The sequence below is a fragment of the Leucoraja erinacea genome, chromosome 9 (genome assembly GCF_028641065.1).
Source record: "Leucoraja erinacea ecotype New England chromosome 9, Leri_hhj_1, whole genome shotgun sequence".
In the NCBI taxonomy this organism is placed as follows: Eukaryota; Metazoa; Chordata; class Chondrichthyes; order Rajiformes; family Rajidae; genus Leucoraja; species Leucoraja erinaceus.
In genome coordinates, this window is record NC_073385.1 from 44,292,539 (window position 1) to 44,869,254 (window position 576,716).

At 41.7% G+C, this 576,716-nt stretch overlaps 1 protein-coding gene across 4 annotated transcripts; it reads right to left on the bottom strand.

The window, feature by feature from the left end:
- Positions 1 to 8,614: 8,614 nt before the first annotated feature.
- dph6 (diphthamine biosynthesis 6) lies at positions 8,615 to 273,579 on the bottom strand. Of its 4 annotated transcripts, none has more exons than XM_055640695.1 (16): positions 273,560 to 273,579; positions 255,840 to 255,934; positions 248,221 to 248,405; positions 170,628 to 170,701; positions 165,208 to 165,326; positions 151,563 to 151,624; positions 146,728 to 146,822; positions 140,568 to 140,661; positions 131,378 to 131,525; positions 127,012 to 127,134; positions 126,266 to 126,395; positions 118,946 to 119,120; positions 78,003 to 78,248; positions 44,455 to 44,845; positions 10,570 to 10,729; positions 8,615 to 8,994 (listed from the first exon to the last, which is right to left on the bottom strand). In XM_055640695.1, exons 2-15 carry the CDS (start codon positions 255,907 to 255,909, stop codon positions 10,611 to 10,613), a joined length of 2,031 nt encoding a protein of 676 aa, XP_055496670.1. In that variant the 5' UTR covers positions 255,910 to 255,934; positions 273,560 to 273,579; the 3' UTR covers positions 8,615 to 8,994; positions 10,570 to 10,610. The 4 variants fall into 4 exon arrangements, with proteins under 4 accessions (XP_055496670.1, XP_055496669.1, XP_055496671.1 ...); XM_055640694.1 differs by lacking the exon at positions 273,560 to 273,579 and adding an exon at positions 257,405 to 258,040; XM_055640696.1 differs by lacking the exons at positions 248,221 to 248,405; positions 255,840 to 255,934; positions 273,560 to 273,579 and adding an exon at positions 176,569 to 176,631.
- Between the last annotated feature and the right edge of the window lie 303,137 nt (positions 273,580 to 576,716).

The following is a 576,716-nucleotide window of genomic DNA, read 5'->3' on the forward strand; positions in this document are numbered from 1 at the left end:
GAATGTGGGAAGAAACCAGAGCACCCGGAGAAAACCCACATGGTCACGGGGTAAACATACGAACTCCATTCAGGCAGCACCCATAGTCAGGATCAAACCCGAGTCTCTGGGGCTTTAAGGCAACTCTACCGCTGTGCCATATGCCACCTCTGTAATGATAGGTGTTGCACTTCCTATGATTGCAGAGAAAATTGCCCGGAGAGGGGGAAGCACGGGTGGGGAGGGATGAGTAAACCATGGAGTCAGAAGGAGCGAGAGGTTCGTGACTCCCTAGTTCACTCACCCCTCCCTTTCGCCACGTACTTTCTCCTGAAATTGTAGGAGTCATTTAGGTCATTTAGTTTAGAGATGTTATCAGGCAAACAGTACCATCCTATCAACAACTAGAGAGCCGTCCTACATTAACACCTACCTCATTGGAGACCTTTGGACTATCATCTTGCACTAAATGTTATTCCCTTTATCCTGCATCTGTACACTGTGCATGGCTTGATTGCAATTTTGTATAGTTTTTCCGCTGACTAGATAGCACGCAACAAAATAACGTTTCACAGTACCTCAGTACACGTGACAATAAACTAAACTAAACATTCTGTCCACGGCTTCCCCCATTGAGAGGGTGAAGTCAAACGCAAACTAGAGGAACAGCTTCTCATATTCTGCTTATGCCATCTTCTACCTAACGCCATGAACATTGAATTATCTAATTTCAGGGAACCTCCACCCTCTTCAAACCTTCCTCTCTTTTCCTATTGACCATGTCCTCTCACATACACTCCCTTTCTCTCCTTACTCGCCCCCCAGGCCTCCGTTTCTATTACTACCTCCTCCACTCACTACGCCTAATAGATTATAATGCTGAGGCTCTATAAGGCGCTGGTCAGACCACATTTGGAATATTGTGAATGGTTTTGGGCCCCGTATCTGAGGAAGGATGGGCTGATGTGGGAGAGGGTTCCAGAGGATGGAGCCAGTGATGAGTGAGGAGCAGGGCCAGTCGGCGAGGGAACCGGGGTCTGGCCTTGAGATCTGCTGCGGGAGGCGCTCCCAGGGCATAAAGGTGGACGGGCAAGGAGAGGGATGACATGTCCAAGGAAGGTGATGGCTGGAGGCCTGATTTAGCCTGGGGCTTGCCAAGATTGGGCACTGCTCATAAGAACTAGAATGCGGAAAGCACCATGAAAACAGTATCAAAATATGGAGCCACATGCATGTGGGCTGAGTAGACTATTTTTGTACACTTATGCCCCTGTCCCACTTAGGAAATCTGAATGGAAACCTCAGGAGACTTTGCGCCCGACCCAAGGTTTCCGTGCGGTTCCCGGAGGTTGCAGGTGGTTGCCGGAGGTTGCAGGTAGTGGAAGCAGGTAGGGAGACTGACAAAAACCTCCGGGAACCGCACGGAAACCTTTGGTGGGGCGCAAAGTCTCCCGAGGTTTCCGTTCAGGTTTCCTAAGTGGGGCAGGGGCATTACTGATCAGGGATATGCTTGGGTACAGGAATATTGTACTAGACTGTATGTAAGAAAATAACTTCACTGTGCATTTGTACATGTGACAATAAAGCCCACCATTGGCCCATTGAGTAGGTTTACAAGAATGATCCCTGGGATCTTTGAGTTAAGCTATAAGAAGCATTTGACGACTCTGGGCCTCCACTCGCAAGAGTTTAGAAAGACGAGGAGGGACATTGAAACTTACAAATAGGGAAATGCCAGGATGAGCGGCCACAGCCTCAGAAGAAAAGGACGTACCTTTGGGAAGGAGATATAGAGGTACTTATTTAGTCAAAGGGTGGTGATTCTGTGGAATTCATTGCCACAGACAGCTGTGGAGGTCAAGATATTGTTTTTTTTTTAAATGAAGATTGATCATATTCTTGATTGGTCAAGATATTGGTTTTTTTTAAATGAAGATTGATCATATTCTTGATTGGTGGGGGTGACAAAGGTTATGGGGAGAAGGCAGGAGAATGGGGTTGAGATGGAAAAATATATCAGCCATGATTGAATGGCGGAGCAGACTTGATGGGCCGAATGGCCTAATTCTGCCCCTGTCTTATGAACTTTTTCCTACCCCTCCTACTGCTCATCCATGTTCTCTCTGTTTCCCCCGCCTGCTCCAACCTCTCATTCAGGTCCATTCTTCACCTTCCTTTCCTATCAGATTCCAGAATCTGCAGCCTTTTATTCTGCATTCATCATCTCCCAGTCTCTGTCGCTATCTCCATCCTTCCTTCCCCCACCTGACCGTTATGTGTTAATCAACCCCTCCTCACCTGTATCTACATATCACTTGGAGAAAAAAGAAATTGCAGATGCTGGAAAAAAAGACCCAAAGTGCAGGAGGAAACATCACCTATCCATGTCCTGAAACATCACCTATCCATGCTTTCTGGGAATGCTGCCTGACCCGCTGAGTTACATTTGTGTTTTTTTCAACATATAGCTTGTTAGCTCTCGGCCCTCCCCCTTCCCCATCTCTTTATACAGGCTATTTCCCCTCTAATCTTTCATTCTTGGTGAAGGGCCTTGGCCTGAAACGTCTGTCCATTTCCCTCCACAGATGCTGCCTGACCTGCTGAGTTCTTCTGGGTGCCTTTTTTTTTTTGCATGTTGTTATTCCAGTTGTCTACACTGGGTGGCAGCAACATCCATTGAATGAAAAAGCCTCTGATCACTGATCATAAACCTGTTTTGATTTTAGTGTCTTGGGAGAAAGATAACACATCATCTTTCTAAATATAGACATAGATGCTGTAGGTTGTTTCTTTCATATACAATTCTGAGGCTGAGATAAGCAACTGGATAGGAGCAACTAAAAAAAAAATCTTTCTAAATGAACACAAATAGAGATATTATTTTTTTCCCAAAGGAAAAATTGTGTTGTACAAACAGTGGAATCTTTGCCGGGGAAAATAAACCAATTTGCTCTCGGCTCTTTAGGAGAGCAATTCCTCTCCCCTCAAACAGTTGAGACTCAAAAGAAACCTGACAGAATATCAATTTTAATAATCATAATTGTTGCCAGGTGTATAAATGTCATGGTTGCCTTATTTAGCAAATAACTTTAATTATTTATAGCCAACCACAATAGCTTTTGTTCTAATTTTTGCACTTCTATATTATAAACTATTCTTGATAATGTTCAATTGTTTCCTGCAGTTAAGAAGAACTAAATTATCCAATTAAGTGAAATTAGTTACATAAGACAATAAACTAGGAATTTATTAATAATATATTTTATTGCTTGGAAATGCAAATTCGGCTACTTTGACACCATCTGCATTGGAAACCTAAATCACATTTGTTTCACTGATCGGAAAAAGACCTAAAAATATAGTGCCGTAAATCTCACCAAGGAAGTAATTGTAGTGTAATTAGTTTTTGGCACAAGATGGGTTAATTCTACACTGACATTACTGCCTTAACGTAAATACAGTCTCAATCCAGAGACAAGTCTTTACCCAAGTAAAGCAATGTGTGACTCATGCAAAGAAAATAATCCTCTGGCGACTTTGTTCCTGAGTGAAATAGTATTGAACTCTGGATTAATAAAATAAAATGCGGCCTGGCAGTGGCAATGTGGCCTGGCCCAAATTCCATGCAAAGAGAGATGAAAAATGCTGGAGTAACTCGGTGGGTCAGTTGGAGAACATGGGTAGGCAATGTTTCAGGTCAGGAACCTTCTCAATTAAGTAACTTCTCAATATGTTTCCAATTTGTGCTGATTTTTGCAAAACATAAGAATATAAAAACCTGTGAACTAGAAACTTGATCAGGGCATTAAGCACCACTTATCCGCTCCATTCGTCAGTAAAACCTGGTCAGTAAGAGTCACATTCTTGTACTAACTCCAAAACCTTTTGCACCTTAATACCCAATTATGTAATCAATTACTTAAGAATTCTACAGATTCTGACCACATGGTGTAAAACTTCTGTAGTGGTGAAAAATTGGTCTCTTTGCTAGACTGTGCAGCTCTCTTGGGTCCTCATTCATTCCAACTTTGAACAACAATTTCAGTTTTACATCCAGGAGTCAAATATTTTTTAGAAATTCAGTACAAGCATTGAATTAGTAACAGGCACACAAATCTGAATGCAAATGTAAAGCTTAAAGCTATTAAGACTTTACTAGCACTTCAATATATTTGTCATTGTCAAACTCTAACAAGAAGATTTTCCCATAATTAATTAGTCCTGTCCTCAACTCAGTCCCATCCATCAACAGTTACCCACTTCAAAGCCCTGCTTTCAACTCGAAAACCGAGCCCTCATATTTGGCACATTTGAGGAATTGTGTTGCTTGAATTGCACTGACATATTCCTCTGTTGGTTTACTTCACCATTTGCAAGGGAGCAATCCACGTTGTGTTAGGTGTGGCTTTTGGAATATTGGATTTCACTGAGTGGATGGGCGGGACACAAATGAGGCATTTGCTTTTCAGTCTCGAGCGTGTTGGTTCAGATCCCACTCTAAACATGAGCACAACATCTACGCTGGTGCTGCAGGGCAGGACTGAGGGAGCACTGCAGCTTTGGAAAGTACTGTGTTAGAGATGAGATATGAATTTGGCACCTTGTTAGGTGAATGTACAACAGCCCATGGCACTATTCAATGCTGATCAGGAGAGCTTTCCTGGCCAGTGTGTATACTTCTGCAAATATCTGCTGTTTGTGGAAACCTAATGTGTGGAAAACGACAGCCACCTTTTCTACATTAAGACATAGCATGTAATTGAATAGTAATTTATTGAGTACATTGGGATGACTCAAGTTTGTGATCAATGCGATACCAATGCATCTAAATGCCATAGAAATGTAGCTCTGCATCTAAATGCTGTGCAAATGCAGTTGTGCATGAGGCTAAAATCAAATTATTTTTTTCAAGTCCAATTAACAGGGATCAACAAAGATTTTTGCTTTGTTTCCAGTTTGGTTTGAAAGGACATAAAGTGCTGGAGTAACTCACCAGGTCAAGAAGCGTCACTGGAGAACATGGATAGGCGGTGTTTCGGGTCAGGACTTCTTCAGACCCCAAATCAGACGGTTTCTATGATATTTGTAATTTTTTTGCAAAACGTAAGTTAATATAAAAAGCTCTGGAACACAGGCATGATCAGGCCATTAGGCACCACTTTTATATTCCACTAGTCATTAAGATCAAGGTGGATCTTTTACCTCAGTGTTAAGTTCTTATCCAACATTCTTATCTAACTCCAACACCATTTGCATCTATAAACTCAATATTATTTTCATTCACATTACTGCTTCCATAACATTCGCCAAACATACTGGGGGCATTTTAATAAAACCCCAAAAATAGAGAAGTCATGACAGAGGAGGCAGTCATACCTCCACCCATATACACGGGACTGAGTGGAGCGCGTCTCCAGCTACAAATTCCTCGGGGTACACATCTCGGAGGATTTGTCCTGGTCCCTCAACACCTCCAAGCTGATCAAAAAGGCACAGCAGCGCCTTTACTTCCTGAGGAGGCTCAAGAAAGCCCACCTGTCCCCCCAGATCCTGACCAACTTTTACCGCTGTACCATAGAGAGTATCCTGACCACCTGCTTCACGGTATGGTACAGCAGTTGCACCGTAGCGGACAGGAAGGCACTACAACGGGTGGTGAAAACCGCGCAGCACATCATCGGTGCCCCGCTCCCTGCCATGGATGCCCTCCACAGAAAACGGTGTCTGAGACGGGCTGGGAAGATCATCAAAGACCCCTCACACCCCAACCATGGACTGTTTGCCCTCCTCCCATCAGGGAGGCGGTACAGGAGCCTCTGGTCACGTACTAGTAGGATGAGGAACAGCTTCTACAATAATACAATTACACTGCTGAACTCGGAGTCCCGCCAATAGATTTCTCTGGTCCCTCCGTCCCCATTGTTTAATTATTCTGTATTTTTTGATTATTCTGTATCTTCTCTCTTTCTATTTTTTTTATTTCTTTATGCACAACTACTACAGACTGATGCAAAACTGCATTTCGTTGTACTCATACTTGTATTTGTGCGATGACATTAAAGTTGAATTGAATTGAATTGAATAATGGTTACAAATTATTTTTTTTCACCACATAGATAAATATATACCTTTATGTTTTTAATCCATTGGAAATCTTTCTCCCAACCTTCGTTAACTTCAATTAACTGCAGCACAGCCAATCTCTATGCAGAGTTTATAAATGTAGACTCTGTTCCAATATGTCAGGATAGTCAAATAATGTCCACAGAGAACAGAAAGATAGAAATTGTTGTGCTCTTGTTCAGTCTGCACATTTGCATTTTCCATATCGTACATCATTAGTTTAGTTATGAGATACAGCGTGGAAACAATCCCTTCGGCCCACCGAGTCCATGCCGACCATCGATCGTCTGTTCACACTAGTTCTATGCTGACCCCGTTCCGCGTCCCCTCCCCGCACACTAGGGGCAATTTACAGAGGGCCAATTAACCTACAAACCCACACGTCTTTGAGATGTCGGAGGAAACCGGAGCACCCATAGGAAACCTCGCAGTCACAGGCAGAAGGTACAAAGTCCAACACAGACAGCACCTGAGGTCTGGATCAAACCCATGTCTCCGGTGCTGTGAGGCAGTAGCTCTACCAGTTGCGCCACTGTGCCACCTAAAACCTGCATGGTTTTCATAACTTTAGACTTGAGAGATAAACAGGGAAACAGGCCCTTCAGCCCTCCGAGTCCACGCCGACCAGCAATCACCCCGTACACTAGCACTATCCTACACACTAGGGACAATTTACAATTTTACCTAGGCCAATTAACCTACAAATTTGCACGTCTTTGGGGCGGGGAGGAAATCGGAGTACTCCATACAGACTGCACCTGAGGCCTGGATCAAACCTGTGTCTCTGCCGCTGTGAGACAGCAGCTCTACCAGCTGTGCCACTGGGCAACCAATCTCTGCATGGCTTTCGTGAGTGTATGTCAACCAAAAGAACCTTGACTAAGTAACAGAAACTAGTATATCCCTATGATAAAGTGAAAACACACTTAAATAAAATCATTCTACTCAGTTTATACATATATTCACTCATCCAGACAATATCAAGCTTTCGCTAGTCTGCTATATATGCTGGGAAATTCATAATAAGAGTATGGTGACATTGGACAAGATCCAATAGTTTAGTCAAACTCTGCTGCCAGCTGCTGTTCTTGTTGACCATTACATATTTCCAGTTAAAAGCCACTTAATACCCATTATTTATCTCCAGTCCAAATAACTGGGGATCTTTAGTTTGGATATCCACAGGGACCATTCAGCACAATTATTTAATTTTCTATCATCAAAGGAATAAAACGTTTACCTGGAATAAAATGAAGAACATTTCCAGCAGGGCCATTTCAAAGGCTAATTTTAAGGAAGAAACATAGGTTGATGCCCACAAATGGGAACGGCTGCCTCAGCTCCCTCACCCAGGAGACGTCCCACAGTCCTCTGCTATTGTCCGCCACACTTCGCAATAGTCCCATGGTGCATCATGCTTTCGCAACACGGGGAAAGACCTCCGATTTCTTGTTGATGTGTCAGGGAGGCACGGTGGCGCAGCGATAGAGTTGTTGCCTTCCAGCGCATGCAGCGCCAGAGAGGCGGGTTCGATCCTGGCTAGTTCTAGGATAGGACTAAGGGCAATTTACAGAAGCCAGTTAAACCTACAAACCTGCACGTCGTTGGAATGTGAGAGGAAACCAGAGCACCCGGTGGAAACCCCCGGGTGGAACGTACAAACGTAATTGCTTTCTCTTTCCAAAGATGTTGCTTGACTGGTTGAGTTCTTCCAGCATTTCTGTTTGTGCTTCAGATACCATTTACTGCAGTTTTATTTGATGTCAATTAATAAACTTACATTGCTAAATATCTACTGCAATCATGGCAAGCATGGGCATGATTAAAAGGGGTGAAGAGAACAGATTGCCTGTAATTGCTCGAAAATGCCATAGACAAGCAATCACCACCCAGATTGATCTGTAAGTCCCACTGTACCTAAGGAAACTTTTTTTTTAAATTGTGTGGAAAAAAAAACCCTTACAAGAATGCACACCCACTGAATAAGCAAAGTAAAAAAGATCTGGCTATGTGGCAGCACTAAAGGGCAACCTGAAGATTGTTTTAACCATTTCAAAAGCCATGAAGAATCGTCCAGAATCACTTATGGATTAATCAAGGTAGAAGCAGCAAATTCTTTTCTCCAGAACATATCAATGAACCAGACAGGCTTTTGACAAGTTAGCAGCTTTCATGTGTTGTTGGCTTACAAAATGACTCATTATTGCCTTCAATTGAACATAGCTCTGTGGTGTTGTGTCATAACTTCTGCAATTTCGAACATTTTTAATGATGACAGTGAATGTCAGCTGTTTTCTTATTGTTTTAAAGAACAATCTTATCGGTATTTCACACTCAAAAGAAGAACATCAATAATTCATCTTTATCAGAGATGTCTTCAGTTACCTCAGTATCAGGTTGCCCAACCTGTGCGGTAACTTGTGCAAATTTATTGCACCGCGTATAAAGCTTGTGGAAATGAATCTCATCCCAAACAGGCTCTAAAGCATACTTCATAACACTTTCAAGTCCCAGATCAAAATGACTCACCAGGGAGAAGGAGCTTTAATCGGTAAGTACCTTGCTATTTTATACAAATACTGAATTGAAGGAAAGAACAAAGGTCATTATTTGCAACATGTCTCTATTTATGTGGCGCTGGGCTCAGTGTTTCAGGTATTAATCTCCAATGACACCGTAAATTTATCCAGTAGCTATAAGATGGTCGCACTTCAGGGCTGACCCTGGGCGGGATGATTGCTGCCATGGCTTAACGACCACAGAAAGTGAGCCTGCGTCTGGAGAAGGATCCCGACCCAAAACGTCATCCGTCCATGTTCTCCTGAGATGTTGCCTGGTCTGTTGAGTTACTCCAGCAATTTGTGTATTTATTTCTCTATTTTCCACAGCTACCTGGCAAACACAGTAGGAAGATGTTTAACATTGACAACACTGGCTTCATAGTTGGCACATTCTGTCAAAGCTTCCCGAAGAGGAATGGCCATTGTGACATGGTGTGCAATGCAACAGAACATTCAAGATTACTATTATATTTTATTGGCAGCTGATAAAAGAGCAGAGAGCAAAGGTGTTGCATATTCCAGCATCTGCTATTGAATTTAGTCTATAAACTCAGTCAAGTGAAAATCAAATCAGTTTTTAGAATCTGTGCATAAACTATTATGGTACATGCATTATTTTATTAAAGTTATCATGGACAATATCAGAAAGTCATTTTTACAATACGATTAGTTTTGTTTAATTATTTTATCGTCACGCGTACTGAGCTACAGTGAAAAGCTTTTGTTTCGTGCTAACCAGTCAGCGGAAAGACAATCCATGATGAAGGGAATAATATGAATAGCGATTCAGTGCAAGATAAAGCCAGTAAAGTATGATCAAAATTAGTCTGAGAGACTCCAATGAGGTAGATATTAGTTCAGCACTGCTCTCTAGTAGTGGTAGGATGGTTCAGTTGCCCGATAACAGCTGGAAAGAAACTGTCCCTGCATATGGAGGTGTGTGTTTTCACACTTCTATATCTTTTACCTGATGGGAGAGGGGTGAAGAGGGAGTGGCTAGGGTGCGACTCGTCCTTGATTATGCTGCTGGCATTGCCGAGGCAGTGTAAGGTATAAATAGAGTCAAAGGAAGGGAGGCTGGTTTGCATGATGGTGTGGGCTGCGTCCACAATTCTCTGCAATTATTTGCGTTCCTGGATGTAGCTGTTCCCAAATCAAGCTGTGATGCATCCTGATAAGTTGCTTTCCACGGTGCATTTGTGGAAGTTAGTGAGATTTGTTGCGGACAAGCTGAACTTCCTAAGCCGTCTAAGAAAGTAGAGACGTTGATGTGTTTTCCTGGCCGTTGCCCCAATATGGGTGGCCCAGGAAAAGTTCTTGGTGATATTTACTCCAAGGAATTAGACATTTTCAACCAAATCTACTTCTGCACCACCAATGCAAACTGGGGTATGTGCACTGTTTTGCTTCCTGAAGTCAACCATAAGGGGAAAGTGAGCAAGGTTGAGAGTTGCAGTTGGGAATCAAGACTTAATTTCTGAACCACTCCACTGCCCTGTTTGTAATTCAGCCTCTGTTAATTGTTAGTACAATAATGTTTCAATGAACAATGGTTATAACCTTAAAATGACTTTCTGATTTTGTCCATCGTAACTTTAATACAAGAAAGCGGGTACCATAATAGTTTATGCAGATTCTAAAAACTGATTTGATTTTCACTTGACTGAGTTTATAGACTAAATTCAATAGCAGAGGCTGGAATATGCAACACCTTTTCTCTGTGTGCTTTTATCAGCTGCCAATAAATATAATACTAAACTTGGCAGCCAACAAGAAATCCTTTGCGATTATTTAGACAGCGGTGTTATTCGCAATTCTTTCTTTGGTATCTTGGAACTGCTACGATAAACACAGGTGGGGATTTGCTTTTTGTTTCCTTTTATGAAAAGGGAGGAAATGGATTTACAGTAGCTACTAAACCATCATTCTCCAGCCTGTCAGTCTTCCTCAGTTGGTCAGCCAACAAGCGACATGCAGTATTTCCAGGTCGGGCAAGTCTGCTGCAGGCACCAAAATAAGCAGCGGATTTTTAGAGCCGAGTAAGTCTTCTAGAGATCTTGCCAAATCTAAAAATAACAAAGATAAAAGCATACCTTTTAATAACTAATTACACTCCTTCATGAATTGATGCAAATAATAACCATTTTAAATATTACATAGATAGGGAACATATACAGTTAAAAAAAATCCTGCTCCCTGAAAACACTGATTTCATTAACTTTCAACAGGGTGAGAAAGAACTCAATCGAAGAAGAAAGCTCTTTGTCTCAGCTGCTGCCACGAAAGAAAATATATTCAGTCTGCGAAGCCACGTTGTACTTTGTTAGCGGCATATGGCAAGCTGGGTTTCACAAACCTCACATCAAACATCTGAAGTACCCAAGGACTATCCCTCGGAGTATAAATTCCATACATGGCTTGTGCTGTGAAGAGGGGTCCCAGTGGGATTGGATTCCTGGTATTAGGGTAAGAAGTGATGTCCCAAAAGATGTGCCCTATGGTCAGTGGAGCACTTAACCCATTGACCAGGCCCTATATGATTATTCAGAACTTATTGATGTCTCTTGTTCCCTAGCAGATTGTGGAATATTCACATCTCCTTACTGTCAAAGCATATGGCCACTAATTGGACGCATTAGAAAGACAATAGCTTTGGCTTCATTGATGCCAAACTAAAGACCTACGGTGAATGACCCAAGACTGATTGTTTTTAATGCATGGTTTGCCTTCTAGCGAGTGATCATTAATTAGTTGCTACTTTTCTTTCCTAAGAACTTCGATTAAAAGCACGTAGCCATGGTTCCTCTCCTGAAAATTTGTTTTGAATATCAACAATAAACATAGGACTATAATGCAAAATTATAGCATATAAACTGCATAATTCTGTAAACAGCTAAATCCAACAGCAGAAAAATGACAAGATTGCACTACTTGTAATACAATGATTATTATGTACACAAAGCTATGAGAATGCAGCTTTAATATTAATTGTTTTGTGCTTCTGGCACAAACGGATCATTTATAATGTATGAATCATACAAACGTATTGTCAGGGCATAATTGTTTACTATAGATATTTAAAAGCTGCATATATCCAAGATTCTTATCTTAACAGAAATGTTGACCTTAAGCAAACTTTCATTGTAATAATAAAGACATTTAACAGTGTCCTTGCTGGCTGCCTTCAGATAGGTTTGAAGCATGATTAACATTCATTAGCACAAAACTAATAGTCTCAAGTACCTTGGCTACAATACCAAACAATCCCAACATTAGCTCGCTTCTGGGGTTCCGGGAAGTGGGGGGGGGGTTGATTTTAGTGGCATAACCTGATCAGTTCGTAGTGTCCTCAATTTGCTCATGGCATAACATACTAGTGTGTATGATTCAAATGTGAACTAGTTTTTTTGGAAGGTTTTTGCAGAAGAAATGCAGTTCTCAGGAAAGATGTCCTTGCCTAGAGTAAGTGAGAATGATCCTTACTTTCAAACTGTCCTCGTGAGCAAAAAGGAACTAGAAAGGCCCAAGATAAGGAATGTGAAGTTTGGAATGTCAACTTTATCTGCGTTCCGCATACCTAGAACATTTACTGAAATTTTGATGTTAGAAAAAAAAAAGTGAAGGTGGAATTTAAATACTGAGCCTTTCACGGTCATGAAGTAAAATTTTGTCTGAATTAGACTTTAGAATGTAGAGATGCAGCATGGAAACATGCCCTTCGGCCCACCAAGTCCATACCAACCAGCGATCACCCGTACAGTAGCACTATCCGACACTCTAGGGCCAATTTACTATTTACAGAAGCCAATTGAGCTACAAACCTGTACGTCTTTGGAGAATGGGAGGAAACCAGAGCACCTGGAAAAAACCCATGAGGTCATAGGGAGAATGTACAAACTCTGTACAAACAGCACCCTTAGTCAGGAACGAAGCCAAGTCTTTGACTCTGGAAGGCAGCACCAGCTCTACTGCTGCGCCACTGTACCACCCCTAATTGTGTGGTGTATTACAATAACTTTACATACATGCCGAATGCATTTAGTCCTGGACTCCTGTCTGAGATAGTGCTCTCTCTTTACATTTTTACTGGGGAGATATGTCAAGTTGATCTGAACACCAAGAACAAAGGAAGACTTCAGCTGAATAATAACCTTAGGGTAATGGTATCTGAAATAATTGGATAAATCAGTTGGTAATGCTGCAAAAAAACAGCTCCTCTTTCACATTTGGTGACATGTTCTCTTATTTGTCATTGCACAGCTGGTAGCACTGTATGTTCAGTAAGAAGATACTGCGTGGAAGCCTTCATTTTACTCATCATGTTACTTCTGGCCAGGGGGCACATTTGGAATTTTGCCTTCTACTGTGGATTTGCAAGCTAATTAATTAACTAAAACTAGCAGATTAATACAAATCTTTTGGGGCTTGAATGCTTAAATTATTAAACTTTCAATTATGCACTTGTCTCCATGGGGTATTTAAAAATTATATTATAAATGTAATTAAGTTTTGCTTCTTGGCAGCAATGATTTATGCAGGTTATTTTAAAAAGGTCACTTTTTGTTTTTATTCCATAATGGCTTATAATATATTGTTGGTTATGCCAGTGTTCCATTGCTACAATGATGGGGCCACCCATTTCAGAGACATCGTATCCAGTGGGCGGTGGTTAGAATGTAGAAAATCTGTTAGATGAGGAAAGAGAATATAAATAGCACAAACTTAATGCAGATGAAGTCGGCCCAGTGGAGGTGGCACAGTGACGCAACGGTTGAGTTGCTGCCTTACAGCGCCAGAGACGCGGGTTTGATCCTGACCACGGGTGCTGTCTGTACAGAGTATGTGCATTCTTCCTGTGACCCCGTGGGTTTTCTCCGGGTGCTGTGGCTTCCTCTCACACTCCAAAGATGCACAAGTTTGTAGGTTAATGGGGTCCCGTAAATTGTGAATTGTCCCTAGTGTGTAGGATAGTGCATGTGTACGGGGTGAACACTGGTTGGCATGGACTCCGTGGGCCGAAGGGCCTGTTTCCACGCTGTATCTCTAGAGTCAATGCAGCACTGTGATGCCACAGGAATCAAGAATGTTTAATTGTCACATGCACCAAAACAGAACATTAAAATTCTTACTTGCGGCAGCACAATAGTTTTGTAAGCAAGAGTCAAGAATGTTTAATTGTTATATGTCCCAAAGTGGAACAATGACATTCTTACATGCAGCACAAGCACAACAGGTTTATAAACACAGTACTCAATAGATAAACCAAAAACAAAAAAAATGTTCAATAAATGAAAAGCCCAATATAGTGTAAAATGAAACAAAGCCCACAGTCCCTAGTGCAACCCAGGCAGTTCATAGTTCGGAGTTTAGTTGGAGTTTGTAGTGTTCAATAGCCTGATTAGCACAATAGCATAATAGACAACGTAATAATCAAATAAATAAAGTTCAATAAATGAAAAAGCAATATTATGCAAAACAAAACAAAGCCCACAGTCCCTAGTGCAGGGGTGGGGAATCTTTTCATGTTGGAATGCCACATTAAGTTAGCTGTAATGTAATAAGGCTGCATCCAAGAAACTTCAATTAGATATACTTCACGACATTTATCTTGAAAGTTGTTGAAGAAATCTATTCCTCGTGTTCTACCCGTAAGAGTGCCCAAAGCGAGCAACTCTTCGTGGCAATAAAATAGCCTTCATGACTTACTAATGTTTTAATTGTGGCCGTCAGTCAGGGAGGATTATTTCGGTGAATCTTCTTTTACTCTTTGGTATTTTAAATACGTTCATTTTAAGATTAAAATAAAAATAATAAAAGAGGAACAAAAACATATTAATAAAAATAAAAGGATTTGTTCTACAAAATTTGGATTCATTAAAAAATGCCGCACTTAATGGCCTAGAAGGACATGACTTAAGGCCGCAGGTTCCCCACCCGTGCCCTAGTGCAACCATGCCAGTTCATCGTTCAACATTTAGTTGGCGTTTTGTATGTTCAATAGGCTGATGGTTGTTGAGTAGAAGTTGTTCCTTAACCTGGACAGCATGGTTTTTAGACTCCTATACCTGCTTCCTGAGAAAGTGGCCAGGGTGTTGTGGGTCTTTGATGACACTGGCTGCCTATTTGAAACAGCGCCTCCTATAGCCCCATCATACAAAGCCCCATCAAAATAATGCACAGAGGTCATCTCTATATGTGAGTGATGAAGTGCATGTGCTCTATTAGGTTAGTTGCACAACTTAGCATTGCAATGACTCAAGGAACACCGGATTATCTCTGAGCATAGATGAAGATATTAATTACAGTTAGATAGTCAATTTACTCAGCGACATCCTTATATAGGATTAGAGCCACCATGGAAATTAAGACTGGTGTTCTTTCCTCACAGCCTTGATATAAAAATAATTTCATTGTGCTTAAAAAAATGTGACTGTGCTGCCCAGCATTATTGGTTGAGCTCCTGGATCAACAACTAATCCCCAAAAGGAATGCTCTTTTGAAACTCCAGACTCAGCAAATACAGATGTTGAAATACTGCAAATGACTTCATTTGGTCAAGGTGGGGAAAGAAAAATGATCAGTACATGTCTGAACTTCATAGGCAGCTATAGTTTATTGTTTTAATATGATTTAACCTGACCGAATGACTGATTTCTGGAAATAATGTGAACCAACTGAAAACTGAAATACTATTGACTTTATGTTTAGTGGCCTGACACAATAGAGTGAATCGGGACAATACAGAATGTATGGATCGCCAGCTTCCTTATAAAGAGATAGATTTCCTGTAAATATTAGGGGGGCACAGTGGCACCGTTGCAGCCTTACAGCGCCAGAGACCACGAGGTCAATCTTGACGCTGGGTGCTGTCTGTACGAAATTTGTATGTTCATCTTGGGACAATTTGCAATTTTTGCAAAGCCAATTAACGTACAAACCTGCAGGTCTTTGGAATGTGGAGAGAAATTGGAGCACCCGGAGAAATCCCATATAAACACGGGGACAACGTACAAACTCTGTACAGACGTCACCCGTAGTCAGGATCGAACCCGGGTGCCAAGCACTGTTAAAGAAGCAGCTCTACCACTGCGCCACCATGCCGCCCCGCCTGTGATTCTATCCTTTTCCATGCCATTCCATCATGCACATACACCCTCATGGGAATATCATCTGGAGAAATCGATCAGTTTTGGTGTAGATGAATTCTACTTATTATCAATCTGATACCGAAAAACCTCTTCCGACACTTTGCCATTTGAGGTCTAGGGGGACTTGATAGAGGTCTTTAAAATGATGAGAGGGATAGACAGAGTTGACGTGGATAAGCTTTTCCCACTGAGAGTAGGGAAGATTCAAACAAGAGGACATGACTTGAGAATTAAGGGACAGAAGTTTAGGGGTAACATGAGGGGGAACTTCTTTACTCAGAGAGTGGTAGCTGTGTGGAATGAGCTTCCAGTGAAGGTGGTGGAGGCAGGTTCGATTTTATAATTTAAAAATAAATTGGATAGTTATATGGACGGGAAAGGAATGGAGGGTTATGGGGGAGGGTTATGGTCTGAGTGCAGGTAGATGGGACTAGGGAAGAATACGTATTCGGCACGGACTAGAAGGGCCGAGATGGCCTGTTTCCGTGCTGTATTTGTTATATGGTTATATGGTTACTCTGGATCAGCAGCCAGCTTTCTATTCTGTTATTGTGTATCCCATGCAAAACTCTGCTGGTGTTATCTTCACCCATAACAAACAGGCAGAGAGTCACCGAGAGATATGGCACAGAATCAGGGCTTTGGCTCACTGAGTCGGCAGACTGTCAACTACCCATTTACATTAATCCTACTTTACTCTCCTCAAATTGTCATCAACTCCCCCAAATTCTACCACTGATCCACACACATTAGGACTAATTAACCTACCAACCCGTCTTTGGGAGAACGTGCAAACTCCACCCAGACAGCACCCATGGTCAGGCTTGAACCTGGGTCTCTGGTGCTCTATGTTGCTGCCCACAAAGATATACTTCATATATTCCCATCTCCTTATCAATAATATATATATATATCAATATATATATCAATATATCAGCACCACCGGTGTTGTATGTATGGTGGTCGTATTATTCCTCTGTGATATCCCACATCCCAAAGTCACGCACATTGTTTGGTTAATGGGCCACTGTAAGTTGCCTCTGGTGTACAGCTCAGTGGTAGAATCTGAAGGGGAGTGGATGGGAATGTGGTGAGAAAGTAGATTCGGATAGGTGTGGTGTAATAGAAGGGTTGATGGTCAGCATGGACTCAGTTTACTGAAGGGCTTCTTTCTGGGCTGTGCATTTCCATGGGTTTATCCTTGCTACTTAAATACCCTGCTTGTTCCTGGCCCAACAGGCACAACTTCTTTCACACCCATGACCCGACCAACCCTCATGTCTTGCACCATGGACTTTTGGCCTCTCCACCATTCTATTGGCATAGTGGATAAATGTCACTATTTATTATTTGCTGTGATCACATCAGCAGAGTTTTGCTTGGACTACACAAAAACAGAAAGGAAGACTGGTCTGGAGAGCAATGGATTGAGTTAGGATAGGTTACATGATTTACAGTTAATCCCAACACTTCACCTCTTCTACAAAATTCCTATAAACAGCCTCTTTAACAACCAACTCTTGGTCACTTTTCTAAATATTTCATTATTGGGACAGATGTCCATTTACAAATAATGGCACAAAGCACTGAAGTAACTCAGCGAGTCAGGCAGCATCTCTGAAGAACGTGGACAGGCGACGTTTTGATTCTGAGAAGCAGCAAGGAGGACTTTGCTATGTTAAAGGCACTGCTTACATGAAAGAAGGATATCAATCATGAGATTTTAACATTAGACAAACATGACATGATATTTTTGGCTTCAACTAATCCACTTGCAATGCAGAGTAAGCTCCTGGCTGCCTCAGCTATTGTAAAGGGATTGCAACAAGCAGCTTTACTGGATTTCTCCCTTCTCTTTTCCAAGTCCTTCCCTCTTTTATTATTTCTTATCATCTTAATTTCTTTGCTGTACAAGTGGGCGTGAGACTTCTGACATTTTTTCCTTCCAAAAGACTTCAAAGCCAATAGAGATTTCATTTTGGGTAATTGTCACTTTTGGAATTGCCAATTTTTATCTTAAAGACAGTCAACACCTGTGATTAACTTTACAGGTGGTTTCTTGCATGAAGAGCTGTTTTCTTTCCACAAAGGAAAAATTGAATAATCCTTTGGTCATGCTTTTTGAGGTGATTTAAACATGGATGAAAGATAAATTTAAATCACATTGCTGTTTATGATTCAGTAATATCTATAATAGTCAAACAGATTTCTACTCTCATCATTAACAAAAAATACATTAAAACTCCGGTTTGTGTTAGAAAAAGACAAACATTGTTTGGGCTACAGAGATTAACTGTAGGTAAAATTCAAAAGTCAGTTTTTATTTATTTATGGAAATAAATATTTTGGCATAGAAACAGGCCCTATGGCCCAACTTGCCCATGCAAACCAAGATGCCTCATCTACATTAGTCCTGCCTGCATTTGGCCCATTTGGCCCAAAGACAGTGGAACAGTTGGCCGGGTGGTGTAGCGGTAGAGTTGCTGACTTACAGCGCCAGAGACACGGGTCTGATCCTAACAACGGGTGCTGTCTATACAGAGTTTGTACATTTTCCCTGTGACCGTGTGGAATTTTTCCGGATTCCACAGATTCACAAACCTCTGACTAAAGAAATTTCTCCTCATCTCCTTCCAGAAATTCCTCCTCATCTCTTTCCTCAAAGAAAGTCCTTTAATTCTGAGGCCATGACCTCTAGTCCTAGACTCTCCCACTAGTGGGAACAACCTCTCCTCATCCATTCTATCCAAACCTTTCATTATTCTGTACGTTTCAATGAGGTCCCCCCTCATTCTTCTAAACTCCAGCGAGTATAAGTCCAGTGCCATCAAACATTCATCATATGTTAACATACTAATTCCTGGGATCATTCTTGTAAACCTCCTCTGGACCCTCTCCAGAGCCAGCACATCTTTCCTCAGATATGGTGCCCAAAATTGCTCACAAATTATTCCAAATGCGGCCTGTCCAGCACCATAGAGCTTCAGCATGACCTCACTTTGTTTGTATACAAGCCCTCTAAATAAATGCTGGCATTGGGTTCGCTTTCTGAACAAACAAGAGGAAAGGAAACAGGTGGGAGGTGGAGAGGAGGGCCGGATTGTGAGGAAATAGTTGCACATCCAGATGGAGCAAGGGAGAGGGGAAGGGTTAGTTAATTACCAAAAATCGAAGAATTCTAGAGCAGGACGTCACTGGCACATCTGCCACTGGAAGAGTGGGAAAGAATGCAAAGGAGGTCTATAAGGATGTTGCCAAGACTTGAGGGCCTGAGCTATAGGGAGAGGCTGGGCAGGCTAGGACCTTATTCCTTGGAGCGCAGAAGGATGAGGGGTGATCTTATAGAGGTGGCCAAGGTCAAGAAGATATATAGGGTAAATGCACATAGTCTTTTACCCAGAGTAGACGAATCAACTCAGAGCACAAAGGTTTAAGGTGAGAGGAGAAAGATTGAATAGGAACCTAAGGGGCAATGTTTTCACACAGGGTGGTAGGAATATGGAACCAGCTGTCAGAGGAGGCAGTTGAGGCAGGTACTATAACAATATTTAAAAGACCTGAACAGGTTCATAGTTAGGAAATGTTAAGAGGGAAATGGGCCAAATGCAGGCAGGTGGGATTAATGAAGATGAGGCATCTTGGTTGGCATGGGCAAGTTGGGCCAAAGGGCCTGTCTCTGTGCCGTATGACTTGATGCCCCTTAGCCGATGTTCCCTGAGGAGTCAAACACTGTATGAAAGTTAAGCCATTTGAGGCTTCAATATTTGCACATTCGTTTGCGTAATGCCCCAGTCCCACTTAGGAAACCTGAACGGAAACCTCTGGTGACCTTGCGCCCACCCCCACCCCCCCAATGTTTCCATGAGTCGCCAGAGGTTTTGGTCACTCGCCTGGAAAGCCTCGACCGAAGCGTTAGCTGCATCTACTGACCAAAGATCCTACAGGATCTTTGCTACCGACCGCACAGACACACACATCGCGAAGGTGGGGGCCAGGTACAGCGGGGGAACGTTGTCTGCGCGATGAAGAGGAAGGTAAACCGCTGCCACAGAGCACGCTAAGTCCTTTAGAGAGCGCGGGAGTGAGGGAGAGAAGGGGGGGAGAAGGGGAGAGAGAGAGAAGGAGAGAGAAGGGGAGAGAAGAGAGGACAGAGATGGGGAGAGAGAGAAGGGAGAGAGAAGGGGGGGGGGGGAAGAAAGAGTGGAGACAGTTTTAAGAAGTTTAATAAAGTTAGTGGGCATTTTACCTTCCGGCGGATCTTCTGGGTCCTGAAAACCAAATATCCTATAGGATCTTTGTTGAAAACTCCAATGAGCCAATCAAAATGGCCGGTCTGCGAAGGAGATTGCCTTCGAATGCCTGTAAGTAAATAGCGAGCCCACTCCACTGGCTTCGACAAAACGGCAACCTATTTTTAGTCGAGACTTTCGACCATTAGGGAGAGTGACCAAAACCTCCGGGAACCTCACGGAAACCTTGGGTGGGGCGCAAGGTCACCAGAGGTTTCCGTTCAGGTTTCCTAAGTGGGACCGGGGCATAACTTTTCAATTTCTGAATGGTTAATGTTGGGAGTTGCCAGGAGCTCGGTGAATAGCTGCTTGCACATCTCTGGAAGAATGTGCCTATTTACCGCAAAGATGGAGCTTCGTCAGATTAATTTTTCACCGGTATGGTAGTGTTGCTGCCTTACCGCGCCAGAGACGTGGGTTCGAACCTGATCTGTTTGGAGTTTGTTTGTTCTCCCCGTGACCTGCGTGCTCAGTGTACTCCCACATTCCAAAGGCATACAGGATTGTAGGCTAATTGGCTTGGTAAATTGTCCCTTGTTTGAAATGAAATGAAATAAAATGATTCAATTTATTGTCATTGTCAGTGTACAGTACAGAGACAACGAAATGCATTTTTAGCATCTCCCTTGAAAGGGAGACACAGGGCGTCGCGGTGTGCCCGCGCCTGCCGCCGTACATTCCATTACAGGCAAAGGTGGGTGAAGTGTCTTGCCCAAGGACACAACGACAGTATGCACTCCAAGCGGGATTTGAACCGGCTACCTTCCGGTCACCAGCCGAACTCTTAGCCCATTGTGCTATCTGTCGCCCTGTGTAGGATAGTGCTAGTCTGTGGGGATCGCTGGTCGGCGCGGTCTTGATGGGCCAAAGGGCCTCATTCCGCCCTGTATCTCGAAACTAAACTAAACATTGTGCAGTTTTACATTGCTACCAATCAATACTCTGATTCAAGAACATGGAAGTACATCTCACACATACTCCAGTTTACTGCCAAGGCACCAAGACGGCGGATTGGCCTATTCAGAGAATCAGACATATTTTAACTAACTATAGTTAACAGATATTTGGAAAATTACAATTGCAATGCTTTCAGAGCAATTATTTTTGACCAGAAACATCAAAGATAAACAAGTACAGTAAACATGAAACCACATAAATTAGGAGCACTGCAAATCTGATGTTGTTGAACACTTCAGATTTCAACAGTGTGAAGTGTGAACACCTCACACGCATTCTTTAATTGGAAGAAAGACTTACAGCCTTCCCTCCTTTCACACTTTCTTCACATGTGGTAAACAATACCTCAATATCACGGATCTAATTTCACACATGCAGTAATTAATGACTCCTCGGTTGGACATTAAACTGCACCAGGAAAATGGGAGGGAGCCCACATTTGGCCTGGTGGAAACCAAAGTGGAAATTAATGCTCAATACCTCGATTGTAGTGTAACAAGTCTGGGCTCAACGCTAACCCAAGCCACGCCACAGTACGCCACCAATACTTCTATCTACAGTTGTAAAAATGGTGGCATTCGGTGGCTGCAAGTAGGTGCTCAATGTCATTCTTGAGCTCAGAAAATACAGTGGCAGGACAACACCCAGCTATGAAGGAGGTGCCAAAGAGTGGTGGTGGACACTGCCCGGTCCTTCATAGGAACCAACTTCCCCAATGTCAAAGGGATCTACAGGAGTTATTGCCTCAAAAAGGCATCATCAAGAACCCACACCACCATTGCCACACTCTCATTTCACTCCTGCCATCGTTACAGGGGGTGAATGTTGTGGTTGTTGAAGTTAAGTCATTCCAGCCCCACTGCTGGAAAAGGCACAAAGTGCTGGAGTAACTCAGTGGGTCAGGCAGCATCTCTGGAGATGGATATGTGACATTTCATGTCTGGACCCTGAAAACTCCAGAGCCTAAAAACTGTAATGTCCGGGTTCAGGAACAGCTTCTACTCAACAACCATCAGGCTATTGAACATTACAAACTACAGATTTTGATTGGGCTCCGTATGATGTGCTACAAGATGCGCTGCCTCAAAAGGCTGCCAGCATCATCAGGGACCCAAACATCCTGGGCCATGCTCTAAGTTCACTCCTGCTATCGAGAGGAAGGTACAGAAGCCTGAGAACTGTAATGTCCAGGTTCAGGAACAGCTTCTTCCCAACAACCATCAGGCTACAAGAGTGAACATTATCCTCGGTTCACCAAGAACCCTAGGGAGTAAGATGAAAGGACTTAGTGCAGTCCAAGAACACTCCAAATAAACTCTGAACTACACCGATTTGGGTGCATTAGTTTTGTCTTTTTGCACTATTATCGTTTGTTTTACTGTGTATATGTGTATGCATGTATGTGTGTGTACGTCTATATATAATATGTATATATACACACAAAGTTATATTAAAAAATAAGATAGACATATATACACATTACTTTTTTTGTTTATTATATTGTTTATAGATAATAGACAATAGGTGCTGGAGTACGCCATTTCGCCTTTCGAGCCAGCACCACCATTCAATGTGATCATGGCTGATCATCCCCAATCAGTACCCCATTCCTGCCTTCTCCCCATATTCCCTGACTCCACTATCTTTAAGAGAGTACTGTGTTGACATATACTGTTGTGCTGCTGTAAGTAGGAATTTATTTGTTTGTTTAAAAAAAAATTACTTATTAGAACAATACAGTGGTACCTTTTTACAGGTTCCCAAAATTGTGTTAACATAATACATTCTCTGTACAACTCCTTTTTTTTTTATAAAGAGAGAAATAAGAAAGAAAGAGATAGTAAAGAATAGAGGAAAGTGTGTGTGAATAAAAGGAGGGAAAAAGAGATAGTGAGGAAAATAAATAAGCAAGAGAGGAAAGCAGGAGGGAGATTATCCAATCGCCACAAGGAGATGATTTTTTATATTCTTGATCATCTTTCACCCATACCTGAAACTTTTAATTTTTATGACACTGTTGCACCACATGAATCCAAGAAATCAATAAATGGAGACCAACTCGTTAAGAATTGGTCTTGTTTGTCTATTAGGAGGAGTCTAATTTCTTCCAAGTGTGCTGTGTCCAACATATTACTGATCCATGTTTTAAACATTGGTATAGTAGAATTTTTCCAAAATTTAAGTATGTTTTTTTGCTGTTATTAACCCATAATTAAAGAATGAATTTTGGGGTATGTTTAATTTGTTCCCGTCTCCCATTACTCCAAATATAATAATTTCAGTATTAGGTTCCTTTTTTTTTAATCTTAAATAGATTTGTGAATATATCAAATATATCACACCAAAATGTATGAAGTTTTGTGCATGAAACAAAAGAATGTGTGATATTGGCATTTTGAGAAAGACATTTATCACAGATGGGAGAGATATTTGGGTAGAATTTATTCAACCTAGTTTTTGAATAATATAATCTATGTAAAATTGAAATTTATTTGTTCTGTTTGGGACATATGACAATAAGATTTTTGAATTCTTGAGGTGCTGTGTTTTGGTTGGGAATAAAAGATGACAGAACAGTCATTTAAATCCCATGCTACTGGTGTAAATGGTTTCATCTGCCTTCTTGAACCACTGCAGTGCTCACGTGAAGATGTACCTACATGTAGTTGTGTTGGCAGTCCCAGAGTTTAGTCCTAGTTCTGAAGGACCAGTCAGAATGGTGTGTGACCTTGAGGAAACCTGCAGGGAGTGGTGCTCCCACGGACCTACTATGCTCCTCTTTCTTGGTGGTAGAGCTCTAGGATTTGGTAGGTGTTTGAGGAGCCCAGGAGAGTGCTTGCAATGCATTTTGCACATGATGCACTCGGTTGCCATGACGTACCACTGATGGAGGGAGTGAATGTTAAAGGGCCTGTCCCACGAGCATGCAACTGCATGTTAAAGGGCCTGTCCCACGAGCACGACTAAACTGGAAGCGGGGGCCGCGCGGAGGTCGAGTGATCCCCGTACAGGGCCTGTCCCACCAGCAAGCGACTGCATGCGGCGAGCTCAACCAAACCGGAAGTGGGGGCCGTGCGGAGGTCGAGAGATCCCGTACGAGTTGACGTGAAGTTCGAGCGAAGTCCGCAGGAAGTTCGCGTCAGGCGTACAGCGTCAAGACGCTGCGTACGGCGTCGAGACAGTGCGTACGCCCGTCGTGGCGGTGCGTACGGCCTCAATGCGGCTGCGTGCCGGTAGGCCGTTGCCGAGCGGAATTTTTGAAAAGTGTCAATTTTTCGGAGCCCCGCGCGATGTCGGGACCACCTCCGCACAACTCCTTACGGCTCCGGCGATCGAAGTGGGACCGGCCCCGCAAGGCCGTACGGCTCAAGCGACCACGTTAGGTCTTGTGGGACAGGCCCTTTAGGCTCATTGATGGGGTTCCAATCAATATGGCTGATTTGTCGTCGACAGTGTTGATACCCGAGAGTTATTTGGAAGACGCACAGACCCAGGTATGGAAAGATACAGAATGGAAACAGGCCCTACGGCGCATCGATACAGAATGGAAACAGGCCCTACGGCGCATCGATACAGAATGGAAACAGGCCCTACGGCGCATCGATACAGAATGGAAACAGGCCCTACGGCGCATCGATACAGAATGGAAACAGGCCCTACGGTGCATCGAGTCCATGCCCACCATCGATACTCTGTTCACACAAGTTCTATGCTATCCTACTTTCTCATCCACTTCCCGCACGCTAGGGGAGTCCAATTAATCTACAAATCTGCACGTCTTTGGGATGTGGGAGGAAACCAGAGCACCGGGAGGAAACCCATGTGGTCACAGGGAGAACATGCAAACTCCACACAGACAGCACCCGAGGTCAGGAACGAACCTGGGTTTCTGGCGCTGTGTGGCATCAGCTCTACTACGGTGCTACTGTGTCTCATGTGTAGAGTACTCTACCACCGTCATGACCTGCCTTTTAGATGGTAAAAAGACATTGGTGTTGGAAGGAAACAAGTCCCGATGGGATAAGCAGCTTCTGACGTGCTCCAGTAGGCACAATATTTAATGTGGCTGTTCCTGTTAACTGTCTGATCATTGTTGACGCATAGGGCGTATATGATAGGTTACACATGATAGTAATGCCACTGATGGAGGTTATTGTCTTCCTTTGCTACAGTGTTAACACCCCACGTGGGACACGAGACATGCGGATGGTATTTGGGCCGCACGTTCCTGAGAGATGCTTCTGGTGAAGATGAACCGGTATCAGGATTTGCTGTACTTAGAGAACTGACGATCGAGTATCATTCTTCCAGTGCCCACTTACCTTGGGGTCATACAAAAACTGCCAACACAATTGTAGAGGTTAATTCACTCAGAGGATAAAGGGCAGCATTTCATGAGCAGGTATTCCAGGTCAGAACAAAAGTGAGCTAAGGCCGACACACCGAGTGCACCACGAAGCACTGAACTTCAAGCAGACTCGGCCTTTTGCCTTACGAGGATTTCTGTACGGTCCATATGGTAAATGGAGAAACCCTCAGGCTGTATAGCAGGGTCAGGTGAGACAGGCATGAGGCACGTTTCAGTGAAACAAAGAACACAGCAGTCTCTGATCTCTCTTTGAAACTGCAGCATGGCTCTAAGGTCTTCAAGCTTGTTCTCGAGTGATTGAATGTTAACTGGAAGCATGCTGGGGAGGTAGGTCCAGAATCCCCACCGTTTCAACCATACCAGGAACTCCTCTTATAGCCACTCTTTCTCGTTTTGTTTGTACTCACAGCTGTGCAGGAGCGTCAGCTCCAATAAACATCCACAGCTCCCAGGGTTGCTTTGATTTAGTGATGATTGACAGGAACATTTCAGTGGAAACGAAAGAACTGCAGATGCTGTTTATACCAAAGATAGACACAAAGTGCTGGAGTAACTCAGCGAGTCAGGCAGCAACTCTGAAGAAAATTGAGGGCAGTTATTTTCTAGTTTCATGGGGAATGAGTGCCACACAAGAAAACATTGGGCCTCCTTCCCACCCCCATGGTGTGTTTCTGTCAGAACATTTAACGGGCTGATTGGGTGTGGGTCCCGAGTGGTCACCTATCCTTTTTCACCAGAGATGCTGCCTGACCCGCTGAGTTACTCCGGCACTTTGTGTCTATCTTACGAAAATCTCAGCACTTCCTCAATGCTGGAAAGTATAGATAATATGGAAAAAGGATCATCCAAGGCTGTCTTAAGAGCAGCTTTAAGTGAAACGTCGCCTCTCATTGTTGCCATTTTGTCTAAGAATCAAAGGAGGGCAGAAGATGGAAAGCTGAAATAAAAGCAGGAAATTCACGAACGCTCAGCAGATCAGGCTGCATCGCTGGAGAGAGAAAACAAGTTGATGTTCGAAGTCTGATGTAAGATCATTTTCCTGAAATATTTTAATCTCCAGAGTTGCTGCCTGACTTGTTGAGTTTTTACAGAATGTTTTGTTGAATTCAGTGCGTTTGAACCGCTTTGAAAATAGTTTATTGATTGATAATTAACGCAGTCCCACCACTGACCACCACTATCAGCTGGGTTCAGTGCAGTTCTTGTTGTATTCATAGCTTGATCATTCCATACACCAACCCAGGTTTTAAGTTCATCTGATTTACCCACAATACTCTTTTCTTTCAATTTAACTGGAAGGACATTCCAGTTAAACCCCACTAGTTAAAAGTCATACAGCACGGAAACAGGAACTTTGGTCCAACTGGTCCATGCTGGCCAAGATACCCCATCGAAGCTTGTCCCATTTGCCCATGTTTGGTCCATATCCCACTAAACCTTTCCTATCCATGGACCTGTCCAAATGTCATTTTATCTAAGTTCTATTCACTTTAAAATGCCTCAGGGTGTCCAGATTTCGCACATTTTCAAATTTACATCACAGGCTTTTCTTTCTATGAATAAACAAAAGGCTTCATTTTTCCTGGTAAACGAAAGTAAATAATCTGAATATTAATTTTGAAATATTCATTCAAAACACTCCATTAAATAGATAACTGCAGATAGACACTAAAAGCTGGAGTAACTCAGCTGCACAGGCAGCATCTCTGGAGAGAAGGAATGGGTGATGTTTCAGGTCGAGACCCTTAACGTCACTCATTCCTTCTCTCCAGAGATGCTGCCTGTCCCGCTGAGTTACTCCAGCTTTTTGTGTCTATCTTCGGCTTACACCAGCATTGGCACATTCTTCCTACACAAATAGATAACTGCGGTGTTATTCTTGTATACGATTCCAGAAACCTTTAAACAAATCAGTCAGATAATCAAACAGTCCTACTAAATCTCCACGCGTGACTACATTAATGTCCTAATAACTCCTCACTCTCAGCCTTCCTTGAATGAAAATGTGATTATTAGGCCAAAATTTGCTGAAATGTTGTGAAGGCTGAATTGTTGCTGTTTGGATTAATCGGGAGAGTCCTGAATCGTGAATCGTTTAAAGAAGATATTTTCTTCTTTAAACACATGCTGATAACAACATAGGTTATACAAAAATCGTAAAACCCATAATAGATGAGAATTAAGAAATGGGAAGTAAACAGGCGTAAGATCGAGGAGGAAGGTGATTTAGGGAGAGTGAAGTTAAAATTTAACATTTTGTCGGAAAATATGGTAGAAAGAATGAGAAGCAGAAAGTTACAAAAATAAATAAGGATTTTAAATAAAAGTCCACATTTAAAAAATCTCCAGCAAGTTACTACCTGAAGAATACAGATGCAGCAGTTTTAATTCTACATATCCAGGGAGGGAGGGGGGGGGTTATTGTTAGCCATTTACAATGATGTAGTAATATTAATAATAACTTTCTGTTGTAAGTATAGTTGGCAACCAGCATGCAAATGCAACAACTTTACAAAAACATCCGATATGCAGTTTAAATGAAGTCAAAGGTGGAATGGTGCAAGTGGTACAAAGACTTGCATGAATTTCTAATGTAGAGGATAGTGCTTCTTTGCTACAAAACATTAATCACTTTGCAGAATAATAATGTCTTGTTCCATATAGGTTGAATAAAAGTCAGGATGTCAGGATGCAGCATAAGAGTTTGGTTAGGTCACATTTGGAATATTTTATGCTGTTCTGGTTGCCCCATTACAGATGTGGAGGCTTTGAAAAGAGTGCAGAGGAGGTTTATTAGAATTATGCCTGGATTAGGGGCAAATAGCTACGGGGAGGTTGGATGCATTTGGATTGTTTTCTCTGGAACGCTGTAAGTTGCAGGGAGACCTGATAGAAGAATATAAAATTATGAGAGGCATAGATAGAATTGACGGTCAGAATCTTTTTCACAGAATGGAAAAATCATATTCTAGAGGGCATAGCTTTAATGTGAAAGGGGCAAAGTTTAAAAGAGATGTGCGGGGCAACTTTCTTTACACAGAGTGTGCTGAGTGCCTGGAATGTGCTGCCAGGTGGGTGGTTGAAGCAGATATGATAGAGGATTTAAGAGGCTTTTGGAATGGCATATGGATATGCAGGGAATGGAGGGATATGGAGTATGTGCAAGTGGATAAGAGATGGTCTTGGCAAAATGCTTGGCACGGGCATCGTAGGCCTAAGGGCCTGTTCTTGTGCTGTACTGTTCTATGTTCTATGTATGTTGTTAATCTTGTTGGCAGACTGGCAGAGTTGGCCCCAGTAACTTTAAAACATCAACTCTCTTACATGATTTATTACATCACATCATACTTTGGCTGAAAAAAGGGTCAGCTTCAAGCAACTTAAAAGCAACTTGTTTGTCTTTATGACCATGTCTGACAAAAGTTCAGCAACATTTTTGCTTCAATTGGAGCAACACAAATACGATGAAGAAAAATGCATCCAGAACTATTATATATTAAAACATTTTCATTAAATTTACTACACAATAGGAAGTGTAATACCTGCTTTAACACACCCATGTTACACATGTGCCTCCTATAAATGCAGTCAGAAGCTGTCCTTGATAAGTGCATTTGAGTAGAAAGGCTAGATTAACAACCATGAAGAACATTAAATCTGAACCCTGTATGTGGTGGTGAATCCGTGAAATTCTTTGCCTCGGAAGACTGTGAAGGCCAATTGAATGGATATTTTTAATGCAGAGATAGATAAATTCTTGATTAGTACAGGTGTCAGGGGTTATGGGGAAGAGAATGGGGTTAGGAGGGAGAGATAGATCAGCCATGATTGAATAGTGGAGTTGATGGGCCGAATGGCCTAATTCTGCACCTATCATTTATGACTGTATGTCCTCATGATACCCATTAACCAAGCAGTAATCAGGGCCAAATCAGAAGCGTTACTGATCCATAAACCCCTTTAGAAAATGGTAGTGTAGATTGTTGAGAATGTTTCCTAATTTAAAGGATCACATGCAAAAATCCTGGGGAAATATAAGGAAGAGTCAAATTTTTAGATACAATATACTTAATAAATTATCAGGACAATTTCCAATTTTGAGGGGCTTATTGCATTCTGAATGCTAGCAGAGAGCAAAAATAATCATCTTATTGTGTGATAGGAGCCAAATAATTCTGCAATCTCTAGTTTCCACAATCTCTACAATTTACCTGCAGGCTACGATTTCAAAATGTACTTACAAAAATCTGCAAATCCAATGAGCTGCAGAAATTTAAATTAGCTCCAATTTATAAAGCAATTTGGATGCCATTAATTTCTCAGAGCAAAGAAAAACATGCAAAGATGTTTGAAATGTTTTCTTTGTGGCATTATATTTTAGCTTCACTCAAACCACACTTCTATACAAATCTTTCAGAGTCAGCAAGTTCTGAGTTCAAATCCCACTCTAGGACTGACCACATGATCTTAGTTGTCAATTCACTGTATTGGAGTGCAAAAGGAACAATATATCAACAGAGTTGTGACCTCAAGGTTATCATGGTAATGTTAATAGATCTTCCTGTTTTGTGGTTTCAAGGGATTGCTGAACAGAAAGTTACACTTTCCAGAACAATACTCCTCTCTTTAGACATTAGAGACGCAGCATGGAAACAGGCCCTTCGGCCCACTGAGTACGATCATTTTGTTTCGCAAATTATTGGCATTTCACTTGGTCAGTGAACTGTATAAATTGGGGCTAATTTAAATTTCTGCAGCTCATTGTATTTGCAGTTGTTTGTACGATGGGACACCTTGGTCAGCATGGGCAAGCTGGTCTGAAGGGTCTGGTTTGATATTGTACGACTGACTCTCTATCTGCATAAAATACAAATAAGTTTCAACTAAGTTCATTTTTTTTACTTTAAAAAACTCAAACACAGAAAACGAAAGTATGGTTCAAAATATTTTCAATTTCACTTCCGGTGGTGCCATGGAGCAGTAAGAGGCGCTGCATTTAGCTCCGCTCCCAAAAAAAGCGCTAAAAGCACTAAAAAGCCTGTAAAAGAAAAGGGAACCGATTCAAAAACACTCACTGGGGATGCCTGACATCACGTAAGTGACGTCATCAGAAATCGCCGCAAACTAAATGCCAAAACGGTATTTATCTAAACAACCCCTGACAAGATCTTTAACCAGACTCCGGCTCGCTCAAGAGTTGGTGAAAACACCTCAGACAACTCCAGAAAGATCTGAAGGACTAAGATTTAATACTGATATGGAAGCAAAAGTAAAAGAACAAGAACAATCTCTAAGAGAAGCTGTGCCAAAGGACTTTGCTGATATGTTGCATAAAGAGATTTCCCTGCTGTCTTCTCAGATGGGAAAGTTAGAAACAAGATTGGATGTCGGGAATAAGGATATTGTCTTTAAAATTGGTACGCTACAGGACCGTATTGAAGAAGTAGATACCGATCTAAGAGAAGAAATTGAACGGGTCGAAGAAGATTGCAATAAAAAGCTGGAGTCCGTTCTCACTACTTCTACAGAACAAAACAATGCTATTAAAGATCTGGAAACTGTGACTAACGATATGTCTGAAGCGATGAAGAGAATATAAGAAGATCTAGGCCAAGTCTCTGGGCAACTGGCTAGAATGACCGACAAATGCCTCGATCTTGAAGCTCGGTCCAGAAGGCAGAACTTAAGGATAGTTGGAGTGAAAAGGGAAGGAAACTGGAATAGACCCTCGGGATTTCACTGCCAACCTACTTCAACAAGTATTCAAGTTGTCTGAAAAAACGAAAGTAGATGTTGCACACCGAGTTCAGAGAGCATACTCGAGCGCAGGAGCCCTACCAAGACAGATTATCCTGAAACTTCATGACATAGCAGTTCTTGAAGACATTATGAAGAAAATAACATTTGGAAAAAATCTGATGTTCGAAGGAGAATGTAAGATTCTTCAGAGACTATCCAGCAGAAGTGGCGAAGAAACGTGCCCTCTTTACAAAGACCCGGCTGATTCTTAAAGGAATTCCAAACCTAAGATATGGTATAATATATCCTGCTAAACTGAGGGTCACATATAATGACGGAGCGTTTCTTTACTGATCCAGAAGAAGCATTTAAATACACGCAAGACCTAAAAAAGGACATTAAAGGATAAGTAAAATGTCACTGCTTTGCTGATGTACCTTTTATATATATTTATAGGGGGTAAACTGAGAGAATATGCCTTTTTAAATAAAAATAAGTACAAATGTTGCAGATAAGATGGCCGACCAATTCGCATGCGCTTATGTCTAGACATCTTATCAGGTTTGGAATGCAACATGTCCTCCTCAAAGACAAAATCTTTTCGAATGAAAGATTTAATAAAATGGAACTACGCAGTATAGAAAACAAATTAAATGGAGTGGAATGTAATTATCCACTAACAAATAGATATAAACAATTTTATACTAACACATAAGTAATTGGACTAACTCATGTATCTTAATCTAAAATACAATAAATCACATAAACGACATCTATGTAAACCCAAAGAAACGGGCGGATTGGCGTTCCCCAATTTCTTATACTACTATTGGGCAGCGAATATTAAAAATGTAATTTGCTGGTTGGATAACGCATGATAACAGGTAGACTGGTTAGTAATGGAGAGAGAAGATTGCTTGCCTTTTAATAAAGGCGCGATCCTTCTCTCCCCAATAAAGTTGAAGAACACAATATATGAGAAAAATCCAATTATTCACAGCACTTTACGAATTTGGAGACAAGTAAAATCTACTTTTAAACTAAGAAATCTATCTCTTCTTTCACTAATAACCCGTCGTTCAAGCCATCTATTATAGATAAAACGTTTGTTTATTGGGAAAGACTAGGAATTAAAAAGGTTGGAGATTTGTACGAGATGGGAAAACTCCTATCATTCAAGAAATTACAGTCGAAATACAATCTGAAAGGTAATCAATATTTTAGATATCTTCAAATTCGAGATTATTTGAAAACATATACCCACGATTATCAAACTCTGCTGCCAGATATATTAGACGAAGGTATCAATAGAAACTCTGACAGAAACAATCTAATATCATACGTACAATATCCTTCTTAATATAGAAATCCCATCGTCAGACGTAATTAGAAGAGAATGGGAAGAGGAATTAGGCCTAAAAATCTCCAAAGACTGATGGGAAAAATATCTTTTATATATACATAATTGTTCGATTAATGTTAGACACACTTTAATCCAATTCAAAATACTCCACAGACTACTACTCAAAAACTAAACTGAATAAGATTTTTTCAAATGTATCTCCTATTTGCGACAAATGACTCTCTCAAGAAGCAACTATAACACACTCCTTTGCCTCTTGCATAAAACTCCATAACTTTTGGAAAGAAATGTTTGAAATGTTCTCAAAATTATTAAAAACAAAACTGGACCCCCATATAGAACTGATTATTTTCGGAACAGCAGGAGCCTGCCCTGAGCTATCAATATTTCAAAGACATTTCCTTAATTATGGCCTGATAATGGCGAAAAAACATATATTTAAATTTTGGAAAAATACATCTCCCCCAACTCTTAAAATGTGGATTAAAAAACATGTCTGAGACGCTACATCTTGAAGATATGAGACTTGTTTTAGCAGGAAAATCAGAGCAATTTTCAAAGATATGGTCTCCTTTCATTGATTCATTACAAGGATAGTATGGTGCAACACAACTTCGGAATTAAACCGAATTACGGACTGGGTGATGGGTGTGGTGAGAAATGAAGCAGGTATATCAACACTTTTTTTTTTTCCTTTTTTTCGTTTTTGTCTTTTTTTTTTTTTTTTTAAGTTTTAACTTACTCACTCTTTGATTACACTCATTTGGTAAGTTAGGGGTTCTATTCTTACACATTCACTTTCTTTTTCACTTTCTTTCTTTCTTGCTCTTTCTCTCTTTTTTAATTTCATCTTTGTTAAAATTAAAATGGAAGCTGTACAATAAATGTATTATGTCATATGCCGCGGTCTATACTTTTGTACACTGCTTCGAATAAAACTATAAATTAAAAAAATATATATATATTTTCAATTTGTGTTAGTTTTTAGTTTTACTGTTAGAGAGATGCAGCGTGGAAACAGGCCCTTCGGCCCACCGAATCCACTATGACCAACAATCACCCCATGGACTAGGTCTATTCTACACACAAGGGACAATTTACAGAAGTCCATTAACCTGTAAACTCTGTAAAGACAGCACTCGAAGTCAGGATCGAACCTGATTCTCTGACGTTGTGAGGCAGCAACTCTACTGCTGCGTCATTTTAAACTACTAATTTTCTCCCACATGCTTAACTCATCTGCTGGATGGAAAAAGATGAGTTTGCTTTCTGTAGCTGCACGCCAACTGTGACCACGTGCGGTTGCTCTGGTTTCCTCCCACAGCCCCCCCACTTTTTTAGCGATGTTTCCCCCAGGAGTTAGCGGCCAGCCCAGCAGATGTACTTTAGTAATCGACACGGATGGTTCAGTGGCTGCAGGAAGCACCAACTTCACCCGTAACACACCAGTGAGGGGGGGGGGGTCAGCAACTCCCCGTGGTAGGGGCAGGTTGGTGGGCCGGTGAACGTGAAGGGTGGGGTGAAGGGAGGGAGAGTGGAGGCTTCCCACACTCACACACGGAGCTGTGTGGAAGCGATCAACGGGAGGAGAGCCCGGGGTCTGAGGGCACAAGGTCAAGGGCTAGGACAGAGAGCTGCCATGCCAAAAACTGGCTAACCCTGGATAGATTGCAGGGTCAGCTCTGGTCTCACACCTGGAATTATGTCAAGTTTGCAGGGAGGTCAGAATGGGTGACAATGAAAGGTCTCAGTCATGCGTAGACTCTCGAGCTATTTACGTTGCAGGGGAGGGGAGTAGGAGACTGAGAGCATGTTCACAATCCTGTGGTGGAACAAACATGGAGAAGTTGTTCCTAGAGAGGTACAACATGGACTTCGGGTGATCACACCAGCGGCAATCGGCAGAGAGTGGAGAGACAGCGCTTCAGGAGACCCTTCACAAAGAGGGCTGGGCCTAGCAGTGAAGGGGAAACCTTGTAAAAGTCTGGGAGGAAGGGCAAGGGAATAGGGGGGGATAGACACAAAATGCTGGAGTAACTCAGTAAGGCAGCATCTCTGGAGAAAATGAATGGGTGACGTATTGTTTCGGGTCAAAAATAATAATCACCTGCTCCTATTTCTCATGTATGTAAAAAAATACTCCAAACAAAAAACATTGAAATACTTCTACAATGCACTAAAACATGATTTTACGACATCAAATTTCAAAAAGTCCCTACCGTGGGAGGGGGGGGTGCCCCCTCCACACCCTCCCACCGCTCGGTCGCTTTGCAAGCTCGCCGAGTACTCCCGAGGCCGGTGATCAGTGATTGCTCAGCCCCCCCACTTTGCAAAAACGCTCCGCGGCCCCTGATGTAGGTTTGTAGGTTAATTGGCTTCTGTAAATTGTCCCTAGTATGTCGAATAAAATTAGTGACTGCAGGTTGGCATGGACTCGGTGGGCCGAAGGGCCTGTTTCCACGCTGTATCTTGAAAACTAAAATGAAAATATGTTGAATCATACTTTATTTTTCTGTTTTTAGAAGGCAAGGGTTTGTATAAAGCAAATAATGCACTGTTGAAGCTCATTTGCATTTTATGCAGGTAGAGAGAGCGCCATAGAGACAAGACAATGGTAAATGTTCCAGATGGGCTTCATCTCCCTTGAGAAAGCACATCTTGACGTTGATCCCAGAAACACCCAACTGAGACAAAGAACAAACCGCAGAAGGAACTATTGTAATTTTCCTCTTCCCACTCTGAGGCATGGAGCATCAATATATGACCAAGCTGTGCCAGTAGGGCCACACAAATGTTCAACTTTGTTTTGATGCTGCATTTTTGACAGCTGCTTTCGATTTTCCCCTTATTACTTAGTGTGCAACTGGATTGTTTTTACTATAGTTTGAGACAATTCCCAAGGCTAAAGAATGTAGCATAATGCATGACTAATCCACAGCAGGCAATGTAAATCTTTGCAATATAAAACATATTAATTTATAGCACATATCAGTGCACTCCTAATACAGAGAAATTATAGTAATGAGATACTGCTGAATGTGTTTGTTTTTATACATGCATTACTCACTTTGTACTATGTTGCCTGGGGCTATAAAATTAGTATTCAGCATAGCGCCAAGGAAACAGTACATGAAACAAAGACTGTTAGAGAAAATATTGATCTTTTATCAAATTTGCTACTGAAAGTTCTGCACAGATTCCCTGTTATAGGAATATAAAGAAAGAGAACAACTGTAGTGAATGGAGCAGTGACTGAGTGAGTGCAAACCTCCATCTGAAGTGTATTGGACTGTGGAGTTTTTGATTTCACATACTGTGGAGAGGGGAATAATACAAGTTGTCATCAACATCAAGCATTACTTCTGTGAATCTTTAGTGGACAGTTTCTGTCAGATTCCAAGGTACCAGTCTACAAATGTTTGGTCCATCAGAAGTCAAACAAAGTTGCCAAGCAAACAATTTGAAAAGGTGCAGCAAAACCGAGTAGTGAAGCAGAAAATGCATCCCAAAGACGTGCAGGTTTGTGGGTTAATTGGCCTCTGTGCAGCGAGTGGTGGAGAACGTGGGATAATGCGGAGCCTGTTTGAATAGGTGATTCATCGGCGGCGTGGTCTTGGTGGGTCGAAGGACCTGTTTCCACACTGTATCTCAAAAAAAGAATACATTTGCCAAGAAACTAGACGCAAGGGATTGCAGATGCTGGTTTACAAAATAAATACACAATATGCTGGGGTAACTCAGCAGGTTGGACGACTCAAGTCAGCATTCAGCACGTGTCTTTTGACAAGAAAGTGCTTGCAACAGAACAGCTTTAGTTACCATAGCTCATATGAAGCAATGATGTGCACATGACAGAGGTTCCTACATTCACACAGAATAAACATCTCCATGGAAAAAGAACTGCATCTGATTCCCACAGACATGGAGACAGATGTTTTACTATTCAAATTATATCTATTGTAGTACTGACCTGCCATCTACCTCGTAGTCATAGTCATACAGCATAGAAATAGACACTCGGTCCAACTTGCCCACTCTGACCAAAATGTCCGATCTACATGAGACCCACCTGTATGTGTTTGTCCCATGTCCCTCCAAACCTATCCTATCCATGCACCTGTCCAATTTTGTCTTAAACATTGTGATAGCACCTGCCTCCTCCAGCAGGATGCTCCGTACACCCACCACCTTTTGTATAAAAAAGTTACCCCTCAGGTTCCTGTTAAATCTTTCCCACCTCACCGTAAACCTCTGTCCTCTGGTTCTCGATTCCCCTACTCTGAGCTAGAGACTGTGTGTTTACCTGATCTTTTCCTCTCATGATTTTGTACACCTGTATAAGATCACACCTCATCCACCTGCGCTCCAAGGAATAGAGTCCTGGCCTGCTCAACCTCTCCCTATAGCTCAGGCCCTCGAGTCTTGGCAACATCCTGGCCAGAGTGAGGCCCACCGTAAATTGGAGGAGGAGCACCTCATATTTTGCTTGGGTGGTTCACATCCCAGTGGTATGAACATTGACTTCTCCAATTTCAGGTAGTCCCTCTGGAAGAGAGGAGGGGGCAGGCCAAAACGTGAACACATTGTCCTGCCCCTCCCCTCCAGCTTTCTTCCCCTCCTCACACCTACAATCAGTTTGATGTGTCCCAAACCAAAATATCATCACTCCAATATTCTCCAGAGATGCTGCCTAACGCGCTGAGTTACTCTGCCATTTTGTGTCTTTATTTACAGACACCAATGCTTGCTGAAGTTGTCCAAGCCCACTGAGCTTTATTCCCGTGACATATGTCCAGGCACATGTTTATTTCTGTAAAGCAAGAGAGAGCAACTCCACCCCAGTCAAAGTTCTCCCATCCAGCTAGTCTTTAGAGTTTAAGACTTCAGGGATACAGCGCGGAAACAGGCCCTTTAGCCCACCGAGCCTGCCCCGACCAGTGATCACCCCGTACACTAACCTACGCACACTAGGGCCAATCACACGCAATCACAGGGAGAATGTACAAACTTCATACAGACAGAACTTGGTCGTGGTCTGTGGCGCCGTAAGGCAGCAACTCCACTGCTGTGCCACTGTGTCCCCCGTAGTCCTCCTAATCATGGAAAGTTCCATCAACCTCACAGTGGCCAGTTATCCCCAGAGTTTGGTTAAGAAGAGACCGCGTACAAGTTCTCAATCAATGAATGAAAAACTCAATCACAGCAGGAAACCAAACTGTCAGTTGTTTCGAGTAGTTGGCAGTCCAATGCAATAATCCTACATTACAACAGAGACAACACTTCAAAAGTACTTCACCGTTTGAAAGACTAGTTCTTTCTTTTTTCTATTATTCTATGTAGTTGATAGTGACAGATTTCACATTGGGATGCACCAAACATCAAAGTCAGCATTGAGATAATGCAGCATATGTTGAATATAATTTTGAAAATTATCTCCACAGTTAGTGTTTCTATTTTTGTAGCATTCATTGGCCAGGGTTTGCTCATGCACAAGACACGAGTGTTGCATTGATACTTTATCATGCACTTCTGGTCAGCAGGAGTATGCAAGAATTCACAGTGTTCACACTGTTAGATTACATTACAAAAATCTTTGGGCCGTACAGTGGGTGCAACAGTTGAGTTGCTGCCTTACAGCGCCAGAGACCAGGGTTCGAACCTGACTACGGGTGCTGTCTGTACGGAGTTTGTACATTCTCCCAGTGGCCGCGAGGGTTTTCCGCAGGTATTCTGGTTTCCTTCCACATTCCAAGGGTACTCGACTGCAAATGGTTAATGCCTCCAAATAACGAGAATTATATTTCCCACATGGGAATGGTAGACTTTAATGCCCTTAAGCACTCTCCTATTAAGCATTTTATAACAAACTGCATGATTGCAACATAAATGTAAGCATTTTCATTTCTCGTTATAACTGTACAAGATCTTGTTTGTCATGTATGATTGATTGAACAAGCTCTTGTAATATTCCATTAATGAAGCTATCTGGGAATTTGAAGTAAATGATAATGGGCTAAAACCATGGTTGAAACCTTAAGTGGAATTTCTCTTTATGGAACAGATCTTAAAAATGATATTCTCTTCCACCCAGAGAAGGGAATTGCTTTTGAATGTGCCAGATTTTGACCTAACGTATAATTGGACTGACTCACAAAATATTGAGTAGAAACATGGTATCAAATGGACATTTGACTCTGATCGATGACACCCCGTGCAGATGGATTATATAATTCACTAAAGCACAAGCACACGATGGCAAAGTCATAAAAGTTATTGAAGGAAGATATATAAACTATCTGCTGCTGTAGGAGGATAGAGAAGAGTGAGTCAGATTGTTTAATAAAGCTTTTCATTCTTGTGCTATTTTCAAAATTTACAATAAGCATACGGTGGCACGGCAGTGCATCGGTAGAGTTGCTGCCTTACAGCACCAGAACGCCGGGTTCCAACCTGATTATGGGTGCTGTATGTACGAAGTTTGTGTGTTCTCCCCATGATCATGTGGGTTTTCTCCGGGTGCTCTGGTTTCCTCCCTCACTCCAAAGACGTGCAGGTTTGTAGGTTAATTGGCGTTGATAAAAATTGTTAATTGTCCCTAATGTGTAGGATAGTGCGAGTGTACGGGGATCATTGGTCGACACTTATAAATAATTTTATTTTAAGCTTCATGTTTTGGTGGTGCATACAAAAAATTAGTCTTTTGTTTCAAATCTTGTGAGATTTTTTTTCAGGACATAAAACAAGGTAGCTTGATGATTAAGTCATCATAGGTTTAGGTTTATTAATGTCATGTGTACCGAGATACAGTGAAAACCTTTGTTTTGCATGCTATCCAGTCAGATCAGATAAAACTGGATATAATTGTAATCCGGTCAAACTCAAGTACAAAATATGGAGCAAAGGGGAAGACACAGAGTGCAGAATATAGTACTAAGCATTGTTGCGATTCAGTTCCACAGACTAAGTCGAATGTCCACAATGGGCTAGAAATTAATTGGACAGTACCCTAGCTTAGGGAAGGACCATTATACAGTATAATTAAATTAAAAAATATGATTGTCCTCGTGCTGCTGATGTTTTAAATTACACCAAGCAAGAAAATATCTTTAATCTTTCATCTACTGGATCTTTGCAACCTGAAGTAAAAATTATTGTGAATAAATTTGACAATCCGTATGAAAAAATGTCATTTTTAATCCCTAGTTCTTCCCTCACATTTTGTTCCACATTGTACAGAAGCAGACCTTAAATGAATTACACTGAGCGGACTGTAAATTTTCACAGCTCATTTGAAAGTGTCTGATCTTTGCATAAAGACAACATAGTCTTTCTACTATGTTCAAATTTGTCTTCAAAATGGAACAATATAATTCTCTGGCTCTGCCGCCGTCATTGATGCACGGGCTATACCCTTAAACAATTCAGATACTCGAGTCAAACCATATTTTCTTCCCTTATCTACAATATGCTTTTTCAGAGAACATTTATCATGAGAAAAAGGGTCCACATGCACTTTTTAGAGATACTAGACTAAGTGCAGATCCGTTGGGTCTGCTCCCCAATGGTGTGCGTTGGGGAGGTGATGAAGCTGTTTTTGAAATGAGGTCCTCCCCCTGTCGTCACTGGAAGGTGGTGGAATATTCTTTTTCACTCTACCATTGGGGGGGGGGGGGGGGGGGGGGGGGGGGTGGAGACACATTGGAAGCTGGTATTTTAAAAGGTGGTTTTGGTCTTTAATCATGAATAGCCGGGCGGGGGGGGGGGGGGGGGGGGGGTCGCGGGGGGAGGGGGCGGGAGGTGTGAATAACCCATGGGAGAGGGGGCTGTGAATAACTCGGAGGGGTGGGGGGGGGTGTGTGAATAACCCATGGGTGGGCATTTAAAAACTTGGTTTCCGCTAATATTAAAACTCTATAACTTTGAAACATAGCATGAAATGTGAAGTGAAGCAGTTTATTTTGTCGACAGGGTTAATGTGATTAATAATCTGTAAAAATGTCTGTGCTAGCGCGTGGCATTTTGACAAAGGTAGAAAGACACTCTGGATACTTTCAAGAGAGAGCTAGAAAGGGCTCTTAAAGATAGCGAAGTCAGGGGATATGGGAGATGGCAGGAACGGGGTATTGATTGTGGATGATTAGCCATGATCACATGGTGGTGATAACTCGAAGGGCCGAATGCCCTACTCCTGCACTTATTGTCTTTTGACCCATACACACACACGCATACACGCGCACACACACACAAGATGTGACTTTTACAGGTATACTAGACCAAGTGCAGAGGGTCTGCTCCTCTGACGCACTGGTTCCCTACCCGTAGCCCCCATTTTTAAAGCATTAATAATGTGTCAAATATAGGATGAAATCTTCACTGAGGCTGATCACTTCTAGCTGAGCCATTGTGACATCATCAGGAAGCTGGTGGTTTTAATTTCAAAGTCTTTTGAGTTTTTTAGACTTCTAATCAGTAATGAGTCGAGAATAAGTCGAGAAATAAAGCATAAATGGTTCAGATAAGGAGGTCCCGTCTTCGACGGGAAAAATGTCAATCAGAATATGTAAAATTGTAATCGTTACCACGTAATGTTTTTGTGAAGATGTAAAGACAACCACATATACATACACACAAACACATACATATATACACAAATACAAGATCAGACTTTTAATAAGTGTATGATATAGATAGATAGATGGCCAAAGTTTGAAGGAACCACTTAAATAATGGAAGAGGCACAAAAAGCGGGAGTACCTCAGCGGGACAGGCAGCATCTCTGGAGAGAAGGAATAGGTGATGTTCCGGTTCTGAAGAAGGGCCTCGACCGAAAACGTCACTGGGTGGCCCTTCGTGGGTCTGTCCTTTTTGCCTTTTTTTTGTTATTTTTAGTGTGTTTAAAAAGTATGTGTTAATGTTCTCTGGTATGTTTTATGTGGGGGGTGGGAGGGGGAACCTTTTTTTCAATCCCTTACCTTGCCGGAGATGCGATTGTTTTCCGGATCGTATCTCCAGTCGCTCTGCGGCCTAACATTGTGGAGCTGGCGGCCTTGCTCTGGACTGACTTTGAGCCCCACCGCGGGGCATGGACTTATCATTGGAGCCAATTCCTTGCCTGGGATCGACGCTCCAACCGCGGCCTGCAGACTTTAACATCAAGGAACTCGCAGTCTCGGGTGGAGACCAACGTTAGGAAGCTCCAAAAGCCGCACGACGTACGACTAGCCCCAACCCGGGATATGATTGTCCGGCGTGGGGGAGTTGAGATTCCCCCGATGCAGGAGCTTGATAACCCCGCCGGCTACGGGAGTAAGATCATCCCGTCAATGGAAGGTTGGATGCCCCCAATCGCTGGAGGACAAAGAAGGGAGAGATTGAACTTTTTTCGCCTTCCGTCACAGTGAGGAATGTGGAGGATTCACTGTGGTGGATGTTCATGTTAAAATGGATTTTGTGTGTTCTGTTGCTTTTTTATTAGTATGACTGTATGGCAAATCAAATTCCTCGTATGTTGTAAAACATACTTGGCTAATAAAGTATGATTATGATTTCTTCTTCCCAGAGATGCTGCCTATCCCGCTGAGTACAAGCTAAACACACATGAATACTATTTCTGCAGAATCTTAAATTACAGAGTAAAAAAGTATTCAAAAGCATTGTACCTTGTTGTCTGATTTGTTTACTTTAGCTTAGTTTAGCCTAAGCTGGAAAAGGCCTTGCACCCCTTGCCGACTGGTGATCGCCTGTGATTAGTTCTATCATACACGCCAGGGACAATTCACAGAAGCCAATTAACTTACAAACCTGCACGTCTTTGGAATCTTGGAGGAATCCGAAGCATCCAGAGGAAGCCCACACAGTCACAGGGAGAATGTACAAACCCTACACAGACAGCACCCGTAGTCAAGATCAAACCCAGGTCTCTGGCGCTGTAAGGCATCTGATGGGATTCTTCAGAAGTGTCTCGACCCGAAACGTCACCGATTCCTTCTCTCCAGAGATACTGCCTGTCCTGCTGAGTTATTACAGCTTTTTGTGTCTATCTTTGGTTTAAACCATCATCTGCAGTTCCTTCTTACACACTTAAATAATGGAAAGTTATCCAAGCAGAATTTGTGCAGAGGGGAATTCCAGGCACTTGTGGATGGCTAAAGGGATGGGTACATGGTCAACTGTCAAAGGTCAAGTCAAGTGTGTTTCATTGTCATATGTCCCAAAAGGGAACACTGACATTCTCACCTGCAGCAGCACAATGGACAGATTAAACTTAGTACTCAATAAACACAATAATTAACAAAAATAAATTAGTATATAGAGAAAAAAAATATGTACTATATATAGAAGCATATAATATATATATATATATAGAAATATACAGAAATGTCCAGTGCATTTAAATATAAACACACACAAGTAAATATATATACATACACATATATGTATATACACACACATATGTTGTCTTTATATAGGTATGTGTGTGTGTGTGTGTGTGTGTGTGTGTGTGTGTGTATATATATATATATATATATATATATATATATATATATATAGATAGATAGATAGATAGATAGATAGATAGATAGATAGCCTTTTATTGTCATTCAGACTTAGTCTGAACGAAATTGCAGCAGTCATACATATAATACAATACAATAAAACAACAATAAACACACATTAACATCCACCACAGTGAGTCCACCCAGCATCTCCTCACTGTGATGGAGGCAAAAGTCTTAGGTCGCAGTCTCTTCCCTCATCTTCTCCCTCTGCGCTGGGGCGATACCCCCCACCCCCCCCGGGCGATGTTAAGAACAGTCCCGCGGCTCAAACACTGCGGCCCGGGGTGGTTGAAGCTGCCGCCCACCAGTCCTTCAGAAACAGCTGCTGGCCCGCGGCCGAACCCCGGACTCAGGCCACCGCCGCCAGAACACCGTCCCAGCCACCCTCACGTGAGTACTGTGCCGTCTTCAGCCTCGGGCTGGGCCGCCCTGACTTGGGCGCCGAACCTCCCTCGGGCTGCCAGCGCCGCACCTTCCCGAGCTCGGCCGCTCCGACGGGAGCCTCGTTCCACCCTCGGGCTGGCCGTCCTCACGGGAGCGTCCCAGCCTCTTCCAGCCCTGAGCCGGACCACCCACACGGGAGCGAGCTCAAAGCAAGTCCTGGCGGGCTCTGCCTCCGGAGCCTCGAGGTCGTCAGCTCCATTAGGCCTCAGCGCAGACGGAGGCAGAGAAGGGGAATACGACAAAAAGGTCGCATTCCCCCACAGGGAGAGACTGCAAACCCCGTTTCAACCCCCCCCCCAAAACACAAACTAAAACTAAAAAACTAAACTAACCAAACAAATAAACAACATAAAAAACACAAAGACAACGGGACCGCTGGTAAGCCGCTGCAGCCAGAGCCGCGCCGCCACTCCTTGTATGTATATGTATGTATATGTATGTATATGTGGCACGCATGTGTATGTGTGTATTATGCATCTAAGTGCATGTGCGCGCATGGAGCTTAGTTGGAGGTTGTGTTTAATAGCCTGATTGTTGTCGGAAGGAGCTGCTCTTGAAAGTTAGTTGTCAGGCCTTCTTCCCGATGACAGGAGTTAAATGAGTGTGTGGCCAGGGTGGTGTGGGTCTCTGATGATGCTGGTTGCCTTGCTGAGGCAGCATAGCCTGTAGATCCCTTTGATGATAAGGGGGTCAGTAGGGGAAGAGGAGAGAGCAGACAAGAGGCCAGAAGGAAAGGAATGAATGGTTTGCGGAGAAAGGTTGTTAGTATTTATGGCACTCACTGCTGGGAAAATTGCTCATCTCAAAATGTCAGGCAAGTCTGGGATTTAAACATCTATCTCTAAGTGACTAGTTCAACCTCCTGTCGTTGGGCTTACACGTTTTCAACTAAACTATAACTTATAGCAAAGCGATGTCCTTACCTCTTTGCACTAAGCTGGGATTTATGGCATCTTCACAGTAAAACATTTTGAAGCAGACAGGAATCACATCCTCAGGAAGCTTATCCATTGCTTGCTGGAAGACCACAGCTAGTTCTTGCAGTGCAGCCTTTAAACTCAATGAATTCACGGGCGAAAGCAGAAGACTCAGCGACAGTGAGATAGCAGCACTAGACGGCGAACCTGACGTCACCACTTTACAATTGATTTCATAAACGTCCAATTTCTTGTTTAGGATGAAGGATTTTCTCTCCCGGGCCTCGTGGGTCGTGGCGATGGCGTGCCACTCCACTGCTGCACCTTTCGGCAGATGTGGGATGGCAACTACTACAAGTATTCCAGGGGTAGCTTCCATCATTCCGTAGCCTTCATCCTGTGATAAAAATAAATGAGGTCAATGAGCGCAAGTCACACAAATCCACCGATCTCAAGGAAATGGCAGAAGCGATCAGGGCGGCAGAAGCTCCAGACGAGGCAGACCGTGCTCGCCCACCGCCGAACCGGGAACACACCTGGAGTCGTCTGAGGCCCTTCTCCTGCTCACCCCTTACCCCAGAGGAGGGGGGGGGGGGGGGGGGGGGGGGGGGGGGGGGGGGAGTCAGAGATAGTGGCGGAACCTGGACAAAGGGTATTTTTCAAGATGGTGGCGGACGGAGGAGAGGATTGGTGTCGCTAGGACAACGGGGCTTTAAGGCCAAGGTAAGACTGCACTCTTATGAACTTTGCTGCTTTGTGAGCGCCAGAATTGTGGCAGCACATTGTGTACTGACTCAACGAAGTCTCATGTCTAAGGAAAGTAATGGATAGGAAAGGTTTAGAGGGAAATGGGCCAAATGCAAGTTGGTGGGATAAGTGTAGATGATGTATCTTGGTTGGCATGGGGACATTTTCATGACTCAATATTTCTGATTCCAACCTACTTCATTGTGGCCTTTGCACTTTGTTTTTTATCTGCACTTTCTCTGTAGCTGCAACACTACACTCTGCACGTTGTTTCAATAGACAATAGACAATAGGTGCAGGAGTAGGCCATTTGGCCCGTCGAGCCAGCACCGCCATTCAATGTAATCATGGCTGATCATCCCCAATCAGTACCCCGTTCCTGCCTTCTCCCCATATCCCATGACTCCGCTATGTTTAAGAGCCCTATCTAGCTCTCTCTTGAAAGCATCCAGAGAACCTGCCTCCACCGCCCTCTGAGGCAGAGAATTCACACTCACCACTCTGTGAGAAAAAGTGTTTCCTCGTCTCTGTTCCAAATGGCTTACTCCTTATTCTTAAACTGTGACCCCTGGTTCTGGACTCCCCCAGATCCAGCAAAGGTTCTGGTTCTGGTTTCCTTTCTCCTTTTGCACTACCTGTTGTGCTCATGCATGGTTTGATTTTCACATGTGGATGATTTTCCTGCTTTTTCACTGCTTTTTGGTACAGGTTACTATAGTAAACCAATCCCATTCCCAGGACCACACTTAAACAAATGTTAAGACTGGAGTGCATGAGAGTGCAATCAAATGTGTGTGCAAGAGTTTAAAGCAGCCAGCCTCACGGTGAAAAGCAGTTGTTGTTGTAATTGGTACGGCAGCCTGTTCCAGTGCATAAAGAAAAAGCCATCCTCATCCATAAGGCAGCTGAAAGCTCACATGAAGAACACCCTTTGTGTTTGCAGTAACCCACATTAAAACTAAAAACACATACAATACATCCTTTAGTTTAGTTTTAGTTTAGGGATACAGCGTGGAAACAGGCCCTTCGGCCCACCGAGTCCACGCTGACCAGCGATCACCCCATACAGTAGCACTATTATACACACTAGGGACAATTCACAATATTACCGAAGCCAATGAACCTACAAACCTGCACGTCCTTGGAGTGTGAGAGGAAACCGGAGTACCCGGAGAAAACCCATGCTGTGAGAATATACAAACATACAGACAGCACCCGTAGTCAGGATCGAACCCAGGATTCTGGCACTGTATGGCAGCAACTCTACTGCTGCCCCACTGTATCGCTCAAGACTTCCTCTTTCTTTGGACAGAAATATGTTGCGATTATGCGTGTCATTAATTTAGTTGTCAAATTGTGAAATGGAGTATTTGTAACCTATTATTATGCACTGGTCCTGGGACTCACTTTGCTGTTGAATTCCCATAACATCCAATTCCTTTATGTGTCCAAAAATCTATCAGTCCCAGACTAGAATATACTCAATGTCTACATATCCCCAAAACTCCAAGGTAGAAAACTCAACAGAATGAACCAATGTGTCAATAATATTTTTCTCCTCGTAGTATTAAATGGCCAATCTCAAAGAATGAGATGATGGTGTCTTAGAATCTTACACGTCCTTCTCAATGTTCTGATTTGTAGAGAATGTAGATGAAGCTTAAGCTATATATCCTGAAAAGAGAGAGGAATGGCTGATACTTATGCCGTTGCTGGTAACATGTAGTATTTTAATCACAATTACTGGTGCTGACCACATATATAGGATTAATGCACTTCCTGAGCTACTGCATCTTAGTCCTCAGGTTAGACAGTGGCCTCCGTGGCCATCTGTGCTCCTCGCTTTCTTATGATATGTCTGGAGGGCTCCCTAGTCTCTTACTGCACCTCTTCCAGGACAAGGGGTCACAGCTTAAGGATAAGGGGGAAATCCTTTAAAACCGAGATGAAAATAACTTTTTTTCACACAGAGAGTGGTGAATCTCTGGAACTCTCTGCCGCAGAGGGTAGTCGAGGCCAGTTCATTGGCTATATTTAAGAGGGAGTTAGATGTGGCCCTTGTGGCTAAGGGGATCAGAGGGTATGGAGAGAAGGCAGGTACGGGATACTGAGTTGGATGATCAGCCATGATCATATTGAATGGTGGTGCAGGCTTGAAGGGCCGAATGGCCTACTCCTGCACCTAATTTCTATGTTTCTATGTTTCTATAACAACTGGAACTTGTAAATGGTGCTAAATCTGGCACCTTTGTATTCTGCCTCAGTGTGCTACTGCTATACACTTGTACTCTATCCAAATGCATATCTAAGATATATCTAAGTGCTTATGTATGGTGATACTTGTACTGAACTGTATACAAAAATGAATTTTGTTGTACCTTGGTGCATGATAAATGAAGTACTATTGCACCATTGAAACTAGCCAATTTTCTAAATGCCAAGTTTTAAAAGTTAACTAGTGATGCGTGCCAAATCTTTTCATTAAGTGCTAAACAATAACACAATGAGATAAAAGATAAAATTGGCACATTCTTTTCATATCAACGACACACAATTTTATCTGGATGAGTAGTATTCAGATCATTACATTAACAGAAAAAACAAAAGTTTGTTACTTAAATATTCCTTAAATGCATTTTAGATCAATGGCAGTAAACCTAAATGTCACACATATACTGTAACTCGGCCATCTTAGGTTTTTACTTTTCACAGGTAGGAATTTCACGACTGACCACAGCAAACTTCATGAAATATTGCAAATCAAACTGCTCTTTCAATCTTTCTTTGCAAAAGCTTTAATCTAATAGTTGAGTAGTTCATAACAAGCTTTAGCCAGGGCGACATTGCAGTAAGAGAATGAAATGCAACTCTCAATAAAAAATGGACCATCCGGTGAAAATTATTTCTTACTTGCTGTTTGCTGGGGCAGAAATAAACTCCACAAATCACTAAGTGAAAAAAAAAATCTGTATATGCATCAATAAGGGCAGAACACTTATCCCTCTTTCAATTTGCAGGATCAATTTTCACCCACTTGCACTTTCTGAGTGGACTATAATAATAGGTTACACATACTCCATTCCACAACTAGGCTACAAAATTACTGCAAGGAATACCCAACAGCATTTTTCTGCAGTGAAACATATTGCTGCTTGATTGTAGTGTACAGGATAAATAAATGTTAGCAGAGACTAATTGTATATCAACAGCAAACAATCACACGTATCCTTCACTGTATGTGAAATGGCAAAAATAGAAATTATTTTACTTCAAATTGCTAGCACTTGAGACACAAAACGTTTCACAGAGAGCATTTGCTTTTGGTTTTAGGTATGGCAGGAAAGCAGTGAAATGTTACCGACAGATAAATGTTGCATTAGCATTTACACAGGCAAGCTATTCTCCTTCAGGAGACAAATTCTATCCCTGTCAATACTGATTCCACTCCAAGTGGTGGAAAACTGTTTGAAATGATAAAAAAATAGCTCTATGCTGGAAGAAGCCGAGGTCACTCAAGCTTAAAGGCCATTTCCTGGCCCAAGGTGCAGAGGTGCTGTTTGCGAACATATCTACAACTTCCAGGTCAACCCATTCTTCGGCACTAACTTTTATTTTTTCTTGTTCAGCCTGTCATAGGTTGTAATGTCAACCTTCCACTCAAAACACCTTAACAACGTGGATTAGAAGTTTTAGAGATACAGCGTTGAAACTTCAGCCCACCAAGTCCACGCCGACCAGCGATCACCTGTACACTAGTTCCAAACTTACGCACTAGGGATAATTTAAACTTTAGAGATACAGAGCAGAAACTGGCCATCAGCCCACTGAGTTCGGTCACTCGTACGCTAACACTATCCTAACACTCGGGACAATTTACAATCTTACAGAAGCCAATTAATCTACAAATCTGCATGACTTTGGGATGTGGGAAGGAACTGGAACACCTGGAGAAAACCTACGCAGTCACGGGGAGAACATACAAACTCTGCACAGGCAGCACCTGTAGTCAGGATCAAACCCAGGACAATAGGCTGAACTGCTGCACCACTATGTCATCCCTGATGCTTTGTGTCCATGAGAACTGTGGAAAAATATTGCACAGCACTTTCATGGAAATTAATTCAACTTTGTAAACATGTATGAGAACAAGTGTTACTTTAACAGAAATTAAAAATATATAGTATTTCAGAAATATCTTCGAAAGACAATTCTTATGACTGTGTCAGGTCAGAATGAGTTTCTGATGTTTTCAATCATTAGATGTGTTAAGTGATTATTTCACCCCTGTATTAGAAAAAATGCTGTGTATACCACATTTCCACAATGGCCACAACATCATAATCCTAAGCACCGATCTAGTCTCTAAGTTCATCTGCTTCTACACACTGCTTCTGGCATTGAAATAAACACACTTCAGCCCACCAGTGTCACCATATTCCTTCACCTCTGCCTGCATGTCCTTCTTTTGAGAAGATGACAAGGTGGGGAGGGAGTACCAAGAGCTCTGTAAGCAACAATAGAGGAAACGTCACATCACACGAAGAAGGAAAATATCTACAACATGCCTCATCTATACTAGTCCAATCTCCCTGGATTTGGCCCAGATCCCCCTAAACCTGACCTATGTACCATACACCTGTGAAAATGTTTCTTAAATATTACGATAGTACCTGCCTCAATTACCTCCCCCGGCAGCTCGTTCTACATACTCACCACCCTTCTTGTGAAAAAGTTACCCCTCAGGTTCCTATTAAATCTTTTTCTCCCTCATCCTAAACCTATCCCCTCTGGTTCTTGATTCCCCTACTCTGGCAAGAGACTCTGTGTGATTACCCGATCTATTCCTCTCATGATTTTGTACACCTGTATATGATCACCCCTCATTCCCTTGCACTCCAAGGAATAGAGTCCTAACCTGCTTAACCTCTCCCTCGAGTCCTGGCAACATCCTCGTAAATCTTCCCTGCACCCTTTCCAGCTTGACAACATCGAACCTATAACATGGTGCCCAGAACTGAATACAGTACTCTACATGAGGCCTTACCAACGTCTTATACACTATGACCTCACAACTTCTATACTCAATACTTGGACTGGTGAAGGCCAATGTACCAAAATACGTTTTTGACCACTCTATCTACTTGTGACGGCACTTTCAAGAAACTGAAGGAACTCACTGGTGCAAACATGAGAGAGAGTAAACAGAGAGAATGATTACTTGCTCACTGGGAAACACTACCTCCTCATGCCCTGTCTGCAATGTAGCACTGACTGGCCTCAGCCCACCCTGAACCTCTGACCAGATCATTGCCCATGTGGTGAAGTTGAATGTGAGACCGAGATTTCTAAATGTGTTTCAATTCACAAGTATAAGGTACAATTTATTTTTGATGAAAAATTGATTTTTGTCCTGGAAATTCTTCACTTTGATGTGGCGCTGGTCAATCTTTCTCTTACAAGCATATACATTTGGAGCAAAGGTACCACTCACTTCCTCCAGCTTGTTTTCCCATTCAATAAAATCACAGCCAATTGGATTGTAATCTCAATACCACATTCCTGCTACCCCAATTAAGCTTTCAGACCCTGCATTATCAAGAATGCACTTAGTACGACCATAAAACTTTAAAAAAAATCCACTTCTACCGTCACTTGAAGAAGCCAATTCACATGAAGTAGAAACACTCGTAACACCCAAAAAGAAAATGAATGCGTCTTAAAAAAGAAAACCTTCACTGTTAAACAGTGACCCCAGTTCTAAATCCACTCACAAGAGGAAACATTCTGACAAAGGGTTGCAAACCCAAGATGTTAAGCATTTCTCTTTCCACAAGTGCTGCTGACTTGCTGGGTTATTCCAGCATTTTGTGGTTTTGTTTCAGCTACTCAGAAACTGAGAGGGCACTGCAATCTCAGATTGTAAGTAACCTGTCAATGTTGCACACATTACTTCCAAATATGCCGAGATAAACCACCACATTTTAATGTTACCACACAGAACTGCAGATGTGGTTTATACCATAGACACTAAGTACTTACCCCTGCCTCCCCACTTTCAGTCTGAACGGTCCCAACCCGAAACGTCACCTACCCTTTTTCTCCAGAGACGCTGCCTGATCTGCTGAGTTACTCCAGCACTTTGAGTCCAACAACCTAATTTAAAAAATGATTGGCAACAAAACTAGACTTTACAAAGTTTCTGTGTTTCTGCCCCAAAAGAAAAGCAGTGTGCCTGAAGATATTTTTGGAAGTCTCTAGTTTCTTGCCAAAGGGAACAAATTCTAACAACAGTCTGTTTTCTTATGTTGTAAGCAGGAAGTCAAAATTTACAAGCAATATATGTATAGACCTGGTAAAAACCCACAGGATACATCTTTGAACCGCTCAACATTTACATTTTCTGACATTTGTTCCAGGATGGCATTATCAGATAGTGTCCAAGGGCCACATGGAGAAATTCGGCTGTTTAATTTGTGGACTAATGACACCATTGAGTTAGCGGCTTTAGTTCGCTACTTTGGAAACTATATGGTTTAACGGATGCTCTGGAATTCCTGAACCCCGCTTTCCATTAGTTTGGCCAAATCTAATTTTGATTACCCCATCCAGCAGGAATTTTGTAAAATTGTCGAACAGGCAGTAAACACTTTGCTTCTTTGCTATCCTATCCCACACTATTGAGAGAATTTCCATCCTTACTTGTTGATAAAAAACAGTTGCCTTTCTGCATTCCCTGACATAGGTTGATACATGTCTTGATGTGTAAAACCTTTACATGATTTTTAAAAAATGGTTGAATTAATTATTGAGAAAAATAATGTTGGCTGCAGTTGAGCATTTGTAGAGAGGATAACCAAAGCAATATATTAACGTCAATTTTAAGCTGCCCTATGTAAGTGGTGAGGAAAGAATGTAATTCTGATAGTCAGAGGCAAAATAACGGAATGGTCCCTGATTCATTATCTGAGCTCTCAAAATATAGAAATGAGGAACTGCAGATGCTGTATAATATACAAAAGGACGCAAAGTGCTGGAGTAACTCAGCAGGTCAGGCAGCATCTCTGGAGAATATGGATAGGTGATGTTTCGGGTCTCAACTCGACCTGACCTGCTGAGTTACTCCAGCACTGTGTGTCCCTCTGAGCTCTCACTTGGAGTGATACATTGGACTCCATAAAAATCTAAAGACCTACATTGTTTGCATCTCCTCATCAAAATACAGGAACAAGCATTCCTCGACTGACCAAATAAAGTTCATAAGTTTATAGGAGCAGAATTAGGCCATTCCGTCCATCAATTCTACTCCACCATTCAATCATGGCTGATCTATCTTTCCCTCTCAACCCCATTTTCCAGCCTTCTCCCCATAACCCCTGACACCCGTACTAATCACGAATCTGTCAATCTGCGCCTCAAAAATACAGAATGACTTTGCCTCCACAGCCATTTGTGACAATGAATTCCACAGATTCACCACCCTCTGACGAAAGAAATCCCTCCTCATCTCTTTTCTAAAGGTACATCCTTTTATTCTGAGGCTATGGCCTCTGGTTCCAGGCTTCCCACTAGTGGAAACATCCTCCCCACATCCACTATCCAGGCTTTTCACTATTCGGAAAGTATTATTTTCTGTGAAGACAGTTTATTCCAGTGTACACAGATGCATTTTATTGTCTATTCTCTGTTGTCCTGAAGCAATTTGATATGAGGGAGGGTTTGCTAGGCCACTCCATGCAGTGCTTGGTTGGAAATCACAGATATGCCAGCAAGGTTAAAGCCAAGGTTTTCTTCCCTAAAAAATCTTTGTGATCCAGTTGGGATTTAAATAATCTGAAATTGATGTTTGTATCATTTCCAGATATAAAAATAAACTACATTCTATTTAACATGCTGACATGTTGGATTTGAATATAGCATCACAAATCCAGGACCTTGTATTTCTCTTTCAGTAACATAATCACAATTGTTAGAATTCTGAAAAGATTTGATTCTGTGCACGACATACTTTGACCAGGTTTAAACTTTGGGTGAACAGAACTCACTGACTCTTCCCGACGAATTATTTTATCAATTGCCAAAAATCCCCAAACCTTGTTGGTGGGAGAACGCTTGGAGTACTGTGTGCAGTCCTGGTCGCCCTGGAAGGTTGTCTTAGATGTTGGGAAGGGAGCAGAAGAGATTCGCCAGGATATTAATTGGGCTTGAGAGCTTCATTTCCAGAGAGAGGTTGGATAGGCTGGGAGTTCTTTCTTTGGAGGGTAAGAGGGTGAGAGATGACCTATTGAGATGTACAAGATCATGTGAAACATGGAAAGAGTGAACGCTCACAGTCAATTTTCCAGAGTAGAGGATTCTACAACTGGAGGGCATAGGCTTAAGGTGCGAGGGATGGATTTAAGAATTACCTCAGGGGAAATCTTTTCATTCAACGGGTAGTCCGTATCTGCCGTAGGAAGCTCTAGAAGCAGATTCAATTATGACCGACAAAAGACATTTGCACAGATAAATGGATAGGCAGGGTTTAGAGAGCTATGGACCAAATGCAGACAAATGGGATTAGCCCAGTATGCCTATTTGGTTGGCATGCACAATATGGGCCAAAGGGTCTGCTTCCGTGTGTAGCTAGATGACTCGAAGACAACTCAAATGATTGTACTTTTTTTTTATGGTAGTAAGTGTCTTCAAATCATCCTGGTAAACCACAGCTCATAAATGAAGAATGGGGTTTCTTTTATCCATTTACAGGACGTGGACATTTCCCTTGAGAAGTGGTAGTGAGTGAGCCACAGCCCAGAACTATTCCAGTCCATCTGGTGAACTCCTCTGACAATGTATTGCATGTTTGCAGGCTGACAGTTCAGGAGCGATCATTTCATTCTTCCTTTAAGTGGGATATTGATTTGTTTTCACAGTATAACTTTGAAGTTATTACCTTGCTTACAACTGCAAGCCAAATTTTATTTGGAGCTTTCAGTCAAGCTCAATATATCTTCTTCAAATGCTCATGCTTTTACTATATGGCTCACAACTGTATGGCAGGTATAGCCTTATTATTATTCTCTGTAACAAATGCTGTAGTACCCAGGGCTCTCACTTAACTTTTTTTCTCTGTTTCCAGCCGGGCAACCTAGGCAGCTTTTTAGGTTGCCAAATAATAGTTTAGGTGGTCATTTAAGACGGCTTGCATGACGCGTGTGATAATGTGCTTGGACGAAGTGCGTAGTTACCAGTCGGAATTATGGTCAATGAAGCATTCACATATTATTTCTGCTTCCAATAAAGTCACAAACTAATCATATTCACCAATCAAGACATGATATATACCACAATGACATGCAGCAAAATTATAATACAGTATCTCAACTCTTTTTACACGTTACAATGAATGCAATTTCTATTATTTCTTTCCACTTCCAAACAAAAATGTGGTCGGATTATTCAGCATATGATTAACCTCGGTGAGACCAAGCGCAGGCTTGGCAATCGCTTCGCATAACACCTCCACTTGGTTCGCAATAACCAACCTGATCTCCCGGTGGCTCAGCACATCAACTCCCCCTCCCATTCCGAAACCAACCTTTCTGTCCTTGGCCTTCATTACTCAGGGTATTGAGTATAGAAGTTGTCGAGTATGTTACAGATATGCAAGACATGACGGGGACACATAGTCTGAAGAAGGGTCTCGACCCGAAAGGTCACCTATCCATGTTCTCTAGAGATGCTCTCTCACCTGTTACAAGATTACAAGATACATTTAATTGTCATTTGGACCCCTTGAGGTCCAAACGAAATGCCGTTTCTGCAGCCATACATTACAAAACAAATAGGACCCAAGACACAACAACACAACATGGTTTTACATGAAACATCCATCACATCACAGGTGATGGAAGTGCCAAAAATCATAAGGGGAATAGATCTCTCCACTGCACAGTCCCCCCCCACGATGTCAGAGTCAAAGTCAAAGCCCCCGGCTGGCGATGGCGATTGTCCCGCGGCCATTAAATCCACGCCGGGTGATGCAAGGTCGCACACCGGGTCTTGCTGTTAGAGCCCCCGGCGTGCGCTCGCAGAGTCCCGAGGCCATTCCAAGCCTCGCGGGGTGGTGCTGGAAAAGGCCCCGCTCCAGGAGCTCTTCAAACCCCGCAACAACATCTTGGGGGGAAGTCGCCGTTGCGAGAGCCCTGAAAAGCGGTCTCCCTCCAGGGAGCCGCGGGCTCCCGGTGCCACCGTCCACAGGACCTGCCGTTGGAGCCTCCGACTCTCCGGTAGCAGCAGCAGCAGCAGCAGCAGCAGCAGCAGCAGCATGACAGTGGCAGCATCAGCGCTCCTCCACCGCTCCACCCGCTCCGGACTCGGCCAGCCCCAAATTACGGCGACGGGAGTCGGAGCACCAGAGTCCCGGCTTCTTCCTGTTGGTTTTCCGCTCCTCGTGCGGCCCCAACGACAACGGAAACCCAAAATGATTAATTAAAAAAGGTCGAGTCTCCAGTGGGAAGGGGAGAGATGATTAAAAAGTAAAGATTTAATGTAATTTAGTTCCCCATCAAACCCCCCCACACACAAACAACCCAACAAAAAATAACATAAAAACTACATTACAAAACACAGTAGAAAAAAATAATAAACAGCGGACAGACTGCAGAGGCCGCTGCTGACGAGAGTCGCGCCGCCCACCGTTACTCCAGCATTTTGTGTAACTTTGGAGTATTGTGCTCAGTTTTGGTCACCCTGCTGTAGTAAGGATGTTGTTAAAATGGAAAACGTGCAGAGAAGATTTACAAGGGTGGTACCAGGACTTGAGGGCCTACGCTATAAGGAGTGGTTGGGGAGGTGAGGACTCTATTGCTTGGAGCACAGGAGACCGAGGGGTGAGGAAAAGATCATAAGGGGAATAGATATGGTGAATGCACAGTCTTTTACCCAGAGTAGGGGAATCAAGAATGAAAGGACATGGGTTTAAGGGGAAAGATTAAATAGGAACCTGAGGAGCAACCTTTTCACACGGAGGGTGGTGGGTATATGGAACGAGTTGTCAGAGGATGTAGCTGAGGCTATAACAATATTTTTTAAGATATTTGGACAGGTACATGGAAAGGAAATGGTTCAGAAGGATATGGGTCAAACATGGGCAGATGCAACATCTTGGTTGGCATCTTGGTTGGCATGGGCAAGATGGGCCAAAATAACTGTTTCCGTGCTCTATGGCTCCATGATTATTTATCCGCAGGCCCTTGAATAATCGTAGTAATGTAAAGCAAAAATAACACAAGGAAATTAGAAGCATGAATGACAGTGGTACCATACTAATCATGAGAGACTGAATGAACATTCAGACTGAGAAACCAAATTAGCTGTAATGGTGTGGAGGATGAATTCATGGAGTGTGGAAGAAATGGTTTTCCAGATCATTGTGTTGAAGAACCAATATTGTATAATGAGAAATGATTAATTAATAATCTGGTATTTAGGGGGCCTTAGGGAAGAGTTATCATAACGTGATTAAAATATTATATAAAGATTAATGTAATTTAGTTCTGCATCAAACCAGAGTCAAAATCTAAATAAGGCAAATTATTAATGCATGAGGCATAAGTAAGCTGTGGTACATTTAGATGTAGAAACAGTAACCTGGAGATAAATACTAACTACTGGAGTATCTCAGTGGTCAAGGCGGTATCTGTGGAGGGAGGAAAAAGGCCCATTCTTCAGATCAAATCCCTGCATCATGACTCATTCAGTGTCTTTCATCTTCAAAAGTTCCATTATATTTCAGACTAGTTGCTACAGATTATATGGTAACAAATGTAACCCCTGTAATTAAGAAAGAAGGGGGAGAGATACAAGAAAGTACAGACTAATTAGCTTGATATCAACAAGAGAGAAAATGTTATCTTATCTTATAACTATTAAAAGTCTGATCTTGGATGTGGGTGGGTGTACTTACGTGCATGCATGTGTGTGTGTGTGTGTGTATGTGTAATCATACTGCTTGTAAAAACGACGCTCTGATGGTAAAATTTTTACATGTTCCTGTAGAGTTTTATCTCTTGAAGTCAAAAATCGGCTTACCTGAAAATTTCAAGCTTTCCACGCGCCTCCTGCTACGCACCGTTTTCCATGCGCTACGAGTTACATCTCCTCTCCTCCCTCTCCCTCCCCAGCCTTTCTCTTCCTCCCCCGGCGTCCCTCTTCCTCCCCACTCCCTCCCTTCCCTCTTTCCCCCGCCCCTCTCCCCCGCGCATTGAATGGACGGGACCTAACGGGTCCCCCTTGGTCTAGTATAATCTATTACTATGGAAGTATTAGCAGGATATTTTAAAAATAAGAGTAGGCCATAAGACCATAAGATCAGAATTAGGCCATTCGGTCTCAGTTGTTAAATAAATTCAAGACAGAAATTATTGGATTTTTAGATATTATAAGTAAAGGGGGGTGGAATATGTATTGGAAAAACAGCCAATAAACAGGCACTAATCGAGACACACAATAAACAGGAAAGGACAGAAAATATGCAATACTTTAAATAAATAAATAAATAAATACATACATACTTTAAATAAATGAAAATTATTTCGAACTCTGCTCATTGTTTCCCATACAAACGGACGCCTCGGTTGCAACAGATTTTGTCCACTAAAACCAAAATCCATTATAAAGTCCGCAATAACGAGGGTAAACTGTATTGAAATTTGGATTTGTTCCACACAGCACTTATTATTTCTAATCTGCCGGTACATGTTTAGACTAAGCATCTGGACTTAAACCTCCAGAGTCTTTGCCACCATGTTGAAAACCAGGCTCGTGCTCATTATCTGTTTTAATCTCCCTGGATAGTAGTTTTTAATTTTTAAATCATGGTACATGAAACCCTTTCTTTCATGTTCTCTCATGAAAATAGACCTGGTCTCAGAAAGGAAATATTTGCATGGTAAATGTAATAATCAGGAAACAGGTTAAAGCCTATTATCAGCATGGAGCATACACTATATGAGATCCCTTCACATTTCCTATGCAGTTGGAGTTTCTAATCGCATTGTGAAGTAGTTCCTTAGCACAGTGAAGGGATGTTGTGCAATAAACAGCAAGACTACTTCCTCTGCTTTGATGCTCACCGCAGAAGTAAGTAAACCACTTACTTTCATAAACTCCACAATGATCTCCATGTGGTACAGGAATATACAAATGCATCTGGTAAAGAGGGAGAATGCCAATCACTTGTTGGTGATACTTCACTCCGTCAAGCAAAACGAACATCCAAACAGCTGGTATTATACAACGTAAACCACAAATCTAATAAATGTAGTAGGCCTGATATCAGTCCGTAATCTTCATTTGCCACTTTTCACTTCATGTAAATACCAATCGCAAAATAGAAAATCTATTTTTCACAGTGAAGTCCAGCTCCGTGTTACTATGCTAAGAAATAATAAAGTGGTTATGATGCTACCGATACATATTTTCTCCTGATCTATGCACAATTTACTATGATGTAGGTAATTAATATAATTAAATATATCTTTAAACTTATCTACTGTATTCAACATTTTAATATTTTCACACCTTGAAAGAAAATGGGTATATGATGCCTTATCGTGTACGGACATAGCTTAAAGTGTCAATTACAATACTTAGGAATTTGAACAAGACATTGAATATATCAACATTAATGTTAATTTACCAAATAGTGAAAAGCCTGGATAGAGTGGATGTGGAGAGGATGTTTCCACTTGTGGGAGAGTCTAGGACCAGAGGCCATAGCATAAAAATAAAAAGGATATACCTTTAGAAAGCAGATGAGAAGTAATTTCTTTCATTGGAGGATGGTGAATCTGTGGAATTCATTGCCACGGACCGATGTCGAAGATGTCATTGGGGATTTTTAAGGCATAGATTGACAGATTTTTGATTAGTTAGGGTGTCAGGTGCTATGGGGAGAAGGCAGGAGAATCGGGTTGAGGGGGGAAGATAGATCAGGCATGATTGAATGGCGGAGAAGACTTAATGGGTCGAATGGCCTAATTTTACTCCTATAACTTATGAATTTATGAACATTAACCTGATAAGGGCAATCCTTTATGTAAACCATATTTTTGGTCTTTTATTTTACTTTAGCACCTAAACCTATTTTGAAGAACTGGCTAAATATGAAAGCTCAAAAATATGATTAATTTCCAAATTTTTGATAGGGATTAACTGTTTAAATCTAGAGGCTTCATTCTATTTAACCGTTTGAAAAATGATGCAAAGTATAAATCACAGCAATACAAGATGATGTCGAACACTAAATCTGAAGAATCTTTGAAAATGTTTTAATGGATTCAATCAATCTTAGCCTCAGAAGTGCACAGCAAGAGATAGCTGGATTTTCATAGAGATGCTCTGTAATGCCAGTTTACAAAGAAATTCTCAATAGGTCTTAAAAAGACACGGGATTAAGGATTAAAACTACTAATATTTATTGCAGAAATGACATATTCAGGGACAATTTTTGTCATCAGCTGTCTTCAGGCAAGTGAACCATCTTATCACCAACGAGAGAGCGGTCCTGAGCTACCATTTACCTAATTGAAGATTCTCGGACTATCTTTAACCGGACATTGTTAGATTTTATCCTGCATTAAATGCTATACCCTTTATTCTGTGTCTGTACACTGTGGACGGCTAGATTGTAATCATGCATAATTTTTGCGCTGACTGGATAGAGCGCAACAATAAAAGCTTTTCGCTGCAACTCGGTACACGTGACAATAATGAACTAAACTAAACTATCCTTGGCAAACAAATTTCAATGGAAGCAAGTGTGAGATATTACATTTAATAAGAAAAGAAGGAGTTTGTTTTTTATGGAAAACAACATCTGAATTTGGTGGCGATGTGAAGGTTGCTGGGAACACAGAAGACTGAAACCCGTTACACATCATTAACGTAAAAAGAAAAACAAAATGGCCATCAGAGTTTATTTCTAAAGAGAAGGTGCAGAAAATCAGAAAATGCGTCCTGGATCTTAGCTGGATTGTGTTCCTTTATGAAACGTTTATGAAAAGACATACCAGAGAGGATCAGAGACGTGCAGATGTACATCTGGCAGAGGATCAGAGTCTTCACTCGTTTCTGTGGGAATCCCTAGCCTACATATTAGGAAGGTAAAGGTAAGCTCTTATTTTTTTTTTTTACAGCAATTTATTACTTATGCTTCCAATATTGCTTTTTCATCTCCCTTGCTTTCATTCATCTCCTTCTAGTTGTATCTCCTCCAAGAAGATCATTGATGATTAACAAGCCTTCACCATCCTTTCTCAGCTGGCACCAGAGGACATCAGGTTCAAGATGAGGGGGGTGGAGGGGGGGGGGAGATTTATTGATTGGTAGGGGTGTTAGGGGTTATGGGGAGAAGACGGGAGAATGGGCTTGAGAGTAAAAGATAGATCAGCCATGATCAATGGGCCAAATGGTCTAATTAGAAACATAGAAAATAGGTGCAGGAGTAGGCCATTCGGCCCTTTGAGAGCACCGCCATTCAATATATTCATGGCTGATCAATCAGAATCATTACCCTGTTCCTGCTTTCTCCCTATATCCCTTGATTCCGTTGCCCTAAGAGCTATATCTATACCTAATTCTGATCCTATAGCTTATGAACTTATTTAATAGGAACCTGAGGAGTAACTTTTTTTACAGAAAGGGTGGTGGGTGTAAGGAACAAGCAGCCAAAGATGTAGCTGAGGCCTTCTCACCAAAGCCAGCCTCTCCCCAGGCACATTCTTCTACAACTGGAGATGCAACAGCTGTCCCTATATACATCCTCCCTCGACTCTGTCCAGGGACCCTGACAGTCCTTTCAGGTTAGACAGAGGTTCACTTGCACCTCCTCCAACACCATCTACTGTATCCATTGTTCCAGGTGTGGACTCCTAGACATCGGCGAGACCAAAGCGTAGACTGGACGATCGTTTTGCTGAACACCTTCACTCAGTCCGCCAGAGCCTGCGTGATTGCTAAACACTTTAACTGCTCTTTCTATTCCCATGCTGACCTGTCTGTCCAGAGTCTCCTCCATTGTCACATGCAAATTGGAGGAACAGCACCTCATATTTCGCTTGGGCAGCTTACAACCCAGCGGTATGAATATTGATTTCTCTAACTTCATTTAACCCTTGCATCCCCTCTTTCTCTGTCTCTCCCCTTCCCTAGTCAATGTACTAGTTTCACTGGTGTTCTGATAAGTGTCATTGTCTGTATCACTGGGTTTCACCTAGCCCACAGCTAACAATGGACTGCTTCCTCAATCATCGTTACTTTTTTGCACATCTTCCATTTCTTTGTTCTATATCTCTCTGTATCACTGTCTATATCTGTCGTTTCCCTTTCCGCTGACTCTCAATCTGAAGAAGGGTATCGACCCAAAACATCACCAATTCAATCTCTCTACAGATATGCTGCCAGGCCTCCAGAGTTACTCGAGCATTTTGTGTGTATCTACTGAGTTTAGTTTGGTTTAGTTGATTGTACCGAGGGACAGTGAAAAACCTTTGCTGCATGCTAACCAGTCAGTGGAAAGGCTATCCAGTGCGCTCCATAATGTTTGGGACAAAGACCCATCATTTATATATTTGCCTCTGTACTCCACAATTTGAGATTTGTAATAGAAAAAAAAATCACCTGTGGTTAAAGTGCACATTGTCAGATTTTAATAAAGGCCATTTTTATATATTTTGGTTTCACCATGTAGAAATTATAGCTGTGTTTATACCTAGTCCCCCCCCCCTCCCCCTCTTTTTTTTTCAGGGCACCATAATGTTTAGGACACAGCAATATCATGTAAATGAAAGTGGTTCATTTGAAATGAAAATATTAGAATTTTTTTCATATCCTTTGCATGCAGTGAGTGCTTGAAGTCTGCGATTCATGAGCATCACCAGTTACTGGGTGTTTTCTCTGGTGATGCTCTGCCAGGCCTGTATTGCAGCCATCTTTAGTTTATGCTTGTTTTGCGGGCTAGTCCCCTTCAGTTTTCCCTTCAGCATATAAACGGCATGCTCATTTGGGTTCAGATCGGGTGATTGACTTGGTCACTCAAGAATTGACAATTGTTTCGCTTTGAAAAACTCCTTTTTGCTTTAGCAGTATGTTTGGGGTCATTGTCTTGCTGTAGAATGAACCACCGGCCAATGAGTTTTGAGATATTTGTTTGAACTTGAGCAGATAGCATGTGTTTATACACTTCAGAATGCGTTATGCTACTACCATCAGCAGTTGTATCATCAATGAAGATAAGTGAACCAGTACCTTCAGCAGCCATAAATGTCCAGGCCATAATGCCCCCACCACCGTGTTTCACAGATGAGGTGGTATGCTTTGGATCTTGGGCAGTTCCTTCTCTCCTCCATATTTTGCTCTTGCCATCACTCTGATATGTTAACCTTCGTCTCATCTGTCCACAAAACCTTTTTTACCAGAACTGTGGTTGCTCTTTTAGGTACTTCTTGGCAAACTGTAACCTGGCCATCCTATTTTTGTGGCTAACCAGTGGTGTGCATCTAGCAATGGAGCCTCTGTATTTCTGTTCATGAAAACTTCTGCGGACAGTGGTCATTGACAAATCCACACCTGACTCCTGAAGAGTGTTTCTGATCTGTCGGACAGGTGTTTGGGGATTTTTCTTTATTACAGAGAGAATTCTTCTGTCATCAGATGTGGAGGTCTTCCTTAACCTTTGTGATTAGTAAGCTCACCAGTGCTCTCTTTCTTCTTAATGATGTTCCAAGCAGTTGATTTTGGTAAGCCTAAGGTTTGGCTGAAGCCTTATTGACCCTCAGTCTCATAATGGCTTCTTTGACTTTCATTGGCACAACTTTTGTCCACATGTTGATAAACAGCAATAAAAGTTTCCAAAGGTGATGGAAAAACTGGAGAAAAGACTAGGTGCTGTGAACACTCTTATACCTGCATTATAACCAAATAACAATTTACAGCACGGAAACAGGCCATCTCGACCCTTCTAGTCCGTGCTGAACACGTGTTCTCCCCTAGTCCCATATACCTGCGCTCAGACTATAACCCTCCATTCCTTTCCCGTCCATATAACTATCCAATTTATTTTTAAATGATAAAAACGAACCTGCCTCCACCACCTTCACTGGAAGCTCATTCTACACAGCCACCACTCTCTGAGTAAAGAAGTTCCCCCTTATGTTACCCCTAAACTTCTGTCCCTTAATTCTCAAGTCATGTCCCCTTGTTTGAATCTTCCCTAATCTCAGTGGGAAAAGCTTATCCACGTCAACTCTGTCTCTCCCTCTCATCATTTTAAAGACCTCTATCAAGTCCCCCCTTAACCTTCTGCGCTCCAAAGAATAAAGCCCTAACTTGTTCAGCCTTTCTCTGTAACTTAGCTGCTGAAACCCAGGCAACATTCTAGTAAATCTCCTCTGTACTCTCTCTATTTTGTTGACCTCCTTCCTATAATTAGGCAACCAAAATTGTACACCATACTCCAGAATTGGCCTCACCAATGCCTTGTACAATTTTAACATTACATCCCAACTTCTATACTCAATGCTCTGATTTATAAAGGCCAGCACACCAAAAGCTTTCTTTACCACCCCATCTACATGAGATTCCACTTTCAGGGAACTGTGCACAGTTATTCCCAGATCCCTCTGTTCACCTGCATTCTTCAATTCCCTACCATTTACCATGTACGTCCTATTTTGATTTGTCCTGCCAAGATGTAGCACCTCACACTTATCAGCATTAAACTCCATCTGCCATCTTTCAGCCCACTCTTCCAACTGGCATAAATCTCTCTGTAGACTTTGAAAATCTACTTCATTATCCACAACCCCGCCTATCTTAGTATCATCTGCATACTTACTAATCCAATTTACCACACCATCATTCAGATCATTGTACATGACAAACAACAGTGGACCCAACACAGATCCCTGTGGCACCCCATTAAGGAGGCATTTAAAGACACCTGAGCAATTACAAACATTTAGTGACACCATGTGTCCCAAACATTATGGTGCCCTGAAATGGGGGGACCATGTATAAACATAGCTATAATTTTCTACATCGTAAAACCAAAATGTATAAAAATGGCCTTTATTAAAATCTGACAATTGTGCAGTTTAACCACATGTGATTTTTTTAATTACAAATCTCAAATTGTGGAGTACAGAGGCAAATAAATAAACGATGGGTCGTTGTCCAAATATTATGGAGGGCACTGTACATGATTACAACCAAGCTGTCCACAGTGTACAGATGCAGGATAAAGGGAATAAGAATTACTGCTGCTGGAGTAGAGATTTAAAAGAGTGAAGTGATTGCCCATTTTAAAATACCCAATGACCATCTGTGGCAGTGAATTGCACAGATTCATTACCCTCTGGGGTTAAATAAATTCTTCCTCATCTCCTTTCCCTCTCACCATTGGTAAATCTCCATGTGATCCAGTCACACCTGATGTTAGCCACCCACCCGATCCATAATCTTCTCACTCAATCTTTTCAAGTCTTCTTTCTCTTCAAATCCCACCTAAACATCTTTAAGGATCCTATTCCAATATCCTATCTGCCAAGGTCATTCAACACACCCTACTACCCCAGCTGGGTTGTCGAGCCAGTACACGTAACCATAACGCTGCCTCCATGTGACCCCCCCCCCGCCGCCAACCCACCCTTGGAAATGTGAGAATGCTTGCGTCCATTCTGTGGCGGATTTAAAGAATACATTTGGCCAAATAGGTGCATTGTTCCCAAATCAAAAGAAGAGGACCTTCCAGCAAAGCAGAAGACTATAGGAGCAAGAACAGACATAGTCCTTCAAGCCTGCCTACTGTTCAATATGGTCATGTCTAATCTGCTCGTGGCCTCACCTCCTCTTGTGTGTCCATTCCCCAAAGGCCTCAAAATTGATAATAACAAACTGATAATCATCGTCATAATCATGGTCTTGAACATTATTATTGTGTGTAGTAGTGATTTCTGAATGTAACATCTCATGTTACGTTGAAGACAACACATTTAATGTAGGGTCCCAACCTGAAACATCATCTATATCATCATCCCAACCCGAAACATCATCTATATCATCATCATCATCATGAAACATCATCTCCAGAGATGCTCCCGACCCGCTAAGTTACTCCAGCACTTTGTGCCTTTTTTTTCGAAAGCAGCATCTACAGTTCCTTGTTCCTTCATGACATGTTTAGGCATGCTAGCTTCATCTCATTTAATGCTGATCTTTAAACATTTCAAATACACAATGACGAGACAAACATAAGAGTTCTGTATTTGACCTCTACTAAATAATGTCATTACAACTACTTCAAAAGAATACAAAACTTTGGTTTAATCTGAACCCCAGGGAAATCAAATATGCAGTTCAGCAGATAAAAGCCAAGCAGCCTTAGCCTTTTGAATTTTTGGTTTGCACTTCACATGGATTACAAAAAGACATTTGGAAATGAAAATGACCAGGAAATCTATGCCAGGAAGGACACAAGCGTTTAAAACCCACCAATAAATCTGGTCGCTCAAGCTGCTGCAGCACAGCAGTGGCTAATTGGCAGGTTTTATAAAAATGAACTCATTTATGTGCTCGAAGAGCTGCAGATCGAGCCAAGGTCATTATCGAAAACTTCTCTAAAAATACACCATGGGCTAATGTCTGATTTATGTTCATTAGGTTGGTGCTCAAGGTGCATTTTTTTTAGATTAGATTAGAGATACAGTGTGGAAACAGGCCCTTCGGCCCACCGATTCCACGCCGACCAACAATCACGATTACACTAAATCCAACCCATACACTAGAAGCCAATTAACCTATAAATCTGCACATCTTTGCAGTGTGGGAGGAAGCTGGAGAACCCGCAGAAAACCCACACGGTCATAGAGAGCGTACACACTCTGTACAGACTGCACCCATAGCCAGGATCGAACCCAGATCTTTGGTGCTGTAAGACTGCGCCAATGCACCCATTTATCTTCTTGTATGTTCTGTTTATGTGGCCTTTCCTGGTACTTTTCATTTGAGTTTTAGTGACCGTTTGCAACTCAGGGACACCTTAACCTGTAGTAACCACAAGAGACCGAAAACAAAACTGCATCTGATGCAAACTGCACCTGGCCCATTCCTCTTAACACTTCAAATCCATGGATCTGTCTAAATGTTTCTTAAACATTGCAATAGTTAGCAATGTTACAAAATTTTGAGATTTTAAAAATCAAGTCTGCAATTTATCCCATCAGATAAAGCACAAAAATAAGTTTAATTTGACACCTAATTCACTTTCATATCTTCAGTATTAAAAACGTTATGGCCATTTTCATACTCGGAAATTAGCATTTTGTTCCCTATTGATTTTCCATTGACTTAACACAAAAGCTGTGATCGAGGACAGTGAAATAGCCATAACTTGCTTAAAAATTAAGAGAACTGAAAGAAATTTTCAGTTATTATAGATTGAAGCATTCTGAAACAAATATGAAACAATCTTACTTGGATGACCTGAAATTAAAGCATATAATTAGTTAGTTACCCAATTGTAGCTAATTCCAAACTTCAATTACTAGATCTAAACATCTATCAATTTCTTAAGAAAAGATGAACATTTTTAAATAGCCTAAGTGTCCAAATAACATTCACAAAGAATTCACAATAATACATGATTTTAAAATCTCATTTACATTAATTTATAGGCCTAATGGAAGGAATTTAGTGTTCAATTGCTGTAAATTAATGGCCATTTAAATCAGATTTCGAGTGGGATCCTGTGGAACTCTGTGGAACGCGCTGGTTTAGAACGTTCCCATTGCGGTAGATTTGTACCCCCAAATGCCCAGAAAAATACTGCGGGATTTAATGGGGCCCCAAATTAGCTACTCGCAACATAAAACTTTGTATAAAGGGATCTTAAGAAGCGCTTTTTAATGTAAAAATAAACAACCTACCTTCTGTTGCCCCCTGTATGAGATCCATCCTGTTGTCGGCGGTCGCGGGTTTAGAGGATAATTTTAAACCTACTATAACAATTAAATTAACCATTTAAATTTAAAAATAGCCGCAGCATACGTACCTGGCAGCGATTTTTTTTTCGTCAGCAACTAAGTTGGCTGAACAACCTCGATTTGAATAGCCTAGGGAAAATCGCGTTTTAAACCCGCCCCCTTCTCAACGGCGCCAAAATCACGCACACGGGCTGGGACAGATCTGCAGCCCCGCTCAAGGTAGGTTTTGCAACATACCTACAATAGTACCTGCCTCAACTACCTTCTCTGGCAGCTTGTTCCATACACCCACTACTCTCTGTGTGAAAAAGTTACCCCACAGGCAAACTATTAAATCCTTCCCTCCTCATCATAAACCAAGGTCCTCTTCTCCCCATAACCTTAATGCCCTTAATAATCAAGAACTTATCAACATCTGCTTTAAAAATATCCAATGACATGGCCTCCACCATCATCTTTGGCAATGAATTCCACTGATTCACCACCTTCTAGCATGGGTGGATGGCAGAAGACAATGTGGCAATCAAGCGGGCTTTTCTGGTTGTCTGCCAGTGACTAGTGGAGTTCCGCAAGGGTAGGTGCTGGAACCGTTATTCTTCACGTTGTATATTAATGATTTGGACGAGGAGATTGAAGGCTTTGTGGCAAAGTTTGCAGATTTTACAAAAATAGGTGGAGGGGCCTGTAGTATAGAGAAAGCAGGTACTCTGCAGAAGGACTTGGACAGGTTGGGAGAGTGGGCAGAGAAGTTGCAAATGGAATATGGTGTAGCAAAGTGTGGAGTCATGCATTTTGGTAGTAGGAATAAAGGCATAGACTATTTTTATAGATGGGGTGAGAATCCAGAAATCGGAGGTGCAAAGGGACTTTGCTAATGCTGGTGCAGGAATCCAAAAAAGTTAATCTGCAAGTCGAATCGGTAGTAAAGAAAGCAATCTCAATACTAGGATTTATTTCAAGAGGGCTTGTATACAAAAACAGATATGTAATGTTGAGGCTCTATGAGGCTGCATTTGGAATATTGTGAGCAATGTTTAAGAAACATTTAGACGGTGGTGCCGTCAGCGATGGCAGCTTCGCCAACGGTCTGTCTGTCTTTTTGTCTTTTTTGTTATTTTTAGTGTGTTTTAAAGAACATTTGTTAAAGTTCTCTGGTTGTTTTATATGGGGGGGTGGGGGGGTCGGGGAAACTTTTTTTCAATCTCTTAACTTGCCCGAGATGCTATTGTTTTCCGGATCGTATCTCCGGTCGCTCTGCGGCCTAACATCATGGAGCTGGCGGCCTTACTCAAGACTCACTTTGAGTCCCACTGCGGGGTCATGGACTTACCATCAGAGCCTGCGATCCCTTGCCTGGGATAAACACTCCAACCGAAGATCGAGGAGCTCGCAGTCTCGGGTAAAGACCGATTTTGGGAAACTCCAAGTTGTAAGAGGTTCGACCAGCCCCGAACCGGGGTCCGATCGCCCGGCGCGGGGGCGCTGAGATCCCCCCAATGCAGGAGCTTGATCGCCCAGGTGCGGAGGACCTGACCGCTGGCTACGGGAGCCAAGATAGTTCCGTCAACGGAAGGCTCAAGGCCCCCTACCACGGGAGAACAAAGAAGGGAAGAGATTGAACTTTTTTTCGCCTTCCATCACAGTGAGGAATGTGGAGGAGTCACTGTGGTGGATGATCATGTTAAAATATATTTTGTGTGTTTTGTTGCTTTTTATTGGTATGACTGTATGGCAAATCAAATTCCTCGTATGTTACAAAACATACTTGGCTAATAAAGTATGATTATGATTATCATGATTTTGAATTTTGGGCACCAGATCTGAGGAAAGATGTGCTGGCTCTGGAAAGGGTCCAGAGGAGGTTTACAAGAATGATCCCAGGATTGAGTAGGTTAACCAATGATGAGCGTTTGTCAGCACTAGGCCTGTACTCACTGGAGCTTAGAAGAATGAGGAGGGACCTCATTGAAACATACAGAATAGTGAAAGGCTTGGATAGAGTGGATGTGGAGAGGATGTTTCCACAAGTGGGAGAGTCTAGGACTAGAGGTCATAGCCTCAGAATTAAAGGATGTTCTTTTAGAAAGGAGATGAGGAGAAATTAGTCAGAGGGTGGTGAATCTGTGGAATTATTTGCTACAGAGGGATGTGGGACCGCCAGGGGCGCCGGGGAGATGGCCAGCCCTGCCGGCAGTCCGTTCATTTTTTCATCTTTTGTTATTTTTAGCTGACAACCCCCCGATGCAGGAGCTGACACAGAGGGCCCGAACGCCGCTGACTACGGGTCAAGATCCTCCCATCAACGGAGGGCTCGAGACCCCCGACCGAGGAAGAACAAAAGGAAGGCCTTGAACTTTATTTCGCCTTCCATTACAGTGAGGAATGTGTAGGAGTCACTGTGGTGGATGTTCATGTTAAAATGCGTTTTTAAGTGATTTGTTGCTTTTAACTGTATGACTGACTTGGCCAGTGAAATTCCTCGTATGTTGCAAAACATACTTGCCGAATAAAGTGTGATTCTGATTCTGGAGGCCAAGGCAGTGAATATTTTTAAGGCAGAGATAGATAGATAGATTCTTGGTTAGTTCAGGTGTCAGAGGTTATGGGGAGAAGGCAGGAGAATGGGGTTAGGAGGGAGAAATAGATCAGCCAGAGTATGGCTGAGTAGACCATCCTTATCTCCATTCTGAAGGTACATCCTTTTATTCTGAGGCTGTTCCCTGGAGTTCTAGACTTTCCCATTACTGGAAACATCCTCTCCACCTCCATTCTCTCTAGGCCTTTCATTATTCAGTAGGTTTCAACGAGAGTCCCCCTCATCCTTTTGGATGGTATGATCACCAACAATAGTGATGAATTCGACAAGTATCTTTTGCCAGAAATCTGAAAATTATCATTCATTCATCATTGATGAAAACATTATCGACGCAGTGGTGCTGGTTTCCAATGGGAATGGTGACGCACGCACCACACATCTCTGTCCTCCAGTTCCTGCGGACTTTGGAGTGTGTGCTTTATCATCATTCCTTACAATGCTATGTACGACAGTGATCGCAACTTCTACTTAAGTGTGGATGGCTAAAATGTAACAAAGCCATTAGGTTTTGAAAAATCTAATATACTCATGAACATATTCACCCAATTACGCTTTGCATTGGCATAAATACAATTCAGGTGATGAGTCTCACCATGCTTATTAACCTGTGACTACCTGGCCTTCCTTTCAGACTTACTTGCCATAGCCTTGACCTTCCTCTCTGCTTCTCACCCCTCTGCCAATCTAGTTTAAACCCTTCAGAGTAGCACTCATGAACTTCCCTTTGAAATTATTTGTTCTCCTCCAGTTCAGGTGCAACCTGTCGAGTAGTAGTTTGAAACATGCTGCACTCCTTCAACTGAGTTGGAGGATTTTGTACTTTTTCCAAAGAGTTTTTGGGAACATCCTTGAATATTTTCCTCTGTCCATCCAGTAAGCTGTTAGCAGGTCAGAACCGAGTATGTGGTGTCCATTTCAAAAATTTCCTTTGGCCAAGCAAATGATGTGTGGCCGGCCCAACATGTCTAAGTAGAATTAGGGACTCATTGCCAGAGATGCTACCTGGTGGAGTCATAGTCATATAGCGTGGAAACAGGCCCTTCGACCCAACATGCCCCATCTACATGTCCTACCTGTCCAGGGTTGACCAATAACCTTCTAAGCCTATCCTATCCAAGTACCTGTCCAAATGTTTCTTAAACATAATGATATTACTCGTGGAGAAAAGCTGTTTTTAAGTCCGGCTGTGGCAGCTTTGACAGTCCGGAGTCGTCAGAGGGAAGTGATTCAAAGAGTTTGTAGCCAGGGTGAGAGGGGTCAGAGATTATCTTACCCTTGCTTCCTGGCCCTTGCAGTGTACAGTTTGTCAATGGAGGGAAGGTCGCAGCCAATAACCTACACAGCTGATCGGACGATTTGCTGCAGCCTCCGGATGTTGTGCTTGGTGGCTGAGCCAAACCAGGCCATGATAGAGAAGGTGAGGACAGACTCTACGATGGCCGTTTAGAATTGGACCCTGATTGCCTGTGGCAGGTTATGCTTCCTCAGCTGCCGCAGGAGGTACATCCTCTTTTGTGCCTTTTTGACTGTGGAGTCGATGGTAGCCCCCTAAGGTCCTTGGAGATGATGGTTCCCAGGAACTTAAAAGACTCCACAGATGTGACTGTGGTGTTGTTGATGGTGAGTGGGGTGAGGGGAGGGGGAGCTCTCCTAAAGTCTACTATCAATTCCACTGTCTTAAGAGCATTGAGCTCTAGGTTGTTGCGATTTCACCAGGACGCCAGCTGTGACTGCGTTATTCACAGATCTATTGGCCCGATATGCAAACTGCAGAGGGTCCAGCAGGGGGTTTGTGATATTTTTCAGCTTGGCCAGCACAACCCTTTCAAGGGTCTTCATGACTACAGAGGTCAGTGCAACAGGCCTGTAATCATTAAGACCAGTAAAGACCCCATATCTGCCTTCCGCAAAGACCGCTCCCCCCATAACTCCATTGCCAATTCTTCCCTTCCCTCCCGTACCACCCCCTCCCCGGGCACTTTCCCTTGCAACCATTAGAGATGCAACACTTGTCCCTTTACCTCCCCCCTCGACTCCATTCAAAGACCCAAACAGTCGTTCCAGGTGCGACGGAGGTTTACCTGCATATCCTCCAACCTCGTCTATTGCATCCGCTGCTCTAGATGTCAGCAGATCTATATCGGTGAGACCAAGCGGAGGTTGGGCGATCGTTTCGCCGAACACCTCCGTTCGGTCCGCAATAACCAACCTGACCTCCCGGGTGGCTCAGCACTTCAACTCCCCCTCCCATTCCATATCCGACCTCTCTGTCCTGGGTCTCCTCCATGGCCAGAGCGAGCAACACCGGAAATTGGAGGAACAGCACCTCATATTCCGCTTGGGGAGTCTGCATCCTGGGGGCATGAACATCGAATTCTCCCAATTTTGTTAGTCCTTGCTGTCTCCTCCCATTCCTCAGCCCTCCTGCTGTCTCCTCCCATCCTCCAGCCTTCGGGCTCCTCCTCCTTTTTCCTCTCTTCTCCCCGCCCCCCCACCCCCGATCAGTCTGAAGAAGGGTTTCGGCCCGAAACGTTGCCTATTTCTTTCGCTCCATAGATGCTGCTGCACCCATTGAGTTTCTCCAGCATTTTTGTGTACCTTCAATTTTCCAGCATCTGCAGTTCTTTCTTAAACATTAAGACCAGTAATCCTTGCCTTTTTGGGTTAACCCGGGTCTCTGGCACTGTAAGACAGTAATCACCGCTGCACCACTGTGCCACCCTTGATTTATTTGGTTTTCCTTTGGTAATTAAAAACATATAATGCACAAGGTGGAATATTGAGTTTGAGCCACAAGGAGGGATTCTTATGACATTTTTAGCAACCACTGGTGTCACCGAGCCTGAAAAGATATCCGAGGCAGGTTCATATCTGTGATCACATCCTGTGTTTAAATATTACATGACAATTTTTCCCATTTCCACATTCCACAGCTGAAGAATTACGCTTGGTTCTTCAGAACAGCCAGCTGTGGGCTAAATTTACAAGCGCAAACATAGTGGCCCAAACTTTGTCAGAAAATCAGAGGATGCCAAAAAAAACATCAAATACGAAGCAAACATGGATGCGTTGAGTGGATTTTTATTTCTCCCAGAAGAGCAATTACAACGGATAATTAGCATAAAACCAACCCAGGAGAAGTTTCTTGGAGAATTTAAAATTCCATTCACGAGTCAGATGTCATTTGGGGAAGTACACAGATTCACGATTGCTCTTTTAATTAACAGAAAGATAGCTGCACAGAACTGCAACACTTACAACATTGTCTGGGGCAGTTTAGATCATGGTTGCAATGTTAAATCCCACTCTGTAAATTTCAAAAATAAATCACAGATATCTTTCCATAATAATATTCTCACCAGTCTAAATATCAGAATCATATCTCTTTCTAATAATTGATTTCCCTGCCCCAGTATTCAACAAACAGCTAGTGTTAAATTCAGGAAAACAAATAATTCTATTGAGCTCATTTACTAACTAAGAGCACACCTGAATACAGAAATCTCTACAAACTATTGCGTATTCCACATAGTGGGCAGCTCATAACCTACAAAATCAATAATCTTTGCGAAGTGAATCACAATCAAATAATTGTAATTTTTCAGGTTCAATTAACACCTAAGGTCACTGAGATTTTGTGCAAAGACAATAAGTGAGTTCGGTATTCCGAAAAACGCAAGGAATAATTTGTCAAAGGTCACTCGTGATTAACATTCTCAGCAGCAGTGCTGCTGCATGTATACAGACCTGTGTTTCATCCGTAGTCAGTATCGAACCCGGGTTTCCAGCCGCTGTTGAATTGCTACTGGACCGTCCCCGTCCCCTCCCGAATGTCCCATCCCTGTCCGGGGTGGCCGGAGATGTCCAGGGTGACCATAGGCTGACAAGACACCAGCCCAGAGCAGTGGTGGGCGGCCCAGGCTTACAGCCAGCACGGAGAAGAAGCTCCAACTCCAGCTCAACTCTGTCTGTCCCGCCGGGTTAACCAACAGCCCTGGACTGACGGGAAACCAGCCCGGAGCAGTGGAGTTAGCTCTTCTTCTTTAGTAAAATTATAAATTGTCTCTGGTGTGTAGGATAGTATTAGTGTATGGGGTCAGCGCGGACTCTGTGGGCCGAAGGGACTGTTTCTGCGCTGAATCTCTAAAGTCTAACAAGCTAAATGACAAAATCTAGAGATGTATTATTTTGACGTACCACAGAAATGCACAATTGACTACTTTTTCTAGTCAACTGCAGTTTTACTTGCTCAAAAGAAATAGGCGATTGGTAAAATTCTAAAGTATGGAGTGATAAAGATAGATAAACTGTAAACTATTTGGGACCCAGATGGTGATTGCAAAATTGAAAAAAAAAAAAAAATTATTATCTGATCTCAAACGTGTGTTTGGAGAAATTGCATTGGACTTCTGGTCCCACCTGTGTTTTGTTGCATTTCAGTTTCCAAGCAACTTTCTGAGAATGGTGACAGTGGCATTAATCACTAAGATGTGTATTGCAGAAGGATTAGAATTGATTACATTTGTTTGAGATTTATTGATTTTGAAAAGTATTGTTAATTGGGTAATAATGATTGAGTCTTTAAAATGCAAGTACATCCTAATTAGCTGAAAGGTCAATTATTGCAATTAGCTTTATGTTTTTGTGCAATTGGAAAATGCCTAATTCAATGATGGTTTTAAAAATGATAGAATATCATAAAGTATTCTTCTTTCCAAGGTGAAAGTACATACCAACTCTAGCAAAGGAGCAAACCAGCTTTTAACAAAGTGTTTAAGAAGGAACTGCAGATGCTGGAAAATCGAAGGTACACAAAAAAGCTGGAGAAACTCAGCGGGTGCAGCAGCATCTATGGAGCGAAGGAAAAAGGCAACCTTTTCGGGCCGAAACCTGGCCTTTTTCCTTCGCTCCATAGATGCTGCTGCACCCGCTGAGTTTCTCCAGCTTTTTTGTGTACCTTCAGCTTTTAACAAATATCTACTCCAACTTTTTGCAATGCAAAGAGGTAAGGTTCAGAAGAAGGGCTATGATCTGAAATGTCACCTACGCAAGTTCTCCAGAGATGCTCCAGCACTTGGTATTTTTTTTTTAGGTAAGTTTTGTTTAATTTAGAGATACAGCGTAGAAACAGGCTCTTTGCCCCCCGAGTCCTCACCGACTGACAATTACCCATACACTAGTTCTATGTTATCCCAGTTTCGCATCCTACACACAAGGGGCAATTTACAGAAGCCAATTAGCCTACAAACTGGTATGTCTTTGGAATGTGGGAGGAAACCAGAGCACCAGGAGAAAGCCCACATAGTCACAGAGAAAACATAAAATATTTGTACACGCAGCACCCATAGTCAGATTGGTACCCAGGCTCTGGTTTCAAACAATCAGTGCAAATTGACCTTGTTTCAAAAATCAGATTGTTCTTGATGTTTAAATGCATCCTTGAAGTTTTGCTCAGAAATGAATCCAAGCTTGCCTATCTAATTTTCCCCCTTGTTTTGGAGGTCTACAGTAGCCATGATTTACTGGTTATTTGCTTGCCTCATTCTGCCCAACAAACTCTTGTCCTAACAAATGGCAGGACCCGTTTTACAGTCATTCTGAACCTGCCAACACAATCTGAAGAGGGGCAATGCATTGTGTGGGAGCTCCTAGGCTCCAAAGAATAAAGTCCTAGCCTGCCCAATTGCTCCCCATTGTTCAGGTCCTCAACTTCGAAAGATCTCATAAAACTTCTTTGCACTCTTCCACGCTTAATGACGTCCTTCCTATAGCATGGTGACCAAAACTAAAGTCAATGTTCCAACTGCTTCCTCGCCAATGTCTCATACAACTGTAACATAACATCCCAATTTCTATACTTCTATAGACCGATGAAAGCCAATGTACCAAAGCCTTCTTGACCGTCCCATCCACCTATGATGCCACTTCCAGGGAACTGTGTACGCACCTCTGCTCTACAACCTTCCCCGGAGGCCTGCCATTCACTATGAAGGTCCTCCCTCAGTTTGACTTCCCAAAATGCAAAACTTGCACTTATCTGCCTTAAACTCCATTAAACATCCCTCAGCCCATTAAGCCCAACCGGTCAAGATCCAGCCCTAATTTTTTTAAAACAACCTTCGCTATCTACAAATCCACCCACTTTAGTGTCATCTGCAAATTTACTAATGATGTCTTGTGCATTCTCATCCAAATTGTTGATATAAACCATGACCAGCAATGGGCCGAGCACTGATCCCTGAGGCACACCATTAGTAATATGCCTCCAGTCTAAACATAGACAATGTCTACGGCTTTGCCCTCATCAAAGGAAAGGGTGCACAAAAGAATTATGAGGATGATATCAGATCTTGAGAATTTGAGTTTTAAGGAGAAGCTAGTTCTGCTGGATCTATTTTTGCTGGAGTGTAGAAGTGAGGAGCAACCAAAAGGGCATACATTAGGTGAATAGCAACTGTTTATTAACCCCAGGCTGAGGAGTAAAAAAGAGAGAATAGGCTTAAGATGAGGGGGAAAAGACTGGAGGTATGTAGCAAATTAGAAACAGGGAGGAGTTAAGTTCCATGTTTAGCTTAGAGATACAGGGCAGAAACAGGCCCACCCAGTCCAAGCCTTCCAGCAATCCCCATACACTAGCACTATCCTACATACTAGGGACAATTTTACAATTTTTACCAAAGCCAAATCATCCTACAAACCTGTACATATTTCGAATGTAGGAGGAAACCAGAGCACCCAGAGAAAACCCACGTGGTCTCAGGGAGAAAGTACAAACTCCTTACAGACAGCACCCGCAGTCAGGATCGAACCCGGGCCTCTGGCACTGGAAGGCAGCAACTCTACCATTGTGCCACCGTTCCGCTGAGAGAAAATAGATTACATGGGAGTAATTGGGGATTGATAGGATTGTTTGGAAAGCCAACATTGACTTGAAATGCACATACTTTCCTTCTACAACACGATAAATGTCAATGATAGGCCCTTAAAAAAGGCAGTGAAACTTGCAACGCATCTCAATGAGAGATAAACAAAACTGAACTATAATGAGGAATAGTTTCTCAATTTATTCCATATTATACTCTGAAGAATTCTCTTTTCTGTACAGAACCAATGCTTGCACCTAAATGAAGCTGTAAAAATGAACTAATAATTTCTTGTTTCATTTCCAGTATCAAACGCACCAAGGCTGAATGTTATACCCTAAGGAACTTGTCTCACACTGAAACCTGAGCAAATGTGGTGTTGATAATTTTCATTGGTCTGCTGGCATAGATCAATATTACAACTTAACTTCCACTTTAGCAGATGAGATGTGACTTGGAGTCACAGCTTAAAATGAAAGAAACCTTTAAAACTGCCCAAGGCGTCACATTAGTTGTAGAACATTAGGCTTTAGTGCTCAGGATTTAAGCTAGGTTCTCAGGTTTGAATGTATTTTAAACTCAGCTTGTATCAGATCGGATAAATCATAGACTCTGAACTTAACTACACATTAACATGTTGAGGAAGCAGTGGATATTATATTGAGGAGGAGGAAGAAATAAAAACACCCAGTCACATAAATCAGTCATTAAGAACATGTAATTACAAAAAAAACACCTCTTTGTGGCTTTTCATTGGTGCAAAACACACACACACACACACACACACACACACACACACACACACACACACACACACACACACACGGGGAGAGCAGGAAACTAGCAGAAAAAAATGCTACTTCCATGTGAGCATCTAAAATACAACATCTTAATAATCATTTGATTCAAGTGACTTGAAACGTAATTCACAAAATACTTATTTTCTCATTTCTCAACAATCTTCCCTATGGACACAGAACATTGCAGTCCCACTGGATGTCAAGAGGAATTGCATCAGAATTGTTGAATCACAGCAAAATCCAAGTTATTTTTCATGTATTATATGTTTTATTCTCTGGCGCATTTTTAAATTTGCTTATCCTCGCTTGTCTCCGAGTTCCCTTTTGCTTGAAACTGCAAATGAACACTATTTTGTTTTTAACTGTGATTGACTAAAGTAAATTAATTTTTGTGGGATTAGAATTTGTACATTTGACTTGTTCTAACAATATGAAATGCAAGTGAGAATTTAAATGATATTTTGAATCATTCAGTTCCAGTGATTGTTGGTGTAAGTGGAAGCATCAGAGGAACACCAATTCTTACCTCCTCTAAGTCTTCTTTTATTGCTTTTTGCCAAAAATTTTGAACAGCGGCGATGTATTTCTTGTCTGTGACGTAACAGTTTGCCAGCAAGATATTGCTCAGTTTTGTTCCACTTTTTGTTGCTTGCAGAATTTTCTGCACATGGTTTAGAGAGAGAGCAGCTTCAGGCCTGACACCTCCTTCGATAAGCTGCATGGTGCATGGGACCAAACCTATTTGTCCTGCACAAAATATCTCATCGCCAATCTAAGAGGATAAATGAAATTAATTAGTAAAATGCCAAACTCCATCAAGAAGAAAGAGACACTTTAAAAAACAAATCAATCAAAAAGAATAAAAAGTGCATGGTAAAAATTGGCCTTCTGATATGTATGATAAACACAATGTTGTAACATCTAATCATTCCATTCAGTGCATGAAATTTGGTTCCATTGACAGAATTTGAGAAAAGGTTTCATATACCTTCATTAATGCATCCCACATTTGGCACATGCATTGCACAATGAAGATCTACCACTGTGTTTATATACACACACACACACTACAGAATGACAGAAAACATTTACTATTGTGCATGTAATCAAAATCCTCAAGCAGAGATCCCACACACACACACACACAGTGCAATTATGTCCTATTGTCAAATGTTTATCATATAGCTGTTATTCCTATCTCAAGAAGTCAAGTCAAGAGAGTTTATTGTCATGTGTCCCTGACAGGACAATGAAATTCTTGCTTTGCTTCAGCACAACAGAACATAGTAGGCATTGACTACAAAACAGATCAGTGTGTCCATATACCATTAAATACGTAAATACACACATGAATAAATAAACTGATCAAGTGCAAATAACAGATAATGGGTTATTAATGTTCAGAGTTTTGTCCGAGCCGAGTTTAATACTCTGATGGCTGTGGGGAAGCAGCTATTCCTGAACCTGGTTGTTGCAGTCTTCAGGCTCCTGTACCTTCTACTTGAAGGTAGCAGGGAGATGAGTGTGTGGCCAGGATGGTGTGGGTCCTTGATGATATTGCCAGCCTTTTTGAGGCAGCGACTGCGATAGATCCCATCGATGGAAGGGAGGTCAGAGCCGATGATGGACTGGGCAGTGTTTACTACTTTTTGTAGTCATTTCCTCTCCAGGGCGCTCAAGTTGCTGAACCAAACCATGATGCAACCCATCAGCATGCTCTCTACTGCGCACCTGTAGAAGTTAGAGAGAGTCCTCCTTGACAAACCAACTCTCCATAATCTTCTCAGGAAATAGAGGTGCTGATGAGCTTTCTTAATAATTGCATTAGTGTTCTCGGACCAGGAAAGATCTTCAGAGATGTGCACGCCCAGTCCAGGTTTTTGTCGAGGTAGGAGTTAATTTGCTCCACGATCAACCTCTCAAAGCACTTCATCACCACAGGCGTTAGTGCCACTGGTCGATAGTCATTGAGGCACATCACCTCGCTCTTCTTGGGCACTGGTATAATTGATGCCCTTTTGAACCTCAGAAGTGAGAGGTTGAAAATGTCCATAAAAACTATCTATTCCTTTACCAAATACAATACATTTAACTACATATAGAAAATAAAATTAATTATGATTGACCTATCTATTCTTTTACAAAATACATTTTTTCTATTCAAACTACACATAGAAAGTAAATTAAATAAGACTATGGAAAAAGATTCTCCGCACACAATTGCTTAATTATTGTCACTGAAATATGAACCCAATTAATCATGAGGCAGATATCTGTTTTCTAATGTCTGCAGTTTAGTTTTATTGCTATATAAACTGCCAAATTTTTGAAGGGCACATTTTCAGGAATTTGAAGCTCTTGACCCTTTCAACCATCGACCCGTTGATATAAACGGGACTGTGGGTCCCCATCCTACTCCTTCCAAAGTCCACAATCAGTTCCTTGGTTTTGCTGGGGTTGAGGGCCAGGTTATTGCGCTGGCACCATATGGACAGTAGCTCGATCTCTCTTCTATATTCCGACTCATCCCCATCAGTGATACATCCCACAACAGTGGTGTCGTCATCGAACTTGATGATGGAGTTCGCACTATGACCGGCTATGCAGTCATGATATAGAGTGAGTACAGCAGGGGGCTGAGCACGTAGCCTTGAGGTGCTCCCGTGCTGATTGTTATCGAGTATGACACATTTCCACCAATACAAACAGACTGTGGTCTGTGAATGAGGAAGTTGAGGATCCAATTGCAGAGGGATGTGCAGAGAGCCAGTTCTGCGAGTTTGGTAACCAACTTGGAGAGGATGATTGTATTAAATGCCGAGCTGTAATCAATGAACAGCCTGACAATATGACACAAACTGTCAATGATAGATTCACAAAAAACTAAGCATGCTCTTAGGTACGGGGATATCATCGTTGGCAGCAATGCGCAAGAAAGAACTGCAGATGCTGGTTTAAATTGAAGGTGGACACAAAATGCTGGAGTGACTCAGCAGGTGAGGCAGCATCTCTGGAGAGAAGGAATGGGCGACGTTTCGGGTCGAGAAGTTTCAGTCTGAAGAAGGGTCTCGACCCGAAACGTCGCCCATTCCTTCTCTCCAGAGATGCTGCCTGTCCCGCTGAGTTACTCCTGCATTTTGTGTCTACTGTTGGTAGTAAGTTACATTGGCACGGTGGTACAGCGGTAGTGTTGCTGCCTTCCACAGCCAGGGACTTAGGTTCGATCCTGACTATGGCTGCTGTCTGTGCGGAAATTGTATATTCTCCCAGTGACCGCGTGGGTTTCTCCAGGTGCCCCAGTTTCCTTCAACATTCCAAAGACGTAGTTTTATATATTCATTGGCTTTGTTAAGAATTGTACATGGTCCTAAATGTGTAGGATAGGGCTAGTATATGTGGATTGCTGGTCAATGTGGACTCAGTGGGCTGAAGGGCCTGTTTCCACGTTGTATCTCTAAACTAAACTAAACTAAAACTGTAATGCATGCAGGCTGCTAATGGAACTTGGACTCAGATCCGGTCCAAAATGATACGATAAATATCTTACATGTCTGATAGATTTTGGTAATCAACATAATTTCTATTTTGTTTGATCCCACTGGATAAAAATGTCAATCTCATTTGGAAGAGTTCCAATGACAGTTAATGCAGCCAACTGAAATAGCACAACAGGCCCTAATTTTGGTGAATTAGTAGAAATTTCCTCATGGATCTAATGTTTGCAAAGCACGGGAGATAAATATGTTCATCTTGGATGACTTTTCATAGAACTTGCCATACTATATAAAAACAAAACAAAATCTTTGCAGGCCACCACATCAGACAACACCCCATGAGAAAGAAGAAATCAGCTGTTTTCCAGATTTGTGGAATTGTTTTCCAATCTTATTTTGAGTCTGAAGAAGAGTCCCGACCCAAAACGTCACCTATCCATGTTCTCCAGAGATATTACCTTCACTCGCTCAGTCATTCCAGCATTTTGTGTCCTTTCGTGGAAAAGTCTTCCATTTAAGACTTTACCTTTGGGCTGTCATGAGTCTTTCAAGGGGCCATGGAAGCAGCGACAGAGTATTTTTAAGACAGGGTTAGAGAGGTTCCTGATAAGTAGCGGAATGAAAGAAAGGATACTGGGGGTAGGTGGTAAAGCAATTCGGCCACGGAGTTACTGAATGGCAGATTTGGCACAAGCAACTGAATGGCCTGCTGCAGTTCCCTCTCCTAACTTAGTTAAACATCTTCATCTATGATCATTTTTCATATGACTTACCATTATACATAAAAAAATGAAATCTCTGCATGTCAGAGACATGAGGAAGAATAAGTCAGTTTTGCGGAAATGTTTTCCAGTTTTGTCTGAGTCTGAAGAAGGATCCCGACCTGAAACGTCACCTATCTTTGTTCTCCACAGATGCTGCCTGGACCCGCTGAGTTACTCTATATACGGACACTCCCCGACCTACGCAATAGGCGACTTATGTAGACTTGCACTTATGTAAGGAATTCTGTACTCAGTCCCTAGTGCAATCAATACAATAAAAATAAAGTGTAGATGCTGGGTTATACCGAAGATAGACACAAAATGCTGGAGTAACTCAGCTGGTCATCCTAACTCAGTGTCTATCCTAGTGCAATCAAGGCTGTTTGTAATTTCCACACCACAGTACCATCACTCGATTTTACATCTGGAACAAGTCGGCAATGGTAGTGATCCTTACCCAGGAGGCCGCGCGCCGCAGGAAGTGCCCCGGACATAGCCGTACGCTGCTGAGACGGTTAATACTCTCAGTGAATACAGACACAGTCGATAATTCTGGCGTAAAATCTGACTTGCGTTACGGTTTACGGAACATAACCCTTACATAAGTTCCTGTTCGTGATGTAGCTGCTATCAGTGAACATTCGATAGGTGGAAGTTTTGTTTTCCTCCTCTTTTATTCCATCCAATGCTAATTCTAATCTACTTTGTAAGCGTGTCACCATCTCAGCCCACCCTTTTTTTCCAACATTCATAATGTACACAATATGTGATGAAGTATAAAACCACCCTCATCATAGAAATAATACTTTTAACTTCCCATAGCGAGTTATATCCAAAACAGAACTTCCTACAAGGAAACACATTCTGCATTTGGTGTTTGTTTGCCTGTGTAGATATCTGAAATGCACTCTTGCTGCATAACAGCATATATTTTTTTGAAAAAGTGTCCTCTTCTAGAATGACATGCTTAAAACACCTGTTTTTCAAGGGTAATGGTTAATCGGTAACAAATTACGATGCATGATATTAATGCTGCAAGCTGTTTGAGTTATCCCCGCTAACCCAATAGGTCACAGGTTCAGATAAGACCCATTGACCTGTTGACCTGTCAATCAAATACTTGCTTACAAGATGCTGCCAATGTAAATAACCACAAGTGACAATTTGCTAATTGCTGGCCTCTGCAAAGCCATGTAACCTTCTGACCTTAAGGGAGACCTCAGTGGCTGGATCAATTCCAACCCCAGGCAACAAACCCATACTGATCTACGCAGATAGAAAGTCTTTTTATAACAAGATTAGGGATGCTAAATTTGTACACTCATTGGTAAATAATCTTAGCTTTTCAGGTTCAATTAGTATGTTATTGGCTGCAAGTGCGATCATTTATTTTAATTTTTCTCATTACATTAAGGCAATCTGAAACAAAATAAACAGTGATCAAGATTACACTTCATAATCACACACAATGCCTGAGAGCCATAAACGGAATGTCTTGCGAATGACTGTAGTTTGCTCCATTCAAAAGACTACATTTAGTAAATGAAATGCAAACTAAAATTATCTTAATTCAATAGCTTCAGATTCAGAAATTAATAATTAGTATAATTATATAACCAGTTTCTACAGCTCTTGGGTAATATGTTTTTAATGAGGCTGCTGTGATTGAGGCTTGTGAAAATCAAATTATGTTTTTCATTAAAAAGCCTCAATTTTGAAAAGCCTTCATCCATTTAGCATTCAGAAGATTTTTTTTAATTGAACACAATAGTTTACCTGCAATGCCAAGATATCTTCTAATTTTACAAGTCGTTGAAGGTGTACCTTCATTTATTTTGATCAAACGTATTAAAGTAAATAATCTAATTCGGTATTGCTTCATTTTCCATTTGTAAGTGAAATGGATGAAAACGTTCATTTGCACAGAGGCTCAACGGGTGAGGCAGCAGCCTTGGAGAGAAAGAATAAGCAACGTTTCGGGTCGAGACGTCGCCTATTCCTTCTCTCCATAGAATGCCTTCAATTGTTCAAATACCTTCAATTTTTCCAGCATCTGCAGTTCTTTCTTAAACATTTGCACAGAGGCCGTGAGCTACAGATGTATAGGGTCGGATTGTCGAACTGGAAATTGGCATTAAAATGGCGAAGAGAAAGGGAAGGCGGAGGAATGGTGGAAGGAGGAAAATAATTGAGGTGGAAGGAGGCAGGCAGGAAGGATGGGAGGAAGGATAGACGGGAAAATGAGCAGAAACGGAAATTTAAAAAAAGTTAATATTGATAGTCTCTAAAAACAAAATTACTATCTCAAGAAATGGGATTTTCGTTGGGTATAGAAAGTGAAACTAGCCAAGGATGATTTTGTGAGGTTATTTCTATATACAATTCTTCATCACCAAACAATGAACAGCTGTGACCAGAACTTGGGAATAAGTGAAATTTCCAACATAATCAAGAAAATGTAATGAAAAATTTTGTAGAACTCAAATGCTTAGTTAAAAGCAGAAACTCAGGAGTTAAAAGAAGCTGAGTGAACAATGCTTCCATCCAATGAAAAAACTGTGACTTCAAAAATAATTCTAAGGAGTAAAGTGTTAACGGTTTTTAATAAGTTATGACAAATTAGAAGTAATCAAGTTTAATTTAGAAAATTATATCTCTGCAATTTTCTATTTCAATTAATTTCTTCTTTTTGAAGACGTCTTTTTAGTTTGGTTTTAGAGATAAACAGGCCCCTCGGCCCATTGATTTCACGCCAGCCAGTGATCACGTATACTTGTTCTGTCCTGCACACAATGCGCAATTTACAGAGGCCGATTAACCTGAAAACCTGCACGTCTTTAGGATATGGGAGGAAACCAGAACACATGGAGAAAATATATGACTCTAAATCAGATTATGCAATACATAAATCAGATTATGCTTATACATAAATCCAATCATGCCAAACTCAAGTGCAATAGATACGAAAGAAAAAGGTGGATGGCTCAAAGCTATGTTTAGTTGCAGGCAAATATTGTAAAGTATGGAAAGTATCAATATGACAAAAATAAAGTTGTTACACTCACTAGCTACAACGTCATTCCAAACAGCTTGTAGCGAAGGGGAATTATATATAAATATTAATCGGTAAAACATACAAGAAAGGTACTATTTTGCATGCTGCAACGAGAATAGCTTAATATTCAATATTGAAATAAGAAACTGAAGATGCTGCTTCACCAAGGAAAGATACAAAATGCTGGAGTAACTCAGCCGTCAGGCAGCATTCCTGGAGAGCATGGTGACATTTTGATTCAGGAAAGGTTCCTGACTCGCTGAATCACCTCAACATTTTGTGTCTTTCCCAGCTTAATGACCATTTATGTAATGTCGAAGAATTTTACTAAGAAGATTAAGGAGAAATCAGATATTTTCATCAAAAAAAGCTGTTTTATTATGTCCTGTGAAGTCAGCTTTTGATAAAGTAGCATTTTAAACATTAATTGTTATTTTATTATTATCTAGTTTTAAAGTTCAAAAGAAATGTTGTGTCATTGATGTTAGGATTTTTCTCCAACTGTACATCTCTTGTAGAAATGGTTGCAATGCCGGTTACTGGCGGTACCTGTATGATTGGGTGTTCTGCGATGACTCAAATTCATTTGTTTTTATTTGTCTATATGCTGGAAAAAGGTGGATTTGTGGTGGTTGAAATAAAGTGCATTCTTGGCCGAAGAATTAGATTTTAGAAATACAGCGTGGAAACAGGCTCTTCGTCCCACCATGTCTGCGCCAACCAGCGATCACCCTGTGCACTATCACTATCCTTCATATGCGAGGGACAATTTAGAATTTACATAAGCCATTTAACCTATTAACCTGTACGTCTTTGAAACGTGGGAGGAAACTGTGGAGCAGCCGAGTAAAACCCACGCAGTCACAGGGAGAACGTGCAAACTGTTCACCACCCGTCGTCAGGATTGAATCTGGGTCTCTGGCGCTGTAAGGCAGCAACTCTATCAATGCGCCTCTGTGCCATCCTTGATGGAAGGATGACGAAAGAGGTCTGGAAACAAACAGATGGGCTCAAATATAAGGAGTGGATAGGCAGCTAGAAAGGAGAAAGTAAATGCGATCACGCCACTAGCATCATTGTATTGTACTGAATTTTATTTTCTTGCATTAATTTATTTCAAATTTTTGGTACTTGCAGTTGAGTAGTGAACAGCAGCAATTGATCAAATTTGAAAAGATGAAATGAGAAAGCAGCCATGATGGTTCTATCAATTACTTCTGTTGATGGTTGATTTAAGTGATCGGTGTTTCACATGGTCTAAAATTATGGCCATTAAAGTAACTATTCAATTTGTTTAACATTCACATCGCTTGTTACATACATCTGAATGTATCTAATTTTTATACCAAAATTCAAGTGTACATGAACTTGGAAGTTTATCATTCACATTCTTCAAGTGTAAATTGTAGTCAGCTGGAAACACACTTTGATACACTGAATAAGCAGAACTTTTGATGAATCTTCAGATTTATATTTGGCCACGAAGCAGTTAATAAAATAAGATGCCCTGTGGTTTTTCAACAAACTTGCTGGTACATTTCTTATGTTCAAACTCAAACAAATATTAATGATTTTGACTGTAGAATGCTTAAAATTCATGATAGATCAAAAGCAGAAGATGATTCTGAGTTTGATCCTAGGGCAGGGTAACTTGGAACAGCTGGGGCAAGGTAAAACACACAACTCGCCCTAGCAGAGCCCTAGACTTTAAAATTGGAGACATTAGACTTCAGAGTTACAACGTGGAAACAAGCCCTTTGGCCCACTGAGTTTGTGCCAACCAGTGATCAGCCCGTACACTAACACTATCTTACATACCAGGGACAATTTGCAATTTTATCGAAGCCAATTAACCTACAAACCTGTACGTCTTTAGAATGTGGGAGGAAACAGGAGAAAACTCCCGTGGTAACCTACTTTACATAGAGTCTCAGATATAACATTGTAAGAGGGAGTTAGATGTGGCCCTTGTGGCTAAGGGGATCAGAGGGTATGGAGAGAAGGCAGGTACGGGATACTGAGTTGGATGATCAGCCATGATCATATTGAATGGCGGTGCAGGCTCGAAGGGCTGAATGGCCTACGCCTGCACCTAATTTCTATGCTTCTATGTTTCACAGCTCAACTTTGCATTAAGATTGACTGTTTAGTTTTGTTTAGTGATGCAGCGTGGAAACAGGCCCTTCGGCCCACCGAGTCCGCACCAACCAGCGATCCCCATACACTAACTCTATCCAAGACACACACTAAGGTCAATTTTTACCGAAGTCAATTAACCTACAAAACTATACATCTTTGGAGTGTGGGAGGAAGCTAGAGCACCCGGAGAAAACCCACGCAGGTCAGGGACAAATTCCATACGGACAACATCCATAGTCAGGATCTGGTGCTGTAAGGCAGCAACTCTACTGCTGCGCCACAGTGCCGCTCGATTATTGAGGGTCATCTATAAAAAAATGGAGATTTATGCAAGGAAAGGAGGGCTGATTAAAAAAACATTTAAACTTTGGAATTGTCTGGAAAAGTCATCATCCATGAAAGATTGCAGTTGTTGGGACACACAGACATTGATTATAAAGGTCCACAGATAATCGTGAAAGAGCCCTTCAATTCAAAATAATACTTCAGCTACTTTAGAAATCAAAAAAGTGTCTGATTTCCAATTTACACTGTTGGAAAAAAAAGAATGAAGGAATTCAAGATTGCTTCATTTGCAAATTGAAGGAGAGAAGCTGGAAGTTAAGGTCTATCTAGTGTAGAGTTTATTGATCTTCTTTCCTTGCATTGTCAAGGACCACACTGCATACCAAACACCAATCTGAGTGATACTGGAGCTGCTCCAATTTCTGAAATGCAGCTGATCTTACAGAGGTGTAGAGAAGAATAGACCAGGTAGACGCACAGTCTCTTGCCCAGAGAAGGGGAATCGAGAAGCAGAGGGCATAGGTTTCAGCGAAGGGGGAAGGATTTAATAGGAATCTGAGGGGTACCTTTTTCACATAGAGTGGTGAATGTATGGAACGAGCTGCGGGAGGAGGTGGTTGAGGCATGGACTAGCGCAACGTTTAAGAAGCAATTAGACAGGTACATGGATAGGACATGTATAGAGGGGTATGGGTCAATCGCAGGCAAGTAGGACTAGTGTAGATGGAACATGTTGGTTGGTGTGGGTGAGATCGTAAGATTATAAGTTGAGCCGAAGGGCCTGTTTCCACTGTATGACTATAAGACTGCAGAGGATTGTGCACAAAGGTTTCTTCTGTATTTCCTATTGTGAATTTCCAAACTAATTTAAAAAAAACTAGCGTATCAGTAGTGTATTTCACAAACTCATGATGTCACTTTGTTTTTCAAAACTAGCAATCAATTTGCAACATTGCCATTTTATTCACATTCCCCTTATTAAAAAGGAAACTGGAAGAAACTGAAGCGGCTCCATTATACCTGCACCACTGAATTCTCAGCAGGAAGTCTCCCAAAGACGTGCTGGTAGGTTAATTGGATACTGTAAATAACCCTTGATGTAGCTGAGCAACGACAGAATCAAAAGTGGAATTGACGGGCATGGGAGAGGGAAAGAGTAACTTCTTCCTTTCTTCCAGCTTTCTTCCCTCCCCCCCCCCCCCCCCCTCCTTCAGTAAGAAGAAGGATCCAGAGTCAAAACGTCACCTATCCACGTTCTACACAGATGCTGCCTGACCCGCTGAGTTACTACAGCACGTTTCTGTTTGGTTTTGTAAACCAGCAAATGCAGTTCTCGTTTCTACAAGTTGAAAAGTTATCTGGATATCTGGAAAGGGGGAATGGGACTGAAGCGATTGTTCTGCCAGCAGGTGAGGGATGGGAGGAATGATCTATTTCTGTGTCACATTAACTAATTGACAACTGTAAAAAAGAAATATTAAATTTAAAGAGGCTGATGAATTTAAATGCCCATTCCCCCTCTCACCCAAGTGGCTTAAATGCACAAAGCTGAAACCCTGCCTTCATGTGCAATCAGTGTTGACTATATTTTAGAATGCTCAAGAAAGGAGGCCTTATTTTATACTGGTGGAAGTCAATTATTTGTGGGGAAAATAGCAACACTGCAAACGTTGTTTCATGCAGGGTTTTTGTTATGTCGAACCATCTTACTTCTAAAGTAACGGCTGAAGAAGGGTTTTGACCCAAGACGTCATCTACTCCTTTTCTCCAGATATGCTGCCTGACCTGCTGAGTTACTCCAGCATTTTGTGTCTGTCTTATTAAGAAAAGTTGTGTCCTAATTAAATATATAAAATTCTTATTTTAAAATAGTTTCCTTATCATTGAGACGAATTGTTACTTCAGTAAAACTGACCCTCTTGAAATAAACTTATGCTCAAAATTTATTTCAACAAATGAAAGACTATTATTTTATCATTAAGAGACAATTTCAGAATAAAAGCACATGATCTAATTGTCTTATTTTTCTAAAACAAATTTAAATATGAACTGGACATCAAGAACTTAATTTATCTTAAAATAAAGAGGAAGTCCCTGTAGATGTACAGTAGATTAGAATTGGGCAGCACAGTGGCACTGCGGTAGACTTGCTGCCTTACAGTACCAGAGACCCTAGTTCGATCCTAACTACGGGTTTGTACGTTCTCCCTGTGACCGCGTAGGTTTTCTCTGGGTACTCCAGTTTCCTCCCACACTCCAAAGACGTACCGGTTTGTGGATTAATTGGTTTTGCTAAAATTGTAAATTGTCCCTAGTGTGTAGGATAGCGTTAGTGTATGGGGATGTCAGGTTGGCGCGGACTCGGTGGGTCAAAGGACCTATTTCTACGCTGTATCTCTAAAGAAGTGTGCTTTCGGGCTGAAGCAATAGCATTAGATCACGGGTAAACTGCCATTTACAGCGTTTTCACGCAAAAATGAAGAAAACTAATGTGCAATAAGTTCACATTTTTGTTCCAGCTGTTTCTTTTATTATAGGCAACTATTCAGCACTCCCCTGCATTTCCAGTAGCAAAGTACCATGTCCTTTTCTTTAAGTGGGTGCAGAGAAAACCTGCTTCGCATAGTGGTTCCCCAGGATACTACCATGCCTGTCCGTCAAGTTTGGCTGTCAACTTTGATGCATTTTTCAGAGCAAGAGTACAAGCTTAAATTACTATGACTGTAAACCATAAATGAGAACCCAGTGCTTTGAAACCATCAGATCAATCAGAAGATCATTTACTTGAAAGGGTTATTTGGTAAAGTGAGAGCTGTACATCAACTATCCACAAGTGAAGGCTGAGGCAGCAAAACGACAACAACAAATTGTCATTGGCATTCCATTTATGAACCTTCAGACAGCATCAGAGTCCTGTTCGGCAGCAAACTAGATAAGGTCAGACTTTCACTGAATATTTCTTAACAGGCTACCATCAAAAGAAGTTATGATTTGAATAAAAAGGCAATCACTCCTTAATTTCAATATCAAAGGGATCCACTGTGAACTCCCAATGCAGAAAAAAAATCTCCCCAAGCTGCATCGGGCTTAATAATCTATTATTTAGGATTTATTTTAGGTTGATTGGAATTTTAAAAAAGCTGGGCGACTGAAATACCACAAATGAAATAGAACGAAGAAAAGAATGATATTAACATACTATTAACAGTTCAAAAGAATGATATGACACACCAATCAAAATTGTTAATTGACTGTCAATGATCTGTCCTTAAAAATACAACATGACTGCATAATGCAGCTCTGAACAGACAGGAAGACAGTTACATTTGCATTAACCTCGTAAACTAATCAACAATCAGAGTATAATGCACATTTTTAATATGTTGGATATTTGTTTAAATGTACATTTTTTATGCAGTGGCCCACTGACACTTCGTAAATAATTCTTCTAAACCATCGGTGATATTAGGTTAATCTCTGATAAAAGTTCCATATTTAATTTATTGCACTACACCAAATACTATTTTTTCATCTTTAGACAAGAATTGTTGCAAATGAAAAAGCCAATCTAGTTTTTAACTCAATCTCAAAGGCATGCACATTACAAACACATTTTGCATACAAATTTGTTGGAAGTTTTCAAGAAACTCCTTAAAAAAGAAACTCAGCAGAATAATAACTTACAAATATTAAAATTGCTGTGGGGATTGGGGGAGGGAAGAGAGAGGTGCCTCTAGAGATTTTCATCTACTTTGAAACTGCATCTGTTCTTTGACTGAAACAAATTTAACCCTATGAGGTTGGGTATCCTCTGCAGCTACCAAATCAATCTTAGCCGATCTGAGTATACATAAAATTAACCAAGGAGATAAGAGAAAGATTCAATATTTTTTAACCTACTCCAGATATTGTTTAGAATCATGCGTTTCTTTTTAATTGCAAAGAACCCTTCCTTATACAGGAAGTTATAAGATAATAATAATTTAAAATTCCATACACCATCATCTTGTACTTCAAGGTAAAAGGTGGCACAGTGGCACAGCTGGTAGAGCTGCTGCCTCACAGCACCAGGGACCTGGGTTTGATCCTGACCTTGAGTGCTGTCTGCGCAGAGTTTGCACGTTCTCCCTGTGACCATGTGGGTTTCCTCCTACATCCCAGAGACGTGCGAGTTTGTAGGTTGCCCTCGGTAAAATTGCCTTTGGTGTACAGGGGATGGGAATCGAATGTGGGTAGAGCATTAAGTACCATTGTAATAGATGTGATCGATGGTCTGCATGGTCACAGCGGGCAGAAGGGCCTGTTTTCATGTTGTTCCTCTCAACTCAATTCAATCCAATTCCAAGAACCCAATGCCTTGTACACCCCAGTACACCCCGTCCTCCCAAGCTTCCTACCTACGGTGTTCTCCCCTTATAAGGCAACAAGTTACCACAGATGCTGCTGAACATTTCCAGAATTTTCCATTCAATTAAAAAAAAACATTTGTTTGTCCAACCCCTTTGGCGGAACGCTCATGACTCTGTTAACCGAAGGATCTAATTCCACGAAGTTAGACTTGAGCAGGGTTTTTTAGTTATTCAATGCTGTTATATCGGATCAAAAAATAAACCACAGGGGACTTATTAGATAATTTGCAGCAAAGAATTACAATCATTATGAAGGCAAATTAAATGTGCAATGTACTTTTAGAAAATCGTAATTTTAGACCAGACGAGATACTGCGCCGAAACGGGCCCTTCGGCCCACTGAGTCTGCGCCAACCAGCGATCATCCCGTACACGAACACTATCCTATACACTAGGGACAATTTTGGAATTTTACCAAAGCCAATTAATCTACAAACCTGTACGTCTTTGGAGTGTGGGAGGAAACTGGAGCACCTGGAGAAAATCCATGCAGTCACAGGGAATGTACAAACTCCGTACAGACAGCACCCATAGTTAGGATCACACCCAGGTCTCTGGCACTGTAAGGCAGCAACTCTACTACTGCACCACTGTGATGCCCATACTACGTCACCTTGTATTTTTGTTTTTATACTATTTTTTATTTCTACACATTGGTAGTTTCCAGAACAGCTTCAAATATACTGTGCCCTCCATAATGTTTGGGACAAAGACCCATAATTTATTTATCTGCCTCTGTTCTCCACAATTTAAGATTTGTAATAGAGAAAAAAAAATCACATGTGGTTAAAGTGCACATTGTCAGATTTTAATAAAGGGTCTTTTTATACATTTTGGTATCATCATGCAGAAATTTGGTATCATCACAGCAGTGCTTATACATAGTCCCCCCATTTTAGGGCACCATAATGTTCGGGACACAGCAATGTCATGTAAATGAAAGTAGTCATGTTTAGTATTTTGTTGCATATCCTTTGCATGCAATTGCTTCTTGTAATCTGCGATTCATGGACATCACCAGTTGCTGGGTGTTTATTCTGTTGATGCTCTGCCAGGTCTGTATTGCAGCCATCTTTAGTTCATGCTTGTTTTGGGGGCTAGCCCCCTTCAGTTTTCTCTTCAGCATATAAAAGGCATGCTCAATTGGGTTCAGATCAGGTGATTGACTTGGCCACTCAAGAATTGAGCATTTATTAGCTTTGAAAAACTCCTTTGTTGCTTTAGCAGTATGTTTGGGTTCATTGTCTTGCTGTAGAATGAATCGCAGGCCAATGAGTTTTGAGGCATTTGTTTGAACATGAACAGATAGGATGTGTCTTTGCACTTCAGAATTCATGATGCCAGTACCATCAGCAGTTGTATTATCAATGAAGGTAAGTGAGCCAGTACCTTCACCAGCCATATATGCCCACGCCATTACACCCCCACCACCGTGTTTCACGGTATGCTTTGGATCTTGGGCAATTCCGTCTCTCCTCCATACTTTGCTATTGCTATCACTCTGATACAAGTTAATCTTCGTCTCATCTGTCCTCAAGACCTTTTTCCAGAACTGTGGTTTCTCTTTTAAGTACTTCTTGGCAAACTGTAACCTGACCATCCTATTGTTGCCGCTAACCAGTGGTTTGCATCTTGCAGTGTAGCCTCTGCATTTCTGTTCATGAAGTCTTCTGCGGACTGTGGACATTGACAAATCCACACCCGACTCCTGAAGAATGTTTCTGATCTGTCAGGCAGGTATTTGGGGATTTTTCTTTGTTATAGAGAGAATTCTGCCTTCAGCTGTGGATTTCTTTATTATAGAGATAATTCATCTGTCATCTTCCTTGGCCTACCCAGTCCCTTTGCGATTAGTTAGCTCACCAGTGCTCTCTTTCTTCTTAATGATGTTCCAAACAGTTCATTTTGGTAAGCCAAAGGTTTAGCTGGTGTCTCTGGCAGTTTTATTCTTATTTCTCAGTCTAATAATGGCTTCTTTGAGCATGCTGACCGGCTGCATCATGGCCTGGTTTGGCAACTCGAACATCCAGGAGCGGAAAACAATGCAGAAAATTGTGACCACTGCACAGTCCATCACCGGCTCTAACCTCCCCACCATCGAAGGGGTATATCGCAGTCACTGCCTCAAAAAAGGCTGCCAACATCATCAAAGGCCCACACCATCATTTCACACACTCGTTTCAGGAAGAAGGTACAGGAGCCTGAAATCTGTAACATCCAGGTTCAGGGACAGCTTCTTCCCCACAGCCATCAGGCTATTAAACACAACATCAAATAAGCTCTGAACAATAACCAGGACTATATCTGCTTATTTATTGTGTATATATCGTCTATGGTCTATAGACACACTGAAGTTTTATCTTCCGTTTTGTATTATGTTTACATATTCTGTTGTGCTACAGCAAGTAAGAATGTCATTGTCCTATCTGGGACACATGACAATAAAACTCTCGACTTTGGTCCTCATGTTGACAAACAGCAATAAAAGTTTCCAACGGTGATGGAAAGACTGGAGGAAAGACTAGGTGCTGAGAGTTCTCTTATAATGGCATTAAGGAGGAATTTAAACACACCTGAGCAATTACAAACACCTGTGAAGCCATGTGTCTCAAACATGGTGCCCTGAAATGGGAGGGACTATGTATAAACACAGCTGTAATTTCTACATGGTGAAAGCAAAATGTATAAAAATACCCTTTAATATAATCTGACAATGTGCAATTTAACCACATGTGATTTTTTTCTATTACAAATCTCAAATTGTGGAGTACAAGAGGCAAATAAATAAATGATGGGTCTTTGGCCCAAACATTACGGAAGGCACTGTATCTGAATGATTCTACATATATCAATGGCAGTCAATTCATTTCAAATAGGGATGTAAATCATTTATTTCTATACCTGTATTCTAATTCTATCACATAAAACATTTTAATTCAGTTGATCTAATGCTCATTTACCATACATTTCCCTGTAACTAAAATGATTCAACATTCTTTTTGTATTATTTAGAAGTTTAAAGTAGTGTAATTTGTAATTCTTTGGACGTAATTGCTGATACCTAGGGCCTATATTAAGCAGTTGGCATCAGTATCTTTTTTAAGTACCTTCACTACATGTCAAATGAAGGATTAAATGAAGTATTGCTTTCTTTATAACCCTGCAAAATGTTTGATTTGAAGATACCTACAATATGTCGTATCAACATTATTAAATGCAAATAACATTCTTAGATGTTAATTGATAAAATGACAATAATTCTAGAATCCTCAAGCTCCACGGATGGTGGTTTCTTGTAGGAGGCAGGCTCAAGACCTGTGCTGTATAATATGGTTTCTGAAGTGATAGAATGTTATTGTTGAGCAGCAGAGGTGAGCAGAATGTGCTGATGATGGAGGATGAGTTGGTTGAGACCGAAGCAGAATTAGTCAGGGTTTCTATTACAAATCAAGATGTAATTAGGTATTAAAAGGAAAGTGCATTTTTAAGGAGTTGGTTTAGGGCAGGATCAGACCTTGTCTTGAGGATATGCTAGCACTGCGGTTAGACAAACAAACCAGAGGTCTGGAGTAATAATCTGCAGTAAGTCATCCAAATTAGTTCAGTGCTCAAGAAGATACAACATTTTGATAAGATACACTCTTTATGAATGCAGTAGTTGCTAAATGTTTAGCAGGCATTTTTGAGTTGCAGCTCATCAGTCACAGAGTGCTATGCATTATGAAGAGATTACTGTAGTGTTATTTTTTTCGCATCTTGACAAAGCCAATTTTCCAGAACGCTTGCCTCTTCTATGTGTGTTACATTATTCCAGGATCATAGCATAACCTCATCTATCTCTTTGCGCCTAAAATATCTTGCTTTTATAAAATGAAGTCTAAATCGTGACTGCATAGATGTTTTCGCACTGGAAATAGCTCGGTGTGAAAATCTGTTCAAGGGTCACTAGTAAATGGCATTTGGAGGTACGTCAAGAATAGAAATACTTGCACTCTGTTTTCGTTTCTCTGTCAATCCTGTCAATTCTAATTGCATAATGTTATACATGTGCCTAAAATTAAATCAGTGGTCTCAAATAGTGACAGACACAAAGTGCTGGAGTAACTCAGCGGGACAGGCAGCATCTCTGGGGAGAAGGAATGGGTGACGTTTCGGGTCGAGACCCTTCTTTACTAAAAAGATAAGACAACAAAATTATCAATGAAATTCACAATAAAATTGCACCAACCAGTTATAATGCAGCTAGAACAAAACACACTTAAATGAGATTCAATGGAAAAAAAATCAAAGAATTATGCAGCAGAGAAAGCTGTTATTTGACCCGTAATATTTGTGCCATCCTTTTGAAAGAGCTTTTCAATTAATCCCAAACCCCCAGCTCTTCCCGCATAGCCCTGTAAATCTATACATTTTCTTTTCAACCACACATTCAATTCCCGAAAGGCTACATAACAAAAAGAGCCTGCTTCTTACTAATTTGATAATTTTAGCATTCATAATTATCCATGAATATCCACACATAAGACAATGAACATGAAAAAGGATAATTACAGTTAAAATTAATTTGGACATAATATTATGATATTTTACTCTAATTTCTGTTCTTTTGTATTACAACAATTATCTAAATAAACCCCTCAGTTTGTTGAAGTTATCCTGTGGGATCTTACTCCCTTTTCTGCAATTTAATTGTTATTCAGGTTTTTTTTTTAGCATTAATTGAGATCCAATAAAATTAATTTCAGCATCTATTCGTATGATGTATCCTGTTGCAACAAAATTTGTAATTGGCAATATGAAAGGGGAACTTTTGTGGGATCCATGACAATTCTGAATCAAAGTGTGAAAATCAAAACTCCCCAACGAAATTTCATTCATTCTTACCAATTGAATAATTTCAGATATACTACAAATTCCCTCATTTAAGCAGAAGAATCTATACATGGTCGGATTCTTCAACATAAGTTTTCTCTCAATTCTTTTCTGAACAAATTCAATTGTTCTACCGTGTTTGACGTTCACCATTTAAAAATTTACCTAATGCTATATTTTTACTTGCTTTCAGTAACTTTTCCTCTACCAGTAAAATTATCTTCAGCTAAAAGAAAAAGTTCAGAGATAAATTTATTTTTTGACCCACAGCAGTCATTGTGCCATTAACATTCCATTATTAAAAAGGACAGATCAAAATGATCACTGTAGTTCTCCAGCTCAGGATTGTATAACTGATTAATTAAGCTCCAAAATTCCCAGGTTGGTTTCACAGGTAACGGATAATTTCATACTTTACATTTAATTTTGTTTTATATTATCCACTTCTTTCAGCCTTAAATAGTAGGGATTAATAGTAATAACTCCTCACCCATCAATTACAGTTTCATCTACACAATGATATTTACTCCTGATGCATCATTGCAAAATGTCTAGGTATGAAATGTGCTTCCACGCAGTGTATTGCTCTCCAAGATTTTGCACAGAATGTGTGGATATTCATGGTTAACCATCTAAAACTTGACATATTGGGGGGGGGGGGGGGGGGGGGGGGGGGGATCTTAAACACAGAATGCCAATGCATTTTTCTTCTTTTTTAACAAGATTCAAAACTTGAAATAGTTTCAAATAACTGAAAGCAACATGCAATTTTGAACTTTCTGGATCACCAATTGGCCGCCTAAGAGGAAGCGAATCACTTGTTGCAAATCAGCCCCCACATCTTTCCCCTCAAGAAAAGAGCATTCTATGGTGTTTCAGAAATAGCATTATTGAAGCATGTGAACAGAAGCTCTCCTTCCACTTTTTAGAATGTCATTCTTTTCTTTCCGTTCTGACAAAGGGCGTACATGCAAAAACATTAACATGTATTTTTCCGAAGAGGATTTAACTGCCTCCTCTTTTTGATAGTAGGGAGTGAAGTTTCCATCTGTATATTGGGAGATTTATTCCTATAACAATCTCTTCATTCTTAACTTGAGTTCAATACCTTTCTCTCCATTTACCCAGCAATGTAATAAACATCTGATTTTTTTTTTGAGGTGCAATATTTCAATATTATTTTTCTAATCATGAGACTTCCTTTTTTTTTCAATTGTTCTAATACTTGGGCTTTATATGTACATTATACACTATTTTAACAAATATATATTTCAGTCAATCCACGGGAATACCACAGAACATTAAAAAATCTTGCAAGATTATAAAAATGTTTTAAAAAAGTCATTTTCCAGTTCCAGTGTATCAGAATTTGATGCACATTCCTTTTCTATTGCCATAACTTTTGCCTAGATGAAGAAAAAGGTAAATAATATTCTATTTTTGGCAGTGGAGCTTGACAATAAGAAAATATACAAAGAACTAAAGATTTGGAGTATTACCTTTCTGCAAGCTGTTTCACATAAATAAGCCAACTAGCAAAATGTGCACCTGCACTCTTTCACCCATTTGGTCTGGAAAGGTCGTTCATTTTGAGTTAGATATTAAATTCCTTTCAAAATATAGTTTTTTTTTAGTTGAAGGTAAAATCTACCTTGTAAATCTAAAACATCATATAAAATTCTGTGCCTGTGACTAAAGAATGGTAACTTTTCCCCCCTTTAAGAGTGATGCAGCATAGAACTCATCGTACTGTACGCAGTCACAAATTTTATATATTTTTCAGCACTTCTGAAATCCCCAACCCGCGAATGATCAACTGTCACATATGATCAGTGTTACTTAGCTGGCCCTATAAACCTTGTTATTTCAATAGATGTAGGAAGCGAAAAGGCAGACATCGCTGAATGTCTCGCAAAATATCACCAAATCTTGCTCAATATTTGTATGGTAAATTGCATTACCCATGCGTGCACTTAAGTTTAGTGGAGGAAAAAATGTAAAATGCCAAAAGAGTGGCAGCGTAGACAGTTCTTCCATAAATAGACTGTGGTCATTTCATGACATTGGACCTTTTCTTCTTGCTGTGCTACTGTAAATAAGCATGTTCCCTTGCCTGTCTGCTTTCCTCATGCACATTTTCAGAAATGCCGCAGCAGATAAGTAACACTGTCATGTCCGTTTTGTCAACTACATGCTGATTATCCTTTCTATTGGCAGTTTGTGAACATTATCAAGGTCAGAAGCAATCACTCAGAAGACACCTCCTGATGCTGTTACAGTTAATGATGATTTCAGTGAGAAGGCTCCTTGGAGCAAAGAGTGTTATTAAAATAATGGGAAGTGGAAATTAGGAGACTTCACCACTTTTCCAGCTGTTTACTTGAAAAAAAAGCTTTCACAGCAAAGCAAAATATGAATAAAATTCAAAATTTAGCCAAGATGATGACAAATAGGCTATATATTTAAAATATGACAAGATTACTTTGTAATGAATTTGCTATTTGGAGATATATGCCGACTTCATTTCTCCTTGTATTAGGGCAAATGCCCACAGTTTTTAACTGTCTGGACCTCAGCTTTTGACAAATTGGTTGTGAGGCATTTACGACTGATGCACATATCGGAAAATCATTTCTGCCAAGTTTCCTCCGTGACCTGCCCGTGGGACATGACATGCTCCGAGACGCATCGCTCTATCAAATCGCATCTTTCCAGAACAATACAAATTATGACAAATTCCATCATCCTGCATTATGCGCTTCATGCTAATCTCCCTAATTCGAGAGAATCAGGAGGCTCGCTGTTCTGCTGAAGGGCATGTTGTCTGATTGAATGATAGTGAAAAAACATCCGCAATCTCTTTTGCTTCCTAATCCCAGCTGTGCCCACCTCTGCCCTCAAAGCACCATTTCTTTAACTCCCATTCAACATTAACTTACTGTTTACATTGCATTTGAATGTTTAATATGATAAAAATCCATGTTTTAATTGTATCCAACATCTTTTATATATATTTGCGATAGTAAATGTTAATGAACTCGGTTCTACCTCTTCCTGCTGAGTTGCCAGGCCTGTCATGACTGTCACATTGGGAATGCAATCATACTGAGAAACTGGGGCTTCTCGCGTACAGGCTTGTGAACCAATCATTTAGGATTCAGGCTATTCAGAAACACGGCAAGTTGACTTTGTGAGGTTATTCTGGTTGCTTTCAGCAACTGGCCAACTTGCAGAAAACATTAAGAAGTCTTCAGGCTAAACAACTGCCTGTAGATGATAATACTTCCCCATCTCAGAAGGTGGCAGCATTACTACATGGAACAGAACACCAGCCAATGCAATATGGCAAATAAATTCAATATCTTCCAATAAATATGTAAATCTTGTACTCAATTAGGAATCCAAGTTATTAAACTGTAGGACTTAAAGCTACAGAAACATCAGGATGTTTTAGTGCTTTCTTCAAAAAAAAATCTACCAATTTCGCTGTCCATGAATGAGTGCATGGAAAACAAGTCATTTTCTTATTTACTAAACACTGAATATTGATACGATGTGTGGAAGAAAGTCCTTTTCCTTCCTGTGAAATGATCAAATTCTAAACTCCCCGACAATAAAATGTAAATACCAGGTTTTAAAAAAAAAGGGCTCTTTGGCATCTTGAAATTTCTATTCACGTTCTGCGATTCTGATATACTCACTTGCCATTTAGAGCACTTTCAAAATAAAACACGATTAAGTTTAATTTTTCTTTTAGTTAGAGATACAGCATGGAAAGATGCCCAAGGGCCCACCAAGTCCACACCAGCTATCTATACACTAGTTCTATGCTACCCTATCTTACACACTTCGGTCAATTTACAGAAGCCAATCAACCTACAAAACTGCACATCTTTGGAATGTTGGAGGAATGAGGAGCTCCCGGAGAAAACCCACATGGTCATGGGGAAACCATACAGACCCTGCACAGACGGCTACCGTAGTCAGGATCGAACCCAGGTCTCTGGCGCTGTGAGACAGCAGCTCTACTGCTACACCACTGTGCCAGAATAGATATAATGAAAATAATTGCCAAGCTATATAATGAATGGAATGTGTGTTTTATGACCTTCATTAATGTGAAGCATTATACTTTTATTCTGAATTGCTCACAGAAATAAAAACGGATATTAACTTGTTCAGAGATATTTTTAGTTGGATTTGAATAGACACTTCATTATAATGGCCCGAGTCTTTGTATGTAGGTGTGCAACTGTGTGAATTGTCGCATAATCTAGCCTCCGTGAATTGTTACAGATTAAAACAAACAAAAATAGAAACATTTGACTGATCAAAAAAAAGCGCCGCGCAGATATATGTTAAATGAATCTTAAATTAAGTCTGATTACCTTTCACCTACAGACCATTTACCAAGTCTTTGTTCAAGTTGTCGTCCAATAAAATGACCCCTGCAGATTGCTGAGAGTTCATCTTTGCATGCAGAAAATAAATACATGTATAGATGTTACAGTACAGTTCTGAGTCCATTGTCATCTAGAGTAAGTCAGCATATTCAATACAATCAAATCTGATGATCTGAGAAATATTCAATATTTATAAACTGACTGTCTAACCCCCTAAAAGCTGTCACAGATTTATACATTCTCTGCATTACACAGATAGGAATACATCTTGCTGCACTTTAATGGTCAGAATGCTGAGATTGCATTTTTTAAATAAGAGTTATTACAAATGAAAACCTCCTCATGGTACTTTCACGGAAGTTGTATACTAAGTCAGCATTTTTCAGTATAAAAATTGCTTAAGGTCAATGCCTGTGCTTCTGTCTTTGTTTGAGAGATGCTCCATTGAATATCTTGAACAGAGGAGGGTGCAGGGAATCTTAACTTATGCGCTGTCGTGTTGAGTCATGCCTCGTGGCTCCCAGCCTGCCTGGAACTTGGTGCAGGTGCAAAACTGCAGCTCCCATCAGAAACCAACATTGCGGCGGTCCTCGTTTAAAAATAAACTTTTATGACAAAATAAGCAAAACTTAAAAGGGCACAGTCACAGTCATACAGCCCATGCTGACCAAGGTGCCCCATCTACACTAGTTCAACCTAGTTTGGCCCATCTATCTATATTATTATTATTATTATTATTTTATTATATAACTAAAACTCTCATCTTGTTATCTGCAGGTTTGCATTGTACCTCTATTTGCGCAAAAACCTTACACAATAGCGCTACGATTTTGCCCTACCTTACTCACCATTGTCCTAAGCTATACACGAAACAAGTTTTGTTCAGATTGATGGTATATTTTAAAAGTTATTAACGTTTAAAACAAATTAACTTAAAACAGCGCCTCCACCCGCTCATGCGCAGTTGGAGGAGAGTTCCCATGCGCGTCTTTACTGGCGTTGCAAAAGGCACCCAACAAGGTCTCAGCCGTGTCTGCGCAGTTGGGGCCTTTTTTCTCAATGGCGACACAGGTAACATTTTAAAAGCAGCATTTTACTGCTACTCCGGGCCCGCGGGGCTCCGCCATGGTGCTGAGGCTGGGGCGGTGGCCGGTTCCGGGGACGGGGAGAGGCCAAGCCGACGATCAGGGACCCGGGTGTTGAGTCTGGCGGCGACGGCTCTGGCTCCGGGGGCGGGGAGAAGCTACGTCGATGATCCGAGGCCTGGGCGCTGAGGTTGGCTCTCCTCCGGGCCCGCGTGGATTGACCGTCTTGGCGCTGAGGCTGGGGCTTCGTCTGCAGGCGGTGGTAGCAGCCAGCTCTTGGGGCGGGCAGAGGCCGCGCCGATCGCGGGGATCCGCCGCTTGGCACTGAGGCTGGGGGTGCATCTACAGGCGCCAGTGGCCGACTCCTGGTGAGGGGAGAGGCCGGGCGGGGAGAAGCCGCGCAAACGCTGAGGCCTGGGTGCTGAGGCTGGCTGAGTCCGACGGTTGCTGCTGCTCCTCCAGTCACACAAGGAGGTAAAGGAGTGGCACTCTCGAGATCCTGGGGAGGTGAGGAGGGAGTATGGGGGTATTGAGGGAGAGGAAGAGGTAGGGAGGGAAGTGGAGGAGGTGAGGATGGAGAGTGGGGGTAGGGAGGGGGAGGAGTTATGGAGAAAGGGAGGGAGTGACTGAGGGTAGGGGAAAGGAGAAGGAGAGGTGAAGAGGAGGGAAAGGGAGTGCTGAGGGATGAGAGGAAATGAGCCGTGCCTGCGCAGTTGGGGGCTATGGGTGAGTGGTGGAATATTGTGTTGGGGGAAACGGGTAGCGTTGGGAGACCAGGCCTCCTGTGTGACAGGGTCCCAATGGGTCCCACTTAGTCTAGTAATCCTCTAAACCTTTCCCATCCATGTACCTGTCCAAATGTCGTTAAGAGTACTTGCCTCAACTATCTCGTCTGGCAGATCGTGCCATATACCCATCACCCTCTGTGTGAAAATGTAGCTCCTCAGGTTCCTATTAAATCTTTCCCCCCTCATCCTCAACCTATGTTCTCTACAAGGCTATATGTTTAGAAGCAAGATGCACTCCTGAGCAAAGCTATAAATTCAGCCTTACATTTAATGGGATGCTCCAGCAGTAGTTAGGTTCATGTTCATCAAAAAGTTCTCCTGATGGTGGAAATGTAACATAAAAACAGAAAATACAAGAAATACTCAGCAGATCAGGCCGCATCTGTGGGAAGAGAAATAGAGATAATGATTCAGGTCGATGTCGTTTGTTAAAGTTCTTTGTACTCTTGTCAAGCGACCTGGCCTACTGAGTATTTCTGGCAATTTTGCTTTTGTTCTAGGTTCGTGAATAATTCTAGTTTTGGGAAAATAAGAGATTAAGATTGCTTAATCGTCATTTGCACGCATCAGAACAATGACATTTATATGCAGCATATTTACAGGCACTTTATGCAACAATAATGCAATTAATTATCAGTTACGCAGGGTACGGAGACTAGAATGATGCAAGGTAAAGGGGCATGTCTCACCATTTAAAATCACAAAATTACCATCACAAATTAGTGATATCTGTCTTTTCATTATCACTCTCAAGTCATGATGAATATAAAGAATTATGAACACACCAATCTAATCCTCATCTAATAGTTATGAATATAATTATTTGGTCATAATTTGCTTTTTTATTGTTTGCATGATCATCAAAGGATCTTACAAAACAGTGCAATTAAATTGGCTGGATCCATGTAACAATGACTTCATAAAGTCTAGGCAGGGTAATAATCCGAACAGTTTGGTCAAGTTTTTATATGTAAAATCCTTTTAGGACATAAGAATGGTTTTACAGCATGCTATGAAATAACACCAGCAATTTAAGTATTGAATGGACCATCCTCCAATTTAAGGGGAAACATTTACATTATTCTGTTTAAGAAGGAACTGCAGATGCTGGAAAAACGAAGGTTGGCAAAAATGCTGGAATAACTTAGCGGGTGAGGCAGCATCTATGGAGCGAAGGAATAGGTGATGTTTCGGGTCGAGACCCTTCTTCAGATCTATTCTGTTAGATCAGAATAAATTTCCTTTACCCCTTTTCTCTCCTTCCGAGATGGGAAGGAAACTACATCCAAAATAATAGTCAACATTTGGCCAATTGTAATTAACAAATCCTGATTAATACCAAAGATAGACTGGAATCACTCAGTGGGTAAGGCAGCATCTCTAGAGAAAATGGATAGGTGACGTTTCAGGTCCTGACCCAAAACGTCACCTACCCATTTTCTCCAGAGACGGTGCCAGCCCTGCTGAGTGTCTCCAGCATTTTGTTTCTATCTTTTGTCAATATTAAGCTTCTATTTATTTTTTTTAAAAGCATGAATGGTCACAAAACAAAAACACAGTTAGAGTCACGTTCCATTTTGGATGCCCTTTTCAATTGCCTACCTATTCCCACACCCCATCTGAATTATTCTTTTGAAAAAGATAAAAAGCCAAACTTTCAAATAGCTGATTTCTTTCATCATCACAGCAACTGATTTTATTTTGAGCAGCCATATATCCCTCCACAACCCACTCCCAATTATCATATTCTGGCTCCACGCACATTAAGATGTCAAGAATTTTGGAATACCCAATGCTATGGCCATTACATAAAACTGAATAGTAAAATTAAAGTCCAGTGGAAGGTCCAGCCTATTGTCCTCCTCTTATTCGTAAATGTTAATATTAATCATTAGGCTTCTTCAGAATATAATCTTTGAAGGGAACAATGAAAAATATAACTTTCTGAAAGTAAAGGAAACCCATGTCCTCAAAGGAATAAAGCACATGAAAGATATTCATGACTAAGTACTTTAAAACACTGTTCATAATGTTCCCTCTATTCATGTTTTATAGCCTTTATGCAGGCCCATTTTTACAACATTATACAGATACACATTCAATATTTATTGCTTTGGGATGAAGGGATCTTGAGTTTCTCACTTTGCTTCCAGCAAGTTCAGCACCTTAAGAAGTAAGTGACTATTTTAGTATCATTGCAGGGAAAGGCAGTAGGCACACCCTATACTTGCTGTGGGTTGTTGACATGAACCAGGGCAGGCAGAAACCAATAATACATGAAGTGCTGTTCAGAGCCAATTAGGATCAGTTGTCAAGGCTCGACCATTAATGAAGGAATATGTCAGCAGCGCCAGAGACCTCAGCATCTGAGGGCAAGAAGGCGATTTAGTGTGACAGATCGAGTCCTTCCAATGTCCTCAGCAGTACATGCTAATACCAGTCTTAACAACACAGTGTGGCAGTGTATAATGCAACTAACATGGACTTTGATTCTGCAAAATGACTGCTGCCACTGCTAGTCCATCTCACTTCAGTTGCAGATAAGGTTACCCGGCTAATAATTACTACTTTGCCAGTTCCACAACCAGCACTGTCCTCCTGTTCATCTATCTTGCTTAAAGGTGGCACACGCACAACAATATACAAAGATATACTCAAGAATACTTTATTCCCTATATATTCTATGCTTCCAGAATTTTGAATCACAGGCAAAATTCTTCACTGCAGGCTAAAACACCTTTTCTCAAAATGAATGCGCGTTAACATAATGAGCTAATATTTGCATGCAAGCCAAGAAAATGACATTCATTCTCAAAATGTCAAATTAATGCCTTGAATTTTCAGTTTTAATGATGGAGAAACAGTCAGCCTGCACTCCCGTTTCTGGGTAAAACCAACATCAATTTCTGACATTGCATATGCTCTATTAAATGCAGAAACTGTGAGGCTGCTTTCAGAGGGAGCTGCCTCCACGACTCGCTGTACTGTTGCGGGCTTGGAAATTGCAAACAGAATGAGAGACACTACATGAACACCACTGAGCACGCACTATTCCCATTGTGGAAGCCATTAAAAAATGTTAAGCCTTGTTAACTGAGATGTAGCTGGATCATTGTTACTGTGATTTGTACTTATTGATGAAAAAACATCTGGCACCAAAAGCATTTAGCTATTGTACCACTGTACGGTAAAAAATACACAGATTAAAAAAAAATAATAAAAAAAACCTTTTACAAAGGATATAATGATTCAATTTCTTAATCTTGAGTAATATCCCACTCATTATTGTAAAATGAGTTGAAAATATATTGAAGTAAAGGGTGGCATAGTGGTAGAGTTGCTGCCTTACACCTGCAGAGATCTGGGTTCAATCCTGGCTACGGGTGCTGTCTTTGTGGAGTTTGCACCTTCTCCCTGTGTCTGCATGGGTTTTCTCTGAGTGTTCCGGTTTCCTCCCACACTCCAAACATGTGCAAGTTTGCAGGTTAATTGGCTTCGGTAAAATTGTAAATTGTCCCTAGCGTGTAGGATAGTATTAGTGTACGGGGTGATCACTGGACAGTGCGGATTCGGTTGGCCAAAGAGCCTATTTCCGAGCTGTATCTGGATTTCTAAAGTAAATTATAATCTGTGATTTTTATAACCTGATTTGGTTCGATAGTTCTTCAATTTGATTGGCTTCCCAGCCTACTGATGGCACATTAAAGTCAAGTTGGAATAAGGGAAATTGATGGCAGGAGACCTGATCAATCTAATTCTGCAGTTTTCTTTGAGGTCAGAGGAAAGCATTGACCTTTCACCATTGACAACAAAACCCGGGTCAATAACATTTGCAAATATTCTGCCATCAGTCCAAATGTCAATACAATGCAGGTACAGCACTAGATTCTCTTTTGATGAGCAGATAAACCGTTACTTTTAGTTACACTGCAGAATTCTCTCATACAAAGTTATGTCCTACCTTAAAGCGATGTCCTACATCTTCCCAGTCAGATTATTTGCATGTTATATTTATAAAGAACATCATATTTTCAATGATGTTTTGTTGTCTATATTTTGATATTTAGAAAACAAGTAATATTTTTCTTAAAAAGTGGGAATGGCCATGTCATCAATTTATTTAAATTCTTGTCATCAGTGAAAAGCTGGAGACAAATATCTACATGAGCACAAGTACAGACAAACTGCCATTTACACCAGAGAAGCTAAAAGAATGTTAAGTATATGTCCCAGGCACTCACCACCCTCAAAAACATGTCCCGCACATCTTCTTTCAACTTTGCTCCTCTCAGCTTAAAGCTATGTCCTCTAGTATTTGATTTTTCCATCCTGGGAAAAAGATTCTGACTGACTTGACCTCAGGTCTGTCTGTGTGGAGTTTGCGTGTTCTCTCTGTGACTACATGGATTTCATCTAGATGCTCCCACATTCCAAAGGCATGCAGGTTGGTAGGTGAATTGGCTGCTGCAAATTGGCCACAGTGTGCAAGTGAGTGGTATAATGGTTTTTTCTGGGGGGGGGGGGGGGGGGGGGGGGGGGGGGGAATAAAAATTGGGATTCATGTAGGATTTCTGTGACTAGATGGTTGAAGGTGTATATGGACTTAGTAGGCCGAAAAGCCTGTTTCTGTTCCGTATCCCTCACAAAAGTTGAGTATTTTATTTATCCTGAAAATATCACCTGAAATTTTTGCACATGGGAGCGAAATATAAATGGTAACCATGTTATAGTTAATGGTCGAAAATTATTTTGATAAATGGGAATCTTAAGGTAAGAATAGACATCAAATGAGATAAATATCATGTCACTTTTGGATTATGTTCAGGATGGCCTATGGTACACACTCCACGATAAGCTCTTGAACCCACATCACTTGCAGGCATCTAAATTCTTTACCAAAATGTTATTTTTCAAGTTAAGTGACACACCATAATGGAGCGAGAAAGGGTTTTGCAGAAAGCAGTCATCTTGTGGGATTAACATTGTCTATGGAAGCAGAGATATCCTTGGTGTGATTTGCCAAAGGGTTCACAAGGTCATAAGAGATAGGAGCAGAATTAGGTCATTCAGCCCATGAAGTCTACTCCGCCATTCAATCATGGCTGATTTATCTCTCCCTCCGAACCCAATTTTCTGCCTTTATCCCCGTAACCCCTGACACCCGTACTAGGTTCCTGGAGCTGAATAGATTCCCTGGAAATTCCGTACTGTAAGAGATTGTTCTGTTTGTTTCCATGGGGACACAATTGCAGACCCTGCCAACAGAGAGTGTTGCAAGCAGGAGACAATGGAATGGATGTTATCATGGGCAGTTTATGCACTTACTTCCTGGATGATGCAGATTGTTATAAAGTGAACTTCTGTGTTCCTGACATGAACAAGCAAGCCTTTTTCAATAGGACAACTAGCAACTCTCAAGTTATTAACTACTCTCCTATATCCTGGAAGGAAAATACTGTGCAAGCTGAAAATCTGAAAGAAAAGAAAATGCTAGAAACGTGCATTGGATCATGCGGATTCTGAAAAGATACAGTAAATGTTTTATAAGATCATAAGACATTGGAGCAGACTAAATTTGATCCATTGAGTCTGTTCCATGTGGCTAATCCATTTTTCCCTCTCAACCCCATTCTCCTGCCTTCTCCCCGTAACCTTTGACATCCTTATTAATCAAGAACCTATCAATCTCCGCTTGATAGGAATGAATTCCACAGATCCACCACCCTCTGGCTAAAGAAATTCCTCATCTCCTTTTAAAGGTACGTCATTTTATTCTAAGGCTGTGCCCTCTGGCCCTAGGCTCTCCCACTAGTGGAAACATCCTCTCCACTTCCACTCTATCTAGTCATTTTATTATTCGGTAAGATTCAATGGGGTTTTCGGCTAACGAAAGGTCATCAAGTTGAAATATTACCATGATTTATCTCTTCACATATGCTGCCTGGCCCAGTGAGTGTCTTATCTAGAAGGCTCTCTTCCGTATGATATTAGTTGGAGTGCGGCTATGATGAAAGAATGGGTTGACTGGGCTTGTATTCACTGGAATTTAGAAGGATGAGAGTGGATCATATAGAAACATATAAAAGTCTTAAAGGCTAGATGCAGGAAAAATGTTCCCGATGTTGGGGGAGTCCAGAACCAGGGGTCACAGTTTAAGAATAAGGGGTAGGGCATTTAAGACTGAGATGAGGAAAAACCTTTTTCACCCAGAGTTGTGAATCTGTGGAATTCTCTGCCACAGAAGACAGTGGAGGCCAATTCACTGGATGTTTTCAAGAAAGATTTAGCTCTTAGCGCTAAAGGAATCAAGGGATATGGGGAAAAAGCAGGAACAGGGTACTGATTTTAGATGATCAACCATGATCATATTGAATGGTGGTGCTGGCTCGAAGGGCCGAATGGTCTACTCATGCACCCATTTTTCTGTGTTTCTATGTTTGTGAATGCTATTCTCTTTGAGGTTATGTGGTTCCTGAAACTTGACTGGATTGAGTCCAGGAACAAAAGACAAACTCTCTCTGTCAGTTGCCAAACAGGTGTAGATGATTTCATCTCTCAGTGTCTGTAATTGCATAGATACAGGATCTAGTATTACAGTTGTCTTCAAAGGATTCCCAGTCTCTTTTTCAACCACCTAGTCTCATTGGTTTAACCTCTGCAGATTTCAATCTATATTTAAGTCAAGATGCTGAAAATTTGTAATTGACCAATTTGTAATTGTGTACGTAAAGAATCTGAACAATAAAATATCTTTATATGTGGAGATATACGTCAGCTAAGCAGTAAAAGCTACAGATTTTACACATCCATTGTCCAAATCTGCCTTCACTGTTCTTTCTGATGCTTGCTTTTCAGATGGAAAGTTAATTATTTTTGAGGCGGTGGTTCCATCACAGACAACACACATTTTTCATGACATTCACCAACTTGAAACAAAACTTGGAACAGATTGGGTCTAAAGCACACACTCCTAATGGTTCCCTGCTGAGATTTCTTGACTACGTTGCATTTGTCCCTTTAAGATGATACAGCTCACACTTGTATAGGTGCACAATCAGCTCCAAATGAGGCCGGAACGACAAGGAATAAAAATGTTATAAACTTTGAGTGACTGATAAATATAACGCTTCCATTTCTGCACCCTAGCATGGGAGATCAAAAATAATTTTCCTTTGAAACCAAATTGGTGGCAAAACAGCAGGTTCTCAGAAATATATTTTCCATCATTTTGATATCGAATAACTTTAATGATCATGGCAATTATGATTTTATAATTAGTGGTGTCCAATTTTTATTTGGACAGGAAAATGTCTGATCCTTTCTTCATTTAGTTAAAATACAAGGAGGTGATAAGTAAAACTGATTTACTGTAGGTACAGCACAAAGGCAGTTGGTTTATTGGTATAGATCTTAAGAAAATCCTTCAGTTTTAGTATTCGGATTGTTCACATACGAGGTGTATATTTTTGAAGAGAATCTTCATTATCTGTTTTCTGATCTTGATCTAACATCTTGGGATTGCATTATTCCCCTCTGTCAGAGGTCTCACTCCAACCTCGTTCATGCACAGTTATCCAGTTTCTGATTAAAACTGCCGAGGCGGGAAATGGGCACCTTGCTATCTTTTTAAAAAAAAGGTGTAAAAAAGTTCAGGGATGGAGTGAAATACTGTGTAGCATGTGGACGTGTGGCTGCCCAACTTCACATCTCCTACCATCTACCTCATTGGAGACCAACGGACTATCTTTAATCAGACTTTACTGGACTTTATCTTGCACAAAAATTATTCCCCTTTTCATGTATCTGTACACGGTTCGATTGTAATCATGTATAGTCTTTCCGCTGACTGGTTAGCACACAACAAAAAAGCCTTTCACTGTACCTTGGTGCACGTGACAATAATAAACTCAACCTAAACCCATATCTAAACCCTGGACCCTGTCGGCTTATAGCAGGTGACCCTGCATCTCCACTTATATTGCAGCTGACCAGATCAAGCTGAAAATAAACTTGCTCAAGTGCTCATCCCCATTTCTAACCATTCCACACCTTTTTTCGGCAGTTGATACCAATGAAAAATCAAATCCACCACTTTTTCCAAAATATAGTTTTGGGATCCGGACTTGCATCTTATTGTCTTTTTACTTAAGAAACCTGTTGAGTCTGTAGCTGTATATCATATGACACTTTCCTTGTGAAGTGAAGGGGAGTGGGTGGGCCGAGAAATCTGAGTACCATGCAATGTGTAGCTGATCCTAGTCTTAGTCCTCTGGCGATCTGATGATGGAAACTTCTCATATTGTTGTTCACCACAGAGAAAGCCTACTCTGTCCTGTTGGCTGTTTGATCTTTTACATCTCCTAAAACTCTTCTGCTTTAGAGCTAATGCTGCAGAGCCAATTTTATTAAATCCAAACTTAGCCCACAGCGAATATTTAGCCAACTGAATACAATACACTGCTTTACAGCATTAAACATGATCTGCTTGGTCTCGGGCTAGATGAAATCATGAATCTCTTGGCAGAAGGGGGAAAGCAAGATTGGAATATTTCCTGCTTGAAGTAGCTCTTCTACATTTAAATGTCATCTTAAAATAAGAGGTTTGAAGCACAACACAAGGGAAATCTGTGCACACATCTGAAACTAGCTGTATGGACTGTCAATACTACCTCCAAATAATTTTAATCATGGCAATCTGACTACAAAGCTGCAGTACCATTATTTCTTATCCAAAGCAATGCATTTTCATGGGCGATACTGTCTGAAGCATCAACACCACAAGTGCTGCGGTGATTCCAGAAAGAACCATCAACAGGACATTGCTCCTGTTTTTAGTGCTTTTAATGTCTTTTAATTTTTACTGTTTTATAGTCCTTTGTTTTACGGTTTTTAATGGTTTGTAATAACTTCTTGTCCATGAGTTCTCATGTACAGCACTTTGTGGCAACTGCAGTTGTTTAAAGTGCTTTATAAATAAAGTTATTATTATTATTATAACAAATATTAGCAATGCAACAGAGGTTTGCTTTAAATTTGTAATTACATGACAAGCGGGGGCATTTGCATCCCTGTATCCCTGTCGTTAGCACATCTTCTCCAGCCAACAATGTGCCATTATAGATTCCACGCTACCTAAGGTCATCTGTTGCCGGCCCTGTTTTGTTCTGACCTTCGCTATCTTTCAATCTGAAGAAGGGTTCTGGCACGAAATGTTGGCTATTCCTTTTCTCCAGAGATGCTGCCTGATCCGCTGAGTTACTCCAGCATTTTGAGCCTATCTTCAGTATAAACCAGCATTTACAGTTCCTTCCTACACATGGGGCATTTTGCAGTGAAACATAGACAATGTGTTGGTCGTACAACAACGGTGCTGATAATTGTTACAGAGAATGTAAACAGATGCTTAGAATTTCCTCAGTGCCCACGAGGCATGTACAGCCTCCAACAACCATTTTGGCCTTGGAAATTCAATTGTGTTCAAAGTCCCAGGATGGTCTGAGTTTACCCAACCCAGGAAGACCCTTTTCTTTGCATGTTGCATCAAGGAATAACACAAAGGAAATCAAGGCCAGGGTTGTGTGTCGAGGGTGGGGGTGGATGGATTGGGAGCTCTGAGTGATAGGAATATCATGGATCAGTTGGGAAGAGGTTGGGCGAGGATTGTTCTGATGCCAATACCTACAATGGTTGGTCAGAAGTCTGGGTTGACTCAGTCAGATCAGGGCTGCAATTAGTGTTGAAGGAGATAAAGGCAAAGGTCGGAGGGTGGGAGGGAGTGATGGTGGGTTTCTTTTGTTGTATTAGATGTGGGCTGGAAGGATCTTCTCAGGCAGGTTCTTTTTTTAAAGTTATTTATTTATCTTTTAGTTTTGTTTATTGTCAAGTGTACCTCGGGTACAGTGAAAAGCTTTTTGTTGCATGCTAACGAGTCAGTGGAAAGACTATACATGCTTACAGTCAAGACAACCACAGTGTAAGAACACAAGATAAAGGGAATAACATTTAGTTCAAGATAAAGTTCAGTAAAGTCCGATTAAAGATAGTTCGAGAGTCATGGCAAGCACTTTTAAAACCTTGTTGGGTTGTGAGCAAGCAATTACAGAAGAGAAACTTCTATTATCAGGTAACTGAACCATCCTATCACCAATTAGTGAGCGGTCCTGACTTACCATCTACCTCATTTAAGACCTGCAAACTATCTTTAATCAGACTTTTACTGGGCTCTATCTTGCACGAAACGTTATTCTCTTTATCCCGTATCTGTACACTGTGGACGGCTTGATTGTAATCATGTAGTCTTTTCGCTGACTGGATAGCACGCGCCAAAAGAACTTTACACTGTACCTCGGTACAAGAGACAATAATAAACTAAACTAAAGGAGCTATGACAAGTGTGATCGATTATCACCTGCGAACGCTCTTAATGAATGATGTCATTATTTGGCTGTCTGGCACCAAAAATGCATCATGCATACAAGTAAGATTTGTATGGAAAATGTTCAAACTAAAGTCCAGGGCAGCATTTCTCACCCTTTTTACCCTTGCGGAACCCATGAAATAACTTTCATGTATCAGGGAACCCCTACATTAAAACTATTATATGTACATTAAAACTATTATATATCTTTATTAAATCTCTTTCATAAAGTTAACGTTCATAAGGCAAACATAATATATTTCCCTGATAACTGGTTTAAGCAAAAAATAAAGTTTTTCTCAAGTTTATTGACAATGAAAAAAAAACTGCGGGACCCCGGTTGAGAAACGTTGGTCTAGGGTGAGGCACCAAACCATATAATTCCATTGTGTAGGAAGGAACTGCAGATGCTAGTATACACCAAAGATAGACACAAAATGCTGGAGTAGCTCAGCGGATCAGGCAGCATCTCTGGAGAAAAGGAACAGGTGACATTTCGGGCAGAGACCCTTCTTCAGACCTAATTGACCGGAAATTGCTGCCTGACCCGCTGAGTTACTCCAGTATTTTGTGTCTATCTTCCACATAATTCCAGTGTCTTCCCAGAAACAAAGATTTGTATACAACGTAATTTCAAGGCAAGCCTGGCAGTTGAAAGGGAAGTAAAACATGAGAAATGAAATGCAAGAGATTTAGAACATGGAGCAGAAGAACAATCTTTGCAATCTATGAGACTGTAATACTTGCTGCTATTAGTACTGGCTGAGTGAAAACCTGTGCTAATTTTCAAAATTAGACCACAAAAATGATTGAAGGTGAAAGGGGGAAGGAATAAAAGAACAGAGCACATAAGTGCAATTAGATTATCTGCATGCGGTGTCAATGCTGCCAAAACCAAGTGTCCGTGCTTGTGCTGTGACTACTTTGTATTTCTATAGATGTCTGCACTCGATCAACCTTACAGTTCAGCTTTATTTCTTATTTCTTAAGTCTATTGTTCCTTATGTCTTGCCTGACTTCCTCATCTGAAATAAGTGATTGAACTGAGAGAAAGGCCTAGGTAGTTCACTACTTTAGATAACTCCAATTAAATTTAAATAATTTAGCTTTTGGAAAAGAAATCTTACAACTCATTGGCAAAACAAGTATCTGCTAGTCGATATGTTGTGAGCGTTTTCCAATCATTTTACATCAACGTCAGCCATATATTACACGTTCTTTTTAAAAATGGTGTATGCACAGGACATATCAAAATCACATCATAATGGATATTAGTTAGACATCCAGTTGGCATCTTTCCAACAACTGTGTAGTAAAATCCAGCAAGCTGAGCAAAAAATCATAAAAAGCCGTGGGATCATGAGCAATTGATAATGTCAGGAACCATTACATTTTTGGGTGGACTTATTTAAATTTTTATTGCATGTGGGCAATGTAATTTAAAAAAGAAAGGAAAAACATAGATGACTCAATTGTTATTAATTAAATAGGGCAGAATTATTTTATCGTAGAACCAAGGAACTGCAATTGCTAGTTTACACAAACGGCCACAAAGTGCTGGAGTAACTCAGGCAGTATCTCTGGAGAACATGGAAGTGACATTTCTGGTCGGAATGCTTCTTCAGAATGAAGAATTATTTTACTTGTTCTTTTCACTTTTAATGATTGCAGAACAATGATTGCATTCTCTCGCATTGCCATTTACATGGAATTATAGCAAAATGCTGACTTCCAAGACTATTTTTAGATAAAGCCATGACAATTATCTGAAGTGAGGTGATTAGATTTGCAGGTTTATTTTCTACTGTTGCTTTTTTTACCATAAAATGTAATAATATTAAAAAAAAACAAAATATTTTAGAAAATACAGGAATGGATATCTTTACAATTCCCAATTAATTTGATTAATCATTTTTGGTCAACAGGCAGTGAGTTATATTCTAGAGCTGTTTTACTTCGCAAGCCATGTGAAGATGTCTAACCACTGTTATTGCCTTTAGCACCTCAAGTTATTGGTGTATTATTTCATGCAAGCACTGTCCTTTTATCAATTGCTTTTGAAGTCATGTTAATAGACTAGAAAATTGAGACATTTATGAAGTATAGGCAGTGTTTATGGAAAAAATCCATAAAATATGACAAAGGCAAGCCTTGATAAAAGCTGCTTTTTAATAGATTATGGCAAAGTGATCTTGCCAGAAGCTGACAACTGACTCCTCTGAGATCACTCATTTTTATGGGATTAATTTTGTCGTACTATAAATGAAGTTAAGCGTCCTAATTGATCTGTACACAGAGTACAGTATTTCAGCACAAAACCTTATAACCTTCTCCGCACTCTGCTCTACTGATCCTCGGCTAATTATCTTCCACTGATAACTGAGAAAGACATTTTGACTGGCAAATTAAACTGATAGTTCAGACACAGAATTTTATTCTGCGTAGAACAATTCTTGATGGAGCATGTCAAAATCAGCTTTAGTGTCAATAAGGGCTGGTAATTTATCTTGTCAATTATATTGACCATCAAAGAGGAAAAAACATAAAAATAATAATTTGACTAAAGTATTTAACAGCAAAAGTTAATGAGCTATAAATTATAATCGTTACAATAATTGCAATCTGGGCTTTAGGCAAAATATTCTCCTGAGATTACTAAAATACTACATTTATTATTCTCATTGTAAAATACAGAGATTGTTTCTCGGCACTCAGACTGGCTGATGTATATTAATTGAAAATTACAGCATAGATAAAGGCCCTTCGGCCTAACGAGTCCACGCCGACCATCGTTCCAAACTAGTTCTATGTTATCCCACTTTTGCATCCACCCCCTAAACAGCAATTTACAGAGGGTTAATTAACATACAAACCTGCACATCTTTCGAATGTGGGAGGAAATGGAAGCATCTGGGGCATACACATACCGTCATAGGGAGTACATGCAAACTCCACACAGACAGCACCCGGTTAGGATTGAACCCGGGTCTCTGGCACTGCAAGGGAGACAATAGACAATACACAATAGGTGCAGGAGTAGGCCATTTGGCCCTTCGAGCCAGCACCACCATTCAATGTGATCATGGCTGATCATCCCCAATCAGTACCCCGTTCCTGCCTTCTCCCCATATCCCCCGACTCCGCTATTTTTAAGAGCCCTATCTAGCTCTCTCTTGAAAGCATCCAGAGAACCGGCCTCCACTGACCTCCGAGGCAGAGAATTCCACAGACTCACCACTCCTCGTTTCCTTGTCTCCGTTCTAAATGGCTTACTCCTTATTCTTAAACTGTCTGAAGAAGGGTTTCAGCCCGAAACATTGCCTATTTCCTTCACTGCATAGATGTTGCTGCACCCGCTGAGTTTCTCCAGCATTTTTGTGTACCTTCTTAAACTGTGGCCCCTGGTTCATGACTCCCCCAACATCGGGAACATGTTTCCTACCTCTAGCGTGTCCAAGCCCTTAACAATCATATGTTTCAACGAGATCCTCTCTCATCCTTCTAAACTCCAGAGTGAACAAGCCCAGCTGCTCCATTCTCTCAGCATATGACAGTCCCGCCATCCCGGGAATTAACCTTGTAAACCTACGCTGTACTCCCTCAATAGCAAGAAAATCCTTCCTCAAATTAGGGGACCAAAACTGCACACAACACTCCAGGTGTGGTCTCACTAGGGCCCTGTACAACTGTAGAAGGACCTCTTTGCTCCTATCTTCGATTCCTCTTATTATAAAGGCCCACATGCCATTTGCTTTCTTCACTGCCTGCTGTACCTGCATGCTTACTTTCATCGACTGATGTACAAGTACCTCCAGATCCTGTTGTACTTCCCCTTTTCCCAACTTGACGCCATTTAGATAGTAATCTGCCTTCCTGTTTTGGCTACCAAAGTGGATAACCTCACATTTATCCGCATTAAACTTCATCTGCCATGCATATGCCCACTCCCCCAACCTGTCCAAGTCACCCTGCATTCTCATAGCATCCTCCTCACAGTTCACACTGCCACACAGCTTTGTGTTATCTGCAAATTTGCTAATGTTACTTTGAATCCCTTCATCCAAATCATTGATGTATATCGTAAATAGCTGCGGTCCCAGCACCGAGCCTTGCAGTACCCCACTAGTCACTGCCTGCCATTCTGAAAGGGGCCCGTTAATCCCTGCTGTTTATTTCCTGTCTGCCAACCACTTCTCTCTTCAAACCAAGACGCTCCACCAGCTGTGCCACTGTTGGAAGTAAAGCTGTAGAAGTTAGTATTAGCCATGAGACTCTTTCACTTCGAGCATCTTGGTTTGAAACCGAGCCCACTTGGTCAACTATGGGCGGTACAGTGGCCCAGCAGTAGAGTTGCTACCTTACAGTGCCAAAGACCAGGGTTCGATCCTGACTGCGAGTATTGGCTGTACGTAGTATGTACGTGCTCCCTGTGACCACATGGGTTTTCTCCGGGTGCTACGGTTTCCTCCCACACTCCAAAGACGTACAGGTTTGTAGGTGAATTGGCTTCGGTAAAGATTGTAAATGGTGCCTAGTGTGTAGGATAGCGCTAGTGTATGGGGTCAGCATGGAATTGGTGGGCCGAAGGACCTGTTTCAGCACTATCTCTAAACGAAATTATGTCCCTCACAGATGTACTTTCTTTAAATATAAAAATCCCAATTGGGTTTTTTACATTTTTAGTCCGGTGCAGAATGGAAATGATCCCATGATGCAGAATTCCTTGTAGTTTGCGAACAACTTAAACTTAAATAAAAATCCAATGCGCTATCACCTTTCATGTCTCATATAGGAGCCTTTGTAGTTGATACTCTACGATGACTCAAGACGCAATGATGTTCGAGAAGAGCAAGGAAAAAAAACCAGTAAATTCTCCTTGGTAGCAAATCAGCCCAATGGTGGGTCTGTCGCCTAAATAGGCTTTATTAACAGAATCTAAATGGTTCCTGCCCCCCAGGTACCTTAAACCAAGCAGAAGTAGCAGCTGTGAAGAGCTCTGTCAATAAATGTTTCCATTGTTATGGCAGTGTACAATATTACATATCAGAAACATGAGCTGGTTTTAATGACTCAAATTACTTAAACATTATTACAACTAAATAGTTATTCTGTGTCACTATCATCAGTCTTGTTTCCAGCACAATACACACATTTATAAGGTCTGATTTTCGCTTGTGGTTTTTTAAACACATTTAGCAGTAGTTCTTACCTCCCTGTTGAGCTGCAGCTACGAAGGTAATTACAGTAGTCACTGGAGTTTAGTTCAGTTTAGAGATGCAATGTAGAGAAAGGCCTTAGGCCCACCGAGTCTACGCCGATCAACTATCCCTATACACGAGTGCTATCCTACACACGAAGGAGAATTTACAATCTTTATCGAATCAATTTAACCTACAAATCTGTACGTCTATGGAGTGTGGGATGAAACTGAAGCACCCGGGGAAATCCCACTCGGTCACATGGAGAACGTGCAAACTCCATACAGACAGCACACGTAATTAGGATTGAACCTGGGACTCCGGCGCTGTAAGGCAGCAACCCCATTGCTGCACCACCGTGCCGCCCCACTCGTGAGATGTGCTTTTCCCAAAATATCGTGTGGCTTGTGGTGCCTTGAATTTGCATCATCAAATAACAAGCAGTCTGGACAGAGCGTACTTACTGTGACAAAGACTATGCTGGCCTTCAGTGTAATATAGTACAGTAGGATTTTTCCTTACTTAGTTCATCAGCCTCCTTAAGCACCATCGTTGCTTACCTTAACTGACTGGCTGTAAGGTCCAATGTTCGCAGGTGCCCAATGTGAAATACTCTGAACGTGCATAACTTCCTTTTGGCCTTGTGTTATATCCTGGAGAGTTGACTGACTTTTGTGTACAAGGCAATCAACTTGAAGTGATATTCCATCGGGTAACGGGGCTTCCACACAAACTCTAGGAAAACACAGGGGGAATTTCACACTTAGTTTTTTACCACGTGGACTGTTTTGACGTTTAATGTTTCCAGCATATTGCACATGCCACCATCAAGGTCAATTTGCTTAAGGACATTTTTCCACTCAAGGACACAGGAGGAGTTTAAGACGAGAATCAGAGGAGGTGAGCGAGAAACAAAATGAGTATTTTGCATCAATATTTACCAAGAACAAGGACATGGAGGGCAGTGAGATCAGTGTGGGGTATGCTGATATTACAGAGCATGTTGTTATCAAGAAGAAGGGGTTGACAATATTAAGGGGATGTCCCTGGAGCCTGTAGGGATCGATCCCATGTTACTGAGAGAGGTAAGAGAGAAGATTGCCAGGGCCTTGACGCATTTTTCATTCCCCTTGAGCCACAGTGAGGTCCCGGAGCACTGGAGAATAGTCAATGTTGTTCCTCTTTATTAGAAGGGCAAAGGGGATAATCCACCAAACTATAGGCTAGTGACTCTCTCAATTATATATTTTTCAAAGTGTTTGCATTTGTACATCCAAGTTACATGCCTTTCTGTTATTCTCTGGCTGTACCAGTTAGTCTGTAGCATCTTGCCTTGCTCCTTCTGCAAAAATGAATCACTTCAATCTTGTCTGTATTACATTTTATCTGCCATTCTGCTGGCCCATCTGTACATTCCATTACTATACCTGGCACTGTTCATCAAACCTTCAAGCATTGTACGATCTACAAATTTGGAAATGTTATCCTGCAGGCCCATGAATAAATTATTCACAGACATATGGCAAAAAGAAGCAGCTGTACCAGTCCTGACCCCTGGGAAAACATCACCATCGATCTCGTAAATACACATGTTTTTAAACAAAAAGTCTGGTTTCCTCTTGTTGCTTCTGTCGTGCATTTTAGCACAATTTGACAATCTAGCTATCCAATTTTATGGTTGTTGTACTGTTTGGTGAAATGAATATAAACTAATGGATTCAGATTCATAAAAAGTACTGATTTACAATGTTTTTCTACGTACTATATGTTTTTCAAGAGAGTAGATCCGGAGTGTTTAATTGTCATATGTACCAACAACAGAACAATTACATTTTAACTTGATGCAGCTTGACAGGCCCGTAAATGCAACACACATATTAGATATAATAATCAAAAATACAATAAATTAATAACTGCAATACTAGGTAACCATAATCTTGCAAAAAGAAAAGTCTATAGTGCAGCCAAAGGCAGTTGCAGAGATTAGTATTATGCAATACTCAAGAGTCTGATCGTTGCTGGGAATAAGTTGTTCTTGAACCTGGTGGTTCAAGGCACCAGTTTCAAAGCACCAGTACTTTGTTCCTGATGGTAGTAGTGAAATGAGAATGTGGCCAGGGTGGTGTGGGTATTTGATGATATTGGCTGCCTTTCTGAGGCATCATCTCCTGTAGATCCCATGGGCTGTGGCTGAGTCAGTACCTGTGATGGACGAGGCTGTGTCTACCATTGTCTGTAGATGAGGTACGAAGGTAAGCAAGCCAAGAATATAAAGCAGGATAGTAAAAGCTACTTTAGGTATGTGAAGAGGAAAAAATTAGTTAAGACCAAAGTTGGACCCTTGAAGACCGAAAAAGGTGAATTTATTATGGGGAACAAGGAAATGGCAGGTGAGTTGAACAGGTACTTTGGATCTGTCTTCACTAAGGAAGACACAAACAATCTTCCTGATATAGTAGTGGCCAGAGGATCTGGGGTGACGGAGGAACTGAAGGAAATCCACATTAGGCAGGAAATCCACATTAGGCAGGTTGGATAGACTGATGGGATTGAAGGCTGATAAATCCCCAGGGCCTAATGGTCTGCATGAGGAAGTGGCTCTAGAAATCATGGATGCATTGATGATCATTTTCCAATGTTCTATAGACTCGGGATAAGTTCCTGTGGATTGGAGGGTAGCTAATGTTATCCCACTTTTTAAGAAAGGTGGGAGAGAGAAAACTGAATTATAGACCAGTTAGCCTGACATCGGTGGTGGGGAAGATGCTGGAGTCAATTATAAAAGATGAAATAGCCGAACATTTGGATAGTAGTAACAGAATCGGTCTGAGTCAGCATGGATTTACGAAGGAGAAAGATTGCTTGACTAATCTTCTGGAATTTTTTGAAGATGTAACTCGGAAAATGGACAAGGGAGAGCCAGTGGATGTAGTGTACCTGGACTTTCAGAAAGCATTTAATAAGGTCCCACATAGGAGATTAGTGGGCAAAATTAGGGCACATGGTATTGGGGGTAGAGTGCTGATATGGATAGAGAAGTGGTTGGCAGACAGGAAAGAAAGAGTAGGGATTAACGGGTCCCTTTCAGAATGGCAGGCAGTGACAAGTGGGGTACCGTAAGGCTCGTTGCTAGGACCGCAGCTATTTACAATATACATCAATGATTTGGATGAAGGGATTCAAAGTAACATTAGCAAATTTGCAGATGACACAAAGCTGGGTGGCAGTGTGAACTGTGAGGAGGATGCTATGAGAATGCAGGGCGACTTGGACAGGTTGGGGAAGTGGGCATATGCATGGCAGAAGAAGTTTAATGCGGATAAATGTGAGGTTATCCACTTTGGTAGCAAAAACAGGAAGGCAGATTACTATCTAAATGGCATCAAGTTGGGAAAAGGGAAAGTACAACGGGATCTGGGGGTCCTTGTACATCAGTCACTGAAAGTAAGCATGTAGGTACAGCAGGCAGTGAAGAAAGCAAATGGCATGTTGGCCTTTATAACAAGATGAATCGAATATAGGAGCAAAGAGGTTTTTCTGCAGTTGTACAGAGCCCTCGTGAGACCACACCTGGAGTATTGTGCGCAGTTTTGGTCCCCTAATTTGAGAAAGGACATTGTTGCTATTGAGGGGGTGCAGCGTAGGTTTACAAGGTTAATTCCCGGGATGGCGGGACTATCATATGCCGAGAGAATGGAGCAGCTGGGCGTGTACACTCTGGAGTTTAGAAGGATGAGAGAGGAACTCATTGAAACATAGAAGATTGTTAAGGGCTTGGACACGCTAGAGGCAGGAAACATGTTCCCGATGTTGGGGGAGTCCAGAACCAGGGGCCACAGTTTAAAAATAAGGAGTAAGCCATTTAGAACGGAGACGAGGAAACATTTTTTCTCACAGAGAGTGGTGAGTCTGTGGAATTCTCTGCCTCAGAAGACGGTGGAGGCTGGTTCTCTGGATGCTTTCAAAAGAGAGCTAGATAGGGCTCTTAAAAATAGCGGAGTCAGGGGATATGGAGAGAAGGCAGGAATGGGGTACTGATTGTGGATGATCAGCCATGATCACATTGAATGGCGGTGCTGGCTCGAAGGGCTGAATGTCCTACTCCTGCACCTATTGTCTCCTTTCCCGTGCATTAAAGTTGCAACCAGCTCGCTATTGTACTGCTGTACAAGTTCAAGAGACTATTCATTGATAGACAGAATCTCCTCAATCTTCAAAGGAAGTAGAGACTTTCTTTTTGATTGTATTGATGTGCTGGGCCCAGGCAGATCATTAGAGATATGCACGCCAGGTACTTGAAGCTGTTGACATTCTCCACCACCGTCCCATCAATGGAGACAGGTTCGTGGATCCCTGGTTTTCCCCTCCAGGAGTCAACAATCAGCTCCTTGGACTTGCCAATATTGAGAGCATGATCCAAGAATCAATGGCAAAAACACAATGTTTTGGAGGAACTCAGCGGTGCAGGTAGCATCTGCAGAAGGAATGGATAGGTAACAATTCGGGTTGGGACCCTTCTTTAGACAAAATCAGTCAGGAAGTATAGGAAAAGATAATTAACAACCATATTCCATTGTCCAGAGTTCTAGATGTCTAGTTTACTGGAGTTCTAGATGTCTCTTCACCCGGACCAGATGGAAGCAGAGAGAAACCTAGTTAGACATCTGTACTACCATTATTTACAGACCGATCACAGACACTTCAGATTTATTTTGACTGGGTAAACCATGTGTCCATCTATGTGTGCTTCTGTGAATAGATAGAACAGAAGAAGCAGCATTTCAACTTGGGACATTTTATTTAAAATGTTCACGATAACAAGAGCCCTTTAGCAATTTTTTTGGCAGCTTTAGATATGAAATCAAATTTTGGAAATTAAATATATCCCAAAACATCTCCCAATAAAAACTCTTCCAGTGTTCCAAATCTTTAATAGGTGACGTTTCCTTTTGTGACAAGAAGTCATAAACAACAAACCTTTTTTTCACGTTACGATCTATGATACAGGTCTGTTTCTGACCGAAACTGATGAGTCAAAGTCGAAAAAAACATGCTTTCTTTCAGAATTAAAGTTTCCCTTTCAGAAGAAAACTTTTGTAGAAGTGTGTTATAAATGTGCACATCTGTTAGAATAGGCAGTGTCAACCCTTGTCTGGTAAATTGTACTAGCGCTGGCATGATTTGCGTTACGTTTCACTTTCCATCTGTTCTTCAAACTCCAAATATTTCAACCTCATTCTTCCTTTTCCTTATGTCTTCAATGCTATGTCTTCACAGCATTCAAAAGAAGATTCACTAACATGATACAATTTAACAAATTCTTTTGCTACAATTCAAAATTAATAAATCTTTCTTTCCTCCTGCAACTCGATAAATCATAAATTGTGTTAAACTCTAGTCATACTTGGTATTTAATCTGCTTTTAGTTTAACCGTGTCAATTCTGGTGATGCTTACTTGCTTCATCTAAGACTGTATCTTTTCAAGAAACTATAAAAGTACCAACAAAGCTAATTAATGGAAGACATTTTAATTATGAATGAGTAAAACCATTGTTATTTGTACCTCAGTTGAACATTTTTTCTTGTTTCTGAGAGCCATGAAATTTGTTTTTTAAACTGGAATTATTCCCAATCTGAAAGATTCCATTCTGGGCAATAAGAACAGCTAAGCGCACCTGGACTCACTTTCAAAGGAATGCTGATCAGGCTCGTGGCTGAGACAAACTCAAAATATTTCACCAATGTTAAAAAAATAGAATACTATTACATTTCAACGTTTAAGTGTTGTTCGCGATTCTGGTATGTTGTATTCTTGCTTCGGATGTTCTTTTTACTTGGCAAGGATTAAAATTGAAGAACAGTGCATCATTTCCATTGGGAGTGACCTGAACCTACACTGGTTTGTTGCTAACCCCAAACATGTTGTATGGCAAGAATGCCACAGTACCGATTGTACCTTCGGAAGTTGGGAATGTGTACGGAGTGAGAGAGATTATAAACGTTCTAATTAAAAGAAGAAAGTCAGTGCGGCACAGTGGCAGAATTGCTGCCTCATAGCGCCAGAGACCCGGGTTCGATCCTGACCAAGGAAGTTGTCTGAAAAGAGTTTGTATGTTCACCCTGTGACCACTTGAGTTTTCTTTGGGTGCTCTGGTTTCCTCCCACACTCTAAAGAGGTACAGATTTGTAGATTAATTGGCTACAGTAAAATTGTAAATTGTCCCTACTGTGTAGGATTATGCGAGTGTACGGGGTGGTGACTGGTTGGCATGGACTCAGTGGGCCAAAAGGTCTGTTTCTGCACTGTACATCCAAAGTAAAGTAAACTAAAAATAAAGTCAGAGGCTTGGGTAGATAACAAGATAGACATGTCAACTGTGCATAGATTTTTTCAAAAGCGATAACAAGGGGCTGTCCCACTTGGACGACCTAATTGGCAAGTTTAGAAGAGTTTAGGAGTGTTTGAAAATATGTCATGTTGAAGACCTCCTACGACTATGTTGAAGACTAGCATCGACTAGTGGGATGAAGATGACCTCCTTCGACCTCCCTTCGACTATGATGAAGACTATCTACGACTACCTTCGACAACCCTCGATTACCTACGAATAACATGCCGACCTAGAACGACTAAACCTACGAGTAAAAAAAATATTGATTTTTTCCATGGCGACCTTTTTTACTCACAGGCACTTTTATACATGTTGAAAAATACACCGCGACCTAGCTGAGGCCTTGAGTACACGGGGACTACTCTCGAGCATGAAGGAGAGTTACAAAGACCACCTACGATCTTGTGTCGACCATACTGCGAGTATGAGTTGAGGGCAAGCTTGCCAGAACTCGCGGGTTAGGTCGCCCAAGTTGGACAGCCCCTATAATAAGCAAGACATCTGCGGTTGCTCTTCCTTTGACAACAAGCTTTTACACAGAATCTCTGGAAGTCAGCACTGAATTTCATTAGAAATTTGGAAAATCAAGTTGGGGTTAAGGCCAGATTTTTGATCCTCATGCTTTTGAAAGCTGCAATGCCGGCATATAACACAGGCTGTTTAATAATTTAAACAGCGAAGTGGATGAGCATGAGAAAGAATAACTTTCAGTATTATAGGAAAATAAAATATTTAAACTGATAGGATCAGCATGCTGGGAGCAGTGTTATGGAGCTGATGGGCTGAATGGCCTCTTTATCCATATCAGATTAATTAAGTATTGTTTGTTGAAATACTGCATTCTTGTTTAGTTTAGTTTAGTGATACAGAGCAGAAACAGACCCTTCAGCCAACCGAGTCTGCGCCGACCAGTACTCTCCGCACACTAACACTATCCTACAAGCATTAGGGTCAATTTACAATTTTACCAAAGCCAATTAACCTACAGCCCTCTACGTCTTTGGAGAGTGGGACAAAACCAGAGTACCAAGAGAAAACCCACGCAGGCACGGTGAGAATGTACAAACTCCATACAGACAGCACCCGTAGTCAGGATTGAACCCGGGTCCCTGGCGCTGTAAGACAGCAACTCTACGGCTGTGCTACCATGCCACGCTTAAGGATCAAGAATGACATTCTGCAACATAATTCTGCATTTTTTCCTCTGTTGATCATAAGAGATTTAGTTACATTGAACCTGTTTTCCAATAACAAAGTAAAAAATATTGTGCATTGTTAAAAGACAGAGTAAATGAATTTATTACCTATTTTATAGGGAGTAGCCTGGTAATTTTTTTACATGAATGGGTATTTGTCAGATTTTAGAAAGATGCATTGTTTTCACTCTCCCTCTCAACTTGCTTAATATTTTTCAATCCAACAGCATTTATGTTTATGAAACAGTAAAATTCATCAGTCAAAATGGCCAAAGATAGCATTTCCATTACCTTGCAGGTGGGTTTAGGTTGAAGTAGGATTGATACACTGAGTTTATGATGCCAAAGTCACTTATGTCCTTTATGTACAGGTGAAGCAGTACAATATCTGACAACGTATAATCTTTCATTTCCAATTCCACTGCAATAAAACAAAACAAACTTTAATCAAAAGAAAAATATACATTAATATATTCTGAGAGAAGTTTTTCAATCACATTTATTTTCTCCTTTTGCTCTGATCTGCACAGATGGAACAATGTTGTTAAACATTTATGCTGGGATACAGATAATGCTATTGGAGAAAGCCACTGCAAATGTAGAATGTATGTATGCTGATGTATATCTTTATTTCACATAAGCCATTATGCTGTAAATGTCAATTTTTGTAAGTCTTGAAGTGTTAGCACCATTTTTACCCTAAATCCTAGAATGTGATTAGAATTATCTTTATTCTACAGCACATAACAAAGGAGAGGTTGGCTCTATCAGGATATATTATTCCGAATTCAAAACGTTCCACTACATCTGCCTGTGTCATGTACATCATTACTTTGGGGGAAATAGACTACAAGTCATTTCTTTTACACATAATGGGACATTTGATCTTAGCAAGATATTGTTGCTCTGAAGTTAAGGACAGTAGCATTTTCCAAATCTATGCCTAGACTTGTAATCCATTATTATAATACATTTTGCAATAAAAAGAGGTTATTTGAACTTTTCAAAGCAGAAATGTAAAAACATTAATAAAATACCTTGTAACAATGAAAATGTCTGTCTTGTTGCATCATTAATGCTTTTCCCTTCCATGGGAATAGATGGCCCACTGATCCACTGGTAGCCTTTCTTCGTTTTTACAGACCAATGATCTAACTTCACTGAAAGAAAATAAATAACAAATTCATTCTATAGAATGAGTTCATGGAGGACAGAGGTTTCATTTAAAATTATTACACACACACACACAATTTACTAGTTTTAATGTGCGCATACACACAGGATTTACTGATATTATTTAATGTTATTTGATTTTTTTTTTAGTAAAGATATACTTGAACTAAAATAGCTCATCAGAAAAAGTACCTTTATCTGCAATTTTTTGGGTTCAACACGTGGAAATGCAATCTAATAAAATCTACCCTGTGTCTCAATACAAATGAACAAGTGTAAAATTGTAAAAGTTAACAGCGGCAACTAACCCTGCACGAGTCAAATGCCTGTATGAGTCAAATGCAATGTTGCCAGGAATCATGACTGCTCTTTTCCCTTTTGCTTTTCAAAGTGACTTGAATAATTGGTCATCCATTGATATCCCTCCTGCATCAAGTAACTTGACATCTACCAGGAACCTAATGTAGGTTTTCCCAGAACCATGTTATCAATGGCACCCACAGCACTCTCTTTAAAAATCTGTTTCGGTGCAGATAGAATCTATAACTCAGTGAGATCTTCAGATCTCCAATTGCACGGTTACTTATTCCTATTTATACAATTTATCTGTTAATGGGGTTTCAGAACTTTGCGTGTTTAAGATCCTTGATATATATATCTCTGTTATGAATGCATTCCTAACTATCTGTCAGGCCTCAACTATAAACCACTGTGATTTGAAACAGGGTGTCAAAGGAAGAGCGTTTATATAATTTTGACAATTAATGCATTCCCTATCATTCGGATATGCTTCAAAGTTAAAAAGCTAAGTTTGAAATTTAAGTGGGACAAAGGCGGTCAGCAATTTCTGCTGACAACAGTATTGCAGTTATTCTTGAAAGATATTTGATAATTTCCACTTTTACTCAGTAGGCACATGGTGAACTATTTTTTCCAGCTCCGTCCTAACAGGCATAGGGCAGTACGGTGCTACATTGCTGGAGTTGCTGACTTACAGAACCAGAGACCCGGGGTTCGATCCTGGCTACAGATGCTTGTCTGTACGGAGTTTGTACGTCCTCCCTGTGACCGTGTGGGTTTTCTCCGGGTGTGCCGGTTTCCTCACACATTCCAAAGACATACAAGTTTGTAGGTTAATTGGCTTCTGTAAATTTTCCCTCGTGAGTAAGATAGAACTAGTGTAAGGGCGATCGCTGGTCAGCGCAGACTCGGTGGGCTGAAAGACCCGTTTCCACGCTATATCTCTAAACTGAAGTAAACTTACAACTTGAAAGGATGCTGTTGTATAATTTTCAGCTGCAATGTCTGACCCACAAAACAAGGTCACTGGTATATAGGAATGGGAGGTGGTTATTTATCCCCTAAAATCTGCTGCTTTATTCAATGAGATGATGGCTAATCTGATGTCCTTTATGACCCCGTTTCCTTTCATACCTTTGAACATGAAGCATCTATCAATCTCAGATTTAAAATTAACATATGATGAATAACTTCCTGATTCTCAAACAAGGTTCAACATTTATGCCATATAAAAATATTTCAAAATATTTATTCTGAATCTTTAGACAGCATTTGAAAATCGGACAAAGACTAAAATAAGCTTGAGGAACAGTACGTCATTTTCCACCAAGGCACTTAACCAATACAGCAATTTCAAGTGACTAATTTGTCTTGTTTGTGCCAAAACTAAATGAATATTCCAAGTGGATAATTACTGCATGGTTATCCATTTGGAATATTAATTTAGTTTTGGTCTCCCTGTGGATGCTGCCTGATTTATTGGACATTTTCCGAATTCTTGCTGAGATTTCAGGTCTCTGCAACTGCTGATCAGCATTTCTCAGCGGTAACATCCCCCTCTGCTGTTTAGTTTATTAAACAGAGCTCTGTAAACATTGGTATCATCTGGGTAACCGCGCCTCACACTATCAGAGAAAACTGAAGGGGATTAGCCCCCAAAACAAGTGTAAGCTAAAGATGGCTGCAATACAGGCCTGGCAGTTCATCACCCGAGAACACACCCAGCAACTGGTGATGTCCATGAATTGCAGACTTCAAGCAGTCAATGCATGCAAAGGATATGCAAAAAAATACTAAACATGACTACTTTCATTTTCATGAAATTGCTGTGTCCCAAACATTATGGTGCCCTGAAATGGGGGTCTATGTATAAACACTGCTGTAATTTCAACATAGTGAAACCAAAATGTATAAAAATGGCCTTTATTAAAATCTGTCAATGTGCACTTTAACCACATGGGATTTTTTCTGTTGCAAATATCAAATTGTGTACAGTGGCAAATAAATAAATGATGGGTCTTTGTCCCAAACATTTTGGAGGGCACTGTATATACCTGTACGTCTTTGGAGTGTGGGAGGAAACCAAAGATCTCAGTCACAGGGAGAAGATACAAACTTTGTACAGGCAGCACCCGTAGTCGGGATCGAACCCGGGTCTCCGGTGTTGTAAGTGCTGTAAAGCAGCAACTCTATAGCTGCGCCACCGTGGCTGCACATCAACTTCTTTTTAATAAGTCATTTGCTCGGGGAGGAATTTTATGGAGATACAAGAGAACCTGAACAATAGTGTTTTGAAGGGACCACAAGTGCACAGGGACCCATCTTCACAGATCTTTAACGATGGTATGGCAATTGGAGATGACGGTTTAAAAATGCATAAGGCATCTGGCTTTCTAAATCAAAGCACGAGCAGAAAACCAAGCATGTAATGTTAACATGCTGCAAGGGGCTAGTTATACCGCAGCTAGAGTATCGTATAGAAGTTTGAGAACCTGCACTTTAGGCTGGTTGGGAAAACCACTGGGAGAGATAGAGAGGAGGTTTTCAAGGACGGCGCCGGGGTTAGTTTGTAAGACAAATGGAGAAGTAATATGATTAGATGGTGGGATTTTAAAGCGAGTGTAGTAACAAACCCAGGACTGAGGGTATACAATTCTTTGAAGGATGCAAAACAATGTGAAAAGGCTATAATAAGGGTATTAAAAGTGGACTCCTGCCTTATTTAACAGAAGCGCAAAGGACAACAGCAAGACATTTATGCTGAATCATTATAAAACACTTTGACATGATAAATGAGGAGAAATTGATTGCACGGAAAGAAGGTTCAGAACTAAATGACACAGATTTAAAGATTTAGTTTTCAGAGATACAGAATGGAAGCAGACTCTTCGACCCACCAAGTCCGCACCGACCAGTGATCACCCATATTGCTAGTTCTACGTTCTCCCAGGTTCGCCTCCTACACACTAGGGACAATTTACAGAAGCCAATTAACTACAAACCTGCACCCGGAGGAAACACATGCAATCACAGGGAGAACGTACAAACTCCACACAAGCGGCACCCGTCGTCAGGATCGAACCCGGGTCTCTGCCGCTGTAAAGCAGCAACTCCACCGTTGCGCCACTGTGCCACCCTCCATCAATGACTACTGATGGAACCAAAGGTGACATAGTGACTACTGATGGAACCAAAGGTGACATAGGACACGTCCTTTCTATCATTGGGTTATTGTGATCTGAAGCACAATCTAACAAGGAACTGGAAGAAGATTCAATTGCAATTTTCCAACAGGACAAGCATTTAAAATTAAAATTATTATAGGGATAAGAACAGCACTGGGGACTAAATGCATAGGTTTTTCAAAGAGCTATCACAGCTACAGTGAATCAAATAGCCTCCTCCAGCAAATCATCATCAATGAAGTTCTTCAGATAGGAGGATGGATTAGACAAACTGAAATTGATCTCCTGTGAGTAGATTGTTTAGAAGAGACCTAATTTAATGCCTTAAATTCACATAAGTTTTGTTTTTGTATAAGGCAAGGAGAAACCATTTTTCTTTGGCAACTGCATTGGCAGCCAGAATTCATAAATCTAACATAATTGGCTAAAGAACCAGACGGGAAATTAGGATATCAGTGGGATGTTAAGATCAGGAATGTATTACCTGTAATTCTACAGGAATTTACTAAAGCGTATAGACAAATTTGAACAGAATAAATAACAGCTCTGAAGGAAAAGGTGGCGTATGAAACAGATTTGAACAGTTCCATCAAAGAGGCAGCAACTTCATGGCGGTAAGATTCTATAATTCCAAGTAAAGCACAGTTACTATTAGTTATGAATGCAGGAAGTTTTCACTTGTGATTTTTCATTGATCGCCCATTGTGAATTAGGGTGCATCAGTATATTTTGGTCATTAACTTACCAGTGTCAGAGGAATTAATTGCGGTCAGATCCCAGGTAACCTGTGGTTTGGATATCTCTTTGTAATCCCCATTTTCTGTGCTAGCCTCCTGAATAACACAGGACGAACAAGGCTGTAGAACACCGAGGGCTCTGCTCGAAGGTAGATGCTTAAAAAAAAAAGTTAGACTATTTTAGTTTAGACATTATAGATACAGCGCGGGATTATGGCCCTTCGGCCCAAGTCCGTGCTGACCAGCGATCACTCCGTACACCAACACTATCCTACACACTAGGGATAATTTACAGTTTTTACCAAAGCTAACAAGGTTACAAACCGACACGTCTTTGGAGTGTGGGAGGAAAATGGATCACCCAGAGAAAACCCAGGCAGTCACAGGGAGAACGTACAAATTCCATACAGACATCAGGATTGAACCTGGGCCTCTGGCACTGTAAGACAGCAGCTCTACTGCTGTGCCACTGTGTTGCCCCAAGTTATTTTCTCTTCATGTAAAATATGTAACTACATTTGGTTCGATGACAGCAAACTAACTTCTGTGGTCTTCCTCAAGTGGCAGCAAATTTCCATGGCTGATTAGATTGGCAGGGTATGTGGAATGGGCAGGGTATAACTCATGGGGCTTTGACCATCTTCAGAGGTCTGCAGGAAAGGACTCCTGTAATGTTAACATCAGCAGCAGGAGGTCACCACTGGGGACCCACACCAATCAGCCCATTACATGTTATGAGAGGAAAAACACCAAGGGAGAGGGACCAAGGCCCAATGTTTTCTTGTGGGGCATTCATTCCACATAAAACTAGAAAATAATTGCCCTCCTTACTCAAGAAGGGCCTTGTTCTAAAACGTCACCTACCCATTTTCTCCAGAGATGCTGCCTGACCCGCTGAGTTACTCCAGCAATTAGTGTCTATCTTTGGTATAAACCAGTATCTATAGTTCCTCTTTAGTACATAACTGCCCTCCTACTTAGATTCGGCCTGGCGGGGGAAGGGAACGGGTTTAACATTGAGAAAATGATTTCAAATCTAGTATAAATTTTAGAATTTACATCTATTTTGATCCAATATAATACTTAGAAAATTTCTACATAGTTGACCTAACAAAAGTAAAATGGTGGCGCAGCGGTAGAATTGCTGCCTGACGCCGTTTGCAGCGCCGGTTCAATCCTGACTATGGGTGCTGTCTGTACGGAGTTTGTACATTTCCTCTGTAGGTTTCCTCCGAGATCTTTGGTTTCAATACTGACTACAGATGCTGGCTGTGTGGAGTTTGTACATTCTCCCTGTGACCTGCATGGGTTTCCTCCGGGTGCTCCGGTTTCCTCCCACGCTCCGAAGACGTACAGGTTTGTAGGTTATTTGGCTTTGGGGAAATAAAAAGGTAATTGTCCCTAGTGTGCAGGATAGAGTTAAGTGTGTGCGGGGATTGCTCATCAGTGCGGACCTGGTGGGCCGCAGGGTATGTTTCCACATCCCTAAACTAAACTAAAAACCTCCATATTTAAAAAACAATTTGGACGGGTACATAGAAGGATAGGTTTTGAAGGTACACACAAATGCTGGAGAAACTCAGCGGGTGCAGCAGCATCTAGGAGCGAAGGAAATAGGCAACGTTTCTGGTCGAAAACGTTGCCCATTTCCTTCGCTCCTAGATGCTGCTGCACCCGCTGAGTTTCCCCAGCATTTTTGTGTACCTTCGATTTTCCAGCATCTGCAGTTCCTTCTTAAACACATAGGTATTGAAGGATATGGGCCAGAAGCAGGCAGGTGGGACTAGTGTAGATGGGGCATGTTGTTCGGTGTGGGCAAGTTGAGCTGAAGGGCCTGTTTCCACACTGTGACTCTATGGCTATATTGTATAGAGAATATCATGGATGAATTAAGGATTGGTTATTTCTTGTAATACGTTTCTTGTTTAATATTTTTCTATGCCAACTACACTGGAACTTAATCAAAAACATTTTCCCCGAGTACTTATTTGGTAAAAGAGGATTGAGGGAATATTTGATAGCGTTGTACAAAACTGACTATTAAATAAGGAAAATGGAAAATGGATGTTTGAAGGACTGGGCAGCAAGTCAAGTCACGTCACTTTTATTTCTATAAAACATTTAAAAATCAACTCTCGTTGACCAAAGTGCTTTACATTGGTGGAGATACTAACGTTATACAACATTTGTTCATAGATTAGGTACATACATATTTATCAGAAGACGTCAAGAAAGGCTTGAGAGTAAAGATGAGCTTTAAGTCTCGACTTAAAAGAGTCGATGGAGGGGGCAGATGGGAATGTTGGGATGGGATCTGATGGGAAGAGGGATGCTGTGCCACAGTCTAGGAGCTGCAACTGCAAAGGCACGGTGGCCCCTGAGCTTATGCCTAGACTACAGGATGTTCAGTAACCCCAAGTCGGCCGATCTTAGGGACCTGGAGGTGGTGTGGTGGGTAAGCAGACTTTTGATGTAGGTGGGGGCAAGCCTGTTAAGGGCTTTGTAAACATAAAGAAGGATCTTGAAATTTATTCGGAACCGCACAGGGAGCCAGTAGAGAGAGGCCAGAATCGGGGGTGATGTGGTCCCTTTTTCGGGTGCCCGTCAGGAGTCTCGCTGCAGCGTTTTGGACCAGTTGCAGGCGGGACAGGGAAGTTTGGCTGATGCCAGTGTAAAGGGAGATGAAGTAATCGATGCGGGAGGTGATGAATGTGTGGATGATCTTTTCGAGGTCATCAAACTGGAGGAATTGTTTTATTTTAGCTATCGTCCGAAGCTGGAAGAAGCTAGCTTTTACCACGGCATTGACTTGTTTGTCAAATTTCAACGCCGAGTCAAACATCACGCCAAGGTTTTTGACGTGAGGTTTGAGTAGTGGGGTAAGGCTTCCAAGGCTGCCTGCTAACATTTTGATTGAGTCTGAGGGTCCGAGAAGGATGACCTCAGACATAATCTCACAGCAGAAATTATTAGCAGAAATTAAAAAAGGAAAGGCAAAATTTACAAAATGTAAAAAAAAAAAAAATGTGCGCAAAGAATGGTTGTGGTCTGGAAATCTCTGGATGGGTTCGAATGCAGAGAAAATCAAGGCTTTTGTAGTTACTGCAGAGGGAAAGGAGGATTGACATTGATTGAGAGGTCTGCAGGGGACCACCATGGAACTCATGGGCCGAATGGCCGTTTGTACTATAATGCTTCTATGATACTCCATACCCCTTGTTTTCTTTTGCATTATGCAATAGAGAACCAATCCTTGAAACTTTCAGCAATTAAACTGGGATAGGTATGTTTTTAGAATATTTCCTGGATTTAGCACTAGTGTTGCAAAGGGTTTAGTTTAGTTCAGAGATACAGCGCGGAAACAGACCCTTCGGCCCACCGAATCTGTGTCGACCAGCGATCCCTGCACATTAACACTATCCTACACACACTATGGACAGTATACAATTATACCAATCCAATTAACCTACATACCTATACTTCTTGGTAGTGTGGGAGGAAACCGAAGATCTCAGAGAAAACCCACGCAGGTCACGGGGAGAACGTACAAACTCTGTACAGACAGCACCCGTAGTCGGGATCGAACCCGAGTCTCTGATGCTGTAAGTGCTGTAAGGCAGCAACTCTACCGCTGCGCCACCGTGTCACTCACATATTTTGTATAAATTGTAAAACAGCATCTTGATACATTATAGGTATTTTACATCACATGTAGTTAACTGAAGATTTACGAATTACAGTGCAAAGGTTAGACATTTATGATGAAACCTGATATTGTGGTAATTTGTTTAGTTTAGAGATACAGGGCAGAAACAGGACTATCAGCCCACCGAGTCTGTGCCGACTAGCGATCCACACAAATTAACACCATCCTATGCACACTAGGGACAATTTTACACATACACCAAGCCAATTAACCTGCAAACCTATACATCTTTGGAGTGTGGGAGGAAACTGGAGCACCCAGAGAAAATACATGCAAGTCACGGGGAGAGCATATAAACTCCGTACAGACAACACCTGTAGTCAGTATCAAAACCGGGTCTCTAGCATTGTAAGGCAGCAACTCTACCGCTGTGCCACTGTCAACTCTCACCAACAATACTGTCAACTGCAGACTTGGCCCTGTTTTAATTTACACAAAAATGAAGCTGGCCAACTTGTAGTCTGGCAAACAATGCTACAGCTGTGGAAATGTAATACAATATGAATGGTCCAAAACAAGGAAAGTGCAAACTTCAGCAAAACACACTGGACCAGTATTCGTATGTACGACCTGCAATCACAGCTGCTTTTATGATTCATGATTTTCAGGATTTGTTCCCGAGTCTTTCAGGAGTTAAAGTTATAAATTAATTACATTTCCAAATAAGGTTTTTCAATTCCAATTGCTGATCCATATATGCCTGGAAATGACGGTACTATTTACACCATGAGCCAATGAGATGCTACTTTGAATACCAGCGTTGACCTGGGAACATAGCAAATTCAAAATGATGGAGCTTTAAGAATTGTTTAGTTTGCTTATTTCTGATCAACGGTACTTGCATGTAGCTAGCTACTCAATGAACCCGTGCAGCTTTGCAAAGTTTAAAAATGTACATTGAATCAATGGTTCAATGGTAGCATCGACTCACAAGAAAAAAAAGGGCTGCCAGAAAAATATCAAGAAATTTCTCTTTGCTAAATGGTGACTTGAATATCAGTCATCAATGATGCTCAGCATCAAGAATTCAGTTCAAATAACTTCAATAGAATCCAACATGCACGTGAGTACTGTAGAATCAATGGCCACTACCCTCACATACTTTAATTAATGCCAGTGACTAAAGTTCTCCAAAAGGGTCAAGTTCACTATTTTAAGTATATTTACTAAAAGATGAGATCAGTTTACATTAGTTTCTCTTGCTATCATGTTCAACACAGACATCGTGGGCCAAAGGTGTTCCTGTGGTGTATTGGTCTAAGTTTAGTTTAGCTTAGTTTAGAGATACAGTGCAGAAACAGGCCCTTCGACCCACCAAGTCCACACCGACCATCGATCACCGTACACTAACACAATCCTACAGATTGGGAACATTTTTTACTGCAGGCAATTAACCTACAAACCTGGATGTCTTTGGAGTGTGGGAGGAAACTGGAACATGGGAAAACCCCTAGTTTTCAAAAGTTCTATTGGGGGGAAACCAGGAGGGCGAAAAGAGGACTTGAAATAGCTTCGGCAGACAAGATAAAGAAAAATCTTAAGAGATACTATAAGTATGTTAAGGACAAAAGGGTAACATGGAAGAGACTAGGATTCCTGCACTTTTTCAGTAGCTGTAACAGCATATCCTGCACTTTTTTTACGCACCTTCTGTTGTATTTGTGTTTGGCTTCATACTCGCGCTACTACACCATACTCATGGATTTAAGGCAGAGATTGATAGACTATTGATTAGGAAGGGCATCAAAAGTTACAGGGAGAAGGCAGGATAATGGCGTTGAGAGGGAAAAATAGATCAGCTATGATTGAATGGCAGAGTAGAGTCAATGAGGTGAATGGACTAATTCTGCACATATGGTTTGTGACAATAAACTAATCTGAATCCAAATCTCAGTTGGGCCGACGGGCCTGTTTCCATGTTGTTAAGCTGCACAAGTCTGTTTTCCTGTTTAAAGGGCTGAATTTTATTAGCCGCTGAAATGCATGTATATGTGCAGAAACTGTCCATGATGATTCATGTTATCTTGGAGCATAGCCAGCTTTGCAACCTTTACATATATATGAAATGTCTACAATTTAGATTAGTTTAGTTTAGATATCCAGGCACTTACTTTACTCTCAAATAACAGGCCCTTTGGCCCACCTAGTCCGCGCCGACCAGCGATCCCCGCACACTAACACCATCCGACACACTCCAGGCACGATTTACAAGGGGAGTCAATAGATGGTGTTTACCTAGATTTTTAGAAAGCCTTTGATAAGGTGCCACATGGGAGGCTGCTAAGGAAGATGAGAGCCCATGGTATCAAAAGGCAGATACTCGCCTGGATATTAGGTTGGCTGGAATAGCAGGGCAAAAAGTAGGAATAAAGGTTTTTTTTTCTGTTTGGCTGCCAGTGACTAGTGGAGTTCCACAGGGCTCGGTGCTTGGGCCACTGCTCTTCACGTTGTATATTAATGATTTGGATGAGTGGTTTAAAGGCTTTGTGGCCAAGTTTGCAGATGATACGAAAATAGATGGGGGCAGGTAGTGTAGAGAAAGCAGGGACTCTGCAAAAGGACTTGCATAGGTAGGGAGAGTGGGCAGAGAAGTGGCATATGGAATATAGGGTAGCAAAGAGTGCAGTCATGCAATTTGGTAGTTGGAATAAATATGTTGATTCTTTTCTAAATTGGGAGAGAATCCAGAAATTGGAGATGCAAAGGGATTTGCGAGTGCTGGCGCATAATTCCTAAAATGTTAATCTGCAAGTCGAATCGGTAGTAAAGAAAGTAAATGCAAAAGAGGGATTGTATACAAAACCAGGGATGTAATGCTGTGGCTCTTCAAGGCGCAGGTCAGGCTGCATTTGGAATATTGCGAGCAATTTTGGGCACCATATTTTAGGAAGGATGTGCTGGTTCTGGAGAGGGTCCAGAGGAGGTTTACAAGAATGATACCAGGAATGAGTAGGTTAACATAGGATGAGCATTTGATGGCACTGGGCCTGTACTCACTGGAGTTTCAAAGAATGAGGGGGAGACCTCATTGAAATGTACAAAATAGTGAAAGTCTTGGGTAGAGTCGATGTGGAGAGGATGTTTGTGGGAGAGTCTAGCACTAGAGGTCATAGCCTCAGAATTAAAAGACGTTCTTTGAGGAAAGAGATGAGGAGGAATTTCTTTAGTCAGAGGGTGGTAAATCTGTAGAATTCTTTGCCACAGAAGGCTGCGGAGGCAAAGTCAATAGATTTAATATATTTAAGCCAAAGATAGATAGATTCTTGATTTGTATGGGCATCAGAGCTTATGGGAAGAAGGCAGGAGAATGGAGGGAGAGATAGATCAGCCATGATTGAATGGCGGAGTAGACTTGATGGGCCAAATGGCCGAATTCTCCTCCTATAACTATCCTAACCTATCTCTTATGATCTACAAGTTTACCAAAACCAATTAACCTCCAAACCTGTACATCTTTGGAGTGTGGGAGGAAACTGGAGAAAACCTGGAAAACCTGGAAAAAACCCCACGCAGGTCACGGGGAGAACTGGCAAATTCCGTACAGACAGCACCAGTAGTGAGGATCGAGCCTAGGTCTCAGGCTCTGCGAGACGCCACCGTGCCACCCAATATAGTTAATTTGTTCAATTCTGTTTCCAATGTAACATGCTGGAACATTTGGTAAGGTAGGTTCCAAAATCCTTGGGATGTAAAAAATATTTATAAGTGAATATGGAATATAAATTACAAAGTTGATTTTTGGACACAATTTTGGAATCGTGCTGCCAGCTTGCTGCCATAAATTGTTCCTTTTGTCATTAAACCCTTTCCTTAACTTAATTTCCTGTGAGACTTGGTGACACAATCGATAGTGTGCTGAAGGGCTATACATCTTCTCCAGTACTACACAGAAACGTCAGCTTAGATTGCGTGCTCAACGTTATCAGATGGGATTTGAACCATACGACATACAGGCAAAAATACACTAACAAAATTGTGTTTAAAGCACAACCACTGCAATTAATTCATTGTCTAAAAAAGACACAAAATACCAGAGTAACTTAGTGGGCCAGGCAGCATCTCCGGAGAACATGGATAGGTGACGTTTCGGGTTGGGGGCCCCGATTTCAGGGGGAGCGGGAAGAAATATGGAAGAGAGAAAAGGCTGGATAAATCATGGCCGACATCAAAATGACCGCAGGAGAGGGGGTTCCCTGATAGGCAGATTTGTTAGGCCCTGATCAGATAGGCAGATCTGAAAGGCAGATTGAAACAGGCATGAGGCATACATAGTTGCAAACTGAAGCTTCTTGAATGACTTTTGGTGGAAGGGGGTTGGTGCAGTAACAAGATTAACCAGGGTTCAGGTGTGGAGGGGATGTTTGCACTAGTGGGAGAGTCTAAGACCAGAGGGCACAGCCTCAAAATTAAAAAAAACAAAACATATCTTTAGAAAGTAGATGATGACTTTCTTTAATCAGAGGGTGGCGAATCTGTGGAATTCATTGCCCCAGACGGCCAAGTCATTGGGTGTTTTTATAGCGGAGATTGACAGATTCTTGATTAGCAAGGGTGTCAAAGGTTATGGGGACAAAGCAGGAGAATGTGGTTGAGAGAGAAAGATAGGTCACTCATGACCGATGTGCCAAATGGCTTAATTCTGCTCCTGTGGCTTATATGGGGGTGGAGGGGGTCAGAAGTGTTTGGGGAGGAGAAGGTGGAAGGGGAAGGGAGGTGTTTGTAGAAGTTCCCTAAAATTGGATAATTCAATGTTCATATCATTAGGTTGTTAGCTACCCAAGTGAAATATGAAGTGCAGTTCCTCCAATTTGCTTGTTGCCTCTCTAGCAATGGAGGAGGCCCAGGACAGAAAAGTCAGTGTGGAAATGGGAAGGGGAGTTAAAATGATTAGCATTTTTCTAACATGGTGTTACATTGTATCCATTAAGCTGCTTTAAGTTCTGAAAGCTAGTGGAGCAAGTGTTATTTAATGGACGCCAATAGTACACAGAGATCTTAGCAAGTAAAAGATTCCGATAACAAGCAAGATAATTACCCGGGGCACTTTGAGTCTCTAAATTGAGAGATTACTACTGAGCTATACATTTCAGAAAGAAACATATTAGAATGATGATCTCAGCACAACTAGCTAGTTCCATTGGAATTTGGCATTCTACACACAGAGCAAAATGGTTACTTTTCCCAGCTCGAATATCAGCAATTGTGAATAGCTTAACAATTACATCTCAGTAACACAGTGTACTCACTCAACTAACTTATTGCAGCAATGATCCCACATTAAGATGAGAAGGCACTTCTGTGTGCTAGTGCAGGGGCTTTGCACAGACCAAAAAATAACTGCTGCTTTATCAATCAAAACTCAGCCAACTCAGGTACTTCTTAATGAAATAAAATCAAATTATTTCACACTTTGGTATCTTTTGGTTAAGTGTATAACATTTTAGCATGGGAACATGAATTCTACTTCACAGCAATGACACAGTGGTACTTACATGGGCTTTATCCTCCAGATGCAACTTCAACAAGCGAAGGTAGCCCACAGGAGCAAAAGCATCTGCAGAATGCATGACAACATCCGAGGAATCCCTGTTTACAAAGCACACCAGTAAAATTGTCAGAAAATATTACATTGATAACAAATATTGTGTATTATATTTTACTAATACTTTCTAAGAGACAAGAAAGTGCTGGAGTAACTCAGCAGGTCAAGCAGTATGTCTAGAGAAAAAAGATGGGTGACGTTTTGGGTCGGAACACTTCTTCAGTCTGAAGAAGGGTTCTGAACCAAAATGTCACCCATCCTTTGTCTCCAGAGATGCTGCCTGGCCCGCTGAGTTACTCCAACGCTCTGTGGTTATCTTTGGTATAAACCAGCATCTGCACTTCATTTCTACACACAAATACTTTCTACAGAGTATTTAACACAAACAATGTAGTATATATTCGTTGTTAAGCTGTTTGCTATGTGTTTGAAATTCTTACTCCACTAAGTTCTGAATTTGGTTCACGAATTACAGAAATCCCGCAGTGTTATTCTTTAATATTGTATTTTGTAAAATAGTTCTGAATGCATTCACTCGGTGAAGTAACATTGGTTCATTTTCTCTTTTATAAAGCACTTCTCCAGCTGAACAAAGGCAAAAGGCACTGTTTGCATCAAGATTCTCTATCACTCTAATTAAGCTGTCCATTTAGCGTAAGACACAATTAGTTCTGACAGTAATGGAAAAAGGAGCAATTTGCTGCCTTTTTCAAAAATGATTTTTTTACATTTTATTCAGATTGCTTCTGGGTTTTTTTTAATTTTTTTTATCCCTTTTCAAATTCCACATATTTTAGCCCTTATGACTTGCTTTTCATTACAATCAACATGAGGTGCACAAGAAACCTTCCACTATAAACAGCTACTGGGCCCTGCTTTTAATGCTGTGGTGTGCAAAAGCAATGCTTTTAATTCTGCTTTATCTTTACTATGCTGTACCTTCGCTCTGTTTATTTATTTTCTCTTGTTTTCACTTTATCCTGTCGGAGATTTGAGAAGATAGTATGTGTAAGAAGGAACTGCAGATGCTGGTTTACACTGAAGGCAGACGCAAAATGCTGGAGTAACTCAGTAGGTCAGGCAGCATCTCTGGAGTAAAGGAATAGGTGACGTTACGTGTCGAGACCCTTCATTAGACTCTGACGAAGGGTCTCAACCCGAAACGTCACCTATTCCTTTTGTCCAGAGATGCTGCCTGACCCGCAGAGTTACTCCAGCATTTTGTGTCTATATTTGGTAAGATAAACTTTCTGTTACAACTTCACCACCTCTGACCTAGAAACATTGGCCTCAGTTCATCTGTCTTAATGCCTGCAGAGATCATGCCAACAAACAGATTAGCTGGTGGCCTCCACAGAGGCTACTCCGCATAGACTTCTTTATTCAATTTTTCCAACACAAACCCTTAGCTGTATCTGAAATCACCAACAAATTGCAGAATTTCTAACGAAAAATAAACTTTCAAAAAATATATTAATTTATGACCTGCTTAATTCATATATTATTTTAGGACCTTCGTCAGTCATAATATTGAGTATAAAAGTCGGGAGGTCATGATACAGTTGTACAGGACACTGGTGAGACCACATTTAGAGTATTGTGTTCAGTTTCGGTCACCCTGTTATAGGAAAGTTGTTGTTAAGCTGGAAATTTACACAGTCGGAACAATTTACAATTATTTTACAGGAGCCAATTAACCTACAGACCTGTACGTTTTTGGAGTATGTGAGAAAACTGGAGCACCCGGAGAAATCCCAGAGGCACCCAAAGGGCGGCACGGTGGGGCAGTGGTAGAGTTGTGCCTTACAGCGTTTACAGTGCCAGAGACCCGGGTTCGATTCTAATTACGGATGCTGCCTGTATGGAGCTTGTATGTTCTCCCCGTGACCATGTGGTCCCCCCCCCCCCCCCCTGCCACCCCCCCCCGTTTCAGCTCAGCATTTCCATTATTCCCACACTCCAAAGACGTACGAAGTTTGGTAGGTTACAAGCACACCTCTTCAACCCTCACCCTGAACACCGGCGTTCCTCAGGGCTGTGGGCTGACCCCCCTCCTCTACTCACCTCTCAATCCCTCTTCACCTATGACTGCACACCTGTACATGTTACTAACACCATCATCAAGTATGCAGATGATACAACGGTGATTGGCCTCATCAGCAACAACGATGAGCTGGCCTACAGGGAGGAGGTCCCCTTAGTGTGCGCTGACAACAACCTGGCCCTTAACTAGCTCAGTGTTAATGTGCGGAGGGGATTGCTCAGTGCAGACTCAGTGGGCCAAAAGGCCTGTTTCCACACTGTATCTCTAAGCTAAACTAAACTAAAACCCATGTGGTCACAGGGAGAATGTATAAGCTCCGTACAGACAACACCCGTAGTCAGGATTGAACCCGGGTCTCTGGCGCTGTAAGGTAGCGACTCTACCGCTGCACCACTGTACTGCCGTCAATAAACAATCTTATTAATGGCGATAACACAATGGGAGGGTTTTGAGGATGTTCCCCACAATTGTTAGCTGTGCCTTCAGCTGCCATGCCCCAATCTCTTTAACCCTTCCCTCCACCTCTAATGCCCTACTTAAAACAAATCCTTGATTAGGTTTATAGCCACTGATGCTACTTATTTTACAATTATTTAACAGAAGCCAATTAACCTACAAACCTGTACTTTTTTGGAGTATGTGAGAAAACTGGAGTACCCGGAGAAATCCCAGAGGCACCCAAACTTAATTTCAATATTGATTTTGCGCAATGGATATCTGTTAATGGATGGAACGATTATCTCCAATAGAGCTCTGGGTAAATGCAAGTTGTTGCAATAGCTGCTTCAATGCTAATTATGCAAATGTTATTTTGAAGGAAAAATTCCTGCAAAACCTGAAGAGAAACACTGAGGAAATTGGTTCCAAGCAGATCGAAATAGGAGGACAACCAAGTTCCACAGCCCCAACAGAACTGCAGGTTACCAAGCCAAAGCATTTTTGTTAATTTTTGGATTATTGGCATTCCCACCTCTCCCCTCTACAATCAGTCAAGAGGTAAAGGAGTGTGAAAATGCACACATCCAGATTCAGGGACAGCTGTTAATAGGCAACTGCACCATCCTAACAACAACTAGAGAGCTGTCCCGAGCCATTATCCACCTTACTAGAGACCCTCAGGCCATCTTTAATCGGACTTTACTAAACTTTATTTTGCACTAAACCTTATTCCTTTTATCGTGTATCTCTACACGGTGAATGGCCCGATTGTAATCATGTACAATCTTTCCGCTAACTGGTTATCATGCAACAAAAGCTTTTCACTGTACCTTGGTACACGTGACAATAAACTAAACTAAACTAAACTAACTAAGCCTTATGTTGGCAACTGACCACGGCTGAAGAAAGACAGGAGACAGTGAATCTCTGGAATTCTCGGCCACAGAATGTAGTTGAGGCCAGTTCATTGGCTATATTTAAGAGGGAGTTAGATGGGGACCTTGTGACTAAAGGGATCAGGGAGTTAGATGGAGAGAAGGCAGGTACAGGATACTGAGTTGGATGATCAGCCATGATCATATTGAATGGTGGTGCAGGCTTGAAGGGCCGAATGGCCTACTCCTGCACTGATTTTCTATGTTTCTATGTTTCAACTTGAAGAAGAAAAAGGAAGAGGTGTCAGGACACAGTCATAAACTTAACGTAGAGATCTGCTAAAATAATTGTTTTGAGCAATGACTAGACAGAGACAATGAGTAGACATCAGGAGGAAGGAATGAACAGGGAAAGGAAAGGGCATCCCCTCAACTGTGGGTGGGGACCAAATTTAATCTACATTTATACGAGAAGCCAAATAGTCCCAGAAGCTTATAACAATCATAAATGTAAAGGAACATATAAAACATTCTTCCTAAAAGTAGATCATGATGGTGGAGGCATATCACTCTCTCACAATATCACGCAACAATGCCATTTGGAATTAACGATAAACGGTATATTAATATAACTGTAAACAACAATATTCATTGTACAAGTAAACTATTTGCCATTAAATTATACAAGTAAATTAGGGCCCTGCCATTTTAAAGGGGACTAAGAAACTTTTAACTGGGTGACGAAGTTTATCCTCATCTCAGTCCTAAATGGTCTACCCCTTATTCTTAAACTGTGACCCCTGGTTCTGGACTCCCCCAACATCGTGAACTTTTTTCTTGCATCGACCTTGTCAAATCCTTTAAGAATTTTATATGTTTCTATGATCCCCTCTCATCCTTCTAAATTCCTGTGAATACAAACCTAGTTGGCCCATTCTTTCATCATATGTCAGTCCCGCCATTCCGGGAATTAACCTGGTAAAACTTCGCTGCACTCCCTCAATAGGAATAATGTCTTTCTTCAAATTAAGAGATCAAATTTGCACACAGTACTCCAGGTGCGGTCTCACCAGAGCCTTGTATATCTACAGTTGGACCTCCTTGCTCCTAAACTCAAATCCTCTAATATTGAAGGCCAACATGCCATTAGCTTTCTTCACTGCCTGCTGAAGAAAATATACAAACAAGTGTAAGATGGTTACAGTCATGTAAATGCTCACCTCTATATCTAGTTTAATTGTGAAAATCATCACGATTTAGCAGGACTAGATTCCATTGATAAATAAATGTATACTTTATTTAACATCAGTTCAGTCAGGACATTTCCATTAAGATCCTCTCCAATGTCATTTTCTTTACAAAATGTGTTTAGTTTAGAGATATATCATGAAAACAGGCTCTTCAGCCGACCCACGCTGACCATCGATCACTCATTCACATGTCTATGTTATTCAACTTTTCAACTCGCTACACACTAGCGGCAATTTACGAAGGGCTAATTAACCTGCAAAGCCGCATGCCTTTGGGATGTGGAAGAAGCCGGAGCACCCAGAAGAAACCCACGTGATCACAGGGTGACTGTATAAACTCATGCTGCCTCGGCAAGGCCAGCAGCATAATCAAGAACGAGTCGCACCCTGGCCGCTTCCTCTTCTCCCATCTTGCAAAAGGTGTAGAAGTGTGAAAACATACACCTCCAGAATCACGGATAGGTTCTTTCCAGCTGTTATCAGGCAACTGAATCATCCTACCACAACCAGAGAGCAGTGCTGAACTATTATCTACCTCTTTGGTGACCCTCGGACTTTCCTTGATCGGACATTGCTGGCTTTACCTTGCACTAAACGTTATTCCCTTATCACGTATCTATACACTGTAAATGGCTCGATTGTAAACATGCGTTGTCTTTCTGGTGACTGGATAGCACAAAAGCTTTTCACTGTACCTCTGTAAACTTGACAGTAAACTAAACTAAATTAAACTCCGCACTTAAAGTCAAGATCGAACCTGTAACTCTGGTGCTGTGAGGCAGCAGCTCTATCAGCTGTGCCACTGTGCTGCACAAAATTGTTTCCTCCGTTTTGTAATTTAAATTATTATTTTAAAATGGTTTTGTCTTTTTTTTTAAAAAACCACTGGGATCTTTTTGTCTTCTTCAAAAATACAAATTAAATTCGATTCCCACCTGCTGTTGCTGGCTGCCCTTTCCTTTCCCTGCTCATCAGGTTATGTGCTTTGCATCAGTGTCTAACCTGACTTAACATGCATCTTTACAATTACTAACAACAACAATCAAAGAGGCTTTTATTGATATAGTGATATGTTGGGACTGCAATAAAATGCTCTGCCAAAATTGTGGTTATTTCAGGATGGAATAAAATAATTGCATTCTAAAATATTGCACAGAAAGGAATTTAATAAATGTACATTTTCTGATAAAATTATGAAATAGAAATCCGAGTAATATATCACTGATGTACACTTATGAATAAGAATTACACATGTTGATGAACATTTGTAAACTTAGTAAGAGCAAATATAAATTTTAACACTATCGTGTTTTTAAATAAATGTTATTACGTGCCATTGCAATTATCGTCCATTAACACAAAATTTAAATTCTTGAAAAAATAGTTCTCAAAACAGAGACAAATCAGTCAACAAGTATTGCTGTTCCAAGTAACGGTTTGCCAGTGTTTAAAAATGCACAAGTATATTGAGGCAGATAATCAACTGAGAAAACAGTAACTCACACGACAATTCGCTTCCTGAATAAAGGACAATCCAAAGTAAAGGTTTCATACTCTCCACCTTCTCCACACACATGAACTCCGTATTCCTGAGAAATCTGCAGTAACAGACACATTTAGTTGTGACTAAAAGCTCCATACAATAGGAAAACAGTGCACTGATATTACTGATGTTATGTTGTGCCATGATGAAAGAGTGTTTCATTTCTGTGGCCTTAAAATTAATACATGTTTAAAACTGGAGCTACCTTAATTTTGATGATCAGCATGTTTTCTTTTTACTTTTTTATTTAGAGCCCAAATAGTTTTCTTTAAATGCAAGGAGCACTGGACTTCAATGGCATCACAGCATAATAAAACATCTTTCACCACATGCAGTCTTCAAAATGCTATTAATTGTGAATGTTTTAAAGAATATGGCTTCAACATTAAACATGGCTTTGTTATCAAAATTCTCTATCATCTGGTTTAATCTTCTAGATTCCCCTCATAACATATGACAGCAGAGGATGCACAGTCACTGGGTTATCTTGAACAGAGGCGTGGAGGGATGAGATAGCTTCAGCATGTACTCTAACTGAGCTGGGTTTAAACCCAAAATCAATCAGACTACTAAATAGTAAGGAATCACAGGAAAACAGCAAACTGCAGGGGGTTGTTCTCATGCTCTTGGCATCAAAGGGCAAATATTTTCCATTTATTGTTATAAACATGCGATATGGAAGACAGCTTTGAAGATGCTTCCACCAGCAATTCCCGAGCTTTTTGATTCTGCAGCAAGCTATCAAGTTCAGTTGCAAGGTTCCTTTTTACATTTGGGAAGGAAAATCCTTTTATCGTTACGTAAAAGTTGTGGTTCACATGATCGGACTATTTCACTTCACTAACACTACACTATTTCGACACATGGACATGCAAGGAATAGAGGGAGATAGGTCATGTACAGGGAAATGAGAACAGTTTAACTTGGCATCATGTTCGGCAAAAACATTGTGAACCGAAGGGATCGTTCCTGTGCTGTACTGTTCTATGTTCCATGTTAGCTGTTGAAACAAGGAAGAAAAAAAGCTGTCCTATTTCAATGGAACCTCCCCGCAGCAGTCAGCCACCCTTGTCTCTTAAGAACACAACTGCTACTTTAACCACGGCTGGCCATTAAAATTGACAAACAATCACTTCTATTGGCAATTATACACTTTTAAACAATGGAACAAATAACCTTTAGAATTTTTAGCTTGCAGTAACAAAAAGTATTCAAACAATCTTTATTTAAAAAAAATTCTGCAGGATTATTAAATTTGTTATTGTGAACCTTGAAACTTTCTAGCCTCCAATGCCCTTTCCCCCAATAGCACTATTATCTTTATAACTATTTTTCTATAACACAAGGTTTCTTATGAACGCAAGTGTCATGTTGTGGTAAAAGCTGGCGGCAAAAAAGAGGATTTTGTCACAATATGCACTCTTCCTCTTACATAGTGGCATCACTAAACCATGGACTGGCCCAAACAAATAATTACCAGGGTTCATATTCCAACAGACAGTGCTGTTCATAAATTATGGCAGTAGAATTTGGACATACTAATTGACAGATATCAAGAATCTGTCAATCTCAGCCTTAAAAATACCCATTGACGGCCTCCACAGCCTTTGGTGGCAATGAATATCACAGATTCACCACCCTCTGATGAAAGAAATTCCTCCTTATCTCCTTTCTTAAGGTACTTTTTTGTGTCGGTACACAATTGCAGCAGCTCTAGAAAAGTTAAATGCACTATTTGGTTTTCAGCCAAATAATGCATGTTTATTAAAGGTTGTACTGATAATTTTTTTCCTGCAAAATTATCACTGTCAAGAAGGAATTTAGCAGCTGCATGTCAGACCAGCAATCTCTGTAGCTATGATCATCTTTCTGAAATGCTGTCTGCTATATATTTTCAACTCGCTCTACTCCCCTCTTCCATCCGGCAAGAGGCGCAGAAGTGTGAAAATGCACACCTCTAGATTCAGAAACAGTTTTTTCTCAGCTGTAATTGGGCAACTGAACCATCCTATCACCAACTAACGTGCGGTCCTGACCCACCATCTACCTCACTGGAGACTCTTGGACCTTCTTAGACTTTACTGGACGTTATCTTACACAGAACATTATTCTCTTTATCCTTTATCTGCACACTGCAGATGGCTTGATTGCAATCATGTATAGTCTTTTCGCCGACTGGATAGCATGCAATAAAAAGCTTTTCACTGTACTCAGTACATGCGACAATAATAAACTAAACTAAACTTAAACTGGTAATCCCAAAGTTCCACGCCATGGGTTAACATACAGAGGAAAGTGAGCTTGGGAATTTCCAATGCCAGGAAAGAGTTTTGAAACTAACACTGGAACGACCTTACTTACTAAGTCACAGAAGATTTAGATCTTCTGTAACCAGGGTAAATTAAGTTCCTAACTTCACCAGTTGCATTCTTACCCTTTGATTGTAATTTCGTAAATAGAATGTAGGGTAAAACAGAGGGTGTAAACCCTTTAAGAGTCTTCATTTACTGTAATCTGCGATAAACCACTAATTTCCAAGTAATTGTAAATCTACGGCTCCATGCCAAACCTTCAGTTCTTTATGACAGGCAGACATATAGGCTGTTCTTATGCAGAAAAAGACTAGAAAATACTTCTCCCAAACTTAACTTGCATTAGTCCACAGCAGGGAGTGAATGAAGTAAATTGTGGATTAAACCAGGAACACAACAAAAAATATATTCAAGGACTGAGGGCACTGTACCAAAGGTGGATACTCAGACTTTTTGTCACAAATGGGATTTTAATGATTTGATCTTGAGACCTAATTAAAAAAAAGCAAATATACTTTTGGATGCCTAAACAAAATCCCAGCTGAGATTCATTTGAGACATTAGATTTCAGGTTAAAACATTTCTTAGACATTATCTATTCCAGCTTTCCAGTGGCCCGACTAAGGAGGAACATTCAAGACTACAAATCAGTATTTGGCAGGCTCATGGTGGTTAGCTGTCAGCAGAATGTTCTACAGAGACATACACAACATTCAGATGAACTCAGGCAAGTTGTCTTGACTGGAAGAGATCCCTCAGAAGACTCGCATAGAATTCTTATTTCATCCAAATCCATTTACTGATGTAAGTTTTCACAGATGGAAACAGTTTGTTTGCACAAACTGAATAATAGCTCCCTATCTACAATCAATGAGGATAGGCAACACAGCATCCACCTCATGCTGTCTTGGCATTGCCACCAGCATAATCAAGGATGAGTCTCCACTCGAGTGGACTCTTCTCCACTCTCCCATCAGGCAAGAAAGGTACAGAGGAGTGAAAATGCACACCTCCAGAATCAGGAACAGTTTCTTCCCAGCTGTTGTCATGCAAACGCACCATCCTATCAACAACCACAGAGCGATTCCGAGCTCCTATCTACCTCACTGGAGACCCTCGGACTATCTTTAATCGGATTTACTGGACTTTATATTGCACTAAACGTTATGCCCTTTATCATGTATCTGTACACGTTGGATGGTTCGATTGTAATCAAGTATTGTCTTTCTGCTGACTGATTAGCATGCATTCAATGCTTTTCACTGTTCCAAGTACATGTGACCAAAAAACAAACTAAACTAAACCATAACTCTCAACACTGGTGCCGTGCAAGGATGTGTTCTCAGCCCTTTACTCACAAGTGTGCAGCCAAATTCTGCTCTATCTCCATGTACACATTAGCAGATGACACCACTTCAATAGACGGGATCTCAAACAATGATGAGACGGAGTTGCAAGACAACAACCTCTCCGTTGATGTCGGCAAGGCGAAGTAGCTAGTCATTGACTTCGGAAAACAGAGTGGTGTACATGTCAGCATCAATGGTGCTGGAGATGGTTGAGAGCTTCAAACCCCTAGTTGTAAATATCAGCAACATTTTGTCCTGCACCAATCACATTGAGGTTCTGACCAAAAAAGCTGCTTATTGAGATGCATCACAGATCTGTTTGACAAATGCTTTGTCCAAGACCGGAAGAAAATGCAGAGAGTTGAAGAAGCAGCCCAGCCTAGCCTCCTCCACCACCGTCTCCATCTACACTCTCCCTCAGGAAAGCAGCCAAAAACCTTTTTCACCCATTCATTGCCTCTTCCTAAGGGGTTGGACAGGCTAAATGCAGGAAGATTGTTCCCGATGTTGGGAAAGTCCAGAACAAGGGGTCACAGTTTAAGGATAAGGGGAACTCCTTTAGGACCGAGATGAGGAAAACATTTTTCACACAGAGGGTGGTGAATCTCTGGAATTCTCTGCCACAGAAGGTAGTTGAGGCCAGTTCATTGGCTATATTTAAGAGGGAGTTAGATGTGGCCCTTGTGGCGAAAGGGATCAGGGGGTATGGCGAGAAGGCAGGTACAGGATACTGAGTTGAATGGTCAGCCATGATCATATTGAATGGCGGTGCAGGCTCGAAGGGCCGAATGGCCTACTCCTGCACCTATTTTCTATGTTTCTATGTTTCCCCCTTCTCTCGTTGGACAGAAGCTTGAAAAACACATAGCACCAGATTCAGGAACAGCTTTTTCCCCCACTCATATCAAACTAATGATCTGTCCTCCCATAAACTAGGCTGTAGTCCCAATCTTGTAACCTACTTCATTGCGAATCTTAGACTTCGCTGCAACTGTAACGGTTTAGTGCTGTAACATTACATTCTGCACTTTGCACACAATCAGAGATTTTCACTGTGTCTCAGTTCACATGACAATAATAAACCAACACCGACTATCATCTGCCATTTCTCCCAAAGTGTGGAATCAAATTTACCTGTTTGAGATATGGTTCCATCTGATCCAATGTTTTCCCAAGATGCTTCTCAGGATCAAGACCTGCCAATTAAAAGTATGTTTTAATGCTGCATATTTTCAAAAGAACATTTTTAAATGCAGCTCAAGATCTCCCCAACACCTCCCCCCTCCCACCATAAAACAAAACAAAATTACAAAAGGGCAGCAGCAATAATTAATGAAATATAACAAAATGGCCACCACCTTGATCATCAATCTCAATGAACCGCAGCAGATAAATATCTCATAGGATGGCACTGTAGCGCAGCAGAAGAGTTGCTATCTTACAGTAATAGAGACACAGATTCGATCCTGACCATTTGATCCGGATGCTGTCTATACGGAGTTTGCATGTTTTCCCTGTGACTTTCGGGTTTTCACCGGATGCTCCGGTTTCCTCTTACATTCCAAAGACGTGCATGTTTGTAGGTTAATTAGCTTCTGTAAATTGTTCCTAGTGTGTAAGATAGAACTAGTGTATGGCGATTGCTGGTCGGCGCGGATTATGTGGGCCAAAGGGCCTGTTGCCACACTGTATAAACTAAACTAATGCAAAATCAAACAATACAAAAGATTTTTAAAAGCTAAAGGCACACGGTAAGTTTAAAATAATATTCTGATATGGGTTAATTCAAAAAACGCTTGTTAATAAGTGATGAAAACCATTGTCCAATTTAAAACTTATATAGGGCCGAATGGCCTCCTCCTGCACCCATTTTCTATGTTTCTATGTAAAAAAAGATCTCAAAAAACCCAAATGAAATAGCAGATGGAAAATAAACAAGAGGCTTTTGAATCTGCTCTGCTGCTCAATAAAATCAGGACTAATCATATAAAAGGCCTGAACTTCATTTACCTACCGGTTTCCCATTATCCCCACTTCCCTTGCAAAATCAGACAGATTTCTCAGCCTAGAATGGATAGCTCTCCGGGGCGGGAATTCCAAAATAAGAATCAGGCTTTCTTTTAATACTTTTCTTCAATAAATATTTCTTATCAAAGTTTCGCTTCATCTGTACAACCTTATCACTATAAAAATTTTTGTTTCAATCTGCAATTAAACTTCTGACACCGCTCTAGTCTGTTCAAATCAGTGAGTTGTCACTATAACCACAGCATGTGGATTTTGCAGCAAGGAACTGCTGCATTGAATTTCAATGCAGACCCTGGGCAATCCATAAACATTTAATTGACACCGCTCTAGTCTTAGCTCAGCACTTTAAAAAAAATCCCTTCTGTCAGTGAGTTGTCATCCTCAGAAACTGTGAGCTGACCACAGCATCGTAGATATTGTGCAGCAAGGAACTGCAGATGCTGGTTTTATATATAGATAGATAGACACAAATTACTGGAGTATCTCAGCAGGTCAGACATCATCTCTGGTGTAAAAGGATGGATGTCGTTTAAGGTCGAGACCCTTCTCAAATATTAGATATTGCTGTTAACTTTAATTTTGGAATGCTGGCTCTTTGGTATTGAACAAGGGGATGCATAAAACATGCCTGAATTTCACACTGAAAGAACTATGCATGTTTTCAATTTTTAGAAGGTTCCCAAAATGTGCAATATTTTTGGCGAACTTCAATGTGCTCGCAATTTTTCAAGGCACCACTAAAAATAGAACGCATATTAACTCTCATCCACACTGCTCCATTTTTCTACTGTGATTCACATTATTTTAACAAAACATTGCTGTACCTTCTGGAAGTTAGATCATGTTTCTGTTGAGAAATCCAGAAGTTATCACTGAAAAGAATAAAGCCTAACTTGTCACTACCATGAATAGAAACAATCTGCTTCCTTCATGCTCTGGTCTGCAAAAGACATCAAGCTCCATCTTACTTGAGTATATTTAAAAAATGTGCTGACTGGCTTAATTCACTCTTTGTTCAGCTACAACATTTGAACAGGGGTTTTTCCTCAGTGCTTTAGGCTTATGCATAAAAAGTCAGGTTTCTCATGGCTGGTCTGCATCCAGTAAGTAACCTGTGCAGCAAAGAATATACTTGCAGTTGGCAAGTAAGAACAGGCTGACTAATTTATCCTGGGATTGGAAAATGCATCAACCATGATCAAGCGTTTTACTTCACTGCAGAGCATCTGTCTGATGTGCCGTTTTGTAAGGTGACAGGGCAGTATTGCAGAGTTTAGTTTATTGGCATGTATACCGAGGTACAGTGAAAAGCTTTTGTTGCGAGGTACCAGTCAGTGGAAAGACAATACATTACATTACAATCGAGCCATCCACAGTGCACTGACACATGATGAAGGGAATAACGCGAATAACGCTTACTGCAAGATAAACCCAGTAAAGTCCAAACAAAGATAGTCCGAGGGTCTCCAATGAGGAAGATAATAGTTCAGGACTCCTCTCTAGTTGTTGATAGGATGGTTCAGTTGCCTGATAAAAGCTGGGAATAAACTGTCCCTGAATCAGGAGGTGTGTGTTTTCACACATTGTAAACCATACACGAGGGGTGCAATAAACAGAATGCTGCACTCACTTAAACTTTTCATTTAATTGTTCTTTTTGCAACAGAAAGAACAAAACACGCTGCTCAACCTCCATAAATCAACTTTACAGAATAGCAAAGATGGACACAGAAAGCTGGAGTAACTCAGTGGGTCAGGCAGCATCTCTGGAGAGAAGGAATGTGTGACGTTTAGGGTCGAGACCCTTCTTCAGACTGATACCTGGATGTGGCATCGAAGGACGAGAAGCCGAAGCAAAGAAGTGGAAGCCAAATAACCAAATGGAAACAAAGCCGAAACGCCAACCAACCGAAAGCATACGAAGCCGAAACGCTAACTCACCGAAAGGCTGCGTCGCTTACAAGTCAATTCATCGAATGGCCGCTCTGCCAAAAAGTCAAATAATGGACATGGCGTCGCTGGGGGGAGGGGCGGGACTTGTCAGCGATTGGTCCAGACCCCCGTGTCCATCACATCGTTGGTCGGTGGAGACGGGAGGGTGGGGGTCATTTTCCCACACGAGCCAAAGATGACTGGGCACTCTGAACCCGAGCACCAAGTTGTAAGCGGCCGAAGGATAGCATCCCTCGGGACAGCCCCCACTCTCCCACGGCCACCCTCCACCTCGTCTCCCCCTGCAGCCACACTGTGACTGGCCGTGTGTCGGTAGCGCCGGGTGGAGCAGAGGTGTGGGACAGGCCCGCCCCTTTGACAACACTAAGCACGTTTTATTTATTGTTTAAACACAGTAATACCGTCTGGTTGCCTGCGTAATGCACACAAGCTCCCACGCTCAAAACACCCGATAATCTGTAATCTGTTTTAACCGAAGATGGACACAAAAAGCTGGAGTAACTAAGCGGAACAGGCAGCATCCCTGGAGAGAAGGAATGGGTGGCGTTTCGGGTCGAGACCATTCTTCAGACCTGAAGACTGAGTCTGAAGGGTCTCGACCCGAGACGCCACCCATTCCTTCTCTCCAGGGATGCTGCCTGTCCCTCTGTCTCTCCCCCCATCTCTCTCTCTCTCTCTCTCTCCACCCTTCTCTCTCTCCCCCCTTCTCTCTCTCTCCCCCCTTCTCTCTCTCTCCCCCCCTTCCCTCCCTCCCCTCCCTCCCCTTAAGCCCCCTTACCCCCCCTCCCACCCCTCCCCTACCCCCTCCCCATCCAATGGGTCCCCCTTGGTCTAGTATAAACTAAAGATAACCCCAAAGCCAAACTGTCAAAAATCTAGTGAGTCACTCATGACTAATTCACCTCCCAATTCTCTAAGTCACAACTACAATAGGATTTGCACTGGTGTTCACATCCATTCTTTCAAGCACCAACAAGAATAACCAAGAAAAGTAAAGGCAATGTCACTCGGGTATATGTTATGTCCATTTAGATTTCTTGTCATGAAAAATGCTTGTGTACACCAGAGGAGGCCAAGACCAGTTAGTGTTTCTGCCTTACCACTGTTTAACTACAGAAAATGCAACACCACAAACTTGTTGGGATTAAATTCTACCTGCCAACGTTCCACCCAACGGTAAATGTCAGTTCTTTAAGGAAATTAATTCTGGAGCCAATTAAAGGAAATAATCCATTGGAAGGGGTGACACAGTGGTTTCAAAACTTCACTCATTTGTTACTTAGCGTCTCCACAATTAGCTTTGTCTGCAAAAAATTAAATATTGAGTAAATTTCGAAGCGTATCTGGGAAAGAGGTATTATTACACAAACTCAATCTTCTTTCCCCCTCCTCCTGGCACTATACTTCCAAAACCCTACTTCACACTGAACTGAAGTAATTTATGAGTAGCTGCCAACCTTGAAATGTTGCCGTAATGATATGCAAAATCACAGTCAATATAATTGGAGTTTCGAAACTGGACATTGGTGTCACTAAATACAGTAAAATTGTGCAATTAAAATTAATTAAAGAACTCCACCGTGATAATTAAATGGCTGACCTTGACGTTGACAATTGCCCTATTGTCAACATTTATCAGTGACTTTAAAAACTCTTTTTGAGACAGAATCGATTGTAAATCAAATTTAACTTTGAGTCAGAATCACACAGCATGGGAACAGGGCCCTCGGCTTCACTTATCCATACCAACAAAGAAGCTGGTCCCATTTGCCTACATTCAGCCGAGATGCTTCTGAACCTTTCCATGTACCTATCCAAATGTTTTTTTTAAATGTTGTTATTGTGCCGACCTCAACTATCTTCTTTGACAGCTCGTTCTATATACCCACCACTCTCTGTGTGAAATATTTGGCCCACAGGGTCCTATAAAATCTTCCCCTTCTCATATTAAACCTATGCCCTCTGGTTCTCGATTCCCTCACCCTTCGAAAAAGACTGTGCATTCACCCTCTCTATTCTATTCATTATTTTATACAACTCTTTGCAATCAGCACAGCCTCCTGTGCTCCAAGGAATAAAGTTTAGCAAACCCAACTTCCTCCTATGGTTCAGGCACGCGAGTCCTGGCAACATCCTTGTAAATCTTCTCTCTAGCTTAATGGCATCTTTGCTGCAACAGGATGAATAAAACTGAACACAATACTCCAAGTGTGGCCTCACCAAAGTCTTATACATCCATAACATAACATCTATACTCAATACCCTGACTGATGAAGGCCAATGTACAAAAATTCCTTGACCTCCCTATCCACCTGTGACGCCACTTTCACGGAACTATGAACCTTGCACACCTTCCCTTGTCTCTACAACATTCTACAGGGTCCTAACATTCAGTGTGAATATCCTGCCCTGGTTTCACTTCGCAAAACACCTTACACTTACCTGAATTACACTCCATCTCCCAATCTTGGGCCCAATTGCCCAGCTGATCAGGATCCTGCTGTTATTAATGACTCCATCTTCACTATCTACAAAATCATCTATTTTAAAGCACACTAGTCACAGGCCTCCAGTCGAAAAACAATCTTCCACCAACACCCTCTGCTTCTACCGCTCTATATTGGATAACCGTATTAATCTTTCAGTTGTCTGCAATCTCACAGTAGATTTGTTTCTCCAATTCCTGTCCACTATTTGGAGGCTTATAGTATAATCCCAACAGGTGATCCTTGTTTACTTCTGCGGTTCACCCAAAGAAACTCACTGGACAATCGTTCAGTAATGTAACCTCGGACTACTGCTGTGATGTTCTCTTTAATCAATAAAGTACCTCCACCCCCCTCCTCTTTCACCCCCACCTTTATTTTGCCTGTAGCTCGTGTACCCTGCAACAATAAGCTGCCAGTCTTCATACTCCCTTAGCCAGGTTTGTGTTCTGAAATGGTTATAATGTTCTCAGTTGCATGTATCTATCCACTTTATGAAAGAAAATAGTGGTACAGTAATCTTTTAGCATTTCAATTAGCTTTGTACATTTAGTTATATTATGTGGAAGTTTGAGATTTAGCAATATGTTCCACAGCCTTTACTTAGTCTGAAACAAGTGGAGCAAAAAGGATGGCAGCATTCTCAAATATAATCTGTAGTTGCCACACCATTCAATTAAATATGTTTCTTATAAGTAATGGCTCTCTTCACAAGATTTACAAATGACTGATCAATGAGCGATAATGACGATGGACTTAATGAAGGAAAGAAATAGCAAAATTTGAACATTTAAAAAAAGCAATCATGTTAATTTATGAGATGCATTTTACTTATGTTCATAAAAACAGACATATTAAGCGAATAGGCCATTCAGTCCTTTAAGCCTGCTCTGTCATTCCTAACATTGGTATCGTAACAAATTTTGTTTTACATATTCAATATTTTATAGATTTTCCCCAAGTTTATATCTGAGCTTGAGCTCTCCTTTTCTTTCCCTGTTTGTTCTGTGTAAAGAGGGACAGGTTGAGCCAGACAGATGAAAGATGAGGAAACACAGATAGGACAAGTTAAAACAAATTAGAACGGGACAAACTAGGTAGAGACCACCTGAGAAGCAAAATGGTCTGTTGCCATAAAATAAAAACCTGCCATCAATGAATGAAATTGCTACTTGCAGAAATAATAAACTCAATCATGCTTGACCTAGTCCACTGCCTGTGTAGAACAGGAACATTGCACTTCTGCTGAGTCTGCACTTTGTGAGAGATAGACACAAAGTGCTGAGTAACTCAGTGGGTTAGGCAGCATCTCTGGAGAAAAGGGATGGGTGATGTTTTGGGAAAACATTGACCTATATTTAGCTTCAATTGAATTACTGGGTGTTTAGATAAGGATTAAAAACAGAGATCAGTGGAACTGCCTACTTATTTGACAGGTTAGCATAATCTCAAGTCTAGTTATTCAGTTCAAGACTATTCTATTCTTCCTCAACAGTGTTTCCAATTTAGATAACACCTATAGCACAATTTCAATTTAATTTTATTAGCTTCAAATGGAGATTACAAACAAGTGGAATACTCCTGATCAACCATCTTTTGGTCTTCTTCTCTGCTTAAAGACCACCATCATTCAATTGTCATGGAGTCATTTCAAGGTCAAATATGTCTAGTTTCCCAAATGCAATATGTAGCTGCCAATATTTAATGTCACAATGAATGGAAAATATATTGTTTAGTAGGTTTGTTGTAACCACCAAATTTTTTTAATCATTTCTTCAGCTACGCAGGTTAATATTTATTTGCTCTTGTGATAAAGAAAACTAAATATATTGAAATCAAATTACCACTGCACTTGTTCTTGTGTCTTGCTCAGTTATGTAACAGTGGATACAGTATGCAAATTGTTAGTCTGAAATACAAAATAAAAATATTAACTATTATTCCAACAGTTTAGTTTTGAGTTACAGCAGGGGAACACACTCTACGGCCCACCGAGTTCGCGCCGACCAGCGATCCCTGTACACTAGCACTATCCTTCCTACATACACCAGGGACAATTTTATCATGCCAATTAACCTACAAATCTGTCCATCTTTGGAGTGTGGGAGGAAACCAGAGCTCCCAGAGAAAACCCACACGGTCACAGGGAGTAGGTATATACTTTTTAAGGAAAACACCCGTAGTCTGGATTGAAGCCAGGTGTCTGGCACTGTAAGGCTGCATCTCTACCACTGTGCCACCATACACATGGACGCTGGATGGTATACTGACTCTTCGCATTAAAGCCTGGTTCCAGTAACTCAAACACTCAAGAGGAATGGAGGCAGCTGAAAATGGCTGACATTGCCACGTATTGACCTCCCCACCATCAAAGGGATCTACAAGAAGCGCTGCCTCAAAAGGCAGCTAATATCATCAAAGACCCACACCACCCTGGCCATGCCCTCATCTCGTTGTTACCATCAGGAAAAAGGTACAGGAGTCTGAGAACCGTGACCTCCAGCTTCTTCCCATCAACATCAGGCTGTTGAACCACAGCGCACAACCCGAGTCATTGCCTTATGTCAGCAACTGTCTACTCGGGACTTTGTTTAGGTTGCACCACATGCTTCAGTTTTCACTATTATGGTCTGGTTATCTAGCGTTACTGATAAGATATTGTATTATTGATTGTTGTTCATTTACAGTTTACTTTAGTTATTTTCTGGTCGCGTGTACCAAGGTAGAGTGAACAGCTTTTGCTGCGTGCTAACCAGTCAGCAGAAAGACAATACATGATTACAATCGATCCATTTACAGTGTATAGATACATGATAACGGAATAACGTTTAGTGCGAGATAAAGCCAGCAAAGTCCAAATCAAGGATAGTCTGAGGGTGTTGTTATGATAATGTGCCTATTGAGCTCCAGCAGGTAATAATTTTATTGTTCGGCTCCCAGTGCATATGACATTTAAACATTCATGACTCGTGGAGTAGATTTAGTTTAAGGTTTACAGTTCATTTGTGAATGAGTAAGAGTATGTAATTTTCAACAGTTCAAGGGCTATGGACCCAGAAGGCCCTTGTATTCTTTTAATTTATTCTCTTGACACAGAGAGACCACTTAAGGAACTATTGCGTTCTTCACAGTTTGGTGATGATTCTCCAGAGCCGACTAAAGAATATTATTTTCAAGTTAGTTCTTCCAATTCCTCCACTAACGACTGAACTGGTGAAAATGTACATCAAGATAGCCCTTAAAACATTCAGTTTCTTATCTAACATATTTTCACAAAGATTGGTTTTATTTTTTAGTTTCCATTTAGTTTATGGTCATATCTACCAAGGTACAATGAAAATATTTTTGTTGCGTGCTAACCAGTAAACAGAAAGACTATACATGATTGATGTGTCCACAGTGTACAGATACATGATCAAGGGAATAATGCTTAGTACAAGATAAAGTCCAGTAAAGCCTGATTAAAGATAACCCGAGGGTCTTCAATGAGGTAGATAGTAGCTCAGGACTGCTCTCTAGTTGTTAGGATGGTTCAGTTGCCTGATAACAGCTGGGAAGAAACTGTCCCCGAATCTGGAGGTGTGCGTTTTCCCACTTCTGTATCTCTTGCCTGTTGGCAGAGGGGAGCAGAGGGAGTGAGACTCGTCCTTGATTATGCTGCTGCCTTTGCTGAAGCAGCCTGAAGTGTAGATGGTCAATACAAGGGAGGTTGGTTTGTGTGATGGTCTGAGCTGTGTCCACAATTATCTGCATTGATGTGCTCAGTATCCTGCCATAAGCCAATTGTTTATAATCAAACCTTCTTAAAGTTGAATCATTAAATAAAAATCTTCAGGTCTTGTACCTGTTTTGCCATTGTGCAATGGTGGTAGAAGATGGTCCAAGATTTATTTTTGCATTATTGCTGGAACCAGACAGGTGAGAATCTAAATCAGATAATATCTAACTCTGTGCCTCAAGCCAAAAAAAAGGTCGCAATTTTCTATTTAATTACAATTCAGAACTATTTGGACTATTCAACAAAGCAGTCTTTGTCACCAACAAAGTCTGGTATTTTACAATGAGCTAGTCACGGACAACAGGTTTGTCAAGCTGAAGTGATGATTCAGGTCACGACCAATGCCGTTTGTGCCTACTCTCGTTATATTAACATCTTTGACTTGAAGACTGTGACTTCAGAACAAAATTTTGCACTGAAGTAATTTGTTTTAAACCATCCAGTTCCAGCACCATCATGCCAGAAAGCTTACAATGTAAACTATAACTTGGACTTCAGTAATAGATGTATTTTATATTTGGAGAGTTTCAAAGCAATTATGAATTCAGGTAACATACAGAGCAATGGATGCACGATGCAAGTACTCAGCCAGAGATTTCTGCAATTGTTTGAATCACATTAATGGACATAATGCAAAGCTCAGATCTGTAATCCATCTTTTACCCTTATTTCCTCACGATTCTAACTTAATGTGAGAAACTCGGCTGTGAAATGGGTAGTAGCTCAGTTCTTTCCGCTGCTAAAGTAACCTTCCGAAAAACATATTTGGAAAGCAGATTAATGTGAATTAATGTAGGGAGGATTCATACTGAGGTACAAAATTCCCTTTAGTCAGATCTTTATTTCCACATTTTCAGAGGTCCCAAAATGGTGCAGCAGAAAGAGGAATCAATTTGCACACAGAGGAACACAAATATGAGATCTGAGAGAAATTAATGCACATTAAATCGGTAAATTATGCTAACACAAAGGGATACAAGAATAGCATGGGGAATATTTAACTGCAAGTCACTGAGGAACCAATCAACCATTAAAGATTTTTTACAATTTGGCAGATAGATTGGGGTAATAATTTCCAACCACAAAAATATGCTTCCTCCAGATAACAGACCTATAAAATGGAAGGAATTCATTGAAGTTTAGTTTAGTTTATATACAGCGTGGAAATAGGCCCTTGAGCCCACTGAGTCTGTGCTGACTAGCGATCCCCATACACCAACAGTACCTTACAACTACGGATCATTTATAATTTTTACCGGAGCCAAATTAACCTACAAACTGTAGGTCTTTGGAGTGTGGGAGGAAACCAGAGCACCCAGAGAAAACTCATGTCATCACAGGAAGAATGTACAACTCCATACAGACAGCACCCGTAATCAGGAACCCGGGTCTCTGCCGCAGTTAAGCAGCAGCCCTAATGCTGCACCACCTGAAAGTGAGTGGGGCACTTTCTCATGTACATCAACATGAATGCGCGAGTCCAGTTCTTGACTCAAACCTGCTTTCTCATTATAAAAATACAAGAAAATAGCAAACACAGGAAACCTGAAACAAAAACAGAACATTTTGGAGCATTCAGTAGGTCAGGCAGTGACTGTAGAAAAAGAAACAAAACAAACATTTTAGGTTGCAGATCCTTTGTTAGAGCTAGGGAAGAGAAATAAAAAGTGATTAGAAATCATAGAAAAACATGCATAGGGAACTAACTTGTTTTCTAAATTCATTAATTTCAATGCAAGCCTTTCAATCTAAAACATTGAATCCATTCATAGTGTGCCTGGCTTGCTATATCTTTCCAGCAGTTTGCTTTTATTTCTAAATTTTCATTATCTCATCTTGAAGAGATGTGGAGCTATCTTTTGCATTATCCACCCCTGGAGCCTTTTAGTTTCAGTATTTAACTTCTGTATTGAAATAATATTCATAGTCATACAGCACAAAAACAGACCATGTCATGTCCATGCCTACCATTTTTCCCCATCTACACTAGTCCTATTAAAATACCATCCATCCTCTCACTTTAAACCAAAGATCATAGATCAAGTTTACTTTAAACTTGTGCCCTCAGTTTTTGATACTCCCGACCATTTGAAAAAGATTCTGACCATCAACCTCATCTATGCCTTTTATAATTTGATATACCTCTTTTGCTGGAGGATAACAGATCAAGCCTATCTATCTCACCTCAGAACTAAACTCCAATCCACAAAATATCTTGGTTAATCTCCTCTGCACTCTCTCCAGCACAATACATCCTTCCTATAGTGTGGTGACCAGAACCGCACAAAATACTCCAAGTTTTGTATAATTGTAAGATTACATTCTAACTTTTACTTCTATGTCCTGTCTTATGAAGGGAAGCATGCTACTTACCAAAGATCCTATAGCGGAGCAAGATAGACCACTCCTGCTAAATGCAATGGGCAGAGGACTGGGTGTAGTACGCAACGGAGAGGAACGTGGTCCTTTTTTTCCATCCATTTCAGTAAACTGACCGGACTTTGGGTATCCGTCTCGCAGTGTAATCAACGTTGCGGGGGAACAGTTTGTGTTAATAAATTATAATTCAGAAAATGAGGAGAAGATTTTTACCAAAGAACTTAGATTTTTATGAGGATGTTTCTGTAACCGGCTTCCGTCTCCGCACTAGTATCTTTCCTCCGCTATGGGTTCTTTGGTGCAGAGATGGAAGCCGGTTACGGAAATGGAGCCGAAAATTACCCATGAATCTGCCCACGACCGTACTACGTCTTTTTCGTCGAGTGGTCTATCTTGCTTGCTATAGGATCCTTGCTACTTACTGTATATGCCTTCTTCACCACCTCCTAACCTGTGTTACCACTTTCAGAGAACTCCAAGATTATTCAGTTCATTTCCACTCCTTACTGCTCTGCCACTTACTGTTGATGTCCTGACCCTATTTGACTTCCTAAGATGCATCATCACCACGATAGAATTTATTTTTCTGTGTGTAATATAGCTACCAGGAGTCTATTTACAGAAAATGTCTAACCCTGTTATTGCGCATCCTTAACGGTTCTTGGAAGGATTATGGTAAGCAGCCTTCCTGCACCAATTCCGTCTTAGAAATAAAATAATAAAAGTAGATAAAAACCACTTTCTTGTGTGAAGTCATGAAACTGAACATTTTTGAGGGGAAGAAGGGCCCCGACTCGAAACATCGCCTATCCATGTTCTCCAGAGATTCCACCTGACCTGTTGAGCTATTCCAGCACTTTGTGTCTTTTTTGACAGAATGAATGGCCCAGTCTTGATTTGACAATAATTCAGCAATATGAAGAATCAAAGCATAGCGTTGGACAATTAAAGAACTATCTTTTTAAATGGATAGACTAACCTGTATTATATGATACAAATTAATGTGATAATTGAAGTTCTGCAAATCTCTTGTTATTTAGCTTTGTATTCCGTTTAAAGTTAAATATTTGTTATAAATACCATTCAAATTCCATTCAAGTGAGCATCGCAGGGCACATAATATCATTGAGACAATGACGACTTCATAAAGATAAAGATAGACATAAAATGCTGGAGTAACTCATGCGGGTCAGGCAGAATTTCTGGAGAGAAGGAAAAGGTGACGTTTCGGGTCGATTAGGTCTGAAGAAGGGTCTCGACCCGAAACAATACCGGTTGCATTTTGTGTCTATCTTCGATGTGAATCTGCACCTGCAGTTCCTCCTTATACAAAAACTTCATAAAGTTGCACATAAGCAACTGTAGAAAAACAGCAGAAGCTGAATAATTTAATCCATCCAAGTATATCCCCATAAAACTCCCAACATTGCAAACGGAATATGTCCTCACTGCTAATGTCAAGATCTGTCAACAGCTTGGTAAAATATTTCAATAACAATTTTTTGTGAAAGGTCCCAATATGTGGAAATCAGAAATCTGGAATGTACCATGGCTTAGAAGCGAACCTGGTTGTGTGAACAATGCCTTGTACACAACATCAATCTTCATCGTGTATGGACTGACATCTAACTGCAAAATGAAACGGCCTACGAGCTATTTACTATAAATGTGCAAAAAGACAGTCTTCACTATAAATACAAACTACTAACATAAAACGAGAAATGTGGTTTATTAAATACAACATCATATTTTCCTTTAAAGGCTCATTAATCTGTGCAGCAGACATATCGATTTCAAGGTACTTTCTGTTTACCATTTTTAAAGGAATGCAGACTAATAAAATTCTTCTCTTTCTACTTCTTAAACTGTCTAATAACTTGTGATATTGACAGGTTTGATTAAAGGCATTTAAAAGTAATTACCTACCTCTGGCAGTCATTTTCCAACATCCTGCCTTTTCCTTATCTCTCCAAATTGTTTTGTGCTCAAATGTGTTTGCCTCTGGCAGATCTCTTTACAGTTTTATAAAAAAAGTGATTGATGATTTGAACTTTTTCTCTGATATTTGACAGCTGCTCATTTGCAGTTTGTGGTTATACAAAGGACTGGGATTATGTAGTGTTAATAGTCTGCTCCCATGTGGTCTGGATACCTACCAAAAGCTGCGACTTTGATTATCGTGGCTTGAACATTAGACAATATCATTTCTCTCAGCAAATCTTCCTGGTTTCGACGCCAGAGGTAAGCCAAAGGCTGGAGATTAAGTCGCTTGCACCTGCAAAGGTAAAAAAAAGGGTTTCTAACAGGATATATTTCAAAAGTACTGATATTACTTAAGGCACATCTCATAACCTTGATCAATTCCATCTTGAAAAATGGGTCTATTGGTGCTGTGAACAAAAACTAAAAAGTCAAGGATAGTAGGCTAAAAAACACATTTAACCAATGCTGACTGACGCTTATGTTCATTGCAGTATGTTAAAATGCATTAATTTTTTGGAAACAGACATTTGATGTTTGATGACAACAGAAGATGGCGCATTGGAATGTGTCATAGACCTAGATACCGGCCCGCAAAGTCGGCCTCGGTAGTCGGCTACGGGAATGGCTCTGCCGCTCCGACTGGACCAGAATTCCGGAGTCCCGGCTGCAGGGAGCAGATTCAACACGCCGATCGACACGGAAGTCACGGATTTCAAGTGAGCTTTTGTGATTTTGTCTGGATTAAAGGAGGTGCCAGACCATAAGTTGCCAGAAAATAAAATCTGCAATGAAAGTCACTCTGGCTGCTTCTTAACCTGACTCCGAGAGCTAGTTACAATGACAAAATAAGAAATATCTGGAGGCAGATACATTGTCAGTATTTTGAGTCATGAAGTGTGGAATGATGAATAACATGGGGGTGGTTGCCCTCCTTTAAAGCAAATGTAATTAATTGTGATTCATGCTGCTTCCTCCTTCGCCCATAATTGACTTAAATTGCCCAACTTACAACCGCATTAAAATTGCACACCTCATGATCTCATCACTGCACCAGCATGCCTGGGCCTTTATAGCTGGGACTCGTAGGAGTCCAGCCAAGAATCAGTCGGAACACAAAGTTGTGTGAACAAAACGTATTTATTATTATTACAGTGCTGCTCCCTACTCTCAAATGGGTACGAGCGTTGCCCGACCTTAAATACCCCCAAGGGTCAACCCCATGCCCTGGGCCTCCCACACCGAGACACCCAGAGCCGAGGGTTCGCTCTGCCCGTGGCCTACCAGCAGGTGCAGCCATATTTTTACTCAATTTATGTGTACGGTTCACCATACGAATTTTACCAGCAGTGCAGATGAAAACACTCCTTCTCAATGAAAGGAACCAAATGTACGTTATCAATGAGCTGCTCGGACCAAAGAAATGTGTTTACGATGAATGAAGATGTAAAACAATAAAATCAGTGCGTAGGAAGGAACTGCAGATGTTGGTTTATATCAAAGACTAGACTAAGTGGGACCCATTGGGTCCCAGCATCACATAGGAGGGCTGATCCCCCAACATAATATTCCACCTCTCCACCAATTCCAATATTGGTGGCCAGTGGGGGGGGGGGGGGGGGGGGGGGGGGGGGGTGCTTTCTGGAGCGCAAGTATGGGTGGCGTGGGCTGAAGGGACTGGTTTCCAGAGGGCTAGTATGGACATTGTGGGCCGAATGGATTCTTGGGCTGGCGGCTCTCTCACTCACTGGGCTGGCAGTTGATACAGCTATTCCTTGAAATTCCATTTCAAGTAGGGTGCAAGGCCACCAAATTCAAGTGCAGTTTCTTACCACTTGAAGCAGGGTGCAACGCCACCAAATTCAAGTGTAGTTTCATACCATTTCAAGCAGAGTGCAAGGTCACTAAAGACAGCGAGTCGTGACCTCTCCCTCCTCCATCTTACAGAGACTGAGCCACACCCACATTTCTGGGTTTTATAGTTCCTTCCCCCCTCCCACCAAACAGAAAGTGGTCAAGATTAGACTTTTAATTATATAGAAGGCAACTTTAATTAGGCAAGGCAACTTTAATTAGGCAAGGCAACTTTAATTAGGCAAGGCAACTTTAATTAGGCAAGGCAACTTTAATTAGGCAAGGCAACTTTAATTAGGCAAGGCAAGGCAACCTTAATTAGGCAAGGCAACCTTAATTAGGCAAGGCAACTTTAATTAGGCAAGGCAACTTTAATTAGGCAAGGCAACTTTAATTAGGCAAGGCAACCTTAATTAGGCAACACAGCTGTAGCATTTCCAAACCAAAGGCAACACAGCTGTAGCATTTCCAAACCAAAGGCAACCCAGCTTTAGCATTTCCAAACCAAAGTCAACCTAGCTTTAGCATTTCCAAACCAAAGGCAACACAACTTTAGCATTTCCAAACCAAAGGCAACACAGCCTTAACATTTCCAAACCAACGGCAACACACCTTTAGCATTTCCAAACTATATTTTCAAACCACATTAAGGGCACTGACAGGTCAGTAAAACCACTCACAGTTTAGTAGACATGTGTTCAGTTTTATTCACAGCTCAGACTGAAAGATGTGACCCTCTCGCTCCCCCATCTTGTAGAGACTGACTGAGGCACACAACACTTCTGGGTTTTATAGTTCCTCTGGAAGGGGCGTGGCCTTCAGGAGAGAGAATCTCAACATTTTTTAAACACTAATAACTCTTTTATTTTTCATAGATGGGAAAAATCCTCTTGTCCTGCACAGCGGAGAGGGACTGAGTAAGATGGCCAAAATCACAGCCATAAGTGGCAGTGTTTTTTCTAAAATCAATATTCAGAACAATAGGAAGTGGTCAAGATCAGACTTTTAGTAATATAGATAGACACAAAATGCTGGAGTATCTCAGCGGGTCAGGCAGAATCTCTGGAGAAAAGAAATAGGTTACATTTCAGGTCGGATCCCTTGCATCAGCACATGAAGTTGTTGAATGACTGCCACCGCAGTTGTTCCTGGAGTGCACTGACATATTCCTTTTGGACAAGTATAATAAAGGACCAATAGTGAGAACCTGTTAAATCTGGTGTTTGCAGAAGTCTGCATGTTCCCATACCCGGAACCCAGAAAGTCAGCTTGCAAATGGAATCTTGCCATTTATTGCTCTCAACATCAGCAAAAGCAAGGAACTGATTGTTGATTTTAGAAGAGGACGACTGTGGATCCACAAACTTGTCTTCATCGATGGGTCGATGGTAGAGAGTCAACAACTTCAAGTTCCTGGGCGTGCATGACTCTCGAGATTTGTCCAGGACCCAGCAGGTTGGTGCAATCATAACAAAAGCCAAGCAATGCCTCTACTTCTTTAGATGATTGAAGGAGATTCAGTATGTTGATGGTCAACAAATATTCTCTTGAACTTTTCCAGGTGTACTGTAGAGAGCATATTGACTGGTTGCATCACGGCATAGTTCGACAACTCAAACACCCAGGAACGAAGGCGATTACAAAAAGTAGTGAACACTGCGGATAGACCATCATGGATACTGACCTCCCCACCATCAAAACGGCAGCCAGCATCAGCAAGGATGCACACCACCCTGGCCACGCTCTCATTTCACTCCTGTCATCAAGAAGAAGATGCAAGAGCAGGAAAACTGTAACATCCGGGTTCAGAAACAGCCTATCCAAGCAACCATCAGGCTATTGAACGCTACAAAGTCCAATTAAACACTCTTTTCACTCCTGGGCTTGGAGGGAATATGGCTAGAGTTTGTATCTGGAGTTTGTGAGAACAAACCAGTGTCTTTTGCTGGAGAAACAATGAACTGCAACTTCCGGTTAATACAAAAAAGGACACATAGTGCTGGAGTAACTCAGCGGGTTGGGCAGCATCTCTGGAGAACATGGACAGTCATTTTGGGTAGAGCTCTCCTTGTTTCAGGAAATGTATAGTTGTTTTGGAGGCAGTGCAACAAAAGATGAGATTGATTCAAGGGTTGAAGTGGTTATAGAAACATAGAAACGTTATCTGCCTCCTGATATGCTGCTTGACCCGCTGAGTTACTCCAGCAATGTGTCTATTTACAGACTCAGGCCGTTGTGTTCTTTTGCACACTGTGTCATAAATACAGATGATACCAGCCTTGCTTTGAGATGGAAGCAAAAATAGCAGCAGGATTGTATATAGAAACCAGGGTCTGAAGAAGTGTCTCAACCCAAAACATCATCTGTTCCTTTTCGCCGGTAATGTTGCCTGATCTGCTGAGTTACTCCATCACTTTGTGCCTATCTATAGGAACCACATCTTGTTTTGCAGTATTTAGTAAGATTATTAAACTCTCCTATTTGGCCAAAATGGTCAGCTTAATCAAAATAAAATGTTGCAAAGAAACACATCAAGACTTCACAGACAAAGACACAGTGCTTGAGTAGCTTCAGGTCACAACCCGAATTGTCACCTATCCATGTTCTCCTGAGATGCTGCTTGACCCGCTGTGCCAATCCAGCAGTCTGCGTCTTCTTTTGTAAACGAACATCTGCAGTTCCTTGTTTCTACAAGACTTCACAGATGCCTGCAGATATGTTCAATGGTACTTTATCATCACGTACAGACATGCAGTGGAATTCTGTTTAAGCAAATCAATCAGGCAGAATTCAACTGATTTCTAGCTTGAACTGTGTAGGACGGAACTGCAGATTGTTGCATTTACAAAGTAAACATAAAAACATAGAAAATAGGTGCAGGAGTAGGCCATTCGGCCCTTCGAGCCTGCACCGCCATTCAATATGATCATGGCTGATCATCCAACTCAGTATCCCGTACCTGCCTTCTCTCCATACCCCCTGATCCCTTTAGCCACAAGGGCCACATCTAACTCCCTCTTAAATATAGCCAATGAACTGGCCTCAACTACCTTCTGTGGCAGAGAGTTCCAGAGATTCACCACTCTCTGTGTGAAAAATGTTTTTTCTCATCTCAGTCCTAAAGGATTTCCCCTCTATCCTTAAGCTGTGACCCCTTGTCCTGGACTTTCCCAACATCGGGAACAATCTTTCTGCATCTAGCCTGTCCAACCCCTTAAGAATTTTGTAAGTTTCTATAAGATCCCCCCGCAATCTCCTAAATTCTAGTGAGATATGGAATTCTTGAGTAGATATGGGATGAGCAGTTCAAACTAGAAGATAGACCCAAAAAGCTGGAGTAATTCAGCAGGTCAGCCAGCATCTATGGAGAAAAAAAAAAGGTGACGTTTCAGGTCAAGACCCTTATCGACCCAAAACATCACCTATTCATTTTCTCCAGAGAGGCTGCCCAACCCGCTGAGTTACTCCAGTTTTTTGGGTCTACCTTCTAGTTTGAACTGCTCTTCCCATATCTACTTTTTAAATGCAACAACCTCACACTTTTGATATGTTCTATTCAAGTCTTAATCGTAACAATGAAAGAGTGAAACAGCTAGAGATGAGCTGAAATGAAAGTTAATGTAAATATTAAAATAAACTTCTGCAAACTGGTAATATATAAATGTAATTTCATTTCACTTGATGACCCGAACCACCTCACCAACCTCTCAAATACCATTTAACAAGTTAGCAGGGTACTTACACATTTTCTACTCTGACCCGCTGGTAGTCGGAAAGAATGGCACCAACTGAAACTCCTTCCACTCTTTCCTTTTCCTACAAAACAATAAAGAAAACAGAAAATCACCAATGGCACATTCTGGTTATAAAAAATGTTCCTGTCATGCAGCCTGAAATGACTACAGTGGAACAGATAATTCAACATCAATTTAAAACTGCCCAGTGATTTCAAGTAGATCTATTTCTGGTTTGTCTATGTCTCCAGGGCTATAGCACAGAGCATATATAAACCTTCCTATTCAGAACATATTGTTTCCATCTTTCAGGACAGCTTCTCAAAAATGTTCGAGGCAGCTTAAATGATTGTCCAGACAACAAACTTTTTCGTCAGAGCTGCCTGAGGACACCTGAATCTTGCAACCATTTGCTCATCTGCACTCTTTAGCAAAATAATTTTCTGAAGGACAAAATAACTGTCAAAAATAGAACCATTGTTTGCTGGTGCTGACAAACCTCTTCAATGGTGTTGGAAAGTTACAGATGAAAACTGGAACTTTTAAATCCTAAGCCCTTGTGGCCAAGGGGATCAGGGGGTATGGAGAGAAGGCAGGTACGGAATACTGAGTTGGATGATCAGCCATGATCATATTGAATGGCGGTGCAGGCTCGAAGGGCCGAATGGCCTACTCCTGCACCTAATTTCTATGTTTCTATGTTTCTAAGTTAACAACCGTATCATATTTTGCCTAATACTTTGGTGATTCAAATGTACATTTAAAAGGGAATTCCCAATATCCCAAGTGGAAATTATTTTGGAAAAAAATCAAATTGAGAACCAATATAAAGACTGACGATGATCTCATTCTGGATTTCTCATCTTGGTTCTTTAGCTCGAGATGACGGCAGTAAAACCTTCCCTCGGGAACGTCAATCCAAATTAAAACATCTCTTAAGCTGCACAAAGTCAGTGCAAGAATGAAAACACAGTGTGCATTGTTTCAGCATCACACCTGTTATATCATTTAACATTCACCTCATTCATTCAATCTCCAAGGTTTCTTCTTCTTGCATCTTGTGAAAAAATATTTGTTAGAAGAGAGGAAATAAAGGGTTTTTAAATAAAGGGAATTTAAAATGTATTTCAGTCATTGTCAGTGAATTAATCTCAAAAGTCATATGCCTCATAATTCCCAATACTGCTCAATGGACATTCATTCACTAGACAACACATAATCAATAAAGACTGCAGCGGCAGGATTCGTCTACCTCTGTCACCTGTGTGGAAGGATCATTCGTGCCCATATTAATCTAATTAGCCATCCATGTACGCTTGAAAAGCGACACAGTGCTGCAACTGGTAGAGCGGCTGCCTCACAGCGCCAGAGACACGGGTTTGATCCTGACCTCAGGTACTATCTGTGTGTAGTTTACACGTTCTGCCTGTAATCACGCGAGTTTCCCGCCGGGTGCTCCGGTTTCCTCCCAGATGCCAAAGACGTGCAGATTTGTAGGTTAAATGGCCTCTGTAAATTGCCCCTCGTGTGTAGGGAGTGGACGAGAATGTGGGATAACATGGAACTGATGTGAAAGGGTGATTGATGGTCTGCAACTAAAGCTTCACAGCATACTAGACTAGCATATGTCATGGTCTTGAGATTGAATGACAAACAACAAGACTGATATCTCATGTTCATTGCACAACTATACGCTTAGTACTGCTAAGAGATTCGGAAGAAACGTTGATAATTAGTTAGCAATACTGTCTCTCATGTTTCCTCCACCATTCAAAGTCGCCATATCATAGAAAATAGAACACAAGACCAGGCCCTTCGGCCCACGATGACGGCTGAACAAAATCCCCAAACCAACTCTTCTCTGCCTGCACATAATCCGTATACATCAATTCCCTGCATATCCACATGTCTATCCGAAGTTCTCTTAAATGCCACCAACTTATCTGCCTCAACCGCAACCACGTTCCAGGCACTCATCACCCTCTTGATTGTGGTCTCAGCATGCAGACCAGGAACTGATAAGGATAGCAAAAACAAAAAGCAGGGACAAGAATTCATTGGAACTATTCAGACTGGCAATCAATAGAAGTAAGAAGTGACACAGCGATTGTGCTTGGTCCATTATTGCTCACAATTTACATTTGGACTTTGGAATTAAGATCGAGATTAACCAAGGGAATAACATTTCAATAGCAACATTAAGAAAAACATGCAAAAAGACATTGGACATTGGAAATAATTATCTGATTTAGGCTTCACAATGTTAATGTTGTGATGGCTTCTAATAAATTTAACAAATGACATTTCAGGTCAAGACCCTCTTCAGACTGGAGTCTTGAGTCTGGACATCTTGAATACGCAGAAAGCAACGTGAAATGTCGTCTGTCCATTCTCTCCACAGCTGAGTACCTCCAGCACTTCGTTTTTCGGTTAAGATTCCAGCAATCTTTATTGTCATAGAGTCAGTCATACAATGTGGAACTGGCCCTTCGGCCCAAGTTTCCAAGACTAACCAACATCTTATATCTACACCAGTTCTACCTGCTTGGGTTTGGCCCATATCCCTCTAACACTATCCTATCCATGTCTCTGTCTAATTATTTCTTAAGCGTTGTGATAGTACCTGCAGCAGTCTCCACTGAGATTTATTTCCAGGCAGATAAAAACTAAAAGTGTAGATTATATTAAACCCACTTAGGCTACAGTTGGAATATAATTATTTTCTCCATGTTGTAAGAAGAATGCAAAACATTGGAGAAGGTGCACAATGGCTTCACAAAATTGACAATGTCCTTGGGATAATATCAAAATTGACATAATATAATTAACAAAAGGAATTATATTGGAGGTCTTTACTCAAGCATGAAAAGTAAATTGTGACTTCAAAGAACTCTTTAATATATAGAACAGTTAAAGATAGCAACGCTTAAGAGATATTCAGACGGACGCGATTTCAACATTTGGAGTCTTGTGTCTTTGGTGGGAATTTTGCAACTGTTCCAACTGTAACCAAAGATAGTTTAATATAATCTGTCGTATTTAGTTTTTATCCTGCCAAAAATTAAATCTCAGTGGAGACTCAAGAGTTTGCAGATGCTGGGAATGAACGGATATGGATCATGTGCAAGCAGATGTGCACCATAAAGTAGTGTTATAGTTGTCGCAGACTTCATGGTAAAAGGACCTGTACTCGTGATGTACCAGGAACAGAATTAGGCCATTCAGCCCATCGAATCTGCCTGTCATTCGATCATGGCTAATTTATTTTTCCCTCTCAACCCATTCTCTTTCCTTCTGCCCATAACCTTTGACACCCTTACTAATCAAGAACCTATGAATCTCTGCTTTAAAAATACCCAATAACCTGGGCTCAACCACTGTCTGTGGCAATTAATTCCACAGATTCATCTCCCTCGGGCTAAAGAAATTCCTCCTCCTCTCCGTTTTATTATGCAAAGGGTTGGTGGAGATGAATTTTAAAAGATCACATCCACCTTAGGAGAATTAAAATCTTGATGTCATAAATGTAATGCTATTACCAATAAATCCAGGAGAAAGTTCAAGTAAAACTTTGTTACCCTAATAATGTGGAATATTCAATTACAAGTAATTGAGGAAAATTTAAGAGACACCTAGACATGCACAGTTAGCAGAAAAGAAATACTGGTATACCGTTGCTTTTCCGCCACCCTTGGTTCCAGAGCCTTGCCAGATTATCCATTTTGCCGGAGCAACAGAGGCAATGTAATTATAATTCAATAATACATCTCTGACCACTAATTATAGCCCCCCCCATGTCTCTAAAACACCATGCACTGCTAGAAACTTAAATAAAGAATTAACAATGAAGTAAACCATTAACACTTTCAGCACGGAGGCACACGCCCCGAAGGAGCATGCACCACATGCAATGCTCTCGGAATTTTGTCCGGATTAAAGGAGGTGACGGATCATCAGTTGCCGGAAAATCGGTGGTGCACCTGCAGTAACAGAGCAAGATGAAGCAACCTGGATAGAGGCACAGACACCAGAACAGATCGGTTGCTGTTTATCATAGTGTCAGTGTAAACCAAACAGAAATGTAAATAGCATTGCAAAAAATATCATGCTTTTTAAATTGTGTTTTGTAAAGAATTTCACTTGTTGGAAAGCTTTCCCAGTCATAAAAGCAGCAAAGTGAAAACCCATAATTCGACTCTGAGATATCATCTACATTTTTTCCCTTAAATCATATCAATTGTGGCTTAAAATTGACAGAGGTATAATTTCAATTACTGCCTAATTAGTATCAAATGAAAGCTATAATTCTGGGACATAAAACTTTTTTCTTGCCTTGAAAGCTTTCTTGATGTTGATTAACTGGCAAAGCCTGCATAGTCTACGGTAATGAGAGACTAATGACTTCATTTAAAATCAAAGGAATTGAATATAACAATATTAATGAGCTCACAATCCTTTATGTTATAACTGAAATATGATTATGAAGAGTGTAACAATGTGCCATGTAATAGGGCGGGAAAGATCACACAGAAATCTGATAGCTCAGACAAATCGTACTTGATAGCATGATAAACTCTGGGAAGTTCAATAAAAATCTTATGTTTGAATTGACATTAGCTGCACTTCAGAATGTGTTTATGAGGTCTTTACATTTTATTTAATGCATTATTGAATCACATTTCCATGTGCTTATTATGATGTTAACATATTCGATGCTGCAGAAAGCACCGTTCCAGGTAGGCATTAATCAGTGCATATCTTCACAAAATACTGGTTTAATGCTGTTACCATTGTGGCATTATTTCAAAAATTTTCATCAGAATCTCATCCTAAATTTCTCTCCCCTTTTGTCAAATTCTTTCTTCCTTTTCGTGTGCCTCATTCTCTCATCATGCTGATGTCAGGCCCTTTCCGCACCGACCAGCAATCACCCCGCACACTGGCACTATCCTATACACTAGAGGTAATTTACTTTTTTTTTAATAAAGCCAATTAACCTACAAACCTGTACATCTTTGGAGTGTGGGAGGAAATCGGAGCACCCAGAGAAAACCCACATGTTCACAGGGAGAACGTACAAATTCTGTACAGACAGCACCCGAAGTTAGGATCGAACCCAGGTCTCTGGTGCTGTAAGGTAGCAGCTCTACCTCTGCACCACGGTGGCGCCCTAAAGAAAGAGAAACTATGTTTGCCAAATCTGATGGGGCATTTTCATACTTCAAAAGTGGATTGGATTAGTTGCCATTCATGAGAGTGTGAGACCAAGTCTTGACTCCTGGGGTCGGGCATTGTATTTACCTATATGAAGGATTTAATAATAGATATCAAACTGAGGGTAAGAATAAAAGTTACATTTTCAGCTATAAAGTCCACCTGAATGGTGTAAACCCAATGAAGCACCCCTTCTTTATACAGATTTATTCTATAAAATAGATTAGTTTAGATTAGAGATACAGCATGTAAACAGGCCCTTCAGCCCACCAAATCCATGCTGACCATCGATCTCCCGTTGATATTAGTTCTATGTTATCCCGCTTTCTCATGCACTCCCTACACGCTAGGGACAATTTACAGAAGCCAATTAGCCTACAAGCCTGCACAACTTTGGGATGGGGTAGGAAATCGGAGCACCCGGTGGAAACCAATGCAGTCACAGGAAGAATGTATAAACTCCGTTCAGACAGTGCATAAGGTCCAGATCAAACCCTGGATCTCAGGCACAGTGAGACAGCAGCTACACCAGCTGCAACACTGTGCCTCCCCTTATATTTTATTGATATCAGTATGCTTATATTCCCACATTAACTGCACCTCTTGTGAAGAGACATGCAAAGTATTCACTCAGTATCGGCATCATTCCTTATGTCTCAGCGTAAAGATTCCCTTATTGATTTTGAATTCACTCTGCCCTTTCTTTGACTGTTCTTTCGATATAAATATACTTACAAAAGATTTTTGGTTTCTCTTTATTGTTAAACACTGATCTCTTCCCATGTGCTTCCATTCTCACTTTGAATGTCCACACCCACTTTCTGTAAGCTGCTTGACGTTTTATTGAAAAAACAAAGAACACAAAGCACTGGAGTAACTCAGCGAGGCAGGCACAATCTCTGGAGAATGTGGATGAGCAGCATTTGCAGTTCCTTGTTGGTGCATCTGACTTTTGATTGAATTCTGTATCTGACATTTGTCGTAAACTGGCTTCCTCTGTTACATTTTAAACCTAATTCCTTTTGTCATTCAATGACTTCTGACTTTATTTGACCTATCATTCTTCCTTGGAGGAATTTGCTTGATTTACAACTGAGATATCTCCACCTTGAAGGCCTACCATTGCTCGTGATTATCTTTCGGATGTTTTTTTTTCCCTAGTCTGCCTTCTTAAACTGAAATTTCAACGGATAGAGTGGTTCTGTAATGTAGTAGTCAGAACTGTGGTCTCACAGCTTCAGAGCTAGAGTCGAACCCTGACCTCTGACACATCTGTGCAGAGCTTCCACCTCACCTCAGTGACCCCAAAGGTTTCTTCCCCATGCTCAGGTTTCCTCCCCAGCCCAAAGGCATGCTGGAGGTGAAAGACATGCTGGAGGTGAAAGACATGCTGGAGGCAAAGACATGCTGGAGGCAAAGACATGCTGGAGGCAAAGACATGCTGGAGGCAAAGACATGGCTACTGAATGTTACCTCCGAGTATAGATAAATTGCAAAACAAAATCAAGCCGGGTGGAGATCAGCTAATGTGAAAGGGCATAGGTTGTAGGAGTACAGCAGAATAAGGAGATGGAAAATTAGCCCAATGGGATTGCTCCCGAGAGCTGGCACAGACCTGGCTCACCCGGTCTTTTTCTTCATCAATACAAACATAAAGTAACTATGCTCAAATTATCCATGACTTCCAATATCCTGTATTCTCTATCTGTTGTTCTCAAGATTCACTGCTCCAGCAACAACTCATTCTTTGCCTAAACCGCAAAACTTAGTATTCCCTCCCTTACACAATCTCAATGTTTAAAAGCTAATCTCAATGTCACTGAGCAACCTCTACTTGACTTATTTTCTTCTTTTATCCTTGTTCTCTCAACCTTGATGAAAAGGTGCGCTCAAGACCTTTGCTCTCTCTTCCCCGTTACAGTTTGTCGATAGTTCAGGAAGTAATCGATATCTTTTGTGACTGCATATAAATCCACACTGTTCAAGAGGCTTGGCTTTGTGACAGTAGCGTTCTACAGTTCACCAACATTATTATCAAGTTAGCCCCCAACCCCTCCCAGAATAGTAAAACTTCCAAAAGTGCTATGTTGTAATTTGATAACATTAAAATTATTTTTCAAGAAATTGCTTGTGTTTTTGCAGAAGAGACTTTGCAATATAGTTCCCCTCTATGTTACATCTTTTAAAATGTGGTTTTCCACAGGTGTTAAGTTAATATGCTCCTCCCGCAATCTACCTTGTAAATTGATGAAAATAATTAGCTTTATAAAGTGTTATAACGGTGCCTGCTGCATTAAGCAGAGATCAAACCTGGCGTTCAGAAGCCGCGGTCATGTGACTCGGGAGGGACCGTTGTTTTCGCGCCGTTTTTACTTGCGCGTGTTAGTTCAGCGCTGACCACCGTTGTGGACAGATGTGTCTGAAGAACCTGTGTTCTGGAAATCGGATTTTCGAATAAAGATCTGTTGAAAACCCCAGTTATCGTTCATTAGACCGCCAAAGTGTTTCACTTTTAGTTTAGTTTAGAGATACAGCGTGGAAACAGGCCCTTCGGCCCATGCCGACCAGTGACCCCGTACACTAGCACTATCCTACACACTAGGGACAATTTACAATTTTTACTGAAGCCAATTAATCTACAAACCTTTATGTCTTTGGAGTATGGGAGGAAACTGGAGCTCCCAGGAAAAACCCATGTGGTCACAGGCAGAACGATACTCCATACAGACAGCATGCTGTCTGGTCAGGATTGAACCCAGGTCACTGGCACTGTAAAGGCAGCAACTCTACCGCTGCGCCACTGGGCCTCCCCAATCTAAATATGATCTAAATTGTGCAGGAAACCAGAAAAAGGATCCCGACCCAAAACATTACCCATCTATTTTCTCCACTGATTTTCGCCAGCACTTTGTGCCTATCTTTGGTATAAACCAACACTGCAGTTGTTTGTTTCTACATCTTGAATTCTACAGTCAGAATTGGCTACACAAGCTTATCACAAGCCACTCTTAAATAGCCCTTGTAATAATAGACAAGGACCGCGATCTGATCCAGAAAACAGTGCAAGTCGTTAAAATGATTAAAACTAAGAAATTAAGGAAAAAAAGATTCCACTATTCCAATAAGCTAAAAGGCTCAGCAAATATCGCTAATTTGTGCTTACTCGTGAAATGTCTGCTTTTAAGCCTTAAATTGCTAAATTGTAATTGGAAGGGCCATGTATTGGCGCTATCTTTCTCAAATTTTTCAGTTGACATTTGATATTTTCCAATAAATTCCATGTACAGGTCAAACATGATTCTTCCGCTTGAGATGTGAACAGAATAAGCAGAACCTTTTTCATGTAAGGGTTTCCACAAAATCTTACAGTACACCCATTCAATCTGATATGTCTTTTTGTAAAGCCATCCAATTAATTTCCCTGTCATGCTCTATCCTTAACCGTGTCATTTTTTTCTTTTCTAAATATACAACCAATTATGTTATAGAAGTTCTCCTACGACAGATCGCAGCAGCACAACTGCAAGTACTGGACCGGCATATAAACAGTAACCAGTATAACAAAGGATTTTCCTCAGATCACAGATTCTTTTTGTCAATTGGAATAAATCTCTGATCTATGATTACTGAGACGTAACAGCATCTCCGCCTCCTTATTAATTTAAACCAAAAAATGTACAGAAATTAAACAAAGAAAAATCTTATAGTTTAGTTTAGAGACACAGTGCGGAAACAGGCCCTTCGGCCCACCGAGTCTGCCCCCCACCCCCCCCACACATTAACAATTTTACCAAGCCAAATAGCCTTTGGAAGAAAGCCGGAGCACCTGGAGAAATCCCACGCAGGTCCCGGGGAGAACGTACAATTTCCATACAAGCAACATCCGTAGTCAGGATCAAATTATTGTCTCTGGCGCCCTTCAGGTCAGACTGTAGCGCAGGGGACTTCGCCCCCCTCTCCCTATTATCCTACTGGCCAATGAACGGTCCCTTGAAAATATATTGGTGGACTTAAGGGAAAGGCTGCTTTATCAAAGGGAGCTGAGGGAATGCTCTGTGTTCTGTTTCACAGAGACATGGCTCACCCCCAGCTCTCCAGACTCAGCGGTCCAGCCTGAAGGGTTCTCCATCCACCTTATGGACCGTACGTAGGCATCTGGGATAGGGAGAGAAGGGGGCATCTGCCTCATGGTCAACTCTGCGTGGTGTTCAGACGTGGCAGTCCTATCCAACTCCTGCTCTCCACACCTCGAACATCTGGCGGTGAAGTAACGTCCCTTCTACCTTCCAAGGGAATTCACCTCCATTATCCTGACCGCGGTCGACAACCCACACCAGGCAGACGTCCGTCTGGCACCGGAGGAGCTGCACGCCGTGGTCAACAAACACCAGACGTCTTACCCCGAGGCGTTTACCACCATAGCTGGGGACTTCAATAAAGTAAACCTTACGAAATCGCTCCCTAACTTCCACCAACATGTCTCCCGCTGCACCAGAGGACCAAACACCCTCGACTACTGCTCCACCACCATTAAGAATGCCTATTGCACTATCCCTCGCCCTAACTTCGGTAAATCCGACTATACCGCGGTGCTGCTTCTTCTTGCCTACAGGCAGCAATTAAAGAGCACACCCCCAGAGGTGAGGACTGTACAGAGCTGGGGGGGGGGCAGAGGAACAACTCCAGGACTGTTTGGAGTCTGTAGACTTGACAATGTTCAGGGACTCGGCAATAGACCAGAACGAATGCGCCACAGTCGTTACAGACATCATAAAGAAATGATGTCTTATCCCTTTTACCTACAACCCAAAATATCACACCATTATTATTTCGGATCACTGTCCTCACTTTTTCAGTAAAATTGGAAGGAATGTATAATAAACAACCATTTTGGAGAATTAATCCACAAATACTACCTGAGGCAAGTTGTTGTGACTATCTGAAGCTACAGATGAAAACATTTTTTGAGACAAACGATACCCCCGGTATTTCTCCATCTTTGCTGTGGGAAACTTTTAAAGCCCATGTTAGAGGCTGTATTATCGCATACCAAGCTTTTCAGGACAAGAAAAATAAGACTGAACAATTGGAATTAGAAAAACAGACAAAACAGTTAGACCTAGAAAATGCGGCTGACCCAACCATTGCAAAACATAATAAGATAGCTGCACTAAAATTTAAATTAAACCAGATTCTCTCTGCAAAAATTATGAGGGTATTTAAAAATACTAAACAAAAATAATTGGAATTTGGTGATAAACCACACAAGCTACTAGCACGCCAACTCCGCAAATTAGCGAATGACCGTACAATACACAAAATTAGATCAGAAAAAGATTTGCTTACATTGCCTAAAGATATCAATGAAAGATTCTTACAATTCTACCAAACAATTCATCAAAAACAGTCATTTCTGCAAAGATGAACAGCTTTCTTGAGAATTGCAATCTCCCATTTCTTAATGAAGGAGAACAGGAAGAGTAGGCTGAAAGATGGCAGATGGAGTTTAATGCTGATAAGTGTGAGGTGCTACATCTTGGCAGGACAAATCAAAATAGGACGTACATGGTAAATGGTAGGGAATTGAGGAATGCAGTTGAACAGAGGGATCTAGGAATAACTGTGCACAGTTCCCTGAAAGTGGAATCTCATGTAGATAGGGTGGTAAAGAAAGCTTTTGGTGTGCTGGCCTTTATAAATCAGAGCATTGAGTATAGAAGTTGGGATGTAATGTTAAAATTGTACAAGGCATTGGTGAGGCCAATTCTGGAGTATGGTGTACAATTTTGGTCGCCTAATTATAGGAAGGATGTCAACAAAATGGAGAGAGTACAGAGGAGATTTACTAGAATGTTGCCTGGGTTTCATCAACTAAGTTACAGAGAAAGGTTGAACGTTAGGTCTTTATTCTTTGGAGCGCAGAAGGTTAAGGGGGGGACTTGATAGAGGTCTTTAAAATGATGAGAGGGATAGATAGAGTTGATGTAGATAAGCTTTACCCATTGAGAATAGGGAAGATTCAAACAAGAGGACATGACTTCAGAATTAAGGGACAGAAGTTTAAGGGTAACATGAGGGGGAACTTCTTTACTCAGAGAGTGGTAGCCGTGTGGAATAAGCTTCCAGTGGAAGTGGTGGAGGCAGGTTCGATTTTATCATTTCAAAATAAATTGGATAAGTATATGGATGGGAAAGGAATGGAGGGTTATGGTCTGAGTGCAGGTAGATGGGACTAGGGGAGAATAAGTGTTCGGCACGGACTAGAAGGGCCGAGATGGCCTGTTTCAGTGCTGTAATTGTTATATGGTTATATGGTTATAAGGATGAATTAGGTGCAGAGATAACAACAAACGACATTGTAGACTATTAAATCATTGAAAAGTGGAAAAACTCCTGGCCCGGATGGGTTTAGTAACGAATTTTATAAAAATTTAATGACTTAATTTCTCCATGCATACAAGCCCTTTATATTCAAGCATTTAAAGAACAGACTTTATCACAAACTTGCTGAATCAACTATTACATTAATTCCAAAAAAATATAAAAATCTCAAGGAGCCTGGATCCTATAGGGCAATATCCCTTTTAAATACTAGCTAAGACATTGGCTCGTAGATTAAGCCTAGTTATCAGTAAACTAACACATCCAGATCAAACTGGGTTTATGCCTAAACGACACTCGTTTTATAATTGGAGACGTTTGTTTAACCTAATATATTCGCAGAGAATACCAAATGAAGATCTAACAATTACTTCTCTAGATGCAGTAAAAGCTTTCGACCAAGTGGAATGGTCTTATCTTTTCACAGTGTTGGAAAAATTCCAATTGGAAGAAAATTTTACTTTATGGGTGAAGCTTTTATACACTAATCCGACAGCTAGAATACTGACAAATCAAATGCTTTCACCTAAATGTTATTTATCTAGGGGTAACAGACAAGGATGTGCTCTTTCTCCAATGTTATTTGCTTTAGCCATAGAACCCCTTGCCGAGAGTATCAGGTCCCATTCAGGCATTTATGGATATAATACCAAATATACCTCCAATAAAATTTTGTTATATGCAGATGATGTACTTTTATACATTACTAATCCCCAAGTTAGTATTCCAAATGTTTTAAACATTATAGAACAATTTGGTTCTTTTTCTGGATACAGAATAAATTGAAACAAAAGTGAAATAATGCCAATAAAAGAACAAGACCCTTCTCAACTCCAACAATTTCCTTTCAGAATCGTTACTGAAAAGTTCAGATATCTTGGAATTTACGTGACGAGAAAGTATTCCTCTTTGTTTCGAATAAACTTCCCACCATTAATCACTACATTGTATGCCTACATCCAATTTTGGAAAACACTTCCTATCTCCCTTATTGGTAGATTAAATGCAATAAAGATGATCTTCCTTCTGCAACTTTTATTTTTATTCCAATCAATACCAATATACCTCCCTAAAAGCTTCCTTTTTTTAAATCGACGCTATTGTCAGTAACTTTATTTGGCACTACAAAACCCACAGAATACACAAAAGACATTTGTGCAAATCCAAAGAAAATGGAGGATTAGCTCTACCTAATTTTATTTTTTACTATTGGGCAACTAATATTAAAAATATAACTTTCTGGTTGGACGATACATGACAACATGTAAATTGGTTAAAAATGGAGAGGGAAGATTGTTGGCCTTTTTGTATAGGCTCGATCCTATCTCCAATACTTCTGAATAAGAACGTGTGAGCAAAATCCGATAATACACAGTACTATCCCATCTGGAAACAGCTGAAATTCAGTCTTAAATTGAGAAATATCTCTCTCCTTCTTCCTATTGCAAATAATCCCTCGTTTAAACCGTCTAGATGTGGTGTTTATATTCAATGTAAGAACCTGGGAATCAATACTGTGGGAGATCTCTATAAGAAGGGGACTCCTTTTCACGAACTACAGAAGAAATATGACTTGAATGACAATCATTTTTTTAGATACCTTCAAATCCAGTCGGTCGGTGGGGGCGCTCCAAGCCAGCGGCCTATCAGCAGCGTGTCCGGTTTTTTCAACTTTTTTTGTGTTTTTAGTGTGTTTTACAGTATATTTTTTGTGTTTCTCTGTGTATTTTGTGTGGGGGTTGGTGTGGGGGGGTGAGGGGGAAACCATTTCGGTCGCCTCCTCCATGGAGAGGCGACTTTTTCCAGGTCACCTCCCCCGTGGCCTAACAACGAGGATCGGGCGGCCTTTCCCGGACACGCCCCCGGGACTTCAGCGGCGGGCGCAGCGTGGACTCTCGGCGTGGAGTGGGCGAGCCCTCGCTGGGGCTCGCTGGAGGGGAGCGCTCCGTTTTGCTGGCCCGCGACAGCCGGCAGCCTGAAGCCGTGGTCTGCAAGCTCCAGCTGGCGCAGCGTCTACAGCCCGGGATCTCACGTTGGGGACTCGGGAGAAGAAGGAGCTTCCACCGCCGGCCCGCGGCCAACTTCTACCGTGGACCCGGCGTGGACTTACCATCACCCTTAGAGGGGAGCTTCGACCGCCAGCCCTGCGGTCTGCGGTGCTTCTGGCTGCGGCGGGGACTTTAAATCTTCGACCACCGGCCTGCGGCCTACGCCAACCTAAAGCCGCGGTCTCCGGTGGGGAAGAGCCGATCCTGGACTGACTCTGGACTCTGGTCCTGACTACGGGGGGAAATGGAGGAGGACTGGCCAAATTTTGTGCCTTCCACCACAGTGATGAATGCTGTGGTGGATGTTTGTGATAAATTTTTATTGTGTATTGTGTGTTCTTTATTATTGTACCGCTGCTGACAAATTCATTTCACTTGCACTTTATGTGCAATGTGACGAATAAAACTGATTGTTGATTGTTAAAAAAAAAAAATCCGAGATGACGTGAAAACATATACACTAGACTGTCCTCTTATGGGTCCAGATATATTAGACGATTGGTTGAATAGACATGCCGATACAAGTAAGTTAATATCTTGCATATACAAGGTACAAGGTAGATTTATTCGTCACATGTGCCAGATGGCACAGTGAAATGAAATTCCCATACAGCCACAATAAAAAAAGGGACACAACACACTATAGGGTTTGACCCAGAGTTTCAGAGTTTCCCACTGTGTGGGAAGGCACCAAAGTCAGTCTCTTCCTCCATTGTTCCCTGTGGTCAGACACTCTTCTAAATATTGACACCCCACCCTCTGAGATTTATAGGCGAGCATGGGAAGACGAGCTGGGTTTACCCATTTCGAAAGATATATGTGAGGAAAGCCTATAATACATACACTACTGTTCTTTAAATGCCAGGCATTGCCTGATACAATTTAAAGTATTGCATAGGTTATAATACTCAAAGACCAAATTGAACAAGATCTTCCCAACTATCTCTCCTTTCTGTGATAAATGTCACTTTCAAGAAGCCACCCTAACTCATTCTTTTGTATCCTGTATAAAAATATAAAACTTCTGGACGGAAATATTCAATATCATTTCTAAAACACTTAAAATTAAATTGGAGCCAGATTCAAAACTAATATTAGGAATGTCAGAGGGCTTCCCTAATCTAACGATATCTCAAAGACGCTTCCTTGACTATGGTTTAATAACTGCGAAAAAACTTACACTTACATTCTGGAAAAAGATAACAGTCCCCACAGTGAAGATGTGGATCACAGAAATGACTGAGACACTACATCTAGAAAAAATAAGGCTTGTGTTGAAAAATTGAAGCAGTACGAAAATTGTATAACTGTTATGTCGATTACTTTTTCTTTGTACAATTGCTTCTAATAAAATTAATATGTTTTTTAAATAAAAACAATGTGTGGAGGACTGCATCCCTACAAAAACCTTCCGAGTGTTTCCCAATCAGAAGCAATGGATGAACTTTGAGATCCATACTCTTCTGAAGACCAGACACCGGGCATTCATGTCTGATGATACAGTGGTCGACAAGAAGTCTAGATACGACCTTGGTAAGGCCATCAAAAAGGCCAAAATCTCTGGAACTCTCTGCCACAGAAGGTAGTTGAGACCAGTTCATTGGCTATATTTAAGAGGGAGTTAGATGTGGCCCTTGTGGCTAAAGGGATCAGGGGGTATAGAGAGAAGGCAGGTACGGGATACTGAGTTGGAGGATCAGCCATGATCATATTGAATGGCGGTGCAGGCTCGAAGGGCCAAATGGCCTACTCCTGCATCTATGTTCCATGTTTCTATGTTTCTAAAAGCAACCTGCTCCAAGCTGGAGGATGAGACAGATGTATGTTCGGCAGCTGTGGCGGGGCCTGAATGCAATCACCTCATACAAGGCAAAATCAGGAGGCAGCTCGAATGTCGGCGTAGCATCACTCCCTGATGAGCTCAATGTGTTTTACGCACACTTTGATAGGGAGAACACTGATGTGCCTACTCGAGCCCTCATTCGCTGTGATGGTATATCAGTCACAGTCACAGAGACTGACGTGAGAAAATCCTTCAGAGGGGTGAACCCTCGAATAGCACCTGGACCTGATGGTATACCCGGCCGTGTTCTAAAAACCTGTGTGGACAAACTGGCTGGAGTTTTTAACAGACATTTTCAACCTCTCACTTCTGAGGTCTGAGGTACCCACCTGCTTTAAAAGGCCATCAATTATACCGGTGCCCAAGAAGAGCAAGGTGACATGCCTCAACGACTATCGACCAGTGGCAGTAACATCGGTGGTGATGAAGTGCTTTGAGAGGTTGATCATGGAACAAATCAACTCCTAACTCGACAAAAACCTGGACCCACTGCTGTTCGCTTACCGCCACAACAGATCAACGGTGGATGCGATCTCGCTGGCTCTCCACTCGGACAACAAAAACTCATATATCAGGCTGTTATTCATTGATTACAGCTTGGCATTTAATACAATCATCCCCTCCAACCTGGTTACCAAACTTGCAGAACTGGGTCTCGGCGAATTCCTCTGCAATTGGATCCTTGACTTCCTCATTCACAGACCAGACTGTTCAAATTGGTGGAAAGGTGTCAGCCTCGATAACAATCAGCACCGGAGCACCTCAAGGCTGCGTGCTCAGTCCCCTGCTGTACTCACTCTATACTCATGACTGCGTAGCCGGTCATAGTGCGAACACCATCAAGTTCTCTGATGACATCACTGTTGTGGGATGTATCACTGATGGGGACGAGTCATAGAACAGAAGAGAGATCGTCCGGCTGACCAAATGGTGCCAGCACAATACCCCTGGCCCTCAACACCAGCAAAACCAAGGAATTGGACTTTGGAAGGGGTAGGATGGGGACCAACAGTCCCGTTTATATCAACGGGTCGATGGTGTAAAGGTTCAAGAGCTTCAAATTCCTAGGCGTGCACATCTCTGAAGATCTATCCTGGTCCGAGAACACTGATGCAATTATAAAGAAAGTACATCAGCGCCTCTACTTCCTGAGAAGATTATGGAGAGTCGGTATGTCAAGGAGGACTCTCTCTAACTTCTACAGGTGCACAGTAGAGAGCATGCTGACCGGTTGCATCGTGGCTTGGTTCGGCAACTTGAGTGCCCAGGAGTGAAAAAGACTACAAAAAGTAGTAAACACTGCCCAGTCCATCATCCGCTCTGACCTCCCTACCATCGAGGGGATCTATCGCAGTCGCTGCCTCAAAAAGGCTGGCAGCATCATCAAGGACCCACACCATCCTGGCCACACACTCATCTCCCCGCTACCTGCAGGTAGAAGGTACAGGAGCCTGAAGACTGCAACGTCCAGGTTCAGGAATAGCTCCTTCCCCACAGCCATCAGGCAATTAAACTCAACTCAAACAAAACTCTGAACATTAATAGCCCATTATCTGTTTATTTGCACTTTATCTGTTTATTTATTGATGTGTGTATATATTTATAGTATATATTTATATATATTATATTATATTCATGGTATGTGGACACACTGATCTGTTCTGTATTCCTGCCTACCATATTCTGTTGTGCTGAAGCAAAGCAAGAATTTAATTGTCCTATCTGGGACACATGACAATAAACTCTCTTGAATCTTGAATCACTATGTTCTACACTGTTTATGCTCTCCTTTTGCACTACCTGATATATTCATGAATGGTATGTTCTGCCTGGATAGCTTGCAAAACAAAGTTTTTCACTATACATATGACAATAATAAACCAATGCCAAAGCTGAAGAACCAAGAGGGTCGAGAGTGTTTTATTGTCTTATGTCCAAAAATGGAACAACATTCTTACTTGCTGCAGCAAACAGGTGTGTAAATATGGTAGTCAATAGAAAACAGAATAAATAACAAGAAGTTCAATAAATTAGAAAAATACTTAATTTACTTTATTTTAGTTTATCATTGTCACATGTAATGAGGTACAGTGAAAAGCTTTTGTTAGCATGCTATCCAGTTAATAAAAAACTATACATGAACACAATCAAGCTGTCCACAGTGTGCAGATAAAGGATAAAGGGCACAATATTTAGTGAAAAGATATAACATTGAAGCCTGAGAAAGTCAGTTAACAATACAGTACAGTGCAAAAGCAAGCACAAAGCCCAAAGTCCCTAGTGCAATCAAGGCAGTTCATAGTTCGCAGTTTAAGTGGAGTTCATACTTTTCAATAACCTGATGATAGTTGGAAAGAAGCTGTTCCTGGACCTGGAAGTTAGAGTTTCCAGGCTCCTAGGTCTTTTTCCCGATGGCGGGACTGAAATGAGAGCATGGCTAGGGTGGTGAGGGTCTTTCATGATGCTGGCTTTTTTTTTGTGGCAGCGCCCCCTGCAGATCCCGTTGATGATGTGGAGGTCAATACCCGTGATGGACTGAGCAGTTTTCATCACTTTTTGTAATCTCCCAAGTCTTATCCCTAATATCACGACGGTATTCCAAAAGTATGGTGCTCAGTAATGAGAGGATTCTCCAGTCAGGGCTCGACAGGTAAGAATGCAAAGAACTGGTTGCATTTTCTCCCAGTGAGGCATTGGAAGAGGATGTTTCATCAAAAGTTGCAGAACAGGTAGGATGGATGAAGCACAGTGTAAAACCTGTTGATATAACTTAGGATATTCTTAATGACTTTGGTGAGAGTTAGTTCAGGAATGAAGTAGAATTCCAGCACAGAGCTCAAAAAGGAGGGCATGAATTGGAAAGGCCACAACATCTCCAAGCACTTTGGAGAGGATGGTTGGAAATGGACCTGCAGGTTACAAAGATGGAGAGCAATGCTTGAAACAAGGAACAGCAGATGCTGGTTCATGAAAAAAACATCAAAGCGCTGCAGTAACTTAGCAGTTCATGTAGCATCTCTGGAGAACATGGATAGGTGACATTTCAAATCCGGTCCCTTCTTTAATCAGTATAAGGGTCCAAACCCAAAATGTCACCTATTCATGTTCTCCAGAGATGCTACATGTGCCCTGAGCCACTGAGTTACTCCAGCACTTGTCTTTTTTTGGAGGGGAATGCTGTTACGTGATAGTAGATGTGAAGCTCTGAGCCCTCCATCTGAGGATCTTCCAAGTGTTCTCATAAGGTCTGCCCGATGTAGGGGTAAAGCTCAACTATTCAAGCTTGCAGTCCAGGTATTTAAAGAGTTAAAGATTACCGGAATGAAAAAGGTTTTTATTGATAAAGGCATGAAAAGTGGGTGAAGTGCATAGGGATGAAGCTTGGTTGCAGCAGAAACTTGTCAGACACAGAGCCAATGTTTAGACAGCTGATATTTTGAAAGTGCAGATTAAATGCTTTGGATTAGACATGGAGAAGGACATGGTTCGGACACAGTGGGTGGATGTGAGTGGGAGGCAACACAAGGAAGCAATCAGCCATGTCCTCTGTAAGATTAGGGTACTGTGGGAAGATGCATCAATTTGATCGGGCAAAACACACTCAAAGGGCTACTTGCTCCACTTTCTTTATGCTCTTAACTAATATACTCAGGAAGAATGGAAGGGATTTAGGGATCAATTAGCTTGTTAATTAACATTCAACATTTTAAAAAAAAAATCAAAATTCTCATGTCTCCAGATTACGCCACTTCAATTATCCACGACTAAACAAGGCAACATTAAACATGAAAGCATGTTTTTATTATGGGTTTACGACACCAGGGACAATTTTGGCACAAATTATTGCCAACTGATAAACAATTTCGGGTGTGCTGAAGCTCAAGTTAAATTCGCTCAATTATTTAATTGAAACTAATATAACGTTTACTTTTCAGCTGCATTTCAGGATCTCACACAATTATTTTGAATCAGAGAAGTAAAATACATCAGAATGTTAAAAACAGTTATTTGAGGAAGAGAGCATCATACATACTTTATAAATTATGCCAACACTAGACAAATAGAAACCAAAGAATGCACTCTCCCTTTTAAATACGTTTAATCATCCTGTGGGGAATGCACATTAAGGGCCATCTATTACACAGAACATTTTTTCTGTCAGATTGAACACCATTATTTTTTTAGTCTTGATGTGCTCTCCACAGTTTTAGCCAAGTCCAAACCATCCTAAATGCAGCATGGCATTTCTGAGAAATTGACTCATGACCCTGGCACTTTTTTATTTCTTTGAGCAGTTTGGTTGGTCCTTCTCTCCATCTGATTCTATGAAATCGCTTCTACCTATAACTCTCCCCAAGATGCTTTAACCTCAATGATTCAATACAATGATACGTTATTGTCACATATGCAGTGATGTACAGGTTTGTAGGTTAACTGGCTTGGTAAATGTAAACATTTTCCCATGTGGGCGTAGGATAGTGTTAATGTGCGGGGATCGCTGGTCGGCGTGGACCCGGTGGGCCTGTTTCCGCGCTGTATCTCTAAACTAAACAAAGTACACAAAGAGTCGCTGTATTTCTGACTCCGACAAAGTTACAAAGGTACTCATTAGAGTCATGTTGGTCCCTCTCCTTCTCGGCATCTCGCCCCCCAACCCCTCTCGCCGCAGGGTCCCTCTTTGGCCTCTGCAGCACGGCTTGACTGCCTCTCTGCGGGCTATCTGCGGCCCATCCTCAGCCCCACCGCCTCTCCGTGGCCCGAACGCCAGGTTAAGCTCCGCGGCGCACCCCTCGAGCTTTCCGCCGCCACTGAGATGCATTCCGTCTTCTGCGTTAACCACAGGCCCAGTGATGGTAACCACTTTCTCAGCAGCAACTGTTCCTTGCATCCTTACAAAGTTTAATATCGCACTAATACCTCAACGTACATTTTCACGGGCCCTCTTCAACTTTGTCTCTTTGCTCACACAGTTGCCGTGATCTACGATGCATCCCTCATCCCAAACAATATATAACCATATAACCATATAACAATTACAGCACGGAAACAGGCCATCTCGACCCTTCTAGTCCGTGCCGAACACGTATTCTCCCCTAGTCCCATATACCTGCGCTCAGACCATAACCCTCCATTCCTTTCCCGTCCATATAACTATCCAAATTATTTTTAAATGATAAAAACGAACCTGCCTCCATCACCTTCACTGGAAGCTCATTCCACACATCCACCACTCTCTGAGTAAAGAAATTCCCCCTCATGTTACCCCTAATCTTCTGTCCCTTAATTCTCAAGTCATGTCCCCTTGTTTGAATCTTCTCTACTCTCAGTGGGAAAAGCTTATCCACGTCAACTCTGTCTATCCCTCTCATCATTTTAAAGGGCTCTATCAAGTCCCCCCTTAACCTTCTGCGCTCCAATGAATAAAGCCCAACTTGTTCAACCTTTCTCTGTAACTTAGTTGCTGAAACCCAGGCAACATTCTAGTAAATCTCCTCTGTACTCTCTCTATTTTGTTGACATCCTTCCTATAATTAGGCGACCAAAATTGTACACCATACTCCAGAATTGGCCTCACCAATGCCTTGTACAATTTTAACATTACATCCCAACTTCTATACTCAATGCTCTGATTTATAAAGGCCAGCATACCAAAAGCTTTCTTTACCACCCTATCTACATGAGATTCCACTTTCAGGGAACTGTGCACAGTTATTCCCAGATCCCTCTGTTCACCTGCATTCTTCAATTCCCTACCATTTACCATGTACGTCCTAGTTTGATTTGTCCTGCCAAGATGCAGCACCTCACACTTATCAGCATTAAACTCCATCTGCCATCTTTCAGCCCACTCTTCCAACTGGCATAAATCTCTCTGTAGACTTTGAAAATCTACTTCATTATCCACAACCCCACCTATCTTAGTATCATCTGCATACTTACTAATCCAATTTACCACACCATCATCCAGATCATTGATGTACATGACAAACAACAGTGGACCCAACACAGATCCCTGTGGCACCCCACTAGTCACTGGCCTCCAACCTGACAAACAACCATTCACCATTACTCTCTGGCATCTCCCACTCAGCCACTGTTGAATCCATCTTGCTACTCCACCATTAATACCCAACAATTGAACCTTCTTAACCAACCTTCCGTGAGGAACCTTGTCAAAGGCCTTACTGAAGTCCATATGTACAACATCCACTGCTTTACCCACATCAATTTCCCGAGTAACCTCTTCAAAAAATTCAAGAAGATTAGTCAAACATGACCTTCCAGGCACAAATCCATGTTGACTGTTCCTAATCAGACCCTGTTTATCCAGATGCTTATATATATTATCTCTAAGTATCCTTTCCATTAATTTGCCCACCACTGACGTCAAACTAACAGGTCTATAATTGCTAGGTTTACTCTTAGACCCCTTTGTAAACAATGGAACAACATGCGCAGTATGCCAATCCTCCGGCACTATTCCCGTTTCTAATGACATTTGAAATATTTCTGTCATAGCCCCTGCTATTTCTACACTAATTTCCCTCAATGTCCTAGGGAATATCCTGTCCGGACGTGGAGACTTATCCACTTCTATATTTCTCAAAAGTGTCAGTACTTCCTCTTCTTTGAATCTCATAGTTTCCATAGCTACTCTACTTGTTTCCCTTACCTCACATAATTCAATATCCTTCTCCTTAGTGAATACTGAAGAAAATAAATTGTTCAATATCTCCCCCATCTCTTTTGGCTCTGCAGATAGCTGTCCACTCTGACTCTCTAATGGACCAATTTTATCCCTCGTTATCCTTTTGCTATTAATATAGCTGTAGAAACCCTTTGGATTTACTTTCACCTTACTTGCCGAAGCAACCTCATATCTTCTTTTAGCTTTTCTAATTTATTTCTTAAGATTCTTTTTACATTCTTTATACTCCTCAAGCACCTCATTTACTCCATGCTGCCTATAATTATTGTAGATCTATCTCTTTTTCCGAACCAAGTGTCCAATTTCCCTTGAAAACCATGGCTCTTTCCAATTTTTACTATTTCCTTTCAACCGAACAGGGACATAAAGATTCTGTACTCTTAAAATTTCACCTTTAAATGTCCTCCATTTCTCTTCCACATCTTTCCCATAAAGCAAACTGTCCCAATTTACTCCTTTTAAATCCTTTCGCATCTCCTCAAAGTTAGCCTTTCTCCAATCAAAAATCTCAACCCTAGGTCCAGTTCTGACCCTCTCCATAATTATATTGAAACTAATGGTATTGTGATCACTGGTCCCGAACTGTTCCCCAACGCATACCTCTGCCACCTGACCCGTCTCATTTCCTAACAGGAGGTCCAGCACCGCCCCTTCTCTAGTAGGTACTTCTATGTATTGCTGCAAAATATATCAGCTCTACACTAATAGCTTTTTGCCTTCACCTCTGGAAAAACTCTGGCATGTCACTTTAAATTACATTTTCAAACTGCTCCCCATCTTTCACTGAGTTACTTGTTTCAATGGCTGTCAATTTGGTCAACCACATTCACTCCTTCACTGTCCAAACATGCCTCCAGGAAGACATTTATCCTTCATGGTTATTGCCCTTTGTATGAACCCCCCCCCCCCCCCCCCCCCACCCCCCCACCCCAAGTCAATGCTGTTCCAAAGATCTCAGGTTCAAGTTTACCTGTTGCACAATTTTTATTTTCAATAACTCAATTTCAATAACGAGCCATGGCTGCCTCGCCATTAGTCGGTCTGTCCCTTTCTTCTTTGTTGTTTCTTTAGTACGTGTTAAATGTATGTTTTTAGTGTTGTTTAGCTTGTCTGCATGTGGGGGGGTAGGGGTAATCTCTTAACTCGACGGAGATGCGATTTTTTTCTTTATCGTATCTCCGTCCGCACTGCGGTCTAACTTGGAGGAGTTGGCAGCCTTTGCTGGAGACCGAGTTGGAGAGCTCTACAGCGGAAATCTGCGGGACTTTAACATGGCGGAGTTTGCGATCCCTTTGCCAGGGATCAACCTCTGAGCTCCACCCGTGGGTGCCTGCGGACTTTAACATCGCAGAGCTCGCGGTCTCTAGTTAGGGACCGACTTCAGGAACTCCAAGCCGCAGGAGCTTCGATCGCCCCGATGTGGGAGCTTCGACCGCTGGCTGCAGGAGCTTTGATCAACCGACGAATGAGGGAAGAAGATTAGACTTTTTTGCCTTCTATCACAGTGAGGAATGTGGGAAATCCGCTGTGGTGGATGTTTATATTAACTGTTATGTAGTTGCGTGTCTTGTTGCTTTTTTAGCATGGCTGTATGGCAATTCGCATATCACTGTACCTTAATTGGTACACGTGACAATAAAAGACCTTTGAAACCTAAATCTGGACCACATTCACTACTTTTAAACCTTACTGCAAAAATAACCGCTGCTCCAAGATAAATAAAATATATTCCAGTTTATTTTCTCCACCAATATCTTTCTCTTTAAACCCTTCTTCTAGACCCTCATGTCTAACATGGAGGAAGAGAAGTTGCTGATGTACAAACTGATTAACAGCCAAGTAAGTAAAGTTGACATTGCCGCACCCCGGCCATTCCCTCTTCTCCCCTGACCCATTGGGCAAAGGTTATAGAAGTGTGACAACGCACACCTCCAGATTCAGGGACAGTTTCTTCCCAGCTGTTATCAGGCAACTGAACCATCCTATCACCAACTAGAGAGCAGTCCTGAGCTACTATCTACCTCATTGGAGACCCTCAGACTATCTTTGATCGGACTTTATCATGCACTAAACGTTATTCCCTTTATCATGCAACTGTACACTGTGGATGGCTCAATTGTAATTATGTATTGTCTTTTCTCTGACTGGTAAGCACACAACAAAAGCTTTTCACTGTACCTCGGTACACCTGACAATAAGCTAAACTAAACTTTGCAATGCAAGCAGGCCCTGTCTCACACATTGCACTGGAAATAGTTTCTTCGAACATGGATTTGTCTTTTGGAACGTGTTCTTTGCTAGTGACCAAACATGATTTTTCTATGACTTTTCTGTGCATCTTTTTTAAACTGTTAAGATTGAACTCATCTCTCTTGACCTTTAGACATGTTCCATTAGACCGTGGAGTGAGCTTCCATATCTTCTCCATCACAAAGAACAGGTACCTTCAGCTTCCTAACAGCAGTCTACCTCACTTCCCTCAGTCCACTGCTGCTGAACTCCTCAATCAGGCCTTTGTCTCCCAGACACAACCATTCCATTGCTCTTGCAGCTTCCCATCCTCCACAACACTGCCCTCTCTATCCTCCTCTCTTTCATGTTCTCGTACTAACTTACCTTAGCTTTTGATTTCCTGTCTCTCAAATCTGTAACTTTAGAGTACAGTTTCATTTATTGTCATGTGTACCGCGGTGCAGTGAAAAGTTTTTTGTGTTGGGTGCTATCCAGTCAGCAGAAATACTATACATGATTACAGTGTACAGATACAGGTTACAAGGGGATAACTTTTAGTGCAAGATAAAGTCCGATTTTAAATAGTCCGAGGTTCTCTGAGGTAGAAGGGACAGAAGTTTAGGGGTAACATGAGGGGGAACTTCTTTACTCAGAGAGTGGTAGCGGTGTGGAATGAGCTTCCAGCGGAAGTGGTGGAGGCAGGTTCGTTGGTATCATTTAAAAATAAATTGGATAGGCATATGGATGAGAAGGGAATGGAGGGTTATGGTATGAGTGCAGGCAGGTGGGACTAAGGGAAAAAAAGTTGTTCGGCACGGACTTGTAGGGCCGAGATGGCCTGTTTCCGTGCTGTAATTGTTATATGGTTATATGTTATAGATGGTATCTCAGAACTGCTCTCTAGTTGGTGATTGGATGGTTCAGTTGGCTGTTAACAGCTGGGAAGAAATTGTCCCTGAATCTGGACATGTGCGTTTTCACACTTCTGTACATCTTGCCTGATGGGGGATGGGAGAAGAGGGAGTGGCTGGGGTGAGACTCGTCCTTGATATGCTGGTGACCTTGCCGAGGCTGTGTGAAGTGTAGATGGAATCAATGGGAGGGAGGTTGGCTTGTGTCATGTTCTGGGCTACGTCCACATTTCTCTGCCATTTCTTGTGGTCCTGAATGGAGCTGTTCCCGTACCATGCTGTGATGCATTCCGATGAAATGTTTTCTACAGAACATCTGGGGCAGTTGGTAAGAGTTGTTGACAACATGACAAACTTCCTAAGCCTTCTATGGCAGTAGAGGAATTGGTGACAATGCCAGCTACAGTGTGCAGAAATGCGGGTAATTCCCAGCTTGATGACCATGCCACTGAATGAGACTGAGAGTATACACATTATTTACACATTATGAACCTTCATTCATTGTATTTTTCATGGGAAATTAACCTTCTGGGAGATGTTGATATTATATTTCTCTCTTAAGTGAACTACTTTTTCTTAAGGTTACACAAAAAAGCTGGAGAAACTCAGCGGGTGCAGCAGCATCTATGGAGCGGAGGAAATAGGCAACGTTTCTGGCCGAAACCCTTCTTCAGACTACTTTTTCTTAACATTGTGAGCTGCTTAACAGGCTTGATATAAGACATAAATCCCAACTCCAACAATGCAGTCAATAAATATTCAAAATTTTAAAAATTGCCGTTGCTTCCTTCACCAAAGTCTCCTTTACTCCAGATCTGGCCTCTTTTGAAACCGTTTCTCCAGCACTGGCTGTACTTGCAGTTGCCTTAGCCTGTACATTTCCTGCCTTATTTCATCAATATCTCTACTTTCCACTCTCCTAAATTAAAGTGAGCTTTTAAACCCACATCTTTGTCCATCCTCCAAACATCTCTTCTTTTGGCTCTGGACTGACTTCCACTTTCTACTCTGTCCACTCTCAAACACAGGCCAATATTTTTTTACCATCGGCAAACTTAATTATACCCGCTACAAATGTCAACTAATCACACGACCAATGCAGTCTTGCAGAGCCTCAATGGAAACATTATTCTTCCATGGGTTTCTGCCACTGTGATAACTTTCTAACTATGATATATTCCTTTGAATCAAAGGACTCAAAGGTTTCTTGATTGGTCTGCCATTATCGACCATGCCAGAAGCCTTGTTAAAATCCATGTATAGCGGCTCAAGATTCACCTTCATCAAAACTTCTTGTACAAGAATTATAGCACAGAAGGGAATTGTTGACTGAACCATTCAGTCCAATTCTCCCCAAGTGAAAATTATTTTTGTAGTCCCCGTCAAATTCCCTTTTGAAAACCCATGATTGACTTCGCTTTCACTATCCTCTCATGTAGTTAGCTCAAAAAAAAAATCGCTCTTAAAATGTTTATAGCCAGTGAAGCACCTTTTTTTAAAATAATTAATAAATGCCAGCTGTCCTTGATTGAACTGGGCTTTCTAAACAAAAATTACCATTTACCCACTGAATTTCTTTCGAAAATGATTTTCCCAACAAGAACACCAGGCTAGGCTGGTCTAAAATTACTTTTATTCCCCTTTAAACAATGGTACCCTGTCACAGTTCACCAGTGTCTCGGCAGACCTGTAATCAGAAAGGATGGGACAATGATGATCAACACTTTCACTATATCCTCCATTACTTCTCTGAAATAGACCAGATTGACATTTTTTTTTTAACTTTCAAAGATTTAAATCCCTTGAATATTTCCTCTCTCAAACGTGAATCACAACATTACGGTGCTGAGATGTTCAGCGTTCAACAACCATGTTACTTTATTTTAGACAAGCAAGCGTGGAAAGAGGCCCTTCGGTTCACCGAGTCCTTCACCAACCAATCATCACCCATGAACGTTCAATCCTGCACACCAGGGACAATTTACAGAAGCCAATTAACCCACAAACCTGTATGTCTGGAATGTGGGAGGAAACAGGAGCACCCGAAGAAAACCCACGTGGCCACAGGGAGAACGTACAAACTCTGCACAGACAGCAACCGTAGTCAGGATGGAACCTTGGTCTCTGCCGCTGCAAGGCAGCAACTGCCACTGTGCCACCTTGTGGCAGTGTGATAGATTTCAATATAATGGGGTTCCTCTTGTCAAGGAGAGAGTTCTCACCTCATCGCTGCCATCTAGACCTCCTGCTCCAACCAAAAGAACTGAATTCCTATGTTGTAAGCCGTCCTAGTATATCTTGCCTAGAGCATTGCGAATTCTGAGGATATCAAGTGCTCTACCTTTTGATTCTGCATCCAGATGCTGAGCTGTATCAATGAGGCATGGAATATTTACAGAGCTCCCACCTTCCATTAGCTGCTTAACAACCACCATCTTCCACAACAGGGTGAGGTAGGGCTACAGAGATCCAGGTTCGATCCCAACTATTGGTGATGCCTGTACAGAGTTTGTATGTTCTCCCTGTGACCGCGTGGGTTTTCTCCAAGAGCTCTGGTTTCATCCCACATTCCAAAGACATGCAGGTCTGTAGGTTAATTGGCTTCTGTAAATTTTAAATCGTCCCTAGTGCGTAGGATAGTGCTTGTGTAATGGACGATCGTTGGTTGGCGTGGATTCGGTGGGCCGAAGGGTCTGGTTCCATGCTGTGTCTTTAAGTCCATACAAGTTGAAGTCCACTAGTTATGCACTTACATTTGTCAATAGCACATTGTTTTTGTTGTTTGGCATGTATGTTATCTTATGTTGCAGATTTACCAGGTAAGTACATGATTTTTATGAGCCCCAGCACACTCTTTGTCCATCCTCACTGATTGGGGATGGGTTGCCTGCTTTGATGGTGATGACAGAATGAGGCTCTGCTGGGGCTACATGGCTGTTGAAAATAGCCCACAGTGCTTCATGGATGGACAGCCTTGGTAGTGCCACAAAACACGACAGAGCAAGTCTTCAATGTGACTGCGGCACTTTATCTCAACAAAAACTACGAAGGCCGTTGACAAAAAATGCCACGGGCATTAGAGAGAATGATGAAGGTGTCAATGAGTCTCTGCCCGTTTTGTTTCTCACACAACCTTTTCAAGGTTCAGACTCGCAGCTAAGTCAATCGATATTTTACCAGCTCATGCAAGCTGGTGCTACTGAACCATTCTCGGCAAGGATCATTGTTGTTTCCAACCGAGAATACAAAATAGAATCCAACCGAGATAAACACAAAATACTGGAGTAAGTCACCGGGTCAAGCGCGAAAACAAATAGGTGATGTTTCGGGTTGGGACCCTTCATCACAATAACCTATGTGGACTCCTCTCTTTCAGTTTTTCAAAATTGGTTTCCAACAAGGAGCCACCAAGGGATATCAACACCTACAAGGAACTTAAAATATTGACTTAAAATACATTGCTATCCCTTAATCATTGCTGGATCAATATCTTTGGGAAGCACAATGTAAGGATCCTAAATATAAAATGAAACAAAGGCAGCCAACATTATCATCATAAGGACAAGTAGGGATGGGCAATAAATGGTTGGCATTTATGCCCGCATCCCACAAAATAATAGAATCTCTCAACTTGTGTTTTAAATTAAGTTTTGTAATGCAGTACCTCCAAATGCACTGTATGGCTGTTTACTCAACACACAACGATTTTAGAATGGTATGAAAAAATATTTCATCAATACAGTTAAACAATCGTGTAAGATTAGGTATGAGAACATGCACAGTGGCACAGCTGGTTGGCACAGTGACACAATGGTAGAGTTGCTGCCTTACAATACGGAAGACCCAAGTTCGATCCTGACTATGGGTGCTGTGTGTATGGAGTTTGTACATTCTCCCTGTGACTGCGTGGGTTTTCTCAAGGGTGCTCCAGTTCCTTTCCACATTCCAAAGACATGCAGGTTTGTAGGTTAATTGGTTTCTGTAAATTGGCCCACTGAGTGTGTAAGGTAGAACTAGTGTACGGGTGATCGATTGTTGGCTCGGTGGGCTGAAGGGTCTGTTTCCATGCTGCGTCTGAACTAAACTAATCAACTAAATAGAATCCCTCAATTTGTTCAATCTCCCAAAATTAGGTTTACGTAGTGTAAATACTGTCTGGCCCTTAACTCTACACACAAAGATTGTAGAATGACATGGAACAATGTTTCATCAAAACAGTAAATAAACTATTGTGTAAGATTATGTACAACGGTTTCTGGATGAGCAGCATGTAAAAGAGTTTGAAGGACCAAGCAGAGCAGAAATATGCAGTGACTGCCTTCATAACCGTCACTTCAGCAAAATTAATGATCCATTTTAATTATAAATCACGTCACGAAACCAGAAAAATATCCAAATTTTTCCGAACTGATCGCAAAACATCCCTCCAACATCCAAGCACAAAGCTACGCTGCAGTTTCCTTCATTTGCTGCATGACTCAAGGATATATGTTAAGAAGTAATATATTGTCATTTACTGTCTGAAGACGGGTCTCGCCCCGAAATGTCACCCATTCCTTCTCTCCTGAGATGCTGCCTGTCCCGCTGAGTTACTCCAGCATTTTGTGTCTACCTTGGAACTATGACATTCATACTTGCAGCAGCACAGATATGTAAATATATTACTCTGTAAAACTCATAATAAATCACAACAAAAAAAGTGTATATATTAAAAAAAACCAAGACAAATAAATAGGCAAATATAGTGTAAAAATAATGCCAAGTCATTATAGATCAGAGCCTATTTGGTGCTTGTAGCGTTTAATAGCCTGATGGTTGTAGGGAAGAAGCTGCTCCTGAACCTGGACGTAGGTTTACAGGCTCCTATACCTAATTCCCGATGGCAGGAGTGAAATGAGCGTGGCCAGCATGGTTTGGGTCTCTGATGATTCTGGCTGTTGTTTTGAGGCAGCGACTCATGTAGATCCCTTGGGTGGCGAGGTGGTCAGTACCCATGATGCGCTGGGCAATGTTTGCCACTTTTTGCAATCTTCTTTGTTTCTGGGCCATCAGTCAGCAGTGACCATCAACTTCAGAAAGAGGCACCAACCAACAACTGAGGTTATGTAACAATAGTTCTCAGCAGCACATTCTGTCTAAACATCTTCAGCTGCTTTATCCAGGACACTCCTTCCATCCAGAGGCATGTAACGCTCGCAGCACATAAGTGATACGATTAACACAAGAGAAGAAAGGTCCACTTCCTATTCTTGACATTGAATTCAATCACCAGTGATCAACTTCACAAGAAGTCAGAGAAATGGCAGATGGAAGTTACTCCAAGCAAGTCAAGGGCGCCACAGAGGTGCAGTGGCAGAGTTGCTGCCTCACAGCGCTAGAGACCCAGCTTTGATTTTTGACTGTGGGTGCTGATTTTGACTGTGGGTGCTGTTTGAGTGCTCTTCCTGTGACTGCGTTCTCTTGGTGCTCTGGTTTTCTCCCACATTCCAAAGATGTACATGTTTGCAGGTTGATTGGCTTCTGTAAATTGTAAATTGTGTGTAGGATAGTGCTAGTGTATGGGGGATCGCAGGTCAGCACAGACTCGGTGATTTACCAGAATCATGCCTGGATTAGGGAGTATTAGCTTCAGGGAGAGGTTGGACAAACTAGGATTGTTTTCTCTGGAACACTGGAGGCTGCGGGTAGACCCTGATAAAAAAGGCATAGACAGAGGGTAGACAGTGAGAATTGTTTTCCCTGGTTGGAAAAATCTAATCATAGAGGGCATAGCTTTACGGTGAGAGGACAAAAGTTTAAGGGAGACTAGACCAAGTGGACACTAGACCCAAGTGGATTATTCATTGGGTCCCTTCAATGCGCGCGCGGTTAGAGGGGGAGGAGGGGGGGGGGGGGGGGGGATTGGGGGGGGAGGGTGACACAGGGGACACACACACACACACACACTCACATATATACACAGACAGACACACACACACACAGGGGTGGGGCACACACACACACACAGTATATACACACACTAACCACCCCCAGGGGGGTAGATAGGGAGGGGGGTAGATAGGGAGGGGGTAGAGGGAGGGGGAGGCCCCTTTTTTTATCTTATTTGATTGTGCATGCCAGGTTAATTGTATTTGTGGAAACACGTGAAGGTTGCAATCTCCCACCCATCCCATAGTGATGTCATATGTAAATAAGATCCATTGTGATTGGACGTCTGTGACATCATCAATGGAAAGTGCTGCAAGTCTCCCACTGAAAAGCAGTTAATTTTTTTGAAATAAACGAATAAAAGTTTTTAAAAACGGAAATATAGGTTGGAATGCGATGGGAAGATGTTTATCCCGTCGAGGGAAAACATGCGAGTAGCATGTGTGAAAATGGGAAGGCTTTGACCAAGCGTTTTGGAAGAAGACACAAATTAAGGAGATTAAAAGAAAGCCAACACAACCCTGCATACATACGGAAATTTAGAATGTTGAGAACAAAGGGAAGAGTTTTAGTATAATACTAAACTAAGCGGGACCCAGTCACACGGGAGGCCTGGTCCCCCAACGCAACCCATTCCCCAACGCAATATTCCACCACTCACCCATTCCCCCAACGCAGCCCGTTCCCCCAATGCATTATTCCATCACACACCCATAGCCCCTAACTGCGCAGGTGTGGCTGACAGGTTCCCGTTGTGACGCCCCTGACCCCCCCCCATCCACTTTTAGCGGCTCTCTGGCAACGCAGCTAATCCCGCCCATTGGGTTCTCATTGTGACGTAGAACACGCAGGTATTACTGCGCAGGCGCAGCTAACGTGTGTGGGAGAGGGGGTGTGTGGGGAAGGAGGGGGGGGGTGTGGGGCAAGGGGGTGTGGGGGGAAGCTGTGGGCGGGTGAGAGAGCTCTGAGAAAATTCGGGGGTTGTGGGTGGTATCACGGGGGAGGGGGCAGGAGCCAGCGAGAGGCACCAGAGAGGAAGGGGCTGGAGCAGACTCACAGCAGTCACTGGTCTGCTGGTCGCTGGTCTGCTGGGTCGCTGGTCGTTCTCCACCGCTGAGATCAGATTCTCCGCTTTCCGTTTGGCGCCGTTTCCAGTCCCTCCGAAAATTGTGTCCGGTTGGAAACCCTCCGCCAGCCATCCACCGCTCCAGTAAAGACGCGATGGCGCAGGAAGGGGCGGACCGTCCCCCGGAGTGACAGGAGAAAAGACTCAGCTGAAAGACTGCGTTGAACAGCAGGACAGCAGATCGATCTGCGCACATGCGTTGTTTAAGATTTTTAAACCTCGCTCAAGTTTGAATTAGACCACCGATCGGAACGAAACTTGGTGCAATCGCAGCGCAGGAGAACGGTGAGTAAGCTAGTGAAATATTGTAGCGCTATCACGTAACGTTTTTCCGCAAATAGAATGACCACGCAACCGGAAGATAACAAGATCGGAGCTTTAGTTATGTATAGATACATAGAGCGATATGCGGGACAAGTTTTTTTTAAACATAGAGGATGGTGAATGCTTGGAACGCGCTGCCAGATGTGGTGGTTGAAACAGATATGTTAGTGGCATTTACAGTGGATTTTTGGATAAGCAGGGAATGGAGGGATATGGGTTATGTAGATAAGTGATGGTCTGGTCACCATGTTCAGCACAGACTTTGTGGACCGAAGAGCCTGTTCTTGTGCTGTACTGTTCTATGTTTTGTCACCATTGGCCACAAACTTAACTGGACCAGCGACATAAATAATGTGCCTAGAAAAGCAGGTTAGAGGCTTTGTATCCTGCCGCAAGTGTCTCGCAATCTGACAATTTTAACCATCTTGTCGCTTGCTACAAGTGTGGTGTGAATGTTACTTGCCTCTGCTTGAATGAGGTGTAGGTCTTGCAGAATGCAAGCAAAGAGCCTGTAGATATAGAGATTCAACAAAACCCATGCTAAACACTGTGCAGGACAAATGAGCTGCTGAATCAGCACCCCACCCACCACCCTAAACATTAATTTATTAATTCAACTCTCGACACAATATGTACCACCTACACTGTGTACACGATAGTCCTGGTCCCATAGAGTGATGTACAATTAAAGTGAAGGTCATTTAGCTGAGAGGAAAGGTATGGAGAAAGGCATTGCAGCAGCATCTGTACATCGTAGATTACTATCAAATGTGTAGGAAGGAACTGCAGATGCTGGTTTATAACAAAGATAGACACATTCGAAGGAGGGTACCGACGCGAAATGTCACCTACTCTTTTTCTCCAGAGACGCTGCCTGACCCGCTGAGTTACTCCAGCATTTTGTGTCTAGTTTTGTAGATCACTACCACCTTGACTGACATGAAACAATGTTCCAACAAACTACAAAAAAAGCTGCTCCTTTGCTTCAACTTTTTTTTTTAAGGTGAAAGTACCAGGATTGAAGAATGATACCATGTACGTGACAAAATGGCCATTATTCATTATTACCCTCAAGTTTACAATAATATTGATGTCAAATCCAAGTCACAATGTGAATAAATAACGTACTCCGCAATAGAACTATCAATATATATACTTACTGGGATTGGAATTAATTGGAAGTCTATAAAGTATAGCTACATTTCACAAGCATGTCGATGTGATGTGGTAATTTTGTCTTGTTGGATTTGGAGACTAGTTATTTTTTGGAAATTACTAATTTAAGAAAAAAAATACCATGTGAAATTTTGAGTGATGTTTGAAACCCTGGGGTTTGAGTCCTTTTGAAAGAAATGCCAAATATTGTTACGTTAGAATCAACTAATACTGTACAGAATGTTGAATGAGGAAACGTTGAAAAGTTGAACTACGCTCACTTAGTTTACAAAATTATTCCAATTCCTAAAGATATTTTCTTTACATCCCACAATAATGCACAATGCAGGATTCTGATATATGTTCTTTTATTTTTTTTAAATCCATTTAAAAAGTATTATCATGTTCAACAGGTTGTGTGCAGAAAATGCTAAAAGCAAGTCGCAAGTAAAATTTGAGCAATTACATCTGAACTGCATTCTGGAATGTGGAGAGAAAGGTTTCGTGACTTAATCTTCACAATAATCTCACTGAACTTCATTTCTGGAATTTGTAAATCCTGAGTTCACACATGGCTAGTAACCATCTCATGTACCTTGTATACACCTTTGTACTTTGCTGCATGAAGTTCACATGTTACTAATGGGGGAAAACTGTTTTTAAAAATGACCAGCATTTGTATACAGTAGCTGATGCTGAATTTACCATTTTATTCTATTCCGATTCAACTTTTTCCTGTTCACTAACTGGTAATTTTCTATTTATGCAATTCTAATCCTGGTATACGGGACAATTCAAGTATTCAATCTTTAATTAAGTGCCTTGCTATGCCTGAAGGCCAAGACTATTTTCAACCAGAGCTGTCAGTCAAGTCAGTTGAAAAGCTATTATCAATTGTTCAATGGAACTCATGTTTATCAGCCACAGCAAAAAGAAGTCTCAGAACTCTTTTTTTTTCAGGCAAAGTTTACAAAACCTGCAACGTCTAGCTAAAGATATATTTTGATTTGACAGTGGCTACTGGAGGTTTGCAGATGTTTAGCCCTGGGAGTTTCAAGCCACATGCTGGAAGGCACCTGCAGGCTAAACATGTAGTAAAGTAGCTGTAACCATGCTGGATATCACTGGGGGGCAAAAATAATGTATTTTATACAGGTATCGTCTCACAATAAGACCTGTCTTACCCTTCAGTCAGAGTCTAAATCCTCTGCTGGCTCAATAAAACTTGACTGCAGACATTTCTTTTGCAAAGTGTTCACTTACAAAAAGTGCTTCCTCCTGATTATTGTGAACAAAAACCATGCTTAGAATTTTCCAAAACACTCACATCACAGAGAAAATGGCATAGAATTCTTAAACAAAAGTTTTAACAACAGAGGTAATTTACTTGTAACTAGTTGTAACAGCTGCCACAGCTGACAATTTCTTCTTGTTTGAATAGCAGACATTTAGATCTTCAAAACTGACATTCTTTTAAAAGGTCTCAAACCCCTGGGTTTCGAACATCACTCAGAATTTCACATGGTGTGTTTTTTTTCCCCACTTAAATTAGTAATTTCCCAAAATAACTTGTCTGCCAATCCAGCAAGCAAAATTACCATATCACATCGACATGCTGGTGAAATAACTATTGCTGGAAAAAAATAATTCCGCTGTTTTCCACAGGAAGTATCCCCTTCAATCTGCATTCTATAACATTTCCTCTTTGGATTCATATTTCAAGAAAATGAGGCAGCATGCACATACCTTTCTGATTTTGCATCCCCCTCCCCCTTGTCCTGATAAACTCCATGTAAATATTTATTGCATTCATCTTCAATATTCTTTACATTTGTCTTCAATAATCCCTACATCAAAATTACCAGCAGCAGAGTAGGCAAGATTTTATATCAACCACTTCTGGCATGACTCTCTTTCTATAACCATCTCTCTGGAAGTAAGCTCCATTATTTGGTTAGAACTCCTCATGGACATCATCTGGTAACGCTTCCATAGTTTGTATTCCATAGCTTCAAAGTGTCTTTTTATAAACCTCCTATCAAAAGGACCCACATCATATTTTAGATTGCCACAAAGTCTGGAATAACTCAGCAGGTCAGGCCGCATCCCTGGAGAAAAAGGATGTGTGACATTTCGGGTTGGAAAGCTCTGAAGGGTCCCGACTTGAAACATCAGACATCCTTTCTCTCCAGAGCCTCACCCGCTGAGTTACTTTAGCATTTTATGTCTATCTTTGGTATAAACCAGCATCTGCAATTCCTTGTTTCTACACCTCATTTTATTATACCAAATGTTATTTGTCAAAAATATTCATCTAAAGCATTCAAGATATGATGATTGTCTCAGTACAGGCACAACTTCACTTCCCACTTTCTGAAAAATCTATGTTAGCATTTACAATCCACGTTGTTTGACAATCACCCTTCATTCCATTAAGATTTTTTTTGTGACCATGAAGTAAAGGGGTTCACCATTTTAGGTGCGTCTGTACAACAATGTTATTTGTCTGGATTTAATGGCCGGACATTTTCTTGTACAAGAGTCATATTTTTATATTTTTAACATAGTACAGAAACATGCCCTTCAGCCCACCTTGTCGTTGCTGACCAAGCTGGCACACTGAGCTAGTCCATCTGCCTGCATTTGGCCCGGAGCCCTCTAAGCATGAATTACTGAACTCAATCACTTTCTTTACTAGTGATATATTCTAATTTACGGTAGACAAAATGCTGGAGAAACTCAGCGGGTGAGGCAGCATCTATGGAGAGAAGGAAGGCAATGTTTCGGGTCGAGACCTTTCTTCAGACTATTCTAATTTCCATATGTTTTCTATTAGGGTGGTGACATCTGTTGTTAATTTGCTTCTGTACTACAAATAATATGTTTGATTATTTTTGTGGTTATTTACAGAGTTGTCAATTAATTCTAAAATATTTCAGATCCAACAAATGTTTTATTCTCTGTTAATCCGACTGCACAGACATTGTCTGATTCAAGGTGCAAGCAAAAGAAACAAAAAAGGAAGTGATTTGTTAATTATTTTTTAAGCGAAAAACAAAGCACGGGAGGACTCAACGGGCCAGGCAGCATCTGTGGAGGGAATGCACAGAGGACATATCGGGTAGGAACTTTACTTCAGATTGATGGAGGAAAGGGGAAACAGCTGGTGGAGAGAGGTGAGGGGAAGGGATGGAACAAGAACTGGAGCATAATTTCTTATTGTATCGGTCTGCTGTGGTCTCCCCCATGTAAGGCAGCATTTCTGAGATGGGTTATGCTTTGAGGAGATATAGTCAGCGATAATACCGCGTTCTTTGGCACAATATCAGACATCCAGAAGATCCCTTTCTGCAAATTAACAATCATTCTGCTTCATCACACAGTTCAGACAATGTAGTAGACGGCACAGTGGCACAACTGGTAGAGCCACTGCCTCACAGCGGCAGAAATCAGATCGTCAGGTGTTGTTGACTTCAGATATTGTCTGTGCAGTTTGCACATTCTCCCTGTGACCGCGTGGGTGCTCCAGTTTCCTCCCACATCCCAAAGACACGGGATAATCCCTCCCACATCCTAAAGTCATAGGATAATTGTCGGAAGTGATACGAAAGTGGGATAGCAAAGAACAATTGTGAACAGGTGATCATGGTCTGTGTGGACTCAGTGGGCCTAAGGGCCTGTTTCCATGCTGCAAAAATAAAAACTAAAAACCTGCAAGAAAATATTTAACTTCTTTAAAATCTAAAATTTCACAAGCAATTGGTACAATATTAAATGCTGAAAAATATGCCAATTCCCAACAAAGGTCACAATTTGGATTAAATTATTTCATTTAATTAAACTTTTTTTTCAAACTTCTAACTAATAAAAGAGACCAGTACTTTTGGTTACATTTTTAACTTTTAGTTTAATTGATTGATAATTGCCTGGATGATATAATTGGAACAAAATGACTGCTTGCTGCTGCCATAAAAGCATGCTGTCTGTAAAGTTCCACCTGATCTCCATGTTGTAGAATTACCCTCTCGTAATATAATTTGGTCACGGGTATCAGTTCAAGATGAAGTTCAAGCTCCAACAACAGTAATGTCAGCAGGTTGGCTGAGCAGCTAATTGCCAATTCCCAACAAAAAGGCACGGTTTTAGATACTTTAAAATTAAAACTGGTCAATGGTCCCTTATTTGTCACATGTACTGAGGCACCGTTAAATTTATTTTTGCATACAGTCCAGTACAGTTATCACCATATATATGCACCTGCACAAAAGATTAAAACAAAATGCATTACATATTAAAATATTTCAATGAGAATTACAATCTACATATATAAAATTAGTCTGTGAGCGCCAAAGGCATTGGGCCGAGGAGCTTTGTCGTTCAGGTTTGTGACCCAATTCACGGAACTACCTGAATTTTTAACATATTATGTAAAAACATTATATAAATCATACCTGAAACTCGTCAAGAACAAATCCTGCACATTCTTAAGAAATACGAGTCAAACGTCAAAAATGCACGTTTGACATTGAGGCTGGACACAAATTGACCAATCCCACGCTTTGTTTTATGGTCGCCAGGCAGCGAGGACCCTGGGATCATGGCTGCCTCCTAATTACATCAAAACAATAGCAAGGTTTCCAAGGAATAAAGGTAATGCTCATCTTGCTGATCATTTTGTTTTTCAATTGATTTATCTTCATAAGGTTATGATGTGAACGGTTAAATAAAAACGATAAATAACAAATGTAGAGCTAGGGTTAGGATTTGGGTCAGTCAGTGGGTCAGTCAATCAGTCAGTCTGTCAGTCTGTCAGTCGGTCGCACTTGTCGGTAGGCTGATGGATGCTGTGGAGAATCGGTCGGGCAGTCGGGCCGCCGGTGAGTGGTGAGAGCGGTCGGTCGGGCTGGCCTCCGGTGGATGGTGAACGTTGGGCCAGGGTGGTGAGCGTTGGGCCGGGCCTCCGGGGGGTGGTGAGCGTTGGGCCGGGTCTCCGGAGGGTAGTGAGGGCGGTCGGTCTTGCCTGGCCTCCGGTGGGTGGTGAGAGTGGTCAGTCGGGCTGTCGGTAGTCCAGTGTTGCAGCAAGCATGCGGGGCGGTATAAAACCGGTAGTGCTGAAGGCGGCCCGGGCGATATAAAGCCCGGAAGTGTTGAGTGTCTCAGTCAGTCTCTACAAGATGGGGGAGCGAGAGGGTCACATCTCTCAGTCTGAGCTGTGAATAACACTGAACACATGTCTACTAAACTCTGAGTGGTGTTACTTACCTGTCAGTGTCCTTAATGTGGTTTGAAAATATAGTTTGGAAATGCTAAAGCTGTGTTGCCTTTGGTTTGGAAATGCTAAAGCTGTGTTGCCTTTGGTTTGGAAATGCTAAAGTTGCCTTGCCCAATTAAAGTTGCCTTGCCCAATTAAAGCTGCCTTGCCCAATTAAAGCTGCCTTGCCCAATTAAAGCTGCCTTGCCCAATTAAAGCTGCCTTGCCCAATTAAAGCTGCCTTGCCCAATTAAAGCTGCCTTGCCCAATTAAAGCTGCCTTGCCCAATTAAAGCTGCCTTGCCCAATTAAAGCTGCCTTGCCCAATTAAAGCTGCCTTGCCCAATTAAAGCTGCCTTGCCCAATTAAAGCTGCCTTGCCCAATTAAAGCTGCCTTGCCCAATTAAAGCTGCCTTGCCCAATTAAAGCTGCCTTGCCCTTGCCCAATTAAAGCTGCCTTGCCCAATTAAAGCTGCCTTGCCCAATTAAAGCCCAATTAAAGTTGCCTTGCCCAATTAAAGTTGCCTTGCCTTCTATATAATTAAAAGTCTAATCTTGACCACTTCCTGTTTGCGCTTTATATTGACTTTAGAAAAAAACGTTACCACGTACAGCTTTGATTTTTGGCCCTCTTACTCAGAACCCCCCTCCGCTCATCAGGTGTTGAGGATTTTTTCCATCGATGAAAAATAAAAGAGTTATTAGTGTTTAAATAATGTTGAGATTCTCTCTCCTGTCAATCATGTCATGAAGACCACGCCCCTTCTGGTGGGAGGGACTATAAAACCCAGAAGTGTTGGCGTAGCTCAGTCTCGGCAAGATGGAGGAGGGAGAGGTCACAACTCGCTGGCTTTAGTGGCCTTGCAACCTGCTTGTAGTGGTATGAAACTGCACTTGAATTTAGTGGCCTTGCACACTGCTTGAAATGGAATTTCAAGCAATAGCCGTGAGTCAACCGCTAGCCCACCAGCCGTGAGTGAGTGATCTGCCAACACAACAGGCTTTAGTGACTGAGCTGCCAGCCCAAGAATCCATTCGGCTCACCATGTCCATACTAGCCCTCTGGAAACCAGTTCCTTTAGCCCACAACACCCATACACCCATCTGCAATTCCTTCCTACTCTGAGGCTCATCAGCTAGAAATGTTCAAATGTGAAGTTTATGCCACCATAGTGAGTAACACCAAGGAAAGCAGTAGCTCTGGCATTAATTAAAAAATAAATAGAATGAGTAAATTAGTGGTTTATTTAGTGGCATACATTGCAAGATGGCTCAATTTTAATTTTGGAAAAAGTTATTATATTTTCAATGACGGGATGGTCAGCTGCTGTGGAAGAGCAAGTCAATTTGTAATTTCAAGTTCACATGATATTTAAAGCTATGTGGCTTGAGCAAGACCATTAAATAGTGCAATGCAACACTAGGTATTACGGCAAGAAATGTAGAATATAAACATTGAGCCAAAATGCTGAATTTGCACAAATCCTAAGGGATCATTTATTGAAAGACCTCAAGCTAACAGAGAGAGTATAAACAGAGATTCACTTGGCTGACCTCAGTGAGAAAAAATATAAACAAATATCTTAAATACAGTATCAGTCTGGACTGAACATTGATGTGAACATAATAACGCCATTAATTATATATTTAAAATTCTAGTTCAGAAGAAAGGGTGCTTCAAACCAATACCCCATTTGTTCTTGTTGTTTTTAAAAGGAGGCATTTGAGATATTGTACACAAAGAATAATGTTAACTTTGGAATTTCGCTGTCAATCCAATTTCGTCCCACATTCCAAAGACGTACGGGTTTGTAGGTTTACTGGCTTCTGTAAATTGCCTCTCGTGTGCAGGATGCGTAACTGGGATAACATAGAACTAGTGTACAGGGTGATCTCTGGTTGGCATGGACTTGCTGGGCCGAAGGGCCTGTTTCCATGCTTAATCTCTACTTAAACATATTGGCAACGACTTCCAAACTTCAGGTTGCAATTTTATGCAAGATTTGCTAACATATTAAAAAAAACATATTTCACTTGTAATTGGATACCCAAGAGCAGATTTTCACAAAATGGAACTTGACCTCAGCTCAGTCTACTGCATTACCCCGGTCAACAATAAAACACAATACTTTGGTTCACCCAGGACAGGTGCTGTCCAGATCAGTTTATCTCTCATCCAAAATTTGCCATTCTCAAAGGCAAGTCACTCCTTTACTACAAGACTGCATTTAGGACACCCCACAGAATACGGCAAACAAAACTGTGCTAAGAAAGCACAAAAAATTATTCAACCAAAGAAATGAAAAAAGTGAGCTGAACCCATAATATTTCCAACTGAAGTTGTTCCAAAATGCTAATTGTTTTTTTAAAGGAAGTTCATCAATGCGTCCCATTGATTCAAGATTGGAGTAAATACGTTGCAATTTGCTTAATAATCTAACTTTCCAAAAGATAGGTCCTCATTGCAAAAATCTAGCTTGCATCGAAGGTTATCTTCCAAGTCAAATTCTTAAGTGGTCCAAGGTGAATAGCTGTTTAGGTGTGGAAACCTCGGATCATCCGGGTGGTCAATGAGGAAATATCCCATTTCCTAACCAAAAAGTAGTCTGTTTTTCCCCCATTTCCCCTCAATACCTCCTATGTCTCATCTTAATCCTATGCCCCCTCCTATTACCTCTAACCTCTTCCCCTTTTCTTGGACATCCCCAACATGGGAAAATTATTTTTACTGTCTACCTTAACACATTTATATATCAGCCTCTTCCACCCCAAGAAAAGTAAAATCAGGTTCTCCAAACTTTCCTAATTACTGAAGTACTCCAATGCAGACAACAAACCTTTGAATCTCCTCTGTACCATATCCTTCAAATAGTGCAATGATCAGTACTGCACTGGTATCAATTCCAATTGGCCAATACAGGTACACCACGATTTACCGGCATCCTCAGTTCCAGAGCCATTTATCCATTTATCCACTTTTCCAGACAAACAGAGGTCACGTAATAATTCAATATACATCTGACCCACTAATTATACCCCTCACGTATCTTTAAAATACCATGGACTGCTGGAAACTTAAATAAAGAATTAAGAATTAACAAAGAAGTAACCAATGAACTCTTTCAGCACGGAGCCACAGGCCCCAAAGCAGCATGCGCCACATGAATTCTCTCATAATTTTGTCCGGATTAAAGGAGATGCCAGAAATCCGTTGCCAGAAAATCGGTGGTGGACCAGTATAGGAAATTGTGTCCAAAACATGATTGAAAGGCTGCTATTTAGATTATGCTTCAAATTTACTCTAAAATACACACGCAGGAGGCTACTGCAATCAGACAGCATATCAAAAAGTAATTTAATTTTTTTTTTAATAAAAAGTTTTTGTAATTATGTGAAAACATGATAAACTGGTAAAGCTGAGTACGATTTTATCAAGTATTTGAATGAGGTTTCTCTGCCCCGAGAGTAACTGAATTTGAAATAACCTAAGATTACTTCTAAAGAAATACTACATAACTGCACAGATGAGCAGCACAGTGGACCAGTGGTAGAGTTACGGCCTTACAGCACCAGAGACCTGGGTTCAATCCTGACTACGGGTGCTGTCTGTACAGAGTTTGTACGTTCTCCCTGAGAATGCGTGGGATTTCTCCGGGTTGCACCAGTTTCCTCCCACTTTCCAAAGATGTGCAGGTTTGTAGGTTGTTGGCCTCTGTAAATGATCCCTGGTGTATAGAACTAGTGCACGAGTGATTGCTGGCTGCCGCTAACTTGGTGCGCCAAAGAACCTGTTTCCATGCTGTATTTCTAAACTAAACCAAACTGCACTTGAACAGTTAAGTTGTTTTGTAGTGGTCAAATTAGCTGAAAATGCTATTTTAGATATGAAACTAGCTTCACAAATGTGAAAGTGATTGCAACTTGAAAAGTCATTGCATTGTTTCAGATTGCTTCAATTTTGACTTGAGAATGTGGCCACTTTTGTGGGACGAGTTCAATTTACGAAAATAACATTTGGAAAAGCAAACAAAATCATAAAAATCACAAGTGCATGTCGCTTTGGACATAAATCAAGCACACTGTACTCCTCGGCCGTTGGGGCTAGTTCAGTAATTTCCCCCAGACTGTGATGGGATCCGGGTGAGAAAATATCCAAAACCTCTCCATCTGCCGTGCAAGCTCTCTGGAAATCACCAAATGTCACAGCAACTTATTCAGCATCAGACGTTTAGACCTTCGACTTTAGAGATACATCGTGGAAACAAGCCCTTCGGCCGACCGAGTCCACTCCGACCCAGTGATCTCCCCGTACACTAACACTATCCGACACACTAGGGCAATTTACAATTTTTACCAAAGCCAATTAACCAACCAACCCGTACGTCTTTGGAGTGTGGGAGGAAGCCGGAACATCTGGGTCACAGTGAGAATCCAGTCTCAGTGAGAATGTACAAACTCAGTACAGACAGCACCGGTAGTCAATGTTTCAATGGTTTTTATTGTCACGGATGCATAGCACAGTGAAATTCTTTTGCACAACCATAAATGCACAGTCAGGATCGGACCCGGGTTTCTGGCGTTGTAAGGCAGCAACTCTGTCGCTGTGCTATTGCGCCACCCTTCATCAGTAATCATGTGGGTAAATTGGAGCTTTTGTAAAAACATAAAGTAAAGTAACAACACTTATGTGCAAACTACGTCCGAGGACTCGCATTTTAATAATTTCCCCTTCGGTTCCCAAGAGATACTACTTCCCTAACCCTGGTATTGAAGGTATCACCATTCCTCCTTTTAGAAAAGGAATGCATTCCTTTAATGTGTAGTAATATTTTGTGAACTGAAGAGACTGGGTGAAATACTTTGTGGGTCTTCTGGTGCAGTGTGTTCCTGTGGTGGAGAGAGTCACACACCAATCAGAGAAAACTAGATTAATAAATTAATGACACATATCCCCAAATATCAATTGTGTAATAGCAAATACTTGTAAATTGAATACTCGTGTAACAAGCAATACCTACATTCCAAAATGGTTAAGATAACTGGTTTTTGCAAGGATCATCTTTGACCAATTTTGGTACTTCAGAAAAGCCTAAATGTAAATTCTCTTTTACTATTAAGCGAAGCACATTAAACACATTTTAATCGCTGTAGAACTGCAAAGTTCCTGCACATTTACCACCCAATTTTAGAGGCTAATGTAAATTCTATTGCAGAACTTTCTACAACTTTTGGCAACTGCATTAAACCAGGAATGTAGTAATGCTGAAACCAGATCCTTGGAGGACTACCCTAATGTGGAAAATGCTCAGCATGGAAAATGTCACAGGATTAGCTTGAAGACTGCAGTAATTAAAGAAGTGCCGTATGTTTCATACAGCTTTAAAGTGGGTAATGTCTCATGTTTAGCTCCAAGAATCATTGACATCTCTAATGTGCATGCTCTTGTCTTCCTAAATCACACTTCACTTGAGCTCATCTTGTGCAAAAAAACTTAATTCACTCCTGCCTTCATTCCCTGCCAATTGGTGTACTCTGAAGGCCCAATTCAAAATGAATATTCACGAATTGAATGCACAATATGATTGTGATTCTCAGACGATCTTGATAAAAGAGAAATGTCTACATTCACAAACAGCTAATTCAGGTTACTGACATGAATGAGTGTTCAAAATAAGTTATTTGTTGGCTTAGAGCAGAAAATACTTCTCAGTCTAAAATAATTCCTCAAAGCTGATGAATTTGCGGGGGGGTGGGGGGGGAAGAAGATTTTTTTTTTCTCTCCACTGGCTTAAGCTTGAGAAAATCATAAACATTATACCCGTTATTCACGAATGAGCCATAGAGGGCACTGGTGTAACATCAACAAGCCAGTGGGCAGATAATAATGCAAACTCTTCAGAGAAGTCCAAGCAAGTGAAATACAGAAATACAGATAACGTTGCATGCCAATGAATAGCTTCAGTGGTATTCAGAGATCTTAGTATTAAAGCAACACAAAGAAATCAGTCTAGACACTTTACAACCAATATCCCTCAATGTTTCTGGTAGCCTTTTTTTTTTAAATTTTGATGCTCATTTTTATGTTCTTTCAAACATAAAACTTAACTTCTTCACATCCTTTACCACAATACTGGTTATGAATATTTCAGTTTAGTAGCCAAGTCTACAGCAGCATGGGGGGGGGGGGGGGTGTCAGGCAAACGCCTCCGTTGCCATGCTGTGAGAATGGAGAGGTTGTGAAGGAGTTTCTTCCCAGAGGCCATTAGGACTGTAAACTCCTACCTCACCAGGGACTAACTTTACTGTACCATTCTACTGTTTTTTTTAAAATTGCAGTTTTTTTCCTTTTTCCTCCTCCCACAACAGGTAATATGTAAAATATATATGTGATTGTTCCATTCTGTTTGTAGTTTGTTTGTTTGTTTTTTGCACAAAGTCCACGAGCATTGCCACTATTCATTTCACTGCACATCTCGTATATGTATGAGACGAATAAACTTGACTCGACAGGTACAAACTCCTTACAGACAGCACCCGCAGTCGGGATCGAACCCGGATCGCTGGTGCTGCAAGCATTGTATGGCAGCAACTGTATGGCTGTGCCACCGTGTGTATGTATACACACATATACATACACACACACACATAATATATAGACATATATGTGTGTGTAAATATATTAATTTTTTTGTTAATGTGTTTGATACAAGGTCTTGAACTGTATGCTTAACATAGATTTCCACCAACTGTTTAGCAGTCTATATGCTCTATTTAGTCTAGTTTAAGACTACCATATTCAGTTAACACACAGAGAATTGATTTGTAAGCTGCAAGCTGTAGGTCTGGAGACAAATCAAAACAGTTGATTTACAAAGCAGTACAGTTTCAAAAATGCTGTAAACCTTCTCCAACAATGCTCTTCGCTGCGACATTCAGTTGCCAGACAGTAACTTGAATGTGCAATAACAACTGAACATTGAAAATAAGAGTGCTCTGACCATGATTTTGTTTTAATCTTATTGAGTATGAGTAGAAAGGAATCAAGCTGTTATGCAACAGATAACGGAGATAAAAAATGAATTACACAAACTGGGATTGCTCAAGTGATGTACATCAAGACAAGTCTTGCAGTCTGCATGAAATAGAAACATGGCATGTTTTTCTCTAACACGCAATGAAATTAATCCTATTTCAACATCATTGGAAAAGAATCCTTAGGAGTAGGAAAGGGGGTTTCAGACCCAATTGGTCTGTCAATTTATTAATATATTTATTTGTTTTTCCATATCCCCCAAATCTTATTTCCTAAGAAAAATGTGAACCTATTTACCCCATCTGCTGCAATGACAGTCGCTGATAAGATTTCATGACTCTTCTGATAGAACTTCTCTCGCCTTTTCCTCTTATGCAAGTAAGTATTCATTTCATTACTAGAAAAACACCTTTCCGCATCCCATGGCAGATAATCTGCTGCTACTTTAGATGAAATTAAGAGTTGATCTTATTCAAAGAGGGACTTGGCATGGGGGGGCCGCGGAGGACCCAGCGTGGGGAGGGGGGTAATCTAAGTAACTAACAGAGTGAAAGGCGATCAACAAGAGTCTAAACTTTTATAATGTGCGATTTCATAAATACCAAAACTGACAGCTTTGAAAAATGCCAAATAAATTGAAATCAACACAACAAATAGATGCCGAGCCTATTAGTCAAAATTTTGACTCAATAAAGATCCTTTAACAAAAGGGGCAGGAGAAGAAAGTCAGCACAACAGCTTCCACGTATCCCAACTGAAACTCCAATCATGGGAGGATCTTTGCAGTTATGTTCCTTAACCCGTTGATGATGGAGTACTTAAGCAAGCTCAAGAATTATAGACTTGCTCGTATCATCACTACTTCATATGATGCTCATACTGCTGCACCATTAGAGATCTTAGATATACAGCGGATTGTCAAAAATCTTGTCCCTTTCTTGCCACATACACTCAGACTAAAACTGTCCAATTGCACGTCAGTCGAAATATCTAACACCACAGCCCAGAAAAAAAAAGCCGAGTCACAATAAGCATAAGTTGAATAAACGATAAGCACATTTGTCAGTCTGCAGAAGCGTCCCGACCCGAAAGGTCACCTACCCTTTTCCTCCAGAGATGCTGCTTGACCCGCTGGGTTACTCCAACAATCTACGATAAGCATACTCAGTTAACACATATTCTTTAAATAAATAAAGATTTGTAAAAAGTTAAACCAATGCTTGATAAGTAAATTAAGAATTAGTGGGTTCACCATTTATTAATTGATTAATTTATGGCGTGGATAGATTCTTGATTAGTACAGGTGTCAGAGGCTATGGGGAGAAACAGGAGAACGGGATTAGGAGGGAGAGATAGATCAGTCATGATTGAATGGGAGAGTAGACTTGATGGGCCGAATGGCCAAATTCTGCTCCTATCACGTAACCTTATGAAACTGAAAATGCCCAGTACCAACATTTTGCACAAACTTTGCAAAACAAAAGTTGTTCACTTTAAAGTTTGAGAATTAAAAAAACCCTCTTCCCATTTAGAAATGCCATGGGCTTCCACTTTAACAATGTTTTAAAGAGCAAGGGAAAAGTTAACTCATCAGTAAAAATGACTTAGTTAGGATAAATTACATTTTACGACTTTTAACGTTGGAGTCATCAACATGAGCTCCGAGTACAGGACAGGATTGATCAGAGGGAGACACTCAAGAACCTCGTTGGGAATTTGACAGGGTCACTGAGGGATCATCAAGTGGCGCACATTACAGCCATTACCCTTTGCTGGGAAGCCAGCAAACTGTGGGTTGAGCATTCCAGCCCAATTCAGCCTCCAGACAGGGGAGTATTTCATCAAATCTTGGCCAGAGTGCAGGAGCAGCAGAAAATATAGATCAGACTGCATCAAACAAATGAACATTGCTCATTATTCACAGGACATTAGGAAACCAACAACTGGAGCAAAATCATCGCATTTTACACACGTGAAATTAGATGCCACTATTCCATTGTTCAATATAAATAGATTGCAATATGTCTATAATAATTCAACATACTTCTGCCTATTTTGAAGATCTAATTCTTTAATTTCCTTCTCAAACATAACTTACCTCACTGTTCTGCCAGTATCAGGTCTGCCTGCATAATCTGTTTTGTTTTTTTTTTGAGTCCAGCAGTTTTTCTGATTTTTGAATAAATAACTACAAATGATCTTACAAACATAGCATAGGCTGAGAAATCCCCGTTAAAAACTTAACACAAGTCAGTTGGCTATCATCACTGCACTATATACTAACAAGAAATTCTTCTCATAGGTAGTTAGAGCAATCTGTAGTAGCACATAATGACTGCACACTGGTCTTACAGCTTGGGTGGTCTGAGTGAAATTTCTGGCACATTAAAATTATACCCACTAATGCAAACAGAAAATGACCATTCTGAAAGGTAACATTTTACTTCCCTACTGATTTTAATTAAAATGATTTTGCAATAAAAGGCCCATTACAGTAGATTGGCCATAAATGTACTCAAATGATTTATACTAGGACAAACCATTATATGTTTAACCTGGTGAAAATACAAATATTTAGATTCTTGCAATGAGTGGGGTTGGGATGTTGCAATTAAAGAGATTCATTAATTTCTTTATTAAGAATTGCACTCTGATAGTTTCCATCATCCACCTTAAGTTCTCTCTGCCAGATTTTAAACTTCTCTGCAGCAACATGCACACTGCCAGGCATGGGTAGAAAGGACAGACTGAATCCAAACGCAGGCCAGCTGGAAAAACTACAAATACATCGTTTTAACTCCAGCCTCCTTCTTTCCCTCCCCAATTCTCCTTAAGCGCGCAGCTGGAGATCTGGCTTGGTGAGAACAGGATTCCAGCCTTTTCCAACTGGAAAGAGGCTGTTTTATTTTAAACAGCACTTCAGCCATGTGGCATTGATGTAAACCTCCAGTTGCCCTGGTTTGCTGACAGACTTTTGATTATCTTATTACAACCAGGCTGATGGCAAAAGAGGGGATGGCACCAGGTAAATTTGTTTTACCTGATAGCTACTATTATCACCAGGTAAAGCACAAAGGCAAACAGACTTACCATCCTGTGGGAAATCCAGCTTCTGATTACTTAATCAGTGTTTAAATTAAGACTCCAACAGTTCCAATTATAAGAATGAAACAATTAAATTAGATTGCTCACTTGGCATTGTGAAGAGTAGCACCTCTTACATGAAATATTATTAACAAGATTACCCAAAAGGCTTCCACATTAACTTCTGCTAAAATGTTTTCCCTCACTTTCCTGGCAGTCATGTCTGTTTTCAACTTTCAAATTCTCTTTCTTCCTTTTTCCAAAGACCTGCCAGGCATGTATAAGAACAAGTAGTCAATGGCCAGTAACTAAAATCCGAATGGGAACCGCTCAGCACCCATTAGTAAGTTTCTTTAAACAGGAAAAGAGCTGAAGGGAATAAGTAAAACTGGAAACTCATACTTCACATTCTGTAATCTCCTTAATAAAGGCAGGAAATGTGTGTTTATCAAACTGGCTGCTGGCGCACAGTTCACTTGGAGTCTGGTAAACAATGCATGTCTAACCATTCCCTGGCCACGTGAGATTCTCATGGACCCAGACCCTCGTATATTGCAGACAAGGTCATGGCAGCTGTGCCCTGGAAATGCAAAATTAGGAAAATCTGGCAATCAGCAAGTTTAAACTGATGAGTAAAGCCTTGAGGCTTTCTCACACCATCCACAGCCAGCCTGCCTCCTGTTTGTCTCTGATTATTCGTATCACTACAATTAAAGCTAGCAGAAGAAAACCTTGCTTCATGTTGCAAACATTCTCTGAGTATACAATATTGGACGGTTCTCATGAAAGGAAAATAAACCATTTGATTAAATGTAGTTTTCTGTCTGATCCTTTTTCTTTTTCTTAAAGATTTTTTCACCTGAGAGACAGAGCAAAGCTTTGGTCTTATCCGACGACAATGGTCAAGGGTCAAGAGTCAAAAGTGTTTTATAATCAGATGTACCAGAATGGAACAATGAAATTCTTACTTGTAGCAACACCACATAATATTTAAACATAGTCATCTGTAAAACCCATAATAAACATGTAAATGTTGAATATACATTAAAAAATTAATAGACAATAATATTGCAAAGTTAAAAATAATGTCCCCAAGTCTACATAACTCAGAGCCTATTAGGAGGTTGTAGTGTTTAATAACCATATAACAATTACAGCACGGAACAGGCATCACAGTATGGTATGGCAACTGCTCTGTCTCCGACCGGAAGGCATTGCAGAGGGTGGTGAAAATTGCCCAACGCATCACCGGTTTCACGCTCCCCTCCATTGAGTCTGTCCAAAGCAAGCGCTGTCTGCGGAGGGCGCTCAGCATCGCCAAGGACTGCTCTCACCCCAACCATGGACTGTTTACCCTCCTACCATCCGGGAGGCGCTACAGGTCTCTCCGTTGCCGAACCAACAGGTCGAGGAACAGCTTCTTTCCGGCGGCTGTCACTCTACTCAACAACGTACCTCGGTGACTGCCAATCACCACCCCCCCGGACACTTATTATTTTTTTATTCAAATCGTTTGCTATGTCGCTCTTCAAGGTAGATGCTAAATGCATTTCGTTGTTTCTGTACTGTACACTGACAATGACAATTAAAATTGAATCTGAATCTGAATCTCGGCCCTACAAGTCCGTGCCGAACATTGTTCCATTCTGGTAATAGCCTGACGGTTGTAGGGAAGAAGCTGCTCCTGAACCTGGACATTAGTTTTCAGGCTCCTACACCTTCTTCCTGATGGCAGGAATGAAATGAGAGCGTGGCCAGGGTATTGTGGGTCTCTGATGATGCTGGCTGCCTTTTTGAGGCAGCAACTCTTGTAGATCCCCTTGATGATAGGTCAGTACCCATGATGGACTGGGCAGTGTTCACAACTTTTTGCAATCTTCTTCGATCCCGGGTGTTCGAGTAGCTGAACCAGGCTGAGATACAATATGTTCTCAATTTACCAACAGTCATTGGTAAGTTGCTGATTAGAATAGATGCTACTAATGGATATACAGTGCCCTCCATAATGTTTAATGTTTGGGCCAAAGACACATCATTTATTTATTTGCCTCTGTACTCCACAATTTGAGATTTGTAATAGAAAAAAAATCATATGTGGTTAGAGTGCACATTGTCAGATTTTATTAAAGGGTATTTTTATACATTTTGGTTCACCATATAGAAATTACAGCTGTGTTTATACATAGTTCCCCTATTTCAGGGCACCATAATGTTTGGGACACTTGGCTTCACAGCTGTTTGTAATTGCTCAGGTGTCTTTAATTGCCTCCTTAATGCAGGTATAAGAGAGCTCTCAGCACCTAGTCTTTCCATCACCTCAGGAAACTTTTATTGCTGTTTATCAACATGAGGACCTAAGTTGTGTCAATGAAAGTCAAAGAAACCATTATGAGAATGAGAAACAAGAACAAAACTGTTAGCAACATCAGCCAAACCTTAGGCTGACCAAAATCAACTGTTTGGAACATCATTAAGAAGAAAGAGAGCACTGGTGAGCTTACTAATCGCAAAGGAACTGGCAGGCCAAGGAAGACCTCCACAGCTAATGACAGAAGAATTCTTTCTATAATAAAGAAAGATCCCCAAACACCTGTCCGACATATCAGAAACACTCTTCATGAGTCAGGTGTGGATTTGTCATTGACCACTGTCTGCAGAAGACTTCATGAACAGAAATACAGATGTGCCATCTGTGCTTTCAAACTAGTTCAATGGCATTCGTAGTTGACATCATAGAGCATTCTGCTAACTTTATATTCTATACTTTTCTGTACAATGCTATAATTTCCCCCAGTATAGTGGACCAAGTAGTTTTTCCTACACTTAGTATCCAGTCATTCTTTCACAAATGTAATGATACTTAATTTGACTTTAATAATAATAATAATAAATGTTATTTATGGGCGCCTTTCAAGAGTCTCAAGGACACCTTACAAAAATTTAGCAAGTAGAGGAAAAACATGTAAGCGGAATGAAATAAATAGTAGAGACATGACTAGTACACAAATTAAAGACAGAATTCAATTCAAAACACAATACGAGGCAATTCAAGCACAGATGAAAAGGGAGGGGGACGTGGGGCTAAGGATAGGCAGAGGTGAAGAGATGGGTCTTGAGGCGGGACTGGAAGATGGTGAGGGACACAGAATTGCGGATCAGTTGGGGAAGGGAGTTCCAGAGCCTGGGAGCTGCCCTGGAGAAGGCTCTGTCCCCAAAACTGTGTAGGTTGGACTTGTGGATGGAGTGGAGACCGGCTGATGTGGATCTGAGGGACCGTGAGGGTTGGTAGGGGGAGAGGAGGTCAGTGAGATATGGGGGGGGCAGATGGTGGAGGGCTTTGTAGGTGAGGACCAGGATTTTGTAGGTGATCCGGTGGGAGATGGGAAGCCAGTGAAGTTGTTTGTGGACTGGAGTGATGTGATGCCAGGATTTGGTGTGGGTGATGAGTCGGGCGGCTGCGTTCTGGACCAGTTGGAGTCGGTTGATGTAGGTGGAGCTGATGCCAAGGAGAAGTGAGTTGCAGTGGTCCAGTCGGGAGGAGATGAAGGCATGGATGAGTCTTTCAGCAGCGGGAGGTGTGAGAGAGGGTCTGAGTTTGGCGATGTTGCGGAGGTGAAAGAAGGAGGTTTTAATGACATGGCGGATATGAGGCTCAAGGGAGGGTGGAATCAAAGATCACGCCAAGGTTGCGGGCCTGGGGAGATGGAGAGACAGTGGTGCCGGCGATGGTGAGAGTGGGGTTATTGATTTTGCTGAGTGTGGATTTGGAGCCTATGAGGAGGAATTCTGTTTTATCGCTGTTGAGTTTGAGGAAGTTATGTTGCATCCAGGTTTTTATAGCTGACAAACAGGAGTTGATGGGGGGGGGGGGGTTGTGGGGGGATTTGGTGCCGAGGTAGATCTGGGTGTCATCGGCGTAACAGTGGAAGTCCAGGTTGAAGTGGCGGAGTATCTGACCAAGGGGTTTTAGAGATACAGTGTGGAAACAGGCCCTTCGGCCCACCGCATACACACTAACCAACGATCACCTCAGTCCACTATACTGGAGAGAATGACATACTCTATACCGATGTTATGCCTTGGCTTTTGTCATTGTGCTTTCATCATCGGCGTTTAAGAGGCTTTTAGATAGGCATGTGGATATGCAGAAAATTGAGGAATATCAGGGCTCTCACAACTTTTTTTGCATGTTGCCAGCTGGGCAACCTTGGCAGCTTTTTAGGTTGCCAAATGACGGTTTAGGTGGTCATTTAATACGATTTGCATGTCGCTTGCGATAATATGCTCGGACGAAGTGCGTAGTTACCAGTCGGAATTATGCTCAATGAAGCATCCACATATTATTTCTGCTTCAAATAAAGTCACAAACTAAACATATTCACCAATCAAGACATGATATATACCACAATGACATGCAGCAAAATTATAATACAGTATCTCAACACTTTTTACACATTGCAATTAATGCAATTTCTATTATTTCTTTCCACTTCCAAACAAAAATGTGGTTGGATTGTTCAGCGTATGATCAACCTGTGTCAATAAATCCTGGACCATGGTAACATATATGCTTAACCATGCACAGCAAGATTGATGCAAACATATTTTCTGTGAAGGACCGAAAATGACCATGACATGGCCATAGCATGGGTCGTTATTGCTATTGGCACGAAACACTCTCACTTCCCACATAATTTATCGATAACAAAATATACAGGTTGCAAGGAAATTTCTAAAGGCATTTTATGATAATAGCAGTTAAAACCGACTATACCCATCTGACAGGTTAAACATTACACTAACTGACAAGAGATGGCCAAAGGACCTAACTGCAGCAAATGTTCTTTTGGTAATATGTTTAAAGGTGTCAAAACGCCACATTACCGTACATTCAGATTAGATGTACATGTTGTGAACAGCATGAAAATACCCAGTTTGTACGCACTAGATTTAAAAACATTTTTTGATAAATGCTGTTTCCATCATTCCCACTTCAGAATTAACGTTAAAATGTCAACTGAAATTACTCCTGACTAAATTTATGACGTATATGACCGACTGTAGAAGTAAAACCTGGATAAATCCAACGTATAGTTGTGAATGTTGCTCATTAAATAACTACAGTACTGATACTCCATATTGAGAGCATTGATTTGCCATTAAAATGAATTCTGTAATCAACGTGTCAACGGTAGCAGTGACAATCGAACACTGCGGTTTTAATGTTTCATGTGTTCACAATTTAATTAATCCATCTTTATAGACTAAAACAAATAATAACAATGGGAATTAAAACACATTTGATTGCATTCCGTTATCAAACATAGTCAGTGTTCGCTCTGAAGACATTTCCAGCACAATAGGGTCAGGGAAGGGGGTGTGAATCAGTGCGGGATGGATAGGTGACGGGTGGGGGGGTTGAGAAGGCAATCAAAGGGAATGGGGATCAGTGGATGGAGAGGAGGGGGTCACAGGATAAGGAAGGGGGGCATACAAGAGAAAGAGTGAGAGAGGGAGAAGGGGCAGAGGAGGTGGGGAGGAAGAAAGGTCAGCGCTCCTCGGGCAACATCCCCCGCTGCCTTGGCTGTCCCTGTCCAATGCCAAGTGCCGCCGCCAAAGGGGGAGGCGGTTGGGAACTGCTCGCCACCACCTCCCCTCCTCCGCCAACCAACAGCAAGGTGCGGGGCCGGTGCAGCTCAAAGATCCTATAGCTATAGGATCTTTGGTGCAGCTGCTTCAGACGGCGGAAAGGGGCCTCCCCCTCCCTCCCTCCTCCCGGCCTCGGCGTGCGAGAGAGTATGTTTTGAAAGCGCCATTAGCGAATTTGAAAGCAGCGGCCGCTATCAGGACGGGCGGGGTGGGGGAGGAGGAGGAGATGGAGCCGCTGTTGTGGCCGCTGCTGCCGCTGTGCAGGACCCGTCATTCACTCCGACCCTTCGTCACCACGCACCTGGAAGCTTTGCCCCGCACTACAGCTGCCACCGACACAAAACGTCACGTTCCTATTCTCCAGAGATGCTGCCTGATCCGTTGAGTCATTCCATTTTGTTGTGTCTACGGTATAAACCAGTATCTGTAGTGCCAAGCCGGGCAAAATGACTCGCCGTTTAGGTTGCCCGGCGGCACTTTGGGTGGTCAATGGCACCCGGGCAACCGCTTATTTCGAGCCCTGGATATGTATCATGTGAAGGCTGATGAGATTAGTCTAGCTTGGCATCTTGGTCGGCATAGACATTGTGGGCCTAGAGTTGTTGTACTGTTCCTTGGTCTATGAAACCATCATTTCATTCTTTAATCTTTGTAAATTGTCTCCATTGTGTGGTATAGTGCTGATGTACGGGGATCCCTGGTCAGCGCGGACTAGTGGGTTGAAGGCATGTTTCTGCGCTGCATCTCAAAACTAAAATACACTTATCTAAACTAAATTAATTTGTTATAACTTTTACGCAATTAACCATGAATAACAAAAACAAATACCATAGTCTTAAAACCAGTGCTAATTCTTTACTCAAAGTTACAGTGACATTATGTATACATAAAAGCTTCAACACTTTTGCTATTTCAATATTTCTTGAGCCTTCTCCCAATAATAGTTCAAGGTAAGGGTTTGAAAATTGAAAAGAGTAGAGAATTAAGCATTTTTTCACACAAGCAAAACATTCCCCCTTATTGATTGATAAACTGCAAAGCTGTAGTAGTGGCTCATTAAAAAGGCAAAATAAATTTAATTTCTGATGCACCGAAGATGAATTTGTGTAGTTTTCAAATCTTAGCCTGGATTTCATGGGAATCTCAATTAGCAAGAGACAATTGTGATTAACCAAGAGGCTAAAACGTCACCCCAAGGCCTCACCTGGTGACTATAGACATAAACACAATTTTCACCTGGAATCTGATAGCTATCCAGCTGAAACCATTTTGCAAATGTATCAATTTCTGTGCATGCAGGTGTTATCAACAGGCAAATACATGCAGCTTCTCAGCTGTGCCATCTCTGTAGTTAAATGACTGGTTGGTACTCGTTCTCTAAATAATAGTGTTAGAGGGACAGCGATCGCGTCTGTATCAGATGCCACCAAGCCATTAGCCACCAGTTTAAGAAGAAAATTAAACCATACTTAAGTTTAGGGACAGCACAGTGTGCAACGGTAGAGTTGCTGCCCTACAGCACCAGAGATCCGGGTTCGATCCTGACTACGGGTGCTGTCTGTACAGGATTTGTAATCGCGTGGGCTTTCCCCGGGTGCTCTAGTTTCTTCCCACACACCAAAGATGTACAGGTTTGTAGGTTAATTGGCTTTGGTAGAATTGTAAATTGTCCCTAGTGTATAGGATAGTGCTAGTGTATGGCGTGATCATGGGTTGGTGGGTCAAAGGGTCCGTTTCCATGCTTTTTTACTCAAGTCTAAAGTCAAGTTAAGTCATTGCATTTGCGAGAGAATGACTGGAAACTTAGTGGATTCAGGCCATTATACTGGGGGAAATTACTGTGTATGCAGATAAAGTTTTAACAAAGCTTTCTGATCATAAAACAGAACTTTTAAAGCATTTGTTGCCAACTAGATGCATAACTGTCCAATAAATGATTAATTAAAAAATTAAAGGATCAAGCTATTTCCTGGCCTGAATAGCTGAAAATTTACAACACTAATTAACCTTTTCCCAGTTGGTTGAAATGATACGGAAAACCTGAACACATTAATAATTCTTCTGCCTTTGCAATTTAATAAAGAATTTTTAATATTTTGATGATTAATTATTTGCCCAATTTTAAGTCGCCCCGCACAGTAAGCATAATAGCTGAGCATGCTTCAAAAGAAAGAGCTATTACTGCTGCGTAATGCAACAAACTCAAATATCCATTGGCAGGTCCATGAGCAAAATAACACCAGGCAATGCATTTATCATATAGCTATTTGTATTGCACCTACTGTGAAATCAGTAGCAATTTTATTATTTTTACAAACCAGATGAGAAGGCAACGATAACCAACAAAAAGGGGGAGAGAAGCCCCAAACATTTCTACATTTAGGTTATTGCAAAATACACAGCAGGTATCAAACACTAGCTGAGCAGTATTTTAATTGATACAAGTATAACAAACCCTTTCAGACTGACTCTTCACGGGGTTTTAAAAGCAGATATGTGTTTAGTTTAGAAATACAGTTTGATTTAGAGATAACCCGTGGACACAGGCCCTTTTTGGCCACAACGCCGGCCAGAAATCCTCCTTCACTAACACTATCCGACACACGAGGGACAATTTACAATCTTTACCGAAGCCAATTTACCTACAAATCTGAATGTCTTTGGAGTGTGGGATGAAACCAGAGCACCCGGAGAAAAGCCACGTGGTCACGGTGAGAACATACTCCCTACAGACAGCACCCGTCGTCAGGTTGGAACCCGGGTCTTTGGCGCATAAGGCAGCAACTCTCCCACTGCACCACCGTGCTGCACTTTTCCTATGTGCTTTTTCCTATTATTTTTAAGCGATTCCAGATCTCCACAGTCTGATGCCTTTGTTCACAATAAAATATTGTAATCATATTACTGCAAATCTGCCAAGCAATCAAATGAATATTAAATTATTAAAAATTGTTACAGCATCTGTGAAACAATTCCATGTTCAAATCATCCCCATTAAGGAAACACCATGGGGTGAGTAATTGTGCTCATCAAGGGGTGTCTATTTACTGCCGCGACTTGTATTTCCTGAGCTGAAGCCTTGGTATCAGATTTCTGAAACATCCACATATACAATCCCTCAGGTCTTGCTACACTTTAACCATTGTTTCATAAGTGTTTTAAAACTCTATTTAAGGTATTCGGAATATTGTGAGTAAATTAAGCTCCTTCAACAATACCATAAACACAGGATAAATGGAAACTTAATCCATTTTTAATGAATCATATCATATTCTGTTCCCTAAAATTACTGCAAAAAGTGGAGCATTCAAAATGCATCAACTTAATTTAAATTTGAATTAAAATTCATTGAAAAGGCTAATGCGTTGAACAAATACAACTGAAATCAGAGGCCAAATCAGTTTGCATTTCTAAAATATTTTTAATGCAATAAATTGTTTAAGCCAGTTTTAATTCTAATAGCATTTTTGTATAATAATCATTTGCAGTTTACTTCTCTAAGCATCATTGGCAGATGTACATATGAGGCAAAAGACACAACTACACAATGTGAGGCAGATAACAAACACTTCATACAAGTGGTGAAAGTGTGCTCATTAAAGTGACACATTTGCAGTGGAAACTAACAGTTTTCCATCATAGTGCCCAGTGTTCCAAACTCACACCCCTATATAAGATGGAGAAAATACCAGGTTGGTATGTAGATCAAAAATGTTATATGCATCATCCAATCATTCAAATCAACATTTACAACCTTTCCCCATCATATTATAATGTTTTTTTAAAGATTTTTTGTACCATACAAAGGTGGCTGACAACTTCAAAAGAAGCAGTCACATGCTTTCACAATTACTGGACTGGATGGACTTTGCCCAGTATCTGTAAGTTTTGGTTAGATTAAAAAAATGCTACTTGTAATTGCCTTAAAATCTTGCTCGTAATTTCAGACCAACTGAGCATCCTGTATAATTGTAGTTTCCTCGATACTGCTCTATTCAACAATCAGTGCAATTTAAATAGGTTTGACATCAAGAGCAACACCCTAGTGTCATTGAAGGTGTGTGCAGAATTAACTGGTTATTTATCTCACTGTTCTTTATAGAATCGAGGATGTTGTTTTTCCCCCGTATAACATTGGTGAAGATATTCTTCCCCCATCACAGAGGATCAGAAAGATGCTATATAAATAGAGATACAAAAGACTGCAGATGTTGGAATCTTCAGCAAAAAAAAAGCTGGAGGTACAGGATCTCAACATCGATCACATCTTCCCTTCCCTACCTCTTTCATTCTTCAAAGACCACTCTCTCTGCAACTCCATGGTTATCTAATCCCTCTCAACCCAACCCATCCCTTCCCCAGACCAGCGTCTCCACTTTGAAGGAAATTACCCAAAATTCGGGAAATTCTGATTGTCTTCGGATAATTTTAGGGAAATAAAATAATAATTTTGGGAAATTTCCTGGCTCTGGTAAGCCTTCCCCAATTGCGCATGTGCAGCTGCCGCCCCAACTGCGCACACGCGGGAAGATGCAAAAGGGTCAAATCAGGCCCACGGGATGATTTGCGGGGAAAAAAGTATGTACCTGTATATTTACGACTATCCGCACCTGCGCAGTTGGGGGAAGCCCATCAGCCGTGTCACAATTGAAAATGGTGCCGGTGACACAGTAGGGACGCCGTCTCCCGCGCGAGTGTAGTGGGCCCGGTATCCACACGTGCACAGTTGTGGCGGCAGTCGCACATGCGCAGTTGGGGAAGGCTTACCGGGCCGGGAAATACCATCAAATTCCAGGTAATTTGGAAATTTATTTCAGGAAAAAAATGTTTTGAGGTGTGGAAGCACTGCCCCAGGCACTCTCCCCAACAACCACAGGAGATGTAACATGTCCCTACACCTCCTCTCTCACCTCTATCCGACAGGTCTTACAGTGAGACAGAGGTTCACTTCCATCTTGTCCAACCTCATCTATTGCAGTCAATGCTCTGGAAGTGGCCTCTGCACCAGCGAGACAAAGCGTAGACTAGGCGACTGTTTCACTGAACACTTATGCTCTGTCCACCAAGGCCTGCTGGAGCTCCTGGTTGTTAGCCATTTTAACTCCCCCTTCCATTCCCATACCAACCTTTCTGTCCTTTCACTCTGCTACAAGAGTGAGGCCATGCATACACTGGAAGAATAGCACCTCATATTCCGTTTGGTTAACTTACAACCCAACGGTATAAATATTGAATTCGGCAATTTTAAATAATCCCCCCCACCCCTTCTTTCTTACCCATGCCCCTGCCATGCACACATATTTCTCTCCCACCACCCAATTACCCTGTTACTTTCCCCTCCTCCTTACAGCATGGAAACAGGTCCTTCAGCCCAACTTGCCCACAACAACCAACATGCCCCATCTACACTAGTCCCACCTGCCTGCGTTTGGCCCATACCCATCTCACTGTCTTATCCATGTATCTGTCTAAATGTTTTTTAAACGTTGCTTAACTTCTAGTCTTTGTTACTCTCTCCACCCATCTGCCCATCAATGCCCTCATCAGTATTCACCTATCACTTGCCAGCCTTTGCCTCACTCCTACCACTCTTTTCCAGCTTTCTCACTCCCCTCCCCACCCCATCAGTCTGAAGAAGGGCCCAGAACCAAAACGTTGTCTGTTAATTTCCCTTCACAAATGCTGCCTGACTTGCTGAGTTCCTCCAGCACTTGTTTTTTTGCTATTGATTCTACTAATATTACTACATTTGTGCAGTGTGTTGCCATAGTTCATAATGGGGGAAATAATTTAAATATTTCAAACTGATCGACTGTATAATTGTATACCTATTTTACAACAAAAACATGTCATCCAAATCATTTGAGGAATAACAGCAATTTTGTAGGATTTTAAATTAATTTGTTGTATATTCATTTCAGAAATCAACCATGCATTTGTTGCACAAATATTACATGGACTGTTTTCAAACACAAGACATGAAGACAAGAAATATTTTTTTTAAATCTGATTCATTAAGCAGTACGATGATGGTTCATAACTTTAGACCATATTTTCACACCTCCAGTCTTCAATTGGTGAATTCCAGACGTTCAGGTAGATGCACGAACAGCTGATCTAGTTCCCTGAAGGAATTTCAAAAATATAAATTCGAAGTCAGCCTCACCAAGCAATAAACAATTCAACCTCCTTTTCGGCCAATGCTGCCAATGATTGGCCTCTTGCTCTGGCAAAATTATGTTTTCAGTCATCATTTGCTTATTGAGCCAAAAACTGGACAACAACTGTAAGGAGATGGGGCAGCACAGTGGTGCGGCTGGTTGAGCCGCTGCCTCACAGCATCAGTGACTTGGGGTTAATCCTGACCTCCGTCGTGTGGAGTTTGCACGTTCTCCCCGTGACCACCTGCATTTCCTCTGGGTGCTCCGGTTTCCTCCCATATCCCAAAGACATGCGGGTTTGCAGGATAGGATAGGAAATCTGTAAAATTGTCCCCAATGTGTAGGGAGTGGGTGGGAAAGTGGAATAACATAGATCTAGTGTGAACGGGTGCTCGATGGATGGGATGGACTCGGTTGGCCGAAGGGCCTGATTCCATGTTGTAGCTCTAAAAAAATTACATCCAAAATACACCTTCTCATGAAATGAGAGTGAAAACTATCACAGCATCAGTGAATTTTACCATTTCTACGATTTAGTGCACTGCAAATCAGAAGCCTCTGTCACCAAAGAGAGGAGCATGTGCTTCCAAGATTTAACAACCAACATCAATAAGGAATTTGATCAACATAAAAAGAATACCAAGGCTAAGAATATGCATATACCTTACACAATGAAATAATATGGTTAGGTCAGAAAGGAGAGGGTGAGTTTAAAAAGAAATATCCAGCTCTTTGGGTCTGGGGAGCTGAATGTACTGTGGCTGATGTCAACGTGGGAATAAGCAAGAGTTGGAAGGCAGAGTTTCATGACTTTTGCAAGGCTGGAAGGGGTGAAGAGTGAGCCAATGTAGGATTTGAACACTAAGATGATAATTTGCAAATTTAGGCACTGTTAGATTGATGGTGACAAGCTATCCTTTGATAATAGGAGAAGCCCGAAGCAGTTCTGGGGCTAGAATATAACCATGGCATACAATGGCAAGGAAGGTGTTAAGCTATAGGGGCACAAAATAAAAAAAAAAGATTTTAAAATAAAATATAAAGTTTTTAATTGATTCATGGTTTTGCCCAATGGTACTATTACACAAATATAATAATCAAAGAAACAATTTTGTTACTAAACATGTCTGAAAAGCTGACTAATACTTCAATTGCAAGTTTATTTTTGCAGGCCTGGGGCGTAACAAATGAAAAAGATTGTATCCAAACACTCATCTTAACAAAAATGGTTGGGAACTGAAACTTCTCTTTCAATTAAATAAAATATGCAAGCCTATAATTAAGAAACTGCGAGTAAAAAAATTCAGCTCTAAAGTATACAATATAATTTGCAAATCATAAAATCAATGTGTCAAATTAGCATTCTCCTGTGTCTTTTTAAAAACATAATAAATAATACCTACAGTTTTTAGCTTGACCACTCGGTAAAACGTGGTCCCAACTTAATTAAGCACCACTAACATACACCTGACGCAGCCAAAAGGAAATGAAGGGTTAATGACAATTAAAATGCTGAGCTAATGAAATTCTGGAATTTCAATGCAACTAGTTGTGGACTTGAAAGCAATTATATTAGACGGTACATGTAAAGATAATGTACTTAGCAGGGGAAATATAAGTTATCATGGAGATGGTGCATGGTTCTTATGTGTGAATTTTGACACTCAAAATAGAACAATTTTAGTTGAAATTGTGTATTTTTAATGCAATGTTGTGAATCAGTGAAAAGTGCTCCAAACTGCACGAGGCATTGCATCCATCCACAACAGTGGTACTGGATTTCATCAAAATCTCTCATTTCATGTCCGAGCATGTACCATACACCACCAGGCCAGAGAACATCCTTGGTTAAATGAAGAGTGCAGAGAGCATGCCAGATCCCCAAAAATCAGGTCCCAACCTGGCAAACTATAACACAGCAGTGCTTCCACACCTCAAAAAAAATTCCTTAAATAAGATCCCAAATTTCCAGGAATTTGATGGTATTTCCTGAAATTTTCAAAAATACTTCCTGCGTGCTATTTGTTGTTGTTTTTTTTCTCGCAGGCACACGTTAACAACACAAAGAACAAGGCAAAACAGATCTATGCAACTACACCATATCTGCCTGCTTCTGTTACTCACTTGTACAGTGTTATGCAAGGCAGCTTTCGTTGCCTCCAACAGCTTTCTTTGTCTTCGTTTTTCAACCGGCTCTCATATGTCTGTCTCTGTTCTCTCTCCCTCCCATTCTCCCTCCCCCTTTCCCTCCCTCTCTTCGTCCCTCCCTCCGCCCTCTCTCCTTCCCTCCCTCCCTGTTCGGGAAAGTTCTCGTATAACAATGTCTTTGGAATTCTCTTTCTCAGTGGAAGTTGAGCCATTGATTATTTTTCAGGTAGAATTCTGGATAAGTTACCAGTGGGCAGTGGGTTGCAGTTAATTTGGGATTGTCCTTGAAGTTACCCACTGCCCACTGGTAACTTTTCACCACTAGGCTTATCCAGAATTCTACCTGAAAAATAATCAACGGCTCAACTTCCACTGAGAAAGAGAATTCCAAAGACATTGTTATACGAGAACTTTCCCGAGCAGCCTGTGACCCATAGCGCTATGTTTAAAGTCCATAGCACAGCAGCCTGTAGCGCTATATTTAGAACCCATAGCGCTGCAGCCGACAGCTCTTTGTTTAAATTCCCCCGCGTTAAACTGACAGCGATCTGTTTAAACCTTTGAGCGCCAAATCGGCAGTTGTGAGTATTACCTTTACACCCCTTTGCGGGCGGAAATTTCCGGAAAATATTAAATTTCCCTAAAATTACCCGAAGACAACCAGAATTTCTCGAATTTCAGGTAATTTCCTTCAAACATTGTAAAACAGACCCATTTGCTTGCTAAAGAGCAAAAGAAGAATGCATTAATTGCAATCCCATTTCAAAATGCAATCCCACAATTGATAGATTAGGTTAGAACTCTGCACACCTGTCACAGTCATAAACGATTAAAAGAGGAGAAATCTGCAACAACATCTATATCTTCAACAACAGCAAAGTTGAAGCCTTTACAACTGTATTCAACAAGAAATGCTGAGTTGATGAGTGAGAACCAATCAACCCGAAATCCCCAGAATCTCAGAACCCGTCTCCAGCCAATTTAGTCCACATCACATGACATCAATAAACCTTTGACAGCACTGGGATACAGCCAATTCCAAGACCAGATAATATCCTTACAATAATTCTGAAGAACTAGATGCACCTCCAGCCAAGAACACAAAGTGCTGGAGTAACTCAGTGGGTCAGGCAGATTTCACTGGAGAACATGGATAGGTGACGTTTTAAGTCTGAAGAAGAATCCCAACCTGAACCGTCACCAATCCATGATCATCAGAGATGCTGCCTGACCCGCTGAGTTACTCCAGCACTTTGTGTCCTTTTTTTGTAAACCATCACCTGCAGTTCCTTGTTTCCGCACCTCCAGCTAAGTTGTTCCAATATGATTACAACAGTGCCATCTATGCAACACCATGGAAAATTGTCCATGCAGACCAGGATGACAAGGTATGGTGGTGACATGGAAGGGGGGTTGACAGTGGTCTCACTGCATTTATTTGTACCAGAAACCTGCTATTTTTAAATCAGGAGCACAGACCTGCAAACCTTACAGCCTTGGTCAAATGGATTGACTGAATTCTAGAAGTGAGAGTGCTGGTTGCACTCGATACTAGACCAGCATGTGACCAATTGATGCAACTTTGTACTGGAGTTGGGCATTTCAATGACAGCATGTGGAGATGGGGACTCCGCCAGAGACTAGCCTGTGAATGTGGAGCAGAACAACAGACAGCCAACCATGTAATCTCTGGGTGCCCGCTCTACCACCCACCAAATGGAGCTCAGGGCCTGGTAGACATTGACGCAGAGACAACAACCTGGCTACTCAACACCCGGCTTGAGATCAATTATTCCTTTGGTTTATGTTTCATTCGCAAGAAGAAGATCACGAAGCCCTGGTAAAGCTGAAGCTAATAGGCATCAAGAGGAAAATACTCTATTGGTTGGAGCTGTAAATACCTTAGTCTCACACAGGTTGAAGCACAAGCATCTTTATTGTCTAGTTCATCATCACATATGGAGTACATCACACGTTCAGTCTACTGCAGCTACTGCCAGGCAGCAGGCGAGGTCTTACACTATACATCATATAATTAGGCGGAGTTGTAATCAACAAGCATTCTGATTGGCTAACATGCAATAGCCAATCTACATCTCTTCTTGTATAAATGAAAAGCAACTAAGGCATTTCAAACTATAACGAGTAAATAATAACAGGGTTAAACTAGGTATGTTACAATACTTACCTTCAGCAGGGCTGCAGTTCTGCCACTGGCCGTGTACGCGATTTTGGCGCGTTGGGGGAGGGGAGGGGAGGGTTAAAACGCGATTTTCTTTTACCCTGTCCTTGATTATATTTTGTCGGAGTCCAAGCATTTGCTGAAGAATTGTTCAGACGGCTGTTCTGTGTCTTTTTTTTTTTTTTTTTTTTTATAAATCGCCCGACAATTTCAACGCTGGAGTCATTTTAAAACCAACTTCTAAAGCCGTAAACGCCGACAACGGGGACGGATTTCATGTAGGTGACAGGTAAAAGAAAGTCGTTTATTTTTATGTATAAAAGTGTTTCTTAAGATGCCTTTAGTTCACATTTTAAGTTGCGAAATGGCGATTTAGTCCCCATACGAACCAGCATTCCGATATGGGGGTATAAAGCACCACAACCTCAACGTTCCAAATGGTTCCATTCCAGTAAAACCCACTCGCAAGTTGATTTAAATGGCCATTAATTTACAGGAGTTAAACATTAAATTCCTTCCATTTGGCCTATAAATCCATGACAATGAGATTTAATAAACATGTTTTATCGTGAATTCTTGTGTGAATGTTATTTAGGCTATTTAAAAATGTTAATCTATTCTTAAGAAATTGATAATATTTAGATCTAGTAATTGAATTTTGTAATTACCTACAATTAGGTAACTAACTAATTATATGCTTTAATTTCAAGTCATCTAAGTAAGATTGTTTCATATTTGTTTCAGAATGCTTCAATCTACAATAACTGAACATTTATTTCAGTTCTATTAATTTTTAATTAAGTTATAGGCTTTTGACTGTCCTCGATCACAGCTTTGTGTTAAGTCAATGTTGGTAAAAGCAATAGGGAACAAGATGCTAATTTCCGATTATGAAAATGTCCATAACCTTTTTAATACTGAAGATATGAAAGTGAATTAGGTGTCAAATTAAACTTATTTTTATGCTTTATCGGATGGGATAAATTACAGACTTGAATTTTAAAATCTCAAAATTTTGTAACATTACTAGTTAAACATAATTGCCATATCTAATAGGTGGCTTGCTAACCCAACCAGTCCTCGTACGGTATGGGGCTGCCTCATCAACCTTTTCCTCCGAAAAGATAAGGGCTGGGCTAGGTAAATTCGCGGGTCTGTGGGGGGAGACCGCAGGGGAACCTTTGGGTGGACCGGCGCAGGGACCCCGGGGAGCCGGTTACAACAGGGGACACAGGGACAGACTGATGCGGGGAGTGGGCGGACCTGGTAGCGGCAGGTGCTGGAACGGCTGCAACAGGCGTTGGTTTGAACTCGAGCGGTGAGACATCAGGACCATGGGATGCCGGACGACGTTCCTTCACAGGAAGGAGATGTTGACGGTTGCGTCTATAGAGAACACCATCGACTTCGACCAGGTAGGAGCGTGGTTCCTTAGAGGGGCCGTGAATGTGTCCCAGTTTGGTATGTCCTTTATCTGTTTGCAGTCGTACCACTTGACCTTGTATAAGTGGTTTGCTGGTCTTGTTATAAAAGTGCTTCTGCGCGTCTCGATTAAACTGTACACGCTTCTGTATTACGGCAGGGGGGCAGACTTTTGGTCGTGGCTGTTGCAGAGAGACAGGCAGTGGAGGGCGTGTCCGACGGGACATCAGTCGCTGGGCTGGAGAGCCGAGAATGTTGGCTCTTGCAATGTTTTGCAGGTCCAGGTAGACGTCAGGTTTGGCTAGGTAGGAGCGCTCCATGAGTTGCTTTGCGCTCCGAACAGCACGCTCGGCAAGTCCATTGGACTGTGGGTATTCCGGGCTGCTGGTGACGTGTTTGAAGGTCCACCGTTTTCCAAAGTCCTTAAACTTTTGGCTGGTGAATTGAGTTCCATTGTCAGTCTGAAGACGAGCGGGTACCCCATGCACCGAAAGGTGTATTTTCAGCTTTTGGATCACTGTTTCTGAAGTGATTGTTGGCATTTCAAAGCAGTTAGAGTACGTCTATTAACACAAGGTAGTGTTTCCCGTGCCATTCGAAGATATCGGCAGCCAGTGATGACCATGGTAGGGAGGGAGCTGGCTGGGACAGGAGAGGCTGCTTTTGCTGATGCGGTGATTGACTGTTGCAGATCACGCACGATCCTGTTTTTTCACCGATATACTTGGTCATCCCGGACCAGTAGATCATCTCCTTGGCACGTTTTAGAGTGGCTTCCGTGCCAGGGTGGCCTCCGTGGATTTCCTCATAGTACTCCTTTCGCAAGGTTGGGAGAATGACAGCCTTGTGACCCTTGACAATTATTCCGTTCTGTAATACCAGTTCGTCATGGACCAGGATGTAGGGTCGTATTTCAAATGGGGTGCTTGACTGCTTGTTTGGCCACCCGCCTCTAATGACGGAGGTTAGCAGTTGTGAGGTTTTGTCTGCAGTTGTGTGTTCGGCAAGGCGGCGCAGGCGATCAGTGGGCACAAACGAGACCTTCAAGACCGAGAATCCGTCCTGTTCAAACGGGTGTCATTCGCTGGTGGTGCACGGGGCTATGGAGAGCGTATCTGCAATGTGCATGTCTTTACCTTTTTTGTAGACAATGCGGAAGTCAAACCGTTGCACCTGCATCATCATTCGCTGTAGTCGAGCTGGGGCAGCATGGATAGGCTTGCTCAGGATGGTGACTAGTGGCTGGTGGTTGGTGGTTGGTTTCGACCGTGAAGGTTTTGCCAAAGATAAAGTCTTTAACCTTTGAGCAGGCAAAAACCTCGGCGAGCAGTTCCTTCTATATCTGAGCATAGCGATGCTCAGTTTCAGTGATGCGTAAGAAATGGGCATCACGGCGCCGTCTAAAGATGTTTGTAGGCATGCTGCGCCTGGCCCATACTGGGATGCATCGCAGGTGATAGTAACTGGCAGGTTGAGAATGAAGTACACCAGTGTAGGTGCACTGGCTAGTTGGAGTTTTAAAGTCTCGAAAGCTCTTTGGTGTTGTGGGTACCAAGACCATGCATTGTCCTTGTGGGTCAGTTATCGTAGGGGAGCAGAAAGTTCACTGAGACTGGGAATGAATTTGCCCAGGTAGTTGACCATGTCAAGTAATCGTTGTAAGCTGATGACGTTGGATGGGACTGGCAGCTCGTTGATGGCTGCAGTCTTTAGTGGATCAGGTTTTAATCCATTGCTGGTGAACACATGACCGGCGTAGGTAACTTCGGAGACCCTCAACTTGCATTTCAGAGGGATGAGTTTCAGATTAATGTCTCTGGCACGGTTCATCTTTTTCAGGTTGGCATCATCCTCAGTCACATCGTGACCGTATAGTAGGATGTCGTCAACAATGATGGCACATGGATATTCTGCGAATTGTTGTTCCATTGAGCGCTGAAAGACTTCGCTAGAAGTGTTGATGCCCAAGGGCATTCTTAAAAACCTGTAGCGGCCGAATAGTGTGGCAAAAGTTGTTAGGGCAGATGATGTTCGGTCCAGTGGTATTTGCCAGAAAGAGCTTTTGGCATCGAGGACTGAGAATACCGTTGCATTACCAATCTGTGCCGCTACGTCCTCAGTGGTTCTCATCGGATAGTGTTGCCGTTTGATTGCTGTGTTTAAATCTTTAGGGTTGATACAGATGCGTAATTCTTTCTTATCTTTTTTTGTGGTGATGACCATAGTGGAGACCCAGTCTGAGGGTTCGCTGACCTCGGCAATGACTCCGATGGAGATCATACGCTTGAGTTTGGTGTGTATTCTCTCCCGCATGACATGGGGGACGTGGTGAGGCGCACAAACTATTATGGTGATCGTATGATCTACAGTGATCTTGTATATCGTAGGCAGTTTGCCAAGTTTGTCATCCAATAAGTCTTTATAGTTGGATAGCATCTGTTGTGTTGGTTCCTCTGTCATACAGAGTTTGTGGACAGCACGCCCGAAATAAACCAGACCCAGATCATGGCATGCATTGATGCCAAGCAAGGTTTCTGAGCTAGGTTGGACTATGTAGAAGATTAGGTTCTTTGTCTGCTCATTGACAGTGCACTTTAAATCAGCTTTACCCAACGGTTGGAGAACTCCCCCCCCCCCCCCCCCCCCCCCATAACCATGTAGGGTGGTGGAGTCTTCTTTCATGAGTTCAGTGGTTCTTATCTTGTTGAACTCTTTGAGTGACATTACGTTCACTCTGGCGCCAGTGTCGACTTTGGCATTCAAAGCCTTTATATTGATGATCATGGTCACCACAGGATCCATCAGTTTGCCTGGGGAGCACAGGTTTAGGGAGAGTACGGTTGAGTCAGTGTCTGTGTTATCAGAGTCGTTCCTGTGGGAAGTATAGTCTTGTTCTTGGGAATCAGAAGGCTCTTGTTGAATCAGGTGCAGATTTGTCCTTGAAGCAGTGCTCCCAGGCGACCGATAGCAAGTAGCAAAATGGTTGAGTTTCTTGTACTTTCCCATGGGCCATGCAGAATTGGCGCCCCCTAGAGTGGAAATAGTTGCAGTTTGGGCACCTCGTGGCAGGAATATTTGGACCTTTGCGGGGCTCATTTAAAAACTTCTGCGGAGAGTAATTAGCTAAATTTATGATATGTTGTTGAGGACTGGTGGGGTCAAAATCAGCTAGTGGGGCTACAGTCTCCGCCATTCGACATGCACGAATGGCTTGCTCTAAAGTCAGTTCAGCGTTCCGAAGCAATTCAGCTCTTAGCTTGCGGTCGCTCATCCCTCCCACAATTTTATTTTGCACGAGCTCATTTGTCAACTCACCGAACGGCACCGTGAACTCATGTGTCTTAGGTCGCTGATAAATCGTTCCACTGGCTCGTCAACCTGTTGCTGTCGGGCAAAAAATCTTGTTCTCTCAAGTATACGATTCGATGGCAGGTCGCACAGTTCTCTAAACTTTCTCAGTAGGACCGCCAGGTTGTCGATAGTTTTGGCTGGCACCAGTACCAGACCGTTCGCGTCGAGGTGTGCTGGTGCGAATTCAAAGGTGTCTGCGTGGATCATTGCTTCCGAACCTGCTAGATTTAAGTAGGGATGCCTTTAGGTCATCGGGATAGTTAGTATAGTCTCGCTCAAACATTCGCCAGCGCTCGGCTATATCAGAATCAAACACGAGCGGGCTTGGCTTTCGACAAGAGTTAGCCATGTCGTTAAAATCACTCACAAATAACTGATAAACAAAATAAATCACGGTAAACGGATGCGAGCTAGACCGATTTTCTGACACCATGTAAATACCTTAGTCTCACACAGGTTGAAGCACAAGCATCTTTATTGTCTAGTTTATCATCACATATGCAGTACATCACACGTTCAGTCTACTACAGCTACTACCAGACGGAAGGCGAGTTCTTACACTATAAATCATATAATTAGACAGGTTATAATTACTAAGCTTTCTGATTGGCTAACATGCATTAGCCAATCTACAGGAGCCATATCTCATAGGCAAATAGTGTGGCACAGGTTGGTATTGATATTGGTTTATTATTGTCACGTGCACCGAGATAGAGTGGACAACTTTATTTTGTGCGCATACTTAAAATGTTCAGCAGAAATATAAGCCACTTGCTTTGTTGTTGGACAGTTTGTTCATGGCATGATACACCTCATGTGACATAATCACCATTAAATCATTACTCTCAAAATTGTCCACCCTATACAAATCACCTTGGACAGTTGAATAAAGTACTATAATGCTGTTGCCATAACTCCGCGATATTAGCTGTTCCAGAGATTCCATCCACAGTGCATGGTAGAGATGTTTTGCAGCTGTTAAGAGCTCTCACTTCTTTCCAAAAATCAGTAGCATTGTTTCTTAACAGCTTCTTAGCCATGGAATCAGCCCTCATAGCTTGCTCATTTTTACAGATGAAGCGAAGAGCATACTTATATCTTGCATTAGTGAGCTTCTTGTACTCAAGTATAGGCCCTTGTCTGGGTCTACCTGCCTTAGCCCATGATTTAGTGGCTTCACGGGCTTCAGCATGATACTCAGCTTGACTTATTCCAGCCAGGCCTGATGTTATGTGTCTTATTTTTTATGCTTGCAGTAGGGCTTACTGCCTACACATAAAGCGCTTACTATATCATTATAAATGGAGCCAATATCTCATGCTTCACATCCTTATAATTACTACACATTATTGCATCTCTAGGTAGATGAATATTGCTTAAGGATTAATCTGTATGAGCATAATAGGCTAAGGTCTTCCTTGGTGAGGGTTGACCAGTCCAGTTTTTCTGTGTTTAAGCTATTTCCATCTCTGGTACTACAGGTAGATGTTCAACATTTATTGACATAGCAACAGGTATATGATCAGTCATTGCTGTAATACAGCTGTACTAATACAGTGGTCCAGCCATGATGTAGTGTGCCAGGCCTCACTAATATAAGTATAACTATCTGTAGGTAAAAGCACTTTGCTTGACAATGTAAAATTTTACTTCGGAGTCACATGAGTTACTACGTGAAGAAGGCCCGTTCAGCCGCACGTGCGTCATTACGTCAGACGCATTGGTGCAGGCAGCCGCTTGGGGAGCAGGAGCGTCTCCAACGCGGGTAAGTTTAAACTCAAGGTAAGCTTGTTTCTTACCCGTTTTATTCCCTGCAGGAACCTCTTGTTCCAGAGGTTTTCTGTCGGTGGATTCGCGAGGCCCGACGAGGGAACCAGCTATGGGCTGTGGGGAAACCCCGGTTCTTGCCGCCAAGAGCGGGTAGCTGTCGGGTGTTGTGGAAGACGTTGCTGACGGGGGTCAGTGGCGTCCAGGCGCTCCGGGTGCCGGGAGGATTCACTCCGATAGACACATAGACGCTGGGGTTCCCAGGGAGGAGACCTCCAGCAGGCCGGGTGCCGGTAAGGGATTTCCCCTCCGACAATAAAATTTATGCGGGGGTGTCCCGAGGAAGGGGACTTCCAGTAGGCCGGGAGGGCTTCCCCCCCCCCGATATGAATATGAATACTGGGGTTTCCCGGGGAGGGGACCCCCAGTAGATCTGGAGTCGGGAGGGGGTTCCCCTCCGACAATATGGAGGGCTTTTCCCTCCGATATGAAAGTTAATCCTGGGGTTCCCATGGAGGGGACCTCCAGTAGGATGGGATATAAATACATATGACGGGTGTCGGGAGGTTTTTTCCCCCGATATACATATAGAGGCTGGGGTTCCCGGGTAGGGGAATCCAGTAATTATGCGGGTTTCAGACTGCAGGGGTCCTTAGGAAAGGGGTTAAACGGACCGGAACGGTCAGCCCTGGGGATGGTAGGGGTTTTCCCTCCGGTAATATACAAGGGTGCTGGGATTCCCGGGGAGGGGAAATCCACCAGCTATGCGGTGCTCAGACCGCGGAGGTCCCCAAGATATGGGATAAATCGACCCAAGTGGTCAGTCCTGGTGCCGGGAGGGTTCCTTTCCGGTAAAAATAAATAATGTGGATGTTGGCCAGAATGGAGCCTTATTGAGAGGAGGCTCAAGATAGATACACCCTAACATCAGGAGATATGGCAGTGTTGGGCAGATGGGGAGCCCTTGCCAGCAGCGCCTTGTAACAGGGCTGCATAATGGGGATGCCGAATATATGGCAGTGCCGACCTATTGCTCTAAGCCGTGTCAGCAGCGCCTTGTATAGGGCTGTTTAAATGTATGGCAGCAGCACCTGGAGAAGGGCTGCAATGATGTCTCCCTCATGGAGGAGGTGAGCTTACCGGGGCATTTTCTGACCCTGAAGGGTGGACCTGTTGGAGAGGTCATGCCAGCAGCGCCTTGTAGTAGGGCTGCTTAATGTCTCCCTTATGGAGGAGAACATGCCGGGTCAGTGTAATCTGATGCCGAGGCTGAGGGTATAGCGTGGAGCATACCTCAAGGATGAAGGGTACATGTCAGAGGTACGATTTCTGGCAGCAAGGTTGCCATTACATCACAATGCAGTGAACACCGCTATCAGGGGTGTTAGAGCCACCCACCGAATATTCTATTCAGGTGAGACATATTCCACAGGCATATGAAGGGCGAAGCACATAGTTTAGGGGGAAAACGCACCCCATGGCTTCATCGGCAGGAAGCGGTTCACTCAAGCTGGTAGCAGCATTAAGCTGACCAGAGTTACTCTACAACTAAGTGACCACGAACAGGTTGGTAAGATTTACAATTGGTTGGGCAACACACAAATAACTGAGACATTGTCATCTACTCGGAAGCATTTTAACCAGGTAACTGGACAATACTAGTATTCCAAGAAGGTTGGAATTTGGCCAGAAGAGTGTTGAGCCAGGTCCAGTATTTTAGCCGGGTTGCCTTCGAGACAGGCTCGGAGATATGGGGAATTGTCTTTCAAGGCAAGGTCAGAATTATGGCAAGAATTTGTCTTGGGACATGTGAGAATTATCAGAACCGGGCCAGAGTTGTTGTCAGGGCAGACTCGAAATGATGGCAGGTGTGGCCTGTTCATAAAGAAAGAAGGGTGATCAAACTGATTTCCTAGGGGTTTTTCCATGTACCATGATCATCAGAGATGTTTGAAAGAATTGTTATGATGAGGCAAGTTAAACAGTATGATAACAATAAATCATTCAAAAGACTTCAGAGTTCAAAAACAATTGTGATGTGTTGTCTGGATTATATTTTGATGCAGTATTTGACTAAAATCCACTCAGTTTCAAGCTAATTGAGGAATTGCTTTCTCTTATCCAGTAAATTAGGTTGTTATCAAATGTATAGTTGCCATGTGACTCCGCCCTGAGCAATAGATTGGAATCAATAGAAACCTGGAACAGCCTTGTGGTTATAAAGGAGTTCCTATTCATTAGACTAACTGGCAATGTAATAGATGTGATGCAGCTGTGCATTTGGGAGAACTGACAGCATGCTTAATGACAAACAATAAGGGTCATGAAGATCATTGATAATACAACTTGCTATTGCCAGCTGAAGCTAAGAAAGCCACTGTGATGGACAAACAGTATTCAGCATTGCTCCAGTTGTTGATCAATAAATATGTCATTATATTGCAAAAAAGATGCTATGGCTTAAGGTGGGAACATGCGAATGTCATCTCTAGTTGAGGTGCAAGAGATTTGCAATGTTATTAACTCTTCAGTATTGGTATCATCTATCTATAGACCCTAAGTGCATTATGGGTTAAAGAGGGATTGAGTGAATATGCATAGGGGCATGCTCAACTTCATGTTGATACACTAAGATATGGCATATAATAAGCACGAGGGTGCAATCAGGGAAAAGATCCTGTAAAAGGTACATAATCTAATTTGCCACTGGAGTATCATTAAGTACAGATCAATGACAACACAGAATGGGTGTTGGGACCATGCAGTATTTATGAAATTCTGATTTAATGCAACACCGAATATAGAAATATTGTTTTCATGCTAATTAAACGTTGCAAAATGTGTGGCATAACAATAGCGAAAGGTACATTCTCACTACAAGCATGAGGAATGGTCTTTTATGTCTTCCTCCAAATTTGCTTTATGAGTCGGGTCTTGGAATGGAGACATCAAGAGTCGCTTTAGGTTCCAGCTGTGGAATTGGCCTATGCAGTTTGATTCCCGATTTGTCGGGAATAATAATGCAACATTATATAGTTATTTAAACGGAATTTTCTGGTCCAGCCTGCGGCTTGAAAGATCAGCCGTTGCATGATAAAAATCAATATATGTTCTACAGATTCTCAATAGATTGCTTACGGCTTGGGTTTGTCATGCCTATTTTTGTATGTATTCACAGTGCTGGAATGGTACCAAAAAGCGGTTCTTTGCTGCTTCAGTAGATGGGAAGCGTTTGTTTAATGCTCATGTTAGATTTAAAATGGTACAGATTCTGAGTTATTGCAGTTCATTTAAATGGTCTTTGACAATATTGAATTATAGGATCATTAACTGTGCCAAGGGGCTTTCCATCAGACTTACTGCAGCTAACAAGGTCTAAGTTGTTGGGTTCACCTCGGATATCGAGTTAGTAAAGGATATCTGTTACACAGGTTTCCCAGGACAAGTACAATGCAGTATGGGACATTGTGTAACACTATTTGAACCAGGGGGTTCCAGCTACATTCTTAGCTTTGATCGGACCTCATTAGGTAGTTATCCTCCTGGCGCTGGTTAGCGCAACAGGTCACTCGCTACATTATTGTGACAGGAGAGGATGATTACATCTGCAAATATATGCATAGTATTTTATGCTATAATTAATTTAAGAAGAGCAGTAGGGGTGTCAGGTCTTAAAATAACTCAAGACACACCCAGGGATTTCACGTTATGTGGGGACACACATATACAACAATATGTCAAGGTCACCAAGAGCCTTTGAGACTCTGAGCTAACTATGATTGTTAGTTACAAAAGACGTTATAAGAACCTATCTGCTCAGATCTTGTCAGGTGTTAAAACGGAGTTGAGGTATGCAGGAGTAGATACTGATCTGGATCTCGCTCCATCAGGGCTGTTATAACAGCAGCAGCAAGGGTTAACTACGTTCCGCTGGACCACATCATAACGGCTGTAGTGTGGTCAAACAAACAATATTTCAAACATGTTATAATCCGTTGCCAGACCAGAGGTATTCTCAATTTATTTTATGTTCTGTTATAGGTTCCAGCCGGATGAGAGATGTGACTTTGGTTTTTGGTTATTTAACAGCATCAGCATGTTTAAATCTATGTCATGACTGTATGCATTATGAATGTTTTCCCTCATTTTGTCAATGAGGCTGTTGTGGTTGTGTAGACTTGTTTTCTCATGGCATGAAATCACAGAGCTTTGAAATCTTCACGTAGTCACTCACATGGCTCCGAAGTAAAATAGTAAGATTAAACGAGAACTTACCAGTTTGAAGTTTGATCATTATTTTATGAGGAGTTACGATGAGGGAATACATGCCCTCCGCTCCCAGTCCTCGTTAAGCTCATCTGGTAGTTCTAGTCTTCTTTCATCTTACTATCATACTTCAGTCACTGTTATTATTATCTGTGATTTCACACCGCTGCTTTGAAGATTGACGCACGCGGCTGAACGGGCCTTCTTCACGTATTCCCTCATCGTAACTCCTCATAAAATAAAGATCAAACTTCAAACTGATAAGTTCTCGTTTAATCTTACTATTATTATCTTAGAGCCGAGTCATACGATTGGCAAATAATGAGTTCCTGAGATATCTGCATTCATATCCCCAATTACATATATATTACAAAAATTATTGTTTTGAATATAGGAATAGATGAAAGCAAGCTTTTTTAAATATTCATCCTCATTCTGATGGCATTTATAGGATAACATTTAGGATAACAAATTCCTTGTCATTGTGAGCAAAGTGTATTGCAATACACCAGTCAGCATCAAGCCGAACCACATTTATTGATGAGTCAAGCTTCTTGTTCCATAGAATAGCCACACCTCCGGATATCCTCCTCTGACTATTCCCATGCCAAGGTCAGTTGTAGACTCCCCAGCCCCATTGAGAGAATTGAGTTTGTCCAAGTCTTGCTTCGCTAAAAATGTCTCTTGCATACATAGTATGTCACAGTTCTCCAGAAGGTTGTCAACAACTGTGTGGCAAGCTTTATCCCCTGCGCTCTGGCCCAAACGCAGACCACGACAGTTGTACGACAGAACCAGAATGGTCATTTAGCGAGACTAGAGACAGGATGGAGATTCACAACCCACATCCTACAATTCTATTATGGAAAATTTGATCCAAGTACAAAACAATCTACATCTGAGTTTGGCTTTTTTATGTCACGCCAAGAAACCAATTGTGCAAAACAATTAGATTACTATAAAATTATCTCAAAGTATGGGTAATTTGTGTGTGAACTGCACTTCACAAAGTGGTGCGAGATCAGACCCCCAAAAAAAGTCACAACGTCACTGTCATCACAGCAGAACTGTGTTCAATGTATGTTTAGATATACAGCATCCTGGCAATCTTTTTGTTTATAATACAAATCGAGCAATCTAGTTGTTTCACTGCCACAATTATATTTTAATCGCTTAACAAGAATCTACGGATACACTTTTAGAGTACAATGGAGCCACTGCAGGTTATGAGTTGCCACAACTTGGTCTCAGATCAGTATCATCCCAGAAAAAGTATGCATTGCATCTGCTTTGGTTAAAAACAAACTGCCGAATCTAATCCTATTTTCCAACTCTTGACCCATAGTCCTACAGTCATGGCTCTTCAATATCACATCCAATAAAAAGCATTGAGTTTTTAAAATATCCTTGCAAGTACCTTGATCTGCTTCAAAAGATGGTAGAGGTCTTCAACTTCATCACCTTCACATTCCGTGTAGTCTCTTCCTATTGCTACAGAGCTCCCTTTAATAGTGCGTCGATACATTGGGAGGCCAATAGCTTCTGAATAGAGATCTATGGCTTCGTGTCCCACAGTCTGATACATGTAACTGTCAAGCTCGTCTGCAAGAATAAACATTCAATAAAAAAGTTATTTCAGAAGAACATGGTCAATGAATTTTGCTGAATCCTGTATTCATTTTTAAATTGACCCTGATCTTCGATAACGATGAGAAGGTCTACCGGGACGAGGCGGCTGACTGGCACTCTGGTGTCAGGACAACAGCCTCCTCTTGAATGTCACAAAAACTCAGGAGCCGATTGTGGACTTTAGAAGGGCACAACATCCGCAGACGTACACGCCACTGGAGATAAATGGGACGACTGTGGAAAGGCTGAGCTGCTTTAAATATCTGGGAGTCCACATCACAGAGGATCTGACATGGACAACACACACTGCCACACAGGTGAATAAGGCAAGGCAGTGCCTTTACCACCTCAGGCAGCTGAGGAAATTCAGAATCTCTCTGAGGATCCTTCAGTGCTTCTACTCTGGAGCTGTAGAAAAAATCTTGTCAGGCAACATCACAAACTGGTTTGGGAACAGCTCTGCCCAGGCAGGAAGGCTCTGCAGAAAGTAGTGCGTTCAGCCGAACTCACTATGGGAACTACACTCGCCCTCCTACGCCAGGAGGTGCAGATCCAAAGCCAACAACATAATGGGGGACCCCTACCACCCCAGCAACGGACTGTTCCAGCTGCTACGGTCAGGCAAACGCCTCCGCTGTCGTGCTGTGAAAACAGAGAGGGTGAGAAGGAGTATCTTCCCACAGGCCATCAGGACTGTAAACTCGTATCTCACCAGGGACTAATTTACTGTACTAATTTACTGCTGTGTTGTGTCTTTTGTAAAAAAATATTTTCTAACATGTAAATACTGTTTCTGTTCTATTCTGTTCTGTAGTTTTTGCACAATCCGCAGGCATTGCCACTTTCATTTCACTGCACATCTTGTATGTGTATGTGACAAATAAAGTTGACTTGACTTGACTTGAAAATAATTTAAAAACAAAATAGTTTGACATTTGTTGAACAAATGCTGTGTTTAATATTTATTGAGAAAAAAATAAACCTTTTTTGTATATAATGCAGATTGTAAGTTTCGTGATCGTCTTCTAGGTCTGCACAAGTACTTGAGAGTCTTCAAGGTACAACAGAAGTCTTTATTACATTACTCAATGCTGGCAGCAAGACAACTCAAAAATGGCTGCAACACACAGAATCTGACTGCACACCCGCACACTACGGACAGGATAAACTATATACACAACATCTCCCTTTGTCCTGTGCTGCGCCACCTGCTGCATGGGAGGAGCAACGGGTCCTCCCACCCCACACAGTCCACCAAACGTCACATTCCCCCTTTCCAGTTTGAACATCTCCATTTGGCTGGACCATGCTTCACTCTTTTTTTCCAGCCTTTTTTGCTGAAGGTTCAGAATCAACAGTTTTCCTCAGTGTTCTCTTTTGAAGAAATATCAGTATTTGCTTTATCTGTATGCTGTTCTTTCTCCACTTGGCTGTAGTTTTTTTTTGGCGGTCGGCGGCGTTTTGGATGCGAACGCGAATTAGTTCTTCCTTGCCATTCGGCGCCGTTTGTGAGATTACTGCTCCAAGACCAGATGGCGATGCATCGGCATCCAGTGAGATCAGTTTTGATGGGTCATAGTGGACCAAACACGTCTTCTGGGCGAGCATCTCCTTCAACCTGGTGAATGCATGGTCACACTCTTTGGACCAGTGCCATTCGACATCCTGTTTTCACAGGTTGTTCACACACTTGCTGACCATGTTGCAATCCATGGTAGATGACAATGCCATATTTGATCCATCGTATATCAAGGCGTCCATGTCAAGCTTAAAAGCATGGATCCAGTCGATGGCGCACAGGGATGTACCTTCTTTACAAACGACGATAAGCGGCAACATCTGTGTTATACCATTACAGGAAACGGCAACAGTGCATTTGCCTTTCGTGGAAATGGGCTGTCGTCCGTATCCGAAAAGGCGGACGTTGGCCGGTTTCAGTTTTGGCGATCCGATCCTCTCCCAATATCCTGACCCACCAGCGACACAGCCGCACCAGTATCCACCTGGAACTGTAGATCAACGTTCAAGACCCGCAGCGAAATCCTCGGCTTGTCGGTGATTGTGGACACACCGAGCACTTCAACTCCGCAGTTTGGTCGACTGTGTTTTGCGCTTTCTAGCCCTTTCTCCGCTGTCCTACGGATTGACACACTGCCTGGAGATGACCTTTTCGGTAACAGGCATAACAAACGGACTTGATATACGGGCACTCACAGTGATGATGAGCAGTCGAGCCGCACCGGTAGCAGGGTTTCGATCCTCCCCCCACAGGGGACGGCTTTTCTGAAACTGTCCCACCTTGTCCGGATTTGCTCTGGGTCAATCAACTGGTTTCTGGCGTTGCGGACAACTGACGAACTGTATGCACCTCCTGAGGGAGCTTCGACGCTGTTTCGCCGGCCATTTTGTGCCGTTCTTTACTCGGCAGCTCGGCCATCTTAGCACACTGTAGCACATTCTTCAATGAGGCATCTGATTCCTTGAGAATCACCTGCTGGATCAATGCATGCCTGCAGCCCATGACCAGTCTATCCTGCAACGCATTGTCTTGGCACTTTTCGCAGCATTGAGTTTTAAAATCACATGCTTTTGCCTCCGTGCAAAGTTCGGCAAGAAATTCGGTAATCGATTGCCCTGCCTGTTGCACCGTCGGGTAGAAATCAAAGCGAGCTGCGAGGAAATTTTGAGTTTCTTCGAAATGCAGCTGCAAAGCCGTTGTAATTTCAGCATATGAGGCTTCAGTTACTTCTTCTGTAAGTAAATTTTGAAGCAGTGCAAATATTTCTGGAGACATCGACGAACACAAGAGAGCCTTCTTCCTCTGGTCAGTCGTAATTACCGTACTTTCAAAATAAAACTCAGCTCACATTAAATACGATGACCACCTTTCTCGCTCGGGATCGAAACGATCGAATCGCCGAAACATGTTAGTTTGAGTTCACTACAGAACTTAAAAATATACATTTTTCTAAAAAACAAAAAATAGGCTCTTATCTCGGTCTTTGGACACTCCGAAGAATCCCACTTCTGACACCACTTTCGTGTTCATCTTCTAGGTCTGCACAAGTACTTAAGAGTCTTCAAGGTACAACAGAAGTCTTTATTACATTACTCAATGCTGGCAGCAAGCCAACTCAAAAATGGCTGCAACACACAGAATCTGACCTCGCACTCGCACACTACGGACAGGATAAACGATGTACACATCTCCCTTTGTCCTGTGCAGTGCCACCTGCTGCACGGGAGAAGTAACGGGTCCTCCCACCCCACACAGTCCACCAAACATCACAGTAGGCTTCAAGTAAACAAATGAAGCCTAGAGCAAAATACTGATATCAGTCTGAAGTAGGGTCTCAACCCGAAATGCAAGTATGACGAAGGATTTCGACCCGAAATGTCGCCCATTCCTTCTCTCCAGAGATGCTGCCTGTTCTGCTGAGTTACTCCAGCATTTTGTGTCTAGCTCTCTCTCCTCCTGAAGAAAGTCTCCCGCCTTCCATCTCTCTCTAGAAAAGAGTTCACTCTGAAATGCCCTTCGATTCATACAAGAGGCAATAAGTATCTTAAACCAGCACCAGGAATGCATCTCATAAAAATGGGAGCATTGTAAAATCATAAATCCATGTCTGCAGTTCTTTCCTACACATACTGATATGAGTAATGGTTTCAGAGTCCAGCTCCATCAATAATCTGAGAGGTCATCCCAAACTCAATACTTTGGCTTTAAGAACACATCAGAGGCTGGTCATCTGTGGCAAGTGATTCACCTTCTGAAATAAAACTAGTTTGATAAAATCCTGATTGCACCAAATTTGTAATATTGTGAGCAATTCAGGTCGCAGCACCTCAAGGATTCATTGTCCTTGGATACAATGCAGAGCACACACACAGAATGAGAGCTGTATTCCAAGGATTAAATCACAAGATGAATATAGGGCTATATGCCCCAGAAATTAGAACTGAGAGATAATTTCAAACGTGACAGATATATTACATGACTTCAATTCCATGAGATTTATCTTTAGCTGAGTTGTTGCAGGGTCTCAGCAAATCAGAAACAACTGTGGAGGGAAATAACTGAAGAAGGGTCCTGACCCAAAAGGTCACCAGTCCATTTCCCTCCACACACACTGCCTGACCTTCTGAGTGACTCCAGCAATCTGTATGTTGCTCAGGATTACAGCATCTAGTCTACTAATAAAGACACAGTAAACTGGAGTAATTCAGCAGATCAGGTAGCATGTCTGAAGAATATGACATGTGGATAGATGACGTTTCAGGTCAGAACCCATCTGGTTCATCACCACATACTCAAGACATATTAGGAAGAGCCAAAAAAATCCAGCATTGCTTGGACCCCTCAGGATGATGCTTTTTAAAAGATTTCAGATTTTCAGCACTCACATTTTTTCTTTTTTTTTTACAGCCTGCAAAGGCATTTATTCCCCACACTTCATCTAAGACCTGTGTAGTCCTATAAGGACCTACCCCACTAGATTTTCCACGAACACAATATCTCACCTACATGTCTCCTGCTGCACCAGAGGACCAAACACCCTCGACCACTGCTACACCACCATCAAGGATGCCCATCGCTCTATCCCTCGCCCTCACTTCGGTAAATCCGACCATAGGCTGCTTCTTCCTGCCTACAGACAGCAATTAAAGAGCGCACCCCCAGATGTGAGGACTGTACAGAGCTGGTCGGGGGGGGGGGGGGGGGGGGCAGATGAACAACTCCAGGACTGTTTGGAGTCTGTACATCACCAACAGGAAGGTGCGGTGCAGACGCTTCAGACGGCGGAAGGGAGTCTCCCGCTCCCTCCCTCCCTCCTCCCGGCCTCGACATGCGGGAGGGTTTATTTTGAAAGCGCCGTTGGCGGAGTGGCGGGCAGCGGCCGCTAACGGCGGGAGGAGGTTTATTTTGAAAGCGCCGTTGGCAGAGTGGCGGGCAGCGGCCGCTAACAGGGCGGGCGTGGTGCGGGAGGAGGGAGGAGGAGGAGATGGAGCCGCCGCCGTCGACGTCGCCGCTGCTGCTGCTGTGCAGGGCCCATCATTCGCTCCGACCATCCGTCACGCGTCACTTAGTATCTTATCCACACATTACAGCCGTCGCCGACACAAAACATCACGTTCCTTTTCTCCAGAGATGCTGCCTGACCTGCTGAGTTACTCCAGTTTTTTGTGTCCATCTTCAGTATCAACCAGTATCTGCGTCCCAAGCCGGGCAAAATGACTCGGTGTTTAGCGTGCCGGGCGGCACTTTGGGTGTTCAGTGGCACCCGCATAACCGCTAACTTCGAGCCCTGTGACGTGCCTCAATGACTATCGACCAGTGGCATTAACGTTGGTGGTGATTACGTGCTTTGAGAGGTTGATCATGGCGCAAATCGACAAAAACTTCCACTTCATTCACAGATCACACGGTGGATCTGATTCTGGCTCTTCACTCCGGTGGACCACTTGTGTCATATGTCAACATTGACTACGATTTAATACAATCAGCACGGGGTTACCAAACCTCAACTGGCTACGTGCGCAGCCCCCTGCTATATGCTCAACTTCCTCTATACTCATGACTGCGTAGCCGGAAATGTGTCAACGTAGTAACAATCAGCGAGCACTCAAGGCATCATCAAGTTTGCTGCGTAGCCGGACGAACTCCATCATCAAGTTCGCTGACGACACCACTGTTGTGGGACGTATCACTGATGGAGATGAGTCAGAGTATAGAAATGAGATTGACCATTTGACCAAATGGTGCCAGCACAATAACCTGGCTCTCAACACCAGCAAAACCAAGGAATTGATTGTGGGCTTTGGAAAGGGTAGGATGGGGACCCATAGTCCTGTTAATATCAACAGGTCGATGGTGGTGAGGGTCAAGAGCTTCAAATTCCTGGGCGTGCATATCTCTGAAGATCTCTCCTGGTCGGAGAACACTGATGCAATTATAAGGAAAGCTCATCAGCGCCTCCACTTCCTGAGAAGATTACGGAGTCGGTATGTCAAGGAGGTCTCTCTCGAACTTCTACAGGTGCACAGTAGAGAGCATGCCGACCGGTTGCGTCGTGGCTTGGTTCGGCAACTTGAGCGCCCAGGAGCGGAAAAGACTGCAAAAATTTGTAAACACTGCCCGGTCCATCATCGGCTCTGACCTCCCTACCATCAAGGGGATCTATCGCAGTCACTGCCTCAAAAAGGCCGCCAGCATCATCAAGGATCCACACCATCCTGGCCACTCACTCATCTCCCCACTGCCTTCAGGTAGAAGGTACATGAGCCTGAAATCTGCAATATCCAGGTTTAGGAATAGCTGCTTCCCCACAGCCATCAGGCTATTAAACTCAACTAAAACAAAACTCTCATCATTAATAGCCCATTGCACTTTATCTGTTTATTTATGTATATATATATATATATATATATATATATATTATGTATATATATATATATATATATATATATATATATGTATATGGTCACACTGATCTGTATTTATGCCAACTATATTCTGTTCTGTTGAAGCAAAGCAAGAATTTCATTGTCCTATCTGGGACACATGACAATAAACTCTCTTGAATCTTGAATCTCAGCAACATTGCATGAAAACACATCAGGATCCACGCACCAATAACACAGAGCTTCGTCTGCCACCATCTATCTTCACAGTCCACTGTCCCTGACACATCCTGGTATATGAAGAATCGAAACATCACCTATCATGTTCTCCAGGCACGCTGCCTGACCCACTATGTTACTCCAGCATTTTATGTCATTTTTTTGTAAACAAGCATCTGCAGTTCCTTCTTTCAACATCATAGTTCATGTTTAATATAACAATATTTGATGTAATGAAGGTTGGGGATTTCCAGAATGTGACATTACCTGGGTATTTATAGACAATAGGTGCAGGAGTAGGCCATTTGGCCCTTTAAGCCAGCACCGCCATTCAATGTGATCATGGTTGATCATCCACAATCAGTACCCCGTTCCTGCCTTCTCCCCATATCCCTTGACTCCGCTATCTTTAAGAGCTCTATCTAACGCTCTCTTGAAAGCATCCAGAGAACCGGCCTCCACCGCCCTCTGAGGCAAAGAATTCCAGACTCACAACTCTCTGTGGGAAAAGTGCACTTTTGAGCACATTTGTGCTCAAGTGTGATATTAGCAGCTGGGATTAACTGTGAGGCATCCTAAATTATAATTCCCCATTAAGCAAAGTGCTCATATGTGACAATAAAGTGCACAACCTGTAGTGTCCACATATTTAAGCCTGATCCATAAGGGAACCAGTTTGTTCACTTGAAGACTAGTGCACACTAAATTATGGTATACATATATCTCATTTTGCAAGCTGCAAAGATGATACAGGTTGCATATCTGTATTAATATAAAAAGGTTTACCTTTATGATTGGCAGGTCTTAAATTCGCTAAAGCCACAACTTCATGTCCAGCTGCCACACACTGCATCATATTATAACAGCTGTCCTTTCCACCGCTACAAAGAAAATTAAAAATCAATTCAGTTTCATCAAACTTACAGCTAATAAGTCTCTCCGGCACCAACATCACCACATATTCCATTAACGTTAAAGTTCAGTTGGCAGGAAACCATCGGAAAAAGGCACAAAGTGCTGGAGTTACGCAGCAGGTCAGGCAGCATCTCTGGAGAACATGAATGTGACGGATTGGGTCACGATCTTTCTTCAAACTGATTGTGGGGGGTGGGGGGGAAAACTAGAAAAGAGGAAGGGCAGGATAAAGTGTGGCAGGCAATGGGCGAATAAAAGCGGGGTGAGGGAGGATTGATGGGCAGAAAGAGAGGCAAACGGACTGAAGACTTACAAATTTTGAAGCTGGAAGGCATGGATGGGGAGGGAGAGGAGAAATTGATGAGAGTTTAGGTAGGGCACAGAAACATTCACTGATGGTGACGAGCATTTTCCTCGGCAGACTGGCTTAACATTTCAGAAATGTGTGGACCGGAGCAAATCAAAGTAAAGGAGCTGGGAAATGCATAATCTTTAAGGTACTGATTAGGAGTTCAAATCAGGATCAAATGGTATGTTGCAGACTAATCTTCCTATTGTTTGACTGGGGCACACGCAAGCACAATGAAGAAATGACGTATGCAGTCTGATTACACAGTAGGAAGAAAGTTGATCTCACATCTACCAGGATGTTAGTAAATGCCAATAAATAAATAAGAGGGCAGAACAGGAATAGATACACGTTAGACTAGAATTAGCAGTACAAGGCAAGATAAATCATTGCTAGGGGTACTCCAGCTATGGTTGGACAGGTAAGTGAGAACCAAAATGAAATCCTACGGATATAATTGACAAAGGATGGCATGGAGCATCACATTAAAGGCACTGATTTGAAGATGAACGTTAAGGAATGATGTAGCAGTCACATCAAATTTCAACTGAGACTTTTGAGTAAGGCAAATTAAGGAAAAGATTTTGATTAAGGAAAGGCAAGGTAAAAAATGAGATGGTGCACTATTGCAGCATGAATTATATTGTTGAAGCAGATTTTTTCTGAGTAAGTTAAAAAGAATATCTGTGAAAGTGAAAGGTGGGGTATCTGCATGAGACACGTTTACAATGTTGCCCTGTGTCGGTGCTGGGAAGGGAAGTTTGATAGCCTGCTGTTTAGTGGAAGCAGCCTCTCGTGGAAGAGGAGATATTGGAAATTTGTGTTGGTTGAGTTTAACAATAGAAATGTAGAATAGCATCAATTTTCATGGCAACATTATCAGTTCCTTGTGCTAAGAATGGATAGAGGGTGAAATGGGGGAAAAGCTCACTTAGCACTCCATTGTCATCCTGCATATCTGAGTCATTCATGCAGCAGAGCCTGGCATAGTCTTTACAGTGAACTAGCCAGGCACAACAGGTGCATGGAAAAGAGGTAACCATAGAGACAATTCAATACTGCTGATGGCATGGAGATGTTAATTTACCTGACCAGAGCAATTACTCTCATTTTGATCAGAAGGATTGAATGAGACAGGATTTTCAAATTTACTGAATTAAAAAAAATCTTGTGTTCAACTCCACTAGGGATTTGGCTAACTCTTCCTGCTCTCTTGAGTTCTGATCTCTCTCTTCACCTAGATCCAGTCTCTTCCAATCTCTCTGGGTCTCTATTTATTTACTGCCCCTTTTTTTCAGACCCGTTTTTTTCCAGATGTTACTAGTGTCTCTCACACTCTCTCTGAAGCCAGGTATTTTGATTCCACACTCAGTCACACTCCCCCTCTTTCTCCCTTTCTCACACCCTCTCTCCACACTGTCTCCCTCTCTCCCCCTTCTCTCACACGGTCTTCCTTCCGTCTCTCCCCCTTTCTATCATTCCCTCTCTCCTTCACTGTCTTCCTTCCCTCTCATTCACTTTCTCTCACTCCCTCTACCCCCACTGTCTCACTCTTCCCAACTCTCTCTGGCCGTCTCCTTTCCCTCTTTCATTCACTTTCTCTCTCCTTTCCCCTTCACTCTCTCTCTCTCTTATTTTCTCTCTTTCTATCCTTCTCTCTCTCTCTCTCTACCCTTCTCTCCCTCCCTCTCTATCGTTCCTTCCTCTCTCTATCTGTCTCTCCTTCCTCTCTCTCTCTCTCTCCATCTCTCTCTGTCTCCTTCCCTCCCTCCCTCCTCTCTGCGGTTGAAGGCACCGCCAAGGTCCCCGGGCCGAGGACCCCACCCCGCTGCCCTCGTCGCGCCTGCACCCATTGCTGAGCCCAACACCGTCGCCCCGCCGTCGCGACGCCGTTTGCGGCCACCGGAGAGAGACGGCAGTCACGGGGAACTCGGCGAACCGCCAGCCTGCTAGTTTGAGCGGGGATGTATGAAGGTGACTGAGGGCGGAGGGAGTGAGGAAGCCCCGGCGATACGAGGCGAGGGCGGCGCCGTTTAAATTCATGGCGCAGTTTCCAGCGGCCCTGCAACCAGATATAGCTCAACATCCAGCCCTGCAGCCAAAGATACTACAGCTTGTAACCGGACAGCCCAGTATATAACAACCGCTGCTTATCAACTTCCAGCGGCCCTGCAGCACTCGCTTATAAAACTCGGACTAACTTATCCGTGAGCCTGGAGCAGTTTCGAGGGAAGCCAAGCCCTGGTCTGTGCAGATGCCCATAGCCTGCGTGCCTCCAAACCAGCGGCGTGATTAGACATCTCAGAGATATTTCACTCTGAGGGTACAGTGCAAAAAGAAAACATTTAAATTAAATGTACACAGACATTGGTTTCTTTTGAATAACCAAATGTTATAAAAAAAATGGTCCTTGGTAGACACTCGGAGGGCCGAAGGGTTGCTTCAGTTTAGTGTACTGTCATGTGTACTGAGGTACAATGAAAAGCTTTTTACTATGTACTGTCCTGTCAGGGGAAACACCTGTCCCTATACCTCCTCCCTCAACTCTATCCAAGGACCCCAACAGTTCTTTCAGGTGCAGAGGTTCACTTCAGATTCAGATTAAGATTCAAAGTTTATTGTCATTGTGCAGTGTACAGTACAAAGACAACGAAATGCAGTTTGCATCTCCCCAGAAGAGCGACATAGAATATGAGCAATAAATATGTTTACGTACAGTCGTAGTAGTGCAATTCTTTCTGGTGGAAGGAGTGTCCGGGGGGGGGGAGCTGTTCCTGGACCTGCTGGTCCGGCAACGGAGAGACCTGGAGCGCCTCCCTGATGGTAGGAGAGTAAACAGTCTGTGGCTGGGGTGAGAGCAGTCCTTGACGATGCTGCGTGCCCTTCGCAGACATTGCTTGCTTTGGACAGACTCAATGGAGGGGAGTGAGGAACCGGTGATGCATTAGGCGATTTTCACCACCCTCTGCAGTGCTTTCCGGTCGGAGACAGAGCAGTTGCCATACCATACTGTGATACAGTTGGTAAGGATGCTCTCGATGGTGCAGCGGTAGAAGTTCACCAGAATCTGAGCAGACAGATGGACCTTCTTCTTGAGGAGACTGAAGAAGAGAAGCTGGTGAGCCTTTTTGACCAGAGTAGAGGTATTGTGGGTCCAAGAGAGGTCATCGGAGATGTTGACCGCCAGAAACCTGAAGCTGGAAACACGTTCCACCTCCGTCCCGTTAATATGGATGGGGGTGTGCGTGCCGCCCCTAGACCTTCTGAAGTCTACAATGAGCTCCTTTGTCTTCTTGGAGTTAAGGGCCAAGTTGTTGTCAGCGCACCATGCTGCTAGGAGCTGGACCTCCTCCCTATAGGCCGACTCATCGTTGTTGCTGATGAGGCAATCACCGTTGTATCATCTGCATACTTGATGATGGTGTTAGTACCATGTACAGGTGTGCAATCGTAGGTGAAGTGGGAGTAGAAGAGGGGGCTCAGCACACAGTCCTGTGGAACGCCGGTGTTCAGGGTGAGGGTTGAACAGGTGTGCTTGTCTAACCTAACAGACTGGGGTCTGTTGGTTAGAAAGTCCAGTATCCAGTTGCAGAGGAAGGGTCGATGCCCAGGTCGCCGAGTTTGGTGATCAGTTTAGAGGGTATAATGGTGTTGAATGCTGAGCTATAATCGATGAACAGCATTCTTACGTAAGTGTCTCTGTTGTCGAGGTGGGAGAGGGCGGAGTGAAGTGCCGTTGAGATGGCATCCTCCGTACTCCTGTTCTTGCGGGAGGCAAACTGATAGGGATCCAGTGTGGGAGGTAGGCAGCCTTTGAGGTGTGCCAGGACCAGCCTCTCGAAGCACTTGGTGATGATGGGAGTAAGTGCAACTGGGCGGAAGTCGTTGAGGCTCGCCGCAGTGGAATGTTTTGGCACCGGCACGATGGAGGTGGTTTTAAGGCACGTGTGGGACAACTGATTGGGCAAGTGACAGGTTGAAGATGTCAGTCCAGACGTCTGTCAGCTGCGCAGCACAGGCCCCGGGGATGCTGTCAGGGCCAGCAGCCTTACGTGCATTAATCCTGCTCAGTGCCACGTACACGTCATATGGGGTGAGTGTGAGGGGCTGGTGATCAGCAGGGAGCACAGCCTTGATGGCTGTCTCTAGATTGACCCTGTCAAAACGGCCATAAAAGTGGTTAAGCTTCTCAAGGAAGGAGGCGTCGCTGGAAATGGGGGTGGTGTTGGTGGGTCTATAGTCCGTGATGGCCTGGATGCCTTGCCACATGCGTCGGGGGTCGGAGTTGTTACTGAAGTGCTCCTCAATCCTTAGTTTATAGCAGTGCTTGGCCTTCTTGATGCCCCTCTTCAGGTTAGCTCTGGATGAACTGTAGACTCGGGCATCGCCTGACCTGAAAGCGGTGTCCCGTGCTTTCAGCAGTAGCCTGACCTCGCTGTTCATCCATGGCTTCTGATTCGGGAATATGGTAACCCGTTTGAGGGAGGTGACACTGTTGATGGTGGAGTTTATAAAGTCCAGAACAGAGGATGTATAAGAGTCAATGTCCGTGTGGGAGTCAAGGGTGGCCTGGGCTGCAAACGCATTCCAGTTAGTGTTTCCAAAACACTGCTGAAGTGTGGAGTCCGCCTCCTCTGACCAGACTTTAACTGTCCTCACTGTGGGTTTCACACATCTGATGAGTGGGGAGTACTTTGGGAGCAGGAACAATGAGAGGTGATCAGACTGTCCAAGGTTGGGGAGGGGGATGGCTTTGTAAGCTTCAGCCATGTTAGTGTAGACTTTGTCCAGTGTCTTGTCTTCTCTAGTGGCGAAGGAGACATGTTTGTGGAATTTGGGGAGTACAGTCTTCAGGTTGGAGTGATTGAAGTCACCCGCAACAATGAAGACTGCCTCGGGGTTGCGAGTCTGTTGTTTGCTATTGGCAGTATGCAGTTGTTTCATTGCAAGCTTAGCATTAGCATCAGGAGGAATATAAGCTGCAGTCACAACAGTGGAGGTAAACTCTCTGGGCAGATAGAACGGTCTGCATCTAACCAAGAGGAACACTAGGTTAGCTGAGCAGTGACTCTCGACGATGGTGGTGTCCGTGCACCATGCTTTATTTACATAAATGCACAGACCCCCACCTCTGGCCTTACCGGAGTGTGTTGTTCTGTCCGCTCGGAGTAAATGACGCCCTGTTAGCTGGATGGCGCTTTCAGGAACGTCGGTGTTGAGCCAAGTTTCTGTGAAGATCAAGATGCTGCAGTCTTTGATCTAGTTGTGGGAGGTGATCCTTACCTGGAGTTTGTCCATTTTGTTTGCCAGTGAGCGCACGTTGGCGAGGAAAAGGCTAGAAATTGCTGGTCTGTGTGGGGCTAGCTCTAAGCTAGCCTTTAACCCACCTCTGCATCCACGCGGTGCTTGCGCTCGCATCGCCGTCTGTTGGTGCTTCCGGTCGGCCGAGCTGACTTGGTGCGCGCTGGTGTTCTGCCGCTCCGCTGGTCTGGCTAGTTCAGGAGCGAGACAGAGTTCGGCCAAAAAGTTGTTGCAGCCGCAGGAACCGAAGTCCAGAAGTTCCTGTCAGCTGTACAAAAGGAACGCAAGATTGCTCCGTGTGAGCAGACTTGAAACTGGTAGGTGAATTGTCGCTAGTTCGCTAATTCTTGGGAGACACGGGGCGTCGTGATGTGCCCACGCCGTCGCCACCCCCATCCCCTGTTCCATGTGTGGATTCCTACACATATGGGGGCGATCAAGCACAGACTGGGCGATCGTTTCACTGAACATCTTTACTCAGTCCGCCTTGGCCTACGCGATCTCCCGGTTGCTAAACACTTTACTTCCCATTCCCATACTGATCTTTCTGTCCTGAGTCTCCTCCACTGTCAGAGTGAGGCCTAATGCAAATTGGAACAGCATCTCATATTTTGCTAGGGCAGCTTACAACCCAGCAATATGAATATTGATTTCTCTAACTTCAAGTAATCCTTGCTTTCCGTCTCTCTGTCCCTCTCCCACCCTGGTTCTCCAAATAGTTTCAGTCCTGATTAATTTTACTGATTGTAGGCCTCGTTGTCAACTTTCCTTCAGCCAACAATGAACCATTCTATGTTTAAGAAGGAACTGCAGATGCTGGAGAATCGAAGGTACACAAAAAAGCTGGAGAAACTCAGCGGGTGCAGCAGCATCTATGGAGCGAAGGAAATAGGCAACGTTTCGGGCCGAAACCCTTTTTCAGACTGATCGGGGGCGGGGGGGTGGGCGGGGACAAGAAAGGAAAAAGGAGGAGGAGCCCGTAGGCTGGGGGATGGGAGGAGACAGCAGGGGGACACAGATCTATATCGGTGAGACCAAGCGGAGGTTGGGCGATCGTTTCGCCGAACACCTCCGCTCGGTCCGCAATAACCAAGCTGACCTCCGCACTTCAGCACTTCAACTCCCCCTTCCACTCCGTCTCCGACCTCTCTGTCCTGGGTCTCCTCCATGGAGCAGCGAGCAGCACCGGAAATTGGAGGAACAGCACCTCATATTCCGTTTGGGGTGTCTGCATCCTGGGGGCATGAACATCGAATTCTCCCAAATTTGTTAGTCCTTGCTGTCTCCACCCCTTCCTCAGTCCCCCTGCTGTCTCCTCCCATCCCCCAGCCTTCGGGCTCCTCCTCCTTTTTCCTTTCTTGTCCCCGCCCACCCCCGCCCCCGATCAGTCTGAAGAAGGGTTTCGGCCCGAAACGTTGCCTATTTCCTTCGTTCCATAGATGCTGCTGCACCCACTGAGTTTCTCCAGCTTTTTTGTGTACCTATGAACCATTCTATATTGCCTTGATCAACGTCTGCTTTGATCTGTCGTTTTCACACCTTACCCTTCCATATCTCTAGTCTCTCCCCTGACTCAGTCTGAAGAAGTATCTCGACTCGAAACGTCATCCATTCGTTCTCTCCAGAAGGATGGTGGTTGTATGATTTACTGTTGGTGTTAAATGATCGAAATGCACGTCCACCATCATTTGTGACTGATGTATTATTTAATGGTCATTCGTGGAGCAGTTGGTACTCTTTTCCACGTTTCCTAGGATTGTAGATTTGAGAACCATTGCAGAGATCTGCCCACACAAATCTTGGGTAATACGTATGCAGTACCGAAGAATACTGCACTGTTTGAGTTTCTATCTTTTGGATGAAATATTTAGGTCCTATCACTCCTGTTAGGTAGAAGCAAAATATGTATCATTGCACTTGAACAGGGGAACTGAGATTTCTAAAGTGATTATCTGGTCATTATAATACTGCAGCTTTGTGAGGTTTCTTGCAAATCGGAAAACTGTTTCCAACATTACAACAGTGACTTCACTTCAAAAATACATCATTAGCCACAAAGTATTTTGAGATGCTGGGAAGGTTGCTATATTAATGCAAGTTCTTTTTCTTGATGTTCTTAATAATCACGTCCAAAGGCACCAATTTTGCCTAATATGAAAGCAAATGATAAGGAGCTGAAAGTGTCCATTTCCTTTTGATCAAGTAATGGGTTCAATTTATTCACTCTAATTTTTGAGAAAACTCTGGCAATAACAACACACTCCAGCTGTGATTTGGAGCCCTTTGCCAACATAGATGTCATAAATTTACCAGATTATGTTACATGTGCTGTTTTTAAACTTTCCATTTTTTGCGCTTGATTCACCTACAGATGGTGATTCATGTTTGACTTTAGTTCTGCCATTGCTGATTTATCCCATCCAAATCAGAGCCTTAGCAATAAAGATGAATTAACTTATCTATTTTTGTAAGTCATTGAGTCATATAATCATGCAGTACAGAAATGTACTCTTCAGCCCACCATGTCAACACTAACTGTTGCACTATCTATATTAATCCCATTTACCCGCCTTAATAACATTGACTTCTGTGCATTACAAGCCAAATGTACTTGTTTAGATGCTTATGACAGCAGCTGCCTCAAGCACTTCTTCAGGCAACATGTTCCAGATTCCGACCACTCTTCACAAATCCCCTTCTGATCCCCTGAGTCTCTGACTTTCACCTTAAATTGGTTTCTGCCGTGGACATGGGAAAAATATTCTTACTATCTTCTATTCTTACTATTTATCTGTTTAACCCCTCTCATGATTTTGTATACCTATATTATTTCACTCCTCACTCCTCAACTATAGAAAATCATCCTATTTGGAGCTTTATTTTAGAGATACAGCAGGGAAACAGGCCCTTTGGCCCACCAAGTCTGCTGATCAGCCATCCCCACATGCTAACATTATCCTACACACACAGTGGACAATTTTTTACCAAGCCAATTAGCCTACAAAATGGTACGTCTTTGGAGTGTGGGAGACAATCGGAGATCAAGCAACTCTACCACTGCACCACCGTGCCACCCTTAACAGTGAGGATGAATTACATTAAGTATTTTTGTAAATCATTTGAATCATTGAATCGTGCAGCAGTGAAATGTCTCCAAACTGTCCTTGTAACTAAAGTGCTCCATTCCAGGCATTATATTTATTCCACAGTGTTTCCAAATCTTTCTCACTGATGGGATATGTTTTTACCACAGACCGGTTTTTATGTCAGCCTACAATAACAACACAATCCTGTTCAAACTTTCAACCACATCATTGCAACTTACATGATCCCAAATTGATATCATTAATGTACAGCCAACTGCCCCTTGAGTGTTAAATCATTCATTTCCATATTTTGTATAATAAAATGTGTGTGATTTGTAGCTTGCTTTCACCATGACAGAAGGTACCAGCAAACCTGGAGATTTGTTTCTGAATTGCCACCCTGAACGCAGGATATATCAGCTGGATTTGAGGTCAGTGGTGAGGGAATGATACTCTTTACACATCTTAAATAAAATTGCCCACAGAGCTACAGGGATCCCTGTGGCTTGAATTTCACATTTCATGATGTTATTTGTTGCCAGATGCTAGTTCTTGAGATCCTAGGAATCAATAGACAGATATATCATCAAGCAGGCTAAGTAGCCAATTACAGCATTATATAGAAAGTGCAATTTTCAGTGAATATTCTACCCTTTCAGAATTGCTACGGAAAAATTCAAATACCTGGGTGTTCAGGTAACCAGAAAATATACCTCCTTATTGAATACAAACTTCCCGCCTTTAGTTACTAAATTAAATGCTCTTATTCAATTTTGGAAAACACTCCCGTTGTCTCTAATAGGCAGAATAAATGCTATAAAGGTGATCTTCCTCCCACAAATTCTGTATTTATTTCAATTAATACCAGTGTACCTTCCTAAACAATTTTTCAAAAATCTTGATTCTCTGATTACAAACTTTATCTGGGATTATACTATTATTGAGCAACAAATATTAAAAATGTAATTTACTGGCTGGATAACTCATGCCAACAGGTAGACTGGTTAATAATGGAGAGAGAGGATTGCTCGCCTTTTAATATAGGCGCGATTCTTCTCTCCCCAACAAATTTGAAGAACACACTATATGATAAAAATCTGATTATTCACAGCACTCTATGAATCTGGAGACAAGTAAAATCAACTTTTAAACTAAGAAATTTATCTCTTCTTTCACCAATAGCCAATAACCCTTTGTTCAAGCCATCTATTATAGATAAAACGTTCACTTATTGGGAAAGACTAGGAATCAAAAAACTTGGAGATCTCTACGAGATGGGAACTCTTCTCTCATTTCAGGAATTACAGTCGAAATACCACCTGAAAGGTAATCAATATTTCAGATATCTTCAAATTCGAGACTATCTGAAAACATACCCATGACTACCAAACTCTGCTGCCAGATATACTAGATGAATGTATGAATAGAAATTCAGAGTCAAACAACTTAGCATCATATTTGTATAACACCCTTCTAAATATAGAAATCCCATTGTCAGAAGCAATTAGAAGAGACTGGGAAGAAGAACTAGGCCTAAAAATTCCAAAAGACAGATGTGAAGAAAAGCTTTTATATATACTCAATTGTTCGATTAACATTAGACATACTTTAAATCAATTTAAAATACTGCACAGACTCTACTATTCAAAGACTAAACTGAAGAAGATCTTTCCAAATGTATCTCCTATTTGTGACAAATGTCTCCTTCAAGAAGCAACTATAACACATTCCTTCACCTCTTGCATAAAATTACATAACCTTTAGAGAGGGAAATTTTCTCAAAAACATTAAAAACAAAACTGTACCCCGACACGGAACTGATTATTCTAGGAACGTCAGAATCCTGCTCTGAGCTATCAATATTTCAAAGACGTTTCCTCAATTATGGTCTGATAACGGCAAAAAAAATTAATACTCAAATTTTGGAAACATACATCTGCCCCTACTCTCAAAATGTGGATTACATACATGTCTGAGACACTACAGCTTGAAAATATGAGACTAGTCTTGGCAGAAAAACCAGAGCATTTTTCGAAGACATGGACACCATTCATTGATTTTCATTACAAGGATAGTACGGTGTAACACAATTTTGGAGGTAAATCTAATTATGGGTTGGGTGATGGGTGGGGAGGGATACGAAGCAGGTATATCATCACCTTTTGTTTTTCTTTCTGTTTTTGTCTTTTTATTTCTCTACGTCTTTCTTATTTATTTTACTTACTCATTCTTTGGCTACACCAATTTGATAGTCTAGAGGTTCTATTCTTGCACATCCACTTTTTCTCTCTCTTGCTTTTTCTCTCTTCTCTCTCATCTTTAGCTAAAAATTAAAATTGAAGCTTTACAATAACTATTATGTAATATGCCGCTGCTTATATTTTGTACACTGCTTCTAATAAATAAATTTAAACAATATATATATATTGCAAATATTTTTCAGAATGCTATAACATACACACAAAATTAAAGAAACAAATGACAAATTATATTTAAAACCTTAGAATTTTAAAATATTCATCCAAGAAAATTAGGTTCCACACATGAAATTGACGATGACTGCTGTGCTGCAAAACAAATCACTTAGACCTCATGAATCCACCATATTTGAGGGAATACATTTTAGCAAAAATACCTGAAATATCCACATTTTTATTGTTCCAAATTGGGAGGGCACGAACACATGAATTTTCATGTTTAATGCCTCGAATATTTGCTGTCCAATTTCCCCCATTATAATTTTTACAGCAGAGTCACTGCAAATTGTGTCACTGCCAAAAATTTTATGACTTAGATATCAGTCATTTTAACATTTCTTTTGAGAGAAGTACAATATTAATCGAACTTAGTTTCAGCTCTTCATTATTGTCTAATATTAAGTTAATATAAGTTAAAAGTGGCCAGAATCGTTCAAAGAATCTTCATTTTACAGATGAAGATTAATCTCACAGACCTGCACTGAAGTGTGCTTATAGAACAATGGTATGTTTCTAATTTTGGTGTCAGAGCTACGCAAGCCCCACTGTTCCGTTCAATGAGTACCACTCATCTAAAAATTATGGCGCAGTTACTGAGTGTGCTTTTAGGGAGATATACTTCCATTTTTTTCAAAAATGTGTAAATGTTGGCTATTGTCTCTATGTGAATATTCTTGTGCTTGATTAAGGGTGTCAGGAGAAAATATAACTACTATAAACAATGCCAAGAACACTGAATCGGCGTGTAAGCGGATGTAAAGACAAACACTCTTGATAATTTAAGTCAAGACTCCCATGAGGATATTTGTTTTTAGAATGAGATAAAGTGTAAAATCTTTGAAATAAAACAACAAATTGATCGCAGTTTCATTTTCAGTGTGTTACCATTTTGACATGCGTGTTCTATTTTGCACCTTCTTTAAAAATGTTACTTTGCTTGGGATAAAAGTGATATTGTCAGGCTGCAAATGTTTATTCTGAGTTTCAATAGTCCCTCTCTAAAACAGAATTTCTTTCAAAGGCATCTAAGATGTAAATTTCTCCATATTCAGCACTATGGTACGATGATTAAAGGTATGATTCAATTAAAACTATATATAATATCTGGAAAGGACATTTATGCATTTCCTCCATTGTGCTTGAGAATTCCATCAATTAATCTACCTTATTTATGTGTAATGCATTATGTGATAAATGTTTCTGTAGATACTGAATTATCCATTGTCGATAATCAAAATACTGGTCCAAAACAATATAAAGTGCCGCGATAAATCAGTCTTTTTCCACATGGCAAGCAGTAACGTGGATCTAAATACATCCACTTTTTATTGCATTTGTCATGCAATTTCCCATTCTCTCAGCCTATCCAACTATGCTGGAGTATATCTGCATTCCCCTCACATAGCCTGGCTTTGCATTGTCTGCAAACCTGGATATATTGCATTTAATACCCACATCCAAATCACTGGAAATGTGGCTGATTTCCTGGCACAGGCCAGCTTAGTACTCCGGTGCTTGTCACTGCTTGCCTCTTGGAAAAAGAAGAATTTGTTGACTTACTTTGTTATGCTTTGGTCTAATATTTTGATCTGCTTCACTATCTCTCTGTCCATGTTCATTCACCTTATGGAGGACCTGCTAAAAAACCTTCTGAAAGTCTAAGTGCACCACGATCAATGGCTCTCTGTCGCCTATTCAGCTAATTACATCCCCATGTACTTCCGGCAATATCATTTGTCTTTTGTAAATTCATGTTGATTTTTTCTGACCTTTCACACTGTTCTAGGTGCCACGGGCCCACGTTATTTGTAATGGACTCAGGCATTTTCCCTAACTCATATTGTAAGACTATCTAATCTATAATTCTCTGTTTACTTTTTGCTCTCCTTTTTAAATTAGTGGTTCAAATAAACTACTCCCTGATCCATTAGAACTCCCTGATCCATCTCCACTATAAACCCACTGACTCCCATGGCTATCTGGACTACACTTCTTCCCACCCTGCCTCCTGTAAGGACTCCATCCCCTACTCCCAATTCCTCCGTCTACGCCGCATCTGCTCCCAGGATGAGGCGTTCCACACCAGGGCATCTGAAATGTCCTCATTATTCAGGGAATGGGGGTTCCCCTCCTCCACCATAGATGAGGCTCGCACCAGGGTCCCTTCCATACCCTGCAACACTGCTCTCTCTCCCCATCCCCGCACTCGCAACAAGGGCAGAGTCCCCCTAGTCCTTACCTTTCACCCCACCAGCAGTCACATACAACAAGTAATCCTCCGTCAGTTTCGCCACCTCCAACGTGACCCCACCACTCACCACATCTTCCCATCTCCCCCCATGTCTGTCTTCCGCAAAGACCGCTCCCTCCGCAACTCCCTTGCCAATTCTTCCCTTTCCCGTACCACCCCCTCCCCCTCCAACGTGACCCCACCCCCTCACACAAAAAAGCTGGAGAAAAACTCTTCATCCACGTTTCGGGCCGAAACCCTTCTTCAGACTGTCGGGTCTTCCGAAAAAGGAGTAGCCAGAAGGCTCCCTGAGGAAGGGGAGGAGACGCAAACTAATTTGTCAATTCATGGCCCCGGGGTCGGAATATGAGGTGCTGTTCCTCCAATTTTCCCTGCTCCGTGGCCATACCAGGACAGAGAGGTCCGGAGTGGGAGGGGGAGTTGAAGTGCTCGGGAGGTCCCTTGGTTTATTGGCGACGAGCGGAGGTGTTCGGCGAAACGATTCCGATATTGACATCTAGCAACCGCATAGATATGCAGAGATGCATACCATATGCCCCATCCCCCTTCCGCTACATTGCCCCTCGTGTGCCCATAGCTACGCCCATTTTCAAGGACCCAACGTGCAGTTATTCCAGACCAGTGCGACAGAGAGTGTCAGTGGCTGGGTATCGCCTCCACCGGACCTCATCGTGGTGGGGGATGGACTGCATGACACGTCCTGCTCTAGATGTCAGCTGATGCGCGGAGACGCCCCCTCCCCCATCCCCCATCGGTGAGACTAAGCGGAGGGTTTCGGGCGATCGTTTCGCTCCGATGCTGCTGCACCCGCTGAGTTTCTCCGCTTTTTCGGTCTTCGCAGCAGAACCTAAACCTGAACTTCCCCTGGTCAAGGCTCAGCACTTCAACACCTGTATCCCTCCAACCTCATCACTGCATCCCCTAGATGTGACCTGATCTCTGTTCCTCGGGTTCACCTCCGCTCCATGGCCACCTGACTTCCCCGGTGGCTCAGTCAACGCCCCCTCCCACAGATGACTGGGTCTCCTCCAAGATTGGAGGAACAGCACCTCATATTCCGCTTGGGGAGTCTGCATCCTGCGGGCATGAACATTGAATTCTCCCAATTTTGTTAGCCTCGGGCTGTCTCCTCCCATCACTCAGCCCCCGGGCTCCTCCTCCTCCTTTTTCCTTCCTTCTCCCCGCCACCCCCTATCAGTCTGAAGAAGGGTTTCGGCCCGAAACATTGCCTATTTCCTTCGCTCCATAGATGCTGCTGCACCCGCTGAGTTTCTCCAGCATTTTTGTGTACCCTCCATTAGAACATTTCTGGACTATATCGATTTTTATTTAAATGTCCATGAATCCATCTATTTTTTCAAAGATAATTGCCTAATGAAATCTGGGATTTAGATGATCAAATCCAAGGAATTAGATCTTCAATCCTGTAAATTTTCTGAATGCCATTTCCCTACTAATACTGACTTAATTCAGTTCCTCTTGCTCAATAGACTCTGTGTTCCGCTACATTTATGGGAGGTTATTCGTATCCTCCTTTGTGAAGACAGAACAGAAGTAACTTTAATTAGTTTGCTGTTCCCCATTATAAAAAAACCCATTTCTAACTAAATAACTTTAAAAAAATGATCCAAGTTACTGAAGTAACTCAGCGGGTCAGGCAACATCTCTAGAGAACATGGGTATCAGATCGGGATCCTTCTTCATAACTAAACAACTTAACATTTGTTTTCAACAATCCGTTTCCTTTTACTGAATTCTGAACAGTTCCCATTCCTAAAGTTTGCAGCTTTTCCAGTTTTATTTTTATACCAGACGCCAGGACTGAACAGCTGCTGCAACTCATTCATTTTCTCTTGAAATGTTTAATTAATGATTTAATTAATTTACATTGGTTAAATCTGTTTAAAAATACATTTATTTAAAGAAAATCATTTATGTCTATTGAACTATTTTTGAATGTCTCTGCTTAAATGTAAAGCCCATCAATGTGGATCAGGGGCAGTGCTTTCCTGCAGCAGTGAGATGTGCACTCAGATCAAGTCCCAGTACTGCAATGGGTTGGTTCAGCAGGAAAGATTGTGGGGCTTTGAGTAAAAGATATGCTGGCAGGGTCGATCACGATTTACCTCATTATTTCAATTGAAAGCCTTTTTTTAAACCAACCTTTTATATGTGAGCAATGCTACTGCAATTAACTTTATGTCCAAATTATAATCCGCAGCTAAAAACGGGAAACCGTGACATTTTCTCCAATTAATGACAATGTTGGTGTCCACATTCTTGCTCTAGCATTCCATGCTTCCTGATTCCAAAACTTCCATGAAAGGACCAACAAATGAAGAGAATTTTAAAATGTTTTTGTGAAAGCACAATTCATTTTAAAATCTGCATATTATTCCAAGATCTAGTCACACATTACAAATATTTGGTTGACAAAGACTGAATTTTTTTTCCACCAACATCATAGTCATGCCAAAATAAAGGTTGTTAGGAAATGAGATATCACCTTCAGGATGTTGAATGAAAACAAATAGCTAGCATCTGAAATATCCCCCTGTTTATAATTAACACAAGCCTATAATGAATAAAAGTCACAACACAAGTGTGAGTGAGATAATGGGATTTCTGCACATGAACTCATAGGTGAATGGGAGGGTGAGATTGGTGTACACAGAACAGTGTGGTGGGGATTTCAACAAGGTAGGTGAGTGGTATGGGATTTATGCACAATGATAGCCTTGTGTGAATGGAATGATGTAAATTGAAATACGGAATTGATATACTGCAAAATATTTGCTTTCTGTCAAAGTTCCCATCTCATCTTATTTTAACAATAATAATGATATATGACTTTATAATTATTTTTGAGACGGATAAATATTTGCCGATGTAGAAATTAGAGTATGTGGGGATCTTAAGATGCGAGTTATTATCTATATACTTGTAAAACTCTGATCTTGGATGTAGATGTATTTGTGTGTGGGTTTGTGTTTTTCTGTGATTCACATCTCCTCGAAAATCCGACGTGCTAACGCTGAAATTTTTACATATTCCAGTAGAGATTTACCACATCTCAAAAATCGCCTCATCTGAAAATTTGATTCTTTATTTCTTGAGTTATTTCTTCAAATTGTTCACAAATCAGAGATCTTTTTAAAAACTAATGAGCTGGATGACGTCACAATGGCTCTGCTCCTCGCGGCCAGCCAGTTTTCAAAGCACAGCCTGCGGGGCACTGTTTTGCATGTGCTGCGAGTTACTTTATCCCCCCCTCCACCAACTCGCAGTCATTTTGTCGCTGGATTGAAGCCGCTGAACACGCAGTACGCTTGTGCCTCAGCTCGGGTTTCCTGAGAGAACCCGAGAGATGCTGAGAGGAGCGCTGCGCTGCGCACTCTTTTCCACGCTTGCACATCGGCTCGGTTTTCCGAGAGCAACCGAGAGCTGCCCCCCCCCCCCCCCCCCCCCCCCCCCCCCCCCCCCCCCCACCCCCATAACCGCGCGTTGAGGGGACAGGACCCAACGGGTCCCTGTTGGACTAGTAATCTAATAAATGTCTAGTATTCAAGTAGCAAAAATAGTTTGCATGTGTCCTGAATATATTGAAGTCAACTCTTTATGATTACACTTTGCTGTTTTCACTGGTAATTATTTACTGCTATTAAAATAATTGCTTATCACTAATATTTCTTTTCACATTGCAAGTGCTGATATCAGTACAAAAACCATGTTAGTAAAAGTTATTCCAATAATATGAATAACAGGTTAAAGTGGTATTTACAGAGAGAACTGATAAACTTATTAGCATTTTAAGCACCTATATTTATCTAATACCTTCATACAATTCAATTTAAAATATTGTCCCAATTATATTTAAAAAAAGGTAAGAAAGCATCAAATTAGAAATCTATTTGGCTGTGAAGTCTATGTCTGGAATTTCTAAAAAAGAAACCACTTTCTAATTTCTAATTGTGTCAGAACCTGGTGAATTTATACGTTACCCTTTAATTCTATGCACATGTTTAATAACCGCTTTACCATTTATCCCGCATTTAACAAAAATCTAGAATAGGTTTCACCTCAAACATTTATTCTCCTAATGAGTTTAACATTATTTAATTTCTTACAGCTTTCAGTTAAGACCTGGAATCTTCATCATCATTAGGCATCTCTTCAGTGTTTGTTAAAAAATAAGGAGCCAAAATCTGCATTATGATGTTCCAGTGAGGCTGAACCAATGATCTATGTGAAAACAGAAGAACACTTATCAGTTCACAATTGTATTTTTCACAGCAATCTGTAAACTTCTTCAATGTTGGATTTTAAATATTAATGTATTTAGGAACTTTCTCATTTATTAAAGTAATTCCGAGGGACACAGTGGCACAGAGAGGGACACAGAGGCACAGTGAGGGACACAGAGGCACAGTGAGGGACACAGGAACACGGAGAGGGACACAGAGAGGGACACAGAGGCACAGAGAGGGACACAGAGGCACAGAGAGGGACACAGAGAGGGACACAGAGGCACACAGAGGGACACAGAGGCACAGAGAGGGACACAGAGGCACAGTGAGGGGCACAGTGAGGACACAGTGCGGGACACAGAGGCACAGTGGGGGGCACAGTGAGGGACACAGTGAGGGACACAGTGAGGGACACAGAGAGGGACACAGAGAGGGACAGAGAGGGACACAGGGACACAGAAGCATATAGAGGGGCACAGAGGCACAGAGAGGGACACATAGGCAGTGGAGCTTGCTGCCTTTTGGAGCCGGGGTTTCCGGATGTCCGCTGCCTTTTGAAGCTGGAGTTTCCGATTTGCGGCGTCATTTGAGCGGGCAGCCCTGCTGCTGCGAGCGGGCGGACGGTCAAAAGCAGCGGAGGGCCAGCCGATCGTGGCTTGCGCGATGGGAAGCTCACCCACCTGCGTGACAGACAATCGGGCGGGGGAGACGGAGAGGAGGTCGTCCATCTAAATGGCGTCAAGTTGGGAAAAGGGGAAGTACAACGGGATCTGGGGGTCCTTGTACATCAGTCTATGAAAGTAAGCATGCAGGTACAGCAGGCAGTGAAGAAAGCAAATGGCATGTGGGCCTTTATAATAAGATGATTCGAAGATAGGAGCAAAGAGGTCCTTCTGCAGTTGTACAGAGCTCTAGTGAGACCACACCTGGAGTATTGTGTGCAGTTTTGGTCCCCTAATTTGAGGAAGGACATTCTTGCTATTGAGGGAGTGCAGTGTAGGTTTACAAGGTTAATTCCCGGGATGGCGGGGCTGTCATATGCTGAGAGAATGGAGCAGCTGGGCTCGTACACTCTGGAGTTTAGAAGGATGATAGGGTATCTCATTGAAACAAATAAGAAGGGTTTGGACACGCTAGATGCAGGAAACATGTTCCCGATGTTGGGCGAGTCCAGAACTAAGGGCCACAGTTTAGGAATAAGGGGTAAGCCATTTAGAACAGAGACGAGGAAACACCTTTTCTCACAGAGAGTGGTGAGTCTGTGGAATTCTCTGTCTCAGAGGGCGGTGGAGGCAGGTTCTCTGGATGCTTTCAAGAGAGAGCTAGATAGGGCTCTTAAAAATAGCAGTTGGGATATGGGGAGAAGGCAGGAACGGGGTACTGATTGGGGATTATCAGCCATGATCACATTGAATGATGGTGCTGGCTCGAAGGGCCGAATTGCCTACTCCTGCACCTATTGTCTATTGTCCCCCATGACGGCAGAAATCGCCAGGTGGGATCGGGATCACCAGCGAGGAAATGGCGTCACGATTTCCCGTGTCCTTGCGATTAACGGAGGAATCGCAGGTCAACAAAGACGGCCTCTCCTGGAGGGAGTAATGGCCGCCAGGGCCACCTTCCCATCGTGCTGCCCCTCGCCCGTGCGATGATAATGATCGCCACGTTCTAGAACCAGGGCTGGTGGAAGGGCTCCTGTGAGCGAGAGGAGCCATCGTGACTTCATCCAGCTCATCAGATTTTAAAAAGATGTCAGATTAGTGAACAATTTTAGTAAAAACTCAGGAAATAATGAATCAAGTTTACAGATGAGAGGAGTTTTGAAATCATGAGGTAAATCTCTACCGGAATATATAAAAATTTCACCGTTATCGGGATTTCGAGGAGATGTGAATTACAAAAAAGTGCAAGCGAGCATCCCCACAAGCGATCATTCAGAGTTTTTTATAAGTTACTAGACTAAGTGCAGTTCCCCCAATGTGCGGTTATGGGGGGGGGGGGGGGGGGAGGGGCGGCATGCGGCGTCACACACAATAACTACCCCCCTGCACACACGCTAGCCCCCCTGCACATACCCCCCATGATATTATATTAATGATATTAATTTGCTCCTTTTAACCCATAACCGCCCTATCCACCCAACTGGCAGGCGCATCTAGAGAGGGGGGGGGGGGGGGGGGGGGGGGGGGGGGGGGGGGGGGTAGACAGTGAGGGCAGAGAGAAAATGGGGAAAGACAGAGAGAAAAGGGCAGAGACAGAAGGGCAAGAGACAGAGGGAGAGGGGGTGGGTGGAGGGGTGGAGGAGAGGGAGGGTGGGTGAGGGGGTGGGGGAGGAGGGGTGAGAGATAAATGCAACCGTGCGTCACGCGTTCAGAATGTTCAGGAAATTAAGCATGCGCGTCTCATGCACGAAGGCTGTCGGCAGCTCAATGGAGTTCAGGGGAGGAGCCTGCCGCGTCGCGCACACACTAACCCCCCACACACACACTTTTGTTTTCATTGTCTTTGAAATTAAAAGTTAATGTTAAGGATTAAGTGAGAAATAATTAAATTCAATTCAATGAAAAACAATGGAATCAATAATAATTAGTGGTGTTAAATGAGAAACAATAAAATTCAATGCAATGAAAAAAGAAATAAACAATGCTTTAATCCACTGCGAGGGGATGGGCGGGGCCAGCAGGCAGGTTGGGGGGTGAGGCCGGATGGGGCCAGGAGGCAGGTGGGCCAGGTGCAAAGGCATTGAGAGGTCAGCAGCTGGGCAACCGTTATATATTTTTTAAATGTCAGTTTGGTGATAAATTTTAGTAAATATCTCAGGAAATAATAGACCAAATTCATAGAGAATTAGATTTTTGAAATCATAAGGAAAATTTCTACCAGAGGATGTAAAGAAATCACTGTTATTGTAACGTCAGCAGCTGGGCAGCGGTCAGATTTTTAAAAAGGTCGGATTGGTCAACAATTTTAATTAAAAAAGTCAGAAGAATAATGTATCCAATGTACAGAGGAGTGGATTTCTAAAATCATAAGGAAAATGACTACTGAAATATGTAAAAAGTTCCCCGTTTCGGCATCTTGTTTTCGAGGTGATCTTGCAGAGACTGAGTCATGCCCACACTTCTGGGTTTTATAGTCGCTCCCCCCCCTCCCACCAGCAGGGGCATGGCCTTCATGGTGTGATTGACAGGAGAGAGAATCTCAACATTTTTTAAACACTAATAACTCTTTTATTTTTCATCGATGGGAAAAATCCTCGATACCTGATGAGAGGAGGGGGATTCTGTGTAACATGGCCAAAAACCACAGCCATACGTGGTAGCATTTTTTCTAAAATCAATATAAAACGCAAACAGGAAGTGATCAAGATTAGACTTTTAATTATAGAGAAGGCAAAGCAACTTTAATTAGGCAAGGCAATTTTAATTAGGCAAGGCAACTTTAATTAGGCAAGGCAACTTTAATTAGACAACACAGCTTTAGCATTTCCAAACGAAAGGCACCACAGCTTTAGCATTTCCAAACATCTTAAGCATTTCCCAACCAAAGGCAACACAGCTTTAGCATTTCCAAACCAAAGGCAACACAGCTTTAGCATTTCCAAACTATATTTTCAAACCACATTACACCACTCACAGTTTAGTAGACATGTGTTCAGTGTTATTCACAGCTCAGACTGAGAGACGTGACCCTCTCGCTCCCCCATTTTGCAGAGACTGACTGAGGCACTCAACACTTCCGGGTTTTATAGTCCCTCCGGAAGGGGCGTGGCCTTCAGGAGAGAGAATCTCAACATTTTTTAAACACTAATAACTCTTTTATTTTTCATCAATGGGAAAAATCGCAGCGGAGGGGGACTCTAAGATGGCCAAAAATCACAGTCGTAAGTGGCAGCGCTTTTTCTAAAATCAAATATACAGAACAACAGGAAGTGGTCAAGATCAGACTTTTAGTAATATAGATATGATGAAATGTAGATGCTCAACACATTTGCAGCATTTATTTTGCATTCATTTAAAAGGAGCCCATTCCTGTCATAATCCTCATTTTGAAGGAAACAAATCCCTGATGTCTGAAGAAGGGCCCTGACCTGGAACATCAACTATCCATGTTCTCTGAGGATACCGCCTGAAACTATTTTTTTTATATTTGATTTGGAAAGTTATTGGGATATATTTTAAACTGTCAGAGGCTGGGATATTTAAGTCTCACAAACATCCTCAGTTCCCAGTTTGATATGTACAATCTTAGAGCAGCAGTGCAGAGGATGGAACTACTGATGCTGGTTTAAACTGAAGATAGCCACAAAGTGCTGGAATAACTCAGCGGGACAGGCAGCATCACTGGAGTGAAGAAAGGAAAAAGGAGGAGGAGGAGCCCGAGGGCTGAGGGATGGGAGGAGACAGCCCGAGGAAGGGGAGGAGACAGCAAGGGCTAACAAAATTGGGAGAATTCAATGGTCATGCCCCCAGGATGCAGACTCCCCAAGCGGAATATGAGGTGCTGTTCCTCCAATTTCCGATGTTGCTCACTCTGGCCATGGAGGAGACCCAGGACAGAGAGGTCGGATGTGGAATGGGAGGGGGAGTTGAAGTGCTGAGCCACCGGGAGGTCAGGTTGGTTGTTGCGGACCGAGCGGAGGTGTCCGGCGAAATGATCGCCAAGCCTCCGCATGGTCTCACCGATGTAGATCAGCTGACATCTAGAGCAGTGGATGCAATATTCCCCCCACCCCCCATCAGCCTGAAGAAGGGTTTCGGCCTGAAACGTTGCCTATTTCCTTTGCTCCATAGATGCTGCTGCACTCGCTGAGTTTCTCCAGCATTTTTGTGTACCTTTGATTTTCCAGCATCTGCAGTTCCTTCTTAAACATTCAGAAGTCCCATAGTGCTTCAGAGCCTATTAAGTATTTTAAAACTGTTACTAGTGTTTAAGTGCCATGAAATTCAAGGCATTGATTAATTTGAGGAACAACAGTCCTTTCTCATGATTTTGGATGTTTTGGTGGAAAAAATATATCCAGTAATTAGCAAAGCTTAAAAGCCAGGAAGACATCAGCTTCAACTCTGATCTTGATAAGATCAGCAAGAATTCTTTGCAGAGAAATAGGAAAGAATTCGGATTATTATCAGTGAATGCTATTGGAAAGTATGCATGTATGGGATAATGAGTGAAGACAGAACTCACTGTGTTTCCCACCCAAAATGAAGAAAAGCCTTGACCAGCAATCTCCTCAAAGATTTAGATATGAGGAACAGACACTTTAGTAGATATTGCAGGATACTGGTGGTGTATTCCATTGATGACCTCAACACCAAGAGAGTTAAAACGACTAAAAATTATTGTAAATTGTTGAAAGGAAGATTGCAGGTTGTCCATAAGATACATTTGAATGTTCATGTTATATAATGTAAAGGTGATTGTGTTTGACGTAATCTGGCCATTTTTATGGTGGAGGAAATCTGCTTCTCCTGGCTTATTTGTGTACATACAAATTGCACATGTGCAATTTAAAAAAAAAGCGTCCCTCCAAAATTTCACTCAATGCTCTTCTAACAGCACAACAGCCAAAAGCACAGTGTTGAAAGGCAGTGAAACTGAGCCAATGAATCAGGAATGGGAGACATAAACATTCAGAAACCAGAGCTCAACATATCTCCGTGCAACCTTGGCCTCTCTGAAAAGAGCCTGAGAATAAGGTGGCTGACTTCCACAGTTGCATAAACAATTCCGCAGTAAAAACAGCAAACTCGGAGCTATTTAATAGATGACAGGTATTAACATTTCAACAGTGACTGCAAGCGTGAATGCAGTGGAAAGATAGAAAGGCATCTCATTTTACAGCTCCATAAAAAAGATGTAAACAGCTTGTTTATTCGTGTTTGGAAAATTCAGGAAGATCTCAATCACTATTATAATTATCCTCAAATCCTGTAGGATTTGGGTTCTCCTATGGAATAATGCAAGGCTACATGCATTTAAACTATTTTTTGTTTAAAAAAACCAGCGCTATGCAAAACTAACCTTAAAAGCATTGGCAATCTGGTTTCTGAAAACTAGGAAATTATTTGTATTTCAACTTTAACTTCTCCCTGCTGCTTGAACCTCTCTCCCTGCCTCTGTATCTGAACTTGAACTTCTCCTGCAGTACTGCTGTGGCTCTTCATTGCTTTTCTCTTCTTCTACTTTACTATTGCCACTCGCAGCACTCAGTCCATCAGCTCGCTCATTTTGTAAAAAGGAGTAGAAATTGTTTCCAAAATGGGTGCAACGATTATTAATTCAACGGAGAGACATGGCTGCCCTGTGCCAAAACGTACATCTGTGCAAGTGTTCACACCAGTGCTAAATTTGCCAGGTCTTTTATTCAGACATCAAACAGCTGCTTAAAGCAGGCATTAGAATTCAAACGTATGTAAATGAGAAGCATACTTAGAAACCCATAACAAAACTGGATGGTGAAGGATTCCGAACCGAAATGTTATCTATTTTCTCCAGAGATGCTGCCTAACTTGTGCCTATTGTGCAGTTTGTGTCTATGTATTGGAATGGCAATGAGTTATTGCTGGGTATTGTTCAGCAACCCTCGTGGCCACCACCAAAGTGTGAGTTGATTTTGGCAGAGCCCAGTCTCCAATCTTCTTGTTATTGGATCAAGACACTGTTCTGTCGAGGCTGTGAAATCGCAGGTGTGTAACGCCCACCCTAAAAGAAATATGTTTCGATACATTCCATTGCTTAGAACTGTGAGGTTGCAAGTCAGCCCTAGTCCTATAAGAATGCTTATAAGATGCTTAGAAAACTGGTGAAAGAGGTGGGAGTCAGCAGGAAATTGAGATCAGACAAATTAAATCATATTTAGAAAAATAAATCAATGTACCCTCAAATTATGCATGACCTGTGATATTAAGTGATTCTTTGCAGGCGGCATGGTGGTGCAGCTGACAGAGCCACTGCTGCACAATGCCAGAGATCTGGGTTCGATCCTGAACTGGGGTGCTGTCTATGTGGAGTTTCTCCCTGTGACCGCAGTTCCTTCTGTGTGCTGCAGTTTCCTCCCACTCTCCAAAGACATGCAAGATTGTAGCTCAATTGACCTCTGTAAATTGCCCCAAGGCTGCAGGGAGTAGATGAGAAAGTGGGATAACATAGAGCAAATGTGAATGGGTGATAGATGGTCGTCGTAGACTCAAGGGCCTGTCCCACATGGGCGTCATTTGCACGTCACGCAGGTGGCGCGTGAAGATTTTGTGAATCCCAAAATCCTGGGGCGCCGCGCGCGACCGCGCATCACTGCCTACGCCACCACGCGCCATGCGCTCGTAATGCACACTACGCACGCATCACGTGCGTCGTGACGTGTAAATGATGTCACGTAAATTACGCGCAAATGACGCCCAAGTAGGACAGGCCCTTCATTGTGCTCAAGGGCCTGTTTCCATGTTGTAATCACTAAACTAAGCTAATTTTAGGTGGTAATGTCTGTCCGTAAACATGCTCTGCAACCCAGTTCAAACTGCCTGAGTTCCTCCATTGCTTCTCTTTTCCCCCCAATACCAGGTATAAGAAATCTATGTTCTATTAATTGAAATACCTGCAAATACTGGAAGTCTGAAATAAAAATGGAAAAAGCAGGAACCACTCAGTAGCAGCATCTGTGGAAAGAAGAAACGGAGTTCATGTTTCTGGTCGGAGACCCTTCATCAGAGTCTTACTTGATATTGATGGACAAAAGGAAAAACTCGGTAGATGAAAAAAATCTCAATATGTAAATGTAGCTCCCTCCATAATTCAAAAACCCGATTCTATGGAGCCATTAGCCACCCTGAGTTCTCATATCATCAAAGCAAATTTATAGTGTTATTCTGGTAGAAACACTGTGAAAGTGGACATCAATATGACATTAATTAGAGACCCTTGGACTTAATTGGAGATCCTTGGACTATCTTTAATTGAACTTAACTGGACTTTATCTTGTACTAAACGTTATTCCCTTCATCATGTATCTGTACACTGTGGATGGCTCAATTGTAATCACGTATAGTCTTCCTGCTGGCTGGTTAGCATGCAACAAAAGCTTTTCATTGTACCTCGGTACACGTGACAAAAAAACTAAAAAAAAATAATGAATAACACCTTAAGTAAAACAAGCTGAATATTTGACCGGCAAAGAAAGTGATGAAACACAAGTTATAAACTCTTATATACATGTTTATTAGTTGTAAATCAACCCCAATATGTCCGGTGAGTTCAAAGAGCTATATTGAAGCAGTTAGGATTAATAACAAAATAGAAATGTGTCTTAAATCCTACAATTTTTACAGTTTTACTTCTGCATGCTTTTGAACTACCAGGGATGTCGGTTTTAATTATTGACTCGCCATACACTATTCATGGCATTATAACAGGGGATTACTGGTCCCTCTCACACAGTGCAAAGCAGATGGCCTTTCTCTATACCAAGTTCTTTTGAGGGTATTGGTTGTAACGTCAGCCTATACTTAGATCAAAAGAAATAAAAAGAAAAGAGTAGAATCTAAAATTAAAACAGCAAATGTGGCATATTAGGATCCTGAGCTTCTCTGTGAAGAAAAGTTAAGTTAACACAAACAAACAACAATACTGTAATCTCCAATCTTTTCTCATCATTGATGCCAAAATATCAGCAGCGTACTTCCTATATTTCCCGAGCTCATTACACATATTCACAGATCAGCATGATTTCAGTAGACTTCAATTATGCAATATTAAATAAAAAGATTTGCATTTAAATCATGTCTTTCATGACTACTGCCCATTACAGAGCACTCCACATCCAACAAAATATTTTTGATGCATTGTAGTGATATAAAAATCACAGCAGTGTGTTTCAGCATAAACTCATATCAAAAGCAATGTGATAATGACCAGATATGATATTTTCTTAGTTTAGTTTAGTTTAGAGATATAACGTGGAAACAGGCCCTTCGACCCACCAAGTCCGCACAGCAACTGTACTGCTGCGCCACCATGCCTCCCCGCTAAAGGAACAGTCCACACTGACCAGTGATCACCCCATACGCTGGCACTATCCTACACACTAGGGACAATTTATAGAAGCAAATCAACCTACAAACCTGCACGTCTTTGGTGTGTGGGAGAAAACGGAGAAAACCCAGGCAGTCACAGGGAGAACGTGCAAGCTCCACACAGACAGCACCTGAGGTCAGGATTGAAATTGGGTCAGCAGAAGTCTGCAGAAGGGTCTCGACCCGAACCGTCACCTATCTATGTTGTCCAGGGATGCTGCCTGACCTGATGAGTCCTGCAAGCACTTTGTGGCAAACACGGTTCTTTGTTTCTTCGAGATAACTTCCTGCTCTTCATCAAAATAGTCTCACGGTGTCTTTAACATCTACTAAAGGGAGCAAATTGGACCTGCGTTTGATGCCTTAACCTGAAGTAGTACAGTACTTGTGGATGGTGCAGTGGCGCAACTGGTAGAGCTGCCAGAAACCCAGATTCAATCCTGACCTCGGTGCGGGTCTGTGCAGAGTGTCTCCCTGTGACAGCATGGGTCTCCTTTGTATGCTCCAGTTTCCTCCTATATCCCAAAAAAGTGTGGGTTTGTAGGTTAATTGGCCTTTAGGTTAATTGGATGTGAAGGTGCAATAACATAGAGCTGGTGTGAACTGGTTTCCATGCGGACTAGTGTAGATGGGCATGGCATGGAAACGTTGGGCTGAAGGGCCTGTTTCCATGCTATACGGCACTATGACTATGATATCACCTCTGATGGTGCAACATTCCCTCAGGACTGTATCTTTGCGCTCCGACTGGGAGATGAACGTGGAACAAGAGACTTTGAGCGGAGAATACAGTACTACTATGGTGAAACCATGAGTGACACTGAAGCGGCCTCATTAGAAATGTGAACGGTTCTGTTTCATTCATTAAATCAATGAAAGACACAGTTTCAGCTGAGATCATTCAGTCCTTTGTACCGGATTTACAGTGCACTCAGAAAGTATTCAGACCCCTTCACCTTTTCCATATTTTGTTACGTTACAGTCTTATTTTAAAATTGATTAAATTATTTTTTTAAATCATCAATCTACACACAATACCCCAGAATGAAGAAAGCGTTTAGAATTTTTTGCAATGTAATTAAAAAGAAATAACTGAAATATCACATTTACATAAGTATTCAGACCCATTGCTATGACACTCAAAATTGAGCTTCGGTTCATCCTGTTTCCATTGATTATCCTTGAGATGTTTCTACAACTTGATTGGAGACCATCGGTGGTAAATTAAATTCATTGGACATGACTTGGAAAGGCACACACCTGTCTATATAAGGTCCCACAGTTGACAGTGCATGTCAGAGCAAAAACCAAGCCATGAAGATGAAGGAATTGTCCGTAGACCACCGAGACAGGATTGCGTCGAGACACAGATCTGGGGAAGAGTATAAAATAATTTCTGCAGCATTGCAGGTCCTGAAGAGCACAGTGGCCTCCGTCATTCTTAAATGGAAGAACTTTGGAACCACCAGGACTCTTCATAGAGCTGGCCACCCGGCCAAACGGAGCAATCGGGGGAGAAGGGCCTTGGTCAGGGAGGTGACCAAGAACCCGATGGTCACTCTGACAGAGTTCCAGAGATCCTCTGTGGAGATGGGAGAACCTTCTAGAAGGACAACTATATCTGCAGCACTCCACCAATCAGGCCTTTATGGTAGAGTGTCCAGACGAAAGCCACTCCTCAGTAAAAGGCACATGACAGCCCGCTTGGAGTTTACCAAAAGGCACCTAAAGGACTCTCAGACCATGAGAAACAAGATTCTCTGGTCTGATGAAACCAAGATTGAACTCTTTGGCCTGAATGCCAAGTGTCACGTCGGGAGGAAACCAGGCACCGCTCATCACGGTGAAGCATGGTGGTGGCAGCATCATGCTGTGGGGATGTTTTTCAGCGGCAGGAACTGGGAGACTGGTCAGGATCGAAGGAAAGGTGAATGGAACAAAGTACAGAGAGATCCTTGATGAAATCCTGCTCCAGAGCGTTCTGGACCTCAGACTGGGGCGGAGGTTCACCTTCCAACAGGACAATGACCCTAAGCACACAGCCAAGACAATGCAGGAGTGGCTTCGTGACAAGTCTGTGAATGTCCTTGAGTGGCCCAGCCAGAGCCCGGACTTGAACCCGATTTAACATCTCTGGAGGGACCTGAAAATAGCTGTGCATCGACACTCCCCATCCAACCTGACACAGCTTGAGAGGATCTGCAGAGAAGAATGGGATAAATTACCCAAATACACGTGTGCCAAGCTTGTAGCGTCATACCCAAGAAGACATGAGGCTATAATCGCTGCCAAAGGTGCCTCAACAAAGTAAAGGGTCTGAATAATTATGTAAATGTGATATTTCAGTATTTCTTTTTAATTACTTTGCAAACATTTCTAAATTCTGAGGGTAGTTGAGGCCAGTTCATTGGCTATACTTAAGAGGGAGTTAGATGTGGCCCTTGTGGCCAAGGGGGATCAGAGGGTATGGAGAGAAGGCAGGTACGGGATACTGAGTTGGATGATCAGCCATGATCATATTGAATGGCGGTGCAGGCTAGAAGGGACGAATGGCCTACTCCTGCACCTAATTTCTATTTTTCTATGTTTCTAAACACCTGTTTTCGCTTTTTTTATTATGGGGTATTGTTTGTAGATCGATGATTTAAAAAAATGAATTTAATCCATTTTAGAATAAGGCTGTAACGTAACAAATTGTGTAAAATGTGAAGGGTCTGAATACTTTCTGAATGCACTGTATGAAAAAGTCATCCAATTGGTTCTGCCACTTAACTTTGATCCCAACAGTTCTACTATTGTTTCACTTTCAATTATAAATTCAATTATCTTTGGAAAATTATAAATGTGTGTTGTACTGCTGCATTTTCCAGTGTACAAGGTATTATGTTTCAATACAGCTACTGTCTTTAAAAATAAAATAGTTTCATCTCCCTTATGGACTGTGATAAATCTATGCCCTTTAGTTACATCCTGTCAGTGAAATCAGTCTTTCCCTGGCCGCCTATCTAGGTCCCTCATCATTCAAAACTATCAGTTTATTCAGGGATAGTGCTCTAGATTAAACCACAGTGCATATTGTGCCAATCAATTGCTTTACAGTCCACTATATTGAGGACAAAACCTCATTTGGATTGGCCTGGAGGGCAACATTGGAAAATCAAGTTCCCTCATAACTGGCAATATCAGTCAGCCCTGCTTCTTGCCACCCGAGTACAATGAGAGTTGATTCCTTGGAGGTAGGATGGGTTATCAATGGACGAGTGTCTACAATACTTACGTGAATGATCCCAAGATGATTGGGTTTACGTATGAGGAATGTTTGATTGCTCAGGGCCTGTACTCACTAGTGTTCAAATGAACGAGGAGGATCTCATTAAAACCTACTGAAAATTAGAAGGCCTAGATAGAGTGGATGTGGAGGTAATGTTTCCAGTAGTGAGAGAGTCAAGAACCAGAGGGCACAGCCTCTGAATAAAAGGTTGTGGAGATGAGGTGGAATTTATTTATTCAGAGGGTGATGAATCTGTGGAATTCATTGTCACAGATGGCTGTGGAGGCCTAGTCTTTGGGTATTTTTAAAGTGGAGATCAATTTTTAAGGGCATCAAAGGTTACGGGTGGAAGGCAGGAGAATGGTGTTGAGAGGGAAAAGTAAAAAAGCCATGATTGAATGGTGGTATAGACTCGATGGGTTGAATGGTCTAATCCAGCTCTTGTGTCTTATGGTCTTGTTCTCATTGACAGGTAGTTCATCATGTGCAATGCTCTGCCCAGCTTTGGATGTAACCAAAGACCCTGATTTATACATGAAAATATACATGACCCTGATTTGGATTTTAAATTGTTCTATTGTTACCCCCATTGTTACACCCATTGCTGTGCTCTGGATCCTTCGGTAGGCCAGTAAGCATTGCCTCACTTTTAATGACAGCAGCACTAGACATTTCCACAATTTTCAAAGTCCCACCACTCTATTTCTGCTAAAATGGAGGTCTGGAAGCTACGGGACATTCCTGCAAAGGGATAGACCATTTCACCTCTCGCTGTAAAAGCCACATATTCCAGAGCCATTCTCCCCTGTTCTCACATCTTATTGTTAAAGTTCTAATTATCAATCAACTAGTTCATGTCCATTTTACAATAATTTGCTTTAGCTTGGTATTGGGACACAGTTGGGGTGGCATGGTAGAGTAATGATAGAGTTGCTCAAAGACCCGGGTTTGATCCTGACAATGCAGAGTTTGTACGTTCTCCCCATAACCACATAGGTTTTCTCTGGGCACTCCGGTTTCCTCCAACACACCAAAGGCGCACAGGTTTGTAGGCTAATTTGGTTTTGGCAAAAATAGTAAATTATCCGTAGTGTTTAGGATAGTGCTAGTGTTCGGGGATCGCTGGTCAACGCGGACTCGGTGGACCAAAGTGCATGTTTCCGCGCTGTATCTCTAAACTAAACTAAACTAATCAGTCTACTGGGTTAGAAATGAAGAGAGGAAAGAGTAGGGGTGTGGGGAATAAACAGTGCAAAGGTTGAAAAGGCACAGTGAACCGTTAACAATATGACTGATGACCTACACTGAATTCTGTAACTGCTGCCTTTGGGAAACTACAGCTCAGGGGGGTTATATCTGCTCAACACTGCTGTCAATTACTATGTCATATCCAAGGACTTGCTGCCAATTATTGTAGACCAGGCCAGCTCACCAACACCACAGGTGCACAGGCACTTCTGTTGTGAAACCGCAGTAATAGCTGCCCCTTGTTGCAACCTTTCTGTACGTTGAAAACTTTATTCCTGATTTTGTTTTTGAGCTGCAGCATGCAAACAGGCCCTTTGGCCCACCGAGTCCATGCCAACCAACGATCACCCATACACTAGTTCTACGTTATCCCACTTTCCGTATCCTACATCCTAGGGGCAAGTTACTGAAGCCAATTAACCGACAAACCCGCACATCTTTACCATGTGGAAGGAACCCAAAACACCTAGAGGAAACCCACAGGGTCACAGAGAAAACACACATACATCGCACAGACATCACCCATAGTCAGTTGAACCCAGGTCTCTACACACAACTCTACCACTGCGCCACCGTGCCGCCCTATAGTAGTCCTGGACTCTGGTATTAAAACCACCACATGTCATTTTGTGCTGAATTTCTAGCTGTGCTTGGCATTGCAAAGAATGGGTCTAATCATATTGCCATCAGGACTGTGCTAAACCGCTTGTCCCTCATTAGATATTTTGACAGGAAGAACACTTTTGGTCAAATCAATTAAGCAGTTGTTTGCACAGAACATGCTCAAGGCCCTGCTGGAAAAAGAGATGGTGCGCCCTGTCAAATGGCTCTGTGAGCAGACAGTCAATGTCATTGGGTAGCATACCGCACCATTAGCTGCTAGTGAGAAGGTCTCTACCAGTGAGGTCCCTCATGCACAGTGAAAGTCTCAGTGTCACTACACAATGCACAGGAAGTGACTGCATTGGAGAAGAGACCATTGCAAGCCGTTTTCTGGGATGCACACTTGCCAAGAAGGTCAGGAAAAAAAAGCAGTGGTTGTATACTGAGATTCATCACGAACATCTGCAAAACATAGGACGTGCTTAGCGGCAGAATCTGCCAGTGTGCTGCGACTATATGTCTATAGCAGGCCTGTTTCACCCGTCGCAGAACCAGGAACCCACCTGGAGTCATCCGAGGCTCATCGTCTGCTCGGCCTTGAAGACCGAGAACTGGGGAGGATGGAGGGGTGGGAGTCGGCAACGGAGGCGGACGCTGTTTTCAAGATGGCTGCAGACAGAGGAGAAGATCGGTGCTGCTAGGACAACAGGACTTTAAGGCCAAGATAAGTCTGCACTCTCAAGAACTTTGAAACTTTGTAGGCACCAGAATCTTGGCAACTCTTTGTGCACTGTCCCGGTGAAGTCTACTATTACATTACAATCATTGCACTTGTGTACTTATATATGATAATGCTTATCTACAGTTTGATTTTACTGGTTTATATGCAAAGCAAAGAAATGTACTGTACCTAGGTACATCGGTACATGTGACAATAAAGTATCATCATCATCTCTGCTCTACAAAATGTTTCCAGAGACTCAGTCTGACAAAGATCAGCTTCTGTGTTCAAGAAGGAACTGCAGATGCTGGAAAATCGAAGGTACACAAAAATGCTGGAGAAACTCAGCGGGTGCAGCAGCATCTATGGAGCGAAGGAAATACGTTCCGGGCCGAAACCCTTCTTCAGACTGCCGAAACGTTACCTATTTCCTTCGCTCCATAGATGCTGCTGCACCCGCTGAGTTTCTCCAGCATTTTTTTGTACCTGAAGATCAGCTTCTGTTGGAGGACAATCACTCTGGTGAAAGCCATCAACTGGTCTGTCTAAAACTCACTGACCATCTACCACAACGAGCTATCCATGATTGATTCTTTGCAAACTGGTGCATGCTAAGGTATGTGACTATGTTCAATAACCCAATGGAAAAAGGCCACCATTTACTCAAAGAATATATGCAAAGGAAATTGAAGTTCAGGAAAATGGAATGACTTCATGACATGACTTGTACTAAGAATATTTCAAGCTATATTTATTTGCAAATTTTGTGAATAATGAAATAATGTTGAAATATAGAAAATGTCATTGTTGTGACAAGTTTCTCTTGGGGCCCTCACCATTCCACTATCACCATTTATCCCGCGTGTTCCTTCACTGTCCAATTTCCTCATAACCTTTACCACAAGTCAATGCAGCATGAGGAAGCAAGGCACTGTCAGAGCTTGACTGTTGATTTTAACCCATGGCCTTCAGTGACCCATCTGATCGGACCCATCTTAACCTTTTTCTCTGTGTGCCCCATGGCTGATTTCCCAATTGCCCTGTGTAGGAAGGAACTGCATATGCTGGTTCATACCGAAGATAGAAATAAAGTGCTGAATAACTCAGCAGGCCAGCAGCATTTCTAGAGAAAAAGGATGAGTGACATTTCAGTCCGGGACCCCTCTTTATGCCCCTGTCCCACTTAGGAAACCCAAACGGAAACCTCTGGAGACATTGCGCCCCACCCAAGGTTTCCGTGAGGTTACCGGAGGTTGCAGGTGGTTGCCGGAGGTTGCAGGTAGTGGAAGCAGGTAGGGAGATTGACAAAAATCTCCGGGAACCGCACGGAAACCTTGGGTGGGGTGCAAAGTCTCCAGAGGTTTCCGTTCAGGTTTCCTAAGTGGGACAGGGGCATTAGACTCTTGGGTTGCGACTCGAAACGTCAAACATCATTTTTCTCCAGAGATGCTGCCTGACCCGCTGAGTTACTCCAGCACTTTGTGTCTACTTCCAATTGACTTCCCCTTGTGACCTGGAACTTTGACATGCCCTGCAATAGTAGAGCATACAAAATAGATGCTTATCAATGGATAAAGTGTGCCTTGTGCTCTCCTTGGTATTGCAGTGGCAGACCATGAACAAAACGTCCTTTGACCCACCATACACAGCCTTTTAAAGCACCTTTACAGTCACCATATAATTTCCAGGCCCAAGAGTCGTAAACACTGTTGTAAACTTTAACTATCCAGAAAGTGGACAATACAGAATCACAGGATTAGCTGTCTTTCACAAGGCATTGCAAGGGATTTGTTAACTGAATCTGACAGAAGAATAATTCACATCTAAATCTTGGTTATAAAATATAATTGAGATAAAAGCATTGAAACAGGCCCTTCTGCCCACTGAGTCCATGCTGACCAGTGATCACACTGTTTTCATGCTTCCAGTTTATCCTGAAAAATGTTAATCCTTTTATAATAAAGATGATATCTAAATCAATAGGTTCAACCAATTAGTGCTATGTTAATAGTTTTGGATTGCATCTGCTGATCTCCTGTCTGGAAGACTGCTACCCCAATCCTAGGCCTTGGCTGTTTGGGTGTGTAGACTGTAACATCACACTCTCTAGACTATTAAATCAACTCCAAGTAGGTATGAAAAATGTTCAGGAAGTTCAAGCAACTCGCAAACTTTTGTAAAAACAAATTGGTGGCAGCCATATACTTACGTAAGGTAAATTTACAATTTATTACAAAGTGCCGGCGATGAGGTGTTTCAAAAATATAAAGGTAATCAAGAAGCTGTGGTTGTTCCCATTAAAGCAGAGGGAGCCAAAGATTTAGGAGTGGCAATCAAAATTGCTAAGTGTTTTTTTAAGCAGTGGGTGGGGGGTTTGTTTCCTTCTGCATGAGATTTGGTGTACATTGCCTCATGCCCTCTTGAATTTTGCAACAGATGGCCTTTAAACAAAACATAAATTGGTCCCGTGTGCACTGTCCATTTAATGAGTTTTTACAGTCTACGTACAATTTCCAGACCAAAGATACATAAAACACAACATAAACCTTGAGTATTTAAGAATAGACAATACAGACTCGAAAACATCTGATATTCATTAAACACCGCAAATGACAACTTGTTTTTTGTCTAATTCATTAGCTGCGGCGAAGCTTACATCTGATCATATAACCTTCATTTACTATAGCACATTACAGGTATTGACATCAGGACACTTTATATTAAAAATTACACCTCCTCTTCGCTCTATTATTGCATTTGAGTGACTAAATTGTACTTTTATATGGTATGTATCATCTAATTGGACAGCATGCAAAACAAACCTTTTCACTGGACCTCGGTACATGTGACAATAATAAACCTAAACCTAATTAAAAAATTCAACATCAAATATCGGGAAGCTGAAAACAAGTGACACACATACCTAATCATCGAGGCATTAAGTTTTATTCATTTAAAGTATATTGCCGCTAAACCACTCATTGTTCAAAACAACTGATGTAAACTAAGATCTTGCAATATTACTGAAGCAATTGTGAATCGGCACAAGATTTTTTGGGAAGAAATCATTTTGTGTCGCCTGGGTTGTGGTGCATCTTGCATGTGGGCTAATCGGGGATGGTATGGCAAGACTCTACTGGGCGGTTTGTAAGAAAAGACCTTCACTACGGCTTTGCACCACACATGGGACAATAAAGCACCATTGGGTTTGATATGCAGCATTCCAACGCCAGTCAGGTGTTGTATTTTATCTATTTTTAGATAGTCCTTTGAATTTACTGAGAACCACATACATTTTCACATTGTGGGACAGTGGATGCTGCATGTCTGAAAATTCACTTGGTTAGATTCACATGCAAGTTTATTTGCATTTCTCTGGGTGCAATTTTCATTCTGAAGCTGTGTGAAAGATTCATCTTCTCGATGTGCATCCTCAGCGATGTGACCTGGGGTCATCGGGTGTTTCGGGTCTCACAACATCAGACACCCTCGCCCAGGCGACCCAGCCGGGGTTGATCAAGCCCCGACTTGTGTCCCGGCAGCAACCGCCCACGCACCAGCCATCTTAATCCAAAGCCACCTAGTGGCTTTCTCTGCGGCTTCATTTGCGGATTGAATGGTCCTCTTCTTTGCCAGCCCCGTAATGCCCAACTGGTTGAGGACTTTACGGAGTGAGCGTCCTGCAAAGCCTCTACAGCCCACCTCTATGGGCTCATTTCAAATGGCTTTGCGCGTTTCCTCTCGTTAGCCTCTTCAATACGCTCTTCCCGGGGCACTGTCAGCTCCAGAATGATCAGCTGTTTTGTCACTGATGATCATGTCTGGCAGGAGTGATGTTGCTGTGATGTGCTGTGGAAATTTCCGCTGTTTGCTTAGATCAACGTGCAGCTGCCAGTCAGTGGTCGAGGCTTCTCTCCAGCTTTGACAAAAGTGACTAAAAATATCAAATGAATAATGTAACAGGACTGCGTTCTGAGTACTTATATTTTTTTGCGAATCGTCATTAAGAATTTACCATGGTGCATGTCCTGCTGAGTTACTTCAGCTTTTTGTGTCTCAAGTTGGGAAGTTTAGTTGCAGTTGTATAAGATTTTGGTTTAGCCACATTTGGGGTATTGCGTGCAGATCTTGTCACCGCATTACTGGAATGATGTGGAGACTTTGTAGAGAGTGCAGAAAAGGTTTACCAGGATGTTGCCTGGATAAGAGAGCATTGGCTATACAAAATTGGATTGTCTCTTCTGGAGCATCAGAGGCTGAGGGAGTGATTTGATAAAAGTATGTAAAATTATGAGAGGCATGGACTGGGTAAATAGAGGCTGGAAGTATCAAATACTAGAGGGGATTCCTATAAGGTGAAGAGGAAATGTTTACAGGATATTTATGAAGCAAGTTTTGCATAATATTTTGCGTAAACCTGAGTAGGAAATGGGGCCTTCTTTCTTGCAGAGCCTTAAGGATTGCACGTGAATAAGATCCATGTAAAAAGTTTCCTGTGTTCCTATTCCACCCCCCAACACTCCCTCTTTCTCCCCCCCCCCCTCCTTTCCCTCCCATGCGCCCCACTTGCATTCCCACTTTTTTTCTATCCCCCAGGCCCCGATCCTTTTACTTTCCTCCCTCTGGCTTCACAATTTGTAATTCTTCAATCATGTCTCATACCTTCATCTGATATCTCTGGCCTTTTTTCCAATCATCTGCCTATCAAACCCATCCCCCTCACCCTCGCCCGCGTCCACTCTCTGCCATGTTTTATTCTGCCCCTTCCCACTTCTAGCTTTCCCTCACCCTTTACAATCAGTCTGAAGAAGGGTCTCGACCCCAAACATCACCTATCCATGTTCTCCAGACCCACTGCTTAACCCACTAAGTTACTCCAACACTTTGCGTCCTTATGTATATCAACCAGCATCTGTAGTTCCTTGTTTCTTCTTAAAAACATGTTCAGCAGGTGTCACATAACCTGTAGCAATGTTCTGTACCATTGCAAATTGGGAAACTCTTGATCAGCATCCAACAGTGTTGCACCCTCTCGCTGCACTGCCATGCTAGCCTAGATGACATGCTCATTTCTTTGAGGCACCTCTGCTTGGTTAAAGGTGGCAACATGTGAAAATTGGATTGCTATTTATTTATCAGTTTACCGATTTGTGAAAGGAAGATTCCTCTTCGGAAAATCGTTCCTTAACTTCACCTGTTTATGCCAAAATCTAAATGTTATTGTAAACATGTGGCATTCTTGCATCAGGAGCATTCCGTATGGCGTTATATCACAGCACAACCTAGGTTGAATTATTTGCTGCCTGATGACGGCAATTTTATTCAGCGAGACACAAACAGAAATTGACAGTAATGCTAAGTGACCTTTCAGCTCATCCACAATTTTAATTAGGGTTCAGCTGCCCTTTCAAGATAACAGCTTTCTGCAGAGTTTAATTGGCAAATCAAATATTCAATTGACACATTAGGCTTATATTCTCCTTGTGGCAGCTCAACCAATAAAAATATTTTTGTTCTGCTTCCTGAACATTTCTGATTGTTTACCATGCAGAATTTCAGAAACTTGGAAAGTTAAGAGAATTAGGGCGGGAAGGAGATGCAGCAGTCGATTTGCTGCCTTACAGCAACAGAGGCCCAGGTTCGATCCTGACTGGTGCTGTCTATATGGAGCTTGTACATTCTCCCTGTGATCACTTGGGTTTTCTCCCGGTGCTCTGGTTTCCTCCCACATTCTAAAGGCAAACGGTTTGGGAGGTTAATTGGCTTTGTCAGAATTGTAAATTGTCCCTATCAAAGGGCCTGTTTCCACGCTGTGTCTTGAAACTAAATGAAAGCAACCAATGAAGAAGTCATGCACAGAATGAATTGTCAACTTGCCACACATAATTCATTCAATGCATACGTGTTCAACCGGTGGTGGCTATTTGGAGTTTTGGAGGGAACTACAGGAAAGCAGGGTTCCATAGATGGCTTCAGTAAGAGTTCAGTTTAGTGCTGGACATAGAACTGAAATAGGGATCGTGTTATGGTGAACTTTGGAGTCAATGATTGCAACATTTATATGAAAGCAAATATACCTACTCTGGAATATTGATACTGATTATCCTTTGCATATCTAAAGTTATGGATTTTCTCACTTTTTATTAACCAATTCAATTACACACTTGAAAAGTAACTAATACGATTTAAGCTGATTAGTTGCTTTCCACATGGTGTTTGGAATTTGCTCACCTTGTACCTAATTGAACAAAATAGATTATATTTCCCATCCAAGACTTAATTGTAAAGTACAAACAATAATTATAAAACTGAAAAGTTAAAGCAATATACGTACGAACGGTTTATCCTGAAAATTTGGATGTTCCTTAATAAAGGATATCATTCATTCATTCAAAGCAAGTGGTTGCAATAATAGACTCAACAAGTTGTCCTGGCCTTATGCTGTGCACGTCACACGCAAGAAAAGGAAGAAGAATCCTTGGATTCCATCTGCAGGTAGACTTAGCAAGACAGCTGTCCCAATGCTTGGGGGGTGTAACTGCTGGGATGAGTGGGCAGGAACATCGCACTCTATAAACTATTAAATTAGTTCCCAGTAGGTTTGAAGAATAATCAGGTTCAAGGAACTTATGAGCCAATATAAAAACCTATGCTGTCATACAATCACATAAGGATGATTTATAATTTACTAGAAAAGTGGCAATAATGGAGGATTTCAGTAATAAGAAGAGGTTGCCAAAGTTGTGATAGTTCCCATTAATGCAGAGAAGATTAAAAGGAAATATTGGGTTGATGAAAATTAACAAGTATTTCAATGGAATTGGGGAGATTGTTTCTGGAGGATTTTTGGTCCAAGAGGAAGATGGTGTGGGCGAAATTTTTCATCGACGGCCTTGTTATGATTTGGATTGGTCTGTCTTAAACAGTGGACCGAATCATTAGTTGCACTTAAAAGGGAATGGGAACATGGGAATATTTGAGAAGATTATAAAATGTGGATAGAGAAAGAGTTTTATTATATCAGGCAGATAATTTTTCAACAGAATTTACATCAACATTTATAGTATGCAGAGGCAAGTGTGGTTAAGAATAATCAACTACGTTTTTCAAGCTCCAATACAGACGTGATGGACTAATGTCTCCTTGGAGTAGCTGGGCTTGTACACTCTGGAGTTTTGAAGGATGAGAGGATATCTTATTGAAACATATAAGATTATTAAGGGCTTGGACACGCTAGAGGCAGGAAACATGGTCCCGATGTTGGGAGAGTCCAGAACCAGGGGCCACAGTTTTAGAATAAGGGGTAAGCCATTTAGAACGGAGTCGAGTAAATAGTTTTTCTGACAGAGAGTCGTGAGTCTGTGGAATTCTCTGCCTCAGACGGCAATGGAGGCCGATTCTCTGGATACTTTCAAGAGAGAGCTAGATAGGGCTCTTAAAGATAGCGGAGTCAGGGGATATGGAGAGAAGGCAGGAATGGGGTACTGATTGTGGATGATCAGCCATGATCACATTGAATGGCGGTGTGGTTTGATGGGCCGAATGGCCCACTCCTGCACCTATTGTCTATTGTCTATCTATAAATGCTTGAAACAAAGTACTGCAGGTGTTGGTTTATACACAAAAGGACACAAAGTGCTGGAGTAACTCAGCAGGTCGGGCAGCATCTCTGGAAAACATGGATAGTCTGAAGAAGGGTCCCAACCCAAAAAGTCCCCAATGTATGTACTCCAGAGATGCTGCCAGACCTGCTGAGTTACTTCAGCATTCTGTGTCCTTTTCTTCTATTTGATACTCTGTAATAAATTCCACATGATGTACGAAACCTCTCACACTGGCTCGCTCTGGAGTCAAGTTACGTGTTAAGTATTTTCAGAGTTGCACTAAAATATGCTAGATTTTAAAAAAAAGGCAAACAGTGTCCATACCTTTGTAATTCTGGAGTGAGAAGTCGTTCCTTTATTTATGTAGTAAAGATTTCTGAGTTTGAATACCTTTACAGCAAAGGAATGGTTGTAAAAATAAACCAGTCGTGATATATGATGTTTCTAAAATAAAACCATGAATAACGAGACAAGAAGATAAAGTAAATCAAATATAATGTAGACACATTATATTCTAAACTGTCACAGCTCTGTTGACCAATCAGGAGTGCTGTTGACGGATCTCCAGTCACACTTTCTATAAGTAGAGAGACTTCTGTTCCCAGGGGAACACTTCTTAAATTGTAAAATTAAAAAAAATAAAATCAATAAATAAATTTAGTCAGTGTTCTGGAGGTTCATCCTTTGGGGTTACGGGGTGACAGGGTGGAGGCGTGATTTAAAAATTGTTCTCGATTGTTTTTTTGAAGAAAATGAGAGCTGGATCTCAATGGAGTGTCCCTGCAGATGAGATAGGGGCTGACATGATACTTGGGCTGTGCTGACTCAGCTGATTTCCACTGCAGTAGCAGTAAGAACGTTACCATTCACCTCAGTTCTCTTGGGTCAAGGAGGGACAAAAAAAAAAACAAGAGATTATTGCCACACCAGTTTGCTTTGAAAAATAGTAACATTGGTCATTTTTGCAACATGTTGCAGATTTGTTGAATTTATTATGGGGAACAAGGAAATGGCAGATGAGTTGAACAGGTACTTTGGATCTGTCTTCACTTAGGAGGACACAAACAATCTTCCTGATGTACTAGTGGCCAGAGGATCTGGGATGGCGGAGGAACTGAAGGAAATTCACATTAGGTAGGAAATAGTGTTGGGTAGACTGATGGGACTGAAGGCTGATAAATCCCCAGGGCCTGATTGTCTGCATCCCAGGGTACATAAGGAAGTGGCTCTAGAAATTGTGGACGCATTGGTGTTCATTACCAATGTTCTATAGATTCAGGATCAGTTCCTGTGGATCGGAGGGTAGCTTATCACACTTTTTAAGAAAGGTGGGAGAGAGAAAACAGGGAATTATAGACCAGTTAGCCTGACATCGGTAGTGACGAAGATGCTGGAGTCAACGATAAAAAGATGAAATAGCGGCACATTTAGATAGTAGTAACAGGATCGGTCCAAGTCAGCATGGATTTACGAAAGGGAAATCATGCTTAACTAATCTTCTGGAATTTTTTGAGGATGTAACTCAGAAAATGGGCAAGGGGGAGCCACTGAATGTAATGTACCTGGACTTTCAGAAAGCATTTGATAAGGTCCCACATACGAGATTAGTGGGCAAAATTAGGGCGCATGGTATTGGGTGTAGAGTGCTGACATGCATAGAAAATTGTTTGGCAAACAGGAAACAAAGAGTAGGGATTAACGGATCCCCTTCAGAATGGCAGGCAGTGACTAGTGGGGTACCGCAAGGCTCGGTGCTGGGACCGCAGCTATTTACAATATACATCAATGATTTAGATGAAGGGATTCAAAGTAACATTAGCAAATTTGAAGATGACACAAAGCTGGGTGGCAGTGTGAACTGTGAGAAGGATGCAGGGTGACTTGGACAGGTTGGGTGAGTGGGCAGATCCATGGCAGATGCAGTTTAATGTGGATAGGAGCAAAGAGGTCCTTCTGCAGTTGTACAGGGCCCTAGTGAGACCACACCTGGAGTATTGTGTGTAGTTTTGGTCCCCTAATTTGAGGAAGGACATTCTTGCTATTGAGGGAGTGCAGCATAGGCTCACAAGGTTAATTCCCAGGATGGCGGGAATTGCTGAGAGAATGGAGCGGCTGGGCTTGTATACTCTGGAATTTAGAAGGATGAGAGGGTATCTTATTGAAACATATAAGATTATTAAGGGTTTGGACATGCTAGAGGAAGGCAACATTTTGGGGGTGTCCAGAAGCAGGGGCCACAGTTTAAGAATAAGGGGTAAGGCATTTAGAACGTAGTTGATGAAATATTTTTTCACACAGAGAGCTGTAGAATTCTCTGCTTCTGCCATGATCACATTGAATGGTGGTGCTGGCTCGAAGGGCCTACTCCTGCACCCATTGTCTATTGGCTATTGTCTATCCCACTAAATTATTTAGTTTAGTTTAGAGATGCACTATTGAATCAGGCCCTTTGGCCCACAGAGTCCATGCCGACCATCGATCATTCGTTCACACTAGTTCTATGTTATCCCACTTTTTCATCCACTCAATACACACTCAGTGCAATTTACTGATTTGGGGATTGAGAAGAAATAACAGCATCTGGAGGAAAGCCATGCTGTCACAGGGAAAATGTTGCAAACTGCACGCAGACAGCACCCGAGGTCAGGATCGAACGAGTCTCTGCCACTGTGAGGCAGCAGCTCTACCAGCTGCACCACTGTGCTGCCCACAGTGCCACCTATAATGTCACCTATCCACCTTTAAATGAGCAAGGTTTTCTGGAGACAGCAATGATAATAGAACAATAACTTGCATTGACATTGCATCTGTAAACTCTCTTTGTACCACAAGCTTTCAACTAAACTTTATCACTCCAGCTCCCTCATCAAGAGTGACTGTGCCTCTGCAGCCTAGATCCCACAATACAGGTAATGTATGTATGTTTGGTGGGCTCTGATCCTCCAATGCAACAAAGAGTTATGGATTCATACATGAGAAACATGAAGAGCTGAAACAAAGCAGCATTTTGTGTCCTTTTATGATGGTTAAGTCTGACGTGAGTGGTAAAGAAGGGAACTCTCAGAAAGTGCCTTTCATAGGAGACAACTTACAGCATCAACTCCAAGAAGACTCAGGTTATCTACCAATCGTCACCAACTGAGACAAATCGGAAAGAACCATCAATTCAACTTGGTGAAACAACCCTGGAAAATGTGGATCACTTTCCATACCTTGGAATCACCTCCCCTCCAATGTTGACCTTGATGATGAGATCCAACATCGTCAAGTGTGCTGGAACAGCTTTTCGACGCCTTCGAATGCGAGTCTTTCAAAATTGTGACATCCGAACAGACATCAGAATGTTAGTGTACGAGGCCGTGTTGATTCCAACGCTCCTGTATGCATCAGAAACCTGGACAACATACCGACGCCATCTGAAAACACTTGAAAAGTTCCATCAACGATGTTTTCGAAGCAGCTTAAATATCAGCTGGGAAGATAGAAGAACCAACGTCAGCATGCTGAATGAAGCAAAAACATCTAGCATCGAAGCCTTCGTCATCATGAACCAACTAAGATGGGTTGGTCATGTTGTTCGGATGGAAGACGAGTGTCTACCAAAGCAAACCTTCTACTCCCAGCTTAAAGAAGGCAAACGTAAAAGAGGCGGACAAAAAAAGAGATTCAAAGCCGGCATCAAAATAGACATCGACAATTGTGAAACCAATGCCAAGGACAGGAAACTCTGGCGAGTCATCATCCAAGAAGGAACAGCGACCTTCGAAGCCAAGAGATGTGCTGAATTAGAAGAAAAGAGAAGAAAACGGAAAGAGAGGCAGCACCAATCAAAGCCCGATCTGCCATCTGGAATTAGCTGTCCTGAATGTCGAAGAACTTTCAGCCAGATTGGACTCATAAGCCACCTGAGAGTCCATAAAAACAACGGAATTTAGACCATCATCCTCGACCTCGAGGGATAGCCACGACAACAGCAATGGACATCCTTTCTTGTCATGCAGTCACTTTGGCAATATAGAAAGCAGGTAAAGATAGTTTAATTTAGTTGCGTTTAGTTTAATTTTGATGTTGGAGGAAACCCATGCAATCGTAGGGAGAATGTGCAAACTCCACATACACTGTACCCGAGGTCAGGATCAAACCCAGGTCTTTAGTGCTGCGAGGCAGCAGTTCTGCCAGCTGTGCCACTGTGCCAACCTAAATCTAGTTCTGCACCAGTTCTACTGGAAACAATTGAAGAGTTGAGCAAATGAAAAGCAGCATAACAAAGGCAAAGGCCTAGTCGCAAGTTAGACAATGCAATTTCAAGCTATTAGGGAACTGCTACTTCTGGAACCCAATGAGAAAGATAAGGAATGAATAGAGCTTGGGGAGCATAAATTAAAGAAAATAATCAAGCACTACCCTCTCAGTGATCAAGCCCGTCGGATGAGAATACCAGGCTTGAGCTGAGTGGCCATGAATAAGATCAGAAGAGGCTACACAGAAAGAAAGGTTTAATGGTAACTAGGAAACAGCCTGTTTATAGTTGGAAGGTTGACAACGTGGGAAGTGGCATTTCTCAGTGAGCACAGTCTCGGATAATTATTATGGTTAGAGATGTCAATACTACAGAACTGGCAAATAAACTGTAAAGCTAGCTGTTCTGATGAATGGCATTGACCTAAGACGTTAACACATTTTAATTCTCCACAGATGCTGCCGGACCTGCTGAGTTTCTCCAATATTTTCTATTATTAATTGCTGCTGAACATGGGATTGACAGGGACACCTTTTAAAAGCAATTTCAAATTGATTTGCAATATTTGTCTTCCCACACCCTTACTTTCTCCTTCTTCACTTGTTCAGGATGGCCAGGACATAGAATAGTTTTGTAGATCATCACAAATCTGTGTCTTCCTTTTTAAAAAATCACAGGTTTAACTGTGGAAGGAACAAGAGAATTCTGTGTAAAAGGCACCATAACATCCAAAAAAGGTTTCCTGTGAAAATTATTACGAGCATTTCAAAACATTTATAAATTATTTGAGAGAAGCCAACGTCAATTGAAAATAAATCCTACAGAAAGTAAAGATTCTAACTCCTGGTAATGTTTGTTATCAATTAAGATTATCAATCATATATTCTATAATGATATTTACATTGCAGTCCAACTTCAGCCTTAGGATTGGTAACAATGATGATGAATACTCGATCATTATGAAAGGACTATCCTCACCCAAATGAAGAAAGGATTCAAGTCTCTAACAAAATGAAATTGGAAAGCAAAAGGGTATTAGAACTGGCTGCATCAAACGGAATGGATAGATGAAACATTACATGCGAGCAAAAGCACATTTCACTCTTGGGGAAAAATTGACGTAACATTTTTCTCATGTTTCAACAGAGGAAAGGTCACATATCATCCTATGGAGGAACTGTACTGAATAGATAAATGATAGTAATGATGAAAAGGAAGCAAGAGGGCTACTGTACATTTTGCATTGGAAAAAGAGGCATCAGTCAGTGAATAATTAGTTGTCAATGTTATCACTGCTCCAGAATATCTGAGTCATTTCCAAGTTGTAACTAAATATCCAAACAGTACAGACTCATGATAAATGTTTTCGAAGACAAGTATACCACCGGATACTTCTCGGGTCAAAACTGCCAAGGAATTGGTAGAGTTTGGCTCAAATTTAATACAATAAAGTGCATTAATTAAATGAAGTAACCTCCTAAAATTTCATTATCATGAAAAACTACTTGTCAAAGGTACAATTTTACTTATTCCTTTTTTTTTTGGAAAAAATCTTATTTCGAGTCTTTGGTTTACATTTGTGTTTCATTAGTGTGAACAAAAATACACCCTGCTCACTGCATGCAATTTTTAGCAAGCTGTGCGCATTCTTAATAACATTCAATTCAATTGCTACAAAGCGCCTTCAAATTATTTCTCTATGTGGTAAAATAATACTTAAATATTTAATGATGTCTTCTATAATCTAGGCATACCACAGTGAATGTGTAAAACTAATTGATAATACTGTAGCTATGTTTAATCTTGTAACAAAGTAAATTGCATCTGACCAAAATAACCAAATAGTCTTCATATATATCTTTTGCAATGGTGCCTCAGATATTTCCAGCAATCATTAAGTCTCAGAAAGTGTTGTTGCATAAAACCTATTGCACTGATAGTCTGGATTATTAGAATGTCAATATGCTGAACTGAAAATCCCTCTTATTTTAGAAAAGATGTTAGTCAATTTATTTTACACAGATTAATGGCTTTGCTGAAATGGTGGAGAGATGAATATCAGAGGAATCTGTGAGTTTATGCATGTTAGTATCCCATATGTTGAGGCTTTATCTGCATCAGTGACAGAACTATATCAATTACGGTACAATTATCATGCTTTAGTTTATGTTTTTTGCAAGTATTGATGCAATCATGCAAAGGCTCCTAGTTTTACGAGCACAAGGAAACTCCCAAATCATGTTTGGACTCATATTCAAACATAATTGTTCATACAGACATTTATTCAGACAGTAAATCTTGACTATGATTTTCAGAGATAGGAATTATATTCATTGTCCTACCACACATTTTGCTTAACATATATAAATATGACAAATGAAATCAATCATATTTGTTGGTTTTGTAGTATGATGGAACTTATATGATGAATTTGTTATATCATTCACACAATATCATCATTGGGGAGAAACAAAGAACAGCAGATGCTGGCTTACACAAATGCACCGAAAGTGCACGAGTAACTCAGTGGGTCAGGCAGCATCTCTGGAGAACATGGATAGGTGACTTTTAGGGCCGAGACCCTTCTTCAGTTTGATTTAACTGTTGTCTACAGTAGTATTCAGGAAGAATAGGAAGTTAGGAGCTGAATCACCCCACACAGCATCCTGCCCCAGGGCTGTTATTCTGGCTGTGGCACCCATTTGGTTGGCAGTTCAGCTTTGGTTAATGGCAACCCTCAGACTGCTACCACTCAGCAGGATGATGCCTTTGAAAGTTGAGAGCAACTTGCACTCATAAGAATATATGTCAGCCAAAATGTTTCTTAAATGTAGGGATTGCACTGTATTCCCCCTCTTCTGGCAGAGATTTCCAGATATCAAACCCTTTCCACAGAAAACAAATTACCCTCAACTTCTCTTTATAACATATCTGAAGAATGGTCTCGACCCAAAACGTGACCCATTCGTGTTCCCCAGACCTGACCCGCTGAGTTACTCAACCAATTTGAGCCCTTTTTGTCTCCAAAAATCCTTCCTCTCTCTTTAAATCTGTGCCATTTTGGTTTTGATAGCCCTATCAAGGGAAATAATTCTGACTATCTACTCTGTCAGTGCATTTTTATATTTGTATATATATCTGTCAACCTTCTTCACTACAGGCAAAACAAGTCCAACTGACCTAATCTTTCCCCATACTCAAGTCCTCCAAACCAGGTAACAGACTAATGAATCTCCTCTGCACTCTCTTCCATGCAGTCTCATCCTTCTCATTATGTGGCAAGCAGAAACACACACAATACTCCAACTGTGGTCTAACCCATGTTTTGTAAACTTTTACGTTACGTGACGTTACTTCCTTCCCTCTGGCTTCACAATCTGCAACTCTTCAAACTTATCCCATACCTTCTGCTCTTATCTCTGGCCTTTGAAATAAATTCTCAGCTATGTCCACCTAATGCCTGCCATGCATTGTCCTGCATCTTCCTTTTCCCAGCTTTCACCTCCCACCCTAAAATCAGTCTGAAGAAGGGTCCTGACTTGAAACGTCACCTATCTGTGTCCTCCAGCGATGATCCCTGAGTTACTCCAGCACTTTGTGTCCTTTTATGTTCTGTGCCTTGACCTATGAAGGCTAGCATGCCATGTCATCTTTACCACCTATCTGCCCAAGTTGCCGCATGCTGGGAACTCTGCACTTGAACCTCAAGGTCCTTCTGTTCATCAACATTTCTTAGTGCATTTCCATTTACTGCAAGTGTCCTACTCCTATTTGATTTCCCATTATACCATTGTGATAGGTTGACCTGTAATCTACTCCAGTAAATAAAACTGCTTGGGTATATGCAGCATTCAATTGCATCTATTCTTGGTCATCTTGTGGAATAGTGACCCAGCTTTAAACCCCTTCCTTGTGATGCCTGAGAGAAGGCAAGCAGAGGGTAGGTGGTGTTAATGCAATTAACTCCAATGTATATATAAAAAAATATCCAAGCTTTACCTTCAGACCTCTAATTCATATATCATAACTATATTACTTATACAATGGGAAAAGTCAGGCATCTATTTAAGTAATTACTAAATTAAAATTGAAATCCTGTCATCAAATTAATCAATTACTGACCAATTTAATTGTTGTATTGGGGAGTAATTCATTCTTTAAGTGCATGTTCTCCCAGTGACCGCATGGGTTTCCACTAGGTGCTCTGGTTTCCTCCAACATACCAAATACGAGGAGGTGTGTAGGTTAATCGGCATCTGTAAATTGCCCTTGTGTTTTGGAGTAGATGAGAAAGTGGGATTACATAGAACTAGTGTGAACGAGTGATCGAGGGTCAGCATGGACTCGGTGAGCTGAAAGGCCTTTTTCCATGCTGTATCTCTAAACTAAACCATATATTTATCTTAGGAACAAAGAACTGCGGATGCTGTTAAATTCACAAAAGGTCACAAAAATGCTTGTAACTTTTTTGCCTGACATGTTGAGTTATCAGCAGGTCAGTCAGCATCTCTGGATGGGTGATGTTTTGGAGTCCGTTTAGATGGGTCTCAACCCAAAAGTCACCTATCCATGTTCTCCAGACATAATGCCTGATCAGTTAAGTTACTCCACCCTTTGTGTTCTTTTATTTATCTTAGGATCTCCCTGCAGAAGGTTCAATCCCAGTGGAATATTCTGTTCCTAACATGTAGATGATGACCCATAAAGATATCCCCTCCCAAAAAATCCAAATCATGATCACACAAGCATTTACAGTCCATTGAGGAATAAAGCTCAGGCAGACCAAACAAACATCTGAAGAAGGGTCCTGACCTGAAATGTCCTCCATAGATGCTGCCTGATCTGCTGAGTTACTCCAGCATTTTATGGTCTATGCAAGATTCCAGCATCTGCAGTTCTTTGTGTCTACAAACATATGGACACGTGACTTCACTCATTTAAGAGTTGTAAAGTCACAGCCCAGTGCAACAAATGTAAATCCTGCTGGTTCTTTACTTCGAATAAACAGGTTGAAAAATTGTCTTGGCTCTGGTCCCGTTGCCGATGGAAACATCAAGTGATATTATTCCATCTTATAGTCCATGCCCATATAAAGATGTTGCTTCACAGAGAGGCAAGTGAGTTCACCTTCTCCATAAGAAGTTTCAGCTAATTTCAGGGCGGCTTGGTGGCACAGTGGTCGAATATCTGCCTTACAGTACCAGAGACCCAGGTTCGATCCCGACTACGGTTGCTGTTTGTAGAGAGTTTTTACGTTCTCCCCAAAACTGCATGGGTTTCCCCGGGCACTCTGGTTTCCTCCTACACTCAAAAGACGTACAGGTTTGTAGGTTAATTGGCTGTGGTAAAAAGATTGTAAATTGTCCCTAGTGTGTAGGATAGTGCTAGTGTGTGGGGATAGCTGTAAGGGCCTGTTTCCACGCTGTATCACTAAACTAAAGTAAACTATACTAAAATTCTCTCTTTGACACGATTGCATCTACATAGCTATGCAATCATGCAAAGCAACAGCAAACCTGATGCTGACCGCAATGCAGAAAGCTACAACACAACTCTCAATAATGGAACACATTCACAATTCAGGCTCTCACTGTTTAGTTATTCAGTCCCTTTTAATTAAATTAATCACTTAATGTAATTAATTGGCCGAGGCTCGGAATGTCATTATTAATATACCAGTTACATTAATAATTGGCTTTGTGTCTCTGTTAAATAATTAATTGTTCCAGAGGGGTCTCATCTTCGATTTGAGCTGATGTGTATACCAGAGCAAGATTTTTCATCTGCATTTGTGATTAATTTTGCTGCCTCACAACACTATTCCACTTCCATTCTTGGGCTGTTTACATACATCTGATAGATGTGCATCAAGAACAATGGTAATTACTCTGAGAGCGGGTTCTTAGAAGTTTGTAACAAAATGTAGTCACAGTTCCAACTTGCTTAACTTTTTTTCTAAACTCCCAGGATGAACGTATTCTGAAGATGCCAGGATTTATTATCAATCCTAAATTAGTCCTGATTGTAGCATTATTGTGCTACAGTCTGCAATTGAAGATACTGTACCTTTACTAACAGAGATTCAGGACTTTAGTCATAGTCATACAATGTGGAAATAGGCCCTTCATCTCAAATCATCCAGACTGATCTAGATGTCCATCTAGGTTAGTCCTCTTTTGCCCATCCCTCTAAACATTGTCTCTCCCACATACCTGTCCAAATGTCCCTTGAACATTGTAATTCTACCCAGTTCTACATCTTCCTCTGGCAGCTCGTTCCACATACACACCACCCTCTGTGTGAAAAGGTTGTCCCCCCAGCTCTCTATTATATCTTTTCTCGCTCACCTTAAATCAATGTCCTCTAGTTTTATGCTCCCTTACATTATGGCAAAAAAAAAGCTCAATGCCGATGGAGGAACAGCAATACTTTTCCAAGTAAGGCAGACACAGGCTTTGGAGGAGAGCGTACAAGGCCTAGCATTTCTATGCATTAATATCTCTGTTGTTCTAGGCAACATGGAACTCCAGGAAATAAGGGCATAAGATGGGGCTACAATGAGCTGCGAGGAAGGAAAACCATGACCATAAAATCATAACACATAGGAATAGAAGTAAGCTATTCAGCCCATTGAGGCTGTTCCACCATTCAATTATGGCTGATCCATTTAAACCCCTCTAAACCCCATTCATCCAACTTCTCCCGTAACCTTGGATACCCCAACTATTCAAGAATCTATCAATCTCTGCTTTAAAAATACCCAATGACTTGACCTCCACAACCATCTGTGGCAATGAATTCCACAGATTCACCACCCTTTGGCTAAAGAAATTTCTCCTCGTCTCTATTCTGAAGGTACAACCTTTTGTTCTGAGGCTGTGTCCTCTTGCTCTCAACTCTGCCGTTGAAAACACATGATTGTTAGCAAACTAGAAGTGATTGCGGGAAATGAGAACACAAACTAGATTCTGACCTTACCACCATCCTAGTTCGTCATGGGCCCTGAAACTGTTGCTCTGCACAGAAGAACCATTCTCTCACCCACGGGAATAAAGTGATAAAGCTGCCGCTATTGCATTGCTGCAAAGCCATGTGAGGTAGCGCCACCAAATATATTTGGATGATGTTGTCATTGTGGGTGATAGCTGGCGGTGCATGCAAACTGAGAAGTGCACCTGTGCCTCTGATCAAGCAAATTAACGCTAGGTCCCCCAGTCCTTATGATTGGTTTAGTTTAGAGATACCGCGTAGAAACAGGCCCTTTGGCCCACTGAGTCCATGCCAACCATATACTAGCATTATCTAAGATACTTGGGACAACTCTTACTGAGTCCAAATGACCTACAAACCTGTGGAATGCCTTTGGAATATGGGAGGAAACTGGAGCTCCCAGAGAAAACCCACACGGTCCGAGGAAAAACGTCCAAACACCATTAGTCAGGATCGAACCTGGATCTCTGGTGCTGTAAGGCAGCATCTCTACCACTGCACTACCTTGCCACCAAGTGAACTGATTGAGAAAATGGATGTGAGGGTTCCAATCCTTATAGCTGGTCAGTGTGAATGATGTCTAGTATGTCTAGTGGCATGTGAATCATACAAGAACATGAGAAATGCAGTGGCGGCTGAGATGGTGGTGGTGGTGGTGGGTGGGGGAGGGGGGAGATATAAAAATTGAAAATGCTAGATAATGCTCTCTGACCTTGATTATGCACCCAAGGCCAGTGATGTTTTGGTTGGATTGCATCCAGGTCCACTGGGCTTGACGCCTGGCATTCATTTCCACAGCTGTCTCCACCTGCTGCCATTTCAGCGTGCTGCTGGAGGATCTCCTGGCATCCAACTAATCCACGGCCGCTCTCTCTAATCAGATCAAATTTCGCTAAGCGCTCAGTCACTTTGGCCTTAATTATAGCTTACAATAACTTCCACATAACAGATGTTAATGTAACAGGCTTATAATTTCCTCTCTCACCTTTCCGAAACAATTTAGATATTATTGCAATTTTTCTACCCAAAGGGACAATTCCTGGATGGAGAGTATCTTGGAAGATTACAGCTAAAGCATCGATAATTTCCTCACCTAATTTCTTTGGATCCCATCAGGGGCTGAAATAATCATGTCCTGGGGATTTTTATAGTCTTTAGTATCATTATATTTTTCTCATCCAGCATTATTTCTTACTTTGGTGAATTCCAGTCCCCGAATCCCAAACTTGATGGTAGATATTGATAGCTGGGAACCCGTTGTCGGAACCCTGCAGGCATTGTCAAACAGCTGATGGATTTGTACTGCCGCTGGAATGCAGTGGGAGATCTCCATTTTACTGAGATCTCCCCACCCCTTACACTGGGGTAATCGCCTCTTGGCTTCTAATGCAGGCACTGCCTCCCGTTCATTACAGTGGGATTTGTCGGCCTCTGGATATAAAGGTCGGCTCTCTTATTCAAAGATCATTTCAGTTTAGTTTAACGTTTTTAATTATTTGTATCTTCAGCTTTTTTTTTTCAAAACTAAGTTTTAATAATTTAATGCATAAAATTAATGACTTCAGCTTTAATGGTCTTTAAGTGCCTTTGAACGTCAGAGATACTGAAAACTATTTCAAGGAACTGGGCAGTTTTACAGCCAAGAAAGCCAGGGACAGGGCTTTCCCAGCTGTTGATGTTATCAGGGGCTTCCTGCAGCAGGACTTTGTCACCGTGCTAAAGGGTTATAGAGTCATTCAGCGTGGAAATAGGCCCCTTGGCCCAACTTGCCCACACTGGCCTACATACGCCATCTTCACAAGTCCCACATGCTCCCCCTCAACCTTTCCTATCCATGTAACTGTCCAAATGTCTTTTAAATGTTGTTATAGTATTAGCCTCAACTACCTCCTCTTGCAGCTCGTTCCATAAAACCACCACCCATTGTGTAAAAAAACTGCTCCTCAGATTCCTATTAAATCTTTCCTTTTACTTTAAACCTATGTCCCCTGGTTCTTGATTCCCCTACTCTGATTCAAAGACTCTGTGCATCTACCCAATCTATTCCCCTCATTATCTTATACACCTCTATATGATCACCCCCTCATTTGCACTCAAAGGAATAAAGTTGTAGCCTGCCCAACCTCTCCCATTAGCTCATGCACAAGTCCTGGCGACTTCTTCATAAATATTCTCCTTCGAGCTTAGCAACATCCTTCCTATGGCTGGGTGACCAAACCTGCTATTGGAAGGTACACAAAAATGCTGGAGAAACGCAGCGGGTGCAGCAGCATCTATGGAGCGAAGGAGACAGGCAACGTTTCAGGCTGAAACCCTTCTTCAGACTATTGCTATTGGAAGTCCTGATTTCACTCAGTCCATCCACTGGGCATCCAGAATCTTCCAATGAGTGACATTTGCCCTCTGCACCTGGACCTGCCAAGTACTGGCACAGGGCCACAGGCTGTGTTTCTAGGTTCAGGGCCCATGTAGCAAGGTTCAACAAATTATTAATATCTGTGCATCATGAGTGATAATGCCCATTTGCTCTGCTGCAAAGACTGACAGAGAAATTATCCAACAAATGTGCAGTTTCTATACTTTCACTTATAGTGTTGCCCGATCTTCCTGTTTGTGAAGGTGGTTTTGATCCCTGCTTTCTTCTAAGACGACAATAAAAGTCTTTATATCCATTACGAGTTTCAATTGATGATCATTTCAGTGAATTCTGGAGAATGATTACGACAGATCGAGGCCATTCAGCTCCACCTAATAGCAATCATCTATTTTTAGCCCATCCGTGATCTCAACATTTTCCGTTGTTGATCTTCACTGCATCTCTCATCGGTAAAGACTGATTCAAAATATTCTTCCAGCATGTCAGCCATACCCACTGCTGCCCTGAGTAGATTTCCATTTAGTCTCTAACAGCCTCACCTCTCCTTGTACAATTTAATTTGTTCACATGCCTGTAAAATATTCTCTGGATTCCCTTCTTCACAAGTCCCACATGCTCGCGTTTGCTCCACACCCCCCTCAACCTTTCCTATCCATGTAACTGTCCAAATGTCTTTTAAATGTTGTTATAGTATTAGCCTCAACTACCTCCTCTGGCAGCTCGTTCCATAATACCACCACCCATTGTGTAAAAAAACTGCTCCTCAGATTCCTATTAAATCTTTCCTTTTACTTTAAACCTATGTCCCCTGGTTCTTGATTCCCCTACTCTGATTCAAAGACTCTGTGCATCTACCCTATCTATTCCCCTCATTATCTTATACATCTCTATATGATCACCCCCTCATTTGCACTCAAATGAATAAAGTTGTAGCCTGCCCAACCTCTCCCTATAGCTCATGTTATGTTTGAAGCCTGTCTTTTATTTTGCTCTCTCTTGACCTCTTTTGTAATTTGCCCTACAAACCTCCTGCTTTCTCTCTGGTTATCATGTATTACCCTGGTGTTGCCACATGTTCTTTGTTCTACTCGGTTTTTTGCTTAATCTTCCGGACCATCTGTGGAACCGTACCTGTCCCCAGCCACCTCTGCCTTGGGTATGTACCTGGATTGTAGCTGAAACCTCTCCAGTTTAAAGGATTCCATTGTTTAACTAGGGCAAAGCCTGCCAAGCTTTGATTCCAACTCACCCAGGCCAGATCTATTCACATCCCATTGATGTTGGCACTTTGCCAGTTGACTAATTTTACCTTGGAGTGGCTAATGTCCTTTTCCAGAGCTATTGTAAACTCAATGATATTATGATCATGATTTTCTAGACAGCCCCCCATAGATACTCACTCCACTTGGCCTGGCTCGTTTCCCAGAACCAAATCCAGAAACGCTGGTTTACTCATTGGGCCAAAAACATACTGATCAAGTCAGTCTTCCTAAATTCCATGCAGAAACTCCTTCCCACATTTTATCCCTCCCATTATTGCTATCCATATCTATATTTGGATAATTGAAGACCTTTAGACTTTAGATTTTAGAGATACAGCGCGGAAACAGGACCTTTGGTCCACCAAGTCCACGCTAACCAACGATCACACTAACATAATATATACAATAGGGACAATTTGCAATTTTTGTTACCAAAGCCAATTAACCTACAACCCTTCATGTCTTTGGAGTGTAGGAGGAAATCAGAGCATTCAGAGAAAACCCATGTGAACGTACAAGCTCTGGACAGACAGCACCCGGAGTCACCACTGTTGCGCCCTCTATTATAGTCATCCTAGATTTATGCATATCTTTAACTTCCTGCAAACGTACTCCTCAGTATCCTTCCCTTGATTGGGAGCTATGGAATAGTACCCAATGATAAACTGCAAGAATGTAAGCACACCTCTATTGTTGCTTAACTCTGTCTTTAATGGTTCCAGGACATCCTATCTTTCCAGCAGAGTAATATTTTTAATCAATGCTGCCATTCGGCTCCGTTCTTTCCTCCCTTCCCTGGTTTGCCCAAGCTCCCTGTACCCAGGTATAGTTAGCACCCATTAATGTCCCCTTCGTTTGGCTTTGTCTCCCTTATTGTTACGACATTGCAATCTCTTATGGTTAATTGAGACAGAAGCTCAGCAACCTTGTATAATATAGAAACAAGGAACTGCAGATGCTGGTTATACCAAAAATAGACACAAGGTGCTGGAATAATTCAGCGGGTCAGGCAGCATCTCTGGAGACAAAAGATGATTTTTTGGGTCGGTACTCTTCTTCAGTCTGAATCTGATTTCTTCAATAGCTCAGTCTGACAAGGTGTCCCAACCCGAAATGTCACCCATTCTTTTTCTCCAGAGATGCTGCCTGACCAGCTGAGTTACTCCAGCACTATGTGCCTAAACTTGTAGAAGACATTGTCTAGGTTTTAGGTACATACCCCGTAAGCCATCTGTAGACCTCCTTGTTTTCCCTCCTGGTCTTGTCCTGTATAAAATCATTGCTAAACATGCTTCAGCCTATTTCTAGGTGGTAATACCTTGTGAGAAAAGAGCTCCATGTGAAGAACCCATATTGTCCGGGTGCTGCAGATGATTGGAAGATAATCCCACAATGCCTTCAAAGATTTTCCAATGGGAAGTAGCCAATCTCCACACTTTTTCATCGAAAAAGAATTTCGCAGTGCAGTAGAAGTGGCCCAATGCAATCAAATTTCAAAGCACTTGCTTCACAATAATTATAATTTGAGTCACAAATCACTGGTTCACTGAAGATAGACACAAGGTGCTGGAGTAACTCAGCGGGTCAGGCAGCATCTCTGGAGAAAAAGGATGGGTGATGTTTTGGGTCAGGACACTCTTCAGATATGGTTCACTGTTTGACCTTTATGATCCGCTATACTATTAGACTGTCCGCTGTGGGATATTACATGGAAAGCCATCTCATCCTTTATAATTTCTATAAGGAATGGAAAGAATATAAAGTCATTGTGGCAATAATATCATATTTCTCTGGGAACTTAAAGTTATGCAATATTGATGAAATGGCAATATTTAAACCAGTCAGGAGTTGCACAGTAATAAGACCCTTGGTATTTAGTCATGAAACAGTTAAGTTTAAATATAACTTATGTTAGTTAAATGAGCTCCATGTCTGAGGATTTGCGGAGATCAAGATCTGATGGTATCCCAACATCTGATTAACTCTAATAATTTTACATTGAATATGACTTTACAATTAGCCTTTTGTAGTGCAAAAGAATGCCATTGTGCCTTATATTTATATCAGAAAGCTTTATCAGTGATTTGCTGGATGTTGTAATTAGGATGGCTGCCCTATAATCTGCAGTGTGCTGATTAAATGCCATTTCATCTGACAAACACGATCTTTATCCAGGAAATAGTTTGCAATCAGAATATTGGATCTGACATCAGAGGTAGCCACACAGCCGTCCCTCAGACTCCCTGCTTCAAAGGTCTTCTCGTCGCTATTATTGGTCTTCCTAATGATGAAGTATGACACTCGGTAAACAGAATCTGGACCGGTGCAGGGCTCTCTGCTTTTCTTGGCAAGGAAAGCTCTACTAGATGCCAAATCAATTTGGCTCTCATTAGGGTGGCTTTGCTGTGTATCTGCAAATGTTTTAGTGTCTGGCTGCGGTTTTGTTTAAATGATGTAATTTCTCCCAAATCGTAGCCAACACCTGTTTCTGTTAACAGAGGCCTATGTGTATAACTTTATTTGAACCCACTTTTAGAAAAGCGCCGATCTTGGGTCGGACTAATTCCAAATCATGTCCCCTCAAACAGAAAGGAAGCAGATTGTTATTGTGACACAATGCATCATTATCTGCACAATGTTGGAAACACAACCTAAATGGCTTTTGAAATATGCTCTCGGTTTCCTTAATCCATTGCTGTTACAGAATATTTTGGTTTGTCACTGTGGCTAATGTTCAAATGTTGTATATACGGGTTTTTTTTTTCAGATATAGAGCAGCTATTTATTTTTGTGTTTATTAAGAAACAATCAAAATATATCCACAGATAAAAATTGTTTGTAGCTCCTTCTGGGCACATAACCAAGCTAGTACAGGCAGAGCAAACTCAAACTGGGTGGACTCCAGGGAGAGCTGATTCGTCATATGGACTTCAGTAATGTGCTGCCAGCCTCACTGGCAGTGACCCAGAGACAAGTCCTTGGATAGGAATTGATGGAAAGACCAGGAAAGGAGGGATAACCAGCCAATTATGGCCCTCAGGAGCGCTGCGGATGGGGAGAATTAATCCTGCTCCTTCTTTAGAGTTTAGAGATAGAGTGTGGAAATTGGCCCTTCGGCCCACCGAGTCCACGCCGACCATCGATCACTGGTACACTTGTTCCATGTTATCCCACTTTCACATTCTACACATGAGGAGCAATTTGCAGAGGCCAATTAATTTGCAAATCGGCAGGCCTTTGGAATGCGGGAGGACACCAGAGCACCTGGAGAAAACCCACGCAGCCACAGGGAGAACGTGCAAACTCCGCACAGACAGCACCTGAGGTCAGGATCGAACCCAGGTCTCTGGTACTGTGAAGCAGCAGCTCTATTCCTGCGCCACTGTGCCGCTCCTTCCTCTCCATATAACTCTGTGCCTGACAACAGTTGACAATTTTAGTTCCTGTTCAATGCCCCAAAAGTCAGCTTGGGTTTAATGAAGGGACCTCAGGTTAAAATCATTGTCCCCACCAAGAGTGAAATGTGTGAAAATGAAGGAAGTAAGGAATAAATAATTCGGTTAAACTGAGCAAGGAGCTGAAAAGCCACCAGGTCAAAGAAAATAAGCAAATCTAAAAGTAAATAGGGGCTCTGCTCTCTGGGAACATGATGAACATGGTTAGTTTTTTTTTTACTAATACTTCAGAGATTATTAAGGAAACGTAATTGTAAGTAGAGTCACACTGAAACGTCGTGCAGCATGCCAATGTTTTCAACTAACGAAGCCAATGTAGATCTGATTTCACCCAGGCATGGCAATGTATGAAATATGGCATGGCATATCTAACAGCTACACGCAATGTGCCATTTTCAGTTAAAATAAATAAAACAAACTGAACTGCATAAATTTGCTTGCTGCTTAGAACACAGAACAGTACAGCAAAAGAACAGGCCCTTCGGCTCACAATGTTTGTGCTGAACATGATACCAAGGCCAACTCAAATCTAACAGCACGTAACCCATATCTCTCCATTCCCTGCATATACATATGTCTATCCAAAAGTCTCTTAAGGGCCACTATCGTATCGGCCTCCACCACCACCCCTGCAGTGCATGACAGGCACTCACCACCCTCTTTGTCAAAAACTCGCCCTGCACATCTCCTTTAAATTTTGCCCCTCCCACCTTAAAACTATGCTCTTTAGTATTTGAATTGTCCACCCTGGGAGAAAGATTCTGAGTGTTTACCCTACCTCATCATTTTATAATTTGATTTATGCTTGCAGTATCGTCGCAAGTATTGTTACAGTTTTGTATCCAACAAACTATGACAAGCCTCTTCTCCACCGGCATCATTGAGCATTTCTTACACCTCAGCTCTGGCTAAGGAACTGCGCTTTCGCTGCTTTCCCATTCAAATACCACCAGGTGGCGCTTCGATGGCAGCCTCGCCTACAATCTGCCTGTCCTTTTCATACTTTTTTGGTAATTTTTAGTGTGTTTAAAAAGTATGTGTTAATGTGGGGGAGGTGGTCAGAGGAAACTTCTTTTCAATCTCTTACCTTGCTGGAGATGTAATTGTTTTCCGGATTGTAGCTTTGCGGCCTAACATCGTGGAGTTGGAGGCCTTGCTCGGGACTGACTTTGAGCCCCACCGTGGGGCGAGGACTTACCATCGGAGTCAATTTCTTGCCTGGGAGCGACTTTAACATCAAGAGCTCGCAGTCTCGGGTTGAGACCGACGTCGGGAAGCTCCAAAAGCCACACGACATTCGACAAGCCCCGACCCGGGGTAGATCGCCCGGCGCGGGGGAGCTGAGATTCCCCCCGATGCGGGAGGGCAAAGAAGGAAGAGATTTAACTTTTTTTCGCTTTCCATCACAGTGAGGAATGTAGAGGAGTCACTGTGGTGGATAATTATGTTGAAATGTATTTTGTGTGTTCTGTTGCTTTTTATTGGTATGACTGTATGGCAAATCAAATTCCTCGTATGTTGCAAAACATACTTGGCTAATAAACTATGATTATGGTTGTAATGATTATGAATATGATGATTCATTGAATGAGTAAAGGGAGCAACTAAACTGAAATGCAAGGATTTGGCCTGCCGTTAGTGACATGGAGATAAAAGATTCATCTCCATGTCAACAGTGACCAAACAAATTGCTCTTCTGATTACCGCCTGCAGCCTCCAGAGCAACATTGGTTCATAGCTCGATGTAGCAGCATATGTTAAACAAGAAGTTTTATTTTTCAACTTGGTGATTAGCAAAGATGGACTTTAGCCAGATGCCTGTCACTGAGAGCAAACTGTGAGTCACTCATTCGGATTCTTTTTGCCAAAATAATAGTGGAGAGGTGGGGGGGTGGGGAAGGGGGGGGGGGGGGGGGGGGGGGAAGAAGGAGATGCAGCACAGTGCAGTGCAGTGGTAGAGTTGCTGCCTCACAGCGCTAGAGACCCGAGTTTGATCCTGACTATGGGTGCTGTCTGTAGGTTCCCAGAGTTTGTATGTTCTCCCTGTAACTGCTCCACCGCTAGGTCACTGAGCCGCCCCAAACAGTGCCATTGCCATTGGATGGCAAGGGGTGGCCAATGAGTGGACCAGGGGGACGTGGAGATAGTGTTCCCTGTGGAAAGGGGTGGGAAGGAAAAGATGTGTCTGATGGTGAGATCACGTTACCGCTGGCAAACAGGAAGGAAGATGATGTGCTGGATGCTGAAACCCCAGATGACCACGGGAAATCCAACCCTGTTCTGACTGGGAGTGGGAGTGGGAGTGGGAGTGGGGGAAGTGGGAGTGGGAGGTGGGGAAAGTGGGAGTGGGAGAGGGGGGGGAGTGGGAGTGGGAGTGGGGGGGGTGGGAGTGGGAGTGGGAGTGGGAGTGGGAGTGGGAGGGGTGAGAGTGGGAGTGGGAGTGGGAGGCCCAGGAGGGAGGTGAGAACAGAATTTGGAGAAATAGAATTGATATGGGTTACGGCTTCATCTATCACAGTAGAACATGGAGGTTGGTGTCAGGAGTCAATGGTGCAAAACTACCATCTGCGGGATTTTGAGTGAATACCTCAAAGTCAGAATTCTGTATAAATGTTCCCTGGAGGGGCAGGCTTTCATTCTTTAGTTTGTGACACGGCGTGAAGTGTAAATCCAACAACCATCCAACCCTGACCTGAAACATGCCTCGTGGAGCCATGATCCATCATGCGTCAGCAATTCATACATCTACCTGACCTTCACTGTAGGTGCATTGACACAGCATTGGCTCAGTTGGGCTGCAAACGTTATGCAGATACCATTTGCTTACAATTTCAAGCTCGAAACCCAAGCTCAAAAGCTGTAGTTTGGCTCATGCAACTTGATAAATTGGTCAGGAAGGAACTGCAGATGCTGGTTTACACTGAAAATAGACACAAAATGCTGGAGTAACTCAGCAGCTCAGGTAGCATCTCTGGAGAAAATATATTGTTGACGTTTCTGGCCAAGACCCTCCATCAGACCTAACCCGAAACATCACCTATTCCTTTTCTCCAGAGATGCTGCCTGACCCATGGAGTTACTCCAGCATTTTGTGTCTACCTTTGGTAAATCGGTTACTGTGGCATGCAAGAGTCGAAGGTGTTTGCTGAAAATACACAGGGAAGTCAAATGATGGGGTGAACCCTTGTGCAAACTGCTTTTGTGCTGCCTCTGCCAAAATGGGCGGCTGTTAAACAGCGAGCGTTGTGTGCCAAAGAGGCAGGTGAAACTTGGCATTTAACTGCAGAAAGAGTTACCAACCTGAACTGCCAATTCACAGTTTGTGCTCTTTGGTGGAATCTTTACTGACTTGTAAATTTGTTGCACATTGAGCCAGCGATCAGAATCCTCTGCAGAAATGCATTGTCTATTGCTGAAAGGATAATGGGCCTGTCCCACTTAGGCAATTTTTTGGGCGACCACCGGGGACTGTCACAAAACTTTCAACGTGTTGAAATGTTTTCACGACAGTGGCGAACATTTTTGCTGTTGTAGGTTGTCGTAGGTTGTCGCCAGGTGTCGTAGGTGAATTCCATTAAAATCAGTCCTTGGCAGTCGCCTGAATAGTCACCTAAGTAGGACAGGCCCATAAACATCACTACTGTCTGTACACAATGGCATGCTAGGTTCAGCTGGAATCTTCAGTGGTATTCTGGCAAGCACATGGACTTTGGTGATTGTTGCCCCGAGATGGGTAAAAAGTAGAATAGGGCTAAAGACCAGACAAAGTTATCAGGAGAATGGGCAATGGAATGGCTCTCACTAAATACCTTCAGAGAGCATAGGCACCATGTCAGAGGAGCAATGAGGAGATGTTGATTACCCAGATGAGGTAATGATGGATAGACACAAAATTCTCGAGTAACTCCGTGGGACAGGGAGTATCTGTGGAGAGAAGGAATGGGTGACTTTTCGCGTCGAGACCCTGCCACATACTGCAGGCAGAGTCCTAAATACAATAGCAAGGAACTGCCGATGCTGTTTTTAAAAAAAGACACAAAGTGCTGGAGTAACTCAGCGGGTCAGGCAGCATCTCTGGAGAACATGGATAGGTGTCATGGACAGGACCTTCAGAGAGATATAGGCCAAATGCGGGCAAATAGGACTGGCTTAGATGGGGCATCTCAGTCAGCATGGACCCTTCTTCAGTAAGAGTGTCCCGACCCAAAATGTCGCCCATCCATGTTCACCAGAGATGCTACCTGACTCACTGAGTTACTCCAATACTTTGTATCATGGATACGGATCTGTTTTTTTTATTTTTGTTAAACTTAGGCTGGCCTTTATTTCTCTTTTTGCATCCTGGCAAAAAGTAGAGCTGTGAGGGATGTCTTCCGTAGCCTTTGGGAAGACAGCTAGACACAGAGTTTAGAAACAAAGAACTGCAGATGCTGGTTTATACCAAAGATAGACAAGTGCTAGAGTAACGCAGCAGGTCAGGCAGCATCACTGGAAAAAAAGTATGGGTGACATTTTGGATCGGGGCCCTTCTTCAAACTCTATACATTTCCTATTCATGTACCTGTCTTTTAACTGCTGTTATAGTACCTGCCTGGACCATCTCTTCTGCCAGCTCATTCCATACACCCACCGCCCAATGAGAGAAAAAGTTGCCTCTCAGGCTCGTATTAAATCTTGCCTCTCACACCTTAAACTGATGTCCTCTTGCTTTGATTCCCCAACTCTGGGTAAAAAGATTCAGCACATTCACGCTATCTATTCCCCACATGATTTTGCACACCTCCATGAGATCATCCATTAGCCACCTGCGCTCCAAGCCTGTCCAACCTCTGCCCCTCGAATCCTGGCAACAACCTCATAAATCTTCTCTGCACTCTTTCCAGCTTAATGACATCCTACCGATCGAAGGGTGACCAATAGTCCATCTGAAGAAGGGACCTGACCGGAAATGCCATCCATCCCTTTTCTCCAGAGAATGCTATCTAATCCGCTGAGTTACTCCAACACTGTGTTTATTTTTTACAATACTCCAAGTATGGCCTCACCAACACTACAGCAGGAGTATCTTCACTGACACTAATGCTGGAGTATCTTCACTGAACCACTGCTGGAGTATTTTAACTGTACACTACTACCAGAGTATCTTCACTGACACTAATGCTGAAGTATCTTCACTAATACTACATGAAGAAGTGTGGAAACAGGCCCTTAGGACTACCGAGTCCATGCTGACCAGCAATCACCCGTACACCCATTCCATTTTACACACTAGGGAAACTTACAGAAGCCAATCAACCTACAAACCTGCACATCTTTGGGATGCAAGAGGAAACCGGAGCACCCGGAGAAAACCCACGCTGTCACAGGGAGAACATTCAAACTCCACACAGACAGCACCCGTAGTCAGGATCGAACCCGGGTCTCTGGCGCTGTGACGCAGTAACTCTACCCCTGGAAACCTCTGAAACCACTGGATTATGTAGGCGTGAGTTGGTCACACACCATGATCCCTGTGTACATTTTCCAATTTCTTCTCCAAAGTGCCTCCTCTCCTATTTATTTAAAATGTCTTGAAAATCGTTATTTCTTTAACATCACAGCGTATGCTCCGAAAACGAGTGGTAAATTTCCAGCCAGGCGGGAGCCGAACAACATAAACAAGTTCTGCCTGGCTGGAAGCAGAGCTGAAGTCACTACTTTCTGACGGGAACTGCACTGTGTCTGCTCTCTGGGAAGCAACAGCTAATTTAAGTTTTCTTTTAGAGGAAGTATGTTCTGATAAGCATTTCCATTCGAATAATGCGAATAAAATACAAATTCAAACTTCAATCCTTGGAAATCTGATTTTCCTTAAATGAAAGCAATAACGCATACTTGTACATTCTAAGCCAGACGTCACTTTTTGTGGTGATGTTGAACTTTCCATTGAAGTTTCCATTCTGTGGGTGGGGGTGAAGTCATCGTAACACATCAATAAGGCTGGGTCATGGATTCCTGAATTACCACATGCAGCTGATTAGTACACTGGCAGCCGCTGCCAAAAAGAACGTTCATTTTTCCATTGAAGCAATCAGTTCAGCTGAAACATTTCAAGCAGGGATTTATGTTAAAGATAGACACAGAATGCTGGTGCAACTCAACGGGCTAGGCAGCATATCCGGAGAACAAGGATGGATGACGTTTCGGATTGGGACCCATTTCAGACTGAAGGAGAGTTCCAACCCGAAGCGTCACCTATTCCTTTTTTCCAGAGATGCTGCCTGACCTGCTGAATTGCTCTACTATTCTGTGTCTATCGTTGGATAATTCAGTATCTGCAGTTCCTTCCTACACAGTTACTTTACCTTGTTACATTGCCTCAGCGGGTCTGGCATCTCTGGAGAAAAAGAATAAGTAACATTTCGTGTTGTAACCCTTCTTCAGACTGAAGCAGGGTCCCGACCTGAAACATCACCCATCCTTTTTTCCAACGATGTTGCCTGATGTTGTCTATTTTTGGTATAAACCAGCATCTGCAGTTCTTTGTTACTTCATACAGGGATTATGTTACTGTGGTTGAAAAACCAGATAACCATTGGGAGTGTGGAAATGGTGTCCATTATTGCCAATTGTCCACTATGACCAAATGAAGGGGATACATATTAACTAGTTTAACCCAAGGCAGGGTGTGAAGAAGTGTGGCGTTGAGGGGGGTTGAACTGGGAGAAATTCACAGGCCAAGGAGTTGCAGTCCCCGGCCCCACGAGCATCAAGAGTCAAGAGTGTTTTATTGTCAAATGTGTCCTGATAGCAGAACAATGAAATTCTTACTTACAGCTTCAGCACAACAGATATGTAAACATAGTACTCTGCAAAACCTCAATAACAAAATATGTTCAGGAGAGAGAGGAGAGAGAGAGAGAGAGAGAGAGAGAGAGAGAGAGAGAGAGAGAGAGAGAGAGAGAGAGAGAGAGAGAGAGAGAGAGAGAGAGAGAGAGAGAGAGAGAGAGAGAGAGAGAGAGAGAGAGAGAGAGAGAGAGAGAGAGAGAGAGAGAGAGAGAGAGAGAGAGAGAGAGAGAGAGAGAGAGAGAGAGAGAGAGAGAGAGAGAGAGAGAGAGAGAGAGAGAGAGAGAGAGAGAGAGAGAGAGAGAGAGAGAGAGAGAGAGAGAGAGAGAGAGAGAGAGAGAGAGAGAGAGAGAGAGAGAGAGAGAGAGAGAGAGAGAGAGAGAGAGAGAGAGAGAGAGAGAGAGAGAGAGAGAGAGAGAGAGAGAGAGAGAGAGAGAGAGAGAGAGAGAGAGAGAGATAGATAGAGAGATAGAGAGAGAGAGAGAGAGAGAGATAGATAGAGAGATAGAGAGAGAGATAGAGAAAGAGAGAGATATATATATATGCATAAATATATATATAAATATATATGTGTGTGTGTATATATATATATATATATATGCACACACACACATATATATATATATTTATATGTATATATCTATGTATATATATATACATAAAGATATATATATACACATATACATATATATACACATATATATATATTACACACATATATATGTATATATATGTGCGTGTGTGTGTGTGTATATATATATATACATATACATATATATATACATATACATATATATACACATATATATATATATATTTATATGTATTTGTGCGTATATATACGCATGTGTGTGTGTGTATATATATATATATATATATATATATATATTAGACCAATTCCAATATTGGTGGCCAGTGGGGGGGGGGGGGGGTGTTCTGGAGCGTTAGTATGGGTGTTGTGGGCCGAAGGGACTAGTTTCCTGAGGGCTAGTATGGATATTGTGGACCGAATGGAGTTGGGATGGCAGCTCAGTCACTCAGGCCTGGTGGGCTGGCAGTCACTCAGGCCTGGTAGGCGGGAAGCTCAGTCACTCAGTCATGGTGGGCTGGCAGTTCACTCACTCATGGCTGGTGACTGACTCATGGCTGTTGGGCTTGACTGACTCATGGCTGATGGGCTGGCAGTTGATTGACTCACGGCTGCTGGACTGGAAGTTCACTCATGGCTATTCCTTGAAATACCATTTCAAGCAGAGAGCAGGCCACGGAATTCAAATGCAATTTCATACCATTTCAAGCAGAGTGTAGGCCACCAAATTCAAATGTAATTTCATACCATTTGGGTTTTATACTCCTGCCCCCCGGAAGGGGTGTTACCTACATCATGGTGATTGACAGGCGAGAGAACCAATCAGCTGATCTCAAGATTTTTTAAAACATTCATAACTTTGTTATTTTTCATCGATTGGAAAAATCCTCAGGGCTGCCTCAGCGGAGGAGGACTGTGAATAAGATGGCGAAAAATCATAGCGATATATGGTAGCGTTTTATCTAAAATCAATTTACAGTGCTACACTCTCTCCCTGCCACCACCGTCTCTCCACTGCTCAACGCTGCACCATGCGCTGCCCGCCTGTCATCAATACAAACAAACCAAAATCCATTATAAAGAGGTCCGTAATAATGAGGGCAGACTATATTGAGGATGCAATTGTTATTAAATCCGACAACAGCTTTATAAGTACAACTGCCGTAGTGATTATAACGTGTAAGCTTTTGGCTTTGGTGTAAGCTCCAAAAAATGCATTGTGTAAGATCTCTAAGCAGCCGTGTGTTTATTAACCATTGGGGCTTGTGTTAGATAGACACAAAATATTAGAGCAACTCAACAGTTCAGGCAGCATCTCTAGAGAAAAGCAACAGATGACACAGTGATGCAGTGGTAGAGTTGCTGCCTTACAGCACCAGAGACTCGGGGTCAATCGTGCCAATGGATGCTGTCTGTACTGAGTTTGTATGTTCTCCCTTTAACCGCATTGGTTATCTCCGGGTACTCCGGTTTCCTCCCAGACTCCAAAGATGTACAGATTTGTAGGTTAATTGGCTCTGGTAAAATTGTAAATTGTCCCTAATGTGTAGGATAGTGCTAGTGTATGGGGTGATCGCTGGTCGGCGTGGACTCAGTCTGTTTCCACGCTGTGTCTCTAAAGTCTAAAGTAAAATCTAAAAGTGACATTTCAAGTCTGGGGAAGGGTTCCGGCATGAAAGGGCACCTATTCCTTTTCTTCAGAGATGTTGCCTGACCCATTGAGTTGCCTCAGCATCTGCAGTTCATTCTACATGCGCTTGTGTTAAATTGTACTTGAATGGTTCTCGGCTCAGCAAGGGTTAGGCTGGGAGAGGGTAACAATAGCGCTGTTGAAAATCTACTGCTCATTCCTTTTGGGAATGTGATGGACAACTGATCAAACACATAATTGGCTTATCAACAGATCACATAGCATTACAGAGCCATTGACAGCATAATGTGAAGTCAGCTTAGTTGTGGACATCAGAGGCTCACAGTAAGTAGTTGCTTCCTGCACTGGAAAAGGGTGCATTGTGGCTTTTTACAGGCGTTGGTGGTGGGGCTGTTGTTTATCTTTTATCTCTTTTAACGACTAAATTTAACGACTAAAAAGAGTCTTTGTTTAATGGATGGCACTTTAGAGGACGATGGAGTGGGGTCTTATAGAAACATATACAATGGATAGTAGCTTTTATTGTCTTTCCCAATCAACTTGTAAGTTGGCAGTGTTATTTGATTCAAATTCACTGCTTCCCAATAAGTAATTTTAACAATTACATGTTATTGGCCCATTAATACAGCCATTCTGTAACCATTCTTAAACTACTTGAGTCTTGATGTTAATGCCTGTCTGCAATAGACAATAGACAATAGGTGCATGAGTAGGCCAGCACCGCCATTCAATGTGATCATGGCTGATCATCCTCAATCAGTAACCCGTTCCTGCCTTCTCCCCATATCCCCTGACTCCGCTATCTTTAAGAGCCCTATCTAGATTTCTCATGAAAATATCCAGAGAACCGGCCTCCACCACCCTCTGAGGCAGAGATACAACATATCCTATTGTATATGTCATCGGAGGATTCTCACATCTACTTTTCTTACCATTGCCTCTGGACTGTGCAAAAAACTAATTGAAATTAATGGTTTGCTTGATAGACTTCCTTCCCGGTTTTTGTGTCACATGGTAATAGCTGAACTTGAATCTCTGTTTTCCTTCCTCCAACTCCCCTAAATATGAAGAAACAAAAAAAGACACTAAGTGCTGGAGTAACTCAGCGGGTCCAGAGATGCTGCCTGACCCGCTGAGATACTCCAGCAAGTTGTGTCTTTTTTCTTCTAAATATGTGTATGATTAACATCCTTCAGAGATCGTTCTACAGAATGATCCTGACTGGACCTTCAGCTTGGAATCTCTATGAATGTGGGGAGGATGTTTCCACTAGTGGGAGAGTCGAGGACCATAGGCCATAGCCTCAGAATAAAAGGACTGCCTTTAGAAAGGAAATGAGGAGGAATTTCTTTATTCAGAGGGTGGTGAATCTGCGGAATTCATTGCCACAGAAGGCTGTGGAGCCTAAGCCAATGGATATTTTTAAGGCAGAGATTGATAGATTATTGATTAGTAAGGGTGTCATGGCAGGAGAATGGTGTTGAGAGGGAAAGATAGATCAGCCATGATTGAATGACGGAGGAGACTATTGGGCCGAATGGCCTAATCTGCTCCTTTAACTTATGAACATGAACAATGCTAACCAAGTCATTCTCTCAATATTTCATTGGTTGGCAACAACTCAGTGCACCAAAACTCAGCCAGGATAGACCTGATGTCGCATAAAGATCACTGGCAAACTGTTTTGCAGAGCCACCTGCACTGAGTATAACACATGAATGAATTAATCCCTGGTCCAATTACTTCAATGGCTTCTTACCAACATCTCTGCGCATCACGCTGAGTGGCAGCGCGTTTGAAGTCCTCAAATCTTAACACAAACCAACTCCACACTCATACAGTGGTCAGACAACCCCTGCAGAACTCCAAGTATGCTTCATTTAAGGCAAATTGATCATAGCAAGGTGCACAAAGGCAAAGAATTGACAACATTGTAGTGGTAACAACGTCATCTATCGTTCTATCCAAAGCCAATCACAAAGTCATCACTCTTGTTTAATTTAGTTTAGTTTATTATTGTCATGTGTACCAAGTCACAGTGAAAAGCTAGACACAGAGTGCTGGAGAAGCTCAGCAGATCAGGCAGCATCTCTGGATAAAAAGAATGGGTGACATTTTGGGTCAGGACCATTCTGCACATAGTGAAAAGCTTTTTTGTTGTGTGCTGTCCAGTCAGCGAAAAGACTATACCTGATTATAATCAAGCCATCCACAGTGTACAGATACAGGATCAGGGAACGTCTCTGCAGAAGCAATCAATTTTGACTGATGCTCTCGCACCTATTGATGGTGTTTTCATTGCCATGCATAAAGGAGGCTGAACGGGCAGCAAGCAAAAGATGTTTCGACTCGCCATGTAACTGCTCTTGTTTCTTAGCTGCTCAAAGGAACATCTTCCTCGGAAGTCACCATTGGGCGAGGGGGAAGATTCCAACCATTGCAATCCACTTCAAATTGGACATCATACTCATTTTTTGGCAGAACAACAAAGCAGCATTGGCATCTGTCCAGTTACTTCAGGATCATTTGCTCTTCTGCAGTGGGGCTGTCAGCTTTATTGGAGAAGTCACTGACTAACAGCAACAAGGGATTTCCCTGAGAACATTGACTTGCAATGCATGATATCAGCAGTAGTGATGCATCACAGGTTATGCAGCAATGCTGGCAGCTGGGACATCAGTGTGACTTACGGAGAGTCGGTCTGTCAAGGAGGACTCTCTCGAACTTCTACTGGTGCACAGAAGAGAGCATGCTGACTGGTTGCATCGTGGCTTGGTTCGGCAACTTGAGCGTCCAGGAGCGGAAAAGGCTGCAAAAAGTTGTAAACACTGCCCAGTCCATCATCGGCTCTGACCTCCCTACCATCGAGGGGATCTATCGCAGTCGCTGCATCAAAATTTGAATTTTTGAATTTGAATTTGATTCCTTTATTGTCATTCAGACCTTTCGGTCTGAATGAAATTACGTTGCCTGCAGTCATTCACAGTAACAATAAATAACAAAACATACAATAAACACAAATTAACATCCACCACAGTGAGTTGACCAAGCACCTCCTCATTGTGATGGAGGCAAAAGTCTTAGTTTCTGTCTCTTCCCTCCTTGTTCTCCCTCTGCGCTGAGGCGATCGATCCAGGCCGAAGATGCCGCTCTCCAGTCCTGCGGACCTCCGTGGTGATGTCGCTGCTGCCGAAAGCCGGAACGCCGTCTCCGCTCCGAGTCCCGCTGCAACAGCTCCGAGTCCCGAAGCCTCAGCTCTGGGCCGCTGCGCCAGCTCCGAGCCCCGCAGTCTCAGCTACGGGCCGCTGCATCAGCTCAGAGTCCCGTTGCCCCAGTTCCGAGCCCTGCAGCCCCAGCCCCGGGCTGCTGCATCAGCTCAGAGTCCCGCAGTCTCAGCTCCGGGCCGCTGCTGAAAGCTGGAACGCCGCATCAGCGAGTCTGGCCACCGCTGCCTCGGCCTTGAAGAAGGCCAGCCTAGCGTTGGTAAGTCCTGGCTGGCTCTTCCTCCGGAGCCTCGAGGTCGGTCGCAGGTTGGAGACCGCCAACTCCGCCATTAGGCCTCAGCACAGACGGAGGCAGAGAAGGGGGATACGACAAGAAAATGTCGCATTCCCCCGAAGGGAGAGACAAAAAACATGTTTCAACCCCCCCCACACACACATATACACAGCCTAATTAACTAAAATGTAACTAAAACAAGACAAAAAAAGTAAAGACAAACGGACTGCAGGCGAGCCGCAGCTGTTAAAAGCGCTGCCACTTCCGGAAGAAGACTGCTAATATCATCAAGGGCCCACACCATTCTGGCCACACACTCATCTCTCTGTTGCCTTCAGGTGGAAGGTACAGGAGCCTGAAATCTGCAACATCCAGGTTCAGGAACAGTTCCTTCCCCACAGCCATCAAACTATTAAACACAACTTCAAACAAACTCTGAACAATAACAGCCTATAGCACTTTATCTGTTTATTTATGTGTGTGTATATCTATTCTATGGTAAATGGACACACTGATCTGTTCTGTATTTATGCCTACAATATTCTATTGGGCTGCAGCAAGCAAGAATTTCATTGTCCTATCTGGGACCCATGACAATAAACTCTCTTGACTTGACTTGACGACTTGCCTTCACACGGAAGAATGTTACATGACCTAACCATGTGTTTCTTTGAACATTGCTGGTGTCTTGAGAAACACTCATAACAAAGCAAAATCAATGAATGTATAACAGAAAATTAATGATTTTTGTTTTTCAGGTTAGCTAGATCAGAAAGACACAAAATGCTGGAGTAACTCAGTGGGTCAGGCAACATCCCTGCAGAACATGGATAGGTGACTTTTCAGATGAGACTCTCTCTCACTGCTGCCCCTCTGTGCATCCAGCATCTGCAGGTCCTTTTTTCTACACAACCTAGGCCTCCAGCCTTTTACTTCAGTTTGGAATTGCAGGAATCCGTGCTCTGCTTCTGCATTTCAGGTGCCAAAATGCAACAGAGTGACTGCACAGACCCTTTTACCCAGGGTAAGGGATTCAAAAACAAGAGGACATACTGTATGTTTATGGTGAGAAGGGCAAGATTTTATACGAAGCTGAGGAACAACAGAGGTTGCTAGGTATATGGAACGAGCTGCCAGAGGTGGTAGTTGAGGCAGATAATATAACAGCATTTAAAAGACACTTGGACAGGGACATGGATAGGAAAGATTTATAGGGATATGGGTCAAAATTAAATGCAAATTTATGTAAATGGGTAATCTTCGACGGTGCATACGGGTCAGTATGGAAGAGTTGAGCCGAGGGGCCTGTTTCCATGCTGTATGACTCTATGACACTATTCCCATTTTATCTTTCAGCAGACTGCCTTTATGCTCACGGATCCTTGCTCTCCATCCTCCTTTTATCTTTCGATTATAGTTTAGTTTAGTTTAGAGATATAGCATAGAAATAGGTGCTTTGGCCCACCATGTCCACGCCGACCAGTGATCCCTATACACTAACACTATCCTACACAAACACATACTAGGGACAAATTACATTTTTTACCGAAGACAATTAACCTGCAAACCTATATGTCTTTGGAGTGTGGGATGAAGCGGGAACACCTGGAGAAAACACATGCAGTCATGAGGAAAATGTACAAACTGCAAACCAACAACACCCATAGTCAGGATTGTACCCAGGTCTCTGGCACCGCAAGGCATCAACACTGCTGCTGCACCTCCATGACCCTGAAGGTTTCCCTTGAGTTTGATTTGTATTTATGTACAGTATATCTCATATATTTGGGATAACATGCAAGACAAAGCTTTTCACTGTACCTCTGTACACGTGACAATAATAAACCTAAACCTAAAGCTAAATCCCTCAATTCCAAAGAAAGGTTTAAACTGCACAGGACAGCCCTCAGGCAAGAATTAGGCAGACTTTCAAGGCAAACAGAACTGGTTGCAGGCTTTGGTCCCTCTGTTAACTTTGTGGGGTCCATTTTCTTAGGAATTCCTGGACAAACTATAGCCTGCATCTCAGCAAGGCAGACATCTAGTAGACATGTGGCACAAGGGCAAATCTGGCCATGCATATTATGCAATCAATTTGCTGTGATGTTGCAAAACGCACGTTATTATCTTCTCTTATCGCGATGGCCTTCTCAAACCTATTCCATTTGATGTACTCCTGTACGTGCAAATATCTGAAGAAAACAGCCTCAGATTTCCCTATTCATTAAATACTAATCAATTGGAATGATATAGGCAGCATGCACATATCAATCACATCCAGGAACATGAATGGTTGCAACATCAATGAGGAACAAATATGTATGGGCCAAGGAAAGGGATTTGGAAACATTTAGGAATTCTGGAGGAGCCAACAAAACTTGTCGAAATTTTTTTGGAAAATCATCAGTAGTCTTTTCCCCCCAATAAAATGTAGATTTACCAAGCAAGGTAATGGAGCGTAAAAGAGAATTAGCTTTACGTTATAATTTAACAATTCAATTACATAACTTGGAGACAAGTTATTACAAGATATTACAGATACTGGAAACATGAGCAAAAAAACAATGTTTTGGAGGAACTCAACTCATCAGCCAGTATCTATGGACTAACGACGTTTCGGGTTGGGACCCTCCTTCAGAAGAGCTGTAAAAGACTGAAATATAGTCCAGACCTGAAATATAGTCTGTCCACTTCCCTCCATAGATGCTGCCTGAGCGCTCAGTTTTAGTTTAGTTTAGTTTAATTTAGTTTGGAGATACGACATGGAAAAAGGCTTTTCGGCCCAACGAGTCTGTGCCGACCAGCAAATACAGTAACCTAGGTCTCACCCTATAAGGGATATTCCCTTTATCTTGTTCATTCCTCTCCCACCCTCTCTACAAATGAAAACTAACTTGTTTCTCTCTTCCCTAGTCTTGACAATGGGCTTTCAACCAGAAATATTAACTTGGCTTCCTCGGATGCTGCTTGACTTGCTGAGTGCATTCTGCACATCAAAGTTCATCACTCTTTCATAATTACATGTAGTATTTTTCAGAAGATAGACACAAAATGTTGGAGTAATTCAGCGGGATAGGCAGCATCTCTGGGGAGGAGGAAGGTCGAGACCCTGCTTCAGACGTGTTATTAAAGAGCCGTTTTATTTAATTACAATTATCCCAGAATTTTTAAATATACTTAATTATAAATGATGTACTTATTAGATGTGGCAACAAGGAACTGCGGATGTTGGCTTACAAAAAAAACCCACAAATTGCTAGAGCATCTCAGTGGGTCAGGCAGCATCCCTGCAGACCATGAACAGGTGACGTTTTGGGTCGAGACCCTTCTTCACATTGATTCAATCAGTCTGAAAACAGATCCCGACCTGAGACGTCACTCCAGCACTTTTAATCTTTTTTCATGTGATAGATGCACTATCTAAGCCTCAATATTAAGTTTCCTTCTGAAACAAGTATTTAACTTTCTTCCTCAGTTGTTGGTTGGGATTTCTGTGCATTGCTATCATTTTAAGCAATTTTCCCAAAGAGAGGTCACATCATCCGATGTAAAGATTTGGGAAAATATGGCTGCTTAACTAAAAATTCACAAACTTTATAAAATGGAAACAATTAATATGTATTAAAAGGGCTTGAGCTATAGGGAGAGGTTGAACAGGCTAGGAGTCTATTCCTTGGAGCGCAGGAGAGGTTTAAGTTGAAAGGGGGAAATTTAATAGGAACCTGAGGGGTAACATTTTACATAAAGGGTGGTGGGTGTATGGAACAAGCTGCTGGAGGAGGTAGTTGAGGCAGGCACTATCGCAACGTTTAAGAAACATTTAGACAGGTACATGGATAAGATAGGTTTGGAGGGATATGGGGCAAACACAGGCAGATGGAACGAAGTGTAGATGGGACATGTTGTCAGTGTGGACAAGTTGGGCCAAAGGCCCTATTTCCATGCTGTATAATTCTATGATTCTATGTACTATATCTGTGGAGTATAAAGAATGTTCAGTTGGAAAGCATGAATATGAAGTAAATTCCATTTGTTCGCAATACCTTTATAATTCACTCATCATTAGTCACTCATGAATTATGAGGCCTTTTCTCCTCTTGGGACGTTTCATATTCCACACTTTAAATAGCTCTCATTTTAATGCGCTATCAATGATCAAATCATTGAACTACAAGTGGAATAATGCCACAATAGAATCCAAAAGCTGAAGAAATACTTTCAGAATAAGTCACAGCCAAAATGATCATCAATAATGAGCAATAAAAGTGACAAGAATGATAATGGACTTGGTCCAAATCAAGGCCTGGTGACACTTATTCAACCTGTAATAGGCTACATGCAGCAAATCCTCAGCATAAATCCAAAAGTCAAACATTTTGATCAGTTTTCGGAGAATTCTTTGAAGATTAATTTTGAAGAAATGTTAGATTCACATATCTACAAACTATTAAATAAGTAAACAGTTACCACTATGTGGTAGTATAATATTGTTTCCTTTCAGTTTATATTATGAACATATAGTATTTTACAGAAATAGTTTCTGACTATTTTGCCCATAATCTAATGTGAAATTGGCTTCTTATCGAATCAGTTTATACTGTAAACCAATTCTGGTATATTCCCAAACATTTGCTCAGGTTTCCAAATCACATTCTATTTTATATCATTAATAAGTCTCCTGTGACGGGGAACACAGTGGATTCTAACACCGTATCACCTTTGTTAGCTGGGCTTGAATCCAGCTGTTCAGTACAATCTCAGTCGAAACATTATTCTAACCTTGTACACATCATTGGTGAGGATAACTTGGAAATATTGTGCTGAGTTTGGAGCAATAAAGCACTGGAAAAATTCCTGAGAGAGTTTCGAGCTGGATTCTCAGAGCTTTATGCCATGAAAAGAGCCTTAAAATACAATTCATTTTCACTGGGGAAAAAAGAGCAGGGAGAGGGAACATGAAAATGCAAAGGGTAATAGATAATTTAAGAAGTGTAATTTGCATAATGTTTTATCATAACCACAAAGATTTCAAACGCTACACATTCAATTAACTATTTTCCTGTGGTGACAACATTAGTATTTGTGTGCATGGTGAGACCCAACAAACGACAAACAAAGTAATTTAGTCAATAATCAGTCTCTGGTGGTAGAAGTTGAGGACAAAGCATTGAGCAAGTCCTAGGTTCCTGAATAGTGTCCCTGAATCTTTGTGATCCTCCTCTCTGACCAAACAATAACACCTCCAACTATATAGGAATGTACACCACTTGGACTGTGACCATAGAGCCACGATTTACAAGTATAAGATTAACAAGCCTCAAGTGAGGTATGAGATGAGTTGAAAATGTTCCCCTGTGCCTACAAAATGATGGATTGGTGGATTATTGGATTCTTAGGTAAACTAGTTAATGCTATGCCAATTAACAGCTTTAGAACAGTTGGATGCACATTTGATTAGCATCAGGATTAAAGATAAGTACAATTAGAAATAATCAAATTCAGCGTGGAACATAATGGTTCCTGAATTGCCAGGATAATAGATGTCACGTCAAAGAAGGCAATAGACTGGAAATTCCTGCTGGTGGAGATATTTAATGGACGTGGGAATTGTGCACATGAGGGTTGGAAAATTGGAAGCTCTTCAAATCACATCCTTTTTTTCCCTACTTTGTGTTTTAAATTCTCAAGCCGGTTGCCTGATTATGCTGTCTTGCACAGAGAGTGTGAGAGCTTCATTACCAAGTCAAATCTCCTTCTGAACAGTGGTTATTAGGAGCAGTCGGTGGTTGATGTAGGATTTCTGCAACCGGGAGTCAAAGTGCAGTGAAGCACTCTCTCGGGACAGAGACCTGGGCCCCGATATTATTTGTCAGGTGGCACTCCTTAGGATTGGGAAGCTCCGGCAGGTTCACTCACGTGCAACAAACCTTGGATGTTCATCAAGTGGATCGAATTGTATGATCCTACCTCAATAGACCCAATTCATTTTGATTCTAGATTTTGCAGATCCCAGCTCAAGAGATGTGGCCTCAGCTCACCTCAGCTGTGTTGAAAAAATGGTTCACAAATGCAGACAGCAAGCAGTCCGAATGAATGATGAGTTGAAGAGAATCACCCAGAGTTAATGCAAGCTCATTTCCATTCCTGCTGAGTGTGATCAGGGGTAGAGAAGATGCCATTGTAGGTAGGTTGTAGGTAGATGAATAACAGAGGCCTGGTGCCCAGATTGCAATGCACGCTAGGACACAGTTTAATGATCTTACTAGGTTGGGAAAAGCCAGATTCAATTGTTCTTTTATTGTCACGTGTACCAAAGGTAGAGTGAAATTCATCTTTTGCATATAAATCAGTGAGTTTATTGCCATACATAAAGACAATCTCTGATTAAGTACCCCATGCATAGAAACAGCCCACTGAGTCCATATGCAACAGTTGCCAGCTTTTGGCGGTTTTGTGCACAGTCCAAGCATCAGCTGGCCATAAAAGCCCATTCCAGCCACCACCTCATTCGGTTCACCAGCGAACCGTCCTTCTCCTCGCCGGGCCTTCAGCCTTTGTGTTCCAGTGAGAACCACCTGCAGCCAAACCTTAAGAGCCCACATCTTCCTCTCTGTCTTGCCAGGCAGTCGGCACATACTAAGTGCACACACACACAGTCAAAAGCACTCAACCTTCACTTTCTCAGCATGCTGTGACCTTCCTCTTCATCTGGCCACCATTAGCACTGACCTTGAAACTTACACCGTGTCCCATAGCCACCCTCACCTCATGCATTGCATGCTTTAGGGGATGGTACACAAAAATGCTGGAGAAACTCAGCGGGTGCAGCAGCATCTATGGAGCGAAGGACCGTTGGGTTTCGGCATGAAACGTTGCCCATTTCCTTCGCTCCATAGATGCTGCTGCACCCGCTGAGTTTCTCCAGCATTTTTGTGTACCTTCGATTTTCCAGCATCTGCAGTTCCTTCTTAAATGCTTTAGGGGATGTTTAACTTTCACTCTCTGGTTGTGTACTGCTTGCAACAGATGAACAAGGAGTTGGGAGAGCTGGACACAAACTGCCATGCCGAGTTCAGAGCTAAGGCCAGTCAAAGATGGAGTTAACAGAACTCAGAGCATCTCATTCAGCCATGTTCAGACATTTTATAAGCATGACTACAAGGTTAAAGTCAAGACTTTACTCAACCATTACTTTATTTTTCCAGGACCTATAGGCATGCTGCAGCACAAGAGGATCAAACACTCTCGCCCGCTGCTACTCCACAATCAGAGATGTCTATCGCTCTAATCCTTCCCAGCACTTCACCTGGTAGTGTTCCTACTTCCTGAATATGGGCAGCTTCAGTGAAGTGGATTGTGGTTTAGTTTAATTTAGTTCATCACATATACTGAAATGCTTTTTGTTGCATGCTATCCAGTCAGTGGAGAGACGGTACATAATTAGAATTGGGCCATCCATAATGCACAGATACAGGGTAAAGGAGATAACATATAGTGCAAGGCTAAGTCCAGTAAAGTTCGATTAAGGATAGTCCAAGGATCTCCAATGTGGCAGATAGTAGCTCAGGACTGCTATCTAGTTGTTGATAGGATGGTTCAGTTGCCTGATAAAATCTGGGAAGAAACTGTCCCTGAATCTGGAGGTGTGTATTTTCACACTTCTGTACCTCTTGCCTGATGGGAGAGGAAAGAACAGGGAGTGACCGGGGTGAGACTCATCCTTGATTATGCTGGTGGCCTTGCCGAAGCAATGTGAAGTGTAGTTGGATGCAGGTGGTTCACAAGGGAGGTACACAAAAATGCTGGAGAAACTCAGCAGGTGCAGCAGCATCTATGAAGCGAAGGAAATAGGCGACGTTTCGGGCCGAAACCCTTCTTCAGACCTACGCCGCATCTATTCCCAGGATGAGACGTTCCACACCAGGGCATCGGAAATGTCCTCGTTCTTCAGGGAATGGGGATTCCCCTCCGCCACCATAGATGAGGCTCGCACCAGGGTCTCATCCATACCCCACAACACTGCTCTCTCTCCCCATCCCCGCACTCGCAACAAGGGCAGAGTCCCCCTAGTCCTCACCTTTCACCCCACCAGCCGGCAAATACAACAAATAATCCTCCGCCATTTCCGCCACCTCCAACGTGACCCCACCACTCGCCACATCTTCTCATCTCCCTCCATGTCTGCCTTCCGCAAAGACCGCACCCTCCGCAACTCCCTTGTCAATTCTTCCCTTCCTTCCCGTACCACCCCCTCCCCGGGCACTTTCCGTTGCAACCGCAAGAAATGCAACACCTGTCCCTTCACCTCCCCCCTCGACTCCATTCAAGGACCCAAGCAGTCGTTCCAGGTGCGACAAAGGTTCACCTGTTTCTCCTCCAACCTCATCTACTGCGTCCGCTGCTCTAGGTGTCAGCTGATTTACATTGGGGAGACCAAGCGGAGGTTGGGCGATCGTTTCGCCGAACACCTCCGCTCAGTCCGCAATAACCTACCTGAACTCCCGGTGGCTCAGCACTTGAACTCCCCCTCCCATTCCCAATCCGACCTCTCTGTCCTGGGTCTCCTCCATTGCCATAGTGAGCAACACCGGAAATTGGAGGAACAGCACCTCATATTCCGCCTGGGATGCTTGCGTCCGGATGGCATGAACGTTGAATTCTCCCAGTTTTGCTAGCCCTTGCTGTCTCCTCCCCTTCCTTAATCCTCGAGCTGTCTCCTCCCATCCCCCTGCCCTCGGGCTCCTCCTCCTCCCTTTTTCCTTCCTCCCCCCCACCAGTCTGAAGAAAGGTTTCGGCCCGAAACGTCGCCTATTTCCTTCGCTCCATAGATGCTGCTGCACCCGCTGAGTTTCTCCAGCATTTTTGTGTACCTTCGATCTTCCAGCATCTGCAGTTCCTTCTTGAACACAACTGCAATGGAAGGGAGGTTGGTTTGTGTGATGGGCTGGGCTGCACCCATGATTGTCTTCAATTTCTTGCGGTCTTGGATGGACCTGTTCCCAAACCATGCTGCGATGCATCCCTGTAAAATGCTTTCTGTAGAAGTATACAGAGTGGAGAAGGGACACGGAGGAGCAATTTTGTGACTGCCTGGACTACGTGGACTGGACATTATTCATGGACTCGGCGACAGACCCAAACAAATAAGCCACGGATATTATCAAGCGTTGTTCCAATTATCTGTTCTGGGCGCAGGGCATTAATGCAATCACAAGGAAAGCTCACCACCAACCACCTCTACTTCCTCAGAGATTTATTAAAGATTTGGTATTTTTTCCAAATATTCTCTTAGACCTCTATATTTGTACATTGGAGTGTCGTGATTGATGCATCGAGGTCTAGTTTGGAAATCCAAATGCTCAAGAATAAAGAAAGATTCAGATCATGGTGGACGTAGAACTTAGAACATGAACATAGAGCTGTACAGCACAGGGGTGGGCCCTTCGGCCCACCTTGTTTGTGCTGGACATGATGCCTAGCTGATCTCATTTGCCAGCACATGATCCATATCCCTTTATTCCCTGCATTTCCATGTGCCTATCCAAACGCCTATTAAACGCCACTATCGTATCTGCCTCCACCACCATCCCTGGCAATGCGTTCCACACCCCCACCACCCTCTGTGTAAAACCTTGCCCTGCACGTCTCCATTAAACTTTCTCCCTCTCACCTTATGGCTGTGTCCTCTAATGTTAGATATTTCTACCCTGGGTAACAGGTTCTGACTGTCTACCCTATCAATGCTCCTCATAATGTTACAAACTTAAAATAGCCCTGTCTATCATTGGTATTGACCTCCCCACCATTGAATGGATTGCACTGCACCAAGAAGGCAGCTAACATCAGCAAATACCCAAACCACCCTGGCCATGCTCTCTTCTCATTGCTGCCATCGGGGAGAAGGAGCCTGAGCACCATTACCTCTAGGTTCCAGAACAGCTTCCAACTATCAGCCATCAGACCACTTTGAACCACTGAGCCCAACCCCAATGCTACGTCAACACTGAAACATTACGGACTTTGCACTGCTAGTTAGTTAGTGAGTTAGTTAGTTTAGTTTATTGTCACGTGTAAGTGTAATCAACGCTATGATTACTCTGTATACTTTGATTTTTGCACAATCACTGTTTAGTTTTCTTGGAATAACTGACCACTCATTGCACATTTATTTTGGTGTTGCTGCATTTTTATATACGTGTAAAGCTGCAGCAAGTAAGAATGTCATTGTTCTGGTTCATATCATGATAAATACTCTTGACTCATGGTAGTTGGGTGATACACGGCTGCTTAGTCATGTGTGCCAGTGCTTGGCGGGTTCACCCTGTTGTGACCAATTTGCTTTCATTCCTCACCCCTCATCAACATCTGGAACATTGGCTGGCACACAGCACAGCTTCACCCCAACGAGATAGCTCCCCGTGAGCTTTGACTGAAGCAGAAAACATACTGTATCTGGTTTCTGGAACAAGTGCCAGATCCTTCATTAGGCTCCCAGTAGATGTGCACTGCAGGTGGAACCAAAAGGACACAGCTTTTTAATTTGACGCCGTAATTCTTGGACTGGGCACTGCTCCAAGATGCTGATTCTCAAACACTCGAATGCCAGGGCCATTAATTTGAAACATAAACGTCAAGGTCAATTTTCTGATGCAATTTTAAATGCATCACACCAGCAGGGACTGCTGCAGAAGAGCCCCTCCACACCTCAGTTTATCACTCTAATCAGAAATGACCCATTTGTGTCATTACCGTTTCCCAAAGAGGCTAAAAAGGCTGGAGTTAAGTAAAGAACTGTGATATTTTGTGCAATTGGTTTCAATATGAATTGGCCTGCAACTTACACATTGACAGCATAATTATTTAAGATTTTGTTTTTGCCCATTTTTTGCTGCCATCATCCCTCTCACCTTCCCTCCCCTACCCTAGTCATCCTAATTGTTTCATTGTTGTCCTGCTTAGTTTCACTGTTTCACTCGTTAGTTTCACTCGTTATCACCTTCTCCACAGCCAACAATGGGCTCTCCTTGATCATCGCTGCTGGCTTTGATATGGTCTTTTGCAAACATTTCATTCACTTGTTCTTTGTACCTCTTCATAACTCTAGTTTTCCTCTCCCCTGACTCTCAGTCTGAAGAAGGGTCTCGACCCCAAACGTTACCTATTTCTTTTCTCCAGAAATGATGCCTGACCCGTTGAATTACTCCAGCATTCTGTGTCTATCTACGGTGTAAAATGACATCTGCAGTTCCTTCCTACATACTTTTTGTGTCTCATCTGTTTCTCTTTGTTTTGCTTTCTTTAATTCTCTCTATTTTATGTACTTGTTTCATGATTTATATTTACAGGTATAACACTGGCTATTGTTCAATACTACCTAATATAATTGTTTTCACTGGTAAATTAGGGACGAGAGCAAAAGGGTTGCCCTGAGTAACCAAATTCTATGAGATACATATATACACTAACAATAATAACAGTATGGTTGAATTGAGGAGGCCACTGCACTGCCTTGTCAGTGATCAATGGTGTTATTTCTTTTTATATGGTAATCTGTGAGATTCAGTGTTTCTGAATTGGTGCAGTATCCAGCAGCAAAAGTGGTCATTTATATTGTCTTTCTCATACATACCAGATTGTAAAAAATAACATCAGCATCTGTGTGAATTTAAAAGGTTAATGACGCAAGTGAATAATTGGGATTAAAGCAATTGACCAGCCTGCATTTCAAAATTTCATCAGAAAATCTAATTGTAACCCCAACCTCCCTTTTGTCAGCCTTCCAATTCTCCAACTCGCTCCCACCCCGACCTGCCTTGTTTATGGCCTCGTTACAATGAGGAAACAATGTAAGATCGAAGAAACAGCACCTCCTCTTCTGTCTTCATATGTTGCAGACCTTTGATTATAATACTGATTTCTACAAATTCTGGTACACCTCTGACCACCCTGACTCTAGTAACGACAACCGCTTTTTTACAATTTACGTTAGATTTTAGAGATACAGCGCAGAAACAGGCCCTTCGGCCCATCAAGTCTGCGCCGACCAGTGATCACCCCATACACTAGCACTACCCTACACATTAGGCACAATTTACAATTCTCACCGAAGTCAATTAACCTACAAACCTGTACACCTTAGGAGTGTGGGAGGAAACTCACACGATCACAGGGAGAATGTACAAACTCCATACAGACAGCACCCTTAGTCAGGATTGAACCTGGGTCTCTGGCGCCGTGAGGCAGCAACTCTACCGTTACGCCACGGTGCTCTCCATCTCCGCTGTATCTCCTCTCAAGATGAGGCTTTCTGCTCCAGGACATGTGAAATGTCCTCTTTTTTTCAGGAAATATGGCTCCCTCACAGTTGATGGAGCCCTTCCTCACAGTTGATGGAGCCCTTCCTCACAGTTGATGGAGCCCTTCCTCACAGTTGATGGACCCCTTGCTCGCAGTTCTTCCATTTCCCAAACATCTACGCTCACTCCAGCCCCCCTAACCACCACCCCATCCTTCCCACCCCCACCCCTCATTCTACCACCTCCTCCCAGGCAGCAAGCACAGAGGTCCACAATGTACTGAAGATTCATCTTTGGGAAGGAGGTGGAGAGAATCAACAACTTCAAGTTCCCGCATTTGCATATCGCTGAAGATCTGTTTTGGGTCCAGTGCAATGATCCAATCACAAAGAAAAGGCTGAACACCTCTACAGGTTAGAAGATTGAGAAAATTCAGTATGTCTCTAAATACTCCATCAAGCTTCTACAAGTGTATAGTATAGTGCATCACCACCTGTTTCAGTAACTCGAATGTCCAGGTACAAAGAAGGCTGCAAAAAGCGGTGGACCTTGCCCAGTCCATCATCCAGTCCCCATCATCGTAGGGATCTACAAGAATGCAGCTAATATCATCAAAGACCCACATCACCTAGTTACGCACTCATCTCGCTGCTACGGAGAAGAAGGTGCAGGAACCTGAGAACCATGCCCGCCAGATTCAAGAATAGCTTCTTCCCAGCAACCATCAGACTTTTGAACCATACTGCACAGTTAGGTGTCCTCGTACACAAATCACTCAAAGTCAAACGCTGGTGCAGCAGACAAGTAGAAAGGCAAGTGGAATGTCGGAACAGGGAACCACAGATGCTGGTGACTTTTTGGGTCAGAACCCTTCTTCAGACTCCAGCACTTTATGTCTACCTTTGGTATAAACTAGCATCTGCAGGTCCTTCCTACAGAAATCAAGGCTGTCGATCTTGGGAAGCAGGCGTAGCTTCATTTTGATAAAGTAACCCAGCTCATGGTGAATTATTATGGTACATTTAAACTGCCTTTTGTGCAACAGAGTTACTAATCCTATTAGTTAATAACATTTGCTTAAGTATATTGTGTGTTAAATAATGTTTTGTTTTAATACAGTGTTAATCCTTTTAAGAGGGGAATGCTAATTGAATGGGTTACCGTTTAATTTTTCTCTCAGAAGAAGAATTAACATGCTCGCTCAGCATCATATGTTTGGGGGTGAAATTGGCCGTCTGTGATAAGGCTAAATGTATTGCCCAGATGTTTACACCATGTCTGAGTTTGGCTTCCATTCAGAATATAAAAGCCGACCAGTTATCACCCACACTGTGCGACTGCTGACAATAGACTTCAGCCCCATCCCTATTTGTAGCCAATGAAAAATACTTACACAATTAATATGATCTGAACTCAGCAGATTCAGATGGGAGGTACACAAAAATGCTAGAGAAACTCAGTGGGTGCAGCAGCATCTATAGAGCGAAGGAGATAGGCAACGTTTCGGGCCAAAACGTTGCCTATCTCCTTCGCTCCATAGATGCTGCTGCACCCGCTGAGTTTCTCCAGCATTTTTGGGTACCTTCGATTTTCCAGCATCTATAGTTCCTTCTTAAACACAGAGTCAGATGGGATTCAGGCAAGCTAAGTTTTAGAGGCCAAATAAATCCCAATTGTTGAGAGTGAATTGCTGATCAGTGTTTTAAATGGGGAATCAAGGTAATCTGGTCCAAGATTCCACAAGCATCCTTTGACTCATGCTACACCACCATGTACTAGTTTTCTAACTGTGCTTTCCATTAGTGTCTTGGTTTTTGCAGTCATTTTCTTTTCACTATCGTGGAAAATTTATTATAATTTATGTTTTGTGTGCAGTCTGATCGAGTTGCCTGGATATTCACGTCTGCCTCCAGCTCTTCACCTCTCCCTTACTTTCAGCCTGACGAAGGGTCCCGACCCAAAATGACCCATCCTTTTCCTCCTGAGCTGCCTGACCCGTTGAGTTACTCCAGCATTTCATGTCTATCTAAGATATTCATGTACATATACTTCACTGTACTTGTGCAAATGACAAGAAACTTGACTTGAGGGAAGGTGACACAGGCTGGCATTGGCTAGGGCAGTGTAAGAATTAAATAAATTCTAAAGTCATTATTCTAATTGAACGTTTTCTTATAATGGGATTCACACCTTCATTATATAGTACATGGTTTGGTTTGCCACATCACATATATATGAAAATTACTTGTCATACTAATACATTTTCTGCACAGATTTTGCAACTAGATTCATCGGTCATTAAATAATGTAACTGCGAGATTTTTTCTTTACTGAATTTCAGCACTCATCAATGTATGAAGAATCAGGGGCTCGCTCTAGTTACATGTAATGAGATGAAAGTAGGAAATTCATATAATGGATCTAAAAATTAAATATTCCAAAAAAAAGAGTGATTTTGTTTTGCGGTTTTTGGTTGTGTGGCATTTGATGAAATGCTCATGATAAAAGAAAAGATAAACTCCATTTGGACACATTCAGTAAACATGTATCCTCCCCAGAGGAAGATCGCCAACAAAAAAATCAGGCAAAAAGAGGTATCCAGCCTAACTTGAACTCTGCAGCTGGCAAGAGTCAATGAGGTGACTTACCAAAGCCCAAACTAGCCCTGTTCTTCCTTGCTTCACAGCTTATTTGGAAAATGAGAATCTTTCCTCCTTTGATTAATTTTCCTTGTTTGCATTTCTCTTCTTGGGGCTGTGGCTGTTGCCAGCAACTAAAGACAGCATTTATTGTTCATCCCCCATTGTCCTTGAGCTGTTACCGAGCCATCTTCCTGATCCATTGTGGTCCAAATGATGAGCTTAATTCCCATAGGGCTGACAGGTAGGAGTACTGGCATTTTGTGCCAGTATTACTGGAGCATCTGACTCAGAGAATTTTAGTTTCGTTTTTTAGTTTATTGTCACATGTATCAAGATACAGTGAAAAACCTTTTGGTTACGTGCTATTCAATCAGTGGAAATACTATACATGATTACAATCAAGCTGTCCATAGTGTACAGATACAGGATAAAGGGGATAGCATTTAGTGTAAGATAAAGTCCTGTAAAGTTCAATTAAAGGTGGACTGAAGTAGAAGGCGATGGTGTTCCTATTTGGTGGGAGTTCATGCTTTAGGGCTGAAGGTTGATGGCTTTGGAAAGTGTTTTTTCTTCAGCATTTCTTGGCAAGTTGGTGAGTGGGGACATATAGTGGCAAACAATGTAGTCATTTTGCTGATGATGTGAGTGAACGTTTGAGGTGATGGGTGGGAAAACTGCTCTATCTTGGATGTAACTGAGCTTGACTTCATGTCCACGGCGACCAGATACTTGCTGTGGAGTGGAGCCAAGGTCACTGGCATCAAGGACAAAAATCAAGATTAATAAGTTCTTAGATGCACTCATTCAAGCAGGTACCAATTGCTTCTCTATCTTTGATTAATTTTTGATTATATTGTTAACTCTTGGCATTTTGGATGCTTGAATTTTGACAATGCTGACTGATCCATGCTTGTTGTGGCCATTGGTGAACTGAGAGACTTGCTTTCTCTGCCCCCATCTTTTTTTTTAGAGAAGACCAGAGTCTCTTTACAGCCACTAATTGTCATCGACTTTAGGGCTTCCAGACATGATGGACCATTTGGTGAAACTTATTGTTTAGTTGTCTACAGGAGGGCTTCTCGGCAAAGAGTTTTCTTTGTGGGGTAGACAGAGCAAGTTTGGTGGGGGTTAGCACAACAATCACCAGTGTTTGTCATAACCTGGGTAATGCAAAGATTTTACTATACTAGGTTTGGATGATAACTCGAAGAGATACTAGTTCATGAATGAGAATGTTCCTTTTAGATTAAGTGCTTATCTCACTGTCAAAACAAGGCATTGGCTATATCAAGGCCATGGTCCAAGCATTTTGTCATGAGGATGACTCCAGTGGAATTAGCTTTCTTTGCATCCTCCCTGCCAATTATATTTTTCCCGAACGAATTCCATTTATTTCCAAACCTGGCTCTGAAGATGCCCAGTAAAATCAGTTTGTCATTTTCTTCGATGTGGGACAAAAAATGTCCAAGGTTGTAGTATGACTCTTCCTTGGCTTCATCCACAGTGCAGGAGATGCAGAGCTTCTCATTCTTGAAAGCAAAATTGACCCTATGAAGAGAGCATTCCTTCTCTGATTTGCCCGAGTGCTTGGAGCTGGTCTTCTCATGTCTTCAGTAATGATGTTCCTGAGTTCCCATGCTATGGATTACAGAACAATGACCAGGTCTGTCAATTAACCTACAAACCTGCTCATCTTTGGAGTGTGGGAGGAAGTCTGAGCACCTGGGGAAAACACACGCGGTCACAGGGAGAACGTGCAAACTCCGTACAGCACCCGTAGTCAGGATCGAACCAGATCTCTGACACTGAAAGACAGCAACTCTACTGCTGCACCACCGTGCCACCCTGTTCCTGATCACATTAAAGGTCTTTTTGGACTCAGGGGATACGGGGAGAAGGCAGGAACGGGTTACTGATTGGGGATGATCAGCCATGATCAGTGCTGGCCTACTCCTGCACCTATTGTCTATTGTCCATTGTAGACCGGCATTAACATCAAGACTCAAGTCGTTTAAGAATGGTTATAGAATGGCTGTATTAATGTCCAATAACTTGTAATTGTTAAAATTACTTCTTGGGAAGCGGTGAATTTGTTTCAAATAACACTGCCAACTTACAAGTTGTTTGGAAAAGACAATGAAAGCTCCTATCCATTGTAAACATGGTCTAGGTTGGGTTACTGATGGGCTACTCATCCGTCTGAAGAAGGGTCTTGACCTGAAATGTCGCCCATTCCTTTTCTCCAGAGATGATGCCTCACCTGCTGAGTTACTCCAGCATTTTGTGTCTACATTCGTAATAATGGTCTAGTTCTCAGTAAAGGGTATCAGTCCATCCTGGGTACATTAATCATCTTGTTAGTATTAAGATGAATAATATATTAATAATAGAAATGGCCTACTCCTGCACCTATTGTCTATTGTTCAGTTTTTGTCATGGATGCTCTGATAGGGCCAGATAAAAGTTTCCAGAGCCTGATGCAGGGTTTCACTAATGAAACTGCTCCTAGCTTTATTTCAAAGCACTCTCCTCCATCCTAATGAAGGATTTGGTCCCAGTTCCACCCCATCATTTGGTACCAAGTCGCTGATGCTCAGCCAGGCCTGGCCGTACTGGAGGGAAATGTCCAGCTTGTTATATGCGGCTGGTACACCACTATGAATGTAATCACATACTGCATAATTTCTTTATTCGATCCATTCACGGACCCTGTGTTATAATGGAGGAAGTTTAGTTTAATTTAGTTTTTGTTTAGTTTAGAGATACAGCTTGGAAACAGGATCTTTGGCCCGCCAAGTCCATGCCGACCAGTGATCACTCGTACACTAGTTCTATCCTATACACTAGGGCCAATTTACAGAAGCCAATTAACCTACAAACCTGCACGTCTTTGGAATGTGGGCGAAAACCAGAGCACCAGGAGAAAAGTCCTGTAGTCACATGGAGAACGTGCAAACTCCGTACAGACAGCACCTATAGTCAGGATTCAACCCAGGTCTCTGGTGCTGTAAGGTAGCAACTCTACTGCTGTGCCACCATGTGGCACAAGTCTTTAGAAAAGTCACCAGTTATAATGTACAATTCATTGGTTCCAGCCATGGTAACTAATTTGACTAGAACCATCATTCTGGTGTAATAACCTGCATTTCCAGAGCTGGTTCACTGGAAATTAAGTTGAAGAAAGCAAAATCACATTGCCTGAATAACTGCATGCGGGTTATGGAATTACTTAAACAAAGAGACAGCAGGTTTAAAAATAGTAGGCTTTAATGATTAAGGAGCTGATGTGAATACATGTACTAGCCGGCAATAAATCAAACAAAACACTTTCTACATTTTAGTATTCGCTGCCTAGGCTGTGCTTTCGTTGCCAGTTGGGTATGTGATTATGAAATATGATCTGGGAATATGATGTTAGTGAAACCACTTTTAATAATTGAGATGATGAATAAGTTCAACCTCCTAACACCATCCATATCTACACTGATCTTGCAAAATTTAATCCATCACTTCGAAAGTAAAAGTTTGAAGTGTTTTCAGTAATCTACATGATGTATGGCACATCAATATAGCAGCCTTAGAAATCTGCACCACTTACTATCAACCAGATTAACATGCTGATGGCTCGTGTGCATAACATTTCCATAAATTAGTCAGGAAGCTTCATTGCTGCCTCGGATGCATAATTGTTGGCCATATCTAATTCACTACTGCCTTGGATTATATATGAAAGCAGTTGAACATTTTGGAAAGTAATCTATTTTATGGCTTAGAGAGGACCGTGATTTTAACAAGAATGTGTTCATGATGCAAGATAGGGGCTACACACTCCAGTGTCAAGTAACTAAATGAGACTGCTTACAAAAATAAACTTCCCTTTCAGATGTTTTGAACGACAAATCAGCTGCCAAACAACTGAGGAGAATTTTGTAACCAGCATATATAAAAATCTAGAAGCTATCAGAAGAATGAGCAACATTGTAAGTAACTGCCTTACAGCGCAAGAGACCCGTTCGATCCTGACTATGGGTGCTGTCTGTATGGAGTTTGTACGTTCTTCCCTATGACCGTGTGGGTTTTCTCCGGGTGCTCCTGTTTCCTCCCACATTCCAAAGACATACAGGTTTGTAGGTTAATTGGCTTCGGCAAAAATTGTAAATTGTTCCAAGTGTGTAGGTTAGTGGTGGTGTATGGGGATCGTTGATCAGCGGGGAATCAGTGGGCTCTAGGGGCTGTTTCTGCACTGTATCTCAAAGCTGAACTCAAAGTACGAGAGGAATATACAAACCAAATAAAAGGCAAAGGAATTAATTCTGGATCCTCATGCTGTCTAAAGATCTACTTGCCAACTACGCAGAAAGTGAGATGGTAATGTACTGGGCATCTAATGCTACTGAGTTCAATAACGTTGAGAAACCAAGCGCTGTGAAAAGCTAAACAAAATAAATCAGCTGAATAATATCAATTGAGGTGAGCATATCTTCTGGTTGAAGTGAAAAATTGGTAAAAGACTACCAGAGACAGAATGGACCGAGTTAGTAAGCAGAATGAAAAGTGCTGACTGAGACATCGGCATTAATGTGACACAGTAGCTTAGCCACATAAAGCAAATATAATGACATTTGAGTAGGAAGCTGGTTTAAACCGAAAGATAGACACAAAATGCTGGAATAACTCAGTGGGACAGGCAACATCTCTGGAGAGAAGGAATGGGCGACATTTCGGGTCAAGAAGGGTCTCGACCCAAAACGTCACCCATTCCTTATGATAGTATTTGAGTCCATTTGTGAAATGGCCTCTGTCCATGACAGCATGCTGCCAGCACATTTAATGAGATCATATGTGTTCAAAGGGAGGTTCTGCAACAAATTTCAACAAGACATTTGGAAAAAACATTATTTGTGCTCCCCACTAATGGTAATAATGAGGCAGCCAGCGAGCAACACATTGCAATCGGGAACTTGAAGCAGATTAAAGCACAAGGCAGTGTTTCATGTTTTAATCATCTTGCAATCATCCACCCCAGCTTAAAATACATTGAAATATTCATTAGAATGGTAATATTTAATTGCTCCAAACATTTGGAGGAATGAAGTAAAACCAAATTCTTTGATTTTGAACGGGTTTGATTTGAATGTAGAATAGTATTAAAACATAGTTTTCCCACTCTTCCACTGAACAGTAGAAAGATTACAACCAGGGTCTATGACTGTGTGCAACATTTGTTAATTACCTTAACTGATTACTCCCAAATTTGAACAAACAGATGTTTCACAGCTTTTGTTGTCAATTTCAACACACTGCAAGAGAGATATCATACAAGGGCTAGGTTGCCACAATAATCAGCCAGTTTTATATTCCCTGATCAGCTGGCCGCAAGTTGTCATACAGTCGTGATGCAATTTAAAGTTCACAGTTCATACGTTATAGGAGCAGTACTAGGCCATTCGGCCCATCAAGTCTACTCCAGCATTCAATCATGGATGATCTATCTTTCCCTCTCAATCCCATTCTCCTGCCTTCTCCCCATAACACATGACTCCCATACTAATCAAGAATCTGTCACCTTAGAAATATCCATTGACTTGGCCTCCACATTGAATCCATGGCATTGAATTCCACAGATTCACCACCCTCTGACTAAAGAATTTCCTCTTCAACGCCTTTCTAAAGGTGAGTCCTTTGATTTATTTTTAGTATATAACATCATTGTCACGTCAAATACATATCAAAGCCACAGATCAAATGCAGTTGTATGTGCCATAGTTTATGCTATCACTAATGTCCTCTTCTCCAATAGAGTAAACTGGGCCAAGGATAGATCCTTAAAAAAAATCAAAGAGCAAATATTCTATCTATGCAGTGTAAATAGAACACAGAATAATATAATGTTTAGAAAAGAGTTGCAAATGCTGGTATATACTGAAGATAGATACAACGTGCTGGAGTAACTCAGTGGGTCAGTTAGCATCGCTGGAAAAAAAGGATGGGTACCTTTTTGGGTTGGGACCCTTCTTCAGACTCACGTTCTTTTTCAGTCCAGGAGCCTTGATTCACTGCAGTTTACTTACTGTCACAACAGGTCCACAGCAGACGTCATCTCCCTGGCCCTAAACTCATCCATGGAACACCTGGACAAAAAGGACTGAGATTAGACTCCTATTTATCATCTATAGCTCTACCTTCAACATCATAATTCCATCCAAACTCATCTCCAAACTCCTGGACCTAGTAATCAGCACCTCCTCTGCCACTGGATCCTCGCCATTCTGACTCACAGATCACAATCAGTGAGTATTGGTGACAACACCTCCTCCACAATATCTCTCCTCACAAGGATGCATTCCCAGTCCTCTACTATACTCCCTATACACTCACAGCTAGCTGTATGTCCAAATTCAGCTGCAATTCTACCGTGTTTGCAAATGACACCACTGTGGTGGGCTGAATCACGATGACGAGACAGAGTACAGGAAGGAGATAGAAAACCTAGTGATATGGTGTCAGGACAATAACCTCTTCCTCAATGTGAGCAAGAAGAAGGAGCTAGTTATCCATTTCAGGAAGCATGGTGGAGTACAGGGCCGGATTTAGATGAAGAGAGGCCCGTAGCTATTTCACTTGCGGGCAAAGAGTAGGAGGCCCCAGTGGGCAGTTTGTCGGTGGGGCGGCGAGGTTCGACAGGTCCGGTAAGTCAGCAAGGTGAGTAGGCCCCCCTAGATCTTGTGGCCCTAAGCTTAAGCTTGTCTGTCTTAAACGTAAATCCAGCCCTGGTGGAGTACAAGACCTAATCAGTTGAGTACATACCAAAGTGGGAATGGTTGCGAGCTTCAAGTTCCTTAGCATTAATATTACCAATGATCTGTCGTGGACCAACCGCATTAATGCCACAGACAAGCAGGCACACCAATGCCTCTACTTCTTGAGGAGACTGTGGACAACCGGTGTGCCTCCAATTACTCCCACAACCTTTTACAGATGCACCATAGAAAGCAAACTGTGATGTTGCATCGCAGCTTGGTTTGGGAACAGTTCTGCCGAAGAATGCAAGATATTGCAGAGAGTTGTAGAGGTAGCCCAGTCCCTCACACAGACCAGACTCCCCACCATTGACTCCATCTACAGTCCACGCTGCCTCAGAAAAGCAGCCAACATGATCAAAAACTTGTCCCATCCCGGTCATTCCTTCTTCTCCCTGCTCCTGAAGATACAGAAGCTTAAAAGTACGCGCCACAAAACTTGGGAACAGCTTATTTTCCCCTGTTCTCAGGCTTCTGAATAGCCTTCCATAAGCGAGGGTACTGTCCGATTCACCTCTACCGTATTGTGGGGACATTGGACTTTTTCTATGGAGCTGGTCTGGAACTACAATGCTGAGAACTACATAATGCTCTTTCTATCTTCCACTTTGCGCTTTCTATTGTATTTTAGTTTAACTTTATTGTATTTATGTATGGTATTACCTGGCCTGTTTGGATAGCATGCAAATTTAAGCTTTTCACTGTGCCTCGGTACATGCGACAATATTAAACCGAAACAGGCCTTTCGGCCTGCAATGTCCATGCCGAACATGATGGCAATTAAACTAGCCTGCACATGATAAATATCCCTCCATTCTCTGCATATCTACAGTATGTGTCTTTTCAAGGACCTCTTAAAGGCCACTATCATATCTGCCGCCACCACCATTCCTGGTATTCCAGACACCCACCACTCTGTGTGTAAAACAAATTTGCCCCACATATCTCCTTTAAACTTTGCCTCTCTCACCTTATAGCTGTCTCCTCATCTTTGACATTTCCACGCTGGGAAAAAGAATCTGACCGACTAATCTTTCTATGCCTTTCATAATTTTATGTATTCCTATCAGGCCTCCCTTCAACATCCTCCTACATTCCAGCCTAAGTGATCTTTTATCCTTCAACATGCCTACAACTGACAATGTTAATAATGGTGCACGCAGTATTAAAAGGAGCATAAGATAAAAGGTATAAATGTCTGTACAATTTCAGAAGCAATATATAAATATCTGGAAACTAGTTGAAATAACAAATTTTCAATTATTCTAATTTTATTATTTAATCCATATATAACTAAGTGTAACTAAGCAAAAGGTTTCACAAAAATATATTTTTATTATGAAACTATTTCCTTGCACAAAGATAATGTCCATTGCTAACCCTCAACACACCAGAGTTTTTTTTTAAATGGTCAAGAAAAATTAATAAACACCATTTTTTACAGAGATTTTCATTCTGTTGGAAGCAGGTTGTCAATGGCATATAAGTGAATGGAGAAAGTTTAATATATTGGAATATTAAATATGCATCAGATATTTAACTTGAGTTTATCCAATATACAGATCATTTCATATTTGACATTGCTAAATGTTCTCAATTGACTAGCTCCATTAAGCTCTTTGTTTTATGTATCCAGGGTATTGTTAGAGCAAACACTGGTTATATTTTAAAATTTATATTGAACAATCCATTACATTACAACATGCTGTGTAAGCATTAGCTAGGTTTTAGCATTAGCTAAGAAAAATACAGATTTTCTCTAAATTTACTCACCAGAGTTTGTGTTTGACTATTTTCCTGCACACCAACCCTCCGCCCATTCTCTCCATGAGTATGTTTGCATTTAGTTACACCGCACGCCTACTTGTTTTCAAATTAAAGCCCAGAGGCAACTAATCTGCCATTGATTTTTCCAATAGTTCAATCCCTGAAGTGTTCAAAATGCATTTTTGTTTCATTTATTTTGTTTCTTGCTTCAATCACCGTTGGCCAAATAATGCTGTCCACAACTGGAAGTTCCAGTAGCGCGTCTGAGTCTGTCCACTGGCTCCGTCCTGCACTCAACACGGAGGCCAATGTGCGAGCCCAGAGCATCTTAGATTAGATTAGATTAGATTTGTTTATTGTCATCTAGGGTTGCCAGCGTAATGCAAAGGCATTGCCACTCGGGTACTACACCAGGGACAACCTGAGGTAGAGTCAGAGACGCCAGTGGTTTCTAAGAAAATATGGGAGTCTAGATTTGGAGGCAAAAGAGAAAATTACTCTTTATTACAATTGATGCCTTTCTGACCAGATGTGGGTTGAGTGTGTAGAAAGGAACTGCATATGCTAATTTATACCAAAGATAGACACAAAGTGCTGGAGTAACTCAGCAGCGTCTATGGAGAAATAGGGTGAGATATGTTTCAGGTTGGAACCTTTGGGGCTGAAGAAGGGTTCTGACCCAAAATTTCACCCATCTTTCTTCTCCAGAGATGCTGCCAAAACCTGTTGAGTTACTCAAGCACTTTGTGTCTATCTGCAGTGGGTTGAGTGTGCTGGGCTGGGCCCACAGCTTAATTTGATTGTTTTGTTTTAATGTTTTTAATAGTTTCTAAATATTTTGTTAGCTACTTTATTTTCTTGCTTTAAATTGCCGTGCATTAATAGTTTATAAAAGCCTCTGAATTCCCCGCGTTGGGCCTGCTGACTTTAACATCGTGGAGCTATGGTCTGCTGAGCTTCTAGCCGTAGGCGCGGCGCTAACTTTAACATCGCGGAGCGTGGCGATCCCTTGCCGAGGATCGCCATTGTTGGAGCTCCGTCCAGCGGGGCCTGTGTTCTCAGAAGCCGGGTCTCCGGTAAGAAGCGGCTGATTCAGAAACTCCAAGCCGCAGTGTGTTCCATCTGTTCCGAAGCTGGAGTTTCGATCATCCCAGCGAGAGGCCTGTACATCAGGCCATCCGTAGCGGCGACTGCGGAGTGTTCAAAGGCCCCGACCACAGGTGAACAAACAGGAAGATGACTGAACTTTATTGCCTTCCATCACAGTGAGAAATGTTGATTCCACTGTGGTGGATGTTTATGTTAAACTCTATTGTGTATTACCTCCGCAGTCACCACTACGGATGACCCGATGTTCAGGCCCTCTCGCCGGGATGATCAAAATTCTGGCATGGGAACGGATGGAACACACTCTGTGGCTTGGAGTTTCCGAATAGGCTGCTTCTTACCGGAGACCGTGGCTTCTGAGAACACAGGCCCCGCTGGACGGAGCTCCAACACTGGCGATCCCCGGCAAGAGATCACCCCATTCTGTGATGGTAATTCCGCACTGCGCCTGTTGTTGAAGCTCTGGGCTCTGGGTCGGTCTCCGGTCGCAAAGGCCGCGCCAATCCAGTTGGTCGGCCATGGGGGGGGAGGGGGGTTGCGAAGGTACAACACGGATAAAGATGCATCTCCGTCCAGGTAAATGACTGAACAAAGGTTTCCTTCCCCCTCACCACCCCTCACATAAGACATGCAAAGAAACATTAAAACATACATTTAGACACACTAAAAATATCTTTGGTATAAACCAGCATCTGCAATTACTTCCTATACAACATTCTTACTGAACTCTATGCAAAAATAGGAAATTCATGTGGGAATAAAGTATCATTGGAGCATTGAAATGCTCCCACATTCCCCAATCTGCCTGCAAGCCTGGAACCTCTCATCCTATATAATGCCCATTATGCATTTGGGATAACTTTATCAAGCTCCACTACAATTACTGTGGAACTTTGGATGATTCAGGAAATGTGAGCAGCTCTTCTGATTCCACCACTGGAACTTATGAACTGAAATGCCCCCTCATTGTGCTCTCTCAAATATTCAGCTTACACTTCCTCTCCCTGTCCTTTACCACAAAGTGCATTACTTCACACTTAACTGAGTTAGACAGCATCTGCAATGCATCGACCTATTCCCCAGTCCCTGAAGTCCTGTCCTGTTGTGCTCTTCATTTGCTCAGTTTTGTGTAATTAGTAATTTCCATTATTCTGCTTCTTGTACCCACACCATTTATATACAACAAGATAAGCAATGAACTCCAACACTGACCTCCGGGGGGAACCAATGTATGTTTCTTTTCAGTCAGAATAACATCCACGTACTGCTGCTCTGTTTCCTTTACCAAAACTAATTATGCACTCGAGTTATCGCCATCCGTTTAATAATGTACTTTTTTTTTTACCATGTTTATCAATTGCCTTTTAAAAGCCAAAGAGCAAAAACTGCAGATGTTAGAAATATGAAATAAAAACCTAAATTACTGGAAGCACTCAGCATGGTCAGGGAGCACCCGTGAGGTGGAAACATAAAGGAGATCTGTTTTTGTCGCCGTTGACGCTGCCTGAAGCGCTGAATACTTAGTCATTTATACTTGTTGGGAATACATAAAGAAAATGTACATAGCATTCTAATTGTCAATTTTTGCTGTCACATTAAGAACTTTGTCAAGGGGTGGTGGGCAGTGCAGTAGTGAAGCGGTAGAGTTGCTGCCTTACAGCGCCAGAGACCTGGGTTTGATCCTGACTATGGGTGCTGTCTGTAAGGAGTTTGAACGTTCTCTCTGTGACCACGTGGGTTTTCCCCGGGTGCTCCGGTTTCCCCCCACACTCCAAAGACGTACAGATTTGTAGGTTATTCGGCATCGGTTAAAAAAAATTAGAAATTGTCCCTAGTGTGTAGGATAGTGTTGGTATACGGGGATTGCTGGTTGATGTGGTCGGTAGGCTAAAGGGCCTGTTTCACCGCAGTATCACTAAACTATAAACTAAATTAAAAATGAAACTTCCCAGCTGTTACCAGGCAACTGAACCATATAACCATATAACCATATAACAATTACAGCACGGAAACAGGCCATCTCGACCCCTTTAGTCCGTGCCGAACACATAATCTCCCCTAGTCCCATATACCTGCGCTCAGACCATAACCCTCCATTCCCTTCCCATCCATATATCTATCCAATTTATTTTTAAATGATAAAAACAAACCTGCCTCCACCACCTTCACTGGAAGCTCATTCCACACAGCTACCACTCTCTGAACCATTCTATCAACAACTAGAGAGTTACTATCTCCCTCACTGGAGACCCTCAGACTATCTTTAATTGGACTTCAATTAAGCTTGTTGAGAAAACAAGGTAAGCAAACTGACCGGTAATGTTAAATGCCTGCTAAACTTTATTAAGAGTTGTCTGGCTTCTTAAAAGTGTCTCCCCCCTCTTCTCTCCCCCCTCTTCTCTCCCCCCCCCTCTCTCTCTCCCCCCTTCTCTCCCCCCCCCTCTCTCTCTCCCCCTCTCTCTCTCCCCCCCCCCCCCTCCCCCCCCCCCCCCCCCTCTGCACTCTTAAAAAGACTTACCATAACTTACCATAACTGTGCCAGCCGTCTTTTACCTTCCTGTTCATCGCAGGTGTGAATTTCAGACAGTGCTCCCCCGCTTTCCCCTGGCCCCTGCCTTTGCGATGTGTTAGTGGGTGTGTGTGTGTGTGTTGACGGTCGATCCAGCTCATGGCTTTTCAGGTGAGTGCCCTCGAGCTTGAAGGTCGAAGACAGTCGCTGAAAAGTCGCGTTAGTGGGACAGGCCCTATAGTGTGTAGGATAGTGCTAGTGTACAGGGTGATCGTTGGCTCGCTTGAACCCGGTGGGCTGAAAGGCCTGTTTCTGCACTATCTCTAAAGTCTAAAGAAGCTTTCAGATAGCAACATGGGTATACAGGGAATGGGAGGATATGGATCATGTGCAGGCAGATTAGATTATTTTGGCACAGACATTGTGAACAGAAGAGCCTGTTCCTGTGCTGTACTTTCCTATGTTCTATGTAAATGTAAGTAACCTGCCTTGTGTAACGGAGTGGAAAGGGAAGTTGAAACTAATGCACGAGCCACAAATTTCTGGGGCTGACGCTGAGATTGGGGGCAGGAAGGTAGTTTGGGAGTGAAAAAGCTGTGTCAATATTCTAGTGGACGTAGTGTTTCTTCACCCAAAGCCTAAGGTTCAGCAGATATAACAAATGCATTTGTTTCCCAATGCTTATCTTATTTCTAAGCTTTAAAAAAAAGAGAGATTGTAGAAGTAACTATTTTATAGATACATAACATTGATGCCTGTGATAATAACGGTATATTTTTTGAAAGGAATTTAAAAATTCACTGCCAATTCCTCTCCAATGAGAATTTCTTCATTTGTATAATTTGGCAATAGGGCAGTTTGAAAAGCAAAATAAAATCAACTCCCTTTATGTACTTCACACTGCTGGTCAGATGGGGGAGCTAAAATGTGCTAAATCTTCATTTCTTGAGTCTTGCTTTAGGGAATAGTGTATCTGAGGATATTACTTTTTATATAAAACAACAACCTAATTAATAATTTATTCTGTGGTACTGTGAAATGCATATTACAATATGACTGCAGCAGAAATTATACTTGAGGTCTCTCAGTGACCCACCAGATAAACCATTCTTCATTCACCTCTCCTGTTTTCCATAATGGTTAGGTATTTGCATCTTAAGAATAAATCAAAAGTATTACAGTAATCTTCTCTTGATGTGAAAGTTGCTTTATCCAATAAAAATGAGTTACCTGATAATTTGAAGCAAACAATGTAATAAATCAGCCAACGGCAACTTTGCTCCAAGAAATATTTTAGAGATACAGCATGGAAACAGGCTCTTCAACCCACCGAGCACGCCAGCCATCGATCACTTGTTCACACCAGTTCTATGGTATCCCACTTTCTCATCAACTCCCCACGCACTAGGGTCAATTAACCTGCAAACCCGCACGTATTTGGGATAGAAACATAGAAAATAGGTACAGGGGTAGGCCATTTGGCCTTTCGAGCCTGCACCGCCATTCAATATGATCATGGCTGATCATCCAACTCAGTATCCTGTACATGCTTTCTCTCCATATCCCCTGATCCCTTTAGCCACAAGGGCCACATCTAACTCCCTCTTAAATATAGCCAATGAACTGGCCTCAACTACATTCTGTGGCAGAGAATTCCAGAGATTCACCACTCTCTGTGTAAAAACATGTTTTTCTCATCTCAGTCCTAAAAGATTTCCCCTTTATCCTTAAACTGTGACCCCTTGTTTTGGACTTCCCCAACATTGGGAACAATCTTCCTGCATCTAGCCTGTCCAACCCCTTAAGAATTTTGTAAGTTTGTATAAGATCCCCCCTCAATCTTCTAAATTCTAGCGAGTACAAGCCGAGTCTATCCAGTCTTTCTTCATATGAAAGTCCTGACATCCCAGGATGTGGGAGGAAACCGGAGCACCCAGACAAAATCCTCGTGGTCACAGGGAGTACGTGCGAACTCCACACAGAGAGCACCAATGGTCAGAATAGAACAAGAGTCTCAATGATGTAACCCTCACAGTTTGCATTGATGTATCCCTCATGGGAACACACTGACCCTAGTCAACAATTGGCTTATCAGGGAACTACCCTGCCTGAGGTCATCTGTTACTGGCCTTGATTTGTCCTGGCCTTTTCTTGCCTCCAGTACCCCCTCACACCTAAAATCAGTCTGAAGAAGGGTCCCAACTGGAAATGTCACCCACCCATTTTCTCCAAAGATGCTGCCTGTCCCGCAGAGTAACTGCAACATATTGTGTCCACCTTAAGTATACTTCAATTATTTTTTCTGAAAATGGGACTGCACTGTATAGTCAATAGTAATTTGAGCCATAACTATTTCCACAATATTATTTGTCTGTATTTTAAGATGAGACTTTCTGTGCGCAGGCAATGTTTTATGTGCTGTGCGTGGTGAGCGTGCACGGATTTACTGAGAACGGATTGTCGTTTTGGTGTTCTTAATCTGGGCAAGAAATTTTCAAAGCGAACGCAATTAACACTCTATTATGTTATTAAAATGACATTGATCAAACAGTCAACCTAATAGGCTGAGGTAAAAATTTCAACAATTTGTAAGCAAGAGGATTGGCACCTTGCTGCTTTTATTATTGCTTAATGGGGTTCAGATTGCAAACAGAAGCTTTTACTTGAAGAAATTCATCGGCTTCCTTTCCCAACAGGCTCTGTGACAGAGGATGTCCAGGTGAGTGTCACTGCATTCCATAAATATGCAACCAGTGGGCCAACTCACACCCTGCCAGCAGATCCCTAATCAGCGTTTTCCTTCCATTAGTTCAAGGATTGTGACCACTCGTTCACTGCTGCGGGAAGTTACTTTTTTTCTATGTCCAGCACTAATTTTATTTCTGTTCACCTGCAAAAATATCCCATTATACACACCCCCCCCCCCCCCCCCCCCCCCCCCATCCTGACTGAGCATTGAGGAGGGCCATGCTGTCCTCTTCATTCATGTATCCTGACTGAGGGTAAACTTTTCATTTTTACTTTCAACTTTCTTCTTTTATAGACGGTAACAAAACAGCTATCGGCTTGGCATCTGGCCTGATTTTGGGTGGAGACCTTGAGCCAATTCCCTACCACTTCAGTTTCAATTGTTGACCATTGCTCACAGACATGCCGCGCCAAGCCGGCTCCTTCATCCCCGTCAAATGTTCAGAGGAAAACTACGATCTTGTGGTGCATTGTATGGGTATGAGGACAGCAGTTAAAGGAGCTCAGGACCTTAAGGATTGGGGCTGTGTGTGTGTATGAGGGTGTGTGTGTGATGGTGTGTGTGTGTGTGTGAGAGAGAGAGAGAGGTGTGTGTTTGTGTGTGAGGGTGTGTTTATATGTGGGAGGGTGTGTGTGTGTGTGTGTTGGTGTGTGACACAGTGTATGCGGGTATGTGTGTGTGAGGGTGTGTGCATGTGTGTGGGAGGTGTATGTGGGTGTGTGTAAGCATATGTGCACATATGTGTATTTGTGAGGGTGTGCATGTGTGCGAGTGTGAGGAAGGGCATGTGTATGTGTGTGTATTTGTAAGAGTGTGTGTTGGTGTGGAAAGGTGTGTTGGCATGTGTGGGTGTGCAAGTGTGTGTGAGAGAGTGTGTGTGTGAGAGGGTGTGTTTGGGGGAGGGTGTGTGTTTGTAGGAGGGTGTGTCTCTGTGAGGTGTATGAGGGTGTGTGTGTGTGTGTGTGTGTGTGTGTGTGTGGGTACAAGTGTGAGGGTGATAGCGAGTGCTAGTGTGAGTGACATCACAACGAGGATGTGGGCATTGAAGGATTTTTCTAGTTCATAAGGTAACACTAGCAGATTCCTAGTGCTAGATCCCATCTTCTGTTGCAGGCCTGCTCAGACCGTTGTTCTCTAACCAATGACAAAACAAGGGAAGAAACGTTGAAATCGGAAAGTACGGTAGTTTGGACATTGGTCCTGGGATGTTCCTTGCTGAGATCCCATTTCTACTATTGGCATCATATATGTGGAGGGGCTTCTCCCTTTCCATTCGCAGTCAAGGGCTTTGCTACCATTCCCGTGGGGATAGCTGCCCGCACCTCCTGTTGGAGGTCAGATGGCAGGTTTCAAATGGATGGCCTCAGATGGTGGGATCAATCACTGGTGTCAACATTCACATGTGGCTGGGGCTCTGACCCACTGCTTGTGTGTGGCTCTGGTCCTGTGCCCAATAGTGGGGGTGGGGCGGAGGAAGCTGTCACCTCTGATGGGCACTCTGATCACACCCACTGGGTAACTCTGGTCCCGCTCACCGTGGGCGAGGAATGGGTCAGCTTCCACTCTCGGCCGAGCATCTCCAATCTATCTTCCGCTTCACTGCATGCTTCTCCTACCTGTACGATCTCTGCAACTTACCAACACGAGATCTGACATAAAATGATGACCATATTTGTATGGATATATATTCTCCCCAGTTCCTTAAATCCACAGACATGTCCTTTAAGGACATCCCTTTTTATATCCATTTCTATCCAGGTGCATCAGCCGCTGTTAAATATTTATTAAAAATGTATCTCTACCCTTCTCAAAGTTTTCATGCTTTTTCATAAGATTTGTGCAGTTACTTCTGTTAAAGTTTCTCTTCAAAGGAACTTTTGGATGGGGGTACATTTGCATTGTTGCATTTTAACATTCAGTAAAATGTATTCATTGCAACAAATATATGCTTGAAGAATTTTAAAAATATGTGGCATTTTCGTCTGCAGGGAATTAATATCAATTGTATTCTCATGTGATGACAATTTAAAAAGTCAGAATCCATTTTACCAGATAACTTTTTTTTTGTTTTCCCCCATGGGATTTCTAAGAAGCATGTTTAAATAAGTTGAACAGTAAATTAGTTCCCAACATACAGGAAGGAACTTGACAGACAGGAAAAGGATATGGGATTGTTTGCTTGCAAACCTAGCACTTACATTCTGGGCTTTTCCACATTCACCACACAGCAAGAAAAGCCCGTATTTCCTTTGCAGGCCAGATGGAAGGAAGGGTGTGAAGCTCATTGACTGACATTATCATCTCATACCAAACTGATCTCACTGCCGCTAATTATGTGAAAAATAAAACGGCGTGGTCCTGATTTACTATCAAGGCACTTCTGGTCTTGCATTAGCCAGGCTGAGAGTTCATTCAGCTCATGGTGGAAAGGTGTTTGACAAAATCCGAGCACTTCGGGTGAGGCAAACTAGACAAAGAGGATGCAGTTAATTTCTGAGAAATATTCTCAAATGCTATTCTCCATATTGAAATAAGTTCATAAGCAGAGGAATTAGGCATTCGGCCCATCAAGTCTACTCTGCCATTCAATCATGGCTGATCTAACTCTCCCCCACAACCCCATTCTCCTGCCTTCTCCCCATAACCTCTGACATCTGTACTAATCAAGAATCCATCTACGTATCTCTGCCTTAAAAATAACCATTGACTTGGCCTCCACAGCCTTCTGTGGCAAGGAGGTTTCACTACTTGCACAGTTAGAAGAATCAAATGCAATTTACTATAATGATTTTCTGTTTCCCATACTACAACCAAACAATTTTTTTAAATTGTAATTGGAAGCAGATGAGACTGCCATGAGATAATTAAAAACAAATGTACATTACCTAAAATTACCTGTTCAATGACAGCCAATGGCCCCCTTCAAATGCACAGGGGTTTCAAGATGCATCAACTGTGTCTGGCAAGGACTTAGCGACTTCCACAGCACCACTGGATTTGATGGCAGAGAGGTTGCATGGAAACAGTGGCCAAGACCTCCACTGCAGTCCCATGCAGTGGATATGGACATGCAAGTCTGGAATGTGACACTGAATTCTCTGGAACTGTCCGAGTTGGTGATTAACTGCAGACCCATTGTAGCTTAACTGAACAATCGATAATGGAATAGGGAAGGAGCTGCGGATGCTGGTTTATACCAAAGACAGACACCAAGTGCTGGAGTAACTCAGCGGGTCAGGGAGCATTACAGGAGAAAAAGGACGAGTGATGTTTCGGGTCTGAGCCATTCTTCAGACTGAAAGTGAGGGGTCAGGGGGGGAATGACTGGACTTTCTGGACTCCATGAGAAGAATAGATTGGGTAGACTCACAGTTTCTTACCCGGAGTTGGGGAATCGAGAACCAGAGGACATAGGTTTAAGGTGAGGGGAGAAAGATTTAATACCACCCTGAAGGGTAACTTTTTCATACAAAGGGGTGTAGGCGAATGAAATTAGCTGCGGAGGAGGTAATTGAGGCCGGTACTATCGAAATGTTTAAGAAACGTTTAGACAGGTACATGGATAGGCCAGGCTTAGAGGAATATGGACCAAATGCAAGCAGGTGGAACTAGTGTAGAAGGGACATGTTGGCCGGTATGGGCAAGTTAGGCCTAAGAGCCTGTTTCCACACTGTAAGATTCTATGATAGACAATAGACAATAGACAATAGGTGCAGGAGTAGGCCATTCGGCCCTTCGAGCCAGCACCGCCATTCAATGTGATCATGGCTGATCATCCACAATCCTGCCTTCTCCCCATATCCCCTGACTCCGCTATCTTTAATAGACAATAGACAATGATTCTATGACTCTAGGAGGTATTTGCTACAGGTAGTATAACAACATTTAAAAGACATTTGGACAGGTACATAGATAGGAAACGAGGGATGTGTAGGAAGGAACTGCAGATGCTGGTTTAAACCAAAGATAGACACAAAAAGCTGGAGTAACTCAGCCTGATGAAGGGTCTCGACCCCAAACGTCACCCATTCCTTCTCTCCAGAGATGTTGCCTGTCCTGCTAAGTTACTCCAGCTTTTTATGACTATCTTAGAAAAGGAGGGATATAGGTTTAGAGGTATATAGGCTTAACGTGAGCAAGTAGGACTAGCGTAGATGAGGTGCCTTGGCCAGCATGGACAGGTTGTACCAAAGGGTCTGTTTCCATGCTGTGTGACTTCGATGACTCTACGTAATACAAATTAAAACATGAAAAGATGAAGTAAATCCACATTCAGAAACTCAAAATACTTATTGATTCAAAGAAAGTATACACATTGGCCTTAATTTTGCTGGGGCAAGTTTGCTGTCACTGAAGTACTTCAATATGATGTGGTTTCCAGAGTCTGAAGATGGGTCCCAACCCAAAACACCATTTATCTATTTCCTTCCACAGATGCTGCCTGTTCCTTTTGAGTTCCTCCTCCAGTTTGTTTTTTGCTCGTGTAATTTCCCTGTTTACAAATGAAAATATAACTTGGAGCATACAATCAAATCTTCCATGACAGCATTTCTTCAAAGACATGCGAATGGGGGAGTCTGTAATGGGAGAGTCCAGAACCAGGGGCCACAGTTTAAGAATAAGCGGTAAGCCATTTAGAACGAGATGAGGAAACACTTTTTCTCACAGAGAGTTGTGAATCTGTGGAATTCTCTGCCTCAGAGGGCAGTGGAAGCTGGTTCTCTGGATACTTTCAAGAGAGAGCTAGATAGGGCTCTTAAAGATAGCGGAGTCAGGGGATATGGGGAGAAGGCAGGAACGGGGTACTGATTGGGGATGATCAGCCACGATCACATTGAATGGTGGTGCTGGCTCGAAGGGCCGAATGGCCTACTCCTGCACTTATTGTCTATTACTTATTGTCTATTGTCTATTGAAAGAGACGGGTGGGTCAGAACCAGCAAAACTCATGAAACTGGCCATTACACTGAAATAATATCTTTATGCCGAGTTTTGCCATATTTAGTTTAGAGATACAGCACGGAAATAAATCCTTCAGCCCATCGAGTCCGCACTGATCTGCCGTCCCCACACTAACACTATCCCACATACATTAGGTTCAAGTTACAATTATACCAAGCCAATCAGCCTGCAAACCTGTACGTCTTTGGAGTGTGGGAGGAAACCGGAACTCCCGGAGAAAACCCACGCAGGTCCCGGGGTGAACGTCCAAACTCCGTACAGACGGCAGCTGTAGTCAGAATCGAACCCGGGTCCCTGGAGCTGTAAGGCAGCAATTCTACCGCTGCACCACCATGCTGCCCGTAATTTGGTAAAATTGACCATGTTTACAAGCCTTTGAAAGACTGACATTCAACAACATTTGAATATGAATAAAAATGAAAATTACATTGTTTTTAAATCTATCATATCACCTAAAGTTCATAGATAATTTAAAAAACATTACGGCAAACACCAATAGTTAAAAATAACCAACTTCATTTTCCTCTTTCCCCAGTACTTTCCCCAGTACTGTTGTAAAATAAAAGGACTTATGAATCCAGTTTCAAATCTGTCTTGGGATAAGATAAGATAACAGGTTTCACAGGGCAAATATTGGATTCCGGTGGAAAAATACACGCCAGAAAATCAAGAGTGTAGGAAGGAACTGCAGATGCTGGCTAAAACCGAAGAACGACACAAAATGCTGGAGTAACTCAGCAGGATAGGCAACATCTCTGGAGTAAAGGAATGGGTGACGTTTTGGGTTTCAGACCCTTCTTCAGTCTAAAGAAGAGTCTCGACCTAAAACGTCACCCATTCCTTCTCTCTAAAGATGCTGCCTGTCCCCCTAAGTTACTCCAGCATATATCTCCAGAAGATCAAGGCCAATAAGTTTAGAACTTGCATTTCTGGATAAATTCCAAGTTCAATGGGATATCCAACAATAAACAGCAGTGGTTTGAAAAATCAACAAAATCCAGGACAGATTCTCACATGCAATTCAATAGATAATGATGGATAATTCAATAGTTTTATGTTTGATGGTTTTATTGATGGCCCAAAACCACATTTCTTTAAAAACAAAATGCACAGTACAGTTCAGGAAACCAATATCATTGCGTCCTTATGATATTGATCATTTGATATCATTATTTAAGTTATGCAATTTACAAATATAAATCCACACAAGCTGAAGTATTGACATAAATTGTAAAGAATTCACAGGCAGGACTAATTCATTGCAATCACCGTCCCCGCTGTCAGCATAAAATGAAGGCAAAAATAAAGGGAAATATAATTTAAAAATGACAAGCAAACAAATTAAAATGTTATTTATGCATGAAGTAGGATGATCTGTTATGGGTTGGGAGAGATGTAAATTAATATGATCTTTCTTAGAAAATAATTTCTGAATATTTTTGCATTTTGCAATGGTCAGCTAATTTTAATGCAACATGAATCAGTAAATATTTAATCCATAAAAGCAACTCCATTTGTTATCTTAGTACTGTGTACACCTTTAAGCAAATTATTTTTCTCTGGATTGATTTTTTTTGTAATATGAGGAGCTATCCTTCCTGTTCAACTGTAGAGCACATATTAATAAATTATTGACTGGACTGCTGTGCTGGGACTGAGGGCAGGTTGTGGGCATAAGGGGACCTAGGGCAGTGAGCTCACCAATCCCACATCTCAGTTAATCATGATTCAACACATCCTGTTCCATTTACAATGTCGGTAGCTAAATGATCTCCTTGGCTTACTGGTTAATTCTTGCAGGGTTTTTAAAGGGGCTTTGTCTCAGTGAAAATGCCGTGGCAAATCCTGCTTTTTACTTGCAGGACATTTAACAAGGGCAGACGAGTAATGCAGAATAAAGTAGAACACAAAAGGATGGAGGAATAACTTAGCCACATTTTTGTAGCAATTGAAAATAGATTTGATCAATAGTTATTTTTTATTTTATGTTATTATTATTAAATTTGCCTCCAGAACTAGAGGTCACAGTTTAAGGATAAGAGGGAAGTCTTTTAGGACCGAGATGAGAAAATCATTTTTTACACAGAGAGTGGTGAATCTGTGGAATTCTCTGCCACAGAAGGTACTTGAGGCCAGTTCATCGGCTATATTTAAGAGGGAGTTAGATGTGGCCCTTGTGGCTAAAGGGATCAGGGGGTATGGAGAGAAGGCAGGGATGGGATACCGAGTTGGATGATCAGCCATGATCATATCGAATGACGGTGCAGGCTCGAAGGGCCAAAAGGCCTACTCCTGCACCTATTTTCTATGTTTCTATGTTTTTATGCCAGGGAAGCAGGCTTTATTTCATCTGGCAAATGGCTGGTACTCTGAAGAAAGGTCCAAAACATCACCCATTCCTTCCCTCCAGAGATGCTGCCTGACCTATGGAGTTACTCCTGCATTTTGCATCTACTCCATATAGAACCATTGGCATTTGACTATTTCCATTCAGTATGTCCAATGCTTCCACGTATGCACTGTCACAAGCCAGAATGTATGATTTGACATATTGCATCTGTTAATATGTTCCATTACTGGATGCCCCAATAAGCCCAGTGACGGGAACTTCATTTTGCAGAGAACCCCACCATTCACACTGGGGACTATTGCTTCAGTTCTTGCATGGAATCCGAAGCAGCATTGGTTTTAATAGGAGCTTTGGAATGGCTGTTATAGGTTCTTCAACTTTATTTTGGTTCAGTTTACTCTTTTTCAATTATTTATAACTGCTTACGGGCATTCGTTTAGTTTTAATATTTTTGACAATCATTGCAATTTGTAATTCATTTAAAATTTTTTAGTATCTTTGAGCGATAAAACGTAATAAATTTTATGTCTCAGAGATACTAAAAAAATGTAAATGATGTAATTACAAATTGCAAAGATTATCAGAAATATTAAAACTAAAACTCCAAAACCCTATCTGAACTTTGCTGGCTGTAAAAGCTGCAGTGGGACTTGTAATCTGAGATAGGGATTTAATGGCTGTCTTGAGAGCTTTTTAGGGAAGGGCTTTCATTGAAGACCCTGTGGTGGCTGAGACCACTCCTCTGGAGTCCAGGACCCTTCTTTGAGCCAAGGAGATTAGTGGTCTGCATTTGGAGCAGGTAGATAAATTTGTGAGGAGATGGCGGATCAGGCAACTGAACCACCATATCACCAACTCGAGAGCGGTCCTGAGCTAATATCTCCACATTGGGGATCTTCGGACTATCTTTAATCGGACTTTACTGGACTTTGTCTTGCACTAAATGTTATTCCCTCTAGCATGTATCTGTACACTGTGGATGGATCAACAGTAACCATGTATAGTCTTTCGGCTGAATGGTTAGCAGGCAACAAAAGCTTTTCACAATACCTCGGTACATGTGACAATAAACTAAACTAAACTAAACTAAACAGATGGCAAAGCTGTGCAGTGCATCCCATTCAAAGGCTTTCAGCCCAACCTGATTGTCATTGTATGTAAAATGTGAATGATAGTGCACTGACAAAAGTTAGCTCTAACAGCGTACTGCTATAATTTGTAAAGATAAATGGTTATTTTGAATGGCAGTATAACAATGAAAGAAGTGAGTGCAGGAATCTTTTCGCACTGGGTTACAATTCTGTAGGTTCAAATGTACATTTTGGCACCACTCTTGGAGCTTAAAGTTTGGCAAAATTAAAAGGCCCAAACTATTTAATTGCATTTTTTGTGGTCTTGTGATACATAGCTGTTTTAAAACCGTGCAATATAAATAGCACCACTGAAAAATGTATCTTCCAATGGATGAGTTTCAATGATACTGACAAGAATGTTGAATCTATCCATTGAATCATCAGAGCAAATCCTTTTGGTATTCCATGTAGAATAACTTAGCATTCTCCTGACTAAAATGTCTTTCAGCTTAACTGGTCGATATCGATCATTGCACTCCATCGACAACTCGATTACCTTTACGACCACTTACAAGGTGGGAATAACATCAAGACTGTAGCAGGCAACACAATGTGGAACAGTCAAGGACTTGTGGTCAGGGAAAGAACAACTTAGTAGAAACAAAGAACTGGTTTATTCCGAAGATAGACACAAAGCGTTGGAGTAACTCAGCGGGTCAGGCAGCATCTCCGGAGAAAAAGAATGAGTGACGTTTCAGGTCGGGACCCTTCTTCAGACTCAATTTTTAATATTTTTATGAGGACAATTCAGCTCGGCAGAGGAGAATGTCCACAGAGGGAGATCGGTTGGGTCTTGTTCCCGATGTTGGGGAAGTCCAGAACAAGGGGTCACAGTTTAAGGATAAGGGGAAAATCTTTTAGGACCGAGATGAGAAAAGCATTTTTCACACAGAGAGTGGTAAATCTCTGGAATTCTCTGCCACAGAAGGCAGTTGAGGCCAGTTCATTGGCTATAGTTAAGAGGGAGTTAGATGTGGCCCTTGTGGCTAAAGGGATCAGGGGGTATGGAGAGAAGGCAGGTACAGGATACTGAGTTGGATGATCAGCCATGATCATATTGAATGGCGGTGCAGGCTGGAAGGGCCGAATGGCCTACTCCTGCACCTAGTTTCTATGTTTCTATGCTTCTATGTCTTTGTTTGAGGAAGAAACGAAGGGCCTCAAGGTACTCCTGGTAGGGGATGTAGGTGTAGAGGGACTCAACGTCCATGGTAAAGATGAATGAATGGGGGCCTGAAAACCGAAAGTTGTTAAAGAGTTGTCCTGGATGTAGGTGGGAGGGACTTGGACAAGGGGTGATAGGATAGAATCGAGGTATGTGGAGATGAGCTCAGTGGGGCCGAGATGTGTTGCTGGAAGAATCAATCATCCGGCATCTGGGAGGAGAGTTGGCATGCAAAGGGACCTTGGAGATGCAGTTGTCATAATTATTCTTCACGCTATCAGTCTCAAGAAAAATCATTACAAGAATCCTGGTCATCCTCATCCACCCAGAGTCAAAAAGTACAGGGGACATGATATGTCCAGGGCAATAAAATCAGCCAAATTCAGGAAGTAGCAACAACCACTGTGCATGTCTTCAAAGAAGCTTTGGAACAATTGACCATAACAGGTTACAGATTGTCATTTCAACTTTGACAGACCACCACAATTTGCAATAACAAACAAGTGGAATGCCCAGCAATAGATTCACCATTGATTTAATCCCAATGCAGACTGGGGTCAAATAAGGCCATGTCATTTCTCCAAAACCTCATCTCAATCTTCTTTGCCGGTGTTGTTTCCCTCTCTACAAACACCCTATTGGAGTTCAGTAAGTCAATAGGTTGAGAAAAAAATGATACCCCTCTTTCAGTCATCTAGCTCCACCATCCAAATCAAGGTTAGAAACAAGGACCTGCAGATGCTGGTTTAACTAAAATGACACAAAGTGCTGGAGTAACGCAGCATCTCTATAGTAAGTTAAGTAGGGTCCAGACCCAAGACGTCACCTATCCGTGTCCTCCAGAGATGCTGCCTGACTTGCTGAGTTACTCCAGCACTTTGTGTCTTTATTTCAAGTCATGTCAAGTCAAGTTATATTGTCATATGCACAAGTACATTAAAGTACAGGTAATATGACAATCTTGTTTGCATAAGCATCTCAGCCACATAGACTCAGGCAAACACACATAAGCCTATATTATACATAAATTAGACATCAATTTATACTTAAAATCATGCCAAATTATAAAAAGAAAGAGTCAAAACACAATTAGAAACAAAACAAGTCCATGATGGTGCAAGAGGAGATCTATAATGTTCTGCGGTCTAGGTATCACTTATCCATGTTCACCAGGGATTCTGTTGACCCACTAAAATACTCCAGCACTTTGTGTCCGGCTTTCTTGATGATTGTTTTGTCTTGTTTCTCAGTCGGTCTTGCAACACACACATCTGTCCAGCGGTTCGCTGTTCAGATTGTTGAGCAGACACCCTGTGACAGGGGTGGACAAGGCAGCAGTGGTTTCTCTCCTTAGGTCCTCAGCCAGATGATCTGAACAACTCACCACCCGAGCTCTGACAGCAATATTTTTTATCTTTTTACCTGATGAGATAAGAAGATAAAACAGACATCCTGGCTCCAGGCAATGAGCTAAATCCACACCATAAGATTGGTGTTGGGCATTATCTTGCGGTGTTAGCTGCTTTTTTTTTGATACATTATACATTGTCACTTTACTACACAACGTGCCATACCGGTTGCCACAGTAACAGAAGTGTTTCATTAACATTGATACAATCTGTCGGTGGTGTCGACAACCTCCGACCCATTCCAGGTCACCCTCACAAAAACTGTGAACAACATCTTCATCTAACCGATAATAAATTTGCACACGATATACTGTAGATATCCGTGACTGTGACAACAAGACAAGTGGGTATGTTTGGACCCATTGTTAGTTTTATAATTCACTGCATAACGTTAGGCAAGCAGCCCTTTAGATGAACGAATATGTTTTAAAGTTGATTTGAAAGGGTGGAAAGGAGAGAAAGTGCAGGAGGTATACCAGGAGCCTGGCTAACTGGGTAAATGTCCCAACCCACACAGTGTAACTTTCAGCCCACAGATCAACACACAGTCCTGGTGACACGATAGCTTGTAGAGGCGCTTTGATTACATTTATATTTGGTTTCAAACATTCCGGATGTTAAATTGGCCAAAATAATTCCTGTTACCTGGAGGTCCATTACTCTGGGTATGTTACAATTAACAGGATTTAGTTCACTCTTGAGTTTACTACAAAGGATTATATTTCGCTTTTCCTTTCTGAACAATGAGCAGCAACTGTGGCCAGTGACAGAAATCGCTATCAAAATATGGAGGGGACCAGGGGACGGGGGGGACACAATTTCTTGGCGACTGCGCGCACATGCGCACACTCCCACACACGCGCGAGGCTTCAGAGGCTTCTGCCGTGGGCCCTGTGAACGGTAATTTCAGCTCAATCCAGCGCTGAATGCAGCTCAACTCTGCTTGTCTCGCCGGGTTAACCTACAGCCTTGCCTGGACTGACGGAATACCAGTCCGGAACCGTGGAGCTAGCGCTGCTTCTCCGCATTGGCTGTAAGCCTGGGCCATATTTCCCGCAAGTCCAGGCAGGACTGCAGGTTAACCCGGCGGGAGAGGCAGAGTTGAGCTGGGTTTAGCGCTGCATCTGTGCACTGGCTCTGGGCGTGGGGGCACAGCACCCATCTGACTCCTGGCGTCTCTGGCCACCCCTGGGCGTGGGGCACTCGGGTGGGGACAGGGATGGTTCAGTGGAGGTTCGGCAGCGATTGCAGCAGCCGGGATCGACCCTGGCTGCAGATGAGGCGAAAGTCTGTGTCCAGGGCCAAAGCTATGATCTTTGTCCAGGGCTGCCGTTGTGACCTATGACCTGGGCACGTCTCCCTCCTCCAATCACCCTGGTCTATCCTCAGTCCCCCCCCCCCCCCCCCCCCCCACTTGCGCCTCTGACCGACACCTCCCTCCTCCAATGATCTGGAGGACTGAATCACCATGTCCCGCCCCCATTGCCTGCTGACCGACATCTCTCTCGTCCAATCAGCGCCCTCGATCAGCAGTCCCACCCCTACTGTCTCGCGGGAAGCGAAGATTTCACCGGGTTTTAAAATCCGGATTACAAAACATTGGGGGGGATTGTCCCCTACCTCTCAAAACAGTGTCCCCCCTGCCTCCCCCTCCCCCCCCCCCCCCCCCCTCCCCGGGATTTCCGCCACTGAATGTGGCACAGCGGTTGAGTTGCTGCCTTACAGCGCTAGAGACCCGTATTCGATCCTGACTAGGGGTACTGTCTGGATGGAGTTTGTACCTTTTCCTGACCACGTGGGTTTTCTCCGACTGCTCCAGTTTCCTCCCACACTCTAAAATCGCACACGTTTGTTGGTTAATTGGCTTCGGTAAAAATTGTAAGTTGTCCCTAGTGTGTAGGATAGTGTTGGTGTATGGGGACCACTGCTCGGCACAGGCTCGGTGGGCCGAAGGGCCTGTTTCCGCATTGTATCTCTAAACTAAACTAAACTAAACTACTCTGACCTAAACAAAATGAACCTTGTATTATGGCAAGTACCCTCACACATTGTGGGCCTTTACAAAATGATAGAAGATTCTAAGCATTAGAAACTGTTATCAGGCAATTGAACGGTCCACTCACCAGCTAGAGTGTCATCCTGACCTCCCATCTACCTCCTTGGAGACCTTTGAACTATCTTTAATCAGACATTATCTCGCTTGTTGGACCCTGTATTATTTATCTGTACACTGGACGTCGTGATTGTATTCATGAACGGTCTTTTCTCTGACTGGATAGCATGCCACAAAAAATGTTTTATTGTGCCTCGGCACACGTGACAATAATAGATAAACTAAACTAAACAAGGAACTGCTGATGCTTGTTTATCAAGGAAAGACCCAAAATGCTGGAGTAACTGGGATGCTGCCCAACCCGCTGAGTTGCTCCAGGACTTTGTGTCTTTCCTATTCTAAGCATTCATCATTTCCGGTAGCTTGCTATTTATGATGGAAATTAGGACGTTAAGACTGTTCCAGTCAGTGTGTGGTGGAAAACCTGCTATTATATAACAATGCCATTCATTAAGTTAATGCAGAATGAGTTTTATCATCGTTTTTGCTGCACATTCTCTTTTCCTTGTTTTTCTTTCTCTCTTACATGCAGGCATTCAATGCAAACCTCCAGACTACAGCTGCATGATGTGCATCCATGAATTATGCACTTGACTGCTTTGATTTGACCACAAGCAAAATTCTTGCGTATATTAAGGTATCTGAGACATTTAATGTGGCAGCAGATCAAACCCTAATAAGCCCAATACAAACAGAAAGTCGGAGCAGTGGCATAAAGGCTAGAGGCCCTGTCATGGCTGGCATGGTTCAATCAAGTTTAGGGCTGCCAAAGCTTTGAGTACAGTACACAAGAAGTCATTTTGAATCGTAACGGTGATTAATCAAAGAAAATTAAACTTTAAGCGTCAGTAACCCACTCCTTCCTGGCTGTCTTTTGTCTGTTTATTTAGCGTAACCTCTACTGGAGCAGGGCTGACCTAGAAATATCAGAAATAGCTACAGTTGAAACCAAGCATAAACAAAGATATTTAGCAATGAAAGCAATGGCAACAGAAAATCTTCCTTTGGACCCAATCAGCCAACCACAAGATAAGCATCAGCTGAAATATTGTATATTTATTTGTTTGGCGAAATGAAAATAAATTACATGCTAGTTGGTGCATATTTCAATGTATTTATATATGGATGCTGGTAGACCAGCCTCTGTACTGAACACAACACCTCTGCAAATATCTACTGAACTTTTTCTGTTATATTCAAAATAGGCGTGCTCTTCCATTTCTACAACTTGTTGACTGCCTTTAGTTTTAAGTTTTAGATTTAGAGATACAGCTTGGAAACAGGATCTTAGATCTGCCAAGTCCGCGCCGACCATCATCACCTGTACACTAGTTGTATCCTACAGGCTGGGGACAATTTTCAGAAGCCAAACAGCTCAGGCAATCGAAGTGGGACCGGCCCCGCGAGGCTGTACGGCTCAAGCGACCACGTTAGGTCGCGCTTGCCGCATGCAGTCGCATGCTCGTGGGACAGGCCCTTAAGAAAGAGTTTCAATGCGGTAAATAATGGAAGTTTGAGAGTACTTATTATAAATGTAACCGCCACGAACCGATCCTACAAGGAATCAGCACCAACTTCTTTATCCATATAGAAAATATAGAACTAGTTCTGACGAAATGGTAACTGGCTTCTTTTTCCACAGATTCTGTTCGACTGGCTGAGCTCTTTGAACATAGAACAGTAGAGCACAGGAACAGGCCATTCACTCGCCAATGTCTGTGTTGAACACGATGCCAAGTTAACCTAGTTTCCGCTGCCTACACGGTGATCCATATCCCTCCATTGCCTGCGTATGCATGTGCCTATATACACGCCTCTTAGACGCCACTGTTGTATCGGCCTCCACCACCACTCCTGGCAGTGTGTTCCCAGCTCCAGAGAAAACAATTCAAGTTTGTCCAACTTCTCCTTATAGCTAACTCTCCCTAATCCAGGAAGTATATGGTAAAACTCTTCTGCAGCATCTCCAAAGTTACCATATCCTTCCTCTAATCTGGCAACCAGAAGTCTAATACTCTACTACAAACCCTAAATGCGGTCTTACCAAAGTCCTAGAAAACTGCAACATGACTCTCCAGATTTATCTCTTGTTTCCTTTTAGTGTCATTCTAGCTTCCCTTCAATTCATCTCTGCTGCTCATTGCAACATTCCATGTGTTGGCTAACTCTAAATTCTCACCAGTAATAGAAGACGAATCTGCTGGAATCTGAAAATGGAAGTGTGAGGTGTTGTACTTTGGGAGGTCGATTGTAAGGGGAAAGTATACAGTTATTGGCAAGACCATTAACAGCATTGATGTACAGAGGAATCTTGAGGTCCAAATCCATAGCTCCCTGAAGGTGGCAACACAAGTTGATAAAGTAGTTAAGATGGTATATGTACACTTGCCTTCATAGGTCAGGGCTTTGAGTAAAAAAAAGACGCAAAGCGCTGGAGTAACTCAGTTGGTCAGGGAGCATCACTGGAGAACATGGATAGGTGACGTTTCAGGTCGGGATCCTTCTTTACATGATACATTTCTGACTAATATAATATTTTTCTGATGTCTGGCAAAAATCAGATACTCAAATAATGCACCCAATTCAGAAGAGGCACAAACCTCAGTATCAAAGATCTGAGATATGAGGAAAAAGTGACTGAGATGACTTTGTGGAGAAACACATAGGAGGTGGTAAACTGCATGGGAAAGAAAGATCAATAATAACATTTCAAAATTGTAAGAATAGGACAAGGTGATACAGGTTCAGTGACCATAGAAAAAAGTGTATGGATGTTTTTAAGCGCCCAACAATAATGAACATAGAGAATGGTTGTCCCATCCAAGAAATGGAAGCAACATCTGTACAATTATTTAAAACAGAATGGACAGTGGTGACTGTCAAGGTGAATGAACTTAATGGGCCTGTCCCTCGTTGGCGACTCTTTAGGCGACTGCCAGGGACTAGTTTTAATGGAATTCACCTGACACCTGGCGACAACCTACGACAACACCTACGTCTACCTATGACAACCTACAACAGCAAAAATTGTCGCCATTGGCGTCGAAAAATTTTCAACATGTTGAAAATTTTGTGGCAGTCGCCTGTAGTCGCCCAAACAATCGCCTAAGTGGAACAGGCCCATAACTCTGTTTCATCTGTAAGTAAACTTTGATTTAGTGAATGAACATGACTGTAAAGATCAATATGACAAAAGTGATATTTTATTATATTTTGGGGGGTTTATCTTTAATTATCACTAATTTCAGGAGTTTAAGGAAATGATTTGCAATGTTCAATCGATCATGATTTCCCTAAAAAAAACTTGATGGGCCTGTGACTGTTCGTTGTTAAAAAAAAAATGGGAATCTGAATTTCATATAATAAACAAAGGGGAACTTAAGTTATTCACTAAAACTGTACAGAAACAAGGTAAAAAAAAGCGGGCTAAGGAAAAAGAATTTGCCATGTCTCTCACCATTCCCCATTGGCAGTTACCATTGAGCAGAGTTCATGTGAAGCTGTAGAAGCAAAGGTGCTAAATGACCAGATTATGCATTTATCTTCAGCAGCACTCTTCTGACTACTACGCATGTTTAAATAACTGTGATTTAACAGAAACATTACATTTTTAAGAAAAAATAAATAGAATACCATCCAATAAAACACAACAATTCTACATGTTTGCATCATGTTAATGAAGGTTGTAAATTTTTACAAGACTACTAAAGACTAAGACTACGCTAAGAAGGACAGTTGCCAATGACTTGGATGACCCTGTTATCGATTATTCTGTTCTTGACCCTTGAATACAGCTGACCATGATCTGAAGCAAATTTAAAAACTTCAATAGGATTTAGTCTGAGTGATTCCAGGATCCACTGATTCAGCTCTATCAGTCGGAGCTGTCCCTCCATTTCTTGCTACATAAGATTAATGCATTGGTCTGCATCTTTCTCTCAGTCTTTTTAATCACCTTCAGAGAGTAAGCGATTCCGAATGCATCTGCTGCAATTGTTTTGCTTTAATAATCCCTAAAGGTAAATCTCAAACCATAAATGTTCTTTAACATGTATTCCTCTTCAGGCTGACACTTAGTAAAACAAATAAAGCATGATTGATGAACATTTTTTGGAATAAAGGAACTTCTGTTGTTAACATCCATTAGGTAGATGTTTTTAGTCATCACTTAAACTATAAATTTAATATGTAGTGCACAGCATAAGATGTGTCATATTTAAATATATAGATATGAACAATCATTTTTCGCCAAAGAGGTGCAGTGAGACCCTGCAGTCCAAGACAATCATTGAAGTAAATGTTTAATATAGTTTATAGCACTGCACTAGATTTTTCGACTGTTGTTATCAACCATCAGGCAGCACAATTGGAGTATTGCAGTTTTTGAAAGGTTATTTATAATTTTAATAGGCCTGAACTGAAGTTGTATGGAAGATGTGTTAGAAAAAGAGAGATTTTCTGACTGCTTTCTCACCCTTCACACAATAATTTGGCTGAACAGACATGATGGACAATTAAATTAATAGGATATAACAATTAAATATTTAATATTTTAAATTCATTTTTGCTCAAGCACAATACATAAGATTAGTACAGTTGTCAGCGGTTATGGGGAGAAGGCAGGAGAATGGGGTTTGGAGGTAGGTCAGCCATGATTGAATGGTGGAGTAGACTAGAAGGGCCAAATGGCCTAATTCTGCTCCTATCACATGATCTTATGATCTTATGACCTTATGATAAGATTAGCTGAACATTAATGATAATTGTTAGTGACTTTTATGTAGGTAGTTGCATATTCACACTGACCAGCTATTATTACATCTTGCTTAGCAAACCATAATCCTAGTTCGGGAATGTCTGACAAGATACTGAGTGAACAGCTGGTTGACAAGAAATTAATCATAAAAAGAGATTTCACATCTCATTTGCTTGAAAGTGCTATTTCTACTATTGTCTTTTTGTGGTGAAAGTTGTAGCAATATTTTAATGCAGACTGGAATTACAGTGACGGCAACCTAAGTAGTGCAAATCATTCTTTGCCAGACAACAGTTTGTTAACAGTAACTGCAGATACCTTTCAATTCTGAGCAACAATATATTTAGTGTTAAACTCAGGATACAAGATGCCCTCCAATTTTGTGCACGTTATTTTCTAAATGGTGGCAGTGAATATCAGTAGATGCCAGAAGGCAGACTAGAGAAGGTTGTTACTGGTTTACAGATCCATCTGCTGCGAATATTTGTTGTTGTGCGAGTCAGTGAAGTCAATCATAACAAAGCGAGTGCAAGTTTAGAGAAAGGCAGAATCCCATTTGTTTGTAGGATTTGAACTATTAATTGCACCCTGGCAGTGATAGTGTGTAGGCAGATCTGCAGAATATTCCTAAACAAATTAGCTGTAAACTGAGTGAGAGGGCACGAGGGTTGTCATATAAAGTCGGTAGCTGACAGGCATTGGGATCTCTGCACATAGCACACAGAACAGATGTTCCCAAAGATGCAGTGATTATTGCACTGGTAATAAAAAAGCATCAGCTTACAGGCAGGGATAATGGATGCTGGTAACTAGGAACCGTTCCCAAAGGAGAAAATGACAGAAATCTGCTGTATCTCCAGATCACGGGGGTATAATTAAACCTCCTGTAACAGTTGTTAATAGGCTGCAAATAAAATTGGGGGAAATTTTTACACAACCTTTCCTTTGTCCTTTTCGAATAGCACTGGGATATTTGGAGGCAAAATTATGCAGTATTATATGATTACAAGCAAGCTGTTTTACCATGTTACCTGGTTTAATTAGTGTCATAACGTAAATAAGATTACAATCTCAAATTTGTACTGGCCTGCAGCCCATACCATAAATGAGATCACCAACCACATATTCTGCTCAAAAGAAACATCGCTGTTCCAACAGCGCATCTCACCATTGTACTGATCACTGAGTCTTATTCACTGGATTTAAAAGGCAAAATATTGCTTCCAGGAATTAAGGACTGCAGGGAAAAGTCTGCACCACACGATTACTTGGATTAAATTAGATTAAGGTGTGAGACATGGTTCTACAATGCTTTTTTTTTTGCATTGGATTCGAAAATATCACTGAATTTCAAAGGACATTTGATTCATTTGCAAAGAAATAATGTGCCGGAATCAAGAAAGATTATGTTTGGTTCAGGGCTGTTATAATGATGAAAGTAAGCAGGGTGGTCCTTTGGAATTTTACACTAGGGTCACATATGCATTTATTCTGACACAACTGCAATGAGCACAACACAAGTTACAGCTATTTATTTTGATTGAGCAAGCCTTTTAATTCTCAGGAGTTCAAACAGTACATTGTATTGAAATATTATAATTGTGTCTGAATTAGGCTACTTTATGTCTGATTTAAAAGGGCTATCTTTTGATTTTGCTATCCCTGTCACATTCCCCCAAAATTGTGGCTATTTAATTTTTTCATGCTAAAACTTTAAATAAATTTATATTTGGCTTATTGTGGTCCAATATGACAATCCTGTGTAATTTATGGGCTGACCTGATGAAACAGTGTTGACAGTAAGGAACAGTAGATGCATTGTTTGTGGTAAGCAAGTCTGTGGAAGTGTTAAGGGACTGATTAAACCAGCGAAGGTCAGTAACCAATTTTATGCTCTTGCTTTTTATGGGTTTTCCAGTTTTCTTATAGTTCGTATCATTCCTCTTAAAACGGGGCATAAAATAGGCCATGCTCAAAATCTCACGGCAGCTGTTTTAAAAGATGAGAAAACCTCCAGCCACATAAAAGGTGGCTTGAGTCATTGGAATTAGTGTGCTACTGTGGAGGGAAGTGGAGAACCATGCACTGTATGCTCTGTAGTGCCACTATATTGGCCTCAAGGTGCCTCATCAGTGAACAACAGCAGAAAAAAAATATTATGGATCTTTGCACTTTCTTCTTTTATCTGGGCACATTAAGGCCACCCTGGACCCAATATTGAATTAAAAACATCTCAAGCATCCAGTCTTTTATGACCTCCCTCTCCACAGATGTGGCTCCATCTTTACAACCTCTCTCTCCACAGATGTGACTATACCTTCTCTCTCTCTCTCTCTCTCTACACACACATGTGGCTCTACCTTTCGGACCTCTCCCTCTCTCTCCACACATATGGCACTATCTTTCTGACCCCCTCTCTCCACAGATGAGGCTATCTTTCTGTTTCAATCAGTTCCTTTTCTCTCCTCTGACTGCTGTTTTTTAAAGTAATTATTGCATTGGCAATATTGGCCTTCAAACTATTCCTGACATCTCCCCCCACTCCCACCCACCACCCACCCCCAGCCTCCCCCCACCCCACAACATAAAATATGTTTGGTTTTTCATTTTTCTTCCTCTCATGTTCTTGATTTGGTCAGAAATCTTCTTCAGCCAAAACATTTCTTTCTTGACACACTTAACTCAATTATTAATTACTTTAATTACTTAATAATAAAAATGTGATGGTATTAACGATGTACAAACAGAAATAAGATCCTAATATCTGCGCTTATCATCCATCCAAACTCCCTTACAGCCGACAGTTGCTTCTGGTTTAACCTTACAGTTTATTACTTTAATTATAGGATACACTAACATGGGTTATGAAAGTGTATGATTGAACTAGCTGTTATGGTTTGAAATAACCAGTTCCAAGATACGTTCAAATTCCACCATTGCACCAGGTAAATTTAATTTCAACCCATAAAATAAATTTGGATATTATTTTAAAAGGTAGCTCCTCTTAGTAAAAGTAATGGTAAAACCATTGGATTCTAATGAAATCCTTTCTGGTTTGCACATGTCCTCTGGGGAAGAAAATATGTTGCCCGTGCCAGGTCTTACCTTTATCTAATTCAAACCCACAAATGTGGATGATGCTCACCAGCCTCCTTTAATCAAGACCAATGCATTTAGATAAAAGCCCTGTCCCACAGTACGAGTTCATTCCAAGAGCTCTCCCGAGTTTGCCCTGATTCGAACTCGGAGATTTATGGTAATGGCCACTCGGGGCTCTCGTGGATATTTTTCAACATGTTGAAAAATCTTCACGAGTCATCCCGTGCTTACCTGCCGTTAGCGAGTCTTCCCGAGTACCTGCCGTTAGCGCTAAGAGATGTTCCCGAGCTCCGACGTACCCGCCACGTTCATTCTCCGTGCTTATCACGAGTTTGATTTTTTTTTTAATTCTTGGAATGAACTCGTGCCGTGGGACAGGGCTTTAATGAATGCCAGTGTTGCCACAATTTCTACATCCCCTTGAACAAACCATTTGTGACCAAAATAAAACCTCAGGTATCAATCGCTCACTATGTCATGAAATATTTCCTGTCTCTCACTTAGCATTGTATAAACTCAGATTACACTCCCTGACCTCTCTTTGAGCAGCATTTGATTCCATGATAGCTCCTTATAACTCAAAACACTATTATGAAGGGTTATGTTTTGATGCCCTTCTCTGGACCACTTCCAAGCCGATACATTCCCCTCATGCCTCACAGACAAACTGAAAGCAGTGTTCAAGGCTCAGCTTTCTCAGTTTACTCTGTAGGTTCAGCATGAAAGCTTAGGACTTAATTCCACTAAAGCGGCAATAAACCTCAGGATCTTGTTTGATTAACTAATTGCTCCTTTGCCACAATTAGACATAGTTAATTTAAAACCCATTGCCATTCCGAGATCCCTTCCAGCTTGTGCCCAAATAAATTGAAAACCCCTGATGATTTTTCCTATTTGGGTTTTAACATGCATCATCTATATTTAATTTCAACAGACTAGTTCTGGTTGTCTAAGGAATTTTGCATCTTCTCAGCTGTCTTGTGTGGTCTTATCTGTGAATATTTTGATACTGAATATTCCAAGCCAGGAAATTGATGTAAGTCAATACATTGGAGGCTCTTCATTCTGTACTTTTCCTTAGCCTGAGGTCACCGCCCAGACAGAGCTTTCTGTTTCTTTTCTCAGTGACTCCGTTATCCATCTTCACCGATTACCAATGCTTAAACTTTTGAAGTAAACATTCCGTAGAACTACACCAAACAATTTAAAACAAGAACCAATCTCATCATTACCTGTTGCCTCTGATTTAGATTTTTGTGTATTATTCTGTAGACAATACTTTAATAAATGTTTTTTTTTTGTCACAAAATCATTTTATGTAATGTTGAATATTGGCATCTACATAATCCTTCAATAGGGTTGAAGTTCTATGAAGAAAATGTTTTATCACCTACAACCATTTCATGTGGTTGCTCAGAAGACTTTAGATTTTCACAAATTATTGTCAGAGATCTTAATATAGGCAACAGTTTTTTTTTCTTTTAAATAAATAACACCAAAGGACAGCCTTCATAAATTTGCCTGAAGCTCAGAAAACTCACAGGAGTTCTATCCCTGGCCAGCGATGTATTTTTTGATTACAGTGGGGCTTAGTACAAAGTAATCGTTTTTTTTCTTAGTTCAGAGCTGCAATAGCAAAATTATGTTCAAGGTTTATCACAAAATGTGGAACATCATTATAACTGATTATTCCTTATGCTTATTCACAGAAACGTTGACAAATTAGGGTGTCTCTTTTCTGGCTGCATGGAATTCCATTGTCTCCTCTGTAGGTTCAGGTGAAGCTGCAATGCAATTACTTTTGCTGTTGAAACATTTTCTTCAAGGCACTTAATAAAACTGGTGCTTGTAAATTTATCACTTCATCCAGCCTGGTTTTGGCATGTTGGTTTACATATGGTTTGGTGCAGAGATTAAAACTGACTATCAGTATTAGAAGGACACTTAGGCTTCAAGCCTCAAGCATAGCTTCAAAAGGATTGTCACACACAAACTATGCATTAAATTAGATAGCCAGAACTTCACTTTGACATCTAACCCTGTTGGGTCAGAAGGATCAATGCAACGTGTCTGGAAAATGTTCGGGTCAATTTTTGACCGGATGCTCTGCAATGATGTCAGATCTACATGGATACAATGTACTTCTCAGGCAGAGCTGGGAAGAAACTGTCCCCGAACCTCCAGATTCAGGAACAGTTTCTTCCCAGCTGTTATTAGGCAACTGAATCATCCTACCACAACCAGAGATCAGTGCTGAACTACTATCTACCTCATTGGTGACCCTCAGACTATCCTTGTTCAGACTTTGCTGGCTTTGGCTTGCTCTAAACGTTATTCCCTTATCATGTATCTGTACACTGTAAATGGCTCGACTGTAATCATGTATTGTATTTCTGCTGGCTGGATAGCATGCAACAAAAGCTTTTCACTGTACTTTGGTCCATGTGACAATAAACTAAACTGAACTAATCATTGTTCATTTGTAGATAGGAGAAGGTGACAACAAAGCAAACAGAGATAAAATGTAATCAGGGCCTTTCTTCTTCTCGCCAACAATGATCTATTCTACATTTGATGTCTCATTTTCACACTTTACCCTTCCTTATTTCTGTGTGTACCCCTCCCCTGACTCTCGGTCTGAAGAAGGGTCTCAAACCGAAACATCCAGAGATGCTGCCTGTCCTGCTGTGTTCCTCCAGCATTTTGTGTTTATCTTAGGTGTAAATCAACATCTGCAGTTCCTTCCTACACAACACAGAAGATAGGTCACTGCAATGTGCCAAAAGATCAGAGGAGCTGTCAAATAGGTCCTCACTGCCAAATGTACAGAAGGCTTGGTGTGATCTTCAAAGCAGGCTGCTTGACTACATTCATGGGAGAAGGATGGTGTTCGATAAAGAGATCAAACAAAAATAACTGAAATAATCTTGTAATTTGGATTTCTGCTATTTTGGTGCTATTTTGCTCAATCATATGTCAACAACTATATAGCTACACAGGGACATCCTTGATGTAAGGATGCCGAATCCTGATTTTGTCCAGTTAAACGTTTTAGAACCTGGCCCAGATGACCCAGTAGTTGTGGTGGCGCTGCGAGTCAGCTGCCTCGCCTGCAGCGGGTTCGTTGTTTCAACTTTTTTTGTTTTTTTTAGTATGTCCAAAAGTATGTTTTAGTGTTTCTCTCTGAATAGGGGAAAACCGTTTATCGACACCTACCACGACGGAGGTTTTTCGGCACCTACCTTCGCCCCCCCTCCTCGCGGCCTTACAGCTGGTTTGGTGCGGCCTTTCCCGGAGTCTGGCCCAGAACTTCAGCGGCAGCGCAGCAGGGACTTTAACATCGTGGAGCGGGGCTTCCCCTTGCTGGGGGTCGCCGGAGAAGCGCTCCAACCGCTGGCCGCGGGCCTACAACATATTGGAGCCGGTCTGTGGAGCTTCTGGCAGCAGGCGTGGAGTGGACCCTTCCATCGTGGAATGAGCGATCGCTGAAGAAATGCTCCAACCGCCGGCCTGCAGCCTACAACATCTGAAAGCCGCGGTCTCCGGTAAGGAGGTGGCTGAAGGAGAGTTCCAGGTATGCTCGACCTGTCCCGACGTCGCCGTTTCGACCATCCTGACCAGAGGCTTGAACATCGGGCCATCCGTAGTGGCGACCACGGATGGTCAGGGCCCCGACCACGGGTGAACAAGGGAGGAGGAGGAGGAGGAGGACTGTCTGAACTGTATTGCCTTCCACCACAGTGAAGAATGCTGTGGTGGATGTCTGTGTTGAATTATGTTGTGTATTGTGTCCTTTTTTAATTGTAACACTGCATGATAAATTACATTTCACTGCACTTTATGATGTATGTGGGAAATACATTTGAACTTGAACTTGAACTGAAGTTGGCAGCTATCACTTGAACTCACAATTCCTGTCTCACTGGGAAGCAAGTGAACAGTGTTTTAGTGAACCCTCCACGCAGGGATGTGAGAAGGTGGAGAGAAATGCATTGGGGAGGCAGCTGAGGTATGAACGTCGGGGAACGGAAGTCAAGAGAGAAAGTGGGGAAAGGAGAAGTGGTACAGTGTTGGTAATAGAGCTCCCCTTGATCAGGCCCTATCAGGGCCAGCAAAAGGGCAGCATGTGGAAGTCAATGTGGAGAAGGTCAGTGCAAATAAAGACACCAAAGACCATGTAGATGACATTTGGTTCCCAGTTTGTTGCATGTTTTACATCTTGCTTCATTGTAAATGAACGATCAAGGTCGTAGGTCAAGATATTTCGACCCAACACAAAAAAGATGCTGTTGGCAATTCAGAAACATGCATTGGTGACATCACCTTGTGTGCAAAATACCTCAGGGAAATGGCACTGGGTTAGGGTGACTTATTGAAGGACTCTCTTGGCAAAATTTCCCAATGGGAAGATATTCCACCAGAAGACAATGCAAATACGTTAAAAAAGCACACAAAATTATTTTCATTTTACAGATAAAAAGTAGGTGCATGTATTTTCTTTTATACTTTTTAATTTTAGCTGATAGTTTAGATTAGAGATATAGTGTGGAAACAGGCCCTTCGGCCCACCGTGTCCGTACCCACCAGCAATCCCCGCACACTACCACTATCCTACACACTTGGGACAATTTACAATTTTACCGAAGCCAATTAACCTACAAACCTGGACGTCTTTACAGTGTGGGAGGAAACCGGAACACCAGAAGTAAACGCACGCAGGTCACGGGGGAATGTACAAGCTTCGTACAGACAGCACCTGTGGTCAGAATCAAACCCCGGTGTCTGGCGCTGTAAGATAGCAACTCTACCGCTGCATACCTTGAAAGAGAGCATGAGAAATGTTCCATGAAGTACCAAGTATGGATAAAACACCAACAAAATGATATACAAGTAAAGGAGGGAACAAGACAACAAAATTCTGGACTTAGGTTTACTGCAGTGTAGACCAGGAGGAATGCTGATATCATGATGGATGCAGAATAGTATTCATAATTTGCTTCCACCATTTCCTCTGGGCAACTATTACAATGGTTGACAAACCGTTAAAATAATTTTCATCCTTAAAAGTGATTTTGTTTAAAACTTGCTGAGAAAGGTTTTACCAATCACCAAAACTCTAACTGAAATTGTGGCAAGGGAATAGAACCAAGGCACAGGCCTCCTGAACCACACACTGCCATTGAATTGGATGCCGATGTATCTGCTGCAATGTACCTCAATTTGATGAAAACCATTTACTCGTAGCCTTGAAAATGTTGGTTGCCACATCGTCCACAGCAGCAGACCTTGGGGTGGCACAGTGGGGCAGCGGTAGAGTTGCTGTCTTACAGTGCCAGAGACCTGGGTTTGATTCTGACTGTGGGTGCTGTCTGCACGGAGATGGTACGTTCTACCTGTGACCGACTGGGTTTTCTCCGAGTGTTCCGGTTTCCTCCCACACTCTAAAGACGGACAGGTTTGCAGGTTAATTGGCTTCAATAAAATTGTAAATAGTCCCAAGTGTGTAGGATAGTGCCAGCGTACAGGATGATCGCTGGTCAGCGCGGACTCGGCGGGCCTAAGGACCTGTTCCCGCGCCTTATCTCCAAAGAACTTTTGATTCTTGTGCAGCCAGGCAGACCACCGGAGAAAAGGCACAAACTCTCCAACTACCTTTACCAAAAAACAAATCACACGTGACTCTACTGTACAAACACCACTGAACGAATTCCAATTGTGTCAGTTCAAAACACAAGTAATATTGATGATACACTAAAGTAATTTTATTGCGCCTATACCCGACTGAACATTGTTAGGCTTTTGCCAAGTTATTATTCAGCTATCATAAAGCTATTGCCAGATTGATCTTGCCAGCAGTCATCACGCATCATACAAATTCCTTGTCAGATATTGTCAAAGAGACAGTAGCAGTGCACTATAATTGCTGTATTTTGTCAACATCGTGACCAGATGTTACAAACCACTGTCAGATGCAAAGCACCATTTTACTAAGAGCAATTTGCATGGTTTATCCTTAAGAAACTTACGTTATACCAAATTATCACGTCTTTATCTTTTCTTTTGCACATGCACATCCTGCTCTTCGTTCATTTTTCTATTGATCAAATCAACCCGATGAAGGACACATATACCATGCTTATATTTGCAACTTTATACGAGAAGGAAGTGTTGTTGATTCCGTATCAGTATCAAGTAGCCAGTGTTTGCCATGCTTAATCTATCAGCCGGTATGGATTAGATGGAGACTGTGAACTTTGCCACTCCACAGATAACGTCAAAGCACTTCTAATATTCATCTGATGTAGACGGCAACTGTGCTTGGTTTGAAACTGCTATCCATATCCTCAGTAATCTGCAGCCGGGAAGCTCCTTTGGGAGATATAAGCTAATCAGTAAAGTTACGAGGTGGTTGTGTGAAATAGGGTATAGAATGTGTAGGCCCAAACGTGCTCCATTGTAATGGTGAATCTCCACAGGTCTTTTGGATGACCATAAATGTTGCTTTTATTTCTGTGTCATCCTTTGGGGAGAAGTGTCAGGCAATTAAAGGGATCACAAGTGTTTGACGGCACTGGGCCTGTACTTGCTGGAGTTAAGAAGAATGAGAGGGTACCTCATTGAAACTTACAGAATAATGAAAGGCCTGGCCAGTGTAGAGTCGATGTGGAGAGGATATTTCCACTCGTGGGAGAGACTAGGACCAGAGGGCATTGCCTGAGAATAAAAGGATGTACCTTTAAAAAGGAGATGTGGAGGAATTTCTTGAGGATGGTGATTCTGTGGAATTCATTGTCACAGACTGCTGTGGAGGCCGTCATTCTGTATTTTTAAAGTGGAGATTGATAGGTTCTTGATTAGTAAGGGTGTTAAGGGTTACGGGTAGAAGGCAGCAGAATGGGGTTGAGAGGGAAAGATATCATTGAATGGCAGAGTAGACTCGATGGGCCCAATGGCCTAATTCTGCTCCTATGACATATGAACAAAATGTGTAGAACTTCAGTAACCAAAGTGAGATATTTATACTAGTCAGTAGGGTGATTTTGCTGCTCACCAAGACTAATGCAGCAACCCACCAACACATAGGGGAAGGCTTTGCCCATTGCATCAATTCCAGATTTCAGAGTTGAAGTTCCTGTCTGCGGTAGTTGAGAGACAGGTAGTTGACATCAACTCTACAACGTAACAGCTTTGGACTTGAACCATGCAATATGGCACTAGAAACGTAGCGACTCCTGTGTGGTGCCTCACTGTAATTTACTATTTCTACACTCTTGTATTTAAGTGTGAATGTGCCTAAGTATAGTAAGATTTCTCCTCAACTGTCTGCAAAAAGGAATTTCACTGTACCTAGGTACATTAGACTTTAGACATACAGCACAGAAAGAGGCCCTGCAACCCACCAAGTCCACGTCGACCAGCGATCACCCCATGCACCAAACAATCGATTGTCACGGCGGCAGCATGGTGGCACTACGGTAGTGTTGCTGCCTTATAGCGTCAGTGACCCAGGTTAAATCCTAACCACGGGTGCTTGTTGGTACGGAGTTTGTACCTTCTCCCCATGACCTCCGTGGGTTTATTCCAGGATTTCCGGTTTCCTACGACACTCCAAAGACGTACAAGTTTGTAGGTTAAATGGCTTTGGTATAATTACAAATTGCCACTAGTGTGTGTAGGATAGTGTAAGTCGCTGGTGGGTGCGGACTGGGTGGGCAGAAAGGCGTGTTTCCGCGCTGTATCTCTATACTACACTAAACGAAACTATCCTACACAATAGTGTAAGGACTAGGAACAATTTACAATTTTACCGCAACCAATCAACTGACAAACCTCTACATCTTTTGAAATGTGGAAGGAAACCAGAGCACTGGCGGAAACTGATGGGAGAAAGTACAAACTCCGCACAGACATCACCCATAGTCAGGATCGAACCTGGCGCTGTAAGACAGCAACTCTACCGCTGCCCCAATGTTCATGTGACAATAAAGTACCATTGAACATCTTTGCTTCAGCCCGCCGCGGATTATCTGCTACAGCAAAAACCTTTCTCTCCATTTTTTAATCATCATTTGGCTGGACATCCAGTTGGTAGGAGTATTTATTACTTCCATGAACTGAAACACGTACCTAACAAATCCACATGTTCGCCAATTGAGAAGGAGCACACCCAGCCTTTGCTATTCAGACTCAGGCAGTGGATGTAAATTTCAAACTTCATCGACCAATGTTTTGACACCGTATTGCAACACCATTCTGAATTCCTCTTGCAATTACAGGAGGCCCGCTAGTGAATTAAACAAATGAGTAAAATGCTGTCTTCAATAAAGAACTTACAGAAAGCGAGACAACTTTTCTACTTCACAGCTTTCTCCACAGAGGCAAACTAACATCTGGAATCGTCTGTACATAACATTGTTGCAACTAATCACATGCTTCGATCCATTAAAGTGATGCACAATCAATATAACATGTTACAGACACCATTCCTCTTTAGGTTTACAAAATCTATATCTGCCAAATTCAGGAAAGTCAAATATCCTCACAGATAGCAAAGCAATCATTCTTGAAAGTCATAGTCCTCGCATATACAGCACAGACACAAGCCCTTCCACCCAACTTGCACATGCTGACCAAAATGTCCCATCTACACTGATCCCAGCTGCTCACATTTGACCCATTTCCTTCTAAATCTTTTCTATCTATGTGCCTATCCAAATGCCTTTTAAATGTAGAAACAAAGAATTGCAGATGCTGGTTTATACAAAGATATACACAAAGTGCTGGAATGAGCACGTGCCTGAAAAAGTCCCAACCTGAAACGTCATATATCCTTTTTCTCCAGAGATGCTGCCTGACCTGTTAAGTTACTCCAGCACTTTGTGTCTATCTTTGCCTATGTTGTTATAGTACCTGCCACAACTATCTCCTCTGGCAGCTCATCCCATATACCCACAACCCTTTGTGTGAAATAAATTAAACTAAAATTGTCAAACAAACGGCACATTTTTATTCCAAAAACAAACAGCTGGTGGAACTCAGCGGGTCTATAGAGGGAAATGGGCAGATGATATTTCGGCTCAAGACCCTAAAGGGCCTGTCGCACTTGGGCATCATTTACGCGTCATTTACGCGACATCATTTACGCCGCATGATGCGCGCGCGCATGGTGTGTGGTGACGAGCGTAGGCAGTGACGAGCGGTGACGCGCAAATGACGCCCAGTTGGATAGGCCCTTTACTTTTTACACATTGCTGGAAATTCCAGATTCAGGTTAACCCCAGAAGGAGAGTGAGTGGTAAATCAGTGATCAATGGGAATAACACACCCACAAAGCTGGCCAATCTGAGAGGCTCCAAGGCTCACCAGCAATGTTGCACTTCGGGGTTGGGTGCTGAGCATTTAATCAAATTCTTGGCACAACCGTCAAACATCTTGATGATATAAACTAATTGGGTGTAGAGTCCCATAATAAATCAAACGGATAGAATCGACTCCAATTACCCCACATCCTCAAACAATGATTTAGTTAAATACTAGTCTTTCATGATCTTGTAAATGTTAGCATTGGTTTTACAATTACAACGACATTATATTACAATATCCAATATTGCTGGATATCTACCTTCATGTAGATGTAAAATGTTACGTATGTACAGTAAATTAGTCGGTGCAGAATAACACAAAAGATTTCCATGTCAAAGTGTTGCGCATAGAGCCCATGTAGGCATAGACCTAAGTATCATAAACTGAGAAGTTAACATGAGGAAACACAACAATTCTGATATTGCTTGAATAAAATATTTTCAGTTTTTCTATTTTAATGTCTCACTGCTCAGTGATTGAGGTTCAATTATGATTTTTGGTTCTACCTTTGTGGAGTTTGTACATTTTCCCTGCGACTGTGTGGGTTCCCTCTTGCTGCTCCAATTTCATCCCACACCCCAAAGATTTGTGGGTTGATGATTAATAATGATTAATTGCCCACAGTGCGCAGGTAAGTGGTTGTATTTATTTGGGTTAATGGGAATGTGGGGATAATAGAAAGATTGGTCTAAATTAGTCTTGATGACTAGCACAGACAAGGTGGGCTGAAAGACCTGTTTCCACCTGGTCAGTCTGTGACTCTGTGAATGATCGCATTCTCAATCCTCATCATTTGAACTGTAAATATTTAATTGCTTCTGAGGTTTTGTGCCTTGTACGTAACATAAGCAATTCATAATGGGTAAAGCAAGTGGGTTTCAGTGGTAACATACTGTGGACTGCTGCCAGTACTGAAGATCATAGAGTCTTACTGCTTTGAAACAGGCCTCTCGACCCAACGTGCCCACACCGAACAACATGTCACTAAATGCAAGAGTTGGGAAGCCATGTGCAACTGCGCAGAACATTGGTTGGATCACAAAATAGACACAAACTGCTAGAGTAACTCAGCGGGTCAGGCAGCATCTCTGGAGAAAAGGCATAGATGATGCTTCGGGCCATAAAGTCTGACTGTCTGACAGTCTGAAGAAGGGTTCCGACCCAAAGCGTCACCTATTCCTTTTCTCCAGAGATGCTGCCTGACCCGCTGAGTTACTCCAGCATTCTGTGTCTATCTTCGGTATAAATCACCATGTGCATTCCTTCCTACACATTGGTTATTGGAATATTGCACACTTGGAATATTGTGTGCAGTTCTGGTGGCCATGCTCCAAGAACAAAGTGATTAAGCGATATGTGTATTAACTTCCATCAACTGGTCTATTTGTTATGTGACCAACTGCTAGCACAGTACTGTTTCTGGGAACTTGCTGAGTACAAATGTGCTGGCAGGATTCCTCACTGCAGTCCGTCAATTGCAGCCATTGATTTAAAGTGCTTCAAGGAGTTGTTCATTCTGTTCACCACTCATAGGGATGTAATAGAACCTTTCACCGCAGCCTGGAACAGTACATATTCTACAGTACTGAATGAGCCTAACATTATTGAGGCCAAAGCAGTCCTCCTGATAGATGCACAGTCCATCACCTTGAACAAGTGGTGAACACTGCCCGGTCCGTCACAGGTTCTGACCTTCCCACCATCAAAGGGATCTATAGGAGGCACTGCCTCAAAAAGGCAACCAGCATCATCAAGGACCCACACCACCTTGGGCACGGTCTCATGTCACTTCTGCCATCAGAGAATGATGTATAGGATGAATAGAGAATATCTGAAAACCTTGACCTCCAGGTTCACGAACAGCATCTTCCAAACAACCATCAGGCTTTTGAACACTAAAAACACCAACTAAACTTCAAACTGCCTTGTTGAACCGGGATCTTTGGGCTTTTGTTTTGTTTTGCACAATATTAGGGCTTTTTATTTATTGCATTTGTTTTGGTTTGTTTATGATGTTATCTATTGAGTACTGTGTAAACAAACCCGTCGTGTTGCTGCAAGTCAGAATTTTATTGCTCCGTTTTGGTACATATGACAATAAAACACTCTGGACTCTCTCTTCTTTTGACATTCATTCCCATATTTGGAACCAAAATCCCACACCAAGTCACATGCTATCTAGACTTGAAAATATATTGGCTTGGATTGGAGTTGACCCAGTCCCCTGAATGGGTTGCCACACTAAAATCCCCAATCGCTTTCACCTTTAGGCTAAGCAGCAAGACATAAGCTGCTCTTGACCACAGGAGGGGCGGTGCTGAAACACTGCCCTACAACTCCCTTGAAGGACTTTGACAGAAGACCAAACATTCTACCATTCTAAATGTTGTAACCTTCATCCTCCATCTGCACACTGTGGATAGGATGATTGTAATCATGTAAGTCTTTTCTTTGACTGGATAACATGCAACAAAAAGCTTTTCACTGAACGTCGACATTAATTAATAAAATTAAACTAAACAGGGGAAGGACCTTTATGGCGGTCGCAAGAACAATTTTATTCTGAAAATAGCTACATAGCTCACAGGTTCTTACACACATCTGGCCACAATGGTGGTCAGCACTCAACTGACACGCGAAAGCGAAACTGCGCGAAAAACAGCAGCCCCTCCCGAGTTGCGTGACTGCGGCTTCCGAACGCCGGGTTCGATACAAGGCTTAAAGTGGAAACCTCGGGGGTTGCCGGACGGGACACGTCAGCTACAACGTTCAGCTTCCCCGCCACATGCCGAATATCAGATGTGAATCTGGCTATGTAGGCGAGGTGTCTCTGTTGCCTGGCGAACCAGGGATCGGACACCTTGGTCAAAGCGAACGTGAGTGGTTTGTGGTCCGTGAATGCGGTGAACACGCGCCCCTCCAGGAAATAACGTAAATGGTGGATTGCTAGGTAAAGCGCGTGGAGCTCCCGATCGAAAGCGCTGTACTTGATCTCGGGTGCCCACAGCTGCCTGCTGAAAAACGCCAGCGGCACCCAACGGCAACCTACCCGCTGTTCGAGGACAGCACCTACCGCGACGTCAGATGCGTCCATGGTGAGAGCCGTTAGGGCCGACGCCCTAGGGTGTACCAGCATAGTGGCATTGGCCAATGCTGTCTTAGCCCCCTCAAAAGCCATCTCAGCCTCCTTGGACCAGACCAGGTCCTTAGGCTTACCCGTCAGACACTGGAACAACGGCCGCAAATGGCGGCTGCTGATGGGACAAATCAGTGGTAGAAATTGACCATTTCGATAAACTCTTGCAGGCCCTTGACGGATAGTGGCCTCGGGAAGCGACGGTTAGTGTCGACCTTCTCGGGCAGTGGCTGTGCGCTGTGGCAGGTAATACTGTGATCCAAAAAGGAAATGGAACGCAATCCGAACCGGCAACGCAGGGTTGATCACCAACCCGTGTTTGCGCAGCCATTTGAAGAGCAGGCAGGAAGTGCTTAATGTGCTCTGCCTGCAAGCTGCTGGCCACCAGAATATCATCGAGGTAGATGAATATGAACGGCAAACTGCGACCGACCTGATCCATTAGCCTTTGGAATGCCTGAGCGCCTGATGGCATTCTTCAGGCCAAAAGGTATTCTTAGCCATTCGAAAAGGCCAAAAGGGGTGATGGTAGCCATCTTAGGGATGTTGTTGGGATGGACCGGAATTTGATTGTACCGGCGAATGAGGTTGACCTTCGAGAAGAAGGTTGCGCCCTCCAGATGAGCCGAGAAATCCTGGATGTTCGGGACTGGGTACCGATCTGCCGTGGTTACGGCGTTAAGACGCCTGTAATCACCGCAAGGTCTCCAACCCCAGGACGCTTTGGGCACCATATGCAGTGGGGAAGCCCAAGGGCTATCCGACCACCGGACAATCCCCATGTCCTCCATAAGCTGGAACTCGTCTCGTGCGATGCGCAGTTTATCGGGCGGGATGCGGCGCACGCGGGCGTGAACCGGTGGACCCTTGCTTGGAATGTGGCGGACCACGCCATGACGGGGCACAGCCCCGTCGAACCGGGGCGTGAGCAACCCTGGGAATTCGGTGAGAATGGCTGCGAAAGGTTGCTGGATCTCAGCTACCTCGTCAAGTTGCTGTAGGGGCGTGGCGGCTTGGCAGGGCACAGGTCCAACACTGGAACACTGGACTAACAGAGACAACGCGCGCGAGAAATCACCCCCCAATCAGTTGGGCGACGTCAGGTGAATGGTGAATCAGCTCCGGCGAGCATCAATCGAACTTCATCAGGCATCTGCTCTAGGAACGCCTATTCGAAGAGCAGACAAGAGCAGTGCCCGTCCATCAGAACTAACATCTTTACCATGATGGTGGATGGCCACCGATCGCCGACGCTGTCCCTGTGTAGAATCTTCGCCGCCCTGTCTCTGCGACTGAGACCTAAGGTGTGGATCAGGAGGGCCTTCAGACCTTCATACTTGGCGATCATCGGCAGTTCTCTGATGTAAGGCAACAGCCTCGAGGCACAGTCCTGTGGCAGAGCTCCTACCACATGGAAATACATGGTGTCATCCGCAATAATGCAGTGCAGGTGAAACTGTGCCTCAACGTGGGCGAACCACACCTGAGGTTGATCCGGCCAAAACGATGGTAGTTTGAAGCCCGGTGAGCCCTGCCTCGTGCCGGCCGATTCTATGGGAACGTAGTCTTCCTGCATGATCTTGTTTGTCTAACGACGGCTAGACAGGTCGGGGTCACCAATTTGGCGGTCGCAAGAACGACAACTAAGTTTTGTAACTTATTTGATTCTGAAAATAGCTTCTTAGCTCACGTTCTTACAACACGTCTGGCCACCACAGTGGGCAGCACTCAACTGCGCGTGAAAGTGAAACCGCGCGAAAAACAGCAGCCCCTCGCGAGTCATGTGACCGCGGCTTCCGAACGCCGAGTTCGATACCTGCGTGCGCCAGCAGGCGCCGCTACACCTTTGTCTTAATTATATTCTAGAGCAATTCTCTGCAGTAAAAAGGGAGCCAGAGTTCAGATGAATATTAAGCATTAAAAAAATTGTCATTCATTGAAGTAAATAAAATTTGTTAAAAACAATTACAACCTAATGTGAATTGAATTGCATAAAACACGTAGAAACTATTTTTAAACGTTAAAGCAAAATCATTACCATTTCCGGCTTTTCTCTTTCTAAGCTGCAGATATTAGATCCCTGGTGATATCAAATGAGTCGGGGATACTGCATCATGCTTGACCCAGCGTGGAATGTGAGAAGGGATTCCGCGATGTACTGCAGGGGAATCTCATCAAGACGGGGCCCTGTTGCCTGACTCCATGTAGAGTCCAGTGACAGAGCATTCTGGCAGGCGCTCGGCTACCTTTCACTCAGAAAGTCTCCAGTTTGCTGTATTTGGCACCATAGATGTCTGAGATGTGTTGAATTTTCCATGGTCAAATATCAGGAGTTTTGTTCGAAAGCCATAACTCCAGCCAACAAGATATGCCCTATTGTTATGGAGATTATAGACCTGGAACTCTCTGCCAAGTAGGTGTTATGGTACTAAACAGTCACCTATGCCTTTTCTCCAGAGATGTTGCCTGACCCGCTGTGTTGCTCCAGCATTTTGTGTCTATCTTAGGTGTTATGGTACCTCCAATACAAAGATTATGTTATTGCAAACAGCCAACATCTTACTTGTTCCCCTTTCACATCTTATGAATGTATAAAAAATATAACTTTATCCTGTCTTCCTTTTTACTGCAGGGGATTGCTATTTAGTATTTAAATATTCTATAACTGTTTCAGCATTGAGACCGAAAGGTGACAGGAGAGTGCTTGCAAGATTGAAATGAGTGCTTTCAAAAATCTGTATTCTGATTAGCTCTGGATTCAATACACAAGAGGAAATTATTGAAATAATTGATATTATACTGAACACGTAGCAGGAGTTCAACAACGGTTTTCCCATGCAGCAAATTATGATGATGTAGCAATTTAAAAATAATTATTTATTAAGATTTTCTCCAATTATGAAAAATGGAGCTTCTGTGCCATGTGTTTGTGCACAGCTGTTGAAACCAGAAGAGTTGTTGGAGAGCAGCCAGAGCTCAGAACACAGTTCTCCGGGTACAATGCACAAATAGTCCAAATGAAATATCAAGTTGAGTGGATTAGATTGCACGTAACGTGGCAAAAACAGCGAGAAACTAAAGAAAATCTCTCGTGTGCTGATTTCTCACAAAAGTGAATTGTTGGACTCTGGGAAGTGTTGTAATGCAGAGGGATCTAGGAGCACAGGTACATAGTTCATTGAAAGTGGATAAGGTGGTCAAAAAGGCTTTCGGCACATTGACCTTCATCAGTCAGAGCATTAAGTATAGGTTGGGAGGTCATGTTGCAGTTGTATAAGACATTGGTGAGGCTGCATTTAGAGTATTGTGTTCAGTTTTGGGCACCATGTTATAGGAAACAAGTGGGACTCATTGGATCCCGTCCTCCGACGCGCCGGGGGGGGGGGGGGCGCACGACATCACAGGGGCGGGCTGGTCCCCGAACGCAATATTCCACCACTCACCCATAAGTCCAAATACTCACCACTCCCTAGAGAGGGAGAGGGATAGAGAGGGAGGGAGGTGTAGAGAGGGAGGGGGGGGGAAGGGGGGGGGGGGGTAGAGGGGGAGGGCGAGGGGGGTAGAGGGAGAGGGAGGTGGGTAGAGAGGGAGGGAGAAGGGGTAGAGAGGGAGGGGGTAGAGAAGGAGAGGGAACCTCACATCTGCCATGTCATTAAAACCTCCTTCTTCCATCTCCGCAACATCGCCAAACTCAGACCCTCTCTCACACCTCCCGCTGCTGAAAGACTCATCCATGCCTTCATCTCCTCCCGACTGGACTATTGCAACTCACTTCTCCTTGGCATCAGCTCCACCTACATCAACCGACTCCAACTGGTCCAGAACGCAGCCGCGCGACTCATCAGCCACACCAAATCCTGGCATCACATCACTCCAGTCCTCAAACAACTTCACTGGCTTCCCATCTCCCACCGGATCAACTACAAAATCCTGATCCTCACCTACAAAGCCCTCCACCATCTGCCCCCCCCCATATCTCACTGACCTCCTCTCCCCCTACCAATCCTCACGGTCCCTCAGATCCACATCAGCTGGTCTCCTCTCCATCCACATGTCCAACCTCCGCAGTTTTGGGGACAGAGCCTTCTCCAGGGCAGCTCCCAGGCTCTGGAACTCCCTCCCCCAACTGATCCACAATTCCGTGTCCCTCACCATCTTCCAGTCCCGCCTCAAGACCCATCTCTTCACCCCTGCCTATCCTTAGCCCCACGTCCCCCTCCCTTTTCATCTGTGCATTAATTGCCTCATATTGTGTTTTGTATTGAATTCTGTCTTTACTTTGTGTACTAGTCATGTCTCTACTATTTATTGCATTCCCCTTACATGTTTTTCCTCTATCTGCTAAATTTTTGTAAGGTGTCCTTGAGACTCTTGAAAGGCGCCCATAAATAAACTTTATTATTATTATTATTAGGGAGGTGAGTAGAGAGGGAGGGTAGAGGGAGGGGGAGGGTAGTGGAGAGGGAGAGGGGCAGAGAGGGAGGGGGGTAGAGACCCTACCCCATATCCCTCCTCCTCATTTCCTTCATCCTCCTCCCAATCCCTACCCCAGGACCTACCCAGGTCATAGAGCAGCGGCAGGGCCTGGAACGTGGTCTGGTTCTAGTACTCGACCAGGCCCTGGCTGTAAACCCAGGCTTGTTCTTGGTTCCAGCGGCAGCCTCCAGCTGTCAGCTCGGGCTCCAGTCCAGGCTCAGGCTCATCCTTGGTTCCTGTGGCAACCTCCAGCTGCCAGCTCGGCCGCCGCCTGGGCTCCAGTGCTGGTTCCGCCTTCACCATTTCTGACCCAGGACCCAGGCTCATCCTTGATTCCAGCGGCGGCTTCTTTATCGGCCTCAGTCACGGCCCCATCCCAAGCCCCGGGCTCGGCTCTCACTCCAGCTCGAGCAACAGTCTTGGCCCCAGGCTTGGCCCCGGATGGGGCCCACAGCTCCACACTTGCCACCAGATGTTGGGCACTGGCAGCCGCTGCACAAGCGCTGGAGTGGCCCTCCCTTCCAGAGTGTCACGCCTGCCTTGCGAGTCCATTGTGACGTCACTCAAGGATTTTCTTCCGAAACGGGTGAGTTTTTGGGCTGCTTTAAAAACTTTAAAGGATTAAAAACGTTCGGAAATATAGGTGGGAATGCGACGGGAAGACATTTATCGCCTCGAGGGGACAAATGTGAGTAGAATGTGTGAAAATGGGAAGGCTGTGGCCTAGCATTTGTAAGGAAATGAGAATCAAGCAGATTGTGCCCAGATGACACACACATATATATACACACACACACACATACATATATATACACACACACACACACACACAAGATAAGAGATTTAATTATATAGATGTGTTGTCAAGCTGGAAAGGGTGCAGAGAAGATTTATGAGGATGTTGCCAGGACTTGAGGGCCTGACCTTTCGGGAGAGGTTGAGCACGCTAGGATTCTATTCCTTGGAGCACAGGGGGATGAGGGGGTGATCTTATAGAGGTGTAAAAAAATCATGAGAGGAGTAGATCGGCGAGATGCACAGAGTCTCTTGCCCAGAGCAGGGGAGTGAAAACCAGAGGACATAGCTTTAAGGTGAGGGGGGAAAATATTTAATAGGAATCTGAGGGGTAGCTTTTTCACACAAAGGGTGGTAGGTGTATGGAACGAGCTGCCAGAGGATGTAGTTGAGGCAGGGACTGTCTCAACATTTACGAAACATTTAGACATGTACATGGATAGGACAAGTTTAGAGGAATATGGGTCAAATGCAAGCAGGTGGGACTAGTGTAGATGGGACATGTTGGCTGGTGTGGTGGGCAAGTTGGGCTGAAGGGCCTGTTTCCACACTGTATGACTCTATGACTATGAAACAACTGGCTCCGTCATCATTGGTGAAGAGCCTGTTGTTGGGGGGGGGGGGGGGGGGGGGGGGGGGGGGGGGGGGGGGGGGGGGGGGGGGGGGGAGAGTTTGAAACTAACAAGCCAAGTGGGAAACACTTAGGACACAGGCCCGATGCTCTTCATTTATTTCAACATTCGGTGCAATAGCAAAATCTGTAAAGTGAGCTTCGTGTCCACCTCATAGATTTCCCAACAGGTGGGTAAAGGTTCAAATTGCCCCCACTGTTGCTGTTTGAGTGCAGTTGTTGAACGCTGTGTGAAAGCAACACACTTTGCTGCTGAAATAGGCACCTTAACTATAATCCTGCAACAGTGACCTCTCAGCCCATTTGGAAGAAGAAGTGGATACTTGCAGTGGGAAAAGTGCTGCATCATATTTATTCCTCTGAGCATTAATAAAAGGGTTCAGTTAGCCTCATCTCATTATTTTACTATGAGTATTGACTTTGGCCTACAGTCATGTACAGATAAAATGGTGTAAGGGCTTGTCCTAAGTGATTACTCAGAATTACAAATCATTCCACATGTAACCAAATACCACAGCCTTGCTGGCACCTTATTCTGTGCATACGAATAAGCCAAGGCAGAGAAATGATTAATCTCACTTACAGACAGCTGAATTTTAATTCAGCAGATTGCTAGGGACCGAGGCACTGTCGCATAGCATACGATTTGTGGTTTTGGGACAGGCCTAAAGACACGACTTCTCAAGAAGAAATTTACCCCTGTGGAGGATATTGTGCATGCTGGGCTAAAATTATAATGACACCAATTTTTAAAATCGTTGACAATGAAATTCCCATTGACGATGTAATTATAAAAGTGCATTTGAATTTAAAATGCTTCTATGTACAGTCATTTAGAATGCCTACACGCTTCACCGTAGATAGTTAAACTTTGCATTGCTCGCACAGCTTCAGCCCATAAAGTGTGATTTGAGTGTAAAAAAAAGGGGGGAAATCCTTTTTATCATCAGAAAGCAGTGAATCTTTGAAAATATTATTTAATTCCCGGGTATCCATAACGTTCTGCAAAATGCACATATTTATTAATTGTAGACATTAACTGAAACGCAATTAAGATAAGATAGCATTAAGGCTCAGAGGACTGCTCGGCCGCAGATTGGTTTGCAGATAAGCTGGTAGCATAAATTATTTACTAAGCATGAAGAAAAGAAGCACCTTAAACACATTAAGTTTGTGGCCATGTTATTTTACCTCGACTCCAGCAACCTTTCCTGTTCAATTAGAGGCAGAGGAGGAGAGGTCTGATGTGTTCTTTCCAATGTTCATAACATCAGATTAAAATTTCATCTCTTGCTCCTGGCAGGTCAATCTGATTAGGAGATAAAGAATATTTTTTATGTATTTAATAACAAAATATACAAATCCTTAGCTTACTACCTGTCTGCAGGCATATAAAACCTGTCGTTATAAACTTTGAGGATTAAGGCAGAAGTAATTCATTTTCATAAATCTACCCAGGTCTGAAATCGAGGAGCAGTTTTTCAGAAAGAATTGGCGGAAAGACAATGGAAATGGAAAATGGGTAGTTTCTGTAACGTGCACCCAAGACCACACCATGAACACTGTGTGGCATGTTGGAATCAACCCTGCCTTCTCAATTTAACAGCAAACCTCCAGGGCAGCCTGCCAAAATGTAGTGTGTGTAAAACTGTAAACACCTTTATAAAGAACTAGTTTACAATGTTACACATCACATGCTCTGGAAATCTGATCTATTTACTGTTTTTCATTTGTCCTTTCTCTTTCTAATATGTTTGATAAAATCATTGCATTTTCACGTATATATTTCAGAAAGACACGATGAAACCAAAATGTATTCCACCTTAAATGGTCAAGAAATAATCACAATATATTGTAGTGGAACTTTGGGAACTAGCAGCAAATGTACTTGCAATTTTCAGGTTAAAGTTCAACACTTCACAAAAAAAATATTTGCATGACTGGAGATTTAAAATATTCAATACACTAGCATAAGGGGGCAGAACAATAGAAGACAGTCATTCATTCTGCCCAACAATTAATTTTCCATGAAGTTAGAGCTAGAACTATAGGGAGAGTGTGAGCAGGCTAGGACTTCATTCCTTGGAGTGCAGAGAATGAGGGGTGATCTTATAGAGGTGTATAAGATCATGAGGGGAATATATAGGGTAAATGCAGTCTTTTACCTGGTATTGGGGAATTAAGAAGCAGAACACTTAGGTTAAGGTGAGAGGGGAAAGATATAATAGGAACCTCAAGTCAAGTCAAGTCAAGTCAAGTTTATTTGTCACATACACATACGAGATGTGCAGTGAAATGAAAGTGGCAATGCTCGCGGACTTTTGTGCAAAAGACAAACAACCAAACAACCAAACAAACTATAAACACAATCATAACACACATATTCTTTTACATAATAAATAATGGAAGGAAAAACGTTCAGTAGAGTTAGTCCCTGGTGAGATAGGTGTTTACAGTCCGAATGGCCTCTGGGAAGAAACTCCTTCTCAACCTCTCCGTTCTCACCGTATGGTAACGGAGGAGTTTGCCTGACCGTAGCAGCTGGAACAGTCCGTTACAGAGGTGAAAGGGGTCTCTCATGATATTGTTGGCTCTGGAGTTGCACCTCCTGATGTATAGTTCCTGCAGCGGGGCAAGTGAAGTTCCCATAGTACGTTCGGCCGAACGCACTACTCTCTGCAGAGCCTTCTTGTCCTTGGCAGAGCAATTCCCAAACCAGATGGAAATGTTCCTGGACAAGATGCTTTCCACCGCCGCTGCGTAGAAGCACTGGAGGATCCTCGGAGACACTCTGAATTTCCTCAATTGCCTGAGGTGGTAAAGGCGCTGCCTTGCCTTACTCACGAGTGCTGAGGCGTGTGATGCCCATGTTATATCCTCGGAGATGCGGACTCCCAGATATTTAAAACAGTTCACCCTATCCACAGGATCCCCATTTATCCTCAATGGAGTGTACGTCCTCGGATGATGTTGCTCCTAAAGTCCATGACCAGCTCTGAGGGGCAACCTATTCACACGGAGAGTGGTAGATATATGGAATGAGCTTCCAGAGGAGGTAGTTGTTGCAGGTACAATAACAACAATTTAAAAAAAACATTTGGACAGGTACATGAATAGGAAAAAATAAGAATTTTATGGGTCAAACACAGGCAGGTGGGACAAGTGTAAATAGGGAATCTTGGTTGGCAGGGGTAAATCGGGCTGACCGACCTGTTTCCATGTTTATGACTCTATTCATCATAAGTTATTTAGAACAGACACTCAAAGGGTAATTAGAACTACTAAATAATGCCTTGTATGTCTTATTGCAAAGCTAAATTTAAGGCAAGTGCTCTGGACACATCAATTGACTAATTGTATGGGTTTTAAACCAGGTTCAATTATTCTTTGTCACAGTCTAAAGATTAAAATTCAAAGGGCAATCTTCTCACATGACTCACCAGTCCAGGCTTTTCATTTTACTGCTTTGCCTTTACCTTTTCTTGACCTAAATGCCCCAGCATACTATTATCTTATCTAATGCACTCCCAAAGTAGTCAGAGGCTACCAGAATAAAAGAAAATGCTATTTGAAATGTGTTGGATGTCAATGCAGATGCATCGTGGGACCTAGGTTATAGAAAAATAAGCCAAATGATTTTGTGCACGCATTGCCACCGTACATGTTTAAATCCCTGAGAAAGCACTGCTTTAATCGCGTTCTACGGATTTCCTGTTTTTTGGTATAATTTTGTCTTTAAGTTGATTTTTGCTTAACTAAAACCTTGGGACAACGTTGGCTATTTAAATTGGATTCTCCAAAAGTTACTGCCCCCGTATTTATACACAATGGACTTAATGGGGAAAATGCAATTGAAACATGTGTAGACTGAAAAGAATTGCAAATAATATCATTTGAGACAAGTTTGTGGCATTGTTTCAGAGGCTGGGGTCAGCACTTACATGACCAATGTGTGAATTATTTATTTCTCTCAAAAGCTGCAAATAAATGCCATTATTCTTTTAGAGATACAGTGTGGAAACAGGCCCTTCAGCCAATCGCATCCATGCTGACCATGTTATCCCACTTTTGCATCCTTCACACTTGGAGCAATTTACAGACGGCAATTAACCTACAAACCGGCACATTTTTGGAATGTTGGAGGAAACCCACGCGGTCACAGCGAGAATGTATAGACTTTACACAGACAACACCCGAGGTCAGGATCGACCCTGGGTCTCTGGCGCTGTGAGGTAGCAGCTCTATCACTGCGCCACTGTGCCGCCCTTACTGTAGATAAAATCCAATATGATATTAGATAGAATTGCTGACACAAAATTTAATGACAAGAATTTGATGACTTTAATTTAGAACAAGAGGGATGTTTTAAATTGTGGTAGGAACATTTATTTCCTCGTGTTTCTGCCGATGTTCAATAAGATCATGACTGATACGTGCACCCACTTTTTCAATTAATGTCTTGGTTCGACAAAGTCTATCCATCCCAAACTTAAAAATAAAAAATTTGCCCAGCATCAATTGTCATTTGTGCACGGGATTTCCATATTTCCACTACCCATTGCCTGGAGAGCATATTTAAAATTTGTTCCTGAAATGCTCTCGCTTTTAGACAATGCCATCACTGTAGTTAAACATCAGAGAGAAGGAATATTGTTTCAAGAAAAAGCACAATGCTAATTTTGTAAAAAAATTACAGGAAGAAACAAGTATGCCAATGCTGCCCTTAATATTTTGCAATTATAGCTGTGTTAAAAGAACATAAGGAAATACGATGAATGGGACAATTCTGTTCTGTGCCCCACTAGACCATGTATTAGTTACACTGTTATGGGTACTAATCTACCCACTAAATCTCTAAGGAAATGTTCCAAGTAAATATTTTCTAATCCACGAACACAATCAAGCAGAGGTAGACTGGGGGTCAGAGTGGTGCAGCTGGATTTAATCCTGACATTGGGTGCTGTCTGTGAGGAGTTTGCATGTTCTCTGTGTGACTGCTTGGTCTTCCTCTAGGTTTCATTTGTTTCCTCCAAAACCCCGAGACTTGCAACATGGGTTAATTGGCCATGTGGGTTGCCCCAAGTGTGTATGTGGATCGGAAAGGCGCGGGGAAAGTTGCTAGAAATGTGGGGAAATCAAAATGGGAATAGTGAGCAGAAAACAAAGTTTTGGAGGAACTCAGCACGTCAGGCAGCATCTGTGGAGGGAATGGACAGACGACTTTGTAACACAAGAAAATAGGATGAACACGACAATGCAGACCATCAAGTCTGTGACCCACATGTATTAGTTACACTGTTATGGGTTCTATTCCACCCACTATGCCATGTGTTCATTCTCTTCCACAGATGTTGCCCGACCCACTGAGTTCCTTCAGCACTTTGTTTTTTGTTCAAGATTCTGGCACCTTCAGTTTCTGATGGTTTCCAAATGGGAATTAGAGTAGGATTGCTTCACACGGGGCTGAAGGGCCTGATTCCGTAGGAACAAGGAACTGTAGATGCTGGTTACTAAACAAAAGGACACAAAGCACAGGTCAGGCAGAACATGGATAGGTATCGTTTTGGGTCGAGCTCTTTCAGATTGATTTTCCGGGGGGGGATGGGGGGGGGATGAGGGGGATGGGGGGGGGGGGGGATGGGGGGGGGGGGGGGGGGGGGAGGGTGATGACAGCTGGAAGAGGGGAGAGGCAGTACAAAGCATGGGAGGTAATATGTGGACACAGGCAAGGAGGGATTTCTGCCGATCACAGAGAGCTAGTCTGCCACAGCAAACCCAGGGATAATGTAGGAAAGTTTAGCAGAAATTGAACCATCATAAAAACTAGCAAAATTGTTAAACTGATACGTTTTCAGAGACTTACATCCACTTTAAAATTTAATCATAGAATAATAGCATACAAATGCTTGACGGTTTCTCATTTAAATTCTCCTTACACTTTTATAAGAGGGTCTCGTGCTTGTGAAAAATAAATAAGTTAATACATCTGCTTAAGCAGCAGGAGGGGAAATTTCATATAATGTACATTGAGTGATCTGCTGTGAATATTTCATGATATAATTTCAATGATGTGGGAAAAGATTGTGCACCACTATGGCTGAAAGCAAGGTCAAAAAGACGTAAAGGTTAACAGAAGTATTAAGTAGGCATTTTAGCAATTATTTCATGCCATTCACAATTTCTATCCCAAAGCTTATTCGAGCCAACAGTTTCCTTTTGAAATGTGAGCAGTGCTGTTGGGTAGGTAAGTGTTGCCAATCACTTGGCACCCAGCAGGGTGGGTATGACAGCAAGTGAAATTAATGAGCTGCTAGTGGTAGTTTTGGTTTCAGCATAAAACTGGTCAAAGATGAATGACACGAATAGCAAATTTTACAGGGAATTGAGTTATTTCCTGATCAAAATGTTGGTTTCTTTGTGAAAAGGTTGCAATCCCTTGGCTTTGGCGGTGCATCACCCAGTGCAGTGGCGCAGTGGGCAGCGCAGTAGAGCAGCGGTAGAGTTGCTTCAGACCCAGGTTTGATCCTGACTACGGACGCTATCCTGTACGGAGTTTGTACATTCTCCCTGTGATCATACAGGTTTTCTCCGGGAATTTTTTTTGATGTCTACATGCTCAGGCAGAATTATATCTGAAACCCTTGATTATAGGTTTGCCTACACAGTGTTACTGATAATAAACTCTTCAGCTCATTTGAGATTCTTCTGAGGCAGGAAGTAAATGTGAATTAAATAGCCTCCGTGATCCTTCAAAAACTTCCTCTGCTTTCTTAGCTTAAGATGCATTTTCACCATTTATATTCTGCATAGCTTTCATACAGTCTGTTCTTAGCTAACGGTAATGTTCTTGTTCTTAATTCTATTTTCTATTAAAACTGCTAGTCAAAAATATCTGATTAAATATGGCCATCATGCTAATTGTGTGCTAACATTTGGTAAATTTAGCTAATCCACATGATCCATGATCCAAACCATCTTTTGATAGGTACGGTGACACAGAGGCGCAGCTGGCAGAGCTGCTGCATCACAGCACCAGAGACCCGGGTTCGATCCTGACCCTGGGTTGTGTCTGGGTGAAGTTTGTATGTTCTCCCTGTGACTGTGTGGGTTTCCTCTGGGGGCACTGGTTTCCTCCAACATCCCAAGGATATGTGGGCTTGTAGGTTAATTGGCCTCTATAAATTGTCCCTAGTGTGTAGGCAGTGGATGTGAAAGTGGGATAATATAAAACGGGTCATCAATTTCTCAGCACAGACTCAGTGAACCGAAGGTCTTGTTTCCATGCTGTATCTCTAAACTAAACTAAATTGTCTTAATTGTCTAATTAAATCAAAAATAATTTGCAGCAGGTCTGCAGAAAATGACTATCATTGGAAGTTTGAAGGAAACACAAAAGAAACACTGAGCTCTTAGTGCTGTTAAATTGTAAACATGCCTTTTCTGAACAGATCCAACCATCACACATGGCAGGCTTGAAAATCCCTTCCTGTAATTTAACATAAGTATTGAGCTAAATGACCACTGCTGCATGAACGACACCATTGGAGGTTTGCTAGGGACTCATTGCTTTGAAATAGTTTGAGGTAAAGTAAATTAGCTTAATACCCAGGGAATCAGCTGTTATTTTTAAAGTACCACTGTTATCCTTTCATGCGGTGATAATCTTCACTCATTCCCAGTGGCAGAATGTTTACACTTTAACAAGAACCTTAAGCTCCAAAATAGAATTATTCTTCTACTCTATCCCTCAGGCAGAGGCTGCTGTTATAAACTCCTCCTGACACACACCTCTTCTGAGAAAGAGTTGATCTACAGTGGCTTGCAAAAGTATTCATACCCCTTGAACTTTTCCGCATTTTGTCAAGTTATAACCACAGACGTAAATGTATTTTATTGAGATTTTATGTGATAGACCAACACAAAGTGGCGCATAATTGTGAAGTGGAAGGAAAATGATACATGGTTTTCAATTTTTTTTACAAATAAAAAACTGAAAAGTGTGGCGTGCAAAAGTATTTAGCCCCCTTTACTCTGATACCCCTAAATAAAATCCAGTGCAACCAATTGCCTTCAGAAGTCACCTAATTAGTAAATAGAGTCCACTTGTGTGTAATCTAATCTCAGTATAAATACAGCTGTTCTGTGAAGGCCTCAGAGGTTTGTTAGAGAACATTAGTGAACAAACAGCATCATGAAGCCCAAGATTCACACCAGACAGGTCAGGGATAGAGTTGTGGAGAAGTTTAAAGCAGGGTTAGGTTATAAAAAAATATCCCAAGCTTTGAACATCTCACGGAGCACTGTTCAATCCATCATCCGAAAATGGAAAGAGTATGGCACAACTGCAAACCTACCAAGACATGGCCGTCCACCTAAACTGACAGGCCGGGCAAGGAGAGCATTGATCAGAGAAGTAGCCAAGAGGCCCATGGTAACTCTGGAGGAGCTGCAGAGATCCACAGCTCAGGTGGGAGAATCTGTCCACAGGACAACTATTAGTCGTGCACTCCACAAATCGGGCCTTTATGGAAGAGTGGCAAGAAGAAAGCCATTGTTGAAAAAAAGCCATAAGAAGTCCCGTTTGCAGTTTACCATAAGCCATGTGGGGGACACAGCAAACATGTGGAGGAAGGTGCTATGGTCAGATGAGACCAAAATTGAAGTTTTTGGCCTAAATGCAAAACGCTATGTGTGGCGGAAAACTAACACTGCACATCACCCTGAACACACCATCCCCACTGTGAAACATGGTGGTGGCAGCATCATGCTGTGGAGATGCTTTTCTTCAGCAGGGACAGGGAAGCTGGTCAGAGTTGATGGGAAGATGGATGGAGCCAAATACAGGGAAATCTTGGAAGAAAACCTGTTAGAGTCTGCAAAAGACTTGAGACTGGGGCAGAGGTTCACCTTCCAGCAGGACAACGACCCTAAACATACAGCCAGAGCTACAATGGAATGGTTTAGATCAAAGCATATTCATGTGTTAGAATGGCCCAGTCAAAGTCTAGACCTAAATCCAATTGAGAATCTCTGGCAAGACTTGAAAATTGCTGTTCACGGACGCTCTCCATCCAATCTGACTGAGCTTGAGCTATTTTGCAAAGAAGAATGGGCAAACATTTCAGTCTCTAGATGTGCAGAGCTGGTAGAGACATACCCCAAAAGACTTGCAGCTGTAATTGCAGCGAAAGGTGGTTCTACAAAGTATTGACTCAGGGGGGCTGAATACTTTTGCACGCCACACTTTTCAGTTTTTTATTTGTAAAAAAATTTGAAAACCATGTATCATTTTCCTTCCACTTCACAATTATGCACCACTTTGTGTTGGTCGATCACATAAAATCCCAATAAAATACATTTACGTTTGTGGTTGTAACGTGACAAAATGTGGAAATGTTCAAGGGGTATGAATACTTTTGCAAGCCACTGTACATTGCCTTTGGGGGAAATTGGCGGAGGACTGGCCAAATTTGTGTGCCTTCCAGCACAGTGATGAATGCTGTGGTGGATGTTTGTGTTAAATTTTTTGTGTGTTTTTTGTGTGTTCTTTTTCATTGTACCGCTGCTGGCAAATTAATTTCACTTGCACTTTATGTGCAATGTGACGAATAAAACTGATTGTTGATTGGTGTTCTTCACCTATGCTGCCAACATAAAACAATTACATTCTATTAATCCAACAGCCATTGCCAAGTAGAGGGATTTGGGCTTTCATGCATAGTCTGGGTATTTTGGATTATCAAAAACTGTGGGATGTGGGATTTTGATTATCAAAAGCTAGTAACATATTCAATAATAAATCAAACTACAGACATTTCTCCGACCTCCGCAATAGGCAATTTACTAAAACTCACACCGAGATAAACAACTGCCTAGTGCAATCAAGGCAGTTTGTAATTTCACAACACTGTACGATCACTCAAGTTTACATCAGAAACAAGTCGGCAATGGCGGAGGTGCTTACCCAGAAGGCTACGTGCCACGGGAAATGCCCCAACAGCGAGACTCGGTGATTCTGACTTTGGTAAAATCTGACAGTTCACAGAACATAACCCTTATATAAATTGCAGAGTGCCAGTATAGGACAAAGCAAGTCCAGAAAATGTTTTATTACAAGCACAATGATTTACATAGGATTTCATTGCCTTGGGGGTGATATATCAATAGCAATGTATGTACAGATATTTAATACCCAATAAAAGCTAACAATAATCACAATCTATACATGCGGATTGATAATATCTATATTTATTCCTTGAGTGATACAGAAATTACCTCTGTAATTCTCTTTGCCATGTAAAACACTGAATTCACATTCGACCTGTGAAAAACATGGATTTCCCCAATGTAATTAATGTTTGTTGGCAGTATCCTCTCATTTTGTTGTGCTAGATGTGTTTAGACTAATGCCAAGGCATTGTTCACTCCATTGACATAAATCCAATCATTTTACCCCTGGAATCTTGCATATTAGCTTTTCCCCGGGACCATTCCAATTTTCCAGCTGCCGGCATGTTTCACTATGGTGGTTGAAGAACAATCCACACTTTACTAGAGAAGAATTTTCAAAGTGGAATTAACTTTGCTAATCATTTGATAATGTTTAGTTAATTCATATGCAGCTATTCTGATCCAGGTCTTAGTGGATATGATTTTTCAGCTCACAATGGCCTGCAAATTGATGGCAATGCTAGTTTTGCAGTGGAAGTGGGTGGAGGTGATGGGGATAGGGACAGACAATACTATGTCCTGAAGTAGGGGGACTGCTGAAATATGCAATCGCGGAGCATTTATATTGACCTGTCACTTTATGAACATACATGTTGGTTCAATTCTAATTATTAAAGTTAATTTTCACCTTGAAGAAGTAACATTTCAGATTCCAATTTGTAACTAGCCTGATTAAATCCACAGAAGAAAATGCAATTTTGGTACCAAATAAAAACAACTCTGTTAGGGCAGCAGTTTGTTATTAATATTTCAATAATTGAATACAAATCCTAAATCCTTTATGCCCTTTAAAATTAAGAGGAGTCACCCATTCCCTTCTCTCCTATCCCGCTGAGTTACTCCAGCATTTTGTGTCTCCCTTCAAGAGAGCATTATTTAATTTTATTTAATTTGTTCCGAATATTATTTCTTCTCCAGTTTCTTAACAATGTGAACAGCCTAATCTGTTTAATATAAAAATGGGAATAGACATCATTAGTTGGCCACAGATATTTCTCTAAATTCCTTCATAGATAAGACTTCTGGCAATAGTGCATCATGCCCAAGATAGAGTCCATATTTCTTTGCTATACAAGGAAGTTTTTTCTTTTCTTTGGAATATCTACAACAGTTAGCTTGGACGGAAAGGGGAATACGACACATTTCTTCCGTGTTGAACTGAGGACAAATAGGATTATACATCATAACATCGGTCTCTTGACGGAACTTAGGCAAGGCTGGAAATCAAAATTCATTTTGTGGAAAAAAAGAACAATATTAACAATATCCAGATAATTAGTGAGTGTTGCAATGTACACTTACAGTATATATAGAGGAGCTGGCTTATAATGATGGAGGTCTATTTACCTTTGACAATCCTCACTGAACTATTGTGACAACTGAAATGGTGTGATAGAATTTAAACACAATTGGCACATATATGTTTTATATAAAGATTCCGGGGTAAGACCGATAGACCTCTACACCTGACCAAGTAATTTCAAAAGTCTCGAAAAGCATTAATTTAGCCTTAGATCCTCCTTCAGTACAAGATAAACTGTTTATTTGTATGTCGCATAGCCTTTACTTCTTCACCCGTATTTTAATTGTATTTGGAGCAGTGTATTATTGCTGTAAATCACTTATATCAAAATGTCATGCAAATTGCATGGATTCAGTCTGCAGAAAATGAAATTATAAACATTTAAGGTTTTACAAACTTACAATAATACACAAATGATTTTATCTCTTCATTAAATCAAGAGATTTAAGCATTTACATGTATCTGATAAAGCAATTTTGAAACATACTTTAATAATACTTCATTATGCTGAATATCTCTGTAAAAAAAAACTGCAAATTAAAAGGCATTGCTCTGTATAGTTTTTGTTCTGATTCTACTGCCTTCTGTTAAATTTACTTCAAGCTGCAGGGAACAACCTGGACAGGATCATCAATCACACACTTATTGACACATGATGAAACCTGACCAGTGTGGTGATGTTTTAATAAGACGGCCATTAAAGCCCTCAAATAAATTGCAATTTGAAAACAGAACATAATACTGGCAAAGTTTTTCTCATCCATCTTACAACGTGTCATGTAATGTAATTGCGTTGTTAATTTATCCAAGAATTTCCTTGGTACACTGTTTTGCTGGTATCAGTTAATTTCCCAGAAGAATATTTTTCTTCTCTCAGGGTAGAGTAATGTTTCTGCTTAGCATGGCATTAGGCAGAGAGCTAATCAAACCGCTGAAGATCCTGACACATTATCAATGACTCCTCCACTCATTTCCACTCATCTAGCATCAGGCCAATGCAATCACCCTGTTCACCATCATTAGTGACTCTGACAGCAGGATTGCTCAAAAGGCCTGCGGATGATATCAATAATATCGACAGAAGAGTTTGGGCCATTTAAGAACAGAAAGTACTGGCACTCAAAAGGACAAAACTTATTTCAGATCACTGCCAAGGATGTGTGGGTAGAGTTTTGACAAGAGCAGCAGATTGCAAGAGCCCATAAATCAATAGGGAGGAACTAAAATGTGCTGTGATGTTTTGAACAATGTTAAGCTGATTAGATGATCATTTTCCTGAATTATTGCCCAGTGTTTTGTCAATGTGTTAACATGATCGATCTCTCGTGTTCGAAAGCTAGTAGACAGCACGAGATATTATTCCTATTATATTTCCCCCAAAAAAATCTTGTTTATTTTTCCCACCTTAGAGAAGTAGCCCTTGAAGGATTTCAAGACATTTACATTGCTGTGACTTTGAAAAATGTCGTGCAATTCGCCAGTGTTATTTAAATACCATTGTTAATCACTGCATAGGTAAAAATGGATGTCACCATTTCATGTCTATAGTTTCACCATTCTGAGAACGACAGACTGGGGATGGGAATCCAGAAGCAATGAACTTGACATCATCACATTCAACATGCTGCTGGCACAGATTTTTCACTGAATATCAAGTTTCATCCTCCATGTCACTTCTGGTTTGCAGGGACGTGTGGGGGAAGGGACACTGTTGCCAGAATAAAGGCCCACAAAATGGCAGTGCCTTGAATTATTCATGACGTTAAAACATAGTCATAAATATAGTTGATTTTCACTTGTAAATGAGAGATCTTCAAAAAGGCTTAATTTATAGAACATCATTTCATTAGTCTAGAAATATTCAATGAATCTGTTGTTTCTAAAAAAACAAAGCAGAAATAAATGCAAAACAAATCAGGGGCTGACGGCGTTAAAATAATTGTTTTTAAATACAGCCATAGTACACAAATACAAACTGGAATTAAATAATGCGAGATGCAGGAACTTCCAATTTCAGATAAGTTATTTTCTAAGTTTAACTCAAAGATTGGATGATTTCCAAAGCACAGTATTGCATTCCTTAAAACTCATCATGAGAGGTAAAATGTTGTAGAGTACATAACAGAGTAAACTGCTAATCATATAGTTGACTTTGGCATTTCACCCACACAGAAATACACGTGTATGCTTAGATAAATACATAAAACACACACCTTAAAATTGATGTGTCAAATGAGATTTAAATACGGAGGCTTTTAGTGTTCATTAAATGAGCCGTTCTGGTATAAGGGATGCAAGATCTTTTTTCCCTCTTGACCAGGATATAGGTCAGCAGATTCTGCTTAAAATATTGCAGAGTGGAAGAGATTCCGTCCACTCATTTGTACAATGTAACCGAACTTTGAAGTTCAAAAGACTGCATAAAACAGAGCCATTGATTGTAGGCTGGTGGCGCTGTATGGAAAGGAATAAATCATCAGATCTTATTTCAGGAATCATAAGACCAAGGCAGTTATGGCTCATTTAAAGCCAACAGGACGCATTGCTGGTCCTTACCTTTGTGTGAAATAGTAGAAAATATCTTCTATCGTATGTGACACTAATGTAGACACATTCAAACACAGCTGCCAGGCATTTATTGAAGCTAGAGGCTTATTTCATGTTTTAAAGCACCTTTCATTTATGGAAACAGAATCAGAAAAGCTGAGACAATTGCTTCCCATTTAAGGCATGATGGATTTCACAGATTAAAGCAAAACAGATTTAAACCTAAAAGACAAAAAAAATTGGTATTAGGAAATATTGTCACTAGAAAAACTCCAGGGCTGTGCAAATATGAGAAATGATATATCCTGGTTTGCTTTATATAGATATATATTTTGTATGTGCATCACCGAAAGGATGGCTGGTTTGGCAGACATTCTTAGTATGTGAGAATGGAAAGACTGGGGTGGGATGGTAAGAACATAGTCATTCCACTAAAGAAATGTTATTGAAGGAGACATCTCTTCCCTGGATGAGTAAATTGGTCCTGGTTCAGACGTTGGCCTGGTTTGATCAGACCCAAGTAGAAACCATTCAGAACTAGATATCAGTTACAAGAAAAATCCTATAATCTATTATTGAGGCTATGGTAACAAGGCTTTGGAAATCATAATGCGATTGGGGATGACTCTACACAGTTTTATAAAAGGAAATAGTTTTTGATAAATCTGTTGGAAATTGTGGAACTTGAAACTAGCAGGCTGGATTAGGGAACAAGAGATGTCATATATTTAGATTCCATAATACCTTTGTTACTCCAGCACAAAGACAAAGAAGGGTTCTGACCCAAAATGTCACCTACTTGTTTTCTCCAGATATGCTGCCAGACCCGCTAAGTTACTCCAGTATTTTGTGTCTATCTTATTACACTATATTATATCCAGCGTGATTAGCTTGGATTGAAGTCCGATTAATCTACCAGCTACTTTGACAGAAACATTGAAAAGCAGGATAGTTAAAAAAAAGTTACATATTTAAGAAAATGATTTGGATGAACCACACTCAGTCTGAAGAAGGGTCTCGATCCGAAACGTCACCTACTTTGCTCCATAGATGTAGTGGCCATTTGGCCTCTTTTGCATGTCATTGAGGATGGCATGTACCTTTAAATTTTAGACTGCCCATTATATTGTGGGTGGGATTTATGACATGTTTGGGTGTGTTTGGAGCTTAGATGCTTGCGCAGAAGTTTAGTTTTTAGAGACCAAGTATAGTTTGGAGAGACCATGGGGAAGGTTAACCCTTCTACCATGTAAGAGCCACATGTCGGAACATGTAAGATCATGTAAGAACATGTAAGATCATGTAAGAACATGTAAGAACATGTAAGATCATGTAAGAACATGTAAGATCATGTAAGATCATGCGGGATCATGTGGATGCTAGTGTTACGGAGACACAAGGAGTTTTCTAATGTCTAAAGTGATAAGCAGGAGTTCGAAGAAGATTGTAGTAACGAGTCAGAAGAAACTTGGATGTATTTCACTGTTTTCCAGCAACAATAAAGAATTTATTCATCTAAAGACTGTGATTTGAAGTCATATCTGAGAAGAAGCTCTGAAGGTCTCTGTGAGTGAGCTTGCACGCGTTTAGAAGGCACCCCCTTCAACCATGCTCATCCAAATAGCAGCTAGGGTGCTAATTACCTGAAAGATATGAAAATCAGCCGCTACAATAGATGCTGCCTCTCCAGCATTTTTGTCTACCTTCGATTTTTCCAGCATCTGCAGTTCTTTCTTAAATAAATAGATGAACCACACCGATCGCTTGACTGATTCTAAGCATGCAGAGATTGTGGTGTGAAGGGGAAATGAATAGATAATACAAAAAATTGATAGTTTATACGAATAAATGATTTGTGATATTGTAGCTCTGACTTTTTTTGATGCATATAAAATTCTTTGAATCCATGATAGTATACAATTGATACATATTCTGAGACCCATCATTGTAGGCTGATTGGCAGACTGATCATTGTAGTACTTCGCTAGTCACTGCAACCACAACAAAGTCTAATTTCATTTTCTTTTTTACTTTTCCACCCAATTTTTCAAACCATGCAAATCCATTACTCCCAATTGCATGCATATTAATTTGTATACACTAACTTTATCAAACGCTTTCTGAAAATTCATGTATATCACATCCATCGTTTGTTCTTTCTATTTTACCAGATACTTTCTCAAAAATCTCCAGTTGGTTCAGCAAATGTGATTTTCTTTTCAGAATCCATGTTGACGTTGCCTAATCGTGTTGATATTTTAAGTAAGTAAGTAAGTAAGTAAGTATATTGGCCAAGTACTCACATACAAGGAATTTGCCTTGGTGCTCCGCTCACAAGTAACAACATGACATCCAATGACAGTTACGATAACTCAGAAAACACTAAACATTAATAATAATAAAACATTAATGATAAAACTTTAATGATATTTTCCCATTATCTTATTCTTTATAATACCGTCAAGCATTTCCCAGGTCAAAAGATAAGAATATAAGAAAGTAGGAGCAGGAGGAGGCCACTGTCCCTCAAGCTGGTCTACTATTCAAGATGTGTAGAAACGAACAGAAGAAGCTGGTTTATGCCGAAGATAGACACAAAATGCTGGAGTAACTTAGCGGGTCGGGCAGTATCTATGGAGAAAAAGGGATGGGTGACGTTTCAAGTCAGAACCCTTCTTGAGTCTGAAGAAGGGTTCCAACCCGAAACGTCACCCATCCTTTTTCTCCAGAGATGCTGCCTGACCCGGTGAGTTACTCCAGCACTTTGTATTTATCAAGAGTCAAGAGTCAATTTAATTGTCATTTGGACCCCTGGAGGTCCAAACGAAATGCCGTTTCTGCAGCCATACATTACACACAAATAGACCCAGACACAACATAATTACATTTTACATAAACATCCATCACATAGCTGTGATGGAAGGCCAAAAAAACTTATCTCTCCACTGCACTCTCCCCCCCCCGATGTCAGAGTCAAAGTCAAAGCCCCCGGCTGGCGATGGCGATTGTCCCGCGGCCATTAAAGCCACGCCGGGTGGTGCGAGGTCGCACACCGGGTCTTGGTGTTGGAGCCCCCGGTGTGCGCTCGCAAAGTCCCGCGGCCATTCCAGCCGCGCGGGGCAGTGGTGTCAGGCCCCGCTCCAGGAGCTCTTCAACCCCGCAACACGGGCGGGAGAATTCGCCGTTGCAGGAGCCCCGAAAAGCGGTCTCCCTCCAGGGATCCGCGGGCTCCCGGTGCCGCCGTCCGCAGACCCGCAGTAGCAGCCTTCGCATCAGCAGCAGCAGCGGCATCGGCAGCAGCACCAGCAGCAGCAGCAGCGGCAGCAGCAGCAGCAGCACTCCTCCACCGCTCCACCCGCCCGGTCTCGGCCAGCTCCGCGACGGCAACGGTGAGTCGGCACCAGAGTCCCCGGCTTCTTCCCGTTGGAGGCCGCTCCTCCTCCTTTATCTTCACTATTCAATATGATTTGCCCAAGATCACATCCTCTCTTTTGTACTGGTTCCTCATAGCCCTCATTTTTCCTGTTCTTTCAAATAGAATTCTGTCTCAAATGGGCTTAAATTCTATCTTAAATTAATTTTAAACAGTGGCTAGCAGTTCTAGATTCGCCCTCCAGAATAAATTTCCTCTCCACATCCATCTGTCAAGAACCCTTAAGTTCTGGTATATTTCAATCAGGTCAACGTATTCTCTCCTGAACTTCAATGGATAAACCCCACCCTTTATTAAGAATGCAACTCATCCATTCTAGGTATTTGCCCAGTAAAACCTTCTCGGTACTCTTGTAATATGTACCAATGCATTAACATCCATTCTTCAATAAGGTGGCCAATACTGTAGATACCAGAGACAAACGAGATGCTGGAATATAGAGCAAAAACCAAACTTCTGGAGGAACTCAGTGGGTCAAGTCGCATCTGAGGGCAAAGTGTTGGTTGATATTTCAGGTTGTGACCCGTCATTGACCCGTCATTGGGACTGAGTGTGTCGAGGGAAGATCGCCAGTACATAGAGTTGAGAGGCAGGAATGAAACAGAGGCCAGTAGATGATAGGTGGACTTGGATGTGGTGAGGTAAGGGGATGGGAAATGAGGCAGGGGGTAAGTGTTGAGACAGAAACTGCAAGGTAGTAGGTGGAAGCAAATTTTAAAAATAGAACTGGGTTGTAGAGGCTTTTCTTCCATTTTTCTTTTGACCCTACCATGGAAGTGGAGAAGGCCAAGGGCAGAAAAGTCAATGGGGGAAGGGGAGATGAAGTAACATGCAATTGGAACCTCAGGATGGCCATTGCGGATAGAAAACAGATGCTCTACCAAACAATCACCTGCCAACGCTCTTGCATTGTGACCTCCTCTACATTGGTGAGGCCAAGCATAGACCAGGCAATTGTTTGCAGAGCAACAACCTAAATGAGAACAACACCTCATACTCTGTATGGATAACCCACGGCCTAATGGCATGAACATTGCATTTTCTACTTTCAAGTAACCCACGTTCCCTGTGCTCCTTTGCCACTCGGACCAGTTCATTCAGGCTCTCTCTCCTTGTGTTTACCTTTCTCATCCTTGCTTGTTGTTACCATGACTCATCACCCTCCCCACCTGACCATCATCCACAAATATATAAACCTTGGACTCTTCTCCCTTGGTTGACTTTTCCTATCCTCTCCTCTACCCGGTTTTATCTTGCCTTCATCTGGTTCCATCGATCACCTACCAGCCTGCGTCTCACTATTCCCCTCACTTCTGTATACTGACTATCTTCCCTCTATACTCTTAGCCCTGATGCAGGGACTCAATCTGAAATGTCAACCATTCCTTTGCTTTCACAGACTTAGACTTCACAGATACAGCATGGGAACAGGCCCATCGGCCTACCGAGTATCTACAAACCATCGATCACCACATATGTTAGCACTATCTAACACACGAGGGACAATTTACAATTTTACCAAAGCCAATTAACCTACAAACCTGTACATCTTTGGAGTGTGGGAGAAAACCGGAGCACCTGGAGAAAACCCACGCGGTCACGGGGAGAACATACAAACTCTGTACAGACAGCACCCGTGGTCAGGATCGAACCCAGGTCTCTGGTGCTACAGTATATGGCAGTTGGAGAAGAATTCATCCAGTGTATTCCATCAGACTCCTGATACTTTGTAGATGGTGGAAAGTCTTTGGGGTGTCACAAAATGATACACACATGACAGGAGTTACAATGCTGACCTTATAACCTGAAGACAAAAGTGGAACAACCTGACCAGATTGCCCTGGTATAGACTGAAGTATGTTGATTGGTTCTGATGGCGGAATGTTGAAAAGATCCAAAAAATATGGCCATCTAACATAACAATTACTTATTGTTTTAGTCTGAGAAAATGAATCAATTTTTTTTATTTTTGCACATTTGGATTTTCTGGCTGTTTTCTTAAACTTAACGTTTTGGGAGATCAATTCATCCCACATGTCATCATATCTATAATTAACTAGACAACCTTTAAACTTTTGTACTGGAAATCTTAGAACAGCTGCAAATAGTTCCCAATGCGCGTTATTGAGATGGGGGGACGGTGGAACCATCAATAAAGGATGGAACACGAAAGACACGACATATCACATTCCTCCATCTGGGACAGAATGGGGTGTGCCGACCGGCAGATCAAAGAAAGGAAATTCAGTGATAATTTTACGAAAGTGTTTGAAGTAATGCTCGAAATCCACAAATTGCATGCCACCAATATCTGACCGGAAAACCACTTGATTGACCTTGAGGGTCCCATCAGTGAGGAAGTTGCAACCTTCATGCACGTGAGGTCTATGATCTGACTGGGAAAGCCAGTGACAATAAAAGGACGTTGACAGCTGAGGTTACCGTCTAAACATCTGCGTATCCACCTGCCTGAAGACCGAGACAAAAACAAGCCCATGCCCTTCCGCCAGGGCTCACTTTGATCCTGTCTGGATTCTCAGAAAAAACCCAAAATGGCATTAGGCAGCGCTGGTAGGACACAGACTCCCGAGACTTCAGAAACAGGATGCCCCAGGAATTTTCATCCAAAAGCTTAATATAGCTCGAGTAAAAAAAAATTCCAGCCTTTCTCGTAATTGATCTGGTCAATTCTTTCAAGAAGTGGACATTGGCCAATTATCATTTCCTGGATGTCTTGGTCAGCTCTGGTGTCCTTTGCCAGAGTTTTCAGGGAGTGGAAAAGCTATGATGGTGACAGACGGCATCCTTTTTGCATGCAGCAGTGATCCCACTGGATTATGACACATATCCATTTGCTGCTACTGCTAGTTGTCTCTATCTGACAGCTATCAATTTTCCAGTGTAAATATCTGCCAAGAGTTCAATGACTAGATTCACTCACTTCCATGGAAGGTCTTTTTTTGCATAAAAATACAGGCAGTTGACAGATAACTGATTATGGATTGCAATATGGTTGAAATGAAGAGCATCACTTCAGGGACTTCATGCAGAAAGTTTCTATAATTCTAACACATTGAGGTCATAAATACTTCAACACCAACCATGGTTTTCTTAATTCCACTTGAATGTTACTATGTAGCCCTTAACCAAATTTTGCTTCTGTTGATTTTGCTCAAACCACAGGGAAATTTTCTTTGTTCAAGATCCATTATGATAATGGATAAAGCACAGCACAACAACTGCAGGCCGCCAGTTCAGGTACTGACACCACATATAATCAAGGAGACGGCAGTATCTGCCCCTGTTGGGACTCTGTGTACAAGTGGCCTGAAGTTAGGGCAAGAATGGTGCAGCAGGCAGCTCACCCATGAATGAGCTCATGCACGTCCCTCTACAGGTCCATCTCCAAGCCAAGCTACAGCAAACCACACACATTGACACACTGGGTGCATTGAAAAGCCTGCCAGAAAAGCTACATTTCACATCAAGGAACCTGTAAAAGCAGCAGATAAAGTTTATTCTTTAACCCTGAACCTTAGTTTTAGTTGTAGTTTTAGAGGCGGCGCAGTGGTACAGTGATAGTTTTGCTCCCTTATTGTGCTAGAGTTTCCTCTCACATTCCAGGCTTGTAGATTAATTGGTTTCTGTAAATTGTACCTAGTGTGTGAGATAGTTTGGTCATCTTTGGTTGACGTGGATTTGTTGTGCCATTGGGCTCGTTTCCACACTCTATCTGTAAAACTGAAACTATGAAACCTAATTCTGCTCCCTACTTTATTTAGATTCTGTCTTATTTGTGACTGAACTCTGTACACCCATCTTTACCCAAGATCTCCTAATTCTTGACATTAACAAAAATATACTAGACTTAGACTTAAAATAAATCCCATAACAAATGCCTTCCGTAAAGAAGTTCCCTATTGGACCACTTCTCTAAGTTAAATTTTTTTCAAAATCTTGGCCTTAATTTTTGAACAATGATGCCCACCACTTGCTTGAACCTTCCAATGGGTGGAAATACTGTAGATTGTCTCTGTGTATTCGATATTCATGCTGTTGTATATTTGCTCCATTTCTCCAGAATTCAGGCACTCTTCCCAAGGTATGAGTCTGCTTAAAATACTCGATCTTTGTGCAAAGACCTTCCAATCACTGACATCTACCATAGTGGCATTTAAGATGCTTTTAGAAAGGCACATGGATATACAAAGGATGGAGAGATATGGAGCATGTGCATGTTTGGCACGGACATCGTGGGCTAAAGAGAGTGTTCTATGTTCTATTACTTTGGATAGAACATCGAACAGTACAGCAACTGTTCCGTGGAACAATGTATCCCCCTCAATTTTCCCTACTACCTTTTTTGTAAATTGGCTTTGTAATTTCATGCTCCTTTCTTTTCTGGTTCCTAGGTCTCCTTCTTTGACATTGGCAAACATGGAGAGGGTACTCTCTTTGTCTGTCATTTATAAATATCATGGATAGATACAGGACCGCTGGATCCCTGCAGCTTCACTGTGAGCCTTCTGCCAACTTGGCCACTGTATTTTCATCCAGGTATCTGTCTCATGCCACTCAAGCAACTTCCTAACCAGATCACCAACTTGTCTTTCATTTTATAAACTTCATCGTTTACTAACACAATTTACTAACCCTAATAAAGGGTTGACTAACCCTAATGAAGGGAAATCCTAATGAACTCATTTACTAACCCTAATGAAGGACCTCGTCAAATGACTTGATTTAGTGTATTCAGAAAGTATTCGGACCCCTTCACTTTTTCCACATTTTGTTACGTTACAGCCTTATTTTAAAATGGATTAAATTCATTTTTTTTATCATCAATCTACACACAATACCCCAGAATGAAAAAGTGAAAACAGGTGTTTAGAAAATTTTGCAAAGTAATTTAAAAGAAATAACTGAAATATCACATTTGCATAAGTATTCAGATCCTTTGCTATGACAGACAAAATTGAGCTCAGGTTCATCCTGTTTCCATTGATTATTCTTGAGATGTTTCTACAACTTGATTGGAGATCACCAGTGGTAAATTAAATTGATTGGACATGATTTGGAAAGGGACACACCTGTCTATATAAGGTCCCACAGTTGACAGGGCATGTCAGAGCAAAAACCAAGCCATGAAGACGAAGGAATTGTCCAGAGACGTCCGAGACAGGATTGTGTTGAGACACAGATCTGGGGAAGGGTATAAAACAATTTCTGCAGCATTGTAGGTCCCGAAGAGCACAGTGGCCTCCGTCATTCTTAAATGGAAGAACTTTGGAACCACCAGGACTCTTCATAGAGCTAGCCGCCCGACCAAACTGAGCAATCGGGGGAGAAGGGCCTTGGTCAGGGAGGTGACCTAGAGCCTGATGGTCACTCTGACAGGGTTCCAGAATTCCTCTGTGGAGATGGGAGAACCTTCCAGAAGGACAACTATATCTGCAGCACTCCACCAATCAGGCCTTTATGGTAGAGTGGCCAGACAGAAGCCATTCCTCAGTAAAAGCCACATGACAACCGCATGGAATTTGCCAAAAGGCATGAAAATCAAGATACTCTGGTCTAATAAAACCAAGATTGAACTCTTTGACCTTAATGCCAAGTGTCATGTCTGGAGGAAACCAGGCACCGCTCATCACCTGACCAATACCATACCTTCATTGAAGCTGGGTGGTGGCAGCATCATGCTGTGGGGATGGTTTTCAGCTGTTAAATGGAACCTTGCAAATCATACACATGAAGAGAACACACCAATGCATGCATTGTCAAGATTGCTGAACGAGGATGGTGATACATGTGTAGAAAATAAAATATTCATCTTACATCCAATGGAGGATGATTTTTCTGTAACAATGGTATAAGATTCAGATTCAGATTCAATTTTCATTGTCATTGTCAGTGTACAGTACAGAGGCAACAAAATGCATTTAGCATCTCCCTTGAAGAGCGACATAGCAAACGATTTGAATAAATAATAATAAGTGTCCGGTGGGGGGGGGGGTGGTGATTGGCAGTCACCGAGGTACGTTGTTGAGTAGAGTGACAGCCGCCGGAAAGAAGCTGTTCCTCGACCTGCTGGTTCGGCAACGGAGAGACCTGTAGCGCCTCCTGGATGGTAGGAGGGTAAACAGTCCATGGTTGGGGTGAGAGCAGTCCTTGGCGATGCTGAGCGCCCTCCGCAGACAGCGCTTGCTTTGGACAGACTCAATGGAGGGGAGCGAGGAACCGGTGATGCGTTGGGCAATTTTCACCACCCTCTGCAATGCCTTCCGGTCGGAGGCAGAGCAGTTGCCATACCATACTGTGATGCAGTTGGTAAGGATGCTCTCGATGGTGCAGCGGTAGAAGTTCACCAGGATCTGAGGAGACAGATGGACCTTCTTCAGTCTCCTCAGGAAGAAGAGACGCTGATGAGCCTTCTTGATCAGAGTAGAGGTATTGTGGGTCCAAGAGAGGTCATCGGAGATGTTGACTCCCAGGAACCTGAAGCTAGAAACACGTTCCACCTCCGTCCCGTTAATGTGGATGGGGGTGTGCGTGCCGCCTCTGGACTTCCTGAAGTCTACAATGAGCTCCTTGGTCTTCTTGGAGTTAAGGGCCAGGTTGTTGTCAGCGCACCATGCTGCTAAGTGCTGGACCTCCTCCCTGTAGGCCAGCTCATCATTGTTGCTGATGAGGCCAATCACCGTTGTATCATCTGCATACTTGATGATGGTGTTAGTACCATGTACAGGTGTGCAGTCATAGGTGAAGAGGGAGTAGAGGAGGGGGCTCAGCACCCAGCCCTGTGGAACGCCGGTGTTCAGGGTGAGGGTTGAAGAGGTGTGCTTGTCTAACCTCACAGACTGGGGTCTGTTGGTTAGAAAGTCCAGTATCCAGTTGCAGAGGGAGGGGTCGATGCCCAGGTTACCGAGTTTGGTGATCAGTTTTGATGGTATAATGGTGTTGAATGCGGAGCTGTAATCGATGAACAGCATTCTTACGTAAGTGAGAAGTAAGCTAGGACAGTAGAATTCACAAGTAAAACCAGTAAACAAGTATATTTTGAGTGGCTGACTCGAGACTCATTTTCAGATGAAAATATATATAACCTATCAATCAGAGATGTTACAAGCTGACCACAAACCAGGTCTGTGTCAGCTGGCATCACAATACGTGGACTAAGAAGTAAGATTAAGGAAGAACCTCACTTGGAGCATTGTTTCCAGTTGTATCTTTAAACTAAAAATTACATTTGTCATGACACACCGTCTTCCTGAGGAAATGCTACCGGTTAATTGTCTGCTATTTTAATAATTACAATCCAAACTGTTTTTACATTGAAAATGCGATTGATAACTCATTTCACATGCTACCATTCAGACTCAAACCAAAAAAAGACGAGAGGGCAGTCAGTGGTGGGGGTCCCACAGTGGAGATGGGTCTTCAGACGACCGAGTAGCCTGATTGTTGATGATCAGTTTACACAGTGAATTAAACCCAAAATAGCAATTCGTACAAGGTAGATCAGATATTACTTTGAGGCATTTACCATGTGTTATATGGCGAGATGGCAAGCTGTATATACTATTTACTTGGTCTTTGAAAGAGTGTAGTTGTGGAGGGGCATTTCTCTGCATGGAGGTCTGTGGTGTTCCACCAAGATCAGTGCTGGGACCTCTTGTTTCTGATATATATATATATAAACAATTTGGAAAAAAATGTTGGTGGTCTGATTTGTAAGTTTGCAAATGACAAGAAAATTGGTGGAGATGTCAAATTATACAACGGGTTACAGATCAATTGAAAATGTGGGCAGATAAATGGCATATGGCATTTAATCAGGAATGGGATATGGAATTTACATTTATGGCAGTCAAATTCAAGAGGAAGCATGCAGTAAATACAGAACCCTTAGGACCAATGATGTACAGACGGATCTTGGATGCAGGTCCATAGCTCCCTGAATGGGGGGCATTGACTACGAAAGGCAGGAAGTCTCATTGTAGCAGTACATAATTTCAGTTTGATCACATTTGAAGTATTGGTATGTTGTTCTGGTCACCACTCTTCAGGGAGGATCTGGAGGCTTTGGAGAGGGCACAGAAGAGGTTTACAAAGATGCAGCTTGGATTGGAGTGTATTAGCTATAAGGAGAGGTTGGACAAACTTGGATTGTTTTCTCTGGAGGGCGTAACATTAAAAGGGGGAAAGTTTAAAGAAGATTTGTGAAACAAATTATTTAACTAAAAACACGAAGAGAGTGGTAGGGACCTGGAACATGCTGCCAAAGGAAGTGGTGGAAGCAGATACTTTAGCAATGGTCAAGAGCCACTTTAAGAGGCATTTAGACAAACACAAGGAAAGGTAAGGAATAGAGTGATATTGAGCATGTGCAGGCAGATGGGCTTAGTTTAGATTGTCATCATGGTCAGTGCAGATAGGGTGGGCCGAAGGGCCTGTTCCTGTGTTGTATTGTTGCATGCTCTTTGACTCAGAGATTTTCGGATGACTGCAAACTAACAATACGAACAACCACACTTGTACACTCTTGCAGAAGCGCTCATACATTGAAGAGTTAGAGTATCCGAGTTTGGTCCACGCAAAGACGGGAAAATGACAGATAAAGTAAATCAATCATTCTGTCACATGCTGTAAGGTGGCGGGGGGGGTTAATACAATAATAAAGTTCATGTTCTGAGACCTACAGTCAGGCCAGAGATGGCGATGCAAATAGGAGAGAATGGGGTGTTGTACAAATCCAAAAACTACCTCATAAATGTTGGTGAGAGATTCAGAAAGGTACATTTAAAATATTTGATCTCGGAACAAGAAGTCCCAGAGCACAGTGAGGAAGACTGTGAGATTGATCACTTAATAAAGCAACTCCTACAGTTATGGAAGAAGAGTCCACAGGAAATATGACTGAACAGACTCAAGTCATATCTCATCAAGTGGGTCCAGAGATGGATTCTACATGAACAATGTCTGTTGAGCATTCAATTTCAACACAAGCATCGCTGATCTAGTTACTAGAGTCAGCCACCTTCATATTGTGGCAATGGAACAGTTCAGTGACTGAAGAAGGGTCACCCATTCTTCTCTCCTGACCCGATGAATTACCTCCAGCTTTTTGTCTATCTTTAGTTCAGTGACAGAGTATCTTACAATGGGCGAATCCTCAAATCCTTTCATCAAGGCAGAAATCAGGAATACTCTCACTTGCCTAGATAAATGCTGCTCTAACAAAGTGCAAGAAGCTCCGTGCCAACCATTGGCATAGCTGCAGAGCTGCTGCCTTGTAGTGCCAGAGACCCGGATTCAATCCTGACTACGGGCACTGTCTGTATGGATTTTGTACGTTCTCCCCATGACTGCATGGGCTTTTTCTGGGCACTCCAGTTTCCTCCCACACTCCAAAGACATCCAGGTTTGTAGGTTAATTGGCATCGGCAAAATTATAAAACTGCCTCTAGTGTGTAGGATGTTGCTAATGTATAGGGATCACTGGTCGGTGTGGACTCATTGGGTGATCCTGTTTCCATGCTGTATCTGTAAAGTACACTAAACTAAACACTGCAAAGTTGTCAGCTTGGTTATCACCTCATCCAGTCCCATAAACATTGGCTCCCTCCACCTCCAGTGCATGATGTACACCATCTACAAAATACACTGTAGTAATGCCCCTGTCCCACTTAGGAAACCTGAACGGAAACCTTTGGAGACTTTGTGCCCCCACCCAAGGTTTCCGTGCGGTTCCCGGAGGTTTTTGTCAGTCTTCCTAATGGTCGAAAGTGGTTTCCGCTTCTTCTATGTTCCGGCTATTATTTCAAAAAATTCAAAACCGGCCGCGACAAAAAATAGATTGCCGTTTCAAAAATCGGTAATTTTTTAGTCGAAGCCGATTGCGATGCTAATTGAAGGTGGTTGCCGGAGGTTTATGTAACCCTCCGGCAACCACCTGCAACCCCCGGCAACCACCTTCAACCATTAGGGAGACTGACAAAAACCTCCGGGAACCGCAGGGAAACCTTGGGTGGGGCGCAAAGTCTCCAGAGGTTTCCGTTCAGGTTTCCTAAGTGGGACAGGGGCATTACTCACCTGAGTGACTCTGACAGCACCTCCCAAACTTAGAATACTACCACCAAGAACTGCACAGGGATCACTGTCAACTGCAGATTCCCAAGAATTTGGTTCGGTTTCCTGAGCTAGAAATATATCGCTTCACCAAGGCATGGTCTTAAGTCTTGGAACAGACAGCTACTATGTGCGAGCACCCTAACTGGAAGGACTGCGGTGACTCACAGTAGCCCAATACCACCTTATCAAGGACAATTAGGTGTGGGAAATAAAGGTGTTGCTCTGATAGAAACACCAAATGTGTAAAAAGGAATAAATGAAAAAGAAATCCTGGGTCCTGGATTCAGACCTGGGGATTAAAAGCAATTGCAAGATATTGAATGGCCCAAGTTAGATTTGTTTCATAGCCGAAAGTTTAAGTGAATCATCGTAGTGTCACTTTAAAACGGAAGGTCACGAGGTAAATATTCCATTAATTATATGTGCATCAGTTAGTATTTCAAAGTGGATAAATTACTCGAGATGTCTGAGATGAATTGTTTCAATTACATTACATCAGGGGCTCCATGCTTACTGACACACAGAATATGCCAAAAGCTCGAACAAGAGTTATCCTCACAAAAACAGCATTCACGATCACAACAGTCAACTGCACAAGGTGACAGCTGCTCTCCTGTGTCTTGAACCTCCAGCTGAACACCAACCTTGGCAAGCCTCGTCCAGCTGTCATTGTTGTGGTTAATGTGTGTTTTCCTTTCTGAACAGTACTCCTGTAGATAATAGGAAGTTGTAAACTTAGTTTAACCCTGTTCGTGTCAAGATGAACTAAGGTCAATGTGAGGTGTGCCAATGATACTAAATCAGTGTCTTTAAAAAAAACTGCCTTGTGAACACTTTACTGCCCAGAAATATTTCCAAAGGCCTCGGTGAGGACAGTTTCAACAACAATCTCTGGTTTTAAATTAATAGGAAAAAAAACATTAATGTAGGATTTTCATTATTTAGGATGAAACCTTAAATTTGTATGATACGCGTTCATGATTTTTCTCTGAATATTAATTAGCCGAAATGTTGGCAATCCTCATACAGCTAGGGATATTTTTTAAATTTCTCAAAAGCAGTCAAAATGTAGTTTTTCTTTTAAATAATTAGATGAAAGCATTGTCCAGAGCTGGACAAATTCTACCCTATCTTTCGCCCAATCCATTTGTCTTGTCGTGAATTGAAGCTATGCAGGGGATAAGACTTGCATTGGCAACACCCTTTTTCTGAGAACAACTATTGCTTTTTGGGCATTAAAACATCAGCCACAGGATACATCTTCTCTTGTCAAGTCCGTCAAGTCAGATGCCACGTTGATGTTTTATCCACTGATATTGAAAGATCCTCTAAAATCAAAACCTTCAAAGTGAATGCAATAATAGGAGATAATCTTTAAGATTGTAAGATGAGTAAATTTCAATCCATCGACCCTCTACCACCACCACCTACCTACTAGTTAGACATTCAATTAAATGATTTAGTTCAATGATACTTTATTGTCACATGTACCTAGTGAAACGCTATGTTTTGCATACAACCTGGTTGAACTCATGTAAATTACACAAGGGTTGCCATGTTTTAGCGCTGACAAAGTTACTAAAGTTCACCAAACAGTCCTATCTACTGCCTGCCACCAGAGACGTGGCAGGAGCTTCCCCACCACCCCCCTTCCCCACCTCCCGGCCACAGCAGCCCCCCCCCTCCCCGGTTCTCGGTGGCAGTCTTCGAATAGTTTTGCAGATGCCGGCCGGAGATCCAGGTGGGGCATAGCATCTCCGATCATTTTTCCAATGTGTATTGTATAATAAATGCCTGTTGTGTTTCAGTTGGTGGGGTACTCCAGCTCTGGCTATCTGGATTGTAACTGATAGTTCTCTCGGAATTGCCAACCTCATTCTTGCGCAAGATGCCATGAGTTTGCCCTGTGGAGGTCATGTCTGCATCAGTCCTGGCAGAGATTTGAACTTGTGCTTGTCAGGTGCCAGACATTCCAAGAGCTTAAATGCTTCCATGTTCCACACCTATCCACCTCATATCTACTCCTAAAGTGAGTTGCTTTAAACAAGCAAATGTCACAGTTTAAGAGAGTTTGTGCACAAAACACTGTGGAAAATTACATAATGATCTTAATTCAAATAAATAAATGTTAGTCAAACAGTAACTTAATTATTTGAATTATGGCATTAATAAATCAAAGAGTGCACAGTAAATAATACCATAAATTTTATGATCTAATTTATGTCCTTCATTAGTATTCTTTGTTTAACATTTTATGTTTATTGATAAATGAAGATACATTTAAATAATTCAAACAAAACATTAGCTGCAAGCAAGGTATTAATAATTGATGGCAGCTGGAAGGTTTTTCACTTTGGGAATAGATAATATTAGCCTAATGTGGATCTGTAGAAATAGAGGAAATGTAATGGATCTGGTTGCTTTAACTGATGATGGTTATTGTGGTCTAAAACCTGCTACAAAGGCAAAAGCAGGATGTATCTGCAACATGCAATAGATTTTACTAAAGGAAGCTGACAAAGCAGATTGTGGTTTGTGCTCCAGATTTACACGTAGCAGCAAAGCTCCAATACCCAGGGCAGGATCTCTCCACCTACACTCAGCACGAGTACCAGAGGCAATAACATGACGAGAAAATAAAGATTAAATATTTTACAAATATCACCAAGCCATTCGATTTCAACCTCAGTCTTAATAAAGAAGTGATTGTTTCATCCTTTTCATTAAAGCAAAGTTACTTTTTTTTTCCAGTGGACTGGAGGTTTCTTTTTTATTAATGGAGCATTCTTGAAAAATACAGCAGTTTGAAACTGTTATTAAAAGAAAATTAACTGAGTGGATGGACCACAACTCATACACCCTGTCTGGGTGGCTTTAATGATTCTGGTAAACCTCTTTAATACTTTATGACTTAAGCACTGGTGCGTCTGGAGTGAGCAGTTATGCATTTAAATGTGTACAAGATAAAAGTCTGCAGAACAAAGGGCTCTTTTCTCCTCTGGTATGCTTTTCACATTCTGCAATAAACCCAAGCAGTGCTCTTATATTTTCATGAAGAGCTTCATTCTGTTGCTAATTCGATTTATTGTCCCGTAACTCAAAGTACATTTGCAGAAAAGGTCTTCTGACGAACGTCACAATGCTGAACAAGACCAGAATGTCACAACAGGCATACTAGTAAGAGGATAAGAAAGGCAATGCCTGCTGAAATGCCATAAAGGTTTATTCCATCTTGGAGACTTTTTGTTCCAAGCTAAATAAAAGGGTAGTGTCAGCAGAACAGTTAAATGATGTTAGGCCAGTGCTGGAGCATTACTGTATAACTGCTCTGGGCTAAGGATCGTCTTTCCTCCAGATATAATGCAAAAATACCACCTGAGGGAAGCACATTCAAAATTCAATGTCACTGCTTCATAATGTACAAAGCAATGTAAGGGGAATATAGATTATTTATGGAATTTTCTCAATTGTAATATACAAGTGTAACACTTATACATTATGCGAACTGAAAAGTAATTTTGTGGTTGAGCATTTCTGTCCAGACATTCTACACTCTGTGCAAATAGAAAGTACTGAATATTTACTATGTTAGTACTTTCTATATTGCTTTATTTATTGAGATGAGGATTTGATGGCTCAGTTGCAATCTTTCTGAAACAGCTTTCCCCTTTATAATTTATCAAGGGAGTGGAAAAGACCATTTTGAAAACGGCTTACAGTAAAATCATTCTTCATAATCTCTATTAGTGCTTGACTGTAATTCTATAATTTACAGAGGAACTGGAAAAATAACATAATGTATTGCACACCAGTAGCAACATGCCCTGCAATAAGAAAAATAAAACTTTAGTTGACGATAAATTGCAACAATTTCATAATATGGATTGGACCATAAAGAAATATATCAGCTGTTTAGTTACTTAATCTAATACTCCTATATGACACAATTTCATCAACAACAAATCTTGGGAAAACCATCATTGTTGTTAACAGCCCATAAAAAGCATATTAGTACTTGAAAACTTTAAAGGCAAATGAATTGTAGCATTATGCACCCATTGCATGGTATCCTACTGGATAAAGGCAGTTTACACCACCACATCATTTCACGTTTAGAATAACGTGCGTAAAATTGATGGAGCAGCATTTCCAGTGAATCTGGCAACATGTAGGAGGAAGGGACATCAAAGACCCTTGATAATTTAAACACCAACATGCCCACTTAAACATGACATTAACGCCTGAAGAAAAACACACGGAAATTATTTTAAACTATGGGCGCACTCAGAAAGAATTGTACGAATGCCAGCTGGAGGAATTTGTCATGGCAAGATTGCCTGATCTATTGCTCAATGTATCACATACATATCGGGAATCTATAATTAACAAGTTCACTCGAAGAATTGGGTCTCCAGATGAGAAGAGGGAGAGCAGGGAATTGAATAGAGGAAGAAGTTCAAAAGCAGCAGAGAATAGTCACCGTATTTGAAGGAGAGTGAAACAAGAGTGGATCATTTGGAGAAATGCATCTGATTGCGGGGAATATAAACACTGACTGTAAAAGTTTCTTTCAGTATGTAAAAAGGAAAAGATTAGTGAAGACTAATTTCAAGTAGGTCCCTTACAGTCAGAGACAGGTGAATTTATATTGGGAACAAGGAAATGGCAGAACATTTAAACAAGTACTTTGGTTCTGTCTTCACTAAGGAAGACACAAACAATCTCCCGGAAATACTAGGGGACCAAGGATCTAGTGGGAGGGAGGAACTGAAGGGAATCCACATTAGTCAGAAAAGGGTATTAGGTAAACAGTTGGAACTGAAGGCAGATAAATCCCCAAGGCCTGATTGTCTGCATCCCAGAGTACTCAAGCAGATGACCCAGGAAATCGTGGATGCACTGGTGATCATTTTCCGATGTTCTCTCGACTCTGGGTCAGTTCCTGTGGACTGGAGAGTAGCCAATGTAACCCCACTTTTTAAGAAAGGAGGGAGAGAGAAAACGGGGAATTATAGACCAGTTAGCCTTACATCGGTAGTGGGGAAGATGCTTGAGTTGATTATTAAAGATGTTATAGCAGCGCATTTGGAAAGCAGTGTCAGGGTCGGTCAAAGTCAGCATGGATATGAAGGGGAAATCATGCTTGACTAATCTTCTGGAATTTATTGAGGATGTAACAAGTAGAATGGATAAGGGAGAGCTAGTGGATGTGGTGTATCTGGACCTTCAAAAAGCCTTTGACAAGGTCCCACAGAAGAGATTAGTGTGCAAAATTAGAGAACATGGTATTAGGGGTAGGGTATTGACATGGATAGAGAACTGGTTGGCAGACAGGAAGCAAAGAGTAGGAATTAACAGGTCCTTTTCAGAATGACAGGTAGTGACTAGTGGGGTGCCGCAAGGCTCAGTGCTGGGACCCCAGTTGTTTACAATATATATTAACGATTTAGACAAGAGAATTAAATGTATCATCTCTAGGTTTGTGGATGAAACAAAGCTGGGTGGCAGTGCGCGCTGCGAGGAGGATGCGATGAGGATGCAGGGTGACTTGGATAGGTTGGGTGAGTGGGCAGAAGCATGGCAGATGCAGTGTAATGTGGATACATGTGAGGTTATCCACTTTGGTGGCAAGAACAGGAAGGCAGATTATTATCGGAATGGTGTCAGATTAGGAGAAGGGGAGGTGCAACAAGACCTGAGTGTGCTTGTACATCAGTCATTGAAAGTAAGCATGCAAGTACAGCAGGCAGTGAAGAAAGCCATTGACTTTCATTGCGAGAGGATGAGTTTAGGAGCAAGGAGGACCTACTGGAACTGTACAGTGCTCTGGTGAGATCGCACCTGGAGTATTGTGTGCAATTTTGGTCTCCTAATTTGAGGAAGGACGTTATTGCTATTGAGGGAGTGCAGTGTAGGTTCACCAGGTTAATTCCCGGGATGGTGGGACTGGCGTATGATGAAAGCATGGGTCGACTAGGCTTGTATTCACTGGAATTTCGAAGGATGAGAGGAAATATTATAGAAACATATACAATTCTTAGAGGATTTGACATGGTAGATGCAGAAAAAATGTTGCCGATGTTGGGGGAGTCCAGAACCAGGGGTCACAGTTTAAGAATAAGGGGCCATTTAGGACTGAGATGAGGAAAATCATTTTCACCCAGAAAGTTGTGAATCTGTGGAATTCTCTGCCACAGAAGTCAGTGGAGGCCAATTCATTGGATGTTTTCAAGAGAGAGTTAGATTTAGCTCTTACGGCTCAGGGAATCAAGGGATATGGGAAGAAAGCAGGAAAGGGGTACTGATTTTGGATGATCAGCCATGATCATATTGATGCTGGCTTGAAGGGCCGAATGGCCTGCTCCTGCACCTATTTTCTATGTTTCTTTGTTTCTATGAAAGCTGAAAGGAGTAATGGGGTTAAGATGGCGGATAAAGAAGAAGAGATTTGACAAGAGGTGCTATGGGAAGAAGGATCAGGTAAAAGGAGACCAAAGAAAGGAGGAGGTTTGAGGGTGGCACAGTGGTAGAGTTGCTGCCCTAGAGCATCAGAGACCCAGGTACGATTCTGACCATGGGTGCTGTCTGTACGGAGTTTGTATGTTCTCCCTGTGACTGCGGGGATTTTCTCCAAGTTCTCCAAAGACGTACAGGTTTGTAGGTTAATTGGCTTTGAAAAAATTGTAAAATTGTCCCTAGTGTGTAGGATAGTGCTAGTATACGGGGTGATCACTGGTCGGTGCAGACTCGGTGGGCCAAAGGGCCTGATTCTGTGCTGTATCTCTGAAGTCTAAAGTCTTTAGTCTAAAGTATGGCTCACTCTAAGCCAAAAATAAGGGTGTTTTTGACAATATGAATGCGAGTGGTCAGATTCCCTCTGCATATGGTTAGAGAGCCTCTCACACTTCTGTGTACTTTTGTATGCCGAGCCATGCTTGGTTTCCAATTGTTTTGGACCTTCTTCCCTTTAGGCCTCTCTCTGTGGTGGCTGGTAAGCAACTGCCAGCCCACTTTACAAGCGCACACAGGGATCTTCGTCAGTCCAAAATGCTGGAGTGAAATCAAGTGGCCCTCAGCCCTGAGGGATTGCCTGATAGGAAATCACAAGGATGAGAGTAGATTAAATGTCAGACGTTGACTTTCTCCCCTCCTCTGAGAATGTTGGACCACGAAACATGCCAGAGGCTCAGGAGGTGAATGTTACATGGCTAAATATTTCAACTTATTGACGTGATGGTGTAAACAGCTCATTCTAAGCTTCCCCCCCCAGTCTAGTTTCAGTCAAAAATCACTGAGTCAAGCACTTGCGCATCTAAACTTTATTTTGACAAAACACAATTACAGTTCCCACTACTGTACCTAACCACCGCGGGTTCGATCCTCGTATCTGCCTGATTAAGCGCTCTAGGCCTCACTAAAACAGAGACACTCCAGAAGGTCATGCAGTCCCAAGTGTTCTCCCAGAACATCGACTCTGGACCTCATAGTAGCGGAGTTTTATAGGCCCCCAGATCTCGATGGGCCGAACCACATAGGGGTGGTCTCTTTACAATCCAATTACAGATGTCGATTAACCCCATACATGACAGACATTTCCCCAACCCAATAATACAGTGGCTAATAAATTGTATTCAAACAGTGTTTCTCAGAGGAAACGAACATCGCAACATTTGCCCTGATATGCAAGAAAATCAGACAAGGCTTAATACTTAATCCAATCAACATTCAGCAAAGTAAAGCTTTGCAAGATTATTTACAATTATTTACAAAGTGTATGCCTGGTTTGTATTCATCCAATCCATTTTCTGCATTTTGCACCTAATTGTCAGGGTCTGCAATGTTCCCATTCTCTTCCTGCAGCTCTGATCTAGGCTTTAGACAAACTGGCACCATTCTGTAGCTTGTCCCATTTTTACAGAAAGCACTTTTAAATTGACCAAATGGCTTAGCAGCCCAGAAGCCTTCACTCGATTTTAGGGTCCTGGCCTCCCCAATTTGACCAGGATTAACATTGGCAGGAATATTACTGCAGTGCGTTTGCTGCAGGAAGTGGGAAGTCAGGGGCACTGCTGGTGTCACTGACCACTACGCCTGTGGGAACTGTGTCCAGATGCAGCTCCTCAAGGATTGAGTTAGACAACTGGAGCGGCAGCTGGATGACCTGCTTTCCATCCGGGGATGAAAGCTTCCTGGAGAGGACATACAGTCAGGTCGTCACTCCAAGAGTACAAGAGGTGCGGTGGATAGAGACCGAAAGGAAGGGGATGAAAGCAGTGCAGGAGACCTCGGTTGAAGTACCTCTTGGGAACAGACTTCCAGTCCGAGCTTCCAGTCCGAGCAGCGAATAGGTCTGTGACTCAAAACCCGCCACTGAGGCTCGACCAACGAGACTGATGTCAGGCAGAGCCATAGTGGTGGGTGACTCCATTGTCAGAGGTGTGGACAGGAGATTCTGTGGTGTCAGGCGAGGAAGGTGCGTTGCCATCCTGGTGCCAGGGCCCAATATGTCTCAGACCAACCAGAACATCCTTGAGAGGATGACCTGTACAAAAGGGACAGGTTGCACCTTAATTGGAGAGGGACCGACATTCAGGCAGGCAGGATTTGCCAGTGTTACATGAGTGGGTTTAAACTAAACAGTGGGGGTGGGGGGTGGAGTCAACAACGTTGGAGCGTATGTGTGCAGTTAACGGGAAAGAGATTGTAAGAAAGGTCACGTTTAAACTAACAGGGCAGGGGGATGGGAACCAATGCAAGGAAACAGAGGGACATAAACGGAGGTGAGAGCAAAAGGTAGAAGGGAGATAAGAAAAACAAACTGAAAGCTTTGTGCCTTAATGTGAGGAGTATTCGTAATAAGGTGGATGAATTGAATGTGCAGTTAGCAGTTAAGGAATATAATATAGTTGGAATTACGGAGACATAGCTTCAGGGTGACCAAGGCTGGGAGCTAAACATGCAGGGGTATTCAATATTCAGGAAGGATATACAGAAAGGAAGAGGAGGTTGGGTGGCATTGCTGGTTAAAGAGGAGATTAATGCAATAGCAAGGAGAGACATTAGCTTGGATGCTGTAGAATCGGTATGGGTAGAACTGTGAAATAGCCAAGGGCAGAAAACACTAGTTGGAGTTGTAGACAGACCACCAAGCAGCAGTAGGGAGGTTAGGGATAGCATCAAGCAGGAAATTAGGGATGCGTGTAGCAAAAGTACAGCAGTTATCATGGGAGAATTTAAGCTACTTATAGATTGGGCCAACCAACTTGGTAGCAGCGCTGAGGAGGAGGATTTCCTGGAATGTATACAGGATGGTCTTTTAAACTAATATGTAGAAGAACCGACTAGAGGACAGGCCATCCTAGACTGGGTATTGTGTAATGAGGAAGGATTAGTTAGCGATCTTGTTGTGCAAAGCCCCTTGGGCAACAGTGACCATAATATGGTGGAATTCTGCATTAGGATGGAAAGTGACACCGTTAATTCAGAGACTAGGGTCCTGAACTTAAAGTAGGAGACTTTGAAGGTATGACACGGGAATTGGCTAGGATGGATTGCCAAACTATACTTAAAGGGTTGACGGTGGAGATGCAATGGCGGAGATTTAAAGACTATAGACTGCATGGATAAACTACAACAATTGTTCATCCCTGTCTGGCGAAAAAATAAAATGGGGAAGGCAGCTCAACCGTGGCTAATGAGGGAAATCAAGGATAGTGTTAAATCCAAGGAAAAGCCACTTTGGCTCTGTCTTCACTAAGGATGACACAAACAATCTCCCAGAAATACTATGAGACCGAGGATCTGGTGGGAGGGAGGCACTGAATCCACATTAGTCAGGGAAGGGTGTTAGGTAAACTATTGGGACTGAAGGCAGATAAATCACATCCCAGAGTAGTCAAGGAGATGGCCCAGGAAATCATGGATGCATTGGTGATCATTTTCCAATGTTCTCTCGACTCTGGATCAGTTCTGGTGGTGACCTGGAAGGTAGCCACTTTTTAAGAAAGGAGAGAGAGAGAAAACAGGGAATTATAGACCAGTTAGCCTTACATCGGTAGTGGGGAAAGTGCTTGAGTCAATTGTTAAAAATGTTATAGCAGCGCATTTGGAAAGCAGTGACAGGGTCAGTCAAAGTTAGCATGGATTTATGAAGGGGAAATCATGCTTGACTAACCTTCTGGATTTTTTTGAGGATGTAACAAATAGAATGGATAAGGGTGAGCCAGTGGATGTGGTGTATCTGGACTTCCAAAAACCCTCCAGTCAAGAGATTAGTGTGTAAAATTCGAGCACATGGTGTTGGGGGTTGGGTATTGACATGTACAGAGAACTGGTTGGCAGACAGGGAGCAAAGAGTAGGAATTAACGGACCCTTTTCAGAATGGCAGGCCGTTACTTGTGGGGTGCCGCAAGGCTCGGTGGGGGGGGGCGGGGGGTGGGGGGGGGGTGGTTGCAGCAGACGCAGCTCGCACTGTGCTCACCCCACACCTTCAGCTTTCGGCCTCACGCAGCAGATCCTAGTCCCACTCCGGCTTCACTCAGAGGCTTCCGGTTCAACTCAGCATGATAAGAGTGGTCTCCTTAACCAAGAAGCATTTGAACATTGGAAATAGATGCAGGGAGTAAGTTTTACTGTCGTGAAAGAAGGTCAGTTTGACTCTCTACCTCATCCATGACCTTGCCCCATGCCCATAGGTCATGATTCCTACAGTGCCGAAACATCAAGTCATCTCTGCCTTGAATATATTCAATGACTGAGCCCCCACAACTCTTAGGAATAAAGAATTCCAAAAAGGTACATCTCTCCGGTTAAAGAAAATTCTTCCCACCACATCTTAAATTCTGGCCATCTTATCCTGAATACTATTCTTTCAATAATATTCTTTACGCGCAGTCAAATAACCTCTCAGCAATTGGCCTCACTGGTTTTGACTGCATACAGGGTCGAGGCCAATCAGGACAGAAATGAGAAGGAACTTATCACTCAAGAAGTGATGAATCTGTGGATTCCCCATGCAAGAGGACTGAGGAGGAATGATGGAAATCAAGAGATACAGGGTTAGAACAGAAATGTGGTAGAAAGACAAAATATCAGGCATATTTGTCAGGAATGGCAACACAAGTGTCGAGGTCAAACAATCTATTCCTTCTATTTTGTATGTAATTATATTTTTATAACTTTTCTAGATTTGGTTTATCATCTCTCCCATATTACATAGTTGTCAGATGAGAAGAGGAATGTGTACATTTTAATGCACCAGACATCACCTATAAGTGAGCTAAAGAATCAAGACTGGTCGCGCTCCCCCTGTACATCGTGTCTTGTGCTTATCACGTGTACACGTAGGTTCAATTCTCAATCAAAGTTCAAACTTATAAATGTATAGTCTTTCCGCTGACTGGTTAGCACGCAACAAAAGCAGCAATAAACTAAACTAAACTAAACCTAAAACCAAAATTCTAAATTTACCAGGTACCCACAGACTCAATGAATGGCTCGTCAGAAACCAGGAGAGATGGGGGTTAAATCTGTGTTCCTGTGATGATGACGGGAGCATTGCGATTGGCCAAAGTTCTTTTCCAATGGAAAAGCAAACATTTCCAAGTTTTCTAATTCCTCATCACTTACGCCGATTGGCCAGAGCCCACAGCCAGTGACAAGCTCAGGAGATCTATGTCTGAATGTTGGATGTGAGGTAACTCCAAGGATCAGTTCTACAAACAAGTCACAATCTGCCACTCACTGTCAAAGCTGACAGATGCAAAATAGCCTCCTGGCTGATGACTCACAAAGTGATCAAAGCTCCTCGAAACATATTGCAGCAAAGATCAAGTGCCCTGAAGAAAGGTTGGACAGAGGAAAAAAAACAATGAAAAAAACAAATTAGGAATTATAAATTAGATGGTCGCTGGTGTGGAAGGCTGCAAAGCAGGCAGCTCAGGGCACTGATCACCAGTGAGGCTGCTTAGGCAAAGTACTGGCATTTTGAAGCTCAACGCTCCCACTAACTGTCTCTTAACCTTGCACAGCTGAACATGGGTCAGTAGCAGGGGAGACTAGCCCCACCTCTCTATTTCAATGTACCTGCAGACTCAGAAGAAAATTGATTTCTGGGGGTTGCTGATCAATGCTTCGTATTGATGTTTAAGTTGCTAAAGTCGACATGGAGGGGTACAGCAGGTCCCTAATCATATTTTGCTGACTTCAAGGCTTCTGAACAAAGAGAGCCTGAGGTGTGCTGGTGGATATTCCCCCTTAGCATAAGTATTACAGCATGGAAACAGACCCCACAGGCCAACTTGCCCATGACAACCAACATGCCCCTTCTACACTCGCCTCACCTGCCTACGTTTGGTCTATAACCCTCTAAATTTATCCTATCCATTTACCTGTCTAAATGTTTCTTAAATGTTGTGACAGTATCTGCCTCAACTGCCTCATCTGGCAGTTCATTCCATATACCTACCAACCTGTGTAAACAGGTTGCTCCTCAGATTCCTATTAAATGTTTCCCCCCTTATCTTAAACCTATGTCCTCTTCTTGATTCCCCTACTCTGAGTAAAAGACTATGTACATTTACCATATCTATTCTTCACATGATCCTATAAGCCTTTATAAGATCACCCCTCATCCTCCAAGGGATAAAGTGCAATCATGCTCAATCTCTCCCCATAGCTCAGGCCCTTGAGTCCTGGCAACATCTTCGTAAATCTTCTCTGAATTCATTCCAGCTTAACAGCATTGTTCCAATAACAGGGTGACCAAAACTGAACACAATACTCTAAATGTGGCCTCACTATTGTATCGGACAAATGTACTGTAACATGACCTCCCAACTTCTATATGGTAATGATGAGGAAAAGGAGCAGAGGGCATGTAGATCAAGGGTTCACAGCAGGAGACCATACCCCCACCTAGCTTAGATCACTTTAGACATGCAGCATGGAAATAGACTCTTCAGCTCACCGAGTGCACACCGACCATTGATCACCCATTCACACTAGTTATATATTATCCCACTTTCACATCTGCTCCGTACACACTAGGAGAAATTTACAGAGGCGGATTAACCTAGAAACCTGACATCATTGGGACGTGGGAGGAAACTATAGCAGCCGTAGTAAACCCATGGGAGAACATGCAAACACCACACAGACAACAGCCGAGATCGGGATCGAACCCTTGTCTCTGGGGCTCTGAAGCAGCAGCTCTATCAGCTGTGCCACTTGTTTAGGAACTAATTCCTTCACCTGAATACCCCAGACATACACATCCAGCTGTCTCCTCTTGAACAAGCTCCATTTGGTCTGATTAGCCACCCACAGAACAGCAATAGGAGCTTCAATCCAGGCAGTTTGATCAAGCTGCAGGGTGGAAACAGGAAGTAGCTGTTATCTTGGGGTTTTGGTCTGAAGCTGAAATCAAATTGCAGGAACGACATGGCTCCAATACACAGAGGTCTGGCTCCCCCAATGAATTGGTACATTGAACTGTAACCTAATCCACAGCGCTGCCCCCAACCTGTAATTAAGATAAATTCCAATGGCGACCTTTCTTTGAGTGGATAATTTCAGTTGGACAATTACCCACAAACAGGAAGAGCCTTAAATAAAGATACCGTCAGCAGGCTCCAGGTTACTCACTTGTTCAGTTCCCCATGGGCTCCAGGGACCAGAGGTCAGACGAACGTCCAGGACTTGGAGAGTGCCAACGGCGCAAGCCTTGCCTCTCGCGTTGAGGTGCGGCAGAGCCCCTCACTGCTTCTCAAGCCTGAATCCTTCACAACTGCAGTTAGTTTTGCAAGCTTGCTTTTCCATTTATTCCCTCAGATTCTCTGACAGCCTCTTCTGGTGAGAACTTATGAACTATTGAAGGTAGAAATCGCCCCATCTGTTGTGTGAGGATGCAGTTTGTGAATCTCCCAGTGGTATAGGGGATTGTGTTGCCATGCTGCAGCTTACAATCATGGATACAGGACATGAGCATGGTGGAAGTGAAATTGAGCTGGGCATTGTGCGTTATTGCATAGGGCACCTAACCTTGTACTGGGAATCACAAACATTTAAATAAAACTAAATGGCCCATTGAGAGTTACTTGAGCTTCATCAAGAACATCTGAGGAAACCCTGTTACCCACTGCAAGCATAAAGGCAACCTCACAGACTGGCAAAACCTTATTAACTGTGGCTATTGAGATAACAGTGGTTCGAAACTCTGTTTGGTCAGCTCTGCTTTCAATACCATTATCCCAACCAAACTCGCCTCCAAACTCGTGGGACTTGGAGACATCAGATCAATCCCCTCTGCAACTGCATCCTCAACTTCTTGACCCACAGACCACAGTCGGTGAGCCGAGTGGGCTGGATAGTGAATAATGATGAGGCGGATTACAGAAAGAAGATTGAAAACCTTGTAACTTGGTCCCAAGACAACAACCCATTGAGAGACTCAGTGGGTTGAGGTTGATAGATCAAACCCAACAAATGAAGAGAGCTAAAGTTTTCAATCGGGAAAGTTGACTGTTTCTCTTTACACAAATGCAGCCTGACCTGGTGAGGGGTTCCAGTATTTTCTGTTTTTATTTCAGATTTCCAGCATCTGCAGTTTAATTATTTTCATCACTTAATCATGGTTTGTTTCCTCATTGACTGATGTATTAATTTAATTGGCCAGTGTATTATTATCCAACAATAATCTGGCATTATTTCAGAGTTGACAATATTTGGCGTGAAAAAGGATTTTAAAAAGTCCATGTATTTTAGCATTCCTTTGCAGGTAATGGTTCCGTCAATGGGTCAGTATTCATTGCCCATTTCCATTGATAATTGAAGACTTGGGAATGTGTTACCTTTCTGAACCACTGCAGTCCAGAGTGCGTCATTCCATACTGCTGTCAGAAAGGAAGTTTCAGAATTTCACCCGGAATTAAAGAAAGCACAGTGATATATTCTCAAGTCTAGGCAGTGAATGATTTGGATGTCAAATTGTAGGTGATGGTGTTCCATCGTCCCTCCAGCAGCTTGGAGTTACAAATATGGGAGGTACTTCTAGAGATACTTAGCAATTTGCTGCAATCCAAGTGTACACAAGAGACAAAAGCTGCACCAATTGAAAGTGGGTCAAATGTTTCATTTAATGAATGGAGTGCCTATTAATCATGTTACATTGTATGCAATGTAACAATAGAGTCAGACACAAAATGCTGGAGTAACTCAGCGGGTCAGGCAGCATCTCTGGAGAAAATGGATAGGTGACATTTCAGGTCGGGAGTTTTCTTCAGACCCTTCATCTGAAGAAGGGTCCCAACCTGAAACGTTACCTATCCATTTTCTCCAGAGATGTTGCCTGGCCCGCTGAGCTTTTGTCTATCTTTGGTATAAACTGGCATCTGCAGATCCATTTTTTTTTTTACATTGTATTGTATGTTGTTGAGCTTCTTCCAAGCGTTTGTAGTTGTTCTCATCCAGATAAACAGGCCGGAGGGTCTGTTTCCACGCTGTATTTCTAAAGTCTAATGTTTAAAGGCAATATTCTTTCACATACTTCACATTGGTTTGAGTCATATTGATGACAGAAAGACTTTACAGATTCATAGGATGAACCAGGGCTGCCTCTGACATGCGCATCTAGTGTTTATGTGACATTGTAGTCAATGGCAACATGTTGGATGACGCTCAGCTTGGATTTACACCTTCGCTGAAAGGGGAGTAAAGATGGTTTGATTCTGTTACTGGCATGAGGCCCAGTGTTGTCCTACCCCTGCTGAATATAAACATTAATTGTTGATCGTCTGAGAAATGGCAAATGGAAATCTGTGCAATAATCCGTGAGCATATACTGCGTTCTCATTTTATAACATTGACACCATATTGTTGTGATTTGTGCCTCACTGCATCGAGGAGCTTATGAAATGATGCCTCGGACAACCATACCTGTTTACCTCTTTACTTTGTTCAACTCAATCCACAAATGGAAAAAAAATCTTGCCCCTCCCCCAGTTCTAGTTGTCAAATTTCTCAGAGCTCCTCAGATCCACCTGGTCAAACATTGTGTTGATCTCAAGATATCGTCCCTCTCATCAGCCAGAAATTTGCGCTGTGGTCCAAGGCTATAATGAGACCTGAAGCTGGGTGGTCTTAGAAGAACTCTGTCAGTGAGCAGGTTACTGCAGAGTTGGTTCTGCTGTACAGCCCCACACAAAATACCTGCACTGATTAATGTTGGAGGATAGACTGTAGGGGCTTTTGATGGACAATTTTCCACTTTGCGGATGGATGTCAGGTATGAAACTGTACTGGAATAACTTGGCTAGCGGCATGGCTCATTCAGCTTATAATTGCCTTGGAGTTTGAATAGGTATCAAAGCACACTGTTCATTAGCTGGGAAACTCCTGCATATATTGTATACCATCCTTCACTGCGGCATTCCATGTAATTTGGCAAAATGCCGAGTAGACCAAGGCTCACATGTGACAAAAATAATACATTATTTGTATGTGAACTACTGGCATTTAGGAGGGGGTATCATCATGTTACACTATAATGTATTACTATTTTTTACAGGATGCCACAAAGGGAATTAATCCAGTTTATGCATGCTTTTTAAATAATGTGAGTGAATAGGGCAACCGGCACCTTGGATGATATTTCAAACCACAAACCATTCGGTCAACTTCACGTTTACTAATTGGAAAAGAAACAGCCTCAGAAAAGGAGCCTCCTGGCTTGCATGCCTACACTTCGTAGTAACAGATCCTGAGAAAAATAGAGGTTGGGGCCCTAAAATGGAACTGCTCTCTAGAGTTGACAGGGCCATGGCACTGAGCAGATTTCTCCAAATCTTCAGTCTGAGCTCTATATCTTGAATTTGGGCCTGGATCTTGGTAAATGCTAGAGATTAGCTGAACAGTCAGCAAGATCGTATCTGAGACATGAAGAGCTCAAACAAGGAACAGTGATTGAAATAAATATTTCAGCACGCTAAGATACTTCTGCAAATGATTAAACCCTTGATTACCAAACATTCCATCACAAATATTAAACATAAGTCTCCAGTATGTAAAGTTTTATTTTTGCTTTCTCATTAGTTTAATTGTAAAGGACAAAGAAGAAAATTATAGCTTTAGTTAACAAATAGAGTTTGACAGACAACATGTTTTTTTTTTCATCTTTTATTACAGCAATCCAACATCAGTCTTTAAACATTTCAAGTATGTGGGTTAAATGGAAATAGTTCCTGCTCTACACAATTCATCTTGCATCTTGTTTTCCAGCAGAGATTGTATTTTATGTCTAGGATCCTGCTTCATAGAAATATCACAGTGTTGCACAATAAAAGTGAAGTAAGATCTGATTGCCAGAAGAGGTTGTGACACTGTGAGGATTTGGAACAATATCCAATCTTTTCACAATTTGCACCTATGGACATTTCTGTCCTCAGATATTTTCCATTTCTTGCATGTATTGGTACTGAATTGTTAATGCACTTTTACTTCAGCTCCAAAGATGACACATATTCTCACAAATCGCAGGTAGAATCAGTAGAAGTAGAACAACAAACGCTAATGTTACCACTGAGCATTCATTACACCAAAGTGTTTACAAGGCTAAATAATAATAAGATTACATAGCGCAGCTCACATTGAGGTCACAGCATGTTCTGATATATTCAAGCCCCGAGTCCCTGAGTCCTTTTTATGGTGTGCTGTCACAAATGACACGGTCATGGTACAAATCTACCACATCCTTTCTATGTAATTCAATAGTAAATTAATGCTAATCTTTGGTAAAGTATTGATGACCTTACTCTTTTATTGAAGAGTAAATAAGCAAAACACTTGAATTTATTTGTCACAGCAATGATAACCGAGTCTCGAAAATCCAAGTGTTGGCTCAGTCAGACTGACCTGAAAGGTTTGGTCGAAACAAATGGGATCCTTTGGAAGTTGACAAGATATTATACTCAGATGTTCAACCTAAATTGTCTGGGAACCATGTCCTGTTTGAAATACATTACCAATGCTCTCAGCTGTTTTTAAATCATGTGTTTATAGTCATTTCTAATCAGCCATTCTCAAACTTCCTTTTAAGATGTTTACATTTATAATCAGTAGGTGATTTCTGTGAACTCTTGTTGAGTTTAAAGCATGGCAAATAAATTACAGCAATAAAATGTAAATAACCTTTGAACTTGAAGGGGCAACATCATTACAACAATTTAGGTGAAGCCAGTGTACGTCTGGATGTAGGGTTTTGGAAAGAACTCCAGTAACTGGGTTATGATTCATGCTAAAATATATTAAAATTATCATTAATATATCAATAGATTCACCTTTTTAATAAATTAAACCTCAAGGCAGATCGAGTTAACATTTGAAATTATGTCCTGTTTATTTTAAATATACCAAATCCATAGAGGTAGTAGGGTATTTTAGAAATTTATTTATTTACTTTATTTAACCAAAAGTCATAAAAAATAAATTGTTACATTATTGAAAGAATTCTTATAGTTATATTGCAACATTTGGTATTTTGTTCCTTTCTGAATAACCCTAGTCGCCTAACAGTGAAGGATTTAAACAAGCTCTGCACATAGTAACCAAGGGATAGTCGATCCTGCTTTAAACGACACCGATAATTACCACGATGAGCACAGAAAAATAGTCTTTAAAGGGAAAAAAACAGTTGATGATTATGTCTTCTGTCCTCGACATCATGAACATTAAAGGAGAGAGATTCCATTACATCTAGCTATACTACAAATCCTATCAGCAAAGTTCTGATATTCCCAAAGATTTTTGGCTCTGATTCTTTATGCAAAGAAACAATCTGCTTCTGTCTGGGGATCTTTGATGGGCCTTTTCTAGAAGATGAATAAGCGGCTTCTGCCTGACTTTGTACGAGTAGAATCTGGCATGCAGAGAACAGACATGCAGTCCAGTGTCTGATGTGGCAGAGGGGCAAAAAAGAGATTCTTTTATCCAATCTATTTCTGAAGTCCGCAGCTGTCAGTTACTTTTCTGTCACCACTCTTATCAGCATGATTATACACATATATTAGCTCTAATACAAAAAAACTGCGGAGATATGTTTGGAAGAATGGTGCCTCCATTAAGATAGTTTTGTCTGGTCACATAATTATGAAATAGCCTACAAAAACATCTTAACAATTGTGTGGCTGAAGCACAGTGTTTTGTTATCCAGTGCCAGAGGCTCCACATTTAAAACCCTCTTTCTTTTATTTCATAATATCTCTCTGTTCCTGTCCTACATAGAGTGTGAAGTGTCAGAGTGTATCAGTGGCATACTTAAGCCACTCTTCTATTTGGAGTGAAAAGAAAGGGCTGCAGATGTGCTATCGGCAAACAGTCTTACAGGTCATAATTCTGACTGCGAATCACTTTAATTCGACAGCTCTGCATATTCTTTCAATTGTCTTTCTCAGGCCTGCACACTGTACAACAGTCACACAACTTACTCGATAAAGAATTAAAACCTCAGAATAATCTAGTGTCAATTAATTCATCAGGTGATATTAAATTAAGCAGACATTAATTAGAGATTGTTATGTGTAGGAAGGAACTGCAGATGGTGGTTTACACCGAAGATAGACACAAATTGCTGGAGTAACTCAGTGGGACAGGCAGCATCTCTGGATAGAAAGAATGGGTTATTATTATTATTATTATTATTATTATTATTATTATTATTATTATTAATCTTGCTTGCACTTAAATTTTCATCTTGGAATAGCAAGAAAACAAAATTCTACAAAGTACTGACAGAAAAAGGTGTGCAAAGAATGCTGTTATGCAAGACAACATCATTCCTCCACGAATCACACAAATTCTTAATAAATGATTGAAATTGGGAAATTCGTTATACAGGGACCAGAGCAGTTTTTTTGCCCAATTCTACGCAATTCATAAAACAAAATGCTCAGTTCTGCATTACTTTCATTTCACATTTCAACATTAAGCCATTTGACTTACTTATGGGGTCCTGAACCAGCCCGATTTCTACCTTCCTTTAAATGGCTCATTAATATTTGTTATAAAATATAATTAGCATGTTATGTTAATCTGAAAAATTCCAGATCATTCCCACAATTAACTTTGAAAGTAGTAAAAGACAGGAGGTGAATTTGGAAGTGTTTTTAAAGACAGATAGTAGCAACAAGGGTGTCCGTTTTGAGTTTCTGCAAATAAAATGTAAATAAAATGGAAAAACCTTTGTTTGTAATCTGGTGAGTCTTGAAGAATGTAGAACAATGTTTCCTTTATGAATGAAGAAGTCTTCACCAATAAGATTCAATAACTAATCATCTCTCTACCACATACCACAGACAAGGATTATCAAAAGGAAGTATTGTTCACAGTTATACCACCATGGCCACAAACCTCAACAATGTATCTCATAGCATTTGGCTACGACATGCTTGTTCCAATGTGCTGGACAGAGTGTGCACACATTTGATATAAGTAGGGCCAGCTGCCATATTGCATGTAGTACTAACATCCACAGTCAGATCATGATGTCAGTTTTCATGCAACACTTATTTGATATCTGCAAGCTCATTTAGGAATTCACTGCCTTCATATAACCTATGTGTTTAATAACAGGGAAGACCTCTTGCAACATGATATAAAGGACCCTTAAACTGAGAGGGGTCACCAAATGAGGCAGTGACCAATTTGGTCCAGTCTTCAAGCTGCCATTCAACTCCAATTCTGCCAAACATTGGTCTGTAAAGAGCACTAGCTCACAATGTAGCTCACAATGTATTGTGAACAGCAAAACGAGCAGAACAGATTGTTGGGTAAGGAGGGGCAGCTGGGCTCTCAGCGAGAGACTACATCAGGAAAGAGAATTCACAATGTGAATCTCCTACACATATCCTCAGTAAGGAACAATACGCCAGGGGTCGCACGTCAGTAAGGATGCCTCCACTGGTTTGCCACCTGCTCCAACGACAGCAGGTTGGGGAGCCCGTTGCCATGTGTATCAATGTGTCAGGATTGATCCAGGCTGGAGCTGATGTCTGCACACTTCACCATTTTCTACAGACAGTTGAACAGCATAGATTATGGCCTGCCACGTTTTCTCCTGCCCATCCTATCCCTGCAATGTCTGAAGGGTCCGGACCCAAAATGTCACCCATCCATGTTCTCCAGAGATACTGCCTAACCTGCTGTTACTCCAGCATTTTGTGTCTTTCCTAGATTATTAACAGTTAATTTCAAAATTTCTTTGAGCACAGGCTGATGGGTGCTCTTATCGAGGTATATAAAATCATGAGGGGAATAGATAGGGTGAATGCACAGTCTTTTATCCAAAGTGGGGAGATCAAGAACCCGAGGACATAGGTTTAAGGTGAGAGGGGCAAGATTTAATAGGAACCTGAGGGACTACTTTTTCACACACGAGGGTGCGGGTATAAGGGTTGAGCTGCCAGAGGAGGTAGTTGAAGCAGGTATTATAGCAACATTTCAAAGACATTTGGACAAGTACATGGATAGGAAAAGTTTAAAGAAATATGGGCCAAATATGAGGAAGTGGGACTAGCATAGATGGGATATCTTGGGCAGCATGGGCAAGTTGGGCTGAAGAGCATTTTGCCATGTTGCATGACTCTATTACTCTAAAGGAGCTGAACACATTTTGTTCTTTCTACCGAAGACAGACAAAATGCTGGAGTAACTCAGCGGGTCAGACAGCATCTGTGGAGAAAAGAAATAGACGTCATTTTGGATTGGAACCCTTCTTCCCCGTTATAGAGAAAAGGAGAACTTCTTCAATGTAGGCATACCTTGTTCTTTCTACAGCAGCACAAGAAGTACACAGTCGTGCAAGGATGTGTGGCACTTAACGTGCAAAGTCAGTAAGATGCCCCAGCCAGAGGGATTCCTTTTGATTAGTATATAAATACATATATACACATCGAAACAAAGAAACAATAATAGTGCAAAAAGACAAAACCAATGCCCCCAACTCTATGTAGTTCAGAGCAATGACATTGAACCAAAGTTGTTGCTCTGGTGCATCTCTGTGACTTCATGCTGAGGTATGGAAAACATACGGATTAGATTTTGCGGATTCCAATTGACAACTTGCTGGTCAGCACTGATCCAATCCTAAATGATGAGGCCTTGTCTGATGAGCCACAACAAATGACCTGGTTACAAGCCTAAGTATGTTTCTGACCGTCCTTGAGACACAAAAACATTCAACAAATTTTACGTTAAAGTTAACAATGAATCCATGTTCATGTTGGGACAATCTAGGATGTAGCAGACAGCCAAGGAGTAGTGAGTCATACTCATTCAATTGCCAAACCTTCGGGGGAAGGTTCCAAATCCATTGACCGCCAGCCTTTGGGCAGACTCCAACGATTGTGGCTGCTGCGAATACATTGGACTTTGATTGCCATGATATGTTATTTTTGGTCTTTCGCAAATAGGATACTAACCAAACACGATGGACAGAAATATCAGGATATTATGAGTGGGGTGGAGAACTGTGATGGGCCAAAAGGAGATGGCATCAGTCATGGAAGTGTAAGCAAGCCCTTTCAAATTTGATAGGCAAGAGCTCAAGTTGGTTCTGTGGCAAACTAACATAACAGCACTTCTCCGTCAAGGTCTGGATTCCTACGTCAATGGGAAAATCTGAGCCTATTGGCAGGGCTCTGGCTGACAAGTTGCCAGCTGTGAACAGACCTCATGCACCCCAGGGCAGGGCGTGTCCTCACTGCACCTCTCTGGCCATTAAACTGGGAACCAGGCACCAGCATGAAGAGTCCATTCTCTCGAGTAGAGTTTAACATCTTTAAACAAAGGAACAGTTGATACTATATTATTGAAATGAATTTGTAAAAACTTTTAGTTTGAACGAAGTCCATCATTTTGAAAATATCCTAATTTTTAAAATAGTTATATTTTCTATTGGTTTTATAATTGTTTTTGAATACAGAATTTCACATTGTCAGGAATAGATGGTAGCTTTTTTACCTCAGTTTTTAAAGATACAGCGTGGAAACGGGCCCTTCAGTACACCAAGTACGTGCCGATCAGCAATTACCCATACACTAGTTCTAACCGACACACTAGGGGCGATTAACACAAACCAATGAACCTTCAAACTTGCACGTCTTTGGAATGTGGGAGGAAAGCGGAGCACCCGAGGAAAATCCACGTGATCACAGGGAGAACGTACAAAATCCGTTAGGACAGGATCCTCTCTCAGGATCGATCACGGATCTCTAGCACTGTATGTAAGGTGGCAACTCGACCGTTGTGCCACCATGCTGCATTCAAAGACATTGGCAGGTTTAGCAACTGGCTATTCAGAGGGCAAAACTGTCAAAGATGTTCCAGCTGTTTTGTGGGCAGGCATCTCTCTGCCACCACACACACAGTGCATGACCCTGTGGCTCTGCAAATCCTCCCAACTTAGGATGACACGCGCTTGGTGACAGATTTGCAGATGTTAACGACCACACCGATCAACAGCAACAATGGCCGACTCCCCAATGACTACAAGTTCAAGCCTGAGCTGTCTGCTGAAGACAGAATTACAGTTCCACGGAATGAATCAAGTTTCATTTGGGGAAAAAAAATCAGTGAGGCATGAGGTTTTTACAGTCACTTAATCGGTACTCTGTTGTGATTTTTGCGTGGAAAATGTTGGAGATATTATATGCATAAATGAAGTAAATTGGATGAATTGATTAAACCTGCAGGATATTAGAGATGGAGAATGGAGAGGGACTCATTGGATAGCTCATTCAAAGAGCGAGTGCCTGATGCCTTCTTTCTATGCTCTATGAAACTCCCATGGTTCTGGTTAGCATGGACCTCCATTCTAAATATACAGTTCAAGAAGCAACATTTAAGAAACTGATTACAACACTCATGTGATGTACATGTAATATAAATGCTAGTGCCCCTTGAGGCCAAAAGCAGCTGGCAAATGTGCCTGTGCCTCGTGACTGAGGTCAGGTAACCTTCTAGAAGTTTCCTGATTGTGCAGATTAAATCCTTCTTACAAGATGTCGGACGTGTATTCATTGTGCTAGTCACAATAGGGTCTTACAGAAGACATCACACGGTGTCAGAGGAAAAAACTAAAGAAAAGAATGTCTGGACTCAAGCCACCGGGACCACTCTCCCTGCAAGGGAACTTGGCCAAGAATTATAAGGACTGAATAAGGGCATTCCAGCTGTATGAGATTGCAACAGAAGTGACCAGTAAGCCAGATAAGATTCGCTGTGCAACATTTCTCCACGTAGCAGGGCCGGCCACTCAGCAAATTTATGAGACCTTTGAGTTTGCCCAGGAGGAATGTGACAAAATACAACCGCTGAAGAATAAGTTTCAGACATACTGTGGTGGGGGAACCGGCTCAAAGCATGCCAAGCCCCACTCACACACAACAGTGTTAAGGTTCGATCTTTTTTTGTTTCAGCTTTGAACTGCGCCAGGCGCTCATCTGACATGTGTAGGATGGCTTCTACAGCATGTACCACGCTCGGCAGAGCGGTGTGCTCTTCCGCAGGCGTGTTTGCACTGGGCAGCCGGCTCAGGGCATCGGGGACAAACATTTCACGTCCCGGCTTCCACCATATTTCCAGGTCGTACCATGGGAGGTGCATTCGCATGCGCTGCAGTCTGGGGCTTAATTTGTGTAGAGGCTTGGCAAGCAAGCCTACTAATGAGTTGTGGTCAGTAAGGAACACTGTGCGCTGACCGACAATGCAGTCATGAAACTTTCTGCATGCGTACAATATGGAGCACAGCTCCTTTTCTATAGTTGCATAGTTGCGCAACTGACAGACATGATGTCACATTCTGTGATACGTGAGATGACGGGCATGTTTGCCCGGAATGGCATTCCTGACTTGGTGATGACAGACAAAGCGAGACAATTTGCCTGTGCTGAGTTTCATAGGTTCCAGGATGACTGTGAATTTGCCCATGTCACCTCAAGTTCCATATATCCACAGAGCAACCGGCAGATAGAGCGTTGTGTGCAAACTATAAAATGTATTATGAGGAAATGCATGCAAATGCCTATCTCAAAACGCTACTATAGAACACTCTTTTGTCTCTTGCATAGAACTTCATAAATTCTGGAAGGAAATCATTGGAATTTTCACAAAATTATTTAAAATAAAATTGAACCCCAATACAGAACTGATTATCTTTGGATCAACGGAAGACGGATGTAAGCTGACTACGTTTCAAAAATCTATACTTAATTATGGCTCAATAACAGCAAAAAAACGTATACTTAAATTTTGGGAAAAAGCACCCACACCGACGCTCAAAATGTGGATCTCAAACATGTCAAAAATGTTACACCTTGAAGATCTGAGATTCGTCCTATCAGGCAAATCAGACCAATTCTTAAAGATTTGGTCTCCATTTATCGATCTATTACAAGCATGCGGTGCAACACAACCTTAGAAATTAAGTCTTTCAGAACCGGGTGAGAGGTGGGTAAAGATATGAAGGAGGCATATCCCTTTCAATTTCTTTCTCTTTTTTTTTTCTTCTCTCTTTCCTACTCTTTTTCTTTTTGCTTAGTTCACATCACCGCTGCTTTTCTTTTTCGAGCTATACAATACTTTCTCTCTCTATATATCTTGCTTTTCTTACCTTTTTTTTCTACTATTAAATTTAAAATAAGAAGTTGTACATGAAATGTAATTTGTTATTCATGTCTTATATTATTATTGTACATCACTTCCAATAAAAATATTAAAAAAAAAAAAAAAAAAAGCAAATTGCCATCGCCTATCACTCTTACTGCCTCATCCTGTCCCTCCCATGGGACCACAACTGGCCATCCGGCAAGCAAAACAGGCAGCATACTTCAAAGAGAAGGTATCGTGCCAAACCAACCAAATGGCAACGTGGCCGTACATTGCAAGAGAAAACCTGTCCCCTCGGAGCTACGTCATCTCTACACTGAGCGGTATTGAGTTTGGCAGAAAAAGGAAGGACATACGACCTGCGCACGAAGCAGCTGAGCCATGCCCTGGCAACACGCAGCAGACAAGTGCGAACACTCTCCCACAAGGAGGAACCCCACTCCCAGAAGGAGCTAGTCTCCTAGACAAGAGAACTATCACAGGCCGCATCACAAGGTTCTGTGGAGGGGGAACGGGCTCAAAGCGAGCCAAGCCACACTCGCACACAACAGAAATATGACACAGAATGAGTTGGAAATACGACTTGCACGAGAAGTGGGCGATTGTCAAAACCCCCAACTCGACTTGTTATGTAAAATTGTTGGGCAATTATTTTATAGTTTTGTAGTATGAAGAGCACTGTGTTATTTGTGATACTTTATCCACATTAAATTGATTAAAGGTTCCAAGTTATTAGTTTTGATCCCAACGTTGAAGGGGTAGATATAATGTAATTAAAGGGAAGGGGGAGATGTAATGTATATGAAATATAAATGCCAGTGCCCCTTGAGGCCAAAAGCAGAAGCCGGCAAATGTGCCTGTGCCTCGTGACTGAGGTCAGGTGACCTCCCAGAAGTTTCCTGGTTGTGCAGATTAAATCCTTCTTACAAGATGTCGGACGTGTATTCATTGTGCTAGTGAAAACAGGGTCTTACAGAAGACATCACAACTCAGTTCTAGATCAATCACAGAATACAACAGCAACATTTCAGTTTTTTTTAGACTAGTTTGATTTAGGGAATGCACTGCGATCAAACATGGTAACTTTTTACTACCTTTGATTCCAGCATTCTCGTTCCTCTCTTCCAGCTTTCTCCGTCCTCCCGACCCCCCACCACAATCAGTCTGAAGAAAGGTCCTGGCACGAAAGGTCACCTATCCATGTTCTCCAGAGCCTGACACCGAGTTACACCAGCACCTTGTGTCTTTTCTTGTGGTCATTTATTTATTCCTCCAAGATCCATGCCAACCTCTGAACTCTACCTCAGCTTCCTGCTTGAATCCTGAAGATCAGCTTTCTATTCCTGCAGCAGCCAAGCCAAATCATAAGTGACATTCTCCAACATTCACACATCATTCTTTGTCCTGAGGCTTGGTGGGGTTTACTCCCTCAGTCTGATCCTCTCCAACCTTCAGTGTCCGTCTTCAGTGTCAACCACCATCTGCAGTTCCTTCCTACACATTTTTCTGGTCTGAAGACGTCATTCAAAGACACCACATAAAACCACATTTCCTTTCGATCATTGCCAACCTTTATTTTAGTTTCAATCCATTCCTTCCAGAAAGCCCCTTCCTTCAAATCTGAGCTTTGTACAGGGTCACCCTCCTACCCTACACTCTCCATAAGCTTCCTCATCAGTAACTCTTCTGCCCATTTTCACTCTGTCAAGTCCCATTCATCCCTCAACTCGGTTCTTACTTTTCTCCATGTCTACCTTTCTCCATGCATGGAACTCGGTCATCTGTATCATTCTCCAGAGTGATGAAAACATGCGCTAACTTGTCCATTCATGTTGCTCCAATGTCCTGAACTTGCCCTCCCCCTTCACCCCTTTGTTGATCACCTAGATCACTTGCTCTGAAATCCCCAACCCCCCCCATTCTCTTCTCCTTTAACACCCTTTGATCACCATTCCTTTGCCATGGTCTCCAATTTATTTAGACATCTTAAGAGCTTTTTGATTACAGTATTACAGAAATGCAAGTCTCAGAAAGGGTCTCAACTTGAAATGTCAACTATTCAGATTCTCCAGGGATGCTGCCTGACCTGCTGAGTTTCTCCAGCATTTTGTGTCTATTTTTATAAAGCAGCATCAGCAGTTTCTCGTTTCTACATAGAAATATAAGTGTCGTTGCTTTGACAGTTAGATTTATTTTTGCAAAGCTGCTGCATTCGTACGGATTGCACCTTTTCAACTGTCTATTTTCATACAAAAAGTCATGGGACTGAAACTCACTTTATGATAAATGCCATACTATTTCAGATGCCATTTTGTATTGAGTAGAAATTGGTATCTTTGTTATTCATGTAACAATTGACAATGTGCTTGACAAAGGGGGCTATAACATTAATGCTCTGCTTGAATCTCCAAGATCAGCGTTCTATTTCTGCGACAACATCCAAATGGAGTTTAGCTGAAAGGGTGTGCACACTGGTAACAAATGTAAACTACCACAAAACCTGTACAAACTGCAATGTGGAAAAAGCCAACATTCTTTAATTTATCATTCCAATAGAAATTTTGTGGCCTATTTTCATAAATCCTCAGAAATTTGAAGATTTCAGTCAGCCGAAAATAACAGTACATTCAGTGCAGCGACAAACTGTGGATCGAGCAGGTGCTGAGGTCTTCACACCTCTGTAGACTTCGGCAAACAACAACAGAATTCCACCCTCCATAACTTTAAACAAAAATAAATATTAATTGGTATTATGGATAATTAAAGCAGCTTTACTACCACTTCTAGTGCCTGATGCATTGTTTTATTCTGTGTCAGAAAGCATGAATTAAAAATGACACGTCAGCCTTCCCTGATATTCCTGAGGTGGATTCAGAACATGTCCACTATTATTATTTCCATTGGAGTTTTGCTTTTCCAATGCCAACTCATTACATTTTCAATTGATGTCACCAAGTAACACCTTCAAATTGAAACACAAACCTCAGCTCAGCCAGTTTTTAAATAAAATATTTCAACGTGGAGCATTTATTGATATAGACATATTTACTCTGTTGGCCAATGAACATTACCAATACAAATATATCAGCATGTAGAATTGCTCAACTCTAAAGCATTACAAAATACATTTTGCTGCTACTATATCTGCAAAATGTTTTTTAGTTACCATACATGAGAAGTTTTTTTGTTGTTAGAAATGTTGTTTGAGCTGTCTGATTGACAGTTACTTTTGTCCTGTCCTTTGAGCGAATACACTTCAAGCCTGTAAAATATTGTGCATATGTAACTCAAGTAATCTATTGACTGCTCGGAGCAATTTTGTCTTAATAATTCACACACTGTTTTGCTTTGAAGTATTTTGGTCCTGAGTTCTAAGACATACTATGCGGAATCATCGTGCTCAAAGAATAGCTTGCTGCCTCTGAAGGCTGGAAAGAAAAAGATAATAATTTGGCACAAGGAAATCTAGTTGTGCTTCATGTTCCAGAGAAAACATGGAAATGAACACGGCTCCATATTTGTTCCATTCCGATTGTTTTTAAGTTTTCCACTATAAACACCATTGCTGAGTTATTAGTTATTTACTGATAACTGCCATGTGTTAACCTATCCTGATATGGATTGCTGTTGATTCACACTCTCAACAGAGAGCAGATATGTAGCGAATATGTGGCACTTTCCAATACATTTTTCCATTGTGTTTCTTAGCTGGTGTACATTTAAAAATCTTCAGCCATCCTTTAAAAGAAGCCAGAAAGCATGCCAACACCATTTGAAATACATATCTAATTTTCTGTTTTGTTCAACTGCTTTATTCGATGGCAAAAAGCAGCATTAAAATATTGTATCCTCACACCTTAGCGGCAAATTGGGCTGTTTCAAATACTGTCAGCGAACGCAAGGTTGTAACAAAAACAACAAAAATCAATTAGAGTGAAAGACTACAGGTTCTATTTCAAACCCCAGTCCCAACTTACACTGTCTCTGGGGTTTGCTTGAGTTCACCACTTACAGTATCTGTATTTTGAATCTTCTTTCTTTAAAACAGGTTATTACTGGTGGAAAGTATGAGAAAAAGGAAGTCTGTTTTGATCATGGGCTAGTGATGAGGTACCATGAGCGATGAGATGACATGTGGCTCCCATGCAAACAACTGGAGGAGCCTCTCCTCGGTCCACATATCAACACCACTTCTCTGGCGCTTATAGATAATGCTACTGCAGAATGGCATCAGCATTGTGCCATGCCTTGGGAGGAATGGACAAATAATAGCGTGGAATTCTGGATCAGCTGAAATCCCATTCATGACAGAGCAGAGTGCGGTTGTGGAAAATGGTGGGGCAGAGGAAGAAGATGATCAGAAAACTGCAACTAGGGGAGAAATAAATAATTGCCAAAGGTGTAGTGGAGGGGTATGGAGTAAAACAATGGGGGGCTGATGGTTAGTGGGGGTGCAGTGTACTGATCACAAGGCGGCATGCAGTGGGTGTTGGGGGTCAATAAAAGGAATGTTGGGCCAAGTATGACCATAGCTTTGTCTTCAACACCATAATCCCAGCCAAACTCATCTCCAAACATCAGCACCCCCTCTGCAACTGGATCCTTGACATAATCATGGAGCTTGGAAAGAAGCCCTTTGGCTGTTCATCTGTGCTGGCAAAGATGCCCCAAACATTTATTTCCATTTGCCCACATATGGCACATATCCACCTAAACCTGTCCTATCAATGCATGTATTTTGAATGTTGCTATTGTCCATGTCTCACTTACTTCAACTGGCACTTCATGCCACCAGCACCTGCTGTGTGAAAAAGTTGCCCCTATTGATAGAAAGTTTCTATCAAATCTTTCCCCTCTCACCCTTCTCAGTCCCTGACAGTGCTCCCTGTGCACTCATGATTATGCATCCAAATTCTGCTCTAACTTAAGTTACATTTCTTGCAGATGAACCAATGTAGTGAGCTGAAATTTGAGCAATGATGAGACTGAGTACAGGAAGGCGACATGGAGCTTAGTAACAAGGTGTCAAGACGAAAGCCTCTCCTTTGAGGTCAGGCAAGGTGAAGGAGCTGGTTAACGATGTCAGGAAGCAAGGTGGTTAGCGTGCTCATCCCATTCTACACAAACGGTACTGAAGTGGAGACTGCGAAAGCTGTAAATATCAACAATGATCTGTCCTGGACATTGAAGCCATGGCCAAGAAAGCACATCGACACTCCTGAGAAGATTTGGCATATCTTCAATGATTTTTACCAACTTCTACAGATTCGCCATAGAAGGCATCCTATCAGGATACCTATCAGTTTGGTTAGGCAACAGCTCTGCGCAAGACTGCAATAAATTGTAGAGAGTTGTGGATGTAGCTCAGTCCACACATAAAGCAGCCTTCACCTCCCCCCATCTCCCCACATCCCCAAAGATTCCATCTACATTTCACGTTGCCTTGGGAGAGCAGCCAACATAATCAGGGGCCTCATTCATCCTGGTCATTCCCTCTTTACCCCTCTTGGGCAGAAGATACAAAAGTCTGAAAGCAATAGATTCTATAGCAGCTTCTTGTTTGCTGTTATCAAACTATTAAATGGTTATTCTATAAGATAGGGTGTAGTCCCAACCTATCTCATTGCAAACCTTGCACTTTCTCTGTAACTGAAACACCATAAACACTGTATGACTGCACTCTTTCTTTCTCTATTTTTCCACCACTATTCTATTCCATTATCTGTTGAACTTTTGTACTTTGTACTGTTGTACTTTTGTATGGCTTGAATGTACTTATATATGATACATGACTGGGTAGCACATAATCCAGTATTGTATAGGATGGAACTGCAGATGCTGGTTTAAACCAAAGATAGACACAAAAACCTGGACAGAGGGACAGACTCATCTCGATCCGAAATGTCACCTGTTCCTTCTCTCCAGAGATGCTTGCTGTCTGTTCCGCTGAGTTACTACAGCATTTTGTGTCTATCCATTATTGTATATTGTGTAAAGCTTCAACTATCAAATTCTGTCCATATACCACCTCCCTCTGTGTGAATTGGTGTTTCTATCACACGTGTATGCCAACAATGTTGTTAGTAACCGTGCAATATCCAAAATTCAATTCTGGCAACATTGGTCCAAGTCACACTTGGCAATGTCCACTAACAGGTGGTGGCACGGTGGCACATTTCAAGGGTCAGACAACTGTCCTGCAATTACAGGCAGCATGCTATACAAACAAATCTCAAATAGCGGACCCAAACCAAGACCTAGTCACACCATCCCAACTTGGATTCAGCAGGCTCCCTTTCATAATTTCAGTATTCCAAATGTCCTGGCATTTATAATGAACAAGCAAGCTGCCACGAGCTGAGCCCACTGTTCCCCATTAGTTTGTGCATTTTCGTCTGCCTCTGGGAAGTCTCCCCCACTCCCTGGATAGACAAAAAACGTTGGAAAAACTCAGTGGGACAGGCAGCATCTCTGAAGAGAAGGAATGCGTGATCTTTTGGGTCGAGACCCTTCTCTGCCATCTCCCACTCCCCATTATTGCTCCGCTCATTCCTTGCTAACACTCTCCGGCTGCTGAACGAGAGCTGGTTGTATCATAATGGGACTTCAAGGCCAGAGGGATGAGAAAAAGTTCTATTAATGGATTAAATCTGATCCTCACTGCTGACCATTCCTGAAGCTGTAACATTACACAAGGGAATCTGCTCATACTACTTGGAACTGGAGATAATGACATTTGCTGTTTTTTAATGCTATTTGAAATAGCATCAGGGAGTTTGCAAATACTGTTTTAACACCGGAGGTGCAGCACAAATTACTTTCAGGCGCCAAAATATTTTCAAGAAAACACTTCACTAAAATGATGATAAAATATTCCTTTTCAATGCCTCAAAAGGTCTGATTTTAATTTGTTTTGGGCATTGTCTGATCATTGATAAAATGTTTATAAAGTGGCAATGGGGCCAGATAAATCACAGACTGGACTCACGATTCTGAAAGCAAAAGAGCCTTGAGGCAGGAGATTTGAAGTAGCACAAAAGATTGTCATCTTCTGGCTTGAAATACTTGTGCTTTGTTTTGCATGTGTTTAAACAATCAGCAGAATTATCAGACATTACCTTATTAGATTGGTGTTAAAGAAACTTAATAAGTCAGAATAAAAGCTTGCTTTACATGTGATGGTATTTTGCCAGGCCTGAAAGAGCCTGATCTTCACATTGGGTGTCCAGAGGACGTCTGTTCCCTAATCCTTTTAATTTTAACACTAAGCAATTGAATTTTCTTTGCAAAATGCTGGGTGTACTCAGCAGGTCAGGCAACAAAGACAAAGCATGGAACAGAGATAATGTTTAGGATAATAGTTTTAATTTATATCAGGTCTAAAATAAAGTTAAGATCTGTTCTAACATGCAGAATGGTAAACAAAGGAGAAGATCTAGGATAGGGCAGAAGACAGGAGAGATGGAAATGCCGAAGGCCTGTCGGATTAGTTTTTCCAGTATTAAATGCTGTTACATCAGATTTCCAAAATCTGTGGTCTTTGGTTTTTTAATTCAAGACACAAGTGTGATTCAAAACTCACTCAATCTGAACTCTATAAAATTGCAGCTTAGGCCAGAAGTCTGTGCATATTCCATGAAAGCTAACAGACAAGAAAATTGAACAGATTAACAATATAATTCAGAGGGGGGGGGGGGGGGGGGTGTTGCTTAGTTCAACATTCTGATTACATCACATGGTTACCACTTTAGCTATTTGGCAATCCACTGTGGTTGGGTTGGGCAATCAGTTCTTCATTGCCACATTATCCAAAACTGTGAACAAAAGTGGTGATGGACTTGTGTACGCCTGTAAAACTTACTGCTGAAGAGAGTGCCAGGCCATTGAATGAAAAGAACATTCTTGCATTGGAATAGATATGCTTGAGGCCCAATCAAAATGGGAACTGCATTAAATGAGACCAGCAACCAGCCAACACGTACACTGTCAGTTTTGGACTTCTGTGATGTACAGCACAGGAACAGGCCCTTCACTCTACAATGTTGATGTCAAGACCAACTCTTATCTACTTGCATATACTCCATGCCTTTCTATTACTTGCATATCCATATGCATATCCAAAAGTCTCTTAAATGCAACTTTTGAATCCACCCTCCACCATCACCCTCGGCAGCGCATTCCAAGCACTCACCACTCTCTGTATCAAAAACCTGCCTCGCACATCTCCTTCAAACTTTGCTCCTTTCACATTAATGCTATGCACTCTTGTGTTTGATTTTCCCAACCTGCGTAAAAAGGTTCTGACTGTTTACTATCTACGCCTCTCATACTTTTATATATCTATCAGGTCTCCCTGCAGCCTCTGGCATTGGCCACACATTCACCTATCTATAACCCTTTGCTATGATCTTATACCCACCTTATGTAAGATCACCCCTCAACCTGCCTTACATTCTCATTCTCCAATGAATACCGTCCTATTTTGTATTTCTTGCCTTAATCTCTCTCCCTAAGCTCATTCCTTAAGTCCTGGCAACATCCTCATGAAATCTTCAATCTGGACTTTTTCCAACTTAATCGCTTTTGCTTCTATAGCAGGGTGACCAAAAACAGAATTTAGATCCTACCAAATGTGGCTTCAGCCCAAATTGTTTCCTAAAAGCCCCATCTAACATCCCAATGCCCAGGTCTAGACTTGATATCCTGACCAAAAGCCTTCTTGACTACCCAATACTGTACCTGTGATGTCACTTTCAAGTTGTTTATGTAGCTGCACTCCTAGTATCCTTTGTACTAAAACATTCCCCAGGTGTATAAATTCTCATTGTGAAGGAAAAAAAAGAAAACTTAGCAAAAAGGAAATCCCAAGTGGTTCATTTGGAATCACTTATAACTGTGACATTTCGAATAACAATTGCCTCAAGATGTTGCCAGAATAAAAAAAAACATGTGCAGCCAAGCTTTATCCAATTGTTTCTTTTTCTTCTGTTATGGATTAAAATATTGAGGGAAAAGAGGTATTGTCAATAACCAAGCCGACCAATAGATGACCACTGAGCAATTCACTTTATCTTGTCATCTGGCAAATAAACCTTACTACTCAAGCCTTTAATATGTTCCTTTCTTTCAATTCTTGCTTGATAGGATTGTATTTCTAGGATGGCCTTAAGTAAAGGTCCTGGAAACACATACCTTATTATCTCAACTTACATTTGCCTGTCATGATAATTGTTATCGAAGGTCAGGTTTCATGCCAACACACCAGAACTCCGTGTATGGCCCAATGCAATATGAATACTTTACTGTCAACACACAGTCTTTGGAGAATCCTGGCCATCACTGACCCATCTGAAATTATTCTGCTTGTGAGTATATGTTACTATCAATTGGTAATGGATTCAAAGTATAGATCAATCTAAAACTGTGCCACCCTTATCAACCAAGGCTTTGGACCATTGAAGGCACATTTTAATTGTACCACGTCTGACAATGAGGTTCCTGTCCAAAATTAGAGTACAGTTATTTTAAGTTTTTAATGTTTGGTACTATGATTTGTACTTATCACCATGGCTCTGGTGTATAAATTCTCAACATTTATGACATGAAAAAAAAGAAAACTTAGCAAAAAGGAAATCCCAAATAGGTTCATTTGAAAATCAATTAATTGACTGTGACATTTAAGTCTATAACAATTGCCTCAAGATGTTTTGCCAGATTTCACAAAAAAAACATCCTGGCAGCCAAGCTTTATCCGATAGTTTCTTTTTCTTCATGTTATGGATGTAAATATTGAGGGAAAAGAGGTTTTCATGCAAAATAACCAAGCCGCTTTAAGGAGTGAGATTGCCCAGTTAAAAACAATTAAAACCAAATCATGATCACTTCTATGTTTATTTTGTGGATTTGAGTCCAATAAACAGACTTATATGCTACAAGTTTTTGAATTAGTTCCTTTCTTTCAAGGTAATTGAGAGTTGATAGGATTTTTTTGATAGGATGGCAGCAAGTAAAGGTCATGTGGAAATTTGTGATATACCTTATTATCTCAACTATTATTTGCCTGTCAGCCATAATCCTGTTATAGAAGGTCAGGTAAGCATGCCCACACAATAGATGTGCCGTGTATGGCCCAATAAATAAGATGAATACAATTAGTTTGTCAATGTCTTTGGAGAATAAATGGCCATCACTGACCCATCTGAAATTATTCTGCTTGTGAGTATATGTTACTATCAATTGGTAATGGATTCAAAGTATAGATCAATCTAAAACTGTGCCACCCTTATCAACCAAGGCTTTGGACCATTGAAGGCACATTTTAATTGTACCACGTCTGACAATGAGGTTCCTACCTAAATTAGAGTACAGTTATGGTCAGTAGATAATGCTACAAAATGCAATAATTTAGCAATCACCTTCTCCTTGGAATGTGATCACATTGGCCTGCAATCAAAAGATATACTCATTTGAAAAGGAGAACCATAAACAGATCTTCCTTAAGCATTATCCGAAAATACCAGAAAATCTAGAAATAGATCTTCAATTGAAAATACAATTAAATGTTGATTCTGATGTTTAAGTCTATAAACATAACCAGGCACAGTTGGTTTTACTATATTTCACAGTTAAGTAATCCAGTTCTGGTCTTTTTCCAATCTTTCTCCGATAGCATTATTCCGTTCCAATGGCCCATCCTCATCATGATCTCATTGCTGTACTGCTATGGTGTCCAGATTTTCATGCAAACTACCCTTTCCGCTTTAAGGAGTGAGATTGCCCAGTTAATAACAATTAAAACCAAATCATGATCACTTCTATGTTTATTTTGTGGATTTGAGTCCATTCAAAACAGACTGAACTGCTACAAGTTTCTGAATTAGCTAGTGGAAACTTTCCATGTGTAATTGATTGACATTATCAGCCACTGAATTTTTGGCATGATTTCCCACACATGCACCTTATCCACATGACTGCAAATCTGTGTTGAAGTTCAATATTGTTGATGCACATCCATCCTGCCTCATAGATTCTCAGTTGTGAGCCCTCAGCCAACTCTTACTCCATCCCACATAGCATAGTGGTTGTGCCACAATAGATGATGCTCTCTTTGGGAAAGTTTGACTTTGTCTTCACTTTTTCATCATGCCTCCAAGTGCTGTCATGAACAGATGTATTTGCAAGTGGTAATAACCTGCTCTAATCAGTTATTCCCTTAAAATAGTTCTCACCAGGCTCATCACAGGTTTCAGCTAATTTGGTTCTTTAGGATGTGCTATCAGGAAATTACTAAAACACCAGCAATGTCTATGAGACCACACAATATCGTCAGTATGGTAAGTACTCCATGAACCAGCCATAGGTCCAATTAAGCTGTTTAAATACACTTACAATGTTAGTTACTAGCAAACAATGTGAACAAAATGACCAGATATATCCCATCAATAAAATGAAGGATACATTTGACCTGGCCCAATCAATCCATTGTCCATTCAATCCATTCTCAATTATTGTCAAAGTAACAGAAGACCATTGCTGATTGTCAAAATGCACTTCTTGTTCACCAATAATCTGTTCACTGAAGACTTTGTCAAGTCCAAATTCCTAAATAAAGTAGAGGTGAATCGGACAGTACCCCAGCTTATGGAAGGACCATTCAGATGCCTGATATTGGAGTGAAAAAGCAGTTTGGCTTCTGCAGGATCACTCCAGCCAAGAACTCATCACCATTTCAGTCTAAACATGAACCAAAGAGCTAAGTTCCAGAGGTGATGCAAGGGTGACTGCCTTTGACATGGAGGCAACATTTGACCAAGTATGAAATCTTGAACTCTGGTAAAAAAATAGTTTTATGTTTATTATTGTCACTTACACTGAGTTATAGAGAAAAGCTTTGTTTTGGATACTATCCAATCAGATCCGATATACCATCCATGGATGCAATCAGTTCAAATGAGCACAATAGATATATCAAAGGGGAAGATACAGAATGCAGTCTATGATTGTCAGCATTGTAGCGCATCGGTTCCTTACATAAACTCCAAAGTCCTCAATAGGGTAGAGGTGAATCGAACAGTGCCCCAGATAATGGAAAGACCATTCAGAAGTTTGATAATGAAGAGGAAGCTGTTCCCGCATCTGAGGGAGCACACTTTCAAACTTCTGTACTTTCTGCCAGATAAGAGCAGGGAGAAGAAGGAATGAATGGGGTTGGGGCAAGTCTTTGATTATAGAAGCTGCTGTGAATTAATGGACAAGTAGTAGAAAACATGTCAACAACACTAAACCCCTCATCATTGACCAAAAAACTTCATTGGACTGGAATGGAACAAAATAGCCCAGATTCTCTACACTGTGCATCAAGGCTGTCTCTGCCACACCAAAGGCTTTTGATTATCTATAGGGCATGTCAAGAGTGTCATTGAATTCTGGTCATTCGCATGGATGAGTGCAGCTCCAAAAACATTCACGAAGCGAAACACTATCCAAGATAAACCACCCACTAGACTAGCAACACCTGAAGCATTTACTCTATCCACATTTCAGTGCAGTGTGTGACATTTACAAAATGCTCACAACTTCCAGATGAGCTCAATACCTTTCATGCAAACCTTGAAAGCAAGAACAATAACACACCAACACAAGATCCCCACAGCCCCTGATGCCCTTATGATCACAGTCTCAAATGCCGATATCAGAGAAACCTTCAAGAGGGTGAAACGGCTAAACATATCCTTTGCAGGTGGCATACCTGTCCGAGTACTAAAGACCTGCGCAGACCAACTGGCTGGAGTATTCAAGAATATCTTCAAACTCGCACTTCTGTCGTCTGGGGCTCCCAACTGCTTCAAAATGGCCTCTATCATGCCTATGCACGAGGAGTATTATGACCTGCCTTGATGACGGACAATAAATAGCATTATTTCGACTATAATTAAGTGTTTTGAGAGATTGGTTATGGCGCAAATCAAATCATGCCTCAGAGATGACTGGGATCCCTTTAATATGACTTTCACCACAACAGATCAACAACAGTGCTATCTCACTGGCACTCAACACTGATCTGGACTACCTGGATAACAGGAACACATATGTCAGGCTATTGTTCATCGTTCAACACTATCATCTCCTCTAAACTAAGTACCAAGCTCCAAAACCTAGACTTCCACAATACCCTTTGCAACAGGATCCTCACCAGCAGCCCTCAATCAGTGCGGATTGGGAACCACATCTCCTCCTCATTAACCATCAATACAGGTGCATTTCAAGAGTGCTTGCTTATCCCCCTGTTCTATTCTCATTACACTGTGACTGTATGGCTAAACCCAGCTCCAGTGCCATCTATAAATTCACCAACTATTGTTGGCCAAATGAGTGAACGAATGAATAACATTTATTGGCCAAGTATGTATACACAAAGGAATTTGCCTTGGTGCTTTGTTCGCAAAAGGATAAAAACACGATATACTGTACAGCAGACAATTAAAAATAAAACATTATAATTTAATCATGTGAAATTAAAGTACTAAAATAAAAAGAGGCTACAGACTTTTGGGTGTTGAGTGGAGCTACTGCTCGCAGTCAAAAATCACATGCCAGTTTTCATTAAAAGATCGGAGCTGGAGAGAGCTAGCAGCTTCAAACTTCTGGGCAGGAACTTCTGGGCAGGAACATCTTAGATGACTTGTACTGGGTCCTGCACATAGATGTGGCCATGAAGAAGGCTCACCGGCACTTCTACTTTCATAGAAGTTCAGCAATTCGGCATGACACCAAATACTCCAACACATTTTGACAGCTGCACAGTAGAAAGTACCTTGACTTGTTGCATCACAGCTTGACATGTCAATTCCAACACAAAAGAACACAAGAGATTGCAGAGAGTTTTGAGCTCAGCTCAGTTCATCATGGGCACAACCCTCACATCATCAAAAGCATCTACATTAGCTGTTGCCTCAAGAAGGTGTCATCTATCATCAAGGATCCTCATCACCCATGGCCCTCTTCTCCCTACTACTGTTCGACAGGAAGTACAGAAGCTGGAATTTCCACACCATTCAGTTCAGGAACAGCTTTAGACTTAGACTTTAGAGATACAGTGTGGAAACAGGCTATTCAGCCCACGGAGTTCGCACTGACCACTGATCACGCCGTACACTAGCACTATCACTTGGGCCATAGAAAATGGGCGCAGGAGTAAGCCATTCATCCCTTCGAGCCAGCACTGCCATTCAATATGATGATGGTTGATTATCCAGAATCAGTACCTTGTTCCTCCTTTCTCCCCATATCCCTTTATTCCGTTAGCCCCAAGAGCTATATCTAACTCTCTCTTGAATTTACAATTTACAGAAGATAATTAACCTACAAACCTGTATGTCTTTGGAGCATGAGAGGAAACGGGAGCACACGGAAAAAACCCAAGCGGGAACACGGAAAACGTACAAACTCCGTACAGACAACACGTGAGGTCAAGAATGAACCATGGACTTTCTAATTATGTATTTTCATGCTAATATCTTGTTTGTTTGTAGAATATATGGACAATTTAAGTTTTTTGGTTGTCTATGCCTGTTTTATGGTCAGAGAGTTATACAGGTATAGTCAAAAGAAGCATCAACTGCAAGCACAGAAATAAGCCCCTTGGCCCACCTTGTCCATGCTGATCAAGTTGGTTCATTTGCCTGCATATGGCCCATAGCCCTCTAAATCTTTCCTATCCATATATGTGTCCAAATGTCTTTTTGAAGTTGTAATTGTATCTGCTTCTCTTGCTTCCTGAGACAGCACATTCCAAATGCTGTCTACCTTACAAGTGAAAACATTGTCCGAGGTCCCTTTTAATTCTCTCGCCTCTTACTTAAGCCTATGCTGACCAATATTTTTAATCCTCTACCCTGGGGAAAAGGCCATGAGTGTTCACCTTTACTAGGCTCCTGGTGATCTTGTACACCTTAATAAGGTCACCTCTCAGCCTCCTGCTGCTGCGAGCAAGATTATCATTGTACCTGTACCATACCATGCATGTGCACATGACAATAAACACAACTTGACTTGACCCAACCAGCTTCCTCCTGGAGAGGGAATGGAGTTCTTGGACTTTTTGACTGACGCAGTGGCACAACAGATTCACTGTTCCCAGGTTTGACCCTGATCTCTAGTGCCATCTGTGTGGAGTTTGCATACAGGTATATAGTTTCCACTGGGGCCCTGGTATCTGGTCTCCTCCCACATTTCAAAGTCATCCTGGGAGGTTAATTGGCAATCGTTAATTACCTCTGGTGTCAATGAATGATAGAAGATTCAGGGAGGAGTTGATGAGAGAAGAGATTACAAGGAAATAAAATGGGAAATGGAACTGATGGGATAGTTCAGTGGGGAGCCAACATGAACCTGATGGGCTGGATAGTCTCCTTCTGGCAAATAAAGTAAATCATTTTCCTTCCCTCTTCAGCTGAAAATGCCATTTGGTATCCACATTGGAAACTAGAGAGTAATTAGGTCTATTGATTAAGATATTTCACCAAGAAAGAAATAATATCCTTTGCTGCTAACAATCAAGCTTAATCTCTTTAGTTCAACCTTTTAAAATAAGATATTCAATAATAATATTATTACTTTGTATTCAATAGCAGAATCTTATCAGAAACTCATCTTGATAGCAAATTTAAAATTTGAGAGCTTCCTATTCAATAATCCAGCAATCTTTGTGGTCTCATTATCTTTGAACCCCTGTTGAACAGTCAGCAACCAAGACTTATTTAAGTGGATAAGGTCAAATTATCCTAATAACAGCCTAATTTGTTTAAAAAGGTCATGTTTCAGTGATGGTTAAATTCAGATTTTAATTTCATACAGTGTCAAAGTGATTCATCAAAATCATGTCAGTTCTATGTGCAGAAACATTTTATTCCTTAACTTCAATAAAGAGAATTAAAACGTAAACACCTAATATTTAAGTGCCATTTGTTAAGCAGCACATAATTCACAATTACAGAAGTGCTTCTGGATTCAGGATTGAATTAAATGCTCATGTTACATAAATTGCATTTTGTCATCTATATTTTTCTAATATTAATTTTAAAACTTGCTGATCAGGTCTCACTAGTGCATTTATTTTCAGTTGATTTGTGTAATATAACCTTCAGAATTCCCCTATGACATTAAATTCACTTAGATTTGCTGAATGTAGAAAGGGATTCAAGTACGTATAGGATGTACAGTATAATTGCACCAGTGCATCTGATAATGCAGTAGGGACATAATATACTCATAAAGTGAACCATATAATGCGTACAATTACATTTTGGTTTGAGTATTCTTGATACAAAATGAGGTATCGGTTTTAAATTGATATTATTAACAAGAAGTTACAGCATACAGGATTCTCTCTCTTTATAGGCAATGTTTAAAAAGTGCAAAATAATGTATTAGTGCTCATTAATTATACAAAACAATATTGGAAACCTTCTGGAAAACTGCTAAACTTGGAACTACATTAAAAATTCTTCAAAATTATTTCAATTTGCTGTCCGGATCAAAAGTTTTTACGGTAAGCTAATATGCTTTTAAATTTTCGCTGATGTTAAGAAATATATAGTTGGAACATGATAGAAGGGAGCATCAAACTCCCCAATGAAAGAAAGAAACATACAAGCAGTAAGAATTGACCATGGGACATGCTCCTCTGTGGAAGATATGCCACATTATCAGGCGTACAAGTCTGAATCTCATTACAGAGAGAGGCAGAAAAAGAGAATGAATGACAAAGAATTTCTTGTGTTCCAATGAAGATCAATGATGATGGAGACCTTGCAGCAGAGAATAATTGTGTAGGGTTTGATCGGCTCACAAAAAAAATCTAAAGGAATGTAGAAAATATATATTTTTTAAATGGAAGAGAATTCTGTAAGTTGTTCTGAGTGTGCTGGATAGAACAAGACACAAGAGTATGGATAATATATTGGTCGGCATGGACTCGATGGGCCGAAAGGCCTTTCACACTGCATCTCTCAACTAAACTAAACCATAGAAAGCATACAGACATTTAACAAATAATACGTTATTGTGGGAAGCAGAAAAGATTCAAACATTTATTAGCTTCTCAAATATTTGGATCTTTTTTCTTGCCAATTTCTCCCACAACAGGTACTTACTATGATGAGGTTCCATGTCAATCACCCTCTGGCTATTAATTATATATAAGCCCTGGCCACCTATTTTACCAAAGGGAGCACTGCAGCTGGGCACCACGCTGATTTCTCTTCCCATTACCGACACACACTTCCTGGAGGCAACCTGGTAGCAAAATCAGAGATTTAAAAGAAAAGATTTACACTTACTATTGCGTGCACTGAAGCCAATATTTGCATCTCTGTCAATATTCAGATGAGTGGACATATATGTCAGGTACCTGCTCAGCAAACGTACTGTACAATCAAGGGACTAGGATGGATGTGTAGTTGCACTAAATTACAGTTGTCTCAGAGCAGTTTTATGGCTTAAGTATGTTTTCAATTTTAAGCTGAAATTATAGTTTATTCATGAAAATTAAAGCCACAATCAGCCCTTAAAAGTAATCCTGAGTTAATTGTGAGTGCTACAACACAAATCCATTGACTGAGACACTTCCCTGTCCCAATGATTCGTTGCATGATAAACCCCAGCTCGTGCTAACAGAAGAAAAGTAGAAAGCATGCCAGAGATTTTGGCCGGTGTTCCTTCCGCAACGAAGAACGGTTTCATTGGGTAGTCATTGTTGTTTGAGACATCCTGTAGCCTGCTATGGTTATCTACCTGACTACACTTCAACAATAACTAATTGTTTGGAAGAGCTTTAATCTGCTTCTGCCATGCTCGACCATCTATCAAGGGATTATTTTCATTCTGGTGCAGAATGAAGGTTTTGCTGCACAAGATTACGTAATTAACAATTCATATTTTTTCTGTCAAACACAAGGGTCTTTTTGAGACACTAGTCGATTGTCTTTTGTCATATAGGTTTGAAGGAAATGTGCTCTGCTGTGCATGCACCAATACATTGCATTCGCAAAATGATCCAGACAAAACAGAAGTGATTAAACTGGTTGATGAATGGATTCATATTTTATAGCTTGTTCAATGCAAATTCTTTATTTAAATCTTAATTTTCTCAAAATAAACTGATTTTATCACTTCTATTTCGATCTGATGTGTCATTAAACCAATTCTGTTATAATTCTACTGCCATCACATTAATGTCCTTGTAAAACCTTACGATAAACCATATCCTTTCTTAGTTCCACCAATACAGAAACGATGTTGTAATAAATGTGTATTAACTTATTTTGTTATTCCTGAAATCACATCTGGAACATTTATACACAAACCACCCTACCCATGACAATTAATGGCAGTCTAGGATTTCACCAGGTTTTGCTACATACATATCCAAAGCAAAAACATTTTTATATTCAATCAAATATATATCATTAACTACAGGAGTTCTGACATTGAGTAGCTAATATTGAATCAGCTCTGGCAGATTTTCCTTTTCACTCAATACCTGTGGTGTTCGATGCTCATTTTGTTTACTGGGCCCATTTTCCTTGCTTCATGTTTTGCGAGTTTGACATGCTCATTTAAATTACTTTTCCTAGACCTCACAGACCTTAGCTCATTTGACAGACAGTACATTAAATAGATTTAATGTCCATGCCTAGATTGTACAATTTTGCATTAATGCAATGGACACTATTTACCCTGGGTGGTCTGGGTTAACCATTCTACCTGGGTGCTTCTTAGTATCTTTTAGATACCTTTTGCTTCTATCACCCTTTCAAGCTTCATATTCCAGACCATCAGAGTTTGTAGCAAAAAATGGATCTCTTCATCTCGATCAAAGTCCTCAGCTTAGGGATATTTGCTTCTGTAGTGCAATGGAACATTGAATGTATTATTCCATTTCTTGGTCCTCTTGTGATGATTCATAACCAACTAAGACTCATTTGCTTTTCCAGTGATTCCAATTTCCCAATGAACAAAGCAAACTAAATTGTAATCCTATAGAAACAAGGAACTGTAGATGCTGGTTTACCAAGGATAGACACAAAATGCTGGAATAACTCAACTAAATCAGTCTGTAGAAGGGTCCTGACATGAAACTTCCCCTAACCATGTTATCCAGAGATGCTCCCTAACCTACTGAATTACTCCAGTCTAAAATGATTTTTCGAAGATTGTAATCCTGCCCCTTCGTCTCTCTATTCCATAGTCCTTTGTATGCTGCACACACATTAGACGACTTAACAACATGCCTAGGTCCTCTGCAATATTTACTCCAACATCTTGATGCCAAACTAGGATGTAGTCCCAATCATGCAACCTGTCTCATTGTGGCCTAGCACCTTTTATATCTGCACTTTCTCTATAACTGAAATGCTCCAACACTGCACTCTGGTATTTTGCTCTGTGGACTACCTGTTGACGTGTATGAATGGATGAATTAATGCATGAATGAATGAGTTTGAGTTGAATGTATTCATATATAATATCAGATTGGATAATATATAATCAAAAGCTTTTCACTGTATCTCTGTCCACAGGACAATAACAAAAAGGCAGCCAGAACCTTTTTCCCAGTGTGGAAATGTCCAACACTATAGGGCATGGTTATAGAGTGAGAGGGTGAATGTTTTTTTTTAAACACAGATGGTGGTGGGGGCTTGGAGATCACTGCCAGGGGGGTGGTGGAGGCAGATGCGATAGTGGCGTTTAAGAAGCTTTTGGATAGGCGCATGTAAGTGCAGAGAATAGAGGGATATGGATCATTTGCAGGCAAATGAAAGTTCAGCTAAACATCATATTCAGCACAAACATTGTAGGCCAAAGAGCCCGTTGCTGTGCTGTACCGTTCTATGTTCTTGAATTAAAATATTTGATTGCAACACCTGCCAATTTTTTTAAATAATTTCATTCTTGGGTGAGAATCGACATCCAATGGGCATTCTCCTAAGGTTAAATTTGCGTTTGGTTGTGCAGACGTGCTTAGAAAGCTGGACAGAGTACAATGCTATGCTGACAGTAAGGTTTCCATCTCATGAATGTACATCAGGTAACAATCAGCTATTAGGACAAAAGCAAAATGGCAGCTTTAGATTGGAAGGATAAAGCAGTGAGTCGAGCTTGCAATGCGTAAACATGGGTAAGGGGGAAAGAGCTGGAGCAACATCATCTTCAGAGTAACAACGATGGATGTCAAAAAGAGCACTAATAATACCATGAGTATTTACTAACTACCGACTTACAAGCCTGGCAGACCCCAACCATGTTCCAGTCAAAGGAAACGGTTGACACTGAACTATTCTAAGTTCAAACATTGAAGTAATTCAACACAATTGCAACCTTCTGCAATATTCTTTTTCCAATTTACAAAAGTCTCAAAACAATTACTGAATATATTTTACAACCTTCAGCTTTTCATGTCCAGGGTACAAAAACGATTCATGTTTGACAAATATTAAAATAATTTCTCCAGTCACAAATATGTCACTCAAAAAAAAGTCAGTGATGTCTCAAACTCATTTGTGCAAATAATGCAGTTTGTTGATATTTTAAATGGCAACTTCAATTCATGCAGGGCTTTGGTTTAATTCCCAACTCTTCAAAATTTGTTGTCTTCAATGACTGCGTTTGTGAAGCCTTCTTTATTTAAAATAGTTCTCTTGGGTAAGGGAAAGGGGATAGACACAAGATGCTGGAGGAGCGCAGCAGTTACTCCAGCACTTTGTGTCTATCTTTGGTATAAACCAGCACCTGCAGTTCCCTTCTTCACATTTAAGGAAAAGGGAGATTGTCCATGTGTTCAGGTGCTGGTCACTCCATGAGGTTTAAGAATGCAGATGTATAGAGGCTGGGTAAGGACTAGATCAGACCTTGCAGTGGTATTGTTCAGTTAGAAGATCTGCCAACAATCTCACATGAATAACCCCCAAGATATTCAGGGACAAGAGCTTTTATGAACCTGTAATCCATCCACGTATTGAGTAAACATCAGGAAGTAAAAATATTATTGAGGGAATATAATTCTAAAAGTTGCCATCAAGTTGGATGTCTGAAAACAAAGCATGCTGAGCAAACTGCACTGTTGCTTTTGAAAGGGCAAAGGGCATCTCAAAAGTAAAGTTATTCTTGCTCATTGGAACTTTCAATTCCCCTATGGAAATTCAAACGTCCATTCCTAATGATCACTTGTATATTATGTTCCAGAAACAGTCTTCGTTTACAATGTTCACAATTTCCCTCGACCCCCAATGCCAATCACATTTCCGAGGAGAAGATAATATTGCAGTTCAGAAAACTATCCTTTCCTGCAAATCCTAACAAGCTCCAACTGGTGGGACTCAGTCCTAACGTCAAGGCCATTCAGTTTACAGTTTTTTCGCATTCTACAAGATGTCCATAAGGTAAACATAGCCCTGTACTAATTTAGAAGTTGTTTCATGCCTGGGGCAACAACCAAGGGTGATGTACTGTGTAAATTCATCAAGACAGTGCAGGGACTTAAGATGGCAAATAAAGTATGTCCCAGGAATGAGGCATCTCCATTGTGATTATATTAAAAATAGCTTATAGAGACAGACACTGTTTGTGGGAAAATAATGCCCAGGCAAGCTCATACTTACTTCTTAAAGTGGAGACAAAATGTTAAATTGTACAAAGAACCACCAAAAAGTATTAAAGATCAGTCGACATGAATCTTAAAATCATATTAATATATTTTACTATGAAATGAAAATAATTTGTCGGTATTTACAGGGAAGTAATGGTTCAAAAGACAGCTCCAGTAGTATCTTTAAAAAACATATGAACTAATGCATCAGATACTTTTTCATAGGCTCAATGTCGAAGAAAATATCTTCAGTGCAATTGCTATACTTTGAAAATACATTCCAGAAATGCCATAAACCTCCATCCCAAACAAAATCTCTAAGGTTAGAGAGGTGCAATAAGTTAGACCAGAAAAAAAAAGATTCTAACCAGCAATAGAATGGTTGATGTGCACATCGATTTCCAGCTTCATATATCTTTAATGAGGAGATTAAATACTTGTTTGGGAATCCTAGGCTGGCTTAAGTGGTGCTTGTCAGTACAGCATGTAATGCTGAAGACCCTCTGATATCTCCCCAAGGTGCTGAAGTTAATTTGGGTTTCATTCCACAGTGCTGTTCGAGTCACATGGTGATTTTTCTACAGCCAGTCAACCCATCAGAAAAATACACACACCGGAATTCTCGGGACATTAACCCTTTCCAACAAATGCCAGGGGAATGGCAAATAATGTTTGAAACCTTTGAGCTAAAAGCAGTGAAACTCTTTATTGAAATAAAGGCTTTCAGGCCAAAGAAAACGGTCAAATATCAGTGGACAAGTCAAAGTTTTCATGTTCTGTCCGATCTAGCTTTTACCAAATCATGGCATTTTGATGTAATGATACAAGATCATTTATATGTTTTCAAATTTGTGAAAAGCTACAACATATATTCTGACCATACAAATGTGTTGTATTCAATGACTGTCCTTTTAAAATAATATCCCTACTTTTCATTGGTTAAAAAAAAACCATTTGAGTTGGCACTGAGTATACTGTATTTAAACTCACCCTTCATGTGCATGATGAATTTGTAACCTAAATTAAACTTACAAATGGGTTACATGAAGCACATAATTTTAAAATAGCATCCTCATTTTACCTTGGTAATAACGGGTGTTCAAATGGACACTGAGTCGGGTTTATTTAAGCTTGTCCTTCATCCAAGTGTGATTTTCATACTTTCCCATCCAGAAGTTTTGAACAAATTCTGTTGTACTCAGCTGAACAAATAGATGGCACACTGAAGCGAGAAATTACTGCAGGGGCCAGGCCGATGTTGAGGAGTATCCTTATTTCATGCATTCTATCTTATTTGAGCCAGTTTCATGCTATTACCTTGAAAGGGACAAGAATCTTTGAATCCCCTTTTTCTGTTTTTCCAGCAAATTACAGCCATGTGGTTGATTTATTATTACCATACATAGTCATTTTGAAATAATAGTTAGTGAGATGCAAAACCTCATATTAACGAGGACAAGCATTTCCTGCTTTCAGTGGCCACAGCATACATTATCCTGCTCTGCAGCTATCAAATTGCCACTCCTGAAGTAACCAGTGCTCACAAATTACCCAAAGAGAAAATATTGTTAGCTAGAAATAAATGCTGCAGAGAAAAAAAGTTTAACATTCTGCATTTTAAAATGAGGAAAGACTGGAGCCACAAAATGATTACTTGTTGCTTTGTGAAGATTTGTCTGTATGTTATTCAAGGATAATTTTTGAAAACCTTGAACCCTTACAGTGGCATTACTTGGAAGTACACACACACATATACATACATATATACATACATGCATATATCTATATAATTAAAAGTCTCATCTTGACCACTTACTGTCTGCGCTGTATATTGATTTTAGAAAAAACGCTACCCTTTATCACTGTGATTTGTGGCCATCTTACTCACAGTCCTCTTTCGCTGAGCCAGCCCTGAGGATTTTTCCCATCGATGAAAAATTAAAAAGATATGAGTGTTTAAAAAACCTTGAGATGAGCTGATTGGTCCTCTCACCTGTCAATCACTGCGATGAAGGTAACGCCCCTTCCCGAGAGGGGGGCAGGACTATAAAACCCCGGATGTCTGGACGTGAGTCAGTCACTCTGCAAGATCGCGAGGGAGAGGCCACGCCTGCTATTTTAAGCTGTGAATCAACAGAACTGCGAGTCTGTAATGCACTTGCAATAAATGTTTTGTTAGCCCTTAATGAGAATGCCATGAGTTGTTTGGCCTGCTGCCCTGCCTGTGCTTGAAAGTGCAATGCTTAATTGGAAATGAAATGACAATGCCATGAGTTGTTTGGCCTGCTGCCCCTTCTGTGCTTGAAACTGCAATTTATTAGGTCCGACTGTGTTCGGAAGGAATAAATGATTTATTAGGTCTGTCTGGGCTTGTAAGGAATAAATGCTTTATTAGGTCCAACTGTGTTGGAAGGAATAAATGCTTTATTAGGTCCGACTGCGTTTAGTCCAAAAGTCCCGCCCATTTCGTGACTTCCGCTTAGTGGACAGGTTGCGCTGATTGCGTCATTTCCAAAGAGTGCAGATGTCATGCTAATTGCGTAATTTCCGGTAAGTGCAGAGGTCACGCTGATTGCGGAAGTGCGTGAGTGTATGCGTGTGTGTGTGTGAGTGTGAGTGTGAGTGTGTGTGTGTGAGTGTAAATGTGTGTGAGTGTATGTGTGTGTGAGTGTATGTGTGAGTGTGTGAGTGTATATGTGAGTGTGTGAGTGTATGCGTGAGTGTGTGAGTGTGTGTGTGAGTGTGTGTGTGTGTGTGTGTGTGTGTGTGTGTGTGAGCGTGTGTGAGTGAGTGTGTGTGTGTGTGTGTGTGTGTGTGTGAGGTGGAGGGTGTGTGAGTGTGTGTGTGAGGTGGAGGGTGTGTGAGTGTGTGTGTGAGGTGGAGGGTGTGTGTGTGTGTGTGTGTGTGTGTGTGTGTGTGTGTGTCAGATGCATCTATAATTGTCATTGTCAGTGTACAGTACAGAGACAACAAAATGCAGTGTGTGTGTGTGTGTGTGTGTGTGTGTGTGTGTGTGTGTGTGTGTGTGTGTGTGTGTGTGTGTGTGTGTGTGTGTGTGTGTGTGTGTGTGTGTGTGGATTGGAATTGGTGGAGAGGTGGAATTGGCGGACCAGCCCTCCCATGTGAAGCTGGGACACAGCGGGTCCCACTTAGTCTAGTGTGTGTTATATATATATAACTAGAAGTCTGATCTTGACCACTTCCTGTTGTTATGTATATTGATTTGGCCATCTTACTCAGAAAATAAAAGTTATTAGTGTTTAAAAAATGTTGAGATTCTCTCTCCTGAAAGCCACGCCCTTTCCGGAGGGACTATAAAACCTGGAAGTGTTATGCCTCAGTCAGCCTCTGCAAAATGGGGGATCGAGAGGGTTACGTCTCTCAGTCTGAGCTGTGAATAACACTGAACACATGTCTACTAAACTGTGAGTGGTTTTACTGACCTGTCAGTGCCCTTAATGTGGATTGAAACATAGTTTGGAAATGTTAAAGCTGTGTTGCCTTTGGTTTGGAAATGCTAAACTGCTAAATGCTATATATCACTAAAGAAAATATGCTACCATATATATCACTATGAATTTTGGTCATCTTACTCGCAGTTCTCCTCCGCTGCAGCAGACCCGAGGATTTTATTGATCGATGAAAATTTAAAAAGTTATGAATGTTTAAAAAATCTTGAGATCAGCTGATTGGTCCTCTCGCCTGTCAATCGCCATAATAAAGATAACACCCATTCTGGGAGGGCCAGGAGTATGAAGCCCAGATTGTATGAAATTGCATTTGAATTTGGTGGCCTGCACCCTGCTTGAAATGGTATTAAATTGCATTTGGATTTGGTGACCTCCACTCTGCTTGAAATGGTATGAAATTGATTTTGGTTTGGTGGCCTGCACTCTGCTTGAAATGGTATGAAAATGCATTTGGATTTGGTGGCCTGCACTCGGCTTAAAATGGTATGAAATTGCATTTGGATTTGGTGGCCTGCACTCTGCTTGAAATTGCATTTGGATTTGGTGGCCTGCACCTGCTTGAAATTGCATTTGGATTTGGTGGCCTGCACTCTGCTTGAAATTGCATTTGGATTTGGTAGCCTGCACTCTGCTTGAAATGGTATGAAATTGCATTTGGAATTGGTGGCCTGTACTCTGCTTGAATTTCAAGGAATAGCTGTGAGTGAACTGCCAGCCCACCAGCCCTGAATGACTGAGTTGCCAGCCCACCAGGCCTGAGTGACTGAGCTGCCAGCCCAAGAATCCATTCGGCCTACAATGTCCATACTAGCCCTCTGGAAACCAGCCCCTTCGGCTGACAATACCCATACTAGCGCTCCAGAAATCCCCCCCCCCCCCCCTCCTACTGGCCACAAATATATAGGAATTGGTAGAGAGGTGGAATATTGCATTGGGGGACCAGCCCTCCCGTGTGAACATGGGACTCAACGGGTCCCACTTAGTCTAGTGGGACTACAAAACACTGATCTTGGATGTGTATTTATTTTTGTGTGTCTGTGTGTAATCACATCTTCACGAAAAAATGACGCGGTAACGGTAAATCTTTGACATATTCCAGTAGACATTTTTCCCCTGGAGTCCGAAATCACCTTATCTGAAAATGTCATGCTTTATTTCTCGAGTTATTAATGTAAATGTTCAATAATCTGACAAAATTTTGAATTTAAAAACAACTGTCTTTCGCTGATGATGTCACAATGCATCTGCTTGCCCTCTTCCTCACGCTGCGTGACGTTTTCTGTGGTTGGTACAGAAATTGCATATAGTAAGATTGCATGTGGTAAAATTGCATATTGAAAGTTTCTCACATCTGTCAGTATTCGGGTTTAACTCACAGAGATAGACACAAAATGCTGGAGTAACTCTGGGGGACAGGTAGCATCTCATTAGAGGAGGAATGGCAGATGTTTCAGGTCGAGACCCTTCTTCAGACTGAAAGGGTTAACATCCAGAGAGTCTTGAGAAATCTTAGCATTTCATTTGTCCATCTACCATCCTTATTTGTGCTTTATAATCTGTCACTATTCTACCTTTGAACTCTAGCTAACAGCTAGAGTTTTGTTTTTCCCTTTTTCCCTTTCTATGTAGCTGTTTTGTCAGCATACTGAAGATGCAAGATCGGCAAGTTCTTGTTCTTGGGTTCCTCTTTGGAAGGTCAAGATTTTGCCACACAGAGGAAAGGTCATAAGACACATGACTTTGGACAAATGTGAACACATTAGGTAATGATACATACACTATAAGCATTAGTCCAGGTGCAATGCCTCTTGGCTGGAGAACACTGTATAAAAATGGCATCAAATTCCTTCATATGAAAACAAAATGAGCAGAAATACAACTCAAAACTTGATCATTTTTTGATGAAAGACCTGCAGCCCAACAAGAAAAGTTTTGACCTTTAATCTATTATAACTAATAGATTATAACTAATAGTTTATTCTAACTGTAATTATTCTAATCTATTATAACTAATAATGAGATTCTGCAAAATGTGCTCATTCGTAGCTCAATATATTGGGATAGAGGGTTTTATCCGAAAAGTGTACCCGAAATCATAGCGATCGGAATATAATTCAAATTGCCAAAACCTCAATTTAAAATCTCCAATAAACTTAATCTCATAGCACATTTGAATACTAGTAATTATTCTTTCTTCTTGACAAAAGCAGTTGTTGATGTCTTCATAAGTGGAAGTATCCTGGTAAAATTCTATGAATATAACTGAAATTGTATTTCTCACAAGAACTAAGCAATTTTAATTAAAATATCTATTTCTCTGACTGAACAACTCATTTTAATCACTATAAATGGCAAATTCAGTCATAGGTTTCTGAGAAAATTAGATATTCAACATGGAAAAATAACTTGTAACGCACAGAGTAAATGTAAAGTCCCTGCATTCACCAACAGAGTCAGCAAAAACTAGTAATGTTTACCTGGGAGGAAAGCTCTCGGTATGTGGTTTGGGGTTTAATGCTTAGTGTAGATTTCCCTGACCTTTTGCATTGAGTTGGCAAGTAAAAGAAAAATTATTGAAAGTATGCACTAGCATTCTGAACCCTTTAGGTTTGGCAAGCTCTAAATTTGTTGGCGTGTGAAATTGTATGTTATACATGAAACTGAAAGAAATTGAGCAAAACACAAATAAAATACGTGAATTTAAAAAAGCTGCACTGTAACAATTAGAAACAAGATTGCACCGAGGAAATAAAATCTATTCTTAAAGAGAAAAGTTAGCTTTTTATAATTAGATTTTTTATTTGTCCATTTGCGACGATGGGAGGTGTTATCACTATATCCTTAAATTGTAGTCTTCAAATGGTTGTTTATTTTGTATTACTGACGGAAACACATTGTGATTTTTCCACGACTGTGCTACTGTTGGTGGGGAAATGTGGAACAGGGAATTGGACTCTAACTGAATATTATAGATTGACAGCTTTGATACTAAGGACTTGAGAAGGATCTTGAGTGGCAAATAGCAGGGCTGCATCACTAACGAGATGGTGCACGAGTGGGACAAAAGAATCCCATTTTAAACTACAGTGTGTAGTAGACACATCAAATGGGCATACCATGTAGCTGGAATGGAAGAAGATAAAATATTAAAGACAATTGACAGTTTTGATTCTAAGTACATGGGAAAGTCCTTCAGCATTGAATAGCGGGACCCATCATTAATAAAATAGAGCAAGTGCGGACTAATAGAACCCTGCTGTCAACTGTGTTGTGGTCCCGGCCTTGAAAAGGCCAGGTTACCTAGCTGGAACAGGACAAATAAATACTACTGAGTGCAATGTGGAGGTAGCTATCCAAGAGGAACTGGTGCAGGGGAACCTAGGTGAAATGAATCAAAGGATGAATCCTGATAAGTTTTGGAAGTAGATGCCTTCTGTGAATGATGAGAAATCCAACTTATTCCCCACAAAAGAAAAGTTCTTCTTTGTTCCTTGGTGTTAAATGCATGTAAGATTCCCAGCTTAGTCATACTCACCTCTTCACATTCGGTGCCATTGAAGTCAATGAGATGGGCAACAAATGCTGGTTTTGCCAATGCATCCACGTCATGTGTATAAATAAATGCTTTATAAGTGAATGCATGTGGCATAATGGCCTCTGCAGGGCTTCACAGCTCAAAATGTAATCCTACCCTCACTGGATGTTCTCACATGTGAATTCATGAGAGATTTCCAGATAGCATTAAGCAGTACATACCATGGTTGAGTTTAGACCCCTTACCCAGCTGCATAATAGCTGACCACCTCTGGCCCATATCTTCCTTACATGAGATTAACAAAATCACCATTGGCCTGAAAACTATTGCACAATTATTTTCAGTTGCATATCATAGAAAAGACTTACCATGCACTTAAGTTTTACACAAAACTGAAGAATTCATGAAACTGTAGAATATATTTTAATAAATAATTAAACTATATCAGTAGATAAACATAATAAAGGTCAAATATTATATACTTCATAATGAAGGTACATTTGCTAATGAGTAAATAGCTTTAAAATAGCTTCTGAAGAAAGAACCCGACCCGAAACATCACCTATCCATGTTCACCAAAGATACTGCCTGACCTGCTGAGTTAATCCAACACTTTGTGTCATTTTTAAAATAAACTAGCATCTGCAGTTCCTTGTATCCAGCTTTTAAGTTTGACCAGTTATGACAGTTAGGAATGCAGCATGGTATTTAGAACAATAATACAATCAAATATATCCCTCGTTATGATCACTTTAGTTATACAAAAGCAAAGAATCTACACCAACTGCGACATTGAGTGAAACATGCACTGATTTATTTGTAAGACCCATTCCTCGTGCTTTTAAGAATTGATTTAAACCCTTTGTCTGATGTAACATTATACAGCAACATGTATCTGCATTATCAGACTTACTCTGTCGTCACCATCGTGAAATTTTCTTTGATACTTAAAAATGGATCATTTAAGGGTCTGTCCCACAAGCTATTTTTTAGTTGACTACAGGCAACTAGGCTGTCACCACATGGTCGCCGGGGTGTCGCCTGTATGGTGGTAAATAGTCTCCTCAGTCGCCCAAAGAGTCTTAGCGTCTTTCTGGTCGTGCTGGATTTTCAACATGTTGAAATTTTTTTTGAAACAGTCGGCGACAGTGGGTTTGACGCCAATGAGCATAGCTTGACTTCTCCTGATGTAGGTGCTGTCGTAGTTGTCGCCAGGTTAACGTAGGTTGTCGCCGGGTGACGTAGGTTGTCGCCGGTGCTGACTTCGTTTTTTTTGGTGTTGTTAAAGTAATGATTCAATTTCAAATTTTATGTCGAAAGGGGATCCAGCCGCCGGCTTTTCGGAGACTTACTATGACTATGACTGTCGCCTAAAAATAACCTAAGTGGAACGTGCCCTTTAAACTGTTAAAGGCAACATAGAAATGTGAGCTGACCGCACACTTTCCACATTAGCACTTCCAAATAATGTGATGAATATGACATTTTAAGCACAGATACTCTTCATTAGACTTTAGAGATACAGCGCAGAAACAGGCCATTCAGCCCAACAGGTACGCACCGACCAGCAATCACCTCGTACACGAGCACTATTCTACACACTATGTGCAATTTACAATTTTTACTGAAGGCAATTAATTTACAAACATGTACATCTTTGAAGTGTGGGAGGAAACGGAGCTCCCGTAGAAACCTCATGCGGTCCCAGACAGAACATACAAACTTTGTACAGACCGCACCGGTAGTCAGGTTTGAAGTATGGATTTGACATTAGTACCCTGATAAAAGCTTGGGGTATTCAGATAAACAGGAGAACTTGCAAGCTTCAGGCAAGACAGTATCAGTCTCAGAGGAATACACTCAACAATCCATAATATTTCAATCACTTTGTACAAATTCAATTGTGATTTTTATTCTTTGAGATTATTGTGTTCCTGATCCCTGGTTGTGAAAGTCTGGGTCATTTCTCGTATAAACCTAATCTCTTGGCATAAGCATGGCCACCATTCACTGCTGACACGCTTTCCCTTTCCCCTCAGGTTTGGCATTTGCACAGAATCACTGCATTATTCCATTATTTCTTGTCATTGCCTCTAAACTCCTTTGAATCTGCCAAAAGATTTCAGATCCGCTGAGTGGCTGCCTTTTTCTGTGCCATATTCCGGACATGCCTGTCCTTGACTCCATAATACAGCACACAGCAAAATGCAGCCTCACCAGCTCCTCTGACAGCACAAAGTTGAAAAGGCCAATTGAAAATCAGCAAAGTCTGGGAACAGATGGTGGCCCTGCTGAGTTTCTAAACTTGGTGCGGAGAAATTTGTGGCAACATCACGACCACATCTTGCATATCAGAGCCATGGACAATGCACTAGAGAACCTCAGAGACATGGTATCATGATGATTTTCAAACATAAGACATTGGTGGTCAGTGCCATCATCTTCAATAATCTCCTAACCGTGGCCAAAATTCCTTCCCACACCACCGTGTGGATTTGTCCGTCTCGAGCCAGAGTAGACATGGCCTTCACCATACGCTAACTCCAGGAGCAATGGAAGGAACATCACCAGCCACTATGCTTGGCCATTTTTAACCTCAAAAGAACTTTTGACACCATCTATTGAGAGAGACTCAAATTAGAATAAATTCTATTTCATTTTATAGGTTACTTTTTTTTTTAGCGATACAGCACCGAAACAAGCCCTTCAACCCACCATTCCTTGCCGACCAATGATCACGTACACTAACACTATCCTACACACTAGACAATTTTACCAATGTCAATTAACCTACAAATCTCTGCATCTTTGGGGTGTGGGAGGAATACGGGAGCACCCGTTGAAAACCCACATGGTCACAGGGAGAACACAAAATCTCCGTTCAGACAGCACCCATAGTCAGAATCGAACCAGGGTCTCTGTTGCTGCAACACTACCTCTGCGCCACTGTGCCGCCCACATGACGCCACCTGATGGCCTGTACGCAGTGATCGTAAGCAACATGTCCACAACCGGTTCAATCTCAGGACAGACTGGTGTCAAGAAAGGCTACATCAATGCTCCAACACTTTTCACAATCTTTGCTGAAATGCTGTTCCTCACCTCTAACAAGTCTGCTTTGGAGTAAAGCTAATGTATAGAACAAATGGGAGACTGTTCTATCCATGCTGCCTCCAATCCAGAACCAAGGTCATCACAGCTTCAGTCGTTGAGCTGTAATATGTGGGTGACACTTGTGCATGCATATATTTGGAGCCAAGTTTAAAGTTATCATCTACTTAGCAGATAAGAGAATGACCGTGCACTTCCATAGAATTAACTTTCCATGCCAACTTGCCCCCACTCTGTAACAGCATCCATCCAACCATAAAGGTTTATGATGAGACCCTGGAAGTACGGATGCTTCCCATTCTCAGGATCCACCTCGTACTGAAGCAGAAACCAGTGATGAAATTCGCCGTTGCCTCCAGTGCACCAGCAGAGCCTCTAGCCCTCTGAAAGGAATGCATGAAAATTAAAGTCTTAAACTCTCACAAAAACTTATAAATGTTCAGCCACAGCCTTGTAGTTTCTGTTTGAAGTATGTGTCTGCCCATATAAGAAACTCACACGGATTAGCCACATTAATACCACAGCTGTGGGAGCAGGTTAGAAGAGGGTAATTTGCAACAATTGACTATTGACATTTTAAGACCTCTCCACCATCTACAAGGCACAGGTCAAGAATGCAATGGTAATTCTCTAATCAGCTGTATGAGTCCTGCTCCAGCAACTATCAACAAACGTGATGCCATCCAGGGCAAACTAGCCTACTTCATTGGCACACATCTACCAGCCTAAATTCATTCCTTGGACTATCAGTGCATGTTTGGCTGCACCGTACAGGTGGCTGCATTGGGTATAGTTAACAAAATGCATATAAGTAATTCACCCAGACTCGTCCAACAGCATATCCCAAACTCATGATCTCTGACAAAAACAGCAGGTGCATGAGAAAACTACCTACAGATCACCCCATTGTGATTTGGAAATAAATCCTCATTCCTGCTTTTTCACTGGATCTAACACCTGGAATATAACAGCTCTCCAGGAGTACATTCTCCAGAATTACTGCTCTAATTTAAGTCCATGGCTCACCACCACCTTCACGAAGCAAATAGAGATACGCAATAAGCTCTAGCCTTGCTGTCAATGTTCAGATCCTGAAATATATTCAAAACAAAAGAGTTTGCAATAGCATCAGATGTTTGATCATTGCCTTGCAAACCATTTCACAACAAAAAGTTAATTTTATATGTACGCTTTTCAATGTTTCAAAATGTGGTTCAATATTTTAATCTGGGGTTATAGTGTTCACTTTCACTCTACCTGCAGGAATTATTATTTAATTCCCCAAGGGATAGCTGCTGATTTCATTTCAATGGTTTACCTGCCTGTTATCTCTATACCGTAAGAATCTGTTGCTGCTTCACATTGGGAATGGCCAGCAAAAGTACTTGCCTTTCCAGAACTTGCTTATCTCATATTGGTGTAAAGTTTTTAACAAAGGTGCATCATTTATAAAAGGGATGCAGATAATAAAATATAAATTATGAGAAAAATATTACATTTTTCAACCTAAAGCTAAGGTTTTGGGGTATGAAAGATCGACTCCAGCCCATCTGGCACCTGGACCTATGAATGCAACTAGGTCTCTCCGAGAACACACAAACATAGGACAGGATGAATGAGAGACCTGGACACTCAGGCCAGATTGACATCTTCCACCATGTACTGCCAATTATGATGCCTGGAAGCAATTCTATGAGAATCTCTGTCCTGCCTACACTAAGGCGCACTTAGTGTATTATTTTTCATTTGAAACGTCCCGTAACATTTTTTTAAGACTCAGCCTAAGTGATGTTCATTTCCTGCTTTGTTCTTTGTTTCTGGTATAATTTTCATCCATTTTTGAATCATTTTCCTGTCTCTAACTGAAACACAAACCTGTCAACACCAAGCAGCTGATATGCACTTAGATCCTGCATGGAAAACAATTAACTGGCAAAAACATTATGTTCTTGCAAACATTCAAATTTTGCTTGATACAAAGCACATCCCCTCCTGAAAAGGCGTAATCCAGAAGGCCACACAAGTTACACCCACCATGCACCTTCATTTTATGTAACTTAGTTCTTGAGACCTCCCCCAATGGAAACTATATTTTTATTAACTTTCTCTCTAACCTTTCTAATTTGAAAGATCCCAGTCAACTTCCCTCACAATCTCCTCTGTTCCCTGGAGAATAACAACAGCCTCTCCTGGTCTATTCACTTAACAAATATCCCTTATCCCCAGAATAATTTTCATAAAAGTCTTTAGCACCCTCTCCGAGAATATTTACATCTTTCCAAAAGTATAATTCCCAGAACTAGATATATTACTTCAATTCTGGCCAAACCAAATCAAAGTCTTACAGAAGTTTGTCATGACTTCCTTGCTCACGTACTCATTGCCCCAGTTTCTATAGCTTTTTATACGATTTTCTCCACTGACTCCACTACTTTCAGTGAACCATAGTTGCACATTTTATGATCTCTCTGCTCCTGTAATTCATTTAGAATGGTGCCTTCCAGTATAAATTACCTCTTTTCATTGTCTCTGCCAAAATATAACGCCTTGCAATTCTCAGTGTAAAATTTCACCTGCCATCTATCTGTCAAAACCACCAGTCTGTCCATCTATACACTTGTCCAAATTATTTCTATGCATTAATAAAATAAATGGCTCAAGTACCAACTGATCAGACACCGGCATTCACTTCAAACTGAAAAAAATGTTTCACTTCTACTCTGTTTTCTGTTACTTCACCAAATTTTTGTCCATGCTGCTAAATCCCTTTTACTCCAAGAAGTTAAATCTTGATGACAATCTAACACACAATACCTAATCAACCGCCCTTTGAAAGTCTATATATTAACTGCATCTCCCTCATCAACCCTCCACATTATTTCACCAAATCCATGCTGGTTTTCTTAAATTAATCTGTACTTGAATGTCACTGCTAATTTTGTCCAAGATCATGGTTTCTTGAACTTGCTCCATCATTAAGTTTAAACTGATTGGTTTATAGTAATTTGATTTATAGCTGCTCTCTTTTTCAGCAAGATGTGGGATTTGCAATCTTTCAAACCTCATGGACCTCCCCCGAATCGAAAAGATGTTTGGAAGACCTCTAACCTCTTAGGCTCCTCACTACCTCAGCACTTCTCAGCAACACAAATGCGTTGCAGTTTAAATGCGTGTGTCACACCGCTCATTGCCAGGTGCAGTCACATCTTATAAGTCACAAAAACATTGGAGTTTAATTGCTTAGAGGTTAAAACACAAGAACTAGGTGACCTGGTCTCTGGGCAATGGTATTGGTATCCAGTAACAATTACAGCGAGAAGTAATTTATGCTGACTTCAATTTCTAGATACATTTATGTGGCACCAGTTATCTTTAAATCTTGATGACAATCTAACATGCAATACCTTATCAGCTGTCTTTTGCGGAATTACAATCTGCTTAAATCAGCCCATCTATAATCATTTCTGTCTTCACCCAGCAGGCTGCATTAACAGTAACAACAGCAAAACTATAGAAAAGTTACAAAGGCCACACTTAAATAAATCCTGTGAATGACACTGGATGATTGGCATTGTGTTGAATGTTTTATTTGTAATTTTGCACTTTAAAATAATTACGTCAGCTGCTCAAAAAGATGTCCGAAATAAATTTAAACAGTCATGCAAACAGACATCTTTTTTCCAGTTAGGATCTTTAAAGTTAGCTGGTTACCATTACAAAGACAACAAATATTATGAAAACACACAAGCAAACGCCCAACAGAATCACTTCAGTTGCTTGCCATGTTTGCCATCTACAAAGGCTATAACTTGGACATGCGACAAAAACCTGTCCATCAAGCTGCGTGCCTGATATTATCAGGCTGAAAAATCAGAGGTAATAAAAGTCAATCAGTGATTGTTTAACTTTACTGCTACTGCCTGAAGCAGGATTACGAAACCTTAATGCATATCTAAAACTCAGCCAAGAATCTCTATCATCTGTGGAGAGATCAGTAAATATCTGACCGAGTGGAAAATTTTAAAAATTCCCTTGGGTATCTTGAATAAATGTGGGTAATTTCAGTTACATTTCCACTCTACTAAATTTCAGTTCCATTAAATGTTTTAATTCATAATTCCACGTTGCTTAAAAGTTGAGTTGTGCAGAGTGGAACACAAAATAAACCAGCCGTTCAGGAACTATTCCTCAGAAACTGCCTGATATATTGCGTTTGGAAGGGAAGAATGAGTTAATTGTAGTTAAATTGTTTCATTTAGTACCTTGTTTTTTTTTTTATTGACTGTTTACATTGTAGCTATTACATTAATCTTGAATCAAAATGATACTTAATTGTCTTTATAAATCCTTCATCTATTCTCCAGCTGGCTTTAAAATCTTAATTAGAATCAGAAAAGCATTCATGAATAAATATAAAAAGAATATTGCCAGCTTATTGAAGGGCTGCAGTATTCTATTCATCTTTTAGACAATTGTGAACTAGGAATTAAATTGTCAACACAATGCAATAGTTAAGGACATTTGGCCCATCTGGCTCATGGTGGTTCTTTGTAAAGGAATCCAATCCCCATCTCATTCCCCATGGCCCTGGAACTAATTTTCTTCCTAGTGCTTACTCATTCCCGTTGGAGAAGCAAGATTCCAGGCAATAAGTTCTATATCAGAACTACTCAGAATTAGTCTGAAGAAAGGTTTCGGCCCTAAAAGTTGCCTATTTCCTTCGCTCCATAGATGCCGCTGCACCCGCTGAGTTTCTCCAGCTTTTTTGTGTACCTTCGATTTTCCAGCATCTGCAGTTCCTTCTTAAATACTCAGAATTAGAAGCTTGCTCTTCACATCCATGTTGGGTTTTTTTTTGCTCTACACTTTAGTTTTGTATCTCTGGTTCTTGCAGCATTCACTGCAGGGAATGCATTTCACCCTTTTTACCATCTCTATCCCAGTAATATTCTTATTCTCTATCAAATCTCCTTGTACCCTCTTCTTCAATGGAGAACAAGCCTAGTTTTACCAGGTTAACATCAGAGTTGAAGCTCCCACATCCCTGGAACGAGATCTTTAGCAGATCTTCCCTGTACTCTCTCTTGGGCTCTTACATCCTTCCTAAAGTGTGGTGACCAGAATTGAATCAGTTGTTTAAGAAAGAACTGCAGTTACTGGAAGAATTGAATCAGTGTTCCTTTTACTGGTTCAAAGCATACACTTTATTTCTGTAGCCTCTGCCTCAATTTTGTGAAGTCAAGGGTGTCATCTGCATCAGTACGTCTAAAAATAAACTCATAAAAATAGAAAGTTGGCTTCAGCAAAAAGAAGTTGCCAGTTCATTATAAAAATCAGCTGATCCAGTTATGTACTTTAGAGAAGGATATTTTGTATCCACCTGGTCTGGGTGAGCTCCTGACCAAAATGTTGGACTCTAAACTGCCCTCTGCAGTGATGGAGAAGCAACGTAGTTGTATTGAATCTATTGGCAGCAAAAGACAATCAGAAATCCACCTTCACAATGCAATATGTAAGAAGGAACTAAGAGGCTGGTGAAGAAACACATCTGCGCCTTCCTCCCTCGCAACATGGACCCGTTACAATTCGCATACCGTCCGAACAGATCCATGGATGATGCGGTCTCCCAGGTTCTGCACATCGCTCTCTCTCTCTCATCTTGACAGCCAGAAGGGGGGGCTACGTGAGGATGCTGTTCATAGACTTCAGTTCAGCCTTCAACACGATAGTCCCCACCAGACTGGCTGAGAAGCTACTGGATTAGCATATGGGTCCAGGACAGGCAGCATTCTGTAGAGAAGGAATTGGTGACGTTTCTGGTCGAGACCCTTTTTCAGACTAGTCTGGGTGATGTTTTGGGTCGAGGCCCTTCTTCAGACAGGTGGGAGTCTGAACTGGTGGAGACCAGTCTGAAGAAGGGTCTCCAACCGTAACCTCCCTCATTCCTCTCCAGAGATGCTGCTTGGCCCACTGAGTTACTCCAGCTTTTTGTGTCTATTTTCACAATGCAATAAACTGCCTTGAAATCTACGTACAGAAATTGAATGAGAAAAAAAAATAATGTTCCGACTATCTAAGAACCAGCCTTCTTTAAACTTTTAGACTTTAGACATACAGTGCAGAAACAGGCCCTTCGGCCCACCAAGTCTGTACTGACCAGCGACAATACACTAGCACTAGGGACAAGTTTACAACCTACCAAAGACAATTAACCAAGAAACCTGTAAATCTTTGGAGCGTGGGAGAAAACCGACACACCCAGAGAAAACCCACGTGGTCACAGGGAGAACACACAAACTCCATACAGACAGCACCCGTAGTCAGGATCGAACCTGGGTCTCTGACGCTGTACCACTGTGCCGCCCAATAAATAATTGGGGGTCAGCATGTCATTCTTTCTTCCGTTGTTTACAATTGATGTATTAATTGATTAAAAGACATTGCATGGGAACAGACCCTTCAGCCCACCAAGTGGCCAATTAACCTTCAAACCTGCACATCTATGGGATGTGTGGGGAAACAAGAGCACCTGTAGGAAACCCACATGGTCACAGCTAGAATGTGCAAACTTCACACACAGACAGCAACTGAGGTTAGTATTAAACCCAGATCTCTGGCACTATGAGGCAGCAGCTCTACCAACTGTGCCACTGTGCTGACATATGGTATGATGTTGTAGTATTGAAGATTCTGCTGGACTGACTGCATTTAATTTTATGGGGAACACAAAGAGCCACAGAGAATTCCTGAGATTCACTGAACTAGGGTCCACATGTATGAGATTGATGCCCAGATCTAATTGCCCACTATCTCCCTCATCCCCTTCACTATCTCTGTATAAGAATAATACTTGCCCTACATCTAGCAATGAATGAATAGAAATATCTTTCTCAATGTCTGGCCCGAACATGATGTCAAGCCCAACTCTTATCTCCCTGTACATAATCCATATCCCTTTATTCCTTGCATCTCCATTTGCCTACCTGAAAATCATTTAAATGCCACTATCGTATCCGCCTCAACCACAATCCCCAACAGTGTGTTGCAGGCGCTCATCACCCTCTATTTAAAAAACCTCTAGAGAAAACAATCCAAATCTGTTCCAACCTCTCCCTGTCGCTACCACCCCTAATCCAGGCATCATTCTGGTAGACCACCTCAGCACTCTTTCCAAAGCCTCCACGTCCTTCCTGTAATGGGGCAACCACAATACTCTAGATGCTGCCCAACCAAAGCCCTGTAAAACCAGCATATCTACTTGGGTTACCACTTTCAGGGTGTCATGGGCTTGGACCCCAAAATCCCTCTGTGTATCAATGCTGTGAAGGGTCATGCCATTAATTGTATATTTTCCCCTTACATTTGACCTCCCAAAGTGCCACACCTCACACTTGCTCAGATTAGACCATCTGCCATTTGTCCACCCATTTCTGTTGCTGATCTATGTCCTGCTGTACAATTTGACAGCCTTCCTCACAGTACACGACCCCAGCAATCTTGGTGTCATCTACAAACTTACCAACCAACCCGTCTACATTTACGGCATTTATGCATGTCATGTTAAATTATTAATTTGTTTATAATGTCCGCAAGGAGAATTATGCTAAAGACAGAAAGACAAAACAGTTCAAAATCAATTTGGTTGTCATAAGCAATTGAAACAACCTCAATGCTATTCTAGACCAAGTCCAAACTGATTTATTTAAAATTATTCTTTTTGTTTGGTTGCCAATTGAATGATAAAGACAAAATCTTATCCCAGCCATCCATGTTGCTGATTCAATATGTTTCTATTTTGTCCTGGGCACATCATCCTTTTGTGTCTTAATTCATGTGACGTATGCTTTCTAAATGGCTGCCAAAGAGAAGATTCCTGGAGAAACAGAGGGTGGGGTGGTCTTGTAATTTGTCAAAGAACAATACTGCTGGAATAAAACATAAAAAAACTGAAACAAAAATAGAAAATAATGCACCTATTTAGAACATTGAGCAGCTTCCGAGGAGATCAAAGCAGCATTGCATGCTGATGATTTTCATCATAAACAAAAAACATTAAGAATGTTTGGATAAAACCTGTGGGGTCAAGGAGGAAAGAAATACCAGTGACTGGCCTCCACAAAGTGAATCGAAGAGGCCTTACCTACAAATGCTTATGGAAGGTCAACTTAGGACAGCTGTGTTTGATTTTATTAATTTGTGAAAGGCATAGACATTTGGAGCCATTTAAACACTATTAAAATGAATTACCTAATTAAAACTGATTGATATGGTTTGAAATATTTTTTAATTAGAATCACATAAAAGCTGCTATAAAAATTAAAACTATTAAACTAAAACAAGACTGTTAGAAGGGTAACACATCCCCATTGCCTACTTATCCATAGGCCAACAATCTCTAACAATAAGGGGTGGCACAGTGGCGCACCGGTAGAGTTGCTGCCTTACAGCACCAGAGATCGATCCTGACCGCGGATGCTGTCTGCAAAGAGTTTGTATGTTCTTCCCGTGACCGTATGGATTTTCCCTGGGTGCTCTGGTTTTCCCCCACACTCCAAAGACCTACGGGTTTGTAGGTTAATTGGCTTCAGTAAATATTGTAAATTGTCCCTGGTGTGTAGGATAGTGTTAGTGTACAGAGATCACTGGTCAGTGCAGACTCGGTGGGCCAAAGGGCCCGTTTCCAAACTAAACTAAAATAACACCGGCGATTCTAACTGAAAGGGTTGAAGAAAAGTAAACACAGCACAATCCAGCCCAAGTGAAGGAAATGATAGTAGGAGTAGGCTACTCAGCCCCTCAAGCCTGCACTGTATTCATTAACATGCTTATTTCCCCCAGGTCTTGTCTCTTCTTCCATGCCAGTCCCCCAGAGCTCTCAATTCCCTGGTTACTCAAAAATGATTCAATTTCCTCTTTAAGCATCCCCAAAGATCCAGCCGCCACATCCCTCCATGGTAGAGAGTTCTAAAGATTCACCACCATCTGTTGACATGGGCTGGTGCAGGTCAGTAATTCGCAAGACTGTGATAGTGGAAGAGAAAGGAAGTGAAGAATCGGGTGGAAAAATAAGTAATAGTATCCTACAGCATGGAAACAGGCCCTTCAGCCCAACTTGCCCACGCAGACCAACATGCCCCATATACACTAGTCCTATACTATAAATCACACTACATTATATCAACCTATAAATTGATCTACCTGGAAGCTTGAGACGAAGATTAAATAATTTGTGGAGAGATTATGAAAGTGAAATATGATTTAGGGCAAAATCAGAATTAGCATTATGTCCATTCAGAATTTTCAACAGTATGTCATTAACTTGAGTTAACATCATTGACCTTTTTTTTATTTTTGTTTCCATCCTCATGTTAGACTATGGGGTTGAAAGACAGCAATCTCACAAACTATAGCTGCCTAACTTTCAATGTAGTATGTGGAAATATTTTCTTTTCTGCAGTAATTACACTGACCGGATTCAGGAACAGATGTTCATCTGACACAGGATGCTGCTGTGTGCATGCCAGATGGCACTCTAACAAGACGCCATGTCTGAATCATGAAATTTAGTTGACCAACTTTGAAATAACACACAATGGCACTGACTCATAATTATCTTCCTGCTTTATCCTCTTATTCCTTGATTTCATTAGCCTTTGGTAAGATATCCATCTCCTTTACGAAGAAACAATGATTTGGCCTTTGCTGCCGTCTGTGGTGGAGAACTTCACAAGTTCACCAAGTTCGTAGAGTGAAGAAATTATTACCCATCCCAATTTAAATAGACTATCTTGTATCTTCCTTCTTCTTCTTGCGTATGGCACGGACAGCCTAAAGTTGTAGGTCAACTTGTTCTATTTGATCTTCTTTGTGCACATCGGGTTGATTGCATTAGTTGAAACAGGGTGGACCTCTTGATGGTAGCTTGTATCCTGAGGATGAAGTCCATCATTTTGAAAATTAGTGGAAATATCTTTCCTGCATCTAGCCTGCCTAGTTCCATTAGGAATTTATAGGTTTCAATGAGGACCTCTCTCATTCTTCTAAACTGTAGATAATTTACCCAAGCATGTTCATTTATTTTAGTCAGAGAATAGTCAGTGTTGCCAGTTCTCGAATCGGTCTGGGTGAACTTTTATCACACTCCCTCCATAACAACAACAATTTTCCTCAGATAAGGAGACTAAAACTTTGCTCAATACTCAGGGTGTAGCTCTACCAAGGTCCTGTACATTTCCAGTAAGGCAACCTTGCTCCTGTACTCAATTCTTTATGCTCATAAGGCCAACATACCACTTGCTTTCTTGATTGCCAATTCCACCTGCATGCTTGTTTTCATCAGCTTGTGCACAACAAACTAAGGGCTCACTGCGTGCGACCTGCTTTGCCAATCCATCAACCTTTCGGCAATAATCTACTCTCCTGTTTTTAGCCACTTTAGTGGATAATCCCACATTTTCCCACATTACATGGTATCTGCCATGCATTTGGCCATCAAAGCAATCTACCAAAATCACTCTAGTGCCTCACAGCATCTACCTCACTACTCAAATTACTCACCCTTAAGTTATATGTTGTCCACAGACTGGGAGATATTAATTTAATTCTCACAGTTATATTATTAATAAATTGCGAGCCCAGGCACTGATCCCGGCAGGACCTCACTAGCCAACTGGAAAATAATCCCTTATTTTTAAGTTTTTATCACCTGCTCTCAGCACATATCACAATCTCATTAAACCCAATCCTATGAACCTTAATTTTGTACATCACAAATCTCTTAAATCATACCTTGTTGATGTTCAAATATATTTAATCTACTGGCTCTCCCCCATCCATTTTCCACTACATCCACAAAATATTCCAATTTGTGACTAATAGTAATTGTGACTGATTCTGTCATTGACTTCCAGTGCTCTGTTATCACATCTTTTAATTTGGCATCTGCCACCTACAGGTGTTAGAGGTTATGGGGAGAAAGCAGGAGAATGGGGAGAGATAGACCAACCATGATTGAATGGTGGAGTATACTTGATGGGCCGAATAGCCTAATCCAACTCCTATTCCTTTTGACCTTATGATCTCTCAAAATTAGACCAATCAGTCTATAATCCTGCACTGGGTATGCGCCTGCTCCCTTCCAACGCATAAGAACTAATATAGTCTAAAGAATGTTGGAAAATCCACTTTCTCCAGGCTCACTTGTTCAGATACTCTGCGATGCCAACTATCAGGCCCTGTACATCAATCTGTCTTCAATCTCATCAATTTCTCAAGCACCACACCCGTTAATACACATTTTCCTCAGTTCCTCCCTTTCACTGTACCCTCGGTTGATTTAACATTTCTCGGACATAATTTGTGATCTTTTTTGTGAAGACTGACCCAAAGAATTTGGGTAATTGGTCCCATGTCTTTGATCTCCATTATAAATGTTCCTTTTCTGACTACATTCGGCTTCGGCAATTATTTTGTCTTCTCATATCTATTGAGGCTTTTATAGTCAAGTTTTATGTTCCTGATGAAGTTAACTATATTCCCCTGCTCAATTAATCCCTCATTCTTTCTTAAGTCTTCTAAACTAGGACGACACAGTGGTGCAGTGGTAGAGTTGCTGCCTCACAATGCCAGTGTCCCGGCTTTGATCCCGATCACGGTCTGCAGTGAGTTTGGTTACCCTGACTAACTATTTCACGTGAGTTAGCATGTGGAGTAAGCTTGTAAACCATTCTGCTCACATATCAAATGAATGGTTGTGGTTCTTTAAAAAAAACAATATCCTAAAAGATAGACACAAACTGCTGGAGTAACTCAGCAGTTCAGGCAGTATCCACATTAGTGTTATCTTACGGGGTGATCGCTAGTTGGTGTGGACTTGATGCACCAAAGGGCCTGTTTCAACACTGTATCTCAAGTCTAAAGGGAGGGCAATCTTCCGAGTGTCCAAAATAACATGATACAGGAGTGTAAAATAAGAAATTCCTGAGCTTGTTGGAAGCGAATGGCGTGCTGACGAAATCTCGTGCCACATAAAGCAAAAAAGATCTTGCCTAAAAGCTGTGAAAAAACTGGTAACTCTCTTTAATCTGAAGCCATAAAAAACAGCTGAAAGGTTTGAGATTGGGGAACGGAGATACAAGTAGTTAAGACAATATATGCGCACATTATTTCATTAAAGACTTTAATCTCGCTTTGCAACTTTGATTCTTTTTTGGATTGCACCTTATCCAATGAGTTTGTATCTTGAAAGAGTTGTTAAATTTTGAGAACATAAAAACTGACATTTGGACTTGAAATGCCACGTTTCTGTGTTGGTGGAAAACCCATTGGAGAAAGCTGGAGATTTTCATCCATCGCAAGGTACTGGTAGAGACTCAGTACACAGTCAAAGATTCATAATGAAGGCCAAAGCTCCAAACCATGCTGGAGAGGCCAGTTAAAATCAGTGATTATTATTGAAATGGCCATTCATTGTATAGCAATTAAGTTGCTGAGAAGTCACATTTTGAAATCCCTCCATAAGAACATAAACAGAGGAACAAAGGAAAGCCATTTTTGGCCCCTCTAGCTCCTTCCACCATTCAATAAGTTCATAGCTGCTCAACTTTTCATAGCTATTCAACTTTTTTCAAATCCACTCTCTCATCCACTTCCTCAGAGCCCTGGATGCTCTTATCAATTAAGAATCGATTCATCACAGCTTTGAATTTATTCAAAGACACAACCCCGCTAAAGCAAGTTCCATGCAACATTGTGTGAGAAGAAATGCTTCCTCATCTCAGTTTGCAATGGGCACTCCCTAATTCCATGAAAGAAATGTCATCCCACCGTTTATCCTATTAAATTAATCCCAGAAATCTAATATAGGAAGTTGACCCCTCATTCTTCTGAACTTCAATAAGTATAGATGCGACTTGTTCACCTTTCCCTCCAAACATAAACCTTCCATATCCAAGATAATCTGAGTGGATCATTCTGAGATGTCTACAGCGATACCTTTACATGAATAAGATGACCAAAAACTCTGCATTGCACTCAAGCTGTGCTCTCATGTAGTTGTAGTCAGTCTGTCCTACTTTTGTACTCCAATCTCTTTGAAATAAAAGCATTCCCAATTACCTGCTAGCATTTTGTTTCACATTCAAGGATACCCAAATCCTTAGATCCTGGTGGTTTCTGCAGTCTTCTCCATTTAAATTATAATCTATTTTATTATTCTTCATTCCAAAGTGAACAACTAATTTTCCCATTCACGTAATCTAGCCAAATCTCTTTGTCCAATGTTTGCAAGCTCTTCATTTTGGTATTGATTGGCCACATGCTTGGCTATAGTACATTTGCTTCCTTTAAATCATTACAAGATATGTGGTGTGATCCCAGTACTGAACCCGAAGCAGCACAAGGGCAGTAGGCTGTTCATCCTGATAACGGCCCCTATATCCACGTTTTCTACTCTTCAGCTAATCCTCTGTTTCTGCTGATACATTATCCCCAAACACCATGAGTTCATCTGTAGCAATGTAACCTTTTGATTGGGAACCTAGCCAAATTCCTTTTGAAAATCCAAACATGTTACATTTACTACTGATGCATCTTTCAAGTCTGGCCAATATCCCCTCATGGCACTCAAATTTGTCAGACCTGATTTTCCCTTCATGAATCAACGCTGTCTCCTCATGATCTGGTTACAACTGTTAAATGCTCAGCTGGTTTTCTTATTAATTATTAATCAATTATTAGCAATATCAGGCATTCGGCCAACAAGCCCAAGTTGCCGACTTTTTGCTTGCAGACACTTTTGATGTAAGGGTATTTAACTGGAGGCATTTCAATCCTTTGGTTCCTCTCCAGATTGTAATGAGTTTTGGAAAATCACAGCGATTACCTCTACCGTCTCCAAGGCCAGTTCTTTTAGAATCCTAGGATACAAACCATCAGATCCAGAGAACCTTTCAACCTTTAGCCCCAACCTTTAAATTTCCCTCATACTAATTCTCTATCAATAACGGTTATATTTAATTACCCCCTATAAATCTTTGCATAAATGGCATGTCCATAATGTTTTCTACCTTAAAAACTGGTGCAAAATATCTGTATAAATTCTCTGCCATTTCCTTGTGTTCAGAACTATTGCCCCAGCCTTAGTCTCTGTGACCCAAGTTTACTGACATCATCTTGCTTTTTCTTGCACTTAAACAGGTTCTTATTGTCATTAAAAAAAATCTCAGCTAGTTTGCCTGTTTATTTTCCCCTCGATTTGTTTTAGTTCACCTGGAATTTATCATAATATTCAGACTTACCACTAATTTTGATCTCCGCTTCGTACCCTCCTTAACATTGGTTGATCCACTCCCCGCCTACCTTTTCTTCATCATTATGATTTTTTTTAATGATTCTCAAATGTTCTTAAAATATCTATCACTGCTTATCTATTATCCTGCTAAATAATTTGCCCATTCCACTTGGGCAAACCCTTTCTCCATTTCTTTGTAATTTTCTTTACTCAAATTTCAGATAAAAATTACCAAATCTAACAACATTACACCAACATTGTGTCAGTATTGCCATCATCCGCCCACTGTTTTACCATAATTTGAGAAGAACCCGGGAGAAATTCACAAAATACATATCACTCCAAGGAAGCAAAGATTATAACCTTGTATCAACATTGCTCGGTCACAGCGAATGATGGCAAAGTTTGCAAGGATGAGCCAAGCTTGTGTGTCCAGGGTTGTTAAGTAAGGGTCCGAAACCAGGTTCATTGTCGACCAAGAGGACGAGCAGGTGCGGCCGCAAAAGCAAGACGACTCAGAGAGATGTAAGTTACTGATTCGGGAAAGTAAGGAGGTTCTGAGAAAGACAAGTGATACAATGAGAAAAGATTTGAAGGCAGCAGGAGTCCAATAAGCTCAAGCATCATGTGCTGACACCTCATTGAAGTCGGTCCTATAGCCAGAAGACCTGTGAAGAAGCAACTGCGAAGTGGGCATTAAAATGTAAAGATTTAACACACGATGACTGGAGAAAGGTGTTATTTAGTGACAAAAGCCTTTTCCTGGTTCAGGGCCAATGTAGCCAACATGATTTGAGATAAGACAGAGAACCATTGAGTAAATGCCACATTGACTAGTTTGTAAAACATCCTGAAAAGGTGATGTTGTGGGGTTGTTGCACCTATTATAGCATTGGTTCACTTCACCCAGTTAATGATATGATGGGATCTCTGCAATATATCAATGTATTGCAGAGAAGAGATGGTGAAGATTTTTCCAGATGGATCTTGGATATTCTAGCAAAGACCTTGCACCATGCCACATATCAAAGATAATGACCTGTCCTGGTAACTCACCTGGCCTGAACCCGATTGAGAATTTGTGGTCAATTATCAAGATGACACTGAAAGGAAAGGACCGTACTTCGAGACTCAGCTCAGGGGCTATAATTCATGATTCATTGTGGTATTGAGATTAAAAAATTCTCGGAAACTGTTAGATGTTCCATGCCAAATCATGAAAAATACTTGATAAAGAACACTGGTGGACATATGTGTAAGAAGGAACTGCAGATGCTGGTTTAAACCGAAGATATGCACAAAAATCTGGAGTAACTCAGCGGGACAGGCAGCATCTCTGGAGAGATGGGATGGGTGACGTTTCAGGTCGAGACCCTTCCTCAGACTCATAATGTACTAAAGACATAATGGTGCAATGATAATGAATAAAAGCTAGCCCTGTAACTGCTGTTATATCCGAGTGTATGTTTTATTTATTTATTTTACACAAGAATGTAATTCCTGCTGCAAGCAGAAAATAAAATCCAATGGCATGTGCAATCCGTGCAGTCTTTTAAGCTTCAAAAAGCTTGAAAAGTTGAAATTAAGTTGGTGATTTCGTTTTCTTATTTATTCAGCCAGTGGATATGAAATTGAAGCATTTATTGTCCATTTTCTTGATTACCCTCCACCCCCCCCCCCAAACTAAACAGTTTGTTGGATTATTAGTGAGGCCAGATGAGAGTTAACCGTTTAGTTTAGACATACAGCGTAAAAACAGGCCCTTTGGCCCACCAAGTCCGCACCGACTCGAGATCATCTATTTGCACTAGTTCTATCCTTCACACTGGGGACAATTTACAGAAGCCAATTAACCTACAAGCATGCACGTCTTTGGGATGTGGGGGGAAACCGGAGGAAACCCATGCAGTCACAGAAAGAACATGCAAACTCTGCGCAGGCAGCAGCTAAGGACAGGATCGAACTGTGAGGCACCAACTTTACCGCTGCGCCACTGTGCCGTCCCCGATTCTGATGTTGTGATCGATTCAGAGTTCGATGGAGGGTAGATTGAGTTAGGACAGGAGATTTCCTATCCTGATAGAAATGAGTAAACAAGATGATGAAATAATCTTGAAATAATGTAATCCAATAATATTGTTTTTATTAAAGTAATGTCAGAATTAATGGTCAGCTTTAATGCCCCTCAATTCATGCACAAAGTCTTGTAGGATATGGCATAAGAGTTGGTGGTCTTGATATCACTAAGTCCAGATGTTCCTCATTCTCCGACATTACATATAACTCACAATCATATTCAATCTTTCAAACTGAGATTGAATGCAAGCAAATCAAACATATATTGATTGCTGCTTTTGTGCGGGACCAAGTCACAAGGAAAAGTGCAGGAGCACAGTTGGAAACATTTAAGTCAAATCATTTTGCAGCATATAATAAAAAGGAATTGAGTGGCAGCGGTTGGCTACATCCCATTTAACAGATTTTCAAGACAAACTTCACCCACTATTTCGCCCAAGGCAAAAGGCAAAAGTTGCTCTGACAGACTGGACAAATTTTGCTTCACTCTGCATGCCTGTGGAGTATAGATCGCTGTAGTCATTCGAGCAGCAAGAACAAACACTGCAAGACTAATGAGTCAACTGAGCCTCAACAGATAATTTTGGAGTGAAGAGGAAACAGAAGTTTTGAGAATAGCAAACAGTCGATACCAGCGTCCTTATCTCCCCATAGAACGCCAATCTATAAATGGATTATCGTCCCCTAATTTAGCACACACCACACAACTCCAAGAATAAACGGGACTAAAAATAGCTCTGTTCTCTCAAATAGTCATTGTTTTAATGCCTATGGGATTTGTTTTTCCAAAAGAAACAGTCCCGTGGGTAACAATCACAACGCTTCCTCCATGCCCACATTTAGCCCAATGCTTTCCCAACATACAAGAGTCAGAACTCTGTTTTCAAACAATAAAAAAAGTAGCAAATGTTAAAATGAGCCAAGTGTTCCCATTATTAAAAGGTCGCTCTGTTTTCAGCTTTTTTTTTCCCCCAAAAAAACAGATGTTCTTATTTTATGGTATAAAAAAGTGTTGCAACTTAACTGAGGCGACTCAGCACACAGCTGCAGGTAAGTTGGAACTGTGCCAGCTCCTCAGCCTGCCCAAATAACATAATAACCTCAGGCTCCAGAAATATGATATTCCTGATTTTCATCAGTCAGGGAGAGGAGGGGAGCTGTATGGAGGGGAGGGAATGGGGGGGGGGGGGGGGGGGGGGGGGGGGGGGGGGGGGGGGGGGGAAAGAGGGTGAATAGTTAAGGGTTGTGCAAAGCTGTTCATCCAAGCCTGCTGCCTGAATTGACACAGGGTTCCCTGCCTTTTCCAAGTTATGACCATTAGGTGGAATTAGAGCTTATTCACGCAGTTATTGCAAATTTGCACAATCTCTGTTCGTTATGAACATTAGCAATTGCACCTTTCCTATCAAAGATCTGGCACATTTGGAGCAAATGGCAGCTCTCAGTTTTGTATGCACTCTACAGTCAAAGGCTTTCTTTTCCTGTTTGCCTGAGATCATTGCTGTGATATTTAACTTTCTTTCCCCCTCCCCTCTCGCAAACCCCCATCTCTTAGGATCAAACTTGGAGCCGAATAAAAACTTCAATTCATGTCCATCCAAGCTTTGTGGAATATATCTCATAAAAGTAAGAGGCTTTAAAGAAAAGGATTTTTGTCATCAAAACCACAATAATTATCTGTCAAAGTTAATTACTGTTTGCTGAGCAAAGCATCCAGGACCAAGTGACAGTGAAGGGTTGCCTTTAGGGTTCGTAATGTAGCTAAGTGTAATCTGGGACTAAAATATCCATGCTTTTAGAGTAGCTTTCTTAAACCCCAAAAAGATAATCAACAAGATCTTGTAAAAAAAACACTCATCCCTACCCAAAAGAAGAAATTCCTCTTTCCAACTTCAGAAAAACTAAAGATGCACTAAATAAGAAGTAAAATGTAGAAGTAAAGTGACCTGAATATCTAAAGCACAACAGCGCACTGCAATTTGATCACTTCCACAAAGCTTTAAATGAAACTTGCAACTAACACTATTAACAACTTAAACAAAACAAAGGCAAGTTACTCTCATTCCCTTGTTGATTGTCCACTATTGTGGATTTATGATCGTTGGCATGTTTTCCTATATTAAAAGCCATTTATAAATTCAAATTGTATTAACGTAAACAGCTAGCTTACCAAAAATAAACTTTAAAAACAACTAAATAAATTTGGCTTTCCTTTATGAAAATCAATTATTATTATTAAGTGACAACCTGTAGTAACATAAACAACTTGATGTGCCATCAGTCTCAGTAACAGTTCAAACTGCAGCAATATTATCACTGATAATGATATTCATTTTCCCCTTAATCCTTCTTAAAATATATAATTAAACCACATGCATTTTAATTTTCCACATATACACACACACATTGTGGTGGCATTTTGTCACCTATTAAACCATCACAAATGCATTGGGTATGGGTGCATCCATCCATCATTTTTCGGTACCTCAACAGGAAACCATTTTCAACAGCACATTGTCCTTTTGGATTGTTATACACCATGGTAGTATCTCCATGGGGCATTGGGGACAGAAATGATTATCTGAGTAAACTTATTTCTCTATCAAGAATACATTACCTGCATTGCTCTATACATTTGGAAACACGGGCAAACGTTGAGGATTTTATTTCAACCACTCACAAAACTTGATTCATTTCATTTATCACTTTTCCTCTGTGAAGCCGAGATCATTATCTCTACTCATTTAGCAAGGTAAAGCAAATAGTTTTAAAATTACTTTTACCTAATTTAAGGACTACAGCTGCTTAAAGCTCTCATTTTAGTCTCCAGGCACCTCATTTTAACTTTGAGTTTTTTTTATGATGGAATGTAGCCATTTATGTGACCTTTTGTTCCTCCCTCAGAGGAAGACTGGTGACAGGTAGATTTATTAAGAGTTTGTTATTGTAAATTCCAGATCTTGCGATTATCTCAGATTGAACTTCTGGAGCTTTTTCTGACATTCTGGTATTAGTTTAAATATATTTTAATGTTTGTTCTCACCTTTCTTTGACCCTGTTATAAATACGTCTCACATGGTAAATGCCAAGTAAATTTTCATTGAATATAGTTTTCTTAGTAATGTAAAATTTAACTGTGGAAGCACTTCATCAGACTCATTGCTGGAATTCCAGAAAAAAAAAAGAAATTTTCTCCGAAGAAATCGCAGGAGAGTTGAATGTTTGCAAACCATTATATGGCCCAAGTTAATATTGCTACTTCACCTGTGGTATTGATTTCTTTTGACTCAAATATTTATTTTCTTTTAATTTCAACTGAAAGCTGGAGATGCAAATGTATTTGAAATAGAACTTCAATAGACTTATCATATACTGGCAAAATAGAAAATACTCAGTTACTGCTGTCATTGTGTAGATTTTTGCTCGAGAAGGCCTGGAACCCTTCAATATTTGGAGTGGAACCTCACAAATAAACAATGAACATCAAACATCTGTTGATCATAATGGAACTGTACTCGACACACCCTTTTGAATTGTAACTACTGTACATTTTAAATCTCAGCAAAATAATACATCCTATTTCTCCAATCTCAATTCCTATTAAACTTCTAATATCATAATCAACCTTTTTTTCTGAGTTAACAGAAATCAATCAACTTTCTTCTTGAATAACCAAGATTTCAAACCATTAATTATCACTTTTCGAAGCTACATTTACTTTGAAGCCTTTGGTGTGAGGGCTTTCAATGGCATCCTACTTTCAGTTCATTATATAATTTTTCTTACATTTCAAGATAATAATGAAAAGTAAATTGGCTCTAGATACACTGCCACTTTCAGATATCACCATTATCAACTCCAGCATCAATATTTACATGTGTTGCATTTAAATGAGATTCAGCATTTGTGTCTCTAGAATCAAATCCCTCTTCATAAGTTGAACATAAAAATCGAGGTTGAATCCCTTGCGGAGTTGAGGGAATACTGCAGTGCCATAAGTGTTACATAAACCAGGGCCCTTGCCTAATTTAAGAATACAACGACACATTTCAAAGGTGGTGGCAGCACCCGGGGAATATATTTGAGTGATATATTGCAGTCATGTTAATGAGGGTGGGCACTGGGGCATGAGTGTGCAGCCTGAAGAATGGTCTCAACCTGAAACCTATCCCTGTTCTCCAGAGTTGCTGCCTGACCCGCTGAGTTAAGGGCCTGTCCCACTTGGGCGTCATTTGCACGTCATTTACGCGACATCCTAAAAATTGGTTGGCGCATCATGGTGCGCGGTGAGGCGTGGTGGCGTATGCTGTGACCCGTGGTAATGCGCGATGCTTCCCTATCGCCCCACGTTTTTGGAATGTTCAAAATCCTCGCGCGGCACCTGCGTGACGTATTCCTTGCTAACGTACTGATGGCACACGCTGACGTACTGATGGCGTGCGTGTAGTGCAGGGTGACACATGGTTACGCATGGTGATGCACAAACATTGCCTATGCTAATTTATTATGCGTCACGTGCGTCAACGTCCGTAACCATGCGTCGCCGTGTACGCCGTTGGCGCACCATTTCCGCGTCATTTGAGCGCCGCACCACATGCTCACCCGTGTATAAAGCGCGCCGAGTTCTGAAATTTTTTCACTGGGAAAATCCTTGCCACAGAGATAGGACTAAAATAACAGTACAGTACGAACGACGTCGCAATGGGTCCCAAAAGTAGCAGGGTCCTCAAGAAAAAAAGCACGCGACTGTCGTACTGCTAGACGATTTTCACGTGACAGTCACTACCGGACTGTCGCTTAAGTGACTCGCAAATTACAGCCAAATGGGACAGGCCCTTTACTCTAACACTTTGTGGCCTTCAGTGCAGAATCAACCCTGACCACAAAATGGCTGACAAATCTGACAGCCACTCTTCCAGCTGATAAACTATTTAAGATCTACAAACAACATCCAGTAAATAATTAAAGCAGTTGAGAACTGTTAATTCAAAAATTTTAAAGGGCTAAATTACTCAACACTGTGCCTATATTGTGATAGACAGGTGTGAGTGTTATGGAATTTCTCCACGTTCAAACTCAGCCAATGGAGTGCATTGGGGGAATACTGAGAGAGAAGCCAGAACATTTTGAATTTCCAAGTTTGAGGAACATACTTTTGCAGCTCAGATCACACTTGTGAAAGCTTAGTGTGGCCGACGTGGTATCATGCTTTCATTACAAAATGACTACACCTCAAGTTCCTTCACTGGTGTAAATGTTTAGTGATCGATGTTGCAAATGGCGTTACATCAATGCCGGTCATTTTTTTCCTTTCTGCTCGGGGGAGAATTGAACACTAGATATAAGGATAATGCCAACATTTTTGGTGATTTTCAGAAATACACAAAGAATCTTTTTTAAATTCAAGAGGGCGATGTACCTGAATTTACATACTTTTAATATATTTAGTAAATTCAAATCCCATTTGATTAAATGTAGGATTTGCCCTTTAATTCTTTGAACTGCATTCCTTTCCAGAAAGCTGGTTTCACTTATAAACAAGACATTTTTTTCACTGCTGTGTAAGCATTTCAGTGATCTAAGGTCACCTTGCACCCTTTTTGTCCTGCAGTCTATATAGTTAATCACCCATTAATGACCAACAGTCCATAGCAAACATCTCAGAGAACACGTTAGAATAAGATGATGTTTTATGCTACTTTGCTTTTAGCACAGATGTGTACTTCAAACATTGTTAGCGAATGAAAGTACTCTATATGTTGCAAAAATTGACGTCTTTGGTTAAAAAAAAATAATGTTTTCACCCTGAGTATATGTTGGAGTAGTCAATGACAATTAGAAAGGAATCTAAGGTGAGGGCTAATTTGATAAGTACAAAGAATATGAAAATATTGGACACTTATAACTTCCCCTTAATAACATATCTCTCCACCTTCCTCCAATTCCTGACCCACAAACCAACTATATTCAATTTATTGGGCTTACAATACAATCAAATCTGTGATCAGGGAGTAGACCCGGGAAACCAATTTGTTTTAAGGAATATGTCATCATGCCATTCTCAAATAAAGAAAGATATATTGCTTACAATGTCAGTAAAAAGATACATTACATAACAAAGTGGTAGATTTCTCCCTAAAATTATTTTAAAAAGTCGTCTGGGCAATTATGATGAATGCAATCAGGATCTTCTGTTGAGCATAATATGATTAATGGAAGGTCTCTGCCGTTTCAGACATGTTGGATCAAACCATACAAGCATTCTACATTTTTTCCCAAGGCTGTTATAGAAAGTAATTATTGGGTGAAGGTAATCTAGTGAATATTATAGATTTAGGCTTTGAAAAGGCATTTGATAAAACAGCTTAATGGGACTGTAGCATAGGTAATGGAATGGCAAACAAGACAAATGAAAACCAAAAGTTTGGCTAAATATTATGTTATTTTCATATGCGAGGGACCAACAGTTAAATTTCAGGAGTATCAATTTTATCAACATTAAATCAAAAGCTCAAAAAGTAGAAATGGGCCATTCAGTTCCTCATTACTATTGCATTATTAATTGTTTCAGCACCACTGACCTGCACTAATCCCACACCCTTTGATGAATTGTCTTTATTGAATAGACCCAGTGACTGAGATGGCATCGTCCTCTTGGTTGAAAAATTCACCAACATACGCCAACATAGAAGAAACTTTTCATCTCCCTCCCGACTGGCCAACACCTGGGGGGGGGGGGGGGGGGGGGGGGGGGGGGGGGGGGGTTGTTGGGAAAGGTTGGAGGCAAGTTCGGGGTGGGCCAAGAAAAGGACAGGGAGGGGGGACCTGAAGGAAAAGTCATTGGAGGCTAGAAAGAATTAAGGGGACAAGGAGGATGGGGAGAAGATTGTGGAGGGAAGAAAGAAGAGAGGCGCTGAGGCGTAGTTCTGGGAGACAGTTACCGAGGGGAATCGTGGGATCAGAAAGGAGGATGAACAAGTGAGACAGTATACCATGGAAGGCAGCTGCGAGATGCTCAATGCGACAGTAGAAGATGAATGAGAGAAACTGGAAAAGATCTAAGGCTTAGATAGAGCGGATGTGGAGAGGATGTTACCAGAAGTGGTAGAGTCCGGGACCAGAGTGCACAGCCTCTGAATAAATGGATATACCTCTACAATGGAGATGAGGAGGAATTTATTTAGCCAGTGTGGTGAATGTGGAGAATTCATTGTCAGAGGCAGATGTGGTGGCCAAGTCTTTGGGTATTTTTAAATCAGAGATAGATAGGTTCTTGTAAGGACATTTTTAAGGGCATCACAGGTTATGGCGAGAATAGGGATGAGGAATTTTTGTCTCAATATAAAATATATTTTATCAGCATTGTATGATCCAGACTCTTCATTCTATTTCATACATTGGAATAATTTCTATACCTTAGCACATTTCCTATGGAAAGCCAGGCTGGGGAATTAATTGTTTGGCCATGTGTCAGTAGTATGAGCCCCCGGTAACCTTAACTGTAAGGCATTGCCATGTCGCTGCGACAGCCAGGAAACTGTTGCTGGTGAAATTGACCATCATTGGATCCTTCCCCAGCCAGCAGGGAGTAAAATGAGCAAATGATAGAAGGGGCTTAAAGTTTACGTGCGCAGCCCAGAAAAGCATGCTGCTCCTCCTTGCCTTATAAGAGAACAATGCATCCTTCAGAGATTCTTCATCCTCTGACTTGTTTCAGGTTGTCACAAAAACCACTCACACCTGAGCTAAAAGCACAGTTGTCCTCACCGATTCCTGATTGGAGAAAAGCAAGCAGGAAATCAGTAGATATTCATACAGGTCATTTCAGCTGCCCACTGGAAAGTGGGGTTGAAATTGACTCCCCATCCATCTACTTATGGTTTAAAATCTTACAACATCCATGTTCTCCAGAGATGCTGCCTAACCCGCTGAGTTATTCCAGCATTTTGTGTCTTTCTTTGGTAAACCAGCATCTGCAGCTCATTGTTATTACGTTATTATTTACTGATCTGTTCTGCTTTTTTTTTATGAATCTGGGGCCTTTCCTCACTTACCCTGTGTTTTCTCCAGTCTTGTGCAAACTTTATTACTTCACGTGTTATTGGCATTGACCTTCAACCTCGCATTCACTAAGTCATTGATACAGTTTTCTATATCCGGGAAGAGGACTCCATTCCCAGAATCCTGACATCATTTTAAATTTGCAAATGAGACTGTAGCCAGCAATATAACAGTGAAATAAATAATTTAAAACTTCCTCAATCTTACACCGGTTTCTCTATTAATCCCAAGACGGTGATCACAATTTACTTCTCACTGCTCTCAGATGCTCCTATTGGCATTGTGTTTCCCCAAGCAGCAGTTCTGCAAGGACAAATTAGGACAACTGTGAAGCTTCTCGCCAAGAACTGCACGATGCTTCCATATTAGGATATCTCACTGCTCGGCGATCTTGAAAACGTGGTGCAACAATTGAAGAAATACAATTCAGTGTCATTCTTTGTTTATGTTACAGCATTCCTTCACAAGCTTCACAGAAAAGCTACAGTCTATGTTTCACGCAGCACACAACACAGTGCGTCACTATTACACTCCAGTAAGCACGGTAGGTCAACTCAAATGAGAAAGGAAAGCAAAAAAAAGCACTGACATTTTCAGATAAAATTACCCGCGAAATAGCAGTAAAGCTGTAATGATTAAATTACAAGTAAATATTAAAAAAAAAAAAAAAAAAAATCAAAAAAAGGAAATACATCAGGAGTAGATATTTAATGGACTTCCTTTCTTCATGTTCAACGGGGTTTAAATGCATGCAAGGCTAATTTTAGAGCAACCATTAACACAATTGTGGAAAATTCCCATTTGAGCTAAATTAGCACATGTTGTTCATGTTGAAACTTTTTTTTAAAAAGTAAACATAAACCGTGCAAGCACGCAAGGTTGATCACAAAAACGGAAACACCACTTTTAATTGGTTATAGGAAATATTATTCAATACATCAATATTGTGGAACTATTTGGCTTTGAAGAAAATGCAGAAACCCTGCATGATGGACTGCTTTTACTAATTAAAATCATGATGAATTGATCACAAGATTTTTGAATTATTTTTGATTCAAAAAGTTAGTTTTAAAAAGGGTATATAGTTTTTACATGAACAATTAGAACAAAATTTGGTGATTACCCCCTTGATTTAATCAAGTGGTAATAGGATGATAAACCAAGATTATTTATGCAACATTAAGTTGCTTTCTTAGTTTACTAATTATGAAAGCAAATGGAAATGGTCAACAAGTACATGAAAAGAACAATGTTGATTTTTCCATCTAATCTATTTCCAAGATGGTCTTTAATGTATTAGATTTTCATTTAACAAAACCAATCATACTATAACTTCCATTCACTGTAATAAAAATCAAAGAGCCTCACCTGTAATAAAATAGTAAGTACCTACCGAACTAAAACTTGCAAATTATTTAAAAATGAAAATACTGTCATTCAATTTAAATCATATTGTTGGATTAATGTACAAATATAATCAAATATAATCACATCAATGAGGAACAAACCAACGAAGAGTACAGTAACTTGCATGACCCAAGGGGCTTTTAGAAGGTGGATGTTTTAATTGGGCCATAGTTTTTCTTATGGTCCCCATCTCTGATAAGCATCAGTTAAAATCTAAGATACAGCTCACATATCCAGAGCCTAGTCAAGCAGAAGCACAATGTTGTGTGCTGCCTGGGGTTTAATTTCTTTTACTATACTTAATTTGCTGCCAGATGCAATAAACAAGTTATGGCCTCTGGGAAATGGCAGCTCGCTCATTATCTGAATTACATGGTTAGCTTTTTATCCCAACAGAACTTCAGTACAATCTGGGAGGTTTATGATTGGCAGGTGAGGCTCTTTGAATAGTTCCCTTTGTAATGGAATTCATTTTGATTGGGACACAACTGGATGGCAGGTCCGTCTGAGATGTGAGCGCAACGAGAAAAGAAGTATGGGAATCTACTAGGACGTGAAGCAGTCTTGGTGCTGAAGGCGAGCCGCAGCAGGAAGTAATGATTCTCCACGGATCAACTTCAAGGGACTTGTCGCTAACTTACAGAGATAAATTTATTTTTATGTGCAAAATAACTTTCTACTGCACCAAATGCTTTTAAAATTGTGTACAGAGTATCAAGAGGCAAATAGAAGCAATATCATTTGGTATTTTCTGTATCAGAACCAATGTTTTGCCTCCCAAAGGCATGACGTGTAGTTATATTAGTCTGTGTGTAAGTGGGAGGAATGAGAGGGTCAGGCCGACGAGGTAATATAACTCACCTCCACCCTGACCTAGTTGGTTGAACTAGGAGTCAGTGGAGAATTAATACTACTTTAGAAAATATTTCCCTGTGCATTTTGAGTCATTTTCATTTGAATTAGTTTGGTGCTAAATAACTGACATATGAAAATTATGCAATCTAAAACAAGGCAAACCACAGTAAATAGGAATGATGCTGTCTACATGCTGCACCCAAGGTAGAAAATGTGATATCAGCAGCAGAGGAGATTCAATGTTCATTCTTTATACCTTTGGTGTTGTATTTATTAGGTTAATTTTAGATGGTGACTATAGAATCCAAACAAAGGGAAGTTTTATGGAATACTAAATACAGGAGTTATTAATCATGTTGTGCCATCACAATTCTATAATAAAACATATACGTTAGCTTTTGGGAAAAAATAGCATTTTCTTCTTTGTACCCATAGTCACACAACAATATGAATTTATTATTGTTTTAAAGCTTGACAGAATGGAATTGCTGTCATAACACATGCTACATGCTCCAACAGTATGAAATTTATACACCTCGATATGACAGATTGCAGAATGAGAATGTTATATGGAACAGAGTGACAGAATCTTTAATGGAGCTTAGAAAAAAATCATGAAGCCGTAAAACTTATACAAGCAAAAAAACAGATATATGAAGTTTAATTTTAGTTTTGTTTGGTGTCAGCAAGTTGTCTTCAACTGTGTCACTGAAAAATCCCCCCACGGAGCATGAAAATTATCTCACATATGTAATGACAAGTAACGTGACATTCTGCAAAGATGATGGAATTAATTGCAATACAACTTGAGGTGAGTACAAATGGTTAAGTAAGATATAGTATTCAATGAAGGCTCACTTACTGTTAAATGCACAAACATGATCCCTTTAAAATTTTTCTCCAAACCCACTTATTTGACCCAGATTTTGGTTACCCCGCTAGCCACCCCTGCCTGGTTCTGCATTATATTGATAGGGCTTAAGTCAGAAAGGGACTTATCAGTGATGACTACGTTTATCACCAAGGACTACGATTAATAACCATCCCCATTAAGCTTTCAGTTTTGCAATTTTCTCTGATTTATATGTCAAATTTAATTGAAAATATAGTCTCCATCTTGTACTCTAGGATGAATTCTGTGAAACCTCTGATATTGCTGCAAAAATGGTGGTTTCTAATGCAAATCATGCACAATCATAGGCTGTGTTGTACAAGGCAACATCTCTTCTACACGTCCTCTCTTTTTGCTTTACATAAAAACACAGGCATGTAGGTGCCAAGCCAGAAAGGATATACTGACAACGTTTGATTGCAGGCTTAGCCAAATAGTTTTGCAAAGCTTTTAAAAGGTGTGCACATATAGTTAGCCACCTTTACATACATTGTATTAGTCAAGTGTGAACCTACGGTGATGCTCAGCTTAATTTTAACAAAGGCCAGACTTTTGCTTTGTTATTTTCACCAAAACTGCCTGCACAATTTAAGCTTTGGAAACTAGTATTCAAAATCAAACTCCAGTGTTGCTTGCTATTAAACTAGCTTGCAAATGGGAGTCACATTTTAATTTTATTTTGTAAACAGCAGGCTACAAATGTGATACGAGAACAAAAATACATCACCCACTATTTCACAGATGCAATACTTAAGTACGTTTCACATTAACACCACCTCCTGTATTCTTAACACCCTGCTACTTGCCACCAGCAGAGCAACACTTTTCAAACAAATTGTACTCCTGGATTAGAGATGTCAACAAGGTGGACACTTTAAGTTACATTATTCCATAAAACATGAGCAGAGATTAGTTTTATTAGAGGAAATATCTCAATATACTTTGTTCAATAGACTATGAGTAACAGAAGGTATCAACAGTCCCCAGATATGTAAGATTTCTGATTTTAAAAAAAGTGCTGGAGTAACTCAGCGGGCCAGGCAGTATCCATGGAGAACATTGAAAGGCGACATTTCAGGTTGGGACCATTCTTCATGCAAATTGTGGTGGTGGTGGGGGGGGGGGGGGGGGGGGTGGAGAGAAAGCTGGAAACGTTTGGGGAGAGATAAAGTCAAACAAGTAATAGGTGATGGGGGTTTTTTTTTTGATTGGTAGAGGATTGGACAAAGGCCAGATATTAAAAGACAAAAAGTGTGAGATAAAGATAGAAGAGACACGAATTGTGAAGGCAGAGAAAGGAACATAGATGGAAATGGACTAGGGGAGGTGTGTGGGGTGCGGTGGAAGGGGGGGGGGCACAGGAAAATGGGGCAAAGGGGGGGGGGGGGGGGGGGGGGGAGGTGGTTGTAAAAATTGGAGACTTCAATGCCCATGCCATTAGGTTGTAAGCTATCAAAGCGGAATATGAGGTGCTATTCCTCTAGTTTGTATGTGGCCTTACTCTGTCAACAGAAGAGGCCGAGGACAGCAAGGGCATTATGAGAATGGAAAGGGGAGTGAAAATGGCTTGCAACCGGGAAATTCTGCAGACCCAAATATTCGGCAAAAGGGTCACATAGTCTACGCTGGGTCTCGCTGATGTAAAGGAGGCCACATTGGGAACACTGAATGCAGTAGATGAGGTCTAACGATGTGCACATTTACCTCTGTCTCACCTGGAAGGACGGCCGATGTCACTGGATGGATACATGGGAGGGGGTAGAGGGATAGGCATTCCATCTCCTCCGGTTGCTGGGGAAAGTACCTGGAGAGGGGATGGCTTGGGAGGGAATGGATGAGCGGACCAAGGAGTTGAGGAGGGAGTATACTATGCAGAAGGTGGAAAGGGATGGGGATGGCAAGGTGTGACTGGTGGTGGGATCAGGTTGAAGGTGCCGGAAATGGCTGAGAATGATGGGGTAAAAGATCAGGTGCAGGGTAACTATCCTTGTTCAGTCTGGGTGGCGGAGGAGGGATATAGATGACATGCGGCTAAGGTGATCCAACTACGACAGCAGGAGGGAAACCACGTTTACTATAGAAAGAAGACATCTCAGATGTCCGAGAAAGAAAAGGCTCATCTTGGAAGCAGATGTAGTTGGGGACAGAGAGATTGAGAATAGGGGATGGCATCTATGCAAGAGGCAGGGTGGGAGGACGTGTAGTCCAATAACTGTGGGAGTAGGTGGATTTGTAGTCAATGACAGTTGTGATGGAGACAGAGAAATCAAGAAAGAGGAGAGAGATGCCAGAGTTAGTCCGTGAATTTGTGGGCAGAGTGGAAATTAGTGGTAAAGTTAATGAAATCAACAAGTTCAGCACGGGTGCAGGCGGCAGCCCCAATGCAGTCATCAATGTAGTGGAGAAAGAGTTGGGGGATGGTACCAATGTACATTTGGAACAAAGACTGTTCAACGTAACTAACAAAAAGGCAGGCATAGCTGGTGCCCATGCGAGTGACCGTGACGAGACATTTAACTTGAAGTAAGTGAGCGGAGTCAAAAGAGAAGTTGTTGAGGGTGAGGACAAGTTCCGCCAGGCAGAGGGAGAGTGTTAGTAGAGGGAAACTGATTGGGAGTTCCATTTCTGAATTAGAATGTCCCACATCCAATGGCCAGTTTCAATAACCTTAAAGTATTAATGGATGTTACATTGTTTAATAAAGTATTTTACAATTGTCAATAGAAGGGGTTGCCATGTCAGTTTCTAAAGTAAATCTTTTAATGATTTCCCCCTGCAAACAGTTATTTTTGAAGAACAATAGTTTTTTGAAGCAAGTAGCTGCCGACCCTATTCCATAACTTTCCCACCTTGAAAATGTTTTCAAAGATTTATGGGAGAAATTCCTGAAGTTGAATTTCAATAAATCAGGTCTTCCATAACTCATGTATGCAAGGGCTTCCTTTGTCCAAAAACTCACTGAGAAAGAATCCTAAATTCATTACCAAACTTTCAGAGATTATTTACCATTAAAACTCTTTTGGGCCAAGAGAATGCAATAAATAATGAGCTGTTTAAGTAATGATGACAAATTACTTGGAAACCTTAGCTTGGCTTACAATTGAATTGGAATTTTGGTTTTATATTTAGCTGGGGATTCCAAGGTATGAGTATTTACTCTACCTACAGTTGCAGGCTTTACTCAATGATAGGATATTCATAATCATATGTTGTAAATGACAGATTCTTAAAAAAAATAATTGTATTAAATTGTTCTCAAATAAAACACGGGATTGAAATGTGATACTAATTAAGAGGACGACAATTCTTGCCACATATAATAACACTAAACATTTTACATGCATGAGCTGCTTCAAATTAACAGCATTTTAAAAACAAAATGCTAATGAATGTTTAATCTATTACTTACTCGATCGAGTCAGATTTATACATAACAAACTCGAAAAACCACATAGAAATGTTAATCAATCAGCAAATACTTCATTCAAATATCCTATATAGAAAACCATTCAGAAATTCAATCCTCTGAAACATTTTTTTTCAAAACAATATTCCCACATGTAATCAAGGGAAACTATTGAAACAACTACAGCCACATTGGTGGATAACATTTAAGGCACCACAGACCACTCCATATATTCCCATTTCAAATATCCCAATGGACACACATAAACAGTAGAGTATATTTGATCTTTAACTTTTCTGCCTATATGTGCCCGACTGAGGAAGAAAAATAAATCCCACTAAATCAAATGCAATTGATTCAAACAATCCAAATCAGTCTGAAGAAGGGTCTCGACCCGAAATGTCACCTATTCCTTCTCTCCAGAGATGCTGCCTGCCCTGCTGAGTTACTCCAGCATTTTTTGTCTACCTTCAATTTAAACCAGCATCTGCAGTTCTTTCCTACACAATCCAAATTCAAATGTCTAAAATGAGTCTGTGACATTATAAACCAATCAATTAATTCAATAATTTGGCCATTACCATTGCATGTACTAACTTTCAGTCTGTTCATGTCACAATAAACATATTTCAGGGTCCCTTTTTAAGTTTCTATTGCACTGTACAAAGCCATTTTCTCATAAATCTAATTTTTCAGAATTGTAAGAATAATCCAAAAACATTTTTTTTAACTGAATTACCAACTGTTATTTGTGAATACAGAGAGCAAAAAAATCAGCTGGAGGCACCTTAGAATTTAAAAACAGAAGATATTTCATAATATTTGCTGAGAGAATATCTTCAGCAGCAAATTGTAACATCATGTGCAATCACAATTTTATGTTGACCATCCTCAATAAAATTTGTATTCAATTATTGTAAAGTAAATGATTGAAATGTAAAACTACTTCCGAATAACCCGTTTCTTGTCATAAACACAACAATTTCATGCATGAAGACAGACACAAAATACTGGAGTAACTCAGTGAGTCAGGCAGCAGCTCTGGGGGAAAAAAGGAACAGGTGACGTTTCAGATCGAGACCCTTCTTCAGACGGAGGGTCAGGAGAAAGGGGAACAAGAGATATATACAGTGCTTAGGACAATGGATGGAAGATATGCAGAATGCAACAATAATCAAGTAAATGTGGAACCCACAATGGTCCATTGACTCAATAACAAAGCAGGAATCACTGACTTGCTTTAGTCACCAAAAGTAGTCAGATAAAACATGTTTTCCCCTCCAATCTGCCTAATATTCTTTGCTGATAAAATCTGGCTTTATGCCTTTCCAGATTATCAGGCTCTTGATGGGTAGGAGTATGCAATACACAACACGCTGCATGAGTAGTCTGTTCCTTTAATTATTTCCAAGTTTCAATGCTTCCAGTCTGGAGTCGGTCAGAGAAGTCTTGTTAAATGTGAAAGAAACATGCTTTGGAATGCTTAAAATATAAACAAAAAAATGCTGGAAATAGTAGTTCAGAGAACAGAAAGAAAAGCAGTTAACATTTCAGGTCAATGAACTTCCATCATGAAGAATTTCCCGTATATGTTATTTAATTTGAGAATCCCACAGTTGTCTAGTTGATTTCTTTCATGTATTAATATTAATCCTGCAGATTATTTTCAATTAAAGATGATTATATGCATTGATGATAAAGCTCACGTGATAGTAAGTTTTGATGTTATTAATAAATTGCTATCATTAAATCTATAAAAGCAATTATTTGTGAGGAAAAAAAATCTATTTCTCATTCATCTTGGCCAAAAAAAAAATATATATATATTTACATATTAGTGAAAGGATGTGGTTGGTGTATTAACAGGCATTCATATGTTTGTTTAATTTTTGATTGAAATCTTACCAACTTCAAATCTGTCCCAAATAGATGTATCAAATATTTTGCCTCTGAGCATTTGTGAACAAGTTAGATTTTTTTTGCAGCTGATTATTTTGCTTCGTTGTTTTCACTAGAAGATCATTGCCATAGAGACATGGGTTATGAGTTTGCGATAATTATTGTAATAGTTCCTGGATTCTGACACAATCCATCTGCATTCACAGGATTAAGTGCTTTTTAAATAATTTAATCCCTTATGAAGTGAGTAGCACCTCCATCACTTGATGCAGGTGTGGAAGTCACCTACCAATTGTCACTGTTGTTATTAAGAATGATTGTGGACTTCAATGAATGTGAAGGTAGTTGACTTCCTGAATGACAACAGTCTGTTACGATTGAGTGAGAAGGAAGCAAAATGACCAAGCCGAGGTGTGCGTGTGGGAGGAGGGGTTGTCATCAGGTTGCAGAACAATGTTGGTCTCAGCCTCGGTCCTGGCCTTCAGTCTGTACAGACATTGCTGTGCCTGAGATAATATTGGGCCTAGAAATTCATTCACATGCAGAAACTTCCATGAAGATGCTCAGCAGGGAATCTGTGCTGCTTTGTCTCTCTGCCAATAGTGTGCAATATTCATGTTCATAAGATAGGAGCAGAAGTAGGCCATTTGGCCCATTGAGTCTACTCCATCGGTAGACAAAAAATGCTAGAGAAACTCAGCGGGTGAGGCAGCATCTATGGAAGGAAGGAATTGGTGATGTTTCGGGTCGAGACCCTTCTTCAGTCTGCTCCACCATTCATTTATGGCTGATCTAAGTTTCCCCTTCAACTCCATTATCCTGCCTTCTCCCCATAACTCTTGAGACTCTTACCAATCAGGTATTTGTCAACCTCCGCATTAAAAAATATCCAATGACTTGGCATCCACAGCCGTCTGCACGACGTTCTCCCCACTGAAACATATTAACTATGAATATTTCAGAAGTCCTTCAAGACAGCTGAAACCAATCAGCAGGTAACCAAGGTCATGCCTGCACCTCTGAGAAAAGGACGTCCTCAGAGATTCCAACCACTCTATTTAGAGATCACTTGAATTAACAATAGGGAGCAGACATTGCATCCACTCTCACTAATCCTGATATCCTCTGAGATGGCATCCAAGGGTTTCTATATGCTGCGGGAGGGGGGGGGGGGGGGGGAGAGAAGGGGGGAGGAAACAGCCAAGAGTGAGAGACAATAAATATATATGATATTTATTGTCATATATCCAAAAAACGTAAATAATGAAATTCTTACTTACAACAGCTCCACAGATATGTAAACATAGTACTCTGTAAAACACAAAAAACAAAATAGTTCAGTAGATATATTTAAAATACATTTTTTGACCAATCTATAGTAAAATTCAATTACATCATGCACAAAATGTCTCTGCTAGGATATATTGTATTTTCATATCTATCTATCTATCTATCTATCTATCTATCTATCTATCTATCTATCTATCTATCAAGTTCACTCCAACTTGGGGTTGAGTGGTGCCATCTGCTTCATGATGTCCTGCCATTCTCTTCAGTCCTTAGCTAGCTGGATAGCTCTGACCAGAGAGTTCATATAAATTCACGCAATTTAAAAGTGTCAATATGACAATGAAATTCTACTATCAGCATATAAAATGAGCGCAAATTTCTGTAGAGACCATCTTTCATTACTATTTATCTTCACATTGTTAGATATACAACAAACAGCCATAACTATGTTATTTGTTGTACATAGAACAAAAATAGTTTCAGATAGTTTGCATGCATGACAATGCCAGTACACTGTATTGGAATCCTGTTTGTGACAAACAAGTAACACAATCTTGGTAATGACACATAAACAAACACTTGAGCGAGTCAGAAAATTGATGTCCCAGATATTTTACATTCACCCAAGCAAACCGACACACAGTTTGGCTTACTACCTTATCCTAAAAATGGCATCTTATCTGTGCTGTGCAAGAAATGGAGCATCCGTTCTGCTTGCAGATTCTCAGTCTTACAGCAAGGAACCTTATTGTGTAAAAATCATTTTTAAGAGAGCACATCTGTTTTTTTCCAAAACACTCCTGATCTAGGGAGTAATTAACACTATTTCACTGAACAGAGGGGAGAAAGGAACAGAAAGGTGAAAAACTTAAAATCAAAATTACTGCACTTAGGAGGCTTTGATATCAGGGAAATAATTTTGGAAGATATACACAAAAAGCTGAAGTAACTCAGCGGCACAGGCAGTATCTCTGGAGAGAAGGAATGGGTGACTTTCGGGTCGAGAGAAAGATAGGCAAAGAATGTTTGCAACCACCTCTAACGTGGGAGCAAAAGAAATAAGTAAAAGAAAGAAAGGATGTATGATGGGACATGAATATAGGACATTGCATAGTTGGGAAGAAATTATAAAGGGAGAAGAATACTGAAGACCAAAGGAGCAGGTTGCAGACTGTCATGCTGGCAAGAAATTAGACATGTCATCCAAAATAGAGACAGTCAGAACTGAGGTACCCAAAATAAAAATAATATAGATTTAAGTTTTGACGGAACTCGTGGAATAGTAAATAGAAACATTCTTTGGAGGTGAAAGAAATGGTCATGGTGATGAATTTAAGGTGGAGAGAAACTGACTTCAGTGAACAATTTGACACAACTTCACACTAAGACTTAGATGGAGTTGGAAGTGTAGACAATGATGGGGTCAATGCCCATCATTTGTGGAAGATACAGAGCATGACATGATTTTTCCTCGATACCAGGCAGGAGTTTTCCCATAGCAATAAAACAGAAGTAAGCAATTTGAATCAACTGGAGTGTGTAATGGTTTAATCTTTCATACAAACAGACATACCAAATCCCAGTTTAGAAGCAGGAAAGGGGAGGAACAGCCCTGAAGATATTGGAAGGTGGGGTTAAATATTACAAATCCCCATATAATCTCATGGGTTCAGAAACTAGGACCAAGGAGTAGAGTATAATAAGGGAAGAACTAACATGGGGTCCAATGGATTCACCACCCTAGCTCTGGAGAAGAGAGAAGAGTAGCATTATGGAAATCAGACAGCAGGGTGGCGAGGGAGGTGCTGGAGATTGGAAGGCAGAGGGCAGGGTCGATCTAAGCAAAGGAACAGACTGGAGCTATGCTTCATTCACCTTTGATATTCCCTTGGTAACTTAAATATTGAATGCTTTCCGTATATATAGTGGGCGGAAGTAATGTCGAAGGAAGGATGGGTGATCCTTTAAGATGTATAAAGTCAACTGAAACGGCTGCAAGTCCCCATAATTCTGTGCTCCTGTTCGAAAGGCTTAGTTCAAACTTTGTTCTCTCCTGCTGCTTTAATGAAAACATTCTTGGCATTGCTAATTTATTAGCAGCAAAATGTAGGCTTGATTTGTACAGTAATCCTTCCTCCCATTCGTTATACAAGCTCAAACTAGGCTCCAAAATTAAGGCTGATTACATAATAGCCCTGTGTGTGGGCCAATCACATCATTAAAGCTCAGTAATAACTTGCAATGTAGCACCTTACCTGCAAGCTTTTAAGCTACAAAACCACAGGGGATAAAAGGATAGGAAACAGACGAGAGAATATTTTTTAAAGTGCCAAGGCATATAAAGTTTGTTGAAAGTTCTTACAGATTTTGAAATCACCACCCCCCACTCACCCTGCCCCCGGGAACAAAGATATAACTTGTAGCTAATAGGCAATTGATCAAAATAATGCCTTGAACCTGCTGGCGACGTTTAGCTCATTAACCGTAAACCTCAGCGTACATTAGCAGCAGGCAGTTGTCTGAACAATTGGCAAATGTGGTAGATGTTAGCATTTGACTTTTGGAGCCTCAAACATCTGCAGATGGTGGAATCTAGAGCAAAAAAAAAACAGCTGGAGAAACTCAGTGGGCCAGGGCCAACCGCGGACAGTCAGTGTTTATGGGTCAAGCATTTGTTTAGGAATTAACTTCTTTTCAGGGACATTGATTTCCAAATTTAAAATGTAAGTGAAATAAGTGAAACATAATATTGGCTGTCAGGTTATTTGCATCCCTGCTCTCACAGCTCAATTGCTTAAAACTGAAATGCAACAAACAATATGAATATAATAAAAGAAACATGAATTGAATAATTGCCTCACGACAGCTCATCTTGGAATCTCTTCCTGTTTTCAAGTCCCGTCTATCTGTTCTCATCCCATTAAAAATGGGAATAAAGGACAGAAGTAAAAGAGTGTTTGTTTGGACATTCAATCCTTCATAGAGAAATGTTTACTTTTAATTCAGCGGAATTCAGCATCAGTTGCTCGACCTGCCATGCATCTTAACCAATAAATCTTTATCTTTGCCGAATGCCTACAGTTGTTGGTTTTCCTACTGAAGCATTAGATGCACATACAACCAATGAGCCGGGGGCTACTGGGTAGAAGCGAACTCCCAACTGTTTGTGTAACACCAATAAGGGATACAAAACTGCTGGTTAAAGCAGTCCATTTGAATGACTACTGAATGAATAAACACAGCGAGACAAGCTCAGACCTCTCCATTTATTGCCCAATTCAGGTGAGGAGAAGGCCTTGATAGTGGTGCACGATTCATGCAGATCTGACATGACATTAATCCAGATCCTACTAGTACAGAACTTGTCTTTATTTTAATTAAACTAAACACTACAGGCTTCATATAATAGTAGTAATAAATTAGCTGGATAAATAAATTATAACTCTGGCAACTTAAATGTAAATCTCAAAAAATTTTGGGCAATTTTGTTAAGTCATTTTCGAGATGTGACCATTGCTGGCAAGGCCATCAGTTATTGACTAGCCTCGTAAAAACCTATTCAAACTTTATTTTCAATTTTACGAACGAATAAAAATAGCTCTCTTTGCACTGTTTGGCCTATAAATCTGCATTACGAGTTCAACATTTTCAGTTTGTTATTTTAATTACCTATCTAAAGCTAAATTCAATTTTGCTTGTGTTTCACTGAAAAAGAAATCTGTGTCCCATAAATTGTTTTAGTCCAGTCAAGTTTGCCAAAATGCAAGTCAGAAATATAGATTGCCTGGTAACGCCAGTCAAGTATATCTGGAAAGACTTGGCTTGAATTAGCTTTCTGCTGACACGATTATTTTATTTTCCACTAGAGGATGTATTTTACCAACATGTACAAACTTTTTTGAACAGGAAAACTGCCTAACAAGTCTTCAAACACAGTTTCTTGTCGGTGAGCCAAGAATTCACAGAGGCATCTGGAGAAGAATCCTTCATGTTAACCATACAATCTTTCTATTGAGATGAAGGACAGATATTGACTCGAGGAATAGGAGAACTAAAAAGGTACATAACATTTTAATTACTCCCCAAAATACATATCATTAATCTTTTAGCAAAACATAAAGAACCTTTAGGTACACTGACAAAGTTAACTGAATAAACAGAAACAAAAGCATTTTATTCCATAATGGCACAGAATAATATTGGAACATGGGCAGCTGGGAAGAGCAAAAACTGATCTGTTTTAACGTTACACTTTTATAGTAAAATGTGTTGGATGCGACTGCCTACAAATTTTCGGCAGCTGCTGTTTGTCATCACCTATGAATATGAGGGTCCTGGTTGATTTACTTTAACCAGCTTTGTTTACATTCTAGCTTTCTTGAAATCACAATGATTTTTTGACTCTTAGCAGTTTATACACACAGGTGTTAGTCAGTACAGTGACCATCTGTCTGGTCCATTATATTGCTTTTAACAGCATTGCATGTAATGCATCTTCAAAAACATGATTATAAGATCTTAATCATTTAACAAAAAGCAACAGTGCACTGTGGCTTTTTCCAATGGTGCTTTCAACATATCTGTGACAAGCACCCTACAAAATGCTGAAAATAAAAACAGGAAATCCACAAATAAGTGTTCTCGATATATGCGCTGTTTGGTTTAATAATAATGGGAGACAACCAAAATGACTTCAAACGTCACAACATCATTTCTTAAATCCTGAGAACTAACAATGAGAAGGAGATTACTGAATTTCTTAACCTGTAAATCAGTGGCATTGGTAGCATGGCTTTAATCTGACAGAGCTATTCTTGAGAATATGTGCCAAAACATGAATTTTGCAGATCATATTATGCTGTTTTTTCCCCAGTGATTTACTGGAAGTATTCCATCCGTTCAAGCATTGCCAGCTACACAGTCTAAATGTGCTCACACAATGGTATTCATTGGGCAATATTGGGCTGATGCTGAGAAAGAGCCCAACGCACAAAAGGTAGTATGACTTTTGATGATGATGATGATGATACTTTATTGTCACATGTACCCATGTATGGTGAAATTTTTGGTTTCGCATACAATCTAGTAAAATCATACAATAGCAGAATCATAGATAAGTACAAAAGTACAACAATTGTCGTGTAAAAGTAGACTTCACCGAGGTAGTACACAAAGAGTCACCACGTTTTTGGTGCCAATGTTTTTAAGAAAACAATCTTACCTTGGCCTTAAAGGCCCGTTGCCCTGGTAGCACCGATCCTCTCCTTCATCTGCTGCCATCTTGAAATACATATATTCTATATTGAGACTGCAATTCAGTGACAACTATGATTGACGGTGACAATTTTTTAATTTTTTCCATCATTACAAATATTTGTCATGTCTTAAAGCTGGACACAGCATATCAAGATATTCCATGCCAGTGATGAATATATTGCCATAAATATAAAAGATACACTGCCTCATTATGGCTGGCAGAATTATCTGTGGATTTCTAAAAAAGCCGGCCTGCCCATTCTCTGGATATAGAGTGTGAAAAATGAACACAATGCCCATTAGCAAAGCTATTTGCCCAAACCTGTGTATATCCACTGGGTACTTCAAGCTCAACATTTTCTTATATTTAACACTCTGCTCTTAAAGGATGAAGGAATAATCTAATTATTCCACTCAATATGTTTAGTTTTTGACCTTATCCAACTTTGGATGAATACACATAGTTCCTCTGCCTCTGGGGACATTAGGAAGGACGTGCTCAGATGTGGAGTATGACAGATGAAATAACCTTAAAATATTCAGTACCTCCAGCATTGTTGGCTTTCAAGAAACTGAATCACAAACCACAGATTGTTAATTCTGTCTCAAGGTCTCTATTTTCAGTGGAGGGATAATCAGTTAATCAAATCTTACAAAACTTCAACTGCCCATCTGATAAACATTAAGGGGGGGAAAAAGTTGTTTATTATGTTTGAGACTTTATCAAAGATTTCAGATCTGTGGTTTATGCACTTGAGGTGATGACAGCATTGTTGGCACTTTAACAAACCATCACATTGACTTACAGTTGGCACATGATGTTTAATAGCCAGCCTCAAAAGTGGTTTAAGGCATTCAATAGAAAATCACAACACATATTAATTGTTTTAAATATATTATTGTTTCCTAGTTAATTACACTGATTCCATACACAGTTCTGCATAGTTTAGTATAACCATGGCTGCAGTGATACTATTTGCAAAATTGACCCGAGTCTGAGCCTCATAAACCAATGCAATAAAGTGAAGCAAAATGAAGAACAGCTGACCAAGTCATTACTAAATTGCTATATAATTTCTTTCACATGATTTCCTTTATGCTCTGATCAGCAGAGTAACTAGCCTGTAGAAACATTTAAACTGACTGCCAAACTTGTGATAAAGATTATAAAAAGAATTATTACAATTAGCTGAGTACTAATGCATGAAACCAAAATGCCTGGTTTTTTATGCTGTAAAGTGCTTTCTCCCTTCTCACCCCCCCCCCCCACACTCCTTCATATCACCATACACACACACCTGTTTCCTAGTTGAAAATTATGTTGTACAAGTGTGCTCACTACCGTTATGTAAACCTGAAATAGAACATTTCAAGGCGTAATTATAGCAAATGAATAGTCAGCACTGCAATTTCCTCATCATTGAGGAGTGTTCCTTCCTTACTGCACTGTGTTTAACACTGTATGACTATGAAGATTTGCATTTGTCCAGCTATATTTGTTGCAAGCTCACTTAGTTTGATACTTTCCTAATGGCCCTTGACAAGAGCATTACAGTATTCAATCCCAGGTTAATGAATATTTTCATATACAGGCCACAATGACTCAGAATTTCCATCTTGTTAATTGTGATGCGTTTACGCCAAAGTCAGTCAAACATTTTCTTCCTTTATTAACCACAAATCACTATTAGAAGGGAATTATTTTTAAATTAAGATCTGGTATGGTTGAAAGTAATTGAACATAAGTAATAAGAATCAACAATTGTTTGTTTAAAGAAGGTCCATATTGGACAAAATCACCACAATTTGTTTTATTTTCTGTTTCTATCCATTTTTTCTTCTCCCCGCTGGGCTTGGTCTCTCCTCCTTTCCTAAGCCACAGATGAGTTGCAGATTAGTCACAGGCTTTGTTGACCCACAGAACTCCAGTCCTAAACATGGCACGATAGCCATTATGTCAGATTGGTGGATGAGCAGAACAATCACTTGGCTTTAACCAGTCATCCCCATTGCAGCTACACAAAAATGCTGGAGGAACTTAGCGGGTGCAGCAGCATCTATGGAGCGAAGGAAATAGGCAACGTTTCGGGCCAAAACCCTTCTTCAGACCTTCAATTTTCCAGCATCTGCAGTTCCTCCTTAAACATCCCCATTGCAGCATTTGGCTTCTCAAAACTGAATGTTAAAGACCCATTGCTCTCTTAATTAGCATTTAATTAATATAAACATTTATTTTGACAATTTAGTTTTAACTGAACTGAGTAATTATGTTATTTTCAACTATAATATTATTTGGAACTATAGGTATCCTGGTTCTCTCTTCCATCCACACCCATCCCTCCCCCTTCCCTGGCACATTTCCCAGCAATCGTAGGAGATATAACACTTCTCCCCCCTTTACCACCATCCAGGGATCTAAACAGCCCCTCCAAGTGAGGCAGAGATTCACCTGCATCTTCTCCAACCGTGTCTATTGCATTCAGTCCTCTCCATGTGACTTCCTCAACACGGAGAGATTAAACACAGTCATCCGAATCCCCCGGTTGCCAATCATTTAACTCCCTTACCCATTCCCACACTGACCTGTTTGACCTCAGCCTTCTCCAGGGTGAGACCAAATGCAAAGTAAAGGAACAGGACCTCATATTCTTTCTGGGTAGTCAACAACCCAATAGCATAAACAATGAAATCTCAAATTTCAGGGAACTCATACCCTCTCTGACCCTTTCCTTCTCCACCTGTATACTCTTTTTGCACACACCCTGCTTCCCACCTCACCTCCCAGCCCTCTTTCATTCAGTTTATCTTCTTCCTGCCCTCTCTTCTTCACCACTGCTCACCCCTCCCCAACTTCTGTTGTTCCCAACTGCAATCATCCTTCATCAGTTCCATTCTTCACCTTTTTTACCTATTAGCTTCCAAAATCTGCTGCCTTTTGTTTTCCACAAAACCTCCCAGTCTCTCTTGTTATCTCCATCCTTTCCTTCCCACCCGACTGTTTTCAGCCAATCACCCCCTCCTCACCTGTATCACCTATCATTGCAAGCTCTTGTCCCACCTCTTATTTATTACTGGCTACTTTCCTTCTGCTCTTCCAGTCTCAATGAAGGGCCTTGACCCAAAACATTGACTGTCCACAATTCTCCACAGATGCTGCCCGACCCATTGAGATCCTCCAGTTCCTTTCCTTGTTTAGGCCATTATGTCCATTCTGTTAAAAAGAACTACCAAGCCTAATCCTTTCTTCAAACACTTTGCTCAGAATTCTGCCAGTCATTGCACTTCAAGTGCATCAAGTGCATTTTAAATGTGATGAAAGCCTCTTTTCAGATGAGTTCCAGACCCCATCCAGTCTGGATGAAACCATATTTCCTCACTATTCCTCAAATTCTCTAAAATTACTTCGAATACTTCTTATTCAACCAGCCTAGCCCGCTCATCATTTTAAACACTTCAATTAAGTTTCTCCTCAGCCACCTCTTCTCCAAAGGAACTATCCCAGATCCGATGGGAGCATTTAACAGGCTTTTAGATATACGTACTCAGGTAATGGAGGGATATGGATCATGCGCAAGCAGGGGAGATTAGTTTAACCTGCATCATGTTCAACACGGATATTGTGAATCAAATGACCTGTTCCGTGCTATACTGTTCTACCCTATCCAACATCTCCTCAAGGATTACATTTTCCACTTATTGATAGAATGCAGTGCAACCACATACTTTCTGTGATGTAGTGAGTAGAGGTGTAAACAGTTCTCAGTTTAACCAATAAGACGTGTAGCTGTGTGTCCTCTCAACTCATTTATTCCCAGTTTATAAAGGAAAACCTCCTGTCTACATTTTTGATGACTTTTATCAACTTATCGTTCTACCTGTAAGGATTTATGGACATACCCTCCATATCACTTTGTCCTTACAAAATACTTATCATCCCCCATTAATTGTGTGTTCCCTTGCCTTGCAGCATCTCTCCAAATGCAGTAAAGTGCACTTCTCCAGATTGCATTCCGTTCTGTGGAGCATAACAGGGCGGCAAACAAATCATTATGGTCACAAAATACCTGCTTATATCTCAGTGTTTGTAGAAACAGAATCAGAGATCTGTGATTTGTGGCTAAATTCATTTGAAAGTTTTGAACTAGTTACTAAGCTGCATTTATAATTCTCGTGGTATTGCTGTGCCATTTCATGAACTTTAAAACAGAACAGCACAGATGAATTAACCCTGTAAAATCTACTTTTTTTTGCATAGAGCTTTTGTTTCAGCCAAAATAAATACAAGTACACCCCAGACTGTAAAGTACAAACAACCGTATAATGGTTTGTGGCCAAAGTTTCATTTCAGACCCCTCAACATTATATTTTGTTTTCTACAAGAAGGTTATATTGCATTCTAAGTTCTTTCAGGACAGTGATAGGTTTCTTGTCAGTTTACTTCAAGTTTACCTGTCAAATACTGCAGATGGTACGAGAGTACAACCAATCTAGTTATTTACATATACTCGTAAGACAGAAACTGGAAACCAGTGTAAAGAATGGTAAGGGCCAAGTGATTCATGAGAATTTGCAATCAAGCCATTAGTCAAAATCAATCATCCTAAATAGAGTAAAAAGAAAGTCAAATGGCTCAAATGCAGTCATGTGAAACTATAGTGCTGGCAATATAATAGGATGCTGTTATAGGTAACTGGTCAAGCACTAAGAATCTTTTTATAAATTATGTATAGGCAATTTATCAAACATTGCATATTGATTATACGCAAATGCATAAGTATGACCACTTAGCAATGCCAGGCAGTACCTGTCCTAATGAAAGAAATAATACCTGAGCAAAATGCCATTCAACATCTTACTAACACTGAAACAAATACTGCCAATTTCATACTTTGTCTGTAGATCCATTTTTATTGTGACTGCTGCTGCCTGATCATTGCTTCGAGAAAGAATAAATATGCCTAATTTTGTTAAAATTCTTCTGCTTGAAAATTTACACTTGTGAGTTGTATGTGTTGAGAAGCAAAAGACAAAAGTATTAATTTTTGGTACTATATGGAAGCCTGATGGGCCTGTCCCACAGGCGATTTTTCAGGCGACTGCCGTCGACTGTCAAGTTGCCGGCAGTCGCCTGGCAAACTGGCAACTGGAACGGCGACTGTCAGAGTGGAACACACACACACACACACATCGCTTCCTTCACCAGCCCATTATGCAGGCGGGGGACGGGGCAAGTGGGGGGACCGCTGTCTGAGTGAAATTCAGACGGGTACAATGACAAGGTGATACAGGCACACACCACGATGAACAGGAAGGTTGGCGCTGTCCTTTAAAAGCAGGGGGTGGGGGAAGAGGGGAGAGAGGGGGGAGAGTGGAGAGAGTGGAGAGAGTGGAGAGAGTGGAGAGAGTGGAGAGAGGGGAGAGAGGGGAGAGAGGGGAGAGAGGGGAGAGAAGGCCGGAGAAGGTGTGGAGCCAGAGATACATGACTGTGAAGATCGGTGGACATTTAACATTACCGGTCGGTTCCAAAACCTACTGCTTACTTTTTTTTCCTAATGAGCCAATGAAATACAACCTACAAGAACCTTTGAGAACCTTCGACCTCCTTGCAACCCACTAGGACCTCCTGGTGACCCACCTACGGCACGAGAATTCTCGCTACTCTCCATGGCTGCTTCATTGTTGAAAAATTTGCGGCGACCATAATGAGGCCGTGACTAGTTCCCAGGATGCGGGAACTCCTCACGACCATGAAGGCGACTCCCCGGCAACCAGCCGCGAACATGTGGTGACCATGTGGCGACTGCATAGTCTCCTGCGGTCGCCTAAAAAGTCGCCTAAGTGGGACAGGCCCATTATTTTTAAAGATTGTTTCAAGCAATTATTCAATACAGCAACTGTGTAGACTGATTCACAGAAGCAATGTGTCAAAGAACAATTCCATTAAAATGAATATAAATGGCCCACAATACCTTTTTATGATATTGCATTATTTATTTTTGGGATATAAAAACATTTGGAAAACCAAATGCCATAAACATGGGTTCCATTAATTAAATATATTTCCTTCTGTACATAATTTACAATGTAGGGAAATGTCAATAATCATTACAAAAAATCAGGTGGTGGCAATTTAACTTTTATTTATAATCTACCGACATCAAAGAAGATTGGGGAATATCCATGTTTTCAAATGTAAATAGTGTCATTATTCATGATTATAATTTATTTCATATATTTTGAATTTGTACAAATAATTTCAGTACAATTATGTAATATATTATGATTAAAAAAAGATCTTCTTATTTGTTTGGAGACTGTTTACCATTATTTCACTAATACTACCCTTTGAAAAGAAGGTAAAATTAACATTCTGTTTTGCTTTAAAGTTAATTCAGCCTCATAGTTTATTATATATATTTTGTCTGTTTCCAAATATATTATGTAATTTGCAGGTAAAACGGGGTTTAATTGGAAGGAGTCTTAAATGCTCAAAATAGATATCTAACAGCTTTCTGGAAATTAATAGTTTTATAGTTATCAATGCATTTGAAAATATATCATTCGTATTTGAATCCAACACCTGTACATACTTTTGACTAAATATTTCTAATTTGCTATGCATCTAAAGTTTGGTCTGTTTCCAATGCAAACCCCTTTACACATAAATAGACATTTATACTTTTCGACTGGTAAATTGGTGAAACACTGGGTTATAATGTTCAGGACTCAGTATCTCCTGAACGGATGGAGAAATTACAGCACAGACAAAGAATGAAATATTACCTGCAATGGATAAATGTGGGTGTAAATCACATACAGAAGTAGAAATAAAGGGAAAGAAAGATTGGATTAAGATATCCAAACAAAAAACTAAATAAGCATTATTTTGAAATCTCTAACTAAAACCTGAAGGAAAGAGAATTTTCAGTTGCAATAGCTAATTTTCATTTCGGAAATTGTTGTTTTTCAGCAAAAACATTAATTATATTGTAAAAGGGATGTTAAATTGGAAAAACCATACTGTTCTGAATCATCTTCAGCTTACATCAAAAGGAGATGGATTCATGCCGTTCAATGCATTTGATGTGTCAGTCAGTGAGACCATGTTCTGAAGGCCCACGTTGTATGGCACATATTGGATGCAAATATATTTCAATTTCACCACTTAACTATGCATTTTGTCATGCAAGTTAAACCCCATTTTTAATTACAACAAAGCATTATGCCTCAATGGACCTATTCTACAATAATGATATGATCTGCTTTGAGGGAAAAAAAGTGGTATTCTATTAATAGAGAGCTATATTCAAATAGGTCCATCCTTTAAAATACACAAAATCGTATTTTTGCAGACAGCCACATCATGAGGTTAATACAGATAACAAATGTCATCAATTTATTGTTTTGGATGATAGTTTTGTTCATCAAACATAGATGCAACATAGTCTTTACATGTATGATACCTTTAAGTGTGTTGGCTTCTTGGATTTATTATGTATTTAGCAGATGTCCTTCCCATGAATGTGGTTTCTTATGGACATAGTTTTCTGATGTTAGTCTGCAGATTAGTTTTCAAAACCAAAATAATAATGCCCTATCAATAATTTCCTTGGCACTGACAGCCATCATTTGAGTTAAAGGTTCATGAAAATAATAACTACCACAATTCAAATTGTACATACAATAAATTGAAATAGATTAAAGAGATTGCTTTCAAAGAGAAAGCTAAATAGGGCTCTTAAACATAGCAGAGTCAGGAGATATGGGGAGAAGGCAGGAACGGGATACTGATTGTGGATGATCAGTCATGATCACATTGAATGGCGGTGCTGGCTCGAAAGGCCGAATGGCCTACTCCTGCACCTATTGTCTATTATCTATTGTAATCTACTTTCAGGGATTCAGTTGATGTTTATGACTTGCTTGAGCTTCAGTCTTAAACTTTCTGTTATCAACGAACCTTCAATAAGATCATATCCTTCAAATCACTTCTAAGTAACAATTATTTCACATGTAACATGAAATACCAGTCATGTGGAGCGATTTAAAAAAAATAATGACTGCACCTGAATATTTAACCTTTGATATCAGAATATCTAGTTCACTATAATTTGTATTTTGAACTGCTTTCAAATATTCCTTCCTCAATTTTCTCTTGAAGGATTATAACTGTTGATGTCTTTTATTAATCCAGCAGCCTTTACGACCTGACACATTTTACACGAATATTGTCGCTTTCTCCCTTGATATGACAGTAATCTGTTTCATTGAGTAAATTTTGCTCCTGAATAATGGGGTTGGATTTCTAGGTCATTGCTGTGGAGTATTTACTTATTAATAGTTTGATAGCCATATACATAAAAGTTATCATGTAAAGCCGTGAACATGTCTGTACATTTAATGAAGCAATGATGAGAGGAAGCTTAGCCATGGCAAGAAAAGAGGCTTAACCTCTGTAAGCCAAAGTGACAAATGTATACATCATCTAAGCAGTCAGAATCAAATTGTAACAAACAGAAGTAAATGGGTTAACACTAGAATAAATGAAGAGCCTTTTTCTATCATTCATCCAACATCACTTTAAATCAGTCATTTACTGATTATCTTTGTAGCCAGTCTAAGCAACCACTTCCACACACATATCCATAAAACTTTGCAACTAAGCAGAAATTCTCCCTTTTGAGTGGCCACGAAAAGAAAAACGTGATAAAGTTTGTATGGTGCGATCTTGGCATAGCTAAGAAATGGGCATAAAAGTATTACATGCCTGTGTTTTTTTTAATGTCCTAGGGACACTGATCAGTATAAATTACCTGTGACATCTCATTAATCCTCTTTTTCCTCACAAACGCATAATTAATGATAACATCGACAATAATATACAAATTAGGTAACTGATGGTTTATGGTGTTAGTTTTGATTAACATCACAAACCAAAAAATGACAGTAATGTAATGCATATCCCAAAAGGCAACAAGCACTTTGACCTAAAACATACATTTTTTTCACAATCCCAATGATTAATCCTCTTCGGGATTAACAGAAGACAAAACACTGGCCAGTGGCAGTGGCATTTCTGCCTTGTCTCTGTAAAACAAACTGCCGGGATTATATTTGTTTAATGGGATGAATCCTAAAGTATATAAAAGCCCCTCTTCGTTTCCGCTATTCTTATTTTCTTGTTATCCAAATGACTGATAAATAGAGTACCAAAAATGGGTTATTGCTGTTTCAATTCTTCCTGCAACTAATCTTAAAACTGTATTAAAAGATAATGACATAATTACATATCAGTGGAAAGTACTGCAGTTCTGTATGTTCTCAACTTTGGAAACATACAGAGTCCTCCATAATAACACCATATAACCCTATAACAATTACAGCACGGAAACAGGCCATCTCGGCCCTACAAGTCCGAGCCGAACAACTTTTTTTCCCTTAGTCCCACCTGCCTGCACTCATACCATAACCTTCCATTCCCTTCTCATCCATATGCCTATCCAATTTATTTTTAAATGATACCAACGAACCTGCCTCCACCACTTCCACTGGAAGCTCATTCCACACCGTTACCACTCTCTGAGTAAAGAAGTTCCCCCTCATGTTACCCTTAAACTTCTGTCCCTTAATTCTCAAGTCATTTCCTCTTGTTTGAATCTTCCCTATTCTCAAAGGGAAAAGCTGGTCCACATCAACTCTGTCTATCCCTCTCATCATTTTAAAGACCTCTATCAAGCCCCCCTTAACCTTCTGCGCTCCAGAGAATAAAGACCTAACTTATTCAACCTATCTCTGTAACTTAGTTGTTGAAACCCAGGCAACATTCTAGTAAATCTCCTCTGTACTCTCTCTATTTTGGTGACATCCTTCCTATAATTGGGCGACCAAAATTGTACACCATACTCCAGATTTGGTCTCACCAATGCCTTGTACAATTTTAACATTACATCCCAGCTTCTATGCTCAATGCTCTGATTTATAAAGGCTAGCATACCAAAAGCTTTCTTTACCACCCTATCTATATGAGATTCCACCTTCAAGGAATTATGCACGTTATTCCCAGATCCCTCTGTTCAACTGTATTCTTCAATTCCCTACCATTTCCCATGTACGTCCTATTTTGATTTGTCCTGCCAAGGTGTAGCACCTCACATTTATCAGCATTAAACTACATCTGCCATCTTTCAGCCCATTCTTCCAAATGGCCTAAATCACTCTGTAGACTTTGGAAATCCTCTTCATTATCCACAACACCCCCCTATCTTGGTATCATCTGCATACTTACTAATCCAATTTACCTCACCTTCATCCAGATCATTGATGTACATGACAAATAACAAAGGACCCAACACAGATCCCTGAGGCACCCCACTAGTCACCTGCCTCCAACCCGACAAACAGCCATCCACCATTACCCTCTGGCCTCCCATTCAGCCACTGTTGAATCCATCTTGCTACTCCTGCATTTATACCCAGCAGATGAACCTTCTTAACAAACCTTCCATGAGGAACCTTGTCAAAGGCCTTACTAAAGTCCATATAGACAACATCCACTGCTTTACCCTCGTCAATTTCCCTAGTAACCTCTTCAAAAAATTCAAGAAGATTAGTCCAGGCACAAATCCATGCTGACTGTTCCTAATCAGACCCTGTTTATCCAGATGCTTATACATATTATCTCCAAGTATCTTTTCCATTAATTTGCCCACCACTGAAGTCAAACTAACAGGTCTATAATTGCTAGGTTTACTCTTAGAACCCTTTTTAAACAATGGAATAACATGCGCAGTACGCCGATCCTCGGGGACTATTCCCATTTCTAATGACATTTGAAATATTTCTGTCATAGCCCCGGCTATTTCTACACTAACTTCCCTCAATGTCCATGGGAATATCCTGTCAGGACCTGGAGACTTATCCACTTTTATATTTTTCAAAAGTGTCAGTACTTCTTTTACTTTGAAACTCATAGTATCCATAGCTACTCTACTAGTTTCCCTTACCTCACATAATTTAATATCCTTCTCCTTGGTGAATACCAAAGAAAAGAAATTGTTCAATATCTCCCCCATTTCTTTTGGCTCTGCAGATAGCTGTCCACTCTGTCTCTCCAATGGACCAATTTTATCCCTCGTTATCCTTTTGCTATTAATATAGCTGTAGAAACCCTTTGGATTTACTTTCACCTTACTTGCCAAAGCAACCTCATATCTTCTTTTAGCTTTTCTAATTTCCTTCTTAAGATTCTTTTTACATTCCTTATACTCCTCAAGCACCTCATTTACTTCATGCTGCCTATAATTATTGTAGATCTCCCTCTTTTTCCGAACAAGATGTCCAATTTCCCTTGAAAACCAGGGCTCTTTCCAATTTTTACTGTTTCCTTTCAACTGAACAGGAACATAAAGATTCTGTACAAGATAATGTTTGGGACTAAGACCTATCATTTATTTATTTGCCTCTGTACTCCACAATTTGAGATTTGTAATAGAAAAAATCACATGTGGTTACAGTGCACATTGTCAGATTTTCATAAAGGCCATTTTTATACATTTTGCTTTCACCATGTAGAAATTACAGCAGTGTTTATACGTAAACCCCCATTTCAGGACACCATAATGTTTGGGACACAGCAATGTCATGCAAATGAAAGTAGTCATCTTTAGTATTTTTGTTGCACATCATTTGCATGCAATGACTGCTTGAAGTCTGCGATTCATGGACATCACCAGTTGCTGGGTGTCTTCTCTGGTGATGCTCTGCCAGGCCTGTATTGCAGCCACCTTTAGCTTATGCTTGTTTTGGGGGATAGTCCCCTTCAGTTTTCTCTTCAACATATAAAAGGCATGCTCAATTGGGTTCAGATCAGGTGATTGACGGCCACTCAAGAATTAACCATCTTTTAGCTTTGAATAACTCCTTTGTTGCTCTAGAAGTATGTTTGAGATCATTGTCTTGCTGTAGAATGAACCGCCGGCCAATGAGTTTTGAGGCATTTGTTTGAACTTGAGTTTTGAGGCATTTGTTTGAGAAGATAGGATGTGTCTATACACTTCAGAATTCATTATACTACTACCATCAGCAGTGGTATCATCAATGAAGATAAGTGAGCCAGTACCTTCAGCAGTCATACATGCCCAGGCCATAACACCCCCACCACCATGTTTCACAGATGAGGTGGTATGTGGACAGTGGTCATTGACAAATCCACACCTGAAGAGTGTTTCTGATCTGTCGAACAGATGTTTGGGGAATGTTCTTTATTATAGAGAGAATTCTTCTGTCATCAGCTGTGGAGGTTTTCTTAGGCCTGGCAGTCCCTTTGCGATTAGTAAGCTCACCAGTGCTCTCTTTCTTCTTAATGATGTTCCAAACAGTTAATTTTGGTAAGCCTAAGGTTTGGCTGAGGTCTCTAACACTTTATTCTTGTTTCTCAGACTCACAATGGCTTATTTGACTTTCACTGGCACAACTTTGGTCCTCATGTTGAGAAACAGCAATAATAGTTTCCAAAGGTGATGGAAAGACTGGAGGAAAGATTACAATGCCCTCCATAATGTTTGGGACAAAACAAGCGTAAGCTAAAGATGGCGGCAATACAGGCCTGGCAGAGCATCACCAGAGAAGACACCCAGCAACTGGTGATGTCCATGAATCGCAGACTTCAAGCAGTCATTGCATGCAAATGATATGCAACAAAGAACTAAACATAACTACTTTCATTTACATGACATTGCTGTGTCCCAAACATTATAGTGCCTTAAATGGGGGACTATGTATAAACACAGCTGTAATTTCTACATGGTGAAAGCAAAATGTTTAAAATGGCCTTTATTAAAATCTGACAATGTGCACTTTAACCACATGTGATTTTTTTCTATTACAAATCTCAAGTTGCGGCGTACAGAGGCAAATAAATAAATGATGGGTTTTGTCCTAAACATTATGGAAGGCACTGTATTAGTTTCTCAAGGTTTCTCTTGGCTCAGATACATTTCATCCAAAAGCAATGCCCCAAAACAGGTCTCATCACATTCCTACTTCATATCCTGTACTTGCACAGCTCAGACCAGGATCACTTTACTAATCTTAAATGGTAAATGTTATTTGATGTCCCTCAGTGCCTGTAATTCCCCTCTCTAACAGGTCCAGCAGTAAATCTAGACCCCACTACAGTCAATTAAATGGTACACTTGAACAGTAAAAAATATATACTTTGCTTTACTCCCAGGACAAATATTGAGTATATAATGTATTTTTACTCGATTTTTCATCATACATTAACACGTTAAAGCACAAGAGAATGGCACAAACTGACAGAAGTTGAATTAACCCAATTCTAAATGTGCTGCTGTGATCACTAACAGAACAGATTTTATTTCCACATTCCACAGTATTCCATTTACTTTGAGAAATGTACGCACACCATTTACAGAAGAAGCTTGCCCCCCCCCCCCCCCCCCCCCCCCCCCCCCCCCCCCCCCCCCCCCTCCCCCCTCCTCAGAGTTATCTACTGTAACTCTCTGGTAAAGGTACATGTCCTGAACTACTTGTATTGTAGTTTATAACAAATTAGGTTTTGTTTTTAGACCAAACATAACAGCATGACTTTTGAAGTGTGAGACTGGTTGTCAAAGTGAATTTTTACAATCTATAAAAACAAGATGAAAAGATTTATTTATAAAAGGAAACTGAGAATTCAGATCGATTCAGTTAGTCTTTATCAGTGTGCTCCAGTGATCAGTAGCTGCTTCAGTACACAAGTACATATTCATTTCACTGTTATGCTTTAATAGGCAATATCCATATACCAAACATAAACAGTATGATGAAATCATTACACAGACAAAAAGGGCTGGTAAATCCAACTACAATGAGAGTGGTTGGGCAACTGCTTAATACATCAAAGAGTTTCTACTGTAACTGTATTTGCATCTGGGATTTTTTTTTGCTCACTAGATCTCTTAAATCAATGCATTGTAAAGATAAAGCAGGTGAATAAACTTTACCACATTGGTGTGGTTGCATTCATGCTCCAAAAAATGTGCATGCCCCAGAGAGTAATCCAAGTCCACTAATACAAATTCTGATCTGAAATTGTGATTGGCGTTTATTTTTCTATATTTGACATATGTCAAACACAGCAATACAGACTAATAAGAATTTATTGCATTTCTCTAATACACAAGATCAGGCCGAAGCAGACAACCCTAGAGTATTACAATAGTACTGGCAATAAGTCTATTTTAGTGAATCCATATTCAACTTCCATTGAAACTAATTTTTAGAATCATTACAAAATACAAGACCAAATCTAGACATTTAATCCTATGATCGAGATTGATATTTCAGTGCCAGTTAGAGGATGTGCTGGATTGTTGGAGGGTGCCATTTTGTGATTAATGGTGAATTAAGGCCCTGATGATGTGTTGTGGGTAAATAAAAATCTTATGGCAGTATTTGAAGATTAACCTAATACCAATGCCAACATTTATCATTCATCCAACATCACCAAAAATAGACACTTCTGTGCTGATTTTCAGGGGTCAGGCAGCATCTCTGGAGAACATGGATAGGATAAGAAGTCAATAAACTAGAAAAATACTTTCAAAATAAAGCATCAGATGCAATTTTGTTGGGATATTCTAGTGATATGAAAGATCAAACATAAATGCAAATTCATTCTTTTAGTTTTGAACCGTGGCAACAATAGATTAGCTAGAAACACAAAATGAAATCTTTTTAAGTTTCTCAATCTGGAATATTTCCCAGAGACTCCTGCCAAGAAATGTAATGTGTACTATTTTGAGCATGCTAGGTGAACTCCATGCTTGAAAATCCTATCAGCATTCATTATTTTATTCACTTATCAAAAATGGTCTCATCAGCAAAGATCCAGGAATTTGCATCCCTTTAATACCAACAAAGATAAAGGGACAACATTGGAGACTAAACAAAGTGAGGTAGGTCAATTTTTAGGCACTTCACCTTCTCAAAATAGTCTTCAGATGCATCTAGTTACATGCCATGTTATTGTAAAATTCTCTATTGATGTTCCCTTGTTCTGGCACATATGAAATTTGCAGTCACCACAGTATCATTTATGACAAAAATACCATGACTGGTGTCAGGAGCTATTTGATTCTTTTCTGCTGCAATAACTGAGAACTTAACTCAAGTTTTGATTTTCCATCAGTTTAAGGCTCACTCCACAAATAGCTGAGTCTACATATGTGCATCCTTTATAAATAAGTTCTCAGTATGCCTTGGCATATATCCCACTGGCCGCACTGCTACTTTCACCTTTACATTGCGATTGCTTGGTTGCTGTGTTACATACAGATTTTGTGATGTATGTCTTTTTGCCCATCCCTAGCTATTGCAAATGGCAGGTTTTCCCTGTAAATCTTGTCTTTTTATTTGTATGTGTCCAGCTGAACAAGACTGCATGTGTTTGAGTTTGTACATAGCTCATCTGGGTATTTGTTCCCAAGGGAGGTTTTGCCTTTCTTCGGGGCTGTGCTGTGGGTGGTTTAGCCATCACTTCCTATTCTGGAAGCAGCTAGTACACACATAACTAATGATTTAATTTTCATTTTGTTTAGTTTTGTTGATTTTTCCATCAGATAGCTTGAAACAAAACTTTTGTGTATAATTTCAAAAAGTAACATTTATTGTTCAAGAAGTGGGTAAAATTGTTGCTGCCTTCCATGCAAATAAAGTTGTATAAGCAGCTTATGATGAAAGCAACGCCTTGTGAACAATTTAAATCCTGTGGAAATCACTACTGATTTCTGAAGCTGGCAGCACTGTTGCTAGATACAAAACGTTTGAGTTCCTGTTCATTTTTTCTTTTCATTCTCAGGAAGGCATCGGGTTTTGTAGCCCTGGCAATGAATATCATGCAAGTTAATATTCTTCCTCTGTGATCCTATGTAAAGTATCAATAGGCTATTCAATTGCAGGGGATCTCTGTTCAATCCTGTCTTCAGCTTAGGTTTAAAATGAACACACACCATGCAATGATTACATCCAGGAATCCTCGTTGAATTTGGTATTGGTTTTGGCTTTAATACTTTACGCGCATGAGAAAAATGATAGTGTTTCCAAGGGGTTTTCTGCTAAATGAAGACCCATCTTTCAAAGTCATTATAAATATATTGAATTCACTTCCACCATTTTTTCAAGTTGATTTTCACTCAGATCAAGTTTAGGTTGGCCAAAAGAAAGTTCAATCAAACCCCTTTATCAATTATTGTCATAAAACTTGCCAACTTAAACTTAAATCTTTAAATTTGGTCAGGTTGGTGATGAAACATAAAATTTGATTTGCGATACAAGAACAGTTCATGTTATTGTACTAGGTTTCACCCTGTACAAAGTTATGGATTATTTTTAAAAGTCTTCAGCATTTCTTACTTTTACCATTTTTATTTCCAAAACCATTCAAATTGCAAGTATTAAAATATAATAATTCTATTTTGCTAATACATAACTAACGGCAGCAATCACACTGACTTGCCCCTGTAATGGAGAGGCACAAGGTAACAGTTAGAAGGGATGAATATAATGTTTTTTTTTAATTTAATACAATACTGTAAGCTTTTCAGAACAAGAAACCATATATTATATCTTTAAAGTAATTTGACTGACCAATGCTTGTGATTCAGTAAGTCTGCCTTGAAAAGGTATCACTAGGGGGCAGTAACACGTCATGTACCTAAAGCCTAAGGCAGCAGTGCAGATCAGAACAAAGGGTTTTTTTCCCTCTCAGAAACTGTGAGCTCAGAGAACAATATTAATTGTATCTATGAATTATGTTTAGAATTCTTTTCTGCTGATCAGTATAATGTTATAAATTGCGCAAAAGCATAAGTAAATCTTGTGCATCTTTTTTATTGCAATTACTGAGTATCAATGTTAATAATTTCATTATCAAGCCATTTTATATTATTTGGACATAATTGTATCATCTACTTCAAACTTTTTTTTCCATTCTTAAAATGTTCACTAGAGTTTGCACATTCCTAAATTATTTCTGAAATATTCATGCTTTCTCATATGCAATGATTGATTGTAAACTCATGTGATGTTGGGAAGAACAAAGTAGATTTTTTCATTTGACTTTTGTGTCTTCTTGTATAATTTTAGTTATTTACAACAACATATGTTGAATATGAATGATATATGCCAGATGGAAAAAATCTCTCTTCCATAAAATACAACTTTAATTTCTCAGCTGGTGCCAATGTTTTGCTAGTAACTTCTTCAGATGCAAGTTGCTGGAAAAAACATGATACAGTATGTTACCACAATAAGCACAAATGTATTTATAAGAGCAATTTTATTTCTTTGCAATTCAAAATGATGACTAAAAAATAATTGAGTTCAATATTTTAGACTGATACTTTGAAATGGTTAGTAATGTAAATCATTTTAATTTTTATATTTCTTGAACCCAGATTCTTTTAAATATTTTGCTAATCAATATTAATCTTAAATGATCTATTCTTTTTTCTATTTATCTGCAAAAAGTGTAAATCGTGAAATAATTCTGCTGCATCCAATTATCAGTAGCTTCGAAACAAGGGATTTATTCATTTACTTCAGTAGGGAAATGAAAGGTAGTCTTGGGTTGACGTTATTGCCAAGTGTATTTACAAAGTCAGCATTACAAAAACAGCTGAAATTATTATTAAATACTTTGTGAAACTCAAACATAGTAATTAAAGGGAAAGTGCAGTGGTAAAATGGGATTTATACCTTGATTAGCCTTGGTTTTTATCCGTCATCTTGATTCTTTGGCAACAAAAAGTTGCTGATAATGCTCACGGGAGGGTTTATGGCAGTTCACATCAGGTCAAGGTTTCAACCTGCCATCAGTTTCTTCAGACTGCAAGAGCAAACCATAGCAGAGATTAGTTTGCGCCTAACTCCTTTTTGAAGGATTTTCGGTTTACATTTTAATCATTCACTGGCTATCCGTTCCCAAAAAAAGAGAGCAGTGCAGAGTGCAAGGGCTTGAACCAGTGCATTCACATTTATATTTCGTGTTTTACTGTTCACTCTAGCAAAAAGAATGAAAAATAGTTTGGTATAGGCCAGCATATTAGTGGTAGGTGCTATTTAAGACATAAAATATGATTGGGATAAAATATCAAGCATGAAATTTTTAAATGCTTTTTATGTACACTGGACGTGATAAATTATTTTTTTCTATGTTGTGGGGGTCAGGGAGGGGCGGGTGAATGTTGATGCAGCATGCCCCAAACTGTTCTTTATTTCTGCAACCTATATTTCAATTTTTTCTCTAACAATGCAATGACGGATCTGTAAAGATTGCATATAAAATAAATTTGGGCAGATTCGAGCCTGAATTGACAATCGCACTCAGAGAGAGAAAAATGACGCATGATATTCTGGTCCCATTCTGATGCCTAGTCATTGGACTGATCTGAGATTAACTTGACACTTTACAAAATAAACTGTGCATTTGGACTTTGTGCTCCGGAATAAATGTTTTGATACAAGTACTAAATACAAATAAACAGAAGGGTGTTCCATATTTCAAAATATTCTTGATAAGCACAAAATGATTTCCTATGCACTCAACTTTATAACAACTTAATAACTTCAGGTGTTTTAAAGCCAACAAAAGCATGTTAAACATCAATGTTTCCATGTTATAAGGTTTTACTTAAATCTAAATGTTAAAATAAGTTATCCAAGCTTTTTAAATGCTGAGTGACAATGTAATTAGATTATTGAAATTGCACTGTACATCTGGACAGAATTAACAAGTGTCACATAAAAATAAAGATTGTGAAGAAAATTTCTGCAAGAATAATGAATGTGGAAGATGTTCTAATCTACAGCAACTTCCCTTTGATCAGAAAACTAACAAAAACTGAACATTTGTTTGGTTAGCAATAAAATGGACATTTGTGGAGTTAGTTATAAAAATAACTCGCAGTGGAATACAACTGGCCTGATCTCAATGATGAAATTATAAGATTGGATCAATTTACTGGACTTCTATGGTCTTAACACCATGAAAAGGAATTTTAAATTGATTGTGCAAAGAATATGCCTGATGATTCAGATATCTTCTCTCATTCAACATTTTGTTGTGCTAGTTTCATTCAAAGTTTGCTGGAAATACACTTAATATACCCAACCACAAAAACTGTTTCGCAATTTCATTTGCTTTTATTTCCCTTAAAAAGGTTAATTAATTTGTGCAATAATCATTTTGTGTTGACATAGCCACTAGTATTGGCTAGCATAGCCCAGATTTAATCCACAGCAGAGCTTTGAAAAATAATAGAAACAAGAGAAGTCTTCTTGTCTGGGTTAGAAATAACCCAAGTACCAGGGTTAAAATATATAACATCTAGCTCACTGTACTACAGAGGAAGCTGTTTTTTAATGTTTATGGGAAATAGTCTCTTCTTCTAACTGTATGCATAGAAATTGTATTTTAAGAAAACCAGGTTGCAGTTATACGACCTCAGTTAATCATCACAAAACAAAAAATTCAAATGCAATTTGATAATGAGCACCGTGCCTCCAGGATATTAGAAATTGATAGCAAATTCAGAATGTGGTATGTTTGTAGGCAAAAGCAATCAGAGAAATTCATGACTCAATAAATCTAGACTTATTAAAAATGCAGTTTTGGAATTTATTTATATTCAATGTGCAATATGCACATCACATCTTGCTTACAAACATATTGAGGTATTCAAACATATTGATTCTGAGCAGCTTATGGTGCCTTTGGAATCTAATTATCAATTTGCTTCACAAACAGTGAGAACTCCAGCATAACATTATGTTGATTGCAGACAATGATGTGAAATTGAATTCCTACTTTCCAGCTGTTAGATAGGGTAAGAGGTTAATTTTGAGTCGGGAAAGCCATATTAAAAACCACTGTTTAAACCCATGTACTGTGTGGACTGTTTTACTTCATTCAAATGAAACCAACTATACATTAATTCATACTCAGTGAAGGGTGTCCCAAACATTGTCAACTTTAACACGTTGCAGAATGCAACTATATCTTTCAAAGGCATGTGAAAACTTGCATTGCAACACTTTGCATCTCTTAAAATGTTCCGTTCGAAAGCAAACAAATTAGTATTATATTAAATGATTTTGGGAAAGAAACAATATGATTATAGAGCTGATATCTAAATGATTGGTTTCAAAAAGGATATAAACACCAGTGATGTTAAAGGATGCCTCAATCTAAACTTGAGCAACATTTTATTATTCTTTGTTTTCACAGGGGATACTTTATTTTGTACACTTTACACCTCTGTCTCTTGAGTTTTACAGGATGACTTGATTGACATTATTTTTAAAACTAGAAAGCGGGACAATGATATAGCTCTCCTCCTAAATACAGCATGTGCCATAACTTGAGTCATGCAAATTACACTTGTGCTTTTGGATGACTAAGATTAATGACACTACACCAAGGTCTTTGTTTCTCTATTTGGCTGTTTAGTGTGAAATACAATCCTAAAACATTATCTATCATCTATTAATCCCAGAATTGTGTTCACAACATGCAACACACATTGTTTAGGGCAATTTACAACAGTAACATACTGAGCACAATTGCATTTAATTACTTAGATTCTAATTACATTCACCAAAGACTAATAAAATAAATGAGACAAGTGGCTCTTTAAAAAAAGCTTCTGCAATACACATGTGCTGTCTTTGACTGGGAAAGTGATGTCACTGATGGATTTATGAAGGCTACCACTTCTTGAAGCAATTTAGAAATTAAATTCTGCTTAAAACTACTGAATTTAAAAATATGAGATGGAACAATGCACAACCACTAGCATGAACAATCTTAATTCTTAAACATATAATTAAAAAAAAATCAAATCAACTTACATCAAACCACAATTTTAGAATCAAAACATTAATGCTTGCACAAAGAAAGGTTATAGAAACCATTAAACATTTGCATAAAAAAATCAAATATTACAGTTAAGTTGCATGAGGCTTTAATTGTTCGGTTTTAAAACCAAAAAAATCCTTTGTGTGTAAAAAAGCAATTTATTTCAACCATTGCCCTGGCTAAGCAGAAACAAAACGAACAAGAATATATTCAACTCTGCATTAACAAAGTGGTTTCGTAGAAAACTAAATGCAGGTGGCAGAACCAAGTTACTGCGTCAGTCACATCTCCCCACAGATTGCACTCAAAACTCAATGATGAAAGTACCCTGTGCTTGTGCACCAAGATGCTCGCAAATGATTGACCTCCCTTGCCAGATCTTTTATGAAGTTATAAGAGTAGGTGGCAATGGTCTTTCTCCCATTAATTAGAAGGACGTTCAAAGGGAGTCTAATGGACCCACTTGGCATTTTAAAACCATTTTAAAACAATGCCCTGCCCTCGAAAATTGGTGAGGCATGATTTCTGATGCACAAAGCCATGCTGACTATCCCTAATTAGTCCCTGCCTTTCCAAATGCAGGTAGATCTTGTCACTGAGAATCCCCCCAGGAACTTTTCCACCACTGATGTTGTAGTGTGGCTTGTGTCTGCAGCTCTTCTTCAAGAAAAGCGTAACATTAGCTGCCCTCCAGTCTTTCCGTGCCTCACAAATGGCAAACACTGATTCAAATATCTCTACCAAGTCCCCTGAAATTTCTTGCCAACATTCCCACAATATCCAAGAATACATTTTACTTCAAAGACTCCAAAGATCCATTCGCTCCAAAGATGCTGCCAGACCTGCTGCACATTGTGCTATGTCCTAAAACACACCTGGACATGCTCTAGGGAGTTATCCATCTTTATGCACTTTAAGACTGGCACATCCCTTCTTTTTGAAATGCAGATATATTTCAAGGTATCACTATTCCCAAAATGCTATCTTTACAGTTCCCTCCACAAATGCTGCCAAACCCACTGAGTTTCTCCAGCACTGATTTTTGCTCAAAATTCCAGCGTCTGCAGTTTCTTGTGTTCTTTCTGTGAGTTTCCTAGCTTCCATAACCTTCTCCACAGTAACTTCAAGTAATCACTCCAAAGTTTTTCAAAGAATCATAGAATTGTTACAGTACAAAAGGAGACCATTCTGCCAATCAAGTGCATGCTGGCTCAATGTAGAACATTCGGTCCCATTCCCCAAAGTTTTGCATATTATTCTCTTTCAAGTGTTAATACAATTCTCTCTAGAATTCATGATTGATTCTGTTTCCATCAGATTCTATCAGACAGCAAATTCTAAATCATGTCTACAAGTGTTGCAATAAAAATGCTTCTCACATATCCATTGTATTTTAATACAAAAGTTTAAATCTTTAAACATAGATCCTTGAATGGGAGCAATCCTCTCGGTATTCTTTTCTCATGTTTTTGTAGTCAAAGGCACGCCTCATAATTTTCTTCTTTATTTGTCTATCCAACAAAGTCTACTATAGGCTGGCACAAGAGATCACTTTAAGTGGTGATAACTGGATCACCAGTGAGAGGCCATGACATGGCTGCTCTTGATGCCCCCACCTCCCCATTTTGCAATTACACTGTTATTTGCAGAAATCACTTTGCCATATCCCAAAAAATGGTATTCTGTTTTAATCTCTATGCTTTTATAAGAAGAGGGACCTCGTACTCAACATCCATATGATATAAATCTTGTACAAAGTACAACAGAAATATAAGCTCAAATACTTGATAAATACATAAGCATTATTTGAATAATAACCCACCTTGTCATGCGGATGCAGACTGCAAGGCTAGATTTAGGTTTATTGTCACATATAGTGAAAAGCTTTGTTATGCATGCTATCCAATCAGATCAGATAATAATGTACATTAATACAATGGTCAAACTCAAGTACATTACGTTGCACAAAGGGGAAAGAATCAGAGTGCAGAATATAGTTCTCAGCATTGAAGTGCACAACTATATTCAAGGTTCTTGATCCAGATTCAAGAACAGCTTCTTCTCCTCTGTTATTAGGCTTATAAACATCTTGCTGACATTGAAGAAGAGATTGTTGTCCTCACACCATGTTACTAGGTTATCGATCTCCTTCCTTTACTCTGTCTCGTCACTGTTCGTGATCCAGACTCCAACTGTGATGTCATCAGTTCCATATAAATGTTCAATGTCTGCGATGAGGTAGATGTAAATTGGGCAGTATGCTAGGTTATGGAAGAACCGTTCAGAAGTCTGATAACAGAGAGGAATAAGCTGTTCCCAACTCTGGTGCTGCATGCTTTCAAGCTTTTTGTACCTTTTGCCCAATGGGAACAAGGTGAAGAGGAAATGACCTGGGTGGGGCAAGTCTTTAATCATGTTGGCTGCTTTACTGAGGCAATGTAAATTGTAGATTCAGGCAATGAAGATGGAATGGGCTACATCTCCAACTCTCCATTTTCTTGCAGTCTTGGGCAGACCTGTTCCCAAACCAAGCCAGACCTGTTCCCAAACCCACTCATAGGTAAACTGGTCACTCTCGGCCTCCCCACTGTCACATGTGCCTGGATAAAGGATTTCCTCACCAACCGGTCCCAGACTGTGAGACTCGGCCCCCACCTCTCCTCCACTCGCAGGTTGAGTACCGGTTCCCCACAGGGCTGTGTGCTAAGCCCCCTCTTATACTGTCTCTACACCTACGACTGTAGTCCGGCCCACAACAACAACCGCATCGTCAAATTTGCTGACGACACTACTGTGGTCGGACTTATTTCGAAGGGAGACGAGGCAGCCTACAGAGAGGAAGTCCTGAAGTTGACAACCTGGTGCTCAGAAAACAATCTGGCTCTGAACACCAGGAAAACAAAAGAGCTCATTGTCGACTTCAGGAGGCACAGCACCGACTTAGCCCCCCTACACATCAACGGCGAGTGTGTGGAGAGGGTCAACACCTTCCGGTTTCTCGGTGTCCATATCGCTGCTGACATCTCCTGGACGGACAACACGACAGCGGTCATCAAGAAGGCTCAGCAGCGGCTGCACTTCCTGAGGGTCCTCAGGAAGCACAACCTGGACTCTAACCTGCTGCTGACCTTCTACCGCTCGTCCATCGAGAGCCTGCTGACATACTGCATTACAGCATGGTATGGCAGCTGCACCATGGCAGACAGGGAGAGGCTTCAGAGGGTAACCAGGACAGCGCAGAAGATCATTGGTTGCCCTCTCCCCTCCCTGATGGACATCTACACCTCCCGCTGCCTTAGCAGGGCAAAGAAGATCATCAAAGACAGCTCCCATCCTGCGTTTGGACTGTTCGACCTGCTGCCCTCTGGAAGGCGCTATAGGTGCATCAAATCCAGGACAAACAGACTCAGGAATAGTTGCTTTCCGAGAATTATATCTACTATAAATTCAAATTCACACATGCACTGACTACACCGCCCAACACGGACTTCCATCTGTATATATGTATATATGAATGTAGCGCCGCAGAATTTGTGCACCTATTCCCCCCCCCCCCCATCTCCCTTCTGTTTTTTGTTTTTCTGTCTCTTGTTTTTTTGTGCTAAATTGTATGTATGCACTGAGTACGAGCAGCTTTCAGTTTCACTGTACATGTATAGTGACAATAAATGGCATATATCTAAGCTATGATGCAACATTACAGCACTGCTTTCTATGGTGCATCTGTGGACGTTCATAGGAGTCTTTGGAGTCATGCTGAATTTTCTCAGTCTCCTAAGGAAGAAGAGGCATTCTTGGCAGTCGTATCAATGTGGTTGGCCCTTGACAGATCATTGGTAATATCAACAAGGAACTTGAAGCACTCAACCATTTTCACTTCGACACCACCAATAAGAGCCTGTACTCCACCATGCTTTCGAAAGTCGATAACCAATTGCTTCGTCTTGCTGACATGGATTGAGGCGTTGTTGCCCTGGCACCATGTTACTTAGTTCAATATCGCCTTCCTAAACTCTGTCTCATCATTGTTCATGATTCACCCCCACCACAGTTGTGTCATCTTCAAACTTGTAGATGGAGTTAAGGGTCTGTCCCACTTGGGCGACCTAATCCACGAGTTCTGGCAAGTTTGCCCTCGACTCATACTCGCAGCATGGTCGACACGAGGTCGTAGGAGGTCTTTGTAACTCTCCTTCATGCTCGAGAGTAGATCCCGTGCACTCTAGGCCTCAGCTAGGTAGCGGCATAATTTTCAACATGTTGAAAAATGCCCGCGAGTAAAAAAAGGTCGCCATGGAAAAAGGAGGTGGAAGGAGATCGAAGGAGGTCTTCTTCACTCTCCACTATTCGGTGTCCAATTTTCCCGAAGTTAGTCGTATCTGGTTGTAGCTAGTCGAAGCTAGTCTTCAATATAGTCGAAGGAGGTTGAAGGAGGTCTTCTACATAGTCGAAAGGTCTTCAACATGACATTTTTTTAAACTCTCCTAAACTCTTCTAAAGTCGCCAATTAGGTCGCCCAAGTGGGACAGCCCCTTGATCAAATTTGGCCCATGCTATCACGATTGTATAGGAATATAGTGGGGCACTGAGAACACATCCTTGCATGGTAATAGTGTGAGAATTATTGTTTAAGAGATGTCACCTATCCTCACTGAGTGTAGTTTGTGGGTAAGAAAGTAGAGGATCCAGTGGCAGAGGGAGTTGCTGATTCCAGGAATTTGGAGATGAGTTTGGATGACATTATGGTGTCAATAACTAGGAATCTTTGTGGTTCCTTGTGGTTCAGGTGTTGCAGAGATAAGTTTAAGGCCAGGGAAATGGTATCTATTGTGAACCCGTTGTGGCGGTAAGCAAACTGCACTAGATCAAGGCTGGCTGTGAGGCTGGAGTTAATATGTGCAATCACCAGTCTCTCAAAGCACTTTATGATAGTGGATGTCAGAGCCACTGGATACAGTAGTTGTCATCAATCATTATTTTCTTTGGCATTGCCTTTGTCCAACCAAGGAAAAAGGTGCTGAAGATCAAGAACACACCCCTGGCACAAAACCCATGGTCTACTCTGGACCCGTGATCCCTGCCCTCCCTCATCTTCTGACACTTGGATGATCTACATAATGATAATAATAATCTGATGACCTGGAGGCACTGGAAGGATACCATCAGCCCACAAAGTTCTCCACAATCACTGGAAAGATAATAGATAAAGAAAGTCCTCTCTCAGGCTAACATCACAGAGTCCACTAATTACATTCAGATGGTCTACTGGACAGGCCAAATCATTTGCAGACCTGGCACCAGATTCCCAACAAAGACACCTCATTTTCAGCTCTATCATAGCAATTGATCACTAGGCAGACAGAGGTAAAGAATCAAAGATCTTTTAGTCTTCTTGAAAAAAGTCAACATTCCAAATGACCACTACTCAGAGTGGAATAGGATCATTCATGATTGCATTGAGAACCTCTTTGCAAAGCACACAGAATCCCTAGGTAAATGGCAGAAGAAGCTCATCATGTCATCAACATATCACTTGCTGGTCCCATCATGCACTGCCCATCTTCCCGATACCAGCATGGAAACAAGCCCTCCTGCCCACCGGGTCCTTGCCACCCAACGATCTTCACCTGTACACTAGATCTATGTTATCCCAGTTTTGCATCCTACATACTAGGTCAATTTGCAGAAGCCATTTAATCTCCAAACCCATATGTCTTTGGAATGTGGAAGGAAACCACAGCACCCAGAGAAAATGTATGCAGCCACAGGGAGAACGTTCAAAGTCCCTACAGACAACAACTGTAGTCAGGATCGAAACCTGTTCTTTGGAGTTGAAAGGCCGCAAATCCACCGCTGCGTCACTGTGCTGCCCTGCAGTAATTTATCTATCTATCTATCCACTAAAATCATGATTAATAAGCTAAAGTGCCCTTCAAAGAGGTAATAGAATTGAAAAGTACAGAAATTTGACGGAGTTAGAAGATAAAGATAATGGAAGCCAATTGTTTGAAGTGCTTCTGCTTGGTTGCCACTTTCAAGGGTGATGTACTTCTTAATGCTTAATTCAACAAGGAAACCTTTCAAAGCTTGTCTGACTAGACATTGGAAGTTACGTAAGCGTTGATGAAAAGTTATCAATCTAAAACTTTAGCTGTTTCTCTCTCCGCCAATACTGCTGAAATTGATTATTTCCAGAATTTTTTGTTTTAATTTTGTGTTAGAGAATCAAGGAAATCAGAAAGTAGACAAAAATGCTGAAGAAACTCATCGGGTGGGGCAGCATCTGCACTTTTTAAATACCTTCGATTTTTCCAGCATCTGCAGTTCTTTCTTAAACAAGGAAATCAGAAATATATTTGTGGCAAAGTGGTGAATTAAATTAAATAACATACATTCCAAAACCTGCCTGTTCATCCCCATTTGAGATTTCCTCCTTTGAGACAAATTGAAGCTTCTAACGATTCCTTTGAACCAGCTTAAAATAAAACTCAAATCAGCTGAAAAGATTCAAGAGATAGGCAGCTACTGCAGAAAAAAAAAAGAAATCAGCAATATTCTTTTGAAGAGCAGAAGATGTTCTAACTCAAGTTATTGTATATTTTCTGTAATTGATACACATACTATCATCACAAGCAAATGGCTAGGGCCTTCTTTACTGGATGATGTCATACATAGCTTTCATTGTTTTGCAAACCAGAATCTCCACTTCTTTGCTTATCAAGTTTTGCTTTCAATGCCCCCATTGCCAATTATATTATCTTGTCACACTTCATCAAGGAATGCCCATCTGTCTTTCTCATCCAAAGTTACATTTCACCCTTTGGCCTTCTTTTGTGCATGTCACAAAGGGGGATATTCAGATGCAGGGACTATCTTTACAAATTTGTTACATCATGGAACCATATTTAAGAGGCTTTTAGTGATATAAATTCATTGCCTACATAAGTCAAGAGTGTTTTATTGTCATATGTCCCAGATAGGACAATGAAATTCTTGCTTGCTGCAGCACAACAGAATATGTAAACATAGTACATAATGGGAGTAAAAAAGTTCAGTGTGTGTATACACATGCACACATGCTCAATAAATAACAAATATAGTGCAATCATAATGATAGTCTGTTGCAGTTCAGAGCTTATTTGTTGTCGTGTTAAATTGCCTGAACCTGGACGTTACAGTTTTCAGGCTCCTGTACCTTCTTCCCGATAGCAATGGTGAAATGAGTGTGTGGCCTGGATGGTGTGGGTCTTTGATGATATTGACTGCCTTTTTGAGGCAGCGACTTCAATAGATCCCTTCGATGGTGGGAAGGTTAGAGCCGGTAATGGACTGGGCAGTGGTCACAACATTTTGCAGTCTTTTCCGCTCCTGGACGTTCAAGTTGCCTAACCAGGCCACGATGCAACCAGTCAGCATGCTCTCTACTGTGCACCTGTAGAAGTTAAGGAGAATCCTCTTTGACATGCTGAATCTCCGTAATCTTCTCAGGAAGTAGAGTCGCTGATGTGCCTTCTTTATAATTGCATCAGTGTGCTGGGTCCAGGAAAGATATTCGGAAATATGCACGCCCAGGATTTTGAAGTTTTTGACCCTCTCCACCATCGTCCCATTGATGTAAACAGGATTGTGGGTTCTCATCCTTCCCCTACCAAAGTTCACAATCAGTTCCTTGGTTTTATTGATGAGAGCCAGGTTGTTGTGCTGGCACCATTTGGTCAATTGGTCAATCTCACTTCTATACTCTGACTCATCACCATCTGGGATTCGTCCAACAACTGTGGTGTCGTCGGCGAACTTGATGATGGAGTTTGCACTATGTCTGGCTAAGCAATCATAGTACGCGGGTATAGAGTGAGTAAAGCAGGGGGCTGAGCATGCACCCTTGAGGTGCTCCCGTACTGATTGTTACAGAGGATGAAGTGTTTCTGCCAATTCAAACTGACTGTGGTCTGTGGATGAGGAAGTCGAGGATCCAATTGCAGAGGGATGCGCAGAGACTCAGTTCCGTGAGCTTGGTAACCAGCATTTAAAAAAAAATCAAAAATATTTATTCAAATATTAAAATAGTATTACAACACAATAAAACAAAACAGAACCCACCACCATAGTACAAGACAAACAAATAGACAAAGTAAACTATTAAACAACAATATTACAATCCTTGTCCAGGATACATTCAACCCCCATCAGTGCCCAACGTTCCCGGAATTCCCCAGAATGCCCGTGGACAGCGCGTAGTCCCTTTCTAGTACCACCCGGGCGCAGACGTGACCCCGGAAAAGGGGCTTGCAGCTGGCTCGGGCAGAGCCCTCTTCCGCCTGGTGCCGTGACTCGTGGATGACCAGCTTGGCCAGGCCCAGGAGCAACCCTACCAGGACATCTTCAGCCCACCCATTCCCCTATGCCCAGGGTGTCCAAAGATGAGGATGGTGGGTGAAAAATGCAGACAGAAGCCAAGGAGCAGCCCCTTTCGGTATTGGAACAGGGGGCTGCAGCCTCACAAAAGTGGCAAGCGAGAGAAACAGATTGCAGGGAACTCCTCAGTGCAATACCTTCCACCCCAGGTCCCCAATGCAGAGGGGGAGAATCCCAGAGTAGAGGGACCCGTACAGGGCTCTCGAGAAGGATTACAACGCCTGGATCTGACGAATACCTCCGGCTGAGCGGGGGTTTGCTCAGCCACAAGTACTCCACACGTTTGAGCCCCCCGACACCCGGTGGGGCTGGACAAGGGCCGGCTGCTCTCACACCCGGGCTATCGCCCTCTGCTGGCGGAGGGGGGGCCCGGTTGACGGCAACCAGGTTCCAGACTCTCAACAAAATCCCTGTAGAAGCCGGGCATCCCCAGCAGGATGGCACGACTGACGCCCACCATTGGGATCCGCGTGCCGCCTTGACGGCAGCAGCCCCGTTGGAAAAAGTGCTTCGCCAGCATGTGCTACCTGGGAGGACACCCTGAGTACAGGTACCTCTGCAGGGTCCTGAGGGGGAGAGTCGCCAACTTGATGCAAATGCACACCAGCGACTGACCGCCCTCCTCGATCGGAAGACTCAGGATTGCTGCAGAGACCCAGTGCTTTCCGTTGCCCATGAAGAAGTCCACCAACTTCTTCTGGATGATACCAGCAAAGGTGGCTGATGGGACCAATGTGTACCAGAGCATGGAGGCCACGAGTTGGTTAATGACCAACACCCTGCCCCGGTAGGAAAGCACTCTGAGGAGACCCGACCAGTGCCCCAGCCGGGCAACGACTTTCATCTCCAGCTCCTGCCAGTTCACCAGCCAGGTCTCCGCAACGAGACTCAGATAGACTCCCAAGTAGAGGAGGTGCGTTGTACTCCACATGAAATACCTCATCTCCTCTGGGAGGAAGTCCACCTGGCAACCAACTTTTTTTTATATCAAAAAATATATTCAATTATTAAAAAATAATATTTACACTACACTAAAACAAACCAGAACCCACCACCATAATACAATACAAACAAATATCCTAAATAAACTAATATACAACTATGTTACAATCCTTATTGAGGATGCATTCAACCCCCTGCGGTGCCCAGCGGTCCCGGAAATCCCCCAGGGTGCCCGTGGACAGGGCGTAGTCCCTTTCTAACCCCACCCGGGTGCGGACGTAACCCCAAAAAAGGGGCAGGCAGCCGGCTCGGGCAGAGCCCTCCATCGCTTCGCGCCGTGACTCGCGGATGGCCAGCTTGTCCAGGCCCAGGAGCAAACCAACCAGGACATCTTCAGCCCTACCCTCTCCTCTACAGGGTGTCCAAAGATGAGGATGGTGGGTGGAAAATGCAGCCAGAAGGCAAGGAGCAGCCCCTTTAGGTATTCAAACAGTGGCTGCAGCCTCACACACTCCATATACATGTCGTAACCAGACTCTTCCAGCCTGCAAAAGTAGCAGGCGGCTGGCAAGTCTGTGAACTGCAAGAGAAACAGGTTGTAGGGAACTCCTCGGTGCAATACCCGTCACCCCAGGTCCCCAATGTAGAGGGGGAGAATCCCTACATAGTGGGACCCCCACCGGGGGCCCCCCTTGCGACCAGAAGGCAACACCGACCGCCATTTGGTGTCCGGACGGTGGACCAGGGCGAGGAGGAGCCCGTACAGGACACGCCTCCCTGCGTCTCGGAGGGAGGTGAAGGGTGTCGAGGAAAGGCGGCTCAAGTTGTGTGGGACCAGCTCCCGGGAAGGATTACGGCACCTGGGTCCGACGAATACTTCCGGCTGAGCGGCGGTTTGGTCAAGCGCATGTACTCCACATGTTTGAGCCCCCCCGACACCCGGTGGGGCGGGACTAGGGCCGGCTGCTCTCACGCTCGGGCCGTCGCCGTCCGCCGGCGGAGGGAGGGCCCAGTCGACGGCAACTAGGTTCCAGACTCTCAACAAGTCCCTGTAGAAGCCGGGCATCCCCAGCAGGACGGCACGGCTGACGTCCACCATCGAGATCCGCGTACCTTCTTGAAAGCAGCGGCCTCGTTGGAAAAAGTGCGTCGCCAGCATGTGCCACCTGGGAGTACACCCTGAATACAGGTATCTCTGCGGGGTCCTGGAGCGGAGAGCCGCAAACTTGGTGCGAATTTTGTTAATTTTTTTAAAGATCAGATTGCTTTTTTCTTCTTAACATATTCTACTAAAGAAATATCCAATGGTGTAGTCTGGGATGCTTTTAAGGCATATATTCGTAGACAAATTATTTCATACTACGTGGAATTAAAAAAAACCTCAAATGAAATACGTCTATTGGCTGATGAGATTAAAGAAATTGATAAAAAATATTCAAAAGCTCCTAGTCTAGAGCTCTATAATAATAGAGTTGAACTTCAATTGAGACATGATTTGTTATTAGTATCACCGATTGAGAATCAGTTACTTAAAACCAAAAGTCAATTTTATATACATGGCGAAAAATCTGGTAAATTACTCACTAATCAGTTGAAACCAGTGTCAGCCAAATGTCAGATTACTAAAGTGAGTAAACGGGATGGTACATTGACTGTAGACCATGTTGAAATTAATAAATCCTTTCAGGAATTCTATACCTCCCTATACCAATCAGAATTTGCTACTGATTCCAATATAATGCATAAGTTTTTAAAGAAACTGAACTTGACAAATTTACCACATAATGAGTCTCTGTTGTTAGACGAACCCATCACGGAGGAAGAAATACAGAAAACAATCCTTTTGATGAATTCTGGTAAAGCTCCTGGTTTAGATGGGTTTACATTGGAATTTTTTAAAGTATTTCTCAAGTTTACTGTCTCCCTGGCTATGCAAGGTTTTTAAATAAGCCTTATTAATGAATAGATTACCACAATCCTTTTATGAAGCAACTATTTCTTTAATTCTTAAAAAAGACAAAGATCCTATAGATGTGACATCATATAGATCTAAATGCAGATTACAAAATTATTTCCAAACTATTAACTATGAGATTGGAAAATATTTTACCACAAATTATTTCTGAAGATCAGACAGGTTTTATTTTAAATCGTTACCCATACTTTAACGTTAGGAGATTAATGAATATTGTATATACAACGTCAAATAAAATTTCAGAATGTGTCATTTCACTTGATGCTGAGAAGGCGTTTGATAGGGTAGCATGGGAATGCTTATTCAATACACTTGAAAAATTTAAGATTGGTCCAAAATATCATGTACCTCACGCTTCTGTACTTACCAACAATCAGATCCCCTTTTTTTCAGGCACTTTCGAGTTACTGGACAGGGCTGTTCTTTAAGTCCTTTACTGTTTGATATCGCTTTGGAACCTTTGGCCACCGCTATTAGGGAATCCCCAAATATTTCTGGAATTGTCCGTGGGAATAAGACACATAAACTATCTCTTTATGCAGATGATCTATTATTATTCATTTCTAACCCTGAGAAATCTATTCCGGCAATAGTAGCACTACTTAATCAATTTAGTCGTTTTTCTGGTTATAAACTAAATCTTAGTAATAGTGAGCTTTTTCCATTAAACAATCTAGTTTCGAATTATGGGCAGTTTCCATTTAGATTGACTACTGAATGTTTTACTTATTTAGGCATTAAGATTACCAAGAAACACAAGGATTTATTTAAAGCCAATTTTACGCCTTTAATTGACCATATCAAACAACAGGTCACTAAATGGTCACCAATGTCCTTATCCCTAATAGGCCAAATCAATGCTATTAAAATGTTTATCTTACCTAAATTTTTATACTTATTTCAGACGATACCAATTTTTATTCCTAAATCTTTCTTTGATATAATTGACTCCAAAATTTCCTTATATATATGGCAGAATAAAAATTCCAGACTAAAAAAAAAATACTTACAGAAATCAAAAAAGATGGTGGTTTGGCACTGCCGAACCTTAGATTTTACTATTGGGCAGTTAATGCTCACTATTTAACGTTTTGGACAAAAGATTTAGAAGATACCCAATGTCCAGGATGGATAAATCTTGAACGTGATTCTATGCAAGGGCTATCATTGGCTTCTATTCTAGGGGCCTCGTTAGCTTTTACAATTACGAGATTGAATAAATATACGACTAACCCCATATTAAGACATACGAAATTGAAACCATATTCGAAGTGTAAGTTTTTTGGATTGAATGATTTTATTTTATCGAGTCCTATCATATCTAATTTTTCCTTCCAACCTTCTAGCACTGATCAAGCCTTTCTGTTATGGAAGAGGAAGGGATTAGTAGCTTTTCATGATTTGTTTTCGGATGGTTATTTTACGTCTTTTGAACAACTCTCCAATAAATATAATTTACCTAACTCAATTTTTTAGATATTTACAAATTAGACATTTTTTGAGGGCTACTCTACACTTTTTTTCCATTACCACATCAAACCGATATCTTGGAATTTTTTTTACATTTGAACCCTTATCAGAAGGGCTTAATAACGACTATTTATGAGTCGATTATGAAATTAAAAAAATATACATTTGATAAAATTTAGAATGACAGAAAGAGAACTTAAAATTTCTTTATCTAAAGAGAAATGAGAGAGGATTCTTCAATTAGTTAATACTTCCTCAATGTGTGCAAGACACGCTTTGATACAATTCAAGGTGGTTCACAGAGCTCATATGTCAAAAGATAAGTTAGCTCGTTTTTATGGTCATATATATTTTACCTGTGACAGATGTAGTTTTGAAGTGGCCTCATTGACTCATATGTTTTGGTCCTGCCCACTTTTGGAAAAATATTGGAAAGACATTATTGATACTATTTCTGTAGTTTTAGGTATTGATTTACAACCTCATCCTATTACTGCAATTTTTGGGCTACCGATGTTAGATTCTATTCATCTGTCCTGTTCCGCGTATCGGATGATTGCTTTTACCACATTGATTGCTAGATGGACCACACTCCATTGGTACTCTGAAACGATAACATGTTTAAATTTAGAATAAATTAGGAGTGACATTGATGAACCCTTGGTTAAATTTGATAGGACTTGGGGAAGGTTTATTCAACATTTTCATACGACATAAACTGTGCCTTGTCCAACTGCTATAATAATTTTTTTTACCGTTATACGGTGGAACTAACTTGACGACAAACAGGGTCTTTTGAACCTCTGCAGCCCAGATTCTGTTTTGCTTAGTTTAGGGGGGGTTTTGTTTTTTTGTTTTTTCTCTTTTTCTCTTTTTGTTTTTATACATATAAGTTCTCTTTTAAACACTTAACTATATTTACATAGAGACCGGGAGGTCTATATTCAATGTGTATATTGGCACTGGACTCATATTTAGGTTATAAATTTGCCATTAATGTAACCCTGATCCCCATGTATCAATATCACTGTTATGTTTATCATTACTTTTTTGTTGTTTTGTTTTTGTTTTTGAAAAAAGCTAATAAAAAGATTTAAAAAGAAAGAAAGAAAGAATGCACACCAGCGACTGACCGCCCTCTTCGATCGGGAGACTCAGGACCGCTGCAGAGACCCAGTGCTTTCCGTTGCCCCAGAAGAAGTCCACCAACGTCTTCTGGATGATCCCAGCAAAGGTGGCTGATGGGACCAATGTGGTCAATCTCTACCAGAGCATGGAGTGCTTTCCTACCGGGGCAGGGTGTTAATGACCAACACCCTGCCCCGGTAGGAAAGCGCTCTGAGGAGACCTGCCCAGCGCCCCAGCCGGGCAACGACTTTCATCTCCAGCTCCTGCCAGTTCGCCAGCCAGGTCTCCGCACTGGGACTCAGGTAGACTCCCAGGTAGAGGAGGTGCGTGGTGCTCCACATGAAAGACCACATCTCCCCCGGGAGGGAGTCCAACTGGTAACCAGCTTGGAGGGGATGATGGTATTGAACGCCGAGTTGTAGTCTATAAACAACAGCCTGACGTAAGGGTTTTTATTGTCCAAGTGGTCCAATGCGGAGTGGAGAGCCAATGAGATCTCATCCTCCGTTGACCTGTTGTTGCGGTAGGCGAACTGTATTGGGTCGAGGTTCTTGTCGAGGTAGGAGCTGATGAGCCTTTCAACTTACCAAATCCACGCTGACCATCGATCACCCATTCACATTAGTTCTATGTAATCCCCTTTCTCATCCCTACATAATAGGGGTAATTTAGAGGTCAATTAATCTACTGTTCCAAACGTCTGGGATGTTGGGGGAATCCGGAGCACCCAGAGGAAACCCACGCAGTCACAGGGAGAACACACAAATCCCACACAGAGAGAACACAAGGTCAGATTCAACCCTGGTCTCTGGTGCTACACGGCAGCTGCTTATCCTGCTGCGTGACCGTGTAGCCCTGAGGTCTGTGGTTGTTTTGCTTTGGTTGATCCTTTGGTGCCAATGATTCTCTGGTCACAATTAGGTTCACTGGGGACAAAATAAACTCTTCCCCCAAGAACTTGTGGTACAAATTCTACATTGTGGGTTGTGTGAACAGATGTAACATACAGTGACCATAATCCGGACAATACAAATGTTAAATGGTATGACGTATATGCAGGATTGCAATATTCAGGGTTCAGTAATGCTACTGAAATACATCCATTTCTATTTTTAAGCCATCCTTAATTTATAGGCGAAATTTTGAACAAAAGTATTATTATTAATCATTTGCATCAAGAATACATATCAACTGTGAATTTGAAAATGTCGACTCTCCATTCTTTGTTATTGTAGGCTCTGAAAGGATATTTATAATAAATCATTGGATTTTGCTCAAAGCTTCTTCAATAAAGTACAGACCCACAAAACCTTTGGGAAATCTCTGGGCCACGACTGCTCAAAGTACAGGAGGAGTATTTGGGGTGGAAATTAAAACCCTGAAGCCACTTATCTGGAGCCCACAGAAACCATGTATAAGCAGTGGAAGAAGCACATAACACACATATCCTCTCGGTCGTAATCTGTCTCATCTGTGGAAGGATATGCGATTCCCACATTGGCTTCATTAGTCACTTCACAACTATCCAAGAAGCAGAATTTAGAGCAAAGCTGAGATATAGACTTCGTACTTGATATACTTAAGTACCATCAGAACATTTATTTCCATGTTATTCAACCTTTATTTTCATTTTTAACCATACTTAAAAATGCTGCATACTCAATGCCCTATGGAAAATGTGGTAGAATATTGGTGGGCAGCTGCATAAATAATATTTGCAATTGATCTTTTTATGTTAGGTACTTTAGATAAATGTGCAGTACAGTAGAAAATGGTTTAACTATGTTTTTAACAACACAACACACTGCAGAGCAATAATATAAGATTATGAGACACAGGAGCAGAAATAGGCCAATCGGCCCATCGAGTCTGCTCTGCCATTCGATCATTGCTGATCTATTTTTTCTTCTCAATCCTGTTCTCCTGCATTCTTCCCTGTAACTTTTGAAATTCTCCCTAATCAGTACGTCTATTTAGGCGATTATCATGGCCTGATTACCCAATAAGCAATAATCATAGTGCTAATACAATAATTTAAAATGTGTCTCAACATGTGAGTTTGTGTATGTGAATTTTTTTTTATAATCATGGGTGCAGCGGAATTATAGATTTGGTGAAACTAATGATCAAAAGTACCTATGAAACTCACATACTATCAAAAAACATACCATTTGTTCACTGATCTCCTGTAAATAGGAAGCCCGCACACAGTTCTGATCTAAATGGGATTCCAGCTCTGTTCCAATTATAGAATTGTTAACTGTCCAGGAGTAATCAGGCAACTCATTCAATTGCACCAAATTATAGCAAAGCATTATGATTTAAGAAGTCCTTTCACAATCTGGAGTCTGGATTTAGATCTTGTCTAAATTCTTCAAGCATCCGTGGCACATGAATCCTTCAATTTATTTTCAACTTTTTTGCTAACAACTAATCATGTTGTTTCCTAGCTTAATTCAGGACAATTATCAATGGATTTAAAAATTGATGGCCATTATTTTGTTCTATTCTTTCAAATCAGTTTTTTTTTTACTCCTGTTTCAGCTAAAATTTAATCAGAGTAAGTAGGGTACATTGAATATTGCACAATGCATGTATTTTTTAGTCTGACTAGGTTACCAAAATCAGACTGTGGCTCTGATGAAAGAGAAGTGTGCTAGGCCACATCAAACAAATAAACAGAAAATAAGAAAGGAGTGCAATATCTAATCGCTGATGCCATCATATTCTGTGTCAGCTTCCATCTTAATTACAAATTTGTTTAAATAGGCTCAAGTCCAGAAAGATCTATCCCCTAGTTCTTTTTGATATACGAAGCTGGGATACATATAAAGGTAACTATTACTTCATAAAAATAATCCGTCATTTCCAAAAACAGAGCAGGTTGCCCACATGTAGTATGTTTGCATATCTGAATGTTTTTTTTATATCGTGATTTATTGCCATGCTTCATGTACATCATCACCATTATTAGTTCATCTATTTTAATCAAGAGGAAAGATATTAAAACATTGCTATGGTACTGTGGGACAGAGAGTACTGTATAAACTGCTGCATTTTATTTGGATACAATGCCATGTGCAAATTTACATTAGATAAGTCTATCTGTAAATTTTGACATTTAACAAAAACTGGCAGAAATATGATTGCCCAGTCAATGTGCTGGGACAAAGTAGCTCCACGGCACAACACCAACATTGGTGAAAATATCGTATACTTCGAGTAAAGAGTTAAGAGTTTTTAATTGTTATAAGAACCAACAACGGAACAATGAAATTTTTACCTACAACGGCTTAACTGGCCCGTAAAATGTAATGACACGCAGATAGTATTTAATAATCGAAATAACAATAAATTAATAATCATAATACTAGGTAGTCATAATAGTGCAACCAAAGATGCAGTTCATAGACGTTTATAGTTGCTGAGATTAATCTTGTGTAGCATTCAAGAGACTGGGGCTGCTCTTGAACCTGCTCCTGAACCTGGTGGTTATGATTTTCAGGCTCCTGTACCTTCTTCCCGATGGGAGGAGTGAAATGAGAGCGCGGCCTTTTGAAGCAGTGCCTCTTATAGATTTGTCCGATAGTGGGGAGATCAATATCTGTGATAAAACCAGGCAGTATCTACTACTCACAGTAGTCTTCGTTCCTGGGCATGCAAGTGGATGAACCAAGCTGTGATACAACCAGTCACTATGTGACTGTCACTATGAGTCACTTTGCTCTATAGCATATACATGTAGAGTTCAATAGTGTATTATTGAGTCATATAGGAGGGAACAACAACGTTTAGTCACCTTGAAGTGCAGAAGTAATTTGCAGGGATTAAAAAAAAGTGCCAGTAATCAGCATCAAAGGTTTAAATGCCGCAACAATATCACCCACTGTGTGGGCAATGTGAAAGAATATTTAGCATGATTTTTTCAAAGATTTTTAAAATATGCATTATTTAGTTGTACTGTTATAATTTTCAAGTAGCTTAGATTGCTCAAAATCGAATATGCAACAATGTAGAGCATTTAAGTCTCCATGTAATTCCTTGTCTCAGTGTTTCAGGTAAATGACAACATTAACCAGCTACCTCTGATAAAGAAAACACTTGAACAGTGTTAAAAATAGATCACATTTCCATCATGTCTCAAAGCCTTTCACAGCCACTGTTAGATTGCCAACATTGGCAACCAATTTTCATTTTGCAAACCCTCACAAACAGCAAGTTAGATGAATGACCAGTCAATCTGCTTTTGGTGTTGTTTGTGCACAAAAAAAATTACGTCAAACATCAAGGGATGTTTTTCCATGAATTCCTCGAATAGCGCCACAGGATCTTTTATCTCCATCTCTGCAAGTAAATGGGGCGATAGTTTGACATCTGATCAGGAAAAAAAGTACTTCCAACATTCCAATTCCCACAGCTCTACGTTTGCATGCCAGCCATAATACCTGCTCTTGCCCTGAAGTGGTGCACGTTATCATGATTCCATTGGCCAGCCTATACGATCTAGCTCATAGACAGCCTTAGATTATCATCATGAGATTCAGTTTAATGATGGATAGAGCCATTTCAAGCTAGCTTGCAATATTTGAAACAGATGGCACATATCAAAGGAGTGGTTCATCGTCACTGCACCTTCTGGTGTAATTTATTTCAGGTATTGATACCTGCTGTAAAATGATATTACAAGGATGAGAAAGGGCGCAGCAATTTTCTGATATGGTTTGATGAGGTGGAGGAGAAATGGCCTCTATTAATTGTAGTCCATGAGGTTTTTGCTGTTTTAGTAGTAGGAGGTGGCAGGTATAAGGTGTGCAATCACCAATGAACTGCATGGTGTATGTCTTGCCCATTGTACTCCCAAAATGCATCGCTTCACATTTGTCAGGAGTGAACTCCATCTGCCATTTCACAGCCCATTTCACCAGAAAATCAATATAATTCTGTAGTCCAACTCTACTCTCCACATTGTCCACAATCCACCATATTTTGTTGCATAGAATGTAGAACACAGAACTGGGCAGCACAGGAGCAGGCCCTTCAGCCCATAATAATTGTGCCAGCCATAATAATAAATTGAATTTATCCCATCTGAGTGCACATGATCTATATTCCTCTATTCCCTTCATGACCCATCTAAATACCAATTCGGGAGAATATTACAGCGGTACTTGGTGAGGATATTCCTGGGGGATCGTCCACTGAGGCAATATGGATGGAACTGAGAAATAACAAGATAATGGGATTGTGCTATAGGCCCCACAAGAATTAGAAAAGCAAATCTGTAGGGAGATCACGGATGGCTGCAAGAATAATAGGCATGTAATAACGCAGGATTTTAACTTTCTAAATATCTACAGGTATTTGGAAGATTAAAATCCCACCCATAGTGCTTGGATGAGATTGAATTTGTTAAGTACGTTTCTTAATTCTGTTTCTCTTAATCAAAATGTAGATCACCCTACTTAAGAAAGGGTAAAACAATCTTCTCAGGTTTCTGAAGTGTTAATGGGAAAGCACTTTGGGACCAGTGACCATAATTCTATTCATTTTTAAATAGTTTTATGGAAAATAATCGGATTGGCCCACGTCAAAGTCGTAAATTTAGGCATGGTTTTGATTGGATTAGGCAGGAACTTTCCAAAGTGGACAGGGGGAACTTGTTTGCAGTTAAAGAGACATCAGATAAGTGGGAGGCTTTGAAAACTGAGGTAACAAGAGTTCAAGGCAGTATCTTCCTATTAGAATGAATGGTAAGACTTGCAGGCGCAGGGAACTCAAGATGATGAGAGATATTGAATAATGTCAGGAATAAGCAACTGGGATCAAGTGAATTTCTTGACAAAGATAGTGGGTGTAGTACACTTAAGAAGAAAATCAGGAGGGCAAAAATTGAACATAGGTAGTTTTGGCAGATAAGCTTAAGGAGAATCAAAAGAAATTATAAAAGTATATTACAGGAAAAAAGTCAATAGGAAAATAATTAGGCCTCTTAGAGATTAATGAGGTTGTCCACGTGTGGAGCACAAGACATTGGTGAGGTCCAAAAGAATATTTCTCGTCTGTATTTACCATGGAGAAAGACATGGATGTGAGTGAACTCGGGGAAGTTACTAGTTATGTCCTGGAGAGAACATATTGCAGAAGCGGAGGTGCTGGAGACCTGAAAATGCAGAAAGGTAGATAACCCCCCCAGGGCTTGATCAAATGTAGCCTGGAACATTGTGGTATCTGGGGAAGAAATTACGGGATCACTGACAGAGATATCATCCCATTGTGGAGCTGGCGGCCTCTAACCGGAATCGACCTGGGGGCTCCAGTCGCAGAGCCTACGGACTCACCTACTACTCACCTACCATCATGGAGCTGGCTAACTCGGAGGCTGTGGTGGTGCGGCGGCCCGAGGCCTCGGCCGCAGGCCCTGTGGACAGTAAAATCGGGAGCTCGCAGGTCCCTGGTGGGAGACCGATTTCCGAGAGCTCCTGCAATGGCAACTTCGCCCGCCCCGAATCGCGAGATTTGAATCGGCCCGTCGTAGGGCCTTACATCACCGAGTGCGGCTTAATCGGCCACGGGACTTACCAACGGCCGCTGGGAGCTTTAACATCAGGAGCCTCGATCGCCTCGACGCGTGAGAAGAATAAAGAACAGGGAAGAGATAAGACTTTTGCCTTCCATCACAGTGAGGAGGTGTTTGGAGATTCACTGTGATGGATGTTTGTGTGAAACTGTGCTAATTTTGTGTTATGTTTATTTTATTGTTATGACTGCAGGGAACGAAATTTCGTTCAAACCTCTGTCTGTTTGAATGACAATAAAGGCAATTTGTATTTTGTATTTGTAAGGGGGAAGTATTGCAAAACTGGAGGGTGGCTAATGTTGTGCTTCTGTTTACAAAAGACTGTAAGGAAAAGCCTGGGAACCACAAACTTATAAGCCTCACATCAGTAGTGTGTAAATCTGAGAAAGGACTCTGAGAGATAGAATCTATATGCATTTGGAAAGGGAAGCACTGATTTGGTTAGTTGGTACGAGTCTGACTGTTTTTTAAACAGGTGATGAAGAAAACTGATGAATGCAGTGTAGTAGGCATTGTCTACCTGGACTTTAGAGGGGAGAGGAGAGGGGGGGAGAGGGGGGGGGGGGGGGGGGGAGGGGGGGGGGGGGGGGGAGGGGGGAGGGAGGGGGGAGGGGGGGGGGGGGGGGAGGAGGGGGGGGGGGGGGGGGGGGGGGGGGGGGGGGGGAAGGGAGGGAGGGGGGGGGGGGAGGGGGAGAGGGGGGGGGGGGAGAGGGGGGGGGGGGGGGGGGGGGGGGGGGGGAGGGGGGGGGGGGGGGGGGGAGGGAGGGGGGGGGGGGGGGGGGGGGGGGGAGGGAGGGGGGGGGGGGGGGGGGAGGAGAGAGAGAGTGCCTTTTTACTTCAACCCAAACCCAAACAACTATTTGCAGGCAGTGCTTTTTTACCTCTAACCATATTTTCATTTTCAAACCAAATTAAGGATACTCACAGTGCTGTAGACATTTGTCAGTGTCATTCAAAGCTCTGATTGAGGCACACCACTTGCAGAGACTGATTGAGGCACACCACTTGCAGAGACTGATTGAGGCACACCACTTGCAGAGACTGATTGAGGCACACCACTTCCTGGTTTTATAGTCGATCCCCCTCCCACCAGCAGGGGCAGCAGAGAGAATGGGGAATGTTGTAAAAACATTAATATCTCTGTCAATTTTCATCGACGGGAAAAATCCTCAGCACACACGTGGCGGAGGGGGGCTCTGAGCGAGGTGGCCAAAAATGATGGCCGTAGGTGGCGGCATACTATCGGAAACCGCAGCACAGAAAGCCGAAACTGGTCAAGAACAGAGTTTTAGTAATAAATAGATAGATAGATGGCGCACGTTTGAAAGTTTGAATGGTTTACTCAATTTTAATGTTTTTATGCTTCTCTATGGTACAATTTAGTTTAGAGACAAAGTTTACACATTTCAGGCATGGGCGGAAATCCTGGAGGTGGTAGGAGACAGGGGTCGGGAGGCCTGTTCCCCCCACCCCCCCCCTCATTATTTGAGAGGCGGGGGACAATACTCTCCATGTTTTGTGACCTGGGCGCTACAACCAGTCCCAGGTCGGCTCGCTTGCCCCACACTCTAAAGACGTGCAGGTTTGTAGGTTAAATGCTTCGGTAAATTGTAAATCGTTCCTAGTGTGTCGAATGGTGTTAGTGTACGGGGTGATTGCTGGTCAGCGCAGACACGATGGGCCAAAGGACCTGCAGTTCCCAGGTCGCCTGCGTGCCCAGGCCGGCTCGCCTGCCTCAGGAGTGGCTGTAGTGCCCAGGTCACCTACATGTCCCGGGACTGGCTGCAGATCCCAGGTCGCGAAAACTAATTGAAAAAAAATACAACTGTGGGCCGGATGATTTCAGGTTAAGGGCCAGATCCGGCCCATGGGCCGTAGGTTGCCGACCCCTGTCCTCGATGTCAGGCCTCATTGTGTCCCCCCCCATGTTTTAAAAGCGATTTCTGCCCAAAGAGTGTGCAGCTAGGATGGAAGAAAGGATAGCTCAACCCCAAAGAGGGCAAGGTCATGCACAAGCTCTACCGTAGAGATGTGGATTAAAAGGTATCCTGCTGGAGAAGGTTGATGAGTATACACAAGGAAATGGTTGTACATTGTCAGGTCTGCCCAGAAGCATGTTTAAAATGTCAAAGGAGTACAGAGGAATTCAGCAACATACCTGCACAAGGGTTTGCACTGAGCCTGGAGCTCATTGTGATCAACATGGGTCAACTTCAATCTGTCCCAGGCCAACCATAATGCAACATTTGATGGTCAATACCTAAAATCCCATGCTGAAGTCTCTGTTCTGCCATGAACACTCAGGCTTAAGGCATGCAAGCTCAAACTACTGACACCATGCCTGTGGATACTAGTGTTCAAAAGGGTATGTAGCAGTCTGTCTTCCCAGATCAGTATGATTGCTAAGGTTTTATCCTGCAGAGCACTGTCTTCACTCAGGATGACAGTTTGTCATCTCACCATTGCCATTAAGGATACAAGAAATTGAAACAGGAGTAGGCTATCTGGCCTCTTGTATTTGTTGCGCCATCAAAAAGATTATGGCTGATCGTTTATCTCAGCATCACTTTCCTACACTCACCCTGTATGTACTGACTTCTTTCTTGAATATACTCAGCAACTGAGCTTCTGTAGGCATTCTGCACTTGCCTTTACTATTGCTTGTCAGACCACTGACACTTATTCCCGACTGAAGTAATTTATGAAGAGAAATTAACAGTCTGAAGCTGGGCCTTCCAGCCTCTGAGCAGAGATTGTCCTCTGTTACAAGGGAACAGGTTCAAGGATCTGACTAGTAGAACAAACAAAAGGCTCACTCGTCTGTTTAGTTACAAATCAGTTTTATTGGCAAGAGAGGACACAAACAATACTTGGCTCGGTATGCGCGGGGTCCAGTTTTACAGCAGCAACGCACTCTCTCTCTGCCTCCGTCCGCGGCACTAATCGCGACTTAGCCCGTCGGTCAATCCATCTCGTACATGAACACATCACATACTTGTCTTAGTATGCGTGGTCCTTGTTACAGCAGCACACACCTCTCTCTCTCTCTGCCTCCATCCACGGTGCTGATCGCGACTCAGCCCGTCGGTGAACCCCGCTCGTACATGAACAAACTAACTTCTATCTTGCTGCCACCTGCCTTTATACAGGTAAGAAGTCAGGTGTTGAAATAACCACTAGTAAGTCATGGCCAATAGCGCTGTTCCCAAATTCAACTATAACCAATGGCAGGGGACTGCATCACAGCAAGCCCCCCACCCATTTGGGAACAAAGCGCTATTAGCCGCAGACTGCGCGCAAAGCAATACACAGCACTACAGACCTGCCGTGCAAATCCATACACACACGCTACAGACTTGGCATGTAAAGGACCTATCCCACTTGGCGATTTTTTCGGCGACTACCGGCATCATTGACTGACCTATCAGGTCACTGAAAATGTTGCGGCCTAATGCTGCGTGACGTGGTGTGATGACATATGACGCGCGGTGTTTCCTCAAGTATCGCAACATTTTTTTTGTCGTCACTGGATTTTGAAATGTTCAAAATCTTTTGGCGACCCTGATACGTAAGTCAATTACACCGGCAGTCGCCGAAAAAATCGCCAAGTGGGACAGGCCCTTAAACGTAATACACACAGCGCTGCTGATTTGGCGCACAAAGGTTTAAACAGAGCGCTGTTGGCTTAATGCGTGGGAATTTTAAAAAAGAGCTGTCGGCTGCAGCGCTATGGGTTCTAATTATAGCGCTACCGGTTGCAGCACTAAGGAGTTTAAATTTTGTGTTACCGGCCACAGCGCTATAGGCTTTAAACAGCACTATGGCCACAGCACTATGTGTCACAGATTGTTTGGGAAAATTCTCATATAACTTCCCACACCCTTGAACAGTCTGGTTACCATTACATCCGGCCCGCAGGCGTTACCTCGTTACATCCTTCCCACAGGCTGTAGTAAAGTCCATGCGGCCGTGATGCCAATCCGCTCATACGTACAATGTCGTAATATTATGGTCAACATGATTGTCCCAATGGTCAGCGAGGTTGGTGATGTCCTCTTTTACCCCATGCAGGGTGAAACCAGTCACTGAGTCTGTATGACCATGCATGGTAGAAATTAACTTGTTTTGTTGGATGTCCCAAACCTTAATGTCGCCATCAATACCACCAGAGATAATCTGATCGCTTGACATTAAACATGATTGCCAGTACTTGGCACGTGTTTTGAAACATATGGATTGCAGCCTTCTTCCGAATATCCCATAGCTTCACTGTTTCGTCATTGCTTCCTGTACAGATCAACTGTGGTCCCCGTCGGGCTGGATAACATGAATTCACAAAGGATGTGTGACCTTGGAAGGGTCTGTCCCACTTGGGCGTCATTTGCGCATCACGCGCATCGATTTTGTGACTCCCAAAATCCTGGGGCGCCGAGCGCGACCGCACGTCACTGCTTATGACGTATAAATTATGTTGTGTAAATGACGCACAAATAATGCCCAAGTGGGACAGGCCCTTAAGTCTCTTGATTCTTTCACTGCCCCCACTGCTGAAGTTTCGTCTGTTGATGCCAAGGCAACGAGCGGCTGCCACGTTGCGGGTGTGCTTGGCCTGCACCAGTGCCATCTCTTTGCTACTTCTTTTTACCAAACATTTTCTATTCTATTCGTCAGATCCTGCCGACTAGTCATTGAAAGGCACGGCATTTTCTTCCATTGCTATGCAGACGATACACAACTCCCCCTGAAGCCCAAAAACCAATCAAATCTGCTTAACCTTACCCGCTGCCTCGAGGATATAAAGTGCTGGATGTCCCAGAACTTCCTCCAACTAAATGAGAGTAAGTCTGAGGTCATCCTTCTCGGCCCCTCGGACTCAATCAAACTGATAGCAGGCAGTCTTGGAAGTCTTACCCCACTACTCAAACCTCACGTCAAAAACCTCGGCGTGATATTTGACTCAGCACTGAAATTTGACAAACAAGTCAATGCCGTGGTAAAAGCTAGCTTCAGCTTCAGACAATAGCTAAAATAAAACAATTCCTCCACTCTGATGACCTCGAAAAGATCATCCACACATTTATCTCCTCCCGCCTAGATTACTGCAACTCTCTTTACACTGGCGTCAGCCAATCTTCCCTGTCCCGCCTGCAACTGGTCCAAAACGCCGCAACGAGACTCCTGACGGGCACCTGAAAAAGGGACCACATCACCCCTATCCTGGCCTCTCTCCACTGCTCCCTGTGCGGTTCTGTATACACTTCAAGACCCTCCTCTATGTCTACAAAGTCCTCAATGGGCTTGCCCCCTACATTAAAAGTCTTCTCACCCACCACTCCACCTCCAGGTCCCTCAGATCGGCCGACTTGGGGCTGCTGAATATCCCGCGGTCTAGGCATAAGCTTAGGGGCGACTGCGTCTTTGCGGTTGCAGCTCCTAGACTGTGGAACAGCATCCCCTTTCCCATCAGAACTGCCCCCTCCATCGACTCCTTTAAGTCAAGACTAAAATCTTATCTATACGCCCAAGCCTTTCCTGACATCCACTGAGCGAGGGCTATATGTATATATGTATGTAGTTTGTTTGTTTATACTATCCTTATAACAAATGTAAAGCACTTTGGCCAACGAGAGTTGTTCTTTAAATGTGCTATATAAATAAATGTGACTTGACTCGACTACGCCAATTGTTACAAGGGAACAGGCTCAAGGATCTGACCAGTGATACATAAAAAGGCTCACTCGTCGGTTTAGTTGCAAATCAGTTTTATTGTCAAGAGAGGACAAAAACAATACCTATCGCGGTTTGCGCGGGGTCGAGTTTTACATTGAAAGTTAAGTAGCTTCCACATGACATGCACAACCCTGATGCATGACACTCTGTAAGGATATTAGGGCATGAAAAGGCAGGTGAAAGAAAGACAATAAGAATGCTAAATAGGTGCCTGTAATGTTATATTTTATTTCACTACTGTGGTTGAATTATGCTGTGATGGTTAGCAACAGGGTTACAGTGAGGTAAGGACTATTGTGGAATGGGATATTGGAATTGTATTACTTGATTGTGCAGGCTGATCAGGTTTTTCTTGGATTGGCCAGCTGAGAATTGGCTCCCAACTCTGTCTTCTCCTCTCCACATCTTCCTCCACCTCCATGACCGACGCAAAGGCTCAACCACGTGATAATGACATCCTGAGGACACAACAGACCACAAGGTATATTGAACCTTGGTCTGAAGAGGATTACAGGGATCCTCAGATGCGGTCCAGGCAGCAGAATCAATGTTTAATAATAATAATAATATATTTTATTGTCATTGCACATAAGTGCAATGAGATTTGGTATGCTGCTTCCATCTGATGTCATAATTTAAATAACTAATAAAGTTTAGATTTAGACACCCCGAGAAAAACATGCGAAAAGTCCTTTCTAGCAGAATGTGGGTGTCATCATTTAGATTAGATTCCTTTATTGTCAATCAGACCTTTCGGTCTAAACAAAATTTCGTTGCCTGCAGTCATACATATAATAATAAATAACAAAACATACAATAAACACAAATTAACATCCACCACAGTGAGTTCACCAGGCATCTCCTCACTGTGATGGAGGCAAAAGTCTTAAAGTCTCTGTCTCTTCCCTCCTTGTTCTCCCTCTGCGCTGAGGCGATCCAGGCTTCCGTTGTTGTGACCCCGCCGGATGATGGTGAGTAAGTCCCGCGGCTCAACCGAGCTCCGCGAACGGGCCGGTTCAAGCTCCGTGGCCCGGGGTGGTAGAAGCTGCCGAAGATGCCGCCCTCCAGTCCAGCGGACGCAGCTGTAGTTGCGGGAGCTCCGGAAAAACAGGTCACCAACCTGTGACCTGCGAGCTCCCGACGATGTCGTCCACTGGGCCTGCGGCTGAGCCCCGAATTCAGGTCGCCGCTGCCAGAATGCCGCCTCAGCCCCGAAGCCGGGCCACCGCCACCGGTACGCCACCACAGCTCCGAATTCGGCCAGCCTCGTGTTGGTAAGTCCTGGCTGGCTCTGCCTCCGGAGCCTCAAGGTCGGTCGCAGTTGGAGGCCGTCAGCTCCGCCATTAGGCCTCAGCGCAGACGGAGGCAGAGAAGGGGGATACGACAAGAAGAGTCGCATTCCCCCGAAGGAAGAGACAAAAAAACATGCTTTATCAAATTATTATAAATCAAATGATTACAAATGATATACCCTTGGTATATGGGTTATCCACCAGAGTCCAGTGGTATCAGAAAAGCCCTCTCAACCCACGCCATAAGATACTTTGATTTTGCAACTCAAAAATGAAATATACAGCAGAATACCTGTACCATGATTTCATTGTGCCTATTTTCTGAAAGTTTTGGGAAGCGGCTGTTATAATGTGAAATGTGGCCCCACACCAACTACATTCAGAGTATAAAAATGCCTCACTCGTGGTTCAGTTTGGTGTTCATATGTGGTACCAGCAATGTGATACTTGCAGGCAAACCTGCAACTTCAGGAGAGCAGCAAGCCTCAGAAAGTGCACATATGTTTTGCCTTCTGTTCTTTGTCAAGGGTGAATGATAAAGAATGAAGGAATTCTTCTCTCTTGGAGTCGATAACCTTCCAAAGCAAGGTTTTAATGTCCCCTACATCAACCTCGTATGTCAGAAGCATAAAAGTCAAAGTCACCATGCCACCATCAGCTCCTCTCAATGCAACTGGTCTACTTGGGAGTAGCTTGTGTTGCAAAATGCGGCATGGTTCTCAGATTCAGATTCAACTTTATTGCAATTGTGCAGTGTACAGTACAGAGACAACGAAATGCAGTTAGCATCTCCCTAGAAGAGCGACACAAATATGAGCAATAAATAAATCTGTTTACGTGCAAACAGTCATAGTATTTTTTTCCTTCTTGACCAGAGTTGAGGTATTGTGGGTCCAAGAGAGGTCATCGGAGATGTTGACCCCCAGGAACCTGAAGCCGGAAACACGTTACACCTCCGTCCCGTTAATGTGGATGGGGGTGTGCGTGCCGCCCCTAGACTTCCTGAAGTCTACAATGAGCTCCATGGTCTTCTTGGAGTTAAGGGCCAGGTTGTTGTCAGCGCACCATCCTGCTAGGAGCTGGACCTCCTCCCTATAGGCAGACTCATCGTTGTTGCTGATGAGGCCAATCACTGTTGTATCATCTGCATACTTGATGATGGTGTTAGTACCATGTACAGGTGTGCAGTCATAGGTGAAGAGGGAGTAGAGGAGGGGGCTCAGCACACAGCCCTGTGGAACGCCGGTGTTCAGGGTGAGGGTTGAAGAGGTGTGCTTGTTTAACTTAACAGACTGGGATCTGTTGGTTAGAAAGTCCAGTATCCAGTTGCAGAGGGAGGGGTCGATGCCCAGGTCACCGAGTTTGGTGATCAGTTTAGAGGGTAGGATGGTGTTGAATGCTGAGCTGTAATCGATGAACAGCATTCTTACGTAAGTGTCTCTGTTGTCGAGGTGGGAGAGGGCGGAATGAAGTGCCATTGAGAGGGCATCCTCCGTACTCCTGTTCTTGCGGTAGGCAAACTGATAGGGATCCAATGTGGGGGGTAGGCAGCCTTTGAGATGTGCCAGGACCAGCCTCTCGAAGCACTTGATGATGATGGGAGTAAGTGCAACTGTGCGGAAGTTGTTGAGGCTTGCCGCAGTGGAATGTTTTGGCACCGGCACGATGGAGGCGGTTTTAAGGCACGTGGGCACAACTGCTTGGGCAAGTGACAGGTTGAAGATGTCAGTCCAGACGTCTGTCAGCTGCGCAGCACAGGCCCTGAGGACGCGCCCGGGGATGCCGTCAGGACCAGCAGCCTTACGTGCATTAGTCCTACTCAGTGCCATGTACACGTCGTAGGGGGTGAGTGTGAGGGGCTGGTGATCGGCAGGGAGCACTGCCTTGACGGCCATCTCTAGATTGTTCCTGCCATAGAAGTGGTTAAGCTCCTCAAGGAAGGAGGCGTTGCTGGATGTGGGGGTGGTGTTGGTGGGTCTATAGTCCGTGATGGCCTGGATGCCTTGCCACATGCGTCGGGGGTCGGAGTTGTTGTTGAATCGGAATTGTTGTTGATTCGGAAGTGGCGGCGCTGTTGAACGGCTGCGGCTCGCCTGCAGTCCGTCTGTTTTTACTTTTTTGTGTTGTTTTTTTTGTCTTGTTTAGTTAAATATTTGGTTATTAGGTTGTGTTATGTGTGGGGGGTGGGGGGGGAGGCTGAAACAGGGCTTTCTGTCTCTCCCTTCCGAGGAATGCTACTTTTTCTTGTCGTATCTCCCTTCTCTGCCTCCGTCTGCGCTGAGGCCTAATGGCGGAGCTGGCGGCCTCCAACCTGCGACCTACCTCGAGGCTCCTGAGGTAAAGCCAGCCAGGACTCACCAACGCAAGGCTGGCCGTCTTCGAGCTGTGGCGGCGTTTGGGCGCTCCAGTGGCAGCGGCACGACTCGGCACTCCGGTGAGGGTGGACCAGCGTGGGGCTGAGACGCTCCGGTGGCAGCGGCACGACTCGAGGCTGGGACCGGCGCTCCGGTGGCAGCGGCACGACTCGAGGCTGGGACCGGCGCTCCGGTGGCTGAGGCGGCCCGGCGCGGGGCTGAGGCGGTGCTCCAGTGGCTGTGGCGGCCCGGCGCGGGACTGAGACGGTGCTCCGGTAGCTGAGGCGGCCCGGCGTGGGGCTGAGACAGTGCTCCGGTAGCTGAGGCGGCATTCTGAATCCGGGGCTCGGCCGCGGGCCAGTGGACGACATCGTCGGGAGCTCGCAGGTCACAGGCTGGTGCCTGATTTCCGGAGCTCCTGCGGCAACAGCTGCGTCCGCTGGACTGGGGGGCGGCAGCTTCGACCACCCCGGGCCGCGGAGCTTGAACCGGCTCGTTCGCGGAGCTCGGTGAGCCGCGGGATTGACTTACCATCGCCCGGTGGGGTATCGCCTCAGCGCAGAGGGAGAAGAGGAGGGAAGAGACAGTAACCCTAAGATTTTTGCCTCCATCACAGTGAGGAGGTGCCTGGTGAATTCACTGTGGTGAATGTTAATTTGTGTTTATTGTGTGTTTAGTTGTTTATTATTACATATATGGCTGCAGGCAACGACATTTCGTTCCGAATAAAGGATCTAAGTCTAAGTCATCTAAGTGAAGTGCTCCTCAATCTTGAGCTTATGGCAGTGCTTGGCCTTCTTGATGCCCCTCTTCAGGTTAGCCCTGGATGAACTGTAGGCTCGGGCATCGCCTGACATCGCTGTTCATCCATGGCTTCGGATTCGGGAATATGGTCACCCGTTTAAGGGAGGTGACATTGTTGATGGTGGAGTTTATAAAGTCCAGAACAGAGGATGTATAGGAATCAATGTCCGTGTGGGAGTCAAGGGTGGCCTGGGCTGCAAACGCCTTCTAGTCAGTGTTTCCAAAACACTGCTGAAGTGTGGAGTCCGCCTCCTCTGACCAGACTTTAACTGTCCTCACAGTGGGTTTAACCCGTCTGATGAGTGGGGAGTACTTTGGGAGCAGGAACAATGAGAGGTGATCAGACTGTCCAAGGTGGGGGAGGGGGATGGCTTTGTAAGCTTCAGCCATGTTAGTGTAGACTTTGTCCAGTGTCTTGTCTTCTCTAGTGGCGAAGGAGACATGTTGGTGGAATATGGGGAGTACAGTCTTCAGGTTGGAGTGATTGAAGTCAACCGCAACAATGAAGGCTGCCTCGGGGTTGTGAGTCTGTTGTTTGCTAATGGCAGTATGCAGATCTTTCATTGCAAGCTTGGCATTGGCATCAGGAGGAATATAGGCTGCAGCCACAACAGCGGAGGTAAACTCTCTGGGCAGATAGAACGGTCTGCATCTAACCAGGAGGAACTCTAGGTTAGCTGAGCAGTGACTCTCGATGATGGTGGAGTCCGTGCACCATGCTTTATTTACATAAATGCACAGACCCCCACCTCTGGTCTTACCGGAGTCTGTCATCCTGTCTGCTCGGAGTAAATGACGCCCCGTTAGCTGGATGGCGCTGTCAGGAACGTCGGTGTTGAGCCAAGTTTCAGTGAAGATCAGGATGCTGCAGTCTTTGATCTAGTTGTGGGAGGTGATCCTTAGCCGGAGTTCGTCCATTTTGTTTGCCAGAGAGCGCATGTTGGCGAGGAAAAGGCTAGGAATTGCTAGCCTGTGTGGGGCTAGCTCTAACCTGGCCTTTAACCCACCTTGGTGCTTCCGGTCAGCGAGCTGGCTTGGTGTGCGCTGGTGTTCTGCCGCTCCTCTGCTCCGCACCTCCGGGGCTCCGCTGGCGTTCAGCCGCCCTGCGGCTCCGCTGGCGTTCTGCCGCCCCGCGGCTCCAGTGAAGATCAGCCGCCCTACGGCTCCGGTGGAGTTCTGCCGCCCTACGGCTCCGCTGCCGTTCTGCCGCCCTACGGCTCCGCTGCTTTGACGAGCTCAGGAGCGAGACGGAGACCGTTCAGAAAGTTGTTGCTCTGTAGCTCTGCATGCTGCTCTCCATTTGTAAACAGGAAAATAGTTGCACAAGTACCTATGGTGAAGTAGGTCACATTTTGATCTAACTCCCCACTTCTATCCCAACACCATCTTTCAGCATATATCAAAGCCTTCTGTGAGATTTACCCACTCTCCCTATGACGCTGCACTCTTAGAGGTATTTAACCAAATGTTAGGTACTAACAGGATTTTCCTGAACCTTTAGATGAAGTCACACAATTCACAATCATTGTGATTGCCGAATCTGTTATGCCCTGACATACTTTTGCAATTCAAGTACTTCATATATCCACTTCACCACTAACTTCCATCCGGCACTCAAATACACCTGGACCATTTCCGACACTTCCCTACCATTTCTTGACCTCACTATCTCCATCGCAGGTGATAGACTTCTGACCGACATGCACTATAAACCCACTGACTATAAACTTTAACTCTAGGTTCATTGGAAGAAGCAATGAACAATAAGGCTGACTTAAGGAAATTAATATCATATTTATATAATAGCATCTTAAATATAGAATTACCATCGACAGAGGCACTTAGAGAAGAATGGGAATGAGAACTACTGATAAAAATCCTGAAAGAAACTTGGGAAAAACACTTGATACATATACATAAATGTTCGATTAACGCAAGACATAACTTAAATCAATTTAAAATTCTACACAGATTATATGACTCGAAAACTAGACTGCACAGATTCTACCCAAATACTTCCCCCATTTGTGACAAATGTTTATCTCAAAATGCCACTATAACACTCTTTTGTCTCTTGTATAAAACTACATACATTTTGGAGCGAAATCTTTGAAATTTTCACAAAATTACTTAAGATAACACTTGATCCTAACACTGAAATGATTATAGTTGGATTAATGGAAGACGAGAATAAACCGAATACGTTTCAAAATTTTTTCCTTAATTATGGTTTAATAACGGCAAAAAAACATACTTACATTTTGGAAAAATACATCGATACCAACGCTTAAAATGTGGATTTCAAACATGTCAGAAACCTCACATCTTAAAGAAATGCGATTCCTCCGAACAGACAAGTAGACCAATTCTTAAGGATTTGGTCTCCATTTGTCGACTTCTTATAAACATATGATGCAACACAAATGTAGAAATGATCTGTTTCAGGATTGGGTGAATGGTGGTCAAGAATAATAAATAGCTATCTCTCCTTTATTCTTCTGCTTTCTACCTCTTCTTTTCTTTCAATTTTCTTTCTTGTCTCCTTTCCTTTTTCTCACCTTTCGGTATCACACACCTCTCTATTTCTTTTCTGTTCTCTTTCTGTCTCCTTTTTACTGTTAAAATAAAAAAATAAGAAGCTGTACATGAAATGTAACATGTCAATATATACTGGGTATCTACGGTACCATATTATTGTACTTCTAATAAAATTTTAAAAAATAATAAATAAATAAATAAAATTTAAAAAACCCACCGACTCCCATGGCCATACACTTCTTCTCACCCTGCTTCCTGTAAGGACTCCACCCCCTACTCCCAATTCCTCCGTCTACACCGCATTTGCTCCCAGGATGTGTTCCACACCAGGGCATCGGAAATGTCCTCATTCTTCAGGGAACGGGGGTTCCCCTCCCCTACTATAGATGAGGCTCTCACCAGGGTCTCTTCAATACCCCGCAACACTACTCTCTCTCCCCATCCCCCCCACTCGGAACAAGGGCAGAGTCCCCCTAGTCCTCACCTTCCACCCCACTAGTCGTCACATACAACAAATAGTCCTCCATCATTTTCGCCACCTCCAGCGTGACCCCACCACTCGCCACATCTTCCTATCTCCCCCCATGTCTGCCTTCCGCAAAGACCGCTCCCTCCGTAACTCCCTGGTCAATTCTTCCCTTCCAGGAGATGCTACACTTGTCACTTTACCTCCCCCCTCGACTCCATTCAAGGACTCAAGCAGTCGTTCCAGGTGCGACAGAGGTTCACCTGCACCTCCTCCAACCTCATCTATTGCATCCGCTGCTCTAGATGTCAGCTGATCTACATCGGTGAGACCAAGCGTAGGCTTGGTGATCGTTTCGCTGAACAGCTCCGCACTAATCAACCTGATCTCCCTGTGGCTCAGCACTTCAACTCCCCCTCCCATTCCAAATCCGACCTTTCTGTCCTGGACCTCCTCCATGGCCAGAGTGAGCACCACCGGAAATTGGAGGAGTAGCACCTCATATTCCACTTGGGCAGTCTGCACCCCAGCGGCTTGAACATTGACTTCTATAATTTCCAGTAGCCCTTGCTGTCTCCTCCCCTTCTCAGCTCTTCCTCAGCCCTCTGGCTCATCCTCTTCCTTTCTTCTTCCCCACCCTACATCAGTCTGAAGAAGGGTTTCAGCCCGAAACTGTGCCTATTTCCTTCGCTCCATAGATGCTGCCTCACCCGCTGAGTTTCTCCAGCACTTTTGTCTAACTTCATGTACTCTAACATCCTTCTCAATATGGCAGTAGCACTACATTTGCAGATAACATACCAAATTGGAAGCCAGCAAACATTGACAACTTAGCAGCCCTTCAATTTTTTCCATTTAAAATTATATAATATACCTTCAGATCCACACAGCACCAAAAAGCATAAATATTAAGCAGATGGAGCCGTATGTGTGTAAAGAGAGCAAGTGTTTCAAGCTCTTATCTTTCATCAGAGCTGATCAATATGAAATGTTAACTCCATTAGTCTCTTTCTGCACAGTTGTGGAATGATCTACTGATAATTTATATTTTTATATCACAATTCCAGCAGTATTTATTTTAAAGTATTTTGCGTTCTTTTGAAAGTTCATCAGATATTGCACGGTCCTTCTTTAAGGCTAAATAGATAAGTAGATGACCTGTTCTCAGTGCTTAACAATTGCCTACAGTCATCTACTGACTGAAGATAACTATCCTTTTTTTCTTATTGATCACTTGAAAAATACAGTTTTATCTTGCCAGTCATAGC

What these genes read in the sequence shown, in the direction of transcription:
- dph6 (XM_055640694.1), bottom strand. Translation starts at nt 257,427, where the DNA reads ATGAGAGTAATTGCTCTGGTCAG. An exon ending in AAGACCTGCCAATCATAAAG is followed by an intron (nt 248,406 to 255,839) that starts GTAAACCTTTTT and finishes TTATTCTTGCAG; the next exon opens with ACGAGCTTGACAGTTACATG. An exon ending in TTCAGGAAGCGAATTGTCGT is followed by an intron (nt 140,662 to 146,727) that starts GTGAGTTACTGT and finishes CTTTGTAAACAG; the next exon opens with GGATTCCTCGGATGTTGTCA.